General features: G+C 55.7%; 8 protein-coding genes, 2 long non-coding RNA genes and 1 pseudogene across 26 annotated transcripts; 6 read left to right on the forward strand and 5 right to left on the reverse strand.

The window, feature by feature from the left end:
* Window positions 1-2,627: 2,627 nt before the first annotated feature.
* Window positions 2,628-149,872, forward strand: CELSR1 (cadherin EGF LAG seven-pass G-type receptor 1). Of its 2 annotated transcripts, XM_060306423.1 has the most exons (35): window positions 2,628-5,455; window positions 55,984-56,622; window positions 76,158-76,380; window positions 82,133-82,248; window positions 82,769-82,839; window positions 103,893-104,050; window positions 105,144-105,307; window positions 105,741-105,866; window positions 108,292-108,458; window positions 112,279-112,464; window positions 113,823-113,936; window positions 114,756-114,930; window positions 115,514-115,655; window positions 118,218-118,338; window positions 120,036-120,219; window positions 120,793-120,894; window positions 121,561-121,655; window positions 122,095-122,304; window positions 123,563-123,746; window positions 125,272-125,415; window positions 128,895-129,099; window positions 129,921-130,088; window positions 131,776-131,902; window positions 133,616-133,816; window positions 138,612-138,786; window positions 141,715-141,827; window positions 142,194-142,273; window positions 143,624-143,750; window positions 144,466-144,591; window positions 144,958-145,052; window positions 145,323-145,426; window positions 145,689-145,838; window positions 146,231-146,461; window positions 146,725-146,986; window positions 147,778-149,872. In XM_060306423.1, the coding sequence occupies exons 1-35, from the start codon at window positions 2,761-2,763 to the stop codon at window positions 147,800-147,802; spliced, it is 8,205 nt and encodes a 2,734-aa protein (XP_060162406.1). In that variant the 5' UTR covers window positions 2,628-2,760; the 3' UTR covers window positions 147,803-149,872. The 2 variants fall into 2 exon arrangements, with proteins under 2 accessions (XP_060162406.1, XP_069902579.1); XM_070046478.1 differs by lacking the exons at window positions 146,725-146,986; window positions 147,778-149,872 and having other exon boundaries at window positions 82,769-82,857; window positions 145,689-146,324.
* On the reverse strand, window positions 140,017-178,922 carry TRMU (tRNA mitochondrial 2-thiouridylase). Of its 3 annotated transcripts, XM_030855615.2 has the most exons (11): window positions 178,774-178,922; window positions 174,998-175,163; window positions 174,190-174,296; window positions 164,086-164,208; window positions 160,803-160,975; window positions 159,299-159,352; window positions 159,148-159,214; window positions 157,729-157,829; window positions 156,233-156,377; window positions 155,732-155,814; window positions 140,017-155,304 (listed from the first exon to the last, which is right to left on the reverse strand). In XM_030855615.2, exons 1-11 carry the CDS (start codon window positions 178,853-178,855, stop codon window positions 155,140-155,142), a joined length of 1,266 nt encoding a protein of 421 aa, XP_030711475.1. In that variant the 5' UTR covers window positions 178,856-178,922; the 3' UTR covers window positions 140,017-155,139. The 3 variants fall into 3 exon arrangements, with proteins under 3 accessions (XP_030711475.1, XP_069902580.1, XP_030711479.1); XM_070046479.1 differs by lacking the exon at window positions 155,732-155,814; XM_030855619.2 differs by lacking the exon at window positions 178,774-178,922 and having other exon boundaries at window positions 160,803-160,916; window positions 174,998-175,134.
* On the reverse strand, window positions 164,744-174,183 carry LOC115852658 (ornithine decarboxylase pseudogene; annotated as a pseudogene).
* A 4,616-nt stretch (window positions 178,923-183,538) lies between the features above and the next one.
* GTSE1 (G2 and S-phase expressed 1) lies at window positions 183,539-208,469 on the reverse strand. The gene is made up of 12 exons (XM_030855622.2): window positions 208,441-208,469; window positions 207,875-207,977; window positions 201,440-201,497; window positions 200,741-201,338; window positions 197,663-197,833; window positions 196,727-196,850; window positions 194,750-195,124; window positions 189,426-189,498; window positions 186,770-187,000; window positions 185,149-185,353; window positions 184,488-184,700; window positions 183,539-184,019 (listed from the first exon to the last, which is right to left on the reverse strand). Exons 2-12 carry the CDS (start codon window positions 207,894-207,896, stop codon window positions 183,936-183,938), a joined length of 2,154 nt encoding a protein of 717 aa, XP_030711482.1. The 5' UTR covers window positions 207,897-207,977; window positions 208,441-208,469; the 3' UTR covers window positions 183,539-183,935.
* An 854-nt stretch (window positions 208,470-209,323) lies between these two features.
* TTC38 (tetratricopeptide repeat domain 38) lies at window positions 209,324-234,126 on the reverse strand. Of its 2 annotated transcripts, XM_060306739.1 has the most exons (15): window positions 233,736-234,126; window positions 232,645-232,722; window positions 230,389-230,470; window positions 229,543-229,623; window positions 228,891-229,062; window positions 227,866-228,039; window positions 226,188-226,263; window positions 222,640-222,759; window positions 219,815-219,874; window positions 218,932-218,970; window positions 217,439-217,520; window positions 215,495-215,660; window positions 214,184-214,343; window positions 213,889-213,962; window positions 209,324-211,627 (listed from the first exon to the last, which is right to left on the reverse strand). In XM_060306739.1, exons 1-15 carry the CDS (start codon window positions 233,766-233,768, stop codon window positions 211,534-211,536), a joined length of 1,491 nt encoding a protein of 496 aa, XP_060162722.1. In that variant the 5' UTR covers window positions 233,769-234,126; the 3' UTR covers window positions 209,324-211,533. The 2 variants fall into 2 exon arrangements, with proteins under 2 accessions (XP_060162722.1, XP_030711486.1); XM_030855626.2 differs by lacking the exon at window positions 229,543-229,623.
* A 3,527-nt stretch (window positions 234,127-237,653) lies between these two features.
* Window positions 237,654-245,032, forward strand: PKDREJ (polycystin family receptor for egg jelly). The gene is made up of 2 exons (XM_030855629.2): window positions 237,654-241,307; window positions 242,178-245,032. Exons 1-2 carry the CDS (start codon window positions 237,654-237,656, stop codon window positions 244,587-244,589), a joined length of 6,066 nt encoding a protein of 2,021 aa, XP_030711489.1. The 3' UTR covers window positions 244,590-245,032.
* A 6,693-nt stretch (window positions 245,033-251,725) lies between these two features.
* CDPF1 (cysteine rich DPF motif domain containing 1) lies at window positions 251,726-256,288 on the forward strand. Of its 8 annotated transcripts, none has more exons than XM_060306734.1 (4): window positions 251,726-251,807; window positions 254,088-254,200; window positions 255,201-255,417; window positions 255,701-256,288. In XM_060306734.1, the coding sequence occupies exons 2-4, from the start codon at window positions 254,088-254,090 to the stop codon at window positions 255,845-255,847; spliced, it is 477 nt and encodes a 158-aa protein (XP_060162717.1). In that variant the 5' UTR covers window positions 251,726-251,807; the 3' UTR covers window positions 255,848-256,288. The 8 variants fall into 8 exon arrangements, with proteins under 8 accessions (XP_060162717.1, XP_030711497.1, XP_060162718.1 ...); XM_030855637.2 differs by lacking the exon at window positions 251,726-251,807 and adding an exon at window positions 251,817-252,182; XM_060306735.2 differs by lacking the exon at window positions 251,726-251,807 and adding an exon at window positions 251,818-252,182 and having other exon boundaries at window positions 255,246-255,417.
* A 2,056-nt stretch (window positions 256,289-258,344) lies between these two features.
* On the forward strand, window positions 258,345-275,919 carry LOC115852667 (uncharacterized). Of its 2 annotated transcripts, XR_009565323.1 has the most exons (5): window positions 258,345-258,390; window positions 263,770-263,909; window positions 264,733-264,931; window positions 269,782-272,820; window positions 273,871-275,919. It is a non-coding gene; the product is annotated as an uncharacterized lncRNA (long non-coding RNA). The 2 variants fall into 2 exon arrangements; XR_009565322.1 differs by lacking the exon at window positions 273,871-275,919 and having other exon boundaries at window positions 269,782-273,855.
* PPARA (peroxisome proliferator activated receptor alpha) lies at window positions 262,712-333,366 on the reverse strand. 3 transcript variants are annotated; one of them, XM_030855630.2, is made up of 8 exons: window positions 333,264-333,366; window positions 332,050-332,131; window positions 283,312-283,561; window positions 275,329-275,489; window positions 273,618-273,756; window positions 272,487-272,692; window positions 267,055-267,502; window positions 262,712-263,987 (listed from the first exon to the last, which is right to left on the reverse strand). In XM_030855630.2, exons 3-8 carry the CDS (start codon window positions 283,517-283,519, stop codon window positions 263,740-263,742), a joined length of 1,410 nt encoding a protein of 469 aa, XP_030711490.1. In that variant the 5' UTR covers window positions 283,520-283,561; window positions 332,050-332,131; window positions 333,264-333,366; the 3' UTR covers window positions 262,712-263,739. The 3 variants fall into 3 exon arrangements, with proteins under 3 accessions (XP_030711490.1, XP_030711491.1, XP_030711493.1); XM_030855631.2 differs by having other exon boundaries at window positions 332,050-332,206; window positions 333,264-333,339; XM_030855633.2 differs by lacking the exon at window positions 333,264-333,366 and adding an exon at window positions 332,838-333,025.
* A 9,934-nt stretch (window positions 333,367-343,300) lies between these two features.
* On the forward strand, window positions 343,301-347,248 carry LOC132597930 (uncharacterized). The gene is made up of 3 exons (XR_009565446.1): window positions 343,301-343,423; window positions 343,786-343,859; window positions 344,079-347,248. It is a non-coding gene; the product is annotated as an uncharacterized lncRNA (long non-coding RNA).
* Window positions 347,249-490,504: 143,256 nt separating this feature from the next.
* WNT7B (Wnt family member 7B) lies at window positions 490,505-542,666 on the forward strand. 3 transcript variants are annotated; one of them, XM_030855643.3, is made up of 4 exons: window positions 490,505-490,708; window positions 517,311-517,533; window positions 534,418-534,689; window positions 540,023-542,666. In XM_030855643.3, the coding sequence occupies exons 1-4, from the start codon at window positions 490,613-490,615 to the stop codon at window positions 540,500-540,502; spliced, it is 1,071 nt and encodes a 356-aa protein (XP_030711503.2). In that variant the 5' UTR covers window positions 490,505-490,612; the 3' UTR covers window positions 540,503-542,666. The 3 variants fall into 3 exon arrangements, with proteins under 3 accessions (XP_030711503.2, XP_030711504.1, XP_030711505.1); XM_030855644.3 differs by having other exon boundaries at window positions 517,311-517,537; window positions 540,023-542,664; XM_030855645.3 differs by lacking the exon at window positions 490,505-490,708 and adding an exon at window positions 495,178-495,260 and having other exon boundaries at window positions 517,311-517,537; window positions 540,023-542,665.
* Window positions 542,667-561,719: the final 19,053 nt, after the last annotated feature.

Below are 561,719 nucleotides of genomic sequence, written 5' to 3' on the forward strand. Positions count from 1 at the left end.
ATCTTTGCTAATGGGAAGAGAATGTTTATATTTGGCTTCAACCCCAAAACATTGTATTCAGCAACTTTCAAAAATACTGGTCGAGTTTACTTACTGATTTATTTTTTTGTGCCCCAGCTCCACACCTATCTGCACCTCAGCTCGGAAATGCGGCGGCCGCCCCCAGGTCAGAAAAACCTGCTCTGGAAACGAGTGCGCGACATCTCCCACCCCGAACGCTGCTGGGGCCGGGAGGGGCCTTGTCGAAGCAGAGACTCCGCCCCGCTCCCCACCGCCCCAGACCGCTGGGAGGCCGACGGTCTAGAGTGGGTTCTGGCATCCAGAGCTCTACGGACGACAAGTGCATCTCCCCACCCGGCGGTGGCACAGTCCTAAAGCCCCGCCGGAGGAGGAGGGGTGTCTCACAGTACTAATCCCCCGCCCCCAGGCTGCACCCCGCAAGAGGTGGGGCAGGTACCGTTTAGTTCTAAAGCGCCACCACCCCCAATCTGCGCCCCGCAGGAGGCGTTGGTGTGCCTCTCAGTTCTAAAACTCCCTTCCCGGGCTGTTCCCCACAGGAGACGGCGTGCTGTCTTGGAGTTCTAAGTTCCCCCTCCCCTCGGTTCTCCGCTCCACGCCGCCTCCCGGCCCCGCGCTCGCGGCCGCCGCGCTGCGGCAGTAGCCGAGGGGCCCCGGGGCTGGACCGCGCGACCCCGAACGGAGCGCTCAGGCTGGTCGCACGCGCGGGAGACGAGCTCGCCTCCGCCGTCCCCAGCTCCGCCATCCCCAGCTCCAATCCCAAGTGTCAACCCGGACTGTTTTTCTTTTCGATTAAAAGTTTCGTTTTAAACCCAGTGGGACCCGAATCCGGTTAGCTGCCTATAGAATTTCAAAGTCCAGGGAAGTTTTGTCGGGTAAAGCACTTTAGCCTCCGGCATTTTGCTGTAACTCTGTAAGCGCCCCCCAGCAGCCGCCGCGGGGAGACCCGACCTTCTCCACGGAACCTCCGCACCCTTCCCTCTCCCCTCCCGGGTCCAACCCGCGCGTAGGCCGGGGCGGCGGACTCCGCGGATCAGTGTTGCCGGGTTGGGGTGGGGGGCTTTCGCCGCGCCCAGCACCCGACGAGTGGAGCCACCGCCTCACTTGCAGTAGCCGCACCAGGCCCCCCAGCCCGCCTTTCCCGGCCCTGCTCCCTCGGCCCCGCCCACCAGGGAGGCAGGGAGGGGAGGCCGCCCGGGAGTGAACCCGGCCCCCGCCCCCGTCACCGCTGCGCCCCCGCGTCTCCATAGCGATTCCCCCGGCGCGCACCTCCGGGCCGGCCCCCCGGCCCCCCGGCCCCCCGGTTTGAACAATACGCGGCGGGGCCGGGGGCGGGGCCGGGCCTGGCCAGGGGCGGGGAGAGCGCGGGCGCTGGGGGCGCGGGCCGAGCGCACCGCCCAGGCAGCAGCCGGCCGCCGGGGTCTGAGCAGCGCGGTGCGGCCCAGCCCGCTCCGGGAGCGCAGCCCTCGCCCCGCTCCGGGCCCGCCCTGCTTCCCACGCCGCCCTGCCGAGCCAGCGCGGGAGCCACCTGGAGCCACCTAGAGCCGCCGGCACCGCAGGTTGATGCGCGGCGCCCTCCCGGGACGCGCGGAGGAGCCATCTTGAAACCAACTTCGCAAACTTTCGCAAAGTGCTCTCGAAGTGGAAGCTGCGGGGGAGACCGGGAGCCCGGCCCCCGGTGTCCCCGCCAGGGCCCCCGGGGAGGCGGGGCGCGAGCCGCCCCGAGGGCCCGGCACAGGCCGCGCGGGAGCCGCCCCCCGGCCGCGCCGGGTGGATGCGGAGCCGCGCCGGGTGCATGGATTGTGCTCGGGCGCCCGGCTCGGGCTCGGGCTCCGGGCCATGGCGCCGCCGCCGCCGCCGCCGCCCGTGTTGCCTGCGCTGCTGCTCCTGGCTGCGGTCGCCGCCCTACCGGTGCTGGGGCTTCGAGCGGCCGCCTGGGAGTTGCGAGTGCCCGGCGGGGCCCGCGCCTTCGCCCTCGGGCCCGGCTGGACGTATGCGCTGGACGCGGCGCTCACGCCCCGAGCGCTGCGGGAGCTGCTGGACGTGAGCCGCGACGGGCGGCTGGCGGGGCGGCGGCGTGGGCCGGGCGCGGGGCTCCGGGGCTGCGCGCGCCTGGGGGGACGCCCGCTGCCGCTGCATGTCCGCCTGGCTGCCCGTAGCGCCCAGACGGCGCTGAGCCTCCGCTTGCGGGCACGCGCGCACGGTCCCGGTTGCAGCGCCCGGCCCCGGCGCGGGCGAGCTCCCGGCGCGGAGCTGCGCGCGCGGGCTGTGCTCACGGTGCCTGGCCCCGGCGCGGTGTTCTGCTTCCCGGGACCCGGCGGCGGCGGCGGGGCCACGCTGCACTCGGCGCTCGAGGCCCTGACCACTTTCCCCGCCTGCGGCTGCCCGCCGCGCGCCGGGTCCCGTTGCCCACGCCGCCCTGTCTGCCTGCCGCCTGGTGGCTCGGCCCGCCTGCGCCTGCTCTGTGCCCTGCGGCGCGCGGCCGGCACCATCCGGGTGGAGCTGGCGCTGGAGGCAGCCTCGGGGACACCCTCCCCATCGCTGTCGCCGCCAAGCCTGCCTCAGGTCGGGGCGGGGGCGGCGCGGCGGGCCCGGCGGGGCGCTGGCGGCAGCACTACCCCGCAGTTCCAGCTGCCCAGCTACCAGGTGTCGGTGCCTGAGAACGAGCCGGCGGGCACCGCGGTCATCGAGCTGCGCGCGCACGACCCGGACGAGGGCGAGGCGGGGCGCCTGAGCTACCAGATGGAGGCGCTGTTCGATGAGCGCTCCAATGGCTACTTCCTCATCGACTCCGACACGGGCTTGGTGAGCACCGTCCGCGCGCTGGACCGCGAGACCAAGGACACGCACGTACTCAAAGTGAGCGCTGTGGACCACGGCTCGCCTCGGCGCTCGGCCGCCACCTACCTCACCGTCACAGTCAGCGACACCAACGACCACAGTCCGGTCTTCGAGCAGTCTGAGTACCGCGAGCGAGTGCGCGAGAACCTGGAGGTGGGCTACGAGGTTCTGACCATCCGCGCTACCGACGGCGACGCGCCCTCCAACGCCAATATGCGCTACCGGCTGCTGGAGGGCGCGGGTGGTGTCTTCGAGATCGACGAGCGCTCGGGCGTAGTGCGCACCCGGGCCGTGGTGGACCGGGAGGAAGAGGCCTCCTACCAGCTGCTGGTGGAGGCCAACGACCAGGGCCGCAACCCGGGCCCGCTCAGTGCCACTGCCACCGTGCACATCGTGGTGGAGGACGAGAACGACAACTACCCCCAGTTCAGCGAGAAGCGCTATGTGGTCCAGGTGCCCGAGGACATGGCGGTCAACACGCCCGTGCTGCGAGTGCAGGCCACAGATCGGGACCAGGGCCAGAACGCGGCCATACACTACAGCATCATCAGCGGGAACCTCAAGGGGCAGTTCTACCTGCATTCGCTGAGCGGCAGCCTGGATGTGATCAACCCCCTGGACTTCGAGGCCATCCGGGAGTACACGCTGCGCATCAAGGCCCAGGACGGGGGCCGGCCTCCACTCATCAACTCCTCGGGGCTGGTCTCGGTGCAGGTGCTGGACGTGAACGACAACGCCCCCATATTTGTGAGCAGCCCCTTTCAGGCAGCCGTGCTGGAGAACGTGCCTCTGGGCCACTCGGTTCTGCACATTCAGGCGGTGGACGCAGACGCGGGTGAGAACGCGCGTTTGCGCTACCGCCTGGTGGACACCGCCTCGGCCTCCGTGGGCAGTGGCGGTGCTGGGCCCCAAGACCCCGCTTCGGCCGCGGACTTCCCTTTCCACATCCACAACAGCTCGGGCTGGATCACCGTGTGTGCGGAGCTGGACCGTGAGGAATTGGAGCATTACAGCTTCGGGGTGGAGGCGGTGGACCACGGCTCGCCGCCCATGAGCTCCTCCGCCAGCGTGGCCATCACGGTGCTAGACGTAAATGACAACGACCCCATGTTCACGCAGCCCGTGTACGAGCTGCGTTTGAACGAGGACGCAGCCGTGGGGAGCAGCGTGCTGACCCTGCGGGCCCTCGACCGGGATGCTAACAGTGTGATCACCTACCAGCTCACCGGTGGCAACACGCGGAACCGCTTTGCGCTCAGCAGCCAGAGCGGCGGCGGCCTCATCACGCTGGCGCTGCCGCTGGACTACAAGCAGGAACGGCAGTACGTGCTGGCGGTAACCGCATCAGACGGCATGCGCGCTCACACTGCGCAGGTCTTCATCAACGTCACCGACGCCAACACCCACCGGCCGGTCTTCCAGAGCTCGCACTACACCGTGAGCGTCAGCGAGGACCGGCCCGTGGGCACCTCCATCGCCACCATCAGCGCCACCGACGAGGACACCGGCGAGAACGCCCGCATCACCTACGTGCTGGAGGATCCCGTGCCGCAGTTCCGAATCGACCCCGACACCGGCACCATCTACACCGTGACAGAGCTGGACTACGAGAGCCAGGCCGCCTACACGCTGGGCATCACAGCTCGGGACAACGGTGTCCCTCAGAAGTCCGACACCACCTCCCTGGAGATCCTCGTCCTGGACGCCAATGACAACGTACCGCGGTTCCTGCGGGAATTTTACCAGGGCTCCGTCTTCGAGGATGCTCCCCCGTCAACCAGCGTCCTCCAGGTCTCGGCCACGGATCGGGACTCGGGCCCCAATGGCCGCCTGCTGTACACCTTCCAGGGCGGCGACGACGGCGATGGGGACTTCTACATTGAGCCCACATCTGGCGTGATCCGCACCCAGCGCCGGCTGGACCGGGAGAACGTGGCCGTGTATAATCTTCGTGCCCTGGCCGTGGACCGGGGTAGCCCGGTGCCCCTTAGCGCTTCCGTGGAAATCCAGGTGACCGTCTTGGACATTAACGACAACCCTCCGGTGTTTGAGAGGGACGAGCTGGAGCTGTTTGTGGAGGAGAACAGCCCGGTGGGGTCCGTGGTGGCGAGGATTCGAGCTAGTGACCCCGACGAAGGCCCCAACGCCCAGATCATGTACCAGATCGTGGAAGGCAACGTGCCTGAGGTCTTCCAGCTCGACCTGCTGAGTGGGGACCTGCGTGCCCTGGTCGAGCTGGACTTTGAAGCCCGGCGGGAGTATGTGCTCGTGGTGCAGGCCACGTCGGCCCCCCTGGTGAGCCGGGCCACGGTGCGCATCCGCCTCGTGGACCAGAACGACAACCCGCCGGTGCTGCCGGACTTCCAGATCCTCTTCAACAACTATGTCACCAATAAGTCCAACAGCTTCCCCACTGGTGTGATTGGCCGTATCCCGGCCCATGACCCTGACCTCTTGGACAGCCTCAACTACACCTTCCTGCAGGGCAACGAGCTCCAGCTGCTGCTGCTGGACCCCGCCTCGGGCGAGCTGCAGCTCAGCCCCGACCTGAACAACAACCGGCCTCTGGAGGCGCTCATGGAGGTGTCTGTTTCTGGTGAGTGGCCCTGGGGGCTCCGCGGGGCCACCTGGAGAGCTGCGGGGACCTGCCCCGAGCCCGCCCGGCTTGCCGGGGCGCAGTCAGGCAGGGCCCGGGTAGCTCTGGGGATTTGTGGCCTCCGGTTGGATGGTTGGATACCGCTAGCCCAGGACGTGCTCCTCAACCAGGCCGGGAGAGTGAGAGGGGCACCGCACTGCTGCCCTCAGCGTTTTTGCTGGGAGCAGGCCTGGGCTTTTTCAAGTTCAAGACCGGGGCTTCCTGGGCTTTTCTCAGAGGGTCTGGCTCCCGAGTTGTGCTGTGAAAACCTGGTCTCGGGGGTTATCTGAGCGTCTGGTTGGCTTGGTGATGCTATGGAGTCAGCCACATGCCTGTCTGGAAAGGTCAGAGGTCACCGTGCGCCCATGTGCCAATTCGTTCTTGGGTGGGACCGTTGGAAATTGCCGGATGGGTCCTTGAGTCACCCTGCAAGACAGCTGGAGTTAGTTCCTTTCGTGTGTCTTTTCTGTCTCCTCCAGGTTTTAACAGTCGGGCTTAAGTGTGCTCACCTGTGTGGGAGCTCTTTGAAAGCGCAGCCTCGTTTGATCTTGGCTTCAGCTCCTGGACGTGGACTTGTAATTTGGTTGTTACTCAGAGGCCTGCCTGGGTTGGTGGTGGAGCCAGTGTGGGAACCCTGCTTGCCCGCTCTGGGCTGGAGGGAGGATGTCTCAGCTCAGCCAGCCAGACCCAGGCAGTCAGGGGTGGGTCCTCCACGCTGCTGACCTCCCTGTGTCAGGTGGAGCTGCGGGGCCAGAGAGGGGGACAAACAGGAGGGCACGGAAGAGAGAGAGAAGGATTTGGCCGGGCCAGGGGGTGGATTGGGGAACAGTAAAGAGACCCTCAGTGACTCCTGCAGGCAGGTGACCTTAATTAGGAGACCAAACTATCACCAAGAAAGGTTAGGATCTGTGGGTTGAGTCAATGTTTCAGATGAATTGTTTAAACAATAAATTATTACAATACAGCATACCCATGGGAGCCCTGGAAAAATTAAAAAGTTAATTTTCTGATTTATTTTGTTTCCGCATTTGGCTGTAATTCTTTATTTACTAAGGATTGGGTAGCAAAGAGTTTCCAGTTTGCTTATAAAATCTGGAACGTACAGGTCCAGTTTTGAGGCCATGGGATACTGCAACATTGATGTTGTCAGCCTAGTCTGTCTGTAGGTGAATATTGTGGCTTTTGTGAAGTTGTGAATGTGTGTAGAGAATACGGATAGGCCTTTAAGGAGAATTGTCAACCAGGGTTATGGATTTTCCGAGCAGCAACAATTTTGAAAAAAGGTCTCTTTCACAAATTTCAATTTGCATTTTCTCTTTCTTTATCCCCCTGTACTGCTTTACCTGCTAGATAAAGCAGAGTGGATGGAAAATTTAGCCTATATAAAAATGACTTGGGGGGTACTTCCCTGGTGGTGCAGTGGTTAAGAATCCACCTGCCAGTGCAGGGGACACGGGTTTGATCCCTGGTCCGGGAAGATCCCACATGCCACGGAGCAACTAAACCTGTGTACCTCAACTACTGAGCCTGCGCTCTAGAGCCCGTGAGCCACTACTGCTGAGCCCCTAGAGTCACAACTACTGAGCCCGAGTGCCTAGAGCCCATGCTTTGCAACAAGAGAAGCCCCTGCTTGCCTCAACTAGAGAAAGCCTGCGCGCAGCAACGAAGACCTAACGCAGCCAAAAAAAAAAGACTTGGCAACATCATAGGGTTTTGAATTTACAAGGGCTATGGTGCTCTAGCGGGAATGGGTGCATGCCGGGAGCAGGGATGTTTTGTGTGTCTGAAACATCAGGAATGTGGCCTCCCCTATGATAGCTGGATAAAGGGTTTAAGATGGATTTTGTTCAAAAGAGGTTAGTGACTGAGGGCCATCTTGCCTACCGGGTGGAACCACAGCCAGGACCACAGTTGAAGGTGGGTTGGGTGCTCCATGCTATGATGTAATTGTCCCAGTGATCCAGTTTGGGCTTCCAGCCCTTGTGACGTACCCTCGTGTCAGTCAGGCACTGGGGCCTCATGTCCACCCTCCCAGATGGTGATGATCACCTTGTACTGGGTTCTGCCTGGATATCAAGCAGTTTTGTAAACTCTTTTACCTACACCATCACTTATTCTTCTGGTACCTGGGAAGTGAGTGGCATTCGGTGGCTGCCCATTGTACAGATGAAGAGACTGAGGCTCAGAGGTGTTACGTCACTTCCTCAGGGTCACATAGCCGGCAAGCAGAGGCGCCAGGCGTCCCCCCAGATCTAAGCAAAACAAGCTGGAGCTTCACACTCCCCTCTCACCTGAGAGAAGAGTTTTGTTTTTGTTTTTGTTTTTTTTCTGTACGCGGGCCTCTCACTGTTGTGGTCTCTCCCGCTGCAGAGCACAGGCTCCGGACGCGCAGGCCCAGCGGCCATGGCTCACGGGCCCGGCCGCTCCGCGGCATGTGGGATCTTCCCGGACCAGGGCACAAACCCGTGTCCCCTGCATCGGCAGGTGGACTCAACCACTGCGCCACCAGGGAAGCCCTGTTTTGTTTTTTTTTTAAATTGTATTTCATTTTAGTTACTTCTTTAAAATATAAATTTATTTATTTTTGGCTGTGTTGGGTCTTTGTTACTGCACGCGGGCTTTCTCTAGCTTTGGTGAGCAGGGGCTACTCTTCGTTGCGGTGCACGGGCTTCTCATTGCAGTGGCTTCTCTTGTTGCAGAGCGCGGGCTCTAGGTGCGTGGGCTTCACTAGTTCTGGCATGTGGGCTCAGTAGTTGTGGTGCACGGGCTTAGTTGCTCTGCGGCATGTGGGATCTTCCTGGGCCAGGGATTGAACCCGTGTCCCCTGCATTGGCAGGCAGATTCTTAACGACTGCGCCACCAGAAGAGAAAAGTTTTGAGGAATTAGTTGCTAAGCTGAATTGTTTCAGGGCCGAATCCTTGCCCTGGATTAAGTAGGCGCCTTGGGGTCCTATACAACCCTCTGACCATTTGACGACTATTTAATGCTTCAAAGAAAAAAATATTATAAACTATAGAACTATAAAATATGTAATTCCCAACAGCAAAGCAAAAAGGTCAGCCTTTGAATTAACCAGACTTGGATTCCTAGGTTTTTTAAAAGAAACAATGGGGAAAGCTGTGGTTTCAAACTCACAAGCTATTTTCAGTGAAGTGTGATTGGCTTCCCCGGGTTTACAGCCATACCCTGTGGCCTCTAGCGCATTATTACTGCCCTCGAGGTGCTGGAAAGCAGAGCCCATGGGTCTTCCCTAGTGGCGCAGTGGTTAAGAATCCTCCTGCCAATGTAGGGGACGTGGACTCGAGCCCTAGTCCAGGGAGATCCCACATGCTGCAGAGCAACTAAGCCTGCGCACCACAACTACTGAGCCTGCGCTCTACAGCCCGCGAGCCACAACTACAGAGCCGGTGTGTCACAACTACTGAAGCCCGTGCGTCTAGAGCCTGTGCTGTGCATCAAGAGAAGCCACTGCAATGAGAAGCCCGCACACCGCAATGAAGAGTAGCCCCCGCTCGCCAGAACTAGAGAAAGCCCGCGCGCAGCAACAAAGACACGACGCAACCAAAAATAAATAAATAAATAAATAAATAAAAAGAAGAGCCCAGCTGTCCACTAGGTTTTGTGGAAGCCATGCCAGGAAGGGCTGGGTGCCTCCAGAAATGGAGCCGCTGGGAAGGTGCACAGGATTGCGGGGACCGGGGCGGGGGTGGTGGGGTCGGGGAGGGGGATGGGGTATGTGGTACCCAAGATGGACATGCTTGGGAGGAGGGCAGCTCCTTTTGCCTGGATGGGGGCGTTAGTACAGTCATTGGACTGGGAGCAGGTAGTGTTGATGGTTTTATGTAGCCCACCAAGGACAAAACACTGAACATTTTCTGAATTCTGCGTATAGTCACGTTCAAATTGCTCCCGTTTTTAGATAACAGCCAGTGATACGTGGTGTTTGTTTTATATGTGACAGTTTTTTTTTTTTTAATTTTAAAATTTATTTCTGGTTGTATTGGGTCTTCGTTGCTGCGCACGGGCTTTTCTCTAGTTGTGTCGAGCGGGGACGACTCTTCGTTGTGGTGTGTGGGCTTCTCCTTGCGGTGGCTTCTCTTGTTGCCGAGCACAGACTCTAGGTGCACGGGCTTCAGTAGTTGTGACACGTAGGCTCAGTAGTTGTGGCTCACGGGCTCTAGAGTGCAGGCACAGTAGTTGTGGCTCACGGGTTTAGTTGCTCCGGGGCATGTGGGATCTTCCCGGACTAGGGCTCGAACCTGTGTCCCCTGCATTGGCGGGCGGATTCTTAACCACTGCAGCACCAGGGAAGTCCCTACATGGGACAGTTTTTGAATGAGATTTAAAATTCTACGGTAGGGGCTTTTGTACTCTGAATGTTTATAAGAGCCGTGTTTGCATTTTAGAAAGCAGCGTGGCTGATAACCCAACGGGACTGTCACATGTGGAGTCCCTTAGGTAGTTTTTCTAGATGTTGGTCATTTAGTAACACGGGCCTTTTAAATTCAACTTGAACGTGTGTGTCCCTGTGGGTGTCCAGCCGTGAGCTGCACATCATGGAACGCGGCATTTGGTGGAAAACGACCTCGTGCTTGTGGGCATGTGGGCCAGTGGGAGTGGGAAAAGTAGCATTTTGCGGGGTAAAAATGGGGCCATGAGTCATTCAGACGTGTCAGAAAATACTGGAAGTCGTGAAATAACAAGATTGAATAACTTTTATCCGTTTACTCTGGTGGGGACTCAATGGGATAAAGCGTCCAGGCTTGATAAAGTTTTAAAAAATGTTTGCTGAGTTAAATACAGGATATCGTAGGGACTGTGATGGCCAACGAGGAAGCAGGGACGTGGGCATCGTACCAGGCAGCGTCTGGAGGCAAACATTCTGCTACTCTGCTGAATCTTACCCTGTGGAAAAGGGTCAGACCAGCTTAAACCACGTCAGTCGTCGAGCTGGATTCTCCAGTAACGTAACTTACCCCGGAAGAGTTAGGTACTTTGGGAAGCTAGTTAACTGTCTCAGCGCTTTAGTATCTGGAGGTAGTCACTTGGTAATATACTTTCAGAAACACTGGCTCAGAAACAAGGGAGTGTTTATTTGTTTATCGAGCGCCTACTCTGTGCCAGGCCTACTGTGTGCCAGGCCCTGGAGAGGGAGGTTGGGTGGGAACAGTCGATAAACAGGGAAGTGAATTCAAGGGGAGCGTGGGCTGGGGACTCCCCTGTGCCAAGGTGAGTGTGATATGCCTTCCCGCCAGCTGAATCCCCTCCCCCGCAGCTGAGCTGCTGAGGGGGGTGGGTGGATGGAGGGGATTTGGGGGGTTAGATGGTGAGATGTGGAGGTGAGGGTCGGGTTGATCAGCCCACGTGCTCCTCGTGCTAGGACCCTCCCCCACTACCCCCGCACCCCGACCCTGTGCTACCTGTCTGCTCCCGCAGCAGCCTCATCGGTGGAAGGTATCGTCTCATCGAGGAGCAGACCAGGGCCCCCAGAGGCTCGACCCCGCGTCCAGGGCGCCCGGCTTGTGTAGGCAGCTTTGGGATTTGAACCTGGGATGGCGGCTCCCAAGCTGTGTTCTCTCAGGCTGTGCTTTTGGGAACATGCAGATGAACATGGGGTGAGGATGTGCGTGCACCAGGGGAGGACCCTGAGGCCACTGTGGACCCCGTGCAGCTGGGCACCTTTGACCTTGTCGTGAAGACGGTTGGACGTACGGGTCTGGGCAGGCGAGACCAGCTGGGGCCACAGCCAGAGGTGGTGAGCGTGGCCTCCTGGGTGACAGAGAGGACCATCATGGCCGCAGGGGTGGAGGGCACTTGGGCAGTGGACCCCTGTGATGGGGACATGGGTCAGGTGCAGCCTGGGGGCGCCCAGGCAGGCTGGACCTGCATGAGAGCTGGAGCTGGAATAGCCACCCGCAGGAGGACAAAACCAAGGGTCCGAGGCCCTGGAGGCTGAGGGAGTGTGAGGGCCTGAAGGGGGTCACCAGTGTTCAGGGAGCCTCAGGACAGAGGTGTGATTGGGTTGGCCAAAGGGAGGTCCTTGATGGTCTCCGTGAGAGCCGGGGTGTTGTGGGGCTTGAGGAGCAGAGGACTGAGTGGCCGGGTGTGGGGGAAGCTCAGAGGGAAGGTGGGATGGCCATGGGGACCCAGGCAGAGTTGACAGTCAAGAGGGGTTGACCAGTTAACGTGCACAGCCGTCCTGGCCTGTCCTGCAACGCTGCTGCTTGCGCAGGTGTTCATCTGTCCCAGGCGCTGGCACCTTTGGGGGGCGCTGGACTGGGGGGATAGGCCTCAGTGGCAGTCAAAGGCCTGCTGTGACCAAGCTGAGTGTCGATGGGGCTGCAGGAGTCGGGGCGGGGACGGCAGCGTCCGCTTCTCTTTGAGTCACGGGACCCCTGATGCGGGAACAGGAGTGCAGGGGCGGATGGGCAGGGGCTGAAGGCCACAGGTGACCTGACTCACAAGGACCCAGCTGTCCCCATCTCAGCACTGCCTACCTGGTGACATGAGGTCTCCATCTGTCCCCACGTACCAATGAGGGCGACAGAGAGACTGTTTTTCTTAAATCCGGGAAACGTTGCAGCCACATGAGCCCTTTGGAAGGAGGGGTGGCACTGATATCATACCTGGAAAAGCGACTGGTGTTGGTGATGCCACAAGTCTGTCCAGAACCTGGTGTCACTGTTGAAAGTCCACTTTGGTGTGGGCTGCTGCATGCACCTGTCCATTTGGACACCTGGGAGCAGAAACCCGTTAAGGAACCAGGTGGGTGGGAGGATGGGTGCCGGGGCCCTGGTAGCAGAGTCTGTGCCCCCCGGGGCGTGTAGTCTGGCTGGGCCGCCGGCACTTGCATGCAGACAGAAATAGATTTTATCAAGGAGGGCAGAGAGTGCGGAAAATATTCTGAAGATTGGCTTGATTCTTTTCAACTCACAGCCTTGGGGGAAAATAGTTTTCGGTTTTTTCTTCTTCTCTAACCTGAGCACGTAGGTTCTTATCAAAGCCCTTCTTGGATATTGGGTGGAGGAGGGATAGCAAATAACCCTCTTCCTTTCTGCATGTTTGTTTTGTAGGGGTAACCGGGGTAACTCGGGTTAGGGACCCAGGTTGTGGTGGACAGAGGGAAGTAGCCTTTTGTTCTTGGGGACAACGGGCCCCCCTCTGCTTTGCCCTGTAGGCCTGAGACTCGGCACACAGTAGGTGCTCAGCAAATCTGTGGATAATTTATGGAATGATCCAGAGGGGTCCGGGGGGAGGGGCCACGTGCCAAGGCCAAGGGCTCCTCTTCTGCCTTCACTTAGAGGACAGATGCGGGGGGGAGGGGGCCTGTGCGGAGGACAGGCCACTCTCAGTTCCTTCCACGCTTGGCTGGGGGCTTAGCACCGGGTGGAAGGAATGGGCTGTTTTCAGGAGAACTCCAATGGCTGAGTTCTGCTTTTGCTTCAGGTAAGAACTTGCGGCTACCTGGCTCATCACCTTTTTGGGCGTGAACATTCCGAAGCTGGGAAAAGCCCAACAGGAGGCTTTATCATTTTCATCACTCTGTTGAGTGTCTCTTGATGTCCTGGATAAAGGCCATGGTTTTTTCTTAAACACACAGACACGCACGTGTACACATATACACAGGTACACATGTACGCATGTCTACACGCGAACAGACCCACACATGGTTTAAACAACTACTTTAAAGGCAAACTATGTTACAATAACCTTGCCTTCCACCCACTGCACTACTGGGTTTTTTGTTGTTGTTGTTGTTTTTTGCGGTAGGCGGGCCCCTCACTGCTGTGGCCTCTCCCGTTGTGGAGCACAGGCTCCGGACTCGCAGGCTCAGCAGCCATGGCTCACGGGCCCAGCCGCTCCACGGCATGTGGGATCTTCCCGGACCGGGGTTCAACCGGGACATGAACCCGTATCCCCTGCATCGGCAGGCGGACTCCCAACCACTGCGCCACCAGGGAAGCCCCTGCGCTACTGGGTTTTAACCTTTGCCATCGTGGTGGAGGGCATGTGGGCCAACACAGGGGGTCCCTCGGAGCTGGGGGCCTTGTGCAGGGTTTGGGAACGCACGGAGGATGGGGGGCCCCGTGGAAGGGGCATCGTGCTAGCCCTTGGCCGGCGGACGCCGCTATGTCAGATCCTCAGCGCCTGGCAGGGCGGCAGCTGAGGCTGCAGGGAGTGGCCTTGTGGGCACCTTTCCACGTGCTTTTCCGTTGGAGCTGCCGGTGCAGGTGAACTTCAGGTGAGCAGGTGAGCTGGTGTCCTTTCTCCATGAATCTTGTGGGCGAGGTGACAGTGCCTCCATTTTCTAGGCAGGAACCTGAGATGGGCTGCCCCGCCCCTCATCTGTCGTCACGTTTCCTGAAAGGGTGGACACTTCCGGGTCCCCGAATGCCTTGTGCTGTCTCTGGGGAGCTGGGGGGTTATGGCCCCCCTCCCTAACCGCTCCCCTCCCTGGCCGGGCCCCCTTCCTCCTCTTTGCTGTGGCTTCACGGTCCGGGGTCAGTGCCTGGCCCTCGAGGACCAGGCGGCCCACGGTGCAGGAGGCTGGCCTCAGAGCCGGACGGGGCACCTGCGCTGGTCACGTGAGAGCACGGCCACCACGCTGTTCCGGCTTGTGTGCTTGGACTCTGCCTGCGTCATCTCTCTGGGGTCTCAGAGAACCCTCATTTCGCAGCGGAGAGACTGAGGCCGGTGAGCTGGTGGTGGGGAGGGCCGGGCCCAGACCCTGGTGTCTGAGCGCTCTAACTACTGTGGTGACCACCCCCTTCAATCCCCACCTTCGGCCAATGGCTGAGCCCTGGAAGGGGGAGCCCAGGTTTGGGGGTTCTGAGGATGGAAGCTTGGTGCGAGTGACCACATTGCCCAGAACAGGAGGGCTGAGGGCCGTGTGTGCGTCAGGCCTGATTCCACGGGAGCATTCGGCCCTTCCCCCCTCCCTCGGATGAGCAGGGTGGGGAAGCAGGGGGTCCTGGGGAGCTGTGCCCAAGTCTCTATGGGGTCTTCTGTGGTGGAGCTGTGTCACAGGAAAGTGTGGAGTGCAGGACCGGTGTGCACCAGCTGCAGGGAGGAGCCAGAGCCAGTGCAGGGGTCAGAGCCACAGGCAGGGGAGGTGGGCACGGATGAGCCCACACAGAGCAGCTGTCTGATGTGCCCTCGGGGCGCCTTCCGGCTCCAGGAGCCGGCTCCTCTTTCCCTCCCACTTTCCCTCCGTCTGTCAATCAAGAGTTTTCTCTCATTTCTTATAACCTGTCTTTACTGCTGGGTCTGTAGCTTTCTTAGCTTTTTAGGATTTTCAGAATACCCGCTCTAAATTATACTTCATTAAGGCAAGCTAACAGCAAGTAGTCATATGCTCTGTAAGCATTTGGAGATAAGAGCTTTCTTGCCAGGCAATATACTTTTATCAGTGAGTTGGTTTTTTTTTTTTTTGGCTGCTCCTTGTGGCTGGCAGGATCTTAGTTCCCTGACCAGGTATCAGACCCTTGCTCCTCGTGGTGGAAGCGCAGAGTCCTAACCACTGGACCACCAGGGAGGTCCCTGTGAGTTGATTGTTGCAGGACCGTTTCCACAGCGTGAAGTAGTTCAGCTTCTGTGCAGCCCTGCGTTGGAAAAGGCCAAGTGCGGCCACCCTCCCAGCAGCCGTCCTTCTGTGTTGTGACCCATCTCCAGTATTGGGGGGAGCATGAGGGAGGTTCCACTGGCGAGGAAGCCCGGGTGGCATGCCCTCGTGCTGATTGCTGACACTGGTCCGGATGGCCCTCTCTGGGCCTTGGTGCCCCATGGGGGTGGGGGTGGGGTCATTGCCCAGGACCCTCCTCTCGACTCCTACCCTGTATCATTCTGTAAGTGAAGGGTCCAGCCTGGGCTGTGAGTTGGGAAACCTCTTTCTTGCCATGTACCGTGCAGGTGCTGAGAAATGATCACGTTTAAAAGCTGTTACGAAATCCTTTCATATCCAGTATCTGATAAGGGAATATTATCCAGAACATGTAAAGAACTCCTGCAACTCAACAGCAGAGAAACAACCAACCAGATTACACAACGGGCAAAGGACATGATAGACATTTCTCCCAAGAAGAGAGCCGGATGGTCCAAAGGCAAAAGATGCTCACCACCGCTGATCACCAGGAAAACGCACATCAGAGACACGGTGGGACACCACCTCAGACCTTTAGGATGGCCGTTACGACGACAAAGCAAAGCAGAAAGCAGCAGGCGTTGACAAGGGTGTGGAGGAATCGGAGCCCTTGTGCCCTATTGGGAATGTGAAATGGTGCAGCTGCTGTGCAAAACAGTGGGGTGGTTCCTCAGAAAGTTAAGCATAGAATTGCCACAGGATCCAGGAATTCCGCTTCTGGACATACACCCAAAAGAAGTAAAAGCAGGGACTTAAACAGATATTTGCACACCCGCGTTCATAGCAGCACGATTCACGGTAGCCAAAGGTGGAAGCAACCCAAGTGTCCACTGAGGGATGAACGGATGAGCAGAAGTGGTCTCCACATACCACGGAATATTATTCAGCCTTAAGAAGGAAGGAATTTCTGACACAGGCTACCACGTGGATGGACCTTGAGAACATTGTGCTCATTGAAATAAGCCAGACACAGGAGGACGAATATCGTAGGATTAGTTGAGGTTGCTGGGGTAGTCACATTCGTAGAGATAGAAAGTAGAATGGACGTTACCAGGGCTGGGGAAGAGGGAATTGGGGGGGTGTTTGTTTGATGGGTATAAAGTTTGTTGGATGGGTATAAAGTTTCAGTTTTGCTGGATGAAAAGAGCCGTGGAGATGGCTGGGGGTGATGGTGGCACAGTAACGTATTTAATGCCGCTGAGCTGTACACTTAAAAATGACTACGGTGTTAAACTTGACGTGCATTTTACCGCAGTTAAGAAAATGCCAACAAAGCAAAACTGTTCCGGCCACTCAGGTGCTGGACAAGTGGAAGCAGGTGCCTTTGCCTTGTGGTTCCCCCCACCCCCACCCCGAGACCTGCGCCCTGATCCCTTTGGTCTTGTCCTGGGTTGTGATGGCCCCTTCTGCAGAGCCCGGGTGTCTCACTCTTTGTGTTTCTGAGTTCAGCCTGTGGCTTGACATCGTTCACAGCAAAAGGGGCAGGTACGTTAATATAAATTTGGGGTCTGGTACGTGAGTAAAATCTGTTTGGTGTTTAACTGTATGTTAGAAGCCGCAAAGATGAATATGTACCTTACCTTTAAGGCCCAGGATGAGAAGAAGGGTCCCTGGGTGCCCAGTGTCCCCAGCTGCATGGGAGGAGGCCAGCGGAGGGGCGGGGACACTGCTGCCCCTCCCGCGTGCGGGTCAGGTTCTGCTGTCCCCAGCCTCACCCTGTCATTTGGCACCTCCCCCCATCAGGACCGAGTCCCGGGTACAGTACAGCTTGGCACGTGTGCCGGTCCAGGCGTATTTTTGTTGGCATTTTGACACGTGTAAGCAATTAGGTATGATCTTTCCTTTTGTATTTTTATTGAGGTGACATTCACATAACATAAGCCATTTCAAAGTGGACAATTCAGTGGCATTGGGTACATTCACAGTGATGTGCAGCCACCACCTGTCTCTTTCTAAACGGTTTCTGTCACCTCCAGAGGACACCCCATACCCATTAGGGTCGCTCCCCCTCCCCTCCCCTCCCAGCCCCTGGGAAGCCCTTGCCCCTCCAAGGTCTGGGCCGGGGCAGAGATGCTGGCGGCGTCTTGGGGTTGCTCTGGGCCATTCTGTGTGAGGTTCCCCACTGGGCACTTCTGCTGCCTCTTGGTTCCCTCGAGCTTTGCCTGGGCTGCGCACAGAGGATTTGAGTTGTGGATCAGCAGCCATGGCTCACGGGCCCAGCCGCTCCGCGGCATGTGGGATCTTCCCAGACCGGGGCATGAACCCGTGTCCCCTGTGTCGGCAGGCGGACTCTCCACCACTGCGCCACCAGGGAAGCCCTCGGCCGATTCTGTTAGGACCAATCCTTCAAGGTTACAGACTTGCTGCGTCAGCTTCGGGGGCTGCTGTATCTGGTGCCTTCAAACAGCGGACATTCATTCTCTCACGGTCCGGAGGCCACAGGTCCGAGAAATCAAGGTATCGGCAGGGGCTCCCTCTGAAGCTGGAGGGCTTCCTGCCTCTTCTGGGGGTTGCCAGGATCCTCGGGCTGCAGCCGCATCACCCTGGCCTGCTTGCCTCGGTTATCACCTGGCCCCTCCCTGCGTGTCTCGACATCTTCTCCTGGCTCATAAGAACTCCAGTCCTACTGAGTTTTGTTTTTTGGCCGTGCTGTGTGGCATGCAGGATCTTAGTTCCCCGACCAGGGCTCAAACCCGAGCGCCCCCCATAGTGGAAGCGCAGAGTCCTAACCACTGGACTGCCAGGGAAGTCCCTCCAGTCCTACTGAGTTGAGGGCCCATTCCACTCCTCTACGACTTCATCTTAATTTATATCTTTATCACATCCGCAGAGACCCTACTTCCAAATCAGGTCACGTTCACAGGTACCGGCGTTTGGGACTTGGATGTATCTTTTTGGGGGACACGATTCAACCCACTATAGCACCTGCCTGCGTGCTCGGGCACATAACTGATTTCTTTCTGTTAAATCGGGTGATGGAGTTCTGCTTTCCCAGTGGAACCCACGGTTTGCCCACCTGAACACCTGGAACACAGCAGGGTCTCCCTTATTGCAGTGACCCATCAGGATCCTCCCCGTTTCCTTCTTCCCCTCAGGCTCCTCTAATTAGACTGAATATCACACCAGATGAGGTTTCCTGTCGGTTGTGATCACACAGGCTCCTAACTCTCTACTCACTTAGGAAATCATAGTGGCCTTTGGGCTTAGTGGACGTGCGCATGCCTCCAGATGTGTCGTGAACAAAAGGTCGGTGTGAGGGCAGGTAAGCATGTTTTTAAGATGACAGCTCACCCTGCTTTGCCTTTTGTGATTTGTTGCCCTGGGACCCGACCGTAGGAGTCGCCTTTTCGATTCATCCTCTCTTCTAAGCATGGAAAATTCTCTAATGTGTAATTGAAAGTTCCCCCGAATCTTCAAAGAAGAGAGAATGGAAAATATTAAGGTTTATTGTTCTGAGAGATTTCCTGTGCATCCGGCACGTGGCCATCGGAGGTCAGGGGTGTGTGCATGTGCGCCTGTGTGTGTGTGTGTGTGTGTGTGTGTACGTGGGTGCGGAGAGTTACGGCGCGTGTGCAAGGGCATCTCACTGTAGAACAGATATGTCCAAGGAAGCGGGATTGCGGGGGGGGCAGCGGTTCTGGACCCAGACGGCGCCACTTGCTGCTAAGTAGAAAATGACAAGCGCTACACGAACTCAGTTTTTGGGGAAAACCAGGCGGAGGTGACCCCGAAGGCAGGAAGCTGAGGGCTTCAGGGTTGGGACAGCTGTCCAAGCCCCCGGTCTGGCCTGGGAAAGCCATTGTGTTTGCTGCAGGATCCCTGCTTTCCCTCCCTTTGTTTCTGTCACTCATCAATCTGGCATTTTTAGAACCAAAAGTGAATTTGGGACAGTGTGGAGCTGACCAAGCTCCTTCAGGGGCCAAACTGGTGTGTGGCAGCTCCTTTCTCTGTAGCTGGGGAACCCGGCGGGGGGGGGTCTTTTTCCCTCTCTGTAGTGACCCCTCCGTCAGGACGCCCTCCATCCTGCTTCCCCGGAACCAGTGAGTCTCTGCGTCTGCGTTCTCTGGAGCTGATGACCCCAGCCTCGGGGTCTTTCCCTTCTAACTCCCGCTTAAAAACCAAAAAGGGCGTCTCCTGGCTCACCCAGCCGGGACACGGGTTTGAGTAGGATTCGGTGGGTCGGCGGCAGGTGCTCTGGGGCAGTAGGGAGGCACTGTGACGTGTAGCTGGGCCACAGCTTCCTGTCGCAGCCCTGGGGTGTGGCCCCTGTCCTGAGAGTTGTTTTTTTTTTTTGCGGTACGCGGGCCTCTCACTGCTGTGGCCTCTCCCGTTGCGGAGCACAGGCTCCGGACGCACAGGCTCAGTGGCCACAGCTCACGGGCCCAGCCGCTCCGCGGCATGTGGGATCCTCCCGGACCGGGGCACGAACCCGCGTCCCCTGCGTCGGCAGGCGGACTCTCAACCACTGCGCCACCAGGGGAGCCCCTGAGAGTTGTTTTTAAACACTGTGCAAACTGGCGAGGGGTGGAGAGAACAGAGCTGAAGAGCACGGGGAGTGACGTGGCCATGGAAAGTGCTGGGGGGAACCGCGGCGGCGAGAGGAGCTTCTCGGTGTGGCCTTTCCGTTGTTTTGTTTCACAAGGTCACGTGTGCGCGATCCCTGTCGGTGGGTGCTGTCCGATAATGTTCCCGGGGTTGGCGTAACAGGTCCTTTTAGGGAGGAAGCCTCTAGTGCTGCCAGCTAATAACCCAGTTAAACCCGAGCTTGTGATTTCTGAGCACGGTCTTGTGTACCGTGTATGCGTGCCCGCAGGACCAGTTACTGGACATAAAATCCAGCAACCTAGCCGTCACGAAGTGGACAGTCCAGTGGCATTTGGGGCGCTCTCAGTGCCGCGCAGCCATCACTCCTGTCCGGCTTGGGAATGTTTTCAGCTTGTACACTTTTTGGTTTACTTTACTGATGTTTGAAAAGATGCTGTTAGATCACTAGCCTGTCAGTGCCCGTGATGGGGGTTGGTTGCTTTTAGCCGGGTGGTGGTTGACCGTCTGGTGGGAAGGGAGGGAGGTGGGGCCTGTCTGCAGGGGCTGAGCCTGGAGCTTCTGCCCTGAGCCAGAGACACAGCTTTGGGTCTCGGCCGTGATCTTTTGCCCCCATGGCCCGGCCGACACTGGAGTCACTGTGGGACCCGGGGAGGTTCACCATATAGGACTTCAGGGCTAAAACTGAGCAGGTCCTGGGCAGAGCAGGCCAGACTGTCACGTTGCTGTCCCCTAGCCTGACAGTCCCTCTTGCGTGACGCCCTGGACTCCATCTGAGTCCTCGGGCCGCATCAGACACATTCAGGCCTGTGGTCCATCCAGGGTGGCCCCAGCTGGTGCCGACCAGGCCCCATCCCGAACCCCAGACCTAGTCCACTGTGCCCACAGCCTGCCCTCTGTCAGATGTGTCTTCTAGAGTTTGGTGGTCTCCGCCCCTCCCACGTGTTGGCCTGAGGCCTTCCCACCCGATAACCTACCTGCCTCGGTCTTAGCCAACGCATGGCTCCGCCCCCTTCCCCACCTCCTGCCCCTTCATCTGGACTGAGCAGGTGTGTCTGGGCCTGAGGCTTTCTCACCCCTCATACCTTGTCCCTAAGTGGAATTCTGCCTCCCGTACCCCACCCCAGCGTCCCACCTGCCAGGGCCTCAGCCTGCGCTCCTGGACACCTGGCCTGGCCCCGTGACAGCTACCCAGCGAGTCCTCAGACCGGGGGTCCCCCGGGATCCCTCCCTTGGGGCACTTGCTCATGGGACGATGCCAGGTGGCAGAACTGAGCTCATTGTGTGGCCCCGGCTGCCCCCACGGTCTCCCGAGCATCTCGTGTCACCCCTTGGGGTCAAGGCCTTGTCCTTCCCAGCAGCCTGGCTCTCGGGGAGGTGTCCTTCCTGTGAGCCTGTGCCCCCGCCCCGCCGCCGTCGGCCCGTCAGCATCCTGGGCTTGGCAGGTGTGCCCGCCGGCCTGCTCATAGAAGCCGTGTGCTCTGGGTGCTGGTGAGGCTAGGCTGGGTAACGTGCTTCTGGAGACATGACGGTTAGTACTTTACACAGAAGATCTGACTCCCCCAGGTATTCTCTACACTTTCCTGCTTTTTAAACAGCTAATTTTATTCACTGCATGAGCAGGTCAGCGTCCATTCGGCGAAACAGAAGCCACCCTAGGTATTTCAAGCGGAAAGGAATTTGACGCAGGGAATTGGGGCTGGGGTTGTCTGTTCCCCCACCCCTCCCTCTCTGCCTTTGCTCCGTGGAGGCCGGTGGTCACCTTCTCTGGGCTGTCCATGCCACCCAGGGGTTGGACCAGGTCAGTGACTTATGACATTCCTTCAGCAGCAGAGCTCTTCACAGGAAATCATGGGCTACAGATGAGCCCATTCCAACTGGGTGCCCCCCCGGGCATCACGGGAGCGAGTTGGCCACTGAGGAGATGCCCGGGTGAAACCACAGTGTGGAGGGTCCCCACCCGTTCGGTGGGTGTGTGACAGTGTCCCTGAGTTCTTCTTTTTTTTTTTTTTAATTTAATTAATTAATTTATTTTTGGCTGTGTTGGGTCTTCGTTGCTGCGCGTGGGCTTTCTCTAGTTGTGGCGAGCGGGGGCTACTCTTCGTAGCGGTGCGCGGGCTTCTCATTGCGGTGGCTTCTCTTGTTGCACAGCACAGGCTCTAGGCGGTGGGCTTCAGTAGTTGTGGCACGCGGGCTCTAGAGCGCAGGCTCAGTAGTTGTGGTGCACGGGCTTAGTTGCTCCGCGGCATGGGGGATCTTCCTGGACCAGGGCTCGAACCCATGTCCCCTGCATTGGCAGGCGGATTCTTAACCACTGCGCCACCAGGGAAGCCCTGGCCCTGAGTTCTGAAGGCAACACAGGCTTGGGGTGCGGAGTTTGGAGTGGACATCGGCGGCCCAGAGCGGCTTGGGGCACTCACCCGCCGGGCTGAAGGGCTGGAGGGCCGGCGGGTGCAGGCAGGCATCCCCGGGTATGCAGTGGGGCTCCAGGGCTTTTCCCGCAGTGACTTGCTCTTGTGGAGGGGGCGAGGATGACACAGAGAGCGGGTGCCCGGGCCCAAGGCTCATGTTGCCGCACTGCTGAGCTGAGAGCTGAAACTCCTCACCACAGCCCTGGCTTCCTTGGCGGACGGACTTTCCCTTTTGGGTTTGCAGCTCTTGACACCAAGAGGGGGACCATGAAGTGAGAGGTTGCGGCAGGGAGAGTGACCGTGGTCCCTGCCTCCCAGCTGGGATCTAGCTGGGTGGGGTCCTCAGGGCACGTCCCCCCAGGTCTGGTCTGACACACTGGCAGCCGGGGCCTCTGCGGGTCAGAACATGCACCGTCCTTGGTGGATGGATATCTGGGGTCTGTTTAGATGTCGGGGCTTCTGCATCACACAGGTCAGCCGTGCAGGAGTGACTCAGATGGTACAGTTTGGGAACCCTGACCCCATCGTCAGCGGCCTCACCTTGGCTTTGACGGTGGGGAAGACTCACAGTCAAGGTTAGAGGCAGTTCCATTCTCAAGGGCCTGTTCCCACTGGGAGCTGGGAGGTGAGAGAAAGGTGGACGTGCCCAATACAGAGCTGGCACAGACTGTGGACAGGACATGGCCACGGGCTTTGTTGCTCTGAGGATGCGTGAACCTTGCCTCTGTCGTTTAGCTTCTGGGCTCACATCCCAACGAGCGTGTGCAGCTGAGAGCTGGGCCTGGGGATGGACCCCACGGGCAGCACCTCCTGTGGGGACTGTAATCCCCCAGCTTCATCTCTGCTTCTCAGCTTTCACGGTAGAGGACGTGGCTGGAGTGTGTTGGATCACCTCCATTTTTGTGTGGATGTCTTGGGTAATGCATCGGACTTCCTGGTGTGGACAGGGGCGCAGGCTGACCCCGGCATCCTGAAAACCTTACTCAGGACCCTCCACGGGGACTGTTTTTTTTCATTTATTAATTTTTTAAAGTTTTTTGGCTGTGCCACACGGCATATGGGATCTTAGTTCCCCGACCAGGGATCGAACCTGTGCCCGCTTCAGTGGAAGCGTGGAGCCCTAACCACTGGACCGCCAGGGAAGTCCCCGTGGGGACTGTTTTTGAACGTGGATTTTTATCTCCTTGCAGACTTATAGATTGTTTCACCCGAAGTCACCATGGGCGCCGCCTTCCCTGTGCTGTCTGAGGTACAGAGAATAAAGTCAGCAGTGAGACACGGCCGTTCGTTCGCCGAGGGCCTCCCTCCTGGCAGCCTGGGGGCCGTCGGGCTCCGGGCTGGGATGGGGCCAGTCTTGTGCCTCAGGACGGAAATGACTGTGCTTCCCTGGAGGCAGCGGGAGCCCAAGTGTGTCCTGGCGGAATTGAAATCGCTGACGCCGGGGAAAACTAGAGGAGCCCGTCACTCCACAGTTATGTGGCCGGGCAAGGGGACGCCCTACTCAACGCCTGGGCTGAGCAGTGAGAAGAGAGGAGGGGGATTGTGTCTTATTATCAGGAGGCGCTCTCAGGCTGGCAGTGCCTGGGGGCTGCAGGGTGTCACCGAGGGTGCCTGCAGCTCAGCAGGAAGGGCAGCTCGTCCTGGTACCGCCCCATGCCTGGGAGATGCCCTCGCCGGCCCTCGACCCTTGGTGTGCCCCGCTGCTCCCCCTGCGGCCTCTGCTTCTGCCCTCAGTGTCACCCTGGGGTGCCCCATTATGCCTTGGGGGCCCCCAGGGGAACGTGACACTGCGGAATGTCAACCTCACTGCCCTGAGATCTCATGGCTCTCTGTGCCCTGGGTGCCCAGCTCAAGGTGAAGGCATGGTCAATGTTTGTTGAGTGAATAAGTGGTCACGTGCCGGAGAAACTTAGCATGGTTAATACTGTGTTGTAAAATAGTACAGAAGGGAAGCTTTACTCGATGTCACGCTGTGCCTGGGAGAGCTGTGCCCTTGTGACAAACGGTGCCCCAGTTGGGATTTAAGAGCCTTGACCAGGGGCATTGCAGGATCCTGGGTGGGAGCTGGTTGGTGCTGACCGGCCGTGTGGCACTGCCAAGCTGGTCCCATGGTCTGCAGGGAGCACAGGCTGTGCTTGTTGCCTGTGCTTTCTCCCATGTTAATCATGCTTTAAATCCCATCCTCGGGCCTAGGTAAAAATAAAAGCAGAAAAACTGCTGAGCAGACAGACCGCGGGGAAGGCAACACTGTGTTCTCAATTTTTAATTTTTTAAACCTTTATTGTGGGCTATTAATAGAAATTGCTTTTCAGAATCAAAAATGGTTTTGGTCTGTTCGAAAAGCACTCAGAAAATTCTCCCAATATCAAAAAGCAATAAAGGAGGAAGCAGGAAATCGCCCCAGACCCCAAGCCCAGGCACAGCCCCTGTTGCCCTTGTGGGTTAAGTCAGTTTTTCTTTGGCTTCTCTTTCCGACTTGTCTCTGGGCTGTGTGTCTGCCGCGGGGAAGCTTCCCCGTGTGGCTCATCCTGGTGTCGGCAGCCCCCCTTCCCCCCCCCCCCCCCCGCCCTGGTGGGGCAGGGTTGTCATGGCGATGGAGCCCGGGAGCCTTCGGGAGGCACCTCTGGGGCCCTTGCACTGAAGAGCTGTCCCTTTGTCCAGGGACAATGGGACCCTGAAGGGCTGTTTGTGTGTCCGGCTCACTTTAATTACCTTCAAGGGGAGCCCCTGGGAAGAGGGAGTCCCCATCTACTTGGAATGAGCTGCTCCTTTCCTGAAATGCTTACGCTTGGACCCCTCGCTTAAAAAAATAATGTAGGTATTTCACACCAGAGGCCTTAGCTTTTATGACTTCACCGTAAAGGGCCAGAGGTGGACTCCAAGGGTAGCCACCTGGAGGCCTGTCCTTGTCTGCTGCGTGCAGAACTAGTGTGCCACATTCAGAGCCGGTGTTCTGTGCGTCTGACACCAACTGCCCTGGGAAGTGCACAGTCCCTCTCGGCCCGCAGCCCATGTGCTGCACATGAGGGGTGGCCTCACCGGAGTAGCTGTAAAGCTCCAGCATTGCCACCTGAGCCCCACGAGGCACGTCAGGCTGAATAGAGGAGGGGGGGGCCCGCCGGGTCCTCATTGGACGGGTATCGTACTCAGCAAACAGCCTGCTGGCTGCCGGGTCACAGGGGCATGTCCCTGCCTCCAGGGGGTCACTGGGCCCCCTTGCTGGGCCTCCGCCAGCTGGCCCCTTGTTAGTTCCTCCCCAGGTGTTCCTTCCTCAGAGGGCTTTCGCCGAGGCCAGTCCCTCCTGAGGACCCCCAAAGGCTCTCACCTTTGTCGCACTCCTACACTTGCCATCTGTCGGCCCCCAGAGCAGGCTTCTCCCCCTCGGCACTGTTGACATTTGAGGCCTGGTCATTCTCTGTGCACTGTGGGATGTTGGACAGCATCCCTGGCCCCCACCCACTATGTGCCAGGAGTTCCCCCTCCCCCTTAAGTCGTGACAAGCAAAGATGTCTCCGGACATCAGCATGTGTGCCCTGGGCCCCCCATTGACGTGACCGCCCTAGCGCTGGGCATCCTCTCCGGGGGGACCAGCCTCTGATCTGTCGGGTTTGCCTTTGACTCCCCAGTGCCCGGCACAGCCCCAGCACCCAAGAAGCCCTTGGGAAAGCTCCAGGGGTCACGGCACGTTGGTCTGGTAGGGTCGGCTCGGGGCTGGTTACATGAAGACAGTGCGGAGTGATGTATTCAACCAGAGAGGTGTGCAGCTGGGTCCCGGGTGGAGACGAGGCTGGCCCAGGCCAACCCCGCCCAGCCGTGTGATTTGGGGTGCCCTTCATCCTCTCTGAGCCCCAGTCTCACGTAAGGGTGATGAGGCAGATGTCATGGAGATTGGAACCCCCAGTGTGGGTCCCCCCAGACCCCTGGCCCTCCGATCCTGTCCCAGGACTCTGCCCGAGGGCTGTGCTGCCCAGCAAGCTGCCTGCATCCTCCGACCTCCAGCCCCTCACCCACAGCAGGCCCTGGGGACGCTGGTGGCTGACCTGGCCTGGGGGGGCCACCAGGCACAGGGACAGGACACATAGAGCCCCTTGGCTTTATGCCAGTGCCATTAAGATGGAGCAGAGAACACAGCTAGTCACCGTGTGGTCCTTCCTGGTCGCGAGCCCTGGTGGCAGGAGTGACGGGAGAGGACCCCGGGCAGGTGCAGTGTGTTCCGGAGCGTTCCCAGCACGCAGGTGGTGCCTCTCGTCCTAGCGGCCGGCGCGGGGGCTGAGGCCCGGCCGGGTCCCTGTGGCCATCTCTGTTTCCCAGGCTCCCCAACACAGACGCCCCCCCTGCCTTCCCGGCACTTTTCACGAACTGCAGTGTGTTCCCATGGGAATGTGCTATTTATAACTGTTTAAAATATTCATTCCTAGAGATCTGGCATTTCTAAATTTCAGCCAAACCTGGAATCGCACGATCCTTGGAGGGGAGACGAGCTCTCAGAACTGGGCGGGGTGGGAGGCTGCGGGCGGCAGCTGGTGGGGTCCCAGCATCACTGCCTGGAGTGGGGGGAGGGGCACCGCCAGGGGCATCAGGGACCCTCGGAATTTGGCAAGGAAGCGAGGTCCTTTGGGGAGGGGAGGGGCTGAGAGTGCGCGAAATGCCACACAACAAAGGGCTCTTGTGGGAGGACGTGGAGGGGCCGCGGGGCCCAGCGGGGGTGGTGACCGAGCAGATGTCCGGATGGCAGAGAGCAAGCAGAGCCACTGGCTGGTCTGACCCCCGCATTCCCGTCAGGTGCCCCCCTCCTGGTGCAGGTACCGTGGGCACCTGCTCGGTGCCCAGGACGTCGGGGCAGTGCAGGCGGGATCTGACCCGTGTGGCCTATCCCGGGAGAGGTGGAGAGTGGCACGCGAGCAGGGCTTCCCGATGGAGGGGCGGCCACGGGCGGGACCTCGAGGTGCTGCAGCTCGGCCCAGGATCCCCGGCCCTCGTGCTGGTGCACCCTCCTGCCCCCGGGCAGGGGCCTGGTTATATGCACCGCGCGTCCCCAGCGCCCTGCTGGCATCTCGCAGGGCCGTCGAGGTGGCTAGGACAGTGCTGGCTGTCGGGGGCACTGGCCAGTCGGCAGGCAGGATCGGGCGTGATTTGGGCGACGTGCAGAAGGCTCCAGGGCCCCACGGGCGGCATCCACCCCCAACGGGCTGGGTCTCAGAGGGTCCCCAGGCCAGTGGGCGCTTGTGGAGGGCCAGGCTGGCCAGGCACTGGCTGGGCACTGAGCCGCCCCCAGCATGGTCATCCCATCAAGGAGCCCAGTACCCGGGACAGCAGACAGATGGATAGGGAACTGGACAGTGGTCGGGGGCGGGGGAGGGTGCCCCATCGAGTCAGCCAGCGTGTCCCCGTTGGGCTTCTGCTGAATGCTGGGCTGTGATCGGTTCTGGGTACATGGCAGAGAAGGAAGCAGGGGGCACACGCCCTCACAGCGCTCACCCGGTAGCGGGGACCCCCGCCCAGCTGGACCGGGGCTTCCTGCACTCCAGGCCAGGGTGGGGTGCCAGGCGGCACAGCCAGCCAGTCTGGGGGCAGGGAGGGCCCCCGAGAGCAGCCTCGGAGGCCTGGGTGGAGGGAGAGGGTCAGGGACAGGTCAGCTGGGCTGAGAGGCTGAGAGTGCGGGCTGGCGAGGGGGGCCGGGGGTGGAGCGACCGGGTGGGGTCTGCGTGCGCACTGCAGCTGTTGGCGGGGCAGTGCGGGAGGCTGGTCAACGTGGGGTGCCAGTGGCTGCCACAGCCAGTGTTGGGTGGGGATCTCAGCATAGGGACCCCCCGGCCACCCCAGAGAATTGTGCATTTGCCCACTGAAGGGGAGCCAGTGACTGTGGCCTGTGAACCTGGTGGGCCAGTGGTTTCCCAGACTCCCCTCAGAGTGTGGCAGGCGTTGGGGGGCTGGACGGAGATGCCCAATTGTGGGCGCCTGGCTGCTGCCGTGACGGACTCCGTCCGTGTCTGTTTTGGCGTCTTTGGGATGCCCTCAGGCCTCTGTCCCCCGGTACCGCGCGTCTCTCCAGGGAGAGCTTGGCATATGTTCGCATGTGGATGATGGGCTAGACGTCTGACAATCAGAACACAACTCCTGACCTGAGCTCACTTGTCTGTACACTGTCAGCTTGTCTCAGCTGCTTTGTCTCACTGGGGACCAGAACTTAGATGTTGGATGTTCTGGAAGCATCCCCTGAAGGAAGTGGCCTTGGAGATGGGTGAGAATTCCGAGAGGTGAGACGCCTTTCTGGACTTCTGGGACTTAGGTGGGAGCCAGCGGGCCTAGCTGGACCCTTTGTGGTTTCTGATCTGCAAAAAGGGCCTGGTCTGAGGACAGAGTGAAGACAGTCTGAGGAGGAAGGAGGGGCCTCCTCCCCCCGCCCCCCCACCGCCGGCCAGCAGTGCGGCTTACAGCTGTCAGGCAGGTGCGCCTCGCTCAGAGCGCTGCCCTGGGTGCTGTCCACCGTGCTCTGCAAACCCTTCCAGAGCCAGCCTTTTCAAGGAAAGGGGAAGGATGGGTGGAATAGATTTATTTTTTTAAAAATTCTGAAGTATCTTGTGAATCAAAAGAGTAAAACAACCTTGAATCAAAAGAGTAAAACAACCTTGTAGAAATTCAGAAGTGCACAGAGTAGAAAATCAGCCCTTTCTGCGAGTCCGTCCACGCATTTTTCTGTGGCTATAGACACGCATGGGATTTCTTTCTTCATTTCCCCACATGCCCCCAAGTGCTCCTTCAAGTGGATCACCGTGGACCTTCCCTTCCAGCACATGAAGGTCAACCTTGCCCTTCTAACCCTTGTTCATTCGCCACTGTCTGGGTGTAATGTGACGTATTCAGCCAGTTCCCTCTTATTGTATGTTCGTTTCCAGATGTTTTTTCATACTGTTGCCATGAACATTAATGCGGGGTGTGTGTGTGTTTAACTTTCAAGTTATTCTGAGTAGAAAGTTATTCTGAGTAATAAATTCCTAGAAGTGAAATTATTGGTGCCAAAGTTCTGCTCACTTTATATTCTGATAAGCTTGGTCAAATTGCCTTTGGAAGATTTGGACTAATTTATCCTAGAGTGAGCAGTGTACGAAAATCCTCCGTATTTATATCATCATTGGAAAGATCAGTCTTTTTCATCCTTTCTGATCCTTATAGATAAAAATAAACGTCTTCCTTTTCTGACGTGCACATCTATCTTTAGGGAAGGGGAACAGTTTTCATCTGTTTATCAACCATTCCTATTTCTTCTGTGAATTGCCAGTCTAGTTTTTCCGTGAGATCGCTCATCTTTTATTGATTTACATTAGCTCTTTGTATATTTATGATATCCTTATAGATAACAATCTTTTTATGTCTTGCAAACGTTTTTTGTCATTTTGAATTGTCTCGTAACTTGACGGTATCTTTGTAACTCGATGGTGTAAGTCATAAATGTTTCTGAAATGGAAGCGCGGCTGTTTTCATTCCTGGCTTCTCTGTGCCCTGGGACAACGTGCTCAGTCTCTGAGTTCCAGTTTCTGCCCTTTATTTGATTTGATTTTTATTTTTTTCAGTTTCTACTCTTGAAAATGGGGACAGTACTGCCAGCCTCATAGGGTTGTTTGACAGTTAAATGAAGGAGTGAGAGGTAGCAATCAGCACTCCGCCCAGCCTCTGGCCCCATGGCTACCCCTTGCTGGGAACTGACCACGCAGGTTGAGGTCAGTGTCACTCATTTCTCTCCGGCAGTGCCCACTGGCAGCCCCACCACCGTGGGGTGATGGAGGGAAAGGGAGCCCCAGGCCGGGCCCCGGCCGAGGCCGACAGCCGATAGGAAGCAGACACCAGCACATCCACAGCCCGTGGCCTGTAGGCGCGGTGTCCACTCAGGGCCCCCGGGCACAGATGCTAGATCTTCTAGCACAGGCTCCAGCTGACCTCCTGCCTGGAATTAGGCAGCAGAAGGCGTCTGGTGGTTGACTGAACACCACCGGATCACCAGCAGGTTGGATTCCTGAGTGTAGGACACCATTCCCAGGGGTGCAGGCTCTGAGCCTGCTGGGTTCTTAGGTCCTGTCCCTAAGAGCGCCAGGGACCCTGTGGTAGAGCTAGCTGAACCTTGTACATTCCAAAACACTTACATCGCCAGGAAAGAACCTCACCAGGAAGAGCCTCTCTGGCAGCAAAGCCTCTGGAGGGGATGAGGACGGAGAAGGGGGACTGGGAGTTGCCTTTGGAGTGGGCGTGTCCAGCTAGATCCTGCAGATGCTAACCAAAGGGGGAGGCCCAGCTGCTCCCAGGGGTACCTTTGCAGCTCACTTTCCACGGGAAGTATTGCAGTCGGTCATCCCTGTACTGCCTCACGTGGACTCTTGGGCATCCTTTAAAATCATCTTGTTCCTTTCTCTTCAGGTCAGGGAGTCCATGACCATGCCAGAGAGGATTACACAATATTCAGAAATTCTTTTCTCAGGGAGTTACTCCAAGTTAATGGAAAGATGCATTCAGTCCCCTCTGATGGGAGATGTTCCAATGTCGAAGGGTGACACTTGATTTACAAAAATAACGTTCTGCCTTTGTGGGCGGGTCTTACAACCGTGATGTCAAGGGTGTGTCATTTGAACGGACTGGTTTTCAGCTCTGACAGCCCACCGCCAGCCCCGGCGTGCGCACAGCCGGCTCTGCCACGTAACAGGAGGTCGTGAGCCGTCCATGCCTCTCGGTGACTCTCCAGTCGCGTTCCAACACCAGGCAGGGGGCACGACGGTGAGTTCCATTCTGAGAATGCAGTTGAAGCCCACTAGTTGCTGAGAACTTAGGCTGGATAGTGGTGATAAAGTCCCCTTCAGAAATAATGACCTCTGACCAAGGACCCGCAGAGTCATTGCTGTGAATTCCCCCAAAGATCAAAAAGCGCAGGTGTGGCCCGGCCTCTGTTCTTTTGTGGCAGTTATGGGGCCATTCACGCCCCCTGTGGAAGCCTGTCTCGCGTCATTTTGCTAGTGGCCTTTGTGCTGGGCTCCCATTCAGCCCGCCCCGTCATCTGAATAAGCACAGAGCCGCCGCTGTCATTGTCCCGAGGTTACACATCAACCGCCCGCCCGCCCGCCTGTGCGGGGCTGCCCGTTTCCATGGTTACCGCCGCCGCCGTGAATGTGATCCCAGAGCCCTGGGGGAGGGGCTGGAGCAGCTCCATAGAAAGAGCGTCTCCAGCAGGCAGTTGAAACCCTGCACCAGCCTTTGCTGCCATGTTACTGCGAGCTTTCCTTCTGTCCCTCGGGGGTTGTGAGCTCAGCTCTCCTGTAAGACCAGTGCTGTAGGCGAGGGGCTGGGATGGAGTTACAGCAGGAGAGACCGGACCAACAGAAGCCATCCTTGGGGTGACCGTCACTCCTGGGGGCCTGGTGTGTTCAGAGGAGAGGAGGGGGCAGGGTTTTGGCTTTGGGGAAGACATGTGCAGACAGTGGAGGGGTTTCAAGCCTACAGGTCGGAAAGATCCAGAAGGGAGCTGGAGGAGCCGTGGGCATCTGGCGGCTTGGGGTTCTGAGAGGCGAAAGCAGAGGATGCTGGGAGATGAGGGTCAAGAATGGAGGGGCCAGGGTCACAGGGCAAGATGACGGGGCACAGCCTCAAAAGTCCCTGCAGAATCCCCCGTGGTCGTGGTCGGAAGATTGATGGAGGTTGGGTCATGCCCCGTTTCTTGCTGTTACAACAAAACAGTGACTGTCCTTGGGACAAAAGTCTTTGGGTGTGTATTCCAAGGCTCCTTGAAAATAGATGTATAGAAGTGGATTTGCTGCCTCATAGATATAGGGTGTTTACTTTTTTTTTTTTTTTTTTGGCGGTACGCGGGCCTCTCACCGTTGTGGCCTCTCCCGTCGCGGAGCACAGGCTCCGGACGCGCAGGCTCAGCGGCCATGGCTCACGGGCCCAGCCGCTCCGCGGCATGTGGGATCTTCCCGGACCGGGGCACGAACCCGTGTCCCCTGCATCGGCAGGTGGACTCTCAACCACTGCGCCTCCAGGGAAGCCCCTAGGGTGTTTACATTTTGATCGAATTACCACATTGTCTTCTAAAAACCTAGTTGATGTGCTTGCTCCTGGCCCAGAAGCTGGTTAATCTGTGTCTCCCCAAGCTGGATGTTATCATCGTCTAAAACGTTTGCCAATCTGATGGGTAAAAAATAGCCTTCTGTTGAATTTTCGCCTTTCTCTGGTTCCTTTGAGGTGGAGGCTTCCTCTCAAATGTTTATCAGCCATTTGCATCTCTTCTGGGGCCTGCCAGTCCCCCGGCTGTCTTTCCCCAGTGGTTTCTGGTTTGGGGGTTATTAGCATTCCCGGCCCCAGGATTATGAAAATATCCCATGTTTTATTTTAATTTTTAAAAAAGTCTCCCTATCATGTCTGGCTCTTTAATTTGTTGAGTTAATTTTGGGGTAACGGGATGAAGTCAAGGTTTAGTTTTACCAGTTGTCTCAGTGCCTTTTATATGCAGAGTCCATCCCCTGCTCCTTGAAATGCCGCTTTTATCACAGACTGCGCGCCCACAGCCAAGTAAGGGGGACTGTTCCTCACTTTCCCCTGTGCCTGTTTGTCCTCACCCCGCCCACTACACTGTTTTTTGTTTGTTTGTTTGTTTGTTTTGCGGTACGCAGGCGTCTCACTGCTGTGGCCTCTCCCGCTGCGGAGCACAGGCTCCAGACGCGCAGGCTCAGCGGCCATGGCTCACGGGCCCAGCCGCTCCGCGGCATGTGGGATCTTCCCGGACCAGGGCACGAACCCGCGTCCCCTGCATCGGCAGGCGGACCCCCAACCACTGCGCCACCAGGGAAGCCCTGCACTGTTTTAATAACTGGTGCACTGTAGCGGCTTCTGAGAGCCAGTGGTGCGGTGCATAGTTCCTCCCATTGTTCTTTATCATAATTTTCTTGGGCTGTTCTTATGGATTTTCTCTTCTGTGTGAGTGTAAAAATACCTTGTAAGGATCTATTGAATTAAAACAAACAAACCCATAGGAATGTTGATGAGAATTACATCGTGTGTATGGATTACCTTGTGTCATGGCTTAAAAAGTGGGCCCCCCAAAGATACATCTGCTCGGAACCCATAAGGGTGACCTTTTCTGGAAAAAGGGTCCTTGCAGATATAGTTAAGGATCTCAAGATGAGATGATCTTGAACTAGGATGGACCCTAAATCCAACGACAAGTGCTAAGGAGAGCAGAGCAGAGCAGAAGACACAGAGAGAAGGCCATGGGGAGGCACAGAGACTGGGGCCCAGGGTCGCCGGCGTCACCAAAAGCTGGGAAGAGGCAGGGTAGATTCTATTTCAGAGCCTCTGATGGACTCAGTTCCTCCCGCCAACACCTTGATTCCAGACCTTGGCCTCCGCAAGCGTGAGGGCACCTTGATTCCAGACCTCTGGCCCCCACAAGCGTGAGGGCACCTTGATTCCAGACCTCTGGCCCCCACAAGCGTGAGGGCACCTTGATTCCAGACCTCTGGCCCCCGCAAGCGTGAGGGCACCTTGATTCCAGACCTCTGACCCCCGCAAGTGTGAGGGAATAATTTTCCGTTGTGTTGACGCCGCCCACCTTGTGGCAATTTGTTACGGCAGTTCCAAGAAACCAGTACACTTTGGGACAAAGTGATATCTTGACAATGTTGTTTTTCTGTTTAGAAACATGGCATGTTTTTTCATTTCTTTCTTTTTTTTTTTTTTTTGCTGTACACCGGCCTCTCACTTTTGTGGCCTCTCCCATTGCGGAGCACAGGCTCCGGACGCGCAGGCTCACTGGCCATGGCTCACGGGCCCAGCTGCTCCGCGGCATGTGGGATCTTCCCAGACCGGGGCACGAACCCGTGTCCCCCACATCGGCAGGTGGACTCTCAACCGCTGCGCCACCCGGGAAGCCCGTTTCTTCATTTCTCAATGTCATCTTTTAAGTGTTGTAGTAAAATCAGCTATGTTCTCCACATATAGGTCATTTCTAGGGATTTTATGGGTTTTGTTGCTGTCGTGATAAGGACTCTGTTGTTTTCTATTACATTTTCTAACTGGCTCCTGCTGGGTGTGGTAAAGTAATGAATTTTTGTCTGGTGATTTTGCACCCAGCCACCTTCTCAAGCTCTCTTACTAATTAAAATAATTCCTCAACCGATTCTCTAGGAGAGCTGTCGTATTGACTCAGAACAACAAAGGTTTTGTTCCTTTCTTTCAGTTATTTCCTCTCTCCCTTACTGTCTTACTTTGTGGTCAGGTGGTTTCCACCCTCTCAGACCCTGTGCGGCCCCTGCTCATTTGCTAACAAACTGGGTTAGGATCTCCTGGCATGGAGTTCAGGAGCCACATCTTGACTTGAGGCTTGTGGTGACACTAGTTGTTGCTAATGAGTTAGCTCATGTCACCCAATCAATATTCATTTGGTTTCTACTATAGGCCAGGCCTTTGTTTTAGATGCTGGGTATGCAGCATTGTACTGGAAGTCAACCAGTGCAATAAGATAAGAAAAAAAAACCCTGTAAACATAACACTGTTACTATTATGAATAATAAAATCTATAAATAATAAGGTTGCTGTTATTCACAGATGATGTGATCATATACAAAGAAAAGCCAAAAGAATCTGCAAGTAAATGATGAATAGTAAGGGACTTCAGCAGGATTGCTGGATACTTGGGTAGTATGCGAAATAAAATGTGTTCCTGTGTACCGGCAGTAAATGGTAAATGAAATGAGATGTTTTATTTCCCATAGCATGAAAGATCAGATAACCAGAAATAAATCTAATAAAAGATGGGCAAAAAACTATAAAACGTTATTGTGAGAAATTCAGGGAGGATTAACCATGTTCATGGATTAGAAGACTCAACATTGTAAAGATGTAATTTCTCCCCCGACTGTTGTATAGATTCAGAGCAGTACTAACCGAAACCCACAGGATTTTTAGGGGAAATTGAAAAAACGGACAAGTTGACATATAAAACCTACATGTAAATACATGCAAATTTACATGTATACATTACACATTAATTTACATATAAACTTATATGTAAATTTCATATGTAAATAAAATTGGCCAAGAAGAGCCAAGGCAATCTTGAAGGACAAGGAGGGAGGACTTGGTCTGTTACGTGTCAGGCTTATTAAAAAGCCATTGGTTCGGGCTTCCCTGGTGGCGCAGTGGTTGAGAGTCTGCCTGCCGATGCAGGGGACACGGGTTCGTGCCCTGGTCCGGGAAGATCCCACATGCCGCAGAGCGGCTGGGCCCGTGAGCCATGGCCGCTTAGCCTGCGCGTCCGGAGCCTGTGCTCCACAATGGGAGAGGCCACAACAGTGAGAGGCCCGCGTACCTCAAAAAAAAAAAGACAAAACAAACAAACAAACAAAAAAGCCATTGGTTCATTAATTATAACAAATGTACCACACTAATGTGATATGTTAGTAACAGGGGAAATGGGTACGGGGCATATGAGAACTGTCTGTACTACCCTCTCAATTTTTCTGTAAATTTTAAAATGTTCTAAAAAATCAAGTTGACAAAAAAAAAAGCCATTGTAATTAAGAGGTCCGCCAGTAGCCAGGTAGACTAGTGGAATTGACTAGAGAGCCCAGAAAGCAGACTCTGCACGTTTAAAAGTATAATTGATCAAGTGACAAAGAGTGAATCGAGAAATCAGAAGAGCCGAGGTTTTCTCCATGAGGGTGGATACTGTGCCTTTTGTTGTTGTTTTTTCCTGAATGTGCTTCATCCTGAATATCCTCTTTTGATCTGTCTTAAGATTTACTAACTTTCTTATCAGCTGGGTCTAATCTATTCCATCTAAATTGGCAGGTCCCTTGCTCACAGGCAGGGGTCCTGCACAGTGGTCATGCATGGTTCCCCCAGACCCCTGGGCACTCAGATGTCACATCACCTCCTCACCCAGTTTATTGCTTTGTCCCCGGAGGCACTGGGGCCCAATAAACTTTCTAGATAGAGGAGCCGCTCCTTCAGCGAGTGAAAGTACACAGACCAGGGTCATCATATGGTGGTTGCTGGCATCTGGTGCTCAGCGTGCCCCAGTTCAGGGGACAGTCCCACGTGGCAAAGGAGGAGCCAACCCAAAGGTCCACGGTGCTGGGGTGGAGGAGCTCGTCTTTAGATCTACGGGCTGTGGACTTCAGCAGAGCTGCTTCCTGTGCTGGGGGGTGGGGTGTCCTGACTCTCTCCTATGTTCAAGAGGCAGCGGGGCGTGGGGGGCAGCCTGGAGCCCCCGGCCAGACATGGGCTTGAATTTTGGCACATCATTAACCAGCCGGGTGACCCTGGGCAAGTCACTTAACCTCCTGCCCCTCTGAGGCCTGGTCAGTAAAACAAGGAGAATGAAAGCTGCCTGGCGGGATTGTGGGGAGAATTTGGATGGAGTCCCCAGAGCCAGGCCAGGCGGGGCACCGGGCGATGGGTCAATTGATGATGAGACCTCGTTTGTGCCCGAGGACTGGCAAATGCATCGGCTGCAGGGGTTGGATTATTTTCTCTTGTTCTGAAAGTGAACCCCGGCCCCCCACATCTGCAGGCTGCAGCACGTGCTGTGTGAAGTGGTGGTGGAGGGCTGCCTGGGGTTACCTGTGCTCCGTGCATTTTACCCCAGGTCGTATTTCAAAGGTATTTTTTCAGTAAAATGATTGTGGCCCTAGAGTGCACAGGTGAGTGTCTTTTTTGTCTCTTATTGTGACATAAAATGTTTAGACCGAGAACAGGAACATTTAAATGGAGGCCATAGGCCTCTGCGTGTCTCAGGAGCCCAGCTCGGCTGGAACCTCTCCAGGTGACCCTGCATAGGATCCCTTCTCCGCCTTTGCCTCATCAGATGCACATCAGGGGGCAGGACCCCCTGCATCTTGGGGTCTCTTCTGGCTGGAGGAGACCAGGACCCTACTCCGGGTGCTCCAAGTGGACGTGCTCAGGTGACTCTGGAACTCTTTGCACTTCTGAAAGCCGGTCCTCGGAAGGTGTCGCATTTGGCCATGTCACCACTGCAGGGGTGAGGAAGCTGAGACCGGCCAGGGGAAGGGCCAGCTCTCACGCCCACCAGGTGGGGAGCCAGCCGAGGTCTGGGTCTGCACTCCGGACCTGAGAACTCATCCTGGGAACCCCCAGGCCACAGAGTGTAGGAAACACGGGCATTTTCCTGGACAGACTGAATGCTGCTCTTGGGGACCTGGGCCCGGGCCCATCTCTGAGTCAGGGGAGGCTGGGCTGCCAGGGTCCCTTGGAATCTAAGCAGCGGCTGTCCCTCTGATTAAGGAGGGGGATGGCCACTCGGCACCTGCAGAGGCCTGGGCACCCAAGCTCGGTCCTCCTTCTTCCCATGGTCATTAAAGCCCTCACAGTGGTCATAAATTACGGTCTTACTGCCCCTGGAGCCAGAGCAGTGGGAAAGCCTGGCCGCGGTTAATAGATAAAAGCGCCCTTGACAGAAAGGCATCCAGCCGGCCCCTGCTGCTGGGCCAGGCAGTGTTGCCTCAGGATCATCACTGGCTGGCCCTTTGGGTTGTGACAACCAGAGGAATTGGAGGCAGTAGCAATTTGTTGGTTAACAGTTTCAAAGGAGGAAAAACCGCGTAGGCATCCCTGACTGGCTACAAACTGAAAGTAATGGTTCACTTCGGGAGAACTAAATTTCTGGCCGTTGTTCTTTAGGCCAGTGTATAACCGGCAGGAAAGGGGCCGGCCCTGGCTGCGGGGTGTGGGCCCTTCTGGGCGTCTGAGCTGATTTATCCCTTCCTCCCTTCCTGCCACTGCGACCCCAAATGCCACATGCTAAAAAGAGTACCATCGGTGCAAAGGAGCAGTTCCCATTGTCACCAGGTGCGGTGACATAACATGGACGGATACCAGCTGTGAGCATGTGCTGACCACAGACCTTCACCCAGCTGCACCTGCCAGCAGTGCCCTTCCTCCTGCGGGGTCCTCCCCCACACCCCCGTTCGCACCCTGGGTGCCCCTCCCCCCACCCCCGTTCTCATCCTGGGTGCCCCTCCCCCACACCCCCATTTGCACCCTGGGTGCCCCTCCCCCACACCCCCGTTCTCACCCTGGGTGCCCCTCCCCCACACCCCGTTCGCATCCTGGGTGCCCCTCCCCCCACCCCCGTTCTCACCCTGGGTGCTCCTCCCCCACACCCCACACACCCCCATCTGCACCCTGGACACCCCCCATGGCACTTTCCAGGCTGCAGTTGTCTGTGGCCCCATCTGTCACCCCCACCAGGCTGAGGATGCCTTGAGGGCAACCCTGTGGGTTTTCCTCTTGGCAGCCTGAGATCTGGGCCTGGAACATGGAGGGCTGCGAATATTGGTTGAATGAATGAGTGATGACAATTTTAATTAGTTTCTTTGAATTTAGGTTGTAGATTAGGGTAGTTAAAAATGTTTATTATACCAAATAATTTTAAATGATAAATGAATTGTAACTGTATTCCTGAGCGAACTTTATATGGACTCTCCAGGACCCTTGGGGCACATAAGAGGGAAATCCAGTCTATTACTTTCAAGCCATTTCAATCAATTACAGGATATCTGGTAGTAGATTAATCACTTCCATCTGTTTAGACCCACGGGGAAGGAGCCACTGGAAGAACTCGCGGCTGGCATTCTCCTTCAGAACCTCGGAATTGTGTGTGTGTGTGTGTGTGTGTGTGTGTGTGTGTGTGTGTGTGAGTGTGTGTGTGGCCTTATGTGGAGGAGGGGCAGGGGCAGGAGGCCCTGGCCAGGCGCACAGTAGGTGCTCCCTCGAGAACTGCTCCTGGGAGGGAGGTGGCCTGCAGGGCCGGGGAACAGCGGCGAGACCCCTGCCTTCAGGGAACAGGGGCTGACAGGTGGGGGAGGGGGACGTGGGTTCAGGACACCTCTTGGGGAACATTCCTGATGTATGACTTTAGAAAGTACCTGCAACATGAGAGCATCCTACGAGCAAAACACAGCATCATCACTACGGTCAAACCCACCAGGGCTCCCAAGAGCAGAACACCCTCCACATCCCCCATCTGTCCGTGAGTGGCCCCCAAACCCTCGGGCTCCAGCCCATTCCGTGGACTGTGGGCCAGAGTGTCCCTGACCAGATGCCACACAGACAGCGCACACCTGGGTGGAAGGGGCCAGGAGCTCCAGCTTCCCTCCCCGGCAGCTGGGAGACACTCAGGACACTGGGTGTGTGGTGAACGGGGAGGTGTCAGCAGCCAGATGTCACTTTCAGCCTCACTGGACACATCCCTCCTCCCAGGCTCCCTGATAAGCGCCCAGACAGAAGCTGCATCCCTGTGTCTGTGCGGAGCCCGCACACGGGCCGTCCCATCCAAGTGGAGTTTTGAGTCTCGAACCTTCTTGCCTCTGATTTCAGAATAGGCCCTCAGCTCATTAATTTCCGGGAAAGGCAGTAAGGCGGCCGCAAACAAAGCCTGCAGAAGGAGACCCACACAGCAAGTATGAGGAAGCAGGCAGAGAGATTTGGTTCAACCCTTTGAATACTGGAAACTGATGTCACCCTCTGGATGGAGAGGAAAGAGGCCTGTAAGTAAAGTAAATTACAAGACTCAGCACCAGAAAGACATTTAAGATGTAATAAAGACAAGAGAAGAAAAGATGAAGTATACATTTTTTCTGTTTGCTAAAAGATATGTTTTCACCGGGAGGACTGAGTTTTCTCTCCTTCCGCAAGAGTTTCTGGTTAATAATCTAAAACGACTATGTCTTACCCTTCTAATGTCATGCTAAATCAGTCTCTTGAAATTTAGGATTGGAATTTTCTTAGCAAATATTTAACCAGGAAAAAAAAAAATCCCTGCTTTTGTGTTCTCAGCAGTTGCTTGCCACGTAAGTTGTAAATTAATGGACGTCTGGGCCAATATTTGATCTCTTCCCCAAAAGAAGATGATTCGTGAGGTCTTCACTCAGTTGGAGGGAAGGGTCCCAGGAAGTAGCAAAGATGATCTGTCGCTGTCGGTGGGTGGTTGTCCCCACTGATGGGGGGCCAGGCCGGGTGTTTGCCGCCCCCGGTAGCATGTGGGTGAGGTCACAGTGAGTGTCACTCCAGTATCTCCGTCGGCCACAGAGTGTGAGGGCAGCTGCGTCCTGCCCTGGCGAGTCCGGGCTGCCCGGGGCCCTCTGGCGTGAGGGGCCAGAGCCTTAATATATAACCTCCCGGTGGTGTTTGTGTTTCAAAAGCGGTTTCACTGAAATTGTTCTGCGAGGGACTTCAGGCTTCCTGAGTGGGGTGACAGTAGGGGCCAGGAGGGTGACCCCTCTTGTCCCCAGCCATGCTCTGCCCTCCATGCCTTGAGGAAGGCTAAGCCAGCGGCAGCTGCTACCGTGGGCTGGGCTGGAGGGACGGCCCCGCCCCCTGCAGGGGCCCAGCAGCGGGGGCCGTGTGGACGCCCCACACCCTGCCCAGGTCCCCATCACTGCCGCTCCCTCTCTCTTGCCTTATTCCCCTGGGTTTCTGGGGTGAGGGCCCTCTCTACAGGGGTGTCAGAGCCGGGCTGCGTCTGGGGGCCACAGGTATGTCCGCTCGGCCAGGCAGGGTCTGGGGCCCACAGGTGTGTCGGGAAGCCAGGCCGGGTCTGGGGGCCACAGGTGTGGGAAAACTCCTGCTTTTTGTCTGTTCACGCACGCTGTGCTCAGCTGTGCTTTCTTACCTGGCGGCAAAGGACACAGTCCGATGCTGTTGCTTGCAGCCGCCTTTGTTGTAGCACATTTGCTCTTAAATAGGTACAAATTATTGGTATTAGAGATCCTCGCACACCCTCTCCTCGTTAAGCCTCTGCAGTTAATGATTATTTGCTCTCTGGAAAGCACTCGTGCAGAGCAGCAGAGACGACCAGAGGCTCCCTGGCTTCTTCGCCGAAGGCTGGGTGTCCTGGGCCTCCCCGGGTCCCACGTCCCTCATCACTGGCGTAGCAGAATCTGAGCCGTGGGAGGAGCAAAGGACATCATCGGTCATGAGAACAAAGGCTCGTGTGGCTCCACGGTCCTCGTGGGCCTCTTGGGGCAGGAGAGCCCGCCATCTTGGCTTCACTGGTGAGGAAACCAAGGAGCTTTCGCAGGGTCACAGCGGCGGTGGGTGGCAGAGGGGGGTCTCGGCAGCGTGGAACGTGGGGCTTTTTGTGACCCAGGGTCGCTCAGTGGCATTCCTCACTCTTCTATTGGTTGAAGCCGTCCCAGGCCCCCCCAGATTCCAGAGGAAAGGGACACTGGTCTCACCTGTGGGTGGGAGGGTGTCAGTGCATTTGTCGCCATTTTTTTCCTAATTATTTATTTATTTTTGGCTGCGTTGGGTCTTTGTTGCTGCTTGTGGGCTTTCTCTAGTTGTGATGAGCGGGGGCTACTCTTCCTTGCGGTGTGCAGGCTTCAGTAGTTGTGGCTCACGGGCTCTAGAGCGCGGGCTCAGTAGTTGTGGCGTGTGGGCTCAGTAGTTGTGGCTCACGGGCTGTAGCGCGCAGGCTCAGTAGTTGTGGCGCATGGGCTTAGTTGCTCCGCGGCGTGTGGGATCTTCCCGGACCAGGACTTGAATCCGTGTCCCCTGCATTGGCAGGCGGATTCCTAACCACTGCACCACCAGGGAGGCCCTCGCCATTTTTTAAACCACACGTTCTTCAATCCCATCACGCCCCAGACAGAGAGAAAACCTCACCTTCCTCCCGAGTTTCCTGTCTGGGAACATGATCCCCATTCAAGCCAGAAACCTCCGGCCTGCCTCTTTCCCCCTTTCAATCACCCCCTCTCCCACTCCCATTTCACTTACAGAATTTTTATTATTGTTTTGAAACAGTTCAAACGTATGAAATAATAAAGGACAGTAACAAACACACGTGTGTGGTAGACCCTTCCGTGTCCCCGAAGCCCTCTGTGTGTCACCTCGCTTTTCGTTTTGACTCCATGGCATGTGGTCCTAGATGTCAGTACGTCGGTCTGTAGCCCTCAGCTGCTTTTCCAAAATCCAAAAGCTCTGAAAACCAAAGTCAATTTTGTAAAACTTCACTTGGCAGCAAAACGTAACCCACACCAGCGTGAGATTGTTGACATTTTCTGTTTTTGGCTGCGCTGCACAGCGTGTGGGATCATAGTTCCCCGACCAGGGATCAAACCCGCACCCCTTGCAGTGGAAGCACAGAGTTTTAACCATTGGACCACCAGGGAAGTCCCGGATTGTTTTTGTTTTTTGTAGTACGCGGGCCTCTCACTGTTGTGGCCTCTCCCGTTGCAGAGCACAGGCTCCGGACGCGCAGGCTCAGCGGCCATGGCTCACGGGCCCAGCCGCTCCGCAGCATGTGGGATCTTCCCAGACCGGGGCACGAACCCGTGTCCCCTGCATCGGCAGGCGGACTCTCAACCACTGCGCCACCAGGGAAGCCCGTCCGGATTATTGACAGTTTTTATCCTGGTTCGTGTGAATATCCACACGCGGTACTGCAGGAGCGTTATACATCTGATGGTGGAGTCTGCTGTTACATAAGATGGAATAGGCGCTGTTGATAACTTTCCGCATTCAAAACATTCTGAATTCCAGAACTGCCTGGTCCTAAGGGTTTCGGATAAAGGATCTGGACCTGCCTCGTTAGGCTGTGTCTGTGTCTGTATACAGGCACCAGGCTGTGTGTCTTCCTTGACGGCCTGCCCCTTCCACTCAGCGCCCACATTGGCGTGCCACGCTGTAGTTGGTTCATTCTCACTGTTGCGTGGTATTTCATCCAGTGAACGTTCCACTCTTGATCTGTTCTGCTGCTTGCATATCCTGTGTGCACCTCGTGGCCCACAAGGGCATGGCTTCCCCTGGGGTGATTCCCCTGGGAGTTGCTGCCCGTCAGGCACGGGAGGGTTAGGGGACTCCAGGGTTCTGCCGAGCGACTGGACCAATTCACCTTTTCCACCAGCAACGAACAGCCATTCCTCCCTCGTGCTTGCCGTCACTTGCTGCTGTCCGGTTTCTTAACTTTGGCCCATCTGGTGGGTGTAAATTGGTATCTCACTGTGGTTTCGATTTGCGTTTCTCAGGTTGCTAATGATGTTGAGCATCTTTGTATTTGTTTCAGGACCAAATATGTTCCAGTTTGTGTCTTGTCCTTAATTTGTAAAATCAGGTTCTTTGTAAAGTTCTTCTAGTTAATGTCAAAATTATACCTTTTTCCCCTTTAAGATCATGCCTCATGTCTTAAGGAATCCTTACCTGCCTCAGATCATAAACAGTAGTTCTGTACAGTCTCTTCTAAAATAGGTCTTGCCTTTCACATTTAAGTCCTTAATTCCCTGGAATTGCTTTTTGTGTTTAGTGTGAGGTAGGGATCCAGTGTCATTTTGTCCTCCCTACAGATGGTCTCGGGCCCATTTATGGAATATTCCTCTCTCCCAGCAGCCAGCTCTGTGACATGTCACATTTTCATGTACACGTGGGTCTGTTTCTGGGCTCTGTCCTGCCCATGGGTCTGTAGGTTGCTCCGTGTCAATCCCCTCTTGTTTCTGTAGACTCGGACGAGCAGTCGCATCTCCTACAAGCTGTCCCGCTCCCCTGTTTCTCGGGCGTGCCTGCCTTTTCCTGGCCTGTCTTCCGTGCGGATTAGAGATGCTCTCTAAGCATCTGTAGGGATGCTTAGAGACCTGTAGGGATCTTGATAAGAACAGCAGTGAATCTTCAAGTCAGTTTGAGGAGAACTGCTACCCTTTCCACACTGGCTTTTCCTACCAATGAATATGGATGGGTTGTCTTCATTTCTGCCAATAATAGTTTTTTTAATTTAATCTTTTTATTGATAAAGGGCTTCTCTGTCTTCTATTAGATTTGTGCTTAAGCCCAGCATATTTTTGCTCTACCGTGAATGAGATTATTAAAATTACGTTTTATGAGACTGGTATAGGAAGTGTTTGATTTTTCTGTCTTGATTTTTAGCCACCTTGTTCAACACTGTGGTGCATGCTGACAGGTTGCCTGTAGAGCCTGTGGAGTTCTCTATGTTGCTGGTCGTATGATCTATGAATAACGATATGATATCTTTTCCCATTCATTCGTTCCCATTGCACAGATTCGGCCTTCAGTACAACTTGGAAAAGGACGTAGTGGGCACCGCCGTTCAGTGTGATGTTTGCTGTTGGACTTTGAGAGATGCCTTCACCATTTTAAGGAAGGACCTTCTCTACACTGTTTGCCAAGCTTCTTTATTATGAGTGATTGAGGAATTGTACTGAATCTCTTCCTGTATTTATTGAGGTTCAAATATGCGTTCTTTTTTCTAAGGGTGGTGTCATGTTAATACATTTTCAAATATTAAATTCGTGAGATAAATCCAATTTGGGCTTGATACATTGTTTTTTTTATACATCATTAGATGTAGTTTTCGTTTTCCTTTTTTAAGAATTGTCGCCTTTATGTTCACGAGTGATGAGGCCTGTACTTTTTCTTCCTTGCGCTCTCCTGGTGTGATTTTGGTATCAAGGTTATGGTAAGCTCACAGAATGAGGTCTTCCGTTGCTGCTGTAACAGATCGCCACAAGCGCGGTGGCTTGAGATAACCCAGATTTACTCTCTCACCATTCGCTAGGTTGGAAGCTCAGCACGGTCTCACTGGGATGCAAGCACGCTGTGGCAGGGCTGCGCTCCTTTCTGGAGGCTCGGGGGGACCCTGCTTCCGGGCTTCTCCGGCAGCTAGAGGCACCTCCACCCCCGGCTCAGGGCCCCTTCCGCCGCCTTCACAGCTGGCAGCGTGGCACCTCTGTGACCTGGTGTCCGTCATCACTCCTCTTTCTCTCAGCCTCTTCTCTGCCATCAGAGGAAGCGTCTCCCCAAAGGCGGGGCCTCCTCTGGTTGAGGAGCCTCGATGGCGTCTGCCCCGCCGGGTGACGGGCGACACTTCCAGGCCCAGATTGCGGGTTTTCTCCAGCAGCCATTGTTCTAGAGGAGCTGTGCGGGGGGCCGGGGGGGGGCATCTGTCACCAGTGGTTCCTGGAGATAGTCAGGATGGCAGAGGCGCTGTCAGCGAGCACGAGGTCAAGGCCAAACAAGAGTCCATGTGCAGCGTTGGAGAATTGGAAACTTCCAGAACTAAATGAAGCCCAGGGAGCGTTCTTGAACCGGTGGCTGCAGGTGCGCATGTGCAGGGCCCCCTCCAGCCGAGGAGAGAAGGAGGAGAAATGGCACATGGTGTACTTACCACCTTACCCAAGGTCACGTGCTAGGGCTGCCCGGGTCACCTGCCGCTCCGACCGTCCAGGCGGCTGCAGGAGCTTGGTGGCCTCTGCCCAGCTGGGTGGCAGATGGCACTTTTGGAGCCGGAGCCTGGAATGTTCCAGACTGGTGCTTGGCCCTCCTGTGTCCCTGGGCTGGCTGTGGGCTGCTTGCAGTGACTGAAGAGGCCTGGGGGACCCAGCAGGGCCCCTGGGCTCAGCAGCCCGCAGGCTGGGTTAAGTTGGTGCATTTGTGAAAAATCGCTCTTTGGGCTTCCCTGGTGGCGCAGTGGTTGAGAGTCCGCCTGCCGATGCAGGGGACGCGGGTTCGTGCCCCGGTCCGGAAAGATCGCACATGCCGTGGAACGGCTGGGCCCGTGAGCCATGGCCGCTGAGTCTGCGCGTCCGGAGCCTGTGCTCCGCAACGGGAGAGGCCACAGCAGTGAGAGGCCCGCCTACCGCAAAAAAAAAAAAAAAAGTCGCTCTTTACCGCCCACAGCTCTCTTGGACTGACAGCCGCTCCTGGACCTGCCCGGGGCCGAAGGACATGAGAGTGTCCCTCGGCAGGTGCCTGGGGCCATGTGATCGTGCCAGCAGGGCAGGCCGATCGCTAGTTCTTTTAAATCCACTTTGGGCTTAAGTCTTTGCCTTGGGGAACTTTGCCCGTTTTCCTAGGACAGAGCAGAAGGGTGGCCTTTCTGGCTCTGGGAGGGAAAAGTGAGGCTGGACGGGCTCCTTGTTGGCCCCGACGGCGGAGGGAAGCCCCAGCCACACTGCAGGAGGCGTGGAGCCCCTGGGCCGGCCTGGCAGCCACGGGGTGCGGAACCCCGAGCCCAGCTGCTGCCCGCGCTCCTGGTTCTTCCCAAGAGTCTCAAGCCAGAGGATGAGTCCAGAAACCTTTGTGTTGTCACCTGGATGCGATTGTGTCCCCAGCGGATGTCTGACAGTGTCTGGAGACGTTTGTGGTTGTGACAGCTGGAGATGGGGAGGGGTGACTAAATGGCATTGGGGCGCTGCTTGGCATCCTCTAGCGCCTGGGCCGGCCCCAGGCCTCAAGTTAGCCCCCGCCAGCCCCTGAGCGTCCACACTGCCGCCCGCGGCGGAGGGGGCCCGCCCTGACGCCAGAGCCCCTGCATCACTGCTTTTGTCCTCCGAATCCTAACACAGCCCCCGGGTCAGGCCTGGTGATCACCGTGAGTTCCCAACGAGGAGTGTGGTGAGATCAGACTTCTGGGTTCCTGTTCGGCCAATGATGCCTACGTATTGTTCAGCCAGTACTTGAAATCAAACAAAAACCAGGAACGACAAAGGTACCTGACGAAACTCTTGGTGTGATCCCGTCGGAGCCGGCGGTGGCCGGTGTGTTTTCACTGCGGGCATGCGCTGGTTTCTTTCGCAGTGTTTAGTTGACGGTGTGAACAGCTGGTGGTAGCTCTGGCTCCCCCTGAGCAGTAACTCAGCGTCTTCACCATCATTGCGGGTCAGAAGGCGGCGCCCGGCTCTGAAGGCAAAGGCCATTCTGCTCCCAGCACTCGGCTGGGAGTGAGGCCTGGTACAACTTCAGCCTTCCAGAAGGTTCCATCCAGCCTGGACACGACGAGCTGCTTCTCATGGAACAACTCAATGGTGTGGAATGCTGCGTTAGATACTAACTTCGGCCTTGGGGTACGAGCTTTATTTCATACGTGACGTTAGGAGAGCGCATTGCCGAATCAATGTTATCCTCTATCAGGCAATTTTAGAGTAAATAACAAAAGTGGGAGTGACGAGAGAAGGAAGCTTGTTTTCTCATTTCTTCATTCTCCCTTTATGTTTATTCATGTACTCATGTTTTTATTTATCATTGTAGTAAAATTTACATAACATCAGAGTTGCTATTTAACCGTTTTTAGGTGCACAGGTCCTTGGCGTTAAGTCCGTTCACACCGTTGTGTGACCATCACCACCGTCCGTCTCCTGGACTTGTTCATCTTGCAGAACTGAGACTCTGTCCCCATTAAACACTAACCCCCGATATCCCTCCCCCAGCCCCTGGCACCCACTGTCTGCTCTCTGTCTCTGACGCTGACTGCTCTGGACACCCCATCTCCGTGGGATCACACGGTATCCGTCTTTCTGTGACTGGCTTCTCTTGCTCAGCACACTGTCCTGGGGTTCATCCGCGTCGTAGCCGGTGCCGGGATCCCCCTCCTTTGTAAGGTCTCCCCAGGCCTCATGCTTCCCGAGGCCAGGCGTTTCCTAATGTGTCTCGTGCGTATTTGACTCACTTGATCCTGGGGGTCTGGGATGTAGCTTCTTCTCCTCTCTCCATATCTTGGGAGAGAATAGTTTCTTGTCATTGCTAGAATTTTATAATTTTGGAGGGGAGGAAGGATGCTGGGTCCATAAGCGTGCTCGGAAACAGAATAGTGTGGCGAGATCAAATCACATATATAATTTCAATGACTGTGGATTTGAAGCTCTAGATATTTTAAAGCCGAACATGAAATTGCTCATCCTTTACCCACGCGTGGGCTTCCTGGTGCCCGTGTGTGCATTGACATTTTTTTTTTTTTTTGCGGTACGCGGGCCTCTCACTGTTGTGGCCTCTCCCGTTGCGGAGCACAGGCTCCGGATGCGCAGGCTCAGCGGCCATGGCTCACGGGCCCAGCCGCTCCGTGGCACGTGGGATCTTCCCAGACCGGGGCACGAACCCGTGTCCCCTGCATCGGCAGGCAGACTCTCAACCACTGCGCCACCAGGGAAGCCCGCATTGCCATTTGATTGGAGCAGTGATGTCCCAGCTTTGGGATGACTTGAGGGGACCCTGCAGCCTGGCCTGGGCCCACGTTCAGATGGGGTTTGTTCTTTCCCTCCTGGCTCCTTACGGCCACGGCAAGTTTCTTGCACCTGGTTATATCTTATTTGGGCTGGTAACTAAGAATGGTAGCCACGTGGAGAGTTGATCGAGTGCTTTCCGAGTGCTTGAGGGCGCTTGCCGGCTGTTCCTGCCCAGTGTCTCGGGGGTTTTCCTGGCATCCTCGTCGGGCGTGCCCTTGCTGCTGCCCCCCTTACAGATGGGCCGAGCAGGGCTTGCTCCTAGGAGTCCCTGACCAAGTTAAGGGGGAGACCGGGCACGAGGTCAGGACTGGGGAGGGGTCGTGACATGGCCCCGTCACAAAAATATACCTAACGTGTCATTTTCCTCCTTCCTGAAGATGTTTCTGGCACGGGGATCCCCTGACGTGGTGTGTGGGATCGTCTGTCGAGCGCAGCTGGGGGGCTGGGTGTTCTGCACACAGCTCACCTGAAGCTGCTGTGCGTGGGTGCGTCTGTGGCTGTGGGGACGTGGGCCCAGCCTCCCGTTTCATCCTCTTGATGTCACAGCGGAAGTAGGAGGACCCGCGCGCGTGGACACTGGGGACGCAGGGAGGAAGGGCGCTGTTGCCGCCGCTGGGATTCTCAGGAGGGGCAGCGGAGGCGAGGGTCCTGGACGGGACACCCCTGGCGAGGGGCATCGCCCTTCCGGCAGGGAGCCGGCGTTTGGTGTTTAGAAGAGCCCCGTGTGTGCCTCAGAGCTCCTGGGATGGGCTGGGGCGTTCGTTTCCACATGTAAACTAGATGCATCGTGTGCAGTGAGTGACTGGTGGCGAGGCCGGGACCCCGGACAGGTGGGTTGTACGTGCTGCCTGGTCCTGAGCCCCCTGAGCTGTCTTTCTCTTTTTTTTTTTTTTTCTGGCCCCGCTGCATGGCACGCGGGATCTTAGTTCCCTGACCAGGGATCCAACCCACGCCCCCTGCTTTGGAAGTGTGGAGTCTTAACCACGGGACCGCCAGGGAAGTGCTCCCCGCGAGCTGTCGTGGTTGACCAGTGGGTGCCAGGTTGCGGGGACTGGCCTGGGTGCCCCCCGCAAGGCAGGTTGGGGTCCCCACTGACGCCTGGACCCCAGGCCTGGCTCCTCCTCTGAGTGGGGTGTGGATGCAAAGATAGGTCACAGCTGGAGGAGGGGGCCGGGGGAGGAGTCCGGGTGGGGGGGCTCGAGGTCACTTCAGGTGAAGGAAGAGTGGCTGAGGGACTCAGATACTAAGGTGGAGGGCATGGTGCAGCGGGCCCAGGCTCGGGGCCCTGTGGGAGGGAACGTCCCCTGAAACAGGAGTTAGGGGATGAGCTCTGTGTCGGGGAGCGTCCCCCAGGCCCAGGCTCCTGGGTGGGGGTGGGCTTTGGGGGGCTGCCTGGGGCCTGCAGGGGAGGGGCTGTGAGGACCCCGCCTCCAGCAACTTGAGGGGAGACGGTGGTAGAAATGACAGGGCAAGGACATGGGTTCCAAAGGAGGAGAAGCCCAAGGCGCGGGCTGCCACTGTTGGCGAGGTCCCGGCATGCGCGGGGACAGGGAGGAGGGACCTAGGTGCGTCGAGAGCAAGTGCATCGTCTGATTTGCCTGAGGTGCTGGTGCTTGAGTGGGGCCCTCCCCTTCAGACCTGAGGCCCCTCCTCCCTGGAGCGGGCAGGATAAGCAGCGTCTTCTGAGGCCAGCGTGCCCGCCAGGCCTGACACCAGCATTTGCCCTACTGCGGCCCGAACCCCTATCACCCTGTTCCCAGGAAGGAAACCACTTCAGAGTCCCCCCGCCCCCAAGCCGGAAGGCACTCCCTGCCCCTGGTGAGGCCCGGGAGGGGGCAGGAGGGCAGCCTTTGTGTCAAACCGGCTGGACGGCAAACAGTGCCCAGTGGATGTGGCCGCAGCCGGCCTACTGCGCCGTCACGGGCTGTGCCAGCCAGGCCTGGCAGGGCGTTGGCGGTAGGAGACGGAGATGCCCCCTACCTTAGACCACGGTGCGTGTGGAGTGGGGTGACCAAGACGCTGGTGAGGGGTGCTGGTCCCCCCTGGCACCGCTTCGTCTCCAACTGCTGGTGGCCCTGCCTCACCGTGTTGTCCCCAAGGCTGCAGGTGTATAACGGGTCAGAAGCCGGCCTCTTTCCATGTGGGCCCTCCGAGCCAGGACCGTAGTCCTCTGGACCCTCTGCCCAACGTTGGAGGGGCTCAGGCTCAGTCGGTCTGGGCCTGCCCCTTGCTGCCCGAGGGACCTCGGCCGGGCCTGCTGGTCAGCTCCCTTGTGCCTTGGTGTCCTCATCTGTGCAGGACCAGCAGAGGTGTCCCTCGCGGGCTGTGACAAGGACTGGAGGGGCGGCACCGTGGAAGGTGTCGGTGCGGAGCCGCTGCGGGCAGTGGTGGGGCACCGTCCGGGTCAGCAAGGTCTACACCATGGACGTTTCCCCCGTGTCCACCCCCCACTGCCCTACGCCAAGGGTCCAGGAGGCGGCAGCGTCACAGGACCTTCCCCTGCCCCCGTGGCCTTGTCTCCACCAACCCACATTCCCATCCGGGGTGGAGTAGCGTCCCCCCAAGTTCACGGCCCCCTGGAACCTCAGCATAGGTGTTATTTGGAGGTTGGATCTGAGCAGATGTGATCGAGCTAAGCATTGACGCCTCCTGGATTCAGGCGGATCCTGATCCAACGACTGGTGACCTTTTTAGAAGGGAATCTGGGCACAGACTCACGTGGGGAGAGGCCACGTGACGATGAGGCAGGGACGGGAGTGAGGCATCTTCCAGCTGGGGATACCAAGGACCGCCAGCAGCCACTGGACGCTGGGACAGAGCCGCGGGACGGATTCTCCCTCCGAACCCCACGTGGAGCCGACCCTGCTGACACTTGATCTTGGACTTCTGGCCTCCAGGCTGTGAGAGGATCAGTTATGTGAGCCTCGGGCTGTGGTGCAGCCCCAGGACTGACACAGCCTCCCACCACCGACTGGCCAGGCCTTGCTGCTTTTTTGCATTTTGTGCTGGGAAGATGGTTGCACTCCACTGTGTGCCAATGTCCATTCCTCCGTGGACCCTGCCCTCCTCGCTGCCTCCTGGGATCCTCCTGTCTTGCCTCTTGCAAACTCGGCTGTGTCCCCTGCCTCCTTGTGGGCCACCGGCTCCTTGGGCACTGAGACCCCCAGGGCTGAGCGGACCACAGGAATGAGATTGTAGACGACGGCTGTCCTCTGACCAGAGCTGGACGCGTGGACTGGCCCCACCCTCCGTGAAGACCTGCGAAGCGCCCCTCACCTGCACCGTCGGGGGTTTTGCGGGAAGCACCTGCCGGTGGGCACCCCACAGCCCCGCTCTGCCATCTGTTCTGCCTCTTTCCCGCGGTGACTTAGGGACAATGAAGTGACTCACCATTCCTAGGGAAAGCCGTGGAAACTGCTGGCCCGGTTTGGAGGCGTTGGTTCCGGCGCTGTTGTTTCCAGCCACGGACGAAGTGCGTACAGCAGAGGCTGCGGGGAGCCCTGGGTGAGCTCCGTGTTTTCCAAAATGAAAACAGCCTTTTCTAAGTGATAAACCTAATGGGTGCTCGGGCAGGAGAATAAAACGATACAAGAAAGTTTAGGGGAAGAAGCGAAAATGACCCAAATGTCAGCAACATTCCCGACCAGTACTTCTCCAAGCCGTCAGGGTCCATCAGAAACAAGGAAAGTCTGAGAAAGTCCGTCACAGCCGGAGGAGCAAGGAGACAGGACGACTCATGTCATGTGGGGTCCTGGGACAGAGAAAGGACAGTAGGTAAAACCAAGCAAGTATGAGTGGCCTATGGACTTCAGTTAATAATGTGTCCGTATCGCTTCATTCATTCTAACAAATACCCCACGCTGACGTCACAATAGTATTAATGGCAGGGGAACCTGGGTGCTGGGTAGACGGGACCGCTCTGCACTGTCTTCGCAATTTTTCTGTTAATCTAGAACTGCTCCAAAATAAAAAGTTTATTGCAAAGCAAAGTCAGCGACCCAGATAGAATCGCTGTCAGCCCTGAAGTTTCTGCTGTCCCTGCCGACGGCCCTCTGGATTTGTGTGCAAACATATTTTTTTGTTCCGTGTGAAAAGTGACTGACTTTTCCCTTTTAACATCACGTTGTCTGGATCTGCCCTGACACCAGCGGAGGCGAGTGTCACCTAGCGGGTTTCTCTGAGCCGAGCTACAGGGGGAGAACAGCCGTCCTTTATTTCAGCGGCTCCCTGTTGATGGGCAGTCGCGTTTGTGCTCGTGGCGACTTAGAAATCCAACCCAGATGAGTTAAGCACAGAGCGTGTTCATTGTCTCCAGGACCTGGTAGTCCAGGACGGTCCGTGGTCTTGAAAGAAATTAACAGTAAAATTAGCAGTAAGGTGCGTATTTTATTTTGCAGCACGTTGGACGTGAGTTAATATTTAATGCTATTTTCTGGTCATTACGTGGTTCCTTGTTCCTGGGCATTCCTCCATGCCGTGCCTTCCTGGGCTCCCTGCCCATCCCCGGGGAGGGAGTGGGCAGAAGAGCCTGGAGCATGCCCAGATGGCCTGAACTTGGAGCTTAAAATCAGCATGACCCTCGAATCTTGGACCAGAACAAATTTGTGTGTGGTTTAAGATTAAAAGGTTGTTTCTTAACAGCTGCCACCAGGAAACAAACAATATCCTATATTATTGTAATGGGCCTTCGCAAAAAAGAAAAGAAAAGAAACACCCACAGAAAAATAGCTTAGATGGAAAAATGGAGGCTCTGATGCTGTTTGTGTCAGTGTCAGTCTTGGGGTTAAAGAGATGCCACTGGAAGAGGGACTCTCCCCTCCCTCCCTCCCTTCCCTGAATGTTTATCCAGGAGCTTCTGAGTGCCAGGGACTGTTCTAGAAGTGACGGGCACAGCAGGAAAAAGACCTACAAGTTCTTGGTCCTCATGGGTTCACTGCGGGGAGAGAGACAGATATGAACAAATAAGCAGCTTGCGGCCGCTCCTGTGAGGGAGTTAAAGTGAGGATGTGGCAGAGCATGGGGTATGTGGAGGGCCCCTCTGATGAGGGACATGCAGCTGAGACCCGGGTGGCCCTGGGAGCAGCCACTGGCGACAAGGAGGGCGGTGTTCCAGGAGGAAGATGAAGTGTGCAAAGGCCCTGAGGCAGCGAGGTGTCTCTAAGACAAGGGAGGGTGACGGGGACGGACCACATAGGACCATAAGATAGGGTAGGCAGTATGGGTTTTATCCTGGGTGCCTTTGGGGGCCCCAAGGGAGTGGTGTGATGTTTTAGGGGGAGTGCTGTGGCCACAGTGTTTTAGGGCGTTTCAGGACATTCCAATGTTTTAGGACGGCTGCTGTGGCCGCGGTGTGATAAATGCGCCCTGTTGCCTGGGTGCAGCTGGCGTGTGGGGGAGGGAAGGGGGGTGGCGCTACCTCTGAGGCTTCGTGCCGCATGGGCTGTGCCACCTTTTCCCGTGATTTCTCTTCCTCGTTACTTATTCCAGCCACTGGCCCTTTGTTTGGTTTGGTTTTGAATTTTATTTTATTTATTTTTTTATACAGCAGGTTCTTATTAGTTATTATTATATACATATTAGTGTATATATGTCAATCCCAATCTCCCACTTCATCCCACCCCCCCACCCCTGCTTTCCCCCCTTGGTGTCCATACGTTTGTTCTCTGCGTCTGTGTCTCTATTTCTGCCCTGCAAACCGGCTCATCTGTACCATTTTTCTAGATTCCACATAGATGCGTTAATATATGATACTTGTTTTTCTCTTTCTGACTTCACTCTGTATGACAGTCTCTAGGTCCATCCACGTCTCTCCAGTTCCCAATTTCATTCCCTTTTACGGCTGAGTAACGGTCCTTTGTATGCGAGCAGCAGATACGGTCTCAGCATCCACCTTCTGCTCTGCGGGAGCTGCACACAGAGCTGAGCCCACACCTCGCCGGCCTCTGGGTTTTACACCAGCCTTTGGGGCGCCCTCCCCACAACGAGGTCATACAAATATTATTTCCTCTTTCAGATTTGGTCCTTCCAGGGAATTCCCTGGTGGTCCAGTGGTTAGGACTCCATACTTGCACTGCCGGGGGCCTGGGTTAAATCCCTGGTCGGGGAACTAAGATCCTGCGAGCCATGCAGCCAAAAAAAAGAAAAAAAAAAAGAAAAAAAAAATATGGCTTTGCCAGGTTATCGTGAGGACCAGATGGAACAGTAATGCTCGGTGCCTGACCTGCTAGGCGATGGTCGTAATTACTGGGGTGAAGCCAGGGCCCCCCTCCACCAAGCGTGCGTTCGTGGGTGTGAAACTTGACTTCCCAGGGTCTCAGTTTTTTTTTTTTTTTTTTTTTGCGGATTGTGGGCCTCTCACTGCTGTGGCCTCTCCCGTTGCGGAGCACAGGCTCCGGACGCACAGGCTCAGCGGCCATGGCTCACAGGCCCAGCCGCTCCGCGGCACGTGGGATCTTCCCGGATCGGGGCACGAACCCGTGTCCCCTGCATCGGCAGGCGGACTCTCAACCACTGCGCCACCAGGGAAGCCCCCCAGGGTCTCAGTTTTTGTCACCTCTCAAATGGGTTGATGCTGGTTCTCAGAATCCCTCGGAATCTCAGGTTTGCCCCTGAATGTGCTGTGACTTGAGGAGCAGTTATGTTTCTCCATTGTCTGGACAAGTTTTGTGGCGCGCGGCGTCCCCCGCCAAAAGTGGCTTATGGCTCCTGCGTCTGAGGCAAACAGTCCCAGGCGCAGAAGCTTCTGTGCTCCGCTCCCCGTTGTTCTGAGGGCTCCCTGCAAGCTTGTGCCTTGGTGGGGACTGTGCTGGGTCCAGAGTGACAAGATGGCCTCCAAGTGGTGTCACCTGAATGCATCCTCTCAGTGGTCCTAAGACTTTCCTCCAGCTTCCCGGAAGTAAGCTGGAAATAAGCCTGCCTTTCGGGCTACAGCTTCGAGAGGGGTGGGACCCGCCGGGGGCTCACGGGCTTGCCCAGACGCCTCATGGAAACTGGGGTGGGTGTGCTCGGGGGGGGGGGTCCATCAGGGCTGCAGGGACACGGATCTGAGCTGAGCCAGAAGGATGTGAACTTTGCCAGGTTTTTCTCGGGTCCCAGAGCACATTTGGGGGGCCGGGCACTGGGAGGCAGGTGAAGGCCCTCTGGGCAGCATGGCTGCATCTATCAGGGCTGCCCTGGAGGTGATGCTGCTGCCCTGTGGCCATCGTGAGCAGAGCTCCTGTGGCGGCCCCTGGACAGCTCCTCTGGTTCTGGGCTCGGAACCTATGGTGTGCTCAACCTGGTAACCCAATACTCCACCCTTTCCAGTCCCCACGTCCTACGAGGCTCGTTCCGTGAGCGGTTCACCTGTGCTGGCTGAGGTGCAGCATCCTCTCGTGTGTCTCTCTGAGGCAGCACGTGCTGTCCTGTCCTGTGTGCTGGGCGCCTGGAGATAAGTCGGTCACAGCTAAGAGCGGAGAAGCCGCCAGCATTGCACAAGACAAGGCCGTACCTGGGCTGGACCGTGCTGGACACTGTGGGGTCTGAACTGGGCTGGGGGATGGGCAGGGTCACCTAGTGGCTGGAACAGGTGCAGAGGAGGTAAAGCAGGGGCTCTGCGTCCCCACGTGTCTGGAGCAAAGCGTGTGAGGCTGGGGGGCTGGATCGTGGTGGTTGTTGAGATGCCCTGATGAGCAGTTGGGGGGTTTCCATTGGGGGCTTCTGAGCTTGACGGGCGTGATGGGAGCCGAGTGTGGAAGGAGGGGAAGGGGGTCTGGGACGTGGGGTGAAGGTGGTGGTCATGGGTGGGGCGGGGCAGGGCGCGGGGCTCGGGGGTGTTGTTCCCGGTCGGGCCGGGTTGGGGACCGGGCAGGCAGGCCCCCCGAGTGACGCCCCCTTGTGTCTCGCAGACGGCATCCACAGTGTGGCGGCGCTCTGCACCCTGCGGGTCACCGTCATCACGGACGACATGCTGACCAACAGCATCACCGTGCGCCTGGAGAACATGTCGCAGGAGAAGTTCCTGTCCCCACTGCTGGCCCGCTTCGTGGAAGGGGTGGCCACGGTGCTGTCCACCACCAAGGACGCCGTCTTCGTCTTCAACATTCAGAACGACACGGACGTCAGCTCCAACATCCTGAACGTGACCTTCTCGGCCTTGCTCCCCGGAGGCGTCCGGGACAAGTTTTTCCCATCGGAGGACCTACAGGAGCAGATCTACCTGAACCGGACGCTGCTGACGGCCGTGTCCACCCAGCGCGTCCTGCCCTTCGACGACAACATCTGTCTGCGAGAACCGTGCGAGAACTACATGAAGTGCGTGTCGGTGCTCAAGTTCGACAGCTCGGCCCCCTTCATCAGCTCCCCGACCGTGCTCTTCCGGCCCATCCATCCCGTCAACGGGCTGCGCTGCCGCTGCCCGCCCGGCTTCACCGGCGACTATTGCGAGACCGAGATTGACCTGTGCTACTCCAGCCCCTGCGGTGCCCACGGCCGGTGTCGCAGCCGGGAGGGCGGCTACACCTGCGAGTGTCAGGAGGACTTCACAGGTACGTGTCACCCTTCGCGGGTCCCGGGGTGGCACAGGCGGTGGGGCGGCCCCGGGTCACCTCTGCTTCACATGAGGCCCCCAGTCCACAGGTCGGAGGGTGTCAGGTGGTTTCCTCTGTCCACTTCCCTCGGGGGCAGGGTCAAAGGATGGACCATGGGCCTGGGCGTTGGCGCCACTTGCTGAGCACAGCCTCGAGGTCTCTACTGATCCCGTGCCACTTAAGCCACTCTCTTTATAAGGACAGTAGGAGGAGGATGATAGTGCCAGAGCCACCTAAAACATCTGCATGTATGTAATGACGTGCTTGTTATAAGTGGCTTCAAATTTAAAGCAGTTCATTACGGACTTCGAGTTTAATTGGTTACTGGAAAACAGTGTGATAACTGGGATAGAAATTGTGAGCCGCTGATCACTTGGGTCTGGAAAGACTTGGTTTTTTCATGCCTCATTGTCACTGTAGAAATTTCTCATCTTCTCTGCCTTGAAGATACACTTACCTCGAAACGTCCTGATTTGTCACAAAGATGAATTGCTCTAAAGGCAGCCAACGGTTGTTTTTAAAAATAAAAAACCCGCCGAGAGCAGTGCAGAAACATATGCTCTTGCTTTGATCTTCGATGGCCTGTTACATAGCAGGACGGCCCACTTGACAAACAAGTATACTGTGGCAGAGGGTGGCCGTCTGTCTTTTTGGAAAGTTCTCTGAGGTTGGGTGGGACCTGATTCGTCCCGGAGGTGGTTTTGAGAGTCTTCCGCGGACTGTGTCCTCGGTTGACGTGTTTGGTGTAAACACTGGAGAAATGGTTTCCGTGCGTGTGGGACGCAGCGCAACTGATGGAGCCTAGGACGGGGCTTACAGGATTAACAGGTATTCATCGGGCAGGAAGGGAGCAAGCCTGGGGTGGGAGCACAGATAGAGGAAGGCGGCCATGTGGTGCTTTGCATCTGAAGGGAGGAGCCCCAGCCAGAAGGGGGGGTGTCGGGCAGCCTGGGGAGATGGGTGTGCGCCCCGGCTTGCCGCGTCTGAGCACCAGCCTGGTTATAATCCGCTGGCACCGCTGCGGCGAGAAAGGCTCGATCGCCTGCCTGTGTCTCTCCTCCCCTCGCCCGTCTGTGTCTGTCTGCCTGTCCATCCGTCCCGTCCAGCTCTGGAGATCTCTTCCCCGCGGTCTCTCAAGTGTTAACCCTAAACTACTGGCTACGCTGGAGCTTGGTGCTGAGCCGGGAAGGAAGGCAAAGGCGACTCCAGCCCCCAAGCCCACGCCTGAGTCATCAGGGGGCTCTGGGTGTGCCGAGGAGCCGTGCCACGCAGGTGGGGGTCCTCTCCCTCCTCCCCTTCGCTCTCCACGGCGTTGAGGTGGCACCTCGGCCTCTTCTGGAGTGCCTGACCAGGTGTGCCAGCCGCAGCACAGTCGGCCTCCCTCACAGCGGAGCAGCGTCCCCCGCGGGGCTGGTGTCCCTGTCCCCCTCCCTGCCACGGGGCCTGGATGGGGGAGAGCTTCTGCGGATGACTCCTGCTTCAAGTGGGGAAGCTGTAGCCCCGGGCCCCGGGACAGAGCCTGGTGCCCTCCGGGGAGTCAGCCAGTGAGCAGTTGTCCACTCGCTCCAGGAGTATTAGTTGAGTGCCTGCTATATGCCCGGCCAGCGCACGCAGCGGACCTACCCCTGCCCAATCGGGTGGGCCCCCCAAGGTGACCGGCCCTCTCCCTGGTGGAGACATGTAGTGGTGGGGACCTGGTGGGGGGCACCCCTAAGCACCCCCAGAATCTGGTGATTTCATCTTGAAGATGGATCTGAAGGGTGGGGTCTACCTCGGTCGAGGACACCAGCTTGTCTCGTGGCTGCAGCAGCAGTCCTGGCTTCCAGGAGTCCCGGATGTGAGCTTGGGGCCGTGTCTGGGCAGGATAAGTAGAGTCCGCTAGGGACCCGTGGACCCTGGATCCCCTCCAAAGAGGCCTCAACCCATTGGGTGGAAAGGACTTCCAGAGTTCTCAAATTTTGTTTTCATCGCCAGAGTCATTTCTAGAGAAATTATGCCTGGGAATGACCCACTGTGTCATCACCACTGAAATGTCTTGATTGGCAGGGGGCTAATTTGAATGTCTTTGGTACTAAATTATCATATGTATTTCCCTCCGAGATAAGACTGATTCAGACTGATTATTTTTCCTCGGTCCCGCTTCCTCTCTTTCCTCCTTTCTTCCTTTGAAGCCCTGCTCTCTTGGTTCAGGTAATTGAACCCATTTATTCGCGGTGAAAGCCGTGCTGTCGTCGCCAGGCTTTTATTCCTTGCTCCCTGGTAAGCCGAGCTCGGGCCTGGCGGGCGGGAAGCTGGAAGGGGCCCAAGGCCTCCGGAGGACCCTGGCTTCCTGTGTTGCCAGACGGGAGACGAGCTGGGTGAAGGAAGGTATCAGTTAATTTCAGGAAAAGCTCATGAATTTGATGCTGGAAAAATACCCCGACAGCTCCCCTGTGTTTCTTCAGTCCACTCTGGCCTCAGGGAAGCTCTGAGGCTCCAGGGAACATGACCCCCCTGTCCTTGCAGGGAGAAGGCATCTCCCCTTCTCACGGCTCTGCGTGGGGGCCTGGCGGGGGTCTGCAGGGGACCCCACTCGGAAGGGAACGGGGACAGAAGGACTGGAGGCATCGCGGCGCAGCTCAGCGACTGTCCTGTGTGACAAGCACCTGCGCCGGCTTCCTTGGTCCCGGCTCCTCTGTCTTCCGGCCTGTGAACAGCATAGCTTTGGTTTTGGCTTTGCTTTTGGTTAAGCTCCCCAAGGACGTAGCCCGTTCCTCCCATCTCCCCACCCCCGCACCTGCCGTCCCTCTGTCCTTACCTACCTCAGGACCCAGCTCAGCGCTGTCCCTGCTGTCGGAAGGTTCTGGAAGTTTTCCCAACTTCCTTGGACAGTGACTGTCGATCTTGGAAACTTTCTCAGTGCCTTGTTCACGCGTTGGTTGCTCTGCTCTCATTTTGGGTGTGATCCGCTTATTTCCAGGACCCTCAGGACAGCAGCGACCTGCAAATAGTACTTATTGGGCACTTAACGTGCTGTACTGTTCCAGGTGATGCTACACTGTTACCCCAGTCCTCCTGGCACTGTACGTCCCCATTTTATAAATGGAGAGACTGTGGTACGGGACCTTAAAGTTTCTAGCCCAGAGGTTCTCAGCGGGGGTGATTCTGCCCCCGGGGGACACATGACAGTATCCAAAGGGTTTTTGGTTGTCTCAGCTGGGGGTGGGGTGCTTGTGCCCCCCACGGAGAATGGTCCTCGTGTCTGTGGTGGAGGGAGGAGCCCTGCTCTAGACCCGGGCGGGGGTGAGTCAGGATTCGAACCCGGCGCTCTGGCCTCTGAGCTCAGGCTTGTCCGCCCCGTGGATTCCTCGAGAGCGGAATGGCCTGGTTTGCCTGTTTACTGGGTCCTTTCTCTTGCTTCCTTGACTCCACAGCGTCTATTAAAAAGCACCTTCTGCGTGCAGGGTTCCGAATGAAGTGTGATGGGTGAGAAGGAGAGCCGTCGCTGAGCAGTGGCCCCAGGGAGAGGGTTTCACTCGCCGTCACCCTGTTACCCGAGGGGGTGGCAGGAAACTCTTCCCGCCCAGGAGGACCCTGGACTGAACCCATCCGGGGCAAGCCTCAGGATGTGATTCTGCGTCCGGGTCCTGTGGCCTCTTGAGGCGTCGTCTCCCTAATTAAAGGGTCTAATCACTCCTCGCTGACGTGGCGGAGAGCACGTGTCCACCCAGGCTCTGCTCCAGGCCCTTTCCCCGTGCCTGTCACAACCCCATGAGGCAGGGACAGTGGTCACCCATTTCAGGGATACCAAGATGCAGAGCCGGGTGGGGGGCCCCGGGGATTTCCTTCCAGAGCCTCAGGGGCCGGCCCCGCCCCACCCCACTGCCCCTTGCTCGCCTTCCAGAAACATGCCCGGCTCCTCTCCCCGGGGCCCTGCCCCTCGAGTGCGCTTTCCCTTGTCTTCCTGAACGTCACCTCCGTGTCCCCGTTCCCCTGCCCGCCCCTCGCCCACGGCAGAGGTCGGCGGCTCGAGTCCACATCTGCTTGGTGCTGTCTGCTCCCTCCCCGCTGCGTCCAGCATCTTTGTCCGTCAGGTAGGCACGTGATAAATACCGACGCGGGACGACGGGGTCAGGGGTTAACTGGGCCATTCCTCCTCGCAGGCCTCAGAAGACGTCCTGGAGTTCTGGGATTCTGTGCTGTGCTCAGAGCAGAGCCTCTGCCGCTCCCGTGGCTGAGCTGGAGGGGATGGGGCTCCCCCTTCCGTCTGCTGTGTCCCTTCCTGTCCTGCTGGTGGGTGTGCCCACCAAGCTCCACTCGGGTCACTGCCCAGCCGTGTGCCCACGTGGCCCCGGCCCACGGCTGCCTTGGAATCCCTTCCCCTTCCTCACACACATCCTCCCAGGATGAGAGCAGCGGGCAGTGATTTATGTCACAGCCGCGTGGGCCCAGGGGTGCATTCCTGAGAAGGCGGCAGCTTTGATGTCACCGGGGAAGGAGGGCTTTCAGGGACCTCTCGGTCATCTGCGTGTCGGGGGGGGACAGAGGGGAGGGTCCCGTTTATTCCTGAGCCTCTGTGTTTAGACCCCAGGCCGCTTGTCTGGGTTCAGAGGGTGTTTCGGCAAATACCAGCCAACAGTCCTGCCTCTGTGCATGAAACACACGGCTGTCCCTGGGCTTCGGACGTCCAGGCTGCTGGACCCTGTGTTGTCAAGTTTGTGCCCCAGCTGGATTTAGCCTGGTTTTGGGATCAGAGGGTCAGGGGCCACTTAGGAGAGTCTCAGTGACGCTGGGTTTGAGCTTGGTGCTAACAACCCCAGGATGGGGTGTCCCAGTTGTCCTGTGAGGGGGGCTTCTGGGACCCTGACTGTTCCCTGGGGTGACCTCAGCAGGACTGGGGGCCCTGACTGTCCCCAGGGCCAGGATATTTTGTGTAGGTTCAAGGCCAAGAGAAACTTTTTATTTTATTTTATTTTGCTGTATGCGGGCCTCTCACTGTTGTGGCCTCTCCCGTTGCGGAGCACAGGCTCTGGACGCGCAGGCTCAGCGGCCATGGCTCACGGGCCCAGGCGCTCCGCGGCATGTGGGATCCTCCCAGACCAGGGCACGAACTCGCGTCCCCTGCACTGCGCCACCAGGGAAGCCCCAAGAGAAACTTGTTATGTAAAAATCGAATCATCTTTTCTGCTCATGGGGAAAAATTTAAATCAATTCTTCTCTGATTCTTACTCCAGCTCTGAGTTTTATCTTGAATTCTCTCATCAGAGTAATAGTGTCTCCATCGTCCTGGGGTACACTGACCCTGCACCCCCGTATCAGACTAAAAATGCTTCGTGCGTCTGAGCCGTGCTGTCCTCCTGTGGGGTGACATTCCCATAACACAAGAGAAATGAGTTTGCTGCACTTACTGCAATTTACTGGATTAAAGCTCCACTTGGAAGAGTTCGTCGTCAAGTTGAATTTGGTCCTTAAACCGGAGAGTTAATTATCATTCAAAAGGAAAATCGTTACCTGGCCTATAATTAAAATCTCAAATAAAGCAGAAACAGAATCCTTTCTTAGGAAAATGTACTTTTCAAATACTCAGGATTACTCCAGGTTTCTCTCTCTTTAGCACCTCTGCCGTCTTTGACGCTGGGCTCTTTCTACCGGTTCCAGGTTGGGGATATCCAGCGTTTCTCTAGTACATTATTGTAAAGCTAGGGCATTATTGCACTTCAGGAAGACTTTGTTTTCCATTAAAATCATATACAGGGAGATTGCGGTGGGGATAAATTTAGCCAGGGATCTCCTTTCCTCTTCCATGGAATTCTTTCCCCCAAAGCTGGGGTTTTGACAAACAGAATAATTCCCCTCCTTGCGTCTGGCCTGGGTGTCCGTGCACAGCCAAACGGCCACGGGGGACAGGGAGGGGGCTAACGGCTTCTGTTAGCTTCCTGGGGCTACTGTCACAAAGGACCACACACTGGGTGGATTAAAATAACAGAAATTGGACTCCCCTGGTGGCGCAGTGGTTAAGAATCCACCTGCCAATGCAGGGGACACGGGTTCGAGCCCTGGTCTGGGAAGATCCCACATGCCGCGGAGCAACTAAGCCCGTGTGCCACAACTACTGAGCCTGCGCTCTAGAGCCCACAAGCCACAACTACTGAGCCTGTGTGCCACAACTATTGAAGCCCGCGCACCTAGAGCCCGTGCTCCGCAACAAGAGAAGCCACCGCAATGAGAAGCCCGTGCGCTGCGATGAAGAATAGACCCCGCTCACCGCAACTAGAGAAAGCCCGCGCGCAGCAACGAAGGCCCAACGCAGCCAAAAATAAAATAAATTTATTAAGATAAAAAATAACATAAATTTATTCTCTCACAGCTCTGGAGGCCTGAAGTCCAAAATCAAGGTGTCGGCGGGGACGTGCTCCCTGCAGAGGCCCAGGGGAGGGTCCTTCCTGCCTCTTCTTAGCTTCCGGTGGTCCTGGGTGGTCCTCGGCTTGTAGCTGCACGTCTTCAGTCTCTGCCTCTGTCCTCATACGGCACCCCCCGCCCCCGGTGTGTTCTGTCTCTGTGTCCAAATTTCTCTCATTTTAAAAGGACACCAGTCATTGGACTAGGGCCCCCGCTAGTCCAGTATAATCTCATGTTAACCTGATCACATCTGCGAGAACCTATTTCCAAGTGAGATGAATTCACAAGCACCAGGGGTTAGGGATTGAACATGATTTGGCTGCTGGGAACACAGTTCCACGGGCCGCAGGGCTTCTGGGGGTTGGTGGTGATGGCCACTGCTTGCCGACCTGCTTGTCGAGCGTCTGCTGGGACGGAGGACACTCTGACAGGCTCCTGTGGTTCGTTTTCTTTCCAGAGAGCTGAAAACAAGCGTTCCTCGTGTCCACCCAGCCAGCTTCTAGGTGGGTCAGATGAGCTGGGCGCAGGGCGTGGGTCGGTGAGGAACACAGGTATACGCTGAAATGTCTGACCACGGTGAGCAGAGTGGCCTGAGGACAGGCCACGTGCTGTTAGAACCTTCCTGGGTCGTCGTACCCGCTGTCCGAGGGGAGGCGAGGCTCCTTGGCCAGTTCCTGCCAGGAGTCTCCCCCATGCAGGCTGTGAGTATCCGGTGTGTGCGCATGTGGAGAGCAGCTGCTTCTGCAGAAAGAGCCGGAAGGCAGCTCCATGAGAGCAAGGACTGGCCTTGCCTTCTCCCCCCTCAGCTCGTGTCCTGCAGCTGCTGTGACCGAGTCCCACAGACGAGTAGCTTAAGCAGCACAGAGTTATTCTCGCCGAGTTCCTTCTGGAGGCGCCGGGGGAGAATCTCTCCTTTTCCAGCTTCTAGAGGCTGCCTGCATCCCTTGGCTGGCGGCCCTTCCTCACCTCAGGCCAGCCTCTGCCTCTGTCATCACAGCTTCACTGCTGACCCTCGTCCCCCACGAGGACCCTGGCCATTACCCCGGGCCCCCAGGAGTCCAGGGTAACTTCCCTGTCTCAAGTCTCAAGATCCCTACCTGACCCACGCCTGCCAAGTCCCTTCTGTGGTGTGAGGGCACATGGCCTCAGGCCCCAGGGAGTAGGATGTGGATGTCTTCGGGGCTCCGTGTTCTCCCACCGGCGCCCAGCACCCCCTTGACGCTCAGTATTTGTGGAGGGAGGAGTAAGCGAGGCCTTTGCCATCGGCACTGGGGTCCGTCCCCGCTGTTCCTTGGAGGCACCACGTGGACCAAGGGCCACCAGGAGTTACTGGGAGTCCAGTTTGAGCCCTTGACCTGTGAGGGGCCACCCCCGACTTCCCCAGGGAGAGTGGTCTCCGCTCACGCTGTTGCCCGTCGCCCCCTCCTGAGCCCTTTCCCTGATGTGGACAGACAGATGTCTCTTGTCGTGCTCCCAGTGCCTGCAGGGCTGGGGTAACGGGGTGAGACTTCTCTGCTGGGGTCGCCGGGCGCAGCTGGAGGAGGGAGTGGGTGTCAGCCAGGGCAACGCGGCTGTCCTGAGTCCAAGCGGCGAATAAAGAACGCGCGCTCTTCTCTGGGTGTTCATCTGTCCCGGGAGCGTCCTTCCTCCCAGCACCACGCGGGAAGGGGAATTTGAACCATCGGGGGCCGAGCCGCTGTTGTGCAGGGATGATTAAGGTTTTAGTTAGCATTCCGGCTGAGTTTGGACACGTCGCCATTTCAGAGTTGGCACGGTTTCCCTACTAGCTGATAAAGCGCTGGGGACGCCCCTTTCCAGCCTCGCTGCCCACAGCTGCGAGTTTACTTTCCACCGACAGGTTCTTCCCATGGTCAGCAGGGACCCTCAGCCCGGCCTCCAGGCTTCCATCTTCCCTGGGGTGCAGGGCGTCTCCCACCCCACCCACGCAAGCCCACCCTCTCCAGGAGACCTCCCCAGGCCCTCCCGTGCCCCGACCCTCAGAGGGCTGCATGTCATTAGAACTAAATCATAGTCCTGTGTCTGAGATGCTATCCTGGAGCTGGTTCTTGGGACGTTGCAGGACAGATGCCCTGGCCCCGGGGTTTCTGGGTGACCTCTTCCAAAGCCGGGGCCTCCCTGGATGAGGCAGTTTCCAGGCTGTGCACCGCCCCCCATCCCATGGTCTCTGGAGAGAGGCCTGCAGAGGCCCACAAGGGCACAAGGAGGGCCCTGGACAGCCTCCCCGTCGGGCCCCAGGACAGAGTGAGCCTCCCTCCCACCAGGCCCCTGGGGGATGTTGGCTGGGGCCCAGGCTGCCCCGGGGTGGGACCCTCCACCATTCTGGGACCCCAGATGTCTCCTGAGCTGCCACCAGCTGTATCCTTCTGAGCCCACATCCTTGGCTGGGAAGAACCCTGCCTTTGCTTTCAGGGGGTTCAGGAGCCAAGATGGGGTTCTGGACGCTCAGGCCCTGGGGGTCAGCTCGGTGAACTCTCCCCTGGTCACCAGGTGCACCTTTGCCCCAGGCACCCCACGTGCCAGTGTCCGGCCCCCTGGGGGGCCTCCCCCACTGGCTTTGGCAGCCAAGATTTTGGGGTCCACCTGTGTGTTCATTTGATGCCTCCTGGGTCCTTAGCTGCGGCCCACTGGGCACTACAAAGACCTGGGGGACAGAGGGGGCTTTCTCTTCCACGGCTCCAGCTCTGCTGAGGCTTACGGAGTCGCTGAAAGGTGTTAGGGGCGCTGCTTCCTTAGGGGACTGTCCCCAGGAAGAGATTTCTGCTGAGTCTGTCTGGTTTCCGTGGTGTGTTTGGGATTTGTAGTGGTTTCCTGTGGCTGCCGGAATAGAAGACTGTAGGCTGGGTGGCTTAACACAAGCAGAAATTCATCCTCTCACGGTTCCAGAGGTCAGAATTCTGAAATCAAGGTGTGGGCGGGGCCCCGCTCCCCCCGAAGGCTCTGGGGACACCAGGGGCGGGTCCCTTTGTCTCTTCCAGCCGTGGTGCCCTCGGGCTCCCTGGGCTTGTGTCTCCGTCCTCACATGGTCTGTAAACTGCAGCTGCCCCTCTTTCGTAAGGATTCGCGTGATTGCAGAGGGCCCACCCGGCTAATAAGGAGGGTCTCAGTCCAAGATCCTTAATTTAATCACATCTTTTGCCACGTGACATGATTGTCACTCTTTTGCCACATGGGGTGATAGTCACAGGTTCCGGGAATTAGGATGTGGACGTATCTTTTTTTTTTTTTTTGTGGTACCCGGGCCTCTCACTGTTGTGGCCTCTCCCGTTGCAGAGCACAGGCTCCGGACGCGCAGGCTCAGCGGCCATGTCTCACGGGCCCAGCCGCTCCGCGGCATGTGGGATCTTCCCGGACCGGGGCACGAACCCGTGTCCCCTGCATCAGCAGGCGGACTCTCAACCACTGCGCCACCAGGGAAGCCCTGGACATATCTTTTAGGAGCCACCGTTTAGCTGACTTCAGGGTTGGTTATTTTCTGTTCCCCCCACCCCTCAATGGACGTGAGGAGAGGGGTTAGGGAGAGCACCCCCTTTCTGAAAGGAGGGGGTCCCCAAGTATGGCTGCGGGCTGGGCTGGGCTGGGTCGGGCCAGGCCGGGCCGGGCCGTGTACCTGCACCAGGAGTTTGGAAAGCACTGTGATTTTTCAGGTTCGCCGGGTTTCAACCTCTCAGGTGTGTAGGTAACTCTTGACTTACAGCCAGGAGCCGTGGAGAAGCTGGAATCATTATTTTTGGCATTGGAATGCATTTTTAATTTATATTTTAAAAAGATGGGTGTGTCGGGGTTCTGGGAATTTGCTTCAAAGACAGTAGTGAAGTCACCCCGAAGCCCCAGCCTGGGGCAGGCCTGCCATGGTCTGGGCTTCCGGCCTCCCCTCCCCGTGGTGTGGGCAGGTGTCTGGCCTCTGAGGGGCCCATCCTGGCAGCCTCGCCCCGTAGGGGAGGGGGCTCCAGGGCCGGGCCAGGAGGTGAGGCAGTTCAACAACCTTGAAACTCAGAGGCGGAGGGCGAGAGGCTTGAAGGGAGCTGGGGGCGGGGAGAGGGCCAGTGCGGGGCTTGGGGTGGACAGATGGAGCCTCCAGGCTCAAGAAGCCAGTTCAGAGCAGGGGGTCGTGTGACAGCCCCACGTGACAGGTGCTCAGCTCAAGGGCTTCACAGAATTAGCCGATCTCACCTTGACTCCGGCCTCCTAGGGGCTAGGCTAGCCCCGGGGCCAGAGACAGAAATCCTGCCTTCAGGGAGGGTTTCCAGCCTGGGAAACGGAGTCAGTGGTTGGAAGCCTGCTCTGGACACCTCTGCGGGGTGGGGGGGTTAGGTGGGAGGGTGTGCCTAGGCCGTGGGTGGGTGGATGGAAGGGTGGATGGACCGATTGTTTTCAGTGTTTAAACTTTCCAGAGACCTTGTCCTTGTCTCCGTGCTCCTGAAGCTTCCAGCACAAGCTGTGCGGGTGCATCACTGCCTTCGGAGAGTCTAGTTTTTCTAGTTCAAAGCCCTGAGCTATCGCTTAGGACCAGAAGGCAACTGTCTCTTTATTTATCGAAAAACTGAAGCCATAAAAACCTCTACGCTCCCTTCCCTTCCTGGGGCCCAGCCCTGGCCCCCCTCCAGGGCCGAGGGCTTCGGCCTGGCTGCGCTCCCCTCCGCGGGCCCCCACCCCGGCATCTTCTGAAGCGCCTCTTGGCGGGAACCATGTTCACACCGTCATCTCCTGCTTCCCGCCCTGCCCCTCCTCCCCCAGACCTGCTGTGACTGTCCCACACACGTGCGCACACACCCCACGCCACATATACACGCCACACACAGACGCATCACACACCACACACACACATGCCACATGTACACGCCACACAGACATACATCACATAACACACACATGCACACACACACGCACACACTCCTGTGCCTTTTACCTTCCCCCTGCCAGCCCTGCTCCCCACAGGTCTCTCTACAGTGAGGGGTGTTTGGCTGTCCCCCGCTCCTTCGCAGACCTGACCAGGTGCGCACCCGTCGCTCAGCATCTGGCCCAGCCCCCGATATCCCTGTGCTTCTGCTGGGGCCCTTTCTGGGGCCGAGCCGTCTCCACCGCCATGGACGCTCCTGCACAGCCCAGCTCAGAGGCTCCCCCACTCAGGCACTATGGTTTTCCTCCGTTTCCCTTACATTTAAGGAATATCTTTTTCGGTTACAAACAAAAAATGGTATTCTTATACCCTGTGCCGGGTGTCAGTTTCCGGTCTGTAAGATGGAGGCGTGTGAGAGTTCCCACACCAGGGGCTGCAAGGCCTCCTCCGCCCCCGTAACCCTGCAGACGAGCCCTCGTTTAAGCTCTGTGAAGCTGGTGCTTCTCTAGGGCACTTAACGCTCCCCACCCGAGGGTCTGTGGCTTTGGCGCTACGGGCTGGGGTTCCCGGGTGGCCAGTGTTGCCCTCCCACCCCCAGCCCCAAGCCTGGGTGGGACAGGCATCCAGTGACCGGGACGTGGCGGCTAGAGGGGCCTCAGCTCCTGGGAGCTCCTGTTCTGCAGCTACGAATGCCTTCTTATGCGGCAGGGGTCCTTTCCCAGCTTTCCGTGCGGGGTTCTGCATTTGCAGCCGTGACCAGGAGGCCAGGCCTCAGGTCCTCCTCGGCAGGGGGTTGCGGTGCTACATGAATTATTGAGCAAGGCTCTTAGCTTGCTCGGGTGAACCTCATCCTCGGTGGGCGGGCGAGGCTGGCAGTCATAATGGGTTGGGGGTGCACAAGAGGAGGATGGGGGAACTCTCCCCAGGTTTTGAATGGCTCAGAGCGAGCATCTGACTCTAAGCAGGATACTGGGATGCTTGGAAGAAATTTTGGAAGCCCAAATTTACTTTGAGGATTCTTAGAAGAGGAAAGGTGAAGTTAAATCTTGTTAAGTAAGCATATCTGAGAACATTTATTGCATTAAAATAGTGTTTCATGTAAGAGCTGTATATTAAAAAAAAGATATAGGGCTCACTAAATTTGGTCCTAATTATTTGCCTAAAGTAAGATGATTTTAAGAATTAAAAACCATCCTATCACATCTCCTCACAACTCTGAGTTCTGATGCCAGGTTGGCTGTGATGTCCCATGGAAACGGGACAGTTCTGCAAATCAGGGCTTTCCCCCGAGGGCTGGCCGTCGGGGTCTGCCAGCACAGCCCCGAGGAGAAGATACAGTTAAAGAAACACGTAAGTGGATTACTGTGCAGTTTAGCTGGAGTGGCTGCCATGGAAAGCACCCTGCTAAGGCGCGCACGGGGGCCTGGGATTGGCCTGAACGAAGGTCCTGGAACCCAGAGACGAGACCCTTTCCGGGGGACCCAGTTCATCTGAAACCTGCATACTCAAGAGTCCTCACTGCCTTTTATTAAAAAAAAGCGTGTTTATCTGTAGAATTAATTCTTCATTCATTAGATCATCCAATTCCCAACGCTGTTTGAATCAAACCTGTGAACCATGCAGGTTTTATAATTCTGTACAGGATTCATCACTGGCTTGGAAGGGGGGAAATCCTGGCACTTTAAGACTCCATCTCACAAGCATTCGTCGAGTACCTGCTACGTGCCGGGCGTTTGTCAGGCACCCTCTGTGTGCTGGATATTCTTAGACTTGACCCCCAGACAGACCCTGCCCCTGCCCCTACCCCAGAGCCTGGGGAGACAGAGGCTGGGGAACAGTTGCACAGCAGGTGTCACCCTGGAGCTGGGGTGGGCGCTCTCTGGAGAGGGGAGATTCTGGGCCATCAGGGTCTGTCCTGGGCGCCCTGGCCCTGGTCAGGTGGGCGGGCGAAGCCTCCCTAGGGGATGCAGGGTGCCTGAGATGAAGCTGCATCCGGGCACAGGGCAGCCACCTGCAGAGCCCAGCAGAGAGGATGCCAGGCACAGAGAAGGGGGTCACCAGGGGGTGATCCTTGCCAGTGGTGAATATGCATGAGTGTTCACCTAGGGGGCCGTCTCCATTAGCCTATTGAATCCCCCAACCTCCCTTCAAAGAGGGAGACCGTGTGGCCGGCGTGAGAGGTGGTGCGCGTGGCGCAGACGGGGCTGGCGCGTGGCCGAGGGCCGGGCTGCAGGGTGGGAGGGTCTTTACGGAGCAGCGGGATTGTTGCAAGCCTCTGTGGAGAACAGGCAGATGTGTGAGGTGATGAGCAGCTGGCGTGGGTCCAGGGGCCCGAGAGATGGTCACTGTCCGTGGTTGTGCAGATCGGGGTTGGTGTCGACTGGGGTGCAGGTGGCAGTGGAGGCGAGTGACACGGACCCTGGGGGATGGCACTGGTGGGGACAAGGGAGGAGGGGAGGGGATGGCTCCGGGGCTCCTGGGCCCCTCTCTGGGCAGCTGCAGGACCCTCTCCAGGTGGAGGACCCGGAGAACAAGCTTGGCGAGGGAAGACAGGTTTGAAGCCTGGGTTTGCGGAGGAGAGAACAAGGGCAGAAAGGGTTGGATGGCTGCGTGTGGGCCCCAGAGGAGGGGCCTGAGGCACGGCTGCGGAGGTGGGGAGCTGGCCCTGGCCCACCTCCCCTTACTGGCCTGGTGGGAGAGGCCGGGAGGAGCGTTCCCAGAGGGCAGAGAAACCAGAGCCCGGTGAGTGTCTTGGAAGCTGGGGAATGCAGCCCCACAGGGTTAGCTGCTGCTTCCCCTCGGGACTCCGTGTTTGCAGAGGCCAGCGTTTGCTATGATTGTAGCTCTAGGACAGGCGTGGAGGGCCGCTGGAGTGCTTGAGTAGTATGACCCCCAGATTCGTGTCCAGAACCTCAGAATGTGACCTCCTTGGGACATAGGGTCTTTCCAGATGTAATTAGTAAGGCTCTCGATGGATAGTAAAATCATCCTGGATTTAGGGTCCACCCTGAATCCAGTGACGGGCGTCCTTATAAGAGAAAGGAGGGGGGGAGATTCGAGACCCAGGGAAGACGGCCATGTGATGACAGAGGCAGAGATGGACGATGAAGCCACAGCCCAGGGAACACGGGGAGCCCCCATCAGCTGGGGAGGCAGGAAGGGTCCTGCCCTGGAGCCTGCGGAGGGAGTACGGCCCTGCCCACGCCTTCGTTCTGGACTTTCGGTCCCCAGAGCTATGAGAGAACACAGTTCTGTTCTTGGAAAGGCACCAGATTTGTTGTACTTGTTACAGCAGCCCCAGGAAATGAATACTACAACGACCTGTTGGAAATGAAACGATATCTTTTGTGCTTAAAGCAAACAACTTCACGGAGACGTAGCTTTATTTGCAGCTGATTTGAAATTGCACGATTGGTTAAGTAGAGGAACAGAATAATCCCACACGTCATCACGCCCTTTCCACGGGACAGCGGATGCTTTAAGGCAGCCGCCTGAGTTGCAGCGTGGCTGTGGGTAGCACGGGTCCTGCTCTGTCGTCCTCCTGTTCACAGGGGTGGCCTGAGGAGCGAGGCTTCCCTGCAGCCGCTGAAAACCACACATGAGCAGAAATACTGTCAGCAAAGTCAAATTCAGGTCTTCGGGAATTGAATGAAGGGTGCTGTGTGTGTGTGTGTGTGTGTGTGTGTGTGTGTGCGCGCGCGCGCGCGCGCGCACATGCTCAGGGCCTGCCTTATCTGGGCCTCGGTAGCAGGTGGCCCTCGAGAGGGCATCGTAGGAGTCCTCAGATGCTTCGGTAGAGGTGGAGGAGTTGAGACTTCCAGTCAACACGAGGGCAGAGCTTGGGAGCTGCTGTGGCCGCACTGGGGGCGTGGGCTGTGCTTTCATCCTGGTGGTGACATTGACCACCTGGGCCGAGCCCGGATGGGCAGGATCCTGGAACACCACAGGCAGAGCACCGTGGGAAGGGGCCGTGCCAGGCCCCCATTTGTTTGCCGTCACGGTTTGCGGAGCACGGCCCGCCCCATCCTCTCTCGGCGGCTTTATTATTTCAGAATGCCCTTGACCTGCCAAGTTGGGACTTGGAAGGCAAACACTCCCAGACGTCACATGTATTTTAAAAGTAGAGATTAAAGAATTTGCAGTGTATGAAGAACAAATACACTTTCAGCTAAGCATTTAAAATTAATGACTAGAATTTAAGGAGGCTGCAGGCTGCCCACCTGGAGAAGATGCCAGGAGCGGGGATTAGCGTGAGAGTGTGTGTGAGAGGGTGTGAAGGTGGGTGTGTGTGTCTGTGCAGGTATGTACGTGTGTGGCTGAGGGTGTGTGTGAGGGTGTGAATGCATTTATGGGTGTGAATGCGTGTGAAGACGAGAGTGTGTGTGAGGGTGTATGTGCGAAGATGTGTCAGCAGCGTGTGACTGGGTGTGAGGGCACAGGGGTGTGTACACGAGTGTGTGTGAGGTTATGCGTGCACATGCGTGGGCACATGCACTGGGCCGAGCCCAGTGTTGTGGGGCCGGCAGGGCACCCTGCTAACCCGGGAGCGGGCAGGGGGGCAGTGGGGGGGAGATCAGACGGTTTCCATTGCTGGTGGAGCTGAGAGGAGGGTGTGCAGCCGGGTGGGCCGCCGTCCTTTTCCTTCTGAGCAGCATGTGAATCTTCTGCTCACAAGGTTCCTTGGGGGCAGCCCCTGCTAGGGGAGAACAGGTGGCTGGGCTTTCTGGCCTCTCCCTCCCTGCCCTGCCTGGTGGGGAGGAGGGGGATGAAAAAGAACCCACCTGACACTGTCTGGCCCTGGGGTGGGCTTTGCCCTGGGTCCCCGGCCTGGTGGCCCCTGCACGGTTCTGTAGTTCAGTATAGGTCAGTGGTTGTGACACTCCTCCCTGTTTCTGAGGGACTCAGACCGGGTTACCTTTGCTTAGCAAGTTGTGCATTCTTGGGTGTTGCAACCTGGAAAGGAAGACACTTGGGAGAAGTAGAGGAAGTTCAGATTTGCTTCTGATGCTTGTTATGCTAATTACAGATCAGTTTCACCTGTTCCTCAAAAGGAAGCTCATTCTGAAGCCTCCCTTGGAAGGTTGAAGGGATTTTCTTACACCAATTATCGAGCTCTCTAAAATCTGCACACTGGGAAACGGACCCTGCGGCTGGAGATCTGCCTTCTCGGGAGCCACAACGTGGGCAGGGGCAGGGGCAGGGGTGGGGGGCGCCCAGGGCTGCGCGGAGGAGAGGTTGTTGGGCTGCAATGCAGTGGCAGCAAAAGCCTCTGTGGACCCCACGTCTCAGCTCTGGAGGTGCAGCGCCGAGGTGGCTGCACTCGCCCGGGGGCTGTGGGCCCCTCCATCTCCGCGCTCGCCCGTCGCTGGCTGTGAGCTGTCCCGGCAAGGGCTGTGCAACTTTGGGTGAGGGATTTCAGGAGGAGGATCTGAGGGCAGAGTCTCAGCTGTGAGCCCCCGTCACCCAGCACTCCAGAACCTTGGTCCTGGAGGGACATGTGGGGTACACCACAGTACCCACTCTTCCACAGCATCTAAGTCTTCTTTAAAATGATGATAAATTTTAGTATCACTATCCAGTTTGTTCACATTCCCAATTGTCTCATACATGCCTGCTCTGGTCTGAATTGTGTCCCCCCCAAATTCCTAGGTTGCAGCCCTAACTCCACAATGGGACTGTATCTGGAGGTGGGCCCTACAGGAAGTAATTCAGGTAAATGATCAGGGTGGGCCCTGATCCGATGGGATTAGTGTCCACATAAGCAGAGGCAACAGAAATCTCTGCCTCTTTCTGTACACACACACACAGAGGAAGGGCCGTGTGAGGACAGAGGGAGTGGGCAGCTGGGAAGAGAGGCCTCACCAGACCCCAGCCGTGCTGGTACCCTGATCTCGCTGGTACTTCTAGCCTCCAGAACTGCGAGAAATACACTTGTTGTTTAAGCCCCCAGCCCATGGTATCTTGTTACGGCAGCCCGAGCAGACTGAGACAGTAGGTAATGTATTCACATGGTTCAATATTGAAAAGGCACAGAGGGCATCCAGGGAAGCCCATGTCTGGGGATCCCAGTGACTTTGGGTTCCAGGATGATACTGCCGTTCGCATGCACGCTTCTCCGTGCACCGAGGATCCTGGTGCCGGATGTCTCTGGAGCTCCGAGTTTCGTATCTCTTCATACCAGCCTTTTAATAACCCGAGAGCACTGGCGTCACAAAGGAAACATGGATAAATATGACCGTATGCAGATATAACATTTTTATGTGACTACAAATACATAAGTACGTTGAAAGTTAAACTTAAGCCTAGAGGGAGTTACCACAGAAACGGCAGAGAATAGTTCATTTCTGAAATTCATGAGGACCTCACGTAACACCATAAAAACAAAACCAACCATCGTTGAAATATGAACACAGGAATAATCAGGCAGTTCAGAGAAAGGAAATGGACGTTGCCAGTAAAATTCGGGCAGATGTTGAACCTCATCAAAAATTATTGCAAATAAAACACCTGGAAGATTCATTTGTCAGAAATGCAAAATAGTTCACAGGTTGAACATACCTTGCGTTGGCGAGGATATGTGAATTCGTGCATCCTTTTGGGGAGGACGGTTTGGAAATATTGGGTGAGTCAGAAAGAAGTGCGGCTGTCAACTGTGTACCTTTGATTCATCACGTTTAGGAATTTTCTCGAGAGAGAGATTCTTAAAACACGCCAAGGATGTATATCAAAAAGTTACCTGCGATAAAAGCGAGCTGTAAACAGCCCCGTGTCCATCAGTAGTAGAACAAGAAACATTAGTGGTTTAAATTCTGATGGGGTCCTCTATCGTAGGGATCCCCAACCCCCAGGAACCGGGCCGCACAGCGGGAGGTGAGCGGCGGGGGAGCGAGCGGAGCTTCATCTGCCGCCCCCCGTCGCCCCCCATCGCTCGCATTACCGCCTGAGCCATCCCCCACTCCCCCCCCCACCCCTGCCCCTCCACCGCTCACCGTCCGTGGAAAAATTACCTTCCATGAAACCAGTCCCTGGTGCCAAAAAGGTTGGGGACCGCTGCTCTAACTGAATACTGTGCAGCCATTAGGAAGAAACAGGAGGAACTCCCAAGTGCCAACAGGGAGGGTCTCCAAGGTACCGCACTGAGCAAACATGCCGGATGGCCGGGGCATCCAGCTCTCCTGATGTTTTCCTGTGGGGACCCGCTAGAAACTGCTGAAGGCTTCCCATGCCGCGCTATTTGCACAGTGATTTCTTTTCTTTTTTTTAGTATGCAGTGTAGTACTTTTATTTTAAAATGCGTTCATTTAGAAGTCAAAGCTGGTGACACACATTGGTGGGAGCTGGGGAATTTCCGGTTGTCGGGCTGCGGGTCTGTGGGTGGCTGGCAATGTCTACCCTGTGACAGAGGCAGGTCCGGGCTGTGTCCCAGGGAGCGAGGATCACCCAGTCAGACCCCTGCTGGCTGCCGCGGTGGGCACTGTGGGTCTGACGGGCCTTGGGGGGTCAGCTTGGGCTGCCTGATCAGTTTCTATGTGGAAGCTTCCAGAACCTTCCTGTCGTGAGGGATTAGGCCACAGAGAAGACGTTGGAGCACAGTTGGAGGCCGGTGGGAGGAACAGACATGATTAAAGACGAACTGGAATCCAGCGTTGCCCGGCCGGGCAGTGGGGGAGGGAGGAGGCCACACAGGAGGCCCTGGGCCACAGTGACCCTGGCCTGCTCCTGAGTCTCCCACGAGGCCCGGAGGTGGCCAGCCGTCGTGTGGGCAAGCGTGCGGGGAGGGCACGAGGCCTTCTCGTCATCCTCACTCTTTCTAGGTGATTCTCTCATAAGGGAGCCAGGCTCAGCCAGCGGGGCGTTCAGAAAGGGGTTGGATGCCCAGAAGTGTTCACAGCTGCACGTTCCCCTGGTCCCCCCACTCCCCCGAGTGCGGGGACCCCAGCAGTCCCGGGACAGGGACAGGGTTGGAGTGGCTTGGCCACCTGGTGCATTCGGCCGAAGAGCCCCCTGGGGTGCTTATTGGGAACCCGCTGCCCCACCACCCTTAGACGGCCCACCGGGTGCTGGGTGCTCTCAGGCCAGTGGGAACAGCATACGTCTGATTGCAGCCCGACTCCAGGGTGGTTCCCAGAGGCCTCAGGTGCCCCCAGGTTTGGGTTTAGCAGCTGGTTCTGCAGCGGCGTTTGCAGCCTGGGTGGGAGCAGTGCCCCCCTCCCCTCAGCAGGCCACCGTGTGACCTCCTCCCGCCCTCGTCCCCCAGGTGAGCACTGCGAGGTGAACGCACGCTCCGGCCGCTGCACCAACGGCGTGTGCAAGAACGGCGGCACCTGCGTGAACCTGCTCATCGGCGGCTTCCACTGCGTGTGCCCCCCCGGCGCGTTCGAGAGGCCCTACTGCGAAGTGGCCACCAGGAGCTTCCCGCCGCAGTCCTTCGTCACCTTCCGCGGCCTGAGGCAGCGCTTCCACTTCACCGTGGCCCTCGCGTGAGTCCCCGCGCGTGCCCGCGACGCCTCCTGTGGTTGGAGGTCGCGAGGTGGCCTTGTGTCTCCGCACATCCCTCCGTCCTGTAACAACAACCCCCGTCCACCGGGGCCTCTGAGAGTCGAGTCACCTTGGCCAGTGCTGGCTGTAGGACTGGCCACTTAATTTGTAGGACCCCATGCAATTTGAGGATGGGGTTCAAAAATTAAGAATTTCCAGCTGGTGACAGCAGGTGTGGCGCCCTGTTTGCCCGCCCAGCTCACATGCCCATGAAGCCGACCCCCGGCTGCCCCGGTCCTACTCACCTGCCACCACGTGGGCACCCCTGCCACCCAGGTGGCCAGAAGGTGGAGGGAAAGGGCCCAGCAGGCTTGGGAATGAGACTCAGCATAGGCTCCTGCTGTGCCGCCGGCTTGCTGGGAGACCGCGGGCGGGCGGGCGGCCTCACCCCTCTCCGCGCTGGTTCTTTAACTGTAACAGGAGGAAGCAGGCTGACTGTGTGCTGTGGCCATTCTTTAACTTTTGCATCTTTTTCTCCAAGAGAATTTAGATTTAATTTAACTTTTAAAAATCTATCGCTTCCATTGTAAAGACTTCTATCAAGTTCACCTTAGTAGTACAGGGTGTATTTTGTATTTGGTCAGCGTTTAGGGGACCCGTTAGGGGAATGCGGCATTCTGTGTCCCCCAGAACAAGATGCTCCCTCTGAGCTGCCCTTTGGAGAACAGGGCATCTCAGGGAGAGATGGGGCAGACTCCTCTCCCGGGGCTGCCCACCCTGAGCAGGTGAGGGGTGCGGTGTAGCCAACGGGCGCCGCGTGGTGCTGATGTGAAACCCCCCCGGGCAGTCCTCCTCCGTCTCGCCTCCCCTCCCATCTCGGTCAGGTCCTGTGAGTCCCTTGACCTCGTGTCTCCCCCGCCCGCCACTGTCCTCCCAGTTCCCAGCACTCTGGCCTGGGCCACCGCCCTCTCCCCCGTGCAACAGCAGTGGTAGCATCTGCTCTCAGCCTGGGTCAGGTGGATCTCTGTCCGCCAGGCCTGCCGGGCCTGCCTGCCACCTGGGGCAAAACCCAAACTTCTGAATAGGGCACAGGGTGGCCCCCTGTGTGCTGACCCCTGGTGACCCCCGATTCTGGCACCTCGCATCCTGTGACGTGGCCACCCTCACCTCGTGATTCTCTGGACCTGCCCAGCCTTGCAGAGGCATTTCCTCGGCCCCCCCTGCCGGCCCGTCCGACGGCTGCCGCTTCCTTCAGGAAGCCCCCCTGACCCAGGCGGGGCCATACCTGCATTCCAGCTCCGGCTGGACGTCTGGTCACTGCCTGCTTGTCTGCTACCTTCAGCCTTTGATGTTCCTGCTTGCAGGATCAGCCCGCTGTCCACCCTGACTGCCCCTAGAGAAAGGTCCAGATGAGGGCATTTGGGTACCGTGGGGGCTTGAGTCGTGGGCGGGTTTTCTACGTTGCAGCTCAGATCTTTTTGCTCTAAACCCATCCTTCATGCTAGATCATTGGTTGGGGGTGTGAACTCATGCCAGATTTCCTGATCCTGATTTTTTTCCTGGTTGTCAGGTGATTTGATTGGGCTAAAGTCTCCAAAGCAGATGCACGTCCTTTTGAAACCTTTAAACGGCCACACGAGCTCCCTGTGGTGCTTCCGGGCTTCTGCTCCAGGACTGCCGTGTCCGTGCTCATCACTGTGCTGAGGTCCAGCTCACTCTCTGTGCCTGTCCACCCACTGGGCTTTTTTTTTTTTTTTTTTTTTTTTTTTTTGCAGTACGCGGGCCTCTCCCGTTGCGGAGCACAGGCTCCGGATGCGCAGGCTCAGCGGCCATGGCTCACGGGCCCAGCCGCTCCGCGGCATGTGGGATCTTCCCGGACCGGGGCACGAACCCGCGTCCCCTGCACCGGCAGGCGGACTCTCAACCACTGCGCCACCAGGGAAGCCCTCCTTGGGCTTTTTGTCCTGTGTCGTGACACGCAGGCGCCCAGGCGAGCAGCTGGCTGGTATTTCCATTCTCACAAAGCATGAGCGCCCACTGCTCCCCTCTGTGGCCCCAAGACGTTGGCCGGGGGGCTCCCACTCTCCCAGAGGAGGGGCTCTTTGGCCCGGTGGGGGGTGGGAGGGGGTTGAGTTGCAGAGGGAGAACATTCCAGGCATTCTGAGTGGCCTGGAGTGTCTGCTGGGAGCTCTGCAGAGGCAGGCAGACCCCTGCACCCACTTTGCCCTGCTTCAGCCCCTTGGTACATTCTTGGGCCCGGACATCTGTGTGGGGTGCAGATGGCGTCCTCTTGGAGGACGTCTGTGTCGGGAGACGGGTCCCTGCTGAGATACCCTCTGAGCTCGGCCCGACTCACCACAGACGTCAGCGTGGGTCGCTCAGCGGCCACACTCGGGCTTCGTGCTGGCACTGCTCCCACACCTCACCTGTCAGGCCCACTTCCTCCTCACGAGAACCCTGAGAGCTGCTATCACTGTTCTCCCCATCTCGCAGGTGAGGAAACTGAGGCGGAAAGGTTGAAAACCTTGCCCAAGGTCATAGGCTGTCCGGTGGGACCCCCAGGCCCTGCCTGTAACCTGTGCTCTTAACCTCCCTCCCTCTGGCCCCCGCCCGCGTGAAGGATCCGGGCCCAGGGCCTGCTTGTCCTGATTTGCAGGTGTTTCCCACGTTCTGCCCTCTTCCCGAATTTCCCTTGGAGACCAGCTTTAATAAAATAGCAAGAGCAGCTGTCATCCGTGGAGCCCGTGTGCACGCCGGGGCGCCCTGCTTGTGGCTCTGTTTCTGATCCTTAGAGCACCACCCCCTTTCCCGGGAGCTTGGAAGAGGGAGGGGTGGGAGATACAGCTCTGGTTGGCCCCCTGGGCCCGGCTGCAAGGCTGCAGTGCTGTTTGATTCTAAGGGCAGTTTTAAGGTTTGGGCCGCTGTTTTAGGGTGACTGCCCACGTTTTGGTGCGCGGTGCAGGGCTCCACCCCGCCCTGTTGTGAGGACTCACGTGAGTGGGCATTTGCTGTTGCCCTCCCGTTTCTCTAGCTGGGCCTCTGCGCCAGGCCCTGGTCCGGGCCCTGCCTGCTCGCAACACCACGTCCCCGCCCTCTGCCCCTAAACCCTGTGCTCAGGAGGCCATCACGTGGGCACAGCCTCCAAAAGGAGGGCCCCTCGTTGGGACCCCTGGCCACTCTGTGCCCCACATGTCTGGATGCTGAGAACAGCAGGCTTCTGTGGGTGCCCGCCCCCCCACATCAGAGGTGCCCTGTGTCTTCCGGCAAACAGGCCGATGGTATGTCGTTTTGGTGTCTACGGGGCCGTGGCCACCCACCACTGGACGTGGCCGGCAGCCCTCTGTCATAGGCAGTGCAGCGAGTAAGCTGCAGGAGGCTGACCTGAAAGGTGACCAGGGTCCTGGGGGTGGGGCCCATGGACACGGCGGCCGGCAGACGTGCTGGAAACCAGAAAAGGAGGTCTGGCAGCTTCAGACTCAGAGAAACTAAAGAACAGTCGTGTTTAATTAAGTGCCCACGTGATGTAGCGCATGTTCCCTTGCTCGTCTAATCCAGTATTGTAGATGCCCACACGTGACAACAGTTATGGACGGGTTCCGACACGCCTGATGACGGCTAAAAGGGCGGGGCCAAGGCCACATCAGGGAGTTTAGCTTCAAACGCAAAATCATAGAAAGCCCCCCCAGAACCTGGGCAGGGGAACGGTTCCGTGTCGGGACTGCGGTTGCTCTGGGCAGGGCCTGGAAGGAGTTGGGCCTCCTGCCTCCTGCCGGGCGTACTGTGAGAGAGGTGGGCTGGGGCACCGGCCCAGGGCTTTTTTTTTTGTTTTTTTTGCGGTAGGCGGGCCTCCCACCGCCGCGGCCCCTCCCGCTGCGGAGGACAGGCTCCGGACGCGCAGGCGCAGCGGCCATGGCTCACGGGCCCAGCCGCTCCGCGGCACGTGGGATCCTCCCGGACCGGGGCCATGAACCTGCGCCTCCCGCATCGGCAGGCGGACTCCCAACCACTGCGCCACCAGGGACGTCCATGGCCCAGGGCTTTTGTTTCAGGTGGTTTCTTTCGAAGCTGCTTTTCCTCTTTCTGGTTTCTGTTTGCCAAGGGCCTGGGCTCCCGGGGGCTTCAGCTCCCTGGTCCCAGCTTCCTTGTTGCCACCCTTTGTTCTCTCTCTTCCCCTGGCCCCTCACCAGGCCTCGGCTTCTGCTTCTGGCCTTTCCCCTTTTTACTTGTGCTGTTCAGACCCTCCCTGTGGCCCTGGGTCCCATCGTTAGATCGTCCATTGCCAGCAGTGCGTGGTGCCTGCCCAGAGGACCGTTTCAGCACTGACCACCCCCCTCGGTCCAAAGAGAAACCCACAACAGTGAGACCCCCCCAACGGGAAGCGAGCCTGGGGTCGAGTGGATCCCAGTCTTAATTCAGCTCTTCTTCTACCTGCTCACTCCACACCCGGAGCCTCCACTCTGCTGTGCAGGTGTTTTTTCTTTAGAGTTTGTCATCAGTGCTTGCTGACTTCTAAACCGAGGGGATGCAAGGTCTGGGCGGGAAATGTCAATTTTATGTGACTCAAGGGAGAGGCTAGGGTCACATGCCTGAGGCTGGTTCTGACAGACTCCTGCCGCATGAAAATGGATAAACCAACCTGGAATCAAAGGAAAGAATTTCCCCCCACTTAATCTCCGATGAGAGAGACATCCGGCTAGCTCAGGAAACAGTCCCGAGTTCACTCCGGAGGTTTGTGGGTTCTCTGTAACCGGGGCGTCGAGGAAGCCTTGTGGTGACTTGGTGTGTCGGGGACCCTCGGGTCTGATGGAAGAGGCTTCCTCAGGGGGTGGGAGAAGGATTTCTGAGGCTGTTTGTCTCTTGTCAGAGTAAGTGGTTTTTTACTCCGAGTGCTTCAAGTCTCACACGTCTTGCGTTTCCACGCGTCTGTCGGTTCACGTGGGCTGCCAGCTGTCCGTGGATTCAGGACATCGGTATCAAGCGCTTTGTGGACCAAGTCCTGTTTTGGTGTCGGGGATGCAGCAGTGAACGGGAGTCATCATCTGTCCCTTTAAAGGATCACGTGTTCTCATAAACAAACAAATAATTAGGATAATTTCAGAAGTAAGATGAGTGGTGTGATAGCCTTTAGGGTGAGGGGCGCAACTTAGATAAAGTGAGTTGGGGAAAGCACAGTCGGAGTGACATCTGGGAGATGTGCAGAGCCAGGGAAGATCATTCCCCACACGGGGGAACAGCAGGTGCAAAGGCCCGGGGGCAGGGAAGAATGTAGGGTTTGGGAGCAAAAGGACGCAGCGTGGCTGGAGTGTGGTGGTGGAGACGAGGGGCATAGGCCCTGAGGCGGTGATCGACACCCACATCTCTGTGCCCTGTGGCGTGTAGCGGGATGTATGCACTGCATGTGTTTTACTGTCCAGATATTTCCAGTTGGTATAGTGGCTGTGTCATCCTTCTAGAGCACTGTGCGAGTGGAATCTTTTCACCTGTACAGGTTGTGGTAACCAAAGTGCCCCCTGGAATCTGCTTTGCTCCTTCCAGAAGAGAACATTGCTAATCAGGTTTTATGGGCTGTCCACTCCTGCTGTGAAAAAAAGAGTACTGGGGACCAGAGTCTTTGCCAAGCATACTCATCCTCTTGCCCACTCTGGCCAGGCTTGTTGCCCTGGGCAGCCTCTTGTTCCCCCACCTCCAGGCCACCTGCAGACCTTCCACCCCGGGCTCATTCATTGTGTGACGTGCTTCCCCTTGGCCCCCCAGGTTTGCCACCCAGGAGAGGAACGCCCTGCTGCTGTATAATGGCCGCTTCAACGAGAAGCACGACTTCATCGCCCTGGAGATCGTGGACGAGCAGGTGCAGCTCACCTTCTCGGCAGGTAAAGCCTTCTGCACAGGAGGGAGCTACCCTCGGAGCATGTCCTGGGCACTTGGTTGTTTAAAACCACCCCATCGGGACTTCCCTGGTGGTCCAGTGGTTAGGACTCCACGCTTCCATTGCAGGGGGCGTGGGTTTGATCCGTGGTTGGGGGAACTAAGGTCACACATGCCTCACGGCACGGTCAGAAAAGCAAAGAAACACCCCATCCTGTGCAGCGCCGTCAAGCGTGCTGACCCACCGATTCCCTGGTTCTCCATCTGGGAATCCGTCCTGTGGGAGAAATCCAGAACGCACAAAGATGTTCATTGCAGCGTTGTTTATAAGACACAGCTCAAATTTCCACAAACTAGGGGATCATTGAAGTGTGCTTCTGCCTCTGTAGGTTGAAAATATTGACAAAGCTGTTAAAAATGTTTTCCTGGTGGTTGGAAAGAACGTTCATCCAGACTGTTGGAAGGACTTTTAGCCTTAGTGGTCTGTTCACCTCTGTTCTCTCTGGACCTCCCCCCGCCCCGCAGGTGAGACCACGACGATGGTGGCGCCACAGGTTCCTGGGGGCGTGAGTGACGGCCGTTGGCACTCGGTGCAGGTGCAGTATTACAACAAGGTAGGACCGGCCCCGCCCCACCCGACCCTCAGCCCGGGCGGCCGGTGGCGGGGGGGCGGGGGGGGGGGCCCTGGCAGCTTTTTGGTCTTTAGACATTTATACTCTGAAATTTCAATAAATATGCTGGTTGAAAAAGTTATTTAGGAAATGAGCATTTGTTGAGGGTCTGTGTAAAGATACCCAAGCCCTGCGCTGGGGCGGATACTCCCCCAGGGAGCGCTGGGCGGGGAGACTCAGGGACCCCAGAGTCCTACACGGGGGAAAGGACGCAGAAAGGGCTTATTCATTGCAGCTGCCTCGGCCGAGTCATTACTGGTGGCTAAAATTCCAGGCCATTCAAACACTGTTCCAAAGCCCAAGTAGTCCCCTCTTACCTGGATGAAACCTGAGAGTCAGAAGGCTCCCCTAGGAAATGCTGTGAAGGTCTGGGCGTTTTGGGGGGGTTTCCTTTCATTTTGCTGTTTATTGGCTTGTGAGGAAACTCCTTGGCAGTTTTTGCATCAGAAAGCCCCGCTTTCCATCGCTGTGGTGCTTTCCGACGCTGTGGTTTTTGCAAATCGCTGTTCTTCCTGGGAAACTCCAGGGTCCCTCCTGCTCTGAGCCCCGACCCAGGCCTCCACAGGCTTGCGGCCTGGGCTTGGCTGGCAGACAAGGGGTCCTCCCTCTGTAAGAGATACACCCACGGAGGAAGGGTGCTTTCTGTCTTTCATGTCTACTGCATTTCAGCTTTTGGACACAGTAGTGATGGGCGACCTCTCCCACTACTTGGGCCTGAGGTCTGTGTCATACAGACCCCTCCCTGTCGCTGTCCTTCCCCTAGTCTGTACTCGGCCATCGGAGCCCTCTGCCTCCTTTTTACATATGGCTCACCGAACACGTCTCATTTCTCCATCACCCGGAATACTTAGGCCCCCAGCCGTGATCACCCGCACGGTGACCGTGGTTTTCGTGCCCGGTCTGTGGGCGGGAGATGCCCCTGTCGCCCAGCCCAGGACAGAGGCCGGGTAGCTTTTGACTCGGGTGTGGAACTCTGCATGGTATTTGTGATGAGGGCAGGGAGAGGTTCTGGTGGGGTCAGGGTGCAGATCTGAAGCAACGTGGGGGCTGGTGCCGCTCTCAGGATTCTGAGGACCAAGCAGAGCGCGTTCGCAGGTGCCTGGGACGGGGTCTGGGCTACCGCAGCCTCCAGGACAGCCTGCCGCCCTCGTTCCTGTGAGCCCCCCGGGGCCGTGGTCTCGGCTCTGCCCGGGTTGCTTGATGCAGGGCCGCGTGAGCCAGTTAAGGAGGTGGGGTTGGGGGCGGGGGACGGACCAGAGGAAGACAACGCGCCTCCAAAGACACACTTGCCATTTCCTGGCTGCTCCGTCTCAAGCGCTGGAGTCTTCTGCTGCAGCTGTGCCCTTATGGCTGTCTGGGACAATTAAGGGCCAGTGTGAGGTGCACCCACCTGCTGCCCGCCTGGAGCAGCCTTGCGTGGCTGCTGTGCGAGACAGTGGGCGCCGTGGGACCCTCAGAGCCTCCCCTCCTGCTGACCTCCGGGGGGCTCGAGGATGGGATGGACGCACAGCTTGGGTTTTTCTTTCACGATGTCTTAACCCACACGACGTCCTTTCCCCAGTTGCTACCCGTGGGCCTCTCTCACCCGGGAGGACAGAGGGGCCCCCCGGACTCCCCCAAGTGAATTCTTCTGCCCCTACAACCTGCTCGAGGTCAGATGGTTTCGGCCCCTTCTCTCTGCCCTGGAGACCGTCTTCCCCACAGCCATTCTCTCACGATGAGGCAGCTCTCAACTGCGCAAAGGTACGAAGACTGTGCCCCGGCATCCTGGAGGGTCACGAGCCCCGAGGCCAGGACCACGCCCTGTGAGCCTCTGTGTCCCCATAGCACGGGGCACAGTCCCGCTGAGCGCAGGAACGGTTGTATCTGATGTCGGGGCCTGGATCTGCTCCAGCCAGCAGGACAGCGGTCGGACCCCCGATTCCTCTGTTCACATGGTCGGGATGGCTGTCCCGTGTCCGGGCAGGACCAACAAGCAGATGTGTCGACAGCAGAGCTCCTGCGAGGCTGGCCCCTCCTGGGCCAAGGCTGGGGACAAGGGGTCAGTGGTTTTCTGGCTCACACACACTTGGGCTTTTGTCGGGACGTTGCACACCCCCTCGAGTAGAAAGAAGGAAAAGTAAGAGTTGCAGTGGGTGCTCTGGCCTGCCCGCTGCTCCGGGGCAGGTGGCTGCCACGTGGCAAGGATGTCATGCCCCACAGTCTGGGCTTCGCACACCTCTGAGCTCTCAGCCTCTGGCCTCCTCCCCTTGCCAGCAGGGCCAGGACATCAGGGATGGGCAGTTGGCTGTGTACTCGGCAGGGTGCAGGCCAGTCGGGATGGGCCGAGGGGACCCTCTGGGGCCCATGCTCCACGTTAGGGAAGCAAAGGACGCAGTCGTGGTGCATTTTCCTTTCTGCTTGTATGGGAAACGCATCTCCCAGGGCCAGCTGAAGACTTTGGGCTTCGGGGCTGTGTCAGCCTCGGTTGCCCACCAGAGCACCTGCACGTGGCGTGTTCCAGAGTCACCTGCCGATGGCTGAAGCAGCAGCCTGTCACAGCTGAGCAGAGACGGAACCTCTGGCTCGGCCAGCCCTGCCCAGGTCCGGAGGCATCCGTCATTCTTTACCATCGTCAGGCATGCAGGAAGCATCATGAGCTCGCAGAGACCCTCCAGGGAGCACCGAGGAGGCACCTCACTCCTAAAGGGCCCCCGGGATGCCCCTGGGAGAAGGAAGGAGGAGCCCACGTGAGAGAACACGCCCTGGCGGTGGATCACTGCCCCCCGCCGCTTCCGTTCCCAGGGCCAGCCTTTCAGCAGCACCTGAAGCAGACCCTGAGCGCGGAGGAAAGCGAGCAGTTTGCAGGTAGACCTTGAGGCCCCCCTGCTGTGGTTTCCGTCATCACACAACGGGAAGTACTCAAAGTGCTCTGCATCAGGGACATCTGTCTCCTGGGAGCTTTGTGTCTCAGGGCCCGAGGCACTCCCGTGTCCAGGGGCCCCGGGCCTCGGCAGGGAGCAGGTTTGGAGGGGGGCGTGGGGGCAGTGCGAAGGGCCCACGTCAGGCGGGGGCGTGGCCAGACGGATGGCAAGGAGGGCAGCAGTGGAAGTGGTCTGGGAGGGGCGAGTCGCTCTGCTCTGCGGGCATCTGTTGTGTCATCCACGTCGTGTCTGGTCCTTAGAGTGGGTCCTGTGTGGGAAGCCTCTGGGGCCCCTTGCACCCTCCCCAAGTCTGCTGGGGCCCAGGAGCCTGTCTGGGCTATTTTACCAGTCACCCCCAACACACACCCAGGAAATAGGTGGAAACCTCACCAGGATGGTCCCAGGAGGGCGTATCACCAAAGGGCCGCAGGGTGTGGGGCACCCACGTTGGGCAGTGCAGGACCCAGGGCTGTGACAGCCCTGAGGCCGAGAGGAACCAGGGGAGAGGGCAGAATGGAACCCAGCTAGGAGGGGTCATGGAGAGAAGCGACCTCCTGACGGCGCTCCCTCCCATTTCCTTAGGCTCCCCGTGGGCCAAGGCAGCCAGAAATCAGAGAACAGGGCCGCTTGACGTGGTTCCTATGCGTTGGTGCCCCCAGGCAGGGAGCCAGGCAGAGCCAGTTTACGTTTTTTTTCCTGCTTGGTGGCATTTGAAGCGGGAAGGTCTGGTGGCATAATTCACCTTCGGTGGAGCCCGGGTGCCCGCTGGGGCTGGGCGTTTTCCTGGGAAGGTATTTTAAAGGCGGACAACGCTTTGCAGAAACATGTCGAACTCCGTCAAGCGCAGATGGGACCCAGAGCCCCGCCGCCCACACCCGCCCCTGGAGGTTTGGGGAGGATTTGTAGTCATCACTTCGTCGCAGATGTGCTTTTTTACCCGAGACTATTGTGCACGATAGGTAAACACTTCCCCTGCCAACTCGCAAAAGAGTGAATGCGCCCGATGGAAGAGTTTGTGCAGGTTGTTCTGAGACGATAGTTTTGTGTAGATAGTTCTAAAATGATTTCTTTGCAATTGGAACTCGGGTTTGGTGGTAGTCAGGGCTCTTCGGGGTGTCTGCCCTTTCCCCTTGCCCTTCGGTGTCAAAATGTTTGTGTAGAGACCCTGGGGGCCGTGGGGAGGGGGAAGCACCCTTCTGTGGAAGCATCTGTAATGTGGCATCTCCGCTCTTCCTGGGGAGGACGCCTGAGAGGACAGTCACTCACTCACTGAGTGCCTATTGTGTGCCCGGCGAGGCCCTTGCACTGGGCGTCTGGAGGGATTACCTGGAGGCCCTCACCTTGTCTGGCAGCCCAGCTGGGCCTCGGGGATGTTGACACATCATCCAGGAGGAGTTTGATAGGATCCTGGGCGGGGCCTCGGCAGTCGGCCCGTTCTGGTTCGAGTGATTCTGAGATGACAAGCGTTGTCTTTGGTCCAGCGCTGAAAGCATTTTCGTGAAGTGAGAGCCCCAGCTGAGCTGCTTCTCTCAAGTGTCAGCATCCTCTGAGATCACTGAGAAGAGCATCCTAGTGCTTGAGATTCCCATGACCTTGGGGAAGGGGCCATTGGCACAGGGTTCATTAGGGACTACTCTGCCCCGGCTGCACTTCAGACCTGGCTTGTTCAAGTCATTCATTCTTGGGTCTATGTCACCCATTATATTCCAGGGGTTCCAGGGGAATGGGCTATGCATGGGGTGGTGCAGAGGGGTGTGATCCACCACACCCTGGGGTCAGGGGCGTCTCCCTCTGCTTCCACAAATGTTCCAGAAAACTCAAGGGCTTCCCCTCAGAATCTTGTTTCAGGCTGGTCTTGATGAAAGTTCTCCTGGGGTCCTGCAGAACTGCTGTGGTTTATGTGGTCCTCTGGGTGTGGCTGCCTGGCCTCCCTCGTCACTCCCTGCAGCCCTTCCTTCATGCCTTTGTTCATTCATTAATACATGGAGCAGTTATTGACTGCCTACCGTGTGCCAGGAACTGTTTAGGGTACGGGGATGTACAGAAGACAAAAGAGATAAAACTCAATTGCTGTCCAGGAACTGATGCTCCAGAGGATATGGAAGGGGTGGCGTAGGGAAGAGGAGAAGGGGAGAGGGAGAGAGAGAGAGAGAAGGAGAGGGAGATAAAGAGAGGGAGGGAGAGGGAGAGAGAGGGATGGAGGGAGAAGGGTCATTTTACCCACAGAACTCTGAATTCTTTTAATAAAGAAAGGTATTTAGTTGCACAATTTGTATGGAAACACAAAATACCCCGAATAGCCAAAGCAATCTTGAGAAAGAAAAACGGAGCTGGAGGAATCAGGCTCCCGGACTTCAGACTATACTACAAAGCTACAGTAATCAAGACAGTATGGTACTGGCACAAAAACAGAAATATAGATCAATGGAACAGGATAGAAAGCCCAGAGATAAACCCACGCACCTATGGTCACCTTATCTTTGATAAAGGAGGCAAGAGTATACAATGGAGAAAAGACAGCCTCTTCAATAAGTGGTGCTGGGAAAACTAGACAGCTACATGTAAAAGAGTGAAATTAGAACACTTCCTAACACCATACACAAAAATAAACTCAACATGGCTTAAAGACCTAAATGTAAGGCCAGACACTATAAAAGTCTTAGAGGAAAACATAGGCAGAATGCTCTATGATGTAAATCACAGCAAGATCCTTTTTGACCCACCTCCTAGAGAAATGGAAATAAAAATAAGCAAATGGGACCTAATGAAACTTAAAAGCTTTTGCACAGCAAAGGAAACCATAAAAAAGATGAAAAGACAGCCCTCAGAATGAGAGAAAATATTTGCAAACAAAGCAACTGACAGAGGATTCATCTCCAAAATATACAAGCAGCTCATGCAGCTCAATATCAAAAAAACAAACAACCCAATCCAAAAATGGGCAGAAGACCTAAATAGACATTTCTCCAAAGAAGATATACAGATTGCCAACAAACACATGAAAAGATGCTCAACATCACTAATCATTAGAGAAAAGCAAATCAAAACTACAATGAAGTATCACCTCACACTGGTCAGAATGGCCATCATCAAAAAATCTACAAGTAACAAATGCTGGAGAGGGTGTGGAGAAAAGGAAACCCTCTTGCACTGTTGGTGGGAATGTAAATTGATACAGCCACTATGGAGAACAGTATGGAGATTCCTTAAAAAACTAAAAATAGAACTACCACATGACCCAGCAAGCCCACTACTGGGCATATACCCTGAGAAAACCATAATTCAAAATGAGTCATGTACCACAATGTTCATTGCAGCACTATTTACAGTAGCCAGGACATGGAAGCAACCTAAGTGTCCATCGACAGATGAATGGATAAAGAAGATGTAGCACATATGTACAATGGAATATTACTCAGCCATAAAAAGAAACGAAACTGAGTTATTTGTAGTGAGGTGGATGGACCTAGAGTCTGTCATACAGAGTGAAGTAAGTCAGAAAGAGAAAAACAAATACCGTATGCTAACACATATATATGGAATCTAAGAAAAAAAGAAAATGGTTCTGATGAACCTAGGGGCAGGACAGGAATAAAGACACAGACGTAGAGAATGCACCTGGGGACATGGGGAGGGGGAAGGGTAAGCTGGGACAAAGTGAGAGAGTAGCATTGACATATATACACTACCAAAGGTAAAATAGGTAGCTAGTGGGAAGCAGCTGCGTCGCACAGGGAGATCAGCTCAGTGCTTTGCGACCACCTAGCGGGGTGGGATAGGGAGGGTGGGAGGGAGGGAGACACAAGAGGGAAGAGATATGGGAACATATGTATATGTATAACTGATTCACTTTGTTATAAAGCAGAAACTAACACACCATTGTAAAGCAATTATACTCCAATAAAGATGTTAAAAAGAAAAAAAGAAAGGTATTGAGAAACCAAGATTCAGGTGCTAGGTATGTTCATTGCTCCTAGGGTGTCTCACTCCCAATCTCTCTCACTGGGCAGAGCTAGGACATGGATGTGTGTATACATGTATGTGTAGGTACGTGTGCATGCTCATATAGACACATACTGAACTTCTTATTTATTTCTGTCTCTACTTATTGAAAACCTTGAATTGCATTCCAGCACTGCAGAGTCATTCTAGTTTTTTCCCTTTCCGTGTTTGTAAATCTTTTCTTGCTCAGTGAGAAACCTTGTTCCCATTATCCTCAATATAGTTATTTATTATCTCAGTCCACCATTATTTAAACAGTCTGCCAACCCCACCATTCCACCACCTCACTTAGCTGCTATCCTCAATCACCCTCAGCCCTCACCAGGCTGCCTCCCTGCTGCCCTTCTCATTCAGCCTCAGCCTTGTGAGCTGCTACCTCTCTCAGTCCTGAATCTATTGACTGACTCCAGCAGGTGCTGGGAACAAGGGGCCTTCGTAGAGACTTGACTGAAGTATTCAATTATTCAGAAAAGGGAGGAAGGAAGTTTGTTTAAAATTTTTTTAATTTAAAAGGAATGAAATACAAAATACCAAAATATGTGGGATGAAGGTAGAGCAGTGCTGAGAGGGAAATTCATAGCATTACATACTTATATTAGAAAAGAGAATAAGTCTCAAGTCAGTAATATGAGTTCCCACCTCAAGAACCTCCAAAAATAAGAACAAAATAAACCCAAAGCAAGTAGATGGAAAGAAAGAATAAAGATAAGAGCAGAAACCAGTGGTTTTTAAAACAGGAAAAAAACAGAAAGGATCAATGAAACAGAGCTTTGGGAAAATTAATAATGTCAAACTTCTAGCAAGACTGACTCCCCCCCCCCCACAAAAAAAAAAAAAGAGAGAAGACAGATGACTAGTATCAGGAATAAATTCTCAGTTCCTCAAAAAACACAAGCTACCACAACTCAACCCATGTGAAATAAATAATTCAAATAACTACATTACTATTAAGGAAATTGGATTTGTATATTTTAAAAACTCCCCCAAATGAAATCTCCAGGCTCAGGTGGTTTCACTGGAGAACACTACCAAATGTTTAAAGAATTACACCAATTCTGTAAAGTCTCTTTAAGAAAATAGAAGAGGAGGGAACACTTCCCAGTTCATTTTGTGAAGTTAGTATTACCCTAATACCAAAATGAGATGAAGACAGTACCAAAGAAACTACAGGCCAGTATCCCTCATGACTATAGATACAACTCATGTGTACAAATGTTCACAACAGCTCTTTCCCTAAACTGGGAAACCTCCCAGAAGGCCCCTGTGGGTGAATGGCTAAGCAGACTGTGTACATCCACACCATGGAACTCCGAATACTATTCAGTAATAAGAAGGAACGAGCTACGGATACACGTAAGAGAAAAATATGGAGAGCAGGGAAAGCCAGTCTCACGAGCTTGTGTACTGTATGATTCCATCTGTATAACATTCTTTTTTTTCCTAATAAATTTTATTTATTTATTTATTTATTTATGGCTGCATTGAGTCTTCATTGCTGCGCACGGGCTTTCTCTGGTTTGTGGCGAGCGGGGGCTACTCTTTGTTGCGGTGCGCGGGCTTCTCATTGCGGTGGCTTCTGTTGCTGCAGAGCACGGGCTCTAGGCGCGCGGGCTTCAGTAGTTGTGGCACACAGGCTCAGTAGTTGTGGACCGCGGGCTCTAGAGCACAGGTTCAGTAGTTGTGGTGCATGGGCTTCGCTGCTCTGCGGCACGTGGGATCTTCCCGGCCCAAGGCTCGAACCCATGTCCCCTACGTTGGCAGGCGGATTCTTAACCATTGTGCCACCAGGGAAGTCCCTGTATAACATTCTTGAATGACAGAATGATAGAACTGGAGAACAGATGAGTGGTTGCCTGGGGTGGGGGTGGGAGGGAAGTGGGTGTGGCTGTGAAAGGGCAACAGGTGGGGTCCTGTTGGTGATGGAATGTTCTGCTTCCTGACGGTATCAGCGTCCACATCTGGGCTGTGATGTTATAGTCTCAGTTGCAGGATGTTTACCATTGGTGGAAACTGGGTAAAGGGCACATCGGATCTCTGTTATTTTTTAGAATTGCATGTGCATCTAAAATTAACTCAAGAACTTAATTAAAAGAACTTTGAAAGATACACAGATGTGTGCTGCCATATGCAAATTTTTTTCTGACGGGTATCGTCCTACCCGCAAAACAAATCCATCGACAGCACGTATCAGATAGCTGTGCTGGGTCATAAACCATCGCAAGCGTGGTATCTTAAAACATCAGATATTTGTTATTCCTGTGACTTGGTGCCAGGAGGCATTGTTGCAGCTCTTTTTGCAAACAGTCTGCTGCACGTGGATACCTTTGGGATTAAGGTTGATGAGAAAGGAGGCGGCTTTCGTGTTCATTTTGTACCTTTCTGCGACACTTTACGTGTTTCATGTTTTCTTTTATTAAGAATACAGCAAGAGTCATCTGGGTGATGGGGTCATGAACAATTTTTGTTTTCTTCATTTAAATTCTTTGCTTAGAAAATCATTTGATTTAAAGAATGTAGGGCGGTACACCTGTCAAACGGTAACGCAGGTGTCCTGAGGCGAGCTCAGGGAGGACAGAAACCTCCCGTGGAGCAGAAGGGCAAAAGCTCGCTTGATCTTGATTTTCAGTGTGAATACAGACCGTGAAAGCGGGGCCTCACGATCGTTTTAAGCAGAAGGTGTCAGAAAAGTTACCACGGGGATAACTGGCTTGTGGCGGCCGAGCGTCCATAGCGACGTCGCTTTTTGATCCTTCGACGTCGGCTCTTCCTATCATTGTGAAGCAGAATTCACCAAGCGTTGGATAACTAAATAAATAAAAATAAAGAATGCACAAGATAAGGAGGCTAAACTGTTTTAAAGCGTAGGTGAGCGTTTGCCAAGTCTGTCAAGCCTTTGTGATGGAGGAGGTACCCAGGCAGGCTGATTACCGTCCCCGCGTCTGCAGCAGGGTCTGCTTAGCCTTGCTCCTCCGCCGACGGGGGTGCCAGCATGGACGTGTTGCAGATGAGTCTGTGGGATGCCCCGCACGTGCTCATTTCCTACTGGGCAGGTTCACCCATTCAAGTTCAAGTCCCCAGTCTGGGGTGTGAATCGTTTTGTTTCTCCCTGGCTGCGTTTCCTGCTTCCTTGGCCAGTTTCTCGGGATGGGAAATGGCTTCTGTTGTGTCTGGGCCCATGGGTCGTCCAACATCAATGCTCCCATAACCGTAGTGGGAGCCCAGCCCATGGTCCCCAAGGGGATGGGGTGCCCGCCTACTGGCGGCCCAGGGAGCTGGGACGGTCGCCTGCTTCCTTTCCAAACACGGCCCCGTCAGATGGCAGAGTCACCTGCTATGGAAACAGAATTACTCCCCGGGACGCACACAGCCCCACCCTGGGCCCCTGCTCCACGCCTGTTACGGAAAGTCTCCTGCAGCCTGGGGCACCACCGACTTCACGGCGGCTCCCTGTCTGGTGGCCATGCTCCCCCACCTGCCATCCGTGTCACACCCAGGGTGCCCAGCTCACCCCCTCTCACTGGCCTCCAACACTCTGCCATGAGGTGCTGCCCCCCGCGCCTACCGCCTTCCCCGGGACCAGCACGTTACCGCGAGGTCCTCACGTCCGCCCTGGGAGGGGGACACGGAGGGACAGGGCCAGGGCTGGATGGAGCTGTGGGCGGGCAGCTGTCCCCCGCTGGTGCCCTCCTGCTGTGACCGTCCCTCTCCCCTACCTTCCCAGCCTTTCCAGCCTCGTCCGTGCTTCCTCCCCACCAACTCGGCAAACCCCCTCCACTTCCACCTTCATCACAGATGGATTCTCAGCGGGGCAGCCTCGAGGCCTGCAGACGGGGCTGGGGCTGGGGAGGCTGGTCAGAAAGGGGATGGAGGCGAGTGGGAGGTCCTGCGGGTCTGTAGGGAGAAGCTGAGGGTCTGGGGGTCTTTGCCGCTGTCCAGAGTCTGGGGACAGAGAGGAGCCTCTTAGGGGCCCAGCAGGAGCAGGCGGGGTGTGCACGCACACAAAGGAGTGAGTACTGGTGAGTGTGCACGTTTCTTTTTTCTTCTTCTTTTTTTATATTTATTTATTTATTTGGTTGTGCCGGGTCTTAGTTGTGGCAGGTGGGCTCCTTAGTTGTGGCACACTGGCTCCTTAGTTGCGGCACATGGGCTCCTTAGTTGTGGCATGTGAACTCTTAGTTGTGACACATGGGCTCCTTAGTTGTGGCATGTGAACTCTTAGTTGCCACATACATATGGGATCTAGTTCCCTGCCTGGGGCTCGAACCCGGGCCCCCTGCATTGAGAGTGTGGAGTCTTAACCACTTCACCACCAGGGAAGTCCCTGTGCACGTTTCTTGAAAGCCTTTCTCCCTTTGTCCGAGGAGGTTTTCTGAAAAGATGGCCTGTGACCCGTGAACCCTCGTAGCCCAGAGTGACTTTGTCATTGCTGAAGTCCCTGTCCTTCCTCTCCCAGGACTGTGTGGGCTGAGCCCAGAGGGTCCAGCTCTGCGACCCCAGGAGCCATTTGCAGGCGCCAGTCCCCGAGGCAAGCGGAGTACCCCAGGGGCAGCTGCTCGTGTGCCCCTCCCCCATCTCTGGTCCAGCTGGGAGTAGCCGACGGTCAGATTCATAGGCCCTACGAGTGCAGGGACGTGAGCTTCTCACGGGCTGCCTAAGGGTCTCCCACTTTGTGCCAAGGAGCTTCTTGTCCACAGAGCCCCCCAAAGAAGGCACGTGTTACCCCAGCTTTCCAAGAAGGTGCTGTTAAAACTGAAAGAACCCCATCTTGAGCCCTTCATCTGGCATTGGAGAAGACTCCCTCCACGCAAATCTGCATAAACTCCTGGGTTCCAGAAAACCTGGGGAGCCTGCCTGGCCAGGTGGCCAGAGACAGGGGACCTGACACCGACGGCCAGCCCAGCAGGGGCAGCAGCTGAGGGGCTCCTGGCTCCCTTTCACCGACTCCAGAGCTTTGTCTGGTGAGGGGCCGGGCCCAGTGAGGGGCTTGCACCTTGCCTCATGGGTCTTTTCCAGAGCAAAAGTCATCCCCCCAGAGATCACTGGGGCCGTTAGGAGATGCTTATTTATACACTGTGCGGAGCACAGTGGATCTCCGCCTCCCAGCCCTCAGTTCCTCCATGTCTGAGCCTGTCATGCGACCATCAGAAAAGCACCTCCTTTGACCTGTGGCCACAGTTGTCAGGACTTGGGTAACCTCCCTGCCTGAGGACCAGCAGGCTCTGCTGTGATTTGTTTTAAAGTGACCAGTTGGTTCTGACCCTTGCTAAAACTATTTTCTTTTTAACGCTCCCCAAATAAAAAGAGTCTGTCCCCACAGGCCAGTATTTTCTTGGATAACTGAACACATGGAGGACTCAGAGCTGCGGGTGGCTCTGTGTTTGAGCCCTGGAGAAGGAGCTGAGGCTGCCACGAAGAGGCAGTGACGCGCTGGCTGCTAATTGCTCCTTTGTTCTTTACAGATGTAAAAGAAACTGTATATTTTTAATGTAGGAAAATAGGACAGCAAAAACACAGGGAGAATAGCCATTTGCGTGTATTTTGGCTTTCTTCCTGTCTTTCTTAGCAGCAACATGGCAGCAGCAAACTTCATGGAATGTTCCCGTCACACACGTCTGTATGCATTTAACCCCACAAGGGAGGTGCCGTTTTTCCTCCACATTACAGCTGAATCTGGCGCGGAGGGGCGGGGGGGAGTCGTGTGACTTTCCTAAGTGGGTTCGGGATGTGACCTTTTGGCCTTTGGGAGGTGATGCTCCTTGGAGGCTGTGGACACTGCTGTCCCCCGTCCCCTGCCAGCCTTAGGCCCTCACCCGCATTGGTGTGACAGCCAGCGCAGCAGCAGGGACTCTGCAAAGGGGCTCAGGTCCACTCTCAGATGACCCTGGAGGTGGGAGCTGTGAACTGAGCCGCTCTCTAGGAGAGGCTGCCCGGCTCAGCAGTGCGTCCCCTGCCCCAGGGCACCGGCAGGGGGGGAGTGAGGAGCACCTGCCCCCTCAGCCAGGAATGTCTGCCCTCCCCGGGGGCCCGTAAGTGGCCCACCTGGTGGCCCGGTCAGGCTTGCATGCAGCAGTTTGCTGCCTACACCCTAAGGGGTTGCTGTGTCCCTCCTAGGATGTAGGTGTCCCATGTCTTAAAGGAAAAAGGTCAAGAAGGCCTGGGCTGAAGTCTTAATGTTAAACTCAAGAAATAAATCTGTTTACAGCTTAATCTGGGGGAACTCTGGGTTTCTCCTGTCAATTTCATTGACTGAACATGGTGGAATGACTTCTTTTTTAAAAGACTTTATTGAAGTATAGTTGATTTACAATGTTGTGTTTAATTTCTGCCATACAGCAAAGTGATTCAGTTATACACATATATTCTTTTTCATATTTTTTCCATTATGGTTTATCCCAGGACATTGAATATCGTTTTCCCTGTGCTAAACAGGAGGCCCTTGTTGTCCATCCGTTCTATATATAATAGTTTGCACCTGCTAACCCCAAACTCCCAGTGCATCCCTCCCCCAACCCCCTCCCCCTTGGCAACCACAAGTCTATTCTTATGTCTGTGAGTCTGTTTCTGTTTCACAGATAGGTTCATTTGTGTCATATTTTAGATTCCACATATAAGTGATATCATATGGTGTTTGTTTTTGCCTGACTCACTTCTCTTAGTATGGTAATCTTTAGGTCCATCCATGTTGCTGCAAATGGCATTATTTCATTCTTTTTCATGACTGAGTAGTATTCCATTGTATATACGTATCACATCTTCTTTATCCATTTTTCTGTTGATGGACATTTAGGTTGTTTCCATGTCTTGGCTATTGTGAATAGTGCTGCTATGAACATAGGGGCGCATGTATCTTTTTGAATTATAGTTTTGTCCGGATATATGCCCAGGAGTGGGATTGCTGGGATCATATGGTAATTCTATTTTTAGTTTTCTGAGGACCCTCCATACTGTTCTCCATAGTGGCTGCACCAACTTACATTCCCACCAACAGTGTAGGAGGGTTCCCTTTTCTCCACACCCTCTCTAGCATTTGCTATTTGTAGACTCTTTAATGATGGCCATTCTGACCAGTGTGAGGTGGTACCTCACTGTAGTTTTGATTTGCATTTCTCTAATGATCAGTGATGTTGAGCATCTTTTCATGTGCCTCTTGGCCATCTGTATGTCTTCTTTGGAGAAATGTCTGTTTAGGTCTTCTGCCCATTTTCCGATTGGGTTGCTTGTTTTTTGCTATTGAGTTGTATGAGCTGTCTGTATATTTTGGAAATTAAGCTCTTGTCAGTCTCATCGTTTGCAAGTATTTTTTCCCGTGGAATGACTTTTTTTTTCCCATTTATTTTATTTATTTATTTATTTTTGGCTGTGTTGGGTCTTCGTTGCTGTGTGTGGGCTTTCTCTAGTTGTGGCGAGCAGGGGCTACTCTTTGTTGCGGTGCGCGGGCTTCTCACTGCAGTGCCTTCTCTTGCTGCAGAGCACGGGCTCTGGGCGCGTGGGCTTCAATAGTTGTGGTACGCGGGCTCAGTAGTTGTGGCTCACGGGCTCTAGAGCGCAGGCTCAGTAGTTGTGGCGCACGGGCTTCGTTGCTCCGCAGCGTGTGGGATCTTCCTGGACCAGGGCTCGAACCCATGTCCCCTGCATTGGCAGGCGGCTTCTTAACCACTGCGCCACCAGGGAAGCCGTGGAATGACTTCTTGATGCTGCTGAAGAGGCCCCAACCCCCCATGGAAGTTGCAGGCAAGGGGATGAACCACTTCCCGGCCCTGGGCGGCTTGCCGCAGCTCCACACCGAGGGGCAGTCCGGTTCCCGTTGGACAAGCCATTTTGTCCATATGGAGACTTCAAGTCCTGTGCCGACTTCCAAAGCTGTCTGGCAGTTCCACTGCCCTGGAGGAGCCGGACTGGTCAGTGTAGCCTTTGCAGCGTGGCAGATCGGGGTGCAGGTAAACCCGATGTGGGTGGGCGGCGCCCATTCCTCGTGCCGTGCCGTGCTGTCCCGGGGCCTGGGATTCCGCGTGAGTGGGATCCTCGCTGCAGACGCTTCATTCGGGGGGAGCGGGGCAAGTTGAGACGTAGGTGCCCCCGGAACAGTCAGAAGGGGCGAGGGGTTGGCAGTTGGTTGGAGTGTCAGGAAAAATCTGCCACGTCCCTTAATCTGTCTTTCCTACATTCCTTCTCTGCTCCTTGCCTGGGTGGCATTGGGGGTGAATCCCTTCCCATAAGAGATGTGGACTTGGGCTTCCCTGGTGGCGCAGTGGTTGAGAGTCCGCCTGCCGATGCAGGGGACACGGGTTCGTGCCCCGGTCCGGGAAGATCCCACATGCCGCGGAGCGGCTGGGCCCGTGAGCCATGGCCGCTAAGCCTGCGCGTCCGGAGCCTGTGCTCCGCAACGGGAGAGGCCACGACAGTGAGAGGCTCGCGTACCGCCAAAAAAAAAAAAAAAAAAGAAAAAATAGAGATGTGGACTTAAATCTGTTGCCTCGAGGCGTCCGAAGCACCTGGCGGAGGCTGGTCAGCGGCGGGGGTTCTGGAAGCCGGGGTCTGAGAGAGGCTGCAACCTGCCTGGGGAGCCGGAGGGGATTCACCCCTGAATGTTACAGGCGGGGAAGCTGAGGGTCAGAGTGTCCACTAGACCATCCTGTCACCTGCCCACAAGTGGGAGCGCCATGGGCCCCCGGGGACGCAGTACCTTGATCTGCTGTTTGAGTTCCAGCAAAGTCCTTGTGGGAGGCTCCTTGGGAATTTGGTTTGGACCCTGGAAGCCTGTGTGTCTGGATGTCTTTTCCTCTTATCTCTTAGCTTCAGAGAGACACCACGCCTGCTTCGGAGGAGGGTCTCATCACCTCTGTGCCAGGACCAGCGGGGTGTCTCACCCGCATTTCTTGGTGCGGCTGCCGGCCCATGGGCTGCCTTCAGCTAGCCCACCCGGCGGGTCCGAACCTCACGGTACGCGTTCAGGGCTGCCTTTGGACTCTGTGACATTCCTCAAGCCCAGCCATCTGTGAATTCTTTGATACGAATGTTGGTTAATCATTTCTGACACAGAGTGTGAATCCGTTTTGTTCCCAAGACTTGCCCCTCCTGGTGTCTGGTTTCGAGGCCCCCCTACGCCTCCTTCCCCTGCATCCAGCATTTGAAACTGAACCCCCATCCGCCTCCCCCATGAGGAATTGTCTGCAGCAGGTTAAAAAGCTGTAGAAATGTGAGCGCTTCGTAAGGACCAAGCGCTTTTGTGCTCACAGACAATCCCCACGGGCTGCCCTGGAGCCTCTAACTGGAAACACCGGGAGAGGGGCTGCGCCGGGAGAAGAAGTAAGCTGGAGGGAAATAAAAAGGGCTGGCCCGCAAGTGCTGACTTCGGGCGGATTCGCCGAGAGCCCGGAGCCCAGATCTGCACAGATTTGCAAAGAAAGCTTGTTGTTTTGGTTCCCCCGAAGCACACACGGGGCCCTTCAGGGTTTTTCTCAGGTGGCGGCAGGGATGGGCATGGCGGGTGTGTCCTCGGTGGCCCCGATTCCGCCCGCCCCGTGGCAGGTTCTGTTCAGGGCAGCCTGTGCACGTGGAGCGGTGTCAGCGGCACCACCTGCGGGCCCTGCCGGCTGGCCTGTGCCTCCATTTCTTGGATCCTGTGCCGGCTTTGCTCGGCCCCTGGGTGTCCACGCCCGGCTGCTACAGGGCGGGGCTGGGGGTGAGCGGGGGCAGGGGTCCCCCGGCCGGGATGGGGAGGCACAGGGACTCGGGCTTTCGCCCGTCCTGTGCCCAGTGCCCCTCTAACTCGAGAATTGAGACGATCCTCATATAACTGCCATGTGGCCCCCTTATTCCCGGGCTATCTTCTTCTTTTGTGCAAACTTAAAAATTCATCTTAGAAATATGAAGGGGCAGTTCATTTTGTCTTGCTTTTTATTCTTCGTTCCTCCCCACCCATGCCCACAGAGCCTCACGGGCCTTCGTACGCGGGCCTCTCACTGCTGTGGCCTCTCCCGTTGCGGAGCACAGGCTCCGGACGCGCAGGCTCAGCGGCCGTGGCTCACGGGCCCAGCCGCTCCGCGGCATGTGGGATCTTCCCGGACCGGGGCACGAACCCGCGTCCCCTGCATCGGCAGGCGGACTCTCAACCACTGCGCCACCAGGGAAGCCCTCCCTTCCCTCTTGCAGACACGCAGGGTGGGCGTGCGGACCTGAGCCGCGCATCGTCCACATCTCCCGATTCTCCTGATTCCTTTCCCGCCCGGCCTTCGTCCCACCTGCCGGCCATGCAGCTATGCTTTGTCTTCCCTCATCCGAAACGGATGAGCTGAACCCAGATCAAACACGCCTGCTGGGGTCTTCGTCCCCGCCCCCATCGAGTCAGGCTGGCCGTGTCATCACACGCACACCTCCCGACCCTGACGGAGAACATTCACTGCTCTTTTTGCCTGTTCGTACTTGTGAGCCTTGACAGGAAGGCAATGGGACGTAGTTTATCCCCATTTTACAGATAAAAACGGGGAAGGAGTTTCTCAAATGTCCAGGTAGAAAGTGGCCGGGGGAATTGTGAACGGTGGATGCCCATCCAATTTTTATTATTATTATTATTACTGAGGTGAAATTCACATAAAATTAACCACGTAAAATGAAGAATTTAGTGCTTTCACAGCATCGTGCAACCAACCACCTCTGTCTGTTGGTCGATCTGAGATTCACCCTCAATGGATCTCTGTACCCGTTAGCAGCCCCTCCCAATTCCCCCGCCACCCGAGCCCCTGGAAATCACTCATCTGCTTTCTGTCTGTGTATTTGCCTGTTCTGGGCACGTTATATAAATTGGACGATACAACGTGTGCCCTTTTGTGACGGGCTTCTTTCACGTGGCACGATGTTTTGGAGGTTCCTCCACATTGTAGAAATAACCAGTATCTCATTCTTTTTTGTGGCTGAATAATAATCTATTCCATTGAATGGATTTACCACATTCTGTTCACCCCTTCATTTGTTGATGGACTTTTGGGTGGTTTTCCCTTTTAGCTACGGTGACTAGTGCTACTATGAACATTTTTTGAACAAGTTTTTGAGCCCCTGTGTTCAGTTCTCGGGGTCTATTCCTGGGAGTGGGGTCCTGGGTCATGTGGTGAGGACCCCCATCCGTGTATCCTGGGTCACCTGCAGCACTGTTTCCTGTTACCTACGGCCTTTGCCCGTGCTCCCTTCTTGTTCTCTTGGTGATCCTGACCACACGTGGACAGGTGGCATGTGGTTAAGCTCGTTCTGGGGCAGCGTGAGCAGGGGTGGGGCGGCAGGGTGCTCTGCGGAGCCAGAAACCGGCGCTCGGACGTCGTTCCTTCTCCCCAGTACCTCCCTGTGTGTCTCTCCTGCTGGGACTTTTGGTTCTCACTCTAAGAATGCTTGGTTCTGTGGTCCAAAGGGCCGTCTCTTTGGGCCCAACGGCTGGTGGGTCTGGGAGCAGGAATCAGGAAGCAGGCGTTGGGCGATGTTTGTTTTCCCGAAAGTCACACTTGCTGCTTTGATGCGGTAACACCAGACTCTGAAATCCGTCTTACCAGGGGGCTGTCTCAAGTCAGTAAGTGCTGCTCTAAGTACAAATGCTGATTTTTTTTTCTCTTTCGCCTCCAATTTTCCTCGCTCCTTCTGCTTGGATCCCGTGGCTCTGAGTGGCTCTGAGCTGTTGATTAGGAGGAACCGTTGACAACGACTGCAGTTGTGTAAACAGCAGCTTCGTGTCAGTAAAGCCTCCCAAGTATAAATGCTGTTTACGTCCTTCCTCTGGGAGGCTCACACCCATCCCCAAAAACGTAAATGATAAGTTGTAAAGATCATACGGGGCTCGCGCAGCTCAGGGACGGTTCTTTCGCCCGGATCTCACCTAATACTTAAGTATCCCATAATGAGCACTTGGACGTGCTCTCTAATGCGGCTGCTATTACAGAGGGAGCAAACAGATTATTTCTTACACGTACCTAACTGTTGCTTAACCAGAGGTGAAATCTTTAAGGATATAGCTTGGCCGACCTTGTGATCTCATCAACTGACGGAAAAGAAAATGGAAAGGATTGTCCATGAGCTGGAATGTCAGGAGGCAGGGTAGGATTTACCTGAGAAGGGTTTGAGGGAGACTCCTGTGTCTGATGTTGATGTCACCCTCCAAGTCCCTGTAACACAGAGAGGATGGGTATTCTAACATTAAATCCTTATCCTGTACACAGAGAGACTGAGGTATAGTGATAGCCTTGTCCAGGTCAGATGGTTGGCCAAGGGGAGCAGAAGGCCCAGCTGGGGTTGCCAGGTACAGTGGTGCGGGCTGTGCGCTGCACAACTCCAGGGAACGCCGCCAGGGTGAGTGAGGCCTCCTGAAGTCACACAACTTGGCTTCCTGGCTGAGCTCCCGTTACCAAAAGCTCCACGTCCTGCTTTTCAGCCCAGGGTCCTCAATCAAGTGGATACTTCCTTGTTCCTATTGAAAAACTGATGGTTTGGAATGAATTGTGCAGTTGTTATTTCCCTGTTTAAAGACCTTGAGGATGATTTAATTAAATTGCCTATGTTTTTACAACTCCCCGTTTCCAATATTGTTATAAAGAAGTATCAAATTGCATCAAGCTATAAACTCGACCTGACCCCAGAGCCGTCACGTGGCGGCACTAGGCCCTTGTTTGTATGGGTGGTGGGACGGCCCTGCTGGGACTGGGAGAAGGTGTTCTCTCCGTGGGGAGGAAGGGGGCCACTGCGTGTTGGGTGCGGGTGGCCCTTCACGTGCACCATCCGGGTTCACCAACAGGCCACCTCACAGAATGCAGGTCTTGTTATCCAGGTCGTACAGATGGGGCAGGAAGTTCAGGGGCCTGAGCCCGAGCCTGCCCTCTGCACGTCTGGAACGTTGAGCCTACCCCACGTGACGTGGCCGGCGGGAACAGGCTCCACCTCCACTGCTAGAAGGGGTCTGAGGGCCGTCTGGGCGGATGTGCTCGGTCTTCTCAAAGGGCAGCCAGGAGACTAGAGAGGGATGCCCGCGACAAGCGGGCTGCCTGGGGAGAGGGGCTCGACCCCTGGATGCGAACCACAGCCTCCTTAAGAGGGGAGCCTGCTTCTTCCGGCAGTGGGCACGCTGCACCCGGTGTCCCTGATCCCAGAGGGATTCTCATAACCAGCCCTGGGCAGGGAGACTGAGTGCGTGAGAACCGCAGGGACATCTGGCGGGCGTAGGGGGGAAGCTGGGGGGCGAAGGGGGGCTTGGTCTGGGGGCAGAAAGGGTGGTCGACCTCGGGCCAGCAAAAGGGACTGGAGGGTCATCCCAGGGTGAGGAAGGGCGTGAGCCCAGGAGTGAGTGACTGTGAGTACCGGGGGTCGCCAGCTTCCTGGCCCAGTTGGGGGGCACCATGCCGGGTGGGGGAGGCAGGGGGCTGTCTGCAGGCCGGGCAGTCTGCACCCCAGGAGCACAGAGCGGGCAGGAACCTGGTGAGGAGGTGCGTGGACATGGTCCGGCCAGTGCCTGGACTCACAGGCAGGATCAGGTATTCAGAAGGAGGGGTCCTGGGGCTTTGGTGTCGGCTGCTGTAACAATACACAAACTGGGGGGCTTGAAACAGCAGAAATGTATTCTCTCCCAGTTCTGAAATGAAGGTGTCTGCAGGGCTGCGCTCCCCGAGGGCTCTAGGGAAGGATCCTTCGCGTCTCGTGCAGATGCTGGGGGTGCTGGCATCCTTGGCTGTGACAGCATCACTCCAGCCTCTGCCTCAGTTGTCCCACGATGTCTCCCTGTGTCTCTGTCTCTGTGTCTTTCTTATAAGGACACCAGTCACGTTGGATTAGGGTCCATCCTACTGCGATATGCCTTCATCCTAAACAATTACATCTGCAAGACGCCTATTTCCAAATAAGGTCACATTCTGAGGTTCTGGGAAGGACATAAATTTGGGGGGGCTCACTGTTAATCCAGTACAGCTGGTTTGGGGACTCATTCAACGCGAGGCCAGGGGGCCTCTCACCCTCCACGGGTCGGGGGGCGTGTGCAGGGGCTGGGGAATCAGTCGGGGACGCTGGTGGGAGAACACGCTGACGGCTCCGTGCTTTCTCTTCCCACAGCCCAACATCGGCCGCCTGGGCCTGCCCCACGGGCCGTCTGGGGAGAAGGTGGCCGTGGTGACCGTGGACGACTGTGACACGGCCGTGGCCGTGCGCTTCGGCAACTTCGTTGGGAACTACAGCTGTGCCGCTCAGGGCACTCAGAGTGGCTCTAAAAAGTGAGTGTCCCGGGAGACGGGCCCTGGTGCCCACCCCCCATGGCCACTGCTCCAAAAGGGGTCGCCCAGGTCAGGACCCCGACACAGGGCACTCTGGACCCAGTGCTCTGGCAGCCCCAATCTGGGCTGGAGTCACATTCCCTCCCCTTCCCTCCAACACATTAGAACCTTCTAGAATAAGTCCCCTTAGAATCATCTGTCAAAGTAGTGGCCAGGCCATCCCCAGGGTTGTGACGGCCGGCTTGCTGACCCCAGAAGCCATCCCCAGCCCTGTCTCCACAGGATCCCTGACTTTGTTCCAGTGCGGGCTGGTCCCTGTGATTCAGTGTTCAGTCAGTAATTCCCTCCGTTAGATCAGAGTGGCCATGTCACCATGTGGATCTGGAGGTCCCCAGGACCCGTCCTAACTCAGGTCAGAGAAATGCTGACGTGGAAGTTTATAATGCCCGCTTCAAATCTCAGATCAAATGTTCATGCTGGACTCATGCCTAATTGTGTTTTGGTGGGATGTTTAATAAGCTTAGGAGAACCTGGTCTTCAGTTCAAAGAACCTGGCCTACCAGTTAGAAGAACCTGGTCTATCCTGAGCATCTGGTGTGAAATACACCTTTGCCATCGGATTCCCCGCAGCTGTGATGCAGGTGGGATGCGTCCATCTTACTGATGGGACAGCTGTGCCCTGGAGCGGTTCAGCTCCTTGCCCAAGGCCATGCCAATGCTCCTGCAGAACCAGGGTTCTAGTTTGCTGTGACCGCCCCTCAAGGCCAGTAGAGGCCAGAGGAAGGTGGCGTCCTGTTGGGGTGTGGACTGGCCCGGCCAGCAATCAGGACTCGGGCGGTCACCCCAACCCCCCAGTTGGTCAGGATCTGACACAAGGGACAGAGAGGCTGCGAGCCGGTGGTGGCACCGGAAATAGGATCTGACACGTGTGTTTGGGCCTGTTGGCCGCCTGCTTCCCTGGCCCCTGCACCCGTTGGATTATTGACGGTCAGGATGACGAGCGTGCCCTGCGGCAGAGGCCCCTGGGACGTTACAGCAGCATCGGGGCTGCTCTTGCCGTCCGGCCATCCAGAGGTTGGTGTCGCCTCCACAGGTCCCTGGATCTGACAGGCCCCCTGCTCCTGGGGGGCGTCCCCAACCTGCCCGAAGACTTCCCGGTGCAGAACCGGCAGTTTGTGGGCTGCATGCGGAACCTGTCCATTGACGGCAGGAACGTGGACATGGCCAGCTTCATCGCCAACAATGGCACCAGGGCGGGTACGGCAGGACGGTCGGGGAATCGTGGGGCTGCGGCGGCCACGCGGGAGGGGCCCCCTCCACATCCTGCTGCTCTTGGGTCTGGGGTCCTGCAGTGTTGGAGCGGTGGTGAAGCTGTGGGCGGGCCTGCCGCTGACCCGGACACGCAACCCCAGGGTCTTGAACCGGTCACCAGACGATCCCACGAGCCAGAGGGTGGGATGGCCTAGGGACCCATGGTCTCCGGACATGGGCACTGCATTCCATGCCGTGTCAGGTCTTAGGTTCTGACAGCCCCAGAGAGTCCCAGGCCTGCCCGCCTTGCCTCCGGCTGTGTCCCCAGGGGGTGTTTCCCCAGCATGTGGGTCAGTGCTAGGAAACAGGGGCAGTCCCCCTGCGTCACGCTCCGCTCCTGTTTCCCACTCTGAGACGACGCCATGCCCTCTGTTTCCAGGCTGCGCTGCTCAGAGGAACTTCTGCGATGGGACCTGGTGTCAGAACGGGGGCACCTGTGTCAGCGGCTGGAACACGTACCTGTGTGAGTGCCCGCTCCGCTTCGGCGGGAAGAACTGCGAGCAAGGTGAGGGCCTGGGGCAGTGGGTGCTGGGTGCCCGGGGCCGCCAGCCTCTGGTGGCACGTGTGTCCCCAGGCCTGGGTCCTGGTGGGGAGCGGGCTGGTGGGGGCACCATGGTGGGTGATGTTAGAGCAGAGGCTGGGGGTCCTGGACGGGTCTGCAGGGCACAGCCCCTCGTCTGAGCAGGGCCAGTGTGAGGTTGGGAGTCCATGAGGGTCAGAGAAGCGAGGTGGGGCCTGGCGGGGCCTCCTGGTGGCTGTGTGCCTCCTCACGGGCACCCTGAGGCCCGAAGGGCCAGTTCCCCGGGGCCAGCACCCCCATGCCCCTTCTCGGCATCCCAGGGGCTCCTCCAGCTGCCTGCTTCCCCGCTGGACCGCGTTGTGGGCATCAAAGCCTGGGCCTCTCCCCCGACCCCACCCCTGTAGTTGTAGATACCGGCAGGTTTTAAACCATTCATTCATTCATTTTGAAGCAGGATAGTGTTAAATAACTGTCATCATTTAAAAATCACTGATGCGCTTTAAGGTAAACCAAAAGGGGGAGACTGAGGCCAGATAAGCTGGGGTGAGCTCCCCGGATCCACCGTGGAGATGCCCGGAGCTCATTAGCGAGTCAACGGGCAGGAGAAGTCCTGCCTGGAGCCGCTCACTGGCCTGCAACCCACGGCCTCTCCTTGGAAGTCAGACGCTCCTCCCCTCGGCCCGTGTGCCCCACAGGATGGGCTGGGGGGTCCGAGTGTGACTTTTTCGGGGGGTGGGGGCCACAGCTTTCCCGAGATTCTCTAAGGAGTCATTGAAGCAGAAATAGGCGGAACCTGTGACAGAGTGTTCCGGAGGAGAGCAGAGTTCCTTCCATCAGTGCAGGTGAAAGGGGTGGAGCCAGCGGGCAGCTTACCTGTGCTGGGCGGTCCACCTGCCCAGGGCTGTTAGTGATGGAGCTGAGACACGTGACGTGGAATTGGATTACATCCCAGTCCTTGCTCGGGACGCAGTTACCGGCCAGGGCCCGCTTTTTCGATTTTGTATTTTTAAATATGTATTTATTTATTTGTCTGCGTCAGCTCTTGTTGAGAGCACACAGGATCTTCGTTGCCCTGTGCTGGGTCTTTCATTTGTGGCATGCGGAATCTTTAGTTGCAGCATGTGGGATCTAGTTTCCTGACCAGGGATCGAACCTGGGCCCCCTGCATTGGGAGTGCAGAGTCTTAGCCACTGGACCACCAGGGAAGTCCCAGGGCCCGACTCTTTGTGACACAAAGCACTGGGCACCTTTCAAGGCCCCGAAGGTCTATTTTCCGGGCAGCAGGTGGGCTGGGCTTGTGGACAGGTTAGGCCCAGCCCCGGCTGATCACCGTGTGCGGGAAGCTCAGGTCACAGGGAGGGGCAGAGGCCCGGGTGGACACAGCGCCGGCGGGGCCGTCCACGCCCATGGAGTTCCTGTTATGGAGGCCGAGAGTCCGGCTACGGCTGTGCCAGAGAAAACAGCTGCCGGGGTTTGGGTTCGTAAGAGCAGGAAACAGATGCCGGTGCTCACGGGGCTGAGTCGCCCCCAAAGGTGGTCCCCACCTGGCAGGCCCTGTGCTGTTCAGCACCCGTGGTGATAACTGTGCCGTCCCTCGTGGAGGAATTGGGGTGAGATTCTGGGCTGGGCCAGGTGTCTGTCCCTCCCCGATGCCTGTGATACGCGGGGCTCTGGAGGCAAAGTGATGAAGCTGGTTTGACTCAGCGTCATCCTGCCTACGGGTCTGTCTGGCGTCCACAGTTTTTCCAAGTGTGACAGATTGGATGAGGCTGCTGGTACCCCCAGTGCCACCTCCCTGGTCCCCCCCAAACCATCTGGGAGCCCTCGGCTGGCCCGCAGCCTTCCCCTCTCTGTGCCCGTCACCAGGAGCGGAGGCACAGTGGCCTGTGTGCCTCAGGCTTGGAAATCCACCCCAGACACCGGCTGAGGGCGGTGAGCCTGCAGGGTTGAGGTCTGTGCGCAGGGTTCACCGCAGGCTCACGCGGTCCCACCAGGAGGCCACCCTCCGTACGACCCCTGGGCTCCCAACCTGGCAGGTGTGGGGCGGGACAGATAGGCGAGGCGCACAGGGCCCCTCCACTGGGCCCGGGGGTCCTGGGCTGTCCCGCTCTGCCTGAGAGCCCCTTACTGTACACTGGCCGAGGTTGAGAACCCCCAGGCCTCAGCCTGACTGCTCAGGAAGGTGGCCAGCGTCCCTGGTGGGGGTGGGCTTTTGCAGAGCCCACGGCTCCTGGGCTCAGAGGGCTAGTGCTGTACAAACGGAAGTCTGAGACCGGCCTTTGAGTCAGAATGAGAAAGGCCCAGGGTTTCTTCCCTCCCCCTCCTTGGGGGCCTGTCCCGTCCCCTACAGCTAAAAAGGATTCTCAGAGGCCCATCTGATTTGGGGAGGTCCCCGTGTCTGTGTCCACAGTCATGCCCCACCCCCAGCGCTTCAGCGGGGAGAGCGTCGTGTCCTGGAGCGACCTGGACATCACCATCTCCGTGCCCTGGTACCTGGGGCTCATGTTCCGGACCAGGAAGGAGGATGGTGTGCTGATGGAGGCCACGGCGGGCGTGTCTTCCAGGCTCCATCTCCAGGTGAGTGAGGTCCATGTCCGGCACCTGCAGGGCGGGTGTGCACCTGAGTGACGCAGCCAGAGGCTCACGTAGCTCCGCCCCGAAGCCTAGCCTTCCCGATGCGTGCGCGGGGAGCCTGGTGTCTTCTGTCTCCCCACACCCGCTGCTGGTCCCCCGTGTGAAGGACGGGGAGGTGACCACCTCAATGCCTGGCAACAGAGATGTGAGGATGGGGCCCCAGGGAGGCCTGACTAACCCTGCCTGGTGGGGGCTGGGGGCTCAGAGCCCAGGCGGGACCCCCATCTCTTCTCGAACCTGTCCCTCACCCCTCACCTGCCCCCTCACCCCTCACCTGTCCCCTCACCCCTCACCTGCCCCCTCACCCCTCACCTGTCCCCTCACCCCTCACCTGCCCCTCACCTGCCCCCTCACCCCACACCTGTCCCCTCACCACTCACCTGCCCCCTCACCCCTCACCTGTCCCCTCACCCGCCCCCTCACCCCTCACCCGTCCCCTCACCCCTCACCTGCCCCCTCACCCCTCACCTGTCCCCTCACCCGCCCCCTCACCCCTCACCTGTCCCTCACCCCTCACCTGTCCCCTCACCGCTCACCTGCCCCTCACCTGTCCCTCACCTGTCCCTCACCTCTCACCTGCCCCCTCCCCCTCACCTGTTCCCTCCCCCGCATCACTGCTCAGGAGTGTCTCCAGCGTAGGCCCGTTTGGGTTGCACTGAAGGCGCAGTTTGTGCCTCTGGGATAATTACAACCGTCATCGTTTATCCCTTATTAACCAGTAATTTTATCAGTTTATCAGGCGGTCCCAGAAGCCAGCTCTGGGCCAGAACTTGGCAGGCACCGTTCTGCCCGGGGATGGTACTTTCCTCTGTGCTGGTTTCCCTGTTGGAACAGATTAAATTGGCTGGTTCAGGTGATGAATGGGAGCTTGCAGGTGGTCATTGGCAGTGGGCTCCGTGTCGGAAAAAGTACGCTTTCTGCGGAACAACACCCAAAGCCACAAACTCCCATATTGTTTGAGGAATTACGTTACGGGTAGCTAATCCAAAAATGAAGGGCTTTTGCCAGGAGCTGTGGCCAGCTCCTCCCTGTGGAAGGCTGGGTGGCAAGAGTGGTGACCTCGGGGGGATCCACCAGACCCCAGTGGCCACCCAGCAGGCCGCCTCAGGGCAGTTTCCAAAGGCTGGTCAGCTGGGGATTACAGGCGTATTCCGGGTTATTTTCACATGGCGTTTTTGGGATGCAGGCCTCCTGCAGGCCCCATGAGCTCTGGGTGCAGGAGTCTAGGTGTTCCGGCCTCCACAGCAGGCCAGACAAGGTACATAGTCATCCTACCGCCCAGTTTGGGTAATTGCTCTTAGGCGCCCTAAATCCACCTTCATTGTCAAGCGGGCTAACGTGGCTGCTGTTAAACACCTCTCCTAAATCCGGGGGCAGATCTAAGGTGGTAAGTAGTTAACGGCCACTGTCCTGGGATCGTTCTGCAGACGTTGCTTTTGTTTGTAGACGTCCGTCATTTCATTGTTGATCTGCTGGCTTTGGGGTTTCTTGTTAGCAAGGACAGCGAAAGAGAATGGCCAGGGAAATGAATGAGTTGACTCAGACTTCTGTGGAATGAAAGGAAACAAAATGTGAAAAGGTGAAAAATTATCCTCTTCAGTTGACTCTCAGTTGAGGCGAAAAATCAAAGTACATTATTAGTTGCGTTGTCTTTATCATCAGCTAAATACATTTTCTATTTTCATCGTGATTTCTTCTTTGACCCATCGGGTATTCACAAGTATACCTCTCAGCAAACAGGGGGCATTTTCTAGTAAATCATTTGACGTTTCTAGCATAATTGCAGGTCAGAGAACATACGTGGTATGATTTCAGACCTTTGAGATGTGTTGAGACTTGCTTTAGAGCCCAGCATTTAGTCATTTTTGTGACTATTCTAGCTATACTTGGAAAGAATGTGTGTGCTGCAGCTGTATTGTGGCGTTCTCTATATGTCAAGCAGGTGGCGTTTGTTCACGTAGCATTCCAATTTTCTATATCTTTATTGATTTTTGGGGTCTGTCTGCTCAGTTACTGAGAGAGGTGAGTTAAAAATCGCCAACCATGGGCTTCCCTGGCGGCACAGTGGTTGAGAGTCCGCCTACCGATGCGGGGGACACGGGTTCGTGCCCCGGTCCGGGAAGATCCCACATGCCGCGGAGCGGCTGGGCCCGTGAGCCATGGCCGCTGAGCCTGCGCGTCGGAGCCTGTGCTCCGCAGTGGGAGAGGCCACAACAGTGAGAGGAAAAAAAAAACGAAACCAAAACCAAAAAATCTCCAACGTTGATTGTGGCTCATCTCTTATCCTTTCAGATCTGTCAGTTTTTGCTTTGGAGGTTCGGAGGCTGCGTTATTGGTACATGCAAATTTAGAATTGTTTTCTCTTTCTGGAATAGTGGCTGTTATCATGATGAAAATCCTCCTTATCTCTCATAATTATTTTTGCCTTAAAGTCTACTTTGTCTCATATTAACGTAGCTAAACCAGCTTTCTCTTTGTTGGTGTTTCCGTGATGTACCTTTTTCTGTCTTTCTCCTTTCAGCATTTCTGTTTCCTTATATTTCAGGCGTGTCTCTTTTAACCAGTGCGCTGATAGTTTGTTTTTTAATCTGCTCTTTAAGTTGAAGTTATCTTTAAACATGAGTATCTTAGATTAGTTACAACGCTGTTTTTTTATATGTCTCACATGTATGTTTTAATTGAAATATAGTTGATTTACAATCTTACATGTATTTAAACTTGGTAGTTTGAGTCTAATTTCATGAAATGGAAAAATTAGAGCCAGAAATAAGAGTCTGCTGGTACCTGAATCTGTTTCCTTGAAAGCTCTGTGGTTCCCGTCACTGTTTTCAAGTCTGTGTCTGATGATTCTCTCGTCTGGATTCCCATGGGTCTGTTTCAAGCACACTGTCCTGTCTCCTCATGTACTTGGTTATTTTTGATTGCGTGCTGGGCATCATGCTGAAAAACTAGAGAGAATTTGAAACTAAGATGGTGGTGTCCCATCCCCCATGTTTGCTTCTGGTCGTCAGCCCTCACCCTGGGCAGGCTCTGAATTCCAGTTTCTCTCCTCCCAGCCTCATGAACCGAGAAAGCTTTGCACAGCTGTCAGCCTCAGCTGTGCCTCCCAGAACCCGCTGACAGCCACGTGGCAACGCGCTAAGCTTATTTCTGAAGATTCCCATTTTCTCCCTGGTCGTGCTTCTGTAACTTGCAGGGACTTGGGTCGCTCTGATGCCTGAGACAGGTGTGCTTTAACATTTTGTCTCATTTTCCTAGGTGTTCTCAGGAGGAGGGTGGGTCCAAACTACCCAGTCCTTCACTGGGGAAAGGGAAGCATGATCTCAGCATTGCCCCAGCTACATTTTCTTAAAACGTGAACATCTTAGGCCAGTTATAATGCTGATTTCTGTTTTTTCATTCATATATTTGAACATGGTGGCCTGAATCTTGTCTCATAAGATGAAACATTTACATCCAAAAATAAGAGCCCAGTAGTCACCTGAATCTGTGGTTGTTCCCCTTACTTAAGTCCGACGGGCTTTATCTTACTTGACCTCTGTCAACGTTCGACACTTCTTACCATAGAAGAAGGCATGTAATTCTGAAGAGTGTCACTTACAGGCAACGGCAAATTAAACTTTGCCTAATTTTTAAGTCCATCTTTGATCCAGTGGCCTGTGGTAAGTCTGTTTGCGTGTTTTTGTTACTTAAGTGATTGCAATGTATTTTGTATTTTGTCATCATCTCCTCAGTGACTAGTGTAGCTCTCCCCGTCCTACAGATCCTGAACAACTACGTCCAGTTTGAGGTGTCCCACGGCCCCTCGGATGTGGTGTCCATGAGACTGTCCAGGTCGCGCGTGGCTGACGGGGAGTGGCACCACCTGTTGATAGAACTGAAGAGTGCCAAGGAGGGCAAAGACATCAAGTACCTGGCAGTCATGACCTTGGACTATGGTGTGGACCAGGTGAGTGCGCACCTGTACCCCCTTTGGCACAGACCCCTTCACTGGGAAACCACTAGCACATCCCAGTGTAGCTGTACCACAGTACGTAATGTATCACATTATGTACATCACAGTGCTATATTTTTTGTTGTTGTTTTTAATTTTTATTTATTTATTTATTTTTGGCTGTGTTGGGTCTTCATTGCTGCGTGCGGGCTTTCTCTAGTTGTGGCTCGCGGGCTCTAGGCAGGCGGGCTTCAGTAGTTGTGGCTCGCAGGCCTAGTTGCTCTGCAGCATGTGGGATCTTCCTGGACCAGGGATCGAACCCGTGTCCCCTGCATTGGCAGGCGGATTCTTATACGCTGCGCCACCAGGGAAGCCCAGACCCCTTCGCTGGGCCTGTGGGTAAACAGAGCGACCCCTCCAGGTGTCAGGCCCTGCCAGAGCCCTTGCGGATTTGAGGAAGCGCTTTCTGGGCTTCCCTGAATTCAGGTCTCGTGTTCCTCCTATGCTGAGGACACTGGAATCTGCACCTCATCCCCTTTCCAGATGGTCCCCTCCTGGCGTCAGGCACTGGACTTGGTCCGTCTGTGTGTCCCATCGCGATGCCATTGGTGCCGTCAGCAGAGGTTTCTCGTAGCAAAGCCGGCTTGCGCCGCAGCTGCACGCTCAGTGCCGTGCCTCGGGGTACAGAGATGGATATGGGTGGGGGAGCAATGAGATCCAGGTTCCAGAGGGGGCTGTGGGACACCAGAGAGGTTTGCGCATCCCAGATGGGCAGGTGGCATTCCAGGCAGGGCGACTCAGAGGACACGTGCTGAGCCCCGCTGGATTTCCAAGGTTTGCAGCCAGGTAACAGGAGGCATCTGTACGGGACCCCCACGCGCTTCAGGGGCTACTCGTGGTCCCTCAGTGCTTTTGGAGTCCAGGCTCACCTTACACCTGGTTCTGGGAGTAAACTGCCGTGTTCTACGTGTGCACCTGCCTGAGCCTAAGGGTCCAGCTGAGACTCTTCTAGATCCCTGCCCCTGTGGACGTGTTTTCCACTCGCTGCCACTTTCTAGTTTGTCAAGCTTTTTCACGCAGTGGCTTGTTGGCGATGCCCACGACAGAGATGGAAGGGTTGCCCTCATCCCCCCAGATGCCCATCTTGGCTGGGCTGGGACATGGACACATGTCCTCTGACGGCTTCCTGCACCCTGCCCGTCACACACAAACAGCCGTGTTCACGGAGAAGGCTGAGCCGGGCCCTCTGTTTGGAGGCACAGACGTCCTCAGGCTGTGAGGGGCTTGCCAGTGCGACTGCCTTTTAGCCTTTGAGCAAATTCTTTCCAGCCAGACGTTTCCAGATGGTGCATGCAGCCCCTCTCTTTGCACAGGACACGGTGCAGATCGGGAACCAGCTTCCTGGGTTGAAGATGAGAAGCCTCATCGTGGGTGGCGTGTCTGAAGACAAGGTCTCCGTGCGCCGCGGTTTCCGGGGCTGCATGCAGGTACCCTCCCCGAGCCCGGCCCTGGCCCGCCGCGTCCTGCTCAGGGGTGGCCAGCACCGCAGTTGGTGTCCTTGGTCATGCTGTTAGTTTTCAATAAACGAATGAATTCTCTAATCGCCAACCCAGCTTCAGCAAACCCAGTTTCCCGCTTAGAGCCCCCTCCTCTCCCAGGCTTCCCCTCGAATTCCCTTCACAGCCATGCCACGGTCGGCCCCCTGCAGCTCTGTCTTCATGTCACTTCCAGAACCTGCCCCTCGCTGCCTGCACCAGCCCCACCCCCCATGCTCACCTGGACGGGTCCCTCGCTCGTCCCCTAGACCAGGTGTTCCCTGCTTCTGCCTGCGCCCCCAAACCCCAGCCCCGCTGCAGGGAAATCAATCCTTAGTTCCTTCCCCTGCGCCCCCGCCCCGCCCCCGGGCGATCTGGCCCCGAGGTGCCTCGCACGGGTGGCCCCCCACCTCGGCACGTGCCCCCTCCTCCCGGGAGCTCCCTGCTCACTTTCATCAGCGGCCGTGCTCGCCCATCATCCTCATTATTTTTCCTCCATGACCCTCACCATGGAATTATCGGAATATGGAATCATTCCGTCTTCACTCCGGGTGGCCTGTCCCCCTGCCTGGGATCCACGCCTTGGGGGAGCAGAAGTGCCCCTCATCCCTGCCACCCCCCACCAGTCCCAGCCCTTTCGATAAATGAGGCGTAGCTTTTAAAACAAGGGACCCAAGAGAATTTGGGGTTCTCTTAACCCCTGGTTACCTTCTGGGGTTCCTCCAGCCCCAAGGCCCCAGCACCAACTCTGGCTGCCCTTCTTTAACGCAGGGTGTGAGAATGGGGGAGACGGCCACCAATATCGCCACGCTGAACATGAAGGACGCCCTCAAGGTCAGGGTGAAGGACGGCTGTGACGTGGAGGACCCCTGCTCCTCTAGCCCCTGCCCGCAGCATAGCCACTGCCACGACACCTGGGACGGCTACTCCTGCATCTGCGACAGAGGTGGGCGCCCACAGCCCCCCTTTCCTGGTGCCCGTCGGTGGAGGGCGACGCCTTTGGTGTTTAAAGCACGTTGTGGAAAGCCGAGTTGGGCGGCGGCTCCCCCATCACCTCTCTGGGGGTCTGGGGCGCCCTGAGCTTTGTTTCGTAACTAGGGAGTGTCCCTGTGTCCTGTGTCTTCTTCACGTGGGGGACAGGGGACACTTCCGGTTGGATCCTCAGGGCATATACTGAGATGAGGGAGAGTCTGTGAAAGGCGCACATTTGAAAAATAATATGTTCAGGGGTTGTCTCTGAATTTTGAGGTGATGTGGCTGTCCTCAGCTGGTACCCACCCGCTGTGAGCCCTCCGGGGGGCCTGGGAGGCAGGCCCTCATCTCTGCGTTTCCAGGTCTGACCCCCCCGAGTGTTCGTGCTTCCTGTGACTCTGATAGGCTTTGCCGCTTTCCTCTGCAGAGTGGATGGCAAGTCGAGGCTTGGGGAAGCCGCAGATTGCTAGCACATCCTAACACAGAGGGTGTCGCTCTGGAAAGCGGACTCGCAAAGCCAGATCCTGGGGTGGGCTAACGCTGGCCTGTCCCCGCAGGGTACTTTGGAAGGAAGTGTGTGGACGCGTGTCATGTGAACCCCTGCAAGCACGTGGCAGCCTGCGTGCACAGCCCCGACTCCCCGCGGGGCTACGTGTGCGAGTGTGGGTCCGGCCACTACGGGCAGTACTGCGAGAACAGGTGAGAGTGCGCCCTCGCTTTCAGGGTCCACGTGGCTACTTCTCCTCCTGACCTGTTCTCTCCTCTTTGCTATTTAACCCCCAAATACGTATGGTTCAGGATAACAAGGACATATCTTTTTCAATTTGGCATGAAGTAAACGAGAATCCAGTTGGGCATCTCACACTAACCCCACTGAGCATGCTTCCACCCCAGAAACGCACAGCACAGCTCATTTATCAAGAGCCCAGCTGTGCACAGAGCAGGCAGTCGCTGAGATACGGGAAGATGAGTGTAATTACGGAAAACACTATCTTTCAAGTCGGGAGTGGCAGTCATCTCTGCTGTGCGCGTAGAGTCCTGGTGTAATTCACTGGGGGCATCTTGGTCTCCAGGCCCCCGCAGTCCAGGTGTGTAGTCATCACAGGATGAGCACTTTCTCCCAGATGGGGCCACGAGGTCCTTCACACACCAAGACTCCAGCCCCTTTGGGACGTGATGCGGTGAAGGTTGCTGGTCCTTGGCCAGTGCCGGGCCGTCCTGGCACAGAAGCCGCACGGTGCCAGCCTGCTCCGCCTGGCCGGGACACCTCGCCCTGCTTTTTGTCCATTGGGGGCCGGAGTGTGTGCTGTAACCCCACCCGTGACCCGGATGCAGCACCGCCCTCGGCACCGCACAGCCCGTTGGATGCTGGCGGGTTGGGAGTCAGCGGGGCTGAAGGAGGGGGCGTTCCAGCAGGGACACCAAGGGGGCAGGGCCGGAGAGCAGTGATGGGATGAGACCCGTCTAAGGAGCTCAGCGGGTGGGTCCCGGGCAGAGCCGGCGCGTGCTGTCCCAGCATGTTCTGCGCCGGGGAGACGCACAGGCCTGGGTAGAGGGCCTGCCTGCAAACCGGGAACAGAGCTGGGCTTTGTAGAGGCTGCAGGGGCTCCGCAGAAAAGGGGCAGGATCAGGTCTGGGTGTCAGAGCGCCCCCAGCTCACAGGTGGAGTGTGGTGGAAGCAGACGGAAGGCAGAGGCAAAGGGACCAGCTGGGAGGCCGTGCGGCGTCCCCAAGGGCTGGCGATGCCCGCAAGGCAGGGCTGAGTAGACAGTGAGAAGGGGTGCGACACCAAGCCTCTGGGATCCCCACAGTGTTGATGTAGACCCATCAGCACCAGCCTGGAGCCCCAGCCCATCCTGTCGTCGTTATGCCCCTAGTGTGTACACAGTCGGTACTTAATAATTGCTGGTTCCCAGCCCATCCTGGTCGTCGTTATGCCCCTAGCGTGTACACAGCCGGTACTTAATAATTGCTGGTTCCCAGCCCATCCTGGTCGTCGTTATGCCCCTAGCGTGTACACAGTCGGTACTTAATAATTGCTGGTTCCCAGCCCATCCTGGTCGTCGTTATGCCCCTAGCGTGTACACAGTCGGTACTTAATAATTACTGGTTCCCAGCCCATCCTGGTCGTCATTATGCCCCTAGCGTGTACACAGTCGGTACTTAATAATTGCTGGTTCCCAGCCCATCCTGGTCGTTATGCCCCTAGTGTGTACACAGTCAGTACTTAATAACTGCTGGTTCCCAGCCCATCCTGGTCGTTGTTATGCCCCTAGTGTGTACACAGTCAGTACTTAATAATTGCTGGTTAGGTGAACAAGTGAGTAGGAGAGGTTGATGGCTGGCGGATGGGCGGCTGGAATGCCGTTAGCCAGGATAGTAAACACAGGCCAGCGTTTCATTTGCGGAGCCTGAAGGACACTTGGGGGGCATCCCCAGGCAGACAGGTCAGCAGCGGACACTCAAGTGAGCGCTCAGGTGGGGAGTGGGCGTAGGGTGACAGCAACAGGCAGCAGCCACCACCGGGCGGGGCAGGGAGGAGCCTGGCCTCCTCGGCACCGTGGAGGTCGCCTGTTTCAGGGTCTGCCCGGGCACCTCAAGGGGGCGGGACTGGGCAGGTCTGACGGTTCTGAGTCCACCGTGTCCAGCCCAGGGCTGCTCTGAGCTGACTGAAGCAGGCTCCACATCCCAGGAAAGGCTGCTCCCAGCATCCGTGGGGACGTGGTCAGCATTTGACCCCGGGGACCCGGGAAGCATCGATGCTGCCAATCCCACCGGTCTTGTGCTCCCGGGACCCGGGAGCAGGTTGCCCAGGGCAGCTGGGCTCGCTCTGCGCTGGGTGGGGCTGGGTGAAGAACCAGCCTGACAGTGGGTTAGTTGTCCCTGAGCGCCCTCCCTCGCGGGCCAGGCGTCATGGTGTAGGGGTGCTGAGCGAAGAGGACTTACTGACACGGTGCTCCTAGGAAGCTGGGTTGGGGCACTCGCCTGCCTCTTGCAGGTGGAAGAAAAAAGTGAGCAAACAAATTATTTTAAAATAACAGTATTGTAGGTAGAACCCTTCCAGATGCGGGGCCCCGGAAGGCTGGGCATAGGTCATAAAATGCTAAGTCCTGCAGGTGGGGGCCAGCAAGGGGGCAACGGACCACTCAGGGGGGCGGGAGGTGCCCAGAACTAGTCCAGCCAGGCCCAGGCCTCTCATCCCTCTCGTTCCAAAAAGGGCAGTTCTGTACACCTTCCGTCTGCCATCTGATTTCCCAACAGGATCGACCTTCCGTGCCCCAGAGGCTGGTGGGGGAACCCTGTGTGCGGGCCTTGCCACTGTGCTGTCAGTAAAGGCTTCGACCCCGACTGCAACAAGACCAACGGGCAGTGCCAGTGCAAGGTGAGGCCCGGCCGCGGGCGGACAGCAGGGACCCAGGGAGACGGCGGGGCGTGCACACCCACACACCCGCCCACACGTCTACCTGGACACGAACACACACACGCTTGGGTACTCACAGGGTTCACTGTGGGTGAGCACAGTTTGCAGGTTCTCGCCTGTGAGCTGGCTCAGCCCCGCACACGGTCACGGGAAACCAAGCAATTTCTGTAAGTTTGACTCATCTTCGTCACCAGACATGGTTCTTCTGATCGGTCATTTTCCTGGTCTTTTATCAAACCACTCAATGATCCCCAACATTTTAAAAACTATTTAATTAATGAATTTGCCTGCTCCGGGTCTTAGTTGCGGCACGCAGGATCGTTGCCGCGTGCGGGATCTTTAGTTGTGGCGTACGAACTCTTACTTGCAGCATGTGGGATCTAGTTCCCTGCAGGGATCAAACCCGGGCCCCCTGCATTGGGAGTGCGGAGTCTTAGGCCCTGGACCACCAGGGAAGTCCCCAATGACGACCAGCATCTAAAATATGAAAAGCTTTGCCGACTCTCTCGCCTCGGGTGCCTGTCATCCTCGTACACAGCCGCAGGGTTCTCAGCCCAAAGCACGGGGAACCCCGGCCCTCTGGGCCTCCCAGAAAACTCCACGTACCTTCAGAATGTTGTGTCGACAGTGGCCGTGAGCTGCCGGTAACTTGAATCCCAAAGGAGAATTCTGTGCGTAACAGTAGCCGCTCGGAGGGACGCGCTGTCCCGTGGCCAGGCTTGCTGACCCAAGAGGGGAACCTGCCGTCACGGCGCCCTCTGATGCTCCCCGGCGCCCTGTCTGACATGCGTCGTGTCCCACGTGCTCCGCCGTGCCTCCGATGTCGCCTGAAAAATCATAAGGGCCCTAGCAGATCAGGACCACGCAAACCACATGGTGTGAGATGGCGGTCATGGCACTGGTGGGGGGCAGGGCAGGAGGAGAGTGAGGAGGGTACCTGGGGGAAACATGCCTAGGGTTTTTTTTTTCATCAAAAATTGTAGAAAATGCAGAAAGGACTGTATAAACAGTGACAGTGATACCGTGTGCCCTCCCAGAGTGGCTGCTCACATGCAGTGCCTCCTCAGGCACTGGAAGACACACAGTTGGAGCCGCCTGTGGGACAGTTCCGTGTCCCTGCCTGACACAGAAGCCTCTGTCACTGGCCACAAGTCTGCCCAGTTTTCAGCCGGGGACCCTTGGACCTTGGGAAGCCAAGTGTCCTGGCAAGGGCAGTGTGGCCAGTGAATGACCAAGCTGGGCGCAAATCCACGACTTCCCAGAACTGAAGCCCACGCTCTTGACCATCAGCTTGACCTGCCCGGTGACAGATGTTCGGGTGGCTTCTAATTCCTCACAATTAAAAGAAACAAAAGCACCTCCATCAGCCATCCTGGTACCCGGGTGCGCAGATCTCCATTTGAATCGCTGATCCTTTTTAGGACAGATGGTGGCTCACGGTGTTTGCTGAGATGTGAGAGAGGGCGTCTTTTCCTGGAGGACACACCTGCCCCGTCCGTCCTGGGGGCCCCAGACGCCGCTGGCCTGGAGGCCGTGGGTGGAGGACAGCCGGGAGGCCAGGGAGCCGGGCGGGAACCCTGACGTTGCTCAGGAAACGCCCTCCAGGTGTAGGTTGTCTGCGGTGTCTGACGTCCAGCCTCTGCTTCTGGCTCTTGCAGGAGAATTACTACAGGCCCCCGGCGCAGGACACCTGCCTACCGTGTGACTGCTTCCCGCACGGCTCCCACAGCCGCACGTGCGACATGGACACTGGCCAGTGCAGCTGCAAGCCCGGCGTCATTGGCCGCCAGTGCAACCGCTGCGACAACCCGTTCGCCGAGGTCACGGTCCTCGGGTGCGAAGGTCCGCGTTGCCCTTGACCCTCTCAGGCTGTACGGCAGGGACAGGCCACTGTGTGTGTGCGTGTGTGCGTGCATGTGTGTGCGTGTGTGTGCGCACGTGTGTCTACATGTGTGCGCGTGTGTCTGTGTGCGCGTACATGTCTCTGTGCATGCGCCTGCATGTGCATGCATGTGTGCGTGTGCACACGTGTGTGCCTGTGTGTCTGCGTGTGTGTGCCTGCATGTGTCTGCGTGTGTGTGTGTGTGCCTGTGTGTGTGCCTGCATGTGTCTGCGTGTGTGTGTCTGCGTGCGTGTGTGCATGTGTGTGCACCCCACACTCCTGGGGCGTGGTGGGGGCGCCTGACAGCCTCCTGGTCCAGCTGTGTCTGCTTGGCCTTCTGTCCACTGGCCCGTCAGGAGGCGTGGGTCAGAGCCTGCGTCCCCCCTCCCCCTGTTCTAACACCGATGGGGGGTGCGAGGGGTCCGGTTCTTGGCGGGGGCGGGGCCTCCGTCCAGGAGGAGCCTGTGGAGCACGCTGCACGTCTGTGTGCACGGATGTGCCAGGCTGAGCGCCTTCTCCCCTCTGTACCCCAGTGATCTACAACGGCTGTCCCAGAGCATTTGAGGCTGGCATCTGGTGGCCGCAGACCAAGTTCGGGCAGCCAGCCGCAGTGCCGTGCCCTAAAGGGTCTGTGGGTAAGTACCGCGGGGTGTGGCTTGTGGCATCCGTTCCAGGCGGAACATTAGACGGAGGCGTGCGGCTTGCGGGAGAGCCGGCCGAGGCATTGGAACTCACTGGACGTTCCATGTTGAAATAGTTCCTTTAGCCAAAGTGATCGGGGGGATAAGATAACTTTTTCCTCAGTCGTAAATGATAAAACCTGGAAAGAGCACAATGAAAATACGAAGAGTCTAGTGGCTGGGATGGGGACGGCGGCGGGGAGGCTCGGACAAGCTGCCGCACCGTTCACAGCATTGGCATCTCATCGTAAAACGGGGGTGGTAGCTGCGTCTGGCTACAGGGGGCCGGGGGAGGTCTGGTGAGTCAGTGCAGAGGAAGCAGCAGCCCAGAGTGGGATCCGGGTGGGCTTGCAGCGCATGTGGACACGGTGGGTGCTCAATGGACCACTCAGCCGATTTCTCTTTTCACGGACTCGCTCAGGTGTCCACCCATAGTTGCTGGGCAGCTCAGGCCAACGGTAAGGCCTGGTTGTGAATGTCAGGCAGCTGTCAGCGTGTTCCCAGGTCTGAGGAAAGAGCAGCGTTGGCTTCGTGGCTATGGTACCTGCCGGCCCTGGGCCAGCCGAGGGGTTCATTCACAGTTCAGCTTTCAGGCTTGGCGGGTCCTTCTCTGTTCCCTAGGAAACGCGGTCCGGCACTGCAGCGGGGAGAAGGGCTGGCTGCCCCCAGAGCTCTTTAACTGCACCACCGTCTCCTTCGTGGACCTCAAAGCCATGGTAGGCTGCACCCTGGGGACATGCAGGAAGAGGGTGGGTTTCCAGGCTGCCGGGTCATGCTGGTCCCAGGCTGGGCGGGGCCCGGAGACAGCACATCTGTTTGGGGCGCCGCGGCAGCCGTCTCCTCTTCCCTTTCCAGATCCCACCCTGCGTCTGGTTCTGCAGACCCAGAGTCCCCACGTCCGAGCCCCCCGCCTTGCCATCCGCCCATGACTCACGGTGTCATACTCTCTCCCTTCTTCCACCTGGTGTCTTTTTCCAAGTGCTTTTTAGCCTGACAGACCCTCCTTTTTTGTGCCACGGCCATCAGCCCAAGTTCATTTTGGGGCTTGGGGAATTTTAAAGTTCTTTTCTGACAAGGGTATTTCCACTGGAAAGTAGTGGATTCTGAGTCAGGGGAAGGGCCCAGGGCCGACCTGGCGCTTGCTCCCCGACCCAGAACGAGAAGCTGAGCCGGAACGAGACGCGGATGGACGGTGACCGGTCCCTGTGGCTGGCCCGGGCGCTACGCAACGCCACGCGGCACACGGACGCGCTCTTTGGCAACGATGTGCGGACGGGCTACCAGCTGCTGGGCCGCGTCCTGCTGCATGAAAGCAGCCAGCAGGGCTTCGAGCTGGCGGCCACGCGGGACGCCGACTTCCACGAGGTAGGAAGGCGGTGGGCAGAGAGCCCCACACGTCCAGGGGTGAGCTGGACCGGGGGCCCTGGCTCGGTCGTGGAAGGTCATCTGGCCCGGTGTCCTCAGGGCAAGACTGCCCTTTTCAGACGTGAGCCCAGGCCAGTTCAGTGACCAGCAAAAGGGTTTCCAAGTGTTAGGAGTGTCTTGGCAAAGGGACAGGCCTGATGGTGACGACAGTGGTGCCGCTATCAGCTGACCACTGCGTGCGCGCCAGTGTCCTGGGGGCTGCAGGCATCGGCCCACTTGTTCCCACACACATCCTGTATGCAGCTCGGCTGTTGCTCTGCTTTACAATTAAGGAAACTGAGGCACAGGGAACCAAGGGCACACAACCCATGGGGGGGGGTGCCAGGACCGCCCCCTCCAAACTCCGAGTCCTGCTCTCACACGGCTTGACGCCTCCTGCTGCAGAGACAGTCCTGTTTTGTCTTTAAGTGATCAGCCCCTGAGGCGTGTCTTTAGCATAACTGGCCAGAGGCGCATTCATCCAGTTTATAAGCTGCTCTGGCCGGGGGTGCGGGTGAGGCGTGGCATTGCCTCGTGCTTCCCCTTCACTCCTCTCTAAGGCCTCCCTGTCCACACAGAGCCCCCGGGGGCCTCCCCTGTCCGTGCGGAGCCCTCAGGGCCTTGGCAGTGTTCCCGCACCTGTATTTCAGTCCAGGTCTGAGAGTCTAGGCCCAGGGATTTGTTTCCACTTCCGGTTCTTTGCAAACAGAAGTTTTCCGACCTGGTTTCCACCTGGGTTGTGGCCCCTGAATCCCCGTGACAGCCCGAGTGTCCTCCCCACGCTGCCCCCTGTTCATCTGAGGTGTTCAGGGCGGGAGCGTCACCGAACTGGAACCCGCAGCGCGTCCTCGGCTGCCTTGCTGTGTGCTCAGCGACGGGGCGACCGTTCCCAGGCCAGGCTCTCCTGGTGGATTCCGATGTAACATCTGGGGGTTCCGATGTAACATCTGGGGGTTCCGATGTATCAGGGGGCGTCTCCGCATGCCTGCTCCCCTTTGTGTCTCGGGGTGCACACGGTGAAACCCCCTGCAAAGTTTCCCCCGACACGTGTCTCCTGCCTTGGAGCTGAGACAACAGCCTCTCGCGGTTTCTGATCCTGGCCCGGCCTGGTCCTGTGACCTAAAGGCTCTCTGGAGCCTGGGCCTCAGCGTGTCAACCAGGCCTCCGCTGGCCAGCCGCTCACATGAGCTGAGCACCGTCTGTCTGTCTGTCTGACCAGAACGTCGTCCAGGCGGGCAGCGCCCTCCTGGCCCCGGGCACCAGGGCCGCGTGGGAGCAGATCCAGCGGAGCGAGGGGGGCACCGCGCAGCTGCTGAGGCGCTTCGAGGCCTATTTCAGCAACGTGGCCCGAAACCTGCGGAGGACCTACCTGCGGCCCTTCGTCATCGTCACCCCCAACATGAGTGAGGCTGTGGGCCCGGCGGGGGGGACGGTGGAACCCCGGGGCCCATCTCAGGTGCAGCCCCCCTCGGCCATCTCTGGGAGAAGGGTCGACGCTGGCAGGATCTTGGTGGTCCTCTTACCTTCAGAACTAGGTGTGGGGCTGCTCGGGGAAGTGAGCTGGAGGGTCTGGCGGCAGGTCCAGCCTCCAGGCTCACCCAGAGGCACAGACCCTGGGAGAGGGCCGGGGACAGGCAGCTGGCACCTGGCGGAGGGGGAACCCCCTCTCTGGGCTGGGAGCCGAGCCACCAGCAGAGCCAACGCTTGTGGACCGAGTCACCCCGAGGGCCCAGGACGTGCTGCTTGGGGGTCAGGGGTTGAACGTCGGCTTCCTTCCTGGGGAGGAAGCCCTGGTGGGGCAGGCCTACCCACCAAGGCATAGCAGCAGAGTCCCTGGAGCGGGGGCCCCTCCTACCGGCAGGGGCTGCTGGTTTTCTCCTCCCGTGACTGTTTACTTAGCACCCCCATGGGGGCTCGGGCAGGACCCAGGGATTGCCCCTTCCCAGGGAATCGCCCCTTGAGTTAGCCGATTATCTGTCGCCAGGAGGACCCTGAGCCTTTAACCCAGGGGCGGCGGCATCCCTGGCGTGAACTCTCAGGCTCCCAGGGAGGGGCCCTTCCTGACCAGAAGATGTTCGGGCTGGTCTGCACCTCCCAGGCCCACCTGAGCCCAGGATGCCACCTGCCTTGCATTGGGGTGGAGGTGGGCTTGGGAGCCCGTCATCACTGGGGCGGGACAGAAGGGTGAGCGCCCAGCGTTCCGGCCTCTGTCCTGAGAGAGGGTCTGGCAGAGCCGGCCTGCAGACTCTCGGGGACAGACAGGACACGGGCGCCTGACGGGCACCTGGTGTAGCTGTTGCCCCCCAGCCCCTTCCAGAGACTTCAGGCAGGTCCCGGCCAAACCTCTGGCCCGCCTCTGCCCGCACACCCCTCCAGTGTCCTTCTCTGATGCCCTGTGGTTGGGACCATCGCCCCTGCACTGGGCCGAGAGCTTCCTTCTTGGTTCTCCCTGGGCTCGGGCCACAGGCCAGCCCTGTCCATCCTCCCAGTCCTTGGGGCCAGTAGCCCCTGCCTCCCATGTTCCAGGGCTCCCACCCACCCTGGTCCTGAGCGCCTCAGGTGGGAGCACAGCCCTTGCCTGTGCAGTGAATTGAGGGTGCCCTTTGTATCGGGGGTGTTGGAAAAACGGCTCAGCGGGAAGACCTGGGGGGTCGCCCTGGAGCCTGCAGGGCTGACTGCCAGCAGGGACACAGCTGCAGGGAAAAGACACGCCCGTGGCGGGGGGGGGGCCGGGTGGGCGCCTCCTGAGCTCCCCGAGACCCCCAGTAAGGCACCGGGCTGTGTGACTCAGCAGGAAGTGGAGGTAGGTTCTGTTTAAAGGTGATCAGGGACAGCCGTCCTGGTCGGGTTGAAAACGGCACGGGTCCCGGCAGGCTCTCCGCGGGAGGGCTTGGGAGCCGCGTGTGATGGAAGTGCCTGTCCCCGCAGTTCTCGCCGTCGACGTCTTCGACAAACTGAACTTCACGGGAGCCTGGGTGCCGCAGTTCAAGCACCTGCGGGGCGAGGTCCCCAAAGACCTGGAGTCCTCGGTCTTCTTCTCGGAGGACTTCTTCAAACCACCCGAGAGGAAAGGTAAACCTGCTAAGACGCGACGGCCGCCCTTGGGGGCGGCAGGTGGAGGAGGGCGGGCCTCCGTGGTGCCGCAGGGGGCGTGGGTCCGCTGTCGTCGCAGCGCCACCTGCGCGCGCACATCTGCCCTGCATCCAGCAGCCTGTTTGCTGGCGTCAGACGGAAAGGCAATGGTGGGGTGTTTCTTACAAAACTTTGGCTAATTTATAAGGTGATGAATGAGTGAACACCTAAATCGTGCGTGAGGTTGTCCTCCTTGTGCAGTGAAAAGCTGCCTCTCCGTGGATGTAAACTTTTTAGACTCCTCCCTGCCCCCCCCGCCGCCCCCCCCCCCCCCCCCCCACCAACCAAACCAGAGCCGTCTGTGTGCGGTTCTCCAGTCCTGGGTTAGGACTCTAATACCACACGGCTTAAACATGTTGAATTTTCTTAAAGAAGTTTTCACAGATCCACTCAAGCTACTGAAAACGTCTGCCCCAAGGTAGGAGCTTGAAGACATAAAATTCTGTAACGGACGGTTAAACATTTGAAGGGTTTTAGTAAATTCGTTTCGTAGTTACATGGGTCTTATTCAGGCATCTTAAAAACTTCTAAAGAGGGTTTTACACGGAGGTAGGATTAAGCTCGACGACTGACCCCATCTTACAAGTTGTATTTATTTGGGATCGATTTGGGTTTTCAACAGTCAGCGGTGTGTTTTGTTCGTAGTTATCCTCAGAAGAGCGATATACAGACATCACCCCTTTATCTGTGGTTTCTGAGTTTTCAGTTACCCAAGGTCAACCATGGTCTGGAAAATTCCAGAAATAAACAATTCATGTTTTAAATTGCATGCAGTTCTGAGCAGCTCCTTGCAGACTTACTCCATCCACCCTTCGTTCAGTGTATTGGTCACTTAAGTGATCAGATCGACTGTCCAAGTATCACAGGGCTCGTGTTCAAGTGACCCTTATCTACCTAATATGACGACCTCAGAGCAAAAATACTGATACTGGCAAGTCAGTTGTGCCAAAGGGAAGCCACGAAGTGCTTCCTTCAAGTGAAAGGGCGAAAATTCTCGACTTAGTAAGGAAAGAAAAATCATACGCTGGGGTTGCTCAGATCCACAGTAAGAACGAATCTTCTATCTGTGAAATTGTGAGGAAGGAAAAAGAAATATATGCCGGTTTGCCGTTGTACCTAAAACTACAAGTTACAGCCACAGTGCGTGAGAAGTGCTTAGTTAAGATGGGAAAGGCATTAAGTTTGTACAATAAGGTATTTTGAAAGAAAGAGAAAGAGACCACATTCACATATCTTTTAATACAGTGTGTAGTTGTAATTGTTCTGTTTTATTATTGGTTATTGTTGTTTTCTTCATGTGCCTAATTTACAAATTTAGCCTTATCATAGTTGTGATGTATAGGAAAAAATATACTATATAATAGTGTTGTAATAGCTGCAGTTTCAGGCATCTAGTGGGGGTCAGCCCTGGGGCTTGGCTCTGAGCCTCTGCCCACCTCTCACCTGCCCCCTCGGGCTTCACCAGGCTTACGTCCTCCTTCCTCAGACACTGACCTTCTCCCCTTGTCCCAGATCCCTTCTTTGCTCTGACTCCCTCCTAGGCAGGTTCTCCAGCCCTTGGCCCAGGAAGCATGTGTGCGTGTTGCCTGTTCTACTGGGATGAGGTACCCCCAGATGCTTTGCCCAAGGGGGGCCTCCGGTACCCACTTGCTGGCTGACTGGTTAGCTGGGGACACGATGGGCCAGTCGAGTCTTGGAGAAAACTGGGCTTTAAACCCATCGATGTGTCTGGGGCCAGGAGCAGACGCGGGGAAGGGGTGTGTGTGCTCTGGGGTCACGGTCATGACACGCTCCCGAGAGGCCACCCCGCTGCGGGGTGCTGTCTGGTGTCCCCGCCGCAGCCTCTCACTTGATGCCCCCGGCAGGTGACAGCCCTGCTGGAGGAGGGGGCCTGGAGCCCGGCCCAGGGCGACTGAACAGAGGCAGTGGAGCCAGGCGGTGGGAGGCTTAGGGAGCACCGAGTCAGCGTCCTTATGGGGCCCCGCTTTGTGGGACTTCACAGGAGCGGGGAGACGCACTTGCTGCTGAAGATGATAACATCGGCTCGTCAAGTCCGAGCCCTCGACAGGGAGGCGTCTGTCTCAAGTCAGGGTGGGGGCCTGGGAGGGTCACCCAGCCTGGGGGAGCATCGGGCCCTCCACTCAGGAAGCCCACAGCCTGCACTGCCCTCGCCCAGAGGAAGAGCCGGAACAGCCCAGTTAGGTGACTGGCCAGACAGAGCAGGAGAGGCTGAGTGTGGCTAGCTGGTGCTGTTAACCAGACTGAGTGTGGCTAACCAGCATTGTTAACCAGGCTGAGTGTGGCTAACCAGTATTTTTAACCAGCCTGAATGTAGCTAGCCGGTGCTATTAACCAGGCTGAGTGTGGCTAACCAGTATTGTTAACCATCCTGAGTGTGACTAGCTGGTGCTGTTAACCAGGCTGAGTGTGGCTAACCAAGGTTGCTAACCAACCAGTATTGTTAACCAGCCTGAATGTAGCTAGCCGGTGCTGTTAACCAGGCTGAGTGTGGCTAACTGGTGCTGTTAACCAGGCTGAGTGTGGCTAGCTGGTATTGTTAACCAGCCTGAGTGTGGCTAACCAGCATTGTTAATCAGCCTGAGTGTGGCTAGTTGGTGCTGTTAACCAGCCACTGACCAGCACGGCCCTGAGCAGGGTCAGAAGGGCCTGAAAGGTATGTGGCGTCCCCATCACGGGGGCAGAGGGGAGACCCTCCCCCACTGTACCTCTAGCCCCCACCCCCTGCTCTGCTCCTGTCCTCCCCTCCCCCAGACGTGTCGCCCCTCCCAGAACCCGACCCTCAGGGCTCCACCGCCCGCCCCTGTGGAGCCTGTGCTCTGCGCAGTGCATACTGGGCGGTGGATGTTTCCGGAGACAACTCCCGGACCAGGCACAGCCGGGGCACTTTGTGGACTGTGGAAAATGTGGGTGACTGTGGCTGCTTTCTACAAAGTCAGTCTCCAGGTTCCCCACATAAGTGGAATCTACATTATTTGACCAGCTTCTCTCACTGAGCGTCGTGTCCTCAAAGTTCATCCACGTTGTAGCCTGTGCCGGAGCCTCCTTCCTTCCTAAGCCTAAACGACATCTCCTTATACGGGTGGGACCGCGTGTTGCTCATCCAACGTCCGTTGATGGACACTTGCGCTGCTTACACCTTCTGGCTGCTGTGAATCGCGCTCGCTGTGAGCGTGGGTGTGCGAGCATCTGGCGAGTCCCTGCTTTCAGCTTTTTGGGGAGCACACCCGGAAGTGGGGTTGCAGGGTCCTGTGGTGGTTCTGTGTTTGATCTTTTGAGAAACCTCCTGCTGTTTCCCGTGGAACATCTACTGATTTCAGGAAGCAGCGGCTCAAGCAGAAGGCGATTTGGTGGGAACACAGGCGTCCAGCCCCCTTCCTCACGCTGTGCTTACGTTGCAGAGGGCCCCACGGTGAGGCCGGCTGGTCGCAGGGCCGCCCCCCAGACGGCACGCCCGCAGCCCAGCGCCGAGATGGAGGCCCCATTCAAGAGGCGGAAGAGACACCCCGAGGAGCCTGGCCAGTTCGCCATCGCCCTGGTCATCATCTACCGGACCCTGGGGCAGCTCCTGCCCGAGCGCTACGACCCAGACCGCCGCAGCCTCAGGTGAGCCTGGCTCCAGGAGCTCGGGGAGGGAGGGGCAGTTTCCAGAGGGTTCCGAGGCTTCCATAAGTCAGAATCTCAACCACCGGAACATCTGTACAAGCACACTACGCAGTGACCCCGGCCCACGGCCAGAGACCACTGCCCTGTGATCCCCCTGGGACAGAGGTTCGGGGTCTGCCTAGTGTTTCTGCCGGGAACGCCCCTCCCCAGCACACACCCCAGGCTCAGCAGTGTAATTCCTGCTCTGGGCACCCGTCCCCGCACACCTGCCTGCCACCGGCTGTTGGCGGCCCCAGTACCTAGGGCAGCTCAGTAAATACCGGCGGAAGCAGCCAATGCCACCGAAGGGCTTCGAGGCCTGAGTAGAGGCGGAGCACAGAGGCTTCACTTTTCAACCTCAGAATCACTTCCAGCTCCTGCCTGGCTCTGTGGCCTCCATGTGCATCCTTCCCAGTGGCTGGATGAGAGGCCTCTCTGAGCCGTCACCACAGCACCAGCTTCCTTCCACTGGGCATTCCCAGCGTTCCAGGGATTTGCTGTTCTCCACAGTGGGGCCTTGACGTCTTCACGTACATACCTTATCTTCATTTTAAATTTCCGAAGTCTGCCTTTGTCCCAGAGGTGACCCTGTGCTTGCCCGTTGGTGATTAAACCTTTACCAAGGCCTCACCACCCCTCCCTTAGCCACGCCTTCCCAAGGGCTGAGGCCGCGGCTCCAAGCTCGTGCGCCTGATTCTGTCCCTCCTGGAGAGACCTCCGCGCTGTGTCCCCATCAGGGCTGCACACAGGTTTGTGCCTGTGCCCTGGCTTCTCCCCTGCAGGCTGCCTAACCGGCCCGTCATCAACACACCCGTGGTGAGCGTGGTGGTGTACAGCGAGGGGGCCCCGCTGCCCAGCCCCCTGGAGAGGCCCGTCCTGGTGGAGTACACCCTCCTGGAGACCGAGGAGCGCACCAAGCCGGTCTGCGTGTTCTGGAATCACTCCATCACGTACGGGTGATGCCCCTCCCTGCCCTGGAACGCTGCATTTCCTTGGGGGGCTTTGCTGAGGCCAGGTGTGCCTGCGCACAGGTCCCCAACGCTCCGTTGGCAGAGCGCCTTGGGAGTTTTTCTGTGGCCCATTGCTTCCCTTCCAGCCCCTCCTGGGGGTGTCCGAGTCCCCCATAAGCCCACAGTTACACACATGTGCACAGGCATGTATATACATGCACACCTGGAAACACAAACATACACGTGTGCACACGCACCCAGCTATGACCATGCACACGTGTGTACACGAATGCACACAGACACATCTGGAAGCACAGGCGTGCACGATGTTCACACATAGGGTCACACACACGTGCACACACATGCACAGGCACACATGGAGATCCCTCGAGAAGGCCAGCATGGAGACGGGGCCCCTCGCCTGCGGGACTCCGGCCAACGAGCACCCCATCCACCACCAGAAAAGGCCGGGGTTCTGGACACACACGGGGGCGGGACTCAGGCTGGGCCCAGGGTCCTCCCACCGACAGCGGAAAATCCCTGATGTGTGTAGGGGAGTCCCTGTACCAGGGGAAGGTCCCTGGCCTCAGCCATCCCGTCCTGGAGACCCACGTGGCAGCTGCTGGGGCTGGTTTGACCCCTCAGAGGCCCCGCTCACATCAGCAGCATCTGTCTGCCTCCCATCCCCGCCCCTGACGCTTGCAGCCAGGACGGAGTTTTGTGCTCACTCCATGCAGCCCAAACGTTCCCCCAGACTGCAGTCCCACTAGGTGGGTCGGGTCTCTGCCGCGGGGGCTCTGCTGGGCGCCCGCACTGGGAAGCAGGTTTGGATCAGCAGGCACCACGCGCCACTCTCTCCCTCCTTCTGTAGTTTCCAAATTCCAGTTAATGAGCGACCCGCCTAGCGCCTGGAGGGCAATAGACACTTGGCTTACGAAAGAGAATGCAGGGTCCACTTTCACGGCGAGGCCGGGTTGAGGTCTGTCTGGCACGCGTTGGGCTCGGCTGTCTCGCATGGTCGGTTGATTGAACCCCAGCAATTAGGCAGCCGGGGCTCTAATTATCCTCTGCTTTGCGCTGCATCTGCCATCCCAGACCTTAAAGTTCTGGGCAAACGTGTGTTAGCCTCCACGTCCCATTTTACAGATGAGTACACTGGGGGCCAGAGAAGCTACTTGGCTCTCCCAGGGTCAGGGAGGGCAGGGCTGTGTCTGAGGCCGAGACACACCTGTAGCAGCCTGTCCCTTGGGGCTTCCCATCAGTAACACGGGGTCGTGATGGGGCCCTGCTTCCAGGCAGTTGCCGTAAAACGTTGTGCAAATATGAAGATGAAAGTATAAAACGGGTGTGAGATGTTTCTTAAATCATCGAGCCTCAAAAGGAGACCAGAGCACACAGTGGCTATTTTAACAGCTGACTAATGTCTCCGGCAAAGGGGCCTGCGACATCCCGCTGCAGTTTTACTGCTGAACGACGCGTGAACGTGAACGGCAGAGGGTGCTCATCAGAGGCCCCCACCGGCCTGGAAAGGGAAGGGAGAGGGTTCACACGGTCCCAGGGGCCGCCGGGGCTGTGGTCCTCACGGCGATGACAGTGGCACTTGGCTGGGGCACAGCGAAGATGTTGCTTGGGCTCCAGTGGGGGCAGGAGGGCCCCAGAGACCCATTCACCCTGCTTTTCTCTGCAGCATCGGTGGGACCGGAGGGTGGTCGGCCAAGGGCTGTGAGCTGCTGTCCCGAAACCGGACCCACGTCACCTGCCAGTGCAGCCACGCGACTAGCTCGGCCGTGCTCATGGACGTCTCCCGGCGTGAGGTGGGCACCGCCCCCAGGGCAACCCCTGCCCAGCTGGCAAGTGTGTCCTGGCCCCCAAGCCCGCTCTTCTGTGAGCTGCGTCTTTCCTGCTAAGGGCTTTGAACAAACTGAAGCCACAATTAAAAACTGTGCTTCAGGAGGACTGGGCAGAATCTGTTAGGATTTCCGCAACAGAACCCCCTTAGAAGAGTTTTCAAAGAGCCCAGGTTGTACATTAGAAACGGTTCTGGCAGTCCAGAACCTCAGAGAGGAAACCCCTGGAATGCACACCTCACTTCAAAACAGGGTTCTCAGCAGTCTGTTAGGTGATGCTGTTTCTGCTGCGCTTTGAATTTTAAGGAAGAAAAGAGACGGCTGGCGGGAACAAAGGGAGTGTCTCTCTTAAGTGCTGCACACACTGGCCCCAAAGGACAAAGGAGGCTCGGTCAGGAGCCCCGAGCGGCAGCGGGACAGCTCGTGTTTAGCCTCCAGTGTTTTCGGTGGCCTCTGTGGGCCTCCAGGGAGGCAGGGGGGCCCAAGCAGGGCAGGGTCAGCCTGGCAGCGTTGTGTCCTGATGTCAGGAGCCACACCGAGGCCTGGGAGACCTCACCCTGTTTTCAGGCTGGGATGTGTCCCGGGCGGCCACACCATTGTCCCTCCCAGGACTTCCCGGTATGCAGTGGCCCAAGTTTCTGTCACATTCTTGGGAGGGTGAGTCAGCCACTAGTTGCTGCTGCTGGGTTAGGGTGACAAGAGCAGAGAGTGTGCTGGGAGCCCAAGACAGAAAGCTCCCATGGGCAGGGGCTCCAGGTCCCAGCCTGAAGGGGGTTAATTATTAGTGCTCTTTGTCAGTGGAGGGGCGGATTTGGGGGTCCTCTCATGGCCAGGAAGCTGGGCAGCACCAGGAGGGGACTCGCGGGCAAAGGAAGCAGAAGTTCAGGTAGAAGAAATTAAACCAGAGCAGGAATCAGGGCTCCCACGCCCCAGGGGCCTCAAAACCAGAGGCTCTAAATAGCGCCCCAGCTCGGGGAGTAAGTGCGGCTGCAGCTCCCAGCCTCTCTGAGATCCCTGAGCACTCAGTCCCCCCACCCATCCCGCTCAGGCCTGGCTCCCCGAGTTCCCCGGGCAGCCCCGGCTCACAGCTCTGTGCAAGTTCAGAACGGTGCTTTCTGGAAGTTACCAGAGAACCGGAGCTGCCTGCTCCCCAAATGCTGAACCTCCGTCGGGTGCCAGGTCCTGGGCGAGTGTCCTATTTTGCAAAAAAAAGCACAGGAGACAACTGTGGTTTCCTGCAGCTGTGGCATCTCTGCCTTTTGTGTGAGCTGAGGCTCTGTTTGAAGGTCTCTCAGCTCAGAATTTGGGCGGACAGGCCCCACACCTGCCGGACAGCAGGAGTTAGGCGTGAGGTTTTTTGTTTTTCAGTTTTTTTTTCTTGTGGCAAAATACACGTAACAGAAAAGTCACCGTCTCAGCCGTGTTTCACTGTGCAGGTCAGGGGCATCGTGTGCGTCCACGGTGTTCGCAGCCGTCACCGCCGGCCTCCGCAGAACTTTGTCGCCCGAAGCCGTTCATTTGGTTTTTGCTCGCGGTCTTTGCACCCCCCTGAGAGCCACATTGTGGTCACGCTGGTTCCTGCCCGCAGTGATAATATGTGAATGTGTCTTGATTGTGCAAAAGCTCCATCCGAGCCGTGGCCCTTACGTGTTCTCCCGCCTCTAACCACCCCGCCCGCAGCACGGAGAGGTCCTGCCCCTGAAGATCGTCACCTACGCCGCCGTGTCCTTGTCGCTGGCCGCCCTGCTGGCGGCCTTCGTGCTCCTGGCGCTGGTGCAGACGCTCCGCTCCAACCTGCACGGCATCCACAAGAACCTCATCGGGGCGCTCTTCTTCTCCCAGCTGGTCTTCGTCATCGGGATCGCCCAGACAGAAAACCCGGTGAGGCCCCGGCCCCTCCCCTCCCTCCACGGCCGCCCGTGGGGCCCCGTGGGAGCGCACGCTGTCCGACCTTCCACCGAGGCCGGAGGAGTCGTCCGGGCGGAGTGTCTGTTGCTGGTTCCGTCCAGCGGGTGGGAAGTTGGGAACCCAGGCCGAGCCTGTGGGCTCACTGCTTTGTGCCTGGTGGGACTCTCCCTCCAAGGGCATCCTCGGGAGCCGGGGGCTCCGTACGCCTCAACTCTTACTTTCCTGGCCCAGGCGCTAGTGATTTCATCAGAAATTACATTTGTGAAACCCAAGAGTCCTGGGAGCTGTCACTTGAGCCTGGAGCTGCCCCTGTCGCGCAGCGTCTCCCAGGCCTGCACTTGCTGGGGAGTCATGGCCACGTTTTCTGTGAAAGCCCGGGTGTTTCCCCAGAGGGGGAGAGAGAAGTCCAGGACAGGCCCAGAACTCAGGGACGTGTTGGTGGCGGCGGGTCGGCAGGGTTGACGCGAGAAGGGAGCTCGAGACTCGTGGAGGAGAGGACGGGGTTACATACGGAGTGTCTTGCTCAAGCCATCCCAGGGCACGTGGGCTCCTGGGGTATCACGTGGGCTCGTGGGGTGTTATATAGGCTTCTGGAAGTTATCGTTAGGTGATTAGATTATATAGCTGATACGATGACCTCACAGAAAAAATCCTAACCAATCTACAGACGCATTACAAGAAATAATGAAAGAGTTTAGCGAGGTGCGTGGCTATCAGAGGAGATCGATGTATATCATCAGTTGTTCCTGCCCACCAGCCACCGTGTGTTTAAAATGTAACTTACGAAGGAGTGGCTGGAAACGACTGCAGGAGAGACCCCGGCAGAGGCTGGTAGTTTGGCTTTGAAGGAGGAGAGGATGAGGCCCTGGTTGAAGCCAGAGCGGGGCTGGGGCGGGGTTAGGGTTAAGCGGGAGGCGTCTGTAGGATGGGAGAGACCTGAGCCCGAGTGATTCCAGGGGGAGGAGGGAGAAGGGGTGGCTGGTGGCTGGGGCGAGGTCCCCGGGGGGGTGGGACAGGGATCGGCCCTGGAGGGGGAGACGGCGGCATGGCCAAGATCACTGGGGAGAGAAAAGCAAGAGGAAGGAGGGAGGTTTGTGGCTTGGTCCCCGGCTGGTTGCAAGTGGTTTTTCATTTTTACAAAAGGGGTTTTCAGACTACAAGGGTCACAGCACGTTGATGGGGGTGAGGGCAGCATAGGCTCTGTGCCCAAGGCTTTACATGCACCCTCTGGCTTGTTGAAACATCCCTGGGGCCCCGGGAGGTGGCAGCATCCCTGCTCACAGGTGAGGAACCCAGGGCCAGCAAGATTGAGTGACCTGGCCCAGGGCAGACACTTCACTGTGTGCGTGTGAGTTCATTGTTCATCGCTAGATGGTGATCCTGATGGCCCTGGGCAGACGTGAGGCCAGCTGACCACATCACATGTGCATATGTAGTGACTCCAGGAAGTTCCCAGGTTACTACTCCCACCTAATGCCGATCTCTCCACGGTGAGGGTTGTGCCCTTCCTTTCTCGGTGGACTGTTCCAGCTGCCGCATGCTGTTAACAGAGCTGACATTTCTTCATTCCTCACGCAGTGAGGACCATTGATCGTCACTGTATTAAGTCTACCACAGACCCAGGCCCTAGAAGCGCTCTCATCTCTGCCCACGGAGACACTCCAGACACAGACTCGGATGGTGGTACAGGGGTGTCAGGTGCCAGAATGGCCCCCCGGTGGCTGGTGGGGGAGCTGTGCCTGGCCAGAGAAGGGCTGAGCAGGACCGTCCATTCACCGTCCAGCGGGAGGGGCCAGGATCGGAAGGGGACAGGTCGGGGGTCTGGTCATCCAGAGCTTGACGGGCTGGCCGAGCAGCGCCATCTGTGTTTTGCAGGCAGCGTTGTTCCATGGGGAGCCGTGACCGGGTCTGCGTTTTAGGAAGAGGACCCTGGTGACAGGGAAGATGTGTCGGAAGGGCAGAGATCGGAGGTCAGAGAGGCAGCCAGGATGGCGTCTTCCTAGGTCTGGTGGGTGGAGCGAGGCCAGGACAGCGGCAGGAGGAGAAGGACAGGAGTCGGGACCAGGTGGGCGCGGAGGGAGGGGAAGGAGGGGGGCGTGAAGCTACGAGTCTCCAGGAGGGGGGCCGCCAGGAGAGGTGGAAGCAGACAAGAGTGGCAGGTCTGGGTGAGGCTGGACACACCCATCCCCTGCGGGCTGAGGCGAGTGCAGAGCTGAGCTGGGGAGGCCGCCCGCACGTGAAGAGGACGCGTGTCTGTGGGAATGGACAGCCGGAGAGGGACACGTGGAGTAGAGACCCGGATGGCATTTCTGGCTCGCCGGCCAGGGCCCCTTGCAGCCTGGAGCTCTCCCTCCTCAGTTAGTGCAGGCAGGGGGCCCCTCCGGAGGCTGGCGCTGGGGAGAGAGGCGGGGCATCCAGGCAGACAACCTTGAGAGGTTTGCGTGATGACCTTGGCGGCTCAGCAGCGTGGACACGGGGAGCCCCGGGCCTGGCCAGGGGGACGGACCGTGAGCGAGTGTCGGGCTCCCAGGGCAGGCGGGGCGCTGGAGAGGCTGGGCCGCCCCTCTGCACCCGCCGGGCTCAGCGCCCCTCCCCTGCCTGCATGTCCTGGGGGGTAGGGGCTGTGTGACTCAGTGCAGAACCCTTCAAGGTGCCTCTGAGTGGTCTGAACAGAGGGACGGAGAGCCGGTGACAGGCCACTCCTTGCAACTAAACGCCGCGTGACAAATGTGCAGAGGCAGTCCCTCACTGGTTTCAAGCACTGACTCATCGCCGCCTGCAAGGAGAGCTCTGCAGCCTCCATGCGCTGGTGAGCAGGAAGAGAGGGAGGAGGAATGCCGTGCACATAATTCTGGGGCTTTGGCACCGCGCCTGGGTTTGATGGGTGTTCTGTAAACTCACAGTCCCATCTCTGGGTGAGGTTTTTCATCTCCCAGATCACTGGCAGGTTGAAATGATTTATTGTGCATTAGTGTTTGTTCTGTTTCTGGAAAAGGTGGTACCTTCGGTGCCGAAGTCCCTGCATGTACGGCCCCATTACATTTTAGAATGTCAATTTCTGACACTTTTTTTTTTTTTTCCAAAGGTGGTTTTGTGGGTTTACTTTTCACATTATTTAAGGCAACACGCCAGCCTCCTCACCCTTCTTCCTTCTGCTGAGACAACGGTGCTTTGCACAGGGGCGGCTGGGGCTTGGCGTGGGGTACCCCAGCCCCAGGCTCCCCCTCCGCGGCCAGGCTGACCGCTTTGCCCGTTGCTAAGTGCGGACCCCCGTTTCCTGTCCAGCATCTGAGGCAGAGGGCATGTCTGCTTGAGTTCCTGCTTTGTGCTGTATTGGGCAAATATTAATGCTAACATGGTTCCCTCCTGCATCTCCGGGGCTTTGTTTCTGGAGAGAACTCGGCCCGTCAAGGTGGTCTTAGCCGCAGGTGGCACTTGTGTTCCCAGCAAGCCTGGGCTCTGGGGCGCTCCCGCGGGTGCGCTGCCCTGGGACTGAGCGGAGGCCTCTGCACGAGTCAGGCGCTGGCCCTCTGTCTCCTACGCTCCTGTCTGTCGGGGTGTGGGTGTCGGCTCAGGCACTGAGAGCCCGGGAGGTCGGGCTGCCACGATAGCAGCCAGGATTGGACAGGATGTTTCAGGGTGCGGCCCCGCCGTGGGCGTGGCCAGGGGCTTTCTCCTCCCCCTCTCCATGTCCTCTCTCTCCTCCCCTGCCAGTCCAGCTTCCTGGGACCTGGAGGGGAGCCTGCCCGCATCTCCCAGCAGGTGGACCTTGGGAATCCTGGATGGGCAGCCAGCCCCTCTCAGGAGGACCCGGTGAGGCTGCTCTGGGCCAAGGTGGAGGTCTTGAAGTTCCATCCCGGAGCACTTGGGACTGGATTTGCACTGACGGCCTCAGGCTGGAAGCCCAGGGTCCCACAGTGTCCCCAGCCCTCCACCACTGCCTTCCTCATGTTCTCGCACCACCTTCGGTGTCCAGGGACTCAGGGCTGGGTCACCAAGGCCCCCAGAGGCCGGGAAGCTGACCCTCAACTGCTCTGTGGAGGTTGACTTTCACTCCCTGGCACTCAGCCACTGGCCAGACACACAGACCCACGGGGACAGAAACAGAACAAACGCTCTCATCCCTGTTTTCTTCCGCGGAAGGTAGAGCCTCCGTTAAATCAGCGCAGGTGCGATGACCTTGTTTTCATATGAGGGCGAGGTCACGAGGCCCGAGGCTCCTCCCTCCCGCTGGCTGCATCCGCTGGACCTCGGAGACCCGCACGAGGGCTGGGGTGGTGGGTGAAGGCCACGGTCACGGTCAGGGGCCACAGCCTGAGCAGCCTGCCTCCATGATATTCTTTTTCTAACTTTAAATGAAATGCCAACATTTAAAAATTTGGAGCTGTGACCTGAAAATACAAATTTCTAGCTTCTAATGAAAACACCAGAGGCTCGGCCAACCTGTCGGCCCTGGGTTATGCTCACCCCTGGCACCGATCCAGGTTGGGGGGTCCCCAGGGCCCCCAGGTGCCTCACTCCGTGTCCTCCGTTCCGCATCAGGAGCCTGAGACGCTTGGGACTGTTGACACTCAGCCGCTCCTGGGTGAATCAAATGGGGAAAAACAACTGACTCGATTTCCTTTTTCAGACCTGCGTGCCCTCACGTTTGCAAAGTGGCCCAACTGGGTGCATCCCCCGCCCCTATCTCCGTGCCATCCGGCCCTCGGTCCGTGGTGCAGGGCCCGCGGGCCGGCGGGCTTCGCTGAGCGGCTGCCTCTCCCCGCAGTTCCTGTGCACGGTGATCGCCATTCTCCTGCACTACGTGTACATGAGCACCTTCGCCTGGACCTTCGTGGAGAGCCTGCACATCCACCGCATGCTGACCGAGGTGCGCAACATCGACGCCGGGCCCATGAGGTTCTACTACGTCGTGGGCTGGGGCATCCCAGCCATCGTCACAGGTGAGGATGCGCAGAGCAGCCCCGCCAGGGGGCCCGGGCTGGGGACCGACCACCACTCGGGGGACCCGCGGGGCACTGCTGATGCAGGAAGCCACGTCAGGTAAACCAGCGCCCCTGGGTGCAGGTGGCGGAGCTCTCTGGCCTCCTCCTGGGCACTCGGCAGAGGAGGGGCACCTGCACCCACATCTGCTCCCACGAGTGTCATCATCAGTGAGGGATGCGTCTCCCGTCAGGTGTGAGCTCCTTGAGACCTGGGCCCAGGCCTGTTCAGGGATTGCCTGTGGCATCTAACAGACAAACGCTCCCTTGTATGCCCGCTTTGTAGATAGATGGATGGGTGGATGGATAGGTGAGTGGATGGATGGATGGAGAGATGGGTGGATGGGTGGGTGGACAGGTGGGTGGGTAGGTAGATGGTTGGATGGAGGATAAATGGATGGATGGTAGATGGATGAACGGACGGATGGTGGATGGGTGGGTAGCTGGGTGGGTGGATGGATCGATGGATGAAAGAATGAGTTAATGAATGAACAGACAGCAGCACTTCTCAGCACACTTTTCACTAAATATGAGGTCAGATTTGCTTCCTATGGGGAAAGATCCCCTCTTGCGTTCACAGAGGGAGAGCGACACCCTCTCTCCTCAGCAGTCCCTGGGTTCCAGGGATCCAGACACGAAGTCCGAGGCCAGAGGCAGTGGGAGAAGGGGCAGATGCCGCCCCAGTGCTCTGCCCAGCAGCCACCCTGGTTTCCATGGTAGCGTCACCAGCTGGTCTCCTGAGGCCACTCTGCTCCCACCCAGTCTGGGCACCGGGCTGTCTCGTTGTGACTCCTCTCCCTGGGCTCCAAGGGACCCTGAATGACCGTTGTCACCTCCATCCAGGGCTGCTGAGGGCGGGCAGTGGGAGCCGCCCTCACCGGCAGCCACCTCCTCTTGACCCAAAGACTGAACACAGCAGACACACTACGTCGCGTGTTTCCATGCTGTTTCTGGTCAGCTTGTGAGAAAGGTGCTAATTCAGGTGGTTCCTGAGCCCCAAAGACCAGGAAGAATGAGGGCTGGGAGCAGCTGGTTTCGGGGGTCCCCCCAGTGCCCATCTACTAAATCCCTGAAGCAAGGACCTGGTCGTGCTTGGACACTCAGGGCACTCATCTTTAATTTCATCTTCAGTCTGCCCAGAGCCTCTATTGTTATTTGGGTTTTTTTTTTAATTAGCAAGTTAATCTCAGAAACCAGAACATCGGATTTTATTTACATCAAATTCTATGAAGAGAAACGAGGAAGTCAGGTCAGGATCATTTGCCAATTTGCTTATTTTACAAAAGGAAAAGTTAAGTTTGCTGTGTGCTTTTCTGTGCCCCAGTAAACTCAGAGTGTGTTTCCTGGTCTGTACCGTACCCTGTTCCATCTCCACCTGTGTGGTCACCTCAGGCAGCCCCTCCCGACGCGGCTGGATGGAGCAGAGCGTCTCCATGGGACCCTGCATGGGGACAGCCCTTGTCTCAGATGTGGGGCCTGACCCAGCCGGGCCTTTGGGATCCGGGGGGCACGGGGGATGGGGGCCTGAGGCCAGCTCCCCATGTGCTTTCCTTAACCCCCACCAAGTCTCAGTTGCCCAAGAATGCGGGAGCATTCGCACACTCCTTCATTCGTTCATTCAGGGCGGGCCTCTTCTGTGCGGGGCTCCGTTCTAGGCCCGGGATCAGAGCAGTGAGTGAGAACGGCAAAGCCTGTGTCTTCCGGGAGTCGTCCGTCCAGGGAAGATGGGCATTAAGTGATGGTGAACGTGACTCTAGGCTCATCCACAAACCCTGCACTGAGGGGTGGGCTCAGAGCCAGGGGACGGGGGAGGATGAGACCTGCTCTCATCTGGGGGTGGGGTGGGGGGCAGGCCAGGAAGGCTTCCTGGAGGAAGCACTCTTTACACTGGAGGGCTCGCAGGAACCAGGCTGCTGTGCTGGGGGGTGTGCCTTCAGGGCTCCGCATGTGCAAGACCTGAGCGGAGGAAGGCTGGTTGGGGACTGACCTGAGGCTGGGCTGGGGCCGAGTGGGGGGTGCCACGCGGTCTGGAGTGTGGCCGTGGCCACGCCACAAAGGGCCTAGAAGGCTGCGGAAATACCTGTGTCCGTCTCCTGAGGGCAGTGGGAAGCCATTGTAGGGTTTTGAGCAGTCGGTGGGGAGACTTGACCCTTTAGGGCTTAAGCAAGGGAGTGTGGCCTGTGGAACAGTCCAGGCCAGGTCCGGGGAGGCCACGGCGCGGAGTGGGCTGCTTCTTTGTCCTAAGCAAGGTCTGTGTTGGAGAAGCCACTCCAGACTTCACCTTGACGGTTCTGTAAGGGCAAGTCCTGCTCTAGCTTGTGACATGGTTAGAAACCATGGCTGTGGCTTAGATAACATAGGAAACTCCTCATTTGCCTAGCACCTTGGAGTGGTGACCCTTCCTGGGGTGTGTGCATGTGCGTATATGTGTGTGTGTGGCGTGTGTGCTCTGTGCACGCACATGAGTGTGGCGTGTGTGGCACGTGCCTGCCCTCAGGTCCTTGCACCTGTGGTCCATGGCCATGTCCTGGCTTCCACGTGGCCCAGCAATCAGGGCATCCCCATCGTGCTTCGTGGCTGGTCCTGGCGGGTCCCATCACCTCCGTCTTCTGTCTCTTTCCCACCTCCGTCAGCAGCCCTGGCCCAGGTGGGCTCCCCACCTCTGGGGTGAATCTGCGAGCAGGTCGTGGCCATGGTGGGCCTGTGACTGGCCTTTGCTGGGAGGGGACCTGGGCCTTTGTCATTTCCCGGCTGTTTATCTCGGGTTCCCCGCCCTTCCCTCTGAGCGCCATGCCGGGGGCCCCGGGTCCTGCCTGGGGTCTGGGAACACCCTGTTGTGGCCACCCCCCCATCAGGGTGGCCCTCACTCTTCTCCTCCCTGTTGTCCAGGACTTGCGGTGGGCCTGGACCCCCAGGGCTACGGAAACCCGGACTTCTGCTGGCTGTCCCTTCGTGACACCCTGATCTGGAGCTTTGCGGGGCCCGTCGGAACCGTGATCGTCGTGAGTGCCGGGGGCTTCTCAGAACCCCTGATTATCAGGGTCGTGGGAGGCCGGGTGCCCCTTGGGTACGCTGGCTTGAAGGGTGTTTGGGGCCGATGGGTTACCAGCTCCGCTGAGCATCTGGGCGGACAGGAAGGGCTGACCTCACGGTGATAAAGCCTTGTCCTCAGACCCGTGGGTGCTGGGATCTGGTCCAGGTCCGCGTCCACCTCCAGCAGGCTCCTGGGCTCTGAGGCCTCGTCCCAGAGGCACCTCCCGAGATGTGGGCTGAAGACCCTCAGAAGCCTTTGGCTTTTGAAGGTCTCTAGTGACAGTACAATGGAGCGGCCACTGGACTTCGGGTTTCTCTGTTTGGTTTGTTTTCAGGTCAACACAGTCATTTTTGTCCTGTCTGCAAAGGTCTCCTGCCAAAGGAAGCGCCATTATTATGAGAGAAAACGGGTCGTGTAAGTTGTTGCCTAACCCGGTCAGTGGGTGGGACCTGACGTGGGGCCAGCCCCACCCGAGACCCCTGCCTGTCCCCATGAAAGTGCCCGTCACCGGACCCGTCCAGGGCGTCATGGCAGCCACGTCAGTGGGGAATCAACAGGCCGCAGTGGGGAGAGGCCAGCCGTGTCTGGACGTGTCTGGGCTGTGCCGAGCGGAGTCTGGATCTCTCGGGGGAGAGCTGGACATCGTGGAGGAAAGCGAGGGAGGCTGACCACAGGGGGACTGGGGCAGGTGGCCGGCTGGGGTGGCAGCCTGAACCAGGGAGGGAGAGATGTTTAGGATGTGGGACCCACGGGGTTTGTGGTGGAGTCACTGAGGGGAGAGGGGGTAGCAGTGACGCCTGGGTGTCCTCGCCTGGACCAGCAGGAGGCGGGGGATGGTGACAGCCGGGTGCGGGGAGGTGCCAGGGCGCCTGGACACTCCCTGGAGTCAGACAGGGTGGGGGTGGGGGATGGAACTTTCTGGGTTGGTGGTGACAGTGATGCCGACACCACAGGAGTGGAGGAGCTCGCCCAGCGAGAGGGTGCAGCGCAGGAGGATGGGGCCCAACAGAGAGGGGGCCTCCCATGTTTTCAGGTTGGGAGAGAGCAGGGGACCCACAGAAAAGCCTTGCGGGAGGCAGGCAGGGCAGCTTCGGGAGAGCTCAAGCCACGAGAGGGTCAGGGGAGGGGAGGACAAGGGTGTCCATCGGGCCCGAGCTGGGGGTCCAGGGAAGGGAGGATGTGTGAGGAGGGGCTGAGGGGCCGCAGAAGGTGCCGGTCCACCCGGCCCACAGGAGAGCAGAGTCTGAAAAGGCCACGGAGGAGCAGAGACCGTGGGCAGGGGACGCGGAGTCGGGGTCCAGCCTGCTCCACCGTCGTCCGCTTCCTCCCCGCCCCAGACCTACCTTTCCCAGCCCTTGCCTCACGTTAGCACACGCAGTTCCCTCCAGCACCCCACGACCCCACCAGGGATGCACGTCACCGTCCGTTCCCCTTCGGCTGGGGAGACCGAGGCAGAGAGCAGGAAGCCCTTGCTAGGAGCCTGCACGGCGGGCCTGACACCTTCTCGCCACGCACCTCCTCCAGGTCCACGTACCTTCCGGGCCGTGCACCAGGCTTCCCGGAGTCGCTGTGGGTGCAGCCCATGTACCAGCCTTGGCTCCTAGTTTCCTATTTACCTGTTTGCTTTTTAACTGCTCCCCACTAAGCTGTCTTTTCCCCTGTGTGAGCCAGGGGCTGCCTCATGGTAGATGCTTCGAAAGGGTGTGGGAAGGAAAGAGGGTGGGGGATGGACGCTGCAGCCATGCCCCTGTCCCGCCCCCGCAGTTCCCTCGTGAGGACGGCCTTCTTCCTGCTGCTGCTCATCAGCGCCACCTGGCTTCTGGGGCTGCTGGCCGTGAACAGCGACGCGCTCACCTTCCGCTACCTCTTTGCCGTCTTCAGCTGCTTACAGGTGGGTGGCTGTCAGAACGATCTGGCGGGGCCCAGGGGTCACCTGTCTGAAATGCCCCAACCCCGAGTGGCCCCGAGAGGGTCCCCGGGGAGATCCTTGACCTGGCGTCCGGGCTGTGTTCTCGCTCTCTGGACACACGGGGCTGCACCGTGGCTGTCCTTCCGGTGTCGGCGCAGTTTGTTAGGGGTTATGGTGAAGCCTCGTGGTCCTGCCACCGAAAAAAAGGCGCCTGTTGCTCCAAAGGCAGCTCTGCCCCGAGCCCTCCCAGGGACCCCCATTCCATGGCCTCCTGTGTGTCTGTCGGGACGCAGTCCTCTGCTCACCCCCTCCCCGGCCAGGATAAATCCCACTGTGTCCCCAGGAGGATGCTGGCCACTTACTGTCCACACCGTGGACCCTGATTAATGATGCAACATTGGGGATCCAGAGGGCCCGGGGGCTGGGGCCTGGGAAGGGGTCCTCCAGGCACCGGGCGTGCGGGCTGCCCTGACCAGGCCCCCGACCTGGAGAAATTGGAAGCCCCCGGGGCAGGGAGGCCGGGCGTGGGCCATGGTGGGCGTCTGCAGCCGCGGCGGCCCTGGGCACCGTCAGCTCCACGTGGCTGAGCTATGCTCCGTGCATCCTCCGGGCAGGCAGGTGGGCGGTGAGGCAGCGGCAGGGCCCTGGCTTCTCTATGGGGGCCAAGCCCGGCGCTGACCTGCCCCCTCCTCTGCAGGGCCTCGCCGTCCTCTTGCTCCACTGCGTGTTCAACAGAGAGGTCCGGAAACACCTGAAGGGTGTGCTCGCTGGGAAGAAGCCGTACCCCGACGACTCAGCCACCACGAGGGCCACCCTGCTGACGGTAGGAGGCTCCCGGGGATGCCAGGGCCTGGACCAGCATCAGACACAGCCCCTTGGTCTCGCGTCCCCCACAAAAGGGGGCATCACAGATCTGTCCCCGGAGTGTGGCATCCAGCCTTCCCTGCAGCCCCGGGAGCGAGCCGAGTCAACGGGGTGTGGTCTGTCCAGCTCACAGCCTCTTCCCCCGCCATGGCCGGCGGGGATCCTGTCTAGAAGCAGGGCCGGTGGGAGCTGCCACCGGGCCGCTGTGCCCTGTTCCCGGCAGGGGCACGGTCAGGGTGCTGCACGGGGGCTTGTGGTGGGGACCGAGCCACCCTCTGCGCCCTGGTGGCCTCTGCTCAGACGATAACCAGCCCCCTTCCCCCAGCGCTCCCTCAACTGCAACAACACGTACGGCGAGGAGCCCGACGTGTTCCGCACGGCCCTGGGCGAGTCCACCGCCTCGCTGGACAGCACCATCAGGTCAGGCCGGGCCGGCGCCCCTGCTGTGGCCGTGGGGGGGAAGCTCTCCGAGCAAACGTGGGCTTTGCCGCCTCCGCCCCGAGCCATGCGCCCTGCTGTTTGAGTCCACGTGTGTTTATCCGTGTGCTCCGGGAGTCTCGTGGCAGAGAACCTTCCAGAGCCCAGTGTGGCTGCCCTGGCACACGCAGAAGGCGCTGGTTGATGGCGGGGGGCCGGTCATGCATCCCCCAGAGCAACAATGCTGAGCCCACCCACCTCTACTCTCTCCAGGGACAAAGGGGGCCAGAAGCTCAGCGTGTCCTCTGGGCCGGCGCGGGGCGGCCACGGGGAGCCAGACGCGTCCTTTGTACCCAGGAGCACCAAGAAGCCCCATGGTACGTGTCCCCTGGGGCGCGGTCTCCCGTCAGCCTGCGCGTCTCCCTCCCGGGGGTCATGGCGAGAGCTTCCTGCTGGCTCTCGGCTGCCCCGTGGGCCCCTCGGTCACCTGAGAACGTACAGCCTTGAAGAGGTGGCCACCGCACACTGGGAGGGTCAGCGGGCACCCAGTGCCCTCCCGTGCCCGGGCCCAGGTGGCTCCAGTCTGCAGGAAGCACCCCGCCCCCCGCCTGAGCCCTGTCCCTCCCGCCTGCCCTGCAGGCCACGACTCGGACTCGGACAGCGAGCTGTCCCTGGATGAGCAGAGTAGCTCTTACGCTTCCTCACGCTCCTCCGACAGCGAGGACGACAGGGTCGCGGCTGAGGACAGATGGGACCCGGCCCAGGGCCCCGTGCACAGCACCCCCAAAGGTGAGTGAGCCCGCTGGCTGCAGAGCGGCCCTCAGCCGTGGCCGCCTGCCCCTGGGACGGGGCTGCGGCGGCAGGAAGGACAGCCCCCAGCTCACCGTCCGCAGAGCACAGGTGACGTCTCAGGGGTCTCTGTGGGACCCTCACAGCCAGGACTCCTAACCCCACTGCTGCAGGGAGCACGACGCTCCCGGGTGTGGGGATGCGGGGGGGGGGGCTTGAGGCTGGGATCCCACCCCAGGACCTTCCCTCTCAGCCTCGGTGTCCCCACCTGGATGGCGCGGCCCTGCCAGGCCTGCGGGTCGGGGACCGTGGGTCAGCGCCGCTCGGGACACGCCCCCGCTGAGCCGAGCAGGCAGCCGCCCTGCATGTTGAGGGTCTGTCTTGTGCCTCAGTGGACTCTGTGGCCAACCACGTCCCAGCCGGCTGGCCTGATGAGAGCCTGGCCGGGAGCGACAGTGAGGGACCGGGCGAGCAGCCCCGCCTGAAGGTGGAGACCAAGGTCAGCGTGGAGCTGCACCTGGACGAGCAGGGCAACCACTGCAGCGAGCGCATCCCGGCCCGGGAGAGTGGGGGCCCCAGGCCCGCGGCCGCACCGCCCAGCCAGCTCCCCGAGCAGAGAAAAGGTGCCGAGGGCCCACTGTCCCTGGAGCTGGGGGCTGGAAAGTCCCTGGTCCTGGGGGAGGCAGGCCCAGGCACGGGGTTCGGGGGTGGGGTCCGTGGGGCACGGGGGTGGTGCCCGGCGGGGCAGGGGTGAGACCCGAGGGGGAGAGGAGTGGCCGAGAGCTCAGCTCTGCATGACAGTCCCTCCCCGAGCCCACTGCATCCAGCAGAGGCAGCCTGATCGTGACCTTCTCGATCCCCCCGACCCCCCCAACCCCACCCCCAGGCATCTTGAAAAACAAAGTCACCTACCCGCCGCCACTGACGGAGAAAATGCTGAAGTCGCGGCTGCGAGAGAAGCTGGCTGAGCGGGAGCAGAGCCCCGCGTCCTCGCGGCCGTCCTCCCTGGCCTCCAGCGACGGTGTCCGCGCCCCCGACGGCGCCATCCCCGCCAAGACGCTGCACCGGGAGCCAGGGCGCGAGCACCTCAACGGGGTGGCCATGAACGTGCGGGCCGGGAGCGCCCAGGCCCATGGCTCCGGCTCTGAGTGAGTAGCCTGGGCCGTGGCGGGAGGGACGGCGGGGATGGCCCCCAGCCAACCTCCCCGTGGTCCCCCGTCTGGAGGACAGGCCCCGAGCACAGAGGCATGCCCAGGCAGAGGCCCGGGGGCTGCGGTGGGCTTCCACCCGGGAGAGGGCCCCTGCTTGGGATCAGGAGGCCGGAGGTGCAGCAGACGCCTGTCAAGGCCCTGTGTCCCGTCCAGCCCTGAAGCTCTAGGACTTGAGACCATGTGGGACCAAACGTTTTATGAGCAGTTTCCTTGGCCCAGGGTCATTACTGCCCCATTTTGTGGTTAAGGAGACTGAGGCTGGGGCGGGGTGGGGGTGGGGGCGCCTGGCCGCAGAGTCGCGGAGCTGGGATCCTGCTCCAGACGTCCCCGGGAGGTGGGGAGAATGGGAGCCAGGTCTTCTAGAACAACCTTCCTAAAACTTAAGAGACTGACTCGGCTTGCTAGCCTTGGTGCTCTGGGCGCCGTCCGAGGCCAGCCCTGGGGAGGACGCTCAGATGGGCCTGGGTCTCCGGGTGGCCCTGGCCGTCGGGGGTACAGGTTGATTGTCCCCTCCCCTGCCTGCCAGTGTCGCTGTGTCCACGCATGAGCTTGCCCTCCGTGGAGCCTCCGGGCACCCCGTCCCCTGAGTGGGGGGTTCTGCCCCATGCCCCCCGAGTGGGGGTCTGCCCCTGCACAACCTCGGACCCAGCCCAGCTGCTGGCTTCACGGGGGGCAGGGGCCGTCCTCGCTGACCCTCCGCCTGCCTGACGGCTTCTTCCCACGCGCAGAGGCAGTAACGAAACTTCACTTTGAACCATCAGGAAACCGTGAAGACAAGCCCATCACCTCCGCCCAGGCCTCTGTGCTGTGTCGTTGTGCTCCTGGACCTTGGAGCCCAGGGGGGTTCCCTGCCCTGTCAGTGAAGCAGGCCCTGGTGGCGGGGGCCCCATGGGGCTGCAGTGGTAGCCCCGTGACTGGCATGACTGAAGGTCCAGACACAAAGCGCTGAGCTGCCCCGGAGGCTTAGGGCCCCTTAGACCCGTGACAAGTGCCAAAGGCCACAGGCACGGGAGGCGTGGACTCCCGGGCCGGCACAGCTCAACCCTCGGACTGCGGGACAGAGCCAAAACCGTGCGCTGGCCTGGCCGGGACAGGGCCCAGCAGGAGAGCTGGCCTTGAGAGGAGCCGCCGGGCCGGCTGGCCAGGACTCAGGGCCGCAGGCAGCTCCCTGCAGTGCAGGCCCGGGGCCAGCAGCTCCGCAGCCCTCTGCAAAGGCAGCCCTTGTCTTGAAGCAGCTCGCTTTCCTTCGTTGCAAAGGTGCAGATACTGCGGTATATTTGTATGGAACTTTGAAAGGGCAAAACCTCTGTATATTTCGCATCTGTACTGACTCTGTCCACACTGGGAGATCCGTGGGACGATCTCTCCCTCCTTCTGGCGTCAGGCAGATTGCACAGCCAGCCTGGAGTCTGGCACGCATCCAGCACTGGTGTCCCAGCAAAGCAGAGGCGGGTAGCGTGTAGGGAGCGCTGCTGGACAGAGGTTCCGGTTCTGCTTCCAGCCCAGAGGCAGGAGTCCGTGGGCATCACACGGGGCCGCCTGGATGTGCAGCACACTTGCATTTGCGATGCCTGCCCCCAGCTCCCGTCTGCCTGGACGGGTGTGGCTCCGAGACAGGGCCTTCTGGGGCTGGACCAGGAGCTCTGCTGAGTGAGTGTGGGATGCAGGTGCACGCGGCCGCGACCGACACACTGGTCATCCCTTGCCCCCTTCGCTGGGGTGGGCCCCACTCTGAGCCCCGCGGGGCCTCCCTGGCCCCCTTCCCGGTCAGCGGTACTGCAGGTGGGGAATTCCTTTGTTCCTCTGCTCCTGTTCTCGGCGGGACTGTAAAATGTTCACACGTTCCTGATTCAGACGGAGGTATGAGGTCTTCCAGGATGTCACATTCCTTCCTGCCAATTTTCTAGCTCTTTTAGAGTCCGAGGAGCTCCAGGCGGGCGGGGGTCTCACCCCCAGAGTCTGACCAATTACTTCATTTTGCTTCAAATGGCCAATTGTGAGAAGGGACAAAGCCTCAGCACACTGTTCAATAGTTACCAAGCTGTTTTTTGGAAACTCACACCAAGGACCGGCTGTGACTCCCTCTGTGGGCAGTCGGCACAGCGTGGCCTGAGGGGCTGTGGAACGGGGCCCAGAATTACTCAGACACGTCTTATTTCAGTGTTTCTTTTGTTCCTCAGTCGGATGCCCAAATAAACGGTCAGCACAGCTGCCTCCAAACACGAGAAACCATAAAATATGATGAAAATCAAGTAAAGTGCAAAGATGTCCATACTGTATTATTTTGATGAAAATGCGAGTATTGTTAGTGGCTGAGAGGAAAACATACCTGATACTCAGGTCTAAGACCACAGGCTTCATACAGAAATGAAATGAGAACCCAAAGCCCTCACACTTGAATGAATTATAAATGTGCCTTAGCAGGGGAGTGGCCTTTTTTCAAGACACAAAAGAATAGTACCTTCAAATGTTTACCATTGAGGAGACATTTTCTAAGTAAAAAAAAAAAAGTGGAAATATTTTTTAGTCTGAACACTTCACTTTCGTATTGTCCCATAGTCTTCTGCAACTGGACTTTGTCCCTTGAGATGTATTTAGTTTTTTCATTTGATCAGAACTGTTAACCAAAAAAACAACTGTCAGTTTTATTAAGACAGGAAAAATGTAAACCTATTTTTGTGACTTAAGACTTTATGAGAGATAGACACTGGAGGTTTTTTTAAACAAATGTGTATTTATTAATGTTCAGAACACTGGAATTGCAACACAAATGAGGAAAGAGTCTACAATAAATTAAGATTTTTTTGAATTTGTACTTTTGCTGTCTGGTTTTCCCCCCACTCCTGCATCCCTGTTGCCGCCCCTTCCTAAGGCAGCCCTGGAAAAGGGACCATGTACAGGATGCCGACAAGCCCGGGGGAGCAGGAGCCATTCCGGAACCTTCTATCCATTTCCTGCTCATCCAGACTCTTGCACCTTGCACTTCAAAATTTTTTCCTGCACCAATCATCTCTCCTGTCCTTCTGGGACGCCAGTGAACACAACTGGTTCCTGAAGCTTTGTTCATCTGTTTTCACTCTTTTTTTCTCTCTGTTCTTCAGGTTAGATCATTTCTAGTGATCAACTTTCAGGTTGACTGATTCTTTCCTCTATCATCTCCATTCTGCTGTTGAGCCTGTCCAGTGATTTTTTTTTTTAAAATACTGTAATTTTAAGTTCTAAAATTTCCATTTGGTTCCTTTTTATTAATTTTATTTCTCTACTGAAGACTTCGAGTTTTCCGTGAATTTCGTGTTTACCTCACAGAGCATGATGATAACAGGAGCTTTAAATTCTCTAGTAATTTGGCATCTGGGTCATCTTGGGGCCGCAAATCTGTTTTCTTTTCTCTCTGTGTTTCCTGGTTCCTTGTGTGTTAGCTAATTTCAAACTGAATCCTTGATTGACATTTTTGAATGTTACGTCATGAGCCTCAGGGTCCTGTTAAAATGTGCTGGCAGATGTCAGTTGTCTGTTTTAGAAGGCGGTCAACCCCATTAGGTTCAGACCACAAGTTCTGTCTCCTTCTGTGGCTGTGACTTTGCTGTGCTGCCTTGGGTCCACTCTGTACACCTGCCACTCAGTTAGTCTAGGACTTGGGCTGGTTTATGTCCGTTCTGCCCTCAGAGCCTTTCATATGCTGCTTTGGGTCTGTTCCAACTCAGGGTGAGCCAGTGCCTGTCAGTATATATGGAAAGCGAGGGGTCCACTCCGCCAGCGCTGTCTCCTCTCTGGGATTTGCCTCACACGCTGTTACTCCTGGCACCCCTTTTCTTGGTTCCTCTATGCAAAAAGATGGGTTTCTTCCAGGGTTCTAGCTGCCTGCACTGCCTCACTTCCACCCACCTGGGGCTACCTTTGGGGAGAATCAGCAGGAGCAAAGAGAAGACAGTGGGAGCGGCTCCCACACACTCCTCAGCCCGCAGGGCTCCCCCTTCCCAGGCCTCTCTTGGAGTCCTTGCCCCAGTGCTGGCCACACAGCTCCAGAGGTTGGGGCCACGCTTAGGTCAAGCCTGGGAGAAAAAAAGAGGAAAACCACCCATGAACGCCCCACCCCCAAAGGCCACTCTCAGGTTCTGCTCCCTCCCCTGTCCCCCTGCTAACATTCACCTGTCAAGAGCGCCTGGTCATGAACGTGATAGAATACCACCATCTCAAGCCAGAAGTGCTGCTTAAGGGGGGGACACATGTGAGGAGAGTAGCCCCCCGCTGAAGGGAGCAGGTGCGTCCGCTGGGCCTGGGTGGCCTCCCGTGGACATAAATAATTGCACTCCACACCAACCTAGCCAAGGCCACTCCAGGACCCGCGGGATCGAGACAGAAACACGGACGTGAACACAGAACATCTGAATGCCGTCCAGGCCACAGAAACATCCAAGCCTCCCCCATCCCAGCTGTAAGAGTAAGCGCTCCCTCACATCGCGGCTGTAGCCTCACTCCAGGCTCCCTCCCTGTAGACACTGGGGGTGCAGGGAGGTCCGGGGCTTGCGAAGGCTTCTGGGGAAATGGGCAACCAAGGCAGCTGGAGCCCAGGAATGTGGGCAGAAGACAGGCCCCGGGGCTTGACCCCGACCCCAGCCCCTCTGCACTCCCCACCTGGAAGTGCAGCCCTGGAGTCTGGGACAGGCCCAGTGGTGTGCCCTGGCCAACAGCTAGGCATTGCCCAGAGGCCTCCCAGAGTCGGTCAGCTGTGCCCCCAGAGAGAAGGTGGTACTGCGGCCCGGAGGCTGCCACGGGCGCAGCCCAGGTGAGGCCTGGTGACCCAGGGGCAGCGGCAGGCTTGTGCTCCCTCCTCCCGCCTCCAGTGGCTGGAGGCCTGGCGTCGGGCTGGCAGGACGCGAAGAGCCGTCCAGAGGCCAGAAGGGCGGCCTCCGCTCTGCTGGCCTGTGTCCATGCCGACTGCCTCCACCCGCCCCTCCTCCCACTGTGGCGGCTCCCCAGACGGGGCCACAGCTCAGCCCTCGGTTCCGCGCAAGAGCCCCAGACCCAGGGCAGGGGGTCCCGGGAAACCTGAGTCCAGGGAGGCTCCACACTGCCCTGGGAGCTGGCAGAACAGAGGCGGTGTCTCAGCCCCGGCTTCCATGCTGGGCTCGGTGTCCCCAGGGGCACTGCTGTCCCGTCCGGTCCCCTCTGCCCAGCACGACGTGGAAAGCACCTGCCGGGCTGTGGTCAGCCTCCCGGCTGGGTCAGGGCAACACCTCCCTGGGCCAGCCCCGCTGGAGCAGCCGCCCAGCCCTCCACCTCCAGCCTACAGGGCCTACCTCTTCATCTGGATCACGGAGATGGTCTTGGAAGCCCCTTGGCGGGGGTGGGAAGTGCCTGCATGTCTGCTCCAGCCCACGCCCCACCCTGGGGACGCGCCCTGCTGGGTGGGGCCTTGGCTAGGAGGGAGCCAGGGGGGTGCCCAGAAACAGGAGGAGGGGGAATGGGAGGGGCTCCAGCTCTGCCTGGAGGGAGGACGCTGAGTGCCCCAGGGCAGGGCGGGGCCGGGACCCTCAGTCCCTACGGAGCTGTGTCCTCCTCCCCACATGGCTTGCCCACTTCCCGGGTCACAGCCCAGATCCAGCCCCCCGCCCCTCACCGGCCCCCACCGCAGAGTGGGCATCTGTGCCGCCGAAGGACTGGGCACCGCTGAGCCGGGGTTGGGGGGAGCGGTGGGCGCAGCTCTCGGTCACCCTGACGCAGGGTCACACTCAGCCGGCTGTAGGGCCCAGCCCACCGCGTGCCCCTGCCCCAGGCTGGCAGGGCCACAGTGCCAGGCTTGAGGCTGGTCCCCCCGGCAGGCGGCAGCCCCTGCGCAGACCCGGGGCAAGTCCCAAGCGTGGTGTCCGTTCCCGGACTCCCATCCTCCTCCCTCGGCCCCAGGTGGCAGAGCCTGGCTGTGCAGGAGGGCGACCACTCAGTGCTCGAGAATGGTCCATCTCGACCCGCTAGAGAACCAAGGGCATCTGGACCCCCTTCTCGTCCAAACCTCCACAGCCCACCTGGTCCTCTCCTGTCCCCTCCCATCTGTACCTCACACCAGCCAGAGAGATCCTTTGCTCAAAACCCTCTCCAGGCCTCCCCTCCTGTCCAGAAGGAAGCCCTGTCCTCACTGTGGCCGCAGGCCCTGCACATTCTGGAGCCCAGGTGCCCGTCACCCACTTCAAGCCCCTCCCTTGTGTGACCTTCCTGGGGGCAGGAGCTCCGTCCTGGGTGACTTGACCCAGGGCTGGCCCTGCAGCTCTGCCCCTCAGCACAAGGGGCTTCTGAGCCTTGGGGGGCCACGTGACCCCCCCCGAGTTACTCCCCATCAGCATAGCACCTGGAAGAATATGCCGCACTGCCTCTGCTCTAGAACCTTCTAACCCACAGGAGACGGGAGCCACACTTCTAGCCTCCACAGGAGCCTGGCTTGGAGCACAAGCAAGGGCTGAGTCTGAGGTCAGTGAGAGGGAGAGCCTGAGGCTCGTCCATCCTGGCACCGGAGCAGGTGGCTGGGCCCCTGAGCAGAGCACCAGGGACCCTGGGGCCCACCGGGAGCCGGGACAGGGCACTAACCCGCGCCAAGGCAGGGAAGCTGGAGGCACTGGGGCACGCAGAAGTGTGCCCTTCCAGGAAGAGCCAACCTCCACCTGACCCAGCTGACCGCGCCCCCGGGAAGGCCTGGTGGAGCGTCTCCAAACCTCCCGCCTCCAAGTCCTGCGGTGGCTCCCCAGCGGGCCTTTCAACTGCTCACGGCAGGACGACGGCCACCCACGATGCCCCCGGCCAAAGCCAGCTCCAAAGGTGCTCTCATCTGCCACTCAGCGCTGCACAAAACACGCACGTGCTCTATGGTGTGTGTTTGTGTCCCGAAGGGCACAGGTTGAAACCCTAGCCCTGATGTGGTGGCAGCCATTGGGTCTTTTTTTTTTTTGCGGTACGCGGGCCTCTCACTGTTGTGGCCTCTCCCGTTGCAGAGCACAGGCTCCGGACGCGCAGGCTCAGCGGCCATGGCTCACGGGCCCAGCCGCTCCGCGGCATGTGGGATCTTCCCGGACCGGGGCACAAACCCGTGTCGCCTACATCGGCAGGCGGACTCCCAACCGCTGCGCCACCAGGGAAGCCCGCCATTGGGTCTTGAGGGTGGGGCCCTCATGAAGCGGACAGGTGTTCTTCAGAGGCCGCAGGGAGCTCCCTGGCAGTCCAGTGGTTAGGATTCAGCACTTTCACGGCCGAAGGCCGGGGTTCGGTCCCTGGTGGGGGAATGGAGATCCCACAAGCTGCGTGGCGCGGCTGGAGGTGGGGCGGTCCCAGAAAAACCCCTGCCCCTTGCACCACGCGAAGATACAGTGAGAAGACGGTCACCGGCCCCCCGTAAGAGGACCCTCCCCCGTCAGAGCCGGCACCTTGACCTCAGACTTCCAGGCTCCACAACCATGAGAAATAAACTTCCCTTGTTTATAAGCTACCCTTCAGCTCTCGACGTGACTGGCCAGGGTGCCTGGCCAGGGTGCCGGGCACTCTGCAGGGGGAGGGGAGGCTCCCGTGCAGCTGCCTGGACTGGGGGCAGGGCCGCCGCCCCTCAGAGTGGCCTCAAGGTCACACTGTCCCCCTCAGATACCCTTGCAGGCTGGGAGTCAGCTCAAGGGCCGTCACACATCCTCTGCCACAGGTGAGGGTGGACACAGCCGTGAATGGAGGCGGAGGAAGGGGGGATCCCATTGCTCTCCCGTGCAGCACACACCCCCGCCTCCCCACACGTGGCTAGTGCCGTGGAGCCCCCGAGACGGCCCACCCAGGCCCCACCCCACTGGAAGCCATCAGAATCCAAACCCCAGACAGAGTTTTTATTGGGTACTGCCCCTGCAGCCCATCCATCCCTCCCCACAGGTCCCCTCGGCATGCCCCCGGACGGGAAGCCCTCTAGGGGGTGCGCAAGAGGAACTCCACCCATGGGGCACTTGGGACAGACCCGCCGGCCAGCAAGCAGGGAGGATGGGCTCTCCCTGGCTCTGAAGCGGCCCTGCCCCCGGCTCCGCTCGTCCACGTCTCCTCCCATGAGCCCCACAGCAGCCGCTCGGCCTCTGTCAGAGCGTGGGTCCCTGGCCCGGGCTGTCACCCCGGCCGATGCTGGAGCCCTCCACGGTCACATCGGGTCTGCTCCTGCCCTTCTGGAGTGTGTAGGCGGATGGCCCCAGGCGCAGGATCTTCCCACTGCCCAGGCACTCGCCCCCTTTGTAGAACACAGCGAACTGCAGAGGAGAGAGGCCGTGTCACCTGCAGTGCGACCCAGCATCCGGGTGCCCACAGTGCAGCCAGGAGCCCGGACCTGGGGCTGGGGAGGGGCAATGCTCTGCCTCCCCATCTTCTGTCCTTGTCCCCGGGGCCCAGACCAGCGGCGGGCCAGGGCAGGGCAGCCGGCGCTCCCACTAGCCGCGCAAGAGCCATGCCTCACGGTTGCAGGGCTGCCTGTGCACCCACCCTCGCGGGCTGTGTGAGCCGAGCACCGCAGCCCCTCTGCCCCTCAGCTCCCCCTGGAGACCAGCTGCTCCGGTCCGGAGGAAATGCCATCCTTCCAGAGCACGAAGCCTGCTCCTCCAAGCGGCCGAGCAGCTGCTGAGGAGGGCCGGGTTCCGGGGCAAAGGCAGGCGCAGACTTGGGGCTGAGACCCCCACTCACCTGTCCCAGGGCGAGAGCCCGCACAGCCTTCACGGCCGTCACCCACACAGTGCCGTCTTGATTGAGGGTCAGCACGCAGGGCACTGGGGGAAGAGAAGGACCCTTGGAGGGGGTGCTGGCCTTGCCACATGTGCTCAGACCCAGGCCTTGGGCCCCCGGGGAGGAAGGAGCAGGCAGCGAGGACAAAGGAAGCTCGGGGCGACGGCCAGAGGGGCTCCGCGCCGCCCGCCCGGGCCCCGGAGCGGCACACACACTACCTGCCGGCGGCCTGCCAGCGGGACCCTCAGTCCCACCCGCCCCGGCAACCTGCCCTCTTCCAGAGACCGACCGACCCTGTGTCACGGACAAAGCTAAGCTGGCCTCAGCGCCCCCCAGGCTGTCTCTGCGGAGGCAGAGGGCAAGGAGGCCTACACGTTGTACAATCTGAACAGTGGGGGCCCGGGCCCAGGTCGAATCGCCGGTCCTAACGCTGGCCTCACCCGGGGATCCCCGCTCAGTCACCTAGCGCCATCTGGTGGCGGAACCGGAAGTGGCACTCCATCATCTTGTCGCGGACCAGGGCTGCGGGCGGCTCCTCAGCCACCCAGTGCACGCGGCCGGTCCGCAGCAGGTCCCTGTACAGGGCCGGGTGGTCTGTCCGGGGGGCCTGCGGAGCGGAGCGCGAGGACGTGACGCCCTGGAGCCCTCAGTGGAGGGTCCTGCCCCAAAGCCCCCTCTGCACTTCATTACTAATGATAACAGTAAACACTCACTGAAATCCACGCTGACACGTGGAAATTCATGCGCTTATCCCTCGAGCCTGTCTACCCCACTTTGAAGATGAGGAAACTGAGGCACGAGAGGGAAAGTCACTCGTCATGGCCACACTCAGCAAATAGCAGAGGAGCATGTGATCCAACCCCATGACCTCTCCTCCTGGAAGTTCACCCTGCCCCCACCACAACCCGGCGTCCCAGGGCCAGACGCACACGAGACAGCCACGTCGCCACAGGGATCCCACCAAGCCCCACGTGGCTGGGGACAGGCCTCCTAGGCCTCCATGCACCTGGCCTCCTAGGACTTAGTAGGCCTCCCCTGAGGGAGGACCAAGGGCATCAAGCCCAGGGCCCTTGGGCTCTAAGTAGATAAGGAGACCCACACAGGGCACAAGTGTCGGTGGATGTGCTTTCTCAAAGCAAAAGAGACAGCTAAACTTTACACTAAAGTCCCTTTAACTCATGCTGGACCAGAATCACCGTCCAGGCCCTTGCGCCCAGGGCTCTTCTGGGCGGTGGTGTCCCAGAGGCCTGCTGGCCCCTCTGCCCGCATCTAACGGAGGGTCCCCCAGCTCTGGGACAGAGCGTGCTCAGAGCCGGGACGCTCAGCCTCGGCACTGCTGAGATGTGGGGCCGGATCACTGTGGAGGGGACGGGGCTCCCTGGCTTCACCCCCTGGACGCCAGCAGCACCTGCTCCCCTCCTCCCTCCCCCATGCCGTGATGCTGAAAATGTCCCCAGGCCCTGCCAAATGTCCCAGGGAGGGGAGCAGGGCAAACATGCCCCCTTTGTGAAGTCCTGCTCTAGAGCTTGGGGACACAGTCCCGGGTCCAGTGGCCCAGAGCCCCGCTGCGGCAGAAGGCCTAGGTCGGTCCCAGCTCTGCACCCTATCTGTTCAACAGTGAATCGCTGGAGGCCTCTGTGTGCAGGCCCTGTCCCAGGCACTGAGCCACCCCCGCTCCAAGGGACCTTCCCACGTTACTTAATCTTTGAGTCTTGTAAAATCGGAGGAATACATCTATCTACAAGGATTGATGTGATTAATAATGCGACCAGCATACAGTAAAAGCCTAGTACCTTAAACAAAACCCTTCTGGTACCTAGGGCCAATCCCGGGAGGAGGCAGAGGAAAGGCAAGGATGCGCCCGACCGCAGCTGCCCTGCAGACGCCCCACCCTGCCTGGCTCAGCACCGTGGGCTCTGCCACAACCAGGCCTCCGTCACCTCACCCGCCCGACTCACCACGAGCACGTCGCCCCTGACGCCATCCTTCTCCACCACGTACCAGGGCTCCCGCAAGCCACCTATGTTGGCTCTCTGGCCCAAAGTATACAGGAACCAACCTGTGGAAACAGTTTCTCAGCGAGGTGGGAGGGGCCCCGTCTCAAACGTCCCACCCTCGCGACGGGGAGGAGGCTGGAAGGCAGCAGGCAGGAGGCTCCCTCTGCGGACCACCCGGGCGGCCTGGCTTAGGCTGTACCTCCCACCCCGCGAGGAGCCGTTCCAGCTGCGCGGCCCCCTGACCCACCAGGAGCAGGGACCGCTCCTTTAGAACATGGGCCAAGTGCCCCGCCTGAAGCCACGAGCCCCTCTTGCCGAGGGGTCGAGCCGCCGTGTACTAACCGCCTCGGGGCCAGGACACCAGGCTGCCCCGGTTTCTCTGTGCACCCTCACCCCCACCACAAATACCACAAGGCCAGCCGGCTAGGCCACGCCTCCTCCAGCCCCCAGCCCCCAGCCCCACGGGGGAACCGGCGCCAAGCTCAGCGCTCCACTTCTGCAAGCCAGGCAACGGATCTGGGCTCCCCTGTGTGCCCTGGCAGCCTCCTGCCGGGACAGGCTGCGAGCGCCCTGCAAGTTGTCCCCAGCAGGGCCGGCACGTCCTCCCTCAGAAACGCTCAGCTCTCTGGGAGCCCGTGACGTCTAAGGCCCGCTCCCTCCAACAGCACCAGGAAGGGGAAGCTGTCCGGCCCAAACCGAGGTGAGGGTCTCCAAGGAACAAGCCCCTTGGGAGTGTCCATGTCTGAGCCCCAGCCCTCATCCTTCCGGCAGGTCAGACCCACGCTGGACCAAGTCTCGTCTGTCACCAGGCCCCCAAGGGCACAGCCCCACCGTTGACCAAGCCCGCCTCTGTCCTCCCACCTGGGCTGTGAACTCTCGCGCCTGACCCGTCCTCCCCACGCCGGCTCAGGGCAGGCTCAGGGTGCCCCGACCCCCAGCGGCGTCTGCGAATGAGGGAGCAGCACCTGGGGTGCAGCACTCCGGCCAGGAGGGCCACCTTCTGGTCCCAACTCTTCACGGCGTCCTAAGTCATGAAACTCATGCTCTGAAGTCAACCTAACTCCTTCCCTCCAGTGGAGTTTTTCTGTAGTCTGGTATTCTCTGTATGTAATGAAAAAATAAGTCTATTCATGGAGACTTAATACATAGCTCAGAGAGTGAGGCTTCTGAACCAGACGGCATCCTCTGTTATCGGCTGCGATGCTTGAAAGGAGCCCACGTCTCAAATCGCAAACACCGGGTCAGAGCCACTCCCACCTTCCCTGGCGCCACCCACCGCCGTGCCTGCGGGACTGGAATCATCTCGAAATCCCCAGAGCTCAAACTTGCCCCACGCCTCAAGGAGCTCAGGAAGAAAAGCAGCCCAGGGTTGCATCTCACCTTTATGCGTTCCCAGAACCTTATTGTCTTCTATTGAAATAAATTTACCAGGTCGAGGCTGTAAATACTGGAAAACAAACGTTTCATTGCTAACAGATCCAGGTCCAGAGCAGAAACGCGGCTCCGTCCTTTTGCATCAAAAGCCACTCACCTGAAGCATGAAATTTTCAAAATTTCTTTTACCAACGAAACAGATGCCCATGCTCTGAAACGAAAGGAAGGCCGACCGTGAGACGAACGGCCGGGTGGGGTCCTGCACTCCACCTGGAGAGCCTGGGCAGGGGCGGGAGGGACACACGGGGCCTCTCGGGGCCTCACCTGCCACAAGCCGCCCCTCCCCCGGGCCAGGGGCCTGGCTTCCCTTCTCCAGCACCACACACACCAGTCCCAGCCACAAACAGATCTCAGGGGCTTACTTCAGGCCCCAGACACGGACCTCGGCAGCTAAGTAGGCAGTGCCACCCGCACACCCAGCAGGGCCCGGCCCGCGCTGCAGACCCTCAGACCAGCCGCCCAGGAAAACACTAAAGCTGCTTAAGCCCTCAGGCCAGTCGGTGAGTCTCAGGGGAGAGACAGGGACCAGAGCAGAAGCAGGAAGTACAAGCCAGGCCACGAGGTGAAGCATCGCGGGAGGGTCCGAGGAAGGAGAGTCTTTTCTCCAGGTGACGTTTCTAGCACGCGGGAAGGCCTAGCGGGAACAGGCTCGCCGTCCCGCGCCCATGGTTCGGCTTCCTCGCTCACGCGCTGGCCTGTGTCCCTAGAACACGGGTCCTATGAGGGCGGCTCGCTCAGCTCTTACCGGTCACACCCAGAAACCGAACAGGTAGAGACATGAGTCGAGATGCTACAGGTGGAGGGATGGGCACCGGGCTGGCTTCCCTGGGGACAGCAACTTGCTGGCAAGAGCACAGCTGTGCCCGTCCCCAGGACAGACGTGAAGCAGTGGCTGCAGCTAAGGCCGCCTCAACCCGAAGCCGCCTGGTTAGACCGACTGCCCCAGGGTCTGCCCCAGGGTCACCTCAACTCCACCACTGCGCCAGGCTCGGGGCCTTTGCACAGGCTCTTCCCCGGCCGTCTACGTGACACTAAATCCTATTCACCCTGAGGCCTGAGGACAGACAGACTTTCCTTGGAGGCCTTTCCTGGTGTCTGTCCCTGCCCCCGAATTTTCTCTCACCGGACCCTACACCTTCTCTCAGGGACACCTTCCGAGTTTACAACGGTAGGTTTGTCTGTCTGCCCCCTTGACGTAAGCTCCCTGAAGGCAGGGGTGGAACTGCGCTCCTCACCGCGTCCTCAGAGGCCAGTGGTGCAGAGCCTGGCACAAAGAAGACACCTGACGAGGCCGTGCTGACGCGTGGATGGAAGCAGAGACGTGTGTGCTGATGGGGGTCTCAGAGCCCGGTCCTCACCGTCCTGCTCTCACCTGGCAGCTGAGCCAAGAGCACCCCAGCCAGCCACCTAGCGGCCAGGACAGCTGCCACTCCGGGGGGCCAAGGCACGGCCGGGAGGGAGAGGTCCCTCCTCTGCTGCTTTCTGAAGGACCCAGCCCCTCCCACTGTGTGCACGACGGGCTCCTCGCTCGACGCCAGATCCCAGGCAGGGGAGGTGGTGCAGGACCCCAGGCTGGGAGCACGCACACCCCTCAATCCTACCTCTTTTTTCTGAAGCACATGATGAAGTCTATTCTCAGCAGCTATTTTCTTTACAAAATCTTTTGTTAATCCCCCCAGGGGGAAGAGGGTTCTCCTCAGGGCATCCTGGGAAACCTGGCTGAGAAAGAAGGTCTGGTCTTTAAAGCTGTCAGCTGCTTGCAGAAGTTTTACCACTGCCAAGAGTAAAGAACAAAAGATGTTGCAGGAATAAAAATCATCATACTTTGCTTTTAATAATGTCCTTCTGTTTACTTCGATAGATTACCCCTGGTCTGGCAGAAACAAAGATCAATACTCAGTAGAAGACTTCCAGAAAAGAGAACTGCCGTGGTTAAGGTAAGAAAAATCCTCATCCCTAACTGATCTACTATTGAAAAAAATACGCAGAGGGTAGAGTTTATGTGATAAGGACATTTATTCCAGTTCATATGTTAGACTATATCTGCAAAGATTAAACATCACAAGACAAAAATGTTATGAAGTATTAAGAAAAAAACAAACTCAGCCACATCTGGGAAAACTGGACGAGACAACGTACAGAAAATCCTGCTGAAATGGTGTCAGCTGTGCTGTTTCCTAATAACCACAGGATGTGTTTGCACCGTGGCTGCTCTCAGGGACCCTGCTCACCTCCCAGGTCCCACAGTGGACGCCAACCACGTCCCCCCGCAGCACCCGGCTTCTAAACGTACTCCCCACTTGGTCACAGTGGGCTTTTCTTATGGTTCGAGCTGACATCCGTCAGCTGCTCCTCTGCAGTTTCTCTAACGTTCTATTCATTGTAAACACCCGTTCCCGGCTGGACAGCGACAGTGCAGAGCTGTGACTGACCCTGGCCACGGGATGCGGTTCAGGAAACAAGGCCCGCCTCCATCTCCGGGTCCCTCGGTCCTGCCTGGTGTGTTACAGACCTTCCATGACTGCAAACGCTGGGTCCCCCACTCTGCAGCTCAATGACCAACGGAGGAAACCGAACATGACACCAGTGTTCCAGATTCTTTCCACGTGACTCACAACCAGGGCTAAGCAAAGCCTCGGCAAGTCACACCCACAGCTCACACCCGTGCCAAGGGTACAAATAGCCCAAGTGCAGCGTGCAGCTCGGCCCAGTCACATGTGTAACATGCTCTCTGTGTCGCTAATGTTTTCCACCCGTGACCTCAAATTTGATTCTCACTTTAGCCCTATGATAGAATTATCCCCATTTTCAGATGAGGAAACTGAGGCTCAGATAATTAAAGTGACTGCCCACAATGGTGCAGGGAGAGAAGCGCAGAGCTGGAAACTGAGCTCAATCACCTGGTTTCTATTCCATCACTTTTTACGTACAAAACAACAAAATCAAGTGAAAAGTGAAAAACCGAGTTCAGTCAACCAGCCATCAGGTAGGCAGACTCATTTGCCAAAGGTTCTTTTTTGTTTCAAAACTAAACTTAAACAGTCTAAGTGCATATAAAAGCCTCAGAATACTGGGAGCAATTTGCAATTTCTCAAAGTTCTGGGTTATTTTAAAACAAACTCAAAATCCATGATTTTTAAGAAAGCAAGCAGGAACCCTAAACCATGGACAGGGATGCCTGCTAGGCAATGGTCTGCCTGTGCCTGGAGCCTCATTCACACCTTCGCTCCTCCGGGTCGGCCGTGGTGCTACCTGCCACGGGGACGGGTGAGGACATCTACCCTGGCCCAGGGCCCAGGGTCAGGAGCGCAGGCTGGACTCTGCTGCCCCTATGCGCTCTCCCCAGGGACCCAGGCCAGGAGGCCCCAGACCAGGTCTCCAGGGCAACTGAGTCAGAGCAAAATAAAAATCTCTAGGTGCCTAAAACGCACACAGAGAACAAAGACACTGTGGTATTATTAAAACAGCTACACAGAACAAAGCACACGCCAATGCAGTCAGAGGTCTGAGTGCCTCCGGCCTGTCAAAAAGGCCCAGAAAGCTCTGTGAGGCGCCACATGTTCTAGGAGGTAAGCGGGGGTGGCTATGTGACGTGGAAACAAATCCTTCATCTACTCAGGCCCCTCAGACCGACGTTCACTGGGCAAATTCCACCATGGAGTCCCCAGGCGGCAGGGCTGGGCAGTCAAAGCCGTGTCCTCCTGACGTGGAGGGTTTCCTGGTGAGGGTTGCCCAGGAGTGCGAAGGCAGCACCGGGGAGGGAAGCGGTCACCTCTCCCCACACATCAGCCCCCAACCACAAACACAGACACACACACAGACACACACACACGCCCCCACAGGGAACACAAACGGCCCAGCGCCCTGCAGGCAGCAGCGAGAGGCCTTCCCAACATCACGTAGGCGGTGTCCTTGTCTGGGCCCTGCCAGTAAGGTTATCTCTGGCCTCGGCTGCTGTGAGAGGGGGGAAGGAGGGAGAGAGAAGGAAAACAGGGTGGATCAGGCCGGATGACACGGAGGACGGCACAACGACCAGGGACGGCGGAGCTGAACAGACGCAGCTGGGATCCAGCCCCCCAACCCGAGGCACCCCGGTTGGTGAGTGCAGCCAAGCTTCAGTTTCCTCATCTGAGAACCAGAACCAGAGAACCCGCATGCTGGCACTGCCAAGAGGGGCGCGGGGAGGGAGGCGGTGGGCGTGAGGCGGCCAGGGCAGGCCAGACGCGGGGAAATGCCAACTCCCCCGTGGGGCTGCAGCAGTGGAAACTGCCCACAGAAACACGGCTCCGAGCCCCATCTTGCCTTTCACTTAATAATGACGCCAACTCCTCTGTTCTACATGCAGATGTACCAGGACAAGCCAGCAGCTTCCCAGGTGACTGCCTGGCATTTTCTAGGCAGGTGGAACTTCGCTCCCTTTGACACTGATGAGCTAATTTATATATGTAATCTTCGTAAGCATAGTTACAAGCCTGGCTGCCAGGCCTGTGCCATGTCAGGTCCCAGCACTCATGTCACACTAAAGTACACCTCAATCTCAAGTCCTCACAAACTCGAGGGTAAGAATCAGGGCCTGTTACACTTCAATTATTATTGTTGTGCGTCTCCTCCCAGAACTGGGTTATGAATTGCGGCTTCAGTTTCCCAGCAGCCCTGGCCCGGGCGCCCCACCTGAGCCTCTTCCTGGTACCAATCACAGGCCCTTGGGGAAAACGACCCTCTCGGTAACTGTCCTTTTTCGAAGAGGAAACCAAAACCAATGAGCTAGTTTGGAACACACGGAGAGAAGTCGTGCAGGTGTGCTCAAACAACTCACTGTCATTCTTCAAAATAGTTTACTTCATTCACAAATAATTAAGCTCTGGCCCAGGCACTTTTACTCACCATTTCTAATTTCAAATCGATTTCTAAAAAGCCCTTCTGGCCTCTTAACGTGCTTCTGCTGAAAGACCTCTTCATCTTCCAGGGACGTTCTTGCATAGTGACCCGTAGCAACTGCATCTGCTCCTGAGAGGTTTTTAAAAATACGAAGATCAGATTTTTATTTAAAAATTTTTTTTAATTTTAATTTTATAGTACAGATGTCTATCCTGTCAAATACTTTAATACAACTGACATTCTGTTTTTTAAATTTTTTGGCTGCGTTGGGTCTTCGTTGCTGTGCACGGGCTTTCTCTAGTAGTGGCGATCAGGGGCTACTCTTCGCTGAGGAGTATGGGCTTCTCATTGTCGTGGCTTCTCTTGTTGCGGAGCACAGGCTCTAGGCATGCGGGCTTCAGTAGCTGTGGCACGCAGGCTCAGCAGTTGTGGCTCACAGGCTCTAGAGTGCAGGCTCAACGGGCTTAGTTGCTCCGCGGCATATGGATCTTCCCGGACCAGGGATCGAACCTGTATCCCCTGCACTGGCAGGCGGATTCTTAACCACTGCACCACCAGGGAAATCTCCGGAGATTTTTTAATTTATTTTTTAATTTTTTTTTATATAGCAGGTTCTTATTAGTTATCTGTTTTATACATATTAGTGTATATATGTCAAGCCCAATCTCCCAATTCATCCCACCCCCACTACCCTCTGCCCCTTTCTCCCCTTGGTGTCCATACGTTTGTTCTCTACATCTGCGTCTGTATTTCTGTCTTGCAAACCAGTTCCTCTGTACCATTTTTCTAGATTCCACATATACGTGTTAACATACGATATTTGTTTTTCTCTTTCTGACTTACTTCACTCTGTATGACAGCCTCTAGGTCCATCCATGTCTCTACAAATGACCCAATTTCATTCCTTTTTATAGCTGAGTAATATTCCATTGTATATATGTACCATATCTTCTTTATTCATTCGTCTGTTGATGGGTATTTAGGTTGCTTCCATGACCTGGCTATTGTAAATAGTGCTGCAATGAACACTGGGGTGCATGTGTCTTTTTGAATTATGGTTTTCTCTGGTTATATGCCCAGTAGTGGGATTGCTGGATCATATGGTAATTATATTTTTAGTTTTTTAAGGAACCTCCATACTGTTCTCCATAGTGGCTGTATCAATTTACATTCCCACCGAGATGCAAGAGGGTTCCCTTATCTGCATACCCTCTCTAGTATTTGTTGTTTCTAGATTTTCTGATGAAGCCCATTCTAACTGGTGTGAGATGATAACCTCACTGTAGTTTTGATTTGCATTTCTCTAATTAGTGATGTTGAGCAGCTTTTCATGTGCTTCTTGGCCATCTGTATGTCTTCTTTGGACAAATTTAGGTCTTCTGCCCATTTTTTGTCTGGGTTGTTTGTATTTTTAATATTGAGCTGCATGAAATGTTTATATATTTTGGAGATTAATCCTTTGTCCGTCGATTCCTTTGCAAATATTTTCTCCCATTCTGAGGGATCTCTTTTTGTCTTGTTTATAGTTTCCTTTGCAGTGCAAGAAGCTTTTAAGTTTCATTACGTCCCACTTGTTTACTTTTGATTTTATTTCCGTTACTCTAGGAGGTGGATCAAAAAAGATCTTGCTGTAATTTATGTCATATTGTGTTCTTCCTATGTTTTCCTCTAAGAGTTTTATACTGTCCAGTCTTACATTTAGATCTTTAATCCATTTTTATTTTTGTGTATGGTGTTAGGGAGTGTTCTAATTTCATTCTTTTACATGTAGCTGTCCCGTTTTCCCAGCACACTTATTGAAGCGACTGTCTTTTCTCCATTGTATATCCTTGCCTTCTTTGTCATAGATTAGTTGACCACAGGTGTGTGGCTTTATCTCTGGGATTTCTATCCTGTTCCATTGATCTATATTTCTGTTTTTGTGCCAGTACCATATTGCCTTGATTACTGTAGCTTTGTAGTATAGTCTGAAGTCAGGGAGCCTGATTCCTCCAGCTCCTTTTTTTCCCCTCGAGATTGCTTTGGCTATTTGAGGTCTTTTGTGTCTCCACACAAATTTTAAGATTTTTTTGTTCTAGTTCTGTAAAAAAAATGCCATTGGTAATCTGATAGGCGTTGCACTGAATCTGTAGATTGCTTTGGCTAGTATAGTCATTTTCACAATATTGATTCTTCCAATCCAAGAGCATGGTATATCTCTCCATCTGTTTGTGTCATCTTTGATTTCTTTCATCAGTGTTTTTTTTTTTTTTTTTTGCTGTACGCAGGCCTCTCACTGCTGTGGCCTCTCCTGTTGCGGAGCACAGGCTCCGGACGCGCAGGCTCAGCGGCCATGGCTCACGGGCCCAGCCGCTCTGTGGCATGTGGGATCTTCCCGGACCGGGACACGAACCTGTGTCCCCTGCATCAGCAGGCAGACTCTCAACCACTGCACCACCAGGGAAGCCCTCATCAGTGTTTTATAGTTTTCTGAGTACAGGTCTTTCACCTCCTTAGGTAGGTTTATTCCTAGGTATTTTATTCTTTTCGTTGCAACGGTGAATGGGACTGTTTTCTTAATTTCTCTTAAAGATTTTTCATCATTAGTGTATAGGAATGCAAGAGATTTTTGTGTATTAATTTTGTTTCCTTCAACCTTGCCAAATTCATTGATTAGCTCTAGTAGTTTTCTGGTGACATCTTTAGGATTATCTATGTATAGTATCATGTCAGCTGCAAACAGTGATAGTTTTATTTCTTCTTTTCTAATTTGAATTCTTTTTCTTTTTCTTCTCTGATTGCCATTGCTAGGAGTTCCAAAACTATGTTGAATAATAGTGGCGAGAGTGGACATCCTTGTCTTGTTCCTGATCTTAGAGGAAATGCTTTCAGTTTTTCACCATTGAGAATGATGTTTGCTGTGGGTTTGTCATATATGGCCTTTATTATGTTGAGGTAAGTTCGCTCTATGCCCACTTTCTGGTGAGTTTTTATCATAAATGGGTGTTGAATTTTGTCAAAAGCTTTTTCTGCATCTATTGAGATGATCATATGGTCTTTATTCTTCAATTTGTTAATATGATGTATCACACTGATTTGTGTATACTGAAGAATCCTTGCATCCCTGGGATAAATCTCACTTGATCATGGTATATGATCCTTTTAATGTGTTGTTGGATTCTGTCTGCTGGTATTTTGTTGAGGACTTTTGCATCTATATTCACCAGTGATAATGGTCTGTAATTTTCTTTTTTTGTAGTATCTTTGTCTTGTTTTGGTATCAGGCTGATGGTGGCCTCGTAGAATGAGTTTGGGAGTGTTCCTTCCTCTGCCATTTTTTGGAAGAGCTTGAGAAGGATGGGTGTTAGTTCATCTCTAAATGTTTGATAGAATTCACCTGTGAAGCCATCTGGTCCTGGACTTTTGTTTGAAAGATTTTTAATCACAGTTTCAATTTCATTGCTTGTGATTGGTCTGTTCATATTTTCTGTTTCTTCCTGGTTCAGTCTTGGAAGGTTATACCTTTCTAAGAATTTGTCCATTTCTTCTAGGTTGTCCATTTTATTGGCATAGAGTTGCTTGTAGTAGTCTCTTAGGATGCTTTGTATTTCTGTGGTGTCTGTTGTAACTTCTCCTTTTTCATTTCTAATTTAATTGATCTGAGTTCTCTCCCTCTTTTTCTTGATGAGTCTGGCTTAAAGTTTATCAATTTTGTTTATCTTCTCAAAGAACCAGTTTTTCGTTTTATTGATCTTTGCTATTGTTTTCTTTGTTTCTATTTCATTTATTTCTGCTCTGATCTTTATGATTTCCTTCCTTCTACTGACTTGAGGTTTTTGTCTGTTCTTCTTTCTCTAGTTGCTTTAGGTGTAAGGTTAGATTGTTTATTTGAGCTTTTCCTTGTTTCTTGAGGTAGGGCTGTATTGCTATAAACTTCCCTATTAGAACTGCTTTTGCTGCATCCCATAGGTTTTGGATCATTGTGTTTTCCATGTCATTTGTTTCTAGGTATTTTTTGATTTCCTCTGATTTCTTCAGTGATCTCTTGGTTATTTAGTAACGTACTGTTTAGCCTCCATGTGTTTGTGTTTACTTTTCTTCCCCTGTAATTTATTTCTAATCTCATAGCATTGTGGTTGGAAAAGATGCTTGATATGATTTCAATTATTTTTAATTTACTGAGGCTTGATTTGTGACCCAAGATGTGATCTATCCTGCAGAATGTTTCATGTACACTTGAGAAGAAAGTGTAATCTGCTGTTTTCGGATGGAATGTCCTATAAATATCAATTAAATCTATCTTGTCTATTGTGTCATTTAAAGCTTGTGTTTCCTTAGTAATTTCCTGTCTGGATGATCTGTCCATTGGTGTAAGTGAGGTGTTAAAGTCCCCCACTATTATTGTGTTCCTGTCAATTTCCTCTTTTATAGCTGTTAGCATCTGCCTTATGTATTGAGGTGCTCCTATGTTGGGTGCATATATATTTGTAATTGCTACATCTTCTTCTTGGATTTATCCCTTGATCATTATGTAGTGTCCTTCCTTGTCTCTTGCAACATTCTTTATTTTAAAGTCTATTATATCTGATATGAGTACTGGTACTCCAGCTTTCTTTTGATTCCCATTTGCATGGAATCTCTTTTTCCATCCCCTCACTTTCAGTCTATATGTGTCCCTAGGTCTGAAGTTGGTCTCTTGTAGACAGCATATATATGGGTCTTGTTTCTGTATCCATTGCGTGAGCCTGTGTCTTTTGGTTGGAGCATTTAATCCATTCACATTTAAGGTAATTATTGATATATATGTTCCTATGACCATTTTTCAAATTGTTATGGGTTTGTGTTTTTGTAGGTCCTTTTCTTCTCTGGTGTTTCCCACTTAAAGAAGTTCCTTTAGCATTTGTTATAAAGCCGGTTTGGTGGTGCTGAATTCTCTTAGCTTTTACTTGTCTGTAAAGCTTTTGATTTCTCTGTCGAATCTGAATGAGATCCTTGGTGGGTAGAGTACTTGGTCATAGGTTCTTCTCTTTCACCACTTTAAATATATCATGCCATTCCCTTCTGGCTTGTAGAGTTTCTGCTGAGAATTCAGCTGTTGACCTTATGGGAGTTCCCTTGTATGTTATTTGTCATTTTTCCCTTGTTGCTTTTAATAATTTTTCTTTGTCTTCAATTTTTGTCAGTTTGATTACTATGTATCTTGGTGTGTTTCTCCTTGGGTTTATCCTGCCTGGGACTCTCTGTAATTCCTGGACTTGGGTGGCTATTTCCTTTCCCATGTTAGGGAAGTTTTCGACTATAATCTCTTCAAATATTTTCTCAGGTCCTTTCTCTCTCTCTTCTCCTTCTGGGACCCCTATAAGGTGAATGTTGGTACGTTTAATGTTGTCCCAGAGGTCTCTTAGGCTTCATTTCTTTTCATTCTTTTTTTCTTTACTCTGTTCCATGGCAGTGAATTCCACCATTCTGTCTTCCAGGTCACTTATCCATTCTTCTGCCTCAGTTATTCTGCTATTGATTCCTTCTAGTGTATTTTTCATTTCAGTTATTGTATTGTTCATCTGTTTGTTTGTTCTTTAATTCTTCTAGGTCTTTGTTAAACACCTCTTGCACCTTCTTGATCTTTGCCTCCATTTTTTTCCTGAGGTCCTGGATCACCTTCACTATCATTGTTCTGAATTCTTTTTCTGGAAGGTTGCCTATCTCCACTTCATTTAGTTGTTTTTCTGGGGTTTTATCTTGTTCCTTCATCTGGTACATAGTCCTCTGCCTTTTCATTTTGTCTATCTTTCTGTGAATGTGGTTTTTGTTCCACAGGCTGAGGGACTGTAGTTCTTCTTGTTTCTGCTGTCTGCCCTCTGGTGCATGAGGCTATCCGAGAGACCTGTGCAAGCTTCCTGATGGGAGGGACTGGTGGTGGGTGGAGCTGGGTGCTGCTCTGGTGGGCAGAGCTCAGTCCGCTAGTATTGGAGGGTCTCCTTCAGAGGCAGGGGGCAGCTGTGGCTCACCACAAGGACAAAGACTTTGGCAGCAGAAGTTCTGGGAAGTACTCCTTGGCGTAAGCCCTCCCGGAGTCCGCCATTAGCCCCACCCTTATTTTTTAAATTTTTATTTAAAAAATATTTTTGGTCGTGCCACACAGAATGTGGGATCCTAGTTCCCTGACCCGGGATTGAACCCGCACCCCCTGCAGTGGAAGCACAAGTCTTAACCACTGGACCACCACGGAAGTCCCGAGGATCAAATTTTAGACTTGCACTTGCTGGCCTTGGCCAGTCGGAGCCCAGGGTGCACCAAGCAGCAGACAGACGCCAGGTCTCACACCAGGCAGTCTGTGCAGATTACCTGCCCCACTCCCAAACACCCAGATCCCAGGGAATAGAGGCACACCTGAAATTCCATTGAATAAGCAGCCTTTAGGTCTCTAAATTGATATAATCTTGCTACAAGATTTCACTGTATCTCTAAGAGTCTTTCTAAAGTTAATATCTATCCATTCATTCTAGCTTAAGGAAAAATTCAGATATGCACACAAGTACAAAAAGCTAATTTCAGTGTTTCTTATACTAAGGAAAAACTGAAAACAACTGAAACGTTCAACACCAGGAGAATATGAAGTAAATCAAAGTGCCATTGCCATAATAACAGTGCCACTTACACAGAATTTTTAATGGGAAAACGCTTATGATATTGTTCAGTAGGGAAAGAAAGTTTATGACTCTACTTTTTTTAATGTACAGAAAAAAATGAAGACAAATATCAGAAAGTCTCCTCCTTTGATTCTGGGAGGTGAAATTATAGGTGACACTTTCCCTTATCTTTTTTACTCTTCTGAGTTTTAAATTTTCTTTAATAAATACATATTATTTTTATAACAGTGAAGGACCATGCAGCATAGTCAATTTCTTCTTTCCACATAATGCAAAAAAGTGAAAGAACCTACAAAGGCACATATTAATCCATAACCTTTGCACTGAGTGAAAATTTCAGACATTTCGTATTGCAAGAGACTTTTTCCAGGAAGGTGCAGCAAAACTGATTCAGTACTTAACCAACCAAAGTAGCTCAGTGTAAAACAAAAGACACAGTAAGAATTAACTGCTGCATATTAACTACTTGAAAAAGCACACGTAGGAACACATTATTAAATCTTGATTGATTTTCTAATAGAGAAAAAAAACACTTTATTTCCTTAAAGAACCACCAGTTACACTGCAAAAATGTAGGATTCTTTGTGAGAAGCCCTAAGATTTCAGAGGTCTAGGTTTCGAGTATTTTTATTCTGTGTTGTACTGTTCACACAGTAAATTCAGACTCAGAAACGTTTACCGCAGAAATTCTTCCGAAGCATCCCCAACAGATGGCCACCTAGGGGCTCCCTGAAAAGCTAAGGTGACAAGGAGCTTCAAGCTCTACAAAGGCAAGCATCATGCCCCGTGAAGAGCTGTTTGTGCCTCCCCTGAGTGAAATCTTTCTCCTGCGCACCCCAGCTCTGGCCTCTGGGGTCCCAAGCTAGAATGTGATCCTGAGTCACATGCTTGCGTGCTGCTATGATGGCCCCAAAGTATCGTCAGATGGAGTATTTCCCACACTCTCAAAATAAAAACCAACTCATGCTCCATGAGCCTGTCACTCTTTTTCCCGAGTAAACTGGAACTAAATGCAGCCACTAGACGTAGGCTGCCCAGTGTGGACCCCCGCGGACCCCTCCCCCTTCCTCGGATGTCCTGACCACAAGGCAAACTTGGGCTGCACTGGCTCTGATGCCAGACTGCAGGCTCACAGTCAGCTCGAGGCCCCTTGAGGCCCTAGATCGACTCCCAATCCTGTACCAGAAGATTTAATTACTGAACCTAGGTAGCAAACTTTGCATTTATCTCTACTCAACTTCATGTTATTGGTGTTAGCCCAGCATTCGAATTTGTTAGGACTTCAATTCGTAGTTCTCATAGGCGTTTTTGGTAAAAAATAACCTAACTCCATGAACCGACTTTTCATCATTGTCGTCTCAGTGGCAGGTCACTTGCGTATCAGGTTGGCAAGCCGACTCTGTCCCCTTTTAAGTCATTGCAAAGTGCTGACAGGACAGAGTGGCCAGTGGTCCTGTGACCCCACTGGGCCACTGGCACACAGCACGTCTTGGCACATGGCCAGATGTGGCAGGGTGGGCTGCAACGGGCCAGAACAATGTGCAAGACCAGCATCCAGCGCTCCAGAAGCTCATTATGGTGGCCCTGACAGCAGGGGACAAGAAGAGAACCTGAATTCACAAAAGCACAGCAACAGATACCACGAGGAGCCTAAGTAAGCAGGTCAGCAGCAGGGGGTTCAACAAACAGGAATGGGGATGTCCCACCAGGCCGACGGGAATGAGAAGGCAGGAAGCTGGGAACGGACAAACTCTGCAGGCAAGCTGTCGGTGGCGGCAGGACCTTGAGCAGAAACAGGCTTTCCGAACAGGCCACTAAGACATGGCTCCAAACCAGAGAAACGAAACAGACCCAGGACCCAGAATCAGCTACAGACCCAGACCCGTTTCCGAGACAAAGCAGACGCCTGCTTTTAAAGCAAGAGAAAAGGTCTCAGTAGGACCAGCAAAAAGGATGACTAATAAGAAACGAAATGCCGAGTTTCTTAAGTTCTGAATTAGGGCTCCTGAAACTTCCGCTAAATATAACCACATCTGGAACTAGAGCTGCTTTGAGCAAAGTCGAACCTGCAGGCAGGGTCTGGGGGCCTCACCTTTCAACTCTCGCCAGTGATCCAACACTTCGTTCCTCAGGGTTTTCTGAGGTTGGTTCTCCTGAAATCCACTGTGCTAGTTCTTATGGCTGTGCGGCCCGTGACAAAGATGCACTCTCTCCCCCCTGGGATCCTATCATTTGTGCATCGCCAGAGAGTTCTTTCTTAGCCAGTGAAATATAAAATACTATCGTTTTCACTGCTTCCTTTCCTTCTGCAAGATGAAACTGCTTACAAGGCTTTGACTTCTGGCTTTCTCTGAAAATCTTATGATATTCTCCTTTTTTAATTTCAAGATACTTTATTATTTTTTTCAACAGGTCACAACACTAAGCTTCTGGTCCATTCTGCCTGCCATTGCACAGGCTACAAACATTTGCTCAGCAGTCTAGGGGCACTCTTTAGTAGCATGTTTGAGAAGTGAATAAAAAGCCACATAGAACAAATATTGCAATAGTTTCCATAGGAACACAGGTAAGTGTGACCCCACCTCCCGGGCTTCCACATTGCCACATCTGTGCCAAGCCTACTCACACAGAAATCTCAAACCTTGCAGAAACTAAGTTAAATGGTCCCCCCAAACCCTAATTCAAGCTAAACTCACAGTTAACAGCTACGAGAATGGTGTCTACATGTCAACACAAGTTGCAGCACAGGCTGGGTGACCTTCATTCTACTCTCCCAAGCACAGGACACAGGCACAGTGCCACCATCCTGCTCCTCTGATCTGGGTAGGAAGTTGTGGTTCTGGACTTGCTGCATCAGTTGCCTCGTGGGCCCTGACATCACATAGTAGATGGTCAGCCTCTGGAATCCACTGAAGTGGATTCAGCAGCGACAGTGTGAGCACCCATGTTTTCAAAGAGCATCCAATCTCCCATATGCATCTCGGGCAAGTTACAGTGCTCAACAATGCGATCGAGGTCATCATAGGTCAGTCTCCAGATGCTGGATGGATAATACTTCCCATCTGGTTTGGGGCTCTTCTGCAGAAGGGGCTTCATACGTGCATGGTCATAAAGGATGCCGCTGAAAGCTCCACAGACTCCATCATTCACGTGATACGTAAAGGTCTGTTCACTCGACTCATCTTTATCATCAGAGCCTGTCTGCTCCTCTAATGGGAGGTTTTTTTGCAATGATATTAACTGTGAGCTTGAAAGCTGATGCAACGTAGTTATCTGCCTGGCTCAGCTATGATTCTCACTCTGGAGTCTAATGGAAGATACTTGTCCAAGACTGGGTTGATCTCTTCAAATTTAAGCTTTACATCCTCAGATCCAGAAAAGCCACCACCAATATCAAACAGATACATGTTGAAACCGACCTCAGCTCCCAGAAATCTCATAATTCTTAAAAAGACAAACGCAGACAATCCCAATTACTTACCAAGATTATCCACAGCATAATTAAAAAAACAACTGAATTTGATATGTTTGTTGCAGACTATGTCAGGATTGGGAGTTCTTCCTTTTTCATATTCATTTAAAAAATCACTGGAATAAAAGAAAAAGACTTTTCACTTCTAAGTGTGAGACACTCTATGGAAAAATAAATCAGCTAAATTACTTGCTTAATTTAGAGTTTCTCCCTGTCTTACCAAAACTATAATTTTCTACAAAACAGAAGAGCTTCAGTATAGAGCCATTTTCAATATTTTCATCAAATATCGGTTTAAAGACAGCTGCAGTTTCCATCTGAACCTACACTCACCAGGCCCCAGGCCCCACTGTACCATTTCCCAAAATAAGACCCAAAGGACCCCCTCCATCAGAATCACCTGAAGCGCCTGCTCAAGTGCAGGTTCCAGGGCCCCATCCCAGACCCAGGTCGAGGTATCTGTTTAACCAGCACCCCAGCCGACTCTTCAGCCTGACATCTCCTGCCCAGTGGATTTGTCCTCAGGGACCAGTCACAGCCAGCCTTCCGTGGGAGACCTCGGCCTTAGCTCCCTCATACTAATTTAGCAGAGACATTAGACTTCTGGCAGGTGGCACAGTAACAGGAAGAAGGGCTAGGGGTGCTCTGGGATGCAGGCCTGACCTCTAACACAGACTCCCTGAGGGCGGCTGAGGCCTCCCACACACAGTCTTCAGCACCACTGCCAAAACAAAAAGTGCCGGCTGCACGCCATTGGCCCGGCTGACTACGGCAGTCCTGCCCTTAGGAAGCCTTCTGCATCGGGAACTGCACCCACCTGAACACATCATTCCAATACTCCTTCACGTAGGACACTTGATGGAAGGGGATGTCTAGGATTTGGCAAACTCTGTAAGCGTCTTCGCAGTCTTTGTCAGCCGTGCAAACTCCATGCTCATCCAGCGAGTCCCAGTTCTTCATAAACACCCCTGTCACCTGGTAACCTGGGGGAGGGGCGAAGGGCAAATTAAAGAGAGTTTATGAAACCAACCTTGGGTGGAAAAAGCAGTGACTCCTGAGCTCTCCGGTGCCTCTGTGCACGGGTGCCTGGCAGTCCCCCCTTTGCCACGTGGCCTTCTGTGCTCCGACTACATCTTAGTGCAAACTGTTCCTGACTCTCCGGCTGATGCTCGCACCCTGACCCTCCCCCTGCACTTTGTAAAGGCCTCCTTCCTCACAACACGCTGTGGGGCTGTACTGATTGCCCGCGTCCCCAAGATTGCTCATCTTGTATGAACAAGACGGCATTTTTTCACCTTCGTGCTCCCACGCACAATGCCAAGCACATAGAGGCGTAGCCAACGTGTGACTGAACGAAAGAAGAGCAGAAATTCAACAAATAAAATAAAAAATAAAAACCACCATTCAGTTATCAGAAAAGTAAACTCATTTCAAAAGTTATTTCCAATTACCATCTAAGAATTAGATTCTAAGTCATCAGACATAAAGACATTTAAAATTTTGGCTACCTTATTGTAAGGGCTGTACCATCTGTATATTTTGACCGTTTTCTCCCTTTTCTGCCGCTTACAAAGCACCCAACCAAATACTGGAAAGACCAGCTTTAGGACTACATAGGTGTCTACCACATATGAAATCTGTTTTTTGGGTAGGCTCAATGTAATGAAAGACGGGGCATTTGACCGTAAAAGGTTTAATACAGTACTCCAAAGAACAGAGATTCAGTGACACAGCTTCGCCAAATACTAAAAGGTCACATTAGCAAGACCACCCCCCCATCCCAGCAGGTAACAGGCCCTCCCTCCTCTGCTTCGCAAACCACGTGACTGCTTCTCTTGTAGTGCACACCACACTAGGTGCCAGTAGTTCCCGTCCATGCTCCCTGTAGCTCAGTAAAACATGGAGCTGTGTCTCATACACCCACGTGTCCCCAGTGCCCAGCAGAGAACAAGAGCTTGACCAGAACAAACACACAACTCCACATCCAGAGCTTTAAAAATCCCCTCTTCTGGGCTTCCCTGGTGGCGCAGTGGTTGAGAGTCCGCCTGCCGATGCAGGGGACGCAGGTTCGTGCCCCGGTCCGGGAGGATCCCACATGCTGCGGAGCGGCTGGGCCCGTGAGCCATGGCCGCTGGGCCTGCACATCCGGAGCCTGTGCTCCGCAACGGGAGAGGCCACAGCAGTGAGAGGTCCGTATACCGCAAAAAAAACACAAAATCTCCTCTTCTATAGCCTGATCTGCCTGCTCATCTTTCTTCTGGAGATGTGACCCATTTACATGGGCACAGGCTCTGGCACTCCAGTATGGGACCAGAGCACCTTGCCAGTCCTTAACTTTCCAGGAGGCACGTGACAGAACACACACGTCCAACAAGACTGGGAAAAACCCCGATGCCGAGTGGAGAGGACCAGGCTTTTTCTTTGCTACGTCCATCAGCTTCTCCCACGGAGGAGCAAAACCCAAGGAAGCTGGAATACGAAGCTGTGCAGTCTGGATTCCGGGAAGGAGAGCTTACCTTCCGGAAGTAGTAAAATAACATATCTAGACTCTCCAGGGCCACCTGCCACATCTCCCCAAACATGTCACAGCCTCATCAGAACCCTTCAAGGGCTCTGCACTGCTACCCAACACAGTCGAAAGCCCCTCATAGAACATATTGCATAACCAGGGCTCAACCTACCTCTCCACCCCCCTCTCCTTCTGATAGGGACAGAGTAAAGGGACAAAGTGGGTAATTAAATAGTTAGTCCCACTAGGGGATTGTAAGTAAAGAAGAAAGTATGGGAGGCCCCTGTAAGTTAATGATCACTCAAGAAAGCAGGTTTGCTTAACCATAAAACCAAGCAGGCTTGCTTAGTAACAAAACCATGCAGCAGAAGCATGAGACATCCCCCAAAACAATAAAACAATGCTGGCATGAGACCCACATCCTGCCCGGTGAGCTCAGTAAGTTAATGATTCCTAGGACATGCTCCTGTGTGTGTACTAAAAACAAAAATATAAGGAAAGGGTGACATTATACTGAAACCTGAGATGATTTACCATTTTTAGCATACGTTACCGCCTTTTTGCTAATTCTCATTGTGCCATGACAGTCCTGGCTTGACCATGTAGGGACAAGAAAACTCCCCCAGCCAATGTGGAGGAGCTGATGATGGAAGACTGACGTCTACTCAAGAATGAGGAAGAGGGTGGTCTTTTCCCCCTCCCCACCTTTCCTCTGATTTTAAAACTGTAACCCACTAAGTTCTCAGGGCACAGCACCCTCTCGCCCGCCTGCCTGTAAGCCTCACAAACGTCCTATTCTAACACATCCCTTCTTATCTATCACTTTGCCTCTCGCTGAATTCTTTCCGCGCTGAGACATGAAGAACCGGAGCTCCTCGGAACCGCCCCCACCCCCAAACGCCACCTCACGGTCTCACTTCCGCCTCCCTCTGGCCAGAGCCAGCTCCTGCTGCTGACGCCGCCAGAAAGCCCTTTTCTCCTCCCCGATCTTTGCTTAGTGAAATCCTACTCCTCCTGCAAGTCTTGCAACCATGGATTTGAGGAGTCTAGGTGTCCCATCTTCCAGGTTGGCACCTCCTCAACTAATAAACCTTCCTCTGCTCCAAACTCGACCTTTCGGTTTGTTTAGCCTCACTCTGCGTTGGGCACATGAACCTGGGTTCGACAAGTCTCCTCTCAAACACTACCGCCTCTGTGATTCGTTGCTTCCCCCTTTCTCGCAATTGTATGTGCCTACAGTTTGCCTATACTGCTATTTAACTTTTTTTATTGCACCTTTCATAACAGCTACAGTTACTAATAATATGAACTAATAACCACTACTGTTTTCTGCGTGCCTGATATGTGCTGGGCACTGGGGTTAAATCTCTGTATGAATTATGTTATCTAATACTTCCAGTAACCCTGTGACGTAGGTGTTCCCTCCACTTCACAGACAGGGAGCGCTTACATCACTCGTCCCAGGTCAGGAACCTTGCACTCACTCTGCATTGCAAGTACCTAAGCACGAAAGGCGGCTCACAGCAGAGGGTCCACAAGTGTCACTAGGGGTACGAGGCCTCACAATGAGAGAGGGCCACACAGACGGAGAAGTCAGACGGGCAGTTCACCTCAGCTCCCGACCCGGGGCACCCGTTAGTCGCCTGAAGAAACAAGCGCTTTTGCGCAAAAGTTTGTCATCCACCGAACCAAGACCACAGACACGATTTAATAAGCAGACCACCCGTCGGTACTTGTCGCACACGTTGCCTGACGGCCATGTCTTTTGTCGTAAGAGCAAGGACCTCCACGGAGGCTGCTGTGTCCGCAGAGGTCAGCGCTCCCCAGGCTACGTGCGGACGCCGCCGCCATCGCCCCGGATGCAGGGCCTCGGAGCCAGGGAGAAACGCGGCCCCCCGAAGTCGGAGACCCCCCCCTTCACTGCGTCGGTAACGGATAGCCCGATTGCTCCCCAGCAGTCGGGTCTGCGGTCGCGCGCTCTCCGACCCCCAGGCACAGGGTGAGGGGCCGGGGCGCCGCACGACCGGGCGGGACTCTACGAGAAGGGGCCGCTCAGGGGCGGTCTGGGCCCTCGGTCGCCTCACCTCTCCGCCTCAGCAGCAGCGCGGCCACGGCGCTGTCCACCCCACCCGACACGGCGCACACGACGTGCCGCGCCCCCTGCATCGCCCGCGGCCACCTTTCCTTGTAGTCGCCGCCGCCGCCGCCAAGAACACGTCGCGCCGGAAGTCCCGCCCCCTCGGCGGCGCTCTCGCAGAAGAGGTCCGGCCGGAAGCATGTTCTCGGCGTCCTGAGTTCCGCTTGGCCCGCCGCTTCCCGGCTTCAGTTCGCGAGTCCGGCTCTCTGCCCACGCCCCCTGCCAGCCAGGCCGTCAGCTTCCCTCTTGGCGAGCGCAGTTCCCCGAGAGCTCGGAGTTTGTTGCGTTAGTGTGTATGTGTGTCGTGTGTGGCTTAGGCGGGCGCCCTGTGAACAGGCTGGTAAACGAAAGAAGGATGTGAGGTCGCCCCGAGGGCGTGATGTCCAGCGGGGTTCTTTTGGCAGCGGGCGCAGGCCTTACCTTAACTAAGCAGGAAGGGAAGACTAGCAGGCGGAGGGGGACCTGTACGAAGGCCCTGGGCCTGGGGACGGGGTGTGGGGCCGGACCAGGCGGGAGCAGGGGCGACACGATCACAGTTACGTTCCTGGGAAGATGTTCGTGGCTGCCCTGCGGATCTGAGCAGAGAGCCTGGTTGGGAGGCCGTGACAGCAGCTGTCTTGTTATGGAATAGGGGGACCTGCTGCTCTCCGCTTACAAAATCGGTACTCACAAATGGTAGACAGGAAAGCTGCTTTTAATCAGAATGCCGGCAGTCTGGGGAGATGGGGGACTCAGCGTCCCCAAGAAACCACCTCCAAAGATTCTGCTCGGCCATGAGAGTTTTCAAAAGGAAACAGAGAAGTAATCTCAATCATTGAGAAGGGGGGTGTGGGGGGAGGTGGGGAGCAGTCAGAGTCGTCACCATACTGTGATCTTCCTCTGGATGTTATCTTGTTCACACAGTTTGGTCACACGGTTTATTCAGGAGATTACTGAAAGGGAAGCTGGGGAAGAGATCTGGTCATGTTAATTACTTATTCTTCATTTCTACTTCTTTGATTTACGGAAAGAACTGATAAGCTAGGCAAGGTATTGTGTGATTAAAAAGAGATTTGAGGGCCTTTCCTGATAGCGCAGTGGTTAAAAGTCCAAATTGCCTGCCAGTGCAGGGGACACGGGTTCAAGCCCCGGTCCGGGAAGATCCCACATGCCGCGGAGCAACTAACCTCGTGCGCCATAACTACTGAGCCTGCACTCTAGAACCCACGAGCCACAACTACTGAGCTCGCATGCCTAGAGCCCGTGCTCCGCAGCAAAAGAAGCCACCGCAGTGAGAAGCACGTGCACTGCAACAAAAGAGTGGCCCCCGCTCACCGCAACTAGAGAAAGCCCGCGCACAGCAACGAAGATCAACACGGCCAAAAATTAAAAAAAAAAAAAATTTGAAAGGCGTGCTTGGGCCAGAGATGAGTAGAGCGTGGGGGTGCCCGGTTTAAAGGTTACTTACAATATAGCTTTGCTAAAGGGACAGGAAAAGGGGCTTCCTGCTGAGGGCGGTTTCCTGTAAAGAGCCACTTACAGTCTGGGAAGGAAATGGTGGCGGCAGAGAGATGCGTATTTGGAGGTAAATCTACAGCCCTTGCTGGTGGAATGGACGTGGGGGATGAGAAAGAGTGTGGAGGACTTGATGATGGTGTCTCGTGGCATGTTTCCTGAGGATGAAGTGCCTGCCAGGTCAGCCTCAGTGTGTGAGGTGCACTGGGGCCATCGGACTGGAGATGCAGCTGTTCCTGAAGGAACGAGCGAGCCTGAGGGTGAGGGTGGCAGGGTGGCTGATTTGGGGTGATAGAACCCGGAAATATTTTCTTGGCCTAATAGAAGAGAGTGGGAAGGGAAGAGCGTGTAAATGAAAGCAAAGGAAGAGGCCCAGATGGGACACCTAGACAGAGCAGAGCTGGCTGGAGGTCCAGTGACTGACGGGGCGAGCAGCCGGGAGAGCAGGGAGCTGGAGGTCAGTGCGCAGTGCCGAGGCCAGGAGTGCCACAGGGCTCAGGGGACTGTGAGATTTGGTTTGATGCCAGCGGCTACGGCCCACATGTGCCAAACACAGGCACTCTGTAAGTCAGTGACTCTTAGCTTTTTCTACTTCCACCCACAGTTCCATTTTACAGGGTGGCCCAGTGTACACACCAACCTCTACACATGAGTGTAAGAAAGAACGGTTCTCAAAACAGCTCTTACCTTGAAACGTGCCATGTACCTATTATTTTTGTTTTAAAACTGCTGCTGCTGTTCACTAAATTGATTTCAGGTAGGATTTGAACCACGGTTTGAAAAAAGCAGGAGAGGAAAGGCACTACAAATGCAGATGGTTTTTCAGTCTGGCCAGTAACACACGCACCAAAGCTTGGCGTTAAAATCACATTAATTTCTTAACAGTTTCTTGAAAAGTTAACAGTGGACATAAATGTCTAAACGTGGATAATTATTAGGCAAGTCATTTTCTTGAGGACAGGAATAGTTTTAAGAGTCTCGAGTGAAATGAGGAAGGCCCCAAGTCCCCATTTATGAGACAAGAAGCAGGAACTGCCAACTGGAGCAGGCAGGATGAGCTCCCTGGTTGGAGGGAAGGACACAGGGCCCCTGTGGGGACACAGAAGAAGGTACCAGGGAAACACCCAACAAGGGGCGCATTTCCCGGAAGAGATGAGTAAACCCAGTATCTGGATGCCTGGCCTTCAGCGGATTTAAGGGTGAGCACTTAGTCGAGGTTGTGGAGTGGCCCAGCTGATGTCACTGGACTTTGGGCTCAGTCTGGGGGACCCCACCTTGCCCGGGGAGTTTGGTGCAGGGTTGGGGCCGAGTCCAGTTTCCTGACCAGCAAAGGGCTCTGGGGTTAGGAGTGCTGCTACCCACCTCCAAAGTGGCTGAAACCTGACACATCGGCAACTTCTCTTCTGCTCCTTCTCAGTTAAATGTGCGGTGTTTTAGCTACCTGGTAGCTCCAGGTCTTTAATCACTGTGCATAATCCAGGTCCATGATGGACCAGCCATGTAAATGACTATGACATCCCACGTGCTGTCTGCCAATAGCAAGTGAGATGTGTGGACGGCAGAGCTGTGAAACGTGAAAGCATCTGCACCGGGAAATTAATGAAATGTGGTGAAAATCTCCTGAAGTTGGACCTCTAAACCCAGGAGGGTGGCCCTCTGGTGGCCATTGACACTGCTGTACAGAAGAAGTGGCCGGCCCCTCCCTGGGCTCTGGAAGCACCTTGGTCTCCCTTCCAGTGGTGGACTTAGGGGCCAGGAGCCAGAGAGGAAAAGAGCTTTGTCAGACCCGAGCAGCCAGACAGAAACCCAGACAGGAAGGGAAGGGGGTGACACACGGGGTGGCAGGAACCGCTTTATCCAGCGCGTGCTCTGGGGGGCCTCCTCCCATCTGTTTGAAGAGACTTCAGGTCAGGTTACGTCTGTCCTGCCTGGGGACACTTGTAGATTGGACAAGGCACCACGGCCCCCAGGAGAGCTTGGCTGTTCCCGAGGAGCCTGGGGGAGGGGGGGCACGGGATGAGAAGAGCCAGGGCGCAGGCGGGGCCAAAGGCCCAGCTCGACCCCAGCTGTGGGTGGGATGGCCGGAGCCCATTTGGTCCCTCTCTCCCACCCACCGTCACGCCCCCAGAAGACTGATGCGTGAGCTTCGCACCCACTGTGACCCCCGGCAGAAATGCAGCCTGTGCACTGGAGATTCTCCATTAATGTGTGTTGAATGAATTCCAGATTTGGGGTTTTCCCCTGTGAAATGGGGGGCCGGGTCAGACAGCTGAGGACCCCTGTGGTGGATTCTAGAATTCCACACTGCCCACCGGAGTGGAGACAAGAGGGAAGGAGTGGACGGCCGTGACTCCTCTGGGCTCTCCAGCTGGCCAGGGAGTGTTCCCAGGGCGAGGGCCCTGTTCCAAGAGTCTAACCGCTAGTTTACCAGGGACGACTCCAGTTATGAACTCTGACTTCCAAGCATTCCCGCCTTTACCTGTGACGCCCTCTCTACAGGTGTGGCGGTGCCACCCACGGTGCGCTCTTTTCTACTCTTGATACCACGGGAGTCGCCGTTCCAAATGATGATTTGCCTTCACGACATTCACCAGAGAAAGTGCAAGCACAGCCCTCTGGAGACAGAGTTCCCTGGTTTCGTGCTGGGAACACTGGATGGGAGCCCCCAAAGCAGGTCCAATCAGCAGCTTTTCTACTGTGTGCTGTGAAGCCACTGAATTAAGACTGTGAGAAATGATCTATACGGATTAGTGGCTTTCAGGCCAGCTAGTTTTTAACAAATGTAAGTTAGAACAGCTCCAGGCAGGGAGTAAGCCTTCCAGTGACCCTGCCGCCCTCCTGCTGCGCGCACCCGAGGGGACCGTCCCTTGTACATCTCCTGTCACCTTGGTATCAGATAAGCCCCTCCTCTCCCACGCTTCCCTCTCCATCCCGCACCCCACCTCCCTAGAGCAGCCTCCCCTTAAGGTGTGGTCTCTGGCCCATCTCATTGGAATCACCTGGGTGCCCAGTGAAAGTGCAGATTACCAGGCCTGCCCCGGACCTGAGGGTTGGGGCCTGGGGTCTGCATTTAACCAATTTTTCTTCACACTAAATTTTGAAAATCACTTTTGTAGAAAGCAAGTCTGGATAATATAAATTGTGCCTGCTGATTAGTAATAACAATCGCTATGCATGTTTGAAAATCAGGATAATCTTAAACATCAGGACAGGCTTTAATACATTTCATTTATTTTACAATTTAACTTAATCTAGACTGTTTAACTTTTCATACAAACTTAATTTTAAAAATAGTCACTTGCTATTTTACATACAAAAGGTTCAAAACAAATTCTTCACCTGGAGCGACTGTGGCTCTGCTCCCAGCGTGTGAGCGGGGCCGTGAGGACGGGGGCCGTGAGGACGGAGGCCGTTGGCCGGTAGTGACCTCAGGTGGCCAAACACCCCCCAACCCCACGGCCCCGCTCCAGGCACGGCAGCTTTACTCAGGGTTCTGTTTTGTGTTTCAAGTTTTCCAATACAATTCCTCGTAAAATTTATTTCTGAGGGTGGAAAACCACTTTAGGACTGACTGTTCTTGTAACTTTGAGTGAAACGCAAAGGATTTCATTCCGCTCAGAACTTGAGAAGTGGTGACTCCACGTTTTCCTTGTCAGCCTCGGGGCTCAGCAGGATCAGAGGGGAAGCCAAGTCTATGAGCTGCAGGAGAGAAGCCACAGAGGTGAACGCAGCGTCCGTGCCACCCCTTCCTGGCCCGCAGACCCCGAAGGACTGGTCCCCTGAAGACCAGGCTGCCTGCGGCCAGCTCCCCGCGGCTCGGCACCCAGCTGCTCAGTGAACCTGGCTCAGGCCCAGTGGAAAGGCACCTTGGCCATCGTGTGTAAGCAGCTGGAGGGAGAAGACACCAAGTTCCTCAGCCGTTTCTGCTCGCGCGGCACACGTGAAGCACCCGGGGGCCCTGGCCCTGGGAGGGCTCCCGGGTGGCTTCCTGCTCGCGACTTGGCGAACTGTGCGCTCACACCGCTAACGGTGAGGCGAGCCGAGCCACGTCGCCCTCAGGAGCCCCAGTGGCCACTCTCCAGGGTCACCGGGACGTGCCTGGGGGAAGAGGAGACCCAACTGAGACCACCCAAGGCCGAAGCCAGCGAGGCCCCTGCCACACCTCACCTGTCCCACCTCGTGGCAGGGCTTGGCCACAGCCCTCCTGTCGGCGTCTGGGGTGTTTGTCAGGAGGTCAACCAGGGGCCCGCTTCCAGACCCCAAAGCCACGCTTGCCTCCGGCGTCTTGCAGAAGTCGATGAGCGGGAGGTCGCCCAGGGGTGTGGCTGCAGCCCGCAGGGTGACGCTAAGCTGATCCAGTTTGACATCCACGAGGAGAGCCTAGGCAAGAAACAAGGCTGAAAGGCGATCCTAGCATCTTCTGTCAACCATCTTGGGAAGACAAGTGGGCTCTGCTTAGGTCCCACGTGACTGACAGTTTGGAAACCCAAGGAAGGAGGGCTGGGCTGGGCCCTGGTGGGGGGAGGGGCTGCGGTGGGCACCGACGGCCCTCCAGCCCGTCCGCTCCCTCCTGCCAGGGGCCAACGCTGGAGCTCCCGCTCACCCACTCCCTGCTGCCCCGCTTCCCGTCTCCCACCCTTTGAAACCTGGCCATCTCCATGGTCGGAAACAGGGGAGACGCAGCTTTGGTCTCCTCCAGAGGTGGGAGGTCCTGACCCGTTCCCTTCGGTGCAGCTGGCAGCAGAGGAGCCGGGGTCACAGGTGACATTTCGCGGTCACCCGGCGGGAGCCCAGGACAGCACAAGTCAACGCTATCTGCTTCTCTCACCTCACTGGGTGTTGTAGCTTCAGGTGGCTGTGCTTCGTGCAGTGCTACATCTGTGGTGACACTTTTTGAAAACATGAAATCACTCTTTTCTGGAGAAAAGTTAAGTGCCTGTGGCACAGCAGACGCAGGAGGAAAGCTCCCATCCGGGGACCAGCCTGAGGGCCCGGCGGCAGCCCTGCTGTCACCCTCTCTCACTGGCGCAGTTCTGCGGGAGGGAAAGAGGGCATCTCATCAGGACACTTCCGGGCGACGCTCGTTTGTTTGGCTGTGGCTCGGGGAGACTGTTTTTGGAGAAGCGTCGTCCCGTGAGAAGCAGCCAGCTCTGGTTCCTGCTCCTGCAGGACGACTGCACGGTCTCCGAGGTCCCTCTCAGCGCCAGCTACCAGTCTGGATCCCACGTGCCTATGTGATGCCTTTTTCCATAAGGTATTAAAGAGGAGGAACAAGCGAGGACCACGTGCGGGCATCCCGCCTCTGTCCACGCGCTGCGGCCACGTCCACCCTCCCGCCCGGGATGCCACCTCCTTGGAAGGCCTGGGCCCGCGGACAGGTCTGAATGCCCTGGTTACACACTCTGCGGCGGGGCCGTCCCCATCCACCTGTCACCCTGCAGATATGCTGCCCTGGTGTCTGTGTTTCCTGTTAGACGGTGCAGGGAGACCCGGCCGGGCCGCCACTTCCCGCCGCGTCTCCAGGCCCAGGACAGAGTCTGCCGCCTGGTGGGCCTCAGACACCCGATGACTTGGAACCGAATTACAGGAGGAAAGCAGCAGTTTCCGTAAATTAATACAGCGTCTTTTCTTTTTAATATTTTAAAGGCTTCATAATAATTTGAAAGAATTTTTCCCTCTGCTGACGCCTGCAAACCTACAACGCATATGAACAGAGCACTGTGACTGGCCACACGATGGGCCTGTGTCTTACTGTCTGGCGTCCCTTCTCCCCCACGTGACACACAGCCCAGCACTTTCTTTTTCTAGTCTTCCGTGTCCTCACAGAACTAAACAGACATGTACATGCCCGACACCCACTGCTGGCAGATCTGTGCACTAGCGCCCCCAGCCTTTCCCAACGCTCTGCCACAGGAGAGAATCGAGGCCTGATGCCGCCCTGTGCCCGTTCAGTCTCCTGCACAGACGAAGCAGGACCAGGGCCAGCGAGTGGGAGACAGGGCAGAGGCGGGTGGGCAGCACCTTTTCCCAGGAAGCCTGAGTGTGGCCACCCTGACTGAAACCCTCAAGGGCAAGGCTGGGGGCTCTCCCTGGAACCCGGCCACAAGGACGGCTCCTGAGTACGCAGCTCTGCCCCAGGGCTCCTCCCTGTGGGAGACTCTGGTCTCCCCCAAGGGTGTAACGAGGTCCAGGCATCCTCCCCGCCTGCTCAGGCCCCCGGCCTGGACCCGGGATGTGACGTCAGGAGAGAAACACAACCAAGGAGCAGGTGGCCTGCCTTCCCCGCAGAGACCCACCAATGGGAGGGCGTGCAGTGCGGCCAGGCTCCCCCACGCTGCCGAGAAGCGGTGATGAACCAGTCCGGCTGCTTCCCGACCGTGATTTCCCAGCACATGAGCGCTTGAGGTCTTATGAATCTGACACAGACTTTTGCAGCCTTTAACTCTTACCTCACTGCAGACTTTTTCTGGGGCTCAGAAGAAAGTCGCCGAGCAGACACACGCAGGGGAGAAGCCAGAGCCCTGGGCACAGTTTTAGGGGTCGCCAGGGGCAGGCTGGAGAGTCGACGGCTGGCAGGCGTGGGCAGGGCTGACCTGCGCCCCCTGCTCACAGGGGTCCTCACGCTGTTTTCAAGGCTCTGCGATGCTGAGGACCATCTAGCAGGAGTGCTGTGAGCAACCCTAGAAACACGAAAGTCTTAAGCAGAACAAAAAATCTAACAATTCAGCCATGCACTAACGCAGTAGAAAGTCCGTGGTTTCAATGTGGAAGATTCAGGCCAGCGAAGCCCATTAGAGCCCTGTCCTCTGAGCAGGGGGTGCGGCCACCGACCCCCCGGGAGCCCTGGCATGGGCTTCGGGTCCTCAGTGGGCCCATCTGAGGTTCTGATCCAGTGTGGCTGCACATCATGGGTGGTACCATGAAATGCTCTCCATGGGAGCTCATAGGGATCTCAAAGTCACCTCTTGCTGGCGCTAAGTATTTCCACAAGGAAGTCCAGACCCAGGGCGGGCCCGGCCGGGCACGCGAGCTGACAAGCACTCTCCCTGTGTGCACCTGCTCCTGGGTCTAAGGCCCCTGAATCAGGTGTGAACACAGGTGAGTGACTCGGGGCACCGGATGCCTGTTTCCCACGCATCTCTCCTTCCCACCCTGGCGATACCTGCGGCTTCACCTGCTAGCGCATCCTGCCTCACTGTCAGTTTGTTTGGTTGTTGATAAAGGAGAGAGGCCGAGTAAAGTAAACTGTTATCTTATTAAATAAAATAAAGTCAAGGGCCTCCCGCCCACGCGGAGCCCATGGGAGGCCAGATGGCACACGTATCACCCACCAAGGACAGTCCGCATGCTCAAGGAGAGTCTAAACGCAGACTAACATCCCCTGAGAGACAGTCACTGCAGGAGCGGGGGCAGGAGGTGCTGTAAGCAAGCTGCCGCGCCCTGCAGACTTCCGGGACCTGCCCCACGCCCGTCACTGCTGAGCACTGGCAGCTCCACCACGAACTCCAGTGAAAATAAAGACAGATTTAAACAAATGTAAGCTTCACAGTAGCCCTGGCAGGTAGGAACTGTGTCCCTGTTGTACAGGCGAGAAGACCGAGGCACAGAGAGGTGAATCAAGGCCGCCAGTGGCCATCAGGTCTGGGTCTTGCTCTGAGCCGCTGTGCGTGGCGGGAAGGCGGCTCAGTGTGGCTGATACTGTAAGGGAAGCGTCTGGCCCAAGCCCAGGAAGTGCCCCCCAAGTTCACATACAAGGAAATGAAGGCCCGGAGCCGCGCAGAGTGGCGGACGGCCCAGGCTGGGCTGGGGCGGACCCGGGGTTAGGGCCCTGCTCCGGCGCTTGTCCTGCCCGCCGCACCCCAGCAAGGTCTGAAGCAGCGCTCCCACCCTGGCCACGTGCTGGTGCCGGGACCCCAGCCTTGGGAACAGTGCTCCTGTGGGCCAGTGACCTCACTTTTTTTTTTTTTTTTTTTTTCTTTTTGCGGTACGCGGGCCTCTCACTGTTGTGGCCTCTCCCGTTGCGGAGCACAGGCTCCGGCCGCTCCACGGCATGTGGGATCTTCCCAGACCGCGGCACGAACCCGTGTCCCCTGCATTGGCAGGCGGACTCTCAACCACTGCGACACCAGGGAAGCCCCAGTGACCTCACTTTTGCCCCACCCCCAGCTGACGGGCCCAGGACTGAGCTGCACTGGGCCAGGGTCCCTCCACTGTGACAGCACTCAGAGCTGGGCCGGGGCCCGGTCACCAGAGGGCCAGACGTGTGGGGGAGCAGCCCACCCACCTCAGCAGGTGGCAGTAAAGGTGGCAGCAGGAAAGCAGTCAGGGGAGGGGCTGCCCTTCGTGTGAATGACTCCCAGGCAGGCACACGTGCGCACGCGTGTTTTCTTACTGTTTACGGCACTGCTGTGCTGTGCTTGGTTCCATCCCCGCTGGACAGATGGGGAAACGCAGTCAGAACGGTAACCTGCACTAGATCTAGACCACACAGTGGCAGCACTGGGACTCAAACCGGAGTCTGAGTGGCTGAGCCAGGCCAGTGGTCTTCAAATGGGGTGCACACGAGTCACCTGGGAGACCCTGCAGGCCCAGGGCTCCACCCCAGACCACTGATTGGAACCTCCATGGGGGGCTGGGCGGTCTGGCTGGAGAACTGCAGGTTCAGCCTGAGGACTGGCACTCCCAGCTCCGGAGGCGAGTCTGGGGCCGCCGTCACCACGAGGGACACGAGGGCGGCTCCAAGAGACCAGGCTCAGGCCAGGCACGTGAAGCCAGGCTGTGGGTTCAGAAGTTAGCAGGGGCCTCAGTTTGTTCTCGTAAGAAAAGAGTGGCACGGACACATATACACTACCAGATGTAAAATAGACAGCCAGTGGGAAGCAGCTGCATAGCACAGGGAGATCAGCTTGGTCCTTTGCAAGGGGTGGGATAGGGAGGGAGGGAGGGAGGGAGGGAGACGCAAGAGGGAGGGGATATGGGGCCATATGTATACGTGTAGCTGATTCACTTTGTTATACAGCAGAAACTAACACACCATTGTAAAGCAATTACACTCCAATAAAGAAGTTAAAAAAAAAAAAAAGAGGAAGCAGACCGACTCAGTACCTCCCCACCGACGTGCACGACTGCGGCCTCTGCGCCCGACAGGACTTTGGTGTCGCACCGTCCAGGGGTTCACCTGAGACGAGAAGGGAAGTGACGGTCAGTCAGATGCGGGGCAGGTGACGCATCTGCCTTCACCAAACAGGCAGTCCTCCTCTAAGTGTCCCGTGTTCCCAAGATGCAGCGAAGACGGCACGTAAAGTAGATGAAGGCCAGACAAGCCGGAGGGAAAACCTTCCGGCCCTGGCGTGTGGGAAGGGACATATCCTCCCTCCCCGGGGACCCACCAGGCAGGGCTGTGGTGCCCAACCAGCGGGTGCAGAGGAGGAAGAGTCCTGGTCCCTCCACTGCCCTCAGCCTGGCTAATCCCCAGACGGGGACAGAGTGGCCCGAGGGACGAGGCGGCACTCAGCACACGACCCTGTCGGGTCTCCCCGTGAGCCCCGCCTGCAGAAGCGGCGCCAACACGGGGGGGTCCAGGCGGGCCCCACAGAGCCCGCCACCGCCTCGGCTCTCGGGAACCGGGAGGGCACGAGGTCATCTTAAGACGTGACGTTATTTATGTGCCGTCTGGCGGTTGATGAGCATTTCTGCGTGTGTGATCTCATCTGGTCACAAGGCAACGACCAGCGGGCTCAGAGGACTGAGCCCCGGGCCGCCATCCACGGGGACCAAGTCCCAGACTCACCCGGGGGCCCCCAAAGCCGCAGGTGCCAGGTCCCCTGGCAGCACCCTGCTGTGTTTTGGAAGCCAAGGGCAGAGGCCGACCCCAGCCCCAAAGGGGAAGGTGGCCCGGGTTTCCAAGGAGGCAGGAGAGGCCCAGGCCCTGCTCCTACGGGTACCTCCCCCCCGGCCCCCCATCTCAAACCAACCTGCACCTGCCCCCTCGCCCCGTCCTCCCTCTCTGCCCCCGATCCACGTCTCTGTGCCTCTTCACGGCAAATCTTCTCAAAAGAGCTGCCTGTATGTGCTTATCCTCATCTTCCACCTCCTGTTCTTTTCAAACGTTGATCAGATCAAAGTGACCCACACACCAAAAAAAAAAAAAAATGAAGAGATTCAAAATGGCAGCCTCCAGCCACACCTACCCTATTTCCACCTTGCCTGTTTCCTGAGGTGTTTACCTTCCATCTCTAAATTACATATCCTGCTACTTCCTCGTTTTTCAAAACCTTGAGATGTCATGATATGATCCCAGCTCCCTCACAGTCTCACGGCCCCGATCCATGCGGCCGCCTGCCCTCCAGGGTTTCCGTTTTGACAACTGAGTCTAACGGAGTACACAGCCCATCTTCTCGCAGTGCCCATCCATCCCATACCTCGAGTTCGTAAGAACTGCCTCCAGGGACTTCCCCGGTGGCCCAGAGGGTAAGACTCCTCACTCCCAATGCAGGGGACCCGGGTTCGATCCCTGGTTGGGGGACTAGATCCTGCACGCATGGCACAACTAAGAAGTCCACACGGCACACCGAAGATCCCGCGTGCCACAACTAAGACCTGGCGCAGCCAAAACAAATAAATATTTTTTAGAAAAGGAAAAAACAAACAAACAGAACTGCCCTGTGACGGAATGTCCTGCAACCTCTGTCTTTGGGAGCGTTTCCACGCGGCTGCCTCTTGGGCTCCAAGCCCACACGTTTCCTGGAGGTCTCTCTCCCAGACCGGGCTGCGCCCCTCACTCTCACCGCCTCCTGTCTTGGGTTCCCCCTTTTCAGGCCCCAAAACTTCTTCTTTCCTGTTTCCTCCCTCATCTTAGTGGAAGACTCTTCAGGAGCTTCCAGAGAGTGCACAGGAGGGCAACTATTTTTGTGGAATTTTAGATTATTAAAGTGCCCTTATTATACCCCAGTCAACCAAGGCTTAGTCCAGGGCCCGAGTCTGAAGGGCCTGGAAATTACTTCCTCCCGGAGCTGCAGGTGCTCTTCCCTCCAAGTAGCTTCTGATCCACAGAGACGCCTGCCGGTCCCCCCGGGTCTCCGTCCCTCGTGTGGTTCCTGGAAGCAGTCACGGTAAATGACACTCAGAACCAAGAGTGTTTTCAGAGAGTTGTACCCTAAAGGCTCTGCTGCAGGCTCTGTTCACACCGTCCCCATGGCTCCTCTGTGATGACAGCCAGGGTCACGCGGCAGCCAGAGTGAGCGGCCACCGCACGGGCAGAGCTGCATGTGCTCGACAGCAGGGTCGCACCCGCAGCCTTGCGGGCAGACTTCGTGGAACCACTCGGCCCAGGACGAATAACGAAAGGTGTGCCCGCTATGGACCTGATGTTGCGAAGCAACAGAAACAGCCTTGCGCAGCGAGCGTGCAGATGTCAGAAGGGCCGAGGGCTGAGGGCCCCGCCTGGGCAGCAGAGGGCAGGAGTCCTGTGGCTCCACACGGCTGACAGCCGGGCGGTGGGGGACCAGTCAGCAGCCAGGTAGCGGCAGCACCTCGGCCAGAGGCGTGTCGGGCTGCGGGCGTTTGGGAAGAGGAAGCAAATGCTGCTGAACGCAGTCCACGGGCCCTGCGCCAGGGGCTGCCCGAAGGCCCCATCTGTCAGGGCGTCCGTGTCTGCAAACACACCAGGCTCTCCGCGGCGGAAAGCTAAACTTCACCTGCAGCTGAGGCGGCTCCTCTGAGGTCCAAGCTCACACCCGGCCCACGGAGCCCGCGGGCACTGCAGACTCCACAGGTCCACACTGGACAGCTAGTCTCCACCCCGAGCTGCTCTCCCTCCGGCCCTCCATCACCACGGCGCTCCTGCCAAAGCCTCGGGGTCACTCTGAGTCCCCAAGGCCACATTGCCTCCTGGTCTCCCAGAGCGTCCCCAGGTCGGAGCCCTTCTCACCTTTGCTGCCACCACCTCCGCGATCTCTCATCTGGACCCCAGCCAGGCATGGGCATGGTCCTCCCTGCTCCCACTCTGGCCACAGGGCCTATCTCTCCCTCTGCTGAGGGATCTGTCGAAGGTCATGCTCCTCCCTGCTCAGACCCTCGCAGGCACCCGCTCTCGCACGGGTATGCCGACGGCCACCTCCACGCACGGCCCAGGCAAGCTGGCCTCTGACTGCCTCTCCGTCTCCGTCTCTTCTTACCCTTCTCCTCGCTCACTAACGGGGCTGACGTTGCTGGTTTTGATCAGTATCTGCTCCCCTCTTCTTAGAAAGACATTTTAGCTGAGTGTAGGAAAGACCCCATACCTTAGCATCGCCTGCAGGTAAGTGTGGTCACGTGACTAAGTCCTGAGCAATGACTTCCACAGAAGGAAGTGGCATGTGCAACTTCCAGTAAGTATCCTTGGAAGGTAGGGCTTTGCTCTTCTTCACCTATTTCACCTTTCCTGCTGGTAGGTGTGAGGGCTGGAGCTGGTGCAGCCATACTAGATGATGAGGAAGAGAAGCTAACCATGGCAAAACAAGATGGAAGAGGCCCAGACCCCAACACAACGAGAGCCATAGCAGCTCTGGAAAATTTACGTAGACTTTCAAGTGAGAGGGAACTAAACATCTATCTTGATGAAAACCAATGCTATTCTGGGCTTGTAGCAGAACCTAACCCTAACTTAACCACACATCCCTACCACTCCAGCCTTCGTTCTGTTTTCAGAACTCGTCCAGCATCTTTCTGCCTCAGGACCTTTGCACTTGCCGTTTCCCGCCTGGACCGTTCTCCCTCTGGCTCTTCTAATGGCTGCCTTCTCCTCATGGTTCAGATCTCAGCTCAGTGTCACCTCTTGAGGGAGCCTGCACTGGCCATCTAAGCTTAAAGAACCCCTCTATCTAAATTCTTCCCCATCCTCTTTTATTCACTTATGATCTGAAAGTATACTTATTTGACATTTCTTATCTTTTACTCTTAATATGTACGTTCCACGAGTAGGATATCTGTCTTACCATTACATCCCTTATACCTAAAAGAGTGTCCAGCACTGGACAACACTCCAAAGAACGGCTCATTCTTACATAAGCAGTAACTCAAGTGAGGTTGTCACGTGTTAAAGGCCACCTGTACTGGCCAGTGAAGCTGACAACTTCAAAACATTCAAGCCACTAGAAGGCATGTGTTTGAGAGAGGAGGCCAGAGCTGTGCTCCCCCTTCATCAGCTCCATGCAACTCCTTGCATTATACACATTTATCAGATTAATTCATCTTGACCAAACGCCCCGCCTACTACTTGCCAGACACCATGCAGGGCTTTCCGCCTGGTAGCGCTGCCAGGATGCCGGGGCAGGTGGGGAGAGCCCAAGGAGGCTGGAACTGGGGGGCAGAGTACTAGAGAGGAGGGAGCTACAGAGAGAGAAGGAGCTCTAGAAACCTGAGAGGGACCCCGAGTCCTCACTGCATAGAGAGCAGCAGCACGCACATGGGGCAGGACTCCCAAAGAGACAAGAACCACCACTAGGAACACTGCCAGCACCACGCAGGGCTGCGAAACACACCAACTGGCCAGAGTGGACACCTCGTGGACACAGCACACTCAGGAGAGGCTCAGAAAGGCCACACGTTAGTTGCAGGGCTAAACTATCCCAAGAGTAAAGGCCAAGACCTGCCCCATCAAAGCTCTAAAAGAAGCCCCGAAACAGACCCAAAATGATGGGGAAGATGGAATTAGAAGAAACAGACTTTAGAACAACCATTATATGTTCAAGAATTCAAAGGAAAACATAAAGACCATGAGGACAAAAATGAGGAAACTATAATGTCAGAAATGAAAATTTAACTGGACGGGCTCAAGGGCAGATTAGACACACTGCAGAAAAAGCTGTGTACACATGGGGACGAGACGGTAGAAACTATCAGAACTGAACCACAAGACAAGAGGCGGGGTGGTGCGGGGAAACAAAGCTTCGGTGACCTAAACGACAACATACAGAGGCCTACCACGCAGGTAACTAGAGTGCCAGGAAATGAGGGGAAGCAAGAAAAAATACTTGAAGGAATAACGGACACATTTTTTTCAGATGTGATTAAAAATATCAACCCACAGATCGAAGTAGCTCAAGAACCCCCAAGCAGGATAAACACAAAGAAAACCATTGAAAATACCTAATAATCGACACGCTGGAAATAACAGGAGAAAATCTTAAGAGCAGCCATGCGACAATGACATGTTACATACAGGGCAGCAATATAATACAAGGTAAGAAGTTCACTGAATTATCCAACACAAAGAAAATTAGAAGACATATATAAAGTGCTTCAAGTAAAACGAAAGCAAAGAAACCACCATCACCAAAACCAACAATTTTTTAAATTTTAAATATAATTCGTTCAATATTTTTAAAACACATTAAAAAATAAATAAAAATAAAAAAATAAAAACACATTAAAGTTCATCTATCACTTACCAGTAGAACACTCGGGAATTTTAAACTGATTTGTAGCGGTGGGCATAACCTTCGCCTTGGAATTCAGACAGGAATCGCGCCTTCTTGTACTCCCAGTCTTATTCATCTGAGAAGACTGTGACAAACTGAGATGAGAGTTCAGCCCGGGGCCTCCCTGTCCTGGACTCTGGGGTTGGGTGAGAGCTGCTCTGGTGGGCGCCCTGGGCTGCTCCGCTGTCGACTCAGCAACTCCGGGCCTCTGGCTCTGCCTGTAGGACACGCCTGCAGGGCCCGGCTGCAGACACAGCCGTGGCAGGACAAGTCCCGTTCTGCCCGACTGGCTGGTGTTGGACTGGGAACTGTCCGCAGGAATGCTTGGACGGTCCCTTGGCTTCGCTGGAAGAGGAGACACAAAATCTGGTTATCGCTCAAGCCGATGTTACTTTTAAAGTATGAAGTTATTTCTCTCTCTCTGACACACACACACACAAGATATGCTAATCTACCTTAGAATATTTTCAAATGAGGAAAATTACTTATTTCTATCATGGTGATTTCCATATTAAAAAAATATGACATATGAACAATATTCTGTACGTCCATCAGGCAACATCCTCAAACACGGGACAACTCAGATGGCTCGTGGCTTAGCTGAATGTAGTCTCAGGCGCCGATTCTGGACACGATTACCAAGATGCATATAAGGATACGTAAGTTCAAGCTCTCCTATCTTCATTGATTACGTCGACAGCAGAAAACTACCCTAGCTGAACAGGTGAAAATGGATGGTCTAGACACATGCCCCACCTGGCCAGCCAGGGAGGTGTGGAGGAAACATGAAGAGAAGACAGTCCTTACTGGTCGGTTCCTTTAAACTACAAGGAAGTTAGGTCATATCAATTATGAGCGTTACTTAAATCAGCATAGTAGATAAACTAGGGTGAAAATACTCAGCTGCCAGTATACGCAACACAGAGCTCAATCTGGTAAAAGGTTCTTAAGAGAAATTTAAGAGAATGACTGAAGCCACAGCTCATGTTACACCATGTTAACAGTTTCACAGTGCTCTCCCCATCACACTATGGAATCTGAGCCTGGTGATTCTGCTACGCACAACAGAGAAATATACACTCACCAGAAGCCTCCCCTCAATCCGTCTCAACCTTTCCCAGAGGCAGGACCAGAAATCGTAAACAAAAATGGTGCTGATGCCCAGAACCATTACAGCAAAACAGACCTCACAGCACCTAATGTAATGGAACTTTTTTTCACTGAACACATGCCACATGCGAGACACAGGAATGAGACTTTACGTGGTTCTTCTAAGGCCCACAAGGACACCGCCAGGGAGGTGTCATCCCCTCAGTTTGTAAAGATACAGGAACAACTTAAGTTCTCTTAACCACCAACTAACAGGATTCCAAATCAGATCAGTCTCATCCAGGAGTTTAGACTTTTCACATTTTGTATACAAAATGCACACCATGCTGCCTAGCCTATGGTCAGAGTCTACACAGCCAATATAATTTGAAGAGAGCTTCGTCCTAAAGAGCAGGAAGTCCAATGCCTCTCCCCGTAGCCTCCTAGGGTTTCTCCCCTACCGCTAGATGGCACCCTTGGCTTGCAAAGATTAAAAAGGAGCTTGAATTTAAACAGGTTTGGGAGTACAGACTTAAATACACACACCGGAGTTACAGGGGTCCTGTGCCCTAGACTACCTGGAACAGCCCTACTTTAAAAACATCTGTGTCTAATCACATGACTGAGGCCGGCCTCAGCGTCCTTCCAGGTCCGCTGGCACCAGGAGAGTGTGCCCACTTTGTGACTGCTTACCCTACCCTGAACCAGGACTGCCCATCAGAGGAATGCCCCTCGGAGGAGGACAGGGACCCCAACAGTCTCCCCTGCCCCAGACCACAGCAAGCCTTCCAGAACCTTCTGCTAAGTGGTTCTGTGACAAGTCTGGCAGGAATGGACAGCGCTCAGGGCCGGCCTTACCTTTGCCAGCCGCTGGAGAAGCACACACGCTGGCACTCACTCCCGAGACGGACCCTGAGGAGGACTTTCTTGCAAGACTGCCAGCACATCCAGGTGGCTTTAACATGGTTTTCTTCAGCCCAAACTAAAACAAAGACTTCATTACTACCCATGGCTTATTACTGCAAAAGTGGGGTTTTTAAATGGCTTTTAATAGTTTACAAATTGTCATGAATTTAAGGAAGAAAAAGGTCGAGCAGTACTTCCCACGGAGTGGCCAACAAAGCCCTGCATGAGGAACACCTGGCAGCCTGCTTACGGCAGATCTGGGGCCTGGACCCTGGCCTATGGAGTCAACAGCTGCAAGGCCCAGCACTGGGCAGCCTTAACGAGTACCACCAGTGACGTGGCACTTTTCACAAGCACACACACCTCAACGCTGGAAAATAAACAGCGAAGATGTGGACGGTAGTCCCCATGCCTGTGAGGGGCTGCAGTTTTCAGAGCACCGACGTTCCATCCCCGCGGTGCACGGACGCAGTGAGGGAGACCCTGTGCTCAGAGAGGCTGGCGTCCCTCAGTCCCTTCGGCTCCCCGGGGGCAGAGGCCGGCCCCTCACGCATGCCAGGCCTGTGTGCCCTGCATCTCGCCAAGCTGCCTCTCCTGTCTTCAACCGGGTCTTATTTTCAACCTCCCTAACCTATTTTCAACCTCCCTAACCTTGATTTTAATCAAGACGCATCCCACGTGGGGGACTTCCCTGGCGGTCCAGAGGATAAGACTCTGCGCTCCCACTGCAGGGGGCCTGGGTTCAATCCCTGGTCGGGGAACTAAGATCCCACATGCCGCATGGCGCGGCCTGAAAAAAAAAAAAAAAGACACGTCCCCTGTATACAAAGCGTCCCCTTATTCCCTTCGACCACAGGCCAAAGCCCCCCTCGGCACTGGCCAACCCACCTTGTTTGGAACAGGGAGCGACCGCTTGCCTTGGACCACGTGGTTTCCACCAGCTGGCAAGCTAGCGATGTCCCGGGCGGCACATGGCTTGTCAGGGGGCACGCTGCTGTGGGAATCCTTTTCATTTAGGATTTTCATCCTGGAAGGACCAGCTGGTTTCTCTTTCATGGGCTGAAAAATTGTAAATTGAAATGTGAGAACTACTTAGTCTTTCACAATGTACAGATACACGAAGGCTTCAGTTAGAGCAACTGCAGCCACCATCCATCTCCCAACACATGGTCCTCAATTCATCACCTGGATGGGGCTTCCCTGGTGGCGCGGTGGCTAAGAATCCGCCTGCTAATGCCGGGGACACGGGTTCAAGCCCTGGTCCGGGAAGATCCCACATGCCGTGGAGCAACTAAGCCTGTGCGCCACAACTACTGAGCCTGCGCTCTAGAGCCCGCGAGCCACAACTACTGAGCCCTCGTGCCACAACTACTGAAGCCCACGTGCCTAGAGCCCGTGCTCCGCAACAAGAGAAGCCACTGCAGTGAGAAGCCCACGCACTGCAACCAAGAGTAGCCCCTGCTCGCCGCAACTAAAGAAAGCCTGCGCGCAGCAACTAAGACCCAACGCAGCCAAAAGAATAATAATAAAATAATAAATAAAATTCATCACCTGGATGGAAAGGAATATGGCGGTTCACTTCCTCCGCCAAATTACCAGACAGGATGGTGATGGAGCTGGCTTCCTCACTGAACACAGGGCGAAATAATACCAAGACAGACCATTAACAGGAAGAGCTCTTCTAGAGCGCCTCCTCAGTCAGGATTCATATTTAAGGGTGATAATGAGGAAACTGGTTCCAGTTACATAAAGTTTAAAATGCTGTACAGAACGGAATCATTCATTAAATGGTCATGCCCTCCACCAGAGGGGCTGCTTAACTGCAATAAATCTTCATCTAGGACTGAGCAGAGTCCAACAGAGAATAAATTCCTGACATTCAGGTACAAGGGCATTCATGGAACAAATCCACGCTTACATAAGTAACCCCTCACACGAAGACTTCATAAGAAGCAAAAGCAGCTCATAAAGCAGGAACTTTCTCTTTCCTTTACACCATTTTTAAAATTGAGACACACTTCCCGTAACATAAAATTCACCATTTTAAAGTGTGCATTTCTGTAGTTTTTATACTCTGTGCTGTGCAACCACTTACAATGTAACTTTAGGTCATTCTTGTTGCTCCTAAAAGAAACTCGTGACCATTAGCGGTCACTGCGCATTCCTCCAACCTCCCAGCCCAGACAACCACAGATATACTGTCTCTAGAACATGACCTGCCTATTACGGTCACTTCCTGTACCTGAGACCATACGACATGGGACCTTCTGCGTCTGGCTTCTTTCACTGACCTAGTTCCCCAGGGTCATCTGTATGTAGCATGTGTAAGTCCTCCCTCTCTTCATGGCTAAAAATATTCCACGTACGGAGAGACCACATTTCCCTTATCCGTTCATCAGCTGATGGGCATCTGGGTTGGTACTGATTTTGGGTTATTATGAATGCTGCTGCTATGAACATTGCTACACAGGTTTTTGCGTGGACATACGTTTTCAATTTTCTAGAGAATATGCCAAAGTGTGGAAATTGCTGGGTCATGTGATAACTCTATGTTTAACTTTTCCAGGAACTGCCAAGCCAAACTGTTTCCACAGTGGCTGCACCACTGCACAGTCCCATGAGCGACGTACATCCTCACCAACACTTGTTGTTTTTTCTCCTAACTACGGCCATCCTAGCAGCTGCCTTGCAAAGACACTTCTAAATAGTACAATCAAGTGGTCCAGCTGTGTCTAGAGGCGATCCTCACAGGGGTGACCCGTGTCAGTGAGTCACTCTGGATGTGAATGACTCTCCCCACAGAAACAATGTGGGGAGTGATGAGGGTGCCCAAGTGAGCTCAAACGCTGCCTAGGGGTCCAACTAACACCTCACTGACCAAAAACTCAGCTCTCTGGCAATAGAGCACTACTTAGGACCAGGAAAATAAAAGGACCCAGAAGAAGCAAAATTATACCCCAACTCCCTGTCCTGAGTCCACGTGTTACACACAGAACCACGTTGCTTTCATTCTAGAAACATCATTTCAGAAGTTTACATCCAAATGATTTCCAGGAAGAGGAGTTTGCATGATTAAAGGAGCAGTCTCAGCCCTGGGGAAGCAATGGTCGCACGCCCCCGTTGGTGCAGGGCTCTGCATGCCAGACCCACTTTCAGCTTGGTTCAATGCTGGGTTCTGATAGTAGGGAGTCGTGTGGTTCCGGAGATGTGCTCGTAGAGGGAAGCGATTTTCTAGGCCCTTGCTGGGTGTTCTGCATCGACCTAAACCTGCTAACAACCCCACAAAGCATCATTCCTCTCTCACTGGCTCGGAGAGCTGAAGCCTGTTGCCGAGGGCAGCGGAACAGGGAAAGGGCGCAGGGCAGGCTCCAAGCTGCTCCTCCCTGAGGCAAACCCAGGAGGCGGCTGTAATCTGACACCCACCCTCTGCTGCCCCAGAGCCCTCCCACAAGAGCCGCTGGGACCCCCGCTTCCCAGAGATGGCTGGCCGCACCCCACTGCCCCCTCCCAAAGCAGTGCATCCACTCGTGCCTGGGAGGGAACAATCTAAACTCAGTCATGGTTAAGGAGGGAGACCAATGGCCATTCCCAGAGGGGCGATTTTTGGAAGAAGTTGCTTGTTAACGCACATAAAATCCCTAACGGGTGGAATGCCCAGTGCTGTAACAAAACAGAAGGCAAGATCTCAAACAGAATTGAGCAGGAGGTGTTTTTAAGTCACCACAGCAGCGAGACAGCCCCGCCCACGGGCCCCAAGCCCCGCCCACGCGCTCCAAGCCCCGCTCCCCGCGCCACTGGCACTGCTGCTCCTGGACTTCCCACGCCTGCGCTTCGGGGCCTCAGAGCAGCTGCGTTCCCAGGTTCCTCCCCACAACAGTTTCTGTTCTAGGGCACAAACCAAGCGGGCTCAGAAGCACGGCAGCGGCTGGCTCCCCAGATAAATGTGCTGCTGGGGGTCGTGGCTACCTTCTCCAGGGCCGAGGGAATGCTTTTTCCTCTAAGAGACGAGGCTCGCGGCAGCAGCAGTTTGCTGGTGACCTTTTTCTGAGCGCCAGCCTGGTCCGGAGGGTGAGCAGCGCCTGGCTCCACTGGCAAAGAGGAGCACGAGGCGTGCGGTGGCCCCGGCGTCTGGGGGCGGCTCGCCTGCGCAGGAGCAGCCGGCAGGGCCGCACCCGAGGGGGGCTGGGAGCCCCAGAGCGGCGGTCCCCTGGAGGGGCTGTCCGGCAGGTGGTACGTCTCCCTCTTCAGTGACTTGGGGCTTTTCTTCGCTTCATTTTCCCTCTCAAAGAGGTGTATTTTTAGTTTTGATTCCTGTATGAATCCTTCCACTGCCTGGCTCCCGGGGCCTTTGGGCGTGGCAGCTGGGGCCGCCTTGGCTTTGCTGTTGCTTTGTATCTGTAAGGCCAGTAAGTGAGCTTCTTTATAAACTTCCACAAACTTTTCCCCAGTCAGAGGACTCCAAGACGCTGGCAGAGGAGGCTCTTCCGGAATCCGATGGTTTAATGCAATACATCTTTCTTTATGGCCAGCAGGTCCAAGAAAGACTTCATCATCTTCACTGGCACTATTTTATCAGAAAAGGATTATTAATAACACGGGCATTTAAATGAAAGATTAACTGAACGTGGTTATACAGAGGCCAGGGAAGAAAACTCATTTGTTTACCTTGAAGAAGACAATGAGAGATCAAAGTCAAACTTTTCATCAGCCAAAAGAAGAGTATCTGGGGAGGAGAAAGTCAGTCGTTACTTTAGGGATGGGCTGCTAACGAGAAAACATCACCATAGTCTCTACAGCTGTCAAAACTAGTTTGAAATCTCACTTCCAAAAGTGTGACATCATTATTTTAATAGCCACATTTTCTTAAGGGGCGTTAGATTATCTTATTTTTTCCATTTCCTTTTAAAAGCAGCATCAGCCATTCTGTGTTTGCTGAGCTGCCTCCAAAGCCTAAGTCCTTATTTTTCAGCCCTTATTTTAAAGATATAATCGAAAATGCATTCGCCGAGTCACTGGAATAGCTTTGCAAGACTAGGTAAGTCGTTTTCTGGTATAGAACAGTTTCAGAAGACCAGCTGCCTCAGCTCCCCTAGAATTAAATTCCCCATTTACGGAGTGCACCTAGTCCTCTTTCAGAAGCAAATTCAGCGTTACTCAAGCGCACGGCAGGGCTCCATGCATACCTGTCGACTGTCGCCTCTCCTTGGAGCTCATCCTGAGCGCCCAGATAAAACTGCTCCCCGTGCCCTGTCCACCACAGCGCCTTCCCCAGCCCTGCGTGTCCACGAGTCTCCACTGACAGACCACGGGCTCTGGGGCAGCGGGTCCCTCGGCTGGGACGGCCGCTCGCTCCTCCAGCTTCACACCCCACTCCACTCCTGTCCTCCCCTAGGGCTCCTGCAGCCCCCGGCCAGACCTCTGCCTTAGCACCCCTATCCTGTAAATGTCTCTCACCAACCAGGCTGTAAGCTCCTCCAGGACAGCAAATGCCTGCTAACTCTCCCAAACTCCCCAATGTCCAGCTAAGGGCCCGGACTCAGCAAACATTTATCAAAATGCAATAAACTGCTATTTCAATACTATAAACTTCAGATACCACTTTCACAAATCTTACTTTATTTGATCCTAATAAATAATGCACCATGCTTATCAAAACCATAAAATTTTTAAATATACTGATAGCCTAATTAGGTCCTACTTAGTCAATTCAATTAATCCTAACTACCTAATCAAGGAAAAGCTAGAAAGCACAATTGCACAGAAGAAATAAAGAGAAATAAAGAGATTAAAAGATTCATAAGCTAGTTTGCTCAACTCTGTGCACATAAACCTAAGAACTTGGCTGACAGAGATAATGTTCTAGGAAATAGAATATTTTTTGTATTTAAATGATTAAAATCGATTTATTTACAAACCTGACTCCAAAAGAAAGAAAAAAAAATCTTAATAGTTCAATTATCACAAAATAACTGGAGAAACTTATTGAAGAGCCATTCTCCCCAAAAAAGCACAAGTCCTAGACAGTTTCGCAGGATGATTCTATCAAACCTTTCAAGAATACGTCATTCCAAAACCATTTATGCTGCTCCAAAGGACAGGAAAAGAGAAGCCTTCCAGACTGCATCTGTGAAGCAAGCACAACCGTACCAAAAACCTACCAAGTTTGCTCTAGAAAGAAAACTAAGCACTTGGCTTGTGTCAACATAAAAGTCCTAAATAGGCGTATTTGCAAACAGAACCCAGCAGCACGTTAAGAGTCGATGATGATGCCTCTATCATGACCAAGCGAGGTTCTGCCAGGACCTCAGGACTGCAGGACAGTTTAGTTTCACACAGTCTAGTAGCATGGTCACATTACTAGACCTAAGTGGGAAGCCAGGGTCACCTCCACATACACTGACAAGGCACATGACAAAACGCAACGTACATTGTTGACTTTAAAAGAACTACAAAGAAAGTAACAGACATATTTTATCATATAAGGAAGTACCCATTTCAACCCAAAAGCCAAAATTAGATTTAATGGGATACCATCAGAAGCATTCCTCCTAAAGCCAGGAGCAAATACATATTATCAGTTAGGATAGATTAACTTATGCTGAAGTGACAAACAATCGCCAAATCTCAAGTGGCTTATAGCAGCAAAGCTGTATTTCTCACTCAAACTGTCTGCCAGGGCCCCATGCCATGTCCCCCTCACTCCAGAACCCAGGCTGACGGAGCCTCCACCATCGGAAGCGCTGCTGGTCTTCATGGCAGAAGAAAGGGAAATGGCAAATTCCACATTGGGTCTAAAAGACCTACAAGTGACACATAACATTCCCCTTTCACTGGACATCTGAGGCAAATCCAACTTTAAGTGGGCAGGGAAGTACAATTCTACCATGTATCCAAGAGGAAAAAAAAGCAGAAATACTGATGAACAGCACTACTGACTACCATCTACACATAAATTAACCAGCAAGCCCACATCGGGCTTAATGGAAAACTAAAGAAGAAGTTTCTTTAACGCTGGCAGCGTGGCAAGGCCATCTACGGCCACAATTCTTCATTATTGTGGATGCATTAACCAACACGATTAGACAAAGGAAAGAATTTGGAGGTTAAAATTACCACAATGCCCAGATGCTATGATTACAGACACAAGAAAAATCAAGAAAATCAACTAAAAACTATTATAAATTGTAAACGGATAAAAGCACATGGCTGACTAAATTATTACACAACAATCAACAGCTTTCAGGACATCCCTGGTGGTCCAGTGTTTAAGACTCCGCACTCCCAATGCAGGCGGCACGGGTTTGATCCCTGGTCGGGGAGCTAAGATCCCACATGCTGCACGGCACAGCCACAAAAAACAAACAAACAAACAACACCTTTTACATCTAAAAAGAACGGAAGATACAGTGGAAGAAAAGACCTCATTTACTGTAGCACCAAGGAAATGCAAAACACCTAAGAACAAACCTAACACGAAATATGCAACATGGATATAAAAAAAAGCTTAGTATATCATAAAGGTAACATATCAAATAAAAGGGGAAAGCGGATTATTCAATTAATGGTATTGAGATAAACTTGATAACCTTTTTGGGGGGGAAATATATGTATCTGAAGTTTGATCCATACCTCATACCATACCAGAACAAATTCCAAATAAGTCAAAGACTTAACTGAAAAAATGAAACCCTAAGCGAACAAGAAAGCATGGGGAAATCACTTTATAACCTGGTGTGCAGAGGTCTAACTATGATACCAAACTGGAAGCCATAAAACAAGAAGTTGACAGTCCAATATATTAATAATTTAACATCTCTGCATGGCAGAAATCACCATGAGCAAAGTTAAAAGAAACAAGCAGGGAAAAGAACACGTGCAGCTCACGTCACAAAGGGCCAACTGGTGAACAGTGCTGTAAGGAAACAACTAAGGCAGAACGGAAGAACAGACAAAGGATGTGAACAGAGGAAATTTACGGGAGATAAAATGACATGTTCTTAAATATATGACCAGAAGTCCGGCCGCACTCAAAAATAAGAGTAATGAAAAATCCGGAGATTCCGGAGATTCCACTTTTCATTTGTAAGACTGTTAAAAATCAAAAAGGTTGATCTGTAAGTTACTACAGCTCTACAGAGGGTAACCTGGCAGTATCTACTAAGTAAGAAATGCACATACACTTTGACCCAGAAGTCTACCGCTGCCAAGTATCCCCTATTATTATTATTATTTTTGGCTGCGCTGCACGGCTTGTGAGATCTTAGTTCCCCGACCAGGGATTGAACCCGGGCCCTCAGCAGTGAGAGCGCCAGAGTCCTAACTACTGGACCGCCAGGGAATTCCCCCCATGTTATTTATTGCAGCAGCATTTGTTACAGCAAGACACCAGACACAAACTAAATGTTCCCGGATAGCAGACAGGAGTACAGCACAGCCCCACAGCGGAATGGAACACTACTTAGGCTCAAAAAAAAAAAAAAAGTAACACTTCATATATTGATATACAAAGATCATCAAGATAAATTAGGTGCAAAAACCAAGATGCAGAACAGAGCTCTATCTGCTATAGAACAGGGGGACTCGAATGACACATACCGCCTTGGCCTTGCACAAGTTAGGTCTGGACCACCCAGGAGACCAATGACATCAGTGGCCTTTGGAGGTGGTAACTGGGCAGCTGAGGGATAAAAAGGGGATGGAGACGTACATTTCACGTTTTACGTGTCTGAACCTAGGAAGTCATTTTTACAGGTCACTGCTACAGACTTCCATCTGTCTGCTGTGGAGAAAGGAATCCCGGACCGGGAGTCAGGGGAAAAGCCTTCTACACCAGGCTCCGCGACTGGCTCCGAGTGACCTGGGCTGGCTGCCTTGTCCATTCTGCAAACTCGGGCCATGTGCTCCCCTGGGAGTGCACTGTCCAGTGGGCACACTAAGTGAAAGGCAGTGTGATGAGGGGCCAACGTGGAGGTGGGGACACCTCTGAGGAAGTGGTCAGTGGCAGGAGGAGGTGGAAACATAGGTAGGATCAGATCCCGGACAGCGTCCAAGCCATGACAGGCTTTTACTTTATCCAAAGTGGGACAGGAGCTATTGAAGGGTTTTAAGCAGAAGAGAGATATGCTCTAACTTTTATGTTTAAAAGGTTACCCTGGGGGCTGTGTACAGTGTATCAGAAAAGAAGCAGGTAGTATCTACTGAAATTACAGTGCACACTCTGGAAATTACAGTGCACACTCTGCAAAATATACAAGTAGGTAGGGACTTCCCTGGTGGCACAGCAGTTAAGACTCCACGCTCCCAGTGCAGGGGGCCCTGGTTTGATCCCTGGTCAGGGAACTAGATCCCACATGCCGCAACTAAGAGTTCACATGCTGCAACTAAGGAGCCCATGTGCCACAACCAAGAAGCTGGTGAGCTGCAGCTAAGGAGCCTGTCTGCCGCAACTAAGACCCAACACAACCAAATAAATAAATAAATATTAAAGAATAAAATAAAATAAAATACTTATGAATAAATATTAAAAAAACAAAAAAGTAGGTGGAGGTGAGTTAACATGGCTGAGACCAAGGTGGTGGCATTTGGGTGGAACTGGAAAGAGGTGGATGGATCCAAGCTCTGTGGTGGAAATGACAATAACTGATGATTGAACGAATGTGGCAGCTTCACAACTTTCACAGCTGGGTGAATGGAGAGGCAATTTACTTCCATTAGAAAGACAAAGAGCCTGCTAAGAACGGGGTGGGAGCCAGGTACCTGCTGAGTTAAGAGGTGGGAGACATTTACGTGAAGATGCCAAGTACAAGGGCAGGTGAACACACAAGGCCAGAGCTCAGAGGAGAGGCTGCGCTCAAGACAAAATGTGGGCACCACCAGAAAGGAGAATGGATTTAAAGCCGTGGGACTGTCTGAGGACCTGTGCGGGGAAGTACAAAGAGACCCCAGACCAGGTCCCGGAGAGAGGAAGAGAAGTCTGCAAAGAGATGGAAGTACACCAGCCAGGGAGGCAGGAGGAAAACCAAGATGCCTCAGAAGCCAAGCAAGGAAAGTCTCCGGAAGGAGAAAAGGTCCAAGGTTACTGAGAGGACAGAAAAATGAGAGCAGGTTTGGCAACACGGATGTCCTCAGCGACGGATAAAGGCAGCTTGAGTGGAGTGTCGGGGCACAGGGGGTTGGCAGAGGTTGAAGGATGTGAAAAAATAGTGAAGATTCTTGAAGTCTGGCTCTGAATGAGGCACACGGCAGTGGAGAGGGAGCGGAGGATATGGGACAAGTCAGATAATGGGACCTATCTGCACGTCGATGATGAACGTGAGTTAATGGACAGGCAAAAAAGTAAGGATGCGAAGGGAGGGGGACAGAGGGCTGAAGCCCTCAGGAAGCAGCAACGGGGGATTCAGCGGGCACGTGGAAGGGCCTCGGAAGGGGGGATAGAAGAGGAAGGGGGAGAAGACTGCAGCGGCAAATACTGTTCTAGATCCGATGAAGCAGCTCCGATGACTGGCATCCTCTAGGATGGTTTCTGCAGAATGGAGCAGTTAAGGATACAGGGAGACCCAGTCTACTCGCATGGGTGTTGTGAAGAACAAAGGATAAAGGACGTCAGCACGCTTTAGCAGAAAAAGAGGGCGTGGCCCTTAACTCATTCTGTGAGTCTGCTGTCACCTCCACACTCAAACCTGCCAGGAACAGAACAAGACAGCAAAGTTACAGACCAGGCTCACTCACTAACGTGGTGGCCAAGATCCTGAACAAGTCTTAGCCAACACAAACCAGCAACAAGCAAAAAAAAAAAGGCAACCTCAAATCCAATTCCATAGATATCCGAGTGCCTATCAAGTGTCAGGCACTGAGGACACTGCAGTAAATAAAACCGACAAGAATCTCTGCTGTGACAGAAGTTAAACCTGGGGGGTAAAGGGAATGTAGAAAAGCGGAAAATAAAGAAGTTAGAGGGATGCAAACTCCTTGAAGACAGGGACCAGGAGTTCAACGGATGCAGAGCACGGGATGAGCAGTGAATAAATAAAGGAGTTCTCGCAGGACCTGCATCTTCCCTGAGCTCCCCGAACCAACAGCGCTGTAGTCACAGGGACGTACCATCCTTCTTGGGAACCTCCATCCCCGCTTCTCGGGCCAGGCTGGCTGAAGGCACGTCGCTGCCGTCCCCTCCTTGCGCGGCGAGGGCTGTCAGAAGTCACTGCTGGGACCAGAGGCAAGAAGGTGAGCGGGTGTCAGAGCCCAGGCCCCGGGTTCCTCCAGCCCCAGGGAAGCCCCGCAGCGTGGGCCGCTGCAGCTCGGACTAGGCAGAGGGGGCTGGCGGCCGCGGCGGGTCAGGGAGGGACGGGGAGGCCGGTAGAGGCCACCTGAGCCGCAGCCCGAGGCCCTCCGCGACGCACACCCCGGGCTCGCACGCCTCCGGGCCGGGAGCTCTGGGGCGCCGCCGTCCGAGAGAGGCCTGAACGCCCCGGACCCAGACCCGGACAACCGAACTCCTGGGCTGGACTGCTGAGGGCTTTGGTTTGCCCCCAGGGCGACCCCGTCCTCGCCGCACCGCGCAAGGGGACCCCGCGGCCCCCCGGCCGAGCCCCTGCCGCGCCCGAGTCCCCCGGGATCCCCGGCCCGAGCCGCCCGCCACGCCTGAGCACCCCGATGGTGCCCCTCACCCAGAGCTGCCGCGACGCTCCGGCCGACGCGCCTCCGTCCCGGGTTTAAACGCGCCGCGGCGGACGCGCTGCGGGCTGCTCATTGGCCGGTTTGAAAGGCCGCGGCTCCCGGTGCATCCTGGGGTTTGTAGTCGGAGTCAGGAAGAGGAGCGCGGCGCGCGTGCGCACTGCTTCCAAGCTCTTTGCTTGCCCGAGGTCCGCCCCGGACCTGCGGTGATCCCGCAGCGTGGGGCAGGGTTCCCTAGAGCTCGCGTGGTGTCACCGCAGTCTCGGCATCAGGACAGCTACACGTTGCAAGGGACATGGTTCTGATCCCAGCTCTTCATCCCTAAGTAAAAATCAAATTCCTATCGTAGGGTGTTGACGTGGCGACCAAACAGAATAGGTGCATCTACCTGCTTTGTAAAGCGTTACGGGTCAGTTCTTAATAGCTTAAGAAGACCCGTCCCTGCCCCGAGGAGCGCCCGGGGGGCTCTGGGTGACCAGACATCCTAGTTTATAACCCCTGGACCAGGAGAACCCGTCTAGGGCCTGAGCACAGCCTGCCCTCTGCAACCCCTTTAGGCTTAGTCCTGGCATCCCTGACACCTCGTTTCTATCTGGGGGCTCCCTCTGCAGCCTTCAGCCTCGCTCTTTGCCTCCGCCTCCACTGCATTCTGATGGGCTAGTCTCCCCGCTCTCCTCCCTGAGCCTCTGTCCATGGCTCCTTTCTGAGCTCCATCATCTGCTCAGGATCCTGCTTAAGTGGAGAAGAAAGATGGGGCCAGACAGACCCAGGTGCAAATCCCAGCTGCAGGTATTGGTCAAGAGCCTTTGCGTTGCAAGTTACAGAAAACCAGCTTCAAGTTGGCTTCAGAAAAATAATTTATTAGCTTGAGGAACAGGGAAGTCCAGGAATGGCCCTGGCTGCTGGCCTGGAAGGAGAGAGGGGCTTGAAGGAGGGTCCTGGGTCAGATTGTCCCCCCAGCGGCCTCTCTGGGTCCCGCTCAGCTTCCAGCAGGCTGCCTTTGTTGGGCCCACTGGCCCGGGAGCTCCACACTTCCCTCGGCCTGCCAGGGCCTCCTGAAGACAGCGGCCAGGTTGGTGTGGCCTTTGCTCAGTCCATGGTCCCAAGGCCTGGGTTTGCCTGACTCATGACTACAGGGCCACCGTGGCAGGAGCCCAGAGGGTCCTAGACGCGAGGGCTGTTGGCCCAGTTGTCAGGTCCCCACAGCCCTGTGGGTGCCTGCTGGGGGCGAGGGTCCCCAAACACCCACTCCCGATGCTCTTCCCCCTGTATCACGGCAGCACGTATGACGTGCTTAGTAAACACACCAATTGTTAACAAGTTGTTGCTGCTATATCTTCATCCATCTCTTCTCTTGGTCTCCTCCTCTCTTCTATCAATGGCCTACCCACTGTAGATTCGTTTCTTCCTTTCCCCAGTAGATTCTGCTTCATTTTTTAATGCACTCATTCAAGGGGTCATTCACCAGTCATGGGTTCACTGACAGGTAGTCAGTGCAGGCTCTGTGCTGGGTGATGCGGGGACCCAGATGCTGTCCCTGATCTGAGGAGGTCACAGCTGGGGAGAAAGGTGCAATAGCAAGGGCTGTGGGGCACCAGCCTGCAGTGGGAGAGCAGAGGCCTTCCTGGAGGAGGGACGAGAGTTCCTGCTTCCCTGGCCAAGTTGTGTCTTGCTTGGAACCAGGAGCGGGGAGGGCAGACGGGGCGTGGGCAGGCTCTGTCAGGGGAACTGGCAGGAGGGGACAGCTCTGGATGGGAACGCAGGCTTTCCCTTGGGTTGTGTCCCTAGCTCCTGGGGATTAACAGCCCCTCTCTTGAAATCCCATTGTAATTACTCTGTTCTTGACTCACTGCCCAGCCCCACACCCAAGTTCAAGGAGAAGCCTGTCTCCCCAGGACCCAGCCCAGGCCTGACAAATAGAAGATGCCCACCCAGCAACAGTTAGTCAAAGGAACCGATTAACTAATTTATTTTAATCCCAGGAATTTGTCTAGTCGATTTGCAGGTGTCTGCTGTCTCCCAGGAGACCTGCCCCCCGTGAGTCTCTAGCTAATTTCAGTTTGCACTGAAGGAACCTGAGAAACATCTATGGGCTGGTATCGCCCCTCACAGCATGGCCGAGTCGGCACGTTCTCCCGAGACCTGCAGCATGCGGGGGTGGGGGGGGGGCGTCAGGGCCAGGTTACCGATGGGGCAGGAGACCGAGGCAGCATTTATAAAACTGTCTCAGATCTTGTTCAAGCCACATCACAATGCTTTGGTTTTTGCCACAGCAAGGCAACCTCTGAGCTCGATCCTCACACCCCAGATAGCACACCACCAGCTCAGCGAGTGTGCATTCCTACGATTAAAGGCATGGCTGACAAAGGAAACCAGGTACCCAAGGCCCCTTTATGAAGTCCAGCTTAGAATAAAGAGAAAACAAGCCCAAACCAGCACCACCAAAGCCCAGGGAGAAGCTTGAGGACATCTCTGCAGAGACAGCAGAAGGGCCGAGGCCCCAGGCAGCAAGATGGGGGTCCCTCTCCCAGGAAGCACAGGGGCCTGGGGTGAATGTCCCCAGGGCCTCCGCTAGCTGTGACCCTGGGCAAGTACCCTCACCCAAAAGGTCGGACAACAGAACCTGCCTGGAATACAGGGAGGAAGACAGAATGAAGGGGTTTATCCCAGAGGCAGCCTAGGCTGCAGGGGAGGGGTGCCCCCAGGGGCTGCATAGGAGACTCCCCTCCCCCAGCTGAGCCCAGCACCAACCCTTCCGACCCCTGACCGACCAGAAGGTATAAGGGTCCCCTGGGAAAATACAATTTGCAAGGCAAGTGGAACAGCGGTCCCCACCTCAGCTCTGACTGCTTAGAACTGCACCCTGGCCCTTAACGAGGATTAGAAGATTCAGAATCATGTTGAGAATTGATTTCTGTCCCCTCTTCCTGTAACGCTGCTGGTTACAGGGCTTCACCTTTACAGGCCTAATCGACAGGCTCCAGCTACTTGTAGCCCTGCGAGGCCAGTGTGGCAGCTGGTCTGATGGCCCGGGAGGCTCCGCGGGGCAGGCGGGGAGGCTCCGCGGGGCAGGCGGCCAGGCCGCCTCACTGCAGGAGGTGGACGGCGGCCGCCCGGCGGATGAGCCTCGCAGTCAGCGGGGAGTTGGGCTTCAAGGCGTCTCGCTCCATCAGAAGGCTCCTGGGGAAACAGAGACAGGCTCTGCGTTGGAACCTCCTAGAATGTGGGGGGCGGATGGTCCTGCCACCCCAAGGCAGGACACAGGCGGCACGGGCTGGGGCCCGAGTGGCAGAGAGCAAGATGCTCCCCTTCCCCAGTGGTGGAGGGAGGGGACGGCATCACAGCAGAGGGGACTAGAGGGACAAAGGCCCAGAGGCAGGACACCAGGGGTGGGGACCAGAGGGAAGGTGGGCGGAGACGTGAGGATGAGAAGGCGTGGACTCCAGAGCCCCACGCGCTCGCACTGGCCCAGGACCTCCGGGGTTCCAAGAGCCTCCCGACACTGCTCCCAGCAACGCCCGCGTGCAGAAAATGTCAGGGTGAGCACAGCCCCGCGGGCTCGTCTGCCCCAGGAACTCGGGGCCCATCCTCCCGCCATACAGAATGCTGGGACCAGTGGGGAGAGCACGACTGTGGGGATCGGGGGGAGAGCCACGCCTGAGGATGTTCCAGGAAAGCGAGTGGCAGAAGAGGTGGTGTGGGAAAAACCTCTTTCAACAAAGAGAGAATCATTTAAGGCAAAGACCCCAAACAATTGACAACAGCGATTCTGTGCGCTGAGGGTGCGGTTAAGGGGCCGGGGCCTGGCACTTGGGGCAGGGACACCATGGCAGGGGGCGGAGCGTTTCCACCTTGGATGGGAGGGGAGCTGAGCTGTGTGTGGATGGCAGGAGGGCACCAGGAGGGGGCGTGCCTGTCACCCCGACAGCAGCAGGCTCCCCTCGCACTCCCAGGGGCAGACCCCCTACTGCGCCCCCCGCCCCCCAGCATGGACTTTGTCACCCCGCCCGTGTGCTGGCCCCAGCTCCCCTGCTCAAGCCCACACCCTCCTCTCTGTCCAAAGGGCCCCACCCTCCCTGCCCAGCTGCCAGAGGTGCCACACCAGGCCTGGAGCTCCCCAAGCGGCTCCACCACTAGAGAAATGCGTGAGGTTTTGCACGTGGCCACGGAGGGGGACAGCGAGGGGCGTGTGTCCAGGGCGCTCCAGGGTTTGACCATTTCCAGCGTGTCCATCCAGACTCAGGTGTGACACAGCGTCCACACCTGTTTCACCAGCACCTGCACTGCTCGCTTTGGAACGGTCGTCGGGGCAGCCGGGCCCTGCCCACCGTGGGCCACCCGTGCCTGTGCTTGGACACTGGCGCTTTCCACCTGACCTCTAACCTCGAGCGCCCAGCAAGGGCCTCCTGGGCCCCACGGTGCAGCCTGGACTTGCAGCGGCAGCTTCGCTGGGCCTCACGACACCCCTCCTGCCCACCCGGCACCCCTTGGCTCCCCTCTTTCCCCTCGGCGTTCCAGGAGGGCCTAAGGGATGGGGGGGGTCACATCTCCCCCCAGGAGCATAGGGGCTGGTGCAGGTCGAGGTGAATGGGGTGTGGGACAGCGAAGGCTGCCGGCGATGGCTGGCTTCACGGGTAGAACTTTCTTCTTGGGGTGCCCCTACCCTGACACCCCCAATCCTCCAGCCACACTCCTCCTCCTAACCAGATCACCCCTGGCCTGGTTAAACTCGCTTGGTTTCAGGTCTCCCCGAGAGTGTCACCTCCACCAGGCACCCTCCCCCTCCTGACCCCCACCCACTCATCACAGTGTCTTGGGCAGTACGCCCGCCCTCGTGGCAGTTTTACACATATTTGTGGCATTGGCTGCCTCGTGTCAGTTCCCACAGGAGAGGTAAGCTCCGTGCAGCCTGGGCCTGGGTCTCCTGCCCGCCCACCCCTGCCCCTGGCACCCAGCACAGGTAGGAGAATGTGACATGCAGCCTGGGCCTGGGTCTCCTGTCCGCCACCCCCCCCCCGCCCCTGGCACCCAGCACAGGTAGGAGAATGTGAGCTGAGACCCAAAGGGTCGGTAGGCGTCAGCAGGTGCAAGAGAAGAAAGGATGTCCCAGGCAGAGGGTGTGGCACGTGCAAAGGCCCAGGGGCCTGAAAGAGTAACTGCAGCTCACTGTGGCCAGAAATGAGGAGTGGGCTGGGAGGGCAGGAGGGGGGGCCTGGGGGTGGGGGTGGTCAGATCCTTTGGTCAAGTTGAAGACGCTCACAGGGGGAGAACCAGGCACCCCCGTAGCCTTGCATCTCTGCCTCAGAGGTGGGCACCACCTTGGGCCAAGGGAGGCGGGAGCCTCTGGGCACCTGGAAGCCTGTGGGGAGACCCCCGAGTGAGACGGGGCTGTGCTCGGGGTCGTTCCCAGCTGGGCTTCGGGACCAGAACGAGGAACTCACCGGGCCACGTTCTTGTGGATGCCGGACGAGCAGTTTAAGGCCGCGTGAATCAGTAACTGGTTGAAGACGTCTCTCTGAAAGGTCAAGTGGGCACGTGAGGCTCTGTGACGTGGGACGAGGTATAGGGACGCCTGCCCCCTCCCCACTGCAGGCTAGCCTGTTCTCAGGGACAAGCTTACTGGGGGATGTGAATGACAAGGACTCTCCCACACTGTGGGCGCCAACACCGCGGAGACAGAGGCCGTGGGGCACAGGGGCTCCCGGACTGGCCCTTGCACCGCAGCTGCTGGCTCACCTGGGCGTTGCTGCCTCCGATCTGGACAATCCGGTGGCGGATGGGCAGGAGCAGTTCCACCACGCCGTCGGGGTTCCCGCTCTGGGCCTCCACCAGGGCCTGGCACAAGGGCAGCCCCACGTCGCGGGCCAGGAGGTGCTGGTGGTTCTCCCCCGGGGACCTGCCAGCCAAGAGGGTGCCCCCAGCGTCCTGCAGGGCCTCGTGCTGCCCCCCCCCACTCAGGCGCCTGAGGAGGAGGCTGTCTCCTCCTCAGCCCAGCATCCCTGGCTCCGTGCCTGACACAGTAGGTGCTTTGATCAGGTGACCTGACAGAGGACAAGCCGCCAGGGAGGGGAGAGAACTGGGCTCTAAACTCAGTTCAACTGCGACGTGGCCTTGGGTGGATGCCCCACGCCTGGCCTCGGTTTGCTCATCTGTAAGGTGGGAGTAGCAGTGCCGCCCTCGCAGGGCAATGCAGGTGAAGGCTGGCACTGGAGTCGGCGCCGCCCCCTGGAGTGAACAGCTGTGGCAGGCTTTGTCTTCCCGTTGCCCTCAGGTGGCGGTCGATCTGGGTCGTGAGGGCCGGGGGCCTGAAGCTACATCCCCAGCCAAAGCCCCCAGTTCATGCAGTTCAGCCCTGGGAGGAGGGGCAGGGCAAGCGGCCGTGGGTGGCCACCCTCCCCCAGGCACCCGGGACAAACCACCAGGGTTCATGGGTCCCACAGCTCTAGCCCTACAGGCAGGAGATGAGGGCTGGCTGCCTCCTTGGTGGCCTGTGCTGTGCAGAGCCCGCTTCCCTGGACTCTCTCTGGCCCCCGCTGTGATTGGAACCGGCTCCAATCACAGGAACTGTGCTGGGTGTGTGTCACCGCGTCACTGCCCCTCACTCTCCTACCAGCCTGTCCCAGCAGATGAGGAAACAGGCTCACATCAGAGAGCTGAGGCCCTGTAAGCGGCGGGTGTCTCTGGTTCCAGGGCCTCACGGCATCCCCTGTGCATGACGCTGCCATTGAGGCCTAGGGGATGGAGAGGCTGCTCTGTGTCCTGGGGGAGCCAACTATATCCTTGCAGGGCACACCCTGCGGGGACGCATGCCCGGGCAGGGGGTGGGGAGTGGACACCTGGGGGCACACACTTGCGGGGGATGCACACCTATGGGGACAAACACCCAGGAGGCGCACACCTGCGAGAAGCCCTCCACGGGCGTCTGTGTGGCTGTACCCACTAGTGGGGCCTCCAGCCCCCCAGTCGGGCAGGGGTGGCATGAGCAGCCCCCCAGGGCCCTCTCAGCAGGGCGGGGGTCCCCCCGGTGGCCCCGGGCCCTCCACGTACTCGCTGGCATCCCGCAGGGTGGTCAGCAGCTCCTGCGTGGTCCGGGAGTCCCCAGCGCCCAGGGACGCCATCAGCAAGTGCGCATCGTTGAAGAGGAGGATGTGGTCGCGGCTGTGCTTCTGGGTCACGGACAGGACATCTTGCCACCGCTCACCCACAGACACCCCTGGGGACACGGGAGGACACCCGCAGGCCTGGCATGAGCGCTGTGCGCATGGGCCTCTGGCACCCACAGGCGGCTCCAGGTGAGGAGGCCGGGTGACGCTGGCAGGCGGTGTCTGGCCTCGGGCTTAGGCTTTGGGGGCCGGTTTATATTAACTTTGTTTAATCATAAAGATGGCAGACGGGTAAGGTAGAAAGCAAAAAAAAAAAAAAAAAAAAAAAAAAGCTATGGAAGGGTATTAAATGAGGTCTCTGGACCCTTTGACAAACCCCAAACCACTTTAAAAATTCTTCCCGTGGTTCTCACTGGGCAGGCACCTGACACAGCACAGCACAGCGGAATTCATAAGAAGCATCCTTCGGCCTTTGGGTCCGGATCTCCAGCTCTGGACAGTCCCTCCTCTGCTCCGCTCTCCACCACCGCCTCCCGCCTCCTGTCCCTCCCGCTCCTGCAACTTTTACCCGAGTTTTCCTACTGCTCCTAGCGGGCTCTTCCCGTGACCTTGTTGTTGCCCTTGACTTCTGTTTCTCCGCCTGTCAGTTGGACGCGGCTCTGAAGTCTCCACTCTGCATGCTGAGGGAGCAAGTGACCTTCCTCTTCCCTCCACCGGCCCAGAGGCACCCACACCGTGCCTCCCAGCCTCCAGGCTGGGCCCCTCCTCCAGCGAATTCAGGGGGACCCAGGCTGCGCCTCCACAGGCAAAGGGTCAACAGGACTCAACTGCCCCCAGGCCCGCCCCCCCCGCCACCGAGTTCCGATGGTTTTGGCCGGACAGAGACACAGGCCTCCACCAGCCTGGGTTCCGGTGTCCAGGCCTTATCACCTGGACAGCCGTGAGAGCCCCTCACTGTTCTCCCAGCTCCTCACGGATGCCCCGGCCTCCAGCCCGGCCTCCCCTGGCTCAGCCCCCCTGCTGGACAGAGCCTGGCCAGCCCTGCCCCGCGGGCTCCCCGCAGACCCGGATGAAAGCCACACTCTTCACCCTCCCTCCCCAGCTCTCAGCCTCCTCTGCTCCTCTGAGCGCACGGACCCCACACTCCGTCACTCATCCCCATAACAGGCCACTGGCTTCTGTGTCCTGGGGGCTTCAGATAGGCTGCTTCCCACCTGTAACATCCTGTCCCGCCGCCACCCGGCAAAACCCTACGTTCCCTTCCATGGCTCACGTTTCACCTCCTCTAGGAAGCCTTCCCAGAGTCCCCGGAAACAGCCAGTCCTGCCCGGGCCTTATCCCCACTGACCCAGGCCCTACAGTGGGTACAGGTTTGGCTCTGCTGAGCCTGGGGGAGAGGGGAGAGCTATCTGGTACCACAGTGGTTGGCCATAAGCCTTCCGTAGCCCTCAGGGCTATGGGCAACCCCATCCAGGCTCCCTGAGGAGCACTGCATGACACTGTTGGGAAAACTCTCCCTCTGAAATCCCAGGGAGTTGAGAAACTGAGGTGGCACCCAAGGACAGGTGGCCAGGCGCCACCCGCGCCATGCAGGCCTGGCAGGTAGGCTGTGGGAATGGCAGGTACCAGCAGGACTCGGAGCCTGAGGCCCACACACCGAGGAGCGGAGGGAACTGGGAGAAAGGGCAGCAGTGGCCTGGCCCACCGGCCTCAGGCCAGCTGGAAGGCAGCCTCAGGGCTGGTACCCGAAGCCGCGCCGTCCCGGGACCGGGAGCAGGCCCTGGAGAAACTCGCTAATGAGCTCCTGCCGGCCTGAGCCCAGGCCGTGGCACCGTCCCCTTGTCGGGTGGGAGGAGAAGAGCCAGAGGAGAAGGCCCAGACCCGGTACCTTCCATCTGCAGCCGGTAGAGCATGGAGCAGCTGTCCACCACGTCCAGCATTGCGCCGCTGCCCCGCAGGCTGGGGAGGATCTGGAAGACAAGAGCAGGCAGGGGATGAGGGGCTGCAGGGACGGCCAGAGCCCAGCCCTCTGCGCTGTGCGTAGGGCCTGGGCAGAGCCAGCCTTCAGCCAACAGGAGCCACTGCCAGTGTCCCCTCCAGCCCAGCTCTCAGGGCCACTCCCCTCTCCGAGGGCCTGGGCCGCTCCAGCTGCCCAAGGGACACTGAACAGACTTGAGAAAGAGCCCGCCGCACTGGCACCTGGGGGAGCACCTGTCGGGCCCTGGCACCTGTCACCTCCTGCCCCCAGCCCTGGTCTACGACGGCAGAGAATCATCTCGCCCGACCACGATTCCACATTCGGCTGGTCTACGTCTCACGGCACACAGCTCGTCACCCTTCACTCTTTACTACGAAATCCCGACAACTCGAGAGGATGACTTATAGGAAACTTTACTGAGTGTTTTTCTCTGGGGTTTAGATCCTCAAATTACAAGCATTTTTGTGACCCCAGGCTCTGCTATTAAGCCCATGGTGGGGTCCCCAGCAGTTGCAAGTTAGGCTTTTTTTTTCCCTCTTAAACCTACCTAGGGGGTGGAGGGAGGGGGAATAGGGAGTTAGTGTTTAGTAGGCCAGGAGTTTCTGTTTGGAAAGATGAAAAAGTTCCAGAAATGGATGGTGGTGGTGGCTGCACCACCATGTGAATATACTTAATGCTACAGAACCATACACTCAAAACTGGTTAAAACGGTAAAATACGGTATGTATATTTTACTACAGAAAAAAAAAATTCCTGGGGGGCTTCCCTGGTGGCTCAGTGGTTAAGAATCCACCTGCCAATGCAGGGGACATGGGTTCGATCCCTGGTCCAGGAAGATCCCGCATGCCGCGGAGCAACTAAGCCCGTGCGCCACGACTACTGAGCCTGCGCTCTAGAGCCTGCGAACCACAACTACTGAGCCCACGTGGTGCAACTACTGAAGCCCACGTGCCTAGAGCCCGTGCTCCGCAACAAGAGAAGCCACCGCAATGAGAAGCCCGCGCACCGCAATGAAGAGTAGCCCCCGCTCGCCGCAACTAGAGAAAGCCTGCGCACAACAACAAAGACCTTTCTTTTAAAAAGAAAGGTCTTCTTTTAAAAAAGAACATACAAATACATTTTAAAATAAAATAAAATAAAGTGACTGGAGGGAAGCCTGAGATTTCAGAGATGACCAAATGAGATGTGCAATCTACCAACGCCCACGGGCAAAGAGTCAAATCCCATTCTGGGTTTTGACACCGCTCTGCGAGAGAATCGATGCCGGGAGGTCTTACACAATAGCTGTGCTCTCGCTCCAGCTGTGGGTCTGGCTGGGGTAACACTGACTGGCTCAAAGATCTGTTAGAGACTGAAGGGTAAATCGCTGCAGTAAACCGAATCGGGTGCAAGCGTGGACTTACGTGGTCATCATAAATCGTCAATGCGGCCTCGTATTCGCCCTGGAAAAATGAAGTTCCGGGATTAACACGTGGAGGAGGTGAAATGTGATGCTGAGACATGAATTGCAAATGACCTCGACAGAGCCCCCGCCCCACAGCCGTGGTGGGTCTCAGGATGGGAGGAGAGGAACCCACCTCTGCCCCAGCCCTTCGCTCCCCTGTGTAGAAGACACAGCAGCAGCTCCTGCCGCTAAGGGAGCCCTTTCTGCAAAAGCGTTATTCTTCCTATGAAGCGCTTGTCAAGCGGCTGCCAGCGTTTTCATGTGTTTCTTCTAGGACTGTTTTTCCCTTTATTTTCCTTACTGCCCAGTTGGGTTCACTGCTTTCTTGGAGACACTGTATCACTGCATTCTGCCTGTCATTACAGGGTCCTCACCTTCCAAGCATTTCTCTTTGGACATTTAGGGAGCTTCTAGATTTTCTCTACGATAAACTGTAAGACAAACCCTTATAAATGGGACCCAGTGGTGGAATCACTGGGGTCAAGGGTGTCCCCACACCCTCACTGCCACTGGGGCAAAGCATTCGGAGGGTCCCATGGTTCGTTCAGCTACGTCCGTGAGGTGGGAGCCTAGCAGTCCACTACAGCGGCAGGCGCTCGGGCTACCCTGTCTCCACAAATGGCACACGATACACATGATTTCCAAGTCCAGACAGTGCAGAATACCTAAAGTAGTTTAAGCCTGAAAAGCTATTTGAAAACATGAGGGCTCTGCTGCATCAGGACACCTTTGAAATGTGCAATCACACCGTACTGCTCCACAGGATACAAAGTACAGCAAAAGGGAGAAAAATATTTCTTTCCTTGGACATCTTTATAGGATAAGACAGCCGGTCATCTTACCTTTTCAATCAGATATAAAGCCCAGTGCCAATAATTGTGACAAGCGAGCATATCAGAGTCCTGGGGAAAGAACGAGAGAATGAGGGAAAAATCTGACAGCCTGTTGGGGGGAGGCGGGAAGCAGCTGCTGTTCTGTGCCAATGCAGAGCGCCACAGCTCTGAACGCAGGAAACGCTTCCCGGGCACCCGCCCTGGCCGGCCTGTGCCGGCGAGTCCACGCCCCATCTTCTCCTTTGGCTCTGAGCCTCGGCGAGTGGCGTGCCGGAATTTTCCGAGGATGCTGAGGCTGCGGCAGGCTGGCATCTTAGCCCCAGAGCGAGAAGGCAGGAGAACCAGAGCCTCACCTTCCTTGGGTGTGGAGTGGAGAAAATGAATGTCTATCCAAACGGCTGCACAGGTCCACTGCCTCCAAACAGTGCAACGCATCCAGTAAAACCCTACGGATCAGTGAGCCCAGGGCCAAACTCCCTGCAGGTCCTGTCAGAGCCCACAGAATAAGGGGAATGGGGTGACATCTAGACGGCTGCAGCTGGTACGCTTTTGGCCCTACCATGAACACTAGCCTACGGGGCTGCGGCTGACACTTCCTTCTCTGCCTGGATACCACCTCCCATCTCCTGGAAAGGAACTGACGATGCCTCCTCCACGGCCCACGTCTACCTGGCACCTGTATTTGAGGGTGACAACCCACCCAACTCCCCTCTCCCTTACAGGCCACTGTAGGCCTTGGCGCCTTTGCTTAAGCTGATCCTACATCTCCCTGTCCTCTGCCTAGCAAACACCTACTCATCCTGCAATACTCAGCTCATACGTTGCCTCCTCCAGGAAGCCTTCCCTGACTGTTTCTCCCTCAAGCCGAGTTGGGTGGGATGCCTCCTCTGGGTTTCCACATCCCCAAGAATGCCCCTGGCATGGTGCGGTCATGCGCTGCTAGGGAACTGCTCGCTCCACTTGACGGGCCTTTTGAGGACAGAGAAGTCTGGGTGGGCCTCTCAGTGGGATCCCCAGGGAGGGGCACAGCCAAATGCCTGGGGCAGGTGCTGGAGGAGGAGGAAAGGGAGCTCCAGGCCACATCGTCCACCCCAGGGCTGTGCAGCCAGGCCAGAGGCTGGCAGGAGCCACTGCAGGGACATGTGCAGGCATCAGGGGACGAGCGCCTGCTGGAGATGGCCCCAGCCACCTCGGGCTGCCTGTTACAGTCGGACTAACACCGATGGGGACTCCTTCGGGGCAGGGGCTTCACAGTTGTTGCAGCGGCAGGTTTTCAGGTAAGGAAACCGAGGCTCAGAGGGACCACGGCCTCGTCCTGGGGTGGAGCCAGGCCTCAAGCACCCAGGCCCAGGAAAATCGCAGTCTGGGGGCAGGAAGTAAGTGGAATACAAATGACCTGGCCCTGGCCACGCCTCCGCGGCCTCGCCCTCAGAGGACACGGCAACTCTGCGCTCCCTCCACCCAGACTCAGCACCTGCAGGGGGAGCCTGAGGACAAGGGCCCGACCCACACTGTACCCCCACCCCCACCCAGGGCCTAGCTCGTGCCCAGCGTTCGGGGATCCTTAAAAAGATCTGGGGGCTTCCCTGGTGGCGCAGTGGTTGAGAATCCGCCTGCCGACGCAAGGGACACGGTTTCCATCCCTGGTCCAGGAAGATCCCACATGCCGCGGAGCAACTAAGCTCGTGCGCCACAACTACTGAGCCTGAGCTCTGGAGCCCGCGAGCCACAACTACTGAAGCCCGCACACCTGGAGCCTGTGCTCTGCAACAAGCCACCGCAATGAGAAGCCCGGGCACCGCAACGAAGAGTGGCCCCTGCTTGCTGCAACTAAGGAAAGCCCACACGCGGCAACAAAGACCCAACGCAGCCGAAGGAAAAAAAAAGATCTGAGTGTGAATCTAATGAGATTATAGTTCTCAAAGCTTCTCTTACACCAGTTCGCCGGCTCTACTTAATACCCCTCTCGGAGAAGCCAGGAATCTGCCTTCTTGTAAATTACTTCTCGCTGGCCTGTCCTAGGCCAGGGAGCTGCTGGGAGGAACTGAGGTGACCATGCCAGTCCCCTGTTCCCTGCCTGGTTCCTGGTCTCTCCGTGGTTTGCTCAATCACTGAGCACCTGCTGCCCGGTGCCAGGCCCTGGCAGAGACTCACTGTCTTGGCCGGCGGTGCCCTGGGAAGCCCACCATAGCACAGAGAAGGGCAGAGCAGCAGACCGCACCTGGACAGGTAGCCAGGCTGTAGGCCAGAGACACACTCAAGGACCACAGGCGCATGCAGAGGGAGGGCCACAGCAGCTGGGCGCAGGCGGGCGCCGGGGGTGGGAGCAGGGAGGCCCCTGGGTGTTAAGGCCCCAGGAGAGGGTCTGGAAGGGCTTGAGGGGTCTGGATGGCGTCCACGCTGCTGCCTCCCCAGGGCCCTGAGCCCCGCACACCAGCCCCATCGGCAGTGGCTGGGCCGTCGTCCCTCCCATCAAGCCGTGGCTGCACCGTGTGCTCCCTGAGGACGCTCTGTGGTTCTGGGGTCTGTGTCCAGTCCGCTGGCCAGTGAGCTCACAGTTTTCACCCCTGCTGGGCTCTCGTTTCCCCTTTCTCATCCATTCCCTCTACAACCTCAGGCCACAACCAGTTCTAGAAACACCTTCAAAACATCAGCGGATGTCGGGAAGCCATGCGGTTCCCAGGGGATTCGGTGGCTTGACAGAAACGCCTCCAAGTGGAAGATGAGTTCTCCCCAGAACTAAGCCACGCCTTGTACCTCCATCCGTTAATCCCTGGCTTAACTTGGGGGAACATATAGAATTTTCCAGGCAGGTGGGCAGACACGAATCGTACCTTCCAGTGGGTTTCTGAGCACTGCATGAACTCCAATCCATCCTGGACCTCTGCTTTCATCTCATGAATATGGGCGATGGTGTGCACCGACCACGCGTCCGTCGGGTTAATAGACAAAGCCTATGTGGCGGGGGTGTGGGGGTTGGGTGGGGGACAAGTCGAGATAACATGGGTGAGTCAGGCTGCCCGGTGACGAGGCGTCCCCAAGCCGTGCCGGGGCACGAGGGGCCTGGGCAAGCAAGGGGCCTGGGCTCTGCCTCAAAATAACGACCCCAAGGACCAGCCCGTTGACCAAACACCAGATGCTGCCGGAGAGGGTATCACTGCCCATTTCACAGATGAGGAGACTAAGGTTCAGAGAGGCTAAGTGACTTGCCCGGGCCCACACAGTTGGGTGGCACTGGGGTCTCTCCAAAGCAGGGGCTCATCCAACCCCCTGGCCCCCAGCCGCCTGCATACAGCTGAGTCGCTGCCCAGTTTCCCCTGCGGTGGGAAGTAAGGCCGCCTTCCTCTCGCAACTGCCGTGGAGGCCAGTGGACACCAAGTGTGTGCGCTCCAGGGGCTCTCGGCTGCCCCTCCGACTAGCACACATGCAAGGACCACACACATGCAAGGACCACATGTGTGGCTTTCCGGGCTCGTTCTGGTATCACTGCTAGGAACAACAAGAGCCGCTCCGATGACCCTCGGACTTGACGGTGACGACACGGCAGGCGGGACACGAGGCCCGACTCCCATCTCACGGCGGGTAGTTTAGCTCATGGCTACGGAGCGCCTACTGATCCTGGCACAGAGCAGTAAGCCGGGGCTCACCACGGGCCTGTGGACCATCCACACGAGCCCAGGTTCTCCACACCTGATCACGGGGTCCCCCCAGCCCTGCCACCTCAGGCGCCCACGCCTTTCACAGAAGCAGAATTGGGAAAGCCCAGCACCTTCACCCCTGGCCTGGCACCTGCTGCGGGGTCTATGCTGGCAGGTGGTCCCCAGCAAGCCCCACCTCCCTGCTGCAGCCCTGACTTGCATGGGCCCAACCAGTCCACGTGGGGACACAGAGAAAGGCCACATCTGTAGGGAACGACGGGCAGCCCGCGGCAGAACCCTGCAGGAGCAGGACCCTTCAGGAGACCCCAGGGGCGCAGCTGAGCAGGCTGAAGGGACCTGCTAAGCGTGCTGCGGAAGGCAGAGGCTCAGGGCAGCAGGGCCGCTCTCATCCCCCTGCTGGGATTAAGCTCCCCCCTCGCTGAGGGGTTCCTGACCGGCTCCCTCCCAAGGTTCCCTGGGACAGAGTCTACAAGGCCCGAGCGATCCGGCCCTGCCTGCCCCCAGACTTTGCTCCCAGCACCCGGCCCGCCCACCTCCGCCCTAAGTCTCAGTCTATCAAGTGCTCTGTGACCCTGAACTCGCTGCGGCTCTCCTTCCCCGACAGCTGCCCTTCGCTCTTCCTACCCTGGGCGTTCAGCCTGCAGACAAGGCCCACGCGTCACCACCGTGAGGCGTCTCCAGACTCCAGTGGAGCCTGTGCAGCCCACCCTCGCTCTCCTAGAGGCCTGGCCTTGCCCAGTAACTGTCTGTGGTGGGCTGGTGCTGGGGTCAGAGTGCGGGCACCTGAAGGAGAAGGGGCGTGAAGGGAGCAGAGCGGGGCACCCCACGCCACCGCTTCCTGCTCCTGGCAGGTGTGAACCTGCACCTTTTGGTCACCCTCTGACTTCTTGAACCATCCTGCCAGCCCTCAGGTGCCCACATAGACGGCACCCAGAGGGAGGGCCCAGCTGCCAAGGTCTCCAGGGGACCCTTCCTACAGCTGGCCCCCTGGATGGTGGTGCCTGGTCACCCAGATTGCCGTGAAGCTCCCTGTGCCCCTCGACGGCCTGACTCAGGGCTAAAGCACAGACCCCATCATCCTACTGTCAAATCTGGGCTCTATTCTATAAGTAGAGTGGTTGTCAGAGACCCCACAGGCCCTGTGGGCCCCCGGAGGGTGCCGGCTGTCTCCCAGGGAGGGGTGCTGGGAGCCAACTAGGGCAAAGACTCGGGGGGAGAGCCCTGGCTGGGTGCTGGGGAGCAGGTCTGTGCAGGCAGCAAGAAGGACTGTGCTCAGGTGGCCCGGGTGACCGTGGCTCTGCCTTCTGTGAGCTGTGTGGCCACGGCCTTGGCCTCTCGGGCCTGGTCGCCCTCCTCTGGGCAATGAAGAGTTCAATGCCCCGCTGCAGAGGATCGAGCCGACAGGAGTGGCGTGTACACTGAGTGCCGGCCCTGAGCCAGGCACAGGAGTGGTTGTCACCCCCTTGTGCGTGGCGGCCCCTCCCTGGGACTCAGTTTCCACTCCCGCGACAGGAGGAGCTGGAGAGGGACTCTGAGAGCCAGAGATGCTGAGGCTTCCGGGCCTGCGAGTGAGGGACGTCCACGGGGCCAGCCAGCCCATCTCCACCAGCACGGAAGGAGCGGCCCGGGCCGGCAGGAAGCGCTTAGCATCCCACCCTGTTCTGCACCCTTGGCCGCTGCCCCCTCCGGATGGGGGCGGTGCTCAAGAGAAGGGCTGGCCAGCAGGACCCCAACGCCAGGTCAGGGCCCACTGGAAGCAGTCTGATGAAATAAAATTTATATCTTAAGGCAGGACAAGAAAAGTTAAACATAAAGTTCTCTCTCTGGGCTTGTTTGGGCCTCCTCCCTCCCTCCCTGATGTGCATGTACGTGTGTTACACATCCATCAGTGCTCCTCAGAGATGGGAGCACCTGCCGGACTGTAAACATCAATTCTTCCCTTTTTTCTGATGCTAGCAATGTAAGTTCTTAAAAGAACGCGTTCTTCCCCAGCTCTGTAGGGGGTCATGGTGACTCGCCGCTGGCTCTGTCCGAGCTTACCCGGACTATGTATCCTTGGTGACCTCTACATAAAACATCAGGATGTCATTTTGATGTACGATCCTTTGTCTCCAAAAGGTAGATGACTATGACTGTACCTTTGAGTTCTAACAGGCTGAACAGTTCTCAGAACTTTCTGAGAATCTGCTTCCCGGGTTACAATCCTCAGTTTGGCTTGCATAAAATTCCCCATTTTTTTTTCTTAACTTGATAGTTCATTGAATTTTCGGCGACAAGCCTCACTCATCACTCATCTGTCAGCTCCTGGAGGCTTGGTGAAGTCAGTGACACTTAGACACGTGAGGTCTCAGGTGGGAGAAGTGACGCTGATACTCGCTTCCCCACTTACAAAGTCTGGGTCCAGCAGCGCAAACTGTGGGCCCTGGAGATACGGAGCTGGGGGCGTGCAGAGCTGCCACTCCGTGTGACCCTAAGCAAGAGGGGTGGACGGAACCTCCCTGGGCCTCATTTGCCTTCATGGCCTGGGTGGGGAGTTTCCTGAGCAAGGCGGCTTTGCAAACCCAGGGTGGGGAAAAGGGGAGGGAGCTGCCCTCTCTGTTAACATGAGCCCTCCTGGTAGGAAACGAGGTCCTGAGTGGGTGGGGTGCAGCGCGCCTGGCGTGCTCTCCTCCACCTGACCCCACTCCACAAGGGCTCAGGCATCTCAGGAAGGGCCCACTTACCTCTTTGGCGAGCTTTTCCGCCCGATCGTAGAAGTTGGTTTCCATCAGGCCGAAAGAATAGATGCCTTTCACGTAGCTGAAGACAGAAGAAAATTATTTTTAAAAAAAGTGCACTTGGGCTTCCCTGGTGGCGCAGTGGTTGACAGTCTGCCTGCTAATGCAGGGGACGCGGGTTCGGGCCCTGGTCTGGAAGGATCCCCCATGCCGCGGAGCGGCTGGGCCCGTGAGCCATGGCTGCTGAGCCTGCGCGTCCGGAGCCTGTGCTCCGCAACGGGAGAGGCCACATCAGTGAGAGGCCCGCGCACCGCGATGAGGAGTGGTCCCCGCTGGCCACGGCTGGAGAGGGCCCTCGCGCGGAGACGGGGACCCATCGCAGCCATAAATAAATAAATAAATAAATAAAAAGCCAAGCATTTGAAGCCCTTTAAAAAAAAAAAAAAAAAGTGCACTAGAACCGTTCAACCCTCAACATGACCCATGTCGGTCAAACTGTGTCTCCCCCAAAATGGTACGTTTAAACACATGCCCTCACTTGGAATTAGAGTCTCTGCAGACCATCATCAAGCTCACGTTAAGATGAGGTCATCCTGGATTAGGGTGGGCCCTACATCCAATGACTGATGTCCTCATAAGAGAAAGGAGAAGGAGGAAGGTTTGGACACAGACACACATGGACACACACACAAAGGACAGACAGTCACGTGGAGACGAAGGCAGAGACTGCAGTGATTTCAGACTTGCGCTAGTCCCCAGTCACAGGAGCCAATTCCTTAAAACAAATACCTTCCCCCGCCACCCCACTCCACCCCCCTCCATATATATATGTAAATAGTATAGATATAGATACAGATATACACACCCTATTGGTTCTGTTCTCTGGAGAACCCTGACTAATACAGCTCTCCAATCTATTAGTCCACTTGACCTTCACAACGATCCTATGACTAAAATGCAACGGAGGTGATCATGTGTGGTGGTCCCTAGGGCTGTTCATGGTTATTCCAGGCCTCCCTCTCCTCCCAGCCCAAAGTAGAGTTGCACTTCCTGGCCCCCTGTGAGTGGGTGACTGGATTTGACCAGTGGCTCGGGAGCTGCAGGGCACACCCTTCACTCTGAGCACTAATGCCATTGTGAGTCCCCCAGGAGAGCTCTTTCCCTCTTAGCAGCTGGTGTATCCCGAGAGCAGTTACTTCATCAGCTGGGATCCTGGAGGGCGACAGTGGCAGGGGTGTGGAGCCTCAGCTCTCCTATGATGGACAGTGAGAAACTAACCTTTGTTGTAATAAGCTTCGGAGAAAAAGATCTAGAGGATGTTTGTTACTGTGGCAAAAATTATCTTGTGCTGACTGATACATAATAGTACTACCTCATTCCCAGGACGGGATAAAGATCAAATGAAGACGTGAAGCCTTTTCACTTTTTTTTTTTTGGCCGATCTTCGCGGCTTGCAGGATCTTAGTTCCCCGACCAGGGGTTGAACCCGCACCCCCTGCGATGGAAGTGTGACGTTCCAACCACTGGGTCATCAGGGAAGTCCCAACTTTTCACTGTAAAGAACTAGGAAATAACAACAGTAGTCTCACTAGTTTTAGGGCAGGGCCAGGAGAGTTGCCACGTTTTCAGGGCAGAGGAGAGAGACTAAGAAACAGAAACGATGTGATTTCCTGCTAGCACCTACCTGCTAAGGGGGATGTCGGGTGTCCAGAAGGGATAAATTCGAGCCACAGAATCTCTCATCTGTTCCTGGTAGCCCAGGTAAAAATAGGTATCGTGGGAAAATTTCAGGGCCAACATGTCTGTCGGGTAGTCCTGGAGAATCTGTTCCCACAGCTCACAGGCTTTTGGAAGGTTCCTGGAAGCCAAGAGAAGTTTCTCAGCAACACTGAACACAGTTCACACACGAGGAGTGGAAAAGGCTTAATTTCTTGCAGTGCCACAGCCTGCACTGAACTGATTAAAAGATACGTGTAAGTCTCTACGTTAGGTTGTGGCTCAGAAAATTGAAAAGCTTCAGTGGGAAGTTTTACTCTCTAATTCAAGAAAAGAAAAAAAAAAAAAACTAGTTTAAGAAGTTACCAAAGACAATTTCACCTGAGACTGTGAACCAGATTCAGGAAGGCTGAGAGGTGGAATTCCACCCCTCTGCTGACATCCGCACCCACTTGCCAGGAACACCAGGACAGAACTCTCTCTGTCACTGCTTCAGAACGCCTGTAGCATCAGCTCAGGTCACCCAGCTCTGCGGGCATCTCTCCTGCCCAAGCAGACACAGGGGCTGTCCTGGGGGCAGGCACCAGGGTCAGGACTCCCACACACAGGGGGACGGACAGCCGCGGGAACGACAGATGCTCAGAGGTGTGTGAGTGCCAGGGGCATAAGGGCGACGGTTTTCTTCTTTCTCCTATCTCTTATCTATTTCTGTACTGTGGTCCTACTATTTTTGTAATGAAAATAATAACCAATTTATTTAACGAAACACAATAAGTTGCTTTGCATTCTAACCTGGGAGTCCTAACCAACCACGTCCTCATTCAGCAGTCAGCTGAGGACAGAGCAGTAGGCAGGATGCGATTCTCAATAAGGCGGGCACGGGAGTCAGGGTGAGAATCCCCCGAGGCCCCCTCCGCACGGCGCAGGGGCAGCCCGTGGCATCGCCCAGTGTGGCCTCGGAGAGCCAGCCCCTGGGCCAGGGAGGCCCCTCACCCCTTGGCAAAGGTCTCTACTGCAGACACGTGCAGCCGTTCCCGCCGCGTCAGGGTCTGAGTTTTGGAAATCTCCACCATCGTCTTCACAGCCAGGTCCAGCTCCTCGTCCAGCCTCACGGAGCTTCCGGTGCCAATCAGAATGAGGCCATTAGCGATGGCGTGGCCCAGGGCTGGCGAAAGGTGGGGAAGTGGCTGGTGATTCCGACGGCCCCCCCAGCCCAGCCCCGCCCCGCATGTGAAATGAACACCCAACGCCCCAAGAGGGGCGAGCCAGGCGGCCGGTCGGGTGTGTCCCCACCGACAGCCCGGAACTCAGCTCCTCACCAGGCACGTGGAGGGCATTCTGGGGAGTGCCAACGTGTGGCGCCCCTGCGCCCCCCTCACCAGGTGAACGGGTTAGGGGCTGCCTACGGGCTCCTCCGGAGCCCCACCTGCTTCCCTCGCAGCTGCTACTGTCACTACCAGCAGCACAGGGCCTCCCAAGGGCCACCCGGTAGATGCTGTCGGGGGCTGGTCCCCAGAGGAGAGAAACCATGATCCTGTCTTGGCTGTTCTCATTCGCTGAGAGCTCGGGGGCCGAGGAAGATGGGGGTGTGCCTTGTGGCCCTTGTAGCAGCCTTGCTGCAGGTGTGCTGGTCCCCAGGTCTTACCTGGGCTTCCCAGCCCCAACCTTGACAGAGGAAGGGTATCTGCTGGCGTTTGGAACTCCGTCTTTGGCCCAGGCTTGGGATCTAGGACCCAACCACAGTGCCAGGACCACCCATGTGGCCCCTGCTTCTGACCTGGGGCCAGGGTCTGCTCGGAGAACCTGAGCCCACGCCTGCACACTGGCTCCCGTGACAGCTCCCTTCATCCCCTATTCTGCGCCCCTTGCCCTCACTGGGACCTGGCCACAGTGGGGGTCCCTGCTGCCCTCCCGTCCTCAGCCCTTCTGCCCAGCCCAGAACCTCACCCACACTGGGCCACCCTCCTGGGGTTCCAGAAGGCACTGGGCTGACCCCGCCCGCGTGCCTGCCACGCACACGGCTTGCCTGTGATGGCAGCCTGTCACCAGGTCGGCCCTCCCCGTCACAGCTGCTGTGGGGTTGGCCTCGCTAGTGCCCAGAGAGGCTGCAGTGGCCAGTTCTTGTGTTCCGAGGGGTCCAGGCTTTGGACTGAGACAGGCTTGTCTGATCCCAGCGCCCCAACGACCAGCTGGGTGGCTTTGGGTATATTTCTTACTCTCTACTCTCTCTGAATCTCAGTTTCCTCATATGAGAACTGGGATCAGTGTCTTAAGGAGAACGTTTGAAAGACACCTTCTATAGAACCTGGCATCTTTATGGGAGCAGCTGTTATTCCAAGCACAGTGGTGGCTATCACCTTCCCTCCCTCCCAACCTGGTCACTGCAACCAGCCCTGCCCTCCCCAACCCAGCTGAGTCCTGCAGTCAGGGAAACAGTGAAGGGCTGGACTTGTGAAACGGGGCTCCTCAACCCAGGGAAAGCATCACTCACCGAAGGTCGGATCTGCTGCTTTGAGCTTTGACAGGCAGCCCTCAATGCCACCAAGACTCTGGTCATTGGTCCATTTTACGTACTGAAATTTAAAAGATTCAACAAAGCTGTCCCCAAGGAGTTTTTAGTTCATGTAAATGAAGGCTTGTTTCTAAACCTTGATTTTTTTTTTTTCTTTCTAGAACACTGGTATTTTCTGGACCTTGGCTCAAAGAAAACATAACTGGGTTGATTTCATATGAAGAGGCTGAATACACGGAACTCAAGGCACATTTTCTAAGGCTGGTGAGGCCACCATTTCCAAAAAACAAACATCTAAAGGAAGGCTCTTCCTGACAGGTGACCTGCCCACAGTGTCGGCCTCGTCAGCCCCAAGAGGGGCCTTGACACTGGGTATCAAAATAGGAAACTTGCTACTTCCTATTCATTCCTTTAAAAAAGAATCACAGTAAACATTCATTACAGAAAGGAAGAGGCATGAAAGCCAAAAGATCAAAAAATACTTAATCTCATCTCATTATCATTTTTGACAATTTGGTGTATTTGTTTCTAGTCTTTTTTTAATGCCTAATTTTTTAAGATAAATTTATTTATTTTTGGCTGCGTTGGGTCTTCATTGCTGCGTGTGGGATTCTCAACCACTACGCCACCAGGGAAGCCCCTAATTTTTTAAAAACTATTTATTTATTTATTGTCTGTGTCGGGTCTTAGTTGTGGCATGCGGGATATTTCGTTGTGGCAGGCGGGCTTCTCTCTTGTGGCGCGTGGGCTTTGTTGCCCCGTGGCGTGTGGGATCTTAGTTCCCTGACCAGGGATTGAACCAGCGTCTCTTGCATTGCAAGACAGATTCTTAATCACTGGACCACCAGGGAAGTCCCAGCAAACACATTTTAAATGAAAAATACCTGACCCAGGTCTTAATTTTTAAAAATCCTAAAACCATAATAAAGCATTAGATTTTAGAATGTGCCCTGTCAGTTGTCCAACTTACATCTACACAGAATTAGCACATGTATTTTAACAAGACACAAGGGAGCTGGCACAGAGACGCAGACGCACAGCAGGGGCGGGGGGAGCGGTGGGGTGGCTGCCGCTGCACTGGGGAACTTTCCCTGCAACAAACTGTGCTCTGCAGAGGCCAGAAGTTGCGGGAAGGGGAAAACAGACAAAGAGCTCAAATGCACACAGTGGAGGCCCTTGGCAAGCTGACGGCATTTCCCCAGTAGTTTCTTATATGGCCCTTATGTTTCTAGAGGCTTCCTTGGCCCTTATGCTGCATGGACAGAATCAGTAGGTAGCGATTTCACCGCCCTTGAAAAAGCCCAGCTCTAGTTTTCCATCAGTGTGTCTAGACCCAGGTGCATCCTGCCGCTCTAACTCACAGCAAAGGTCAGCTCAGCTCTCTGGACCTCAGTTTCCCCACCTGTCAAGCAAAGTATTTGGACCTTACCTCTGAGACTCCCCTAGTTCTAAGGCTATAGGCTCCTTCACTGGTGTTAGAAATGACTGCTAATACGGTGGAAGGTCTTAGAACAGCCATAGGTGGGAGCAGTATATTCACAGATTAGCCCCAGGAGTGGGGCCCCATGCCATAAACGGAGGAGCCCCATACCAAACCCTCAGCACCCTCACAGGCCAACGCCTGCCACTGGGGGGACCTCTCAGCCATGCCCTGAGCAGGCAGAACTGTTCCCGCGCCCTGGGGGTACAGGTCCATGGATTCTGTTGCAGTCGATTTCTCAAGTCTGCGTGCGGTTTAAAAAGCATCCACCACTTTCTGAGACATTGACTGTGGGGCTTTGGAGTGGCCTGAGCCATCGGTCCTGTGCAAGGATGCTTCAAAGCATTATGAAGAACGTTCAGGTCCCCGGGAAGCCCTAATATACTCAAGTTTACCAGGAGATTCGGGCAGGAATGGGGTTAACGGGCTGCATTGCTTATAAAATCAGGATAAAGATGTGAAGTTTTGAAAGCTTCGAGTCCCGTGCCTGCTCACGTCATCCCTGACCAGCTTTACTTGGAGAGCACATCAGCTGACAGGCAGTTTGGCTGTAAACTCAAGCAAGCTGTGTTAGCTGGGAGCTACGGCATCACTGTGCACGCGTGGAAGTACCATTTCCTTGTGGCACGAATAAATGCAGCTGTAAGATGCACCCCAAAAAATGTTTTTAATGAAAATAAAAACCATTCACCAATTTAAGAAACCTCCCCCTGGACCGTTACAGAAGGGGCCACCACTCCTCTCCACGGGCATACCTGGGTCAGGGTGGCATCAAACAGCCTGCAGGCCTCGTTGCTTGGGGTTGAGAGAGGGAGCCCGGCATCCTTCCAAGCCTACACACAGCAAGAAGGGGTCTTATTCCATGTAGCCCTCCAAGCAAACACACGCAATCCCCAACCCCCAAGCACCGAAGATGCTAATGTCTGTCATCCTGCAGGTATGGGCTTCCCATAAGACCCGTCCTTGTGGGGCAGGCACAGACTCCCAGACTTCTCAGACGGTGCAGTGTGGAGAGAGCTGAGGCCTGGGTGGGAGAGATCCTGACACAAATCCCAGGGCCCTCTAAGTAGCTGAGTGCCCTCAGGCAACGTCCTCCCTCTGACCCCTGTCTGGCCCCTCTGTGAAATGGGGCACTGGAGGATACATGGGGTGACTGTAAAGTGTCTGCCAGGGAGCAGACGCTCAGTAAGGGGGAGTCCCTGATCAGGCGGCAGGGAGGTCTGCCAGGACAGAAGAAGGGCTAGCGCTGGAGGGCAAAACCAGGAGGGTGGTCCTGCCACCTGGCTGGCAAGGTGCCAACCACCAAGACAATTCCTCTCATCTCCCCACTTTACCAGATAGTTCAGACCTTCAGGAAACATCCCCAACTAACTGAACTGTTCAGTGTAATCGCTGTGTCGGTGTCTTGCCAGGGGCGCAGACAGGCGACTCCCCGGTATGGAGAAATGACCTTTACTCCGGCCAGCCCAGCGGGCGGCTCCTCGGAGTGGCTGTGCGTAGGTCCCCTCGCTCCTCTGAACGCCCCTTCCTCAAGTGCAAAATGGGTCCAGGCTCCCTGCCCCCGCGGGTCCCGTGGGAGACCCTCACTAATGCCCAGCGTCCCCGCTGTGTCGCGCCCGGGTTAAGCTTTTTACGAGGACCTGGGGGCTCCGCGGGGCGGGGCCCCGCGCCGCAGATTTTCCGGAGGCGGGGGTCACAGTAGGGTCCTCTGGTCCCTTCCGTGCGCCCAGAAGGCGTGCCCGTCTCTCGGGGTCCGTGTCCCCGCCGGACCCCTGGCAGGGCTGATCCCGCCACTCCCGGGGTCGTGGGGCCGCGGGGAACCCGGGCGGGGACGGCCTCCGCGTACCTGGCAGTCGCGCAGGGGCGCGGTCGCGGCCATGGTGCTGGGTCGGTGTCAGGGTCGCGGGCTGCGCGCGCCGCCGCGGGCTTCCGGGTTGGGGGCGGGGAGTCGAGTCCCGGGGGCGAGGCGGGGCGGCCCCCGCTCTCCGCTCGCTCACTGGTCCGCTTCGGACACACCCACCTCTCCGGGCCGGGTCCCCCGGCTGACCCCTCCGGCTCTCTTCTCCGGGGCTGCGGGAACCCGAGTCGGCTTGAGGCGAGCAGCTTTGGTGTGCGCCCCCGCCTCCCCAATCAGACTGGGAGCCTGGGGCGGAAGGGCCAGAGGGCGGGCCGGGAGATTCCTCCCTTTGGGGACCCTCTGGGAGGCGACTGCAGAGTCCCCTGGGAGGCAGAGGAGCCCTGGGACAGCGGTCGCTTTCAAGCTCTAAGTGTCCCACTCGGAAGCCACGCACGCGCGTGCATTCACAGAGGTCATTTTGACCTGTGGTCGGGCCTTGCCCTGCACCCTCTCCAGGGCAGAGGTTGGAGTGGCGGGTAGGGAGAGTGTCTTTTTTTTTTTTTAACATCTTTATTGGGGTATAATTGCTTTACAATGCTGTGTTAGTTTCTGCTTTATAACAAAGTGAATCAGTTATACATATACATATGTTCCCATATCTCTTCCCTCTTGCGTCTCCCTCCCTCCCACCCTCCCTATCCCACCCCTCCAGGCGGTCACAAAGCACCGAGCTGATATCCCTGTGCTATGCGGCTGCTTCCCACTAGGTATCTACCTTACGTTTGGTAGTGTATGTATGTCCATGCCTCTCTCTCGCTTTGTCACAGCTCACCCTTCCCCCTCCCCATATCCTCAAGTCCGTTCTCCAGTAGGTCTGTGTCTTTATTCCTGCGTGCCCATCATCGGATGAATGGATAAAGAAGATGTGGCACATATATACAACGGACTATTACTCAGCTATAAAAAGAAACGAAATTGAGCTATATATAATGAGGTGGATAGACCTAGAGTCTGTCATACAGAGTGAAGTAAGTCAGAAAGAGAAAGACAAATACCGTATGCTAACACATATATATGGAATCTAAGAAAAAAAAAATGTCATGCAGAACCTAGTGGTAAGACAGGGAGAGTGTCTTTGAGACCAAAAAAATGTGAGGTGACCTTTTCCCTCCCCTTCCCCTCACGCCTGCAAGGGCCTTCTGGAGGCCCCTAGACCTGTGCCCCTGCAGGGCCTGGGCCTGGAAGCTGGTGTTGGCTGGTGGCAGCAGCTTTGAGCCACCAGTGGGATCAGGGGCTGTGGTAGGCAAGCCCTGGGTGTGGCCATGGGTGTGCAACCTGGACAGTCATACAGGGCCTCACACTTAGAAGGGCCCCGTGCTTGGTGGAAAGCTCAGCTGTTGCCATCTTGAAATCGTTAACAGTTTTTGAACAACGTCCCCACATGTTCATTTTTCACAGGGCGCTGAAAATCATGTAGTCAGTCCTCTGACAGGCAGTCCATTAACAAGTGCATCTTTTCTGAATTCCCCACTGCTCACCACCTCCACCACCACTAACCCTAAACTGAGTCAGGACCAGCTCACTTGCATACCGAGTGTTCTTCCAGAAGTCAGGCCTGTCCCTTTGATTTCCCTGGACCCCGCTTAATTGGCCTGTCTCCTTGCATTCCTGCCCACCTACAGTCTATCTCCCTCACAACAGAAGGATGCTTCCCAACTGGAAATCAGATCAGGGCCCTTCCCTGCTCAAAACCCTCCAAAGACTTCCCAACCCACTTGAGATAAAATTCAAATGTATGATCGTGGGCTCTGAGGCTAAGCTTGCTCTGGTCATCAGCCATCTCTCCAACGGCATCTTCTACCACTTTCTCTCCTCTCTGCTCACTCCAGCCCCACTACTAACCTTCTCTCTCGTTCCTGCCCCCACGCATTTGAACGTACAGTTCTCTGTGCTAGCTATCCCGCTCCCTAGCTCTTTGTGAGCCTTGCTCCCTCATTTCTTGCTGATCTGCTGGCTCAGATGGTGCCTCTTCCAAGAGGCCTTCCTTGACTCCCCTATCTCATCCTCATTTCTTATCTCTTAACCTGACTTATTTTTCTTCATATCACTTATCACACTCAAAATTATACATGTTATATCATGCCTGGGTTATTTTTGATTGTCTCTCACCCCCATTATAATGGAAGCTCCTTGAGAACTGGGCCTGGGGCTGATGCCTAGAAAAATGTCTGGTATGTAGTAGGTGCTTGAGAAACATGTGTGAAATGACTAATGCTAAATGAATTAACGGGGAATGAAAGGAAAAAAAATCAGAGATAATAAGGGATAATCAGGGATAATAAGAAAACAAATAATTAGGTGATAGACCTAAATCCAACTATATCAATAATTACATGAAATGGTGACAGTAATTACATTAAATGTTGATGGTCTAAGTACTCAATTAAAAGGCAGAGACTGACTGAGTGGATAAAAGAGTAAAACTCTATTAAATGTTGCCTATAAAAGACCACTTTAAACATAAAGACATAAATAAGTTGAAAGTAAACGAATGAAAAAACATATGTCCATAGACAGTAAGCATAAGAAGGCTAGTGTGGCTATTTTATTTTACTTCATTCCCCCTCCCAGTTTTATTGAGATATAATTGACATATAGTGTGGCTATTTTAACACCAGGTAAAGGAAACTTCAAAACAAAGATTATCACCAGAGATAAAGACATCTCATAATGATATTAGGGGCAATTCATCAGGAAGATATAACCACAAAAGTGTGTCTACCTAATAAACAGAGTCCCAAAATACCAGAGGCAAAAACTGGCAGAATTAAAGAGTGAAATAGACAATTCCACAGTTATAGTAGGAGAGCTTAACGTCTTCTCTCAGCAATTGATAGAACAACTAGACAAAAATGCAGAAAAGACATAGATCTAAGCAACACTACCACCCCTCTTGACCTACCTGCCATCTACAGAACACTCCACCCAACAACAGAATACACATTCTTTTTTTTTTTCTTTTTCTTTTCTTTTTCACATTCTTTTAAAGTTTCATGTAACATACATTCAGACCACACGATGGGCTTTCAAACAAGTCTCAATACATTCAAAGGGATAAAAGTCATACAGATTGTATTCTCTGACCATAACAAAATTAAATTAGAAATCAGTGACTGTGAATATTTTCACAGAAACTCCAAATATCTGGAAATTCACAGGTCAAACCAAAACAGGGGAAATTAAAAATATTTATAATTGAATGATAATAAAATATGGTAAGTATGTTGGATGCAGTGTTTGGTGGGAAACTGACAGCACTAAATGCTTCTATTAGAAAAGAAGATCTAAAATCAATGGCACAGGGTTTCACCCTAAGAAAGTAGAAAGACATATACACACTGCTATATATAAAATAGATAACTAATAAGGACCTACTGTACAGCACAGGGAACTCTACTCAGTACTCTGTAATGACCTACATGGGAAAAGAATCTAAAAAAGAGTGGATATATGTATAACTGCTTCACTTTGCTGTACAGCAGAAAATAACAAAACATTGTAAAGCAACTATACTCCAATAATAATTTTTTTTAAAAAAAGGAAAACTAAGTAAGAAACCCAGTGAGCAGTCCCCCTCTCCTTCTACTCAGGGAGCCCACTGACGAAAGCTCTCACTTTCCACCGCTTTGTAATGAGTTTTCCCGGGTGTGGGGGCGGGGCGGGCTCCTGCTAGGGGTCTCCTTGGAGGGTCAGCAGACTGCGCCACAGGAACCCCACTAACAACCCTGACCCGAGGCCTACTCAGGTGTGGGCACGGGCCAGCCGCCCGCAGCCCTTACCCCCACGCCCGCGCCCCGTGACCCCGCGGCCCGCGCCCCCGTGGCCGTTGGTCCGCGGCCTCCGCAGCGCCTCCCACTTTCCGCTCCCATGCGGCCGGGACCCGTGCTCCTCCTACTGGGCCTGGGCCTGAGCCTGAGCGGTGGCCCTGGCCGCCGCCCGCCGACCCCGGCTCCTCGCGGGGCCAGCGCCACCGTCCCTAGGGTGCCCGGCTCGCCGTCCGGCGACCTACTCGGCCGGGAGCCCGCCTCGGCCCGCCGCGCCCCGCCCGAGGCCCGGGTCCGCGTCCCGGCGCGGACCCAGGCGGCCGTGCTGCGCTCGGTCAGGGGCGCCCGGGGCCTCGGGGTGCGCGGCGTCGGCGGTGGTGGCGTCCGCGTTGGCGGCGGCCGCGGCCGCTTCAGCCTACGGCCCCGCGCGGCCCCGGGCAGCGGCGTCATCCTGAGCGGCGGCCGCGACCTCTGTCTGCGAACCGGGCGGCTCACAGGCCCGGCGCCGCGCTGCCTCCGCACGCACGTCCTGCTGCGCGCCCGCCGCGCTGCCGCCGCTGCCGCCGCGCCCGCCCACGTGGACCTGCAGCTGTCGGCGCCCGGCGGCCGGCTCTCCCTGCGCTGGCTCGCCCGCCTGCCGCGCTCCCTCGGGCGTCTGGAGTGGACCTTCCGCCTCGGGCTGCTCGGGCCCATGGTCCCCACGGCCGCCGCTGCCGCCGCCCGCGTGTCGCCCCGCTCGGCGGTGTCGCCCCTTTCGGCTCTGCCCCGCGGCCCACGCTCCTACGCGGGCTTAGTGGCCAGAACCAAGTGTCCCACGGACGGGCCCACGCCTGTCGTCTTAGAGGCTGTCAACCCGAACACTTCCCAAGCCTTGGAGTCCTCGGTGTCCCGTCAGGGGGTCTGTGTGTTGGATCTGGTGAGGATCGAAAGGAATGACGATTCTCCCCTGCAGCTGACCCGGAAGATGGAAGTCACCATCAATGCCACGGTTAAGGCCCACTGCCCAAACCAAAGGTTCTTTGGTCAGTATTGGAAACTCTATTCCGTGGCCTCTGTATCTGACAAGCCGGACTGGACTAAACCTTTGCAAAACCCACCTTTAAAGTCAGGGAACACTCCATCAAGTATACGTATCTCCGCGCATTCTTTATCTTGGGGGGTGTATCTGCTTAATTTCTCCGTGTACATCGTCACATATGATCCAACGATACCTCTGAAGAAAGACTCAGATTCCATCTATATCATCATTGTTAAAAGTCCCCTGCAGGCGGTTATTCCTGGGGATACCAACATCACAGTTAATTTCTCAGATGGACTGACTCTGAATGGAAATATGTCCTCTGATCCAGAGGCAGGAAACCCTTTAGAGGGACTTCATTTTTTTTGGTACTGTACCACAGACCCAAGAAACTACGATGGACATGAAATTACAGTGAGGAGCAAGGAGGTCTGTCTCCCAGAGCAGGTTGATCTCAGGTGGACGTGGGCCTCCGGTCCTATACTCACACTTTTGCCAGAAACACTTCACGGCGGCCGTGTGTATTTTTTCAGACTGGTGGTCCAGAAGAACGACAGAACAGCATTTGCTGATAGGACAGTGCATGTGCTCCAAGGACCAGCACCTGTAGCAAACATTTCATGTATTGAAAATTGTGATACAGTTTTGATTATAGCAGAGAGATTTTCTTTGTCTCTAGAATGCCCACGTTGTAAAGCAGGCCGCGATGTCTATCAATGGTCCATTCTGTCGTCGTCAGGTGGGAAGATGCCATTTGATTGGACGGGGCAAACAACAACAGGGCGGAACGGTGCATATTTGTCTGTAAAAGCTTTTGCTTTTCGGCGTTTCGTTGAAGATAACTTTTGGATTTCTCTCAATCTAGCAACCTGGGGTGGATCGAGCTTGGTCTTAAGGCATCCCTTCGTTATTCACCACGTCCCTGAAACCACAGAATGCAAAATTGATCCAGCTGAAGGAATTGCCTTCATTACTAAATTTGTTGTCCATTGTAGTAGGTTCAAGGATAAGAACATCGTTCCTACATATAAAATAATAGTTCCTGATGTGCGTGGTTTTGGTGAAATCAGTTCTTTAAAAGAGAATAACTTTGGGTCCATCCTCTATTGGGGGAAGAATTGCACAGCGCCCCCTTCCTTTCTCCCTGTTGGTGTGTTGGCCAATCATTACGCCTTGAAGATATATGCTCAGGCATATAATACCTCTCTGGGAGCTTTTTCTCAGGTGACTTTGTACGCCACTGTACAGGCTCCCACTGACATAAACTCATCAAGGACTGTGCTGCAGGAGTTATTCAGTTCCACTGTGGGACCAGATTCATCACTGTCTACTTTGCTTCAACAGCGGGATTTTTTACCTGCAGGTTATTTAATGTATATTGTAGCTTCTGTCTTGAATAGCATGAAAACTGACTCACATCTGCAAGCTGACCAAATTAGACTCCGAGAACACCTTTTCAATCAGTCTTTCATTCTTCCTGTAAACACTTTGGCGGAAATTAGCCAGGTGGTCATGACTGTTACTAAATTAACGCAGAAAACCTCGGAGTTCTCCTCGCTTGCTCAGAAACTGGCCACGGTGAGGATTTGGCAAGCAAGCCGAGCCCTCCAAGAGTGTCACCAGAGGGATAAGCACATTTCTTCTGAGCAGATAGAAAGTGTAAGCACTGGAATATTAACAAGTTTGTCTAATATCCTGAAACTGATGGTTCGTCATGAAGTGGTCGAAGAGCCTTTCCATGTCGTTGAATCTCTAGCAGAGACAGTATTGGCTGTAAAAGTGCCAGAGAATAAGACCACTGCGATGAGGACGTCCAACTTTAACATGTATGTCAAGAAAACGGAGAAGTGGAATGTTACCAAGTTTTTCAGCACTGAGAAACACTGTCGAAATTGTTTTTATCCAACCCTGAACGTGAGCAGCGTTCCTAGTCTGCCTGCCAACGCTCCAATCTCTACAATGTTTTGTGAGTTTGCAGATGACCCTTTCCCTTGGCTAAATTATGGGGAAAACATTTTGACCGAGGTGGTTGGATTCCGAATGACAGGAACCGAGGCCACCGGTGACGTGATTGAGATCACACCTGATGTAGTGGAAGTGTACCTCGTCAGAAAAAACTTGAGCTTTGGGACTTTTAATCTCACGGTGGGCCCCAGCAAGGAGTCTCCTAAAGCAAATGAGTCATTGAGAAAGACGACGGGGGCATTTAGCTTTGAAGTGGACAGCAGAGCAGGGAAGGAGGTGCTGATCCACATTGTGACGGAAGTGGCCGTGTTGTTCACGGTGTTGGTGTATGCTGGCCGTCAGATCACACCCACCGCTTTGATCGCCACCTACCTCGTGCCCCATCGCATCCCCCCAGTTGCCCAAGACAGTGACCTGTTTGACCCTGACTGTACAGTGACGGAGGCCCGCGTGGTTTGCCTTCCCCCATCCCTGTTGCGGGTCATAGCTCAGCGAACCAGCTCCTCTGAGCCTACCGTCGCTGTGGTTCTGCAGGCCCCTCATTTTGTCCTAAAGCCCAATGACAAGTTAGTGAGAATTTCTGTTTTCAGCACTCAATGCTTGGACATGTATGGGATCCAGAGCGATTGGAGAGAAGACACCTGCGTTGTCGGAGAGAAGACCACCTGGCAGAAAGTGCACTGTATCTGCAAGAACCCAGGGCGGGCCAGGCGGCAGCTGGACGCAATGAAACTAGCCAACCTCCACCTGCGTACCCGCTATTTGACGGCCAAGGTGATCGTGGTCCCTAACCCCGTGGATCTGCGATTAGAGGTCCTCAAGAGCGTTACCCAAAACCCCGTGACCCTCTTCACTGTACTTTTCATTATGCTCTTGTACATAGTCCTAGGGTTCTGGGCCTTGCACAGAGATGAAATGGACAAGTGTCTTAGGGAGCAAGTGGTAGTTCTACCCGATAACGATCCTTATGATAATGTATGTTACCTAGTCACTGTTTTTACAGGAAGCCGTTGTGGGTCTGGGACCAGGGCCAATGTCTTTGTCCAACTGCAGGGAACAGAGAGTAGCAGCGATGTGCATTGTTTAAGCCATCCACAGTTTACAACCCTCTACCGAGGAAGCGTCAGCACTTTCCTCCTAACGACGAAAAATGACTTGGGGGACATCCGTTCCATCCGCGTGTGGCACAACAACGAGGGCAGGTCCCCTAGTTGGTACTTAAGTAGAATCAAAGTGGAGAATCTGTTCAGCAGACACATCTGGCTGTTCATGTGCCGGGAATGGCTTTCTATTGACACCTCTTTGGACAGAACCTTTCAAGTAACCCCCCCAGATAAGTCTCTCAACAGAATGGATTTTTTCCTTACAGATTTAAGTTATAGGCTGGGGAGAAGCCACATGTGGTTCTCTGTTTTTTCTGGTGTCATTGCTACACGGTTCAGTAGGCTCCAGAGACTGTCCTGTTGCTTAGCCATGTTGCTGTCCTCCCTTCTGTGTAATATTATGTTCTTTAATCTAAATAAAGAAAAAGAAGCGGAGTCACAAGAGGGGAAGTACCTCAGGTCGATGGTGATCGGGATGGAAAGTGTCTTAATTACCATCCCTGTGCAACTAATGATCACGTCTTTGTTCATCTATTCCCAGAGGAGACCTCAGGTGACCCTAGGGGAGGTCGCTCCTCGGAAGCATCCGTGGACACCAGCAGCAAGTGAACACTGGCAAGAACGATTAGCAAAGTGGCACACTCGTGAAACTGGCAACGCACACTCCCGGGAGCCTGAAAAGCTTCCACCTACTAGGAGAAGTCCTGGACTTCCCGAGGCTTCTGTCAAGACCACTTCTAAAAGACGGCCCCAGCCCAAGCGAGCAGAAAGCAAGGTCTCCCGCACCCAAAGAAAAAATAAAAACGCCAATAACCCAAACGTTGAAGACAATCAAAGTGTTCCTCCTGGAGAGCACCCTCGCCAGCCCGGTGCTACACCCCTCAAAGAGAAGACCAGGATTGTTCTGCCGTGGTGTTGCGTTTATGTCGCATGGCTCTTGGTTTTTGTCACTTGTAGCATATCCTCATTCTTTATTGTATTTTATGGACTGACTTACGGCTACGAAAAGTCAATAGAATGGCTGTTTGCATCATTTTGTTGCTTCTTGCAGTCAGTTTTTCTGGTGCAACCATCTAAAATTATGGTCGTGTCAGGCTACAGAACAAGTAAGCCCAAGTATTGTGAGAACCTTCTGTGGGTTGGCAACTTTCGCTACAGTGAGATCAAGCTGCAGAGCATCACGCAGAACCCAGAGGAAATGCACAGGCGCCAGCAGCACGTCGTCCAGCTCCGAAGCTCGAGGATGTACCAGCCCCTCACTGAAGACGACATCACAATCTTCAAAAGAAAGAAGAGGATTAAGAGAAGAGCTTTCCTGTTCCTGAGCTACATCCTCACTCACTTCATGTTTCTGGCCCTCCTGCTGAGCCTGGTCACCCTCCTACGCCACACCGATGGCTTTTACTATAATCGGTTTATTCGTGACCAGTTCTCTGTGGATCTGGCGTCGGTGACCAAGCTGGAAGACATCTTTCGGTGGCTGAACAGCGTGCTGTTGCCTCTGCTCCACAACGACCTGCGTCCCACCTTTCTCCCTGAAAGCTCCTCTAAAATCCTCGGCCTGCCACGGATGAGGCAGGTGAGGGCGCAACCTGGAGAGAAAACCTGTCTGCCTGCCAAACACTTCACGCAGGACAGCCTCAAAAGAGAGATTCACTGTCACCCCGAATACGGCACTGACCCAGAAGACACAAAAAGCTACTCCGGGTTGTGGAATAGAGTTAGTAAGCGGGCTGTAGACAAGACTACGAAAGGATTTACTTACAAGCCTGGAGAAAAGAGATGGGCGTACTATTCCTATGGGCTGTTGCATACCTACGGGTCAGGAGGGTACGCGTTCTATTTTTTTCCGGAAGAGCAGCAGTTTAATTCCACACGGAGGCTCAGCGAACTCCAGGGAAGCCATTGGCTGGATGAAAAGACGTGGGCTGTGATCTTGGAACTAACAACTTTTAATCCAGACACCACTCTCTTCTGCAGCATCTCAGTCATCTTTGAGGTCTCTCGGGTAGGAGCTGTGAACACGAGCCTGTCTGCGCACTCCTTCTCGCTTGCCGATTTCAACAGAAACACTTCCGCAGAAATCTACTTGTACGTGGCCATCCTCATTTTCTTTTTTGCCTACGTTGTCGACGAGGTCTACATCATCACACAAGAAAGGTCCGCCTACGTGAAAAGTGTATATAATTTGCTCAACTTTGCTTTAAAATGCATCTTTACCGTGCTGATCGTGCTCTTTTTCAGGAAACACTTCTTGGCTGTCAGTATAATTCGGTTTTACCTGTCGAACTCTGAGGATTTCATTCCCTTTCATGCAGTGTCTCAAGTAGATCACGCCATGAGGGTGATGTTGGGTTTCCTGTTGTTTCTGACAATCCTGAAGTCCCTCAGGTATTCCAGGTTCTTTTACAACGTGCGTCTCGCACAGAGGACCATCCAGACTGCCCTTCCCGGCATCTGCCACATGGCGCTAGTGGTGTCCGTGTATTTCTTTGTCTACATGACTTTTGGTTACCTGGTATTCGGGCAGCACGAATGGAACTACAGTGATATGACTCACGCCACACAGACAGTACTCTCCTACTGCGTTTCAGCTTTTCAGAACACGGAATTTTCCAGTAACCGGGTTCTCGGGGTCCTGTTTCTCTCATCTTTTCTGCTGGTGACGATCTGCATATTGATCAACTTATTTCAGGCGGTGATTTTGTCTGCCTACGGGGAAATGAAGCAGCCCGTGTATGAGGAGCCCTCAGAAGAAGCGGAAGCAATGACCTACCTGTGTCACAGACTAAGAACTGCATTTGGCTTTCTGTCCTTCAAATCCAAGGCGGAAGACCAACCCAAGTTCTTTGCCAACATGATGTACGGGCGGCCAGAGAAGAGCGACAGCCGGTACCTGGGGCTGAAGACCAGAAACATTAATGGGAAGAAAACGGTGTATCTCGTTGTGTGATCCATGACCGTTTCAAGGTCCACAGGCCGGCTTCTCTCAAATGCTCACTTTCTGGGATTAAGGAACGTTTAGTGGCTCAGTTGTGCTTTCTCCCCGTGTCCTTCACAATGCACACCCCCTACGTCTGGAAGTATCCGCCGTCTTGGCCTCCCCTTCGGAACTTGAGGGTGTCAGAGTGCAGTGCAGCCTCTACAGAGAGAGGAGGAGGACAGCCTGCGAGTCCTGGGTTGATCTCCCTGTGGCTGGGAAGCTGGTGTCTTTGGTACCTGCTGCAGTTTAGAAGGTTAGAGACCCAGATCTGGGGTAGGGAACTCAAAGGCCCCCTCAGCCTCACCCCACCTTGCCGGAAGCAGCAGGAAAATCCTGCTGCTTCTGTGCCCCCCTCCCCGGGGCTGGGAGGCCAGCACTCGCGCTTCAGTGCCTCAGCCCCGCTGGCTGTTCCCTTTGCACACACGGCTGCAGGGCCTCCCCCACCCTCCCAGCTCCGCCGCCCACACTGCCAGCTGGGCCAGGGCCTTGTGACGAGTCTCAGGAGTTGCCCTCGTGCCTGGGAATGCAGGGATGTGGACCTGGGGGTCAGAGGTCTGAAGCTTCCCATCTACTTAAGGCCACTGCAAGTGAAAGATGTAAAGTGTCATGACGTTTTCTGGCCATGAGACGTGACTTCTATTAAACAGCAAGAAGGTGTGTGGGGGTGTGGGTTCACACTGAAAGATAGTAAATATTCTATATAATGTATATAGCAATATATACATCCAGAATTTGAGCTTTGGGTTATTGATGGCCTGGTGGATTGTTTAGAAAACATTGTTTAAGAAAAATAGGCTAGCAGCTGTTGGATTTTCACTCCGAAACATGCTCATTTATGTAGACGCCACTTTAAGCTTGGTCAGAATTAAATGTGAGATTTCTTCTGTGAGACCTGCAGTGATTCCTGTGAGGGGGTGTGTACACCGATGGCTCCTGCCCTCAAAGTCGAGGGCCAGCAAAGGGGGACAACAGGCAGGTGGGCAGCTGCTGTGCCCCAGGTGTTTGTTACTCACTTGGCACCCCGTAGTCCTGTGCTGCACGGGCATGGTCATGGTACCCTGCACCTTGGCAGGTACGGGCACGCACACACGCACGTGTGCATGCGTTCCATCGTTTCCTCCCCAGGGGAGGCCTGAGAACCTGGGGTGGGGGGTGGCCTTCTCTGCCAGCTGAGATAATGAAGAGGTTTTGTGACTCACCCAAGACCACCCACACGGTTAGGGTCAGAAGGCCAGTTCCGGGTTCTCTAACTGCCCTGGTGGGACGTCTCAGGTTTGGCTGGGCTCTGGCCACCGGTTCCAAGTGAAGTGCACGTTCACGTTCATGGTTAGCACCTCTCATTACCACCTGACTTTTGAACAGGTTGGGAAGGCGTAAGCATGGGGGCCAGATGTTTACTTTTTCCTGGGGTCTGGTCAGGTGCAGTCACCCATGGAACGCAGAACGGGGGAGTGTAAGCCCCAGGTGATGTGCAGGCGACATGGGGCAGGCATCGCCCTAGAGGCTTCAAAGACCTAGGCAGACAAGGCAGACTCGGGTGCTCTGTGGCTGGATACACCCAGACATTCTTCCCAAATTTAGGATCAGCTGAAGTCTCTACCCCTGTGGTGCTGTGGGAGGCCGAGGGTTACACTAATTGGCCTCGCTTCCCTGGAAGAAAGCCCCCAGGCCCACATAGCATCTCATGATTGGGAGCTGTGAGTGACAGGGTCATAAAGGCAGGGCCCAAGTGGGCCATCCAGGAACAAGGCGGGGGTGGGGGGGTGGGGTGGGCTGATTGATGACCAGGGACAGCAGCTGCAGGCCCCTCAAAGGAGACAAGACTGTCACCTTGTGGCTACAGTGAGAAGTCTAGCAGAGTCACAGGGCTGTTTCCACGCATACTGGGAGAGAGGGGAGTGCCAGGGGCCTTCTAATGATAGAGCAATGACAGGTATTTACATGGTTTAGAAATATTAGAGATGCCAATTATAACATTGTCAGTGTGAAAATTAATAAAGGGACACCTCACTAAAATGGAGTCGGGAGGCCAGAAGTGGGGGCTCTCATGCACGTACCACTCAGGCCAACGCAGATCCCAACGGGAAGAGAGGTACCATTCCTCTCCGGCAGGAAGCGATGCTACCTTACTAGGCAGCAGGAGGAAGGAAGGTTTTCTCCTCGCCTGGCGACAGCCCAGCCAATAAGAGAGTGTCACAACTCACACCAGATTTCCTACTCCCAGTTTCCTCCAATGGACAGTTTGTTTATAAAAGCCCCGCCCAACTTCCCTTTCTCTATAAAAACAGTTCCCTCTCCTTTGCTTTACCAGACTTAGGCGTCCCAAATTGCAGTTCTTTGCTGCTCCCGAATAAACCCATCTTGCTGGTAAAAATAACTGCTGGTGAAAACAAAACTGGCTGTTTTATTGTTTTAGGTTAACATCAGGAAAACAAAGTAAGGAGACAATCAAAATTTAGAAGGTCATTTTCACAGGACATGGCAACAATTTCTAAAGGAGTCTTTTAAGACGCCTTTGTTCCCATCAGTTTCCAGGGATAGGGTAGGCATGTTCCAGAACAAGTTGGAAACAGTTATGAATACCCTCCCAAGTCTGTATTGCACAGGAAAACAAGATAAATGTTCTTGGATTTGTTCTCCATGTACCCCTTATTAACTCAGAGTAGTAGAACAAGTTTTAGATGCAGAGAGACGGCTCCATCTGAAGCTCCACGTCCTTCATCTACCTCAAACCCTTGTACCAATTATGAAGACTTGCATTTGTAAGGCCTGCTTCTGTATGTATATTATACTCTTACATATTTACTTCAAAGCTATACACCGTTAAAGGCATTTTGTCCATTGCAATAAATTCAGGTCTCTCCATGCATCCTCCCTCCACCACTCCACAGAGGGCCAGCCTTTCCCTTGAGCCAGAAGAAACCTCCAGTGTCTCTTGTCGTGGAAGACTTCATCTGGGTGCTGGTTACACTGCTGTACTTACTTTGTGAGAATTCATCTTGCCGCACACTTAGGAAGTATCTACTTTTCTGTATGTATGTTACGCTTTTAAGAGTTTACTTAGAAAACTAAGGCCTGCTTCTGGAATTTCATTAGCACTAAAATAAAAGTGCCAGACTTTGGACGTTAATTTTACTGGCAGAAATGGAGAAACGGATGAATAAGATTGGACTTAACAGTGAAATGAGGTATGTAAGGAATTAATCCTCCAGAGTTACCCCCTCCTTTCATTGCTGTTAGCAATGCTTTGCTTTAGATTCTAATCTGCATTCAATTCCTTATTTTTCAATTTTCAAATTTCCTTCTTCAGGCTTCACTTGAATATGCAATGTATAATACTTGTTTAGTGTCATGATTTTTAAAAAGCTTAATCGCTTAAGACAACATTTATACAAGGTCTTATAAGTCCTGCCACAACATCTAGGTAGCTATATTCCCTGGCAAGGCCACCCCTAACGTCGTGGGGTCCAGGCAGGATGACGAATATCTGCATGTCTAAATATTTAAAGGTTATAAACAAGTTTACAAACCATTACATAAAATATGTTATAGCCACCTATCTTGACACCCACACTTTCATAAGGGCAAAATTAAAAATTATATTTGTAATGCTATGGTTTTTATATAGATGAAAAATGGGCAGAATATCAAAGATAACTGAATTACTATTGTGTACCTCTGGGTGTTCTGTTGGTGGGCCACTGATCTTTGGATGAGTAAAAAAACATACATAATCCATAAATTATTGTGTGTGTGTTCCATAAAGTTTATTTTTCTTGAATTCATTTCAGAAAAATCATCGTGTTGATAATTACAAAGATTTTCACATAACTGTGTTGTATTGACAATAGTGCCAAGTTAGACAAACTTTCCTGAGTCTTAATAGTTTGCAGATAGTTTTTAATGATTTCAGCTGGGAGAAACTTCACTCTGCTGAGGGAGTAGCAACTGGAACTGTCAATAAATTTCTGAAAGTTTTAGATTTAGAATTGAACCATGAGTATTGATATCATGTTTAAACACTGTAAGGAGGGTGCATATAAAAAGATCATATTATATTATCATTATATTAAACATCATTATATTCTCCTTTCGTTTCATCATATAAATGTCATCATTAATTCATTGTTATCATCATTTGTTATAACACATCTAGATCCATCCAGGTTTTGTTTTTGGTTTTGGTTCTGTTTTTTTTTGCGGTACGCGGGCCTCTCCTGTTGTGGAGCACAGGCTCAGCGGCCATGGCTCACGGGCCTAGCCACTCCATGGCATGTGGGATCTTCCCGGACCGGGGCACGAACCCGTGTCCCCTGCATCGGCAGGCGGACTCTCAACCACTGCACCACCAGGGAAGCCCCATCCAGTATTTTTTAAGTTTTTCACCTTTCACTTTTTTCAGCACTGGGATTTTATAAAGAAAACGGAAAACTGCAGTGAGTTGCTCACTTTGTTTAAATCTCTGTCGGATAGAGACTATGAGGATCCACAATGGTCAGAAAACAGTCTCTATGGAAATTAGTTTTGGGATTATTTGTGCACGACTCTTTTTCAGACTCCAGTAGATGTTACTGTTTCCTAGTTCTAACTTCCCAACGTTGTATTTGAATGTCATTTTAGTGGGTTTTTTTAAAAAAACGCACTTTATTTTTTACAGCAGTTTATGTTTACATCAAAATTGACAGGAAGTTGCAGAGATTTCCCATATACCTCTGCCCACACACAAGCATAGCCTCCCCATTGTCACCATCCCCTGCCAGAGTGGAAGATCTGTTATAACTGATGAACCCACACTGGCACACCATAATCAAAGTCCATAGTTTACATTAGGGTTCACTCAGCATTACACATTCTATGGGTTTGAATAAATGTATAATGACATATCCACCATTATACCACCATATAGAGTATTTTCACTGCCCTAAAAATCCTGTGTCCTCAACCTTTTCATCCCTCCCTCCCCCCAACCCCTGATCATTTTAGTATCTCCAATATTCTGCCTTTTCCAGACTGTCATAGAGTTGGAATCATACACTATGTAGCCTTTTCACATTGGATTCTTTCACTTAAGTCACATGCACCTACGTTCCCTCCATGTCTTTTCATGGCTTGATAGCTCATTTCTTTTTAGTGCTGAGTAATATTCCATTGTCTGGATGGACCACAGTTTATTTATCCATTGACCTACTGAAAGACATGTTGATTGCTTCCAAGTTTTGGCAATTATGAGTATGAATAAAGGTGTAATAACCATGTGTGCAGGTTTTTATATGGACATAATCTTTCGACTCCTTTGGGTAAATATCAAGGGGCATGATTGCCGGATCACATGGTAAGAGTATGTTTGTTTTGGTAAGAAACTTCCAAACTGTCTTTCAAAGTGGCTGCACCATTTTGCATCCCCACCAGCCATGAATGAGAGTTCCTGCTGCTCTACGTCCTCGCCAGCATTTGCTGGTGTCAGTGTTCTGGATTTCGGCCATTCTAATAGGTGTGCAGTGGTATCTCATTGCTGTTTTAACTTGCATTTCCCTGATGACATAGGATGTGGAACATCTTTTCATATGCTTATTTGTCATCTGTGTATCTTCTTTGGTGAGGTGTCTGTTAAGGTCTTTGGCCCATTCTTTAATTGGGTTGTTTGTCTTATTACTGTTGCGTTTTAATAGTTCTTTGTACATTTTGGATAACAGTCCTTTGTCATATATACCTTTGGCAAATACTTTCTCTCATGCTGTGGCTTGTCTTTTCATTCTCTTGATTTAGTTCTTATTTCACATGCAGTTTCTTTTGGGAAACCATTTTTTTCTAAAGCTTTATTAGATATTTTTAATCCTTTTGGATTTTTTGGTAAGTTTTTTCTTATATTAATAACTGTGGACAGCTCAAATCAAAATTAACTTTATTTTCTGACAAAGTCCATGATTTGCTCTTTGAATATCATTTCACTTTAACTCTTCCAGTGCAGCTTGTAACTTGTCTAAACTGTCTCATGGCTTTGACAGCATTCGTGGGTTAACCAGTCATGTATCTCAGAGTGGATTTAGGTCAAATTTTAAATGCTTTATCAAGTGGCCCATCTTTGGGCAGATCCAAAAATAAAAACCAACAGTATGTAATCTTTGAATTGATCCAAAGAGTGCCATTGCTGTAAGCACAGTTGAGGTCACATACTCTAGTAGCAAAATGTAAGGGCTCGCTAATTCTTGAGGCTCACGGCAGGAGCCGCTCTGGCTCAAGTCCAGAAATAATTCTTGTTGCCAGCATTACTAAGACACCTTATATAATCCTTATTTCTCGATTCCCCAAAGGAAGAAGTCCCAGACCTCAGGGCTGCTGGCTTCAGAATCATCCCCTAGCCCGGTAGAATGGTGCCTCGAATACACACGAGTAGAGGGGCCAGGGGTGGGGTGGGACGGCCACTGCAGGTCTAGGGAAGCCCTTGTCTGAGCTTCGGGACGGGGAGCTTGGGGTCCAGTGCAACTTTTGGTAGCTGACGTGGTTGGTGCCCCAAGGTGAAGACCTGGAAGTTGAAGGATGGTGGTCCCAGATGACGACGGGCATTGCAGGCCACTTTAAGGCTTTGGAGGGGTACAGTGACAAGTCCCGGCAGCACACAGCTTTTAAAGGTCGCAGGAAGCCACAGGGCTCATTTTGAACCCATTCTGTCTGTTGCCTTAGGGCACATAGTAATCACTGCCTGCGGCCCTGGCCCCAGGCCCCGGAGGCTTCCGTCCTAGTTGGGGGACGGGTAGAATAAGAACTAAGACCAGGGCATTTCGGTCCGAAGCGCGCGGTGAGAGAAACCACGTGGGGATGGAAATGCGGCTGAGGCCGGGTTATCTGTGGGTCGCGCACCGGCGGCACCGACTCTGTGGAGCCCGGTGGGAAACCCAGAAAGAAGCTGAGAGTCTTGGAGCAGCCAGGACATCAGGCCACGTCGGCGTGAGATAGCCAGGTGCTGCCCAGCCGCTGCCAATCCCGAGAGATCGGGTACGGGAAGCCGCAGCTAGACGGAAGGCGAGGCGGAAGTCCGCCACGAGGCCCCGCCCCGCGACTCAACGCGCACGCGCCGTGGGCTCGGCGGCGCGGCGGCGGCGGCGGCGGCGGCGGCGGCGGCGGCGGCGGTGAGTGGCGCGGCCTGGCGGCTTGACGGGGACGTGTGCGGCCGCGCCCGGGTCCCTCCCGGTGCGTCTCGTGCGTCCGGCTCGGCCTGGGCGCCTCCGCGGAGCCCTGCGGGGTTCCGAACGGCCTCCCGCGGCGCTGGGGGCGGGCCGCGGAGCCTGCGCCCCGGTTCATCCCCGGTCCCGCCCGGACTGCGCGGCGCCGCGGAGCCTTCTGAGTGCACGTCGGCTGATTCGACATAACCAAGGGAAAATCAATGAACTTGATGACAGGGCAGTAGAAATGACCCAAACTGAAACACAGAGAGAAAAGAGTAGAAAAAAACAAACCCAGAGCAAAGGGTCCAAGAACCGCGGGACAACATCAAAGTTTAACGTATTTGCGGTTGGAACCTCAGCGGGAGACAAGAAAGAATGGGGCAGAAGAAATATTTGAAGGGTAATGGTTAAGGATTTTCCAGAAGTAATGGAAGATACTAAACCACAGATCAAAATGCTTAAAGCAGCACAAGCAGGATAAATAGGTTTAAAAGGAAAAAAAAAAAAGTAGTTGTATAGTCAAACTGTCGAAAGCCAAAGGTGAACAGAAAATCTTCAGGGCAGCCAGAGGGCAATTCCATAGGTAGAGACGTTGGGGGAAACCCTCCAGGTGGCAGGAACAGCAGGAGCGAAGGCCGGGGCACAGGGGTGGGGTGTGTGTGTGTGTGTGTGTGTGTGTGAAAGTGCAGGACAGTGATGGAGCCACTTGAACTGCAGCCTGCTGTATGGAGGGGTGGGGGCTGGACGGCAGAGTCATTGGGAGATAAGTCCCAAGTTAAAGAGGCCTTAAATGCCAAGGAAGGGAATTTATTCTGTAGTCAGGTGGGGAGCCCCTTGGCTCTGAAGCACCGCCCAGAGCCTTGAATTTTGTCATGCTTTTTTATGCATCTATCGAAATGATGGTGTGGTTTTTCTTCCTTTATTCAGTTACTCTCATGAGTTGGCATTCACTGGTTTTCGAATGTTGAGCCAACATTGCCTTCCTGGGTTGAATCCGCTCTGTCGTGATGCCCTAGGCTTCTTATGTATTATTGAATTCAGTTTGCTAATATTTTGCTGAAGATATTTGCTTGTGAAGGGTATTACTCTGTAGTTTTCCTGTAGTAGCCTTGTCTGATGAATGGTATCAGGGTAATACTGGCAGTTTTGGTGTCCATGTAATATAGGCCTCAAAATCACTTGGGAAGTGTTCCTTTCTCTGTATTCTGAAACAGTTTCTGTAGGTTGCTATTACTTCTTCCTTAAATGCTTGACAATTTGCTGGTAAAGACATCTGGGCATGAAGTTTTGCTGGTGTTCTGTTTCTTTTTGTTGTTGTTCTTTTTGTTTGTTTTTGTACTATTTCATTTTAAAGGAAAATTTTAAATTATGAATTCAGTTTTCTTAATAGATAAAGGGCTATTCAGGTTTTCTGTTTTGAGTCAGTTCTGATAAATGGTGTTTTTTCAAGAGATATGTCCATTTCATCTAAACTGTCAGATTTTTTTGGTAAAAAAGGTCACTGCATTCCTTTATTATCCTTTTAATGTCTGTAGTCTTAGTGATGTCCCCTGTTTCATTCCTCATTGTGGTAATTTGTATCTTCTTCCTGTTTTTCTTGATCAGTCTCATTAGAGGTTGTCCACTTTATTGACATTTTGAAATGACCAGCTTTGGTTTTATCGATTTTTTTTCCCTATTGTTTGCCCATTTTCTGTTTCTTTGATTTGTGTTATTTATTATTTTCTTCTTTCTGTTTATGTTGAGTTTAATTTGCATTTTTCTAGCTTCTTAAGGTGGAAAGTTAGATGACTTACTTTAAACCCTCTTTTCCAATTTAAGCATTTAAAACAGCGAATGTCCCTGTAAACACTGCTTAAGCTGCATTCTATGTATTTTGATATTTTGTATTTTAGTTTTCATTTAGTTCAAAATATTTTCTAATTTCTCTTGTGATTTCTTCTTTGAATTATGGTTTATTTGGAAGTATATCATTTAATTTCCAAATATTTGGAGATTTTCCATGTATCTCTTTGTTACTGATTTTAATTATTATGGGGTTGGAGCATGTGCTCTATGATTTCAGGCTTTTAAAGTTTGAGGCTCATTTTATGGCCCAGAATATAGTCTATCTTGGTGAATAGCTCAAGTGCGCTTGAAAAGAACGTGTGACCTTGAGCAGGTCTCGTCACTTACTCTGAACTTGAGGTGCCTTGTCTGTACGCTGCCCTTCTCACCTGTGGGTAAGAAGCAGGCATTGGGGAGCTTTGAGATGTGGGTAGCTCTTGGTCCTGTAGGCGACATGCCCTGTCTTTTGACCTTGCAGATGGAGTGTGAGGCGGAGCGCCGCCCCTTGGGTGTGTTTGAGTGCCAGCTCTGTGCCTTAACTGCTCCGTATAGCTACGTGGGGCAGCAGCCCCCCGGCGCCCAGTCTGTCGCGTGAGTACCAGGGTCCCAGCACCCCAGGGAGCCCGCCCAGAGCTGGCTGGCCTAAGTCTGACACAGGGCTTGGGTGTTGTGTCTGGGGCCACCCGGCCCAGGCTCTGGGCACTTCAGGTGTGACCCAAGAAGGCATAGGGCAAGGTTCGACGCCATCCGGCTCTCCTAGAACCTCCAAGTCCCTACGTCCCTGCTCAGCCCAGAGTCCAGCACCTGCTCCGGCTGCGGGGTGGAAGCACCATGGCTCAGGCTGAAACAGCTCAGCAGCTGGGAACGCAGGGAGCCGCAGAGGCCATCGCGTCTGGGGCTGGGCCTTGTCACTGGTCCCGCTGGTTCCTACGATGACACCTTCTCAGCGGGAAGCTGCCCGCCTTGCGGCTCTTGTACTGGTGGGAGTGAGCCCTGAGGACCAGCTTCCTGTGCACCTGCCCACGGATGGCCCAGAGTAGCGCCAGTGGGTCCCGGGGCTTGATTCTTGACCTTCAACTTGTCCTCCATCAGAGGCCACCTTGTGGGGATCTGGCCACTACATTACGTGGGACCGGGGGGGCCAGGCTGGAGGAACCTGGGGTGTCGCCTCGGATCCTATCCTGTCTGTCTCCTTTCTGATGTGCGCTGTGAGGCCAGAACCTTAGCCAGCGTAAAGCGCCCTGTTCTCCCTGTGTGGAAGCAGGCAGTTTGGGAGCGGGTGTCATCCCGGAGGTGAGGGGAGGGCTTGGAGAGCTCGCATGGAGGCCTTGTGCCCGCCCGCCGCCCTGCTGAGTCAGGCTGGGGTCTGGGGGCTGAGTTGCAGCAGCCCTTCTTGGGGCCGAGGAGGAGTGGTTCTTTCCCTGCGGTCGACACGGAGCCCGGAGCAGGTCTCATTTCATCCCAGCCGGGCGCCACTGCTCGCCTCTCTGCTACTACTTGGTGGCACTGGGGGCCACCCCTCCCCGTGATGAGCTCACACGGGGAGCAGGCCCCGGGGAGGTCCGTGCAGCCGGCTACCTTTCGTCAGCAGAGGTTTGGGCCATTCTGCCCACCGGCACCACTTCCTGTCCCGCAGCCTCCTGGAGGAGAGCTACGTCATGAGGGACCCCTTCACCCCCAACAAGGACAGATTCCTGATCCTCGGCTCGAGATGCAGCGTATGCGGCAGGCTGGTGTGCGTGGGCCCGGTGGGTAAGCCACGTGCAGCCGGGGCCGCTTACCCTCTCTCCCTGTGGCTGGGACCTCACGTGAGTGACTGTGAGAGAGGTGACACGTGAGCCTTTCCCAGGGACCGTGTGAGCAGCAGCCTTTCCTGGCCTTGGTGGTCCTGGGAGCCCTCACAGTCACGCAGCTGGTCTGCTGCATTATGGGTGGGTCCCTGCAGCCAGCAGAGGGGTAGGGGACAGGCAAGCTGGGGTCAGTTAGAGGGTCTCATTGGGGTCTGAGGAAGAGGGATTCTCGGAGGCTCTGGGGGACGCTGCAGTGTGCATCCCATGGCACTCAGGCTCCTCCGTCCCCCTCTTCTTTCAGGACTGCAGTTTATTCTACTCCAAGAGATTTTGCCTCCCCTGTGTCCGGGAGAACATTGATGCTTTCCCTCAGGAAATTCAGCAAGACTTGGAGAAAAGGAAAGTCCCATCCAAGAGGCCTGCCAGCCAGCCTGGTTCTCGAACATGAGTCCAGTCGGGTACCAGGTCCGCAGCAGTGTGCTGCACGGGGCTCCTGGCCAGCGGGCTTCTGTGGCCTGGCTCGGAGATGGGGCCAAGCTGGGAGCCGCTGTCACCGACCTTGGTTTCTGGGCCATCGGGAGCCGTGTCTGCAGCCAGAGGGAGCTGGGGTCCGCCTGCAGCAGCAACAGGGCCAGGAGCCACGCAGAGAGGGCGCCCAAAAGGCAGACCCCAGACCCCGGTGCTCCGAAGACCGCAGCACCCCCGCCCTCACGGCGCCCACCTTAGCAATTGGTGAGACACTGATTGTGGGCTTACCATGTGCCTGCCAGTTCTTAGAGGGCAGGAACTGCTCTGTCCGATTCTGTAGTTTCCGCAGGACCAGCGCACACTGCCTGGAGGGTGTTAGAAACGTGTTTGATGAGAGTATGAATAAAGGGCTTTTACTGACCGACGTTTGTGCTGGGTTTTGTCTTCTGGGGCCGCGTTGTCCCAGGTCCGCTCTGTCACTGGACTCTACAGGTAGAGACCACGTCAGCTCTGGGGCTGGGGGACTGTTCTGGGTTAAGGGCAGACCCTACAGCTGGGGATCGGTTTTCTTCAGACCAAACAACACAGTTCATCTCATAGCATCACTGAAAACTCGCCAGGTAATTTTTAAAAATAGTTTATTTTTTAAAACCATTAAGGCAAAACTGTACCCTGAAATTAACTCTTTACATTCATCAGTCTTACAGTAGGACATTCCAAACATATAAGTTCCCGTAAATTCAGGATAGAAATCAATATATACGATCAGTTCAATCTCCTAAAGGGAAAATGAGTAAGACCCAAAATTAAACAAAAATTAAAGTTATTTTATAGCCATTTTCTAATTGCCTGGAACCACTGCCAGTAAAGTGACTAAGATTCCATTTGCTCTCCTCTGCACACCCTGGCTTCCTGCGGCCCCGGATTCCCCACCAATCACACCCAGAGGGTCTGAGCTGGAGAGAGGGCGTCAGAGCCTGCTCAGAAAAGATCTGCTTTGGAATTGCTCCTGTTTAGTATAAAACACAAAGGGTCTGTCCGCCCCTAAATACTTTGAGAGTATAAGGCACCCAAGAACAGTAACGATAAACACACGCCAAGGACTCCAGCTCAGCCCTGGCTTTGGGAACCTGCACCACTCTGCCGTGCGTCTGGCAAAGGCTCCCCCTGGGTTTGGATGTGACGGCCCTGTGGGTCCCGGGGGCGGTACAGATCCCCATCAGGAAGAAATCTGCCAAGGTATGGAAAACATCGTGTGGGAGGCTCACGGGCTCTGTGGCTTCCGCTTTATACCCCGGGTTGGGCTCTGGAGGCTGGCAGAGACCCAGCCGTTGCCAGTCACTGCCATCAGCATCTTTCAAATTGCAAAGTTCTTTGGTAACAACCCACAGGTAGTAATTCCCTGAAGAACAGACAGCTACTTACTACACAGGAATAGTTCATGGTCTCCAGCGGGATCCTCCTGTGTGAAATCGGTGACTTCTGACCTGGGTCAGAGGCAGCCTTGCTGGTAGAAATGATAGAACAGACTCATTCGTGTGTGAGGAAGCATGAGGAAGGGAACAGGTTTACAGGGAAATGAATTCCACATGGCTCAGGACAGAAGGAGAGCTCTGATGTGTGTGTGTGCGTGCGTGCGCTTGTATTTCAGTTGTGATATTTCAGCTTCCTGTGTGTTTCCAACACGTCCGAGAGCCAGGCTAGTGAGAGTATACGTCAATTAACACTGATTGCAGAAGAATCCCAATGTTTGCTATTAGATGCGTGATTGTGAGTAAAATATTTACATTAGGATTTTTTTAAAAACCCTCAAATCACAGTATTTAAGATATAGCTATTAACATAGTTCTTTTTTTACCATACAGTGTAGAAAAAATAGTGATACTCGAACCCGAATACTGTAATTTTACCGAAAACTGCACTGAGTGGTATCCATCTCGTGTGAGGTACGTTTTTTTTTAGGCCTGAAAAAAGGACCAGACCGCCTGTGCCTTTAAAAAGAGAAGACATTTGCCCAAAGTGAATGATTTGACCTTGAAAAGATGAGCCACTCACTTGTGTTCAGGGCCTGGAGACTCAGCGGCCCCCACCCCTTGTCGGGGGAGCCAGGGCTCACCTGGGGAGCTTGCCTGCGCTCCGGCTGGCATGACGCTGTAATGTTCATCACTTACTGAATTTTAGATGCTGAGGGTGACAGCGGGGGGAGAAGGGCAAGAGAGGAGGAGGCTGGTGTATTACCTTCAGCGGGAAAACCATGGAAGCTTTTCACATTCCACCCAGACTAGCGAACACATTTGAAATGAAAAATACCTGACCCAGGTCTTAATTTGCTATTTGTGATGTAAAAAATTGCTATTTCTTCGATTTTTTTCATGTAATGCATTTAACAGCCGCGGGGCCTGAGGTCCTTGATGTTTACCAGTTGCTGTAGTCAAGAGGTGACGTTGACGTGGATGCAGTGTGGTCTTCTGTGTGGCAAAGGATTCCAGAAGGATGTGACCGCATGTGTTCCCCCGGACCACGGTACATGGCCCCCCTTTCTCAGGGGGGTGGAAGTAAACGGTTACACTTCTCTTATCTCAGACTGAAATTCTGAGAAGCAGATGGTCTGTCGAGAGCCCCCCTCTAGATCTGAGGAGTCCGGGTGCCTCGAGCCGGGAAAGGGCGTCTGGAAACGAGCCCTGGGCGGCGGCTTCTCACTCTCTGCCCTCACAAGCAGCCACACCCGCGGCAGCCCGCTCTGCTGAGATAAGGTTAAGGACCTGCCGCGTTCCACAGACACAGCATCGTGCAGAGCGTTACATAGTTCTTTAAGTGAAAGTGTGGAGACGCGTTGTCTTAGTCTTTTCCTTGCAGAACTTCCACTATTACATTTCAGTTTGTCCCGTAGTTTCCACAGAAGTAGGACGGGCCTCCTGTGTTCTGAGTCCTTTGCTGTCTCTCCCGTGTGTTTCACGGGCTGAGGGTCCACGACCATTTTCCTGAATGGTATTAAAATGGCACCTAAAAATAGATACAAATCTCAGCAAAAACTTTTAGACCTCAACCTTTGGAGCCTAACCTTAGATCTTTCTGGGCAGAAGGTCCCTAGAGGAGAACACGCCACCGGAAAAGTCCTTGCACAGAGAAGGAGGAAAGCGCCCAGTTAGCGGGGGTGGGGACGCTGTCAGCAGTCACTGTCATGGCCCTTCGGCCCTTCGTTCGCTCCTCCCAGCCGAGCTGTCTGCGGAGCCTTCCTGCTGTGCCGCCTGGAAGTCACTGCTGTCAGGAAGGCAAGAGTCCCCTTAGCTGACAGCTCCATGCAGCTCCATACCAGCTCTTGGTTGGTAAGAACCCACAATCCCGGGGGAGCCCCGTAAATCAGCTTGGACCAACACTTAAGAGAAGCTGGGCCGCTTACAAGATGAGAAGAATAAATACAGACAGTCTGTCTCTGGAACCGTCCAGCGCCCGCACCACAAACACCGTGGGAACCGTGAGTGTGGCGAAAATCCTCCCTGGACACTTTTTAATAATCGCTGAGCCCCCCGCTGGTGGCATCGGTCTTAGTTTGCAACTTCTATGGACAGTACAATTTCCTCGCATCTCCTGAGTCGACACCACTGTTGTGAACCTAAGAACAAGTGACCCCTCCAGGAACACGTGCAGCCCAGGCACTGGGCTAACCCACAGGGAGCGCCTCGCCGCAACCTTGCCCGTCTTAAATGCAGGGGCGGGAAGTGCGGGAAGCAGGCCACCCCTGGGCCTAACCCTGCACCGCCAGGCGGCCCTTCGTCCAAGCTGGTGTTTTCCACTTGAAGACGGGGCTGAGGATTGGAGGCGACGGCAGGAACTTGCATCGACAGCGCAGGTGGGGAGCCGTGAGCACCTGGCACAGTCTTCCTCCTGGGATCTGCGCTTTGAAAGGCCACACGGGTGGAAGAGGCACTTGAAGGTGGCTGGTTTTCCCCCGGTCCCTGGAAGCCCCCATAAAAGGCCATGCCGGTGATCAAGTTGGTCTTAGCTGGGAGCGCCGGACTCCCTGGTTGAAACAATGGACTTATATTTAAACAGGACTTTTTAAGACATTCCAGAGACAGGTGTGGTTATTGGGTCAAGACAAAAACAAAAAACCAAAAACCCTCCATCGTGCATCTGGCCACCAGGTGTCAAACGTGCCCAGTGTCACAGTGGCTTGAAAAGGAGTCGGGCACAGAGGGGCACAGGGGGGGCTGGGGCGTGGCGAGGCCTCGTGAAGCCACGGTGTGACTAAGGCTTGCACGGAGGCATCTCTCCACCCTCATCTGCCAGGATCTCCCCCATGAACAGGCTCACGCGTGGCCAGCAGGCATAGCTCAAGAGGAGGCGGCCCTGGGTGAGCAGGTCACCCGGGCCCTCGGCAGTGAAAGGGTGGAGTCCTAACCACTGGACCACCAGGGAATTCCCAAGGCTCCCTTTAAACAATAAAATTCCCTTAAAACTCCACAAAACCTTCCATTTCTCAGTGTGCACACAGCAAAGGTGAGCATCCAGCCTCTGAGCCCTAACAATAGATGGTCTGCCTAGAGCCGCACCAAAAGGCCCAGTGTTACGTGGACCTTAATTTTAACAGTATCTTTTGATAGCTCTATTGAGGTAGCTGTCATGCTGTAGGTTTGGGAAAACAGTAGTTGCTCAATTAATAGTACTTATCACCATGTATCAAACAAAGGATCTTACGTGGGCCTTGAGCTTCTGCTCAGATCTTAGGCTGCTGCCCTTTGCTGGAACGTCCACTGTCCTCAAGGTCGTCTGTTTCCTTAGAGTTTCATGTGGCCCAGTGTAGGAAACGCATCAGTACCGTGGAAAGGTGCGTTCTGTGCTCTTAAAGTAGAAGGAAGGACTCCCTTTAACAGGGACAGCTCTCACGGACATTCTGGAATTCTGAAGTTCTTTCCCCTCAATTCACATTTACTGTTTACCCCTGTGCATATATCCTCTTTGGGAAGATGCTTGAAACGCCTCTCAGCGGAGAGCTGTAGAAAGGTCACCGGGAAACCGGAGGCCGGGCGGGCAGCAGGAAGGGCTCTGGTGCTCTTGCAGTAGTCAAAATGCCCCTCTGACGGCTGGGGCACCCTGTTTCTGACAATGCTGGATGTCGGGGTGGTGGCGTCCTGCATGTGCAGCCCTCAGGCTTCTCACAGGGTGGCAGGGGCAGAAGGCGGGGCGTGGGACCCCCAACTGGAAATGCCCAGGAGGCAGAGAGGAGGCGTGTTGGCAGGACGGCAGCAGGGTGTCCTGGAGGAGCCCCATGGTCCCCGCTTCCCAGACAAAGGCTGCCTGGTAATCTGTGGTCTCTGAGGAGTCTGGCACTTCCTGTGATGACAAGTCGAGGAAAGGAAGAACCAGGTTTAAACAGTGGCTTGAAGAGTGGGTCAAGGTGGTGAAAGGGGGTCCTGCCAGGTCCCGCATCCAGCATGCCGGGCTGCCAGCTCCACGCTTGTCGTCTGAAGCTTCCGGAACCTGCTTCCACCGGACCTCATGCTGACGTCTACTGAAACCTAGCAAGCCAGAGTGTGCTCTTTAAATAGCTACTGTTCGAAAAACGACCATATATTGAACTGGTGAATAATTCGTCTATATTTGACTATCAGTGCTTGGAGAAATCTTTGATTAGGGGACCGCAAATACTCTGAGTAGCAATTAGTGACTCTGTTATTTCAGATGAATTTCTTCCTATTAACAAGTGAACAGTGTCAAGTGGCTTTCAAGCTGAGGTCCTCTGTGGCTTCGCCAGGGGCATTGCTGGTGGTCTAGCTGGGCCCCAAGGGGACCAGACGCTCACTAACGCCGCTGATGCGGAACCTGCGCCCGCCATCAGCTTGCTCCCGTGGCGCGCGTGAGCTGGGAGCTCTTTCAGACAGGCTGTATGAGAAGCTAAACAGAACAGACAACCCTTCCAAAAGCCTGAGTCTCAAGGCTCACTTTCCGACGCTGTGTCCCTTTGAATAGATCTGTCCCAAGACACCAGAGCAAGAGGCCACATATGCCTGGCACCGGGATCCTGCCCCGAGACCTTGGACAAGCCACAGGCCTCCAGGCTCATCAGCCCAGGGAGGTCGCATTTGAGGAAAGAATGGGGACACGGATGCACCCTGTGACTCAGAGCTTAACTCCTTTCTGACTTAGGGCAACCCCTGATTGGTGTCATTCTGAAGTGGAAATGCTTTGATTTGCTTCCAGCAGATCCTCTGATTGGATCTTTAAAAGAAATAAAGATAAAACACACCACTAAACGTGTAATGTGTAAAAGGATGTCCTAATTGTAAGTTTTGCTTTTCTCTAGTTGAAGTCTCACAGTTTTATTTACAATAATGCTGATCTTGGGAACTTTATCAAATTCAATCCTAGCCATTCTTTAACGGCAAATAATAATGACCTTATAGAACCAAATTTCCTAAAGATAGAGGGGGAGGGGCACCCAGGGTACAACCAGGTCATAAATGCTGTCGCCCAAGAGGCATCCGGGGGCTGAACTGGCAGGATCAGCCCAGTCTGGCTCGGGGGAGGCACTGCTGAAAGTTCCCTGATGGGGCCATTCATCTACCATGGTGGACAGAAAAAGAGGATTTCCAGGTCCGTGTGCTCTAGACGAAAACCATATTCCATACCGCCTTCCTAACTGGACCAAGGTTGAAAAGTTGATCTTTAAGGCTGAAACAGATATTGCAGATAATGGCAAAACTACCTCACATATGTAGTTGGAAAAGGGAACAACTCTCAAAATCTTTGTAAAAACCACCAGCCTGTTGTGCATCCTGAGATGAGTACAACCACCATTTCGTATCCACCCCACACCCGCCCCCCCGCCCCGGCCTGGCCCGTTCATTCTCCAGATGAGACCCCTGCCCCCAGGCCACAGGATAAAGTCACCTGTGCCTCGTCTTCTCCACTCCAGGGAGCAGCTACCACAGCAAGAGTTATAAAAATTAAGCCGCATGTTTAAAAAAGCAACACAGAAAAAGACCAAGGAGCTGCCTTGACAGAGGGGGCCCAGCGCAAGATTTACAAATAACTTGTCACTTTGCCCCTGGAGACGTGACCATGGCCCCCAAACAGCCTGAGTCAGTTGATTCGGATTTGATCGGAAATGGAGGTGAGAGGAATGGGAAGCTGACATGCTTCAGAGTCTGTCTTGTTCCTGCTGACCACAGACACTAGCTTTAAACAGGCGGAGGATCGAGTCCAGAGGGCCCGTGAGACGTGGCTTTCCGGGATCTTCTACACAAACCTGGGAACAGGCTTTTTCACGTATTAGTTACACCATGAAAACAGCGAGCTGAAACAAAACAATTGCTGCATTTTGATAGCTTATCGAATCGTTCCTTGACATTCTAAACCCTACGAGTCAAACCCGGCATGTTCTCTTTCTTCGAATTCAGGAAACTTTTTCAATACCTAACCTTTGGAGACATCTAGGTTTACAGGATTATAAAAATTAAAAAGTGCTGATTAGTTTTCAAAATTATAAAGGAGCACAGCAGTCAAAACGTGGTGCAAAGGGAAGACAGACCACGTATTTTGAGGTTAATTCACCAGTAAATTCCTAAGGTGACAAAGAAATCTGCGTTGATTCACATCGGGTGCATTAAATCAGACCACTGAACACCATTCTGCATAATTTTCCAAGTCCTGACTAATAGCTGTTTATCACCAGCATTTCTTGAAGCAGTGGTTAAAAAAAGAAAGAAACATGGAACAGGATTCCGGTTACCTAGAGCTTATACTTTCCTTTGTCCCAGGTTCAAATGGTGACATTTGTGCAAAGTTGCGTTGCTCCCATCTCTCACTTGTAGTGCTGTCGCCTTTAAAAATGCTTGAAAAGTTTCTTTTTTTGTGTGCATTTCCAAGAAATCAGTACATATCCCTGTAAATTTCCTGCAGCAGCGGGTGCAGGGCGGCGTCGGACTCCGTCTTCTTGATCACCTGCACCAGTTGCGCATGCTCCGTGACCAGCTGCCGCAGATCTGCCATCTTTTGCAGGAGTTTCGGGAAGAGAAAGACGTCGTCGGGATGGTTGCTCTGTAAGTGAAGTTTGAGCACGTGCACGATACCCTCCTGCATTTTTTCAATATGTCCCACGTTTAGAAGGCCGGGCCGATCTATCCTCAAAAGAAAGCAGAGATGTTTGAGTGCAATTACCAGCATGCTAATACCTAATAACTGTTTTTCAGTTTGAGAAACCTTTTTTTTTTTTTTTTTTGCGGTACGCGGGCCTCTTACTGCTGTGGCCTCTCCCGTTACGGAGCACAGGCTCCGGACGCGCAGGCTCAGCGGCCATGGCTCACGGGCCCAGCCGCTCCGCGGCACGTGGCATCTTCCCGGACCGGGGCACGAACCCGCGTCCCCTGCATCGGCAGGCGGACTCCCAACCACTGCGCCCCAGGGAAGCCCTTTTTTTTTTTTCTTTTGTTGGCGACGCCACTCAGCATGCGGGATCTTAGTTCCCCGACCAGGGATCAAACCTACGTCCCCTGCAGTGGAAGTGCAGAGTCCTAATCACTAGACTGCCAAGGAATTCCCGAGAAACCAAACATTCTGATTGGACATGGCCTTTTCTTTTTACCGAAAGCTCAGCTGCCTTTAGATGCTGTCAACTTACCTAGAAGATGGAACTAGACTTTTCCCAAGTCGCTGGGCCTGATAGGGGCAGACAGGACAAATACTCATTCCTAAATATTTCTACGACCTTAAAATGACTAGCTACCTTACGGGGTGGCCGCTTCATTTAGGATTTATCGGATTACCACCTGTCGGGGGAAAACCTGTATGTAGAGGGGTAACTATACACACAAACTGCTTTTGCATAATATGGAAAATGAAATTCTTCTTCCTGTGTCTTCTTAGGTGCTCGGTTTCAACAATATTTAAGGAGTGTGATTGTGTTTGACTTCGGTTTTGTGGTATAAAGCACCGTTACAGGTACCTTCCAACGTAAGTCAGCTGAAAAGAAGGTGGAGCCAGAAATGAATGGGAGGACGGATACGGGAGGATGCTGAGGATGGATACGGGAGGATGCTGAGGATGGATACGGGAGGATGCTGAGGTAACCCAGAGAGGGGAGGCCTGAGGCTTGGGGCAGGGAATCGGAGGATGGATACGGGAGGATGCTGAGCTAACCCAGAGAGGGGAGGCCTGAGGCTTGGGGCAGGGAATGGGAGGATGGATACGGGAGGATGCTGAGCTAACCCAGAGAGGGGAGGCCTGAGGCTTGGGGCAGGAAGGGTGATGTGGACACAGGTGTCCTCCCGGGGTGGCTCAGACACAGACACCAGACTTCCTGGGACAGCTCAGATCCATGCATCCTGCCCTTGTTCAGAAGATCAGCCCCCACCCTCCGTATTCAATAGGCAGGGCTCTCTCTAGAGTCCCATATGCATCACTAGGATTTTCAAAAGTGTTGCTCAGCATGTGGATTTTTCTCTTTTTTTTTTTGGTTATAAAATAATGACTAAGTTTTTAAAGAGAGAGATTTTAAAAAATAGTAAGTGAACCCCCCCTCATAATTTTAACCCCGTCATACAGATTTCATGTATACCTCACCAGACATTTTTCTGATCTGTGATTAAAATTTCTTTTATAAAACTGTCATACTACTTATAAATAGCTGTGCGTCGCTCTCCCCACAACACGGCATCTTGAGCGCGCAAAGGACGGTGGTGGATCACATTCTGTGCTTTTTGCCAGAGCACAGGACTTCCTCCACCTGTGCCCAGCTGGACGGTCAGAAGGACGGACCTCGTGGAGCTGGGCCACCCTCCCCCAGCTCCACATCCAGAGTCTGGGCGACTGCGGCCACAGCCTCAGTTCCGCGAGTGAGGGACTCGCGGCGGACAGTACAGCTTCAGGCAGCTTGAGGAGGCGGTGGCCCCTTCGGTCTCCCCTAAGGCTGGGTAGGGTCAGCCGAGTTTACAGTAGAGGGTTGACCTTAGACCCAGGACAGGGCTATTTAAAGGAACGTGACACCGAGCCAAAAGCCTGGGGACCGCAGGGCCAGCTGCCCCGTACAGAGGCCTAGATTCTCCTGCACTGGGATCCACTTCCTTTGGCAAAGCACACTTATCAGTCACTGACCGTGAGCTACAGATAGTTTTCATTATGAAACAGCCTAAATGTACCAGTAGAGACAGCAACTGTACTAACATCTGTATGACTTTATAGAATACTGTCTGTAATATGGATATAATATGATGATAACATAATTATAACACTGTCGTCCCTTGGGATCTGTGGGGGATTGGTTGCAGGACCCCCCCAAGACGCCAAAATCCACGGCTGCTCAAGTCCCGTATATAAAATGGCATATAACCTACGCACATTCTCCCGCGCACTTTAGTGATCTCTAGATGACTTGTAATACCTAACACAACGTAAATGCCACGTAAATGGTTGCCGGTGTGTGGTAAATTCAAGTTTCGTTTTTGGAATTTTCTGGAAGTGTTTTTTTCTGAATGTTTTCAATCCGCAGTTGGTTGAATCTGCAAATGCAGAACCCACAGATGTGGAGGGCCAACTGTATATGATGATATTATACACCATACATTATAATATTATTACAATTATATCTGATATATAATAGATATTAGATATACTAGATATAATTACATTATAATTATTAATGATACCTAATCTTCCATTATATTCTAAATAAATATATATTCATGTAATTACAGATAGAACATTTATACTTTACAAATGTGTTTATATATAATAACATGAAGTTTGGGATTCACATATACACACTGCTATATATAAAATAGATAATCAACACGGACCTGCTGTATAGCACAAGGAACTCTACTCAGTATTCTGTAAAAACCTAAATGGGAAAAGAATCTGAAAAAGAATAGATATATGTATATGTATAGCTGAATCACTTTACTATGCACCTGAAACTAACACAATGTTGTAAATCAACTATACTCCAATATAAAATAAAAAATTTAAAAAATAAAAGCTCTGAAACAGAAAACAATAACATATGCTACAGTATGATATGATATTGATATCATTCTCACTGAATTCTGGTTAGTGGCAATGTGGCGCTCGGACACCCTCCTCCCCTGCAGTGCTGGCTCCACCCTACTCACGTCGGATTTACCCCCGCCAGATTCCCTAGGTGGGAGGCTGTGATTGCCACAGCACCAGCAGGTGAAGTCAATAACTTACCTCCACAACAAATTATAGCAGCCACAAAAAGGGAAATATCACTGTCGTCCAGCTCCAGTGCATTAAACTTCATTGCAAAATCGAACTTGGGCTCCATGATATCACAAAATGGTTTTCTTAGGCTTTTTAGAAATTCACGAGTTATAAAACCATTTCCATATGCTACCAGCATCCCGTCTTTATTCATCACAGAAGACAGCATTGCAAATATGGCCTCGTAAACTCCGTATTTCAGCAAAGTGACTTGGTCGTTCAAGTCCAAGTTTGCGAACCCCGGGATGGACTTGGCGAATTCCGTGAGCTCCGTGACCGTCTCCACAGACGTGCACTGGCAGCAGTGGAAGATGCGGACCTCTGCCTCCTTGTTCTGAATGCCGTTGGCCACCAACTTGGCCACGAGAGTCTTCTCGGCCATACATAACGTCTCCATGTCGTGTATGACAAAAGGCTGAAAAGAAAAACACCGGAATAAGTCGGGTGATTGGCGACAAGCTGTCTGCTTAATTATCAAGAAAATGATGAGTAGCTGCAGTATTCCAGCCACCTGTCGAGAATCAAATTATGTACAAAACACAGTCCTCATCCTTAAACAACCTCAAAATTAGTTGGGGACAAGAAGACATTTAATAGAGGACAATATAAATCAGTAAGAGAATAATCATCGGCGCCTAAAACCGGGTGGGGATTTCATTGCTAAGAAAGTGAAGTTCTGGGAATTCCCTGGCTGTCCAGTGGTTAGGACTCCATGCTTCCACTGTAGGGGGCACAGGTTTGATCCCTGGTCGGGGAACTAAGATCCCGTATGCCGTGTAGCATGGCCAAAAAAAAAAAAAAAGTGAAGTACTGATTTTGGCAATAAAGCTAGCAAGAAAGAGAATATTAGCAAAGCACTTTAAATATTTTATAATGTCCTCTAAATTCCCAAATACTACTGCAATAGCCAGTAATTACAATAATTCTTAATTTTGCCATTTTATGAACTTCGCAGATAATCATCATTATCCGACGCTGACTGTTGAATGAATAAATTTGGCATGTAAGTAAATACAAGTCAGAACGTTGGCATTTGTGTGGAAGTAAGCAAATGAGCATCGTTAAACCCTTGCTCTTGGGGGGTAAACTGGAAAGCCTTGAAGGACCCTCGTTTCCCGGTACAGGAGACTGAAATCTTCCCACCACTGCTCCATGTTCTGAGACAAATACCGAATCCCCATGGCAGCTCCCTAAATGTGGCCTTCCCATTTGCATCTAAACCCACCGTTCCTGCCATTTTATAAAGATCTAGCAGAGGAAGGAAGAGATGGTTGGCCATGTTATTTGAAGCCAACGTGCTCAGAAGCGATGATGTATCTGGTGGGGCTTAGAAGAATGGGCACAGATACCGCTGCTGGCCAAACTTTGTGCCAGCTCTGTGTGCGGGGCGGAATAAATGGCAGGCTCTGAGGGATCTCTCTCAGCCTTAATGTGTTCTACAGACCAATGATGAAGGGGGCTGAGGCATTATTTTCGATCCCCACTGGATAAACACTGAGTGTATAAGAAGCCCAGTGATTTTAAGAATCACTCTGCCAGTGGGCAAAACACATCACTGACAGTGCCTCTGTGCCCACGGCACGGACGTGTGCCCTATTTCTGGGCTCACAAGAGCATCAGGAGGAATCAGCACAAAGCCATCTTCTGGGAACCTGCTGGGTGTACCTGGTACAGAGGTGGGTGTGTTGGGATAATGTGATGCATTGCCTACGAAATGTTTAAACAGAATTAGAATTTGCAAGATAGTGTTGGACAAAAAAAAAAAAGATCTGATTTCACATCTGAGGAAAGGGAATATTTTTAAAATTATCTGTGAATGACTGAAAACATTCTGAATACAGAACTCAAAGCCCAATTTCTAACGATCTCAAGTTTGATGAAGGAAGAGTAAAACTGTCTCTCTCCAAAGACTTTAAAAGCAGGCCAGAACTTCCCGGTGGCCCAGTGGTTAAGAATCCACCTGCCAATGCAGGGGACATGGGTTCAAGCCCTGGTCTAAGAAGATCCCACATGCTGCAGAACAACTAAGCCCGTGTGCCACAACTGCTGAGCCTGCGCTCTAGAGCCCACAAGCCACAACTACTGAGCCTACATGCCACAACTACTGAAGCCCACGCGCCTAGAGCCCGTGCTCTGCAACAAGAGAAGCCACCACAATGAGAAGCCCGTGCACCGCAACGAAGAGTAGCCCCCGCTCGCCGCAACTAGAGAAAGCCTGCGCGCAGCAACGAAGACCCAACACAGCCAAAAATAAATAAATAAATTAAAAGCAGGCCAGATTTACCACTGTTTTGAGAAAGTCTGGGGGCAGTTCTGCTTCACAGGAAGTTGGAGCTCGGATTTAAAGTATTAACGTTTACAGGATGGACCAGAAAAATGTTTTTAAAGGACAGGTGGCAGCACTCCCTCAATTTCAGAAAATATTATAAGGCCACCTTGACTTTATTCAAATCACTGGCTTTTCAAAAGTACATTCAGCAGAAATAAAGGTGTTAAAAAAAAAAAAAAAAGAATCCTGTTGTCAAAAAAAACCCTTGAGAAACACTGAGTTAGATAAAGTTAGAGTCTACCAGAGTCTTTCACGTGAGTGTACACCGTGGACCTTTAAGAATGGGATTGGCATAAATAGTGGTTCCCAGTGTTTGACTGCAGAACGCTTATTATTATTATTATACTGTTGTTGTTATTTGGTAGGACATCTCTTGGACTAGCACAGACTGGCTACACAATTTGCAGGGCCCAGTGCAAAATGACAATGTGGGGTCCCTTATTCGAAAGTGCTTACGAATTTCAAGACAGCGACAGAGCACTACACGTCAGCACAAGGCCCTCTAAGCAGGGGCGTTGTGAAGCTGGACACACGCCCAGGACGCTGGCCCTGGACTATTTTTATGTGGAACATTCTCTCATAAACGGAGACTTCAATGGTAAGAAATATTTCATTTCATGTGTATAAAATTATCGCCTGGATTTTAAAAGGCAGGCCTCATGAACAGGCAAAATTAGAAACGCTCTGAATTCAAAACAAGTGCTAACATTTGAAAAATCATGTTTATTACAGCCAAAGAGATATTATAGGGTGACGCCCTTGAAAGTCTGCCAGCCTTCATTGAGAAGCATTCTTGATTAGACTATTTTAAAAATCCAGAAGCTTATGTTTAACTTGGGAATATTTTCTTTATCCTCAAGCTTGACTATGAATATATCTGATGTTACGGGTGGTCATGTCCAATCGGTGAAGCACGCTGTAAAGCTTTTAAACGGCACAAGGCAGAAAGATGCCACTTGCCCCCAAAACCACTCCGCGCCAGGACCAGAAGTCTCCCCTGACTGATAGGCATTTCCCTCGCTCACGCCTGACACTGCTCTACGTGCGTTAATGATGTTATAAGAATTCATCTCCAAAACACATCAGAACAGCATTTCCTATGAAAAGTTCGGCAGCAGCATCTTTTCGGAGAAATTTAATTGTGACTTATTGGTAGAACTGCTTTGGATGAAGTGATCTAATAAGCTCTTGGGTAGGTTTTACTACACACTTCTAGATATAGTACAAAATAGTATGTTTTTCAAGCTACTGACAAGTTATAGGTATAATATTTCAATATAACACAGCAGGCCAAACCCCACGGTGTGGTGTGAGGGGGCTGCCATTCCAGGATGCCGCCCCTCCCGGCAGCTCTGTCTCTGACCCAGCACAGATGGAGCAGAGACTGTGGCCCCAAGCTGCGCGCTCCAAGCTCTGGGGTGCATTAGGCTGGGCGGGGAGGTAGGAGGAGGGCCATGCTTCAACATACAGAGGAAATGGGGTGGGAAGTGAACCCAGCTTGGAGCAAACAGTGCCGTCAAAGGCAGTGGCTGGCCCTGGACGCTCCCTTTCAAACTGGTACCCGCGATGCTCTGCTTCGGAGGTGGGCAGAAGCAAGCAATTGACTCTCAGCAACACCCCGAATTCTGTTTTTCCTCTCCAGTGACGCCCAGTGCTGGACTATGGGTCTATCATTTATTTCCTTAAGACCAAAAGCCAGATTCCTCTCCCAGAGTAACTGTGTGATGGCCCTCAACGGTCCAGATTTCAACTCTGGCCGCGGGTGATGGGCTCCTGCTTAGAGTGCGTGGATCTCAGTGGGGTGTGAGACGGATACTCCAGGGAAATCGACTTAATATTAAACGAGTGTTTGGTTCCGAGTCAAGATGACTTTTAAGTTTGCTTTGCTTTGCATTCTGAAAACCCAAGGGAGATGGAGAAGAACTCAGCAAGATCTAAAAGGATTCCAAGAGAGCAAAAATCGGGGTTGCTTTAATTTGGGGCTATACGAATCATTTCCAGGATAGAAATTCAAAGGTAAGAGATTACTTTGCTTTTACCCTTGTGATCTGGAAAGGGTTAGGGTGGAGTTTCTTGGAGCCTCTGGGGCCGCCCAGCATGGGTGTGGCTTTATGATTTAACAAGAGTTTGCTTGAACCCTCCTAAATTACCTCAGCCTATTGAATTGGAAAATTCACGGCAGAATGAAAAGACTCAGTAAAAAAGAGGTTTGGTTTGTTCATGAAGGTAAGTAGCTTGTGAGATGCTTTATTTTCCTGTGACTGAAAATTCCAGCTTGTAATTCCCAATAAAGATGGCTTCAAGCTACTCATTAGGACAAATGAAACCTGTTTCACCACTCTCCCAGGAGAAAGGCAAAACGTCTTCATTCGCCAGCCTTGGGCCATCCCCCTCTTTGAAGGTAGCTCTGAGATTAGGCCTGTAATGGAGACAGAGGCTTAGCTAACTGTGGGGTGGGTACAGGGTGGAATCAGGCAGGAGAGGCGAAGTGTAGGCGTCCACAAGGGGCGATCTTAGTTGCTACCGAGAAGGTCCAGGACTGTCCCAAAAGACAATAAAGTTTCTGTAAACAAAGGACCCTTTCTAAGCCCCGAGATGTCATTTCCTTCTCATTGGAGAAAAAGAAGGTGGGCAGGGGGTAGGAAGGGGGAGGTCGGAGAGGAGAAGGTAGTTTTAGGGGGAAAGGATGTGAGAGCACACTTTGAGAGGGAAGTGAATAGTTTCATTTTCTGGCATTAAAATAGGGATTAAAACAAACTCACTTAAGAAGCAACCCTAGAATCTGGTAAACTATTAACCAGACTTTGAGTGCATTAATTACAGAGTCATTATAAGAACTTGGTTGCTAGGAGCTCTGAGGTGGATCAAATGGGATGGGAGTTGCTGCTGGGCTACGTTTTATAGTCTCTGAAGGAAATGTTTCCATTGCATTGTCTCCCATTTGCGCTGGGGATAAATATGATTTTCTCAGCATTTAGGACATACTTCCTCAATCCTCCTCCTCGACTCTAGCTGACGTGTTGCCCAAGAAGCACTTCAGATGATAATAACCAGCGACAAAGCCACCTACCGGATTGTTGCTGGCCTTTCCCGCGAGGATGACCCGGGCCTTAACCTTGTTCATGTTGAAGTTCTTCAAGTAGGCCTCGTAAATCCTCTTAGCGAGAGATTTGAGATCTGCGGTTTCAGAATTTTTTTCTAGGTCATGTTCACATGTAAGGATTTCTGCTTTCAATTTTGCTTTTTCCGATCTTGGCATTCGTCCAAAACGAATCGCTGGGGGTCGGAGAGGAGAAACGGAAGAACGGAAAACACAGAGAAATGAACAACAAAACACGGCACGAGGACTAATGGCTGGATGAAAGGTTCACACCACGGGTTAGACTGTGAGCAAACATGCATGGGTAAGTTACCATCCACTTCTCAGCACTGTTCAGCTTTCTCCCTTGGAGAGATGAAAATAAACCTCAAACCCCATATATCCTGGACTTTTTAAAAAGCTTGAAATTAAAGGTGGCACCATGACTCACTTTATCAGTAGGATGGGCTTAAGGTCACTTCATGTCGTTAGGTACATAATTGAGCCTTTCGGTTAAGGAGATGGAAGTGAGCATTAGAAGGAGTTAACATAGTACCTTTTCCTTTTACCAGAAGGTAGACATGCAACTCTTACGAACACATTATTTGAAATTCACTTTCCTATAGTAATTGGCAGATTCTAAAATAAGAGTATGGGGACTGCCCTGGTGGTCCAGTGGTTAGGACTCCGAGCTTCCGCTGCGGGGGACCCAGGTTCAATCCCTGGTCGGGGAACTAAGATCCCGAGAGCCGAGCAGCACGGCCAAAACAAAAAAAAATAATAAGAGTAGGATTGAATATAATTAAATTCATAACATGGTCACATGTTTGCAATGGCACATGCTTCATACATATGATATGAACATCAAGACATCCCAGTGGTTTCCAATGGGTTTCAAAATCTTGTATCAAAGTTGTACCATCTGAAGTTTCTAACAGTATTTCCAAGGGTTCTACTGGATCTCTGTTATTCGAGGCTTATTTTTCTTAGGCTATCATGTTACAAAATGACCCGAGCATTAAATGCTGCAGCACATTCATTCAAAATACAGTCTGTTCCGACCCGATAAGGGGGGTAAACTGAGGCATGGGTGGGGAAGATGCGATAGACAACCTTACCTACCATTATGGGACATCCCAACTGAAAGGCACTTGTGAAAACGACAATACTGGCACTTATTCCGGTTCTTCTTCTGAATCTTGCAGCTACGGTCACATGTGTCATATGCCAGCTTTAGCCGAATAGTTCTCCGAAAGAAACCCTGTGGATTGAGATACAGTTTATTAAAGAATATGGGCCACTGAGGAATCAGTGTCATTCCTTTATTCACGTTTCCTGTTGCTCATTTATTGTTTTTTTTTTTTTTTTTTTGCAGTACGCGGGCCTCTCACTGCTGCGGCCTCTCCCGTTGCGGAGCACAGGTTCCAGACACGCAGGCTCAGCGGCCATGGCTCACGGGCCCAGCCGCTCCGCGGCATGTGGGATCTTCCCAGACCAGGGCACGAACCCGTGTCCCCTGCATCGGCAGGCGGACTCTCAACCACTGCGCCACCAGGGAAGCCCCTATTGTCTTTTTTTAAATGAACGAAATGTAGAGAAACAGTTTATCTAGAAAGTCTGATGTAATTGGGGCAAATTGGAAATTGGAAATTTCATTACATGTAAAATGAAAAACAATAAAATGAGGCAAAAGTCAAAGTAATTTCAACACGTCCTCACCTGGCCTGGGAAGACACAATCACAGTCTCCTGAAGAGTGACTCTGCCTTGCTAAGATTTATACAAATGTGACTTTCTCTTCTGAGGACAGATCCATATTTGTGACTAAAAAGTTCTAAGAATTTTTGTAAGAGAATATTAACTCTCTAAAGGACAAAGATTATATAATAAAAGGAAGCCAGCTGGTTGTAAATAATTTTCTCTTTATAAAAGTGTCTTAGGGACTTCTCTGGCAGCCCACTGGTTAGGCCTTAGCGCTTCCCCTGCAGGGGGCATGGGTTCCGTCCCTGGTGGGGGAACTAAGATCACGTGTGCCGCGTGCTAAGGCACAACCAAAACAAAACAAAAACAAAAACAAACAAATAAAAAGATCTTAAACTTTACTTTAGTAAAGAACCAACTTTACTATTTAGTTCATAAAAAAACAAAAGTAAACCAAGGTGACTAACCATGGCCCTGCAGAAAAGGCCACTTTGCAAGTAGTTTTTTCAAGGTATGTGGCTGGCCAATTGTGAGGGTTTATATTTACACTGGCTCTTTCCTCTTTGCTTTCCGGTCATCCTTCCGTAGTTCTGCTGGAGGACACGGCCTGACCCCCTGCACCGCGGGCTCTGGGTCACCTCTGGTTAGAGGTCCAGCTGAGCTGGCACAAGAATAAGGATATACACGAGGGTGCTCGGGTGGACAGGCCCCCGGCGTGCAGGAAGGGGCTGCCGGGGAGGACACAGCCGCGGGGCTGGTCGTCGCCCAGCACGTGCTGCAGGATCCTGACATCTCTGACGGTCGTGAGAACCCTTGCCCTCCGTGACCTTCTGATGAGGGTGGAGAGAGAAAGTGGACAAAACTCTCTGACCTCGCATCCAGATGAAGGGAGCATCTTTAATGTGGTTTATTTTCTGTTAAAGAACACACCCTCTACGTCACTTACAAAGAACAGCCCAGCAACATGCCATAGACTTTCCAAAGAGAGAAAGGAATGTGTTACGTGGGTCAGTTTCCGATCTACAACTTGAGCAGAACTTTCTTAGTAGTGACAAACATTTGTGTATAAAATAAAAGGAACCACACGTAGTCCCCGAAAGGCCCCCTTTCTCCCCATCCAGGGTCCACCGTACCTTGCAGCCTTCACATGCGTGAACTCCGTAATGGTAGCCCGAGGCTTTGTCCCCACAGATTCTACACTCGATGTTCAGTGCTACACTGGATGATTCCTCGGCGCTGCCAGGAACCACAGGGTAAGAGATGGACGAGGGACTCGAGGCTGGTGAGAGGGTGTCTAGGAACACAAGGGGAAGATTTACGAATATTCACAGCCTCGCCATCCGATGTCGAAACCAGCTTTCTGAGGACCTGAGTTCACGTGTGAGGCATTTAGTGGGGAGGCATCAGCTGGTGGGCAGGGCTCCCATGCTGCATCCACCCTGGCCTGGCCCTTGCACACCCTCTGTGCTCCCACAGTGACCACATCGCCGGCATCCCCGCAGCACCCACCCAAGGGGCTCCCCAACTGAGAAACAACTTTACTTTTTAATCCATAAAAAACAAAACAAAATGGACTAAACCATGGCCCTGCAGAAAAGGCCACTTTGCAAGTAGCCTTGTTCACACAAACGGTTACAGCAGCTTTATTCCTTTCTTTTTTGGGCGGAGGCGGGGGATACTATTTTATTAACATTTAAACGTCACCAACAATGAGCTCAAGTATATGCTAGGCCACATGCTCAGATTTTTTTTTTTTAAATAAATTTATTTATTTATTTTTGGCCGCGTTGGGTCTTGTTGCTGCGCGCGGGCTTTCTCTAGTTGCGGCGAGCGGGGGCTACTCTTCGTTGCGGTGTGCGGGCTTCTCATGGCGGTGGCTTCTCTTGTTGCGGAGCACGGGCTCTAGGCACGTGGGCTTTGGTAGTTGCAGTACGTGGGCTCAGTAGTTGTGGCTCACGGGCTTAGTTGCTCCTGCGACATGCTCAGATTTTTGACACAAAGATAAAATGGACAGACAGCTTTAAGGGTGCAATGTATTTAACACTGCACAATATAGTCGACAATTAGACAATCTAGGGGGTGGTATAACTATACGCTACAAGTATAGTGACAAGCCCCGGAACTGGAGGAAAAACCCGCCATTCAGGACTTAGCAGAGGTCCTTGCGGCGGCTTTATTATCCTTAGTTGCCCAAAATCGACGTGTCCTACACAGAATTCATTGCTTTCTTTGCGTCCTCGCTTCCAGCCCTTTTGTAGTTGTTAACTCAGTAAATGGCATCAGAATATAGAATAAAAATCCGTGTGGGCAACACAAAAGCACAATCCATGAAAGAAAAAAAAAGAAGCTGGACTTTCTTTTTTTTTTGCGGTACGCGGGCCCCTCACTGTTGTGGCCTCTCCCGTTGCCGAGCACAGGCTCCGGACGCGCAGGCTCAGCGGCCATGGCTCACGGGCCCAGCCGCTCCGCGGCATGTGTGATCTTCCCCGACCGGGGCACGAACCCGTGTCCCCTGCATCGGCAGGCGGACTCTCAACCACTGCGCCACCAGGGAAGCCCTGTGTCGTATTTTAGATTCTACATATAATGATATCATACGATACTTGTCTTTCTCTGACTTATATCACTTAGTGTGATAATCTCTAGGTCCATCTATGTTGCTGCAAATGGCATTATTTCATTCTTTTTAATGACCAAGTAATATTCCATTGTATATATATATATATATATATATATATATACCACGTCTTCTTTATCCATTCCTCGTCAATGGAAATTTAGGTTGCTTCCATGTCTTGGCTATTGTAAATAGTGCTTTAGCAGCCTTACTCTTTTTTTTGGCTGTGGCATGTGGCCTGTGAGATCTTAGTTCCCCGACCAGGGATTGAACCCAGGTCCTCGGCAGTGAAAGCACAGAGTCCTAACCACTGGACCGCTGGGGGAATTCCCCAGCAGCATTATTCTTAATTGCCAAAAATCAGAAGCAACCAAGATGCTTCAACAGGTGAGGCCAATCCCCAAAGGCTACAAACTATACGATTCTTAATATCCGACATTTGTGGAAAGGCAGAAATAGAGCCGTGGTAAAAAAAAAAATCAGCGGTTGGAGTCGGGGTCGGGGAGGCAGGGTTGAGTAGGTGAAGCCCAGTGGCTTCTTGGACGTGGTGAAAGTATTCACATGAAAATGTCATGGTGAATACAGGACACAATGCACTTGTCAAGATCCACAGAAGGTTACAGTACAGAGTGAACTTTAAACGTGTGCAAATGAACCAAAACAACACAACTGCGGAGGCCCAGAGATCCCAGGATGGCATACAGAGTGTGGTGGTACAATCTACATCACAAATGTAAGGAACATTCGTAGGGAACCTCGCTGAAGGTATTTGTGTAAGTGACCTTGAAACGAATGGAGTCTGTGAGACCAAAGGCAAAAGAACTGCCCCTGGACGCTGTCCCCAGCCGATAAAGTTGTTTCCCACAGGGCTCTGCGTGAGCAGTTCTGATGCCACCGCACTGGAAATGAACAACTAATTGTTCATTTAATGATGGTGACTGAATGGACGGCTGGGCCAGGTCTCTCACTGTTGGAGTGTGAGCTCATTGATACAGCGACAGGAGGAGGCTAAAGTGGTCCACGTGGTGGTGGATTAGAGGTGCAGACGTCTGTCTGAACTCACGTTTACCCTGACCTTGAGACAGACAGCTATACACAGAAATACAGATGTGTACATACATGCGTCAGTATGTACACATGTATGTCTCTGCTCTATCAGCCGAGAGAGCCTAAAAGAAAAGATACTCCAGGGAATTCCCCTGCGGTCCAGCGGTTAGGACTCCGCACTTTCACCGCCGAGGGCACGGGTTCAATCCCTGGTCGGGGAATAAGATCCCGCACGCCGCTTGGTGCGACCAAAAAGAAAAAAAGAAAAAAGATATTCCAATAGCAACCTGAAATGCTTAGAGGGAACAGTGTACTGAGGACTAAGAGGCAGTCCCGTGACCACCACTCACGGCGGAAAAATCTCAGAATCCTTGGGGCACTGGCTAAAATACTCAAAAGGGTTTTGCCTCTGAATCGGGGCAAAATTACTTCTAGCATCAACACTGCTCTGGTTCCGTCTAACAAAGCTTAACCACAGGACCTGAAAGGCTCAACATTTTCCACGTAACTTAACTGCATTTCAGAATAAAACTCAAGAATATTCGTGTAAATACGAAATTCTCCATCATCAACAAAGCTCACGACGGATGGTATCTGATAACAAACTGTAAAACATGCAAAGAGGCAGAAAAGCGTGACCCGTTCCACTCCTGTCCACCCGCGAGACGTGAAAGCACTGTCCACACAGAGGTGCGTACACGAGCTTTCCCGGCAGCTTTATCTGTCGCAGCCAGACCCGGAAACAATCGGAGGTTCGTCAATAGCGTGGATAACCTGTGGCAAATCCATACAGTGGATTTTAGAAAATGAACTGTCGGTAGATGCTACCAACGCAGATGAATCTCAAGATAATTGTGCTGAGTGAAAGGAGTCAGACTAAGAAGAGTTCATACTATATGATTCCATTTATATACAATTCTAGGAAGTACAAACGGATGGATCATGATAGAGAGCAGCAGGTCAGTGGTACCTGGGGAGGGAGAGAGGCATGAGGGTGGGGAAGAGGGATTACAAAAGGGCACACGTAAACTTTGGGGTGAGGGGTGTGGAATTTGATTGTGCTGTTGGTTTCACAAGTCTGTGCGTGTGCGTGCGTGTGTGTGTGTACCTCCAATTGCACACTTTAAATATGTGAAGTTTTTATGTCAGCAAAGCTGCTAAGAAAAATTGAGGGGTGGGGTGAGAAAGATAGATGGGCTGAGTAGGCAGCCTCACCCATCTGGTCTCCCAAGGAGTCAAGTTTAAACTGAATGCGTTTTATAGTCGGTCCTCCCATATTTGCAATTTACATAACTTAAAAATATCACCCAAGGGAGCCGTTACATACAAAGATGAAAAATCTAGTTTACAAATAAGCAATCATTTTATCTCTCAAATCAACTGGAAACAATAACAATGAAAAGCCTGGAAAGGAGACAAAGCAAGATTTTAAGAATTTTGAGATGACTCCAAACGGCCACAAGGATTAATAAACACAGTAAGGAGAACCGAAGCGAAATAAAACTGGATGACCACACACCCCCCACCTTAACGGCCAGGGGCCAAAAGTCAAGGATGTGTGTCTAGTACACTTCAGTGCGGTCACTTTTTGTAAGTTCCCTTTTTTTTTCTTTTTGCCATAGTGCAGACCCCATCACAAACAACGGCACAGTGCAGACCCACGTACATGTCCCCTTTTAAACAGCGCCCGTCCCCAGTGGGCTTGCTGGATTTAGAGCTCGTGCACTTTCAGCCACTCTCTCCACGCACACGGGTTTATCAGTGAACTTGGCTGCCAGCGGAGTACAAATGCTCCCTTTCCCACCGTCACCAAGGTCAGTGCACAGTCGTGAAAATCATCTTCCTGGAGTGGGAAGACGGGAACAGACGGTCGGGGAAACATGCTCCAGACCGAGATCGTGACACAAGGGGGCCCACGGCGGGGGAAGAACACAGAGAGCTTATATCAGATGCTGCAGGGAGAACCTTCTCGATTCCCCAAGAAAGCCTGCACAGTCCGAGCTCGGAGCTCAAAACCACACACACACACACCTCCTGGCCAGTCCAAACCCAACTCCTCCAGTCCCAGCCAAGACCCACTTCTTCTTTTTTAACATCTTTATTGGGGTATAATTGCTTTACAATGGTGTGTTAGTTTCTGCTTTATAACAAAGTGAATCAGTTATACATATACACATGTTCCCATATGTCTTCCCTCTTGCGTCTCCCTCCCTCCCACCCTCCCTATCCCACCCCTCCAGGCGGTCACAAAGCACCGAGCCAATATCCCTGTGCCATGCGGCTGCTTCCCACTAGCTATCTACCTTACTACGTTTGTTAGTGTGTATATGTCCATGACTCTGTCTCGCCCTGTCACAGCTCACCCTTCCCCCTCCCCATAACCTCAAGTCCGTTCTCCAGTAGGTCTGTGTCTTTATTCCTGTCTTACCCCTAGGTTCTTCATGACATTTTTTTTTTCTTAAATTCCATATATATGTGTTAGCATACGGTATTTGTCTTTTTCTTTCTGACTTACTTCACTCTGTATGACAGACTCTAGGTCTGTCCACCTCATTACAAATAGCTCAATTTCGTTTCTTTTTATGGCTGAGTAATATTCCATTGTATATATGTGTCACATCTTCTTTATCCATTCATCCGATGATGGGCACTTAGGTTGTTTCCATCTCCGGGCTATTGTAAATAGAGCTGCAATGAACATTTTGGTACATGACTCTTTTTGAATTTTGGTTTTCTCAGGGTACATGCCCAGTAGTAATATTGCTGGGTTGTATGGTAGTTTTATTTTTAGTTTTTTAAGGAAACTCCATACTGTTCTCCATAGTGGCTATATCAATTTACATTCCCACTAACAGTGCAAGAGGGTTCCCTTTTCTCCACACCCTCTCCAGCATTTATTGTTTCTAGATTTTTTGATGATGGCCATTCTGGTGTGAGATGATATCTCACTGTAGTTTTGACTTGCATTTCTCTAATGATTAGTGATGTTGAGCATTCTTTCATGTGTTTGTTGGCAGTCTGTATATCTTCTTTGGAGAAATGTCTATTTAGGTCTTCTGCCCGTTTTTGGATTGGGTTGTTTGTTTTTTTGTTATTGAGCTGCATGAGCTGCTTGTAAATTCTGGAGATTAATCCTTTGTCAGTTGCTTCATTTGCAAATATTTTCTCCCATTCTGAGGGTTGTCTTTTGGTCTTGTTTATGGTTTCCTTTGCTGTGCAAAAGCTTTGACGTTTCATTAGGTCCCATTTGTTTATTTTTGTTTTTACTTCCATTACTCTAGGAGGTGGGTCAGAAAGGATCTTGCTGTGATTTATGTCATAGAGTGTTCTGCCTATGTTTTCCTCTAAGAGTTTGATAGTTTCTGGCCTTACATTTAAGACCCACTTCTTTTAAGGCCTGTGTTTCCTTATTAATTTTCTGTCTGGAAGGTCTGTCCATTGGTGTAAGTGGGGTGTTAAAGTCCTCCACTATTACTGTGTTACTGTCGATTTCCCCTTTTATGGCTGTTCGCATCTACCTCATATAGCAGCGTAGGTGCTCCTACGCTGGGTGCATATATATTTATAATTGTTAAATCTTCTTCTTCTTGGATTGTTCCCTTGATCATTATGTAGCGTCCTTCCTTGTCTCCTGTAAAAGTCTTTATTTTAAAGTCTATTTTGGGGCTTCTCTGGTGGCACAGTGGTTGGGAGTCTGCCTGCCATTGCAGGGGACACGGGTTCGAGCCCTGGTCCGGGAAGATCCCACATGCCGCAGAGCAACTAAGCCCGTGCACCACAACTAGTAAGCCTGCACTCTAGAGCCCGCGAGCCACAACTACTGAGGCCGCACGCCACAGCTACTGAAGCCCGTGCACCTAGAGCCCATGCTCCACAACAAGAGAAGCCACCGAAATGAGAAGCCCGCGCACCGCAAGGAAGAGTAGCCCCCGCTTGCCGCAACTAGAGAAAGCCGGCACACAGCAACGAAGACCCAACACAGCCAAAAATAAATAAATTTTTAAAAAATTTAAAAATAAAGTCTACTTTGTCTGATCCAAAACCCACTTCTGCCAAGAAGTACAGTGGAGTCAAGTCCACCCCAGACAGGGCTTCCTTTCAATCAAGGTACAATTTACACCACATTATACCGGGGTGGCTTAAACGTTGCTCAGAAAGATGAACTGTGCAACGATTTCCTCTTTCACAGCAAGGTGGCCTGAGCAGACCCCGTGTTTTATTTCTTTGTACCTGCACTGGCTGATGCCTGATGTAGTTTTTTTTTCCTACTGTCACCATCTTGAAATTTATTTTTTCGGTTTTACTATTTTTTTATTGAAGTATAGTTGATTTACGATGTTGTGTTAGTTTCTGCTGTACAGCAAAGTGATTCAGTTATACATACACATACATTCCTTTTTTAAATATTCTTTTCCATTATGATTTATCATAGGATATTGAATATAGTTCTCTGTGCTATACAGTAGGACCTTGCTGTGCATCCATTCTATATATAACAGCTTACCAGGGAGTAGAGAGATGGTTCAGATACATTTCCAGATAAAAGAGAGTGATTTTTATTACAGTAGGAGTCTCTGCTTTAAAGAAATATAAACTCACAGCATTTAAAAAATGCCGCTGACTGCTGAATTTCAAGCATTATGTGGTTTATGTACAGCTTTTAAAAAGAAGGCATACTTGTTGGTTATTTATTTTATTATTTTTTTGCAGTACGCGGGCCTCTCACTGTTGTGGCCTCTCCCGTTGCGGAGCACAGGCTCCGGACGCGCAGGCTCAGCGGCCATGGCTCACGGGCCCAGCCGCTCCGCGGCATGTGGGATCTTCCCGGACCGGGGCACGAACCCGTGTCCCCTGCATCGGCAGGCGGACCCTCAACCGCTGCGCCACCAGGGAAGCCGGTTATTTATTTTTCATATAGAAGTGTGTACATGTCAATCCCAAACTCCCTAACTATCTGTCCCCGCCAGGTAACCGTATTTAACATAAATAACCAACAGGGACAAAAGATTAAAATTCAAAAAAAAAATCAGTCACCCAGGATGCACTCAAAGAGTTGCCCACAGGGAGGTGTGTCACAGAGCTGCTCATCACGGTGAAAAATTACACACAGGCTGCTCAGGTAAGTTACATGCAAGAGATTACTCCGTAGTGTAAAAATGATATTTTCAGGTGAAAAATCAAATGAGCTACACACTTATGGTGTGTGCACTCTTATGTGTATATTATACTTCAATAAAAAGTTTATCCAAAAAAAAAAACAAAAAAAGAAGGCATACTATGATATGCGAGACACGCCTGGAAAGTTTCAAGGCCCAGTGGCACTGCGTGTCGTGCCTTTACGCATCTGAAGATTTTAATGCAGAGAGATGTGTCTTCTCCAGGTAAAGAGAACAACTTTCTCTGTGGAAAAAAACGTTTCCAGATAAAGCTTTCTAGGAAGTAGCACACTTACCTGTAATAACGGAGCCATCTGATCCTGGACCACTTCCTAAATACTGGTATTCTGTAAAACTAAAGCTTCCAGAACTGTCCTCACCAATGGACTGAGAAATATCTTGAATGGTTCCCATTTCTTGTAGGAATTCTTCAGAGAGTGGGCTTTCCAGATCATCAGCCTCGAGCGGGGAGAGGGGACCGATCGGGCTCTCTGTGTCCACCATCTCGACCGGATGGAGCTGGTCCCACTGCCGGGCTCCACGTTCCTGGGAGGAGAGAGAAGTCATGGGTGAAGTGGACATAGCAGAACACTGGTTTTCCTTGAACAAAAACCTCATTTATCAGCAGAGACACTCCTGAACTCACAATCTAAAAAGTAACGTTGTTGGCCACCTTACCTCCGCTTGCCTCTTGACAAGCTCATTAAGAAAATGGAAATCTTTATTATTTTTCTTTTATTTTGGCCGAGCAGCTTGCGGGATCTCAGTTTCCCGAGCAGGGATTAAACCCAGACCCCTGCAGTGAAAGGCACTAGACCACCAGGGAACTCCCAAGAAAATGAAGATCTCTAAACAAGAACACGTCTCAGGAGCCAGAGGTGAGCAGGCCAGGAATCATTCATGCGTCGTCGAGCACACACTGCATATCCGAGGTGGACGAAAACAGCAGAGGACACACATAAAGTCCCCGCTGTCCCAGAATGCACCTTCTGGTGGGGACAGGTCTGGACAGTCTGCAGGGGGAGGATGGGGAAGGACACTGCCCTACATGACCGGCCAGGGAGGACCTCTCAGAAAAGGGGCGCAGACACCTGCAGGAATGAGGCAGTGAGCTGTACGGACATTTTGGGTAGAATGTTCCAGCAAAAGAAGCGGCAAGTGAAAAGCCCCCAGGATGGAAGCATGCGGGTACTTCCAGGCATGCGCAGGCCAGTCTGGCTCAGGTGGGAGCCCGGGGGGAGTGGGACGGGCAGGCAGTCGGCACACACGCTGGAGGCAATATTATATGTTCTCCTTGCACCCGTGGGGGGAGTCACGTAGGTATGCCTAAAGAACGAGTGCGCCATAACAAATACATCGTGGAGTTAAAAAAATCTGAACATGTCAGTCCCCGACAGCGCTAGGCTGCTTCAACTCACACACAGAAGAACGCTCTCCACGTGGGCACTGTTACGGGCCGCACCGTGTCCCCCCAGATTCCGCTGCGGGCGTCCTAACCCTTAGGACCTCAGAATGTGGTTGCCTTTGGAGATAATAAAGAGGTGACTCCACTAAAATGAGGTGTTTAGAGGGGGCCCTAATCCAATCTGGCTGGTGTCCTTATAAGAAGAGGAGATTTGGACACACAAAGAGAGACAGCGGGGAGCACACACAGAGGGGCGACCACGTGAAGACCCGGCGGGAAGGCCGCCGCCTGCAAGCCAAGCAGAGGGGCCTCGGGGAACCCAAAGCCGCCGACACTTTGATCTTGGACTTCAAGCCTCCAGGACTGTGAGAAGTAAATGCCTGCTATTTAGGGGCCCCAGTCAGTGGCCCATTGTTAGGGCAGCCGAGCACATGCGCACAGGTACAAAGTCAAAACAGCGGTCCTTCCCGTGACGGCTGGCTTCAGGCTCTTGCTCAAGCCTCTGAAACCACTTCCTGTGACCCTCAGCCTTGTGCCTGTTCTCCTAGCTCGACATGGGCCCTGGTGACGCTGTCTCCCTGGATCTCGCCCTGGTCGCCATCCCCCACCCCCAGGGTGACCAGTGGCACTGGGCCATCGCCTCATCCAGACCTCCCTGTGCTGTCCGCCTCTGTGCCAGGCCCCAGCCCCCCTGCCTGAACCCCCCTCCCATCCCTGCCTTCCCCAGGCCCCGCTCCAGGTCCACCCTTGAGCCTCGTAGGGTCCCTTCTCGCCAACGGGGCCGACAAGGTGACATTTAGCTTCTGAAACGGTCACAGGGAAGCCCAAGGCTCACATCGCGGACAGGACCAGAGGAGGTGCGTGCCCCCAACCACCGGCAGGGCTCAGCGCGAGGCGGCTGCCCCCTCACCGCGATCACTGAAGGCTGGGCTCTTTGGACCGAGTGAGAACACGCTGCCAAAGCAAACGCGTGGGACGGGCTTGCGTAAAAACACTGCACGTTTCAGCCCAGCTGAAGGTAAACAGCAGCTTTAAGGGCAAAGATGAAGGGGTGGTTCGGCTTGCTTTAGACATGAGAAATGGGTCCGGTTCACACATTTTTGGGAAATTCGCCTCTCATGCCTGGAATTCTGGTAATACATGGACAATAGCACACAATGAAAAAGAAAAGAGAATCATTAAACTCCCATAAGATTTCGAAGGCTTTGTCATCTCTTAGTGTAAATCAGGCTGTGAATCTGTGCACTTTTTCTATCATATTTTATTCTGCGTCACAACTGAATTTCTTCAAATGCAAGTAAGAGAAAGGTGTAAGCGTCGCTTAAGGTATTTCCCACCATGAACAAAAGGTTCCAAAGTGCGGTCATTAACTTACCGCCGTCACCATAGAGTTCAGCCTAACAGATACCTGATAGCCGGGCAGAGGCTGTGTCATCAACGGGGCCGTGACCACCTCCTCTGCCTGTCTTAGTCTCAGCGCCGCAAGGAAAACACACACGGACAGCAGCCTCTTAGTCCTGCAAACATTCTACCTTCCAACCAGGAGTGTCCAGAACGGGAGGAACTGATCTTTGACTAAATGGTAGTCTCCCTGTCATTACATCCAGGGAGTTAGAATGTTTTGAGATCTTATCATTTTACTTGTCAGCTGCTTTTAAAGGATACCTGAGATTTATGTAGAGAAACACCCAGTGTTCCTGTTAAGAAGAGCTAAACGAGATCCCTGGGGAGTGAGGCAACACCGTGACCTCCGGCCGGAGGACTGGCCTTTGCACAGATCACTGGACATCCTGGCCCTGCCTGCTTCCAGCCAGAGCAGATAAGGGAGAGTGCCCTTTGGACGTGTCCCCGGGTAGAGCTGAGGCTGCATGGCACGCAGCCCGCTCCGCCGGCCTGCGGCTTCCTGGCAGCCTCCGCACCTGCTCTCCCCACGCCGGGGTCACCTCTGCTCGGGGGGCAGGAAGGTCACGGCAAGTACCTGCCTTTCAAATCCACAGAACACGGCCACCGCCTGGTCCATCGAGACGGGCAACCAGTTACTGTGCCCTGTGCCCGATGTCCTAGGTCCTCCGGGGCTTTGGAGGGAGAAAGAGGCACAGCAAACGACCTCTTAGTAGCTCCCAGTGTGGCCGAGGAGGTAAGAAACCAGGAGTGGATGCAAGCGGAACTCAAACAGCCCTTGGATCCCTTGCAGGGAGAAATGAGGGAGAGAGCAGGGGGTGCTGAGAAGAGGTAATAATAATGCATAATCCCATCACCCCTTCCTGGATAATCAATCCCGAGACGTGTTGGTTTCCAAAGGCATTTTCTTTTCTTTCCCATCCAATTTAAATGGTAGAGCTGCATCCTATAGAACAGAAACTCAGATGTAAACTGCTGAAATTCTACTTTTAGTAGAACACTTTTCAGTCAAAATGTTGCTTTGAGAATTACGAAGCAGGGTATAGGAAAACTATAGAACACTGGGGGAAAAAAGACACAGGAAAGAAAGAAAGGAAGAAGGAAGGAAGGGAGGGAGGGAGGGAGGAAGAGAGAGAGGGAGAGAAGGAGGGAGGGGGCACAGAATCCTGCCGTTGCTTTATGTCACCCAAACACAGGGCAGGTGAAAACACCAGAAGGATTTTAACACTAATTGCTAACCTTGACATCAGGGGATTTTCCTTATCACCAACTCTCAGATGACTCACTGTTGGGAAGATCGGCTAAAATGGTGGCTGGTGGCGTCATGAGCTCTGAGTCTAAGACAAGGAGGGCCCAGCACACTGTGCTCAGGGTCCCCCCAGCACCTTGGGCCCAATTCTGATGTAGCCCTAATTATAGGGACAGTGTTGGGAATGTTTTCATGTCTCCCACTAGACGGGACGTCGCTTGCGGGTAGGGATGGACTTTGCTAATCTCTGCGTCCGTACTTCCAGCACCATCCCTACGATGCAGCAGGCGTTCCGTTTCCACCCCCAGTGCTGAGCGAGGTTGGCACAGAACTCGGACTTAGTCCACACTCAGCAGGTGAAAGTCTGTGAGGCCCCACCCCGGCTTTGCAGCTGCCTCCACAGCCTGTGTCAACCAGACGGCAAAACGGCACGTGCAGTCAGTATTCGAAAGACAACAAAACGTACGGATGTCTGAAACAGAAGTCAGAGTGGCCCTACCTCCAGAAAGTGATCAGAAATTTACAGAGTGAATCATAACCATTGTCGGGACTTAAAAACTAAGCGTGAGAGAGGAAACAAACAAACAAACAAAAATATCTAAGCATCAGAGTGAACAACAAAGTCCAAGTCGGCAGGAAAGGGCAAGCTTCAAACAGAGATGTAGGGGGCAGAGGGGTTGCTTATCGACCCCTTTATCCTGAGGACGGGTACCGTGCCCACAGCCTGGGCAACCGACTGGCACACATTACAGACTGCTCAGGAAAGGCACGAACAGATCACCAGCCTGACTCCACCTTAGAAGCAACAGGCAGAGAACCGGGGAAATGTTCGGTGATAAAATAAGTTCAGTGCTTTGAAGAAAGAGTAGAGAAGCGTCATCGCCTGACTGGAATAAAAGACTAAGCGGAAGTCACTTGGTTGTTGGCTCCCAACCGTGTTAATGTATGTCGCCCATTTTTGCCTCGTACAGTATTAACCGACCTTCTTGCACCTAGAACGCCTTTTGTAAACGTTCTCTGAAATTAAGTGTTAGATAAAAGTTAGCTATTGAAACATGCTTACATGCTATGAAAACAGACACTCAAAGAAAAAGAACAAGTGGAACTGGGCTGGAATTCTCACACTCAGAACTTGTATCTGACTCCAAAGAGTCCGAGTAGAAACAGTTACAAACACCCGTCTTTCACTTTGCTGCTTTTAGCTTTCTGTACTCGACTGGAACTTCCTGTGTTGTCAAGCCCTCCCAAATGATCACTTACTATGCCTCGTTAATGCCAGCTCAGAGGAATCTACTGACACTTGCCTTTGCTAAATCAAATCCAATTAGACTTCATTGAATGGTTTAAAGGTAAAAGATGGAACTTCTGTCAAAGGAGTACCATTTATGTAGCAGACAAGCAGCTCTCAGGCAACAGATTTTTCTGTTTTTCACCGTTTCTATTTCACTCCCTTGTCAGGTTCTTTATACTTTCCTATATACTTTTTAGATATTAGAGGTACTATTTAGATGCCTTTTGGCTTAATTTGCTGGGCTAGGATTGAAAACAACATTTCAGAATAAACACAAGAATGCTAAAAACCCTCTGTACCTTTACCTCGCGCCAGAAGTTCACTGAAATAGTTTAATCATTAGCCCACGCATAATGATTAACGACTCAGTAAGTATAGAAAATGCCTAGGAAACACATGTAAAACAGAAGAAAAGAGGACCAGAGTATAATAATGGTCAGGAAACGAAGGACTATGTATTTTAATGAATTAAATCAAATGTATTATGAACAGTCCGCACATCAGAGAGATTTAAGTAGAGCTTTCTAGATCTTTCCCAACAATGCCTAAGGCATGACATTTTATAATCAAAAGAATTTGGCAAAAGCAAAAATGGGGGATGAAGGGTAGCTGGGGACCCCTACACCTTTATCTTTAAAGGTGCAAAAAGAATGTTCCCGACTGTTTCCGAGAAAACGCCCTCCAGTTTTACACAAAGATCACACTCTATGATAGTACGGAAGCGGCTCCAGCCACTTCAAACCCAACTCTTTCCCATTGTCCTGAAAAGGGTGTTATCATTCTTAAATATAATTACTTTTGTGGATGGTGATATCTTCAAACCCAACTCTTTCCCATTGTCCTGAAAAGGGTGTTATCATTCTTAAATATAATCTTACTTTTGTGGATGGTGATATCAAAATAATTACAGGAAAGCTACAATTTGGACACACTTTAATGTCAGCTGCAATGGAATTTGAGTGAGCAGAGAAGCTTACTACAAGAATTAAAAGTCAATGCATGGGGACTTCCCTGGTGGCGCAGTGGTTAGGAATCCGCCTGCCAATGCAGGGGACACAGGTTCGAGCCCTGGTCCGGGAGGATCCCACGTGCCGCCGAGCAACTAGGCCTGTGCGCCACAACGACTGAGCCCACATGCCACAGCTGCTGAAGCCCATGTGCCACGACTACTGAAGCCTACAGCCTGTGCTCCATAACAAGAGAGGCCACCTCAGTGAGAACACCGCGCACCGCAACCAAGAGTGGCCCCTGCTCGCCACAACTAGAGAAAGCCTGCACGCAGCCGCGAAGACCCAATGCAGCCAAAAATAAAATAAATTAATTAATTAATTAAAAAAAAAAAAAGATTTAGAAAAAAAAAAAAGTCAATGGATGCAGCCACTATGGAAAACAGTATGGAGGTTCCTCAAAAAAACTAAAAATAGAGTTGCCATATGGTCCAGCAATCCCACTCCTGGGCATATAACCAGAAAAAACTGTAATTCAAAAAGATACATGTACCCCTATGTTCATAGTAGCAGTATTCACAACAGCCAAGACATGGAAGCAACCAAAATGTCCATCGACAGAGGAATGGATAAAGATGTGGCACATACACACAATGGAATACTACTCAGCCATAAAAAAGAATAATGCCACTTGCAGCAACGTGGATGGACCTAGACATTATCATACTAAGTGAAGTAAGTCAGACCGAGAAAGACAAATACCATATGATATCACTTATGTTTGGAATCTAAAATATGACACAAATGAACTTATCTACAAAACAGAAACAGACTCAGACACAGAGAACAGACTTGTGGTTGCCAAGGGGGAGGGGGCTGAGGAAGGGATGGAGCGGGAGGTTGGGATTAGCAGATGCAAACTACTATATATAGAATGGATCAACAACAAGGTCCTAGTGTATAGCACAAGGGACTATATACAGTATCCTGTAATAAACCATAATGGAGAAGAATATGAAAAAGAATATAGATGTATATAACTGAATCACTTTGCTGTCCAGCAGCAATTAACACAACATTGTAGATCAACTATACTTCAATTAAAAATTTTTTTTTAATTGTCAGCAAAAGTCCATGGAAATGAAATTCGCATTTACCACCCAAAAGTTTTGACCCAGTGTAGACAGAACCAGTAGCCACGGGGATGATGCTGGGCTTTTAGCAGCCAGACAACAGAGAAGCAACGGAGGCCCGAGGCCCTCGACAGGTCCAGACAAGGAGGTCCTGACGGGTCTTGGCAGAAATACATCACAGAGACGGCAGGCAGACGTAAGGCTGAGCCTTCACTTTCAGAGTCACGCTGGTGGTCACCGTTGGGATGGGAGGCCGTGTTTTATGACTTTGTGGACCATGTAAGTCCCCCTGAGCTGGTGACTGTGCTTCTCCCTGGAGACACCTTGGGGGGACACCTAGCCCAGGGCAGCGGGTGTGGGGGCCGGGAACAGGGCAGGGAGGAAGACAAGGAAGGTGCGCAGAGCACCCCAGAGCCAGGCCCTCGGTAACAGTCACTGCATTGCTTTTTTTAATGGGTCCAGCACCAGGGCAGGGTAGGTAGTACTGGTCCCATTGACAGAGGAGAAAACACAGAGACTCGGGGAGGAAAGTCACTTGTGCTGCCAGTAGGCGAAGAAAGAGAAAGAAATAAACAAGTGATCGTCGCAGAGGCAGCGTGACGAGTGCCGTCACGGGACACCCTGAGGGTTGGGAAGGCTCCACAAAGGAGGGGACACCCGAGCTGCATCCTAAGAGGTGATCAGAAAGGAATGCAGCAGCAAAAAATAAAAAACGGTAAGGGGCATTTCTAAGAAAAGCCCACATGCAGAGATGACCTAAAACATCAGAGTAAGCAGCCGAGGTCTGGACAACCCACTTTGAGGGGGCTGGGTCAGCTACGCGTCGCTGCACAGCAAACAGCCCCAAAGCTCAGTGGCTTGAACTCTGCCACTTTATTTGCTCACAATTCAGTGGCTCAGCAACTTGGGCTGGGCCGGGCTGGCCAGGTCTTCTGTGGTCAGGTGGCAGCCGTGGCTGGAGGGTCGGTGGAGGTGGGTGACTGTGGCCGGGCCCTTCTCACCACGTCCTACGGAGGCCAGCACAGGCTTCTGCAGGTGCCTTCGTGTTCCAACAGTGAATGCGGAAACTTCGAGACCTCACTCGTAAATGCTGCATCACTTCTGCCACATTCTGCGGGTCAAAGCGAGTTGCGAGGCGAGCCCAGATCCAAGGGGTGGGGAGATGAACCCCACCTCTGAGGTGGGGGAGCCTCAGAGAAACTGGGACCATTTTTGATGCAGCACAGGGTGGGGGCAGGGAGAGGAGCCTGCAGAGGCGGGAGAGGCCGGCAGGGCAATCAGGGCGCATCGGCGCTCTCGGGCGCAGGAGTGTGGACTCTGCCCCTCAAGCAGTAAAGGGGTCGCGGAGGGATGGTAAGAGCTGCCTCAGCATTGTTCTGGCAGCAGGGTGGAGTCCAGGTTATAGCAGATAAGGCGAGAAGCAGCAAGACTCCTTAGGAGGCTGGTAACCGTCCCCTAAGGGGTGACGGTGCCCCCGGAAGCTGATGTGGGGAGGCGGGGAGGACGGAAGAGGACGAAGTGCTAACACGGACAGCTGGCAGGGCATGGAGCAGGGAACTGGGGCAGAGCCTCGGATAAACCTCCTCTCTGGCTCAGGTAACTGGGCAGATGGGGTGACATCCACGAAATCCGGAACGTAAAGAGAAGAGTGTGTTCCCAGGGTGGAGAGAGCCATGGAAGGGAGAAAAGTGACGAATTCAGTTGCGAACTGCAGGTTACGGTGTCTGTGGGACGCACAGGCTCGGCCTCTGCAAACGTCATCTCCTCTTCCGGGAAGTTCTGATAATGTTAGCAATGTTCTCCTCATAGGGTTCTTATCAACGGCAGCATCTAGGCGGGCCTGGTGGATGAAACCCCAACCTCGGGGCGAGGGCAGTGCTCCTGGCGACCTTGGACACTTCAACCATGAATCAGGTTAATAACATCCACGTGATCGTTGCATGTGTTCCTTGTGTCTGTGGAGCTCCGGGCTCGTGGCGGCTCTCCTTCCTCCTTCCTTACTGGGGAACTCTGTTCCCCCGGCCTCACCCATGCCTTTATCCTTTAATCACGCCCTTCCTCCTGCCTGGCTGGTCTTCCCCAAACTATAATATCCCCAAAGGCAAGAGCAAGCCTTATGCAAGTGTCCTGCACAAAATACCCCTTGGATGTGCTGAGCTGAACCACAAAGGAAACGTTTGTTTTCTAGGGCACCACTCTTCCATATATTGCATTGCTTAGCCTTCAAATTTCAGAGAGTATTACACTGAAGACTCTTTGACTCTGTTTCTCATCATTCTTCCCGAGCCAGGGTCAACAGCTTCGGGAGAGGTAAGTCAAAGAGTACAGTTAACCACGGGGGTAGAGTTGCAAACTGGAGAAGACAAGATACAACCAAGTGCACTGGTGTTTTGCAGCTCTGATCAATTTTTCGCTCTGTTAAGCAGGTCATCAAATCCAGATTTTTTTTAAACTGGACTTTATTTTTAAGAACAGCTTTAAGGGACTTCTCTGGCGGTCCCGTGGTTAAGGCTCCGTGCTCCCAATGCAGAAACCCGGGTTCAACCCCTAGTTGGGGCAGTAGATCCCGCATGCCTGCTGCCACTGAGAAGCTCGTGTGCCGCAACTAAGACCCTGTGCAGCCATAAATAAATAAATAAATACATGTTGGGGAAAAAAAAGAACAGTTTTAGGTTCCCAGCAAATCCGAGTGGAAGGTACAAGAGAGTTCCCATGTACCCCCTTCTCCCCACATAAGCAGAGCCTCCCCGACTGTCAACATCCCACACCAGAGTGGGACATTTGTTACAATCAATGAACCTGTACTGACACATCATTATCACCCAAAATCCACAGTTGACATTAGGGTTCACTCCTGGTATTGTGAATTCTATGGGTTTTGACAAATGTATAATGACACGTATCCACCATTACAGTATCATACAGAGTAGTTTCTGCTCTAAAAATCTGCCTATTTATGTCTCCTTCCCACTTAATCCCTGGCAAGCCCTGGTCTTTTTACTGTCTCCATAGTTTGGTCTTTTCTAGAATGTCATATATTTGCAATCATACAGTATGTACCCTTTTCAGGTTGGCTTCTTTCACTTAGTCATATGCACTTAGATGGTTTTTTTTGAATTTTTTATTTTTTTATACAGCAGGTTCTTATTAGTTATCTATTTTATACATATTAGTGTATATACATCAATCCCAATCCCCCAATTCATCACAGCACCACCACCACCCCTGCTGCTTTCCCCCTTGGTGTCCATACGTTTGTTCTCTACATATGTGTCTCTATTTCTGCCCTGCAAACCAGTTCATCTGTACCATTTTTCTAGGTTCCACGTACACGCGTTAACATATGATATTTGTTTTTCTCTTTCTGACTTACTTCACTCTGTATGACAGTCTCTAGATCCAGCCACGTCTCTACAAATGACCCTATTTCGTTCCTTTTATGGCTGAGTAATATTCCATTGTATATATGTGCCACATCTTCTTTATCCCTTCATCTGTCGATGGACACAGGTTGCGTCCATGTCCTGGCTATCGTAAATAGTGCTGCAATGAACATTGGGGTGCATGTGTCGTTCTGAATTATGGTTTTCTCTGGGTATATGCCCAGTAGTGGGATTGCTGGATCATATGGTAATTCTAGTTTTAGTTTTTTAAGGAACCTCCATACTGTTCTCCATAGTGGCTGTACCAATTTACATTCCCACCAACAGTGCAAGAGGGTTCCCTTTTCTCTACACCCTCTCCAGCATTTGTTGTTTGTAGATTTTCTGATGATGCCCATTCTAACTGGTGTGAGGTGATACCTCATTGTAGTTCTGATTTGCATTTCTCTAATAATTAGTGATGTTGAGCAGGTTTTCATGTGCCTCTTGGCCATCTGTATGTCTTCTTTGGACAAATGTCTATTTAGGTCTTCTGCCCATTTTTTGATTGGGTTGTTCGTTTTTTAAATTTTGAGCTGCATGAGCTGTTTATATATATAATTTTGGAGATTAGTCCTTTGTCTGCTGATTCGTTTGCAAATATTTTCTCCCATTCTTAGAGTTGTCTTTTCATCTTGTTTATAGTTTCCTTTGCTGTGCAAAAGCTTTTAAGTTTCATTAGGTCCCATTTGTTTATTTTTGTTTTCATTTCCATTTCTCTAGGAGGTGGGTCAAAAAAAGATCTTGCTGCGATTTATGTCAAAGAGTGTTCTTCCTATGTTTTCCTCTAAGAGTTTTATAGTGTCCGTTCTTACATTTAGGGCTTTAATCCATTTTGAGTTTATTTTTGTGTATGGTGTTAGGGAGTGTTCTAATTTCATTCTTTTGCATGTAGCTGTCCAGTTTTCCCAGCACCACTTATTCAAGAGACTGTCTTTTCTCCATTGTATATCCTTGCCTCCTCTTTCATAGATTAGTTGACCACAGGTGCATGGGTTTATCTCTGGGCTTTCTATCCTGTTCTATTGATCTGTATTTCTGTTTTTGTGCCAGTACTGTACTGTCTTGATTACTGTAGCTTTGTAGTATAGTCTGAAGTCAGGAAGTCTGATTCCTCCAGCTCTGGTTTTTTGCCTCAAGATTGCTTTGGCTATTAGGGGTCTTTTGTGTCTCCATACAAATTTTAAGATTTTTTGTTCTAGTTCTGTAAAAAATGCCACTGGTAATTTGATAGGGATTGCACTGAATCTGTAGATTGCTTTGGGTAGTAGAGTCATTTTCACAATATTGATTCTTCCAATCCAAGAACATGGTATATCTCTCCATCTGTTTGCGTCACCTTTGATTTCTTTCATCAGTGTCTTATAGTTTTCTGAGTACAGGTCTTTCACCTCCTTAGGTACGTTTATTCCCAGGTATTTTATTCTTTTTGTTGCAATGGTGAATGGGACTGTTTCCTTAATTTCTCTTTCTGATTTTTCATCATTAGTGTATAAGAATGCAAGAGATTTCTGTGTATTAATTTTGTTTCCTGCAACCTTACCAAATTCACTGATTAGCTCTAGTACTTTTCTGGTAGCATCTTTAGGATTCTCTATGTATAGTATCATGTCATCTGCAAACAGTGACAGTTTTACTTCTTCTTTTCCAATTTGTATTCCTTTTATTTCTTTTTCTTCTCTGATTGCCATTGCTAGGACTTCCAAAACCATGTTGAATAATAGTGGTGAGAGTGGACATCCTTGTCTTGTTCCTGATCTTAGAGGAAATGCTTTCAGTTTTTCACCATTGAGAATGACGTTTGCTGTGGGTTTGTTGTATATGGCCTTTATTATGTTGAGGTAGGCTCCCTCTATGCACACTTCCTGGAGAGTTTTTATCATAAATGGGTGTTGAATTTTGTCAAAAGCTTTTTCTGCAATTATTGAGATGATCATATGGTTTTTTTTTTTTCGTGGTACGCGGGCCTCTCACTGTTGTGGCCTCTCCCGCTGCGGAGCACAGGCTCCGGACGCGCAGGCCCAGCGGCCATGGCTCACGGGCCCAGCTGCTCCGCGGCACGTGGGATCTTCGCGGACCGGGGCACGAACCCGCGTCCCCTGCATCGGCAGGTGGACTCCCAACCACTGCGCCACCAGGGAAGCCCTATGATCCTTTTATGTGTTGTTGGATTCTGTCTGCTGGTATTTTGTTGAGGATTTTTGCATCTATACTCATCAGTGATATTGGTCTGTAATTTTCTTTTTTTGTAGTATCTTTGTCTGGATTTGGTATCAGGGTGATGGTGGCCTTGTAGAATGAGTTTGGGAGTGTTCCTTCTTCTGCAGTTATTTGGAAGAGTTTGAGAAGGATGGGTGTTAGCTCTTCCCTAAGTGTTTGCTAAAATTCACTTGTGAAGCCATCTGGTCCTGGACTTTTGTTGGAAGATTTTTTTTTTTAATTTATTTATTTTGGCTGCGTTGGATCTTCACTGCTGCGTGCAGGCTTTCTCTATTTGTGGTGAGCGGGGGCTACTCTTCGTTGCTGTGTGCGGGCTTCTCATTGCGGTGGCTTCTCTTGTTGCGGAGCACAGGCTCTAGGCGCGTGGGCTTCAGTAGTTGTTCCTTTAGCATTTGTTGTAGAGCTGGTTTGGTGGTGCTGAATTCTCTTAGCTTTTACTTGTCTGTAAAGCTTTTGATTTCTCTGTCAAATCTGAATGAGATCCTTGCTGGGTAGAGTAATCTTGGCTGTAGGTTCTTCTCTTTCATCACTTTAAATATATCGTGCCACTCCCTTCTGGCTGGTAGAGTGTCTGTTGAGAAATCAGCCGTTAACGTCATGGGAGTTCCCTTGTATGTTATTTGTCATTTTTCGCTTGTTGCTTTTAATAATTTTTCTTTGTCCTTAATTTTTGTCAGTTTGATTACTATGTATCTCGGCATGTTTCTCCTTGGGTTTATCCTGCCCGGGACTCTCTGTGCTTCCTGGACTTGGGTGGTTGTTTCCTTTCCCATGTTAGGGAAGTTTTCGGCTATAATCTCTTCAAATATTTTCTCAGGTCCTTTCTCTCTCTCTTCTCCTTCTGGGACCCCTATAATGTGAATGTTGGTGTGTTTAATGTTTCCCCAGAGGTCTCTTAGGCTGTCTTCATTTCTTTTCATTCTTTTTTCTTTATTCTGTTCCGCAGCAGTGAATTCCACCATTCTGTCTTCCAGGTCACTTATCCCTTCTTCTGCCTCAGTTATTCTGCTATTGATTCCTTCTAGTATATTTTTCATTTCAGTTATTGTGTAGTTTATCTCTGTTTGTTTGTTCTTTAATTCTTCTAGGTGTTTGTTCTTTAATTCTTCTAGGTCTTTGTTGAACATTTCTTGCATCTTCTTGATCTTTGCCTCCATTCTTTTTCCAAGGTCCTGGATCATCTTCACTATCATTATTCTGAATTCTTTTTCTGGAAGGATGCCTATCTCCACTTCATTTAGGGTTTTTTTCTGGGGTTTTATCTTGTTCCTTCATCTGGTACATAGTCCTCTGCCTTTTCATTTTGTCTGCCTTGTCATTTTGTGAATGTGCTTTTCATTCCACAGGCTGCAGGATTATAGTTCTTCTTGCTTCTGCTGTCTGCCCTCTGGCGGGTGAGAGGCTTGTGCAAACTTCCTGATGGGAGGGACTGGTGGTGGGTAGAGCTGGGTGTTGATTTGGTGGGCAGCTCAGTAAAACTTTAATCCACTTGTCTCCTGATGGGTGGGGCTGAGTTCCCTCCATGTTGGTTGTTTGGCCTGAGGTGACCCAGCACTGGAGGCTACTGGCTCTTTGGTGGGGCTAATGGTGGACTCTGGGAGGGCTCATGCCACGGAGTACTTCCCAGAACTTCTGCTGCCAGTGTCCTTGTCCCTGTGGTGAGCCACAGCCACCCCCCACCGCTTCAGGAGACCCTCCAACACTAGCGGGTAGGTCTGGTTCAGTCTCCCCCAGGGTCACTGCTCCTTCCCCTGGGTCCCAGTGTGCACACTACTTTGTGTGTGTCCTCCAAGAGTGGAGTCTCTGTTTCCCCCAGTCCTGTCGAAGTCCTGCAGTCAAATCCCGCTAGCCTTCAAAGTCTGATTCTCTGGGAATTCCTCCTCCCATTGCCAGACAACCCAGGTTGGGAAGCCTGACGTGGGGCTCAGAACCTTCACTCCAGTGGGTGGACTTCTGTGGTATAAGTGTTCTCCAGTTTGTGAGTCACCCACCCAGCAGTTACAGGATTTGATTTTATTGTGATTGCACCCCTCCTACCGTCTCACTGTGGCTTCTCCTTTGCCTTTGGATGGGGTGTATCTTTTTTGGTGAGTTCCAGTGTCTTCCTGTCGATGATTGTTCAGCAGTTAGTTGTCCCATGAATGTATTTCTACTGCCAGTCCTGTAGTGCCCAGAGGCCCAAAGGTGCAGTACTAGTTTTAAGGGAAAGACAGAAGTCCCTTTCCCTTTATCTTTAACTTCTCGGGGCCAACTTGATGGAAATCTAAATTTGCTCTAAACCAAGAGTAACCAAGTAGAAAGATAATTATTTTGGTGTAGTTCTAATATATGCTGGAGGTTAGTTTTGGTTTTATGATTTCAGGAAGTTGATAAAAGAGATGTGTCCATTTTTCTTTCTTTTTTTTTTAACCATTCTTTTTTTTTTTTTTTTTGCGGTATGTGGGCCTCTCACTGTTGTGGCCTCTCCCCTTATGGAGCACAGGCTCCGGACGCGCAGGCCTAGCGGCCATGGCTCACAGGCCCAGCCGCTCCGTGGCATGTGGGATCCTCCCGGACCGGGGCATGAACCCATGCCCCCCGCATCGGCAGGCAGACTCTCAACCACTGCGCCACCAGGGAAGCCCTTAACCATTCTTTAAACACTGAAGTATAGTTAACTTACAGTGCTGTATTGTTGTTAGTACAACACACACACATACATATATACTCTTTTTCATATTCTTTTCCAGTATAGGTTTTTACAAGATACTGAATACAGGTCCCTGTGCTACACAGTAGGTCCTTGTTTATCTATTTTATATACAGTAGTATGTATCTGTTTAATCTCAAACTCCTAATTTATCCCTCCCCCCGGCCATCTCCTTGGTAACCATGTTTGTTTTTTATGTCTGTGAGTCTGTTTCTGTTTTGTATCATAGTTTTAGATCCTGCATATAAGCGATATCATATGGTATCTGTCTTTCTCTGTCTGACTTACTTCACTTAATATGATAATCTCCAGGTCCATCCACGTTGCTGCAAATGGCAGTGATGTGTCCATTTTTAGATCTTTCACCTTTAACTTTCCCCTTCCGTTTTGGATATGGTCAATGGTATTGTATTTTGCAGAGCAGATAAGTTCTGAATGTCCTTCCACTTCTTCAAGTCTTACGAGAAGCAGCGGTGGAAGAGCAGAACAGGGTCGACCACAGAATTCTAAAACAAGGGAACTCAAAGTAAAACCTTTCTCACTCTACGCATAATGTAATGAGAAATGGTAAATACCAGAAGTTTCTAAGAGAGAAAAGTGCCTCCAGCAACACTCTGAAAATCCAGTGCTCACTCGGCCCACAGCACCATTGGGAATTTAGCACCAGCCTTTTCATAAACGCACTCAGGATATCATAAACTTTACCAACATGGTTCAACTTTCTGCAAGGTGAAAACCATTTTTTGGACATTTTCATGAATAACACTAAAGTTCAAAATGAATCGGTGTGTCAGTCCTTCAGAGTTTTCTGTCTTCTGCTTCTCCTACTTGACTGAACAACGGATGCTGGCTCATTCTCAGTCTGTGTTTTGCTCTCCAGCAAATGAGACAAAAGGAAGAAAAAAGCCCAAATCTGGAATATTAATAGAATGTTTTCACTGGTTTCATCCTCTTCCATAAGGATAAGGAGATTGGGAAAAAGAAACACACTTCTCTTCAGCAGTTCTACTCAGGCAATGGACACATATTATAATTTTATTTCTATGGTCACTGAGCAGTGGTTTATCTTCAGCGTTATTGGTCTGTGAATGGCCTGTGATAGGCATTTTGAGGAGACACCTGACTAGGACATAGCTCTTACCCTTAAGGATTTCCAAAGTAATCAGGAGATGGCGGAAGATAAAACACGTTCACCGATAATCACCCCAGAAGACAGAATACGAGGTGGCACCGGGTATTGTAGAGGGAGAGATTTCAGAGAGAAGCCCAATCACCGCACTTAAAAACTAAACAGGAGCTCAGCTTCGCAGAACTTCTTTTTTTAATTTTTATTTTGTGCGTGTGTGTTTGTTTGTTTGTTTTGGACGTGCTACGTGGCACGCGGGATCTTAGTTCCCCAACTGGGGATTGAACCCGGGCCCCCAGCAGTGGAAGTGTGGAGTCCTAACCACTGGACCTCCAGGGAATTCCCAGAACTTCTTTTTTTAATTAAAACTTTAATCTTAGCCCAATGATTAAGAAGCATGGTTTCTGGAGGCATCAAAACTGCCACCGCTGAATGTAAGTTGTGTAACATTTGAGCTAATCTACAAAGTCCCTAAGCCTCCATTTCCCATCTATCAAGAGAGATGCTGAACTTGAGATGAAGTGTTGAGTCATATGCACGTCATTTCATTCTTTTCTGCATCCCCTCTGAAACCACAGGGAAAAGACTGAAAACAAAACCAAAAGGGATCAATCCAGGAAGAAGAGAAGAGCAGGAGGAGACAGCAGCAGGAGCAGCTGGAGGCTGGAAAGGAGCTGGATGTGGAGGATGGAGGAGAGACCGCGAAAACAGCACCTGGAAAAGCAGGAACCCCAGGTTCCCCCTGCAGAACCCCGGGCACTCAATAACTGGAGGTACCAGGCATGGGTACAACTGGGGCGAAAGTAGGAGGATGGGCAGAAGCTCTGAGCAGTGGCCCTAGATCCTCTCCCCCATCTGTCTCCATGGCAACTTGCCATGCCTGCAGGGATGTGAACCAGGGCGTTAGCAAGCACAGGGGATTGCTGACACCCCAGCCTGCTTCTCCTCTTCCTTCTGGAACCCCAGGGACTCTAGGTCTACTTCCCTCCCTCCCCCTCAACCCCAAATAGGGGATTGAAATATCTTCTATGGGAATATCTTCCATTTAAGAAGGGAGACTTAAAGACACCAGCAGTCAGCCCAAGAGCCCTTTCCTCCCCATCCCAGCCTGATCTCCACAAGGATGTCTAAAGTGAACATCCCCACCTTCTGCCCACAGCCTCAATCAGCTTTTTAGTTCCTCCCTTTTAAAGAAAATCAGACAACCCTCCCCCACAAATACCAGACCTCTGAGGAAGGTCCCTCCCGTGAAATAAAGAGAGCCAACCAACCAACCAACACAGGAAAAAACAGCTCAGAGGAAACAATATACAGGAGGAAGAAACCTACATAACCAGGGGAAACATGAATATCCTCAGAAAGATGAGATACTGCACTCATGAAAAGCAGAGCATCGCATAAAAAAGAGCATTCAGAGAACAAAAACCCTCTTGGGAATTAAAAAACATGATCCCAAACTTAATAGAAGGGTTGGAGGATAAAGGCCATAATCTCCCAAAAAGGAAAGAGAAAAGACAGAGATGGAAATGGGGGAAGACAGACGAGAAAGTGAGAGCACCAGTCCAGGAGGTGACTCATCCAAATGACAATGTCCCGGAGGGACGGAGGTGAGGAGATCCGGCAGAGGCAATTATCCACAAATGAATTCAAGGACAGTTCTCAGAAATGAAGGCTGTGAACTTCCAGGTTCCCAACAGAATGCGTGAATGCAGACCCACATCAAGGCAGGCCACTGGGAAATTCCAGAACACACTGGGATAAAGAGGACAGCCCACCAGACCCTACCAGCTCTCACAGGGGGGACACGTGCCCCATGCAAAACATCAAATATCAGAACGTTTTTGGATTTCTCACCTTTACAAAGCTTCAACGCCTTTACAGCGGGGAAGGAACGTGACTCCCGCTCGTAACTCAATGTCCTGGTAGACCACCCATCAGAGGGGAAGGTAGAAAGGCTCCTGTTCATTCTTTCAGTGTGGTAACTGTGTCTCACTCTGAGACTCTGGATCCTCTCCCTCCCGTAATACTTGGTACTTGTCTTGGGGGTAATGATGGACGAACTTTTTTTTTTTAAATAAATTTATTTATTTATTTTTGGCTGCATTGGGTCTTTGTTGCTGCACGCGGGCTTTCTCTAGCTGCGGTGAGCGGGGGCTACTCTTTGTTGTGGTGCGCGGGCTTCTCATTGCGGTGGCTTCTCTTGTTGAGGAGCATGGACTCTAGGCCCGTGGGCTTCAGTAGCTGTGGCACACAGGCTCTAGAGCGCAGGCTCAGTAGTTGTGGCTCATGGGCTTAGGTGCCTCGCGGCATGTGGGATCTTCCCAGACTAGGGACTGAACCTGTGTCCCCTGCGTTGGCAGGCAGATTCTTTTTTTTTTTTTTAATTTAAGAGAAGCTTTTTATTGACTAAAAGGTACTGATTTGGATTTAATATAACAATACACTTCTGGAAATGTCTTACATGAGGGTTATACACACATTCACTGGTAAAGTTAGATGTACCCCCTTTTTTTTTTTTTTTTTTTTTTTGCAGTACGCGGGCCTCTCACTGTTGTGGCCTCTCCCGTTGCGGAACACAGGCTCCGGACGCGCAGGCTCAGCGGCCATGGCTCACGGGCCCAGCCGCTCCGCGGCATGTGGGATCTTCCCGGACCGGGGCACGAACCCGTGTCCCCTGCATCGGCAGGCGGACTCTCAACCACTGCGCCACCAGGGAAGCTCCCCCATTTTTTTTTAACATCTTTATTGTAGCATAATTGCTTTACAATGTTGTGTTAGTTTCTGCTGTATAACAAAATGAATCAGCCATATGCATACATATATCCCCATATCCCCTCCCTCTTACATGTCCCTCCTACCCTCGTTATCCCACCCCTCTGGGTGGTCACAGAGCACTGCGCTGATCTCCCCGTGCTATGCGGCTGCTTCCCACTAGCTATCTACTTTACATTTGGTAGTGTATATATGTCCATGCTCCTCTCTCACTTCGTCCCAGCCTGCCCTTCCCCCTCTGTGTCCTCAAGTCCATTCTCTAGGTCTGCGTCTTTATTCCTGTCCTGCCCCTATGTTCATCAGAACCATTTTTTTTTAGATTCCATATATATGTGTTAGCATACGGTATTTGTTTCTCATGGGTCTGTAGTAGTACCCTATCACCTCTGTGAAAGCTGCAGAACACTGGTATGCGGATTGTAGGTTTAATTTGCATTGCCCTGATGACTAATGATGTCGAACATTTTCCTCATGCTTATTGGCTACCCACATATCTTCTTTGCTGAAGTGTCAGTTCAAATCTCTTGCCCATTTAAAAACTAGGCTATTTTCTTATTGGTGAATTTCCAAAGTTTTTTTTTTCTGTATTCTGGTTACAAGCCCTTTAACAGGTTTATGCTTTACAAAGATTTCTTTGCAGTTTGTAATTTGTGTTTTCATTTTCCCAAAACTGCCTTTTGAAGAGCCAAAGTGTTCATTTTGATGAAGTCCAATTCATCAATTTATTTCTTTTGTGGATTGTCTTATTGGTGTCGTATCTACGAAGTCTTTGCCTAACCCAAGGTCGTAAAGATTTTTTCCCCTGTGTTTTCTTCTAGAAGTTTTACAGTTTTAGACTTTACATTTAGATCTATGATCTAGTTTGAGGTTTTTTTGTTTTTTTTTTTTTTTTTTTTGCGGTACGCGGGCCTCTCACTGCTGTGGCCTCTCCCGTTGTGGAGCACAGGCTCCGGACGCGCAGGCTCAGCGGCCATGGCTCACGGGCCCAGCCGCTCCATAGCATGTGGGATCTTCCCGGACAAGGGCACGAACCTGCGTCCCCTGCATCGGCAGGCGGACTCCAAACCACTGCGCCACCAGGGAAGCCCTTTGAGTTAATTTTTGTCTATGGTATGAGGAATGGATCAAAGTTCATTTGGGGCATGTGGATAAGCAATTGTGCCGGCACCATTTGTTGAAAAGATCGTTCTTGCTCTACTGAACTGCCTCTGTACCTCTGTAAAAAACAGTGATTTCTGTTAGTAGCAAGTATGAAATTTTATCAAATGCTTCTTCTATATCTATTGAAATGATTATATAGTATTTCTTTTTCATTCTGTTAATTTGTTGAATTATGCTAATTTTTGACTTTTAAACTATCCTTATATTCTTGGGCTGAACCCATTAGGCTATGATATGACATTCTTTTTATACATCATTGACTCAATGTCCTAAACTGTAAATTAGAATTTTTGCATCTATGTCCGAAAGGGATATCGGCCTTTAGTTTTCTTTACTTGTAATATCTTTGCCTAGTATTGGTATCAGATTAATGCTAGCCTCCTGGAATGAACTGCAAAATACTCCCACCCCTTCCATTTTTTGGAAGATTTTGCCTACAATGGAATTGTTTATTCTTTAGATATTTGGTAGAACCTACCAGTGAAGCCATCTAAGCCTGAGGTTTCTTTGTGGAAAGGATTTTAAAATTCTATTTATTTAATAGACGTAGGGCTAGATAGATGATCTATTTCTTCTTGAGTTCAGTTTTGGAAATATGTGTATTTCAAGTAATTTGTCTTTTTTATCTGAGTTGTCAAACTTATTGACATACAGTTCATAATATTTTCCTGTTATCCTTATAATAGCTGTAGAATCTGTAGTGATGTCACCTCTCTCAATGCAGATATTAGTAATTTGTATCTTTTCTTCTTTTTCTAAATAAGCCAGGCTAGAGGTTTATCAACATTATTTATCTTCTCAAAGAACCAGCTTTGTGTTTCATTGATCTTCTCTGTTGTGCTTGGTTTTCTATTCATCGATTTCACCCTGATCTTCATTATTTCCTTTTTTCTGCTTACAGTGGCTTTAATTTGCTCTTCTTTTCCTTAAGGTCATTGATTTGAGTCCTTTTTTCTTTTCTAATATAGGTGTTTAGTGTTATAAATTTTCATCTAAGTACTGATATAGCAGATTCCACAAATTTCAATACGTTGTTTTTATTTTCATTCAGTTCAAAATACTTTCTAATTTCTTCTTTGATTTAGTTTTTGACACATGGCTTATTTAGAAGCATGTAATTTAGTTTCCAAATATTTGGTGATTTTTCACTCCTGTTTATATTAGCGATTTCTAATTTAATTCCATTATGTCAGAGAATCTACTTTATGTGACTTGAATCTTTTAAAGTTTATTGAGATTTGTTTTACGGCCCAGAATACAATGTACCTTGGTAAACATCTGTATGCACTTGAAAATAATGTATATTCTGCTGTTGTTGGGTAGATTGTTCTATATATTGTTCTACATGTCAATTAGATCAAATTGGTTGATAATGTTCAAATCTTCCATATCGTTGTTGATATTCTCTATATTTGTTTAATAAATTACCTCTGACAACAATTTTGTATTTGTCTGTTTCTCCTTGCAGTTCTATCAGTTTTTGCTTCATGTATTTTATTATTTTTAAAAATTTATTATTTATTTATTTATTTGGCTGCATTGGGTCTAAGTTGCTGCTTGCAGGCTTTCTCTAGTTGTAGACAGCGGGGGCTACTCTTCATTGCGGTGCGCGGGCTTCTCATTGCGGTGGCTTCTCTTGTTGCGGAGCACAGGCTCTAGGCACATGGGCTTCAGTAGTTGTGGTGCCTGGGCTCAGCAGTTGTAGCACGCGGGCCCTAGAGTGCAGGCTCAGTAGTTGTGGCGCATGGACTTAGATGCTCCGCGGCATGTGGGATCTTCCTGGACCAGGGCTAGAACCCGTGTCCCCTGCATTGGCAGGCGGATTCTTAGCCACTGCGGCACCAGGGAGGTCCCACTCCATGTATTTTAAAGCTCTGTTATTAGATGCATAAACTTTTAGAATTGCTAAATCTTCCCAACGAATTGACCCCATTATTTCTTCAAATATTTTTTCTGTCCCCCACTTTTTTCCCCAGGGTCTCCAATTATACATATATTAGGCTGCTGTTGTTCAACAGTTCACTGATGCTCTTTTTATCTTTAAAAAATTGTTTATTCTGTGTGTGTCATTATATATATAATCAGTTCTGGGTAGGTCTCAATTCATTGATATTTTCCCCCTCATTATGGATCCTCTTTTCCTGCTTCTTTGCATGTCTAGTAATCCTTGATTAGATGTCAGACATTGTAATTTTTTACCTTGTTCAGTGCTGAGTAGTTTTGTATTCCTATAAATATTCTTGAGCTTTCTTCTGGGATGTAGTTAAATTACTTGGACAATTACTTGGAAAAGATCCTTTTGTATCTTATTTTTGAGATCTGTCAGGCAGGACCATAGCAGTACGTAATCTAGTGCAATTATTCCCCCCTACTGAGGCAAGATCTTTCTGAATAATCTACCCAATCCCTCTTGAAGTATGAGGTTTTCCAGACTGGCAGATGGGAAACAGGCACTGTTCCTGGTCCCATGTGAGTGCCAGGCACTACTCCTGGCCCAGTTTGAGTGCTGGCCACTGTTCCTTCTAATCCTCTCAGATGGTTCTTTTCCTGGCCTCAGGTAGTTTTACTCACATGCCTGCACCAAGCAGTACTTAGCAGATCTCCAGAGTTCTCTCCTCCAGTACTCTGCCCTGGGAACACTAGACTCTTTGGTCTCTCCAGAGTCTCAGCTCCATCTCCTCAACTTAGAAAACCTTCCAGGCTCTGCCCAGGTTCTCCCTCCCTGCACCACGGCCTGGAAACTCACTTCAGTCACACCTCTCACCTTGTTTCTTTTCACCTCACAACCATCAGTGTCATTCATGGCCTGATGCCCAATGTCTTGAAAAACATTGTTTCATACATTTGCCTGGATTTCTCCTTGTCTCTGGGAGGAGAGTAAATCAGTTCCATTCCATCTTGGGCTACGGAACCAATCATTTTTACACACATAGGGTAAGTTTGTTACAAGGTCACAACCACTATCTCTCAATCTCTTTAGGTCTATGTCCCATCCTGATAAATAGAAGTATCTCAGATTCTCCTTTAATATTGTTTAAAATTTTAAAGTAAATGATTTTTAAAGACTGCACTTTAAAAATTCACCCCCTCCTCTGAGAGTCTGCTAAGCCTCCTTGGGTATATGAGATGCTGATACATCTTTTTGGTTATAAACCTGAGATCCTGCTACAAATTCCTGGGAATATATCCCCAAATCTAATTACCTCTTGGGGTCTATACCTGAGACTCTGCAATACCTACCTTTAAAGGTATAACACTTTCCTATTCATACAGAGATAAAAAGTTGCAGAACAGTAAATAACAATTGTCTTGTTGGAGGCTTATAGGAACATTGCGACTAGATCTACAGACAGCTGCAAGAACAATGGATTCTGGCACCAAAAAGTCTGCAACAACCTGCCACACCCCCTCCCCTTTTAGTATAAAAGAAGCCTGAATTCTAACTCAGGGAAGATGGCTCTTTGGGTCAGTAGTCCACCTTCTTCTCAGTCTGCTGGCTTTCCAAATAAAGTCACTATTCCTTGCCCCAATAACTCGTCTCTCAATTATTGGCCTGCCACTCGGTGAGTAGTATGAGCTTGGACTTGGTAACAGTACTAAGATCTACTCAGTAATCATGACAGTATGGTATTGGCAAAGGAACCAACACATAGACCAATGATTAGACCACAAAACCCTGAAATAGGCCCATAGAAATATGCCCAACCGATTTTTGACAATTAAAAAGCAATTCAGGGGCTTCCCTGGTGACGCAGTGGTTGAGAGTCCACCTGCCGATGCAGGAGACACGGGTTCGTGCCCCGGTCCGGGAGGATCCCACATGCCGCGGAGCGGCTGGGCCCGTGAGCCATGGCCGCTGAGCCTGCGCGTCCGGAGCCTGTGCTCCGCAACGGGAGAGGCCACAATGGTGAGAGGCCCGCGTACCGCAAAAAAAAAAAAAAAAAAAGCAATTCAAGGGAGGAAAGACAGCCTTTTCAACAAATGGTGCTGGTACGATTGGATATCCATAATTAAAAAAACATGTTCCTCCATCTGAGTCTCACATCTTACACAAGAATTACCTCCTAATGGATCATGGACTTACATGTAGAATATAAAACCAAAAAACTTATAGAAAAACTAGGAGAAAAGCGTCAGGATCTACAGCTAAGAAAAAAGTTCTTAGGCTTGACACCAGAAGCACAATCCCTAAAAGGAAAAATTGATAAACTGGACCTCATCAAAATTAAAAATGTTTGGTTTATAAAGAACCTTATGATGAGGCTGAAAAGACAAGTATACTTTGGGTGAAAATAACTGTAAATCACATCTCTGACAAAGGGCAAGTATCTTGAATACATAAAGAAATTTCAAAACGGAACAATAAAAAGCCAAAATTTCAATTAGAAAATGAGCAAAAGACATGAAGAGACATTTAACTGAAGAGAATATGCAGACAGTAAAATAGGCACATGAAAAGATCTTCCACAGCCTTATCCACTAGGGATTTGCAGATGAAAACCATAATGAGATATCACTGCACACCTATCAGAATGGCTAAAATAAAAAAGAGCAACAACACCAAGTGCTGGTGAGGATGTGGACAGATAGCATCACTCAGACATTGCTGGTGGGAATGTAACACAGTACAGCTACTCTGGAAAACAGTTGGTCAGTTTCTTATAAAACTAAACATACAACTACCATATGACCCAGCAATGGCGCTCTTGGGCATTTATGCCAGTGAAATGAAAACTTATGTTCACACAAAAACCTGAACACACAGGGGCTTCCCTGGTGGCGCAGTGGTTGAGAGTCCGCCTGCCGATGCAGGGGACACGGGTTCGTGCCCCGGTCCGGGAAGATCCCACATGCCGCGGAGCGGCTGGGCCCGTGAGCCATGGCCGCTGGGCCTGCGCGTCCGTAGCCTGTGCTCCGCAACGGGAGAGGCCACAACAGTGAGAGGCCTATGTACCGCAAAAAAAAACCCCACAAAAAACCTGAACACATACCAAGAGCACAAGTGACAAAGGAAAAAAACAAATTGGACATTGAAATTAAAAAATTTGTGCTACAAACACTATCATCAAGAAAGTGAAAAGACAACTCACAGAATGGGAGAAAATATTTGAAAATCATATATCTGATACAAGACTTGTATCCAGAAGATATAAAGCGCTCTTACAACTCAACAATAGAATGACAAATACCCAAGTAAAAAATGCGCGAAGGATTTAAACAGACAGTTCTCCAAAGAAGATATACAAATGGCCAACAGGTGTATGAAAAGATGTTCAGTGTCATTAGTCAGGGAAATTCAAGTCAAAATCACAATGAGATACCACTTCACATCCACTAGAATGGCTACAATCAAAAAGACAGACAATAACAAGTGTTGGTGAAGATGTGGAGAAACTGGAACCCTCACGTATTGCTATTGAGATTGTAAAATGATGTAGCCATTTGGAAAACAGTTTGTCAGTTTCTCAAAAAAGTTAAACACAGAGTTATTATATGACACAGTAATTCTACTTCCAGAGAAATGAAAACATACATCTACACAAAAACATGTTCATAGCAGCATTATTCATCACAGCCAAAAAGTGGAAATTACATGTCCACCAATTGATTAATGGATAACGAAAATGTACTATATCTATACAATATTCTTGGTGACAAAAAGAAATGAAGTATTGATTTGTGATACAACATGGAGAACCCTTGAAAACATTATGCTAAGTGAAAGAAGCCAGTCACAAAAGACCATGTATTGTATAAATCCATTTATACGCAATGTCCAGGACAGGCAAACTGTAGAGACAGAAAGTAGATTACTGGCTGCTTAGGGCTGGGGTGGGGTGTGCAGGGAATGAGGAATGATTGTTAGTGGGTATGTGGTTTCTTCTAGGGGTGATGAAAATGTTCTAAAATTAGATCGTGGCAATGATTGCACAACACTGTAAGTATAATGGAAACCATGGAATTGTATACTTTAAACCACTGTTTAAATATACTAGTTACACATCAGTGTATTGTATGTAAACTACGTCTCAATGGAGCTATTTAAAACCTGTACAGCAGCTTTACTCATAACGCATAACTGGAAAGAACCTATATGTCCTCTGATGGTGAATGGTTTCACAAATTTGGTACATTCATTCCACAGAATACTGCTCAGCAAAAAAAAGGAATGAACTATTAATATACCCAACAGGGCTTCCCTGGTGGCGCAGTGGTTGAGAGTCTGCCTGCCGATGCAGGGGACACGGGTTCGTGCCCTGGTCTGGGAAGATCCCACATGCCGCGGAGCGGCTGGGCCCGTGAGCCATGGCCGCTGAGCCTGCGCGTCCGGAGCCTGTGCTCCGCAACGGGAGAGGCCACAACAGTGAGGCCCACGTACCACAAAAAAAAAATATATATATATATATATATATATATATATATCCAACAACCTGTATGAATCTGATGGGAATTATGCTAAACGAAAAAGTCAATCCCAAAAAGTTACATGCCACAGGGTTCACGATATACCACTCTTGAAATGACAAAATGATAGAAATGGAGAACAGACTGCAGGGTAAGGAAGGGGTCAGGGTTTGAGGGATCAGCGTGGCTCTCAAGGGCAAGCAGAGGTGATGAAAATGCTCACCTTGACAGTATCACGTTGATATCTTGGCTGTGACATTGCACTATTGTTTTGCAAGATGTTACCACTGGGGAAGCGGTGTAAAGAGCACTGGGGATCGCTCTGTATTATTTCTTACAACTGCCTGTGAATCTACAATTACATCAAATTTAAAGATTTTTTAATTTTAAAGAAGTACTGAAAGGGAGCTGAATTAGGAGTGATGTCTTCGGAACAGGTGAGCTGTAGCTCAACGTCTTCTGACCTGCAGCTTTCCGAAGCCAAACGTGGTAATGCATGCAGCTAAGATACAGAAATTACAAACTGTCTTTCTGGTTTGTTCGTTCGCTTTTTTTCTCCACTTGGAAGTAATTTCACTTACAGAATAATTGCACGTGTGCGCAAAACAGTACAAAGAACACTGTGAACCCTGTACCCTTTATCATATTCACTGATGATTAACATTCTATCCACTTGCTCTGTCTTTATACTTAGGTAGCCATACAGCGCGCGCGTGTGTGTGTGTGTGTGTGTGTGTGTGTGTGTTTGAAGCATGACCCTATCTCCCTCAATACTGAAGTATGTGTTTTCTACGAATAAGGATATTCTCTTACACACTACAGTACACTTATCAATTTCAGTATATTTAACAGAGATATAATACTTTATGATTCAAAGTCAAATTTTGTCGGTTGACCCAATAATGTCCTTGATATTATTCCCTCCAGGACAGGATCTAGCGTAGGGTCAGATACGGCATTTTGCTGTCATTTCTCTTTTGATCTGAAACACTTCCATAGCTTTTCTTTGTCTTTTCATGACAGCAACTTTTTAAAGGCATACCATTTTCACTCCTCCTGTTTTTAAATGGAATGTAGACACTGCTTTAATTCCTACTCGTAGTGGCTTATCTCTAGGTAGGTATCTGCAGAGAAGAGTCAGCACTTCCTAAGAGCCTCTAACTTGAGGTATCCCAGGTCCTCCTCTGGAGTTGGGTGCTTCAGTAGGCTCCTAGCCTCTCTAGCAACTTTCACGCCCTCAGTTTTGTCCGTTTGCCAGCTGGAAATGTTTGCAAGACTTTCCTATTTGGAACTAGAGGTTCCCAGAGCTACACAGCTTCAATTCCTATTCGCCATGACGATAAAAGAAAACTAAAAACATAATTATTCTGTAAATTTCCAAATAAGAAGAGAGCGAAAAGAACAGCAACGAAATAATCGACTTAACGCTGATTTTCAGCAGCTCAATGATTCCAAAGCCAATGTTGGTAACAATAGCCGATGGTAGAACAATGGCTTTTCTAAAGAAACAAGGATGAATGCAACTTAAAGTGACAAGGACACTAAGGGAACAGAAGCAATCTGTTTAAGGAAAAAAGATGAATATACTGCTATAAAGTCAAGCTGTGCATAAAAATAAGAGAACCAGGAAACCTACTAAGGGTTTATTCATAAGACCCAGCGCCGGGGATTTTAACGAGGAGACGGTCATGGTTCTGCGGTAACTGATTATGTATATCCACTGGGGCAAATTCGGGAGGGGTTGAGGTGCCTGTCAAAGCCCCAGTGCTTGACACGCAGAAGGCTCTGTGCGGCCACCCTGCCAGCACGAGGGCATGTCTGATAGCACAAGGAGGTCAACTCAATGCTTTGTGACGACCTAGAGGGGTGGGATAGGGAGGGTGGGAGGGAGGCTCGAGAGGGAGAGGATATGGGGTATATGTATACATAGAGCTGATTCACTTTGTTGTACAACAGAAACTAACACAACATTGTAAAGCATTTATACTTCAATAAAGACGTGGGAAAAAAAAAAAAAGGGGGCACGTCTGAGGCCGGGACCAGCTGTCGACATGCCTTTACCCAACATGCCCTGCTGTGACCTTGGTCTTTTACGGCTGCAGCAAGTTACAGCTTAGGGCCTTTTGGACAGGCTGGTTTGTTTGTTTCTTGTTTGTTTTGAAAGACTGTTTTCTTCCTAATTACTTGCATCCATCCGGTCTCTGGCCAGCCCACAGCGTCACTCCCCCACCCCGGCCCCACCTGGACTTCTGCAACACCCTACTAACTGGCCCCCTAGCCAGCCAACTCCTCTCTCCAAGGGTCTCACGCGTTGCTGCCAGTCGCATCCTGAAGTCCAGCCCTGATCACCCCACCCCTGCCTTAGGCGTCCCTCTGAGGAGCATCAGTTCCACACCTGGATTTGCAGGGAAGGAAACAGACCAAGGATCACCGTCCAGGGTCCCATGGCTACTCAACTGTCAGTTCTCCTGCCCCGTGCGCGGTGCAGTGTCCTCCCGCCATACCACCCTGCTGCCCAAGCTGCACACTGCCAGCCCTCGGAGAGGCCCACCAGCCTCACAACCGGCCTGCGGCTTCTGTCCCTGGCCTCTGACGACAGCCGGAGGGAGCCCGGAGCCGCTGAATTGCAGTGCACGGTGCCCCCACTCAGAAGCCTCCTCCCCAGGGGCTGCTTTCACAGAGTGCACAGCCAGGGCCCTTACAATGTCCCCAAGGCCCTCCACGGTGACCTGCTGCCACCTTCCCGCTGGGACTGCACGTCCGCCTCGTCCCGGGACATTCCTGCAGTCATACTTGCTTGTGCTCCCCCCGCGAGCCCGGCCCCGGCTGCCTGCTGCACCAGGACGCGCCCCTCCTGGAGTCTGCTGACACTCTCACCTCCCAGCCCTTTCTCAGACGTCACTTTCTCAGTGAGGCCTCTTGGCCATCCTTGCAGCGCCCTGGCCCTCCCTGGACGCATGCCCCCCACCCCCCACCCCCCGCCTCTGCCTGTAGCATCTTCGAACACACCAAGCCGAGCACGGACTCTGCCACTGGGCTGATCGTCTGTCTCTCCCCGCCAGAGAGCCAGCTCTACAAGAAAAGGGATTTTGTGGGGTTTTTGCTCGCTTATGTATATCCCCCAATGCTTAGAATGAAGCCTGGCACAGAGAAGGAGCTTAATAAACATTTGATGACGTTTTATCCTGAATGGATCAAACTTCTCTTCATTCCCCTTTGCAAACCCTGTGTTCTGGCCAAAATAAACTACTCGGCATCTGCTTTCCAGCCTCTGTGCTTTATCTGATTCCTTCGTCTGGAATGTTTCCCGTTCCCACACATGTTAAGGGAAGCTCAAGTACAGTTCCTCCCAAAAGCTTTCCCGGATTCACCCAGGTGGAAGGACCCCATCCCTCACATCACAGGTATTGATTGATGTCTAACTATCCACCTGATCTGTTAACTCCTTAAGGCAGAATTCACACCTGCTACCGTCCTTGCCATACAAGGCAGGTGTTCAATAAATATAGAGTGATTCAATCTAACATCGGTGCTACACTCTGGACATTGGTCCTGTTCCTACAAAAAACCTTCATATCGTTTTAAGCAACGAACCAAAGAAAGGAGTCTACGCAGAAGACACCACCGGGGTTCAAAGGCAAAGGCTGGGCGTGGCACAGATGCTCTTCTTTAGAATTAGGGATTCATGCAACTTCAAGTGACAAGAATGCTGAGGGAACAGAAATGATCTGTTTAAGGGGAAAAAAAAATGGCAAAGTTCCTGAAGCTTATCCTAAGGCATTCTGGGAGGCGGGCATGTAGGGGCTTCAGGGCTGTATAACCTGTCTGTCGCCAGTTCCGAGAGTCCACACCGTTCAGCTGAGCACAGTCGAGATGCCCACGTGAACTTGGTGGCAGAGGTCAGTGTCCCTTGTTTGGCACTTTAGGCCTTTCCAGAGAGAACTGACCCCTTCCCAAGACTGAGTTGTCCCTTCCGGGAACACGGTACAGCCATCTGTTTATTTGGGCTACATTTAATGTCAATAGTGTGATCAGTTTTCTCAGTAGAGGTCTTACATACCTTTTTTAGGTTTAGTCTTAGGTATAAGACACATACATTTTAATTTAATTTAATTCTTAATGAATAGATTTTATTATTTAGAGTAGTTTTATTTTTTCCAATTTTTAAATTGAAGTATAGTTGATTTATAATGTGTTAGTTTCTGCTGCACAGCAAAGTGATTCAGTTATACATTTATATAGTCTTTTTTAAAATATTCTTTTCCATTATGGTTTATCATAAGATATTGAATATAGTTCTCTGTGCTGTACAGGAGGACCTTGCTGTTTATCCATCGTATATATAAAAGCTTACATCTGCTGACCCCAACCTCCCACTCCATCCTTCCCTCCACCCCCTCCCCCTTGGCAACCACCAGTCTGTACTATTTAGAGTAGTTACAGGTTTACACAAAAAACTGAGCAGAAAGTGCAAAGAGTTCCCATGTACCTTCACAGTTTTCCTATTAGTAACATCCTGGTACAATCGTTACCACTGATGAGTCAATATCAATATATTATTAACTAAAATCCATAGTTTACATCAGGGTTCACTCTTGGTGCTGTACTTTCTACAGATTTGGACAAATGTTTAAGGATATGTACCTCTATTACAGTATCATACAGAATGACTTCACTGCCCTAAAAGTCCTCTGTGCTCTGTTTAATCATCCTTTCCTCCCCCGCAACCCCCGGCAACCACTGATCTTTTTACTGTCTCCGTAGTTTTGTCTTTTCCAGAATGTCACAGAGTTGAAATCATACAGTCTGTAGCCTTTTCGGTTTGCGTCCTTCAGGTATATGATACTTTTGGCAATAACATCAGTGATGTCACTTGCCAAAATGTTTTTCAAAGAGGCGGTACCACTTTACATTCCCATTATCAGTGTTGGTGAGTTCCTGCTACACCACATCCTTGGCCTTGACACTTGGTCAGTCTCCTTAATTTAGCCATTCTGGCCGGTGTTTAATATCTCTCTACTACTAATAGCAATGTCTGCTACTAATAATTTGCATTTTCCTAATGACTAATGATGCTAAACAGCTTTTCATGTGCTTACTTGCCATCCAACACCTTTTGTTGAAGTACTTGTTCAAATCATTTGCCCACTTTTGCTTTCATTCTTAATTGGGTTGTTGTCTTCTTATTGAATTGTGAGAGCTGTTTATATATTCCTGACAATAGTCCTTTGTCAGATATACGCTTTACAAATGTTTTCTCCAAGTCTGTGGCTTGCCTTTTGTTTTCTTAAATGCTTTTTGATGAGCAAAGGTTTATAATTTCGATGAAGTCTAATTTATTAAATTTTTCTTTTGTAGTTTTTTTTTTTTTTTTTTTTTTTTGGCGGTACGCAGGCCTCTCACTGTTGTAGCCTCTCCCGTTGTGGACCACAGGCTCCGGACATGCAGGCCCAGCGGCTATGGCTCACGGGCCCAGCCACTCCGCGGCATGTGGGATCCTCCCGGACCGGGGCACGAACCCGTGTCCCCTGCATTGGCAGGCGGACTCTCAACCACTGCGCCACCAGGGAAGCCCCTGTAGTTCATGTGTTTTGACTCATATAGGACATCTTTGCCAAATCACTAAGATTTATTCTATGTTTCTTCTAGAAGTTTTATAGTTTTAACTCTTACAATTAGGTCTAGGACCCATTTCAAGTTCTTCTTCTTATTTTTTAACACGATGTGAGATGAGGGCTGAGGTTTGTTCTTTTGCATGTGGCTATCCAATTGTTCCAGCACTATTTGTTGAAAAATATCTTCTCCCACTGAAACGACTTCTCACTCTGTTCAAAATCAGCTGACCTGAGAGTTGGGTCTATTTCTCAACTTGCCACTCTGTGCCATTTATCTATTTATCTGTTTTCATATCAATATTACATCGTCAATTACTGTGGCTCTAGAATAATTCTTGAAATCCGGTCGTTCAAGTCCTCCGTCTGTGCTCTCCTTTTTCAAAGTTGTTTTAGCCGCTCTAGGTCCATTGCATTTCCACATAATTTTAGAATCAGTTCGTCAAATTCTACAAATAGGCATACGCTAAGATACAATTTTGATCACTCGAATCTGTAGATCACTTTGGGAAGAACCACCGTCTTAACAATACTGAGCATGCTGTAACTTGTCGTTTCTTTAGGTCTTTCAAAATTTCTCTCAGCCGCGTTTGGCAGATTTCACTGGCCAGGTCTCGTGCGTTTTACCCAGAAGCATTTCCTATTTGCGGATGCTTGATTACCTTTTAAATGTTAAACTAACCTTTTATTCCTGGAATAAACTCGACTTTCAGCACATTGAAAATGTCTTTCCACTGTCTTCTGGCTTCCATCGTTTTGGTTGAGAATTTCTCTCTAACTTGCTGCTCCTTCGAAAGTAATGTTTGGTTTTCCTTTTTGTTTTTAACCTCTAGCTTCTTTTAAGATTATCGCTTTGCCTTTGTTTTTTCTGCAGTTTTACTATAGGGTGTGTAGGTATGGATTTTTTTGTTTTTCAACTCTGCTTGTAGTTCTATAGGAGTCTTAAAACTGTAACTTAATGTCTTTCATCAGTGTTGGAAAAACTTCAGCCACTATCTCTTCAAATATTGTTTCTGTCCCATTTCTCTTTCTTGTCCTCCTAGGATTTCAATTATATGTATGGTAGAATTCATCACTATATTCTCTTTGTAGTCCATCCTTTTGTCTCTTTGTGCTTCACTTTAGATATTATTTCTGATGTGTTTTATTACTCACCAATTCTCACATCAGTTGTGATGTTGTATCTACTCTGCTATTATATCTTTTTACAGAGTACATAATTTCAGGGGTTTCTTTTTTTTTCAGTTTTATGATTCCTACTTTTTTTCAAATCAATGTCCTTTCTAAAAATACAATTTCTAGCGTTCTACCAAAATTCCCAATCTTACCTTTCATCTTCCTGAATATAATAAGCAAGTTTATTTTAAAGTTTACGCCTTTTAAGTCTAATATTTAGAGTCATGTAGGTCTATTTCTATCATTTATTATTTTTGCTGGTTCATGAGTTGTCTCATACGCTTGGTTTTGTTTGTGCCATTACTGTAAAAAACAGGCTTGGTTTGCATGGTAATGCAAGGCCATGAAAAGCATCACGCAAGCAGAAATTATGCAAAGTGATTTTACTAATCAACGGTAAAAATAAAAAGTGCAGGGCTTCCCTGGTGGCACAGTGGTTGGGAGTCCGCCTGCCGATGCAGGGGACATGGGTTCGTGCCCTGGTCTGGGAAGATCCCACGTGCCGCGGAGCGGCTGGGCCGTTGAGCCATGGCCGCTGAGCCTGTGCAACCGGAGCCTGTGCTCCGCAGCGGGAGAGGCCACAGCAGTGAGAGGCCCGCGTACCGCAAAAAAAAAAAACAAAAAAAAAAAACATTAAAATATCTCTTATTATCAGTTGTAAATGCAGAGGGAAATATAAGATACAGTAAAACTAATATTTATTTAGTAGATTGTAATGTAAGACGTTAGCATTACTAAGAATTAAAATCACTGAGAATTAAGATGTTTTATTTTGTTGTAAAAAACTTACCAAGAGTAGTTTGGACCGTGCCTGCTGCCTTCTTACTGTATAACTTGCAATTCGGAGCAAACTTCTCTTCTATGCCTTACCAAATTGTCAAACTCCTTTCTAAGTTTGGGTGGGCCTCCAACATTTTATGCTTTGCACTTTCAATGTCATGAAATGTCTGACAGAGTTCTTTAATGTGATTTTTGTTGGGGCTGGGCTCACTTCCTGTGTGACCTCTTCAACCATATTCCTCAAGTATTTTTCTTTAGTATCTTTTATTTTATTCTATTCTCTTTATTTATTTATTTGTTTGCACCAGGTCTTAGTTGCAGCCGGCGGCTCCTTAGTTGAGGCACGTGGGCTCTTTAGTTGCGGCACATGGGCTCCTTAGTTGCAGCTCGCTGCCTCCTTAGTCGCGGCATGCAAACTCTTAGTTGCGGCATGCTTGTGGGATCCAGTTCCCCGACCAGGTATGGAACCCAGGCCCCCTGCATTGGGAGTGTGGAGTCTTACCCACTGGGCCACCAGGGCAATCCCTCAAGTATGTCGATAAGTCACTTTTACTACATTCCTCTGGCTGCCCTTCTGGAGCCTCTTGAACTGGCAGCAGTGCCCACGTTCCCATGGTCACTATTTCTTCTAGAACTCCATTGATGTTCGACTCTAGTTTTACTTCCAGCATTATCATTTTCCACTTATTTGCTACACTTTCATCTTTGTTGGCCAATTCCTCTCACTTATCCTTTTTTTATAAAGTGTCATGTGGGTTTTTCACTGGGAGACAAGGAGGCAACACCAGGACACACTTTGCTGTCTGTGGGTGAACTGACTGACAGATGCACAGGGACCAATCTCAGAAGGACTCTGAAAGGAGTGACGGGATTGGTCACTGATCCTATGCACATCTGTTATCTGTGTAGTGATTTGTGGACTGGGGAGCTGGCAGCTGAGACTGTTTTCACAGCTACTCAGTGCTTAATCCCTGATAACTGAAATAGGAGCCCTGGTGTAGGGAGACTGGTGTTATTTAATTAACTGTGGTAATGGGATTTGTGCATAATGGAAATGTGCAAAGTGAGGACTGCCTGTATTTGAAAAACCGTTGATAGAAATAGCAGCTGCGGATGATGCTTTGTGCTCCAGAGAGGACAGTCGTTTGCTTCTGCCAGGCATCAGAGGTCCTAGTAGTCTGGAAGCACCTTAATCCAACGTCAAGGACTGAGATTACTTAGAACAGGCCTTTAGTCCTGGAGCAACGGACTGACTTCCAGGTCACCTGTGTTCCTAGGAGGCAGCTTTTTGGGGCCCCAACCCAGAGTTTGGGATGTTTGCCAGGGTCTTCCCTTCTTGGAGCCTTCATGGCTCAACTTCTGACTCCTAGCCCCATGGAAGTATGCAGGTCCTTAAGTGCTTCTTCCATAAATAAGCCAACAACCCAGGGACAAAATGACCCCAAATATCAAGTTTCCACCTTCTCCAGATCTCAGCCTGGCAACCGCTCACCACCTCATGAGCTTGGCATAAACAATGCCTTGGCATATGTTTAAAGATTCTGTCCACCTTTTCTGAGCTGACTTCCAAACCGCTAAGCCATCATTAGCAATGGGGCCTCCAGCTTAACATTTTAAAGCCATTGAATACTTATCAGCTCCACAGTTTGAAATGGCTATTTTCCTCTTTATGTTTCACTTCCAGAGTTACAAAGAAGTATTCTGCACTCTTCAATAAAATCCATAGACTGGAATATAGAAAAATGATTATAGTTCCTTAAGGTTTTCCTCATATTCAGGCAGTATTACTCAAATAATAATAACTTTCTAATAATATGCTAATACAATCGTAGAACAGAAAAACTGTGATCCTTTCAACAAGCAGGAGGGCATAGATCACTAAGCAGAGGGAAAGCTTTGTTCATTCAACAGATATTCTTAGGTGCCTCCTGTGATAGCCAGTTTGGGTACAGCAGTAAAGAACACAGACAAGAACAGACAAATACCCCCGCCCTCGTGGGGCTGCTATTCTAGGCGAAACAGATGAGAAACAGACCGGTAAAGCTTATACTACGTGAGATGGAGAGAGGGTCGGGGAGAGGCTGCCATTATAACTAAGGCACAGTTATGGTACCCTTCCCTCCTGTAGCAGGGACACGGAGCTGGGGGAGTCCCATGGGGCCCCACTACCCCCTGGCTCTCTAGCCCCTCCAGTCACTTGTGTTTTCCCCTTGGCACCAGCCTGATGGAGGGAAAGAAAGGGGCTACCAGGCTCTGCACTCACGGTGCTGTGATTCATACATGTCTGTCCCCTAAGCCTTCCACCGCCCTGTGTGAGGTCCCCAGGACCAGCCCTACCTAAGCTGCCTAACGCACCAGGCACCTCTGATCATGACTCCTTATCTTTGATGCTATAGATTCGTCCCTAATTGACAGAGCTAGGCTCTGAACAGGTCACCCGCCTTCGAATATGAACAGAACATGTTTAGTGGGGTCTCAAGTCTCCGAAACTCCTTGAGCGGGTGTTAGCTGCCTGTAGACTGTGAGTTCCATGAGGGCACGACCATAGAATGGTGGCAGTTCATGGCCCCAAAGATGTCCATGCTCCGATCCTGGAGCCTATGGCTATGTCACCATGCATGGCAGAAGGGGCTCTGCAGATGTGACCGAGGGTACCATCACGGGTTCACTTGTGTCCCCCAAAAAGGTATGTCCACATCCTAACCTCCAGTACTTCAGAATGTGACCTTACTGGAAATAGGGCTCTTTGCGGATATAGTTATGATGAGGTTATACCGGAGTGGAGTGGGTCCTTAATCCAATATGACTGGTGTCCTTATAAAAAGTGGAAATTTGGACACACGCACACACACACAGCGAGAATGCCATGTGATGACAGGTGGAGATTGGAGTGATGCTTCCACAAGCCAAAGAATGCCAAGGGTTGATGGGCACCACGAGAACTAAAGAAGAGGCGAGGAAGGAGTCTACGCAGAGTCTTAGAGAGGGCGGCCCTGCCGACACCTTGAGTTCAGACTTCCGGCCCCGAGGACCGCACAACAATACACTTCTGTCCTTTAGAGCCACCCAGATCGTGCTCTGTGACGGCAGCCACAGGGGGCTGACACAGGCGCAGGCCTGAGAGGGGAGAGTGGCCTGGATTATCCAGGTGGGCCCAATCCAATCGCCTGGCCCCTTAAAAGCAGAGCATTTTCTCCGGCTGAAAGGAGGCAGAAGGGGAGGTCCTAGAGACTCAGAGCACGAGAAGGACTTGAGCCACGTTGCAGGCTTTGACGACCGAGGGGCCACACGCCAAGAAACGTGGGCGCCTCTTGCTGACGACCAGCAAGAAAGTGGGCCATAGACGTTTTTCAAAACGCACAGAATTGTCCATCCAGAAAGGATGGATTTTACTGCATTACATTATACCTCAGTAAACTTGACTTTTAGAAGACCCCAAACCCATCTCCACTGCCTGGTTTTTAGGGAGCCTGATACAAAGAGGCGAGTCTGCTGTTAAAAAGGCGACCCAGCGCATCGTCACATCCGTGGAGCAGGGCAGCCAGAGGGATTTCTCTGGCACCTCCCAAAGCCAGCCCCGCTCCCGCCTGACGTTCCTGGGCTCCTAACCTCCCGGGCAGGATAGGGCTGCCTCTCTCCCCACCTTCCCAGCCACAAAGCAAGAAGCCAGAAGCCCTGGAGGCACAGGCTTCACCCATCTATTATCCTAGGAAAGGGGCTTGCGTGTGTCTGAGGGCTAATTCGCCTCATTCATGACTACGAAACCAAACGATGTCAAGCTAACGGCGTGCACGATCCCTCGATCCCTCGTGTCCCTGCTCCTTTCAGGAAGCGATTATCACGCTTCTGTGATGAAGACAGAATCGCTGCTCACAGGGCTTATCTGCTTTTCATGCCGGAAACATCAGCGACAAAGAGAAGGCAGACGCCGCAACTGAATGTGTGGTGTTTTCTGAAAATAGGTCATTAGCTGAGAGTTCATATGCATCTAAGGTTTAAATCCTGCTGACCTACGTGGTGCAAAAGGGTTTCACTCGAGCACGTCATGATACGTGAAATGAGAAGATAATCGACGGGGGAACTGAGATGGGCTCTACAGCTGCTTGGAGCACTTCTATTCGCTCTTCTCCTTTCTCCCAACTTAGTTCCTTTAGTTGAAAGGAAATTTTAAGGACAAATATTTCTTGAGCCGCACGTGCAGATCACGGTTAGAACACCACTGCTCCCCTGGCCGCCGAGAGGCTCAGGGAAGGGCAGCCTCACCCATCAGGCCTTCTAGTGGTTCTCACCACGCGGCACCGTGTTGCTTGGGTACCTGCCTCTCCTCTGAACCTAGGAGTCCTGCTTGTCATGTAATGCAGTGCTTCCTGATGGCAGGGGATGGTGCCTGCCGTTTTCCACTGCTGACCCCAGCTCTTGGGGACATAGTAGGAGCTCAGGAAAGGTGTGCTGAAGAAATGAATGAGCTCTGGAATGAATGACTGAAGTGCTCAATAAACAGTTGCTGAGGTGAAGGTAGAATATGTCCAGTCAGAGAGATTCAAAATGCTACAGGGTGGACTTCCCTGGTGGCGCAGTGGTTAAGAATCTGCCTGCCAGTGCAGGGGACACGGGTTCGAGCCCTGGTCTGGGAAGATCCCACATGCCGCGGAGCTGCTAAGCCCGTGCGCCACAACTACTGAGCCTGCGCTCTAGAGCCCGCGAGCCACAACTACTGAGCCCGCGTGCCACAACTACTGAAGCCCGCGCGCCTAGAGCCCATGCTCCGCAACAAGAGAAGCCACCGCAGTGAGAAGCCTGTGCACTGCAATGAAGAGTAGCCCCCGTTCACCGCAACTAGAGAAAGCCCGCGTGCAACAAAGACACAACGCAGCCAAAAATAAATAAACTTATTAAAAAAAATGCTATAGGGTGTCTGAGTGACAAAATTCCTGCCTCTCATTCGGGGGGAATCAAGGAAGGCTTCATGAAGGAGGTGGCATTTGGTTAAGCCTGGAAGGAATCTCAAACGTAGGGTAGCCTGACCGGAGCTGCATGTTCACCCAGCCGGTCCTGCAGCACCTGCTGGCAGTACATCCTGGGCGGTGGAGAGCGGGGCAGCTGTGGCTTCCTGCCCCCTGGGGTCTGTGACTCACTGGGGAGAACGACGTTCACCAAGAGGCCATGCAGATGAACATGTAATGGGCAAGCTTACAGGAAAAGCGCTAGGCGTTACATCTGAGAGGCCTGACCGGGCAGGCGGTTCTGGAAGGTTTCCCTAAGAAAGTTTTCAGCTGAGATCTCCAGGGTAGGGGGTAGAGATAAGGGGGTGAGGTGGGGATGAGGGGTAGGGTGAGGGAACGTCCCAGGCACAAACGAGGATCTGGCCATGGAGGAAGAACACTGGCCCCGAGAGTCAGGGCCCTGCCCTCCCAGTCACCATGGGAGCTGATAAATGAGGAAGGATGAGTCCATGTATGGCTGGACAGTAAACAACAAGCAAGGAAACAATGACACCGTTAACAGCAAGGTCCTACTGCATAGCACAGGGAGCTACGTTCAGTATCCCGGGATAAACCATAATGGGGAAGAATAGGAAAAAGAATATATATACAAAACAATCACTTTGCCGTACAGCAGAAATTGACACAACATTGTAAATCAACTGTACTTGAATAAACTAAAACAAATTTTTTTAAAGCGGCCTTGGGAATTCCCTGGCGGTCCAGTGGTTAGGACTCCGCACTTTCACTGCCAAGGGCCCGGGGTGGATCCCTGGGTGGGGAGCTAAGATCCCACAAGCTGTGCGGCATGGCCAAAAGAAATAAAAAATGAAAAAGTAAAAAGCCTTCTCACTCTGCACCAGGCAACTGTCTCCCACACAAAGCATCAGTACTTGCCCCATTTGTAGACAAGGAAACTGAGGTGCGCGCGGATGCATGGTCCGTCTGTGGCCGAGAGCTGCTAAGTGGGTCAGGACCCTGCACCTGTCCTGTCCTCCTGGAGGCCACTTATCGGATGGGGAGGAAAACTCAGTGGGGCTCAGAACCGGACAGTCTGAGTTTGAGTCTCCGGGAGGGTTGGGTGATGTCAGGAAGGCTGGTGGACGTGGGGCCCGGGGTCATGACAGCAATGACAAAGTACAACTTCGGTGAACTTCCATTGCCCTGGTTCATTGTAACTTCACATCTACAAATACGAAGACGGCAGCTGGATGGAGGTGTTGATACCTTCGGTTGGAATTTCATCTTTTCATCTCTTGAAAGTCATTCCTTTTCTAAATTTTATTTACTACCTCTTGTCTTTCAGAGGTCTCATTCTCAAAGAGACCGTACCAGACCTGATATCAGAATTGGGCATGAATCTTTCTGAAACACCTTCCAGAAAATGATTTATCTGACGAAGAAAGGCCTGCGTTTGAATTCATTCGTTCCAGAGTTACTGAGCCCGTCCAAGGTTTTGTGTCCTTCCATCAGTCTGTGAATCAGCCATGGATTTATTTGCTTTCTTGGCGATGGGTTTTCCTTCTAGAATCTTCTTTCTCTTGAGGCTTGTGCCCCTATTAGTGTTAAAGATTATTGGCCGTCCTTGAATGTGGTTAGATACTCACTTTCACTTAGGCTTCTGACCTAGACACGAAAAGCTAACTCTGTTAGACTCATCTAAGTGAAGAGAAAACAGCAGGAAAACAGTCGATAAGTTTTGGTTTCCAGAGTGAAAGACCCTATTTTCTCTCCTTATATTGATAACCCGCTAGATACTCTTCTTTTAAAATTTATTTTATTGAAGTATTGATTGACAACGTTGTGTCCTGCTAGGTACCGATATTCACACACAAAGCCGGGACTTGGAAAGAATTGCTCCTCTCTTCACTGAACGCTTCCCACTTAACCCTTCCTCCCGTCGCCAGCCGCTGACACCCTCGGCCAGGATGGGAACCCTCCGCTTTCGGTTCAACACACCAGCGCTGGATCGGGGCTTCCTGCCCCGGTGCTGGCGGGCGGTTACAATCTCTGGTTTCCAGGCTGCTCGGGTGGAGGGTGGGTCGCGCTCCCACCGCCACTAGGATCCCTCAATCTACGTCCATCCTCCCTCTCCCCCGCCCGAGTGCGGGCAAGCACCCTGACCTTTCCTCCCTCCCCAGGTCCAGGACCTCCTGTCTCTGGCTCAGACACCAACATTTCCACCCTCACAATCTTCCGTCATCTTGTTCCACACATCCTTTTCGCCCTGTTTGTGCTGGTCTTTTCTCTCAAGCATCAGCCCTCACTGCGTGTCAATACTCAAGCCTTTCTCTTCACGACTCTTCTCTTTCTCGAAGTCTTCTTTTTAGGAGATCGCTCCCCGTCAAGCTCCCGCCGTGAGTATTTTTGCACAATTGAATTTTGTGGGGTTTTTTTTTCTTAACTACTCATCTCTCTCAGGACCCCGCACTGAACGTAATGGTGAGGTTTATTTTTATGATTTGAGAACTACAGCAATAGAATGACTTCCTTTCTGGAAAGGGCTCTCGACAAGTGAGCTTTTCTAAGAAAGGCAAGAAGGAAGGTCATTTTCTGAACCTCCATGTGCTTGGGACTGCTTGCTGTGAACCAACAGGAGGGCTCTGCAGAGATGGGGCAGGAGTCCCCCTTGCCTAGAGCTGGTGACAGATTCTGCAACGGGTTTCAAAGCGGGCAAAAAAGGTGACCGTAATACTCAAGCAAAATACTCCCTCCACGAACCCTAAAATCCAAGGATGCCGTAAACACATCAAACACTACCCTTTTGTTTGTGTTATACATAACTTCCACACACCAAGAGATGCTTCTATTGAAAGGAAATTTCAAATTTCTCGGAACAATTTTCCTTTTACACATCAGTCCTGTTAATCCCATCCCCAACACACAGTTAGAAAACCAGAAATAAAGTGAGTGGACAGTGAATAAATAAGACACTAACCCACTTATCAAGCTGTCCCACAAAATGGGACTACTGCCTAGAATGGATCAAATTCATTCATAAGCCTAGACAGAGGGGAAAAGACTCTTCATGCTGGCAGCCTAATAGATGTCAACTTGTGCAAGAAGGAACACTGCCTGAAAATGTTTCTAAAAATTCTTTTGGTAAAAAAAAATCCCGGGCTTCCCTGGTGGCGCAGTGGTTGAGAGTCCGCCTGCCGATGCAGGGGACACGGGTTCGTGCCCCGGTCCGGGAAGATCCCACATGCCGCGGAGCGGCTGGGCCCGTGAGCCATGGCCACTGAGCCTGCGCGTCCGGAGCCTGTGCTCCGCAACGGGAGAGGCCACATCAGTGAGAGGCCCGTGTACCGCAAAAAAAAAAAAAAAAAAAAAAAAAAAAAAAAAAATCCCATCTAACAGCTAGGTAATAGAAGAAAACTTGATTTCAGATCAAGATTTGATTGTCGCTTGATTCTGCAGTCCTGTATTTTACAAGCCTTATTGCTTCATTGTAAGTATGTACTTAATACACGTCAGGCTAACCATTTCCTAGACTGTTTCTGAAAGGGAGGGAGGCAGCCGCATGCCAACTTCTAAATAACTGAATCTCTTTTACTAGAACGTGGCAATTTGTCACCTCAGTGTGGTTATCACATAACCACAGACTTGTTCAGTTACACATGGCTGCAGGGAGCTTGGTGCCTCACTCACTCTTAAAAGTGGTCGGGGCGGGTGGGGGAAAGAACTACAGTACACTGTTTACTTAACCGTATTACCATTTCCAGTCTTTCATGTAAGCTTCAGAAGCTTTGAGACAATGCATTCTGCCTTTGCTTTCCTAACTCCTACTATTCAGGTGATCCTTTTGCAAAGGTGTACTTGTGACCTCTGAGTTAAAAGTGGAAAAGCAAGCGGATCGGAACAGAAACAGCCACTCCTCTTTCTTTGCAAACCTCTTTAAATAGAGCAAAATAAAAGCAGTCGGATGGGAGCTATATGCAATATCCTGTGATAAACCATGATGGAAAAGAACATGAAAAAGAATATATACGCGTATAACTGAGTCACTTTTCTGTACAGCAGAAATTAGCACGACATTGTAAATCAACTATACTTCAATAACATTTTTTAAAAATTAAAAAAAATTAAAAGCAGTCGGATGAGTGCTGAGTCTGGAACACAGAAGACCTAAACCTCTCCAATGCTTTCACTAACTTCTCCTGTGCCTATCTTATCTCCACAACTGGAGGGCCAGCAGGACCCTTGCCCCGTTAAATAGAAACACTTCCCAACTCCCAAATGTTTAAACACACCTCTTTCCTTCTGAGTCAGTTGTTTGGAATTAGAATCCATGATCTTGCAGAAAGAAAGAGCATTTGATTTAATTAGATGCTCAGGCCATCTCATAAAAAGTCTATTTAATGTTTAACATACCCCAAATCTACTGATAATTATAAACAGAATAATTTGAACTGCAGCTGCCACCTTTATAACACCTATGCCATGGGAGCGACGTGTGGGAGTCCAGCATGGCGCGCAGGAACACACCGGTCTAGTGCTGATGGAAGGATGGGCTCTCGCCATCCGAGGTTCGAGGGAAACTGCAAAATGCCAAGGGGAAACCCTCTTGCGGTGGGCAGGCCCCCTGCTATACTTCTAAGTCCCCCCCAGCCAGCTCCCACCCATACCTGAGTACTGTAAAAAGAAAAAAAATCGATAAATTCTTGTTGAATTAAATTCTGTTCATCTGTTCATCTCTTATTCGCTCAATGAACATTCAGAGTCCTCCCTCAGCATCCTCAGGGGACTGGTTCCAGGGCCCCCTGGGGATACCAAAATCTGTAGAGGCTCAAGTCCTTTATATAAAAAGGTGAGTGTTTGCACATAACCTACGCACAACCTTTGTATACTTTAAATCATCTCTAGATTACTTACGATAACTAATACAACATACATGCAATGTAAATAGTTGCGAATACAATGTAAATGCTAGGTAAATACTTATGGCACGTGGCAAATTCAAGTTTCGTTTTCTGGAACTTTCTGGAATTTTTTTTCTCGCATATTTTCAATCCATGGTTGGTTGAACTGGTGGATACAGAACCTGCAGATGTGGAGGGCCTACTCAGTATACAGGACCAGCTGGGCAGAACTGACTAACACATACTCCGTTCTCATCAAGGTGGACTCAGCGGGGAAAGTGAGGTAGGGCAGCACCCAGAAGCAGCCCTGGTGGGGGAAGATTTCACCCAGCCTGCATCTCCGCAGACCCTCCAAGGATGAGGAACAGTTGTTTTCATGGTCTAGGGATACGGGAGTCAGGACAAATGCAAAATATATCACCATCAAAACCTGAGGGCAGGGACTTCCCAGGTGGCGCAGTGGTTAAGAACCTGCCTGCCAATGCAGGGGACATGGGTTCGAGCCCTTGTCCGGGAAGATCCCACATGCCGCAGAGCAACTAAGCCCGTGCGCCACAACTACTGAGCCTGCGCTCTAGAGCCCGCGTGCCACAACTACTAAGCCCGAGTGCCTAGAGCCCGTGCTCTACAACAAGAGAAGCCACCGCAATGAGAAGCCCGCACACCGCAATGAAGAATAGCCCCCGCTCGCCACAACTAGAGAAAGCCCGTGCGCAGCAACGAAGACCCAGCTCAGCCATAAATAAATAAATAAATAAGTAAATAAATAAATAAATAAACCTGAGGGCATATCCATGTGCAGAGAAAACAAAACCCACTCAGGACAGTTTTGTTCTTACTGGTGTAGGACTCTCGATTACCTACTCAAAAATGAAAAGAAGTGTATATTTGGGGTGAGGGATGTGCTTCGTTCCAAAAGCCTTTGAAAAATCACCAAACGGTCAGAGCAAAAGTGACAGTTACCAGATCCGGCCCAGGGAGAGGCAGGCAGTACAAGGTGTGCTTCTTTAAGACGCTGCCTGGGCTAAGTATGCCTTTTTACTTGCTACAAAGAGTCTTCACATAAGCCAACACTTTGGTTTTTTTAAATTTATTTATTTTTGGCTATGTTGGGTCTTCGTTTCTGTGCGAGGGCTTTCTCTAGTTGTGGCAAGCGGGGGCCACTCTTCATCACGGTGCGCGGGCCTCTCAGTATCACGGCCTCTCTTGTTGCGGAGCACAGGCTCCAGACGCGCAGGCTCAGTAGTTGTGGCTCACGGGCCTAGTTGCTCTGCGGCATGTGGGATCTTCCCGGACCGGGGCACGAACCCGTGTCCCCTGCATTGGCAGGCAGACTCTCAACCACTGTGCCACCAGGGAAGCCCAAGCCACCACTTTGGAGACTCCCAACCCTTCAAAGAGGTGGAAAGGAGAGGAACTCCGTTTTGTGATGAGAAAACAGCATTTAGAGAGGTGAACAGAGATCCCCAGGCCCGGCAGCCTGCCTCGAAGGGATGAGAACCAAACCTGGGGATGACCTAACACCTCTTCCATTATGTCAAGCTGCATCCCTGATGCAAACCAAAATCCTCAAGTACTTTTTCTGGTACTATATGCCGACCTCAAAACAAATGCAGCTCAACTACCAAAATAACTAATAATAGGTCTGACTTAGTAAGGAGTAATCGCTTCACCTTTTGAAGTGCATAAACCCTTCCACAATATTGCTACAACGAGATACTAATTAAATACTCTAGAAGCAAAGAATGAACACACCTCCAAACAACAAGCAAACCAGACTAGGTGATGTCTGTTACCCACAGTACATACACATCACTGCACGCAAGTGACAGAAATACTTGGAAGAAGAAACAAGTTCTTTTAAATCAGGTCCACTGGGACATCTAGGGCTTTTCCTGTTTGGTTCTTACCTTAAACCTGTCTTCACACCAAGTTGGAAATTAAAATCCTTTGCCTAATTTTCCCTAACCACATGGGCTTAGACGTGAGCTAGCTGGTTCTATGTAATTACGAAGGCAGAAGTAACAGACACAGCAAATGTCTATCCTACAAACAGAAGCTATGGCTTTATTTGAAGTGTCTATGAAGCCTATACCAAGCCACCAAAACCAGAAATAAAAACAGAGGCCCTTAAATTCCCAAAAAGCCACATCCTCTAACTGCGATGCAACAAAATTAGTACAAACGTTCACCCCAAACACCGGCCACTTGGAAGTTAAGACACTCATCCTATTTGCCATTAAGAATACATCCGGGGGGGCTTCCCTGGTGGCACAGTAGTTGAGAGTCCGCCTGCCGATGCAGGGGACACGGGTTCCAGCCCTGGTCTGGGAAGATCCCACATGCCGCGAAGCTACTAAGCCCGTGCATCACAACTACTGAGCCTGCACTCTAGAGCCCGCGAGCCACAACTACTGAGCCTGCGTGCCACAACTACTGAAGCCCGCGCGCCTAGAGCCCGTGCTCCCAACAAGAGAAGCCACTGCAATGAGAAGCCAGTGCACAGCAACGAAGAGTAGCCCCCGCTCACCGCAACTAGAGAAAAGCCCGCGTGCGCGGCAATAAAGACGCAACTCAGCCATAAATAATTAATAAATGAAATAAATTTAAAAAATAAATAAAAACTATTAAAAAAAGAATATATCCATTCACACACAGACTGAGAGAGGAAAGAGAGAAACGTGGCATGTTTAAAATCTGTTTACAGTAAGCAAAGAAACATTTTAATAAAAGTTTTTTTTTTTTTTTTTTTTTTTTTTTGCGGTACATGGGCCTCTCACTGCTGTGGCCTCTCCCGTTGAGGAGCACAGGCTCAGCGGCCATGGCTCACGGGCCCAGCCGCTCCGCGGCATGTGGGATCTTCCCAGACCGGGACATGAACCCGTGTTCCCTGCATCGGCAGGCAGACTCTCAACCACTGCGCCACCAGGGAAGCCCTAATAAAAGTTTTTTAAAGAAGATTACTTAAAGAATCCTTATTATAAAAACACAGGTGCCCACAGAACAACACACAAGGAAAAGACCCCTGGTTACCAATCCCTAAACCACGAGGTGCTGCGGCAAAAACAGTCTCCCTTTCTGCGCCCCAGTTTCATCCACTTTCAGCTCCCTTCTTATATTCTGGTGTAAGAGTCAGCTTCATGAGCAGATCCCCAGTTGCCTTTCTCAATACTGAGCAGCTGAAAATTCAGTAAACATTCACAGACTAAAAGAATTTTAAAATATACATATGTTAAAGGATTGGCCTAATAATTATTGTATCTAAACACAATGAAATATGATATAGACATTTAAAATGATAAAACTGCAATAAAGTGCAAACACATTTATTCACATGAGAAGACTTTTCATAACCTAATGGTTAATAAAACAGATTACAAACTAGTTTATATAGAAGAAACACCTTTTTCCTCTCCTCTCTCTCTCATTCTCTCTCCTGCATACACATACTACGCTTAAAAATCTGTGTACAGGGGCTTCCCTGGTGGCGCAGTGGTTAAGAGTCCGCCTGCCAATGCAGCGGACACGGGTTTGAGACCTGGTCCCGGAAGATCCCACATGCCGCGGAGCGACTAAGCCCGTGCGCCACAACTACTGAAGCCTGCGCACCTAGAGCCCGCGAGCCACAACTACTGAAGCCCGCGCGCCTAGGGCCCGTGCTCCGCAACAAGAGAAGCCACCGCAATGAGAAGCCCGCACACCGCAACGAAGAGTAGCCCCCGCTCGCCGCAACGAAGACCCAATGCAGCCCCTCCCCCAAAAATCTGTGGACAAACCTGAGCTCGTAACAAGAATTATTTTATGATTTTATGGAATAACTTTTAAACGTTCAAGACGTGAGAAGAGGGAAAACATTTTTTCTATGGTCAATTGATTTTCTATTGCTTCAGAGTTGTATAGAAGTTTGTCAAGCTCACTGTCTGGCCCCTCACACACAGTGACCGCTCAATCTGTACCATAGGCCCACTGCTCCAGGGTATCACTGTCCTGGCTGGTGGCAGTTCTAGACCTGGCCAACTAGCTCAGCAAGCCATCTGCTTGATTTTCAGACTGGAATTAAAACAGCTAAGAGAAGGCATGGTGCTCTTTACTTGTCAGCATCTGTAACTTAAGTGTCTGTTAAGTGAAAACATTTCTCACAGTTTTATTACCTAGTTTTAAATGACGTGGAACCTGCCTGCCATAAAGAAAGGAAGTTCCCAGTAAAACTGACAGAATAAAGTTTTCAGAACTTAAAAGGGAATCTATCCACATTCATCTTACTTTCAAAGAAATGAAAATAGATCTAACCCGTTGCATCACAAGGTAATAATTAACCCCCAAATTGCTAGTCTGTAGGGCAATGGAAGTAAAGACTTAACTATTTCAGTCTGGAAAAATAAGTAAATCAAACCTTCTATTTACCTGTGATGACAACGTCTTGGTTCTGGACTTGTCTGGCCACAAACTGTTACTTCACAGCAGAGGCAGGGCCTTTCACAGCAGCCTTGGCAGTAAGAAGGTAAAGGACGAAAATGATTACAACGATATGTCCTCTGGATTCTCCCCAACTCTCCACCACCTTGAAAGAGGAAAGTCACCGTGACCCTGCGTCTTCAATGGCTGCGGTGTGGCAGGGTCGTCCCCAGGAAAACCCTGCCCCCCCTCCCGGCCCCACGCACCCCTTCCCAAGCAGCCCTGGGGGAGGAGGGGCTCCCTGGTTTGGGGAGGGGTGGCTGGGATGGGGGTAGGCATGCAGCCCCGAACGTCCCAGAGCGCCCCGCGAAATCCAAGGCATTATACAACCGTGGACTTTTCTTAGAAAGAACCTTGACATCCGGGGCACGGCTCCAGCCTTTAAACTTAAAAAGGCGAGGAAAGCACGGGCGCGCAGTTGTTCCCTGTTAGTCTGGGGAGGCCGTGAGGGCAGAACCGACCCTCCGGACTTCCGCCAACACAGCCATGCGTGGCCGGGGACTAGGGGAGACCCGGGCTCGGAAGCCCCGCGCCAGACCCGCGGGCCCCGGGATCGGGAGAACGTCCCGCGGCGGAGACTGCCCTGGGCTCGCCCGGCCCGGCCCGTCTGCATCGCCCGACTGCGCCAGGCGCAAAGTGGGGCAGTTCCTCAAAGGTGGACTAAGCCGCGTGTGTCTCTCCCGTTGGACCTCGGCCGCCAGCCGCACGAGGGTCAGTCTGCCGGGACCGCCGGCTACCTGGCCTAGGGGATCCCCGGCGTTCTCGGGAAACGCCCCCAGTCGGTGACGCCCAAGCTCGACCACGCAGAAAGAAGGGCGCGCCTGATGCCCCCGCCTGGTGGGCCTTCTCTCCGGGGGGACAACCTGAGGACCCAGTGTCTCTGAGGTCCCGGGCCTCGACCTCTGCCCAGGTCCCAGCCCCACCGACAGCTGTGAACGCCGAGGCTCCCGGCAGGCCACGGGCGCGTGGAGGGAGGCCGAGCAAGGGGCGGCCCCCAGGGCCCCGGGATCCCCCGCACGAGCCCGAGGCAAGCGCCCTCGCCCCGCGCCCCGGGCCCCGCGCATGCGCCGCCCAGCCCCTCCCAGTCCGCCGCCGCTCTGGGTCTTGAGGTGGGGGGAGCCCGGCCCCCGAGCCCCCGCGCGCTCCCGCCCGCCGCCTGGCACCTGGGGCCGCGGTCCTCCGCCTGCCGGTCCGCCGCCTGCCGGTCCGCGGGGCGAGCGCTCCGAGGGAGGCGGCGCCGGGCAGGGCGCTAGCGGCCGCCTCCGCCCCCGCCGCTCGCTGCCCCTGCCGTGGGGCCGTCGCGTCCCCGGCCCATGCCCGGCGCCGCCTCCCCGCAACCGTGCCAGCCGCGCCCCCGCGGCACGCGCCGCCCCTCAGTCCCCCGCCCCAGCCGGGCCGCTGGGGCGGCTCGCGCGGGTGGCCCGCCGGGAAGCCCCGCCCCGCGCTGGACACAGCCCCCGGACGGCGGCGCCCGATTGGATGCCCGCGGGGACGGGGGTGGGGCCGCTCTCGGGGGCTGCCACCGCCGGCCCCACTGCTGCAGCACCTGGGGGAAACTGAGGCCGGGGAGGCGGAGGGACCGCCAAGGTCACCGGGCGGGTGGACCCAGCGCCGCGATGGCACACCGCGTGCGGCTGGGGATAGGCGAGCGTCCGACCCCGTGCATTGGGAAGGGCTGAAATCTAGGAGGGGCGGGCGCGAGGCTGCGGGAAGGGTGGAGGTTCCCGTCCGGGGCCCAGGCCACGCTGGCGAGGCCCCTCCTCCCTCGGGGAGCCCGGCTCTGCCAGTCTGTGCGATGAGCTGGTCTAGACCGGGCACGTAAGCGCGGATGCCCTCGAGTCTGGGGAGAGCGCGGGGCTGGGGGCGGGCGGGGAAGGACCTTGTCCGGGGGAGCCCAGAATGCAAGAGAAGAAAGGGGACGCAAGCTGGGAGGACGCGTCAACAGGTGGCGGAGTTGCCGCGGCGAGTGCGGCGGGCGGGGGACCCAGAAGAGTGAAGGGCAAAGGGGCCGGGCGCCGGGAGGAGCTGTCTACTCCGACCAACCGCCCTCCCCACCAGCCCACCCCACCCCGGGCTGTCAGAGAGCCTGCCCCTCCCCCCATGCGGCAAGGGTGAGGGGCTGACTTTGTGCCCAGCCGAGGCGCTGGGCTTCTGCCAGCGCAGGGGGGAGGTCGCGGCCCGGCAGCCAATGGCGGAGAGCAAGAGCGAGAGCTGCAAAGCGGCTTTGTTTGCGCGGCGACGCCCGAGCTCCTCGCGCGGAATGCACAAAGCCCCCGGTGCCTGCGCATCAGGACGCCGCTCCTGCGGCAACGAAATGTGTACTCTGCGGCCCTGCTCCCTGCCCTCCCGCTGCTCCGGCCACTGTTCTCTTTGTAGCGGCGAGCGCCCTGGAGGACCTACTCCGGGCCCGAAACAGCTCCAAACAAATCCCCGCAGTTCACCGAGACGCTGGAGACCCGGCCGTACCGGACCCTTTCACATAGGTCTTAAGCTCACCCTTGCTGATTGGCCCCATACCTGTGATGAACTTTGCCCCACCCAGCAGACACTCACATAACCTTCCCACTAACACACTGACAAGCCCAACTCTTACTGCACACGCTATATAGTAATGGACAATTTTTGTATTCTGTTTCAGAGTTTACGAAGTGATCCGTGTCCATTATATCCTGGATATCTCATAGGCTGGGCAGGCAACAGTATTATTTATTTATGCAGCTAGGGGCCCCTACCGAGCTCATGTCCTCATGAGGGCGTCCGGTCTCAGAGATGTCACCTGACATACCCCAGATCCCATGCTGTCAAGAACCAAGAGTGCAAACAAGGGGTGTCGACTTCTTTTCCCAGATGCACCACGATGGTCTGCCATAAACCCAGGTAAATCCGGCACTTGGAAAGACCTGGTAAAAATTGTTTTGAACAAGGGCAAAGGAAGCTGCATAGGGGTCAACAGAGTACTGTGTACACCCAGCAGACATAAAGAAATAATGTTCTTGGGTTCTTGGGGCTCCCAAGGTTTTAGGGAGAGAAAACTTGTTTTTCACGCGTGTGACGAAATCTATCACCTTTGAACAAATGTTCTCAGCCAGTCCCTTGCCTCCCCTTCCCCAGGAAGGAAGAAGAAGGATGCTCAGAACATCTCTTGGGAATATTCATGCAAGGGCTCCATACGTGCTGCCCCTTTTTACCTTGAGCAGACTTCTGTTAGCTGTGAAAAACATGTCACACCCAGGAGGAACTGTCACAAAGGACATCCCCCTCCCTGCCCCCAGCTCCTGGAAGTCCCCCCCACCTACCACTGCTTTCAGCACTGATGAAGTGTAGGCAGTACAACAACCTAGACAGCCTCCTGTGCAGGGACTGAGCAGAAACTTGTAACTTCAGGGGCAAATCAGTGCTCTTGAATATGCATCCGAGCATCACCTGAGGTCCTCAGGTTCCTTGGTAAGTACTAGGGGCACTTGGGGGCCCGTGCGTCTTAGTTCATAGCTTCCATTTATTTGGTGCTGATGCTGTTTCAGGTCCTGTTTCACATTTTCTAATCTTGAAGATGTTTGGAGAAATAGTTATTCTTGTGCCCACATTACAATAGGGAGACTGAGGCACAGAGGCCCCCCGCCCCCTGCACCAGGTCACACTGGCCAGTTGCAGAGCCCAGGAATGGAAGCAGGTCTGTGCCGCCCACACCTGCCCTGCTGAGCCACTCCCAGATGTACCCAATTCCACTAGAGCAGCCGAGGTTCTCCCTTGGCCTCCAGGGGGAAATCAGGAAGTGGGACATTCAGAAGAGGAGAAGGGCATAGCAGGAGGAGGCTCCTGCCACTAGATACCAGGCAGCAGGTTAGACCCTGAATGTGCAAGCAGGTGACGTCAGCCATCTGTGTTCAGAAGCTGGCCTTGACCCCTGCAGGGGCGAAGTGTCTCCTACAGGTCTTGGGTCCACGCACCAGACAGAAGTCTGCCTGTTTGCCCTGCAGTTTAGGTAAGCCCTTTTCCAGGAACTGTCCAAAAACTCTGTGGGTCACTTGTTTGCCCTTTGCTGATGCGCAAAGCCTCCCGATGAGACGGAGTTTGTGCTTCCGGGGTGTCATTGGCTGGGGCAGTGGCCTCTGATCTCCTGGAAGCGTGCCCTCTGGTCAGGTGGTGGAAGTCAGCGGGGACAGGGGACACAGACTAAGAAAGGGAGAGTTCGCTGTTGGCAAGTCCAGAGCCGCTCTGTGGCCCACGGCTGGACCTCAGCAGGGACCAACCATGGGCGTGTGCGTGGCTGCCACTCTAGTATTGATGGCAAAACCTCAGGGGTCCAGGCAACAGAGTCGTGCTACGCAAGTGAAGGCACAGGATCCATGATTGTCCCCGGAGCAGCTGGGCTCATCCTCATTTTGCAGAGGTAGAAACCAAGGGAACTACATCCTTTGGCCAAGGTCTCTGAGAGGGAGCAAAACCCGACTCTCAGACTCCAAACCCACCTCCACCGCCTGCACCAGCCTCGGGCAACCCCAGGGCATGGCCGTCTCGCCCTGGCGTCTGCGCTCTCCTGGCCTGATAACCCGGGAGCACACCGTGAAGGATCAGTCTGGGCCCCAGATCTCGGGGGGCGGGGGGCGGGCAGGAGAAATAGGCCACATGCAAGGGAAGAGTGGAAATGGTACAAGCCAGGAGGAGGTGGGCGGCGACCTGTAGCCTGGTGGGTCGTTTGTCGTGACTCCATCAGATCAGTAACAAATAACAAATAACAAATGATACATGTTAACCAAGTGTTGTCACTGAAGCAGAGCAGGTGGTGGTGGGTAAAGCTATGCACTCACCTGAGGTCCACAGGGTCTGGAACCTTCTGCAGGCCCAGCAACGAGTGCTGTCATAGACACTGGGCCCCTTTGATAACTAACCTGTCCCCAGCCAAAGTTTACGGACTGGCTTTGCTACAGCTCTCACCTGGGCGTGGGTCTCTGTCTCTGATATCTGTCTCTGTCGTTCTTGAGATGCCCAAGGCAGCTCACCGGCAGCAATGCTCCCCCACCTGCCGCCATCCCTCCCAAGAGTCAGGTTCCCTCCTCGTCAGCACTGGCTATTCCAGCCCAGGTGGCTTAAGCTCCTTGGGACAGGCTGGGTCATTGATATCTTGGTTCAGAGCTTGGGTTTGGAGCTTCAGAAGCTGGGTGACCTGGAAGGTGAGAGTCTCACCGTGAAGCTGATATATAGATGAATTTGGTCAGTAAAGTGCGCCCTGCTCTGCTGGAGACGGAGTTTGCAATGATCTGACCCGGATGAGGGTCCCCGACTGTGAATTGCACTGTGGTGGGTGGGTGAGGTCGGGGGGCGGTTGTGTGCAGAGATAAGACAGGTGTGTATCCCACAAATGCATAATAAATGCAGGTATCTGTGGGCATCACTGCCTCTGCCTGGGGCACCCCCCAATTCCTTCAGGAAATTAGTAGACAGAACCTGGGATTTGAAGTCAAACAGACCTGGATTCAAATCCTTGCTCTGCCTTTTACTTGCACTGTAACCTTAGGCAAACGACTTGACCTCCTGTCTGAACTTCCTCCTCAATAAAATGGGGCAGCGATGCTGAGCTCCCCAGGCCCTGGGGTGAGAATTAGGAAGGAGCGTGTAGGAAGCTCAGGGACAGGACCTGATAGGTCCTGAGACTCGGTGATCACCTGCTTGAGGGCTTTGCCAAGGCTCTGTCACTTCCTCCAGGAAGCCTGCTTGGCATCCATCCCAGCCGCAAAGCTGCCCTCTTCCCTGTGTTGCCACCACCTCCCACATGGCTTTTGTCTGGTTCAGCACTGTCTTCACAGTGCCTATCTCCCTGCCTGCCTTGCCACTCAGAATAGCCGACACGATTGAGTCCTTGAACCTCTCCGGCATCAGGTGAGGTGCCTGTTTCTTCCTGGCTGCCAGCCCTGGGTGCAGCACAGGGCCTGGAACCCAGGCCGCCAGGCCCCGTAATGTGTGAGGGAGCGGCCAGCATGTCTGTCAGCATATCCAGGCCTCAGTTTTCACTAAAATGAGGAAGTGGGCCGTGGTCCTCAGTCCCCCGAAGGGACAGGCCACATTTGACGAAATGTTCCCTGTCTGTGGCAAAAGGGGCAGAAGAGCCAGGGACTTTGTGGAGAGCTCTCTGTAAAGCTAGTCGCCTTAAAGAAATAGGCTCTTTCTCCCTGGGTGTGTCCTTGACACTTTTAGCTGTTGTTGAAAATGCCTTTTCATACTAAAAGTGTCTCTGGACTTGACAGCCCCATGTCTGTCCCCAAAGCTGTGTAAAATGTTGGTTTGTGAGCCCAAAGTCCGGGCTGAACCCGCCCAGGTGAGCTCTGTTTACCGATAAACACAAAGCAAGTTGCAAAGGCCTCCTGACGTTTTCCCAGTCTTCTTGCCCAGCTCTCTCTTCCAGATTTACTTACAATATTTATTTTCACATCAACACCTTGGCTTGTGTTGAGACTTGCAGCTGGGAATATAAAATCCTACGGGAGGGCCTGATTTTGATCTTTGACAAGTGAGGGAGCAGGGTGTGGGCAGCTGCCTCGGGAGACTCCAGGAGTCAAATCCACCCGGAGCCCCAGCTCACATGCCATCGGGTACCCTCGGGGCGGGGGCCAGGCCTGGGGATGAGCGTTTCCTCTGCCTGGGAGCCTGAGGTGTGCAGGGGAGGGCTTTCATTGGAGGCCGGAGGGAAGCTGAAATCTACATGCGGGAACACTCTAGAAGGTGCCAGTGGCATGGGGCAGAGGACACAGGACCAGCACCCTGGTAGGCAGGGTCCTTAATGGCTGGTGGAAAAGAGAGACTGGGGACTGTAGACCCATCAGTTCATTTCTCTAAGTTGAAATATTAGATGAAATCAACTTCCTGGGCAAACATTACTGCTGAGTTTAATTTGAAAACAACCCCTCCCCTCAAAGGGATCTAGTGATTGCTAAGTAGATACCAAGGACTGAGCTGGTGCTTTCCAAGCGTGACACCCGTTTCACCATCCAGCGCCCCCAGCCCTGATTTCTGCCAGGAGAGCAAGGTGGGCTGTACCCACTTTGTCCCCGACTCCCTGGCCTCCAGCTTAATATGAGGGAGAGTCCCTGATTAGTTGCCTCCTACCTTGACTTCTGTCCTTACATGTCCGTTTCCTGTCAAGGTCAAGGGCCAGCCTTTCCAGACTGGCAAAAGCCCTCAGGGCAAAATCGTCGCACCATTCCTGCACCCCGCCAGACTTGGCCTGGAGGTTCTCCACTATCTTGGCCACTCTTAGAGGCTTTTAGCATAATTTTTAATTTTGATTTTTTTATCAAGATAAATACAATTAGGAAATGTCCTATTGATCATTTTTTATCTTGTATAAGATCGTTACACTATTGATTGGTTAGACTTGTTTACATATTAGATTATAAACATTTAATTTACCATATATATTGCAAATCATGATTTCCAGTTTAATTTTATCTTTTTTTTTAAATCGTATGCAAGGTTTTTTCTTTTTGTATGGTGAATAGCATGTATTTAAAAATTTTTTTTATTGGAGTATAGTCTCTTTACAATGTTGTGTTTCTTTCTGCTGTACAGCAAAGTGAATCAGTTATACATATACATATATCCACTCTTTTTTAGATTCTTTTCCCATATAGGTCATTTCAGAGTACTGAGTAGAGTTCCCTGTGTTGTACAGCAGGTCCTTATTAGTTATCGTCTTATATGTAGTACTGTGTATATGTCAATCTCAACCTCCCAGTTTATGCCTCTCCCCGTGTTCCCCCTGGTAACCATAAGATTGTTTTCTACATCTGTGACTCTGTTTCTGTTTCATAAATAAGTTCGTTTGTACCAATTTTTAGATTCCACATATAAAAGATACCATACGATATTTGTCCTTCTCTGTCTGACTTATTCACACAGTATGACATAACATAATTTTTTAAATGACTTTTTTATTCAAAATTTTTACTTGTTTCTAGAGACAGAGAGTCGGTCCAAATAATCTGGCCTGCGATTACTGGACCTAGAAGCTTAAACCATTGTTTCAATCGTTGGTGATATTTATTTATCTTCCCATTCAGGTGTTAAACGGCTCGAAGACTGGGTCTGCGTGTCCCCACCTCATGCTCTGCGTGTACCCAGCTCTCCTGGCACAGAAGAGATGGTAACTAGTCAGGGATTTTTGAGCACGTCCCTTAAGGGTGCTGTTGATCCGGAGGAAAGCAGGTGGGTAACTGCCCCTCTTCCTGGGCACAGGATCAGGTGCCCGGAGCCCCCTCCTGGCTCGGCTGCCTGGAGAGCGTGTTGGTGATGTGCCCACTGGATACAGGGCACTCTGTGCTCAGCACTGCTCAGCCCCAAGCAGCCCTGAAGGCAGCTGCCCTCCTCCCTGCTCCCAACTGTGAAAACTGAGGCTGAGAGGCTGACCCATTGCCCTGAGCCTCATACCTGGGAGCTGCAGGCCTGGGCCTGGTGCCTGTTGGCCTGGCTCACGTGTCCTCACTTTTTCCACTGTGCCTACTACTCCCCTCCCGGGCGCTGTGACCTTGGATAGCCATGACCGTCCTGCATCTGTTCCCGACCGACCGTAAACTGAGAGGCAGGGCTGGATGATCTCAAAGTCCCCTGCTAGCTCAGGACTCTGCGCTGTGCTCAGGGGTGTGACCGTGCCAGGCCCCAGAGGCCAGCTGCCAGGCCCCAGAGGGAGGCATTTTTTCCTGCCTTGCTGGGGAAAAGCAGACACATGACTCTTCCGGCTGAGCTCTTGTGTGAGTTACCATCAGCGACTCGTCTTATGCTCTGTGCTTTGGAAATGCTTTTGGGACCAGCCTCCAGGCTTGGGGTCTGCCTCCAAGTTTGTGGCCTGGGGGGAAATCAGCTTCGTTTTTAGGCTGGAACCTCACAGGCCAAGGCTGGTCAGCTGAAAGTCACCCACCTCTGCTTCTACAAACACACAGCAGACAGACTGTGCCATGTCTCACCCCAACCCCGTACCAGGGAGGACACACTCGCCGGGCCTTCCTACCCTTCACTTCCTCTTCTGGGGACTCCTCCAGGTCTGCCTGCAGCTTTGGTCTAAAAATATGCTCTGGCTTCTTGCTGGAAACAGTAGAGGTGAGAGATCCTGTGGGTAAGAGGAAGAAGTTACCCGATGGGGCGTGCTTTGGCCAATTAACAGAACAACGGGAACCCCAGCTGGCTGCCCCATGCATTCCCCTCTCATGCACCAGGATATTAGGGAAGCAGAAGGCTGCCTCCCAGTCGGACCCGGGCCCCCTCACCCAGTAGCTCCTGCCCCGTTTGGAAGGCAGCCAGAGAAGTCGGTTGGGGAAGGGCTTCTTGGCAGGACCTGAGGTCCAACTGGAACTTTCTGGACTGGGGGGTTCCTTCAGGGCAGGACCCCATGGAATCCTTGCTGTGCCCCTGGGTCCAGGCCCAGGCCCTGAAAGGAAGGCTCAGGCAGCCACGGGGGTGACACTGGGCCCATCCCTGAGAGAGGCTCCCTGCCGCCCTCAGCCATTTTGGTCAGAGAGCAAGGCCGAGCTAAGAGTCTGAGCTCTAATCCCGCCTCTGCTGGGTGAACTTGGCCAGTTGCCTCACCTCTCAGCTCCTCAGTTTCTTTGTGGGGAGAATTAAGGCTGCCCTTGGAGGGTCACTGTCAGGGTCAGAGGCAATGAAGGTCAGCATGGCTGCAGGCCCCTGACTCCACCCCCATCTCTGCTGGTCCTGCCCTTTCTGCTGGGCCCTCCTTTCTCACTTCCCTTATCCTCCAGCCCCAGGCTCTGTTCCGCCTGCACAGCGCCCCACCCCCACCCCCCCATATCCCTGCATTGCTGGCAGCCTGACAGGCCGGGGCAGAGCCCCTGGGCCTGACACCTGGGGTCAGCCAAGGTCACATCCCCACCTCTCTCTCCAGCCTCTCTGCTTGCAATCTACCATGTCCAATGTGCTTTTACTTCTGCAGGGCATCTCCTCCTCCCACTTCTGTTTTTCCTTTCATGCACCACCTCTTCCAGGAAGACCTCCCGGATCTCCCCTCTCTGGGCCGTGTTCCTTTTCTGCGCTCTCTCAGCCCCAGTGCTGATCTCTGTGTGTTATACTAGTCTGTTTACTAATCCATCTCCCTCACTAAATTGGAAGTTTCTTGGGGATTAGGATCTTATCTGAGATTATTAACAACAATAACAGCAACAGAAACGATGAACTTTTAAAAAATCATTTTTTAAAAAAATTTTACATCTGCATGTTCAGATCTAACAATGCCCAGCTACTCTGTGCAGAAGACTTTCGCTAGTGATTGCTTTTATACACACTGCAGTGTCATTTTATGGTGAAATATATCACAAATGCATTCTATAATTTTGCTTGTTTTTAATACGATGCATATTGTATTCACTATAGTTAAATAAACTATTTTTCACATAGTAATTTTTAGTTGTGATAAAAGATACATAACATAAAATTTACCATTTTAAGGTATATGGTTCAATGGCATTAAGTACATTCATATTGTTTGCTACCTTCACCACCATCTAGAACTTTTTTCGTCTTTCCAGACTAAAACTCTGGACCCATTCAACTGTAGCTCCCCATTTCTCATTCAGGATTTTTAGCTGCTCTAAAAGAGATTTTTGGAACATTTGGTGAAATCAGAATGAGGTTTGTCCTCTAGACAGTGTCACATCGGTGTCAACCTCCTAATTTTAGTCATTGTATGGTGGTTGTATAAGATAGTGATTCTTAAACATTTTGGTTTTATGACTACTTTATCCTCTTAAAAGCTATTGAGAACCCCAAGACGTTTTGTTTCTGTGGGCTATACTTGTCTATATTTCTGGTATTAGACAATAAAACTGAAAAAAACTTTAAGTATTTATTAATTCGTATAAAAATAACACTAATAAGCCCTTCATAGCTTAACATATGTAACATTTTATGAAAATGATTATAATTTTCAAAGCCCCCCCAGATTTTAAAAAACATTTTTTCAAATCCCCTTAATGTCTGGTTTAATAGAAGGTAGCTGGATTTTCCGTCTGCTTCTTCCTCTTTTTTTTTTTTTTTTTGGATGACTCCTATTTTTTTTAAATTTAGGTTATCGAAGTATAGTTGATTTACAATGTTCAACAAAGTGATTCAGTTATATATACACATATTCTTTTTCATATTGTTTTCCATTATGGTTTCTCACAGAATATTGAATATAGTTCCCTGTGCTCTACAGTAGGACCTTGTTATTTATCCTCACGTCTGCTTCTGCAATCAATCTCTTGCAATCGTCATTTTTGTTGACCTCTGTGAAGAAAATCTAGCAGGTGGAAGAAGGGGTGTAATTTAATAGTGAGTTCAGGTAATTGTGGGTATTCTTTGACACTGCCCCTAAATTCAGCAAGTGGGCGTTTCTTTTCTTTTTTGATATAACACTTTATTGCAGTATAATTCACATGCCATAAAATTCATGCTCTTAAAGGGCACGATTCCCATGGTTTTTAGGACCTCACAGAGGCCCAGCCCTCACCACTGTCTACTCTTCCTGTGGCCTGGAGGGTGTTCGAAGGAGTGTGCTCAGCCCCGGGGGAAAATCAGGACTCCTGTCCCCAAACCTGATAGGAAGACAGCACGGAAGGGGAGTTGCCAGGAAGACAGGAGTCCAGTTAGGAGAATCCTCAAGCCCCCAGACAGGCTGACACCGAGTCCTTCTCCCCTCCTAAGGCCACACGGGAGGACGAGCTTCAGCAGGGTTGACCATAACCACGGAAGAGAGAGCATCCCCCACGCCCGACACGGTAGGGCTGATTTTGCATCCGCTGGGAGGGGGATATATCAATACGAAGCCTCTGAGAAACGCGGGAAGAATTCGTGAACTGTCGTTAAGTATTAGAAAATAAAATGAGAGAAGCATGTGGAGGTCAAGAGCACAGCCGTTGTGTGAGTGGCCTGCGGCTGCTGTAACAAACGACCACAAACATAATGGCTGAAAACAACCCAGGTTTATTCTCTTGCAGGTCCCGAGGTCAGAGTCTGATGTGGGTCTCACGGGGCCAATGTCAAGGTGTGGGCAGGGCTGAGTTCCCTCTGGAAGCTCCAGGAGAGAATCCGTTTCCTGCCCTTTTTCAGCTTCTAGAGGTGCCCACGTTCCTTGGCTCGTGACCCCTTCCTTCTATTTCCAAGCCAGCAGGGTAGCATCTTCCAACCTCTCGCTGACTCTGACCTCCTACTTTCTCTCGTGACCCTTGTGATGACCTTGGACATACAGAGAAAATCCAGGAACATCTCCCCATCTCAAGATTCTTAACTAATCCCATCTGCAAAGTCCCTTTTGTCATAGAAGGCAGCGTATTCACAGATTATGGGAATCAGGATGTGGACATCTTGGGGGGTGTTATCGTGACACCACAGTGGTCGAGAGCGTGGCCACTGGAGCAGACTGGCTCTGCCATTTGCTGCCTGTGGGGCCTTGGACAAGTCATTTCACCTCTCCACGCCTCAGTTTCCCCATCTGTAGAGAGAAGACAATGACAGTCCTACCCCATCAGGCTGCTGGAAGGGTCAGTGAGGTCATAGCCATACGTTCCTCAGGGCAGGCCGGGCACTCGACAAGGGCTGGGTGGAGGTTTGCACTTGTGGGACCATCAGAGCTACGGGGGGGGTGGACTTTACTGGCCGTGGACCTGGGGCAGGGGCCAGATGCCCTCTGCAGCCCAGGAACCTGGTGCTGACAGGGCCCAGGTGGCCCTCCAGCGCCCTGTCTGGGCTGCTCTGGTCAGCTCTGAGTGATAAACGTGCAGCCCCGGAGGGGAGGCTCGTCTGCGCCCCAGAGCCCCCAGGGCCAGCCACCTTCTCCCACCTCCACCCGGGGGAGCTTCCCGAGGAGCTGGGGAGGAGCCTGGGGGCGGCACCCAGGCAGCAGGCCACAGGGAGTTGTCCCGGTCCAACCCCCTATTGTGCAGGTGGGGAGACGAGAGAAGGATGAGCCAGCTAAGGTGGCCCAGGTGCTACTGGTCTCCTGACTCCCGGCCCCCTGCTGTTTCCACAGCCCCTTGTGGCAAATGTCGAGGGATGTGGGTAGTGGCCATGTTTCTGGAATCTCCCCTGGCCACGGCCCAGGTAGCTGGGGAGGGACTGCCCCCTGAGATCACCCATCCATCTGTCCGTCGTCCCCTCCTAAGGGCAGTGCTGGTCACACCACACTCGAAGACCCTCAGGCGTGCCCTGGGAGGGTGCAGGAGGGCAGGGAGTGGCTGGGGGCGCCAGGGCCACACACAGCTTTTTCTTGGATTTAACACGTTTACATGAAAGGACTTGCGTTCCCTTCAGTGTCACGTCTTCCCGTATCACTGGGAAGTCACGGGCGCTGAGTGTGCACTTGGAGCATGGGTCATCCATTGGCCGAGTGGTGGAGAAGAGACAGAATCCGAATTTCTCTGTCCCACCCCACCCCGCTCAAAGCCTCCATTTTTCTCTGTTAATATATAATGTATCTGCATTTCTCTAATGCGTTGTGATGTTGAGCATCCTTTCATGTGTCTGTTCCGATCTGTAGGTCTTCTTTGGAGAAATGTCTGTTTAGGTCTTCTGCCCGTTTTTGCATTGGGCTGTTTTCTTGATATTGAGCTGCATGAGCTGCTTCTAAATTTTGGAGATTAATCCTTTGTCAGTTGCTTCATTTGCAAATGTTTTCTCCCATTCTGAGGGTTGTCTTTTCGTCTTGTTTATGGTTTCCTTTGCTGTGCAAAAGCTTTTAAGTTTCTTTAGGTCCCGTTTTTTAATTTTTGTTTTTATTTCCATTTCTCTACGAGGTGGGTCAAAAAGGATCTTTCTGTGATTTATGTCATAGAGCGTTCTGCCTTTGTTTTCCTCTAAGAGTTTTATAGTGTCTGGCCTTACATTTAGGTCTTTAATCCATTTTGAGTTTATTTTTGCGTATGGTGTTAGGAAGTGTTCCTTTTTTAAAAAACTAATTAATTAATTAATTAATTTATTTTTGGCTGTGTTGGGTCTTCTTTGCTGCGTGTGGGCTTTCTCTAGTTGCGGCGAGTGGGGGCTATTCATTGCGGTACGTGGGCTTCTCATTGCGGTGGCTTCTCTTTTTGCGGAGCACGGGCTCTAGGCACACAGGCTTCAGTAGTTGTGGCTCGCAGGCTCAGTAGCTGTGGCTCGTGGGCTCTAGAGCGCAGGATCAGTAGTTGTGGCTCACGGTCTTAGTTGCTCCATGGCATGTGGGATCTTCCCGGACCAGGGCCCAAACCTGTGTCCCCTGCACTGGCAGGTGGATTCCTAAGCACTGTACCACCAGGGAAGTCCCAGGAAGTGTTCTAATTTCATTGTTTTACATGTAGCTGTCCAGTTTTCCCAGCAGCACTTATTGAAGAGGCTGTCTTTTCTCCATTGTATATTCTTGCCTCCTTTATCAAAGAGAAGGTGACCATATGTGCGTGGGTTTATCTCTGGGCTTTCTATCCTGTTCCATTGATCTATATTTCTGTTTTTGTGCCAGCCACACCCATCAGAATGGCCATCATCAAAAAATCTACAAACAATAAATGCTAGAGAAGGTGTGGAGAAAAGGGAACCCTCTTGCACTGCTGGTGGGAATGTAAATTGATATAGCCACTATGGAGAACACTATGGAGGTTCTTTAAAAAACTAAAAATAGAACTACCATACGACCCAGCAAGCCCACTACAGGGCATATATCCTGAGAAAACAATAATTCAAAAGAAACACGTACCACAGTGTTCACTGCAGCACTATTTACAACAGCCAGGACATGGAAGCAACCTGTGTCCATCGACAGATGAATGGATAAAGAAGATGTGGCACATATATACAATGGAATATTACTCAGCTCTAAAAAGAAATGAAATTGAGTTATTTGTAGTGAGGTGGATGGACCTAGAGTCTGTCATACAGAGTGAAGTAAGTCAGAAAGAGAGAAACAAATACCATATGCTAACACATATATATGGAATCTAAAAAAAAAAAGGTTCTGATGAACCTAGGGACAGGACAGGAATAAAGACGCAGATGAAGAGAATGGACTTGAGGACACAGGGAGGGGGAAGAGTAAGCTGGGACAAAGTGAGAGAGTGGCATGGACATATATACACTACCAAATGTAAAATAGATAGCTAGCGGGAAGCAGCCGCATAGCACAGGGAGATCAGCTCGGTGCTTTGCGACCACCTAAAGGGGTGGGATAGGGAGGGTGGGAGGGAGATGCAAGACGGAGGGGATATGGGGATATATATGCATATGGCTGATTCACTTTGTTATACAGCAGCAACTAACACAACACTGTAAAGCAATTATACTCCAATAAAGATGTTAAAAAATATATATATAATGTAAGGGGTACTTATTTCAGAACAAGAGAAGGATCCTGCCCTTAGCAGCCTGTTTGACCTTGAGTGACTCCCTCCCCTCTACCCAGGATGTGCACAACCAGCCCGCCAAGCCGGGGAGGGGGCAGCCACGACCACAGCTGCACATCCCTGTGCCCCTCCCAGGAGCTGCCCTTGGAAGTTGGGAGCTGCACCAAGGGAGTGAATCTGACCTTCAGCAGAGTGTGTGCTGCCTGCAGGGGAGAGTGGGGAGCTCTCCAAGACCAGGGCTCTACTTCCTCATCCAGTAGAGGAGAAAGACGAGGGTCAGAGAGCCCCTGGACTCTGCACAGCTGAGTCACTGGGGGAACGGAAGCCCCGCCTGCCATCTTGAGCACGCACGCATGAGCAGGACCGTGCACGTGTGTATATGTTTGTGTATGGGTGTGTGTGAGCAGGTATGCATTTCTGTCTGTGTGTGTGTGCATGTGCATACGTGTGACTGTGTGCATTTGCGTGCCACCTGAGTATGTGCGTGAATGCACGTGTATGTGCACACCCGTGGACTAACAGACATGCACGTGAGTATATGCTCGTGCATGTATACGTGTGCATCTGTGTGCACGGGTCTCCGTGTGCATGTGTGCCTGTGCACGTGTGTACATGCATGTGCACACCTCTGTGTGTGCTCACTTCTGTGTGTGAGTGTGCATTCACTTCCGCATGTGTGAGCCTGTCTGTGTGTGTTCGTGTCTCTGTGCGTGCACATGTGAGCTTTTCATTTTCTCTCGCGCGCAATCCACAGGGTCGTGGAGATCCGACGTAGCGGCGGAGGTGGATGCAAAGACAGGCCCAGGGAGAGCTGCTGGCCTGGGCCTGGCCCCGCCTGACACCCACGCACTGTGGGCTCAGCAAAGCCAAGGTCGCGGGCGGGATGCTCCCAGGACCAAGCTGCCGGCAACTTTGGCCGGCTCCGTTGCTTATTTTTCAACTTCTCCCACTCGAGGGCATCTTGCTGTGTGTTCTGGGTCCAAGCCCGATCCGAGGTCCACCTGCTGCCCCTCCTGGGGGAGTTCCGTGTTCCCTCTGCTCACGCCCACCCGCTCCAGGCCAGCCTCTGGGGGCCCCCTTCCCCAGGCTCTGGGGGACTTCTTTTTAAGGCCCCGCCGTCGTGCGAACAGTGTTGGTTTCTCTATCGGTTGCTTCAGCGGGAACAAAGGCAGAATTGTGACGACTTGTGGGAAAGGGCAGCCGTTTTGCGGCATAAAGGATATATTTTTTCCTTCCCTGATCCGAGCCCTGGGCTCGGATGGGCTGCCTGGGAGTTCGGAAGCGGCTTCTGGGAGAAGGCTGGGCAGGCGGTGTGGGTGGCCAGCGGGTCAGGGTGCCTGCTGTCCCCACAGTGCCTCGAGGGGCGCCTGTTCCACTCCTGGAGTCCCACCCACGGCCCACCTGCGAGTCGCGAGGCGCAGCCGACCTCTCCTTGCCCTCGGCCGACGCCCGGCCGCTCCAGCGCCCTTCGTCCGCCCGCCTCGCTGCCCTCCTCGGCCCCTTAGGCTGCGCCCTCTCCCTCCCGGCTCTGCTCCGCGGAGCCCTTCTCCTCCTCTCCACTGGGCTGCCCCCGACCCTGCTCTGGCTCCGTGGACCCCACAGGAGTCAGTGCTGCCCGGTCTGCCCCCAGCCCGGCCCTCCCTCCTGAGCTGCCCCCCGGGGTGCCTCTCAGGAACCCCCAGGTTGCCCCGAAGCATGACACCCCTCCAGGGTCCCCATCTTGGCCAACAGCGCCACCCGCCGGCCATTCCGTCCAAGCCAGGCGTCGGGACGGGGCTGCACACCCCGCGCCCGCGCTCCGCCAAACCCATCACCAGCTCCAGCCACAGCTCCCCACCCCCGTCCCCTCCTTGCCCTCCTCCCACTCCCCACACAGGCCCAACTGCAGCCCCCTGCCCCTCGCACCCCCTCCTCTAAAAGCACCTCTGATCCTTTCACTCCGCTGCCTGAAACGTGCCCCAGCTTCCATGTCTGTGCAGGAGAAAGTCTCGGACCCCATGTGCCTCTGACCCTGCAGGGGGGTCTCAGGGGCTCGAGTCTGGGGGTGGTGGTGGAGGGAGCAGAAGGGAGGTGACGCTGACCCCAGGAGCGCCAGGTCTGGGGCTGAGTGCACTCAAGATCAGCTGGGCAGTCCAAAGCCAGGGGTCCCGAAACGGGGGGAAGGGGTGGGGGAGGGGAAGGCATGGTGGGGCTGCAGGAGCAGAGGCCTGGGGGCCTGGGGAAGGCGGGCAGCCATGAGGGAGCGGGGCCTGGCCCGGCAGGGGCAGGTGTGGGCCTGTGGAGCTGAGGTGAGGACTGCAGGGGCTGGCGGGTGGGGGGCACCTTCTAGGCAGAGTGCGGCCAGCAAAGGCCCGGGTAGGCTCCATGGAGGGCATTTAACCCCCGCCTGGTCCTACAGGAGGGTACCGGTGATCCCCCTTCTGCAGGTGAGGAAACTGAGGCAGAGAGAAGCCACAGAGCTGTGACTGGTGGTACTGGGACTTCAAGCAGCTCCAGAGTCTGGGCTCCCAAGCCCTGTGCAGTCCTGCCCCTGAAGGAGAGGGGGCAGCTGGGGGCAGGGGTGCCAGGGACCAGCCTCCCGGGCTGAGGCATGGGTGGCTCTGAGAGAGGGGGTAGGGGGCGTGGGGACACAGGACAGGAGGAGGGGATGGGGGGAGAAGCCCAGGATGGGCCGGGCTCTGGCGAGAGCCCTGGGGTAGACGGCGGGCCCTTGGCCCTGGAAGGAGGATGGAGGGGCAGGTCCGGGCTGAAGACACCAGCAGTGTTTGGGCCCCTGAGTGGGAGGCGGGGGGCAGGGGCTGAGCCGGTCCTCGGGGCCTCCCTCTGGGAGCTCGCCTGTAGCCCTCCTTGGAGCAGTGCGGCCCCAGGGATGGGCTGGCACCCACCAGCCCTCAGAGCCCAGAGAGACCTACGATGCACATGCCAGGCTGAGGAGGGGCTGCCGTCTGTGGGGCAGGAGGCCTTCTCCCTGGGGGCCGTGTGCTCAGACACCCCAGCCTGCCCGGCAGCTGCCCCGCGGGAGCCGCAGCCCCTGGTTCCCCTCTGCTGGATGCGGGTGGAGGGGCCTGGAACATTCTGACCGCACCTGGGTGCCCAGTCCAGCGGCTGACAGCCTGGGCCTGCGCTGGCTTCCCCAGAACAGTAGAAAACCACGGCCTCCCGCTGGCCCTGTCCGGGCACCGTGGCCTACTGCTGGGAGAGGGCAGCGCAGGAGTGGAGACCCAGCTTCTGGCCCCGGCTGGTCCTGACCATGGTGGGACTTTGGCCTGGACTTCAGACTCAGGGACGTGTCACACAGACACCGAGTGAGGCCCTCTGGCCTGGTGGCTCCAGGGGACGGCGGTACCCACCACAGTCTGCCCACATCATCCCCACCCCAATGCCCCCCTGACCCTGAGTGTCCCCAGGACCCTCTGCCAGCTGCTCTCCGATAGACGGCCACTGCCCACAGCCCCACCCAGCACAGACCAGACGCAGGAAACGTCAACTGCAAGATGAAATTCCAGGTGGGGTCTGTTGGGAGATCCACAGACCAAGGGGCTGAGCCCCCTCTGAGGCGGGGGGAGCCCGGGGGCTTTACATGCAGCTTCACAGATGACCTGGGGCTGGGACGCCAGCCCTGAGGACGTGCAAATGCCCCTGTCCAGTGGTTGTGGACCTCCTGGCTGCCGGGGCGTCTGGATCTTACGGCTGCATCTGAGGCCTCGGGTGCCGGACACACACGGCCCAGGTGCTGACGGGGGCCTTCCGACTCGGCACCCCGACTCATCTGGGGCTGGGCGCCGGCATGAACCCAGCCTGTTGTGAGCCCAGAAGCCAGATGTGGCTGCCCCTGACACGGGCCCCCATCCTGGGCCACCCTGGCCACCAAGGGCCACTTCACACCTTCAACATCTGCCAAGGGCCATGCCTCCTCGAGCTGGGACCTTGCCCCCAAAGCCACACTCCTCCTTCTAGAAGCCTCCGGGTCTTCAAGCCACGTCCCCCCACTTCCCCTCACGTGCTCTGCCATGAGCTGGGGGACTTCCTGTGGTGCTCCACACCGAAGTCCCTAAAATAGGCCTGGGGACCCAGGGTGGGCTCGGGGGAAGCCCCCCAACCCATGACAGGCGTGGCTCCGGGTTACTCTTCCCCACGTGCCCCTGTGACCTCCATGGCCTGCAGGGGTCTCCATCCTGTCCCTCACAAGCGCTCATGAGGCCTCGAGCCTCACCCGGGCCTCCCTCCTCCCCGCTCCCTGCCTGGGGCTCCTCCCCTCCCCCCGGGTCCACACTGAGCACAAAGCTCCGTCTGGGAACCCCCAGTGGCTCCCCTGCTTGGGCCCACCTGCCTCCCTCCGCCTGGCGGCCCTGCCCCGGGGCCTTTGCTTGGCCCCGCAGCCCCCTGCCCTGCCCCCCCCCAGGGAGACACGGGGTGCGGCTGGCTGCTCCTGCGCGGGGCGGTCGGGGGTGTGGGCAGGGAGGGTGGCCTCCTCCAGGGCCAAGCCCACCTCCTCTCCCCCCCCGAGCACTGGTGACCCGGAGGGTGGGCCCAGCAGAGGAGCAGGAGTGGGGACTCTAATGCAGAATCCACACGGCAGCCAGGTGAACCTTCACAGCACTCACCTGGCCTTGCTACTCACCGGCTAAAACCACCCATGGCTCCCTGTGGCCTCCGAGGACCCAAGGGTGCCCCGGGCCCATTGCGGCCCCCCCACCCCCCCACCCAGCCACCTCTTGCCTCAGGCGCTGCTCCCGGCAGGTGCTCCCTCACCCGTGGACACCACACGCTGCCCTCCCCACCCCCACCCTTTGCCTCGTCTCGGCTCCTTGACCCTGAGGACTTGGGTGAGTGGTCACGTCACCTCCTCCAGGAAGCCTTTCCGACCCCCCAGCTGGTGAGGACACACCTCCCACAACCCTCGCTCTTGATTCACCCCAGATAGAGGAACCCTCTCCCTGCAGGGGTTGGGGGGGAACTGGAGACTCACCCCTGCAGCCGGGGTGGGACCGGGTGCAGGTGGGGAGCGCCGGCTTTGAGGCCACAGACAGCGTGACCTTCCCTATCAGGGTGTGAACTCAGGGGCTGATCCTCCCTGGGCCTCAGTTTCCTCATTTGTGAAACAGGCCACCGTCCCCCTAGCACGGGGCAGGGGGTGTGGTGGGAGTGGGTGTAGGCTGAGGCCAGCAGACGCGTCCAGCCCCAGCTCTGTCAGTCACCGCTGTGTGACCTTGGGTTGACCTTGTCCAGCCTCTGTCTCCTGCCTGTGAACTGGGGACCACAGAAGAGCCTGAGATTAGAGCCAGGCCTTCAGGGGGCCTGGGGTCCTGTCACCCAGGGAGCTCCAGCCGGGTGGTCGGTCAGGAGATTGGCCCAAGGAGGGCTTCCAGGAAGGGAGGGGACGAGGGGTCAGGAGACATGGTCCTTGCCTGGCTGTCCACCCTTGGGAAGGTCGCCAGCCTCCTGAGAGGACGGCCCCTCGGAGGCCCCACGGCTCTGCCGGGTCCTGCCTGCGTTCCCAGGCCCTGGGTCACGGCTGGGCCGCCCTGCTGCCCTGGGAGCTGGCCCGGGCTGAACTCGGCGCTCGGCCAAGCCGTGTTTCTGCATTTAGCACTGGGATTGAGTCGTGTAAAGCGGAGGGGGCACCTCCTTCTCCTCTGCCTGCAGTGATGGAGGGGCCGAGGGTGCGCCTCTTCAGCTGTGGGTCACCTCAGGCCGCTGGGCACCAGCCCCTGCTCTGGCCAAGAGCCTTCCAGCTGTGACAGGCTCTGGTCAGGAATCTCGGGGCTGACGCCAGCTTGGGGTAAAAAAGTAGCCATCAGGGGTCACTGTGCCTGGGGGCAGCGACGGCCTGGACTGGGTACTCGCTCCCTGTGCCTCGGTTTCCCATCCCCTTCCCCTCACCACTGAGGGAGTTAACTGGCCCTCAAAGCCCACCTGGGCCCCAGCACCATGCCAAGCCCTGGCCTTGGCCCTAAGTTGCTCCCTCTGGTCCAGCTGATTCCAGGACAGGCCAATCCCTGCCGGGGAGGAGGGGGGTGGAGTGACATGGTGCTGGGGGCACGAGGAGAAGAGGAGGGAACCATATATGTGGTCTGGGGCCAGGGAACCCAAGTGACTTCCCAGGGGAGGGGGCACTTGGGGCTTGTCCCCACGTGCTGGGGCATCGCTGCTTTCTTGAGCCCCAGCATTGCTCTGGGCCGTGCGACTAGTCACTACAGCTGAGGCCCAGAGAGGGTGGGCAACTTGCCTGAGGACACACAGCCTGGCTGGTGTGGGCCCTTGACCTCACAGCCTCGGGGGAGGGTCATTCGAGGTGAGGGGGCAGGTGGAACGGTCTGGACTCCACAGGGCTGGGCCTGGTGGTCCCAGCACAGCGGGAAGCTGTTGGGGGTGAACAGTGAACAGGACAGGAAGATGCAGTCTCAGCACCTCTTGTGTCCTGTGGCTCCAGCCTGGACCAAGGCGTCCCGCACGCTCCGGCCACTCCCTGTCAGGCCTCCCCGAGTGCACATGGTGGGTGGGGCCTGGCCAGGAGCCCCTGTCTCTCCCTCACCCTCGAGATGGAAGGGCAGCTCCCACCCACCCTGGTGCTGCGGCCAGGGAAACCGTAGGGGGCTGGGAGGCGAGCTGCCCTCGGCTCACAGCCTTCCAGGCCCGTGGTCAGGGGGGCAGGGATGTCACAGGCGGCCACGGTGGCCGTAGGTGGGCCTCCTGCAGCTTGGGGTGCCCAGCCTCCCGACACCTGTTTTGGGCCTGACCCAGGCCTGCTCTCAGGGAGCTGCCCGGAAATGGCGGTGCCGCAGATCTAAGTGCCCGGGAGGTTTCGCAGCACAGGGGCTGCCCGCCCAGCCTTGGGCACCGGTGGAAGAAGCCCCCAGGGGAGCTTGGGCTCCCATCCAGGGGGACAGCAGGAGGCGCAGCAAGAGGTGAGGTGGCTGGTGAAACAGGCAGGGGCCCTGTCGTGGGGAGGCGGTGACCGGACTTGGTGGCACTGAGGTGTCGAAGTTGAAGATGAGGGTGAGGGATCCAGAGGGCGGGGCGGGGGCATGTTCTGCGCCGGGCTCTGGGCACCCCATGGCCTTCCTCTCTGAACCTGGGAGACACGGGCTTCCTCTTGTCCGCGGGGCTGGGTGAGGGTCCCACATTTGACTCGGGTCCCCGCTAGGTGCGGGCTCAGAGCAGAGAGTGTGGGCGACGTCACAGCCTGAGCACGCCCGCAGGGAGTGTGGCCCCATAGGAGGAGGGAGGCCGGGGCAGCGGTGGGCGCCTCGGTGGTGAGGTGTGCGGGCTGATGCCCCGGGCCTCTGCCCGGGCCTGGTTTCAGCATCAAGGTTGAATTCTGTTGCCCGCCCAAGCCCCCCTCCCCAGACAGCGCACTCAACCATGCTGCCCCTGGGTCCCTGGGATGGGCACTGGGGAAGGTGCCCATCAGCAGTGAACGGCTCACCCCGTCCTGGAGGGGGCTGGGCAGTGGGGTCGGGTTAGGAATGAGAGCAGGGCCAGGGCCCAGGTCATACAGGGCAGCTCAAGTTGTAGCCAGGACAGGCCTCCAGGCCCCTTTGGGCCACAGAACTCGGCTCCCGGCCTGAAGAATGGAGCAGATGCGAGCAATGCCTGCCTTCCTGGTGGCTGCCAGAGACGTTGCTGGAGGTCCCACGGAGCCCCAGTGGCTGGAGTGAAGCAGGACACAGCCAGCACCCATGCCCTCTCGCTGCCCTCCCAGAGGTCGCTGCCAGTGCCACACTGGCCTGGCCTCCAAGGACGCTGCTCCCTGGCCCCTGGTCGCTGTGCAGAGCTGAGGGCTCAGACAGGCTCAGGGGGACAGATGGGAAGTTCCAGCTGACTCAGCCCTGGGGGCCGCCTCCATCCTCCGCAGGTCAAGGTCACTGCAAGAGCCCACATGAAGCCCATTTCTACCCGGCACTGATCTCCACGGAGCAGCAGCTGGCTTCACCCCGGGCACCACCTGGCCGGGAGCAGCACAGCCAGTGGCTCAGGACTGAGCATTCGTGACTCACTGCTGGAGAGGGGAGAGAGCTTTCCATGGGGTGGGGAGGCAGGTGTGGGGAAGGGGATCAAGGCCTGGCCTTCTCTAGGCCAGCGGGAGCCTGCTGGGGCTGGGAAACACGGAAAAGCAGTCGGCAGAAATGGAGCGGGGGCAGAGCCCTTTGAACCAGCCATGCCTGACACTGGTCCGATTCCTGGATTTTTTCTTACATAAGGCGATAAGTCCCCTCTGGGCCTAAGCTAGTTTGGCTTGGGTTTCTGTTACCTGCAACTAAAGCTTCCTGATTAATTCTGGAACTGACTCTAGAAATGACCTACCCTTTTGGGCATGTGGGTCCCCGGCTCCCACAGAGTCCCTGGCCCTCCCATCCCATCAGTATACCGTGTGACACAACTCGCACAGGACTCAACAACACACACATACAGTCAGAGTGTGAATGTGGGGGCTTCTCATTCCTTTTCGTGTTCTGTAGCTGGCAAACTCCTATTCATGCTTCAAGACCCAACCCAGGACTTACCTGTCCCAGGAAGCTCTCCGTGAACTCTCCCACACACCACCTCTGCTGTGCGGTCCTCCCTCTTGGTCTGTGCCTCCAAGGCCTTGGGCATCACTCACCTAATCCTCCCATTCCCAGTCTGTCTCCCAGCTGGCATGTATTGAACGAAGGATCGTTTTGAGGGCTGCACCACCAAGTGGATCCCTCAGGGTGACGAGCATTCCATTCTGGCCGGTCTGCAGTTGAGGCTGCCCTGGACCCTGAACCACACCCTCTCCACCGCCAGCTAGCCACAAGCGCCCGAGGTGCCAGTACTTGGGGATGCCTGGGTACAAGTGTGGGAGCGGAGAGGAAAGACAGCTGCCAGGAAGGTTCCCCAGAGGTGAGAGAGGCTGCACTCCTGCCTCCAGAGGGGGCTGGTGGAGGCAAGGCTCAGCGTGCTGGGGTCTGTGCAAGTCTGCCTGGGGCCCCGGGCGCTCCTGAATGGGCGCCTCCCAGGCTCTGGGGGCTTGGGCAGTTTCTCATCGTTGAGATGGAGGGGAAAAAATAACACCCACAGGAGGATCAGATGACAAGACAGTGCCAGGCACGTAGTTGGCGGTTAACAGAAGCTGGGGTGGTGGCCGTAACGGAAGGCCCAGTAGAGGTGACTGGGATGAAGGGACAGCAGGAAGGGCGTCCCAGGCAGAGGCCTAGTGTGAGAAGAGGCTGGGCGCCACGTGCTCCAGGTGGCAGTGGCCTCCAGTGGCCGGAAGGAAGCTGGTGGGAGAGGGCTGCTGCTGGGAGTGAGCCCCCCAGAGCAGGGGGAGATCAAGTCAAGACTGTGACCCAGGTGGTGGAGGCTCACGGGGGGCCAGGACTGGGGGATGTCTGGCCCCAGGAGTTTGCTCTCTCTGGGCGGCAGGCCCTGTCTAGGGCCCAGCCCTGTGCCAGGTGGGACAGCGGCCCAGGCTTGGCCTGCTCAGGACCACCTCGCTCAGGCCCAGCAAGGCTGCATGGCCCACGGCCTCCCAGACAAGCCTGCCTAGCTGAGCGCTGCCCTGGCCTCAACCCGGGCCCGGCCCGGCTCCCACCAGCCTCCACTGAGGCCAGGCCAGCAGCTGTCCCCACCCTCTACCAACGGGGCAATCTCACCCACTGGGCCGCCTGCCCCCTCACTGGGTCATGGGTCAGCCAAGCTAAAGAGCCCGTGGCTCCCGTGCTCCGTGCGCCTGGCTCCCATCCGCTGCCAGGGACGGCGCCTGCTCGGCTGCCCAGGGGCAGTACCTGCCCACTTGTCCGTGCCCTTCCTATGCTCCCTGCCTACCCAGCCACTAGTCTGTCCTTGTGAGCCCAGAGCCTTGGGGGGCCTCCTTACGGTTGAGTGATACCCCCAGGACTCCCTTGGGGGTGGGGCTCCCTGAGGGTCTAGGCCCTGACTGCCCAGGGCCACTCAGCAGTGACCGTGCTGGTAACACTCGTCAGTGTTTACTGCCCACTACTCCCGTGGCTGGGCTCACATGACACAGAGGCGAGTGAGGGAGGCCCCTGTCCCCAAAGGACACCACTGTGTGACCCTGGACATGGTGCTGGCCTCTTGGGGTCCAGGGCTCAGGGATGGGAAATCGGACTCAGCTCCCGTGTGGGATCAGATGAAACCACCGCTCCCCACGCCTGCCCCCGGGCCTCCTGCCGCCCGGCAAGTGGTGGACATCCGGGGCTTTCATCCTGGGCCTCCTCCTGCAGTCCAGCCCCTGAGGGGCGTGGCCTTGGCCACACAGCTTTCTGCAGCCTGGGACAGGAGGCACCCTCCACTTCACAGGGCGGTCCTGCTGGGGATACCCCCATCTGCAGGGGCTGGCACATGGGGCGGGGGGGAGGGCGAGAAGTGGTTCTTCTCTGTTTTACAGATGGGGAAACTGAGGCTCAGAGAGGAAGAAGTATGTGGTCCAGTGCCACAGCGTGGGTGAGTGCAGACAGATGTGGTGTCGGACCCCAGCCCAATAATCGGACCCCTGTCCAGTGCCTGGACGGGGCAAGGGGCAGCAGTCCTGGTGGCCGAAAGGGGGGGACTGTCCTCCACACCTCCATAGCCACTAGAGGGCTGTATCCCCCCGGGAGATGTTGCGAGGGGAGAAGAGGCCGGGCCTCCTGCCGTGTTGGCGGACTGATGCTGAGCCCATCCGCCGCCCGCCCCCCTTGTTCTTGACCTCAGAGGCTACTGGGCCTCGGGACTGCGGGGGCCCCATCCAGGCCTCATGGACTCCCGCCGCTGGTGACAGCGAGGCGGGTGATGGGGGGTCTGTGGTTCCACAGGCCGCCCTTCTCCAGCCACAGCTGCGCTTTTCGTCGGGTGCAGGGCACCACCTGGTGGTCACCCTGGGCCTCACCTCAGAGGCTGGACCAGAGCCGACCCATCCTGAGCACACAGCTGAAAGCGGTCCAGACCTTCGAGTTCAGGCCCATGGGGAAACTGAGGCTCACGGGGGGCCAGGAGCTCTGGGCCCCTCGGGGAGGCAGGGCTCCTGACACCGGTCCAGTGCCCAATTTCTCTCTGGTTGTGCTGAGGGCCCCTGGCAGGGTGGCCAGGCTAAAGTGGCTTAGGGCACATGGGGACCCAGGCCCAGCCCGCAGGGACTCAAGTCACAGCTGGGCTTTGCAGCCCCTGCCAGTGGGTCCGGTCTGTCTGCCCCGGCCAAGCCAGGACCCCACCCTGCTGTCCCCAACACCCTTCTCAGAGCCCACTGTTGGCTGAGATGGAGGCGGTAACACCCGTTAGCTTGCGACCACAGGTGAATGGGACTGGTATTGCCAGTCCTGAGGCCCGGCTGGCTTGGCCACCTGCCGGCCTTGCCCTCCCTGAGAACAGAAGCACCAGGGGCATCAGTTCCTGTCCTGCCTCGAGGCTTCTCAGAACATCGCGGCTCACTGCCCAGCTCTAAACACTGTCCTGGGGCCCAGTTGGCCTGGGTTCCTGGGCGCTCCCCGCCGCCGCACCTCTCAGGGCTCTCTCCCCTCATGGCGGCCAGAGGGACCTCTGGCAAATGCAGAGCTGCCAGGCTATGTCCCGTTCTGTGGGGCGGCCACTGGTGTGACTTGACCAGCTGGGATGCTGTAGTCGGGCCTGTCTGGGAAAGTGTGAGTTAAACCAAATCCAAGAGGTCTGTCTCCTGTCTGCAGGCCTTGTCAGAGCCTTTAATGGGCTCACCACAGTGTGACTCCAAAAGAGGACACTGTGGGCAGCAGCTCTGGACGTATTCATCCAGAGTCTAAGAGCATCTCGAGACCTTTTCAGGGGACAGCCAGTCCCCTCCTCAGCCTGAGTCCTTAGGGTGCCCAGGTACTACCTCTCCTGCCAGTTTCCCTCGTGGCGCTGGCTCCACCCCCCCAGACTCTGTGTTCTCTAATTCATTTGTTATTTCAGTGGGCATTTATTAAACACCCGCTGCACCAGGCACTGGGCTAGGTGCTGGGGATACTGCAGGAACAAGATACGCAGGTCCCTGGAGCTCAGAGCCTCCTGGGGCGGGGGATGGACCACGCCCGGATAGATAAGGAACATGGGAGTGGGGGTGGGTAGAGCTTAGAAGGAAAGGGGCCCTGGTATCTGGGAGCAGCCTGGGACATCAGCTGGGCCTGGCCGTCCTCCTGTGGACATGAACAGCTTTGCAAAACACCAACACCCCCCACCCCGGGGAATCAGCGAACACAGACGGCAGTGTGGACCTCTTCCAGGCCACAAAAATGTTCAGACCTCCCCCTTCCCGGCTGCAGGAGTGACCACTGCTTCCCTGGTGAATCACAGCCCCCGCCAGCTCCAGGCTCCCCTCTGCCCGCAAAGTTTATTACGACGTCCCTTTCTGAGAGCATCCGATCTGGAGCAAGGTGGTGTCAGGCGCGCCCAGCGCCCAGCGCACCTATGGTTGAGACACCCCCTGGCTCTCCCTGGTTGCAAAGACCAGTGGCTGGAGGGTTATGACAGCTCAGTGGAGAAAAGCAAAGTGGGTTGGAGGAGAGAGAACAGAGAGACACAGGGAACAAGTGTGGGCACTGTTGGCCTGAGGGTTTGGGGAGCCCCTCCGACGTCTGGGGGAGGCCAGGCGTGGGGGGTTCCATCCCATCGAGCATCTTCTCGTCCCACGGAACCTGCCTGCTCTGCCCGCCTTGCCGGGGCCCAGCAGTTCCTGCCAGGGCCAGTCCTCTAGTTCTCAGCCTGGGTGAGGAGACGGGCTCAGAGAGGGCCAGGGCTTGCCCCTGCTCACACAGCTGGGGTGTGGCTGAGACGGGACCCTTCTGCCGGGTGGTCTCCTGATCCTGTGTTCCTTCTGCCACACACTGGGCCCCCTCCATGGTGGCAGGGGCCTCCCCAGTGCCACCCTCAGCTTCCCCCCTGGGGGGTGCTTCCATCTGGGGGTGACCACAGACCACCTGCCGGGTACCTCCCCCCATCCCCAGCCCCACGGGGGCCCCTGCTGGCTGCACCCCCTCTGCGCGGTGGGCCATCTGGCTGGGTCCTCGGGTGCTGGGGTCCCTGGAGACCCCAGCAGACAGGGGCTTCCTCGCTCCTGGAACTGTCACGCCCCACTTGCCCTACCCCCACCCTCTCTGAGCACATCCCAGCCACTGAGAAGGGGGGATCTGCTCGCTCCTACCCAGTCCCCCTTCTGCTGTGCTGCTGGGCACCCTCCTGCGGGCGCTTCCTCCTCCCGCGAGGGCCCCTGCCCACCCAGGCTGGCCCCAGGGCCCTTCCTCCCCCGTGCCTTCCCCCAAGGTGGTTCCTGCCCTCCCTCCTCAGCCTGGCCATCAGGGGCTCCCAGGACACCCCCCACCCTGCCCCCAAAACCCTCCCTGCCGAGGTGCCTGTCCTCTCTCCCCCTTTCCTCCCCCCTCCAGGCCTTCACCTCCTTTCCACCAGCTGCCGCCTGGACCATGATGCCCTCAGAGCACAGGCCACCTGCTTGGGCCTCCCCGCGTGGAGCCACAGGGACCTCTCGGCTGACCCGGGAGAGATGTAGAGGAGGGGGCCTCATGATGTGGAGGGCGCGACGAGGGGAGGAGGGGAAGGAGGGGAGGCAGGGAGGGGCTGAGGGCTTCTTCAGGACAGGCTGCCCTTTCCTGTCGCCTCCCTGGAGGGCACGGTGGGAAGCACGCGTTGCTCACCACGCTGGGCTGCGCTGCCCGCCTGGGGCTTGGCCAGAGGCAGGACCAGACACCCAGGATCTGGGAAGGAGGTGGAGGGTTGGGGTCCAGGCCTGCCAGGAACTGGCCCCACCATCTTCGAGTCCAGGTCACGTGGGCGGGGACAGAGAGTCGCTTCCTTCTGAGGGACCAGATGTCTGGTGCACAGGCAGCCACTTTGCTCTTGTTAGGGTGGACGCTCACATGCGAGGCCAGCGGCCGAGGCACCTGGGACAGACCTGGGCCTGGCCTGCTTCCTTGGCTACAGGGAAGGGATTCCAGAACTCGTCTCTTCTCTGCACCTCCATTCCCCCTCCCCCACCACAGGCAGGAAGACACCATGGGGGTGGCAGGACAGCTATAGGCCCCGGAGTAGACAAACTGGTCGCCATCCCAGCTCTGCTCTGGCCTGCTCTGTCGCCTTGGGAGAGTCACTGTGTCTCTCCAAGCCTCAATGTCCACCTTTATGGAATGGGCTCAGGACAGCAGCCCCTCCTTGAGGACCAGAGACGTCGCCCTGGCACGTGGCGCCCCAGCGGGGGCTGACTCAAGACTATTTACACCAATGGCTAGAGCCCTCTGCTCCCCTCCTTGCAAAAGTCACCCCTTCCACAGAGTCCTGGTGGCCATGTAGACACAGCAGCTGGGGCCACCTCTGCAACAGGCAGCCCAGGAGGCTACGGGAGCCTTGGGGTCGGGCGCACTTGCTGTCAGCGTGGACGGTGAAGTTGGGCCCCCAAGCAGGAAGCCTGAGGGAAGGAGACAGCCTCAGGCTCTGGAACAGCTGGCGCTATGGTGGGATTGGAGCCCCTTGAGCAGGCCAGGCCTGAAGGCCCTCCCCTCCTGGCCCATCTCAGTCCTCCAGCTGTCCAGGTCTGACACGTGTAACCTGGTGCCACCCCCTCCCCTTCTAGAGAGAAATAGGCTGAGCTCAGCACCTCTACCCTGCTGACACGGGGACTCCCCCGGGTCCCCAGGCCCCCCAGCCCACCCTGGCCCCTCAGGCCCTGCCTGATCCAGGAGGGACAGCATCAGGGAGACCCATCTCTGCGAAATGACACTGATGGGCATGAAGTCTGCCGGGCGGCCGCGGGCCGCAGCAAGAGCAAGACCTGGCCTTCTTCGCCTGGTGTCTGAGGCCTTCACTGCGGCCCCAGCTTCCCCTTCAGGCTCCTCTGCCTGGGCCACCCCCATCTCGGGGTTTCCAGACCACCCAGTGCCCCATCCTCCCAGCTTGGGGACCATCTCCCTTCCTGCAGAAAGCCTGGCCTCGGGCCAGCAGGCAGTGCCTGGGGAGACAGATGTGGGTCTGAATCCCTGGCAGGGGGCCCTGGTCCTCATAGGTTTGCTGTGCGTGTGGCCACGAGGAGGGGGCCCTGATGGGGGGCAGCGATGCTGACAGTGAGCAGGAGGTTGCCCGCTGTGCCACCTGGGGCCATGGCAGGGGTACAGCCGGAGCGTGGAGGAGCCGGCAGGGGGTGCGGGGTAAGTGCCGCTCGGTTATTAGTCTGCAGTTCAGTCCCCGCACACCAGAGGCGCAGGGAGCGCTCCTGGGGCCCTCTCCCCTGGGCTGACCTTGAACCCGAGGCTTCCGGGCCCGGGAGGGGTCATCCCCTTCCACCGCCCTGGCTGCCGGCAGGGGTGGCGGCTCCGAGCTCACGGCCGCCTCTTCCCGCTGCCGCCACACGGTGTCGCTGTCGGGAAACGCAGAGTCCGATGGCAGGGGCCGCCCAGCTGGCCGTGGCCCAGGCCTCCCGCTGGCTGGCCAGGAAAGGGGGGACTAAGGGGGATGAGAGCAGGGCTGGGCCCAGGGCCAGTGAGGCTCCCAGGACACGAAACTGAAGGAGGCGCTCAGCCTCTCAGGGCGGCAGGACAGTGGCCACGTTCGTAGGCGGAGCCCAGGCTGACTCGTGGGGTGGGAGTTGGGGGCACTCTGCCTTCCCGGGTGCTTCTTCCATAAAAGAGATTACAAAACACGTTTTATGACCAGGTGGTGCAAAAACGAATATAATCCAAGCTGGTTTCATTATTATGGATGCTATATGCTATATAGGACAAATTATTATATACATTCGCTACATATGTTGTATATTACATATAATATACAGTCAGTATTGTTGCTTTCATTTTTCCTTCAAACTTTGAAAGGAACTGAAGCGAAACTGCTTCATGGGCCCCTAATAGTATGTGGGTCTTGGCTCGGTGCCCACCGTGCTGATGGGCAGGCTGCGGGTGCCGTGTCACCCTGAGACTGAGGGCCCCTGAGATGCTGGGCCTTTGCAACCTCACCCTAGTCCTGGCCCTGGGTGGCGGCCTGGTCACTCCGTGCCCACAAGGCCAGACCCTGTCTCAGCCCCGGTCTGTAGGGTCTAGATGCTGGAGTGGCTCTGCCATCCCTCCCCGGGGGTCCAAGAGCAGAGGTGGCCCTTGTGGACCTTAAGGGCCCACGGCCTATCAAAGGCCCCGCCTTGAACACCCCAGAAGTCCCTCGAGACTCTCTGATGAGTCACCTCCCAGGAGGAGCAGGGACATGCAGACCTCTCTCCTGCAGAACACCCGCGGCACCTTGGTGGCCTGTCTCAGCTGGGAGGGGGCCGAGGGGGCCCGGCTTCTGCATGCCTGGGGACAGGGACCACCTCCAGGGTCTTGGTCCCTCGCTCGCCCCATGGCCTTGAGCTGAGCCGCTCTCAAGTTGACTCATCCACATCTCTGACCATGGTCCTGGCCTGCCTGGGGAGCACACAGTCTGGGGGTGCCGAGCCCTCAGGGCCCCCCAGCCTGCTCTCCACCCTGCTCACCTGCTGACCAGACCCAGGGCCCAAGCCGGGCCAGGAGCCACTCCCTGGCTAGGCAGCAGGTGGCACCAGGCGCCCAGCCTCGGGCCAGGGCTCCCCTGCCATTCTCGCCTTCCCTCTCAGTGCCTCCCACACACCCCTCCGCCCCCCAACTGAGTTCTCGCAACCGCTATCTCCTGACATCCAACAGCCCCCTATGATGTAGGATGGGGAAATAGAGGCTTGGTGAGTAGAGCGACTGCCCCAGGCCTCTGCCCCCAAAGCTGGGCCTTTTCTGCCGCCTCGCAGGGCCCCGCAAACAAATTAGCTGCTTTGACCATACTGACTTCATCCAGTTTGTTCTGGGATGAAACTGCTTCCGCATGTCACTGGTGACCAGATGATGGGTAGCACCCTGCCCCCATGCCCCTCGGGCCCACATCTGCGGTCCTGTTGGTCTCTAGGGTCGGCCAGTTGGTGGCAGAGGAGAGGCTGGAAGTTGGTTGGCTGGAAGGTGGAGAGGGTCACAGGGTGAACCAGGTGTCACCTCCTCCAGGAAGCCACTCCCTGACTGCAGAGCTGGGTCCAGGACTCCTCGGGGCTCTTCTAGACCCTGGGTGGCCCCCGTCATGGCACTGACCATGGCAGTGGCTGCTGTGTGTCCGGACTGCTCCCCACCAGGACACGAGCCCTGATTACAGGGCCGAGCACTGTTGGAGCGCCAGAGGAAAGGCTGAACTTGGGGTATAAACGGTCACGGTCAGCTCAGATAGACATGGGCTACCGTGGCCCAAGGCAGTGCTGAGCTGTGGGCATTCAGAGGAGAGGAGCTGTGCGTGCAGAGCCATGATCAGCAGGAGGGGCAGGGAGGGGTCCAGGTGAGGGTGTACACAGGTGTGAGGGCAGGTCCGCTCACAAGGGGGCCCAGTGCCCCCTTGTGCCCAGAAGAATGGCAGAGGGGCTGCTCCAAGAGGCTCTGAGGTTTGGCAGTGCGAGTGGGGATGGAGAGACCTGAGGCACAGAAATGATGTCCAGGGGACACAAGTGGCCAGATTCTGCCACTGACTGACCACATGGCAAAGAAGAGGAGGTGGACAGTGCCCGAGTTTGTCACCTGCCTTGGTCCCAGAGGACAATGAGGGAGGAGAAGATGGGGCACTCCACTGTGAAGGCCTCTTCTTTATGACTTACACAGCCAGCAAACTGCAAGCTGCAAACTCCTACACAGCCATCAAGACCCAGCTCAGATGGCCCCTGCTCTAGAAAGTTCTCTCTGCCCCTTGGGACCCCTGCTCTGGGTTCCCGTGGCCCCTGACCCATAGTGCAGCAGCAGCTCCTCAAGGCCAGGTGGGCCACGGATGGGTGTCAGGTTGGAGAGCGGGTGCTGGACTGCACAGGCGTGGCCATGCCGGGCTGGGTGGGCCAGACAGGAGGCTTGGGATGGGTGGGGGCTTGGGCAGAGATAGCGGCTTGGGGACAGTCATCATGGTGGGAGGGGAGGACGGTCCCTCCAATGCTTCAGGCTGCTGTACTCAAGGCTGAGAGGTGCCCAGCTCAGCCCACCTCTCCTCCCTCCGGGACCCTGGCTGCAGCAGGAGCCTCCTCTGGCCTCTTTCACAGGGTCCCCGTCCCAGACCACTGCCTGGGACCTGGACCTGTCCGAGCCCTGTCTGTCCCCTCAGGCGCTGGGCCCTTGGAGGCTGCAGTGGTGTCCCGTTCTGTGTACCCCGGGACGTTGGCAAGAGCCAGCCTGGAGTTCTCTTCTGCAGGGGCTTGTGGGGTGATGGGGGGCTGCTCCAGCTGGGGCAGATGGCAGCTCATTGCGCTCTGTGGGCACAGGGACGGGGATCGGACGCAGCCGTGGCAGCACCTCCCCCCAAGGGTGCTCTGGGCGCTGGGTCAGACACAGACGGGTCTCTTCTGACACCCAGGCTGTGACTGTGGGGACAGGCTTCAGCAGCCACCAGCACGAGAGCCTAAGACCCCCGACAGAAACGTGAGTGAACACTTGGGATAGCAGTCAGCCCAGGATGGACACCCGAAATAAGGGCTACCCCGGACACTGGCCTAGGGGGGCTGGGCGTGGCAGACGGGAACTTCCGGGCCCCAGTCAAGCACTGGGTCTGGGGTGGCCTCAGGGACCGGGCCCTGGACTGTGCTCTGAGCTGCTGACTGGGGTCCGCACCACCTGCAAGGAGGCCTCTGCGGGCTGAGTGACGCCTCTGGGGCCTGGGTCCCAGAGCTGTGCTCAAAGCGGGTGTGAGTGGGGTGCAGGCTGCGCGGGGGTCCGGGGTCCAGGACTGAATCCATCAGGAAGACCCGAAGGCTGTGGGGGCGGCGGACTAGGGTCCGGTGACCCCCGGTGGCCCAGAGGCAGCTCCCCCATCAGGCCACGCCCACACCGCCCACGGCAGCCGGCAGACGCCCCGCCCCTGGGCTCCCAGAACAAACGGGCAGACTCCAGATTCCCATGACAGCAGCTTTTATTGAGATCTGAGTGTGCACAGGGCGGCCTCCCACCCGCCTGGCCTGGGCTCAGGCCCCCAAGTCATCTGCCGAGTCCCCTGCGGAGCGCAGGGGCGGCCCTCCCGTGGGACGACGCTGGGCCCCTCAGGGAAGGCAGTAGGTTGTATAGTTATCTTCCGAGGGGGCAACATCACTGCCCTGAAACCACACAACCTACTACCTCACCCCGCCGGTGCCCGGGTTTGGGAGGGTCCGCCGTCCTGCCGCTGCCCCCGGCCCAGCCCCGGCCCCTCCTGGTGGTCTGCAGCCACCAGAGCCGAGCTGGAGGGCTGGGCAGGCGCAGGGGAGGAGAGACGTGCAGACGGCGCCTTGGTCCCCACGCTGGCCAGTCCACCCGCGCTTGCTGGGGGTGGAACGGGCTCGTGCCCACGAGGGCTGCCGTGGGCTCGAGGACATTCCTCTCACTCCCTGCCTGGGAGAGGGGAGCCCTGGCCTCCGTCCCTCCGCTGACCAGAGGCCTGACACTGAGCTGGGCAGGCTGTGGACTCGGGGGACGTGCTGATCGAGGCCGACCCCGTGGGCTGCCCTGGGGTGCTGTGCTGCGACGCCAGCCAAGCCTCAGCTGGCCCGGTCCTCCTCGGGCCCGAGGCTACTCCTCCCGGTGCCCAGTGCCGGCCACAGGGATGCATCTGAGGGCAAAGTCCAGGCTGGGGGCCGCCCAGGAGCCTGATGTGGGGCACGGGGATGTGGACGGGGGAGGGGTGGGCTGCCCAAACTGCCCGTCGGGTCCATCAGCTCTCAGCGCAGCGTGGGGAGAGGGAAAGGTCGACTCTGAGCCCTGCCCTCCTTGGACACTTCACACGGTACTGCCCTCAACCCTCATCTGCCCCCTTTCACAGATAAGGAAACTGAAGCCCAGAGAGGTCAAGGGACCCGCCCCAGGTCACACAGCAAGTGGAACCTAGGCCTGTCAGACTTACCACCCGGCAGCCACTGCGCCCACCCTGCTGAGGCTGCGTCCCCACCCCCCACCCTGCCCACCGCACCCCCCTCCAGCAGCCAGGGTCCTGGATGCTGTCCACTGTCGATATTACAGCCACTTCAGGAAAGACAGTAGATTGTATAGTTATCCCATAGCAGGGCAGAGCCCCAAACTATACAACCTACTACCTCACCCCAAAGGGCCGTCAGTCTCGGCGCCTGGAGGGACATCATGGCTCCCAGAGGCATCTCCTGGAGGGGGAAGGAGGAGAGCAGCAGGGGGACGGGGGTCAGGGTTGTGCTGGGGCGCTGAGGGCACGGGGACTGGCAGGCGGGTAAAGAGAGGGCCCGCATACCCTGGGAGCAGCCCCACAGGAGACAACCACCAACCAGGGAGGGAGAAGGAAAGAGGGAAGAGAGGGAGGGAGGGAAACGTGCGATGTGGCTTTCGGAAAAGCGCTACAGGTGATGGGATCACTCCCATCTGGACAGGAGTGGATGCGTGACCATGGTGTCCCCAAGGGACTTCTGCACCGGTGACACTGGGAGGAAGGCTGTCATCTGCTAGAGGCCAACCCATGTCCAAAAGGGGCTACGCATGCCCACCTGGCCCCCACCTCTGACGGCACCGCCCACCCCTGGCTCCCTGCTGCCCCAGGACACACTCCACCCACTGGACAGGTGTGGACTCCCTCCCCGTGGGCTCTGCTTGGTCTGGTCCCACCATCCAGGGTGACCTGGGCTTTTCCCATCTCAGGAGAGGCTATAGAATATTCTTACTTTCCAAAAGGGAACCTGGCTCCCAGGAAAGGCTGGTCTGTGCCATTTGGTCTTCACTGGCCTGGTGAAGCTAGGATCACCGATGCCATTTCGTAGCGAGGAAGCTGAGGCTCGGATGGGTCCCAGGCAGGGGGCAGGGCTTGCCCTCGGGCTCTCCCCGGCGTGGCCTCGCCCACTACTGCAGAGGGGGCCTCGTGCCCAGTCCCAATAAACAGGGCACTGCTGCTCCCTGAACCCCGAGAGGCACGAAATGGTCCCAGAACCCTCCGCTAGTGATGAGGACACCAGGGCCCACACCTAGCACGGGACACTGAGGTGCAGTCACCTGGGAGTTGGGCGAGCAACACCCCAACGCAGCCTGCCCCCCAAGACCTGGCTGGCCTGTGCTCACTGGCAACCCTGTCTTTCCTTGAGGCCCCAGAAGGAAATCTTCACGAGAGGGCCTCGAGGTCCCGTCTCCTGGCCTCCACTTGGACTTCTTGGCTGGTGGACAGGACCAGGGTGTCCCTAAGGACTCTCCAGGCAGAGCCAGCCAGCCTCTAGGACGGGGGGCGAGGAGAGGGTGACCAAGGGCCTTCCTTCGACGCACCCCCATCCTGGCAACGATGCGTGGTCCAGGCAGGCAGCTTCTGGCTGTGTTTGTGGACGGGCAGCCTGGTGCAGCCGCCCCGTGGGGTGAGCGGCTGCCATAAGCCTCATCGCTGGGGAGGCCGAGGACACGGCGCCCAGCCCAGGGTGCTGCCGAATGTCTCGGAGTGACCCTGAGGAGGCCCCTGAGCGCGGGCTCTGGCTCCCAACTTAGCCCCCGAGACCCCCAACGGCCTCAGGCTGCAGGGGCCCCCTGGCTCCGACCGCTGGCCCTAGCAGGCTGAGGGCGGCACGGGGCAGGACAGCCCAGCAAGTGGAGCTGGCTGCGAAGCCGTGCCGGCCTCCCCGCCGTGCTTCTCCGACGCCTCTTCTGCCCTCGTGGGCCTGGGCCTCCTCACTGAGAGGCGGGGTCCCTGCAGCAGCTGCTCCCAGGGGGTCCGAGTGGCTGCCAGGCCGCCCGTAGTTAACACTGGGCTGGAACCCACGCGTGTGCCACTACTCAGACCCACCTGCCCTCCCCTGGGCCGGGGCTTCAGCTCCAGAGCCTGCAGTGCTGACCCCATGAGGGCCCCAGCCCAGCCCTGGGCTGGGCTCCACGGGGTAGGGAGAGGCAGGGAAAGAGAGGGGGGAGACTGACACACACACACACACACACACACGGTCCTCCCTGGCTGTCACCACAAGCACCCCGACCCCCAGCCCAGCTGGGAGAAGCAGATGTGACTGGTTCCCCTCATTCAGCCTTTCTGTTCCAGGCCAGACTCACCCGTGTGCGTCTCAGGTCGATATCAGCGGCCTGTGAATTAGGATCGCAGCGGAGGACTGGAGAAAAGGGGGCGACGGGCCCTCGCGGCGCACAGGGAGGCGGGGCCTGCGTTCCTCTTCCATGCAGACACCCTGCGGCAGACCACGGCTCCGTCAGGCCACGGCCAGCCTGAGGTCACAAGTGCATCGTGGGACACAGCTCTGACCACATCCCTCCCCACTACAAACTCCCCCATGACACCCTACTTCCCAGAGAAAGGATGGTGGGAAGGGCGTGCAGCGCAGATGTCACCTGTGCTGTCCTGTGTCCTGTGACAGTTCTCTGGGCATTCAGCAGGAGTGGCCGTGCACCCACACCGAGGCCAGGGGTGGGCCTGTCTCCTGCACGAGGGCCCAGGGCGAGGCCTCCTGTGGGTTCTGGCTGGGCTGGGAAGAGTGGGACAGCCGTGAGGTGTCCCCGCGGGCGGGGACGGCCCCGCCCTAACGCTCGGCTCACCGTTGAGTAAGGCTGGCCTCGGATAGACGCTCCCATCTCAGTGCCACTTCTTGACCTGTTTGGGGTTTAGAAGAAAGTCACAGGCGTCAGGTTTGGAAGAGCCGCAGCTATGCCCCTCCAGCGGCCGCTCCGTGCCTCCTTCCTGGACTCGCCCGGCCGCCTGCTCCAGGTCCCGCATTTCAGCCCAGCCCGTCTCACCACGGCCTCTCGCCTGGGGACACACCCTGTGCAGAGGCCCGGAGAGAACGGCCTCTGTGGCTGCCTGTGCTGGACGATGCTGGGTCAGAGGTGAACAAGACCCAGGCCTCGTCCTTGAATGGCCAGGGCCACCGGCGTTCCCGTGCTGGGTGGCCAGCGCCCCAGCAGGCTCACACCGACGCTCTGGGACCTGGAGGGTGGGGTGCACAGGGGAGAAGGGACGTGTGCCCACCTCCTGTGCGCCTGGCACTTAGTAGGACCCGGGAGGAGGAGCCAGACCCCCCACTTCACAGCGGAGGCTCCCGACAGGCTGACGCTCCTGCCCCGGGGCAGGCGAGGCCTGGGATCGTCCCAAGAGCAGAAGCCCCGGGGAAGGGGCGCCCGGGACCCAGTCTCTGAGGCCTCAGCCAGGGCTCACTCAGTGAATTGCAACCCCACCTGGCTCCGGCCCATTCCGGCCAGGTGCCCTCCCGGGACCAGCACGAGGGAAGGGACACAGGTGTAACACGAGCACACAGCCGGCCTGCTGGCCAGCTGCAGAGCCTCTGAGGCTGAGCCCGAGACGCTGGACTTGGAGCCAGACCTACTTGGGTCTGTCCATCCCTGCCACGGGCCAACCAGTGGGCCTCAGTGTTCCCGGCCACTAACAGGGATGGGAAGATTAGCCCATCTGGCTGCGGTGGTCCTGTCCTGGCCCCTCTCCCTCAGTGCTCCAGAGGCCAGACTGCCCATCACCAGGGCTCACGTCTCTGTGCTGCCGCGCCTCTGCGCCCCGCCCAGCCTGGCTCCCCTCACGTCCCCCTCCAGCCTCCCAGAGCAGGAAAATGCCCTGGGCAGCCCTCCCCCACCCTCCCCACCCGTCTGCCAGCCCCCCGCTCCCCGCACCTCTCGGCCCTTGCCCTGGCCTGTCCTGTGCCAGGAGGGACCGTCCCATTGTTCCTCTCCTTGCCATGAAGACCCCGTGCTCCCCACACACGTGCCCGTCTCTTACTGCCCATCGGGAGGGCAGTGGTGCCCAGACGAATCCTAGCTCTGCCCTGGTTCTGGGACCAGGTTCTTGCGCTCCTAGGCTCCAGGCCTCACGCCTGGACACCCAGACCCACGGCAGCCATGTAGCTGACGTGAGCGGTGCCCGTGAAGGTGCCCACGGACGGTGGGGACTTTCTCCCTCCATGAGGGCCAGGCGGGCTCCTACACATTCACAGCCTATCCAGGTGACCAGGCGGCAGATGCCGTACCCCCGGCAGGGTCCCCTGAACCCTGGCTTTATCCACCAAGGCACAGCTCCCACACAAGCTGGCTCTTCCTTTAGCCAGCAACCCAGGTTTGGGGGGACAAAGGAGCCCTGACATTTCTGGGTCTGTGACCTGATCGTGGAGACATTTCTGAGCTGGGAAGTGGCCCCAATCCCACGTGCCAGGGGACGTGATTTGCCGGCCCTCCTGCCCCACGGTCCTAGAAGCAACCACGGGTCTTGGCCCAGGGAGGGACGGCAGAGACCTCCCTTCTTCCGGCGGGATGACAGGGGTCTGAGAGCTCCAAAGGGACCCTTCCCAGTCAGCCTGGACGGGGCGGTGGCAGGAGCAGGCAATGCGGCGTGAAGAGGCTCCCTGAGCAGGGCTGCGGGGAGCGGGGCAGTCGGCAGCCGCCCTGCCATCTGCCACCGCCGGCTCAGCCCCAGTCCCCAGTGTCTGCCTGTGGGCAGGGCGCCGGGCAGGCCCGGGCTGGGAGGAGCCAGGCCAGCCGGGGACAGGTGTGTGGGAGGCCTCAGTGGGCAGGTGGCCTTTTCAGGGCCAGGCGGATGTCTGGAGCGAGCGAGGCAGACAGACGGTGTCACCCTGCAGTCACCTCGGGCTTGGCTTGGGGCCACCGGGAGCCGGGACCCCCCCATGGCCGCCCCCCCACTGCTGCCCCGATTAGGTTTCTCCCCATAAAGCGGCCAGTGTGTCTGCTCGGCAAGCCATGCCAACAATGGAGTCTGGGAAAAAAGGCGCGGGGGTGGCGTCCGGGGGCCGGGTCTGCGTGCGAACACGGCCCATAAAGTTAGCGAGACGTGCGCACCGGGCAGAGGCCAGCTCGGGCCGGGCGGGGGCTGTGCGCCCGTCATGCGCCGGGCAGGGCCGGGCACACACTGAGTGGGGCACCAAAACTCAGGAATCAAGACAAATGTTTCAATACAAAATTTTTTAAAAATGCAAAGAGGCCCATGATATAAGGATATCAAACTTAAATAAGGGCTCAACGGATGGTTACCAACTCCTCCTTCTGCCTCAGGCTCCAACAGCTCAGCTGAGCACGGGGCCCAGTGGCTTCATTGCCCCCAAGAGCGCCCCTCAGGGACAGAGGAGCAAAACTAGAACTGGAGGCCGGATTTCTGACCCCAGGCTCTTCCCACGGCCCTGCACACCTCTAGGCGGCGCAGGCCACGCAGGTGGGGAAGTGGCTCCTCCAGACAGCAGCCCCTGCGCCAGCCCCCTGGGGTCCACCCCAGGCCTGCCTTCCTTCCCAGGAGCCCAAGGTGCTCTCTTGTTGGTTCCCTTCCTGCCCAGCCTCCCCGAGACAGACGCCCGTGTGCTCTGGGTCGGGGTCTCCCATCCCGGGAGTCTGTGCCCCGCCCCTGGCTCCCTGCTCTCCTGTCCCCAGAGAGCTCCAAGCTCATAGGTGGAAGGTGGCCAGGCATGGGAAATGTCCACTCCCCAGGGAAGGGGCCAGACACGTACCGGGGGCCGAGTGTCACTGCCCACAGATGTGCGAGTCTGAAAGCCCACAAGAGTCCTAGCATCCAGGAAGCTGGGGGCCTGATGCTGGCCGGGGAGGCCCGGATGGCCCAGGCAACGGGATCCAGCCCTGCTCTACAGACATACCTGCACCCATGGGGGCCATGGGCATGGGGTGGGGGTGGGGATAGGTGGTTCTGGGGGCTGCCAGGCCGTAGTTCTGACCCCTGCTTTGGCCCCAGCCGGCAATGGGCCTCGGGCAAAGTTAATCAGCACCTCTGGCCTCCGCCGTTTCCTCTGTAAAGTAGGGCAAGGATGCCAGGGCTGTCGGGAGGAAGGTCCAGGTGCCTCTGCGCCAGGTGGGGGAGGGGGGGATCACCAGGGGAAGCTGCTCTTCACCGCGGCAGGGTTTGCTCAGAGTCCAGAGGGAAGAGCCGGCAGGCAGAGCCCTTTCTGAGCCTGTGGGCGTCTCCATCTGGTGCCTAACCATTAGGCAACAGTTTTAACCTCAAAGGCGTGTATTTATCTGAAAATATTCTCAGCTCAAGCCGCATTCTGGGTCACAAGGTGAGGAGAGGGAGGGAGAGAGGGGGAACCAAATGCAACCACGTCATTAAAAACGCCCAGTGTGAAACCGTGTTCTGGGGCAGCCCCACCTGGCAGCAGCCCCTCAGGAGGGCCCTTCTGCTGCGGGGCTCCCGGGCCCCCCGGGGGGCTCTGGGCCTGGCCTGGCATGTGGACCCATGGCTCTGGTCTGGGCATTACACCATCCCGTCCTTGGCTGGGTTTCCCCGGGCCGGGCCGGGCCGGGGGAGCTGAGCAAACCCCACTTCATGGTGACGGAATGTTCTCTCCGGGAACTGCGAGAGGCGAGGCTGTCCGGGAAAAACCTGGGCCTCGTCCCGTGACTGTCCCAGCCTGGAAGGCTTGGCTGGGCCATAGGTGTCTGGGGAAGCTGCCCCGCCGCTCCTGAGGCCCTACTGTGCGCTCTTCTACACGTGTGCTGTCCAGCGAGGACCGGACCTTGGTCACCCAGAGAACACAGGGCAGAACTTGCCCTCAGTCCACCTGGCAAGCCCCATGCTGCCAGAGAAACCGGCACAGTCCCTGTGGAACCACGCACTTTCCTCCAAACCCCTGCTTCTCTACGCGGACGTTTCCGTGAACCTCCTCCAGAGAGCACGCGGGCGGCCCTCGGAGGACCTCGTCGCGGGGCCCTGCCGGCGAGCGCTGGCGCCGGCGGCTCCCCGTCCACCTGCCATGGCCGCCGGGGCCCTGCCCTGGGCTGGCTCCTGGGTCAGTGGCGTCTCCTCTCGACCGCCCTCCAGGCCCTGCAGCCAGGACTCCTTGGACGCCCAGGGGCTGCTCCGCGGCCGCTTCCCCTGCGATCGCCGGGTGCTCGAGAGCAGCGGGCACGGCAGGAGGCAGAGAGCTCCGCGCTGACGGAGGCGCCGCTGCTCCCGGCCTGGCCAGCGCTCTGGGGGCCTGAGGTCGCAGGGTCTGGTCTGCGGGGGCGTTGAGGCTCACCCCGCTCTGCGGCCCAGGCCCCGGGGGAAGCGCAGCTGCAGAGCGCCGCTGCCTCGCCTCGCTCCGCAGGGAGCTCGCCTCCCCCAGGAAGCCCCCGCCCCTGCTTCCTAAAGACAGGGGGCACTGGAAGCCCGACTGAACACCGGGAGCCCCGGAGCCCCAAGGCCCTCAGGCAGGAAAGGGGGTGAGAAGGCCGGCAGAGGCCCGGGGCTGCCTCCGTGCGCGGCGTGTCCGGGGGTCCACTCCCCCCACCCCGTCATTTCTAGAACTGTCCACACCGGCTGCCAGGGACTCCCTCCGGGGGTGCGGCTTTCACAACGGCTCTCCTGGGGGTGGTCTGCAGCGGGGAGGTCTGGGGCGGCAGGGTGGGGGCTCCCAGACGCCTCACCGAGACGTCGGCTGGTGCCAAGCCCGGGGTGGCCACGGCCAAGGCCGCGTGGGGCCAGAGGGCAGCGGTCCCCTCCCTGAGCCGGGCCTCAGCCTCGCACACAAGAGGGCGGACGGCGCCAGGAAGACAAAGGCGGCGAGGCGGGCAGGGCAGCCTGGAAGGATGAGGAAGTCTACCTGGGAAGCAGCCCCGCCTGGAGGGCCGGGCCAGGGAGAGGCGCAGGCAGCACCCTCTTCAGAACCGTCCTCGCGCCCGAGCTGCCAATCATCCCGCTGCCGGAAGCCCTGTCAGCCCTTCGGGGGGCTCCGGGCGGTCCCCGGGAAGGCTTATGTCCGAGACACCGGCCCTGATGCCCTCCTGACTGACGGGGTGTGTGTCCTCACTGGCCTGAGGGCGGGGCAGCCTCGACCAGGTGGCTCGAGGCGCCGTCCTGTGTTCTGGGGCCGTCCCAGCACAGCCCACCCCATGGTCCAGGCCGGCACCCCCTTCCTGTCCAGTGCAGGGGGCACAGGGGTGGCTGCCGAGGGACACGGGGAAGACCCACCCCAGGGATGCAGGGCCAGGGCCCTCCCGACCCCCTGCAGCACCGGCCACTTCCCAAGCCTCAAGACTCCTGTCCTGCTTGCACGCCTCACACCCCCTCTGGGGAGCCCCCTCTGCACGGCCCCAGCAGACAGCATCTCACTCAGAACCCCAGATGTAAGGCGGAGACCAGAGGCAACGCTCTGGGTCCAGCCACGGCCATCCCTCCCAGACTGTGCAGGGCGAAAACCCAGGATCGAGACCAATCCCACGTGAAAGACGGGTCGACAGGCCCAGGGGGTCGCCGTGCACTGGCCCAGGCCGCGGGCAGCAGTGGGGCCCTCGAAAAGCAACCGTCAGCGGAGGTGCTACTCACGCACCGGGGGGCACGGCTGGCCTTGCGCTCTGACGGGGACGGGCAGGTCAGGAGCCGGTGAGGGGCCTGGGTCAAGGAACAAGACAGTGGATTTAGGGGGAGCCAGCGCCTTTTCTAAAGGGTGACTCAGCATGGCACGGAGCGCTGGAGCCACTGTCCCCCTCGCTTGTGTGACCACAGCTGTGCTGACAACTCCCCAGGCACGAACCAAACAACCGTCCTCCCCGAAGGCCTCTCCCAGGAGTGGCTGCTCCTTGCGGGCTGCCCCACGGGGGTGGGGAGCTCAGTGGGGAAGAGCGAGCATCCCGGCCACAGGGCTCGGGGTTCGAATCCCTGTTGGCCCGATATTGCTGCAAATACACGTAGTAGCACTTCCTGGGGCACGCACTCCCCGTCGGAAACTGGGGAAGGGCAAACACCCTGTCCCCTGGAACGCTCCACGCACTGACCCAAGCCCATCGCACTGGGGAGCTCCGTCAGTCCTCATCACAACCCGATCTGGGGGTGAGGGAATGAACACAGAGAGGCTAAGTTATTTCCCCACAGTCACGCCGCCAGCACAGGCGTCATCGGCCTCCCTGGCGTTACAGGAATGAGGGAACGAAGACCCAGAGACGTCTCCACCTACCTGCCTGAGGTCTCGCGGCTACTAGGAGAGAGCAGAGCCCCCTGTCCTGGGTAACCCCAGGGAGCCCCCACCTGAGACACTCAGTTTCCCTTCCTCAGGGTGAGCGGCCACGGGCCTTCTGGCTCCCCAGTTCTCCCAGGCCAGCCAGGCTGAGCGGGCACCGTGTTCTTGGAGAAGGGCAGCTCGGAGCCGGGCCCGGGGGGCAGAGCGGGAGCCTCTCTTTCCCCAGGCAGGGCGGGACACAGCTGAGCTTCTGGGGAACAAGGCCTCCGACAGGGGAAACGTCTGAAGGCAAGTACCCAGCTGAGCTCAGGCCGGGGCAGGAAACCCGGGCTGCACGGGCAGCAGCCCCGGCGTCACTGGGTCTGAGGGCCTCTTGGCTTCACTCCAGCAGGGGGACCCCTTATAAACCCTCTAGTCCACGCCGGGGGCCACCCCAGCCCTCCCCCAGCCCCCGCTCAGCCTGCCCCCCAGGGAGACGGCCTCTCGGGATGTGTGGCAGCCCCGACGCATTCCCAGAGCCCGGAGGTGTTGCCACCTCCCCTGCTGGGCGGCTCGCTCCTGGCTCAGGGGCCCGGGGCTGGCCCTTGACCTCCCTGAGCCTCACCCCCCATAGGAAAGTGGCACCGAAAGATGCCTGTTGGCAGGGCTGCCGTGAAGACTGACCCGCGCGGGAAGAGCGTGGGCTCGGGGCCCGGCCCACAGGACAGAAAGTGCTTCGCGAGAGCCAACCAATCCAAGTCACCTGGTCCAGGCGTGGCTTTCAGGGTGGGCATCCCTGCCCCCGTCCTCCTCCCGTCCGGGGTCCACTGCACCCAGCCAGAGAGCACTGCTCAGCGCCAACGGCTAAGCCCTGAGCGGAAGCCGGCCTTTTGCGTCTTGTCAGTGTCTTCGCACGGACCGAAGAAGACCAAGTGCCAGGTATTAAGGGCCTTAATTTTCCTGTCTGGTTAAATAAAGGACACTTGGATGTTTGATGTTAGAACAAACTCCTGCCCCTTAGGCTTGGAGGCCCCCTTTGTCCACGGGTGAAAAGATTAGGTACCACATGTGCATCTGCAGAGCAGATGGGGGTCACGTCTTGGCATCGCCGTGGGGCCCCTTCTCCAGGCTCTGGCCCTACACACGGGCCCGTATTAGGCCCCGCAGATACAGCTTCCGAACGTGGCTCTGCCATGGGGCGATGGGGGCCCACCGCCCAAGCCTTGATTTCCCGTGAACGCACACTCACGCCAACTCCTAAAGAACGAACGGGGTAGCCTCTATCCCAGGAACCCAGGGTGCCAGGGAGGACAGGGACAATTCCCTTCAGAAAACTGGCCAGCACGGGGTGCTGACTGGGCCCACGTGGCTCCTGTCTGCTGCCCAACGTGGGTGAGGCACCAGGGCACGGGGGCAGGGAAAGAGGCCGGGGCGCCGCCCAGGCCCAGACCTCTCCCGTCCTGGGCCGAGTCCGGGCAGACTCACAGGAGAACAATTACGAGTCGGTGCAAAAACCAACCTCACCAAGTGAGTCACTGTCCCCCTAACCCTTCACTGCTCTCCCAGCCCAAGCCAGCAGCCCAAAGGGCTCGCCTGGCCCCCAAAGAACCTCCAGAACCCCAGACGAGGCCGGAGCTGGGCTGCTCCCAGCCCCCAAGCTCCCATTTCTGGGTGCACAGGATGGTCCCGGGTGGAACGAGGAGGGTGTGCACACACGGAGGGGGCAGCCCTCCCCGCCAGCCCCGGGCACGCACTCGTCCTCGCGGTGACCGGGCTGTGTGGTCGTCCTGGTGGTCCCTCAGGCTCTGGACGAGCACTGAGTGAGCCCCAACTGTGCGCACTGGCCCCATCTCCCATCCGTCGCACAGTGTGTCCTGGGCCTCGGCCGCTTCACACAGCCACCAGCGCCCTGGCCCGGGAGCCCCTCCCCACTCCTGGGCACGTGCCCTTGTGGCCTCCTGCAACTGTCCGTCAGGGCCTGGGGCTCGGTCCCCGGTTCACACTCAGCTGCCCGAGCCTGTGTGAGGGATGCACCTCTCAGTGCCTACGTTTCATCTGGACCCAGGAGGCTGCCACTGCTGCCCGTGGGACGTTGAGGGGATCTCCCGGCGGGCGCCGAGAAAAGCACCTGCGCTGGACGGCCTTGAGCAAAGCCCGGAAGGCACCGTCTTCCCAGACACAGCCGCGCGGTCAGTCTCTGCTGGGTCTCCTTTCTCCCTGTGCCCAGCCCTGCTCTCTGCCTCTGCTCTGTTCTTCCTTTCCCATGCTATACCCCCTCATGTCCCCCTTTCCCCTCTGTCCCTGATGTCCCCAGGGGGGACCTCCCCCCTCCCTACCCGCGTCCCACCCCACCCTCGGGCACCGGCTGGCGCATGCCCTGCGTGCAGACACAAAAGCCCCGGGGCGGTGTCTGCGGAGTCTGGCGGGCAAGCTGGACCTGTAAACACATGAGACCCAGATGGCAGAGGGGTCCCGGGTCCTCTCCACACAGCCCTGGGAGGCAGGCCTACCCCTGGCCATGGCAACAGAGGGGAGGGAGACGCCGCCAGTCTGGCCCCGACCCTCACGGCCCCACAGGCTCCCCAGGAGGCTGCAAGCAGCCAAGTGGGCCTGACAGTCTGCACGGCGGGCTGGCGCTTGGGGGCGGGGCGGGGGCGGGGGGCCCAGTAGACTCTGAGCACCGCAGCCCCATCAGGGCACGAGGCGGAGGGGCAGGCTGGGACCTCCTCACCTGCCGAGCCCCTGAGCTCTGCCTGGCGGTCACTGGTCCCCAGCGCTCGGCCCCAGCCCCCCCACCACGGAGCCCTGCGGTGGCTGCCTCCTTGCAAAGGCGGCTTCATTCAGCTCATGTGCAGGGGGGCCGGGAAAACGTCACGGGTCCAGCTTCCTGGGGTGAGACCTGGGCGAGCCCCTGCCTCCTTACTGACCCTGGTCCCTCGGCCGCAGAAAGAGGCTGGTGGGAGGGCAGAGCCGCGGGGGGAGTGCCCGCAGCTGAGCCCGAGCAAATGTGCGAGAAGTACCCGCCCAGCGATCCTCCAGAGGCCGTGTGGGCATGTGTGCACATGCGTGTGCGACACATGTGCGTGTGTCCTTTCAGGCATGCCCAGCCCAGGGTGGCGTCTGGAGGGAGGGGATGGGGAGCTCGAAACGCTGTGCTGACCTGAGGGTGGCACGGTCGTCCACGTTCCAGATGTCAGCCAGGGACCAGGGTGCCGGGACGAAGGGGTGATACCTGGGAGCAGAGAGAGGTGCTGGGTAAGTCTTGGGAAGGAGCCCCGGGTGTGTGCGGGGTGCACGCCCTGCATCTGTACCCTGCTGGCTCTGGCCCACCCTGCCCTAAGACTCCGCGAGGCCCAGCACAGCTCAGGGGTCACTCAGAGCTTCGCAGGGGGACGTTACCGGCCAGGAGACCATTGCATCAATGTGACTTCGTGCCCAAAACACTGGGGCTGAAACACCCTGGTTTTCTGGGGTCACCTTCTCCAAGGGGCAGCAGGTGTGGCTGCAAGAATGTAGATCTGGGGGACGGAGAGACACAAGGTCAAAGTCAGGCTCAGAGAGGGCTGGGGGTCCTCACTGCTGCTCTCTCAACCTACGTTTCTAGGGTTTGGGAGAACTAAATGAAACAAGGTGTGAGATGCTCAGGATGATGGAGGGGTGCAGCTGTGCTGAGCATGAGGGAGTTCCCTCCCTCTCTTTCTGCCCGGCCTCACTGGGGCCTCTGGGGTAACCCTGAGTGTCTGCACCAGGCAGCTCTCTCTCAGCATCACTGTGCTGAGACAGGACTCCCTAAAACTTCCTGCAAGGCATAGTCTTTCCCTCTTTGCTTTGGCTGCTAGGAAGCTCAGAGCTGAACTGACAGAACTGGGAAATGCCTACATGACATGGATTCTCTAGGTCTACCTGCGATTTTCCCTTTGCCCCAATTTCCTCGGTTGTTTATTTTTGCCCTTCTGCATTGTCAATATTGCTCTAAGCCGCTTCACATAAATATTTCTAACGTGGCACGACATAAACAAAAAAGAAAACAAATAACACCTTCGTTCCCTTCCTGCCTATACGACTGGTGAGGGCCGTGTGCGTAGCAGGCTTCATCTCTGCAAGTGGTGGGCTGTGATTGGTCCCGAGGCAGACCCCCGCTTCTCAGCCAGGTTTGGCATCCCCTTCTGCTCTTTGGTGTCTGGTAAGAAGGCAGGGAGAAGTAGGGACGCCCTTTTTGCAAATGAGAAAACAGAACCCCAGGCAGGGGCCATGGCTTCCCTATGATCACACGGCAGGGAAGGTGGGGTGAGGCTGGGGCCCGGCAGTCTGACCCTAGGCTGTGGCTCAGTCTTCTGCTACAGTGTGGTCATTCCCATGAGCCCTCAGATGCTGTCCCAGGAGACGCTTTGTAACACTGACAGAGAACCTCGGGGGTCTGGAATACCCCCCGGCAGGTGGGCACACTGTCCCGGTGATGTGCAAACAGACCCACGACCACCCATAGAGCTGCTAAGATCCCGAGGCCTCAGAGCGGTCGCCTCTCCCTACTCAGCCGCTTCTGGTAGCGTCCTTGCTAATAGGGCCACCTTCATGCCCTCCCCAAGCTTGTGAAATTGACCCGAAGCCACGTGGCCACAGCAGGCCTGGGTTCCTGGGCCACTGAAACCCTCCTGGCTGCCTCAGAGATGCTAACAAAGTCCCCTGGCCACTCGGAGCAGAGGCTGCCACAAGTCCCCATGCTGCACGGGGCAGGAGCTGGCTTCGCCTCGACCCACCCCTTCCTCTCACTCAGCCCCCAGCACGATAAACCCAAAGTAACGAATAGATGAGGCCGGGCCCTGCTGAGCTCCGGCGAAGGGAGAGGAGGCCAGGAGAGCGCCACGTTGGGGAGTTTTCTGTCTTTCGGTGGGTTATAAACCCCTGCTGCTTCTCGGGGGCAAAGGCTGTGTCCCACCCCCAGGCCCTCACCGAAGCCACGGGTGTTCTAGGCTGTGCACCCCCAAACTCTGCTAGGAGGTCTTCCTGCCTAAGTCTTACAGACGGGTAAACCGAGGCTCAGGGCACCAACGAAGCCCACCCAGCTGGACAGCTCGTCAGAGGTGGGCTGGGGGCCATGGGCGCTGACAGCACAGAGCTGGTTCAGGGGAGTCTCTGTGCCAACGAACTGGGTGGGGCCTCCCTGATTCTATCTGCTTCCAGGAGGCCAGCCGGCCAGCGCCGTGATCGGGCCACAGGGCAGGTGCGGGGCTTGGCGGGACCAGAGTGGACAGGGAATCCTTTGCTCTACTCCCTCGCTCCTGGTGGCGGAGCGGGATCTCCTCCACCTGCCGGGGGCCAGGCCGAGCCCGGCCCTCGGGAACTCTGGGCAGGGTGGGCCCGGCTGGCTGCAGGTCGGGGCCTGCGAGGAAGGGGCTGGTGCTGGGGTCTCCCAAGACCGGGTCCATGTTCCCCTCCCGGCCAGGCTGCTCACCTCCTGGGCTGCCTCACCACCCAGACGCAGGGCAAACACCGTCCACCTGGCCGTGTGGTCCTGGAGCGTCTTTTGAAGGCCACGACAGGTGTGCACTTTCTCGGGGGTGCTCTGGGACCAGCCATGTTCTGCAAGAAATGAAGTGGCGGACGAGTCAGCTCAGCAGGTCTGGTGGCTCACGGCCCAAGCACGGAGCGGGGGCTCAGTGCGGTCTCCCCCCACACCGCTCATTCACCCCCTCATGCCGCACCTGCAGATGGGCCTAGCCTGCTGCGTGCTGCCGACGAGCTGCCTCGGCGCCCAGAGGTTAAGGGCCTTAGAGGCGAAGGACCGCAAAGAAAACCTCTTCTGACCGTCTGGCTGCCCCACTGCCACCCCTGGTGCTGGACTTACACTCAAACCCCGACCGCTGGCTCCCCTGCAGCCCAGCCACGCACATCCTCCAGCGTCTGCAGAGGAAGGGGGCTGGCGAGACTCGAGGCGCCTGCTCCTGGCAGAGCGAGGTCGCTGCTTCACGGCACCCCTGCTCCCTTCACTCCGGCCCTGCTTTGGCACCCACCGTTCCCTGGGGCCAGAATGTTGGCCTGCCATCAAAGGCCTAATTCCTACCCATCCTTTAGGTCACCTCCCCCAGGGGGGCCTCCTGGACCGGGAGCCATAGGTCAGCTCTAGCGGTAGGTTGGGGGGTCCCTTGAAATCAGCTCACGGACGCTCGCACTCCCTGTCTCCCCACAGGCAGGTAGCTCTGCGGCAGGGACCACCTCTTAGGCAGCGGTGTGACCCTCAGGGCTAGCATGGTGCCCAGCACCCAGGAGGCATGGAAACGTCCCCATTCGCTCGTCAAACAATGCCCAATACTTAGGAACAGAAAGTGCAGACGTGACTCTGGGTCTTTCCCGAATGAGCCAGTGAGGGCATACCCTAGGACCGAGCAACCGTGCACACCAAGGCCCCGAAGGCTAAGCACAGGCCCAGAGGCCCTGCCCCGGGCTCCGGCCGCCGAAGGCGCACAGTCCCAAAGCAGGGATGGCTCGTCCTCGGTGACAACAAAACAGCAAATCCAGACGGAGGCCTGAGCCGCCATGACTGGGAATTCCGCTGGGCCTCGGCTGGACTCACAGGTCGGGGCAGCTACCCAGGCCCCGCTCCTTTCTCAGGCCTCTGCCCCAGGCCCCGTGTGACGGGGTGGCCGGGAGGAAGGTGGGTCCGGGCGCCAAGGCCCCGGGAGCGTGCTGGTGACCCCGCGCTCTCCTGCCTGCACCCAGGCGCAGGTGTGTGCCTCCCACAGACGCCGGTCCTCTCAGGAGCGCGTCCCTGTCACCGGCGGACCGGGGCCGAGCTCCCTGCGGACGGGTGAGAGCTGTGCGGGCGCCGGGCAGGGAGCCGTCGGGCTGAGCCTCTCCAGGTACCACCAGGCAGCTCAGCGCCCTCCTCGGCAGCAGGGCCTCTGCTCAGGGCCTCTCGTAAGGTGCTCAGAGGCTAGAGGGGACCTGCTGGCGGCTTCCCAAGGATGTGCTCGAGCCCCCCGCCCCGGACGCTGGGTCGAGCTTGCAGCAAGACCCCACCTTCTGGAAACGGAGACGGGAACCTGGAAGCTCTCTGCATCCTGTCTACACGCGGCGTGGCCTCAGGACCCCGAGTCACGCAGCTCTGGGTGCCTCCCCCACACACGCTGCCCAGCGCCTCTCGCAGCCTCAGGTCCCCCGACTGTAGCACGGGGACCACCAGGTCTGCGGCCCAGAGCGTTGTACAGGTTTCGAGAGAAGCTGGGGGCCAGGAGGTCAGCCCAGGCCTGGCTGCCACCACCGCACAGAGCCTGCACGGGCTTCTGGTGAGCACGTCACCATCCTGTTATGTCGAGGGGAGCACCTACCCCCCCCACCGCCACCCCATTAAGAAAGGATGGTCTTGACGCCGCACAGCCCTGCCTGGACGGCTGGACTCCCTCCCTGTCTCTCCTGACAACGCGATGGGCTGAACAAATCCCCACTGCCCGGTGAGGATCCCTCTGACGGCCCCTCCCGGGCGGCACCTGGGCTGGGGTAGCTCCAGTGACCTCACCTGGGCGATGGGGCAACAGCTCTGGGGCCCACCCAGGAGAGACCACAGACCAGGGGCCCTCCAACAGCACGGGGGAGCCGACGGCACTCCCACCCACTCTCTTCCCTCTGGACAGCGAGCACAGCCCGGCTGGCGCTCAAGAGGGGCACTACCGTGGGCGGCACGCTGAACCCCACAGGCCCAGCCGCTGAGGCCCCCCTTTTGCAGATAGCCTAGGTCGGTATTCCTCTAGCTGACGCTGGCGTCAGAAATCAGGCTTCCAGGGCACAGGAGCTGCGGGAGGGGAAACAGCAGAAGGCCACGCTCAGCAGAGGAGAGCAAGGGGAGGTGGATGCCGGCCGCTCCGCAGGCTACCCCACGCCCGCTGCGCGCACCCGGCGGGGACAGGGTTTCTGTCCTGACGGGTGAGTGGAGCTCCGGCGGCAGGGGCAGGGGCAGCTCTGGGGCCCTGGCTGGATACCTGAAAGTCACAGGAGCCACACGTGGCCATGGCTAGAAAACTCACTGGGACAGCCGGCCACGGGACCGTGCTGGGGCCAGGGAGCAGCCCCCACGTCTGACCCCACGGCAGCGTTTACAGGATGCCCTCTCTCCCGGACACTCAGTGCCCCCGGATCCTTTCACCCACGTGCCCAACAGCAACCACGGAACCACCAGGCTGAGTGACCTCTGGGCTCCCTGGTCCGGCACCTGGCACAAAGAGGCGCCTGGCAACACCAGCGCCCTCGGCCTGCTCCCCATGCCTGCGTGCTCCGGTCGGACACGGCGCGTCCCCTGCCCTCGGAGCCTCTGAAGCTCTCCTGGGAGTGCATCGCGCCCCCGAGGGGCGGGTTGAGCCTCCACGCCTGCCCTCTCTCGATGGGCCGGCCCACATCGTGTGCTGGAAGGGTGGCCAGGGGCCTCAGCCTGTCTCAGGGTCACTAGTGAACCCCGAACGGCAGCCCCCCATATTCCAGGATCTATGAGGCAGGTTGTGGGGGAGTGGGAGTGAGGGGGAGTCAGCCACACCTGCTGCCCCTGTTTGCTGTGTGGCTCCAGGCACAAGACTGCCCTCTCTGGTCCAGTTTCCTACCCTGTGATGTGGGACAGCCTGTCCACCTCGTAGGGCTGTGACATTACAGGTGACGAGAGTAAAAGTCCCAAACCCAAGGCTGGCTCGTAACAATGCTCCCTTCTCCCTGCCCCAGAACCACCCGGGCGCCGGCACTGCTCACAGCCCGTGCCCCACGACGTGGCCACCTGGATGGCAGCGCTGGCCGAGGCCATCTGGCGGCTCTTTGACCAGAGGCGGTTCTGTCCTCTGGAAGCTTCTGGCCCAGGGAGGCTGGCAGAGTCTGCTGGCACCGGCACCAGGCCCAGCAGGATGCCCCGGAGGCTGACCCCCACCTCACCCCGGCCCCTCCTCGCCCCTGCCCTGCGGAACATTCCTGCGTCCATCTACAGCGTGGCTGGAGGCCGCTGGGTTCCCATCTCAGCTCTGTCCTGTGACCTTGGACGAGCCCCTTCACGTCTCTGAGCCTCAGTCTCCTCATCTGTAATAAAGGAACAGCGATGCCACCTTCTCAGATTCACACGCGTGATTAGACAACGCACGTGCTGTGCCCACGCACAGTGGGGCTCAGCAGATGGTCGCGTCCACTGCCGACCACCCCCGGGGCACTTTGAGGACGTGAGACAAGTCATTGCACTCTGCTGCCTGGAGACATTTCTCCCAGCCTCTTGTCTGACAGCTGGCCAACTTGCCAGGGCTGGGGCCTGCGTGGACACAGCTGAGCGCGGGCCTCGGGCAGGAGGCTCTGAGCCGCCAGCAGGAGCTCTGATATCAGCCGAGCTTCAGGGCCCAGGCCCACGGCCCAGCCGCACCCCCAGAGGGCTCAGCCCTACCTTGTCAACACTGGTCTTCAGCATTCAACTTGGCCTCTCTCAGAGGTCACACGTAGGAGAAACACCCTCCCTGCAAACGCCAGCTGCTAACAAATCGTGCAGACACCACCCCTCAACGTATGTGCAGAGATGCCGTGGGAAGCGCTGGGGCCTGGCCCTGGGCGATGCTGTGCCGGGCCCCAAGCCCTCGGAGGGGCCCGAGATGGGTCAGGAGGAGCCAGAGGTCGGCCAGCGAGCCTCCGGTCCACGTCCTCCAGCCTCCCTGAGTTGCCAGACGCACACACCAGGGGTAGGTCCCCAGCTCTGCCACTTCACTTGGGCCACAATAGCTCCAGTAGGGACTTGGGGAGCCGATGGCTACCAGGGCAGGCAGTGCGGCCAGGGTGCAGGTGAGCTCAAGTCGACACAGCCTCTAGTGGCAGACCTGCTAGCCCTGGGGAGGAGCCCACGAACAGGCCACAGAGAACCTTCCGGGCTGTGTGGTCTTCAGGAAACTGGCCTCTCTGAGCCTCAGTTTTGTATCTTAAAAAGGGGCCGTTTACACCTACCGCCTGAAGCTGACATCAGAGCAAATGAACGAACACGGAATTCCCAAGAGCTTGGCCGGCACACACAGTAGGTCCTCACAAAAGGCAACCGTCACCACCGGGGTGATCGCCAAGGCGGTTCCGGAAAAGCCAGCCACTGCCAGACGCACATCCGCTACGTGGGGTCTGTCACGGACGAGGGCGGTGTCTGGAACGGCGAAATAACGGCCTGGCTCTAGCGTGACGACAAAACAGAGGCCCGCTTTCCCTACAGATTCGTTTCCAGGCATCAGACTCGGAACATCCCTAACGTGCGTCCAGATGTCCAGACGTAAGGACAGGCTCTGCCTCCCGCCTCTTGGTGGGGGCAGGGGGGCACCCCGCATCAGAGCACCACCTCCCCCTAAGTGGCCTCTACTCCTTTTAAATGGCCAAAATGCACCAGGACGACGGTGCTGCCCTCACTGTGACCGCCTGTGCCTCGTGTTAACATCTCTCCTTTGGGGAAAACATGCAGTGAGAAACTGGGCGGGTCAGTTTCACTCTGGCCAGGTGGTTAGTTTTGTAATTTAAATTTTGTTTTTCTGTTGCAAAAGGAATAGACGCTCATTAACATGATTCTGGAAAACTGGAAAAAGGAGAAAGGCAGCAAACCTTTGTTTGCATTCTCTGGGAACCCAACACATAGTAAAGCTCCCTCCTGGAGGGGACTCTGCCCTTCTGGAAGCACTTCCACCCTGGGGTGTCCTGAACGGCCACAGAACCTGCCACCACGTGACCTCCTCACAAGGCAGAGGATCCCAGCTCAAAGCCCAGGAACCCTCTCACACGCCCAAAGCAGCTACCCCATGCCTGGCCCCTCCGAACCTTCCAGAGACCCACCCGACGGTACAGGTGGAGGTCAAAGAGATGGCGCGGCAGGTGGGGAAACCGGCTCACACGGGGGAGAGACTGGCCCGAGATCTTGCAGCAGACCGACGACAGAGCTGCGGGTGCTACGGAGGCCCCTGCACGCTGGTCAGCAGTGACCTCCCCAAGGTACACTTCTACAAGGGCTGACCGGAAGTTGCTCCCGACCCTCCATAGCGGGACAAAGGCCCCTGGGAGGGTGCTGGGCACCAACACGCTTGTTTACCACCAACCCGTGGAGGTGACCGACGGGAAGACGAGGGCTGCGGTGGGTCCCACCCAGGGGCTGCAGGCCCAGGGCTGACCTGGAAGAAACCGGCCACTGCCGGGGGCGGGGAGGTGAGAGGGCCCCACACTTTGTCATCACCCCCTGGAGGAAGGGGACCCCTGTGAGCTGTGACAACGTAGGGGCAGGACCAGGCAGGATATCTGTGAGTTGAAAATATCTACTCTAACTGAACAGAATGTGCCGAGACGCACCGATGACATCTGATGGGCCGACGGACCCCTGCCTTTCACACCCAGTGATCTTCGGGGAAGAGGCCCACAAGCCCCATGGGCACCGCTACCAGCTGGTCTTCCCAGCTGGAACCCCCAGGAAGAAGCGTGGGTCCCCTTGGCCCCGCGTTACCCCCGCAGTCCACCCTCCCGGCCACAAGGGTGCAGAGCTTGGGCCTGTCCGTCCGGCGCCATCACACCCATTTGTGACAAGGTTTCACAAGCCCCGGACTTGACCTGAAAGGGAATGTATCTGGTGAAGGCGGAAAAGTAAACTCTGTCTGCTTGTTTCTCCAAGCGCCTTGACCCCCTGGCCGCAGTGGCGCACTTGATGGCTTACGTGCAGCCCGGAACTCAGGGAGTTGGTGCACAGCCTTCTCTTCTTCTGTTTCAATCTCTGGATTCTGTTTTGTTCATTCATGAAATGTTCCCCAAGAGCCTGCCCTGTGCCGGGCTGGTGCTTTTGGCCTGTCCTTCTCAAGGCGCCCAGTCTCCCAGGGCAACGGGTCTGTAGGGCAGTGGGCATGTGGAGAGCAGGGAGGGCTTCCAGGAGGAGGTGATGCTGCGTCACAGTCTGGAGAGGTGGAGGATGGTGCCGTGGAAGGGGGAGGGCAGGTTGCTGGGGGCCTCTCGAGTCCCATGAAGGGGAGGCTGGACTGCAGCCAGGAGCTGGAGTCCAGCAGGGGAGCCTGCAGGATGGGAGCCTGGGCACATTCCTGGGTGGGCAAGACAACGGGCACCGTCCGGCGGGTGGAGGAGGGCGTTGGCGAGATACTGAAAGACAGCAGAACTGGAAGGACTCGGGACGGTCTGGGTGTGGCAGGGAGGGGAGTCGAGGATGACTGGGCAGGTCAGAAGCTGTTGGGGACATCCCCCGGGAATTTTAGGAGGGAGGGGGGATGGGTGTGGTCACAGCAGAGGAAAGTCCCCAGCGGAAGCCACCCAAGGTCAGGCCCCAAATGGTGCACTGTCCAGGCAGCCTGCCTGGAGTCTCTCGTCTAGTTACAGGGCAGCCCCAGATCCAAGCCAGAAAACGCACCTTCTTACTTCTGCCCAGCTCTGCGGTCTTGGCTGTCCCCCTCCTGTGGCACCAGCAGTGATAGCTGCCACCCTGCTTTGACCTGTCACCTTTCTAATGGGCCGCCTCCCAGGCCCTGCCCGCCCGAGGCCCCAAATGCAGTTGTGGGCAGAAGGAAGGTTCTGGGCTTTCGGACACTGGCTAGCCTGGCTTGGGCGCCACCATTTAGAGCTGCGTGAGGGGCTCAGCCTCCCAGACCTCAGCTTTCCAGGCGGGGGGCACGTCAGAGTTCCACGACGTCGCCCCGATAACCGACGTCGGGGCCCAGCACACCGAGGGGCTCCATCCCTGTGACACACGGCCTAACTCGGGTGCTGGGCGGCGCCCGCCGGTCTCCGGGCACAAGGGGCTGAGACGGGAGGGGGCAGTGCTGCCGGCCAGGGGAGCCCGCCTGCCCGCCATAAATCACCACGCCAGGCTGTATAATTATCTGGGCACTTAAGCTTCTCTTCCTTCTTTCCCTGGGGAAATTTCCATCATTTCCTACATTATCCCAGTCTCCCTGTGTCTAAATCAACGTCAGCCAGCGCAGCAGGCCGCTGCTCTGAGCTCACACCCTCGGCCTACTTCACTGGGGAGGCCGGGCTGGGGTGCACTGAGGCAGGGGCTCCTGGGGCGCCGTCATTCAGACCAAAGTTCCACTCCTGCCCAGGACAGAAAACGGAAGATGCTACCAGCCTACCCTTTGAGCTGCAATGACGACGTCCCCAGGGCCTGTCGGCCGCTTCTCCTGCCACCACGACCTGCCAGCAAACCCAGGCGGCCTCCGGCAGGGAGGTTTGTGCTCCCTGGGCTCAGGTGAGGAAGAGGAAGCACCATCCATCGTGCTGGCTACCCAGGGCCTTCCAGCAGTGGGTTCCAGGTGACCTTGAGAAATGCAGTCTGTCCCCAACTTCCCTGGAGACGGGCCGGGTGAGGGTCAGCCCCGCCGTGGGTCTGCGGCACCCTGGGATGCGCTGCCTGCTTCACTCACGATGGGGATGTGGGGTGGGCGCAGTCTGACGCCATCACCTACCACGTCTCCAGCCTCGACCCCAAGGCTCACCTAATTTCCACACTAACCCGGCAGGTCAGTGTCACAACCCCCGTTTTACAGCTGAGGAAACGGAGGCCCAGGGAGGAAAGCAATCTGCCCAAACCACCCAGCAAACCACTCCCTGCTGCTATGAAGGCCTGTCGCCCCTGAGCTTCTGCTCCTTGTCACAAGCTGCAAAGTGTCCCCAGTACAGCAGTTGCAGGGACCGAGCAGAAGCCAGCCCCCACGATATCTGTGACATTTCACGATAAGCAAGTGGGAGCTGAGGGTTCTCATGCGAGGAGCCGAAGCACCCACTGGGCAGGTTGGGCAAAAATGTCCCCTAGCGTCACCCGGCATCTCCCGTGAAAGGAGGAGTGCGGGAAGACGGCACCTCCACCAGGGCGCCCGTCAGGCTGGGTCTGCAGCAGCTGCCACGGATCAGCCCTGGGCGAGCTCTTCAAAGATAACCGAGCATCGGCGCTCCCCCAGGTCTCTCACAGGCCCCCGATCTCCCTGGAGGATGAGCCAGCTGGGGTTTTTTTTTGTTTTTTTTTTAAAGCTGGATCTCATTTTCTGCCCACATTTCTGACCTCCGGAAACCTCTCGGGTAGTTTTCCAGAGCCCTCTGGATTCCGTCGGGGGCACGGCGCATGCCTCTGCTCGCTGCGTTCACAGCCAGGTCACTGGGCACCCGACACGTCAAGCGGAGCCTGGCGGGCACGGCCGCCCACAGCCGAGCCCGGCCTTCCCCACCGTGGGTCCGCGGGATCTGGCTGGCTGTCGGCCTCTCAAATTTGATCTCCGGTCAAATTCCATGGCTCCTTCCTTTAAGAAAAAAAAAAAAATCCCTCTTTGAAAACAAAAATCCCAGAACTGAGACTCTAGGAGAGCTGGCGTTGCTGCAGCTTCACTTTCTTTCTCCTTTTGTGGCGTTGCAAGGAACTAGAGAAACACTTCAACCCTCTCATTTTACAGAGGGGTAAACTGAGGCCCGGAGAGGGGAGGGGCCATTCAAGGTCCCCTAGCGACTCTATGGCACAGCTGGGACGGGAGACCGGGGCCCCTGACTCAGGTCCAGCGTCCGCGCCTCAGCAGCTAGTGGTCCTGGGTGAGAAGAGACGAGGTCTGAGCCTGCAGCCCGTTAAGATGAAGAGCAGCCTCGGCCCTGGGTGGGACTCTGGGCACTCACCCCACAGAGGGATGCCAGCCAGGACGGGCAGGCCTAGACCACTGGGTGCCCTGGCACAGGAGAGGCCGGCGCTCAGTAAACGCAGGAAGAAACCCCTGGGAGGAGCCCTGAACTTCAGGGGCAAGTCTCAAGGAAAGCAGGCTGCCTCTAATGGAAACCAGTCAGCGGGCCAAATGCAGCAGGACCCCCAGTCCCCGTGGTTTCCATGGGGATGGAGGCGGAGCCCTGGCAGGGCTGCGGCAGCAGATGTGGCCTGTGCAGGGCTGGCGTGGGGCGGTGGGAGGGGCGGCGCCTGGCAGCACGGCCCTGGGACGTGGCAGGCCCGCGGCTGGATTCGCTAACAAGCCTGGGGCCGTGGGTCTGCCACCTCCAGGGGGCCTCCCGGATTCCTCGGGCACTCGCACTGGCTGCTCCAGACTAACTTTCTGTTCCCCACCCGCACCATCTCAGCCTGGGCCTGGGCCTCCTGGAGGGCGCCCATGTTTGCTGAGTGACGGCCTCCCTGCCTGGGAGCTGGGGACAGACTCTAGCCCTCACGGCTCTAGCCCTCCAGCTGGGGACCCGGCGCCCCACGACGTCTGTCCCCTCTGGTCCCTGGACAGTGCCGCCAGTCCCCTCCCGCACCCCAAGCCGGGGCCGCCCAGAGCTGGCTCCCTAACCTCTCTGAGAGGTGCCCTGGAGAATCACGTGGGCGCTGGGCCACCCACCCGGTGATGCAAGGAAGCTGCAGGATCAGGGACAGAGTACCACACAAGGGGCCGGGCAGACGGGGACCGATGGCGGGGTCTCTAACACATGACAGGGCTCCTGTTCGCCGGCAGAAAACTGCTTTCACAAGAGCTTAACCTGCCCTGCACACGGCACCTCGACACCCCTGTTCTACCCTTACCTGTGGGAGCCCCCTCACCCTGGGACGCGGCCATGGAGCAGACCTCAGCAGGTGCCGATGACACCCAACTCCCGGCCAGTCCACGGACCCCAAGATAAGTTGAGTGCGTCTCCACGGAAGAGAGGTCAGGGTCCTTCAGACGCTGAATCATGCCTGCAACAAGCCCCCAGGAGAAAACCCTGAGAAAACCCCTGGGCTCCTGGTCTACACAGCAGGCTCCCCGTACAACGGAAGGGTCTGGATTTGGCACAGAGCAGAAAGGACCGTTTTGAGAACGCTCAAGCCTGCAAAATGGTCTTGCCTGTTTCGGGTTTCTACAGCACCTCCCGAAGGTTTGACTCCTGGTGTCTGAGTGTAGAGCTGCTGACGTCACCTGGGCCTACAGCCTCGTACGCTTCCCCACCCTGGGCCGCAGGAACACTGGGAGGAAGGACGACCCGCGGCTCCCTCCTTCCCATCGCCTGCTGCCACGCTGCGTGCTGTCCACGCCCGGCCAGCACGCTGAGCACAGAGGCCTGGAGGGCGCCAGGGGCTTCGTCAGCCCAACCGGCAGGCCCGAGATCCTAGAGAAACAGCAACCCAGGCAGAGACGGGTCCTGGGGGCCCCCAGAACCACCACAGTCTATGGCTCCTCAGGAGGGGAGGGACGGAGGCAAATCCTGGCTCTCCCTTGGGGCAGAACTCCACGCCGAAGGGCAGGTCCGCCTGGCGACGGCTTTGTGGGGAGAACGCGCCGAGGTCAGCATTTGCGAGACGGATCCCGGTGCGCGCTGCTCCCCGGCCGGGGCGGGGGGGGGCGGGGAAGGGTGTGGGTCTTGCAGTCACGGACCTGGGTTTGGGTGCAGGCTCTGTCGCCTGCTAGCTGTGTGACTCTGGCGACATTCCTTGGCCTCTCTGAGCCTTGGTTTTCTCAGAGAGAGAACCGTTCACACCCGCCTTCCACACGGGTGCCTTGTCTGTGCCCTATTCCGCCACCAGAACAGCGCTGGCACGTGCTGGCTCTGATTGGATGTTGAAACAAAACGGAATTGGGCAGATTAAATTTAAAAATGGATGTTTAAAAAGAGGTGATTACAGTACTCGGCCCTGAGGACTTCCCTGGCGGTCCAGTGGTTGGGACTCCACGCTTCCACTGCAGGGGGCGCAGATTCGATCCCTGGTCGGGGAACTAAGATATTGCATGCCACGTGGTGTGGCCAAAAACTAAAGAAAAAATTAAAACAAAAAGAAGTACTCAGCCCTGGGCCTAGCACTTAGTAGGTCAACGAAGGTCAGCTCCCCCCAACCCCAGGGAGCCGAGTTCTGTTTGCAATATCGGACATCGGCTGGCCTCCCATGGGGGAGACGAGTGCGGCCCCCGCCTCTCTCCAGCGGGCCAAGGCAGGGGATTTCTGCCACTCGGGTCCCCCCGCTGGTCCTGCCCCAGCCGGTCTCTCTCACCCCTCCCCTGGCAACTGGACACTGACTGGAGGACACGCCTGTCCCTCGTGGCACCGCCGAGGCTGGGGGCCGTGGTGGCCGGCCACGCTGCCGGGCCCAGGAGTCACCACCTGGAAGTTGTTTCCCTGGGCCTCCCGCTGGCATTGGTCACGGGCCGCTGGCATTGGTCACAGGCCGGGCAGGGCCACCCGGCCTGAAGCTGAGACCCTCGAGGCACACCCACCCACCCACCCGGTGCCGAGAGCCTCGGAAGTGCTGGCGACTTACTACTGCGCGTTCGCAGTGACAAAGGCGCCGGCCGGAGGGCACCCTCTCCACACCCCGAGCCCCCCACGCAGCCGCTGGAGGCCTCGGCCGCCACGGTGGGGGGCCGCTGGCCTGGACCCGGCGCGGCGGGCTCAGGTGGGACCCCTCGTCCCATCGAGTTGAAGGAAGCAGCACAACAGGGAGGCTCTGGCGGGCGGGACGGCGGGAACTGGCCGCCTGCCCCCAGGATCCCTCCGCCCACGGCGGCCGGAAGCGCGGGCACACCCACCGCAGGAATCCCGGGGCGGGGCCGGCGCCCAGGAAACTGGGCCAGAGGTTCTGGCGCACACGCTGGAGCAGCCAGGACCCCCGGAGCCACCCCCGGCTCCCTTCTGGGGTTGGGGGCCTGGCTCCTGCGTCCCATCGAGTCCCCCGAGAGTCACAGGGACCCAAGGCAGGACCCTCTTCCCGGGCCCCCCAAACCTGCTCCCGTCAATGGCAGGTGACGTCGTTTTCCTCCATGAGAAACCTGTGGGTAGGACTTACCCTCTGCCTCACGGGCGGGGAAACCGAGGCCGAGAGGGGCAGGCAGCTCACCTGGACGCCCAGGCCTCCAGGCTCTTCCCTCGAGGCCACAGCGAAGGACGAAACAGGCCAGCCGCCCGGCCTCCAGACAGGCTCCCACTTGCCGCGTCTGACCGCGCCCCGAGGCCGACGCTGTCGCCCCGCTCTAAAGATGACATCAAGGCCTGGCAGTAAGAACCATCCTTATCGAGGCCTTGTTTGCCCAAAGGTGGGCTGGGGGTTCACGCCGTCTCATCAAACCCCCCGCCCAGTCCCCGCCGTGTTCCTGGGGTGGGGGGAACGGCCTGCTCAGGCTCCTGGGTGTGCGGCTCAGGGGCCCGAGCCTGGCACGCAGGCGCGCGCACGCACACACGCGTGCACACACGTGCACACACATGCAGACCTGCACGGAAGGCTGGCTCTAACGCCGGAAGAGGGTGCCGGCACGATGACGCGCCCACCCCAGGCCTTCCGGCCGCTCCCGCCCTCGGCCGCCTTCCCCGATCCCGTCCTGGGCCTGCCCCGCCGCCATTTCCTCTCCTGGGCTGGAGGCCCGATGCCAGTCCTCCGGGTCTGCAAATGGCCGGCGTCCGGAATGGCCTGCCTCTCTGAGGAGAACGAGGGTGACTGGCCGAGGCCCACAGTGCAGCCGGCCCAGCTTCACGCACCTGGGTGCCCGTCCACCCAGCGCTGGGAGACCCGCCCATCCAGTGGGCAGTGGAACGCCCGGCCAGGCATCTTCGGGGTGGCCCAGGGACCAGGGAGCACAGGACAGCCGTGCGTAGCACACGTGTTACAGTACCGTCAGGGTGCACACACACTGGCAAAGGCACGCCATCCACATCGGGCTGCTGCGTAGACACGCGTGTCCACACTATCACTTAATGCACAAGGCACACAGGCTTTGGAGGGCGGCAGGCCCGGGCTCGAATCCATCCCAACCATCACCAGACGGTTGACCCTCTAAGGCTCAGGGCCTCCCCTGGAGGAACGGCGATGATGACCCCCACGTTGCGGGCATTTCTGAAACTCAGAAATAAATCGAGGATGAACAGGATCATGGGCTGCTCTCTATGAATCAAGTGTCGCGTCCAGGGCTTTATGTGTGTGACTGTGAGGTGGGGGCACCTGCTGTCCCCGTTTTACAGATGGGGAAACTGAGGCACAGAGGGGTGAAATGGCTCACCCTTGCTCAGCACAGCCAGCAACTATAAATGACTCAGCTTGAACCCCAGCCATGAGTTCTGGAGCTCATGCTCTCCTCCACCCACCCTTCTCTTCCAAACACGAAAAAGCCTGGCATGGTGCGAAGCACACGGTGGAGTATTGTCATGACTACCACTGCCACCGCCACTGTCGTTACTATGACGCCATCGCTCTGAAGCTCTGACCCGGGAAGGCTGGGATGCTTCCCTGGGCCTCATCTTTGAGAGCCCCAGACCAGTGCCACATTCACGGGGCTGATAATAAACACATTTCTGATGCAGAGACAAGAGTCAAAGACCAACATCAGAAAGGATGAAGTGGTTAAAAAAATCCGAGAGCACAGCCGCTACAGAGAGCAGCTCCCAAACGGCTCTGGCAAATTTCATCAACATTTCACTTTTCCTATTACTCCCCAACATCTCCGCCAACAGGTACATTCCTTAAAATAAACAAGCCGCAACAAAGCACTTCTACTTTGGAAGTTCCACAATTGGAAGGGTGTTGGGCGCATTCAGGACACGGCAGAGGGAAGCACCCTTCTCTCATTCAGCACGGCAGACACTTGGGGAAGCTGCTCCTGGCCAGGAAGGGCCTCGGAGGCTGAGAGCTGCGGAGCCCGAATCCAGAATTAAGACACGCAGAAGTGACCATTTCAAGACAGGGCGGGGGCGGAAAAAGAACCCTCAGAACCGATTACCTCCCAACGTGAGCAAATTCACAGAATAAAGTTATCATCATTTGCAAATTATAGTGGCTGTAAAACTGCTCTGCCCTCACGTGTGTTGATATGGACCAATAAATTCTGCATTGTTATCTTGCGAGATAATTTTTTTAAGTTTATAGCTAGTGTTTGTAGTTTACCTGTTGAATTTTTTTTTTCAGTTTGGACTTAAATGGACCTTGAGACCATGCAAGATACTTATCATCTGATTTTTCAGAAGCTTCTCAAAATAATTGCATGAAAGTACATAGAACAACAAAAGGTTTAATGTCTTTCCTACAGAGATTATGAAGATATTAAAATCAGAAGTCCCAAACCCCGTAATTTTTAATATAAATCTAGTGTTAGGCTGTTCAGGATGCAAAAAAAGATAAAAATTGGTAATTAATTTGAACATTTAAGGTCCTTTGCCATAGGGCATTTGGAGTCTTAAAAAGATGCAGATGAAGACCAAATTTTCAATTAAACTTTAATAAAGGTGATGGTTGTTCTGCTACCAAATTTTTCAGGGGATCAGAAGATCATTTAATAAGACTGCTTTTAAACACAAATGCAACTTGTTTATTTTGACCTCAGTTCTTCGAAATTGTCGACTCCACAATTGAAATATGCTGTGTGTTCCAACAAGGACCCGGCAGTCATAATGACAGACCAGCCCATCTGTGCTGTGAGAATGTATAATTTCAGTCTATAGTGGAATTTATATAGAAGCGATGATGTGAAAACTGCTATGTGTGGTACTTTCTTAAAAAAAAAAAAAAATACTGCTGAGAAGTACTGGGTGCCATGGAGAATGCTGATACTTTTGCCTGATTTAAAAAAAAAAAAAAAAAAAAAGATTCTGTGGAATTTTACTGATTTGGGGGAGGTAAAGTATTATTACCAGAGTTAAAAAACGAAGGTGATAATCGATCCCATATAACTATCTCAACTATATAAGGTGTATGCTGGAGAATGTGTTATCCATATATATTAAAACCATTAGATTGAACATAATCTCGGTGGGAAATACTGATTTAGGATGAAAATGCTCATTTATGGAAATTAATTGACTTTACGCCGCTTGCCTCTACCTTGTCCAAAAATAAGACGAGTTAATGCTCAGGAAATCTGCCTGTCATTTCAGGATTTAGGATTAAAGGCCTATTCACCTACATTCATTATAATAAAACTATAATTTTATTATAATACAAATTTTAAAAACGAGGAGTGGGCAGCTATTAAAAGTATAAATTCTTTAAAAATGATGAACCTTCCCTCCCCCCCCACCAACCTCTATCCTGTTGCCTCTTTTGCCTTTAGAATTTATCACAGTTTTTTTTCTATTACTTTTATTTTGTCACCAGTGTTTTATTTGGTGCTTGCTAAATATCTGGGTGGAGTGATCTTCCAGCTCGCAGCAGCAGAATGTGGCTGTCATAATCATGAAAATGTTTTAATTATCTCTGCTCTATACGCCTGTATCTGCAGCCCCAAATCCTCCAGGATCGACTGCTGTCGAATCTAAGAACAAAAGCAGGCGCAGATACTCCTCGTGCGCGCCGAGCTCAGTCTCAATATTTGGTGGTGTCTGCTCCAGCCAGCTGCTCAGGCCTGCACAAACAGGACCCCAATGCCTCCGAATCAGGAAAACAAAAACGTATTCACGTGGGAATTTTCCTCTTCGTTGCAATTCAGAACTTTCGGGGCCTGATTTTCCATTTTCCATAAATCAAGACCCTGGCTGCTACCCTCAAACGTGGGGAAACCGGGCCGTGTCTGCGGTGCTTTTGTCAGCCTGCCAGAGGGTGGAGGTGAACTCGAGCCGAACCCTGCAAAGCCCACCTTTTAAATGCAAAGGTTCTGGGACCAACAGAGAAACTCAGGCAGTCACGGAACCCAGCTCCCAGACGGCAGTGGTGGCGTGGCCCAGGGACCCAAAGGTCTTCAAGGGACTCTACTCCCTGCCCCGCTGGCCACGGTTCAGGCCCTGGATGGTCAGGATGCCTTGGGCCACAGCTCTGCAAATGCGAAACCAGGATGAGATCAGGGCACAGGCAGGCCCTGGGACCACTCAGGGCCCCCAAGGGTTGGTCTGGTGGACGTGCCCACATGCACCCCAGAAGCCGTCTGTGGGCAGGGTGGTTAGGAACCGGCACAGCAATGTTAGCTGGAACCCCCGGGCTTAAATAAGTGCTTAAAATACAAAGCCCAAAACAACCTAAAAGATTTTCCCCACACTAAGCTGAGAGCCGAAAAGAGCTTCCTTTTATCCCCCCTCCCTCCCAAAAAATAAAATAAAATAAAAGGGAGAAAGAAACTGGATCGCTCAACTGTGGACATGGCAGCATTAAAGATGCCGGACAAAATGAAAGGGCCTCTGTTTCTCAAAGCAGAATCCACCCTCCCGTGTGCCAGCCTGGCCCTGCCTGCCGAGGAGTTTGCTGGGAGGAGCATGGATGTTTCTGGTGTTTTTCCCTCTGCCACTCCTGGCGTCGCCAAAAATTAAAATCATAATAATGAGGATGATGATAAGACCTCCCCCCAAAAACCGACATAACTGAGCACGAGAGAGTAGGCCGTGCCTATTAATGCCTCCTGAAACATTTGTTCAAGTTATAATTGAACATGCAGCTACTGTGAAATAACAAACATTCATTTTTATTGTGATTTCTGAAGCCTACAGCTTTGGGTCTTAAAAATAAATGGGTCCGGCTGCTGCATCTTCCCTGCAGTTTTTGGAAGGGCTCACTTCACTGAAGATGTGGGGGGCTGGGGGCGGTCTGAAATAGAATTTTGAATTTCGGATAACCAATTAGAGGGAAGGAAACGTAACAGGCACCGAGCACAAGATGGCAGAGCCCTCGGCTTATCTCCAGCGCGAGAGCAGGGAAGAAGGAGACTTACCCGAGGTGCAGGATGCGGAGGTTCTCAAAAGCAGGGAAGTGAAAACGGTGTCCCTCACCCGGCCGGCTGGTCCCCGTGGCAAGCAGAGGAGGGCAGGGGCCGCTGGCCAGCAGGCCGTGCCCAGGTGCCAGCCCCCGTCCAACAGGCCCTCAGGCGCCTGGTCTCTGGCCACCATCGTCCATCGGTTCCTCCGTCCTGGCCGGCGCGGCCTGGGCCTCGGCCACCCCGGCACCCAGAGGCAGGGCTGCCAGAGCCAAGTGGCGCTGGGGAGGCCCCGCTGCCAGCCCAGGAGGACGAGGAAAATGCTACTTTTGTCTCCTGCTCTCATCTGGCACTGGCTGCCCGGGGAGGGGGGGCCAGAGGCGGCCGCTACGGCTCAGCCCCGCCCACCGGGAATTTTTGAAAGATGCTCATGGGTGCCGGGAGGATGGCAGACGTGGCAGAGGCGGGTGGGCCGGACCCCGAAACCCACCACCGGGGGGGGGGGCCGGCTGGCCAAGCGGGAGAGGGAGGGGGCAGCAGGAGCGTCTGGCCACTCAGCGGCCGGCCTGAGGAGGACGCCGGGAGCCGGGCCGTGCCCGGGCGCCAGCCCTCCCCGTGGACAGGCGGCGCGGCCCTGGGCGCCATGTTGCGAGCCGCCTGCCTGGCTGGGCTGCTCCGGGGATAGAGGCCACATTGTTCCCACGCTGGGCCCGGCCGAGGGGCAGGCGGCAGCCAGCACCCCGGCTGTGCTCCCCGGGATCCCCTGGAGCGAGCCCACTCTAGCCGATGCCCTGGGAGGTTATGCCATCAGGCTCGAGAGCCGGACCACTGGCTTGAACCCAGCCTTGGGTCCAAGTGGCCACCTAACCCCGGGCAAGCCACGCCACCTCTCCCGGCCTCAGTACACGGGACAGGGGTCTCAGCTCCAGCCACTCAGGGCTGCTGTGACGACACAATGAAAAATGCACACAGCCAGGCCGCGGCGAGGGGCCCAGGGTCGGGCTCCAGGCCCATCACCACACCCCATTCAGACCGTCACAAATCCACCAGTTTCACCGAGGCAAATCTTCCACCACAGCGAGGAAAGGTGACCCGTGCCTGGCCTGGGTCACTGGGCTTGAGGTTCTAACCCAGGCACTCTCACTTGGAGATTTACCGGACCCGGCGGCCCTCTCCTGCAGGCACGGGCCGTGGCCGCTTGGCCAGCCTGCCCATGTCTCTCCATCGGCCCTTTCTGTGGCCAGGAGCTGAGGCGATGACCGCCTGGCTGTCCCTGTGCAGGGTGAGCCACAAGGCTGCCAGTGTGGGCAGGGTCCCCGGGCAGGCAGGGCCAGCTCTGGGGGTGGAAGGGACCGCGTGGAGTGACCGAGGCTGGGCCGCCGAGGCCAGAGTTCGCTCGTGGGCCCTGGGTTGCTCCCCGGCTTACGGGCCTTTCTGTGGCTGGGAGCTCCCCCCGCGCCCCGGCTGCCTGGAGGACGTTTTATTTTAATACTGCTTTATGCCTGTGCAGAGATGGCCATACCCGAAGCACAAGGCCGGGGGGTGGGGGGGGAGCGAGAAGGAAGAGGCCAGGAGGCGCCCTCTGATCTTCGGGCTCTGGTCTCACGCACGCGGCCACGTGACTAGCTCACCAGCTGATGCCAGAGACAAAGCAGGTAGGATTCCGATGCCACGCGCCCGACCAGGAACGCTGGGAATTCCATTCCAGGAACGGCTTGGCACGGCTGCCAACAGCCTGGCCCCGGGAGGAGAGCGTCCCCCATGATCCATGGGGAAAGCCACTGAAAACTGCGGGGCCGTTTGGGGGCCGCCCTGAAAGGAGGAGGTGGGCACCCTCCCTCACCCGGCCTCCCCGACACACACACACACTCACACACCACACACACTATCACCACGACCAGAAGTGGCCGCTGCTGTGCCCAGCTGGCTGCCCAGGAGATAAAGGCCTCCGCCCCAAGGCCTGCGGGCCAGCGTGGGGTCCGGGACACAAGACATCAGCCAGGGCGGAGGGGCAGCCAGGCCCAGACCAGGCCCTTCTCGGATGCACTGCATGCTGTGAGGTTTGGCAGCCACGCCACAGTGCCGGGGCCAGAATCCCCATCCACAAGCCCTTCTCCTCCTGGCAGGGCGGGGAGGGCTCCACAGGTGACACGCATGGACCCTGACATCCTCAGGACACACATGTGGCCCTGCAGGCCGGCACCTGCGTGTCTGGTGCCTGTTCACGCCTGCTCGGAGCCCAGGGCTGGTGATGTGATATGCAACCCACCAGTGCGTCTCTTACTGTTAAAACATATGGAAGACTGAAGCCCCGGCTCCATCATTTCATTATAATTTAAAATGTAATTATAAAAGGCTGATTTGAATGTAAATATAGCTCTTAAACACATGAAAGACGAATCTAGATTTAAGAGCCCCAAATCAGCAGGTAAATATTTCAGCTAAATGCTCTTCCTAACCATCTGACATCCTAGAATTAAAGGAAGGGCGATTCGCAGAAAAACCCAGCCCTGCCTTTAGAAACCGGGGCAACAGGGACAACATTCTTGTTTTCCATCTTAAGGGGAAATTCTATTACTCCAAAAACAGAAAAAGAAAATTTGGCCTTTACTTTGTACGTCCCATGCCCACATTTTCTCACCACAACTACCAGGCTCATTCAGCAGTAATAACCATCACCTCTGGGGTCATATATCTACTCAGAAAACCTCTTAGCCGCTGATTCAACAGTGGGCCTGGCCGGCCGTTTGCAGAGGTGCCCGATTTATCCATCCACAGGGATTCTGAGCCATCCCTAAAGGCAAGACTCCTGCATACGGACCGAAACAAGTTTCCCGTCCAAAATTTCACAGTGAGACTTTGCAGCATTTTACTTTCAAACCCCTCTCCGTTAAAACAAACAAACAAACAAAAAAACCCAGTAAATAAAAGCTTGTGTTTTACGGTTGTTCTGCCTCATGTCAGGAGATTTCAGTCTTTTCCATTTCAATCTTACCAACTCTACTCGTGGCCTCAGAGACTGTTACGGTTACCCCCCAAAGAGAACTCTCTTCATAGCATTTTTGGGGGGGGAGGTTAATGCAGAAGGTGAAACAGACCACAGCTAAGAGGTTCCAGGATTTTTGTTTTTTTAAAGATGCGACAGCGATTTAAAAAACAAAACCTCATTTTTGAAGCCAGATATTATAATTTGCCAACCAAGTCTTTGGGGTAAAGGGGAAGCCTGACAGGGAGGGGCCCGTCTTCGTCCACCCTGATCAGGGCCACTCCCTCTTCTGTCCTCCGCCTACCAGTCTGAGGACCCCCTAAGCTGCTGGGGGGGTCTCGGCCGATTGTCCGCCACGGCCTTCCCAACGCCAGGAAGACTGATTCTCCGATGTTTCCATCACGAGCCCCAGCCTGATCAGTTCCTCCCGGAGTCCCTAACGTGAGCCTGGGATCCAGGCCTTGCTTCCCAGGGCGCCTTCCTGGCTGCACTGAAGCTGGACCTTGGGTCGGCAGAAGCCAGGGTCGGCAGCTCTAGCGCCACCGGCAGCCACACAGTGGGGAAGATGGAGGTGGCTCCTAAGAAGGCCTCAGAGTAAAATCCCGTTCCTTCTGTTTCTTCAGAAAATGTCCATCCGGCTCAACTCTGGGCCGCCAGGCTTGTCCAGCTGGAAGGGTGTTCGAGAGACCATGTGTGGCTTCGCCAAGTCAGGCCAGATCCCAAGTTCATCGGAGAACAGGATTAGGGGAGGAGTGAAGGACACCAGAGAATCACAAATATTGTCCCCAATTGCTCTTGGTGGCTTTCCCCCCACCCCCTGGGGACAGACCCTTCCTCTTCTTAAACTCCGACAAAGTGAGTTTGTCTCATTTCCATTCTGCCATCTCCCAGCAGACAAAGGCCGACCTGGCTACCTTTCCAATGCTTGCCAACATGCCCCTGTGGCCTTGCAGAGAAATCACAGAGGAAGAAAAAATAAACTTGTGAAAGTTTAAACTCCACTCGATTAAAAAAAAAAAAAAAAAAAAAAAAGGCCAGACATTCCCACTGAAATTTCCCAAGAACCACAGGTCAGGGGACTTTCTTTTTTTCCTTTTCTATAAATCTCATCCCTGACTCAGTTCTCAGGACCTGTGATGCTCAGACACTGGCGCTCCACTGGCCCAGCCAACGGGACACTGGTCAGCCCTGAAAATAAATATTTCATATAAAAGGTCCATTGTCTTTGCCCAGAGACAATTGTTGCTTTTTCTCCCTCCTCGGCTCCGTAACATCAGAAAGCATGGCTGGTACCATCTGGGGTTCTTTCTTGGTCCAACAAGATGTTTTGAGAAAGGGCAATCTTGCTGGGTCTTCCTGGATGATCAGCTGAGAGAGAAAATTCTCCCAAAGCAGGCGTTTTGGTAAACGTTCGCTTGTGTGGGGCCAAAGAACAATTAGCTCGTCAGAGTGGTGAAACCCTCCCATCCAACTGCTACCTGCATTGCCCGCAAGGAGGCTGGCGGCTGGGGTGGGCCACTCTGGACCCCTGAGTCACGGTGTCTTGCCCTTGTCTCGCCCTGGTCGGCCCCCTGGGGCCAGCGCCCAGGTGGGCTCCTCAGGTGCCATCACTGGGGAGGTCTCGACTTCCTAGGTGCCGAGGAAGGGGCACCTCCTCCGTAAGCACGTCCCTAAGCCAAGTCCCTGGGGTAAAGGAAGCCCTGGCTTTGCAAGTTCCTGACACTCTATGTTGAAAAGATCAAGGTTCACTTTCGCTACCACCTGGGGGGTGGGGGGGTGGGGATGGTAAACTCTCAGGTGTCCTTTCTAATGAAACCAAAACTAGGTTCCCTGCTTCTTAGAAACTCAAAAATATAATAATAACCAGCAATAAAAGTGGCGATCACTATTTACAATGAAAACAATTACAACAGCCATTTTCGCCGCGTGCCAGGAACCGTGGTCTGTGGAAATAATGTTGTCTGAACCTTCCGAATCACCCTCTGAGGTTGGGATTCTTATTTTTGCTCTAGAGCTTGGGGTGCAGTCCCGGGAGGTGATGCCACTTGTCCAGGGTCTCATGGTGAGCCCGGGGTGGGGGCCGGATGGGAGCTGCCTGGACGTGAGCTAGGACAGCCCCCCTTCACGGGATTTCCGCAAGGGCATTCTCTGTTCTCCCCAGACATGCAGATACACCCTCCCAGCCCGACAACAGCCAGGTGTGATGCTTTTAAGATGTTTTCCTGCCCGGCCTCTGGGGCCTCCTTCCCTTCCCGAGCACCATCCCTCGCTTGAGGCACATGTCGGTTTCCCCGGACACCAAGGAGCACCCACCCGGGCAGGGTGACCGTCAGGGTGGGCAAAGCCCTCTGGCCCCTCCCTGGGCCCCACCTTCTGCCTTCCGGTCAGGCCTCGTCCGCGCCGGGGTGAGAATGGCAGCAAGTGAGACCCGTGCACGGCGTCATCCACGGTGGCCACAGGGACCCGAAAGCAGCCCCGCCGCAAAGCTCCCTGCTGTTTCCGTGGAGCCAAGCAAGATGTTGTCTGCACCTGTTCAGGCGGCGTGTGAGACCTGGGCAGCCAGCTTCACCCACACCCTGGAGACGCCCAGGCCAGAATCGGGGGCCTCAAGTGGCCAGAGGCGGGGCACGGCAAGGCCCCAGTGCAGGCCAGGGGCCACGCCGGGCCCGGCCCTGGTTGAAAACAAAAGCAAGAACACGAAGGCCGTCCTCCCGCCAGCCCGCCCCGGTCCACAAGACCCTGTCCCCTGCTTAGCACATTCTTTCCCTTAAATCCAGAGTGACAAAAACCAGACAGGCGCCAGTTTCATTTTCCGAAGCTCGTCTTGTGTCCTCGTCCTCAAAAATACACTTTTATCCGGGTGAGACATCCCTACATAGTAAGAAGCCCTTGGCGGGACCCGGGTCTCCACTGGGAGTCTCCAGTGGAACTGGGCTGGCTCTAAGGACAGGACGACGGCAGGACAGGATGGCTTGGTGCCGAGGCAGGGCCTCCATCTGCGGGGCAGACCCCGATGTTGGCAGTGGACTCTCAGCCCCATCACATTCCCTTTGCCCGGGGCACACACGGGGCGGGCGATGGACCTCTGGAGCTGTGACGAACAGCAACCCCCCACTGAGTGGCCCTCGGATGCTCAGGCCTTGCCCAGCTCCCAGCGTATGGCCCGTAGGCCCGCGGAGAGGCAGCAACGCATGCCCCTTGTTTCGGGGTCTGTTTTAATTCTGGGGGATTCCCGACAGTCTGAGCAGAACGCCACACCATCCCTGCCCATCGTGTGCTACGTTACGGGTCATCTGTGGACCTGGGAAAACGTCTCCCGCATTTTACAGGCAAGGCCCCGACAGAAGCTGGGCTTTCCGTAATTACTAACCCGTCACCGCCAATGCCACGGCAAGCAGCAGCTCGCGGCCGAACTGGCATGCCTTCCGCAGCTGCGCCCCGGTTTCTGAGATCACTCCCCAATGTCCCACCCCCGGGTTTCATGTCTGCTAACTGCCTCTGATAAAGTCATAAATACAAATGTAAAACAGGGGACCGAGGGAGCAGAGGATGGCCTAGCAAAAAAAGATGGCGAGGATAGCTCTACAGTACGAAGCAAACTTTCAGCCTCGGCGCCAGGTGGGCAAGACCTTACTGAAGCGGTCTCCTTGTCCCTCTGGGTTCTCCCCTCAGATCTGGAAACCAGGCAGCCCGGGGAGAGGGAGGCATGAGGCAGGCCTGGGCTACTCAGGCCTCTGTCCACGTTCCCGGAAACACAGCCTCCGAGTGCCAGCTCACACTCCGGGGTGTTATGGAAACCGGCCCCCCTCCCCATTATTTTGTGGTCAAGGCACCCAGCAAGGTTGTCCAAACCACATCAATAAGATGGGGGAGAGCAGAGGGTAAATCACACCTGCGATATGATCATAGCAAAAACCGGGTTAATCCCCCCCAGTTACAGGTTTCATTTTAACAGGATAGGTACACGCAAGTACAAACAAGCATTTGAAAATCCCAAATAGCTAGAACCGACAAACTAAAATAAAATGAACATAGTGCTGACCTGCAGAGACTGCCTTGGCCTCTGAAGCCCAACTCTGAAGAAATTAATTTCAGTGTTACCTTAAAACCCTGTAATTACGGCCAATGTGCATTCCTCCACCCCCTTTCTTGCTCCCCACAAATTCCCCAGGGCTGCCGGCTGGGCCCGTATGTGACCCACCTATAAAGGGGGATTTATTATGAAAAGTTATGAGTTGTTTTTCGTTTTATGCCACCATAAACAGCAGCTTCCACGCACAGGGCTTTCACTCCACCGGCCCAATCGGCCAGCGCTTGACCGAGGGCCGCCCTAAACCAGCTCTTCATAAATGCCTGACCAGCAGAAAAAAATAAGAAGCACTGCTGGACTGTAGCTTCCAATTAACCTTTCCGAACACATCTAATCTAAAAACAGATGTGTTCTCGTTTCCTTCTATTCTACGTAAGATGCCTGCTAACGGTATTTTATGTGTTCAACAAAATTCTCTCTGGCAAATGGCCGGCACACACCTGAGATCGGAAGCTGTATTTCACAAATTCCAAGTTCCAGAATTTTAATGACGGCCATGGAGTTCTTGCAAGCTGGTGCGGCTTCAGGTTCAAGAACGACCTCCTTCCCAGGTCCCCTGGTCTGTGGAAGGCCTGCCCTACAGAAGGGCTCTTCTTAGAAATCCCTTCATTAATATTTAAATATTCACTAAGTAGCGAAAGTGAGAAATGCACTTACCGGCCTCAAGAATCGAGAGTGAACCCAATCGAGACAGGGGCGCTCTGCCCTTGCCGGAGGGACGCGCCCGGACGCAGCCGGCGCTGCGCTATCGTGCCCACGGCTGCACAGGCCCTCGGCCATCGGTCTGAGTCGTGGGTTCCAAGTGATTCTCTCCTTCACGCAGCGAAAGGGCAGAGAGCAAAGCGGTGCCATGTCCCACAACTCGTGGCAGGGGCGCGACAGCTCCGGGACGGCGCGGGCGAAGCGCACGGCCAGGCCCCACTCCCCTGGTCCCGCGCCGCGCCTCGGACCGCGCTGCTCCACTTCTCCTGGCTCCGGCTTCCCTGTGTTGAACGACCGGACCTCCCCGCAGAATGGCCCGCAGGACACGATCTCCACGTCCGCGACCTGCGCCGCGAGGGACCTTTGTCCCGGACGAAAACGAAAGCGCGCGGGGCCGGGGACGCCCACGCCCTGCAGCGGAGGTCCGCGCCGGCGCGCCCCGCGACTTTCTCCAAGTTCACGTGCATCCCGGGGCTGGCGGCCGGGCTCCGCGGGCCCGAACTTCCAGCGCCGGGCCGTCGGGCGCGCTGCGGGGTGCGGACGGTCACCGGACGGCCGGGCGGCGCGGGCCCGGGGCACAATGAAAGCCGCCGGGCCGGCGGACCGGCGGGCGAGCGCGGGGACAACGCGGGCCCGGCCTCCGCGCGGCCGCTCGTCTAGTGCGGCCGGGGCGCCGAATGCGGCGGCGGCGGCTGGGCACAGACGCGCCGCGCGCCCGGTGCATGCTAATGGCCGGCGGCCGCGCCATGAATTATTCAGCAGCGGCGCGGAGAGGGCGAGCGCGGGGCGGAGGGCGGCCCGGCCCGTGTGTCCCCCGCCGCTGCGAAGCCGCCGCGGCGACTTCCCAAACTTTCCCGGGTCGGCACCGAGGATGCGGCCCCCGCGGCGCCTCCGTCCCCGCCCGAGCGCGCCGGCCGCGCTTCCCCCGTTGCCGCCTATTTTATGTCTTTTGTCTCGGAGTTGGCACCTGTCCCAGAGAGCGCGTTTCCCTGCCCACCCCTTCGCCGCCGGATCAGGGCGGGGGAGGGGGTACGGGGGACCTGGAGAGGAGGGGACGGGGAAGCAAGGCGCCTACGGCCCCGCAGCCCGAGGAGACCGCCCGGGGGCAGCGGCCGTGACGCGCTCCCGGGCGCCCCTGTTCCGCGGGGAGGTCAGGGCTTCGGCTGTGCCCGGAATACCAACAAGGCCGCCCGGGGCCCCCGGCCGTGCCCGCTGCGGGTGAGGACCGGGCGCGGCCCCTCCCCGCCGCCCCCCCCCAACCCACCCTCCGCCGCGCACCCTCCTCCCGGGGCCGGCGCGCGCGGGCGGGGCGGGCGGCGCGAGCAGCGGATTCGCCGCCCGGGCCCCGCGCCTGGGCCCGCAGCCCCGCGTGCGCGCCCCCGTGGGCACGCCGCCCCGGGGGCTCCCCGCCCGCGCGGTCCGGGCCGCCTGCCGCCGCGGGGTAGGGGGCACCGTGCCGCGGGGACTCATCAGCCTTCTGCTTCGCGCCCGGCGGCCCGCACGCCCCGGCCGCGGCCCGCCCCCGCCGCCCTGGCACCGAGGCGGCTGCCGGAGCGCGCTCGGCGGCTGCGCTCCGAGGCGCCGGCTGCCATGATTGCGGGCAGCGGGGCGCGCGCGCGCACGCTCGGGCCCGGCTTGGGGACCCGGGGCGAACCCACGGTCCCTGGCCTGAACGCAGCCCCGTGCGAGCCGCGGAGTGCGGCCAGGTCTCCGGGCTCATCCCAGCGAGGCTAGTGTTCGCCGTGGAGTTCTAGACGAGGCTCCGGGTCAGGGGTTGGGGTCGACGGTGGCAGCGGGCTTCCCCCGGGGCAGGGCGCGCACCAGGAGGACCCCGCGGCGGCTCGTCCCAACACCGCCCGCCCGGCTGCGGGAGGGCCGCGGTGCCCAGTGGTGTGGGAGGCGGGGTTCAGAGGATCCTGTGAAGTGGAGGGGGGCAGCGCACTGTGCCCAGAGATGGGGGGGCGCAAGGTGTCTGGTGGAGGGGGGGCCCTCACGGTGCCCGGGGAGGCATGGGATGGGCGGGGGCACCGTGCCCGGAGCCGCTGCCCGGCTCCAACCTCGCTCTCTTCCTTCCCCGCAGAAACAACTTCCTGCTCCCCCGGCCCAGGGCGCAGGAGCTGCGGGGAGAAGTTCTAGGCCGCAGCTTTGCTATCTTGGAGCCGGACGACGACACTGCTGCACACGGGCCGCGCGGTTCCTTCCCGCGCCCTCTCCCGCGGTCGCGACCAGCCGGGCTCCAGGGCCCGGACGCTGGTTAGAGTGACAAGAAGGCCGCAGCTGCTTTTTCTGCCTGCTCCGCAGGAGCGCCTGAGTGGTTTCTGGCGCTTGGGGACGCCGACACAGGGTCGCTGTGCTCGGACCCCATCCCCCTGCCTGGGCATGCCCTCTCTCGGAGCCAGATGGACCTGGTTGTCCCCGGATGCCCGCGACAGGGGCCCGAGAGAAAGAAGGCCTCCTGGGCCCCATCCCAGTGTCTCTCTGTGCCTGTCTCCCCGCCCCCCCCCCAGCCGGCCTTGGCATTCTAACCAGTGTCCCTTGACGTCACATCTCGCCATTTCTGTCAACCAATTGAAACTTGCCCGTTGTCATAAAAATATATATACTTTTTATGCCATTGGTAAATTCAAAAGTTCCTCGTGTGCCCTGCTTCCCAGGAAACTTCATTCCACCTTGGATTGGATGGCCCAGGCAGGGGCACTGGCCATGGGGCGAGGCTGGGCTGGGGCAGCTGGAGCAGCTCGGCCAGGGCCTCTGTTGCCCACTGACCCACCCTGGAGGCTCCCTAGACCCCCATGACCTTGGCCTTGAATTGTGCTAGACACACACACACACATCACTGCCACCACCGTATGACATACGATTTGGGGAGGGGGGGTAAAAACAGGATCCATTAAGAAACCTTCCAAAATTACTTCCCTACGTGTTAGAATCTTACTGTGGCCTCTTCTTGCTAGGGATAGCTCCCCCCCACCCGCCCCCATGAGAAAATTCAGTTTTAGAAAGTGGAGTAGAAATGTTTTCTGGTTAATCTTTTCACCGAAATCCTGACCAACTTTCACTTTCCACGGCTGCTGACACCAAGCCGAGAGAGCCCAAGCAGGGGTGATTTCTCAAGGGGGTGGGTTTCACTCTTTCCCTGAGGAAGGTCCAGGGTGGCCCTCCCAGCTTCCAGGACTATGGGGTCCAGCTTGGGAAGTCCAGGAATTCTGTACTCCTCCTTCCTCCGAAAAGGACTCCGAAAAGGACAGCCTGAGACTCAGGAATGCCGGACCCACGTTCTAGCAATACGGCAGAGAAAAACAATCTCTCTTGTCCTTTATAATTTCCTTCACTATTACAGTTCCCAGCCCTGACTAGGACGTGTGGAGTAAGAGGACACATTCCCACGAGATGATTATGTGCAGGGCAGTCCCCCAAAGCCACACAGATCCTGCTATCACACCCCCCCCCCTCCGCTCCGGCCACGCCAAGGAAGAACCCAACCACTAACTGCCATTATAAATTCCCCCTTTCCCCATCTTTACTGTATGGTTCAACTACTTTATAAAAAACATATTAAAGACATTTTGTGGTTTAGCAACGCTGGGGACTCTAAAACAACAGAAATGCTTCGCAGACTGGGTTGAAGGCAGAGATCTAAACGCTGTAAGTATCAGGCCCCTTTGATACCAAATCTTGTTTTTCCAAAATAATGAGCAAGCCTGGTAACAACCAAACGGGGATTTTGAAAATAAATATCTGGTTACTATTCTCATGTAAAACCACTCCCAAGTGCAAACTCTAGAACTGCTTCATACCTCTGAGATATGTTCACACACACACACACAAATACTACAACCAATACACCCAACCACCACACTGTAATCTATTTGTAATAACTTTCCTAAACACTATAAATATTATAACTAATGTGATATATGTTGTGTGATTAAATGGGTGGATTAAAACACTGAATTAAAAAAGCCACAAAGAAAAAGAGATTATCTTCCATTATGCCACTTACAACTTTTGTTCCATTGGCACAAATACAAACTTGGCAACTGTATCATTACTGAAGGCAGTGACTAAATACCAGGATATTAGCTTTGTAATTTTCACCTGAAATCATTGTATAATCATAGCGGCTTGCTAACCTTTTTATTCGCTGATTTTTTTTTTTCTGGCTTTCACACACAGTAATAAGTTAATTTAATGCCTCTTTCCTCCTCCCAGTTTTTATTTGGTAAAACAAGAAATTGGGTGAGTCAGAATAATATTCGAGAACGCACACTCTTTTTTATCCTCTCTCTACTTGGCAAGGATTTACATATAATTTGGTTGCAGACTCAAAAATCAAACCCTGCTTTATGCAAAGAAAATAATAGCACTCAGGTAATTCTATTGGGTATTTTTCAGGTTTCAGGTTTTGAAAGTCTCTTTCCAACTCGCTATCACATTATATTATTCAAAGTAAATAATATTAAAAAGCGTGCTCACATTAGCAAAACGGAAGCCTGGGAATTGACTTTGTTGAGGAAGACGCTGATGGACAGTTTTCCTAGAGGAAGAACTTGGTCTCTGCCTGTGGGCCGCACCATGCCCGTGGTCAGATATTTGAAAAATAAGTCCTAGGGAGGCTCTCGCTATACCAGGATGTTTATAGTATCAGCCTTATACAGTTATTTTTTCCTGATTTCTCCCAAGATTTGCCTAATGGGAATGCGGCCGGCCACTTCCTGCTATGCCCCGGCTCAGCCTTCGGCCGAAGCCCAGCCTCACAAGGATGGGGCACTTGAGAGTGTAGTTTCCCTTTTCTTAACCTAGCGACGTTTTAATAGTTTAAAATTTTCTTCGGTATCCAAGATATTACAAGGACTTAGTAAACAGATGCATTTAATCGAATTAAAGCAAGCAGGATGAGTGCGAGTGAAAACTTACACTTTCACTGGGGTTTTGGACATTCGACTTGCCCACCCAAGACTCTCATGCTTTTGAAACTAGCCCGGTAAACCGGAGCTGGCCAGTTTGTGGCGGCTCGTGGGTAGGATACCACTTCTTCAGTCGTCCCAGACAATGTGTCCTTTGGGGCAGCCTCTAAGGAGCTCTGGGTACCGTGTGGAAAGGCAGAACAGGCTTATGATTTTTTTGTTTCTTTTTGCCTTTGTCTCCAAGTAGTTTGTAGGTTTGGGATTCCATTTTGGTACCTCTGTTTCGTAATAACTTGTGCTCCTACTTTATGAAGGCTTCATTTTTACTCTCAATTGTTTACCCAAAAACCTATCAATTAGTATCAGTTTACCTTGGGTAAGCATTTTCTTTTTCTTATGGAGAGAGTTGAGGAGAGCGGACAGAAGCCTTCAGAGCCGCTAAACAGTTTATAGGGTCTCAGGCTGGTTAAGGAAAAGCGAGCAAGCACCCGCAGAAAGGATTCTTTCCTTCCACACATAATGAAGCGCTTTTCAAAATCTTTTGCTTTAGTTTACTCAGTTTTTGAGTTAACTAGCAACAGAAATGAAACTCTGGCCATGGGACAAGCATATGTGAGGAACAGAGCACAGGGCAGGATACTGCATTACTAGCCAAGCCTCCCCCTGCAAAAAAAAAAAAAAAGCATGCTGGGAGAGCATTTCTATATCTTCTTTCTTTTAAAAAAATATGTAAATATATATATTGTGTATATATATATAATATATATGTACACACAAAGAACAGACTTGTGCCCGCAGCTGACAGCGATCCGTTGCATGCCGGGTGGAGCTCCACACCCATGCAATCACCTGTCTGGTTAGAAACCTTCTGTGAGCAGCTGTTTTATCATATTTAACACATTTTGGAAGTCCACACGTTCACTTTCCATGATGTTACCTGTGCGTATGTATCAAAAAAAAAGTCTATCAGACCTGAGAGCATTCTTTAAGGAGTTAATTAATATTTTTCAATTAATAGGGGAGCTTTAAACAACCAGAAGTCTAAATTAATGTGTTTGATCGTGTGTATAAATATGTGACTATACTGTATATCATACATACATGTTAGTATGAAAAATTTTCCCTTACAGATGAGGAATGACAATGAATATTTTTCATTCCAAACTAGTAACAACACAAATCAGAAAATACGAATTAAAGATGAACGGCCAATATCCCTGGTTATATATGCGTATATCAAATGCCAAAGCTACATTCTTGGCTTCATATAAGGAATGAGAAAAAGCACAGGACAAACTAAATTTTTAAAAAATCAATACTACCTTTCAAAAAGATGTGGGTGCTGAATTTATTTATTCAGGTTGCTCAGTTCTGCAATTTCTAAAATGGAATCGTCATAAATTGGGAAATTAACACTTCTCTGAAGAATCTATTGTATGGCTCATAGCAATTTTTTTTTAGCAGTTAAAGATATATTAGAATTTGGACTTTAACAGCTTCTGGTAGAAGGAGGTACCGGTTTCCACAAGAATTAAAAGACATCAGAAAATCTGAAGAGTTTCACTCCCTCAATTTTCAAGGAATGCCTTCCTTTCATAGTTGAAAAGCCTCTGATTTTTTTGTGAAGAATTTTTTTGTATCTTATCAATCCTTTATAGGGGCCTGAAATAGTCATTATTCTTTTTGAATTATATCTAAGCAGAATTTAGCTATTAAGAATTTAAAGCAATTTTAAACTTTAAAAACTGTTACATGTTTATTTTTTAGAAATTTAAATAACGCCGAAATGCTAATGTAAGTCAGTTGAAATTTTTTCTTCTCCACAGATGAAATGGGAATTTTAGTATCATTTCTCAGCCCTTCAGTCAGCTAGGTAAATTATAAGCCCTCTAGAATAAAGAAAAAACAGAAAGGAAATAAACCCTGATTTAGAACTCATATGGTTCAGTGCTAAATTGTAAGGGACAGCAGGAACTTTTTTAAAAAACCAAGATTTCACAGATGACTTCTTTAAAATGATTGCAGCAAAACCTAAACTGCCTGCCAAATGAACCCATATAGAATGAGGGACTTTTGGGGGGGGGTGGGAGTGTCAATTACAAATTGTTTGAAATTTGACCACAGTGGTCTTATTTATTGAGATACTCCCATTTTATTTTTTTAAAATCTAACATGATTTCACACAACACAAGTAAGTACTTTGCTTTATGCATAATGACACTTTCATTTTCCCGACTGCGTGTAAATAGCATAGCTTTTAGAGCCAGTTAACAGAAAGACAAGGTTAAAGTTGGATTTTTCATATATGCCCTTTCTACAGAAAGTGAAAAAATGTCTCACCTAAATTTATCACTGCAAGACAAGATAATTTTTAATGGCTGCAAAAAAAAAATGCTAATAAAGAAAGCCAGTGCTTTTGTTCTGTTTTGTTTCTTGCTATTTATAGAGCAACTTTTGGTGTAATTCCTAATTTTAAAGGAACTTGAAGTTCATTTTTTTTTTAATCAAAAGAAAGTGGTCATGTAAACAATCAGACAATAGGCGACATTAATCTTGAAAGTAAGAGTCTATATAATTTTTACATGATGAACGCACATTTTTTAGATGTATTCGAAAATAATGAGAGACGTGGACAGGCATTTTCACTCCTGTGCTTGGCTTTCAACGATGCTCAGAAACAAGAATTTTTAACTCTCCTCAAGGATTTGTGCTTTTGCTAATATCTTAGCCATTGACCAGTTTTTCAGCTCTATATTCTAAACAGGCTACAAGCTCCTGCTTCCAAAGTCCTTCCCAGTCTCAGTGTCTGAGAGAAGACAGGGGATGCGGGCGCCACCAGCTCCTTCTTCCCTCACTCACAGCTTCTCTGATATTGGCAGGCTCTCACACACAGAACGCCGGAAACTTCGAGGAGGACCCCGAGGCTCACTGGGAAACTTCTTGTGCTTGGGAAAAAACTTCTCAACTCACACCTGGATCTACAGATTCGGAAAAATTAACCAGCTGTAGCCAAAAACCAAAACACTCAACCACCCGAACACAGCCTACAAGAAACACAGAGTTCTTTGACGTGACAAGAAGACTTATAAATAAAATAGCTCCAAGGCAGACAGGCTGAATGAGCCTTTCAAGACAGCCTGTTGGTGCCTCAAACTTGAATATCAGAACATTAAAATGCTGGCAACATGAGGATAATATCCTAGGATTTGTGTGTATGTGTGTGTGCCTGCGTGTGTGTGCGTGCACTCCCATGTATGTTTGTGTGTCTGCATGTATGTGTGTGTATAGAAACGCAAGTTTTACTGCCCTTATGGTTTGGGGCCAACTTGAGGTCCTGGGGGTGAGCCCCGAGCCCAGAAGAAGGGCAGGCCCGACCTGTATTCTTTTGGGGTCACTCCCTTTTTCATGACACATGTGCAAACACCAAAAGTCAGTGAAAACATAACCTGCTGTAGATAACAAGGACCTACCTCAGACATAGAAAAGCTTTCCCTGCAATAAAAAAATTTTTAAAAAAATTGTGTTTTGTGAATGGCAAACCAAGCTGACCTCATTCGGCGTCGTTAGGACCAAAGTGGCAAGGCCAGCTTTGGGGAGTGAGGCTAGGGCCCAGGGGCTGGGGAGGGGGTTGCTTTCGACCCTGCAGCTCTGGAAGCTGGGTGAGCCTGATCCCTCAGGAGAGGAGGTCAAATTTTGTGGACCGGGCTGGGGTTTGGGCCCCGCAGATCCCCTACCCAAGCCAGGCTGGGCAAGGTGGCAGACAGAGCCTTGGACCCTGGGATACACATTCCAGGCTCTGGGCGTACATGCCAGGAGGAGGAGGGTCTCCAAAGCATCAAATCCAGGTCCCTCAAATTGGTAGCCATCTTGTTATCACGATCAAGGGCTTGAGGGCACGAGAATGCTGTCTCTTGTCCAAATTCTCACCATGCTCAGCCCGCACCCTGCTTGTACCTTTGCAGGAGGTTTCGATACCAAGAATTTAGTCAGTGCCAGGTGCCACTGAACATTTTCAGAAGGCAACGACTCCGTGAAGGTTTTCCCTAAGGGAACAAGGATGGCATCTCATGTGGGTGGAGAACAAGCGTTTTGTCATCTATGCGGCGTGTTCTGAGCCCCATCTCATGTGATCCTCGCAACCCGAGTGGAAGACAGAACCAGAACTGTCAGACCTCCTTCAAGACCAGAGAAACTGAGGCCCAGGTGGCTGCAACAGTGACTTGGGCACAATATTGCAGAGGCCTGGGATCCCCGAACCCCTGCACACACACACACCACTTTATTATTTTTGCTTTTTTTTTTTTTTTTACGGAAAACATCACCACCCACCCCTTTGCACTCATGCACACATAGGCTTATTTAAAGGTAAGAACAGTTCCCAAGAAAAACAGCCCTCCATTGAAATCTGGGTCCCAGAACCGCCTTGAGCCGGCCAGCTTTGGCGATCCCCTACTCCCGCAGCCAGCTCTGGCCATCTGAGGCGTCCACCCTTCCCTGCCAGGTGCATCCTGGTCACCCCCTCAAAGCTGTGCTGGACGAATCAACCTCCGGTGTGAAATCACAGACTTGAGCTCCCCGCGCTGGGCCTGCCAGAGTCTCGCAACAAAGCCGCCTCGCCAGAGCTGAGGGGTCACGATGCCCTCTGTCCACCGCCCTTTCTGTTGGGGTCCCAACACCCTGCAACAAGGGGCTCGCCAGCCAAGCAGCCACGGAAGCGCCGAGGTCCCACCTGAGTCTTCCCCGACTTTCAGCCCTCTGCGAACCTGCCAGGCCCCTGCCCATGGTCTCAATATAAGAGGCCAAACAGGTGACAAGGAAGACCTGGGATAACCTCAGAGTCTCGAGTCAGCAAGGATCCCTAATGACCCGGCTCCCTGGGGAGAGGCTCACGGTAGCAGTTCTCTCCTGGAGGGGCGGCCAAGGTCCTGGACCTGGAAATCAGCATTCTGCAGGGGCAAATGCAGTCTGATCAGATAGCTATTGATCCTCAGAAACGAGAAAGGGCAGGTGATGCTGCAGCAGTGGGGGGAGGGGACGTGACAATGAGAAAGGGATAAGGAAAGAGGGAAACCGGTTATCTAGGAAATGGTCTTAGCGAAGGTGATGCTAGCAGGGCCCGTCTCCCCAGGGTTTCCCTTTCCAGCAGAGATCTGCACCACCCCGAGAAATTCCCAAAGCACCTGCCTCCCCCCGGCTCACGGTACACACCCCGGCTCATCCTCAGGGCAGCAAGGCACGACCCTAAACTCCAGAACACCGCCTTCTGTCAGAGCCAAATTCCACATCAGAATATTCCACCGCCCCACAAACAACAAGCTCCGAAACAAACCTAACGTTTTAAAAAGTCTCCCTGGCAAAGCCAGGTGAACAAAAACCATGAAATAAATGAGGCACGGGCCAGAGGGCCTGCCTGGCTTGGCCAAGAACTTGAAGCCACCCTGTTCATTTTCAAAGGCAAAGTCTTTCAAGACTCCTTTCTCTTGCTTCCTTTTTGCACCTAATTATAAGAACACGGTGCTTTAAAAAAACAAACAAACAAACAAAAAACCAGACAAAAAACTTAAAAAAAAAAAAAAAAAGAAGTTACGAGGAGCTAAGTCTCAAAAGCTGCTTGGGATAAAAATTATAACCTTGTCCAACATTTGAGGAAAAAACAAAGAACGCAGAGGACGATGATCAAGGCTGAGTTTAGTGTCAACGGCCTTCATCACGTCGGGCCTGACGGGTCTCACCCGGAACTGCCCCCAGACTCTGGAAAGGTAGTGATTTGGGGGAAAAAGAAGGGCTGGGAGGGGTCGGAGGCAAAATCCCAGTGCAGAAGGGTTTGAAGGTTCCTGCTTCCCTCTCAGGGGACTCTGCTTTCCTGCAGCACCTTTGCTTTCCGATCTGCAGGATTCCCACAGAGCACAGAAAGGAAATCAAGGCACAGCGGACCTCTCCTCTGCACCTCCGCCGGCGGCTCGCGGTCCCTAAGGGCCCTGCAGAGAGGCGCCTCCAGCCGGGCTCCCGGCCTGGGACGCGGGCAGCAGTGTCGTCGCGGTCCCCCCTTCCCCCGGGTGACAGGCGCCCACGCAGCCGCGGTGGCCGCCTGGGGTCCGTCCTCGGACCAGCGCATCCGCGACCGGGCCGGGCGGCGGGGCCGAGGCTAGTCTGGTCCAGGCGGGTCCGGGGACTCGACTTGGGTCCGCACCGGCTCTGGAGGCCGGGAGGCCTCGCGCGCCTCCTCCAGGCAGCCCCTCCGGCTCCCAGCGGGGGTGAGGCCGAGGCAGGGCCAGGGCCCGGCCGGGCCGGGTGGCATCAGGTCTGGAGCCTGGGGTCCACAACGGGTGGGGAGCGGAGCCTGTGGCTGGGTCCACGTGGCCGGGGGTCCTGGAGTCTGAGCCTGATTCGGGGGCCGGGGCCGAGTCTGCAGCCAGGCAAGGATCGGGGTCCAAGCAGGGGTCCCGGTCCGGGGTCCGAGTCCGAGCCGGGGTCCGGATCCGCGCTGGGGTCGTAGGGTCCGCGGTGGGAGTCCCTGTCAGACTCCGGGTCCGAGGCTGGGCCGGGGTCCGCGGCGGCGGCGGCACGCGCCCCAATTAGCCGCGGGCGGGCGGCGGGGCGGCCCCATTGAGGGCGAACAAAGGGCGCGACCCCGGGGTCAGGGAGTCGCGGGCCGGCGGCCGCCGCTTGGTGGGCCCGCCCTGTTTACTCTGCCCAAGCAAAGCGCACAATATAGTGACTAAAGCGGATTAGAGGGTCGCGCCCCGGAGGCCGCGGGACCTCCCAGCCGGGCGCCTCCCCGCCGGCCCGGCCTGCCGCGTGCGGACCCTTCCCCCGGGTCCCCGCCGGCCCGGCCGCCCCCGCCCGCGGAGACAGCGGGGGAAACTGAGGCTGTGGGTCAGCCGCGCGCGCGCGCGGGCGGCGGGCGGAGGGGGTCCCCGCGTCCCGGCTCACCTGCGCCACGTGGCGTCCCGAGCGGGGGTCACTCTGGGAGACCCCCCACGGGGCCTTTTAAACCAACCCCGGAGAGTGAGTCATTTCCCCAATCCCCGCATTTTAAAGATTCTACCCTTTCCAGCACTGCCGGTCCTGGGGATTCATTTTACAGGAACGCAAATGACACTTGCTTGAAGGCTGATATTTGAGATGGAAACATGGACAGGATTTTCCAGGTCACAAAATCCTGTAGCATTACGGTTAAAAAAGAAAATTCCCGCCTCTTGTCTTGTCCCAAGAGATGCACCTCCCGGCTGTGAGTCAGCAGGTGACTTAAGAATGCAGAATAATATATATTTCTAAAATAATCTTTGAGATATAGAAATCCTGGGAAGTATAAGCTGGAAAAAAAATTATGTTTTCTTTCTTTCTTTTAAAAGAAGGCACATGAGAGTATAAATAAGCCACTAAGATTTCCACCCAAAGACCACAGCGTATCATCTGGCAGGCTGAACGCAAGATCTATGTTCTCCAGATACGAACTTGCAGGATCTTTTAAATTGCCCTTAAAAACCAAGCAGTAGAAGCAGAAAGCACAAACTCAAACTCAAGCAGAGTCTAACCATGGTGGGGGGAGTTGTGGGGGGTCGTTGGACCAAATAGCCAAGAAGAACAAGAATGCCTGTTTCTCCCCTTCTCGATGCTATTGTTTAGGGAACAAAAATACTTCTCCTTAAGTTCAAACAAAATCCTAGCTGACATTTTTATGCCCTAGTTGTGCAAGTATATATATGTTTGGCTAGGGTACCCATGTAGTGTTTGATTAATAAGCTATCAATGTACGAATCTTTTATACGAGAACGAATAGTATTTACTGACTATACATATGTGTTGGTCTAACGAATATTTCTGCTACACGCCATCTATCCACAACTATTAAAGGGAAATATGCCATTTGTCTATAGTTCTACTCACAAGACTTTAAAAATGATTTTTTCCTGCTTATAAAATACCATATGTTTAGAGAAGCACCATAATCTAAAGCACAAGTAATTTAAAATTAAAATAAGAAGATAGATATTTAAAAGCGAGATAATTTAAGTAGTAAGTATCAAGTATAAATAATTCAAGTCTAAAACACACAGAAAAAGGAAAATTCACCTATATGCCGTCACCCAGAAAAAAATATTCGATTGCATCTCCTTCCCCACAGTGACCATATGCATACAATTATGTAATTTACATACATATTTACTGTTTGTGAAATATCGTATCCCATACGTCCCCATGCTGTTACAAACTCTGTCAACAGCATTTTAACAGTGACATAATATTCCATTCTATTGTCGCGTGATAATTCACCCCAGCATTCCCTGTTATTATTACAAATTTCAGCTCTTGCTAATATTTCTGTACTGTAACTAACACTACGACCAATGACCTTGCCTGTGAAGTCTGTCTGCAATGTGGGTTGTTAATAAATCTCTAATGATCGATCGTTAATCTGGTGTTGAAGCCACTGCGTTATCTAAGGGGGTTAAGGCAGAGCCTGTAGACTCCATTTATGGTGGCAGGAACGAACTTAGAAAGTCTAGAATTCACTTCAGATCACGGTTACTCCAGAAACTAATAAGGAAATCAGTTTGCTTCCCCCTCCAGAGGCCTGGTAAATGTGGAACTTTTGCCTGATGGATTTGTGGGACCAGCCGAGGCACATGCCTGATTGCAACACACAGCATTTGGGAATTGTGCCCTTGCACAAAAGTGCTGGCCTCTTTCTGCCTACCAAGTCACTTGGCACTAACCCTCAAGGGCTTGGTGGGTTTAAGTCAAGACCAGAGAGCTGAACACCTTGGAAACATCTCGACAGGTCTGATGAAACTTTGCTCGTCTAAGGAGTGCTTTGGCCCAAGGGGCTTTCTGTGCCGAGAATTCAAACCTTAGGCCTGCTTTTCACCACCTCTCTCCTGCCGCAGGGTCCCTGCTGTCCTCCCCCCTCCCGGCCCCGTCCTGCACGGAGAAGGCTTAGCCGTGCTCTTCGCCATCTCCATGGCTTGGGCACCGTGAGAGGCCGTGTTTCCTGCCACTTGTCCCTCGTCCCAGATGCCCTGAGTCAGCCTGGGCTCTGCCCTGGGGCCGCGCTGACGGTTTGTCTGGCCTTCCCCTGACATGGCTCCCAGAAGGGCAGGGGAAGGAGGCCAGGGACCATGGAGCCCAAGACGTTCTCCCCAAACGCCAGGGCCTGTGCTGGGCCTGCTCGAAGGAGGCAGCCTGGGGGCCAGAGGGGAGGCGCTGCCACTGCAGAAAAGAAGCACAAAGAGGACAGGTGGCCCCAGCGAAAAAGTGCCAAAAAGTGCCGCGGAGTCATCCGAAAGTAGATGCTACGAGGCAGAGAAGAAAGCCTCGAAGGAAATTTGTGGACGTGTGACCGGCAAACATTCCCTTGAGTGGGAATGAGGCCGAGCAATTTTTCCCTTACATGCATTTTTCTGCATCGTCCAAATTTTCTACAATGAGCATATATTGCTTGCGTAATCAGAAAGGGACCATATTCATGATACAACCATATTTATTATAAGTCAAAGAGAATTCATTTTAAGCATAAGATAAACGATTACTACTACTTATGAGTTAAACCTAAACAATAATAACCGTATATTATGGCCAGGAAAGTTCGGTAGCTCACGTGTCTCTAGCACTTTACCCTTTGGAGAAACACTTTCAAATAGAAAATGAAACCGGGCAGCTTTGCTATGCAAATATTGGCGACTGTGGTGATATTCCTGCAATAACCCTTGACAGTGAGCTGGGAAGGACAGTTTTTTTCTCCTCTTAAATCTGGGAAACTCAGGAGTGGAGGAGCCACGTTAAGAGTCACACGATCTGAACGGAGGCTTTGAGTCTGCCCTGTCCCTGTGGCAGCTTCCAGACCTCTGTCCGTCCCAGAACCTTTCTGCAGGGGAGACATTTTCCCCAGGGATCTAGTGTGTTTCCCGTTTTTCCAATTTTTTTCCCCATTACTGGAGGTAGTGCCGATGGCCAGGGCGGAACTGCAATTAGTGAAGATGGCGCTGGGCGTGCTCGAGAACAGTGGTATTTGCACAGGGTCCGTTTACCTGTTAAGAGATGCGCTACAGCAAAGTGGCCTGGCTGAGGCGCGACGGTGCCCCAGACAGGCAGGGGCTGCCTTTTTTTCACACGATGACACTACAGCTGAATGCCACCCTCCTCCTGGGAAGGGAAAACATGTCTGTGGCCCCTCTGGGGCTAGAGTCTAACCCAGAAGGACTCTTTATGCTTGTTTGGGAACGAACACGCCTTTTCCTACCTTACTTTGTAAAAGTGAGCCATTTCCAGCCCCTGGATAACAACGGATGGGAACAAATCTACAAATCAAATACATTTGATCTTCAGTGTCTTTCTTTTAAAGTGAGTTAAAAGGCGAACCAGCATGCTGTTTTCTACTCTAAAAGGCAATTTCTAAATTTGGATTTTGAAAAAAAAAAAATTGTACTCCAGCTTGAAAACCCAGTGGCTCTCAGAATGTAAGTAAGATACACTACTCTTTGTGCTAAAATCATCTTAACTGGTTTAAAATAAATCAGAACGAAATGATACGAGCTGACCGTAAGTCTTTCATCACTTATTTTCTGAAGGCAGAAGCGGGATGCACACAGACTGTGCTCCGTCCCGAGAGCCGACTGGGCCCAGATGCAGCGTTCAGTGATTTTCAACTGAGAGGAACAAACATCTCAGGGACCAAACAGACCCAGGCTTTTTATATTCCAAAGACATCCGCGATTTTAGATAAGGATTAAATTATAAAATAAACAATTATAAAATGTAATCAACAGGTAAGGTGAATAAGTTAGAGACGTTTATCTCCTCCAAGAAAAAAATGTCTGGCTCTTGGCTTTTGAAGCTGTAAGGAGATGGACAGATTTTCACAAGACCCTTTCTTTTACTTCCCCTCCTCACCCAGGGCACAGCAAACCATCTCTGCCTTCTAAAATAAAAACACATGCCACTTTAATTTAGCAAAGAAAAGCCAAAATGCAGAATCTCTGCACAGATAATTTTTAAATTAAAGAGAGAGGGGGAGACTGTTCACTGTGTTTTATACCTTTTGGGGGGCAGTTACCTTCTCCACGTGTTAATAATTTAACTGTCAAATCACAACAAACAGCTAATTCCATCTCTGAGATGCTAGGATTGCAACCTACAAGGGGAGATTTTAATTGTAGCTGCTAAATAGCAAATGCTGACAGAAGTCTGCTTTCAATCCCCAGACAGGGCTGGGACATGACTAATTTATTTTATCTTATCCATCTATCTATGCGCAGGATTAAAATATTTATATCAGTCTGTTCACTTTAAAACATGCAGAGCCGGCACCAGCTTCAGGGCCACTCCTTAATTTTTCACAGTTTTGGCTTTTCATTGTTTCCAGAAATGCATAGCCCTTGAATGGCGAATACTCTCAAATGCTGATGGGATCTTTAAGCCACACGGAACTAGTCCTAGAGCTGCACAAATGCTGCCTGGCCACGGGGACGGCGTCGGAGCTGTTCCGACGTCCCTGTCCCCAGAGATGCCAGTGAAATCAGGCAGGCCTGAGCCCGGCTTCTGAAGGAAGCTTGCCTCTGGCCAGGTGGCTGATGGAAACCAGAGCCTGGTAAGGATGCCCCAGCCAGGTGGCCAGGTAGGCGGCGGGCAGCAGGGGGTTAAGCAGGGAGTGGGGAGGGGTGCAAACAAAAGGCCAGGGGCAGGGGAAATGGGGCTGCAGGGCCCAGCCCGAACAGACGCAGACACAGGGAGCTCTGTCTGCCTGCCCGCTGCCCGGCACTGTGACTAACCGCCCCACTATTGTACCCTGAAGCCAGCCCTTTGTACCGTCCCCTGGCGTCTGGGAGCGCGGCCGAGGAACCCTCCTCGTCCTGGAAACTTGCAGTCTCAACACCCATTCTTTCACCACTCAGGGCTGCTGGGGGCTTGACTAGCCGGTGGAAGCATCCTTTCCCCTGGCCAAGAAGGGCCATCAGCAAAAAAGAAGCAGAAAAACCAGGTTCCCTAACCCTGGGGGAGGGGAGCCCTAGGGACCACTAAACCTGCCCTGCCCAATGCAGTGGTCCTTCCCTACATGCGGCCACTGAGCCTCTGAAGTTCAGAGAGTCCCTCCGGACTGAGATGTACGTGTAAAATACACTCTGGATCTCAAAGACTTTGTACAAGAGGCAAAACATAGGTAAACTATCTCAATAATTTCATATTAATGACACATGGACATATACTATTTTGGATGCATAAAAGAAAGAAAAAGATAAAAGAAATGGGATTATTAAAGTGAATTTCACCTAGTTTTACTTTTCAAAAAATGTGGCTGCTGGAACATGTTAAATTACAGATGTGGCCGCGTTTGCGGCTGACGCGATGTTTCTACCGGACACAGCTGTGCTAGGCTGTGGGTACCGGGGCCTGGGAACAGGCCTTGCACGCAGCCTGCTTTCTCCCAGGCAGACAATGGAAGATGCCACCGTATCTCCCCACCCAGTGACAACCCCTCACCCAACGGCCAGGAATACCAGGCCCTCACTGCCATGCCTGACCAGCCCTGTGTTCATTTGCCTCGAGGACTGGGTCTTGCACACTCAGGTGTCTGGGAATCGTTTGTAAAACACGTTAAGTGTGCACAGGAACATGCACACGCGTGCTCCAGGGCCCTGACTCTTCACTGAAAGCCATGCCAACCCGTCCTGGCTGGCGTTTGGAGAAGCCAGATTCACAGGGCGCCCAGACGGCCCCCAAAGGGCCCCGTGGAGCCGGACATTTGACCCTTTGCCCTGGGACAGACCGGACCCGCCCAGGGCCCCGTCGTGACTTTCCTGGACCCAAGCACTTTTGTATTCATGGCTCCTTCCTCCATAAATATTAAAAATCATATTTTATGACTGCATTGGTATAAAGATGAATATAGTCCATGCTGAATTCTTCATTATACATTCATTATGATTATAGCCATGTTTTTTTCTTCTGATTTTAAAAGACGTTAAAATTAAAACATATTCCTGGGCCCTGGGCACTGTACTTCCCTGGACCATCCCTCCGAGCTCCCACGACCACTGCCTGAATAGCATCCCCACCCAGACAGGTGCACGGGCCTCCCCTTCTGCATCTGGGACTCGCCTGCCGTTCCTCCAGTGACCAGATCACCCTCCTCACTCTAGAATTCATTCCTGAAGTCCTGCCCTGGGTGAATGGCTTGTGACATCCCCACCAGACACCAGAAGACTTTCCACATTATTGTTTTTTAAAAAAATCGATCATGAGAAAGGCCCAGGATCGCAGCATGACGGAAGGCCCCAAGTCTGTGAGAACCATTCCTGCCCCCCACCTCCCACCCAGCTCAGTGCTGGGGTCCCCAACCGGGTGCCCCAGCTGCCATGTTCATCACCAAGAGATGAGCCCACCACGCATGTTTGATGGTGACACAAGAGGAAACTGTTAGGGTGCCCAGCGCCCACCACGTGCCAGCTCTGTGCTGGCCCTGGGCACCCATGCCCTCCAGTCCTCACACCCCTGTGTCGGGCCCAGCTTCTGGACCGGGGGCGAGGAGGCCTGGCTGGATTTCCAGCACCTCCCAGAAAGAGGCATCTGAAGCTCTCGCCATTCCCCCTCCCGTGGCGCCACCGTGCAGGGCCTGGGCCACCCTGCTGGGGAAGGACGGTGCAGGAGATGGTTAAAATTCTGCATCCTTTTTGCATCCGCCTCCAGAGGAAGCGCTGCTTTTTTTTTTTTTTTCTCTCAAGCAGGAGGAGAAAAAAAAAAAAAAAAAAAAAGCTGAGAGCAGCAATTTGCAGGCCTTGGGATGTTTTTCTCCTTGACAGCCCTGGGCCCCGCCTCGCTGGGCCTTCCTCCGGCCAGAGCGGCCACAGCTCGGTCTGCAGCAACCGGCCGGCCCCGTGCACGCGCGGCCTCCCCGCGGAGCTGGGCCGGGAGGGCGGGAGGAAGGCCGGCCGGGCAGGCGGCAGCGATGCCTGGCACTGCGCTGCTTTGTGGCCGCGTCCTCCGCCCGCCGCCCTTCCGCCCGCCCCAGGCCTGCTCCGGGCAGGCCGCACCGCCCGCTGCCCGCCGATCGGCCACCCTGCGCCCCACCCGGGGTACCCTCACCTTCTGGGCCCCGGCCTCCGGGCCTCGGGTCCTGCTGGCGCCCGGGGTGCCCGGCCACGTCCTCGGCGCCGCCGCCGCTCGCCCCACCCGGCTGCCCGCGCTCGGCGGCGAGCCTGGCACGGTGCCAAGCTGCCTGGGAGCCCGGCCCGGGCTGGGGAACTTTCCTGCGAGGGTGTGTGTGGGGAGGGGTGCGGGGTGCGGTGATGCCAGGGGAGGGTGAGGCCCAGATGCCCGGCGGCCGCCCCCCAGCCCCCGGCCGGCCTGCGGGGCCTCCCCCGCCTCCTGTCTCCTGAGTCCCATAAAGGCAGACAACACGGGCGGTTTAGTCAAAACAGTCATGTGCAGGAGCCGGCAAACAAACAAAAGCCCTTATTTATTTATTTAGTTCACACACTCGGATACGGAGACGCCTTTTGTGCACATAATTTCACACACACCAGAAAGGGGGCGATGCCACCGTGCTCCCCGAAGCCGAGGGCCTGCACGGCCCGCCGGGCCTCAGGAATAATTGCATTGCCTGGTCTGGGCATTTCCATATTTAAATTGGGCAGCAGCCTATGATTAATTAAGAAGGAAAAAGGCAAAAAAGGAAGAAAAATGGTGGGGGTGGGGAGCCGGACGTTCTGGGCAGCACAAGGTGCCAGGGTGCCCGTGGCGGCTTAACTCCTGCCCTGCCAGGCCCAGGCCCGGGAGCAGAGGCGGCTGGGAGGGGACGCGGCCTGCGCCTTCTGTAGAGTCCCCGGCCCTGGGGGGCACACCCTCGGCCCCTTCGTGCCTGGGGTGCCACCCCAGCTTCAAAGGCTGCCCCAGGAACGTCCTCTACCTCACTTTCTCATTCAGAGTGGCTGGGCTTTGTGCCAGGTGCTGGGGAAGGACACCCCAAAGCCCCTGGTGGGGTGCTGGCCCGGGAAGAGCTGCTGCCATTCTGGCTGGGATGACTCGTCCTTGGCCACTGACACCTTTACGCCACGACATGCAAGCTGCACTGAGGCCCTGCCCCAGGCGAGGCTCCCAGATCCCTCCGCACTCACACAAGCCCCCTGCCAAGGGCTGCGCCACGGCCCTTCCGTTCCCTAGAGCAGCGGCCTGTTCTGGGAACGGGGCAGGAAGGCTCGCCACCCTTCTGGAAAGAATCAAGAGCTGTGGCTAAGTGAGAGCTGTGAAAGACCACATTCCTGGAAGCAGGTGGTGAGCCCCACGGAGCCCTGGACCAAGCTTCAGCCCTGCCCCTTGCCAGCTGTATGGCCCTGGGAGAGTTATCTGGCGTCTCTGGGCCTCAGTTTGCCCACCTGTAAAATGGGGATGATAGCAGTGCCCACTGCACCTGCCCCACGGAGTTGAGCGGAGGAAGAGCAGCTCCCGGTTGAGCATAGCACCTGCCTGAGTTTCCAGAACCTCTGCCCTTGAGGTGGGCAAAGGCTGGAGCCAGTGGGGCCTCTGGCAGGAAGTTCCTCAGCCCAGGAACAAATCCACAACAGTTTGAATCCACTGCGCAAGTGGATGACGTTTAAGGCTTGGAGCTGGGAGAGCAGCTGGATTATCCAGGTGGGGCCAATCTAGTCACATGACTCCTTCCCAGCTATGATCAGAGAAAGAGACACGCCACTCTCTCTGAAGATGAAGGAAGGGACCATGGGCCAAGGAATGTGGGCGCCTCTAGAAGCTGGAAAAGACCAGGAACGGATTCTCCCCGGGAGCCTCCAGAAGAAAGCAGCCCTGCCCACACCTAGATTTTAGCCCTGTGAGACATTTCAGATTTCCAGCCTCCATAATCCTGACTGTTTGAGCCATCAGATCAGTGAACTTTGTTATGGCAGCAATAGGAAACTGACAACCCACCCCACCCCACCCCCAGCTCGCCCAGATGCCTCTGAAGGAGACCCTGGGAATGCGGCCCGCCACCGACATATTCACTCCACACCTGGTGCTCCTCTGTGGTGGGCAGTGCTGGGCTGGGGTCAGCAGACCTCATCCCTGCCCTCAGGAGCCTTTGGTCAGGCAGCCAGATGCCCTACAGAGCCCTCCTCGCCCAAGGGGCTCTAACCTCACCTCTTGACCCACCCACCCCATCCCACCTCCTCCCCCTACCCCTCGCCACCACTTACAGAGCATCGCCCATGAGCAGGCATCATGATAAACCTTATCTCATTCCACCCCCAGCCTGACAGGCTCAGTGGTCGAGGCAGCCTGGACCCCTAGATCCTATCAGCAGTTTAGTCGGACGAGGGCCCACTTCCTGTTTCGTAACCATTAATGTGCCCTTCTCACAGTAGGACAGGCGGAAGGTCTTTGGGCCACTGTCTCTGCTCTTTGGGCCCAGGGTCCTCATCTGTAAAGGGGGCTGATTACAGCCCCTCACAGGGTGGCTGTGGACGTGGCAGCCGGTGCTGTGCGTGCTCAAAACTGCCCAGTCAAGTCAGCTCTGGGGAGGGTTGGGTTTTTCTCTAAAAGTCAAAAGATGCCAGGCAGGTTATCGCCTCAGTACCATCACTGTGCAGGGGGCCGGGGGCTGTGCCCCTGGCCGAGGTGGAATTTCAGACAACCTCCAAAGGCTTCTGGAACCTAAAGGTCTCTCCTAACAGCCTTCAATCCCTTAGGAAATAAGCAGAAATGTGCACACAGACATTCCCCAAAATGTTGTTCACAACAGGGAAAACCGGAAATAATTGGGAATAACCTAAGCGTCCAATAATAAGGGGTTAGTTAAAGAGCTTCATCAATGGAATATTAAACAGTCATTAAAAACCAACTTGCAGAACAGTATCTTCTGATTTAGGGAACGAGTTGTGATAAAATATTTCGTGAAACAAGAAGAAGATAAAATGATACATATAATCAGATGCTAAGATGCTAATTTTGCTTGAAATTATGTTTTTACAGAAGCCAGGTAAAGTGTTCCCACTAGTTATTTCTGAGGGTGGTTTCACAGGTGATTGAAAACTTTCTTTCTTCTTTTATGAGGATTCAAAATGTTCTAAAATTAGCATGTAACATCAGTGATGGAAAAAAAAAAAAAAATCAATGCAGGAGAGGAGTCATGCTCCTTCCACGGAGCTGCCCGCGGGTCCTCCCCAGCCCTCGGCATGCGGCAGGAACACGTGCAGCGAGCCGGGCCAGCTGGGGCGGGGCTGGAGTGGGGGGCGGTCTGTGGCCTCTCTGCCACACAGGGCTCCACACTCAGCAAAGTCCTGCATTCAAGCCCTGCATTCACACTTGCTTTAATGCTCTGCTGTCGCCATCCTGAAACTCTTAATACTTTTTGAAGAAGCCCCCGCCCCCCATTTTAATTTTGCACTGGGCTCTGCACTGACGTAGCCATTCCCAGCAAGGAGCCCTGGGCCTCTGGATCCTGGACCTTACTTTCCAGTTTCCTGAGTGCAGCAGCCCGCTTTTTGCAGTCAGTTTGTCTTATTTCCCACTCCGTGACCCCTTCTCTCCTGCTTCTCCTTGCTACACCGACTGTCGACTGTCGGCAGAAATGGGAACTGGGGCTCTGTCTTGTAAACACATGCATCCATCACTTGCAGTGCTTTCCCTGGAGACTGAAATCAGCACCTCACCAAGTTTTTAGGACCTTCTTACCAGCTGTGTATTTTCCCCGGGAAAACCAGATGCCTCAGACCCAGAACCACTGTTGCAGTCCCGTCCCACATCTGGTCCTACCAGTGAAGGCTCAGGGATACCTAGGAGGCTTCCTCCTACAGCTTCTGCAGAAACACCGCTAGAGACGTGGTAAGCTGCTCGTCCCCGGGGGCATTCAACAGAGACTATGCGGCCGGCAGCAGGAGCACTGCAGGAAACACCTTCTCTGGATGGAAAGTTAGCTCAGAGAGCCTCATCCTGGTGTTATAATTGCACAGGGCATCCGGCAGCTTCTCAAGGCAGGGCCAACGTCAGACTCACGTCTCGACCCCCTGTGCTCAGCACAGGCCTATAAATGCAGGGGAGGGGCTTAGTGATGGTTTCTTCTGGGATAAGGAAAGAAACACAAAAAGTGGGGAGAGGCAAGCAGTTGAGAGTTGACATGAGATTTGAGAAACTCAAGAGCTGCCCCAGAAGCAGGTGCCGTGTTAGAGAAGCCACGGTCCCCCTCGACTACAGTCAAATAGCAGCGACTAGATTTCCTGAGCGCCTCTGAGTGCGAGTGCCACGCTGAGCGTCCACACAGGTATCACAATTCTCCCCCAAGACTCCACTGAATCAGAACTCTTATTAAGCCCGTTTTATGAGTGAGGAAGTTGAGGCTCAGAGAGTTGAGGTTACTGGCCCAGGGCCACCCAGCTAGCACAAGGCAAGGGTTTTGAGTGCAGACCTGGCTCACAGAAGAGCCAGTCCTTCAGTGCAACCATAAGCCCAAGCTTTCCAAACTAGCGGCGGCCCTACTGCCTGGGATGTGAAGAAAGTTCAAGTTCACTTTCTGTATCCTGCTCCTCCTTCATTAGTCACAGAGCATCTCAGGCACAGCCTGAGTGGACGGAGAGGTTCCCCAGAGGATATGGGGCCAGGGTAAGTCGGGTACCTTGTTTTAGGGAGATTTTAACTTCAAATCAGCTCGGTTAAGCAGATCAGGGCTTACAGAGGCAAGCCAGCTTCAGCTGCCGGAAGGACTCGGTATGTGGAGGCCAACACCTCCCCGTGATTCCGTCATGATGAGGGGTAAACGAGGTGCAAACTCCCCTCCCTTTCTGCGCCCCAGGTCTATAGGGCTTCCTTGTCAGAGCTTGGGCTGGGGCGGGGGTCACTAGGAAACCTGCCTCTCTTTTAACATTACACAGCTCATGTTGGACTTCCCTCGTGGTCCAATGGTTAAGACTCCACGCTTCCACTGCGGGGGTGCAGGTTTGATCCCTGGTCGGGGAACCAAGATCCTGCATGCCACGCAAAATTAAAAAAAAAATAAATAAATAAGAAACGGCTCACACGGACCCAGGGGTTGTAACCCGGGGGGCAACAGGCTGGGTTCACCCAAGGATGTGTTTCCTCTGTCCTGCATTCGGGGTTTTCAAATTCTGGGCATTCTACGCACAAATCTGGATTTCCTTCTTCTGGAGAGCCAGAAGCTCTGGAACCCTAGGCCTTTCCCCTCGTGGCAGCAACGAGGGAGCCGGCATGAGGCCTCCCTCCCCTTAGCGCAGGCCTGGGCTCTCTGTTCCCCCAGTCCCCAAAACTCTCCCCTGCACCCCGCCTGACCCCTGTAGGCTGTCTGTTCAAGGCCCCTGCTGGAGCATCCAGGATACAGAGGGCAGTGACCTGTCCAGCCCCCGGCTGGCCTAGGCCTTCTCCATCCATGGCCCCCCTGTAGCCTTTCGCCGAAGGGGACTTTGGGGTCCAGGTGCCCTGGGGATGGAGGTGAGGTTAACAACGACCTCTGGAAGATTGGGCACCTGTCCGTGACTGAGAGCAGGCCCAGCCAGGCATTCCCTGCTGTGGTTGGGGGACCGGGGCTGGGACGGGGTAGGGGGGCAGTCAAACTCAAGGGGGCCGCCGAGGCCCTGCCACCGCCCACCCCGTAGGCACCCCCCAGGGATCAGGCCACTCACAGGCGGCCTTGTCTCAGGCAAAGGGAGGAGGAGGGTGCAGAGAAACCGGCCGGAGGGGGTCCTGGGCCTGTGGGCAGAGGCAAGTGGAGGCGCCAGTGTCCCCAGCTCTGCTCCCCAGGGACAAGGCCCCACAGGGCCCAGGCGCCCCCTCCTCCCCAGGCCCTGACCACAGCTGCCATGCTGTGTCCCTGAAGCTGCCATAGCAGCGTGGCACCAAGGCTGCCTTGGCACAGTTGCCCTGGGCAGAGCAGAGAGGAGGTGGTGGCTAGGGGTGCCCCTGGGGAAGGTCCCCCTGGGGAAGGTCCCCCAGGATGGCCACAGGGAAGCCGTTCAGGCAGGGGGGCAGGACCAGGCGCAGTAGCCGCCTGGAGCCCCCCGGGACCCGCTCGCACTGCAGCGGCCGGGGGGCAACTGCGCAGGTGGGCCAGGGCTGCCTCCCCTGAGCTATGGGGGTCGCTCACCCCACAGGCCCTGATCCGCATGCAGCCCTGGCAGGCCTGGGCCTGGGGCTTTAACACCTGAAAGCCGGAGTGGCACCGGTGCCCCCTCCTTCTTCCCTCCAGCCAAAGCGGGTGGGGGCCGCGCAAGGCCGAAGGGGAGAGAAAACCAGAGCGAGCTTCTTTCCCCTTTAAGAGCCCTGATGGCCGCCGCCCAGACCCAGCGGCCCGGGGACGAAAATGTCGCGAAAGATTCCCTTCCGAACTTCCCGAGTCTTTGTTCGGGAGGAGGCCGGGGCGGGCGGCTTCGCTGGGCGGAGGGCCGCGGGCTGAGCCGTGCGCTCCATGGCGGCCACGGTCACGGCGGCGGCGGCGGCGGCGGCGGCGGCGCCCCCCGCGCTCGCCCCCCGGGGCGCCCCCTCCCGGCCCGAACCCGGGCCCGGCCCCCGGCCCCGGACCCCGCCGGCCGCGGGGGGCGCCGAGGGCTAGGGCGGGAGAGCGGGCGCCGCTTACCAGGTCATCCCGGAGTGCCCCGCGGTCCCGCCGGAGTCAAGTTCACGTCCGGCCGGCGGACTGTCCGAGGTCCCGGCGCGGCCGCGCAGAGCGAGGCCGCGAGAGGCCGCCGGCCCGGGTCACGCCGCACGCGGCCCCGCGGCGCCGCTGTCACCCCGGTCCCGCGACCCCAACTTTCCACACAGTCGCGGAGCTGGAAGTTTCCGGGCTTCGTGGGCGCTGGGCTGGGTTTCTGCAGTGTCGTCTGAGCTTGGCAACAAAGAGGGAAAGCAGGCCGGGAGAGGGGAGGAAAGAAAGAAATACGATGGGGAGAGGCCCGGCTACTGAGAAATCTCCAGGACTTGAAATTCCACCCGAAGCTTTTTTTGGATGTTTTTTCTTAGGTGGTAAACACCCCCCGCAGCTCAGGATGGAGCCCCTCCTCTGGTCCCGTGGCTGAGGCACCTTCCTCGGCACCTGCCTGTTTTATAACCCACTCCAAAGCGTCTTGGGCAAATTTTGGGGGTGGGGGGGAGTGAGGTGGGCACAAGATGCTTCCTGAAAGGTGGTTGATCTCAGTGCAGCTGCAGCAGGCCTGGGCTCGGAGGGGCTCCCTCTTGTCCTCCCAGTAAACCAGCTTGGGTCAGCTGCTCCAAGCAGCTCCCCTGTGTTTCTGTCCTGGGAGAAGAGGGACAGCTGGGACCACCACCACCCCCCCTCCACCGTGTCCAGAAGAGGACCTGGGCTCCGTAAAGGGTCGAGGGCCCCGGGCCCACCTGCCCCCAGCCCACAGGTGCCGTAAACAGAGGACCCAGTCCTTGCCCTCTACGCAGCTGTTCTATGTGTGAGGTGGGAGGACTCCCAGTAACCTGGAAGCTCAGGCCTCCTCTTCTCGGGAGTTCCCTGGCTGCTGGTACCAGGGTCCCGGGAACATGTCTGGGCTGGAGGGGGAAGCTGAGTGTCCCCAGGCCTCGGAACCTTCGCAGTGGCCTAGCCCAGTCCCTTCAAGGGTCGTCTGAGCACTGGAACAGGAGCTGAGGGGCACAAAGCATCAGCTGTCACTCGGCCTTGGGATACTCCTGCCCTGCCCTGTTCATCAGTTTGTCTGTCCATCCTTCCCTGCAAAGACATATTTATGGAGAAAACAGTCCCAGGCCTGCTATGCCAGAGCTCTGTGAAAGGCTGGGAGAATGAGGTGGTTTGGTGTTTTGTTTAAAGAAAAATGAGCAAGGGGACCGTGGAGACAGGTTGGGGGTTGGAGTAGGGGGCGGGATATGTTGTCTCTCGTCCCTCCAGGTGCCGGAGAGCTTCTCCGCTCAGTGCACATTTGCCCTTCCAATGATTTCTCAGATGTGATTCTTTCTAGAGTTGGTCCTGGATGCCCACGTGTAGTTCACAGAAGAGGCTGCGCCTGGGGGCACCTGATGGGTGCAGCCCATCCACCTGGAAACTTCAGAACTTACCATGGGGCTGAGACCATAGAAGGGGCAGAGGTGGGCAGGTCATCCTGGGGCTGGCTGGGGCAGCGTGTGGAGCGGGTGTTCAGAGCCACAGATCTTCGTCAGCTTATGTACCTAGGCTGCCAGTTCATCCCCAGGGCCCACAGTTTGCCTCATCTGGGGAAAAATCCACCTGCCAATGAAGTCCAAGATCGTTTCCCAGAAGGGGTATTTTCACAGGAACAAGCATTTATCTCCAAAACCTCGGCTGGTCAGCCGTGCATGCTCCAGCAGAGCACCGAAGACCCATCGGGGCTCAGCGCCAGGGCGCCTCCTGGAGTAGGTACCCCTCGTTGACACGAAAGCCCCTCGCTCAGAGGCCGGGCCCTTTCCGCGGGAGGGAAGCTGCCTGTTCTCTCCCACGGCATCCTCACTGGGGGACTCCATTCGTGAGCTGCAATCACTTTGTATTTCCAGGACTGAAAAATGCATCCAGAACCGCATGTCTTCCTGAAGCTTGAACCCACCCATTTGCTTTCTGATGTGTGGTCACTGTTGCTCAGTTTGTCCCCAAAGGGGATGTCACCCTAGCTCCATGAAAAACCGCCAAGACCTTGTTCGGCCTGGCTTCATGGGCACGTAGCCTGTGCAGTCATCCCATGCTCTATGCTCTGCTGTCTCTGTCTTAAAGTTCTTTTTTTAAAATCAATATTTTTATTTATCAATATATTTTTTATTTTCAACAATTTACAGTGTTATGTTAATTTCTGCTGTACAGTGAAGTGATTCAGTTATACATACATACATTCTTTTTTAAAATATTCTTTTCCAAAATAAAAAAATATTCTTTTCCATTATGGTTTATCATAGAATATTGAATATAGTTCTCTGTGCTATACAGTAGGATCTTGTTTTTTTTTTTTTAATTATTAATCCTTTTTGAACAAGGGGCCCTGCCTTTTTATTTTGCCCTGGGTCCTGGGCCATTGCCCACTTTGGCTGTTGTTAACAGGGTCATAAATGTAAAAACGAAACAAAACAAAACACGATTTTTATATTTCTTTTACTAAAGTCTGTTTACAGAAATAATTTCAGAGTCTATCTAAACAAGATAAAATATTTGAATAAAAGATCAATGTATTTAGGAAACATGTTCACCTCGAAGGGGCAGGAAGTTGTTATAGTAATAGTACAGCTCTGAGAGTTGGAATTATCCACGTTCAGCCCCCAGCTCTGCCACGTGGGCCCTGTGTACCAACTCAGGGTCTCAGCTCGAGTGTGCACGGGGTGACACTCCCACCTGTGGGGTGGTCTAAGGAGCCAGGATTGTGGGAGAATTTGGCAGAATATCAGATACTTAATAAAAATACTGTGGATTGTCGTGTTATATTATTTGACATGAAGGCTTAGGTGAATTTTGACTACTTTTAATAAGAGTGTATTTTGTCCCTTCTCGTTATAAAAGCAATACAGACTACACAATGTTATAGAAAGTTTGGAGATATATATATATATATATATATAGAGAGAGAGAGAGAGAGAGAGAGAGAGAGAGAGAGAGACTTAGAGAGAAAGAGAAAGTAAGCATGTCCCTCTTAATCCAAAGCCACCTTTGGCCACTCACATTACCGTTTCTTTCTTTATATAAAGAGACATACAAATACATTTCATTTAAAAAACTTTTTCTTTTACCCCATGGACATTTTTAAATGGGGACCCTGGTGAGGCCCCGCAGGAGAACCCGAGCAGAACTAATGGCCCTACATTGTGAACTAAATCCAGGCTGACCACAGCTCAGGGCAGCTTCACACGCAGGTATAAACCCAGTCTCCGCCGCCATCTGCTCCCAAGGACCATAAATTGTGACATTTACAGTTACAAAAGCGCCGGCTGATAACAACTCTACATCACAAAATGTCCTTAACCTGCTGCTGCCTCATCCTTCCCATTTGTGACTTACTTAAAAAAATATTTTTTTAACAGTTTCGGGTTCTTATTTTTAATTTCCAGTCTGTTGTAGAATCTGCGCAGTCAGGGAGGGGAAAGAAACCCAATCAATCAGGTCTCCTCCTCGGCACCTTTGTGAGGCCAGCTGGTTGGAGGGAAGGGGCCTGATGGGAGGGGGGGTCCCAGCAGCTCTAAACACAGGCAGAGCCCTGTTCTCAGAGAAACTCATGTTTAACCGCTAAGCCCAGCTGACGGGTCCACCGAGTGAGCGGTAGATTATAAATTGTACAATAACCCGGAGCAGACGACAGGCACAGGAAAAACACAGCCCCTGACCCCCAAACCCATGCTGCATTAATGAGCTATTTGGGGCCCAGAAGCTCCTGGGAACTGAAGTTTGAAGGCAGTGAGAATCCAGATGTGGGGTCAAGTCTGAGCTGCCCGGGGCTGCCGGCCAGGTGACTCTGGGCAAGTCATTTCTCCACTCAGCTTCCCCCAGTTTGGAGGGAGAGGTAGTGATAAACAACAGCCCCCAACTTTCCAGGGCCGCAGGGACAGGAGACGTGCTACAGCTCAGTCACTGGCACCGGGCGTGCCACCCTCTTGCCCCCATCAGTCCCTGCAGGTCTCACCGAGGAGGGCCTTGTGCAGCAGGGGAAGTGGCACGGGGGCAGAGACCAGAACGCCCGCCCACCCTCGCCAGCGGGGGAGACTGGCATGTCCAGGAGGGGACCTTGGAGCTACAGGATCCTGTCACTCCAAACAGGAGGCTCTGGCTTCCCAGCCACCCAAGTAAGCCCAGGGACCACACTTCTCCCTGCATCCGTAGTGCCCAGTGGGCATGGCAGCCCTCAACAATAACCCAGCACAGAAACTGGGCCAAAGGACCGGGGCAGGGAGCTCCACCCTCACACGCCCATCATCCACTACCGCCTTCTAGGCAGTTCCCTTTCGCTGGACCCGGGCATCGTCGTTCTGTCCCAGAGCCCAGTCCCGCGTCCCTGGCCTGCTTCAGCTGGAAGAGAGGAAAGGAAATTTGTTTGTTTTGATTCAATTTGTTTATAAAAAGGAAAGTGTTTGTTATAGAGAATTTGGAAATATAGAAAAAGCACAAAAAAGAAAACAAAAATTACCCATGAGATAATTACCAGGTACATTTTGTTGAAAGTCATTCTGGTATTATTTCCAAACCATATATGTACTCTGTGTGTGTGATCACACTATAGGTTATTTCTGAATCTTTTTGTTTAATATGTTTTGAGCATTTTATGTCATTAAATTTCATTCTTTCCAGGATTTGAAAAATAAAATCTAAATACCATTAATTTAAAAAATCAACTTTATTGAGGTATAATTTCCATGCAATAAGATCCCTTTCACTTTACTGTTCAATGAGTTTTGACAAATGTATTCAGCCCTGGGACCACCAGTACAATCAAGAAAGAAAATACCATCACCACAAAACGTCCCCTGGCAGGCAATCTTCTGAATCCTACCACTATAGATGTTCTACCTTTATTTAACAGAAACGCGATCACAGAGTGTGGACTCGCCCAGCATAGGTGACATTCATCTATGTCTATCAGTATGTCCATCAACAGCTCACTCCTGTTTATTGTTTTATATTATCCCGTTGTACGCCTATCACAGCTTGTTTACCTGTTTGGCTGTGGGTGGACAATGGAGTTGTTTCTGATGTTTTGGCCATTGTGAATAGACCTTGTGAATGCTAATTTTTTTTTTTTTAACAATGTCACTGGCACAGGTTATGTACCCATCATGTGGGCGTGGCCTGTGTATTTTTTGCCTGGAGCACTCCCGAGAGCTGTGCAGTAGTCCATCCTATAATTTTTGCCACTATTATTGGACATGTAGTTTCTTTAAAGCTTTTGCTACTATAAATAATGCTGCTGGGGGAATTCCCTGGTGGTCCAGTGATTAGGACTCCGAGCTTTCACTGCAGGGGGCATGGGTTAGCTCCCTGGTCGGGGAACTAAGATCCCTCAAGCCCAGCGATGCAGAAAAAAAAAAAAAGTGCCGCTGGAACATCTCTATAGTGACTGTTACATGTGTGGCTATGCTGCTTTCCTGAAGATAAATTCCCAGAAGCAGGAGTGTTAGGTCAAATGGTGTCCATGTTTTTAAGGTCCTTGCCACACAAGGTCAGGACTTTTAGGCACATTCATATCCATTTTCCCCCCATTTACTTCTCATATTAAGGATAGGCATCACTATCCCCATTGTTCAGATCGGAAAACTGCGGACTGGAGAGATGAAATGATCAGCCAGAGGCCATGGAGCTGCTTAAGTACAGAGCTGGGAGGAAACCCCAATCTCTGAGCCCTGTACTCTTCCAGGACCACTTCCTGCCTCACTCTCACGCATTTGCCTGTGTCAGAAACGCTTGGAATTTTCCCACAAAGATTTCCATGAAAATCAAATTGTGAGCTGAGAGATGAAAGGCAGCCTCGTGTTAATTAGTCTGGCTTTGGTTTGGTTTGTCCACCGAGCCTGGCTGTGTGTGACTATCTCCATTTTCATACACCCGCACGTTGGCACTCTCACACCCACCAACACCAGCGGCAGCCAGTCCAGACGATGGGTCCAGATTCTCCTTCCAAACTGCCTTCGGAGCTGGGAGCCACAGGTCTCCTGACGTTGCAGTCGTGGCACATTCTGGCACTGGACGGGGGCCCTGGCTTGGCTTCCGTACATCTTCTCAGCCAACTTGGCCCAAAGGACATCTGGTTATTTCCCCAAATCAAATCTCCCCTGAGGACAAAGATCAGGCTGCTGGGGTGGCTCGAAAGAATGATCCGCTCCTGAGATGACGGCTTCCAAAGAGGGGTCGCAGCTAGTCTGGGGGTAGCTGAGCCCCGGCGCTCATCCAGTGCCCGGAGGATGTGGAGGTGCTCTGTGAAGTACGGGAATCCTGGGTATTTGCAGAGGGTTCTCAGGCCACTCTGGGGGTTGTGGAAACAGCTCACCACCAAAACTGAGACATAGTTTGACTTCTTTCACTTATTAATTGGTTTTGTGTCTGACAGGGCTATACTCATTATCTTATTGAATCCTCAACAACCAAATATTATCCCTATTTTACAGATGAGAAAACTAAGGCTCAGAGAGGTTAAGAAACTTCTTTGAGGTCACAGAGCAGTCCGTACTCAGTCTCAGTGTGCCTACTCTTTGCAGACATCAGGCCCCAGCCTCTCTTCTGAGTTAGAGAGGTCTCTGCCCCTGTGTGTGGCTAGTAGGCCCCAAGAAACGCATGTTCATCTGAAGAACCCGAGCAGAACTCAAGATGATTCTCAAGTGCTTGGAAGATACAAACGGTCCAGTCTCCTCCTCCTCCCACCCAAATCCTGTTCAGGTTCCTGAGGGGCTTCCTTCCTGGGACCACACCCTAGGCCGACCCCATTGCTGAGTGGATCCATTAACACCCCTTTTAAGAATGTGGGTGTTGTGCCCTGAGTTGGGGCAAAAAATAATCACCTCCTGTCGGCCCTGGGTCTGAGGCCTCCCTGCTCTTGAAGCAAGGAGGCCTAAGAAGGCCTTTGTCCACGGGAGAAGAAACCAGGAAAGGAAGAGACCATTCTCTCAGAAAACATGTGTTTTCTGTTTACAGAGGGGCCTGTCCAGTTCCCATGCTTTGTTCTTTAATATGGAGCCAAAAAAAAAAAAAAAATCAAATGTGCAGCTTCCTCTCTGAGGTACATTTGGAGGCTGGAAAATCTGGATTGCTGCAGGCGCGCTGTGCTGGGCTTTGAGCTGGCCCGGGCTGGGGCCTCATGTCCTATCTGCTGCCAATGTCCAGCATCACGTGGCCTTCGTATACCAACCCAGGAGGCCACGTGGAAAACAAAATGCCCCTCGGTGTCTCCCAGGAACCCGGTGGGTGGAGATGGGAGAAGCAGGCAGCCTTGGTGTAGCTGGGGGTTTGGTTTCTTCAACACCGAGTCTGTGTGTGTGTGTGAATATCCTGGGGTGCCCTCACTCACACTTCCTGAACTTGCGCCACTGGCATGGCTGACCCGGTCCAACAAACCGACCATCCTGGAACCACCTGATTTTTCACACCCTCTTCTCAGCTGCTGGACAGAGCGTGTCCTTCCCAATACCTGAGGCAAAGAGACCCCGTGTAACAGGTGGGTGTTAACTTGGACGCAATCTCCGGGCTCCTGGGGCAAAGCTCATGGGTGCCAGGCACCTTCAGCGTGGGTAGAGAGGCTTAGCTCTGGGTGGAGGGTCTTCCTGTTGGGGATGAGGCAGCAGTGAGCTAACGAGCTGGCAGCCAGCTGTGCCCACTGTGAGGAAACTATCACCGGAGTCAGGTTAGCACAAAGCTTGCAAGTCTGAGTTCCACAAATGGGGATCTGGGCCCCAATGCAGGCTGTGCCCCTTCTGCTGTGAGGCCTTAGACAAGCCTCCTCTCTGATCTCAGCCCCTCATCTGTGAAAGGTGACTGCTTACTAGCACTTAATGGAACTGCTATGAGGAGTAATGAGATGCTACAAAGGCACAGGGCCCAGGCCTGCCTGGCACTGGTTTTCAGTAACTGGCAGCTGCTATGATGTCCGCTGGGCCTTCCATCTTTGCAGTGGCGCTGCAAACTCAGCCTCGGCTGACACGGCTTAGGCCCGAGTCACGGCCAGCATGAGGCAGGGCGCTACGACCCCTGACGCGGAGCAGAGCCCTGAGGGGGCAGGAGTGAGTAGCCTTGCTGGGCCTGGCCTGCTCACTGCAGACACCGTAGTCTGTGTCCTGCCTAATCGCGCTGCGTCCCGGGCAGCCGCTCGGAAGAGCCAGTCGGGGCCGGTGCGCTTTGATCCACCCGCTGCGCGCGCCCCGTCGGCCCCCCACCCCCGGCTTTGATCTCTGCCCCCGGCTGTGCGGAATCCACTGCGGCCTCCGCGACCCGCGCACCTGGGGGCAGGCGGGGGCAGGAAAGAGGTGGACAGAAGGAAGTGCGCGCGGGGTCTCCTCGCGGAACCGCGCCCTTCCACGGCGGGGCCTGGCGGCCTTGGCCTTGCAGTCCACCCGCCCTTCCGTCCCGCTCCGGAAGCCAGAACATGCGCAACGGGCGGCGCGGACGCAGCGTGGCGGGAGGGGCGTGGCCTTACGTCCCCGGGGGCGGGGTCTCTGCGCGGACTCCGGAAGCCCGGGCTAGGGCGCAGCCCGCTGGCGTTATGAACCAACACAGCGGCGCGGCCGAGGGGGCGGGGCGGGATCTGGGGGCGTGGTCTTCACGCTGCTGGGGGCGTGGCTTCTGCGCGGGGGTCGCCGAACACCGGGGGCAGCCGGCGGTGCGGACTTAACGTCGCAGTCAGGCGGCCGAGGCGTGGGCGGGGCGTCGTGCGGCCGGGGGCGGGGCCCGGGCGGGGCCTCCTTTCTGCTGCGGCGCTTGTGGCTCAGTTTACGCGTCCCGCTTACTGTCTTTGGCTCGGCTTTTGGTCGCGTATCCGAGATATTTGAGCTAAGTTTCATCTAATTCAGATTTTCATTTACTTTAGAATTTCATTTTTAAAAGATTAACAATTTTCCCTTTTTTCCCCCTTCCCTAAGCAGCTAACAGAACAACCAGACAGTAGGGAATTTGGAAAAGCTAGGAGAATACAAATAAAAATACAAATAAAAATGAGAAATCTCAGAATCTCACAGCGCCTACCAGGGCGGCTGAGGGTTCCGCGTGGGACTCTGGTCTCGAGCCCTTTTTTTTTCTTGTAAATATATAGATTTTCACATAATCGGGGTAACACTGTACATACACTTGTGGATGCCTTAAAAATAACTGACTTTTTTTTTAACTGTAAAGCCACACGTTTATTGCAGAAATTTGGAAAATTGAAAAAATACAAAGAAGAAAATAAAAATAACTTGAGATTCCACCGCACGAGATCACCAGTATTAACATACTGGCATTTTTCCTGCCTCTTTACAGAATTACACATATGCTTGAAACAAAATTGGGATCTCACTGTAAATATTGTTTTGCAACTTTCTCCTTTCATGCATAGCTAATTATAAATGTCCCCACATCATGGAGTGTTCATCTCCAATGTTACTTGTAATCTCAGAGCACTGTGTAGGCTGACCCATGTTTTATTTAACCTATATACCATGATTAGACATTAATCCTTGCTTCCTCCTTCTTTTATGATGAACATCCTTGTAGCTAAATCTTTGTGCATGTTCACAAAAATTCCTGATGACAAATCCCTAGATGTGGAATTGCTGAGTCAAAGAATATAAGCACTACTGCTTCTTGTATCCCTCTTTTTTCTTTATGTGTTTTCCAAATTTAAAAAATAATAAACTAATGTTTTAACAAGTGAAATGACCCAAGAATACTGTATATGCAAAAAATGATCACCCATATCTAAAATATATAAAGAGCTCCTACAACTCAACAATAACAAACCTGATTAAAAAGCAGGCAAAGGAGTTAAGTAGACATTTCTGCAAAGGTGATACACAAATGGCCAATAAACACATGAAAAGATGCTCAACATCACTAATCATTAGGGAAATGCAAATCAAAACCACAATGAAATACCACCTCACACATATTAAGATAGCTATTATTATAATAATAACAGGCATTGGCGAGGATGTAAAGAAAATGGGACCCTTGTGCATTGCTAGTGGGAATGTGAAATGGTGCAGCTGCTGTGGAAAACCGTATGGCAGTTCCTCAAAAAATTAAACATAGAATTGCCATATGACCCAACAATTCCACTCCTAGGTATATACCCCAAAGAAGTGAAAGCAGGGACTCTAGCAGATAGTACACGTCCATGTTCATAGTAGCATTATTCACAATAGACGAAAGGTGGAAACAACCCAAATGTCCACCAATGAATGAATGGGTAAACAAAATGTTGTCTGTACATACAATGGAATATTATTCAGCCTTAAAAAGGAATGAACTTCTGACACATGCTACAACATGGATGAAGCTTGAGAACATAGCCTAAATAAGCCAGACACAAAAGTATAAATACTGTATGATCCCACTATACGAGGCGCCTAGAGCAGTCAAATTCCTAGAGACAGAAAGTAGAACTGTGGTTACCAGGGGCTGCGGGGGAGGGAAGAATGGGGAGTTATTATTTAATAGGTAGAGAGTTCCTGTTTGTGATGACGAGAAGTTCTGGAGATGAACAGTAGTGATGGTTGCACAACAGATGTGAATACTGAAAGACACTGAAATGGTAAATTTTATGTATATTTTACTACACACACACACCAAAGACATTTCTTGGGGGGAAGAAGATCTCTCCCAGATTCTGGTTCTAAGATGTCTGGGTGGGACAAGGCCTGCACATGACACAAGCTCCTGGTGGGTGACCCTGCCCAGGTGGTCAGGGCAGCCCTTCTGGGGAGCTCTGTCCTAGGGAAGCAGGGGCCAAGCCCAGCCTTACACATCCAGCATTTTCTGTAATAATTTCCAAGCTGGGAGAGAGAAACCTGCTTTGGGAAAGTAGTGAGTCACTGTGGATCTTTATCTGAACTTGGTGTTTTCTTTCTGGGCCATTGAAACACACACACACACACACACACACATACACACACATACACACAAGTCTCTTTGTCTTGATTGTAAATATAATAAACATTTATTGTCATCAACAAACACAGAAAAGCACCCATGAGGAAATAACAAATACATGGAATCCCACCTCCGAGAAACCACAGGTGCCATTCGAGAGTATATTTAACCAGTCTTTCTTCTCTATTCATAATACGTACCTAAAATCACGGTGGCGGAAGATCATGTTTTATAATCTGCTCTTCCGCTAATACACAATGAACAATTCACTTTGTCTTTAAATATGTTTCTATAGCCCACTTCTTAATGTTTGCAGAATAGTCCGTTGTGCAGACGTCCCCTGCATATAACTTCTGTACCCAGTTCACTGTCTGGCTGTCTAGGTAATTTACAAATGTGCTGTGATGAACGTCTTCCCTGCACACCTTTAATAATTCCCACGTTCTAAATTCCTTTTTTTTTTTTTTGAGCCTAAGCTGTGTTTTCTTTTTTTTACTTTATTTTTTTAAAAATTGAAGTATAGTTGATTTAATGTTGTGTTAATTACTGCCGTAGAGCAAGGTGATTCAGCTATCTATCTACATTCCTTTTTTATATTCTTTTCCATTATGAGTTATCATAGGATATTTAACATAGTTTTCTGTGTTATACAGTAGGACCTTGTTGTTTATCCACGAAGTTCTAAATTCTAATAATTTAGGTACTCCTAGGAGAAGAATTGTCACTTCCCAGAGGATTTGCTTTTTAAAGCCTCTTGAATATATTGCCAGTTGACGCTCCAGGAAGGATGAACAGGTTATTCTAGCACCAGGAGCACATGAGTGTTTGTGGGCGTGTTTTTTACGTAGAGATATCTTAGTTCTACCTGGCCGGGGGTCTGTCACAGCAGGAATATCACAGCTCCAGGAGTGGGGAATCACTGTGAACCCCTGTCTCTTGCTTTTGCTGAACAATCCCCAGGAGTCAGGCTCTGGGGAACTGGGCTCTGAGCTCTGCTGGGGCAGCGGCCCTGAACCCATGGCACCTGCAAGGTTAGACTCCTACTGGCCCCTGGAGGCCACTAAGTACTTTTCACTGCTGGTTTGCTGACACTGTCGGGACCACCTGGACCCAGGTGTGAGGTGTGGAAGGGGCTCCAACTCCCCACCAGGCTCACCTGGCTCTTCACTGTGGCTTGGAAGGTGGCATCCTCCACTGCAGGGCCGGCAGTCCTGGACACACATCCCTGGTATGAAGCAGGACTCCTGTACTAAGTGCTCACCACCAGGAAACCGGATCCCCAGCCCTGCAGCCTCCCTCCATCAGGCCCCCCATCACGGCAGCACAGGGTATCTCGTACAGCCCTTAGGTGGTCACTGCTGTCAGCCCAGTCGTGCCGGGGCTCAGCCCAAGACCCAGGGCTGGCCTGGGGCATGCCCTCCACATCTGTCCCTCCCAGTTACGAGCAAGGCCACCAGGGACACCAGAGATACAGGTCCTGGCCATCCTTCCTCCGAGGCCCTGTCATCGGCCCATCCTCCCCTCCCCAGGGCCACCTGCCAGGGCCACAACCTTCCCTCATCTGGACAGTCACCGCTTCACTGCCACTGCCTGGCAGTGCAGCTGCCAGAGTGGCTCCTCAAACACACAGCTCCTGTCCCCCCTTCCTAAGCAGGTGGTCCCTTGCTTCTCTCTCCCACCTCACCTCCCACCCTTTCCCCAACACCGCCTCCCCCCTTCTCCCGCCAGAGAGAACTGCCTGCCTCTTCTCTCAAGCTGCTCCCTCTGAAAGGGATGTTCTTCCCACCCACGCTGCCTTCCCAGCCCCTCCTCCCCTCCTCCTACCGTGAATAACAGTAGCAGCTAACGTTATTGGTTATCGAGTACGCACTGCAGACGAGGCTCAGCCCAGTTACCACCCCCTCCAGGAAGCCTTCTGGGGTGGATCCCGGGCTAGGACACGCCACTCCAGCAGTGCGTGGGTCTTCTGGCCTTTGGTAACAAGCTCCGCATCCCTGCCTTGGAGACCCACGAGGCTGTGAGTATTCAGAGAACAAGGACGTGAGTCTTCCCTGCCCTCAGCGCCCAGCCCAGGGCCTGTCCCAGCTATCAAGTCACATCCTGTTTCGGGCAGCGAGTCCAGGACACCACAGCAGGTAAAAGCAAGCAGCCGAGCGCTCATACGCTGAGCACCGCTGGTCAGAAATGAATTCAGACCATCTAGTTTCAAACACACACCATCTGGAAAAACGAAAGCTTGATATTTGTTCTCGACAGAGGGGTAAAAGGGAAAAGGAAAACTGGAAAGAAGATTACAAGTTCACATCACCTAAGAGAGCAATGGTTTTTCCAGTGTAACCCTGCTGTGCGACCTTGGGGCAAGTGTTGTCCCTCTCTGGGCCTCAGCCCTCAGTGACCACCCCAGGCCTCCCAGCTCTGAGACTGGGTGCAGGATTTCTTTCTTACTTTCTTTATTTTTTAAAATAAACTTATTTATTTATTTTTGGCTGTGTTGGGTCCTCATTGCTGCACGCGGGCTCTCTCTAGTTGCGGTGAGCGGGGGCTACTCTTCTTTGCTGTGCGCGGGCTTCTCATTGCGGTGGCTTCTCTTGTTGCGGAGCATGGGCTCTAGGCGCACAGGCTTCAGTAGTTGTGGCACACGGGCTCTAGAGGGCAGGCTCAGTAGTTGTGGCACATGGGCTTAGTTGCTCCACGGCATGTGGGATCTTCCTGGACCCGGGCTCGAACCTGTGTCCCCTGCATTGGCAGGTGTATTCTTAACCACTGTGCCACCAGGGAAGCCCGGGGGCAGGATTTCAATGGTAATTACTGTTGGTGACCACCCTACAATCAGCAAAAGATCCACGGTGCAGCCTGCCCCTGGAAGTGAGGATGACTCCCCTTCTAGAACGTTCCACAAGATTCAGTGCCTCTACTTCGCTTGAAGTGGCCCTGCCCTCCCCTCCCCCTCAAGTGGAGCTCCCCTGGCCTGTAGCAGGCCTTCTGCAGGCCACCCCTGGGGACCCTCTTCATGGTTCAGCTCTCCGCCCTGACTGACCCAGTACACTGGGTGGATTTCTGAGGGCTGCCAGGTTAGAGGAACCCAGCAGAGTCAGGGGACCATCAGGAGACCCACCCGGTCCAACGGGGCCAGGAAAGCAGTGGTCCGGAGAGGAGAAAATGCCACAAGGAGGACCCACCTCGGTGAGGGCCCAGCCATGACCAGGGCTGCAGGTAGTGTTCGGGTGAAACGTCAAGTATGAGGATGACGTGACAAGTTATTCATAATAACACGTTTGATCAGCATGAAGAGATGGACTTTATATCTTGAGATTGACTTCCTATTTTTTTTTTTTTTTTGGTGGTACGCAGGCCTCTCACTGCTGTGGCCTCTCCCGTTGCGGAGCACAGGCTCTGGACGCGCAGGCTCAGCGGCCATGGCTCACGGGCCCAGCCGCCCCGCGGCACGTGGGATCTTCCCGGACCGGGGCACGAACCCGCGTCCCCTGCATCGGCAGGCGGACTCTCAACCACTGCGCCACCAGGGAAGCCCTGACTTCCTATTTTTTTTTGTTGTTGTTCAAACATATCCTTTCAGAAAAGGGAATTATAATTAGTTATTTTTCTAAAGGTCTCAACATGGAAAAATAGAAATTTGGCAATCTGCAGTAGAGCTGCAATATTTCCTTCGAAATCTGACTGGTCTGTGAGTTCCAGATGTCTGAGAACCCCTTTCTGCATGCTCCCTGTTGAGGCCACCGGGGAGGGTTGCCGCTCTGTGTTTAAAGCCCTCAGTGGCTCCCTATTCCTTCAGGTTGGGAGCCAGATTCCTTAATGTGGCATGGAAAGTCTAGGATGGCGGGAGACGGGAAGAGGGAAGGAGGAAAGCAAAGGTCAGGGGCAGCTTTCTGGAGGAAGTGGTAACTGAACCAAACCTTACTGGCTGAGCCAGTTGGCAAGGGGTAGATGGAGAAGCGGGGGGGGGGGGGGGGCAGGAGGCTAGAGAGGAACTTCCATGCCTCTGGGAAGTATCACATCCTGGTTGAAAATAGCCACAAGTGGGATCGGCTGAGCAGAGACGGGGTTAGGGAAGCTGGAGAGTCCAACAACAGGGTCCCGAGGAATGCTCAGAGCAGTGAGGAAAATATAACCACGCCCATTTCATAGGCATAGAGAGAAGGAGGGGCCCACCCGGGGCACGCAGTGAGTGAATGCTGGGGAAGGGACTTGAACCTAGATCTATCCGACTCGCAAGGCCAGACTCTCCACCACCTGAGGGCCTGACTGGGGCCGGGAGTCCCCTCTCTGGTGCCCCATGCCAGCACCCCACCCAGTCCCTCCTTCCTGGGCCTGGGCCTGGGCCTGGCTGGGGCGGACTGGCTACGAGGCTCAGCTCCCCCCGGGCTGCTGATGCCATGGAAATGCATACAGAACATGATGTCTCCCGACCTGCAGGCCTCCGCTAGTGCCATGAGGACAGACGCTGCAGAAAGCTGAGGGCCCCTTGCTCTGCAGCAGCGGCCTCTAGACCTCCTGACAGGCACCCCGGTGGGGCAGTGTGTGCCAGCTCGCAGCCTCCTGCAGAGAGACAACTCCCAAGCCTCCCCGGAGGCTCAGAGGTGGGGACACTCCTGGGGGATGGTGGGGCTCCCCTAAGGGAGGCCTGCTCCCACCTCGCAAGAAAGTCTCTGTGCCCCTTTCCAAGTACTAAAAACGCTACACGCCATGGCTCGCCCCCTCGACCACTGCACAGTGTAACCCATGCTGGCTGGCATTCATCCATCCGGTTATGAAGTCAATTAATACAGCCTGGGCGCTGGGGATGGAGCAGTTTCTGCCCACAAGAAACTAGGGGCGACAGTTAGAACACCGGGTGACCAGGGCCTTGATGGGGAGTGATGGTCGTGATGCCAAGCTGTGACAATGACGCTCACGAGGGCATCTCCCACACAGCCACACTGTCAGTCCTCAAAACGTCTCAGGCTTTGAGGAGGAGCGACTGTCGCAGGCCACCAGGCTGCCAGGCTGGAGGGCTGCAGAAGAGGCCAGACCCTGCGGGAGCGTTGTCTCACCACCCCATCCCCAGCAGCCTGCTGGAAGACATGGCCAGGTCCAGATGGGCCCCTGGAGACCATCCAGGGCAACCTGCCCAACTGTTCCGGTGAAACTGAGGCCCAGAGAAGATGCTCCGGGCAGCACCAGAGTCCTGACAGAACAGGGGCAGCGTCCTAGGCCTCGCTCTGCTCCCTGGCCAGCCACTCCCCCAGATGTGGCCCTGCCTTTCCCATAGGGGCGGGGGTCCTCCTGGCGGCTGGAGGGGAGGGTCTCCTGGTAGGAGGGGTGGAGGTGGGGTGGGATGAAGGGCCCCCGGAAGAGGAGTGAGGAGCGGGGGACCCCTGGCGTGGGACTTGAGGGCCTCCGGGCAGTAGGGGGAGACTGGGGGCTCCCGGCAGGGAACGTGGGGGGCTCCCACCGGGCCGCCCGCCCGGTCGCGCTGCCAGGCTGATTAGCATGGGCGAGGGGCGCTGGCGCGGGGGCTCCGCCGGCCGAGCTGGCACGTCCCTCGCGGGCCCAGCTGGCCGGGCCGAGACACAAAGCGCCTCAGACGGCGGCGGCCCTCGGCCATTCACGCGTAGGGGCGGCCCGGGTGCGGGCGGCGCGGAATTCCCGCCGCCTGGGCGAAGAATAGCGCCTGGGCCGGGCGGGGCTCGGCCGCCCTGCGCTCCTGACCTTGAACCTTTGTGACTGGAGCGCATGCAAATCGCGGCGGGGCCGCGCCAAGCCCCGAGGGCGCTGCGCCGCCCGGGGTGTCCCGGCGAACAATGCGCCACTGTCCCCGCGCGGAGCCGCGGGCTGGGAACGGCGCGGGCACGCACCCGGCGGCTCGGCGCGGAATGCCAATGCGGATCCACCGGCGCGGCGGGGAGGCGCGGGCCCGAGGGCTGGCGGGCGGGCGGGGGCGGGGCGGGGGCGGCGACCCCGGCCCGGAAGGAGGCCCGGCCCCGCGCCCTCCGCGCCCCCTGACCTCGGTGGCTACATCCCAGAGATCTTAGGTTCTTTTAGGTGGCTGTCTCTCCCTCCCTCCCTCCCGCCCTTCCTGTCTTTCTCTGACTGGTTTTATTTTTTAAATCCTCTAAATGATCGGTAACAAAGTAAAGGTGGCCCCAATAATCGCCTCGCCCAGAAGGACCTGGTCCTCCCCGGGGTGGGTTCCTGGCCCATTCCCTCTCCTCGGGGCATATTCCTTCTTCCCGTGGAGGGTGAACTCTTACAATTCAGCCTCTTGCCTTTGTCACTGGGCATTTCCCTTTGTCGTCCACACCCTTCACCGATGTCCCTTTTAAAGGGTGAACAGTATTGTTCTCCGTGGCTGAGCTGCAGTCCCTGTCCCCTGGATGGGTGTCAACAGGGTCGTACCACTGCGTAAGGAGCCCTTCAGAGAGGACAGACTCGGGGGAACTCTCCATGAGTCACTAAATTACAAGTTGCTAAATTGAACCCAGAAGGGTTGTACCGGGCCAGAGTGTGGGTCCTACAGCATCTCTCCTCACTGGCCTGGATATTGTCCTTATTATGTGACTAAGTGGGTACCTGAGAAAGCACACATACCACGTGGGAAGCTTAAGCTGGCTTTTAGGCACAGGTGCATGACCAGGTGATTCTAGCACTTTGAATTGGACACATTCTCAGTAGGAGACAGAGGCCCGGCCCAGAGTCAGATGTTGCAGCCCTGGAGCTGACTGTTGACTGGTACCTTGCTCTCCTGGGACTCGGGCTGCTTGCCCATCTCACAGAGGCAGTGGGTGTGAGGGCCGAGCCTGTGGGTTGCAGGAGGGAGGTGTGAGGGAGGCCCCTGTGTGTGCAGGCAGCGTGCACGGGTCCGTTTCCACCCACCGAGGCGCCAGGGAGCCCAGTTCTGCGGCGGAGAGGGTCCACGGCAGGAGTGAGAGGCTCAGACGAGGTGACCTTGTCAAGACATTTTCTCTCTTGGCCTTAGCTTCCCCAAGTGATAAATAAGGGGGTTGTAGAGAGAATCTCTAAGGATCGTTCCTGCTTTGTGAGATACGGGAATAGGATCGCTCTTTAAAGGATGGGAATAGAGCACAGGGCCGCATGCTTCACAGACAAGGCTCCGGAACATGTGGGCATTATTGGTTCCTAGCAGCTGACCTGTACACTGAGGCCTCTTTGGGCTGGACGCTAAGCAGACCCCCAAAAGGCCTGAAACCCTGCCCCTGTCCTTGAGGGGCTCAAAGCCTGGCTAGGGGCAGGAGGGGTGGGAAGGGGTGGATAAGGAAGCAGACGGTGAGGGTGGTGAAGGAGGAAGCTTGGTGGGTGGTGGGCGTGCTGTAGTGGGAGAACGCAGGAGTCAATGGCTGGGGGGGTGTCTAGGAAGGCTCTTGGGAGGGGGCTGTCTGAGCTAAGTCTTAAGGAGGATGAGTCGCTTCTCATCAGTAGAAGAGCGTGGGGAGCGCTTTGGGAGGCGGAGCTCATAGGGCACAGAGGGAGCACTTCTGGCACAAGGAACATTCCAGGAGGAGGTAGCGTTCTAAAAGGCAAAGGACATGATGAACGCACTCTAGGAAAATCCCTTCCTCGGGCAAAATTTTCTACTTCTTTGCATTTATACACTCTGCCTCATGGGTGGCCAGCAGGACTAGAAACACCAAAATTAAAATAAAATCTAGGACTTCCCTGGCGGTGCAGTGGTTAAGAATCCACCTGCCAACGCAGGGGACACGGGTTCGAGCCCTGGTCCGGGAAGATCCCACGTGCCGCAGAGCAACTAAGCTCGCGTGCCACAACTACTGAGCCTGCGTGCCACGACTACTGAAGCCCGCACGCCTAGAGCCCGTGCACTGCAACGAAGAGTAGCCCCCACTCGCCACAGCTAGATAAAGCCCACGTGCAGCAACGAAGACCCAACGCAGCCAAAAATAAATAAATAAACAAATGACATTCAAAAATAAATAAATAAATAAAATCTAGGAGTGGGTCTGGCGAATGGAGGTGTCAGGGCAGGAGAATGGGATGGGGGAGGGGTGAGGCGGGTGAAAACCTCACGCTCCCAAGGAGTCACAGGTGGTGCCACTCTTGCCCTCAGAGCAAAAGATTTGGGGTGCTAGGGGGCAGCTGCGTGCACAGGAGCCCGGCAGTTGGACTCTGGCCCTGAAAGCACGCACCAAGTCCTCACCTTATTCCTCTGACAAGCATGGCAGCAACATCACAGGGCATGGTGCCAGGGGCCAGGGCTGCTGCTCTTAGCACGAGCACAGCTGGGAGGGGAGAGCAAGTCTCAACATGGTGGGACACACACTGGGTGGCACGGTCCACTTGGCTGGGGGGTGCCCGGCAGGGTGCCTGGGCAGGGCTTGGAAGTCAGGGAAGGCTTCCTGGAGGAAGTGATGGCAAACGGTTGGTCTGATTCTGGCAGGGAGGTTAGCATGGCTGCAAAATGGAGATAATAATGGTACAAACCTCCCAGGTGGGCAAGGATGAAAATGAGCCTGGCGTTCGGTAAGCCCCGGGGGCACTAGGCACATCCTCTGTGTCCTCAGTTGGCTGAAAATCTGGCTGCTCCAGGGATAAAACTGAGACGTCCAGAGGGCAGTGGCGGTGGGGCGGCGGGGCCGGTGGGGGGGCGGTGGGGGAGCCACGTAAGACTGGTAAGTCACGGTTGACTGTTCTTCACTCCCAAAGACACATTTGAAAACAAACAAAACCCAGAAAGGCTGCTGCCCTTGAAATTCTTGGGCCTCACCGACACCAGGGCATCTTGACGAGTCCAAACGGGGCAGGGCCCTGAGTATCACGGCCCCTGGTTCCTGACCCACCGAAGGGGAGACTGAGGCCCTGGGCGGTGCTTGTCTGAAGCCCAGACAGGGCCGGGGAGAGAACCAGTCTCCCGCCTTCTAGGTCTTTCCACTACTTCACCGGATTCCTCGGAAATTAGCAGTGGAAAAGCGATCCCACGCTGGGGGAAGAAGAGAGTCATATTTTCCGTCCTGGCTCCTAGCGAGCACCTGGGACGTGGTGGGTCCCCCCCCAGATCCCTTGCAGAGAGAGGAGCTGGCTTATGTACCCCGGGGCAGTTAACAAGGAAGCCTTAGCAGTACTGACATCACGGGCGGTGGTCCTGTGTGAAATCAGCCCCCCAGGCCTCCGGCTGGGGCAGTACCCGCTCCGCCAGGGCTGCCACCACCCTGGGGCTGGGTCACTGGCAGAGGGGCTCAGGGCTGGTGGCTGGCTGACCCGAGGGTGATGGCAAGGTCTCACAGCTTCTTGGAACCTGGAGAAGAGGAAGGAAACATGGACACTCGGCTCGGGTCCCCCGGCGCCGGCCTGCTCTTGTCCTGGGTGGGCCTAGAGGCACGGAAGATAGCACTGGGGCCGGCCTGCCTAGACTTGAGCCTGGCTTGCTACTCACTGGTCCTGTGCCCCCAGCCAGGCTGCTTCGCCTCCCCGGGCCTCAGTTTCCTCCTCTGTGAAATTGGATAGCAAACCTAGCTTGGTGCCTGGCACATGGTGAGAACTCAGTAAATGCCGGCATTTATCTGATGCTCGGCCTCACCCCCTCATCGCCCCCCCCAACCCTACACCCAGACGTGGTACCCTGTCAGTTTTGTCCTTTCTCCCCCACCTTCTGGTCCCCAGGTATGAGGTCCCAATCTGCTCCATGTGGAATAAACTGGGAGCTGGAAGGAAGGGGTCTGAGTGTCCCACACCCATCGCTGGTGTCCAGGCAGAGCCTTCTGGGCAGGGTTCTTCTGCTCCAGCCTGTCGGGAGAAGGGGTTCGGGCCTTAGGGGACACTGAAGCTGGCAGCTTCATTGAGTGGCATGAGGGCCACGAGGGAGGTGGCAAAGGAAGGCTTTGGTCCCAAACGGCTGGCGGGGAATCACCCTTTGTGTCCACTGCTAAGCCGGCCATCCACCCCCCTCCCTCCCTCCCTCCCTCTCGCAGCTGTATTTCTATTTCCGTGCCCGTCCCTGTGCTAGTTGCTGGATATAGAGGGCAAAACTGAGCAGATATTGACTCTGTCATTTCCGCACCTACAGTCTGGAGCAAAGCAGCAGGTATCGCGCAAATAATCCAGAGAAACAGTGCCCAATAGAACTTTCTGTGATGGTCGGAATGTTCTATATCTGAACTGCCCAATACACTAGTCTCTCGCCACATGTGACTGTTGAGTTCTTGTACTGTGGCTAGTGCTACCGAGGAGTTGAATTTTCAATTTGATTTCATTTAAATTAATGCAAATGTAAATAGTCACCCGTGGCTAGAGGCTACTGTATCAGACAGCATGGATCTAGTCTCAGCTCCATCTCACCAGGCTGTCATTTCTTCATACTACATATATTTATTCAAATGTGTGAGTTTACTTGTTCGTAATCTGTCTCTCTGCGATGGCATGTGCCTTAACCTGGTTTCCTTGAAAGCAGAGCCTGAGGTAAAGGCTTGCCTGCCGACAGCTCAGTTGAGAATGAGATCCTAGGGGTAACCAAGAAAGGACGCTTATCAGCCTCATCGCTGCTACCGGGGGCTGGTACTTGATCCTACAGGAACTTCTGGGGTACTCATGAGATACCCCTCAGATCCGTCTACCCAGGGGATAAAAGGCAGAAGCATTTATCCACCAGCTCCTGGTCACTGTTGGTCCAGGATGGCTCCGTGAACGTTGACTTCCCAGCTCTCGTGGGTTGTGTGAGTGTGAGTGCAGAGTGGGTTCTCCCAGGTGTCCTAAGTCACATTCTCAGACAAGGACCAGAGCAGGAAGCAAGACGTCCAGCATGGGCCCAAGGTAAGAAGGTACTGTCTGGTTGGACCTGGCCAAAGTTGGCCAAAGCCACCGTGAAATGGACCGCAGGGGTCATGGCCAGAGTAAGAGGTGAGGTTGAGAGGACCCTGACGTGGAACACCACAGATCAATACGGTCCACCCCTTGCATTACTCATATCTGCTCGGGCCTTTGATAAAGTCTATCCTGTCACAGAGTTCCCTTCATTTGATCTTAGCCAGAAGGCCTAGAAGTGATACACAGAGTTCCCTTCAAGTCGATGACCAGCCACTGCTCTATAACTTTTAAAACCAAGATTATTCGTGGGGCAAGATGCAGCCTCCGCCACTGCAGCTGGTCTGAGGCCATGATTGTTCCCCATCATCTCCATCTTGCATCACAAATTCCAGATGAGCAGCTCAACGGGTCTAGTTGCCTGGCTGCTGAAGGGGCCCTAGACCTTCATCACTGAGGGACTCAAGCCCTTCGTGACATCACCCTTGCTGGCCTGTGGTGGCTGCCGTTGACAACTCATTGTTATCACCATCTTGGAAGCAACAACAGGCATAGCTTCCAGTGAATTCTCTGGTTCTGAGAAATACTCCTGCCCACCCCCCAAGCCTACCTCCTCCTGCTAGGTGAATAATATTTTGCCTGTTAGGATATATGCTGACATGAGAAGCCAAAATGACCAATAGATAGTTGAGGCCTCAAGATCTGTGGAATCTTTAGTTTGTCCCCTGGTGGAAGAATCCCCCTGTGGGAACCAGAACCTCACACCTGACAAAGCCTAAGGCTGTGGGGGTGGCAAAGGAGCCAGTTCTGCTTCTTGGGCCAGTGTATTCCCCTTGGTTCCTGGACCAAAGTGTTCTCAATACTGGGGACACAGCACCATATGTCTAAGTTTATCTCCCAGCTTCTGGCATTGAAAGTACCTGCCACTTACTGTTCACCAGATTTTGAAGGGATGAGCAAAGGGTGTCTGAACAGAATGAAAGTTCCATGAAAACAGAATTCTTCCCTGTGTTGGTCGTTGCTGTATTTCCACTACCTAGAACAATGTTGGACTCAAAATAGGAATTCAACAAATATTAGCAGAATAAATAAAGCACACACAAAAAAAACCTCAAGTGGAATTTTTTTTTTTTTTTTTTTTTGCGGTACGCCGGCCTCTCACTGCTGTGGCCTCTCCTGTTGTGGAGCAACAGGCTCCAGACGCTCAGGCTCAGTGGCCATGGCTCATGGGCCCAGCCGCTCTGTGGCATATGGGATCTTCCCGGACCGGGGCACGAACCCGTGTCCCCTGCATCGGCAGGTGGACTCAACCACTGCGCCACCAGGGAAGCCCTCAAGTGGAATTTTATATCTGTAAAATGTATTATAAAGCAAACATTTTCAAAAACGTATAGGACTATCACTGGGCTGGGTGGATCAATAAAAAGAACAGAAAATCTAGAAGGAGATGAAGGTAGGGGATACAAGTTTCTCTAAGTATACTCCCCCCCCCCAAAAAGGAATGGAGCAATTGGCAGCATTCTGAAAAAAAATGACCTGACAGTAGACCCATGTCTCTCTTTTTGCACCAAAATAAACTTAAGCTGGAGTAAGAATCTTCAGGTAAAAGAGTGAAACCATAAATATACTTATTATACTTACTTATTATACTTATATAATTTTGAGGTGGATAAAAATCTTCCTAAACAATGCCACCCACACCAGGTGCCAAAAAGGAAATAACGGAGATTTTTGCTATATAAAAATAAAAATTCCCAGGACTTCCCTGGTGGCAGTCCAGTGGTTAAGACTCTGTGCTTCCACTGCAGGAGGCATGGGTTCAATCCCTGGTCAGGGAACTAAGATCTCGCATGCTACACAGCCTAAATAAATAAATAAATAAAAATAAAAATTCCCATGTGAGGAAAAAAGTATAAACAGAGTTGAAAGACAAAAACCAACAGAAAAAATATGTACCAGGCAAAATAGTTCTAACTCAATATAAAAAAATCCCCTTGCAAATCAACAAGACAAATTATCTGCAAAGATATGGAAAGAAAACTTACAGAAGAGAAAGTTCAAATTTCCAATACATCTGTGAAAAAGATTTAATTTCAAAGGCTGCAAATTAATCTAAGATAAAATTTTCAGCTATTAGATTGAAAAAGCTTATAAAAAGATGAACGTGCTTATAAAAGATTGTAAGTACCAGTGAGAGTTCAGGGAATGAACAATCTTACGTGCTGCTGGTGAGACAGCAAATTGGGAAAATATCCTGGAGGCAAAGTGGGCAACGTTCATTCATTAAACAAATATTTATGGAGCTTCTCTGTGTGCCAGGCATGTGGCAACAACATACTGCTCATCCTTGCTCTCATTTCCCTTCCAGTGTAGTGAGGGAGATAGACATGAAAGAAGAAAGTATACAAACAAGTTTGTAATTACTGCAGTTGTAGAATGTACTTATAGATGTGTTTAACAAGTGGTCCTAACCTGGTCAGGATGACTGGGGAGACTTCCCTAGGGGGGTGACTCTGTAGCCAAGTCTAGCACGATGAGAAGGATTTAGTGAGGAGAATAGAGAGGAAAACTGTCCTGGGCAGAGGGAATGTAAAGGACAATGTAAAAGTTCTGATGAACTCTGGGACTGTCCCCTAACCCCCCACTTGTGATTCCTGGCATGTTCCAATCCCAGATGATCTTTCCTGACTCAACTCCTGATTCCAGAGCTGCTGCAATGTATTATATCCAATAGCCCATTTTCAACCCCAAATTACTAGACTATCCAAGAAACAGGAAAGTGTGCCTCACAAAGGAAGTCAATAGATATGAACTCTGAGTGGGCTCAGATTTCAAATACTTAGCAGTCACATACATCAGAGCAGCTGCTGTAAATATGGTCAAAGAATTAAGGGAAAATATGTATAGAGAAAAATATGTTCAAGGAATTAAATGAAAATATCATATCAATGAGCGAACAGATAGGGAATTTCCACAGACAAATGAGAACTTAATAGAAATTACAGAGTTGAAAAGGACAGTAACTGAAATTTTAAGAATTCACTAGAAGGGCTCCAATTCTGGAGATGGCAGAAGAAAGGATCAGTAAACCCGAAGATAAATCATCGGAAGGTATTTGACTCAAAGAAAGGAGAGAAATAAGATTGGAGAAAAAAGAATAGAACTTCAGAGATCTGAGAGACAACATCGAGTGGCCCAAATGCATGTCTCTTCTCCAGAAAAAGAGGAGAGAGATATAGGGCAGAAAAGAAACTGATGAAATAATGATAGAAAACTTCTCAATATTAGTGGAAAACATTGATTGAAATATCCAAAAGGCTCAAAAGCCCCAAGCAGGGTAAACACAAGTGAAAACACTTCTAGGTAAATCATAGTCAAACTGTGATAGCCAGAAAAAAGGGAAAATCTTGAAAAGTTTGGAGGAAAAAAAAAAAAACAAAACAGCGTGTTCCATGAAGGGGAGCTATGATATGTTTAATACCTGGCTTCTCATCAAGAAACAAAGGGACAAATCCAGAAGTTGCCTCATCTATCTATTAAGAGCCCCAAGAGTAGACATATTAGTGAGAAGGAAAAATAATTAATATTTAGTCACATACTAAATGGGAATTCCCTGAAACTGAAGGAAGATGTGAAGGCTCAGACTGAAAATGCTCAGTGAACACCAAGCCAAATAAATAAACGAACACAAAGAAAAATCTCAACGTTCCACACTAAGGTACGTCATGATGGAATTTCAGGACATCCAGGAGAGAGAAAAAAAATCTAAAATTATTTTTTAAAAAAACCTATAAATCACTATACTACTAGTTTTTTTATAATTATACAAAGATTACAAAAGTATTATATATTACAAAAAGTACTTATAAAAATTTATAAGTGCCAACTCTGTCAGAGTAGAAGTTAAGCTGTAGAAAACTGATTATAGGGTAAATGGTTCTTATCCATAACAATGCAAATGAATTTTTTTACAGTAGAGCTATAATTATACCCTGCCTTATAGTAAAGATAATCCCAAACAGTACACTTTGTTGCTCTACAGGCTATTAACCAGTTTTGCACCTATTAGCAAATTCATTTCAGCCTTTCTGATAGCCTACACATATGTCTGTCCTTCCAATTCTGCTTTGAACTGTTTTTCGCATCTTACTGATTCCCATATTAATTAGTGAGTCAAGCAAAATCTTAGATGTGTTCATCTTCTATTTCCATGAGGATCGTGCTTTAACCTCTTTAAAAATTATTCTGTGCCCACAAGAATCTGAATTCATCATATATGGTATATAAGTAGAAAAAGAGCTCCTATACATAAAAAAAGACACAAATCCAATTACAAATGAGCAAAGTTGTTAAACAGAGAAGTAACCTCATTAGTAATCAGAGAAAGTAAACTTACAAGAGCAATTTATCCTTTTTCACTCACAGCAGTTTTCCACTGGTCTGAAATCATGGTCACTTCTGGGGAGAGGGGCCTGGGAGTGGTGAGGGGCTGGCCAGGGACAGACTTACCTGTGGGGTCTGAATATCTTAGAAAGAGCCTTTGGCTGCTGGGCGTGGCGGGTGGGGACTGTGGGGGACGTTGGCAGTAGCCCAGGTGAGGTATGACCTGGCTCAGATCCAGGTGGTGGCAGAGGTAACGCACTGAGAAGTCCAGGGGATGCGGGGCATCTGCCTGAGATCTGAGAGCGACACCCCTAGGGGCTGACATCCGTCTCCACCCTGGGCCCTGAAGGGGCAGAGTGAGTCAGAGGTCAGAAGTCATGGGGGTGGCTCCTGGTCCAGAAGTGGCCGGTACCCTGGCCCAGCCGCAGCAAGCCCAGATGCGGCGGGTTAGGACAGCCGGGGAGGTACTGGGGATCCCAGGAGGGCCACCAGGTTTCCTCTGCCAGGGAGATGAATGGAACCGCAGGAGACCACAGGTGGGAGGGCCTGCCCATGACTGGATGAGTACCAGACAGAGCCACGGCGGCCGCGGGAGCATCTCATAGCGTTAGGGATTCGTGGTCCAGGCCTCACTGCAGCTCACCCGATCCCCTCCATCATTAGCCCCCACCCCCTGCCTCCTCTCTCTGCAGCTGGCACTGCAGAAACCTCAGAGGGGACTGGGGACTGGCGCAGGGCTGGAGACGTGGATGTGGGAAGCCTCAGTGTGTTTTGGTCGTTGAAGCCCGGCAGTGGTTAAGGTCAACCAGGAGGCTGACCGGCCACGGCGCAGAGAAGGAGCATCCCGCAAGGCTGGAGAGGGCGCAGGCCCGAGGACAAGAGCTTCGGGGGAGGAGTGTCGGCTGCATCTCATGCCGTGAGATGGAATCGGATGGGACCTTGGCTTTGGCAAGGTGGAGCTCATTTTCCACACCGTAAGAGCCATTTCAGTGGGGGGGCGGGGGGGGTGACGGCACCTGACGGCAGGGGGCTGAGAAACATGTGTTGGGGGATGCGATGGGGGTGACGGTGGCAGAAACGTGGGTGTGGCGTCAACGGTGTCTTTTCCCCCTGGAAGAGGGAGAGGCTTCAGAGTGCTGGGTGCTAGAGGGAAGGGAGCAGTGGGAGATGCAGCAGAGATAGAAAGCACTTGCCAAGGAGGCAGAGGGGACGGGCCGGGGCCTGGATGAGCAGGTGGGGACATGGAGGGAGGGGTGTGGACTCTGCACAGCGGGTTTGGTGGCAGGAGGCGGGGGTGGGGGAGGCCCCCGAGAAGCAGGTGGGCGAGGCAGTGACTTGCCCCGGGTCAAGGGACTGCCTTTTACCACCGCCTACCCGCCCCAGCACCTGGGACGATGACTTATCCGTGTGACAATCTGATGAGCTGTGGCAGCACCGTGGGAAGGCAGCTGGAAGGACGTCAGTTCAGAAACGTACAAGTTCCAGCACAGAGCTGTGCTGAGCTGCGGCTCGGGCGGCCGGGCGCCCAGGGCGGCAGGTCTTGGCCGGCACCAGGATGCAGGGAAGCAGATCCAAGCAGATCCCCCCCGCGGGAGCAGGTGGGCCCAGGAGGCTGACTCAGGCCCTGACTCAGCAGGGCTGCCACTAGGTGAGGAAGGGGGTCCCGACGGATCTGCCCTGTTCCGGAGCACCCTTTCCTGGGAATGTTCCAGAGTGCCTTTATTTTTCTTTCTTGTTTGGCCGCGCTGCATGGCTTGTGGCATCTTAGTTCCCCGACCAGAGATCGAACCCGTGCCCTCGGCAGTGAAAGTGCGGAGTCCTAACCACTGAGCCGCCCGGGAAGTCCCCCAGAGCGCTTTTTGGTCCCGAGTGAAGGGTGGCCTCTTACCTCCTCCCAGAGATCAAAGACATTTTCTGAGCTGGTCCCGCGGCCTCTGAGCTCAAGGCTTGCCCCTCATGGGGCTCTAAAGGAAATCCTTCACCATCTTCAGTGTGATAAAGCTGGTTCGCGGTCACCCCGATGTCATTCACTCATTCGTGTGTTCATTCAGTAGTTCCTTGCTTCCTTCCTTCTTTCCACGTGTTCGCTGCAGGCGTGCTGGACCCTGGGACACCGCGTGACAGAGACAGACATGTCCCTGCCCCAGAGCCCATGGAAGTTTTGTCCCTGCAGCAGCAAAGCCGGTAAGAGGCTGAGAATCCGGAGCTGGGAACGTGGGCCAGGGAAGGCCTCCTAAGACCTCAGCTGAGAGCGAAGGGGTGACTCAGGGAAAGGGCAGGGGAGGGTTTTAGGTAGCGAAGGCGGAGGCGGGTGGGACGCACGGTCAAGCACTATAGGCCGTGTGGGCCACAGGAGCAGGGGTGTGAGTGGAGGAGACAGGGGGCGGGGACTATGCTTGGAAAAGCCTGGGCAGTGGAGCCTGGGGCCTGTGAGGTCAGGTCCATGGGTAAGGGTGAGGGTGGAGCGGTGGGAAGGGGCAGTGAGGGCCAGGATGGCGGGACAGCCAGGGGCAGCCGCACAGGACAGAGGCCCCACGGCCGCACCTGCCTGTGGTGCTCTGAGCTCCCCCTGCCCATGCCTCGAAATTCTCCCCTCAGTGCACACAGCCCTGGGCCCTAGCCCCTTCGGGGCTGGCCTCAAGATGTAGAGCCCCGCCTAGCCCAATGTCATGGCCTCCCTGGGCCGGCCACATCCAGTGATGCTTGCAGGCAAGAGTATGAGGACTGCCCGCTTCCACCCAACTCAGTCCAGCTCTGGTGGCCCCTTTAGTTCCAGAGCTCCCGCAGGGTCAGGCCTCCGCTCAGGTCCGCATCCTTCCCCTCCCAGCCACAGTGCTGACGCCAGGCCATCACTGGCTAACATCCTGCGCCCTGAAGCCTGCCCCGAGGGGCCTCCTGGGAGCCCACACTGCCACACTCCGTCCTACTCAGCTGTGGAGCTAAGACCCCGGCAGGCAGGTGGCCCAGCCTTAAGTGGGGAGAGGGCAGGCGAGGGTGCAGGCACAGAGGAGGGGTCAGCAAGGGGCTTTGCTGGCCTGAGAGCTGCGATTTGGGCAGACGGCTTGCTCTGAGCCCCTTCCCCATCTCCGCAAACCCCAAGGCCCCTTCCGTGTAGTTGCAGCGCAGCATCCTCGGTTCACGCCTTCTGGGTCCTCCTGGCCTCAGTGTCCCTCCTCGGTGAGGCTGCCCACTGTCCCCAGGGTCACGGTTATTGGGATGACATGGCACCCGCCCGCTCAGTCTCTGAGCTCCAGGACGGCAAAGCCCCTGTGACCGAAATTCTGGCAGAGACCCCGCTGCGAGCCGCTGGCTCTCTCCGGGTCTTCCCAGAAACCGGCCCGGAAGCGCCCATCCCGTGAGGCTGGCTTACTTGGGAAGGGACCCCAGGAGACGTGAGGAGGGTGTGAAGAGTGTTCAGGGAGGGGACAGAGCCACCGCAGACTGTGTCCTCAAGCAAGTCACCTCTGAGGCTGCTGGGGCTTGGCCCCCGTCCCCTGGGGAGTGCTGGGGGCCGGGGGGGAGCACAGCTCTGAGTGGCCCCGGCCGAGGGGCAGTCGGCCACCTGCTCCATCCATGCCTGAGTGGGGGCCGCTTCTCGCACCCACGCTCTAGCACTTCGGGGTTGTCTGGCTCGGGCCAGAGACAGCATCTGTCCACAGAGACAGCAGAGACACATTCTTGGGGGTGCCCCACAGAGGGGCGGGAGGCCCACTCGTATGTTACCGCTGACGCCCTGGTCTCTCGGCTCCCCCGACACACACACACCCGGCGATGGAGAGGAAATTCTCTTCCTTTATCCAAGGAGCTTCTGCTGTCCTCAATCTCCCGAGAGCCTTGGCCAGGGAACTGTGCGCCCGCAGGGCAGAGTTGGGGAGGGTGTGTGCTCTGTGCCCTCCTTGCTGCCCCCAGCCCCAGCTCGTTCCCCAGGGGCCCAAGGCGCAGGTTGCGGGGCTGGCAGCTCGGCCCCAACTGGCCTGGTCTAAACCGATGTTCTGCCAGCCAGGCCCGGTTGGCTGCCACGGGCGCCTCACAGCCAGCCTTTGTCCCGTTGGCCGCGTGCTCTGTGCCCAGCTTGTTTTCCCCAGGCCAGGCTGGGCAGGCAGAAGCACTGAAGCCATGGAAACAGCACAGACCACCTGTCCCGTTCCAGCTCTTCCCTCCGCCCGGTTCCTTTCTTAGGCTCCGCAGACCTCCTGGTGTGCTGGCCCTGCCCCAGCCGGGCTCTGAGCAGGACAGCACTCACTGCCCTCAGCCCCACCCACCCTGGCACCTCAGCTGGGCCAGGGCAGAGAGAGCCAAGGGTGTTCTGGAGCTCTGGGGTTCCCTCACCTGGCCCCGGCACTCATCAGATGCAGGCTCTGAGGACCATGGGTACCGAGGGCTCCTTCCTTGACCATACACCCCTTCCTTCTTCCCCTGGGGCCCAGGAAGGAGACCAGCTGAGGGCAATGCTCTCTGATCCGAGCTGCCCCAATGTGAAACAGGCTATCTTGAAAGGTGGTGAGTTCCCCGTCATGGGAAACATGCAAGAGTAGACTCCTGGAGCTGCTATAAGGGAATCCTGGTTGCGTGTGTGGGAAATTAATTGACTGAATGAATAAGCATGGGAAGAGTTCTTTCATTCATTAATTCATTGTCTCATTCTTTCATTCAGTAAACACCAGTGTGTCCACCTTTGGGCTAGGTCCAGGGCCAGGGGCTAAGCATGTACTGGTGAGATTACAGTCATGATTCCTGCCTTCATGAAAGGTGGAATCATGTGGGTAGAAGGACTTGGGGGGAGACACACATGCTCTGCCCCCACTCAGGCAGACCTGGGAGCCCAGAGGGACCCCAGAGGTTATGAGTTCAGTGCCCTATTCTGTGGGTGGGGAAACTGAGGCACGGGGTGCAAACATTCCACACAGAATCTGGATAACTCCCCAGAGCTTTGGGTCCATAGTTACCCAAGCTGCAAAGGCTCTCGGGAGTTCTGAGGAGGGGAGACCCTTTTCCAGATTTGGGGAGTGATTCAAGAACAGCTCTACGAAGGAGGCTGGACATTATTCATTTATTCAGTGAGCTTGCCCTGACAGCACCGGTTACATGTCAGGCTGGACTGAGGAACGCCGAGAGCATTTGGGGAGGATGTGTTCCTGGGACTGAATTCCAGGTTAGGACAATTTGCTTCATGGGGCCACGTGGCTGGCTGAGCTCACCTGTTCTAGTTAGCTAGGGCTGCATAACAAAGCACCCCAAAACCGTGGCATAAAACTACAGCCACTTTATTCTACTCATGAGCTCTGTGGGTCAGTTATTCTGAAAGGGCACAGTGGGGACAACTGTGCTCTGCTCTGTGATGTCTGGTGCCTGGGCTAGGACAACCTGAAGGATGGAACCGTCACCCAACACACCTCTGCATGGCCTCTCCATGTAGCTTGGGCTTCCTCACAGCATGGAGGTCTCAGGGGAGTTGAATTTCCTTCTTACATGGTGACTCAGGACTCCAGGGTAGCAGCTGTGTAGCCTTTTATGACTCAGCCTTGGAAGTTCCCCAGCACCACTGTTGCCACACCCTGTTGACAGCAGTAGTCACAAACCTGCCCAGATTCAAGAGGAGAGGACATAGACCCCACCTCTCAATGAGAGGAGAACCAAGGGATCGGCAGCCATATTGAAAACTGCTGCACTACTGCCTCTTCCTAGCTTCCAATTTCTTCCTCTCGTCTTTGAAAATCTACCATCTGCCAAGGCTGGGCTTACATCCCAAACCAGAAAACCTTCCTGCTAACTCCCATCCCCAGTTGCACTTCCGGCTCACACATGTTTCTTTGGTTCTGACCTCTTTCTGATGAATAACAAGGACAGCCGTGAGCGTGATACCCCTTACGTTGCCCATGTGGTCACACATATATGTTCTTTTTTGGCTCTCAGAGCAACCCTGTGAGACATTTCAGAGGAGGGGGCATCTCACCTGGAGTTTTGCAGGATGAGTAGGAGTTCTCCAGACAGAATTTGAAAGAAGGTGTGGTGAGCTTGGGCACATGTACAGTCAGGTGTGGCTGGAGGACAGTTTCACTTACCCTGGGGCAAGGAGCTTTTAGTGGGGACGTGCACCAAACAGACCTGTGTCTTAGGAGGACCCTTCTGGCCCCAGCAGTGTGAAGACTGGCAAGTGGCCCAGGAGGAGCTGGTGCTGGTGATTGCCCACACGTCCCCCCACAAGAGCCTGTCTGCCTGTGCCTCTACTCCCTGTTTTATGTGGTTTCAAGAGTCCTTCCAAGCATTCTCTGGGGTGGGTGGGAGGGCACTGTTAGCCCCATTTTGCAGATGAGAACAGTGAGGGTCTGAGAGGTTTCTCTGGACTCCAAGTTGGGTGGAAGGGCTGGGACCAGAGTTCAGAGCTCCTCTTGTCTGCCCCACACCCTCAGCCCTCGGCACCCACCTCAGGCAGGGCGGGAAGTTCCTCCTCTTTCCCCAGCACCCCAGCTGCCCCTGCGGCTCCCACCCCTCTCAGCCCTGACCACATGGCCCAGAAAGACTGATTCAGAGCCAGCTGCAGGCAGCCGGGCCTCTGGTTTAGATCAGGAGGCAGCAGGGAGCACGGTCATGTGCTCACTTATGTCCAGGGCTCCTCGGGGCCACAGGAGGGGGAGGGTAAGATCTCAGGGGGAGGGGTGCAGGACTGAGGGGAAACCAAGGCCCGGAATGGGGGCGGGCTCAGCTTCTGCCATTAGCTTGGGCCCGGCTTCCCCTCCCGTCCAGGCATCCAGTTCCAGCTCTGCCCACTGGGTAGCCAGCCGGCCGGGGCCAGTGCTTTGCTGCCTGCCTGCTTCAGACTGGCCCGGTCACCCCGAAAAGCTGACAAAAGCCAGCTGCCCTCCCAGTGGTTGCCTGGCAGGCAGACACCCAGAGGCGTGATGCCTGCCCTGGTCTGGCACGAGAGGCTGCCAGGAGGGCCCTTGGAAAGCTCCTCTCCACTCCCACTCCCAGGGGCTCTGCAGCTCCTTTCCGGAATGGCTTCCCGATGAGGTCATGCCGCTCAGAGCGAGGGAGGAGGCCGCAGGGAAACGCTGCTGGCCGGGCCCCAGTTCGCCTGGAAGATGGCTGCTCGCGGCCTCCAGGCCTGCCCGCCCAATGCTGCCAGACGGGGGCCACGGGGCCAAGCGGGGAGAGGACGCCGGGCTGGGACGCTTGGCGGCCTCGCTCTGGGGCGGCCCAGGGGCCCCCGGATGTTGACTCGTCTCCTGGCCTCGATGGCGCGGCCCCCCGGCCCCCAACCTCGGCCGCGGCCCCGCATTGAGCCCGGAGCCCGGACTGTGATCACAGCAGCGCCCGCAGGGGACCGAGGCCCGGGCCGAGTGGGAGTGGACGCACTCTGGGCCGCAAGGGCGGCCTCGCAGCACCGTCGCCTCGGGAGCTGCCCGACATGCCGGCTCCAACCTGCCAAGCTGCAGGTTCCTGGAACACGAGTCCTTTCCGGCCACAGAGCAGAGAGCTCGAGGCCGCCCGCCTTCCTGTGCCGGGGCCCGGAGGAAATGCCGAGCTGGCGCATGCGGAGGGCGGCCAGGGCCTTCGCCCGCGCCCCCGTCAGACCTCCCCTGCCCCATGCGAAGCCAGGCCCCGTTTCCCTGTCAAGCCTGGCAACCGCTCCCTTCCTGGGGCTCTGGGCCAGGCTCCTCTGCAGGTGGGACCTGCCCAGGAGACTTGGGAACTGAGCAGGGAAGTGTCCCAAGGGGTGACTCACCTCCCTCCCCCACGGAGGCCACAGGAGCCAGCGTGACCCAACAGCCCCCGGGCCTCCCAGGGGGGAGGAAGGGACACTGAGATTTGAAACTGCCCCATGAGGGCTGGTGGAGCAGGGTCCACGGAGGCCTCATCGGGTCCTGCCTGGGGCCTGGCAGCCAGAGGAGGGTCACCCCCACCCCGAGGGTGGGCCCAGCTGGAGGTGCAGCAGGATCCCTGCTCTTGGTGGCCTTTGGGACTGGCGGTGGGCAGAGCGAGCAGGGCAGGCCTCGGCCTCTGCAGGCCTGGCCAGTCCCGTCTCTGCCTCGAATTCGTTGTGTGACGTTGGCCAAGCCCCTGCTCTCCATCTGCAGCCCGGAGGCGTGGGGTCAGGGGCCCCCCAGGCCTGAAAGCTCAGGCCCAGGACCGCAGCTGTGTGGGGTGGGAAGCCTCTCTCTGGGCCTCGCCTTGCACTTCCGCGTTGGAAGAGATCCAGCCACCGCCGGGTAGCACCCCGCGCACAGAGAAGGGCCCGGGTGCGGGAGTAAACGGCCGGGCCGGGATCCGAGCCCAGACTCCTCTGCTGGCCCCGAGTGACCCCGCTGGGCCTCCTCGGCTCCCTCCCGCTCTCCCTGCCCGAAGCACAGGCTCCAGGAGGGCCCGACTCCGGCTCCCGGAGCAGAACTGCTCCCCTCTGCTGCCCCCTGGTGGCTGAAGTGACACATGGCGGCCCAATCCCCAAACCCCGGGCACCGCAGGGCCGGGCACCCTCACACCCAGAGACACCCACAGATGTGTGCACCCACGGGGACACAGATGCCCTCACTAGCAGCTCTGGCTAAGAGCACCACCTGTGTTATTTCACTGAATCTCCCTGTCTTCCCATAGACGGTGTTACCCCTTTACAGATAGGGAATCCAAGGTTCAGGGGCTCGGTGGGCAGCCGGGCAGACCCGGGCAGGGAGGTGATTTGTCAGGTGGCTGGTGAAGTTCGTCATCAGACGCCTCAGGGTGGAAAACTGCCCCAGTCAGCAGCCACCGGGGCTTGAGGCTGTGGGAGGGGAGGAGGAGTGAGGGAACCCCGGGGCTCCCTCTTCTGTAGGGGCGGGACGGCCACCCAACTGAGGAAGAGAAGGGCCCAGTTCATGGGAACAGGAAGGCGCGTGTCTGGGACGGCGTCCCAGGGCCCTGGGTGTAGGGGCAGGAGTGGGGCGGTGCCACCGTCCTGGGACAGAGGGGAGTCGGGACCCAGGCCCACACCTGGAGTCCCCAGAGCCATCACTACCCTCTCCGGCTTCTGGCCTCCAGGACCAGGCTCTGCACTGGCTGAGTCCCCACCACGTGTTAGCTCTGCGCCAAGGCTGCACGCCCCTCCCCTCGTCCTTACCGGTCACCGAGGGCTTTCACAGGGGAGGGAGATGCGCTCAGAGGTCCAGCAACCTGCCTAGGGCCACGTGGTGGCCACAGCGGCGGGCTGCCTGAGGACCCACGTTCCCGACAGCATCCTCGGGATGGGGGTGGGAAGGCTGGCGGGTCAGTAGCTAAGGACATGCTGGCCACTCCTCTCTGCAGGTGCTTGCTCACCTGGGCGCCCTCTCTGCTCCCTAAGGTCTGACTGCCTTCGCCTCCCTGCCCGCAGAAAGCACCGTCAGGCTCTTCGGCTAGCCTCCACCCCAACCCCCGTTCCCTGGCGCCTGCCTGGACAGCCATCACAGTGGGCACAGTGCTGGTGCCAGGCCAGGCATGAGACAGGAACCCAGCAGGGCCACATGGCTTTAGGATCCGCTGAACCCGAGTGTCAACTTTTGCTGGTGGGGAAACTGAGGCCCAGAGAGAGGAAGGGCTTGACTAGGCCCAGGATGGGCCAGACACAGAGCTGGAGTGGGATCAGAGCCAGAATCCAGGGGTTCCCATCACTGGTCCCACATCTGTGGCACTGAGTTCCGGGGGAACAGCAGGGACAGAGGACAGGTGGGGTCTCCCAAGTCCCTCCACCCCTGTCTCCCCGAGTTTCCCACAGGAAAGGAGACAGGGAGGGGCACCACTGTGCCTGTGTGACTGGTGACGGGCGGGCGTGAGGCTTGGCTGGGCCCCAGGGGGGCAGCGAGGGGAAGCCGTGGGCATACCCTGTCTCCTGCTCGTCCCCAGGCAGTCCCCAGGGACCCTTATGGAATGACTGACGGGAGGTGGGGAGAATGCTTACATAATCCAGGGGACACCATCTTGCTGTCCCATGGCCTACGCCTTCAGGCCAAGCAGAGGTAACAAGGCCCGAGGTAGTCGTGCCAAAAACACGGCCAGGGCCTGCCCGTGTGCCCAGCCACTGGTCCTGGGGCAGTTCACCCGGCGGTCCTCAGGTAGGATGCAAGGTGTTCGGGTCAGTCTGCCCAGCTCCTTCCAGGTCCCTGCCTATCTGGCTGTGTGTCACTGGGCAGCTCACTCAACCTCTCTGTGCCGCTTCACAAAGCACAGTGAACAAACACACAGAAGATGCTATAGCACCTGGTGCAAGAGAAACGCTGAATGGATCCTAGGTAGCGCTGTTGATGTGATGGGTCAAAGCCAGGGATTTGGGGGGAAGCAGAGGCGGCCCTGCTCTCGGGGTCTCCAAGTCTAGAGGCAGAAACTTGGCTGATGTCACCATCCGGGCAGCCTGGGGCAGGAGGGAGTGACTCATTCCCTGGGACATGGGGTTTGGTAAGGAGGGCGGGGAGGGACCCGCCTGGCCCTGAAGAGGTGTGCAGCATCACATCACAGGCAGAGGGGCTGGGGTCGGGGGTGCAGGAGGCGGGGGGGTGCAGGGCGAGGTCAGTGCTAGGCAGGCAGGTTCTAGGAGGTCTGAGTTTGTGTCGTGAGTGGCCCTAGCTGGAAAAGCCATCCATTCGTCCCCGTGGCAATGGCCACGACGCCCCTGTGGGGAAGGCCGAGGTGAGCGCTGCCTCCACAGGGCCTGGGCAGACCGGAGGTACCTGGCCCCCATCACCCCTGTGTCCTGGAGTCTCCGTCTCGGGGCCAGGCCGGGGCTGTTGAAGGGGGGCAGGGGCTGCGTGAGGCCTGCGTGAGGCCCTGCACAGCTGGATGCAATTAGGAAAGCTGAGACGTTATTGTTTGGGGGTTAAATCGAAACTAATCTCCCCAAGGTGATGGCCAGACACCTCAAGGGTGTGTTCTCGCGATGTAGCCCCTTGGGCTCCGGAAGCGGGGCCCCTGGGTTCCAGGGATGTGTGGAAAGAGGATAGTAAGGGCCCTACTGCCCCGCGGGCCTGGTCCAGCCGGAACAGGGTGGCGTGGGTTCCTCCCACCCCATCCTGCAAATCCCAGCTCCGTCCGCCTCCCACTGAGCCCGCCCCCTCCCACCCCGGCTCAGCTGCACTATTGGCCCAGCCCTGCCCCGCCTCCGCTGGCTCTGCCCCCGCACCTTTCCCCTCCACCTCCATTCGTCCACCACCTGGGAGGTTTTCTTAAACTTCCAGGTGGCCCAGTCCTGGCTCCCCACCCTTGGGGAGACCTCACTGCACCCCTCAAGGCTTCCCCACCCTGCACGCCAGTTCCCGTGGCTTTTGACACCCACTACCTTGTTTGTCCCACGACACTGGGGGGCATTTCAGTCAGATGGAGACATCGAGGCCAGGGAGCAGAAGGAACGTCCGGAAGGTCCCGGGGTGAAAGCAAAGCCAGGTCTGGGAGGCAGGGTCTGAACCCCCTCCCACTGAGCACCAGACAGAGGGTGTGGGACCCAGGAGCTGGGAAACGGGGGCAGGGGGCTGCCGCCATGTCCACCGAGGGACGCAGCCCCACTCTTGGCCTCCAGTGGCCTCCGGCGCGGGGCAGCCAGGCTGCAAGGGCCTTGGAAACACGACCGGGGCTGTTTGTTCAGCTGTCTGCGTTGGCGTCTGCTCCCCCTCTGGGGCCTGGTCTTTCTGGAGTTAAAATACCCAGCCCTGCCCCCGCCACCGGGCAGTGACCTGCTCAAAGCAGGAGGTCTCTGCAGGAGGCTGGTGGGCAAAGCCGAGGAGTGGAGGCCCGGGCCTCGGCCCGCGCCGCGTGGAGGCGGTGGGACCCAGGGACCACCCTCTCCGAACAGAAGTGCACATCTTCTCTCCCCAAGGTTGCTGCGGGGCAAGGGCTCTGCTAAAGGAAGTGGAGAGCACCCTCGGTTTGGGGCATTTGAGGAGCATTTCATGAAGGAACATGGCCGTGTGCAGAGCTGGGGAAGAGCTGCTGGGGATGAGCAGTTCTCTGGGGCTGGTGGCGGAGGGTCGGGGGTGGGCTTGGGCCCCCAGCCTGGAGCCGGCCTTTGGTAGAGGCCCCCGTCCTCCTGCCAGTGCCGCCTACGGGCTGAGCCCAAGTGGACGTCAGCGCTCAGGAAGCCTGTACGTGCGTCCCTCCATCCAGGTCAGCCTCCGGGCGGCTGGAGCTGGCGGAGTGTGGGTCTGCAGATGCAAAGGGAAAGGGGGCGGCAAAGCCCCCGAAGAAGGGAGACTGTGGCTATAGAAAGTTCCTCGTCAGGTGTAGGGGTGGAAGCAGCCACCGTACTTTCTTGCTCCAGAAACGCAGAGAAGCCCCGCCTGGAGCCAAACAAAAAGATGGAACTCTGTGGCCTTTCTTTAGAACCTTACTGATGCCGCCGTCCAGGGGCGGCATCTAATTTCCCTCGCCCTGGGTTTGGATGGGTCCGTGACGGCCTGGGTGAGTAGAAGGCGTGGAAGGGCGCTGGGTGGGCTCGGGGGCTGGGCTGTGGCAGCCGGTACCGCCACCCGGCCTTCTCGGGCACTGGCTCTAGGAACCCAGCCGGGTGAGGTGCAGCCACGTTGAGGGGTCACAGCTGACAGCCGGTACTGCCCGACGTGTGAGCGAGGCTCCTGCTGTGATTCTAGCCCCCGGACCCTGAGCCACCTCCAGCGAGGCCCCCGACCTGGTGCAGCAGAGGTGAGGCGCTCCCGCTGCACTCGGTTCAAATTCTGGACCCAGGGAGTCCGTGAGGGTAATAAAACGGCCAAGACAAGCCTCTGTCTTTCGGGCTGATCTGTTAGCAGCTAACCCAGCAACAGGGACAAACATCACGACACAGGTGGGCCCCGGCTTCTCTGTGCAGTCTCTCTGGACAGAGTTGAACCACCACCTTCTCTCTCTTTACTCCGAATGACACCTCCTGACCTTCATGGGCTGGCCCCCCGCTGGTCTGCAGAGAGGCAGGGAGAGGGCCGTGGCCTGGGCAGTGGCTGGGGAAGGGGGAGAACAGACGTGGCAGTGCCCAGGAGTCAGGCAGAGGCAAGTCCTCCAGCACAGACCCAGCATCCAGTGGCACCTGGCTGGGAGGTCGGGGTGAACACGACATGCCCAGGGTTCAGTGTTCCTATCACAGGGTCACGGGGTCAGTCAAGGAGGAGAGAGCACACCAGGCTGTGGAGTGAAATCACCGCACAAAGCTGAGGGATTTCACCCCGAGGACACACAGACCCACCGGATCACGGAGACCGCTTGCACCTTTCCTTCGTCTCCTTACTTGTACAGTGGGAGGAGTGACAGGCACTGGGCTGGGCTGTTGTCAGGTCGAAGCGAGTGGCAGTGATGGGCGTGTGCTGCGGGCCTGGCAGGTGGGGCCCCTGTGCCCGGCAGCCCGACTTGGGTCGAGACCTGACACCTTCCGACCCTAACCACAGAGGAATCACTTGTGGAAACTGCCACTTTCCCTTTTCGCCTTGGCTGCTGGGAAGATTCGAACAAAAGCTGGGAGCTCACCTCTGGCTCCACTTAGACCTACCTTCTTGCCCGTGCTTTCCTTTCATCTTTTACCTCTACTTTTCACCCCACGTCCTGTGGCATCTTGGTTGTACCCCCAAATCCCTTCTGGGCGAGGTGACCCTGACTCCTTCCTTCAGGCTCCTCAGCCCCCACCCCCGAATGACATGGAATTCTGCCCTCGGGAAAGATGCGAGCCGGGCACGGGGCGCTCACGCCCTCCGCTTGGGCTCAAATCCTTGCTCCCGGTCTCATGGCGGTGTCAAGGCCGCCCCTCCACCCAGCCTGGCCCCCAGGCTCCTGAGTACAGGAGGCGGGAAGGACACCCCTGAGCTGTCCCCTCTCTTCGGAGAGAATGTCCTGCAGATGGCATCCCAGGCCTCTGTCCCAAGGAACTCAGTCTAGCCAAGAGGCGGGGGTGATGGAAAAAGTCCCAGGGCCGTGAGAGCCTGGCGGTGGGGGGCGGGGAGGGGCGAGGCGGAGGGCTATCCAGAGAGGCTGCCTGGAGGAGGGGGCCTCACAGGTGAGAGCTGAAGCTGAATAGGGTCAATCAAGAGAAGGTGGTGCAGGGGAGAACAGGTGGGAAGGAGGCCACGAGCAGCGGGCGGGACAGGTGGGTCCATGGCCCTTCTGGAGCCAAGGAGCTGAGGAGGTCGTTTGAAGCTGGCCCTGTGAATTTGTGTTGTTGGGGTTCTGGGGCCTACGTCAGCAGAGCAGGGATCCCGGGTGCCTGGGGAGGAAGGAGCAGGTGGGAGGCTTGGAGGGCAACGGGGAGCCACGGAAGGTTATGGGAGGAGCGTGTGCCAGGCTCTCAGATGCTCACTCAGAGCACGGTTCTGACCTGATCATTCACTCGGACCTGAAGACTTCTCTGACAAATGAGCCTGGCCCTACTTGCCTGGTGGGGGGGTGTTTCTCCCCAGCTTTGGCACTCCAACCCCCCATACCGTTCCAGGCAGCGGCAGAGAGAAGGGAGATCTCTCAGGGAAGGACAATGGATTCTGTCCAGCTTTTGACACTAAAATAGACTTTGAAAAGCATGGCTGAGACCACATTTTTGAAAGAAAAACAAGAAAAGGAGCTTCTAGAAGCCGGAGCCCCGGCCAACGTGAGTTCACGTCCCAAACAATGGCTCTGGGGAGATGATGAGCCAGTGACCCTGACCTGGCGCGGCGGCGGGCCTCCAGGGGGGTTGGACCTAAGGGGGTTGCAGACCCTCAGGACAGGGCCGGGCTGGGCTCTGAGGGTTTGGCGAGCCTGGCCTGTGCCCGCTGCCCTGAGATCGCAGGGGGCGGAGCCACGTGCTGCTCCCGGCTTTGGTGAAGGTGAGGTGGGGCGGTCCTGCAGTGGCCACGAGAGCACGTCCACTCTTCCAGATGCCCCAAGAGGGATGTGCAGCGATCGAGGCATGGGTGGCCCAGGGGGACCTGGCTGGAAGGAGGACCCCGGAGGCTGCCTGCCTGGACAGAGGCTGTCCGAGGCTGGGCGCTGCCGACGGTGACATTGAAGGAGAGAGATGCCACTGGAGAAAGAGCGCTCTGAGCGGACTCAGGTTACCCTGTTGACCAAGATCACGGGTCTGCTAGAGCCAGAGCATTAGATACGAATTCGACTATGCACAAGTGGATTCCGTCTTGCCCGCAGGACGCAGCCATCTTTCCTCAAGGATGCCCGGCCAGGCGGGGTGTCTCGGCCCCTGAAACCCCAGCCCAGGGTGGGCGCCATGGGGTCCAGGCGCCATGGGGTCCAGCCAATCCTGTGGCTTCCCAGGATTGACTTCTGCACCGGCCCAGCCACCGATCCCTGTGCCTGGAGTCGAAGGTCCAGTTCCCTTGGGGCCAGAAACTGAAGCCTCTGCGGCTGTAGGGCCTTGGTGGGAACCGAGCAGCAGGATTCTTTTCCTTTGGGGGAGGAGGCCGAGGCCATCCCTGGAGTCGTTTCACTTGTAAATTAGGTCTTGGCTTTTCTCCCCTCTGGCTTTCTCCCCTTTGCCTTGGCCGAGAGGTGACCATCTGCAGTCCGGGCCAATAATGGGGTGGTCACCCCCCAGCTGGGTGACTAGATGGTCGCGGGGAGAGTTGGGGGGATGCAGGGACAGGGAAGGGGCCCCAGCCTGGGGGGCCGTGCTGGAGGCAGGGCCCCCCGCCCGCCAGCCACGTCCAGCCCCCTCACTTTAGTTGGAGGCGGCCCTGGGTGGGAGCCGGGGTGGGTTGCCCTCCCCCAGCCCCGCCATCCAGGCCAGTGAGCAGAGGGTGATGGGGGCCAGGGCGGCCTCTGCGCAGACGCGGAGCCAGGTTCGCAGTCCCCAAGCCCCCGCCTGCCCTGGGCAGGAGCCGCTTCCGGCCACAGGGAGGACAATGCGCTGGCCTGGGGAGGGGTGGCCCTGGGCCAGACCCCCCCCCCACCCCGTCCCTGCCACACAGGAAGCCGGAACTCAGAAGACAGCGTGTCCTGGAGTGAACCCTCCGCCAGGCGCTGTGACTCAAGGCGCCTCATTCCCAGAGGAGGCACCTCCAGTTGAATCCTTTCAGCCTGAAAATGACGAGGGGCCCTGGGACCCTGCCTCGGGGGTGAGCTCGGGGGACTTTAGAAAACCTCAGCCTCACGTTGCGCCTCTCTGGCAGCCGCGCCCTCGGGCTGTGCTGAGCTGCTTCCTACAGGCCGCAGGGCCTTTATGCTGGCTGTGAGCTCGCCTACAGGCCCCTTCAAGGCCGCCTCCCCTGGTCTCAGCCGCCGCGGCCTCCCGTGGGCTACACCCCTCTCCCTCCTGTCGGGGTGTTCCCGTGCCAGCAGCCCCTCTGCGGCCACCCCACCCACACAGGCTCAGACCTGTGCTGGGACCTGCCTGTCTTGGTCCCCGCTGTGGGACTGTGTGGGTCCTCCCCGCCCACCCCTCCAGGCATCCCCTCCCTGCAGGCGCAGCTCTGGTCGTCCCCCAGCCCCTGTGCACTTCCTCTAGTGCACACACCACACCCAGTGTGCTCATCTGCTGCTCTCCATCCGGCCCAAAGGCTGGGGTGAGGGTCCTGGCAGCTGGCGGCTGGGTACTCCAGCTGACGACCCCCTCCCTCTGCGACCCCAGGGCTTGCTCTAGGAGACAGGACACGGCCCCGCCTCCAGGCCTGTGGACCAGCCCCCTGAACCGGATGCAAGGAGCTGAGAGCAAGAAGTCTCAAGAGCGGAACTGCCCTTCCCTGAGCCCTGCTCACTGGGGAGACCTTCCCACCCGCCCGCCCCCTGGCCGAGGACCAGCTCCCTCCCAGGCCTCGGGCCCTGCCCGCTGGCTGCTGTGCCCACCGCCCTCAGCCCTCACGCAGGCCCCCAGCCACACAGCCTCCTTTAGGCTGAGAGTCACCCCAGGGCCTCGCATGCCCCATACCCTGCGCCAGCAGCGCTGCTGGCCGACGCCTCAGCCTCACGCTGCCTCAGGAAGTCCTCCAGGATCTGCCTGCCGAGCTCTCTGGTGTCCGAGCCCCTCCCAGCACTGAGAAGGGAGGTTTGTGCAGCTCCAACTGGGTCTTATATCTCCTGCCACACTTGGCTCCATTTTTTTTTCAAGGGGAAGGAGTTAAATTTCTGCTTATTTCTGTACCCCCCAAAACTTTTAGCACAAAACCTGGTACATAGTAGGCCTCAAAAAGATCCTTGTTGGTTGACATATGGCTGAGTGAGTGAGCTGTGATGACAGCACAGTCCTCAGAGCGTGAGGGTGTGTGTCTGTGTGTGTCTGTGTGTGTGTCTCTGTGAGTGTGTGTGTGTGTGTGTGTGTGTCTGGTGTGTGTCTGTATGTCTGTCTGTGTGTGTCTGTGTCTCTGTGAGTGCGTGTCTGTGTGTGTGTCTCTGTGTGTGTGTGTCTCTGTGGGTGCGAGTGTGTGTGTCTGCACGTGTGGGTGTGTCCGCGTGTCAGTCTGTGTGTGTCTCCGTGAGGGCGTGTCTGTGTGCGTGCGTGTGCACGTCTGCGTGTGTGTGGCCCACCACCGCCTGGAGCACACTAGACACTTGCCCTGCTGGTCAGCTCGCCTTGTCCTCTGGACGCTTCCTAGAAGTACGGATTTCTCCCCAACCCGCTGCCTCTGTGGCCTTCCTTGACGCCGGGGGGGTGTCAGTTGGCTTTAGGGTGTCTCCCTCCTGACCCTGAGCTCCTGAGGGAAGAGCACAGGCTATTATCACAGCCATAAAAATGCATGAGGCACAATGAACGAGATACCCCTTCACATCACTGGGGGCTGAAAATAATGACAACGATAAAACAGAAGGGAAATGACAAGGAGGAGAGAGTGGAACGCGCGGGGGGTGGGGGTAGCCGGGGCCATCGCTGTGGACAACAGTTTGGTGGTTCCTCAAAAATGAAACATCGTGTATGACCCGATAATCCCAGTCCTGGGTGCGTCCCAGGGACCTGAGAGCTGGGTCTCCCTCCGATGCCCGCACGCGGCACTGGTCACGGCAGCCGGACTGTGGGAACACGCCGGTGTCCACCAGCAATGAATGGCCGCACAGAATGCAATCCACCTTCCCACGCTTACCCAGGCCCTCGGCCGCGCTGGCCTCTGCTGTGTCCCTTTCAGGGTCCTCGGCCCCCCAAGAGGGCAATTCCGGGGCCTTATGGAGCCCCTTAGCCCCACGGGGGCCCTACATTCAAATGCTTTTCCCACCACTGCTCGCGGCCATCTCGGCCTCAGTCTCCCCGCCTGGGGGGTTGTTGTGCCTGAGCCCTTTCCAGACCCTCAGATGTCCTCCTCGAAGCCCCCCAGGCAGCACCACCAGGGAGGGGCCTGCAGGGGTCACAGCTCTGCGGTGCCTGTCCCCCCAAAGCCCTTCCTTAAGCACTGCCAGTTCCACGGGCCCATCATTTCCCGGCTGCAAAGCGCCCTCTGGTGGGAACACGGGGGATTGTCGGGGACTCTGGAGGAAGCCAGAACTGGGCGGACCCCCAAGGTCAAGGGCGGAAGGCCAGGGGCTGTCTGGGGACAAAGACCTGTCCACGTGAGTCCTGGGGGACGAGAGCGGGAAGCACATTGGACGGGATGGGGGAGGGGACAGCGACCTCGTGTTGTTAACTGTCTCCACGGTGCAGATGAGGCCGGGAAGGGAGGTGTCACCAGCGCTCTCATCCCAGGGACCCACTTCCTTACACCCGCCTCTGCCCCCAGGCCGGGGCCACCCTTCCAGGCCGGGGACGCTGGGGTTGCAGGCTCGGGCAGCCCTCCGTGCATAGGGGGTGCCAGGCCTCCGAACCCCCTGCCTGGCCCAGCGGCGGTCCCCCAGCCCTGATCCTGACTACCCGTGGAGGACAGCAAAGACGCCCCGGCAGCCCAGAGCTGAGGGGCGGATCTGGGAAGGGTGACATTGAGATTTACTGTAAGCAATACAAGTTTGGTCTTCGTCGCGTCCCCACTTCTGGCACGGAGCTCTTAAAACTTCTGGAATTTCCTGAGTGCAGAGGGTGAGAAAGGTGTCTTTTGTTATGTTGATGAGGTGACTCCTGTTAAGCACCAAAGAATGGGGGCTGGTCACGCAACCAAATGATGAAAGGCTTGGAACTTTTAGTCCTGCCTCCCCACCCCCGACCTCCGGGGAGGGGAGAGAGGCTGGAGGCTGACTCGGTCGCCGATGGCCAATAACTTAATCAATCGTGCCGAGGTAATAAAGCCTCCATAAAAATGCAGAAAGGACGGGGTTCTGAGAGCTTCTGGGCTGACGAAGCCACAGAGGTGCTGGGTGGGCGCGGCTGAGGAGGGCGTGGGAGCTCTGTGCCTCTCCTCACACCTCGCGCTGTGTAGCTCTTCCACCTGGATGTTCTTGAGTTTTATCCTTTTATAATAAACCAGTCATCTAGTAAATGCAACGTTTCTCTGAGTCCTGGGAGCCGCACTAGCAAATTCATGAGGAGGGGGTCGTCAGAGCTTCCAATTTATAACCAGCAGGTCAGAAGCACAGGTGACAACCTGGACTTACAACTGGCCTCTGAAGGGTGGGAAGCAGTCTTGTAGGACTGAGCCCTTAACCTGGGGGCTCTGACACCACCTCTGGGTAGATAGTGTCAGAACTGAGTTGAACTGTGGGACCCCCAGCCTGTATCTGAGTAACTGAGACTCCTAATACCCCACTATGGAAAACTGAGGCTGAAGGGGGCAGGTCTTGTCCAGGGACTGTAACACATAGGGCAAATCCAGGTTCAAAACTGGACCCAGTGGGTGGAGAAGACACTTCCCCTCTTTTTTTTTTTTTTTCCCGATACGCGGGCCTCTCACTGTTGTGGCCTCTCCCGTTGAGGAGCACAGGCTCCGGACGCGCAGGCTCAGCGGCCATGGCTCACGGGCCCAGCCGCTCCGCGGCATGTGGATCATCCCAGACCGGGGCACGAACCCGTGTCCCCTGCATCGGCAGGCGGACTCTCAACCACTGCGCCACCAGGGAAGCCCAGACACTTTCCCTCTTTTTAGTCTCTAAAATACCACATCACCTCCACCATCGTCACCATCACCATCACCACCTCCACCTCCACTTGCCAAAGAAAGCTTCGCAGCCACAGTAGTCACGGCCCAGGCACCACTCTGGACTTGACAAGTGCAGAGTATAGACAAATCAGCATCCCAGATCTGCCCAGAGGCTTCTCCTGGAGAAACAGAGACAGACAGCACAGCCGGATCCAGGTTGAGATGGGAGAGCAAAGGGGCTGTGGGGGGCCAAGGGGAGGGAGCATCTAAAGGCTACCTGGGACAACCAGGAAGGCTCCCTGGAGGAGGTGCCAGACTCTTCACGGGCTGAAGAGGAGTTTCAGGAGTCTTCTGGTGAAGGTCTGGGGGCAGGAGATCTAGGCAGTGTGTTTAAAATAGAGCACGAGGGGTCCCTGACCCCTCTGTGTGGCTGGAGGGGGTGGTGGGAGCTGGGGCTGGGGGCTCAGTGCAAGTGGGTTTGCCGAGGGTGAGTTGCAGGACCGTGCTCCTGGGAACCTCAGGGAGGTGCCTGCAGGGTCTGTTGGGGGCAGGCAGGCATTGTCACCCCATTTTACAGATCAGAACCCTGAAGCTTCTGAAAGGAAGCCACTCGCCCAGCACTGCAGTGGAGTCAAGGCCTTTGGTCCCCACGCTCCACCGAGAGGCTCGTTCTTGCTCCTCTCTGTGTCTTCACTCAGGCTGGTCCCTCGCCCCAGAAGATTGTTTTTTGGACTGTCTGTCCGCTCATCTTTCAAGGCTCGGCCAGGACTCGGCGCTTCCACTGCAGGGGGCACGGGCTCGATCCCTGGTTGGGAACTAAGATGGACGGCAGAGCCACCTGATTTCTTCCTGGACCCCCGGGCTCTGGACAGCATGGCCTGCCCGTCCCACACAGTTGGTGGTCCCCCTTCTCCTGCTGCTGTCACCAGTGCCTGTGAATGAACCTCTGGCCCAAATGAGTGAGGACGCTGTGCCCAGAGAGGCTGGGAGCTCACCACGGTCTCCCTGCTAGGTTGGCACAGCAGGCCCCTCAGCGCGTGCCCCCATCTCTGGCCTCCTCCACGCGTGCCTGGGGCACAGGCAACGGTGTGGGGGGCGGGGGGGATGATGGGAGCTTCAGGGCCTCATAAAGTCTGGGCTCTCAAAAGCTCGACCCGAAAAGCCCCTCTCCCTGGCCAGAGAAAGATGTGTCCGCCAGGTGGACCCCATCAACCACAGCGTTGCAGGAATTCATTTGCTTTAATAACCCAGTGGCCCACAGGGCCCCAGCCGTCCTCACGGGCAGGACCGAAGATCCAGTATAATTCAACTACAAGCCCACCCAGCATCCGCTGTGAGCTTTCAGTACTTTCCTCTCCTGGGCCAGGCTCTAGTTCCTCCTGGCCCGGCTGTGAGAGAAGGCCACGTTCAGACTCTTGACCTGGCCAGGAAATCAGTTAGATATGCGTGTTCGAGGCACGTTCATTTGCATCACGCTGATTCCCACTCCCTAAAATCTTTCCCATGTTTTCTCCAGTGTCTGGGGAGAATGTCCTAAAAGTCCCAGCCCCCAGGAAGAAATCAGGTAGCTCTGCCCTCCAGGGGAGATGCTACACAAACAGACAGGAGCCTAGGGAGCCATGGGAGCCCCCAGGAAGCCAGCCCCAAATGGGGATGTTCAGGGAAGGCTTCCCGGAGGAGGAGGGCAACCATTGCTGAGCCCTGAAGGATGAGCCAGGCAGGCAGTCCAAGAAACAGTCTTCCAAGCGGAAGGACCAGCACCAGAGAAGGTGAGGAGAGGACTTCCCTGGTGGTCTAGTGGTTAAGACTCTGCGCTCCCACTGCGGGGGGCACGGGTTTGATAACTGGTCAGGGAACTAAGATCCCGCATGCCCTGTGGCATGGACAAAAAAATTTAGAAAAATAACCAAGAAGCGCACACAGAGAAGATGTGCAGGTGTACAGAGGGGAGGAGGAGGGAGACTGAGAGTGGCCCCCAAGCCCAGGTGCTTGCACCCGTTTAACGTCCACCACCCACCAGGCAGGGGGGGCAGAGGCACCCGGAGCGCTAAGGTGGCTCAAGGGGCTTGAAAATCGTGGGAAGGGAAATGCAGTTGGATGCAGGAGCTGCCGTCCCCCATGTTCTGGCTGGTGGTATGGCAGCAGGACCCACTTTCCCAGGGGCTGGGCTCTGTCCTGGGCCCTGGCCTGGATCTGCCCTGTCCCTCCACAGGGGTCCCAGCTGCCTACCTGGAGGAGGAGGGTGTGGGCAGGTCTGCCATCCCCATGTGCCCACCTGCTCCCTCTCTTGGGCACAGTTCCTCAAAAGACGAGGGGTCACAGAGCAGAGCAGTTTCCATATTATGAGCACCCTGGAGATGTCCTAGTGTTTGCAGTCAGTGCCGTTCACAGGCAAGAAGCCTCTTGTCTACGGGGGCAATTAGCGTGTGCCGGGCGCCACGCAGGATGACAACCAAGGAGGCAGCGAGCGTTTCATGGATGGGGAAACTAAGGCTCAGGGTCACAGAGCCTGGTGCCCGCAGCCTCCATCTGTCCCCTACACCCCCACTTTCTGCTTACTCACCATGAACCTAGGAGCCAGCTGTGAGGGGCCCCTCCAAGGACCTACCCACCCCCACTGCGCCGGGGTGGGGGTGGAGGCGACCGGGTTGGGGGGTGACCCAGCTGGGGGGGGCAACGTGACAGGTGCTGAGGGGAGAAGCAGGGCTTGGCAGGCCAAGGTGGGCCCATCACCTCTTTCATTTGTTCATTCACCCAGTCATTCATTCGTTCACCGTTATGGGGACACCACCAGTGATAAGGGGTCGCAAGGCATCAGTGCTGGCCAAGGCCTCAGCATTGGTGACAACCTCTCATTTCACAGCTGAACAAAATGAGGGCCGGAGCTTTTCAGATCCCAAGGCGTTTTCTGGGGCAGGACTGGAGTCTGCCCTGACGCCCTGGGTGCGGCTCTGGTGGCCTGTGTGCGTCTCAGGCCGAGGTGGGGGGCCTCCATGAGTCTGGATCTGTGTGCCCACCTCCCCAGGGCCCTGCATAGCGGGATGGCTGCAGGCAAGGAAGTCCATGTGGCCAGGCCAGGGACCCCAGCCCCAGGGCTGGATGCTGGCTCTGCCGGCTGCAGCTACGGGAGCGGGGGCAGTGCCAGAAGCCCTGGGCACCCCTTACCATAAGAGCTCAGAGTAGTGGGCGCTGGGGCAGCGCACTCGGGCTTCAATGCTTGCTTGGCCACTGGGTGGCCCTGGCGGTCCTTTCCCTCCCTGAGTCTCAGGCTTCCCACCCTGAAACAAGGGGCTCCATCCAAATACTTTGGCCGCGAGTCAAAGTCTTTGTCCATGAGTCACGTGGGGCGCGGGGTAAGAATGCAGGTTCCCAGGCATCGCTGCGGTCAGTGGTCGGCCCTGGTGCCCTGGCTCTTGGTGCCCGAGACAAAGAACAGACACCTCATTGCTTTTGGGAGACCAACCTGGCAAATAGGATTACGGCTACAGATGCAATTACATTTCAGACAGTTAATCCAGCTTCTTAAGGATGAGCCTCTGCTGCAGCAGTGAGCTTCCCCCTCCGCCAAACGATCGGCCAGTCGTTCTCTGAGAGGCTGGGAAAGCGAGTGACTCAGCCCTGTTTTCTAAAGAATACACTGGGCTTAAGAGGCATGAAAAATGCATGATGTTCACTGCAGTGGCAGAGTGACGACCCGGAGACATGAAAGTGTTTAAGACAATGAGGCCTCGCTGCCCCTCCCGGCCCTGTGTCAGCCGCTTTGTCCAGATCAGCCCGGGGTGGGTCTGACTCACCCCTCTTCTCATGAGCAGGGGTGACTGGGGGTGGGGAGGTGGGGGTGTCCACTTGCTCCTTTATTCCTTCAGCACAGACCTTCTGGATCCGGCTGCAGGCTGGGGTCCAGCTGAGCCCCGAGAGAGGAACGTCTGGACAATCGGTTGCCCACAGGCTGGGTGGATCCAGGAAGGGGGCATCTGAGTAGATCATGGGGTGGGGAGAAGTTGGTGATGGTGTGCCCCAGTACGTCTCCCCACCTGCCTTAGTCACAGAGCTCCAATTTCACCTGGGCCTAGTGCGGCTCAACTGAAAGATTACACTTCCCACCTCCCTTGCAGCTAGGTATGACCATGTGACCAAGTTCTGGCCCATGAGAAGTAAGCGGGAGTGTCCAGGCATGGCAAGAGGCATGCCCTTCTTTGGCTCTTTTTCCATCCAGCAACCTGGAAAGCAGATGTGATGGCAGAGCTCGAGCAGCCATCCTGGAGTCTGAGGTGAAGGAACACATGCTCAGGAAGGCAGAGCAATGAGGTGTCAGGACCCTGAGTCCCTGATGACATGTATGGCCTTTATGCCAGCCCTGGTTTGCCTACATCTGGACTTCTTTTATGGGAAAGATAAAACACACATTTATCTTGTTTAAGCCCTGCAGTTTTGAGTTTTGCTGTAATAGGTGGTCAAACCTAATCAGAACTGGTACAGTGGGGAGGAGCTCTTGAAAAAGAGAGAACAACACGAAAACCAGAGGATTGATCAGGCTGTAGGACTCCTGTGTCTTGAGTGGCTCATGTAGGATCAGTGGATGACTGGTCAGGTCAGGTCTCCTGCACTAAGCTAAGGGGCTCGGGTTGCACCCTCTAGACCAAAGGCCTAGAAGGGTCCGTAGTAATCTGATGGGTAGCATGGGAGCATGTCAGGCAATGGGTACGGAGAGGACCGCGGTGGGGACCAGAGTGTAAGGGGGTGTGAGGGACCGCCATCTGTCCTCCAAAACCCTTTGTTCCATTCTCCCCTGGTCTGGGTCTGTGTACCCACCTGTCCCATAAACTGGGAGCTGGCCCCGGACAGCAGCCCAGCCCACGACCAGGGTTCCCTGCCCCTTGTAGCTGAGTGTGGCCAGAGACAGGCCAGCATCAGTGGAATGTGGGCAGAGGGAATGCAGATGCTGTATCACTGGCTTAAAAGGAAATTGCTTATTTGGACTTTTCTACCAAGCGGGAGCTCAAATGTGCCCATGCCCGTTTGAGCCTGGCTGACTCAGCCACGTCCTGGGGATGGACAGAGCTGTCCGTCCGAGCAACAGGATGGACAGAACCTGCACTGTCCATACCAAAACGTCCATACTTTGTAGCTTAGACCCCTGGTTCTCGTTAGAATGTCTGGAAACACTTTGGGTTGTCACAACGGGGTAGGAGTGCTCTAAGCCTCTAGTGGGTGGAGGCCAGGGATGCAGCTAAACCTTCTACAGTGCCCAGCACAGCAACCTCCCGCCAGCCTCGAATGTCCATGGTGGCACCGTGGAGAAACCCCAGCTTACTCAGGCACCTGAGTGCATAGTGTTTGGTCCTCGTCTGGGACAAGGTCCAAGGTCTCGGTCTGGCTTTCGGTGCCCTTTATGGCCTGACCCAGCCTAAGGGCTCAGGAGGTCAATGGTCGGAGTCAGGCTGTAAATAGTCGTGGAAAGGAGAGGGAAAGGAATTCCAGGTGGGGAACAGCATGGAAAAGGCACAGAGGTAGGATCAAACTGTGGACCACAGACTCTTTCCTGGACTCCAGGCTGAATGGTTTTAGGGGCACAAGTCAGGAGGCCAGAACATGAAGGGCTTAAAAAGCTGTTCTTGGGGAGAGAGCAACGGAGAGATGGTGAAGCCTGTCATGCTAAGGAAGCAGGCTCTGGTCCAAGTTTTCTAAGAGTTCTGTTTGCTATATGCTTGTTTCTTCAAACCAGGAAGGAGTCTTCAGTTTTTCTCAATGCCTCTTTGGCATCCTTGGAGATGAGCCTGTGGCCTTTCTTCTTTGACTTACAGATGGAACATGCTAGAGTAATTTTCCAATATTGGATCACCCTCAAGTCCCTGAGCAGGGCCTCTCTATGCCTCAGTTTCCTCACCTGTAAATGCGGGTGATAATAAAACCTCCCTCACAGGGCTGCAATGAAAAGTAAATGAGGGCTTCCCTGGTGGCGCAGTGGTTAAGAATCAGCCTGCCAATGCAGGGGATAGGGGTTCGAGCCCTGGTCCGGGAAGATCCCACATGCCGCGGAGCAACAAAGCCTGTGGGCTACAACTACTGAGCCTGAGCTCTAGAGCCTGCAAGCCACAACTACTGAGCCCACATGCCACAACTACTGAAGCCTGCGTGCCTAGAGCCTGTGCTCCGCAACAAGAGAAGCCACCGCAATGAGAAGCCCGCGCACTGCAACGAAGAGTAGCCCCCGCTCGCCACAACTAGAGAAAGCCTGTGCGCAGCAACGAAGACCCAATGCAGCAAAACAAACAAACAAATAAATAAATTTACAAAAAAAAAAAAAAGTAAATGAGTTAATGACAGAGGCTGTGCTATATAAGTGTTTGTTAAACACAGAGCTTTAAGCATGCAGTGGACACTGGCTATTTTTCCCGCCCAGCATTTACTCCCTTCTTCCATTTTTCTCATGAAGACATTGCTGCTCTTTTCTCTCTATGTAATCAGGATGGCAATGACCCCAACCGGGGCTCCAAAATCCTAGGCCGGTTCTTCCCTCCCCAGACACAGTGGCCAGCTAAAGGATAGTCATGTGACCCAAGCCAGGCCAGTCAAAGGCAATGACAGTCAATCTTGGAATTTTGTTGGAATCTGGGAGAGAGAAGCTCTCTTTTTCTGTGGTTGTCAACCTGCAAGGCAGAACCCTGGAGCAGTGAGGGGCCACTGCATGGAGACGGCCTGCCTGGGAATGAGGCTTATTTCTAAGTAAGCAAAATTGACAGAAAGAGAGACAAAAACCCCTGGTAATTTTGTTTGAGCCCTGGCTCCAGCTATGCCTGAAGTCACACTGCCTGCCCTTAGGCTCTTCAGTTATGTGAATCAATGGTTTCCCTTTTTTACTGCTTACAGCTTGGCTTCTGTCATTTGCCATGGAAAAAGTCCTGACTAATACAGGGGTCAGCAAGCTATGGCCGGGGGCCAAATCTCCAAGCTAAGAATGGTTGTTACATTTTTAAAGAGTTGTAAAAAATTAATAAATCAAAGAAGACTATGTGATAGAGACTGCATGTGGCCTGGCAAAGCCTAAAATGTTTACTATCTGGCCCTTTTCAGAAAAAGTTTGCTGAATCCTGAACTAATACATGACTTATAAAAATTCTTAACCTCAAAACTTGGTTCACTTATTTTCATTTTTCCTTTTAGTGATGAAAGCAATGCATTTGCCTCTGAGTATGGCTTTGACTGCCTTCTGCAAGTTGTGACATGTAATACAATGGAGGTTATTTTCCCAGCTGTCTGCTCCCACCCAAGTACTGATATGGGGACTTTTCTTTCCATACTCATTGTCCATCACTGCCCCCACCCTCTGACCTGTGGGGCTTCTGAGTGTTCTGAGGAGAAGGTGGATAGGGAAGGGAAAGTTGGATAGGGAGTGAAAAGTCCCTAGGCAGACATCCTTCCACTAGAAGATTCATGGATTATGTCCTGGCATCTGCTGATGGAAGGTTCTTACTACACAGCAATGAGAAAAAGAGCCGCTCAAGCTAGGGTCACCAACTTGGCCCAGTTTGCCTGGGACTACTATCTGGTTTTAGAACTGAAAATCTCTCCTCCTAGGGATCCCCTCTGTCCTGGGCAAGCCAGGACAGTTGGTCAACCTAACAGTTGCTCTGCCGCCTGGGTAAGCTGGTGGCCTTCTCCTGAATGGTGGCTATCCTCGGGCATTGGATGAACTTCCATGTGATGGATCATGTCCATGTAACTCTCCAAGGACTGGCCCAAATGTCCTCCCAATGCCAACCTCTAGTCCTTCCCCCTTCCCTCTTCCATTCTGAGCCCAATCTTGAAGGTCACAGCCCCTTTTCTCTGCACCTCATCCAGCCCAAGGGGCCTTCCTGCAGTAGATGGGGCATCCGTCTCTATTCTTTCTCCAATTCTAAGAACTCTCAGCCCTTAGAGGCAACCTGAATTCCTCGTCACGAGGAAAGCTAGCAATGGCACGTCAAATGCTTCTTGTGCTTCGAATCTCTCTGACTGCCCCTTTTGCTACAAGCCAGAGAAAATTCTCTGTTTTTAAAGGGCTCATGTGATTAACTCAGCCCACTGAGATAATCTTCTTTTCGATGAACTTAAAGTCAACTGATTAGTAAACGTATCACATCTTTTGCCATGTAACGCAACATCATCATGGGCACTATATCTCATCATAATCCCAGACTCTGGGATTAAGGCAGGACCTGCAGGGGGGCCATTAGGGATTCTGTCCACCACACCTCCCTTCCTTCTGAGGCCCTCCTCACCTACCTTGCCTCCCCTGGGTTTTTTCCCATCAGCACCTTCCTTCCTCACAGCCTCCTGTCCTCTTGCCGCACTCAGTGTCCCCCCATTAGACTGGGGCTCCCAGCAGCAGGAAGTGAATGGTTAACCCTGTACACTTCACTCCATGAAGTCCAGGCTCTGCCTCCCTAGATGCTGAGAAATGCTGAGCTCTGAGCCCGATGGGCCTGGGTTCGCATCCCAGCTTGACCAGCTGTGTGACTTTGGCCAAGCACTTCCTTCTCTACCTCAGTGTCCTCATCTGTGCAACGAGTCTAGTAGCACCATTTCACTAGGCTGTGCGAAGCCCAGGAGATGAGCACTTGCGGCTTATCTAGACAGGGCCCAACACACGTTCAGGGTCTCCTCAGTAGGACTTGCTGGGGTTCAGGAAACACTTAACAGTGAAGCCAACAAAAGATGCAAGAATGAGGCAGGAGAAAGTGTGAGAGAATGGGGTGTGGTTGATGTGGGAGATGGTGTTTGAGTCCAAACTCAAGGTTCAAAGGAGTCGATGTCAGGTCCATGCTCTCCACAGCTTACAGCACTGCAGTCACGATTGTAGCTGCCTCATGGAAAATCTTTCATGCCATAATTGCTTATTGAGCCCTTACGATATGCCAGGTTCTCTCTCTCTTATCTTGGGAATAGAGCAGGAACCAAAGCAGATGTAGAGATGGTCCCCATGGAGCTTATAGGCTGGTGGTACCCAAGAAACAAATAATGACATTTTGTCCCCAGCGTCACAAAGGGAACAGCAATGTTATGATAGAGAACACTAGTGAGGATGCTTGGAGGGGAGGCATGTGAGCACCCCTCTGATGTAGGACATTTCTGCTGAGGCCACACAGAACCAGAGGAAGACCACTGTGCCAGAAGGGGCGGCATGTGCAAAGTCCCTGGGGCAGAACTAGCTTGATGTGTTAAGTAACAGAAGGAAAGACAAGGGAGAGGAGGATAAGGGTGCTCACATGTGTGATGAGGTTGAGGGGCAGGTAGGGGCTGAGCCTGCACTGACTGAGTGCCTGCCATGTGCCGGGCACCGTCCAAGCACCTCCACATGGGTTAACTCATTCAAGCGTCAGAACCCTACGGGGTGTACGTGCTACTGCTGTCTCCATGTAGCGATGAGGAAACCCAGGCTGCAGAGCTTGAGAGCTTTGCCTGAGGTCACCCAGGGAAGAGTGGCTGAGGCCACTGAACCCCACTGAGCCTAACGGTGGCCTAAGACTCATCTGGGGTCCCCAGGGCATCCTGACTCTGGAGACTTCTGCCCCTGGGCATTGGCAGGTCACCATATTCACTGAGTACCAGAACCCCATTCCCAGCAGAGCTACGCCCTCTACTTCCACCCAGTGGTTCCCCCACCCAAACAGATGTGGGACCCTTGGAGCCAGCCACGGGCCACCACCCTGTTCAGGATGATGGGGAGCTGCAATTCCATTTGGGAGGAGGGACGGGGCTGGGTGTAGGGGTGACTGCGTCAGTGGACCTCAGAGCCCTGGAATCAGCCCCGGGGACCCAGGCTGGGTAGGAACCTCAGGCCTGCTGCCTGCCTCTGTGTGTGTGTGTGTGTGTGTGTGTGTGTGTGTGTGTGTGTCCCTGCACATGCGCGTGCGCACACACACGGGGAGGGGATTCATAGAGCTCTTCCACCCCAGATTTCCCCTAACCTTGGAGCCATTCAGGGACCCCCTTGGAGACAGACTCCGGCGGGGAGCAACTCGCTGGAGGTCACGCGGGCGGCGTCCTCAAACCTGGCCCAGCGGTACCTGCTCCGCCGACATTTCTCCCGCGGCCGGCAGGGGGCAGCACGACGCTGTTCCCAGTGTCCGGAGAGGTGCGGCTCTACATGCAGTTCTCCCGGGGAAACTGAGGCACGGAGCAGCACGCTGAGTGAGTGGACTAACCTATGCGTCCCACACCCTAGCCGTAACCCTCTCCTCTCCTGGACCCACTACGCCGGGCCGGCTGGTTCGGGAGCCTGCCCGACCTCGAACCCGGGAGCGGGTTGGGGGTGGTGGTCCGCGAGGCATGAGGTCTGGGGCGGTCGCCGAGGCCCCGGGACGGGAGGAAGCAGCCGCTGCGGGGTCATTACTTAAGTCCCGCCAAACTCCTCAGCTCCCGAGGATTCGCCCCATTATCGGAGGCGGAGACTGAGGCTGGTGGCGCTGGGTGGGGGGGAAGTGGCCCCCGGAACCTGTGCCAGGTGGGGCACCCCGTCCGCCTCGCAGTCCCGGGACCCGGCGTGGCCCCAGCGGCCCGAGACACCCCCCTCCCGCCCGGGTCTTGGCGGGCCCGCAGCCTCGCGTCCGCGCGTCCTCCACGTCGCCGCCGGGTGGCAGCATCGGCTCGTGCTCCCCAGCCCGCCCGGCTCCGGCCAGCAGCCTCCCGTTTCCCGGGCTCAGCTTCCCGTTCCATGAAATGGGGTGACATCTGGGGCGCTGGGACGCAGGGAACACTTGGGGGTGAGGCTGCTCTTGTCGTCTCACTCCTTTCTGTGCCTCCATTCCCCTGCCTGTGCTTATCTCCAACGTGCCTTTCATCTGTGAACGCTCCCTATCTGCCCCGCTCTGCACAGCTGCCCCCGCCACACCTCGGATCCAGGGGCCGAGGAATGGCCCGCGTCCGGGTCGTGGCAAAGGTTCGGGGGAATTGGAAGGAATTAAGAGGGGATCCGGAGCAGGGGGTCGAGAGGGACGGTGGGGCGCGGGAGGTAGGCAGACTCTGAGGTAAAGCCCCCGCTGGGGCTTGGCTAGGTGGGACCAAGGGTGGCTGGAAGCAACACCCCTCCCCCACCTCTGGCACTCTTTCCCCAGCAAGTCTCGGGTCTCGGCTGGTCCTCAGGGACTAAATGCTTCCCAGTTCCAGCCACTCGCCCAAGAGGCGTCCAGGTCCGTAGACACTCGGAGCGGGACAGGAGCCTGGCCAGGACAGCGCTTAGGCAGAGAGTCACCGTCCTGCCCTCTCGGAACAGACAGGGCTTTGGCCAGCAGCAGGGTCTGCCCGCACGGGTGCCCACTGCCCAGGACCGAGCCAAGTCAGACCACTCCCGTATGCGAGGCACCGCGGCGGTTCTGACCTCACGCTCTGGGCACCGAATGTGAATACTGAGCCTGGCACTGCAGAGGGGGTGGTGCAGACTGAGGGGACCGGGGGCGGTGGGGAGAGCCGTCAGGGTGTCCTTGGGGTGGGAGCCTGCCACACAGCCAGGGAAGCCCCCGTAACCTCCTCCTATCCCTCGCCATCACGGTGCTGAGCCAAACAGCTTCTGTAGGAGGTCGTCCGAGCCACCGCCCTGCATCTGTCTGTCCCTTCCCTGTCCCTGCTTTGAGTAAGCGCCACTGGCAGCGGTAGTGACAGGTGTCGGGGGACCCTGGGCGCTGGAGGAGGGTCTGATCGAGCCCTGCGGCCTTGGCAGAGGTGCCTGGGCTAAGGGTGTGGCCCTGGTGGACCCTGTGTGGATAATTGCTGGGGGTAGGGTAAGCGTGCCCAGAACGGCGACGGGGGCGGGTGGGTGGTCTCTCCCTCCCCCACTAGAAACTGGAAGCCGAGTGGCTACCACAGCTTGAATCGGCCGTTCCCCCCGGCCCCCCACCCTGGCGGGCGCAGAGGAGCGACCGGCCCCTCCGCAGGTGTCCCTTCGGTGCCGCACCCTCCCCCGCGCGGCCCCCCTCCCCGCGCACCCAACCCCTTTCCTCCCTCCCAGTCCCGGCCGGGCGATCGGAAGAGAGCCGGCCTGGGGAGGGGGTTCCGGGGGAATAGATGCGTTTGTGTGTCACGGGGGAGGGAGGAGAAAAGGGAGGGGAGAGCCCGCGAGCGAGGGCGAGAGAGCGCGCGGCGAGCGAGGAGGGCGGGCGGGAGGCGGATCCTCCTACCTGGGGCGCGCTCGCACGCTCGCAGCTCGCTCGCCGGGGCCGCGAGTCACCTGCGGAGGCCGACAAGTGCGGACACATTGGCCGCCGCAGCCCTCGGCGAGGCGCGCACGGCCCCAGGCGCCTGCGCCCAGTGGAGGCAGCGCCCGCCCGCCGCGCTCGGGCCTCGGCCCCGCCGGCCCTCGTGGGGCCCCGCGGTCACACAGTCCGGCTCCGAAGTTGCGGCCCCCGGCCCAGGTCACTCCCCCAGGCGCACGCGGCGGCGGCGGCCCGGGCTCACCATGGTGGCAGCGCGCTCCGAGTGCCCGCGCGTCGCCGGCCGCCGGAGCCGCAGCGCCGGCTGAGAGCTGTCCACCGAAGCCCCCAACTCCTGCCCGTTCCTCGCCCGGCCCGCGCGTCCCCTCCGCCCGCCGCTGTCTATGGCGCAGCCCCCCTCCCTGGATCATGCACAGAAACTTTCGCAAGTGGATTTTCTACGTGTTTCTCTGCTTTGGCGTTCTCTACGTGAAGCTCGGGTGAGTAGCCCCGTGGTCGGGGCCGGTGCCCGGGATCGGAGCAGCCAAGAGGAGCCGCTTCCAGGGTGTCCCCCAGGGGACGTGGGGACCGGAAGGGGGCACGGGCAGCTCTCGGGGATCCGGGGCTGGCCTGCGCGTTGGACGCTCACCCCGGCCCTGCAGAGACGCAGCCGAGCCCTTTGAGCTGCGGGTATGCCCGAGGGGCGCCCAGCCCAGGGTTGGAGGAGGGACAGGAGGACGCGCGGGCGGCCAGGCTTGCTGGTAGCGGCGAGCGTGCCCGGCGCGTACTTTCACCTGTTTGGGCTCCAGGCCCCGGGGGTGGGACGCGCCTTCCCTCCCCCGGGCTGCGCTGGGCGCCGAGCCCGGGACGAGCGCTCGCCGCCTGGAGGGCGCGCCGGGGCGGGGGGCGGGGGTCTTCGGGCGGCCGAGGGCCCCGGGTGGGCGGGGGGCGCGCACCCCGGCAACGGGCGCGCCGGCCTGGGCACCCGCCACGGCCCTTCGTCTCTATCCATCACCCGGACGTGTTGAAATTACCTTGACAACTCGTCCGGCTGGCTCGGGAGGGGCCGCGCGGGCGGCCCGGCCGCTTCGGGCTCGGTCCGGGCCCCGCGCCCCCGCCCGCCCGGGGCCCTCGGCCGGGCCCCCTCTCGCCGCGCTCCCCCTCGCGCGGCCCGGCGGGCGGGCGGGCTCCCGGCGGGCCGCGCTCGCTGCTTGAGGCAGTAGCTGCCCCGAGTCGTATTTCCACATTCCTGAACCCAGCCGAGTCCTTACCTGTTGAGCTGCGATCTCCTTTAGACAGAATCTGTCTCGGCCTCGCTCGAAGCGGGGGTGGGCGGGCAGTGTGACCGTGAAGAGGGGGGGCGCGGTCCGCCAAGCCCGGGGGGCCCACGGCTCCGCGCCCCGACGCGCTCTGCGCGCCTACTGTGCGCCGCCAAGGGTGGGCGGCGGGGGCGGGGGGGGGGGGGGAAGGCAGGCCCGGTCCCGGCCGCGGGCAAAGCCGGTGAACAGCCCCGAGGGAGGACCGGCGCCGGTGCCGCTGGCCGAGCCGCGGCCTCCCAGGCAAAGAGGTAGAAGCAGACCTGAGAGTAATTTCATCCGTTGCCTCTCCATCCAGCGCCTCCTCCGCCATTTTACAGATGGAGAAACTGAGGCCCAGGGCCGGCAGGGACTGAGGCCAGGGGCCACACAGGCAGGGCTGGAAGCTCCCTGTCCTAGCCTCAGCTCTGCAGGCCTGGGCGGGCGTGTCTGCGGCTGCTGGTGGCACTGTTTATTGTGGGTCTGTTGTAGGCTGTGTCCCTGGGTGTGTGTTTATGGGAGGTAAGGGTGCAGTGTGTTGAGTCTGCTGGGGGGTGGGGGTGGGGAGGGAGGCACTGTTTTCTGGACCCTCCAGGAGCCCCTGCAGTTACTCCCCCTGTGCCCCCTAATGTAATAGGCACCCCCTAATGAGGCTTGCCTTGTGCTGCCTGGTTCTCAGCACTGAGGCCTTGCCGCCTTCTGGCAGCTGTGGAGGTGAGTGCCTTTACTCTTCCCGTTTTGAGGACTAGGAAGCGATGCAACAAGGGAGGCCCAGTCACTGTGCACGAGGGTAAGCGGCGGAGCTGGGACGTCCGCCTCTGGCTGCCCTGCCTAACACCAGCTCCTCAACAGGAGTCCTCTGCAAGCACCCCTTCCCCCGGCTGCAGGAAGAACTCCATGGATCCACCCCCACCTCCCCAGCCCGGGACTGTGGAAGGAGCTGAAGGCGGTGCCCGGCCTGGGCTCCCAGGACTGGGGCCAGGGCTCGAGGTGGAAGTCAGCTCGGGCAGGTTCCCCCTCGCCTATCCTTCCTGAACCTCCTCGTTCCGCTCTGTAAATGGGACCGCAGCTCTGGCCGTTCTCAACAGGATGGTGGCCAGTGTCTGAGTAGAGAGAACCCAGTGAGTGAGACCCAGCCCGTGTGCCCAGGCACCTGTGCCAGCCTCTCTGGGAGCGCGTGAGACAGCGAACCAGAGCTCGCTGAGCCTTTCTGTCCTCTGCCCCACCAAGGAGCCCTGGAGGGGGGACTCCTCCCCCGGCGTGCCCCCTAAAACATATATTCTCCCAGTCCCAGGGGGAGAGAAGATGTGGCTTCCAAACACCCCTGTGGAATTCCATCCAGGAAAGCCAGAGAGTCAGCCTGGGACCTGCCAAAGAGAGGGAAGGGGAGGGGAGGGGAGGGGAGGGGAGGGGACTCAGGGGACTCAGCCCCTGTCACCGCCACATCGGTGGTGCCTGTACTGGAGTGAAGGGGCCTGCTTCCTTTGCAAGCCATCTTGGCTACACAAGGTGGGGAGAAGGGGCAGCTGGGCCAGATGTGACCTAAGGGTTAAATGACTTGGAAGCCCAGTGCCTAAGGACAAGGCTTGGGGATCCAACCTCCCCCTCGCTCCTCACTGGGTGGCTTTGGGCGAGCTCTTCAACTTCCCAGCCCACCTTCCCTCGTCTGAAACATGGGGTAGCGGTAGCACCTTCTTCACTGGCTGCTGGGAAGGTTAATCCTGAGGGCCTTTGATCTGGGGGCGTCCCAGTAAAGTCGACCTTTTCTTATTGGTGATGATATCACAGCCGCCGCAGGCACCTGGGGACTCCTCCAGATAGTGTATTCCAGGGCCCTGACGAATCCCAGGACGTGGGATTTTAGGATCATAAAAGTTCCAAGGAAATATCTTGAGATTGTATGTGCTGCGGGACTCTTCCGTGATCACAGCCCCTCCCCCCGCCCATACCCCCATGATTATGAATGTCCAGGAGCAGCTTCCCTCACCCCCACGTCTACACGTGCAGCTCCCATACACACATGCCCCTCAGCCCGGGTGCCAGTGCAGATGTGCCGCCTCTGGGGGAGCCCCTGGGCCGGCAGGAACGGAGAACTCAGCCCTTGAAACCTTCTTGCGGATCGGGGCTTCAAGAGCAGATGCACCTTGGATTGGGGCGGTTTCAAAACGCATGGCTTTGAGGAGGCACAGTTCCTCACTTTGGAACTGAGCAGCCTCCAAGCTGCAGCCCTGGGGGAGGCCGAGCCGGGGCCGCGAGGAACCATCTGGAGTCTGGGTACCCTCTGCGCACTGGAGCTGGGGTCATGAAGCCTCAGGATGAGCCTTGCTCCATGACCGCCTCCTGCTCTTGGGGTTCAGGAGAGGCAGAAGGGCCCAGAGGGGTGAAGGTAGGGGAGGCGGCCCCCCCTCCTCCTGGATGCTGGGGACCAGTCTCCATGCCAGGTTTAGGAGCCAGGAAGTCCACTCCCTCGGGGGCCCCTGGCCATATTGCACAGACCTCTCCTGTCTTGTCACCTTCCCTCTTTGTGCCTTCACTCCTGCTTAAGGGATCTACACTGCATCTAGAGAGACATTCATATGTAGCCTGGCTTGGCGGACAATAGGAGGTGGGACTCAAAGCCTTGTGCTTTGGGCTTTAAAAAGATCACTGGAAGGAGGATTGTTCAGAGAAGTGTGTTCTTGTGGGTGTGCTCCGCCCCACACCTATCCCAGCCAACCCCTCAGAGGAGAGTAGAGGAAGTGAGGTGGGGGAAGCCAGAGTTGGGGGCCTCTATGCACTTGTCGGGGGGTCTCCAACAAGTGCGCAGCCTGTCCAGAGAGACTCAGAGGCAGGACCCTGCAGAGACGCCGGCGCGCGGGTGCACTGCTGAGCCCTACCACGCTGGGCCTGGTTGGCCACGGCAGTGAGTGCATGCGACCCACAGGCAGTGTCACCAAACCCAGGGGCGCACGCAGGCAGAGGCGCAGCGAACACAGTGCATTTGGGCGCACACACCTGCGGGCTCACAGACGCGCCCACGCTCCCGCAGTCGCGCGCAGACACATGCAGGCACGTGCACGCACACAGGAGCCCACATTGCGGAGCGCAACACCCAGGAGGAGCGCACGCCCCCGCGTGGTTCTCCCGCGGTGCCTCCCCCCGGTGCACCCTGCAGAGCGGGCCAGAGCGGTGTGGCTGGTTGAAGTTGGTGGTTGGGGGGATTGTCCGAGCCAAGGCGGTTTGGGCAAGGCCTGGAGGCGGCTCCCGCCGCACGCTTCGGTCAGCCTCCCCTTTAAAAAACCCGCCCGCGGAGGAGGCGGATGTAGGGGTGGCCCGTCCAATGGCAGCCGCGCGCCTCAGGAGACTTGAAGACGTGAGCCAGAGCGAGCGACAGAGCTGGTTCCGACCGATCGACGGACGGAGGGCCAGACGGCGGCCGAGGCGCACTCGCTGCCCACTGCCCGCTCGCCTCCCGGCACTCCAGCCCCAGCGCCCGCCGCAGCCCCAGCCCCAGCGAGATGCGCGGCCCTGGAGGCGGGGCACGGGCGACCACTGCGCCGGGGCCCGCGCGCTCGGGTCCCTAGCGCCGCGTTCCGCCGCCCTACCTTGGGAGGGCCGCGGAGACCCCGGCCTCAGCTGGCCCACGCGCTCTGCCCGCGGGGCCTGCGCAGCCCCGCCAGGAGCGCCGGCCCATCATGCTCCTGCTGTCGCCGCGCAGCGCGCTCCTCTCCGTCTATTGCCCGCAGATCTTTCTCATCCTGTCCAGCGGCAGCTACCTGTGAGTGCCGCGGGTCACACGCGGGGTGGGCGGGTGAGGGGCCCCCCTCCCTGGGCTCCAGCACTGGAACTAGGCGAGCAGGGAACGCGGCAGTGAGGTCCCTGGGCGGGGCGCCGGGTGCCCGGCGCGCGCGGGACCGGGGGTACTGTGGGTCTTCCAGCCGGCCCAGGCCGCCGAAGTTGAGCAGTTGGGGGGCGGCCGAGGCAGTGAGAAGCTCTGGCCTTGAGGTCAGGGAAAGGGTGGCCCGTTGGAGGCCTGACGGCGCCGGTAGACCTGGCTGCGCGCACGGAGCGCGAGGGCCGGAGGGCGCGCGGGTAGCGCGGAGATACCCTGCGCCTCCCAGCCGAATCCTGGACCAACGGGAACCCCCTCCCTATATAAATACACGCGGCCGCACGGCCGTGCCACACTCGAGAGAGCCGAACGCACACATCCGCTCCCCCGCGTACACACTGGCACACACGTGCACGCCGCGTCCCACCAGACAGCACCCAAGCTGTCCTCTGAGGTTGCCGTGGTTTCGCGCGGCTTCTCGCCGCGCCGAGCGGCCCGACCCTCGCCGCGGCCGACTCCTCGTCCGGGGCGAGGGGGGCGCGCAGTGAGCGCGTGCGGCCGGCTAAGGCAGTGCGAGGAGCGTGGGGCGCGGGTGCGTCGGGCCGGGCAGCGCCCGCCGGGCTCCGGGAAGCTCCCGGCAGGGCCCGTCCGGGCCCAGGGAGCCGAGGGGCGCGTCGGCGCAGCGGTGGCTTCGCCGGATTCCTAATGGGACGCATATGCTCTGGCCTCCGATTTAAAAAGACGTTTGATTTATGGAACCGCCGTTTGGGGGAATTTAAGCTGGATGCTACTGATTAAACCTCAGAGCCAGTTCTCCCCCTCTTCTCTCCTCCCCTCCCCCTCCCCCTCCTTTACACGCGGGCCACGTCCGGGGTCGCCTAACGCGGCCAGAGGGGGCAGCCGCTGCCTTCCCGCTCCCCGCGCCACCCCCTCCCCCCGCGCGGCCGCAGTCCTAATAAATCGCCGCGCCCCCGCCCCCTTTTAATAGAGACGCAGCCAATTTCTCCTCCAGCTCCTAGGAAATTACTATCCTACCAGTTTTCCTTCTATAAATAGTCGCGCATCTTGAAACAAAAGTTCGCAACCGCAGCCAGATGCTGCAGGGCCCGCGGTTTCCCGGGCTGTGGGACATAATTACAAGGTCCGGGCGCAGAGAGCGCTCCAGGCCCGGCGGGCAGCCCCGGCTGCGGAGGCATCGCCTGGATTGCGGGGGGGTGCAGGCCGCCCAGGGCAGGGCTCCGAGCCGGGTGGGGAACGCCTGATCACTGGGGACTCAGGCTAGCGAAGTACCAGGCCAGAAAGTCCTGCTGTGACGTTCCTCCTGGGATCTGGATCGACTCAGCAGGTCTTGAGATCTCCAGCCTCTGGTTCTCAGAGGTCGGAGGTGGAGATCCAGAAGTCTCCCCCTCCCCAGAATCCCCAGCATGTCGATCTTAAGCCTTGCTAGGGAATCGGTAGCTACTCTGCTTAAGAAATCACTTTCGGAGCCAGCTGGCTGGGGTCTGGCGTTAACGGGGAGGTGTCCAGGGGTGGGAAACCAGGAGTCCTCCCCGGGTGGTTTGGAGTAAGAATCTGGGACGAGGAGGTGGGCTCGGGGCTCAGGAGCTGGTGAGAGTGGGATGCCGGGGCAGCAGCTGAGGGGCTCTGGGGCAGGTGATGGCCAGTACACCTCCACAGACCCTAAGTTTTCCTTTGGGGGTTGGCACCCCAAATCCAGGCCTGCCGTGACTACCATCTGTGCCCACAGAGGCTCACTCCTCGAGTGTGCACTGCCAGCTTTGTTGGCAGAAATTCTCCTAAGGCAACAGCTTCCCCGAACGTTCCTGGACCGGTGCTGGGGTCTGGAGTGGGTGTGGGGGGGGGAGGGCAGGACGGCAGACTCTGCCCCCTGCCCCGCCATCAGCAACCCCTGCCGCAGCGTCAGTCCAGCCTGACCTTCAGCCCCAGCGGGAAGAAAGTGCTGAGGCCAGCCTTTCCTGAGCAGAAACTAACGCCAGCGTTCCCGAGAGGGAGCAAGGGAGGCTCCGGCATCGCTGGGCTTCCCCCCACTGTTGGTGGGCATAGGGCTGACTAGGGTTAGGGTTAGGTGTGTAAGATGCCATGGGGGGAAGCAGGTCCTCAGTGATGCAAATGAATGTGAGTGTGGAGAGAAGACCCTGTGGGCCGCCTATGAGCTGAGGCCTGAATGCAGATGAGGCAGCCGTGCAAAGTGCTTCAGTCACAGTTGGGGGTCAGTGGTAAAGCCCATCTCAGCAGCCTTCTCAGAATGCTCCCAAAGCTTGGCCCTGGGGATCTGAGGATGCCAGGGGCAGGAGGGGGCCCTGGGCAGAGGCTTCTTTCTGCCCCAGAGAACTTTCCAGAAGGCATCCATTGCTGGGATCACAAACACTGGCGGACAATTGATCCTGCCCCTTTCATCTGGGCTGCTCTCCTGGCTCCGCATCCCGGGCTGTGGTCCGTGCACAGCGAATCCCAGATGCATGCCTGGGCCGCTGCCACTGATCTGGTCGGACGGGTGTGCTGGCCTGGAAGAGCCCTGAGCCCCTGCCGGACTCTGAGCTTGGCCTGGTTGGCCATCCGAGGCAGCTCCGGCCAGCGCGGCTCTCCACTGTTGTCAGAGCCGGCGCTCTCAGGGCCAGTGAGGATCAGCAAGGGCCTGAGGGAGGGCAGGTGGGGGGCTGCAGGCCGAGGGGAGGGCCTGCGGTGCCGGCTCGGTGGGTCTGGGGGCCAGGCTCAGGCCTCATGCCAGGACCAGGCTGACCTACTGTCCTGGGCAGGTCCCTTCCGGTTTCGGCCTCCCTCTCCCAGACGTGGGGCTGGCTGCAGTGATCCCCCCAGATCTTCCGGTACGAGTTTCTCATGGTGACCGCCGCTCTGGGGACCAGAGTGAGTCATGGTGACCGGGCAGTTACTCACCGACCACCTGGCCGTGGGGGTGAGGGCGCTCACCACTGCCCTGCCAAGGCGGGGCCTCTTCCCGGCTCTGCCGCTGTGGCTTTACTGGTGGTGCCAACCGCAGTTCCAGAAGCCCTGTGGACGTGACCCTGGAAGGGGGCTGCTGAATCAGGCCCACTCCCATGGTATCGCAGCCTACGTGGGGGCAGAATGGGGCCACCGGCTCAGGCGGGGACAGGTTGCCCTGGGGAGGAGCAGCTCCTAGCCTAGGAGACTGTGCGTGTCCCGGTACGGGAGGAACTCTGCTGTGTGGCCTCGAGCAGGTCCACGGGCCTCTCTGGGCCTCAGTATGCTTGCCGTCGGTCACTTGGAAATGAAGATCCTTCCAGCACAGGCTCAGGTCAGGCCCATACGCCACTGGGATTCAAAAGCACGTGTGGCTCTGTGGAGGGGTGTGCACACGGGTGAGCCGAGCTGGGGAACCTGACAAAATCTCAACCCCCAAGGGACCCCCAGCTCAAGATATACGAATAAAACTGCTCTGATCACAGAGAACTTCGAGACATCGTTGACGTATGAGTGTCTCGTCAGCCACTAGTTAAAGGGGGAAAGGGTGCATTTGGGACATGACTCCTTCGACTTTCTGTGTGGGGGGCGGGAGGGTCAGGAGGGGAAGGTGGGTCCCCCCATGCTTCCTCCCAGGGCTGCGTTAGGTCCTGCAGCTATGTATTGCGGCCCGCAGGAGAAGGGCCCATTTTCTAACCACGTTTCCCTTTGGTCCTTGTGAAGCCAAGGGGCCTGATGGTGACGCAGACACCAGGTTCACATCACCGTTCCTCCTCTTACTGTCTGGGTACATCCCATAACCTCAGCTGTGTCCTCCGTACGGTGGGGGCCATGGGAACAGTAACCTAGAGGGGGTGTGAGACTTCAACAGGCAAATGCTGAGATGAGCTCTGCTGGTTGCCTGGTATACAGTAAGTGCTCAGAAGATGGGGTCGTTCTCAGCTATTAGGAGCAGGGAGGCTGGCCACCCGTGACAGAGGGAGGCCCTGTGTCTGTGCTTGTTCAGTAGAGAGTGATGAACTCTCTAGGGGATCTCAGAGGGCTTCCTGGAGGAGGTGACACTTAGACAGGGTTTTGAAGGATGGATAGGAGTTGTCCAGACTAAACAGGAGCACAACAGAGACTCTTAGAGGAAGGAACGATACTCACTGGCAAACACATCCACCCAGGGTTTCTCTCCAGGGAGCCTCTCGGCATCTTATTGAGGTGGGCAGACAAGAATGTCAGGGTCCAGGAGAGAGGCCCTTTCCTGAGGTCACCTCTGGGTAACAGCCCTCCCGGCTCTGGTCCAATAGCGAGAGGAGTCCCGGGATCTCTGGGGCCTCCGGGGTGGTACAGACAGCTGTTGGAGGTGCCCTGGAGAGGGGGGGTCACCACGAACGAGGGTGATTTTTGATTTTTGATGCCCTGACTGCACACTGTTTCATTGGGCTTCTCTGGGGACACCACGGACACAGGTCTGGCAAGTTGCACTCCTTGCCTCTGCCCTCCCCACACACTTGTGTCCCCCCGAGCCTCATGCCAGCCTTGGGGAGCAGGGGGCCAGGGCTGCTCAGCCTGCGGGGAGCCCGAAACTGGGCTGGGGACCTGGACCAATGCCATGGTCCGACTGCCCTGGAAGGACCCTGCGGGCGGTGGCAGACGAGGGGTGAGGTGGGGTGGAGGCCTTGGGTGTGGGGATGCAGACCCTCTGTCAGCTCAGGACTTGGGGTACCCAGAACAGGCCCCTCCATGTGGCCTGTGGCCAGCCCCCTAACCGCCTGGGGCCTCACTCCTCCTGGGGCAGATGGAGGGGCTTCAGCTGGCTTCTTGAGGCCTCCATGTTGCATGGTCCTGGGTCCAGCTCAGACACAGCTCACCTCCCCCCCGCCCCAACTCCCCCAGCAAGGGGACAGGAGGCCGGCGCCCTCCCTTGTCAGATGAAACCCCGGCCCAGGGCTCCCTCAGCCTGATGAAAGGGTCATTGTGTGGTGCGGGCCGCTGGCTGGCCAAGGACAAAACCACCATTTGTCCTCCTTCCCTGGCTCAGGGCAGGGGCCTCCCCTCGGGCCAGCCGGTGGGGTGGGGGTGGGCACAGGTGCGCTCCTCTTCCCTTTCTCCATCTTCCCGGTCTCCATCACAGAGCTGCTCCGCCTGCCCAGGCCCCCTCCCGGTCCTGCTTCCCACCCAGGGCATCCTCATCCTCTGGGCCAGCCCCCCTATTGGCAGGGAGGCAGTGAGCTCTCCAGCCCTGGAGGCATACAAGCAGATGCAGGAGTGAGGGCTCGGGATGATGGGGAAAGGCCTTGCCTGGAAGGAAGCCAGAACTCCTGGTTCCCTGTGTAAGGCAGCCATGTGGTGTGGATGGCCTGCTCCGTGGGTGGAGATGCTGAGGCCCTGGGCCGGTCATCCTACAGCCTCAGCAGCGGAACACAGAGCAGGGCTTGGACCCCTGCCCACTGATGCCTCTCCCAGTTTCGGGCCGGAGCAGGTGGCCTCTGAGGCACTGGGGATGCCAGAAGGGCTCCATCTGCGGCTGTGAGTAGAAGACACTAAAATTCTGCAGCCCCCAGGTAGACACTGTTGCCGCAGACCCTAAAGCCTGCCGGCTGCCTGGAGCGGGACCGAGGGGGTACCCCACCCTGCCCAGCAAGCAGCTCCCTGGCATCAGCTGTGGTCTGGAAGAGCCCAAGTCAGCAGCCCCTGGCAGTCCCACCCCAGTGACACCTGTGGGCCTCCATCCCTTTCTGGAACCACCCCCCATGGCCATCCCTGCTCCCGACCTTTCTCCACGTGCCTCCCAGGCCAGAGGTATTCCTTGTGCTAGAAAGCCCTGCTGCCATGTCCAGCTGGAGCTATGAAGGAGCAGGCCCCTGGCAGGAGCCTTTGGAAGGGTTGGTGGTGGCGGGGTTCACCCTCCCCGTAGCATGTGGCAGTGCTGCCAGGGTGCCAAGGGCCAGGGTGTCGAGGGATCCGGAGCTGAGACTTAGGCCTTCACTGTCCCAAACTGCAAAACCCTTTCGAATAGGAATTCCTCCAGAACATACCACCTGCCCCCTGGGCCCCCGACTGGGGACACAGGGCTTTGCATTCCACTTCTGCAGGACCAGGCCCCCCTGGAAAGGCTTTCTCTCGTGGAGTGGATGTGTGCAGACGTCTGGGGTCTGCTTTGAATCTGCTCCCTCCCAGGCTGCCAGAAAAGGGGAGCTAAGCAAGGGCCTCCCACTTGGGAGGAGCGTGAAGGTCAGAGCACCGAATAACCCTCTAGGTCACGCGCAACAGGGCTGAGCCCAGACTCGAACCTGGATCTGCCTGACCCTTAGGCCTGTGCTGCCTCTCATGGCGTTCTGCTGATGCAGGTTTCCTGCCTTGAGCAAACTCCACTGCTTCTAGTTCGCTGCCTGTAACCTCACGTGGGTGGAGAAACCAGCTAACCCAGCTGGTTAGAATTGTCCGTCGACCAGGAGTCATGAGGCTCCGACTCTCAGGCTCAGGGCTGCCTCCACATTTGGATTTGGGGCCAGAGGGACAGCTTTCCTGGTAGGTGCGGGGGAGCCGAGGAGCCCTGATTCCTGCCCTGGGTCCCTCTCTGCCATGGGCCCTGACCTTCTTCCTCTGAGACCGGCTTGAGCAGAGAGGAGGTGGCCCAGCTGGCCAGCTGGTGACCTCTGCCGGGGCAGCATGTGTATGGTGCCTTGTGCCATAGACTTGAGGAAACCTTGTGGGCAACCCTCCCCTTTTCTGGACCTCAGTTTCTCCTTCCAGGTGATAGGCCTCGGTGCTCAGGGGCCCTGCTCTCCCCTGCTGACCTCCCGCCCGTCCTCCCCAGCAGTCCCAGCTTGCTCTCCACACCAGCCGCACCCCCTGCAGCCCCTGTGCCAGGGGAACGCGACTGGCCATGTGTGCAGGTGGAGTTGGGAAGCCCCCTTCCTTCCCCACGATTATGCAAAGCCCTGTGGTACCCACAGCAGGAACGGTAGTCCGTGTGCAGTGAGGGTAGACCAGGGAAAACCTCTCACAGAAGGTGACCTCTGAACTGGGTCCTAAAGGATGTGCCGGAGAGAAGGAGGGTGGCGTTGCTGGCGGCAGCGGGATGACGGGGATGTTGGGGTTGGGGCTGGGGGGACGGGGAGTGGGTGGCGGCTGGTTAGAGTGGGGTGCGCAGTGGGAGGTGAGGTCGGAGTGTTGGCAGGGCAGCTGCCCCAGGCCTGGGGAGCTGCAGGGCTGGGACGGGCAGCTTCATCCAGAGCTAAGGAAAGCCCCCGGGCTCAGGGTGGACGACAGGGGAGAGGGGAGGAGGCTGGTCCCGCTGGCCTCAGACGCAGGGGTGCTGAGGGGAGGGGGCGGATTTCCCCGGCGGGATCTGCAGGGCTGATGGGAGGCCGAGTGTGGGAGGGGAGCCCTGTCAGCACCCAGGCTCGGAGAGGCCAGGCCTGCGGTTGTGGGATTGACCGCTGCCCCCTCCCCCAGCGCCCAGCACAGCACTCGGCTCTCAGTTGGTTCCCAGTAAACACATGTTGGATGGTCAGATGGCTGCTTGTGTGTCTGGGGCTCAGCGAGGCCCGCTGACCTGGTCAGGGCCCACTGCCCGGTGGTGGCAGAGGCCTCCAGGTCCCAGGTGTGTTGGCGCAGGTGGACACGGGGTGGTCTGGGTGCCAGGATGACTGCCAGGATCCCCAGACTCCCACCTTGCCCGGGTGAGTGGCTGCGAGTGCTGGGAATTTCCAGGTGCAGCTGACATGCCCCCTCCGGCAGCAGCCGGAACCATCACCTTGCTGTCCCCATCTTCCCGGGCCTGTCCTGTGTCCTGTGCCCCGGCTGCCTGGGTTGGGCCCTGCAGCAGGCTAAAGTGCCGGCCTGGTGGCCCCAATGGACCAAGCCCCTGGCAGTGCCCTGGCGGCGTCACCCCTCATGGTGGCACTGCCCTGGCGGTGGAGCATGGTGTCCAGCATGCCCAGGTTCCCAGGGCGGCCCTCCTGAGCCTCAGGTCCATGAGATAGGCTGGGATGCCAGGCGCCGGGCCGTCGGGGTGCTCAAGGAGTGTGCACGGGGTGACGGGGCAGGAGCCCAGGCGCACCGGACAGGGAATCAGCAGCCTTGGGCTCTGGTCACTCACCCTGTCCCCAGTAGCTCGGAGCACACAGGGACTCTGGGTTCATCACCCAGGGCGCGGGGGACCCCAGAGACACTGGCCTGGAAATGCCACATCGGGGCTGTGTGGTCAGGCAGGGCTTCACTCCAGGCCGCAGCTCCTGGAGCTGTGTAAGGAGTGGAACCTTCCCCCTGCACCCCCCCCTCCCGGGCCCTTCTTTATTTCCTTTTGTGCAGCTCCAGGAGTGAGGCAGGGTCCGAGCGCTGATGACTCCACGGCCTAGGGAAGTCCTCGATGTCTAGCTTCTGCCTGAGGAGTGGGCGTCGGAGGGGAGCCTCTGGCTGACCCCCTGGGCCACATGCTTGTCTCCCATCCTGTCCCAGAGAGGAGCGGAGAGCAAGGGTTTGCAGTCAAGTCTGAGCGTAACCCAGAGCCCACTCCTGACCTTCCTTCTGCGGTTGGGACTCCTGTGGGGGTTGGGGGAGGGGGGAAAAGGGGAGGAAGCAGGGGAGGCAGGAGGCTGGCAGGGCCGTGGGCGGGTGGACGCTGAAGAGACAGACAGGGCCTGGGGCAGAGCCGGAGGCGGGAAGAACGGCTGCAGAGCCCGGTCCTGCTCTGGGCTCTGATACCAAATACCTGCCAGGTGGCTGGGGACAAGGTACTGCCCTTCTCCTTTAACCGGGGGCTGGCATTGGAAGGCAAGGGTGGTGCTCAGGACCCCGGGCCACGTGGGTCAAGCCCTGGGGCCCCCTGAGCTCGGGGAGGTGTTCTAGCCCCAGGAAGCGCTCACCGATCGTTCAGGTCATCACAGCCAGGCTGAAGGGGGTGGGGGGTGGGCGTGAGGAGGAGGCTCCTCCTGGAGAGGGTGGGCACCCATCCCAAAAGGCACCCAAGCTGAGGCACTTGGCTGGGCAGGCCCCGGGGGCCCAGGAATTCTTGGAGGGAGCAGCCCAGAGCAGTGGGCTGCTTGAAGAGAGAGGTGGGTGGTGAGGGCACTGTGCAGGGGCTTCTGACCCAGAGAGGGCCCCAGCTTCGGTGAGAGCAGAGGGCAGGGCTGTGGAATGGGGGAGAGCCTGGAGGGGGCTGGGCTCACTCACACTCACACTCCGCTCTGAGGTGCTGAGTGGCCCAGGCAGGGTCCCACCCTCATCTGTTCCTGGGAGAGGGACCCTCCAGGATGCCTGCCTGAGGCTCAGTGCCAGGGCAGGGACTCAGCCCTGCAGTCTGCACAGAGGGGATGGCTCGCTTCCCACTGTCCACAGGGCCTTGGCCCCCAGACCCGCTGCTCATACCAGGTCCGCAGTGGTCGGGAAGGCCAGAGTGCTGGCCAAGCCACTAGGCACTGAGACTCCCAGCCTAGCCATGGGCCAGTGGGGCCTGCCAGCCTCCTCCCACCTGTTCCGCCCGCCTGTCCGTCCATCCGTCTGTCCTGAGGTTTCAGACTGGCATCCTGGTCATCCGGGCCCGCAGGCGCCCCCACATCCGACAGATCTGGGGCATCGGGGCCGAGGCCGAGGCCCAGGCCAGGGGTCTCATCCCTGCTCGGGCCTCAGTTCACTGTGGGACCTCAGGTGCTCTGGCACCTCTGGGTGTTAGTATCCCCTCCTGTACATGGAGCGAGGCAAAAGGTCAGGGGTAAGGCCTAGGGAAGGTCTAGGGCACAGCAGAGGATGCAGGAAGTGTGGCCGTGGCCTGGCCAGGTGGGTATTGCTGAATAGCCCCTAAAGGCCTCCTCAGGAGCCTGGCTAGATGTGACCATGCTGGGCAGGAGGAAGGGAGAACAGAGGAGAGACCTGGGTGGGCTTCTTGGAGGAGGGGGTACCAAGCTGGGCCTTGAATTTTGCCTGGCTGCTGGAGGGGGTCAGGGTGGCCCTGGAGGGGGAATTGCTGGTCCAGTGTGGTCGGAATTCAGGAGTGTCGTGATGGGCCTAAATGCCCAGCAGAGGTCTGGAAGTTCCTGAGGTCAGAGGTCAACATCCTGAAGTTGTAGGGTCACAATGACTAGGTGAGGTTCCGACTTCACAGATTCGGCAGATGTGGGGGTGGATGGTGGTGGCCGCAGCCCTGCCCAAGACCCCCTGCCTGCCACCTGCTTTCCCTCAGACTGCCTGGTTTCTCACCAGGGTGGGGTCCCAGGATGCCAGGCCAGGAATGCCAGCTATGTGGGGAGGGCGGGCTGGCAGCCGCCCGCCGGGGGCACGAGGGAGCAGGCGGACGCTTTGCTCTCTTCCCCGGGAACGCTGCGGGCAGCGAGCTGAGCGGAGCAGTGGCCTGGAAAGATTGCAGGGCCAGACTCGGGTGCAGGGAGCCAGCCCACAGGAGGCCCTGCCCACAAGCTGGACGGATGGGTAAACTGAGGCTCCCAGAGGCCAGTGAGAGTCAGTGGCTGAGCGGCATTCGAACACAGGACCCCAACCCAGAGAACCTTCTTTAGGATACAGCTGCAGGTACCTAGATTGTCGCTTCAGCCCCTCACTCTGCAGATGGGAAACTGAGGCCAGGGCGGGCGGGGGGGCCAGCTGGGCCCCTTCCTGCCTCCAGGCCTCTCTCCAGGCTGCTTGGGACACCCTCCTCCCTGCCCAGCACCACGGAGCTCCCTGCTGGGTGTCCTGTTGAAGGCTTAGTTTCCTCATCTGTAAAGGGGGCTGGCAAGGCCCACCCTGAAGAGACCCCATGGGGATGCAGTAGGACAGGGTGGGGGACACTGCTCAGGAAGGGTGGTCTTTTTGTTTCGTTGGATTTTTTTTTTTCACAAGGGTGTTGTTTTGTCTTGTCGCCCCCGTAAGTGCAGGCTCTGTGACTGGGCAGGTTAGGCGACAGGTCAGAGGGTCAGGCAGGCTGCGATCAGGCCTGCCCTCTGCACAGGCTCCACTCCCCTGCACCGCCTCCGGCCACGTCCCAGGGGGTTCAGGTACTTCCTGACCCAGTAGAGGGAGAAGCCATTTGCCAACAGAGGATTGATTGTGTCCGATTTTCAGATGAGAAAACAGTCTCAGAACAGCCTTGGAGTGGCCTTCCTGAGGTCTGGGGATGTCCCCAAGCCCCATGCTTCCCCCAAGCTGGCCTAGAACCCCGGCTGGGGAAGGAGATGTGCAGATTCAAGGCAGATCAGAGCAGGGGCAGGTGGCCTGCGTGCCACTGGGCCCTTGCACTGGCTGCATCAGCCCCCAGCCTCCTGTTCCGTTCTATCCTGATCCATCTGACAGGGGAAGGCTGTGGGGACCCTGCGGTGCCGGCTCTGGGACTGTGATGGTGGCCCAGGGGGTCTGCAGTGTGACCCCAGACTTGGAAGACATTCTTGTCCCATTTGACAAACAGGAGCACTGAGACCAGCGTGCACCCCTGCCCCCCACTCTGCCCACGGGGCCCTGCTGGGCTCCAGAGCCGGTGGAGAGCCTCTTCCAGGCCATCTGTGGCTGTAATGTCCTGGGCCAACTTCTGCCCACCTGAGGGAGAGGCTGGCAGGGACGCAGGCTTGGGTGGGCGTGGGGGCCAGGTGCCGCCCTCCCAGGTATTTGCGGAGTTACTTCCTGGACAAGTGGACCCCAGCTCGCCTCCCTGGCTGATCGCAGATAATTAGAACATTCTTCAAATATTTTGCCGGAGGATGCCTGAGGAGGAAGAATTACAAAGCGCCGGGCCAGGAGCGTGGGCTGGAGGAGCCCTGGGCAGCTGGGCGGCCAGGGCCGGGCCAGGGATGGGGGCCTGCAGGCAGGCTGGGGATCTGGCCATCTCGGCCCGCCTGTCCCCACCTCCATGGGGGTGGAGGTGCTTACGTCCAAGGGCAGCTCAGAGCCCGGCTGGGTGCTGGGCAATGTTGGGGATCCCCCAGCTGGTGGTGGTGGACAGACCCTGCCCCAAATGGCATCAGGAGAAGCCTGAGGGAGTCAAGCACAGAGTCCTGGCTCCCTGGGGGTCTGGTGGGTGGGAAGGCCTCTCGGAGGAGGGTCTCTGCCGGGGTGAGATCAGCAGGTCTGGGAAGAGGAACTGGAGGGTGAAGGTGCAGAGGCGGAAAGCCAAGTGTTGGAGGGTAAGAGTGAGTGGTAGGGATGTGCCCGGGGCCAGCCTCATGACTGACAGCACCCAGGGCCAATGAGGAGCAGCCCAGGGCCGAGCCGGGAGGCCTGGCTCAGGCCCTGAAGCCATGTCCTGCTGGTACGGGGGCAGGGCGGAGGGGCAGACTGGGGGTGGGGTGGGCCGCCCCGGAGGGCAGAGGGAGCCCTGGGCTGCCGGCGGAAGCCCTCTCTCATCACTGCTCACCTTCCCAAAGGTGGTACAAGCCTCCTCCCCAGGAGGAAAGCAGGATGTCCCCCAGCGACCCCCTCCTGGCTCCCGGGGCTCTGGGAGGGGGCTGGGGTGTTGAGGCCCGGTGGGCTGAGTCATGAGGTCTGGGTTCCGGAAGGTACTTAGACCCTAGTCTCCCCCATGGAGTGCTGCCTCAGTCCAGGCCTCGGGGACATGCCCAGGATTCTGCAGTTGGTTAGGGGCAGGGGCTGCTCCAACCCAGAGCCCTGGGGGTGGGTGGACTGCACTAGAGCTGGTGTTCTGTCCAGCGAGAGGGAGCTGGGGGTCCATGCCGTGGTAGGCCGTTTGCCCTCTGCGGGGGTATCTCTATCCCGGGCTGTGGTCTGTGGGGTCCTTGTTTGGGAATTTGTAGGAGAAACGAGATGCCGAGGTGGAGGTGCCTGGCTCCTGCGGCCGCATCCGTGGCCATAGCTTTAAGGCCCTGAGGACAGATCAGATGGCGCAGGGCTTCCTCTGGGCCTGAGAGGCTGTTCTGTCACGTGGACCCGGGCTGGCTCTCTAAGTAGGAGGACAGGCCGATGCCAGGGGATCCGTGCCCTGTCGAGGGCACTCGGGTGGCTTCACTCCCATAATCCCGGCACCCTGCCCACATCCCGGGATCCACGTGCTCGGCCCTCATCCGGAGAAACATATTGTTTCTCAACAATATGTAAAGTGGGAATAAAATCTGCTCTTTATCGACCTGTAACAGTCGAAGAGAAAACGGGGTGCGCCTGGGTCCCCCGCCCCGCCGAGAGCGTGCCAGCTGCAGGGTCCTGCTGTCCACGCGCGTGGGGCCATTGTCCTGGGAGGCCCCAGCAGCTGAGTGCGAGCTGCCCTCACGAGTCCCACTGGCTGATGCGTCCGTCCGCCACTCATTCGGCAGCTCCACGGTGACCACTGAGGCTCAGCTGGGCCTGGCGCAGGCCAGGCAGAGTGCACAGTGGGGAATGAGATGGGCCACCACCCTGGAGCAGCACGCGGCCTGCGTGGGGAGGGCCTGGCTCAGGTTTGGGGCCCTCCTTCAGCAGCCCTCCTGGGAGGTTCCTCCCAGTGTAGCCTCGTGCCCCCAGGGACCGATGGGGGAGGATGGTTCTCCAGGTGGACAGGTGACCTCTCCAACTGTCTTTGAGGGTCAGGGACAGGATGATGAGACACTGACCGGTCTGGGGCCAGGATGTATGGGTCCTGGTCCCGGCTTCCTCCCTCCCTCCCTCCCTCCCTCCCTCCTTCCTCCCTCCCTCCCTCCCTCCTCCCTCCCTCCCTCCCTCCTTCCTCCCTCCCTCCCTTCTCCCTCCCTCCCTCCCTCCCTCCTTCCTCCCTCCCTCCCTCCCTCCCTCCTCCCTCCCTCCCTCCCTCCTCCCTCCCTCCCTCCCTCCCTCCCTCCTCCCTCCCTCCATGAGCTACTCAGCAGGTGGCTGGACCTTCTGGGCCTTTCAGTCCTTATTCTGAGGAATAACAATAATAATTATAATTATTTTCACAACATTTGCCCCCCATCCCGCTACTGCGGGGACCCCTGAGCCCAGAGTCCAGCACACAGTAGGTGCTCACGCCACCTTGAGCCCAACAGCATGAGGGGTTTAGGGTAGACTCCTAGCTGCTGGGGCAGGTTTGGAGGGCATTAGCTCCTGAACGAAGCAGGGGTGTCCTACACAGAGACAGGGAGGGGCAGGGTGGCTCTAATCCTGAGCATTGGTGAGACACGGGCTCCCCCACTTGACCCCTCTTGGGTCCTCAGGGTCCCCGCTCTTGTTTCCCAAGGAAGAGCCCTAAGGCTGGGCCATGGCAGGACTGGCGCTTGGCCTAGACAGGGGCCTTAGCTGGGTGGCACTGGGAAGAGGCTGCCCGTCAGGGTCTGGCCCCACTGGTGGGCCCAGCTCCTCGGGGCAGAGGACAGCTAGCAGGTGGGCAGCTCTGCCCCCTGGTGCCGAGTGCTGCCCGGGGGCAGGCTGAGAGCAGAAGGGCCCTGCCTGGTGCGGTCCCACTGATGAAGGGCTCCCTCCAATGCCACGGTCCTCAGGGTCTCCTGCGCCCATGCTTCTTATTGCCCTGGGAGCTGCTGAGTCAGCCTGCCTCTCTATTCAGGGTTCCCAGAGGACCAGGGCCCAGTGGGGACAGGCTGGCAGCATCTGGACGGAGTCCAGGCAGAGGCAGAGGGCGGCAGGCAGGCAGGGGGCAGCCCTCAGCAGAGCCAGGCTGAGGATGCCCTTGGATTCCCGGGCCTCTGAGCCTGGGTTTGGGCTGTACTCTGGCCTAACACAGCTCTGCCTGCAGGGGGCGGGGGCCCAGCCCACAGCAGCCCCCAGGAGCATGTGCTGCAGGAGGGGTCAGCACCCCTCAAGGCCGGGCACACAAAGCATCCAGGAATGATTTTTAATGTTCACATTTTATTTCTTTTTTTTTTTTTTTTTTGCGGTAGACGGGCCTCTCACTGTCGTGGCCTCTCCCGTTGCGGAGCACAGGCTCCGGACGCGCAGGCTCAGCGGCCATGGCTCACGGGCCCAGCCGCTCCGCGGCATGTGGGATCTTCCCGGACCGGGGCATGAACCCGTGTCCCCCGCATCGGCAGGCGGACTCTCAACCACTGCGCCACTGGGGAAGCCCCACACATTTTATTTCTTAATTGTGCTTTCTTTATTTTAATTTTTGTAAGAAAACTTGGAGTTTGTATTCTTGCCTTGTTCTGCCAGCCCTGTTAACTTTTGTATTGCAACAGTTTACTTTTTTGTCGAGGTATAACTTACATAAAATGCAGAAATCTCTAATGGGCATTTTGATGCCTTTTCACCTACATGGGCACCTGTGTAACCCCTGCTCAGCTTGAGATAGAGAACATTCGGGCCCCCAGCAGAGCAGGCTCCCCCCGGCCCCTCCCCATCAGTGCCTCCCATCTCAGGGTGACTTCTGAGTTCTGCTTGGCCTAGAGCTTCTTTTTTTTTTTTAAGAAGATGTTGGGGGTAGGAGTTTATTAATTAATTTACTTATTTTTGCCGTGTTGGGTCTTCGTTTCTGTGCGAGGGCTTTCTCTGGTTGCGGCGAGCGGGGGCCACTCTTCATCGCAGTGCGCGGGCCTCTCGTTATCGCGGCCTCTCTTGTTGCGGAGCACAGGCTCCAGATGCACAGGCTCAGTACTTGTGGCTCACGGGCCTAGTTGCTCCGCGGCACATGGGATCCTCCCAGACCAGGGCTCGAACCCGTGTCCCCTGCATTAGCAGGCAGACTCTCAACCACTGCGCCACCAGGGAAGCCCCTGCCTGGAGCTTCTTATACGTGGTAGCATCGGCGTTCTCCCGTCTTTCACTCCACGTGGTGTCTGGGGGAGTCACCCGTGTAAGCGGTTCGCATCTGGCTGGGTGAATGTCCTGCAGTTTATCTCTCATTCTCCTGGTGATGGACACCTGGGTTGCTGTTCCCAGTTTGAGCTGGAGACCCGCGTTCATGTCCTTTGGCAGATGTAAGTGCTTACTTTTCTTGGGCGTATAGACCCTAGTGTGAAATCGCTGGGTCAGAGGGAAGAGCTGGTCCAGGAATGAACCCCTTGGTGGTGGATGCAGTGGCTGATATGAGCACCCACTGGCTTCAGAGTTGCCGGTTTAAGCATCGGTCCCCCTGATAGAAACAGCCCCCCCACAAGGGGGCTGGATCCTGGGGGCTCAATGAATGAGGGTCAGTAATGGGGCTCCAGTCTCAGGCAGTGAGGGTTAGTTAATGATGGCCAACGTCCATGGCCTCTCGCCACAGGCCAGCTACGAAGTGCCATGTGCTTCGACTCAAGCACCCCTCCTGGCAGCTCTGTGATGATCATGGCTATTATTACTCCCACTTTACAGGTGTGGAAACTGAGGCACAGAGAGGTTAAGAAACTTGCCTGAGGTCTCAGAGCTAGGAAAAGGCAGAGCCAGGGTTCAAAACAAGCTGGCCCGCACCAGCGCTCATGTTCCTAACCCCTCCCCGCAGAGCTGCCAGGTGGGCAGCCTGGTACCCAGCTAATGATACAGCAAAGCCCCGCCCCCCCGCCCTTGGCCACTTCTCTGCCCATCTGTCACCTGGCAGTGGTCACCTGCCCCTCAGCCCCGCTGGAACCCCCTCGTCGTCGGGGCAGCCCCATCCACTTGGACCTCTCTGGCAGGAGAAAGACCCTCCGATTGTTCAGTGGCAGCCCCCTCCTTGCACAATGCCGGGCTCCAACCCAGCACCCTCTGGTCTGAGATCGGAGAGCCCTGCCCATAGCCCCTGGGGACGGGGACGAGGTGGGGGCTTCTTGTCTGCAGGGCCTGAAACCCTCCTCCTCCGAGCTCCCTTCATGGGACTGGCCCAGGCCAGGAGTGAGGAAAGTTCCAGACTTTCAGCTTTGCCCACTCCCCCTGGCATCTTGCCTGTGTCCCGAGGCCCCTCCCTGAATAGCGCAGGGAGATGAGCCCAGAGCAGAATTTTCCATGGAAAAAGTCAGCAACTGAAACACGAGCGCCCCGCCCGGCTTCTCTGTGCTCAGGGCCACGCAGAGCCGCCCTGCCAGCCTCTCCTGGGGCACCTGGGCGGGCAGCCTCCCAGAGGGTGAGAGCCGGGCCCACCCGGTGGGACACCTTGCTGCGAGTGCCCATAGCATGTCCTCACCCCAAACTGCAGTTACCCCAGAATGCTGCCGAGTCCCGTTCCTGTCTCCAGCAGGGCGTCAGTTCTGTAGACGCCGTGTACTTTTACCCCTTTCCCCCTCTGACGGTTTCCTAACGCGCCACTCACATCTGCAGCCCCCTCCCCTCCGGGTGGAAGGAACAGTGCGGGCAGGTCTTCAGGTGTAGTGAGGCCAGGTCCTGGGGCGAGTCGGGCCAGGCCTGTTCAGAGAGGCCAGTGGTCAGACTGTAGAAGAGGGGATGGACGGGGCACCGGACCGGTTGCCAGAGCTCAACCACTGGCACCAGCAGCTGTCCAGAAACCTGCACGAATTAACCAGTGACCTGGAGGATTTTAAATGCGGACAGGGTGTAAGCTGTGTTTTGAGAATGAAGAGTGGGTGTAGTTTCCCACTCCAGGCCGTCTTCTATATTATGCTCCTACTGTGTGCTGTGCTTTGAGCCACAGTGCTGTCTCCACCTGAGTTCTGGAAGCAGAGACCTGGCTGTGTGGCCTTGGGCAGGTCCCTTAGCCTCTCTGAGCTCCAGTCCGCACTCCTGTAACACGGGGATGGCAAGGCTTATCTTGCAAAGAGAGGATTGAGACACAGCGGAGGCCTGTGTTGTCCAAGGCGGGTGCTCAGAATGGGAATATTTAATATCTTTAGGGGAAAAAAATCTCCACATTCTAAGGGAGACAATGTTGAAATCATTTCTGAACTATCAACCATATCTGATTATTTTTGCTCCTGGTATACGGTGCGACTGTCTTCTCTGAAGCTTTTGTTTTACCTCTAATCTATACACTGACATCCGGAGGATGGCTGGGGGCTCCCATCCCCCTACTGCATCAGCACCCGTCGCCTGGGAGAAGCATACAGGGTACCAGCCGGGCAAGGCCCCTCTGGTCCCCTTCCACAGATCCCACCTATGGCCGGGGATGTGGGAGTCCTGTGTACAGAGAGCATTTTTAAAAAATTAATTAATTTTATTTTTGGCTGCGTTGGGTCTTTGTTGCTGCGCGCGGGCTTTCTCTAGTTGCGGCGAGCGGGGGCTACTCTTCGTTGCGGTGCGCGGGCTTCTCATTGCGGTGGCTTCTCTTGTTGCGGAGCACGGGCTCTAGGCGCGTGGGCTTCAGTAGTTGTGGCGCACGGGCTTCGTTGCTGCGCGGCATGTGGGACCTTCCCAGACCAGGGATCAAACCCGTGTCCCCTGCATTGGCAGGAGGATTCTTAACCACTGAGCCACCAGGGAAGCCCAGAGAGCATTTTTAAAAATCGTGTTCAAAGTTCATTTAACATAAAATTTGCCACTTCACTTTCACCGTGTTAAAGTATACAATTCCGTGGCATTTCATACATCTTCAATGTTGTGTAACCATCACCCCTATCTAGTTCCGTAACTTATCCATCACCCCAGGTGGAAATTCCGCACCTAGGAAGCAGTGACTTCTCGTTGCCCCTCCCCCAGCCCCTGGCCTACTCTGCTTCTGTCTCTGTGGATTTACCTTTGCTGGACATTTCACAGAAAAGGAATCGTACAATATGTGGCCTTTTGTGTCTGGCTTCTTTCACTGAGTATAATGTTTTTGTTTTTGTTTTTTGCGGTACGCGGGCCTCTCACTGTCGTGGCCTCTCCCGTTGTGGAGCACAGGCTCCGGACGCGCAGGCTCAGCGACCATGGCTCACGGGCCCAGCCGCTCCGCGGCATGTGGGATCTTCCCGGACCGGGGCACGAACCCGTGTCCCCTGCATCAGCAGGCGGACTCCCAACCACTGCACCACCAGGGAAGCCCGAGTATAATGTTTTTGAGGTTCATCTATGTAGCATGTGTCTGTACTTCATTCCTTTTCGTGGCCAAATAATATTCCACTGTCCGGGTGGACCACATTCTGTTTATCCATTCATCCGTTGACGGACATTTGGGTTAGTTCCTCCTTTTGGCTATTGTGACTAGTGCTGCTATGAACATTTGTGTACAGGTTTTTGTTGGAACGCCTGCCTTCATTCTTTTGAACACACACCTAGGAGTGGAATTGCTGGGTGCTATGGTCATTCCTTTGGGAGGAACTTCCCAGCTGCTGTCTACAGCGGCTGCACCATTTAACATTCTCACCGGCAATGCATAAGGGTCCCAGTTTGCCCACATCCTCGCCAATGTGTGCTCTTTTCTGTTGTTTTGATCATAGCCGGCTTGGTGGGTGTGAGGTATTTCCTCTCCGTGGTTCTGATCTGCATTACCCTAATGATGATTGATGTTTCGAATCTTTTCCCGTGCTCGTTGGCCATTTGTCTCTCCTTGGAGAAAGGTTTAAGTCCTTCACCCATCGTTTAAATGTGGTCTTCTTGTTATTGACTTGCAGGAGCTCTTTTTGACATAATCCCTGAGTAGTCATTCATTCGTTCATTCATTCATCCACTCCACACTCATGGTCGGCTACACGGGGCAGTCCCCGAGGCCCTAGGGCCAACTCAGACCTGGCACTGCCCTCGACGTGTTTGTGGGCTGGTGGGGGAGCCAGGGGTGGAAACAACGACCATGAGACCAGGGGTGAGGTTGGTACTCGAGGGACAAGCGCCCACAATGTGTGTCCTGGGTGCCTGGGGAAGAGCCCAGTGGGGCTTTGCCCTTGGGCCTGGAAGGGCAGGAGAGTTTTCGAGACAGAAGAAAGGGAGGGAGACCAGCATGCCAGCAGAGGGACGAGCGCAAGCAGGGGTGGCAGGTCGTCAGAGACCAGATCCTAGGAGGCGTCAGATTCCGATCAAAGGAACCCAGGGAGCTGTAGGTGGGCTCTCAGGGACACCATCAGGGTGGGGTGGGGGAGGTGGGTGCTAGGGGTGGCCTGCCTGGAGAGGGGAGACCAGGGCTGCAATAATCTGTTTCTGCCCCCAGCTGCATCCAGTTAGACCCCATGTGTCTGAACTTCTGCCCCCAGGAGCAAGGGTTCTTACCCTGGGCAGCAGGACCTTGGCAGCCCAGAGCCTGCTGGAAGGATCTGGGCATGGGGAATGTGCTTTTCGCATCCAGGCTCCGACCGGAGGGCTGGAGGCTGGTGCCCGGCAGGGTTCCCATCCATCTCATTTCCCTGGGTTGGTTTTCTGAGCAGCTACAATTACTTTGGGCTGAATTCCCCAGATTCCAGCCCGCTCCCAGCCCCGCCTGCCCAGATGCTCTTCCTTCACGCCAGCCTCAGGCGTTGCTGCCCGTGGTGCCCGTGGGAGACCCAGGGGGGTCTTGGCCAGATTAGCGGGTGGGGCTGGCGGGCCACGGGGATTGAGTGTCGCCGGGGCGTCCTGGTCGCAGCACGTGCTGTGGGCTCAGGCCACACGGGGACTTTCCCAGCTGGCCGTGGGTGCTCGGCTGCCCTGGAAAAACACTGACTCGTTTCTCTCAAGAAAGGGGCTGGCAGGCTGTGGGCAGAAGGAGGGAACTCACCGTGCTAGGAGGCCAGGGCCTGCGCAGTGGCTTTGGGGAGCCCCTCGTGGCCTCCCCACTCCCACCTTTTGCCCCCAAACTCTGTCTTGCAACCCAGCTGTTGCTGTGGGTCTGCGGAACCCAGCCTGCCTCCTTTCAGCTTGCTGTCCCTTCCCTGGGTGCTTAAAACCAAACAATTGATGCAGCTTCTGTGGGGAAACAGCCTGCCCGTTCCTCAGAAAGCAAAACCAACGACCTCGTGACCCAGCAATTCCACTCCTAGGTACATGCCCCGAAGAATGGAAAATAGGGACTCAAAGAAAACTTGTGTGCACGTGTTCAGAGCAGCGTTATTCACAACAGCCAAAAGGCGGAAGCAACCCAAATGTCCATCAGTGATGAAGGGATAAACAGAATGTGATCTCGTATTACAATGGAATATTATTTGGCCATCATAAAAAGGAAGGAAGTTCACGATACAATGAGGATGAACTTTGAGGAGGTTATACTAAGGGAAAGAAGCCAGGCACAAAAGGTCACATGTTGTATGATTCCATCTGTATGAAATGTCCAGTGGCTGCCAGGGGCTAGGGGGGTGACTGCTAAGGGGTAGGGGTTGCCTTCGGGGGTGGTGAGTGCCTTGGAACTTGATAGAGGTGGTGGTTGACCGACATTGGCAATGTACTCAATGCCGCAGAACTGTAAAATGGTTAACTTTCTGCAACGTGAATTTCACCTCCTTAAACGAATAAACAATCACACCGATGACACCCAGGGGAAGAGAGAAACAGCCCCCCAGTCCCTGCAGGGTGCTGGGAGATTAATTACTAGGCACCCTCAGGGGACCGCTCTGAGGATACAATGTTGCAATAAAGCACCCGAGCCTAGCACACAGTAGGTGCTCAATTCACATCAGCTCCTGTTTCCTCCTCTGAGTGCACCCAGTCTTCCAGAAACAATAACACCAGTCATCCCCACGTGTGTGTGCAGGCTTTCTCCCCTCGGAGAGGGGGAGAAAGGTGTTTTATACCCCATGTCATGGGTGTGAAAACTGAGTCTCAGAGAGGCAGAATGTCTCCCCAAGGTCACACACGGGCTGTGGCTGCAGTCAGGACCCGGTGGGCTTGGCTGCCGGCCTGCCCAGCCTACTTCGCAGCCTGCCTGGTCCAGGCACCCTGGGGTGGAGGGAGCCGGGGGTCTACAAGTGATGGAAAAGCCTCAGTTGTCTGGGAGTTGGGGTCTGCTGCTTGGGGGCAGCTGTGGACAGTCACAAGCTGGTAGCTGTCAAATCCACGAAGGGTCTGTGCGTCTGATTCGGAGGCACAGAGAGGCGCGGTTCTTGTATTCCACGGGACTGTTGATTCATGGAACTTGTGATGCCGTGGTTCTTGCGATCCCGTTCCTGCAGATTCGAGGCTGGGGGGCGCGGGTGTGTGTGCCTTTTCGAGCTGGAATCCTGTGTGCAGGTCAGTGGAACATGGTGCCTGAGGGCAGGGCTCTGGGCTCTGTTCCCTGGCGGGCAGAGCTTGGCACGAGGTGGGCTCCTGGAACACGTCTGCTGGCCGAGGGACTGAGTGGGGAGAGTGGCAGGGGCGGGGTGGCGGGAGCCTGCCAAGGTGTCTCACCTCCTCGGCATCCTCTCCCCCCTACAGAGCGCTGTCATCCGTCGTGGCCCTGGGAGCCAACATCATCTGCAACAAGATTCCTGGCTTGGCCCCGCGGCAGCGTGCCATCTGCCAGAGCCGGCCCGATGCCATCATCGTGATTGGGGAGGGGGCGCAGATGGGCATCAACGAGTGCCAGTACCAGTTCCGCTTCGGACGCTGGAACTGCTCCGCCCTCGGCGAGAAGACTGTCTTCGGGCAAGAGCTCCGAGTAGGTAAGGGCGCCTCCGGGCTTGCGGGGACCCCGCCTTCGGGGCTTTGGGTGCCTGGGGGCCAGGCCACCCACTGAAGGCCAGGCCAGGTGGCCCACGCTCGCTTTTCTACACCTGCTGGCTGATTTCTTTGCTGCAACAGCACTTCTCTGGGTGTGGCCTGCTGGAGGCCTAGGACCCCAGGGAGACCCGGACCCGGACCTGGCCTGGCCCTCTGGGACACTGCCGCGTCTGGAACGAGGGAGGTGTCGACAGGGGCCAGCCCGTGTGAATGGACGAGGGCCCTTGCTCTGGGCTGTCAGGCTGGGGGACACTGTCCTGTGTGGACGTGAGCGGGCAGGTTGGTGGCGCAGTGGTGAGAGGCACGCCGTGCTGATGCACAGCAGCTGGGTGGCCCTAGGCACGAGGCTTTGTCTCTCCATGTCTCTGTGTCTGTGTCTGGAAATGGGGTAAGTCGTGGTTCCTGCAGGGGGTGGTTGGGGGGCTTGATGCGAAAGGTGGCGGCCCACAGGAAGCGCTGTATGATTGTAGCTGGGATTCTGAGAGTGGAAGGGACTCTGGCCAGAGGGAACAGCAGGGCGCAGCAGTGTGACAGGTGGGGGCAGGGAGGAGTCCGGCTGGAGGGAGGGCAGGGTTGTGCGGGGGGGGGGGGGGGTGGGACGGGGGAGAGGGGTGGCCTCCGATTCCGTGGGCAGTGGCACATCCAGATTTCTGTGGGCTGAGCCCCGCTGCGCTTTGCACAGTCCCTGGGCCACACGGCCCCGGGGGAGGCTCCCGTGTGCCCATTTTACAGGGAAGGAGACTGAGGAGTGAAAGGGAGAAGTGGGACTTGCGGAGCCTGACCTGATTTGGAGCTGCTGTGTGACCTTGGGTCTTGCCCTTGGGGCTTCGGGGCCTCAGTTTCCTCGTTTGTAACCTGAGCTCTGAGCGAGCAGGCCCTTGTCTGGGTCCCCAGCACCTCTCCCAGTGCCTGTGTGCAGTAGGTACTTAATAAACAGCTGTTGAACGAGTGAGGGTGGGGATGGTGAGACACCTGCCACCCCTCACCCCCAGGCCATTGTGAGGGTCAGAGGGCAGAGGGTGATAAGGGGACACAGTGCCGGGCATGCAGGGCTGCCCTGTTATTCCAGACCCCAACCCGCGGGCACAGGTGAGCCTCCAAACGTGTGATCACAACAGGTCCTTCCGTTCCCAGAGGGCCAAGGAGCCTGGGCCTTTGGAGCGGAGTCACAGCTGGCGGGACGGAGGCCAGAGCTGAGCTCTGCAGGGCTTGGAACGCCTGCGTGGGGCTGAGGGAGGCACAGGGGAAAGCCCCCAGGGGCTCCTTTGGGTGAGCAGCCTGTGGGTGGCACCTGGCACGGGGGGTAGCACCGCCCCCTCCCGAGGGCCGCGCCACCCAAGTGCAGCTTCCGCCCTCCAGGTGCCAGCGGAGAGGGTGGGACTGCCTGCCCCGTCCCCCGCAGCTGGGAGGGCATGGGCACCAGTGCCCGCTTCATGCCAGGTGCCCACTTGCCTGCCTGGCACTGCCCGTCCCCTTCCCACCCACCCCGCCCCCCAGGACCCTGGGCTCCGATGCAGCTGTGACCATCCCCACGGCACAGCTGAGGATACTGAGGCCAGGGGACTTGTGCGGTGGCCAGTGGCCACACGGGGGAGCTGGGTTCAGATCCCCTTTCTGGTAGCCCTCCCTGCCTCCCTGTGCAAAGGGGGACGGGCAGTGGACATGGTCCTGTGGCCTGAGGACAGGTGGGAACTTGCCCTTCATTTAGGACCTCAAGACATAGGCGGTGAGGGAGACCTGGCCACTCTGATCCTCTCGTCAGGGTCAGGCCCCAGGCGGGGAGTTCACCAATAGCACCAGTAGTAAATGCCGGGCTCCTATGCACCCTCCAAAGCCCAGAGGATTGGCGTAGGCCCCCCTGCCAGCGACCGGCCCCCGCGTAGGGACCCACATCACTTTCCCTGAGAGCAGCCCCTGGTGCTGTAAGGATCTTGGCTTGCAGCTCACAGCTGTTCCTTCTTGGAGTCTAGCCCTCTGCCCACAGAGAGGGGTGCCTACAGCCAAGGACGGGCTGATGCAGAGGGTATAAAGTCCCCTTGTGCAGGTGGGGCTGCTCTGTGACATTCTTCATGCCCTGAGCTCCCCTTGGGATCAGGCATCTCAGGCTCTGCTTCTAGGGAGCCCACCTAGGACACCCCCTCTCACTTTCATGAGCATTTCAGAGGCAGAGTTTTTGGCAGAGATGTCCACACCCACTGTCCCCGTCCCTCATTTTCTCACTCCAGTCACCCCTGTGCCGGCCATTAGTGACCTTGGTGTGGCCGACTGACCCTCTTCCTTGGCTGGGCCCCAGCTCACCTGGGCTTCCTCTAGCCTCTGGTTGCTCCTTCCCAGCCCCGCCCCAATCAGCTCTCCCACCCCCCCCCACCGGCGTCAAGACCGGCACGGCTGCCCCCTGTGGACCACTCGGCGCGGCTGACCCATGGGAGCCTCTGGTCAACACGTTCAGCATCTTGCTGCTGAAATCTCCATCCTCAGCCTCCCCTGCTGGCCTGACCACCCAGTCGTCCAGCAGAAACCTGGGGTTGTCCCCTCTGTCAATCCCCCCACTCTGCCCCATGGCCACTGCGGGCCTGCCTCCCTGGCCCTCCTCTGGCAGCTGTCAGTTCCTCCCTATGCCTCCTTCCCCACCCCGTCCATGCCATGTCACTCCCTTCCTCCAAAACCTTCAGTAGCTCCCTATTGCCCAGGATAAAGTTAGCTTCCTAGCTTGGAGTCTGAGTAGCCCCTGCCTCCCTCCATCCCTTCTGGAAACTAGAGCTTTGGCCATCGCTGAGCCTGCCGGGCCGCTTCCCTCCTGCAGCTTCTCACCCTGGGAGGCCCTTCCCCTCCGCCTGCTTATTCACATCTGATTTCCCCGCTGGCCGCCAAGCCTTTTTTCACCCCTCCTGGCTCTCCGTCATCCACAGGGGGGCTGAAGCCACGCCCTGGCGCTTCCTCCTCAGGGGTCTGTCAGCCCCGGGCCAGCTCAGCACCTGCCTGAGGTTCCCTCTGCTCTCTGCCCCCCGGGGGGGGGGTGGGCTTCCTAACACCCAGGCTGTCTCCCGACAAGCCGGAAGCCCCACCCCCTCCCCCGGCTCCTCGCTGCCCTCCGGGGAAGGCCCAGCTCTCAGCCAGGAGGGCCCTGGCTGCAGGCTGAGCTGGGCTGAGCCCTGCAGGCAGCAGGAGTCCCTCTGCGTGCTGTCATGGTGGTCTGAGCAGGCCCCTCGCTCCGCCCAGGGCTCAGCTCCTGGGACTCACAAGCAGGAAGTCGGGCTGAGCAGCGAGGCCAGCCCATGTAAGAGGCATGCAGGTGCCCCGGGCATGGGATGGGAGCCGGGCCACGGGCTGGCAGGCAGCCACTCGAGCGGTGCCAATTAATGATTGGCCCTGAGAGGGGGGATGGCCTGGGTGGGTGGGACAGGCCCCCATCAGGCCCTGCCTGTGACCTTGGGCCACGCCTAAATCTTGAGAGCTGAAGGCAAACCCTTTAAAGGCGCAAATCGACACCTGTGCGAAGTTCCAACTCCTTTTCCAGCACCTGGTGCTGTTGCTTGGATGCTTCCAGAGATGGGGAGCTTACTACTCCACATAAGAGAGATCTTTCTTATGATGACCCTGTGCCGGCTTTGCCCTGGGGCCCTCGGGGGGCCAGTTGCTGTGCTTCGTCTGGGGAATTGAGGCCCACCCTAATCCTCCCTCCACCAACGAGGTCTCCCCTCACGCTGGGCGGCCTCCACCCTCTGGCCACCGGAGCCCACCCAAGCCTATTTTCTCCCCTACAGAGCGAGGCTGGGCCACCCTGGCCCCTCCTACCCGTCTCTCCCGTTACCTGGAAATGAGCTTGTTGGGGTGGGGTATGTGAATGCGTCCCCAACTCAACTGTCTTTTTCCATGGGGTGCGGGAGGGGGACGGGGGAAAGCATGAGAGTCAGGGGTGAACCTCGTATTCCAGGGACACCCGTTAGAAACTCAGGGTCCCCAGGCAGGGCATTTCTAACAGGCGCCACAACGGAATGAGGACTGCTGTCGAGGGCTTCCTTGATGGGGTGATGTGTCCGTTAAGACCCGAGGGAGGATCAGAGTGACCCAGACCAACCTGAAGGTGAGAGCAGGGAAGGGGGCTCCAGGTGGAGGGAACAGCATGTACCAAAGTCCAGAGGCCGGAAGAAAGTGGATGGTATTTTCCAGGAACTGTGGGAGCGCCTGGAGCAAACGGGACGGTGGGGAGACCGGAGGCGGCAGGAGGGGTCACGGCTGGAGGGCTGTGGGCTGAGGCATGAGCGCTGTGAAGGCCAGGAAGGCACAGGTGGGTCTGAGCACAGAGGGCCTTCTGCCGCCCACCGCCCCATCTCTGCCTGAGCCCAGCCCCTTGGGACCCACTGGCACGGGCATAGGGGCTGCAGCTGCGCGCACTCGGGCCCCCGCCCACCCCGAGCTGCCATGGAACACTGAGTCCCGCCCATCACGAGCCGCTCAGACATGACCAGGCATAGGGGCCACCCCTAATCCTGCCTCACGTGGTGCCCGTTTGTTTTGTGGGTGAGATTTGCGTTGGGAGCAAGCCCTGAGCCTCCTGGCTGCCTGCAGTAGGGGCTCAGCAAAGGCCATCCGTTCCTGGACACTCTGAGGGAGCAGGGTGGCCTACCTCTGAGTGTCTGAAAGGCGAGGGTCTGGGGGCTTCAAGTCGGCCACTGGCTGGGGCCTTGAAGGAGAAAGGGCAGCTCCCGGGCCCTGTGCACCTACCGCATGCCCGGCCCCCTGCCCGGGGCTTGCACACCAGGCTCAGGGAGGTCCGACACGAGTCCCCAGGAGGGACGAAGCCTGCACTGTCCACTCTGGGGGCACAGGCCACCGCAGGCAGGAGAGCGCTTGAAATATGGTGCGTGCGAGCTGCGGTGTGCCGTTGAGTGTGAGATACATGACAGGTTTCAAAGACTTGGAGAGAAAAGAAGCAAGAAAAATAGCTCTTTCGTGATCTTTTCACATTAAGATGTGGAAATGGTAATATTTGGATATATTGGCTAAATAAAATGTGTTACCAAGTTTAAGCTCACCTAATTATCTTCGCTTCCCTCACGTGGCAACTAGAAAAGTTAAAATGACCTGTGTGGCTGTGTGAGACCTCTGCTGGCGGCACTGCTCTCAGAGGGGTCAGGAGTTGCCCGGAGTCACCCTGGTCAGGGGCAGAGTGGACATTCGAACCCAGGTCTGACTGCCTTCTCCCAGGACGCCGTCCTCCAGCTCGGCTGAGGGCAGACCATCTGCTTCCGGGGGCGGCGCAGGGGCGTGAGGGTGGTTCCCTTTGGCAGCACCTGTAACTGCTCAGCCTGCAAGCGCTGAGTGCCTGCTGCCTGTCAGGCCAGGGGCAGGGCGCTGGCAGTGGAGCGAAGGCCACCCAGCCCTGCGCTCGGAGCCTTGCACCCGGGATGCCCTGGGTGAGCCGATGGGGCTGGACTGGGAGGCCTGCCGGGCCCCGGCCTTGCACCGGGCACGCCCTCTCGGCCCACAGGCCCCAGCTCTGAGGGACACACAGCTTTGTCCTGTCTGTCCTGGTCACTCCCTACCCCCACCCCCATCCCGGGGGCCCAGCATGAGGCAGCAGAACAGACATTGTCCAGGCTCGAGGCCCGGGGTCCAGGCGGGCAGGACGCTAGGGAGAATTGGGGCCTCGAATGTCAGAATCAGAAAGACTTTCCTGGAGGCAGGGCTCCCCGAGCCCACTCCTGGTTCAGGGTGTGATGAGCCTTGGTCGCTTGGGTGGCCCCGGCTCTGGGCCCCTGCACCGGAAGGCCAACTTGCTCCCGGGAGCAGCGGTTCCTGAGACGCCCAGGCTCTGGACCCGCCGGTGGTGAGCAGCTGGGGGCTCAGGCTGGGCCGTGGTCGATCCCTCCACGTGACTCCTCTCGGTCCGCCTGGAGCTCATCCAGGATGGGAATTTTCCACCTTCACTGGCAGGGCCCGGACAGACAGGACAGGCTGTGGGGGGGCGGATGGGGTCTGGGAGGGGAGAGGGCGCTGCCGCGGTCCCACTGTGTGACCCTGGGCACGGCCTCCCATTCTCCGGGCCCCCGTCTACCCACCCACACCAGGGCTGAGGCTGGGGCCCCGACGCCACCAGGACTTGGGGGGGCGTCTCTCCTCAGAATAGGGGCAGGAAGACCCTCTGCTTCCTTGGCACGCACATCTGCCCAGGGCTCCACAGATGAGGGGTCCAGGATGCCGGGGTCTGGTCCACCGAGCAGGACACAGATCCCAGGTGGGCGGGCCTCCACCCCCGGCCTCCAGGGGCAAGGCCTGGCCCAGACCTCGGTCCGTCTCCACCTGGGACCCCTCCTGCCGCCACTGTGGGAGCACCATTCCCCCGAGGCCGCCGCGGCCGGCCCTTGCACAAACATCACTCGCTCCTGGTTCCCCTGTCCGCACAGCATAGATGGGGAGACTGAGGCCCACGGAAGCCTGTCTTGGCCAAGGTCACACGCCAGTGAGAACTAGAGATCTGAACCCACGGTTCAGCCCTGTGCCCCGGCGGGGTCCGGGTGCCAGCTGGTGGAGACAGGGGGCAGCTGCGGGGGGGCGGTAAGGGGCTCTGGTTCCATCGCGTCCCCCCTCACAGGCAGCGGCTGATTTTGCCGCAGGCCCGACGAAGGAGGGTGTGGTCTGAGGAAGGCTGCCCGGGGCTGACCTCCCTAAGGAGACAGGCCGCAGAAGAGGCCTTGCCAGCCTCCCCAGAGCCACGGGGCAGGGGTGGAAGCTTCTGGAAGGCCAGCCCAGCTGGGGACGCAGACCCCCCGGCCCTGGCTGCCCCTCGCCGCGTGGCCCTGGGCCAGGCCCCCCGGGCCCAGCCGGAGCACGACCCCCCTGGAGGGCCGCTGCGGCTGTGAGGGCCCCGCCGGGTCAGAACAAAGGCCGCGGGCGCGGGTGTGCCGGCGTGTTCGGACCTGGCACGACTGTTTCCAGTGCTCTGTTTATGACAACGGCAGGGAAGAGCTTAGCGTGGAGACACTGACTCAGCCGGGGACGAGCCGGGGCGGCGGCTGGGACGGGGCTGGAGAGAGCCAGGGGGACAGAGGGCCGTAGAGAGAGAGGCAGAAACTGAGAGGGAAGGACAGACAGAGACCTACAGCAAGAGGGACACAGAGAGGGCAACACACACGCACATGCACGGGCACACGCACGTGCACACACACAGCGCCAGCGCAGGCCTTCGCCTGTCCCAGGCCTAGGGTCCAGGCTGCTCTGCGATGGGTGATAAAAGCAGCTTCCGCGCCCTGAGCACTTCCTCACCCACGCGGTGCTGGACCCCGCGAGGTGGGTGATGTTATCACCTCCCTTTAGCAGGTACAGAAACAGGCACCGGGGTGCAAGGCATCCTCTCCAGCCTCACTCAGCAGAGCGTGGATCGCACCCGGTGGTGGTCCAGGCCGGGCCCCCCACACCGCCAGAATCCTAGGTCAGGATGGCAGGGGCCTGGTGGGGCGGGGCCTCTGGGCTTCTGACCCTTCAAGTGCACAAATGGGGATTGGGGGCCCGGTGGGCCTCGAGGCATCTCTAGGCTCCCCTGCCTCCCCCCACCCACAGCCTCTCCACCTCGCCCGTGTGTGCTGGGATGCAGCTCGGGCAGGGGGTGCGTGCCCAGGCCCCATGACTGAGCCAAGGCTGGGACACGGGCACTGTGCTGCCCCGCTGGGGGACCCCGGGAGCTGCTGGTGTGGCCTAGGGTGTCTCCTGGCCTCCCTGGCCTCCATCTCTCCACCTGTAAACTGTGGGCAGGGGGAGGTATTCTCCCACCCCTTCTAAGCTCCTGGGAGCCTGAGGGCTGAATGGGGTGGTGGTGGAGGGTCTCAGAGGAGTGGGGGAGCTTACCAGCTGGCACTGTCCCACTGGCCGGGCCAAGGACTCAGGAAGCCCACCCTGTCCCATGTCCAATGTCGGTCACAGCAGCACCCTCCAGGGGCTTTCCATGTTCATAGAATAAAATCTAATATCGTCCCCACGGGCTCCCAAAGTCACCATGGAGTGGCTATCTCTTCTGCATCAAACCATACACACGTGGCTCCCTCCCTCCCTGTGACCTTAGCATTGCTGTTCCCTCTGCCTGAACACTGTTCCCTGCGCCTTTGCATGGGTCATTCCTCTTGTCATATAGGACTCACCTTCGGCATCCTTCTTGAGAGGGGCCCGCACTGGGCATCCTCCACCCAAGTCCCTCCCTACAGCCACCCGCCCTGCTGTCCCGTCCGTGGTTCTGACCGAGGCCCTCTGCCTGCACTCCCTGTGAACCCTCCCAAGCCCGCTGGTCCCCTGGGCTGTGATGTGTTAGTCTTGTCCCGCTGTATGCTTGGCCGTGGGCTTGGGGATGGCTAGGGGCTGAGGGCCTCCTCCCTAGGGCCCTGGGGTTGGCCAGGAGGGCAGGCCATGCTTGGTGCTGGGATGGTAGCAGAGGAGTGAGGGAGGGAAGGGTGAGAGATGGAGTAGGGTGCCCGGGCGTGACACATGCAAGCCTGGGTCTCAGGCCTGGTCAGTGAGGGGGCAGACAGACTGTATGGTTTCCCTGTTCTGGTGGGTGTGGGGGGAGTGGTCCGAGCATGGACTCTGGGGTCCTGGGTCAGATCCCAGCTCTGTGGTCAGCCTGCCGTGAGGCCTTGGGCCAGTCACCCGCCTCCTTTGAGCCAAGCATGCTCACTGTGAGGTGGGGCCCCTGTGAGAGTTTAAATCGAGTAGGACAGGTTGTATGCAATCCCCTAAAACCATCAGATGCTGTATGTTTTTAGAACAGCTTCATTGAGATATAACTCATATACAGTACAATTCAAGCATTTAAAGTGTACTATTCACTGGTTTTTAGTCACAGGTTGTGCAACCATCACCATAGTCAATTTTAGAACATTTTCATCGCTCCAAAAAGAAACCCTTAGCCATCATCCTCCAATCCCCCTCGCCCTTGGCAACACTCATCTGCTTCCTATCTCTGTGGATTTACCCATTCTGGACGTTTCATATCAATGGAGTCATACACCATGTGGCTCTTGTGTCCGGCATCTTTCACTGAGCATCACGTTTTCAAGGTTCCTCCATGTCGTAGCCTGTGTCAGTACTCCGTTCCTTTATATGGCTGAAGAGTGTTTCATGGTGTGGAGAGACCACAGTTTCTTTATCCATTCGTCCGCTGATGGACATTTGGGTTGTTTCCTCCTTTGGCTATCGCGAATCAGGCTGCTATGAGTATTCACATACAAGTTGTCGTGTGGACACGTGTTCATTTCTCTTGGGTACATAGCTAGGAGAGGAATTGCTGGGTTAAATATTAATAGTAACTCTGTATTTAACATTTTGAGGAACCTCCAAATGGTTTCCATAGCGGCTGCACCATTTTCCATTCCCACCAGCGGTGCACGAAGGTTCTGATTTCTCCACGTCCTCGTCAGCACTTGTTAGTGTCTCTCTTTGTATTTTAGCCATCCTAGTGGGTGTGACGTGCTGTCTCATCGTGGCTTTGATCTGCATTTCCTTGATGGCTAATGACGTTGAGCATCTTTTTTTGTGCTTAATGGACATTTTTTTTTTTTTCTTTTTTTTGCGGTACGCGGGCCTCTCACCGCTGTGGCCTCTCCCGTTGCGGAGCACAGGCTCCGGACGCGCAGGCTCAGCGGCCATGGCTTACGGGCCCAGCTGCTCCGCGGCATGTGGGATCTTCCCGGACTGGAGCACAAACCCGTGTCCCCTGCATCGGCAGGCGGACTCTCAACCACTGCGCCACCAGGGAAGCCCTAATGGACATTTTTATACCTTCTTTGGAGAAATGTCTATTCGGGTCCTTTGCCCATTTTAAACTGGGTTGTTTGCCTTTTTATTACTGAATTGTAGAAAATGCTGCGTTTTTTCAAAGAGGGGCACGTACAGGTTGGCAGAGAGGCAGGGTTTGACAGATCTGAGCTGCGTTGGCCACGAGCACAGGAACACACACGGGAGCACACACTTGCTCACGCTTGTAGGAACTGCATTTGTGCAAACGTAAGTCCAGGCATATGCCCAGGGACACGGGCATGGGGACACATGCAGAGGTACACATGCATGGATGCCTAAACCTGTGTACACCCACGGAGAGCCCATGTGTGGTGTGTCCCACACGTGTGGGCGTGAAGCTCACGTCAGCGACCCTCTGTGTGCTGGGGCCAGGCCTGCCCACCCGGGACCACACGTGGGTCCCCTGACGTGGTGACTTGGCCATATAGAGCAGTCATCCTTATTTTGCAAAGTGGGGACATCGAGACATAGAAAGGCCCCTTGATTGGTCCAAGGTCACCCAACTGGCCAATTTTAGGGTCTGGACTTAAACTCGAGGTCTCAGACTCTGAGCCCCTTCTCTGGGGCTTTGACCTCACCTCAGTCATTCTGGAATGTCAGGTCTGGGCTCCCCGACTTCCTGAGCCACTGTGTGACCTTGGGCAGCATGCTGCCCCTCTCTGGGCCTCAGACTCCTTGTCTGAGGAGTTGCACTGAGTGGCTCGCACTGGATGGTCCCTGAGGCCCTCCCAGCCTCTAGGTGCCGGGTCCCCAGCTCCCCTTCTCAGAAGGATGCAAGTGCTTTTCTCACCCTGCCTCCCCAGGCCCGCAGTTAATCGGGTCATTATGAGCTCAATTAGGGCTTTTTGTGGCTTTCTAAAGATAGTGTGCCAGGCCCCTACGGATGCTAGGAAGTGGCAGGTGGCTTTGAGGAGACACTGAGGAGGGTGTGTGTGCCTGGGGCCTGGGGAGGGCCGGCACAGCCCCCAGCTCTGCCCTGGGGGGGTAAGGGGACCTCTGTTCTGCCCAGGCCCCCGCATGACCCAGGAGCCACATTTGTCCCCTCCAGTAACTGCTCACAGAGATCTGCCTGGTCCCCAGCGTCCTCATCGGGGTCAGGGTGAGGGGACAGCCGGGTGGGCTAGGCCCTACTGACCCAGGAAGACCCTCTTTCCCTGGGAGTCAGGTCTGGCCGGCATGGAGCGGGGCAGTGGGGGTGCGGTTAAGTTTGAATAACCAAGAGCAAAGGGAGAGCAGAGCTGGCTGGCCCCTGAGCGGCCGACGCCTCAGTTTATCCATGGGGCAGTGGTCTCTGAGGGCGTGGCTGTTGTGGGTTCATCCGGAATAGGCATGGAGGCGGCAGCTGGGCAGGCGGACTGGGAGGAGGCTGTGGACAGCACAGAGAGGGGCCTGGGCCTGTCCTGGGGTCCCTGCACTGTACCTGGGCTTCCCTGGCCCGCTCAGTATTTGGTGATGCTGAGGGCGATGCCCATTTGTGCTGTTTGCTCTTAGAGCTGCTCCTGGGGCCGTAGGGCGAATGGGGACGCAGGCTCAGAGAGGGTTTGTGACTTGCCTGGGGCCGCACAGCAGCTGTGAGAATGCAAGTCCAAGGCTTTCTTGCCTGCTCCTCCCCGAGTCTCCCCGTACCTCCCTCTCTGCTTTCCCGAAACCTCGGGCCGGGGCCCCGCGTGGCTAATGGAGCCCACCTTGACCTGTCAGGTGCCAGACGCAGACTGCAGAGCCCTGTTGCTGGCTCTGGTGTCTGGGGGTACAGATCCACGCTGGGGTGGCTCTGGATCCCAAGAGGGGCCCCCGGGCCTCCCAAGTCTGAAGCGTACCCCCAGGACAGCTGCTGGCCCCAAACAGACCATCCTCGCTGCCTTCCCCCAACTCCCCACCCTCATCACCAGACAGAGCTGGAGCAGCCGCTGTGCTCAGACGGCCATTACTGCTACTGCCTGGAGCAAATCACTTCCCGCCTTTGAGGCTCGGTGTTCCCACCTGCGAGATGGGTCTCATCAAGAGGCTCTGTTCCGTGGGTGGTCGTGGAGATAAAAGGAGGTGATGGGGCTTCCCTGGTGGCGCAGTGGTTGAGAGTCCGCCTGCCGACGCAGGGGACGCGGGTTCGTGCCCCGGTCCGGGAGGATCCCACATGCCGCGGAGCGGCTGGGCCCGTGAGCCGTGGCCACTGAGCCTGCGCGTCCGGAGCCTGTGCTCCGCAACGGGAGAGGCCACAACAGTGAGAGGCCCGCGTACCGCAAAAAAAATAAAAAAAAGAAGGTGATGAATGTAGTGCGTCCAGCCCCAGCCCTGCTCACATGAAGACTCGGAATGATGCTGCAGGGTGGGCGTACCTGGAAGAATCAGACATGGATCCGACCCACCACCCCTGCAGCCCGCGGGCACCTGGCAGGAGCCCAGAGGAGGGCCCTCACCCCAATGGGGCTTCCGGGAGCAGGGGGCCTCCCAGCTGCGTCCAGAGCCTGGGTGAGCTGCAGGCACGTGGGCGCGCAGGCAGGGTTCCCAGCAAGGAGGGGGCCAGCGTCCCCCAGCGCAGGCAGCAGGGAGCCAGGCTACTCCTGTTCCAGAGCAGTGGTGTGCGCCGGCTGCTACGCTTGGCCAGGTGGGGCTTGATGGCGTGGTGGGTGGGACGGCTGGGCTCGAGGGCATCTCTGAAGCTTGGGGAGCCATCGATGTTTGCTGGCCCTGGGGCACGGGTTCAAGGGGCTTCTTTTTTTTTTTTTTTTGCGGTACGCGGGCCTCTCACTGTTGTGGCCTCTCCCGTTGCGGAGCACAGGCTCCGGACACACAGGCTCAGTGGCCATGGCTCACGGGCCCAGCCGCCCCGTGGCATGTGGGATCTTCCCGGACCGGGGCACGAACCCGTGTCCCCTGCATCGGCAGGCGGACTCTCAACCACTGCGCCACCAGGAAAGCCCAAGGGACTTCTTTCTAAATCTACACACTGGCTCCTTCTCACCCTGGAGGACGTGCAGGCGACATGCCAGGGATTCCAAGCCAGCCCCTGTGGTGATGGGGGAGGGGCCCGTCTCATCCCTCCACGTCAGGCACACTGTGACCTGGGGCCAGTAACGAAGCCCTCTGAGTCTGCAGCCACGTCTGTGAAATGGGGCCACGGGGCTGTCGTGAGCATTAAATAAGATGTATGTGCAGAGTGCGGGCACGTGGGAACCCCTCCGTCCAGGACCCCACCTCATTCTCCTCGGTTCTCCCTAGATTGCAGCGCTCTCACTGCTTGCCTCCCCTTTGTCTCCATGGTGAGATGAGAGGGTTTGGCTCATTAAAAGCAAATAAAAAAGGAATTAGTGGGAGCGGCAGCCCGGTGAGTAACTGATGAGTAACCGGGTCTGAGCTGAGCAGGGCAGAAACCAGGCGGGAGCAGAAAGCCTGGGAGAGGGTTCTGTGAAATGCCCTCCAAACACATAGGCACGGCATGGGCGCCTGCTGGCCTGCTTGGGGGCGTTAGGTCGGAGGACGTGGGAGTCCCCCATCTGGCTGCCGATGGGGAGGGAGAGCGTTTGGGGAAGAAGAGGGTCACGGGCAGGGCTTCCGAGGGCAGGCCGCACCGTGCTCGCCTAGGCAGGGCTTGGTTGTGGCACTTTTAACGCCGTTGGCCTGGCCTCTTGGTGTGATTACACAACTGGTGGAGATTTCTAACCCCTTGCTGGGCGACTAGCTTGTGACACGCCCACTCTGAGGCTAGCTCTACCTCCCCAGAGCTCCCCGCCGGCGTTCCCTTGCCACTAGCGCCCCGCCACCACCGCACGCCTGGGGTCCACAGATCGTCCAAGTGCAGCATCTCCTCTGCAAGGGGGCTGTGCACACCTCTTCTCCTGCCTCCTCCTGCCCAAGGTCACCGAGCTGCACGGGGGCCAAGCTGGGGGCAGGATGGCCTCCGGTGACCTGCGCCCCAGGCCCCGAGTCCCTCTGTCTGCCTCGCTGGGCTTTGATTCCTCTGCCTGGGCTCGAGTCCGGCTTCAGCCCCTAACAGCTAGTCTCATAACTTCTGTGTGCCTCAGCGTCCCCCCCTGTGCAATGGCAATAAGGATGAAACCTGTCTCGCACGATTGTCGGGACAGTGCGATGAGAACACGTGCTAAGGGTTAGAGGGGTGCTGGTGCCGTGACAGCAGGTGAGCGATGGTGTGAGGAGGAGAGAAGCGCAGCTCTGCTGATCCACTTTCGAAACAGTTCCAGGACCCCACCCCTTGCGTAGCCAGAGTGAGCTCCAAGATGCACATCCTACAGCCTCGTGCCCCAGCACCTGCACGGAAAGTGCCCGCTCCTGCATGGGACATCTCTGGCCACCCACAAGCTGGCTCCCTGGGACCTCGGCCACCTCTTTTCTTATTGCTCTTGATCTCAGACTTGTGCAAGCAACAGAAAGTCGTTTCACACCTCTGCACCAGGAGTATGCACCTACCACCCACGCACCACACAACTATATACTCACACGCTCACGTACTCAGACACCATGTACTCAGTCACGCACATCACGTACACACACTCTCACACACTCATGGGGAGTTAACTCATACTTCTTGGTAAGATTTATTTTAAGATGTCACCTCCTACAGGAAGACTTCCCTGACTCCACCCCCCCCGCCCTCCCTTAGAGAGGCAAGTCACGGCATTCTTGGAGGTTCCATGGTTCCCTGTGCCCCTCCTCGCAGAGCACTGTGGTCCCCTCCTCTCCTGGAACCCCCTCACGAGTTCACCGCTGCTCCCCCGCCCATGCGCAAGCTTGTCGCAGGCCCTGCTGGGCTTGGGTGACACCAAACCAACAGCGAGGAGTTCAGTAATCCGCTTCGCACCATCCTCTCCCTGTCCCTGTGTCTGTCTGGTGCTCCCGGCTGGTGGCCTGGACGGTGCAGGGACCAGGGCTCCTCGGTGATCCTCCAGGAGCCACTCACTGTGCTGAGAGAGGCTTCTTACAGAGCAGTGGCAGCAGAGCGGTCCCCACGCGGGAGGTGGGAAGTGTGGGCAGGAAGGGCCCACCCAGGAGGAGGGGCTGGATGTCCAGCAAGGCCCTGGGAGGGCAGTGCCGCCCTGTGCCCTTTGCAAAGATCCCCTGATCTTTCTGGGGAGGAAGGGATGCCCGACACCACCTTCCATCAGCTCTTCTCAGAGGATGGAAGTTTCCAGGAAGCTATGGCCCCTCCGAGACAGCAGAGGCCAACCAAAGCCTCCTCTGCCCTGGGTCCCGGAGACCAGAAGGTCTCACCCTGGTCCTCATCCTGAGTGGGAGAAACCCCGGGAACAGGGACCCCAGATAAGTGAGCCCCCCAGGGAACAGGGACCCCACCGAGGGTGAGACCCCCAGGGTAGGGGAACTCACTGAGGATGAAGCCCACCCCGGGGACAGGGACCCCACCAAGGGTGGGCCCCCCCACCCTGGGGACAGGGACCTCCCTGAAGGTAAGCCCCCCAGGGGAACAGGGATCCCATCTAGGTGAGCCCCCCTCAGCTGGTTGGTGGGTGAGGAGGTGGACCCCAGAGCACACAGTCGGCACCCAGCACAGGGCTGGGCATGCAGTTGGTGCTCAATGGATGTTTATGGAATGGGCCTAACTTGACCCTCCACCCTCCCTCAGTCTGGGGGGATGACGCCAGCCCCCGACAACAGGGACAGCACACAGAGGGGCACGCTGGTGCTCGCGGGGCACAAACACAGGGCTTGTGCAAGGATGGGGTCGTGGGTTTGCAGTGGCCACACCCCGCTATTGCTGACGGCAGTGCGATTCCCGCTCAGCAGAGCTTGGCTTTGGGCCAGTCGACATCACTGAGCTCTGTACCCGTAGTGGCAGGTGCTGGGGACCACACAGAACCGGCCGTGGCCCACAGGGAGCCTCTGTGCTCGTGGGCAAGGTGAGAGGGGCTCAAGAGACTGGGGCCCGGATGGCAGGATGCACAGGCTGGGGGCTGTGGAAAATAAAGAATGAGAGCTGGACCCGCTCATCTGAGGGGACTTTGACCCGTGTGGAGCTGGCAAGTCCCAGTGGTAGGGCTAACCAGGTGGACAGTGTCGAGAGCAATGAGAGCGTCAGACCTGCCACTGAGGGAGATCAGGCAGCCCGGGCTCCCTTCTGGCTGGTGGTCTGGGAAGGTTGCCTGGAGGAGGAGGCATTGGAACTGGCCTTGGTAAGTTGTTAAAATTTGGGCATGAAGGGGAAGGAAATAACACCGAAAAGACCAGGAACCGTCCAGGAGCATGTGAGCAGTACCGGATTTGGGTCGTTCTGGGTGGCGGACGGGGAGAGGGGGCTGGGGGTCCAGCTGGACATGGACTTCAGGCTTGGATGGCAGGCCTTCCCTCCTCAGCTCAGGCAGAGGAGAGGGAGGGAAAGTGTGTGTGTGGGGGGGTGCGGAGCTGCACTTTGCACCTGCCTGGAGGGTGGCTGGCGGGTGAGGGAGGTCGGGAGGACCGGCACCTGAGTGTGGCAGTTCAGAGACCCCTGAAGCAGGCAGGGGTGTCGGAGGAGAAGGGAGATTCAGGAGGCCAGGGCCTGGTGATGGGGTGACAGTGGGTGCTTAGAGAGGGAGAGAGACAGACGGCAACGAAGGGCTCTGGCGCCACTCTGAGCTGGGGCGATTCTGTCTGGCTCCTGGCTGGTGGGGTGGGTGCCCCCCAAAGGGATCAGCACAAGTGGCTGGTTCATGAAGAGCAGCGCTGGGAGGCTGACAGAGGCCCACACCCCAAACATCCCCTCCCAGGCCCGCCCCGCACTGCTGTCTCCCAGGAGGAAGTTGGGCCTCTCCAGCCCAGGCTTCCGGGACAGGAAGAGAAGTGTCTTACATGCCGGTGGCAGGGCCGTGGCATGCATCGAGTGCCCACTGTATACCGTCCTCACCACAGCCCTGAAAGGTGGGTTCTATCGGCCCCACTTTGCTGAGTGAGAAGCTCAGAGAGGCTAAGGGCTGAGCCCAGAGTCACACAGCCGGCCGGCAGCAGGACCAGGGCCCAGCACTGGGTCCTCTGAGCCCACCGGGCCGGGACCTGCGGGGCTTCACCGTCCGCACCCGCCCCCTCCCCGCAGGGAGCCGGGAGGCCGCCTTCACGTACGCCATCACCGCCGCCGGCGTGGCTCACGCCGTCACCGCCGCCTGCAGCCAGGGCAACCTGAGCAACTGCGGCTGCGACCGCGAGAAGCAGGGCTACTACAACCAGGCCGAGGGCTGGAAGTGGGGCGGCTGCTCCGCCGACGTGCGCTACGGCATCGACTTCTCCCGGCGCTTCGTGGACGCCCGCGAGATCAAGAAAAACGCCAGGCGCCTCATGAACCTGCACAACAATGAGGCGGGCAGGAAGGTAGGGCGGGCACTGGGCGGGGCGGGGCGGGCAGGCCTGGGTCACGTGTGACGGCCGCGTTACACGGGGACGCTGTGGCCCTCTCTGAGCTTTGGGCCCCTCTCCTAGCGGAGGGAGTTGGTGACCTGAACCCTGAAAGTGCGGGGTGGGGAGTGCTGAGCGCAAGCCGTCACTTCTGTCCGTCCCAGCAGCCCGAAGAGCTGGGCCTTACTGTTCCCATGACAGAGGTTTGAAAACTGAGGCCGGGAGTGAAGTGACGCCCGCGGCCCCCAGCTGGTGGGCGGTAGGGGTGAGACAGGGATCCTGTCTGCACACAAGGTGGGAACTGGGCCTGGCCTGGGACCCAAGGGTGAGGGGAGGCCCCTGGGCCACAGTCCATGTCCCTGCCCTGCTCCTAGAGGGGTCTTGCCGATATACGAGGAAAGGCTTCCTGGAGGAGGCGGCCTTTGGCTTAGAGTGCTGTGAGAGACTGGAGGAAGGGGTGTTCCCAGGAAGCAGGAACAGGGCAGAAACTGAGCTGGGGGCTCTTGGGCAGCCAGCTTCATGCGTGGTGCGGGCCGCAGAGTGGTGGGTGATAACCGAGGACATTCAAGCCGGGACGCACTGGGGAAGAACTCAGGGCGAGTCCAGCCCCGCCCCTGGGAGATGAGGGCCCCAGATACTGGGCTGGGAGGGGCGGCCGCCATGGCGGCAAGATGGCCCGAGATAGGGTAGCCAGCCAAGTGGAACGCCTCTGGGTCTGGCTCTCCAGCCCGGGGGGCTGCACCCAGGGCGCCAGGGCCTGTGGGGCTCTGCAGGCTAGGCACGACTTGCCTTTCCAGGCAAAGAGTTGAAGATGCCCTCTGCCGCAGGGCCCAGAGCTGGGCTCGTTCACTCTCGCTGCCCCTTCTGTGTGCCAGGCGTTATGCTGGGTGCAGGGTCAGGGAGGAGTGAGACATAGCCTTGGCCGCGGGAGCTCCCACAGCTCCAACTGGGGCCACATGAGGGGAGCAGGGGCTGCACCCAGAAACAGTGAGAGCCCGGGGACCTGAGGGAGGGGTAGCAGTAGCTTCCGGGAGGCAGTGGTGTCCACATACCGGAGCTGAGAAGAGCAGAGGCAGAAGGAGCTGGCACCTGCGAGGTGTGGGAGGGGTGGAGGGGTGTGGGAGGAGTGGGGGAGGGGTGAGGAGGGTGGGGGAGGAGTGGGGGAGGGGTGTGGGAGGAGTGGGGGAGGGTGGGGGAGGGGTACTGCAGATGGTTCCGGCTGGCGGGAGCACGCGGGGTGGTGACAAAGGGCCTGAGAAGTAAGCAGGGACCAGTCCAGAATGGGCCTTGAACGCCAGGCCCAGGGTTTGACTTCATCCTGTAGATGTGCAGGTTGCCATGCAGCAGGTGGTTATTAAATTATTGTCAGATGAACAGATGAGTGAAGAAATGAGTGACAGCCTTTGTCTCTAAGGAGCTCACAGACAGCACATAGGCCCCATTCTCTAGGCACAGGCAAACAGTGATCTGGGTCTGGGAGGGCAGAGGAAGGAGAGATTCACTTACATGGAGGCACCAGGAGGGCTCGCTGGAGGAGGAGGTGTGTCTGAGCTCTCAACTGAACTAGCCCCCCCCACCCCCCTTTGAGCCTCTGCAGTGGCTTAGGTCTTGAGCAGGGGCTTTCCCACACCCCTGGGAGGACGGTCTCACTGTCCCCATTTTACACATGGGGACTCGGTGGCAGCAGGGGGTGGGCGGGAGGGGGTCCTGCCAATTGACAGGTGATGAAAAGGCATAAGGGAAATGGAGGCTAGCAGGATTGGTTCCCCGGGGAGACAGGAGGCATGACAATAAGGAGGCTGGTGAAGGGGCCTGGGCCTGTTCAGGGGGATGAGGATGGAAGAGGGTCAGCATGTTGGGGGTTTTGGACTGGGGTGAAGCCATGAACCTGGAAGCCATGAACTGAGGAGAAGGAGATTGTCAGGGTCTGGGAGAGCAGATGGGCAGTGCGAGGGCCCGTCAGGGACAGGGCAGCCCCAGGAAAGGCCTCTAAGGTGGTCAGCAGCCGGGATTCTCCTGCCAGCGCTGTCCCCAGCTGTCTGTGAGGCCCTGGCTGGCCCGGTCCTTCTGCTGAGTCAGTCTTCCCATCCGCACAGTGGGTGTAATGCACCTTGTGCCCCTCCCCCACTGCCTCTCCAACAGCCTCGACCCTGTGGGGCTGTGCAGCGTGTTTGTGGTCTGAGCCCTTGGAAGAGGCCAACGGTGGTGGCCACACAGTGTCCCTGGGGGCTGATCATGGCAGTAGAGGTGGGGTGGGTGTGGCTTTTGAGGCTTCCTAGAGAACTGAGTCCAGACCTTCACGGGTCATCCCAGTGCTGGGGCACCCTGGCCCCATAATAGAGCGGCCAGGCCCACCCCTCCACCCCCTCAGGGCCATGGAGTTCAGCAAGTCACGTGGAGAGGAAGCTGATGATGCCACAGCAAAGTCCCCCAAACTGCGTGGCTTAGAGCAAGAGAAATTTATTCTCTCATAGAGGCAGAGGGCCTAAATCAAGCTGTCGGCAGGGCCAAGCTCCCACCACGGCTCCGGGGAAAGACCCTTCCTGCCTCTTCCAGCTCCTGGTGGCCCCAGGTGCTCCTTAACTTGTGGCCACATCATCCAGTCTCTGCCTCTGTCTTCACGTGGCCCCTCCCCTGTGTCTGTGTTCCCTCCTCTTCTGTCTCTTATAAGGACATGTGTCCTTGGACTTAGGGCCCACCCTGAACCAGGATGATCTCATCTCGAGTCTTACTTACATCTGCAAAGTTCCTATCTCCAAATAAGGTCACCTTCTGAGGTTCTGAGTGGACATGAATTTGGGGGGGACACTCTCTTAGCCCACCCCAGACCGGCACATGGCCCACCGCCTCCCTGGTGGGCCAGGGCTGGACAAGCTGAGACCTGCTCAACTCCTGGCTCCCTCAGGACTACGGTCCATCAACCCTGTGACTCCCCCTAACTTGACAGTAACTAACCACTGTCCCCAGAGTGTGGGCCGTCCATTATTCTGTAAAGAATCCTGGTCAGCCCTTTTCTGGAGCTCCCCCATCCACCCCCTCCACTACCTAGGGTGGTGGGGCAGGGGTGAGGCCCAGGGGAGGGGCCCTGCTCAGCCGCCAGCTCCTCTAGGCAAGGGTGGGTCACACTGCACCCTCCCAGGTGGTCTCCTGGGGCAGCGGGACTGGCGCCACCGTCACTGTCGCTCTTATCGTGAGGGCACTGGAGACTGAAACAGCACATTCTTGAATCCTGTGATCATGTCCCGGGAGAGGCTCAGGCCCCGGGGACCCAGCCAAGCAAGGCTTCAGCCCCTTGCTCTGCAAACAGCTGCCCAGTCGGCTTCATCTGCTGACTGTCACACAGGATCTGAACGTGGAGGGAACGGGTGGAGGGAAGGGGCTCGGGGCAGATGGCAGAGCGAGGTGTGGGGCAGCTGTTCTGCAGCCGACGTGGGCATCCCGATGGCTGTTAAGCCTGGACCACCTGACTGGCACAAATGCTAGCCTGGACACTCCTGCCAGGTCTCTGGCCATCACCACCTGTCTGAGGAGGCACCTCCGGGGTTAGCAGCCTGGGGTGGGGGAACTGCTTCCCGGGCTGGGGGCTCTGAGAGGGCTATGATCTGGTCAGCTCCTGGCCCGGGGGCATCACGGCAGGCAGTGTGGCCAGGGCAGGAGAAGCTTCCTGGCCTTGAAGGGTAGATTAATGGAGGGAGGGGCTTTTGGAGGAAGGGGATGGTCCAAGCAAAGATGAACATGGGGTGGGGTTGAAGGAGGGAAAGGAGAGGTCTGACTGCGATGAAGGGGAGACAGGGGAGGGGCAGGGGGCAGAGAAGAGGTCCAGATATGCTTTTCCGGGGTGGAGGTCCCACCCTTCACCCAGATCCCCAGACCCGACTTGTGGCCAGTGCCTTCCACCCAAACACCCCACGGCACAGTCACCAAGCCCTGCAATTCCAGTTCTGAGTGTTCCCCAAACCTGGCCCCTTCCCCTCCTCTCGATATCGGGGCCGCCCCACCTCGGCCCACCCATGACAGAGCATCACCCTTCCTTCTCCTTCCTCCTCCCTTTTCCCCAGCTTCTCCTGTCTCCATCCCCAAGCCACCAGCCTCACGTCATGTTCACTTGGGCCGAGTCTCCCCTTCCTTGCTTGTGCTGTGCTGCCCTGGCTCCCCCTCCTCTTTGTCTAATGACCTCCTACTCCACCATCAACACCTAGTACAGGCACCGCCTACTCCAGGAAGCCCCCCACCCTAGGCAGCCTCCCCCTCTCACAGCCCCTGCACTTTGCTGCTTTGTGTGTCGGTTTCTTCCTGTTTCCCACCTGGAGTGTGAGCCCCGGGGTTCCTGCCTCGGTCCAGGGCCCCGTGTGGTCAGGGCTGGGAAAGCGAGGGGGCGGCAGCCGACACCGTGGGAGTTTCTGTCTTTCTTTCATATGTTCATTCATTCATTCATTCACTGAGGTTCAGGGCAGGGAAAGTGAGGGGGCGGCAGCCGACACCGTGGGTGTTTCTGTCTTTCTTTCATTTGTTCATTCATTCATTCATTCACTGAAGGTCAGGGCTGGGGTTCTGGACCAGGGGGCAGAGGGTGGCCAAGACCCTGTAGGGCTGGGCTGTCACAGTGAGGCCAGCGGGAGCCCAGACAGCTGACAAATGGCCCTTGTGCAGTCGTGGGGCGGCAGCTAATGATTCCCCATCTTTAATCAGGCCTGGTTGGCAGGGCCTTTTCGATCCGGGTAAATGAGTGCCTGGGGTCAGGGCTGGCTCTGGGAATTGGCTTTCCAGGGCCAAGGAGGGAGGCCCAAGGAAAACACGGCTGCACCCATCACGGGCCCTCAGGGAGCGGCAGAGAAAGAACAACACTGTCGGAGGGCGGCTTCCCAGCAGACGGCACGCCCGGGCCTCACGGATCCATGCACTCACCTCCCGCCCGCCCCCACTCTGTCCTTCAGCAAAGGGGTACAGAGCTCCGTGTGCGTGCCAGGCTTTCACTGAACAGCCACTCATTAAGCGCCGACTGCATGCCAGGGCCTACCCCAGGCACGAGGGTGCGTAGTGGAAGAGACGGGAGTGGGGGATCCACACTTATTAAGCACCTGCTGTCGCTGGACCTGGCACCGACGAGAGGTGTCTCCTCCAGCCTGGATGGGTGCGCGCACCAACTTCCCACCTGTGGTCAGTAGCCCCGCTCAATGCATGAGGAGACGGAGGCTGTGGGAGGAGGAAACACTGACCGTGTGTCACACAGCGGGAGGTGGGGAGCCGGGTCCAGGTCTGGGGGAGGCCCAGACCCTCCACCCACACTGAGCCTGCCCTGTGGCCCGCAGGTCCTGGAGGAGCGCATGAAGCTGGAGTGCAAGTGCCACGGCGTGTCGGGCTCGTGCACCACCAAGACGTGCTGGACCACGCTGCCCAAGTTCCGCGAGGTGGGCCACCTGCTCAAGGAGAAGTACAACGTGGCAGTGCAGGTGGAGGTGGTGCGGGCCAGCCGCCTGCGGCAGCCCACCTTCCTGCGCATCAAGCAGCTGCGCAGCTACCAGAAGCCCATGGAGACGGACCTGGTGTACATCGAGAAGTCGCCCAACTACTGCGAGGAGGACGCGGCCACGGGCAGCGTGGGCACCCAGGGCCGCCTTTGCAACCGCACGTCGCCCGGCGCCGACGGCTGCGACACCATGTGCTGCGGCCGAGGCTACAACACCCACCAGTACACCAAGGTCTGGCAGTGCAACTGCAAGTTCCACTGGTGCTGCTTCGTCAAGTGCAACACGTGCAGCGAGCGCACCGAGGTCTTCACCTGCAAGTGAGCGGCTCCTCCCCGCCCCGCGGCCCCGCCCCCCCGCCCCGCGGCCCCGCCCCGCGGCGTTTTGCACTTCTGCTCCCAGCTGGGCCGCCGGCAGAGGTGGGTGGAGAAGGTGGGAGCTCCGCGGGCGGGCACGGCAGAGCTCCCCCGGGGCCGGTCACCCTCTCCTTGCCCCCCAGGGGCTCCCTCCTGCCATTCCTGTCCCCTCCCGTGGCAGAACAGTGCCCGTCACCTGGCCCAGAGGGCGAGGCCAATGGCATGAGTGTCACCGAGGGGCCCAGTGAATTTCTTTTCTTTTCTCCGGGAGAGTGAACCCCAAGGACACCCACATACCCCGGAAAGCAAAGCGACAAGACTCTGAGTGTCCTCCCCCGCCTGGTGGTATGGACACGGAAAGACTGTCCCAGGCCACCTCAGTCACTGGGCTCCAGGGCGGTTTGGGCAAATGTTGACAAAAATTATTTATGTTTTCTTAGTATCAGAAGAGGACTTTAGCACTAAGGCATAGCCGGTCCTAACTCCATACTCTGTGTTAGCTCATCCCCTTGCTGCTCTCTGCTTCCTCTTTTGGCCCCTGGGTACCCTCGGGAGCATCCCTGTGTATGGCCCTGTCCCTGGGGAGGTGGCGGTGCACGCGGTCCCCATGTGAGCTGGGCAGGGGCTTGGTGGCTGACATGACCAAGACGGCCTCTGAGGAGAGCCACGGACAGGGACCTCTGGCCCTTCCTTTCCTTCTTTTGAAAACCAGCTCTAGCAAATCAAAATGTCACCCATGTCAGGTTCCAGGAGTGCTGCATCCCCTCCCTAATGCTGGTGCCCTTCCAGTCCCCCGCCAGCCTGACACCCCCTAGTTTACAGAGCCCCCTCCCACCCTGGAACCAGCCGAAACCCCAGGACAGCACTGAGCTGGGGCAAGCTGGTGGGAAGGGGGATAGTTCAGGGGTGTTCGCCTTATTTGACAGATGGGGAAACTGAGGCCAAGAATGGCTCAAGCACTAGCCAGAGACCCCAAGGCCGTAAGTGGAGGCTCCCCCATACCAGGCCTCCTGACCCTGAAGGACATGTTCTAGGGATGCCCAGGGTGAGGGGCAGCCCCCATGCCTTGAAAAATCTGGCCGTGCTCTTCCCCCCTGCTGCCAGCCTCACTGGGGTCCACGCCCCGCCTCGAGGTGCCTTTGAGAGTTTCTCCTGTGGTCTTCTTGCCCAATCCTGGTCCTTTCGCCCTGGCCCGGTTGCTGAGAAAACTCGGATAGGGCGTTGCTCCGCTGGGTTCCCACCTGCTGTGCCAGCAGACACTCCCCCGTGGTCCCCATACCACGCAGGCCCTCCCTTGAGGTCCGAATCACCCCGAAACCTGGGAAACGGGAATGGAAAGGGGTCCTGCTTGGTTTTAAACTGTGTGCGGGATAGGGAGAGATTGGGGGCCGGGGACTTGGCACTGGACGTGTCCTCTGACACTATTCCCACCCACCTTGGGGAGACTGAGGCACAACTTGTCTGGGCCCAGAAAGGCTGGTGTGCACCTGCTTCTGGAGCACCACTGCCCATGCACTTGTCCCTGCTCTGAATTTAGGGTGTTTTCTCGCAGAAACACGTGGAAATGTGTCTTCAGGCTACTGACCAGCCAAGTGGGCCGGACATTAGCCTGGGGTGAGTGACCCTGGGCCCTGGCCCTGGCGTCCACCCTGCCTGCCTCGATGATGCCAGGACGCTCCACCAACAGCGGCTGTCCTGGGAGCTTCCAGGCCACTGTGAATGCCCCCCAGTCCCCTTCCCCCCCGATCCCGGGTCCCAGGACACCCCCGAGTCCACAGGCCTAGCATCTTCTGCCAAGGAACCTGGTTAACTTATATTGTTATATAGCGTCGAAATGTCTATAGTGTCTTTTAAATTATTGTGACCTACACTGGGTGCTGGGGGGCGGGGGTGGCCGCGCTGTCCCCGAGCCAGCCTCCTCCTCCTGCTTGAAACAGACCCTTGGACCCTTGGGGCCCCTGATGCCACCAAGTCATGCGCACTGTCCCTCGGCTACGAGGTGCCGCCACCGAGACCCCGCCGCCCCCTAACAGTCTGTCAGCAGCAGCCCTTCCCTTGGGTGGGGGTGGGGTGTCAGCGTGGCCCAGGCAGGGACGGGGGTGGCCAAGGCGCTGCGTGTCTCCGCAGTGCCCTCACTTCAGGAGAGCTGCTGGGGTTCTGATGGGCTGTGTCTGGCCTCCCCGAGAGGGGAGCGCTCGGCTCCAATAAAGCTGGAATCAGAGAAGTGAGTGTGCGGAGTCTCTGCAGCTCTGGGGCGGGCGGGGAGACGCCTGAGCGGCCCGCCGAGGCCCGGCCCAGCCCCGCTCCCCCTCGCCCCTCTGTGCGGGCTGGGCTGGTGCCGTGCGAGGGGAGGGGCTTGCCATGCTGAACCTACAGGAACCTTTAGCCTGTCCCCATCTGGCAAGGGCCACTGGTGGAAGCTGGGCACAGACCCTGAGGCCTCCCTGGACAGCCTGGGTCAGGCCGCAGGGACAGGAGGGCCACGGCCCCGTGCTGAGCTGACTAGGGCTGCGGGGCTGGGTGCTACTCTCAGGAGAAGCGGAAGCCTGAGGGTGGGTGACCCGCAGCCAGGAGGCCCTGGGCCCGTCTGACCCCCTCTGTGCCTCCTTCCCCTTCTGACCCCAGGAGGGGTCTGTCCCCAGGGTCCCCGTGGGTCTGTCCAGTTGTCTCCGCTGGGTTTTGACTCCAGCGCCCCCCTGGGGCGCGCCTTGCCCTCTCCAGGTGCGGGAAGGCAGACCAAGGTCCCTGGGAGCTCAGCGGCCCCTGGCTGGCCACCAGGCCTTGTTGCGTCTCCCCAGAGGCCCGGCCTCCGCCCGCGGTAACTAACCGTGTGAGCAGTGAGGATGAATGGCATTCCTGCTGAGGGCCGGAAGGCATGCGGTGGGGCCGGTTTGGCCACTGCCCGCTGTCCCGGCAGCCTGGCATCAGGCAGAACCGCTGATCAAACAGCCCCCGTCTGCCTGGGTACCCACAGAGCCTGGCCCCAGACCCACATCCCTGCGGAGGGGCCACCAGGTGGGCTTTTGGAGGAGGGTGCGCCCCTCCAGGGGGAGACAGGAGAGAGCCCTGGATCTGGAGTCCAAGCCCTGTCCCTCCCGCCTCCCAACCCGGGGCACGGCAGCCCATGGTGCGCCCCCCCCAGAAGGCCTCAGTTTCCCCATGTGGCAGCCGGAGGTGGCCGGGGCCAGGACTCGGGGGTCAACAGGCTCTGTGGGGCCTGAGCCAGGCCTGGGCCGGGGGGTTGGGGGGTGCTTGGCAGGAGGCCCCTGCTCCCACCAGACGGTAAGCAAATCCGCGGTGGCGGCTGCGGTGGAACGCCAGGGTCCGGCTACTCCCACAGGGCCAGGAATGAGGAAAGAGCTCCGAGAATGCCACGGCCCCAGTGCCCAGACTGTACTTATTTCTTGGCTACGGTTCAACCCCAGCCCCGGCCTCCCAGGGCCGCCCAACACATCCTCCAAGGGGCCCTGCCCGAGGCTTCGAGCCCACACTGCCTGGCCCAGCCTGGGGGACCCCCTGACCCTCAGCCCCAGGCTCCACCTCTGAGGCTACTATCTCAGAAGCATTTCGCCAGGCGTCCCTACACCCCCGGCACACGGTGGCTCATTGCCCCCAGAGTGACACCTGTGCCCCGGGGCTCTGGCCCATCTCTCTCTGCTGGCCCCGGGCATGCCGGGTACCATCCTGCCTCTGAATTTGCCCGGGATGCACCTTCTCCAGGCTTGCCTTCCCTCTGTGCCGGAGAGAGCACAGAATCACCGAGGCAGGAGCGGTCCTGTGGGCTTCCCTGAGTAGGATTCGGGGACACTAGCAGGGGGAGCCTGGAGTTTTGAGTGCAACGTCTCCATCACCCATTCATTCATTCATTCACTTGTTCATTCACTCATTCAGGCTTGCTGGAGGCCAGGCCCTGGTCTGGCCCGGGGGGGGTGGGAGGAGGTTCAAGCCTGGCCTTGACCCCCAGGGGCTCCAGGTCTTCGTTCCACCCCTGCCTTAGGCAGGAAGCCCATTCTGGGGGTGCAGCTGCGGACTGACGCAGCCCGGGAGACGGAAAGCGCTTTGGACCGGCTCTTCCACACCTCTGAGCCTCAATTTCCCCCTCTGTGGGATGGACACAGAGGAGCCAGCTCTGTCCAGCCAGGCTGGGTTCCCTCCTCCTCTGTCTGGAGGACACTCCTGCCCACACTTTGCTCTCAGGCCGAGCTCTTGCATTGAGGTCTCTCACGCTGTTCCCCCTACAGGCTGTCCACTCAGCTGCTGCCTAGTGGGCAGAGCCCACAGGGGCCCTGTGGCCATGGTGGGCAGAGGCTCTCTCCTTGCTGTGGCCTTTGAAGTCCTTCCTGACCCTCTGTCTCATCTCCTACAGCCCGAGACCCCCCACACAAGGCCCCTGGCCCTGCCAGCAAGCTTCCCCTCCCCAGAGCTGCCCCCAGCCGCTGCCCAGCCTTTGCTCCAGCTGTGCCTGTGCGAGGGATGCTCTTTCATCCACCATCCCTTGCCCACACCCCTCTTCCCTATAACGCCCCCGCTTCCCCAACAAGCTCGCTGGGGCTTCTGTCCTCCCTCACCTTCCATCTCGGCTCTTGTCCTCATGGGCAGAGGTCTCATTGCTGGGACCACCCCCCTCCCCCAGCAGGCTGAGGGCCCTTGGAAGTGAGCAGGCCTGTGGAATACTGAATAACGCCCTCCACCACGCCAGCCGCTGGGTCTGGTCCACGGTTACCCATAACCTTCACAGCACCCCTTTCCCAGATAGGTCAGTGCTAGCTCTATTTTATAGATAGGAAAACGGAGGCACAGAGAATACAGTATTCTGTCCAAGGTCATCCAGCTGGTGAGAGGCAGAACCGGGATTTGAACTCAGGTGTCTTCTGGCATCTTCCTTCCACCCAATTCATATGCCAACTCCCACAAGGGGAAACTGAGGCCCCGGGGCCTTGTGCAAGGCCTCACAGAGGTGAGTGGGAAGAGAATGGCTGAGGCAGGTCTCAGGGAGGGGATGACGGCCACTCACTCTTCACCGGGCACAGAACAGGGAAGACAGGGCTAAAAAGTAGCAGGAAGGGTCTGGGTCAGATACCTGAGTGAACTTCATAACGCCCAGAGCTGGGAGGTGGGGAGGGGTCAGGAGGGCTGGCTGTGGGCCTGGTGAAGGGAAAAGGGACAGGTGACCTGGGTTGGGTGGGCCTGGGGTGGCACAGCTGTGGTCTAGGGGGCCTGAGGGGCCCAGGAGGGGGACGAGAGGCGAGTGGGGACTGAAGCTCCCGACACTCAGGAAGTTGTGAGGTCCTCTGAGTAGAGCACGTCCCCCAGGAGGCATGGCGCTGGGGCAGGGCCCCCGGGAGCCAGGAGGTTCAGCTGAACATGACCTTGGACCTCCCCTGCTGCTGTCCCTGCCCTTCTCTCCTCTTGGTCGGAGCTTGAGCCCACCTTCCTTCTCTGATGCCCCCGCCTGCTCATCAGGTCCTTGGTCTTGTAGGACCTGGGGACTCAGCTGCGTGACCTGGGCGTCCCAGGACTCTTGGGAATCAGAACCTGTAGGTCTCAGAGCTCCCAGGGAGTCGCAGGCCTGGCACCCACAGCAGTGCCCAGCAGAGTCCTGGGAGGAGTCTGGGAGGTGGCCAGGTGGTCCACCAAATGCACTGGTGAAGGGGGGTCAGGGCCCACCTGCAGCCTCCCCTGGGCGGGCACTGCTCCTAGGGTGCCAGGGGTGAGCAGCGCCCGGACCGGAGCTGCCTGGCCAGCCCCCCTGGCTGGCCTGTCCTCTGGTGGGCTGCATGCCTCTCTGAGCACAGCTGGAATCCTGCAGCCACCTGGGATGCTGTAGAACGGCTGCCCCTGCAGCCTCGCAAGGAAGCAGCCCAGATGCAGGCAGTGCAGGCCCAGGATCAGGAGTCCTCTTACTCCCCCTGCAGGCAGAGGCCAGTGGCCGGCAGGGCAGCCGGGGCTGAGACGCCCTCCAGGAGGTGGACACAGGTGGCCTCGCTCGTCCCCCGTGGGTGGCCGGCCCACACATCCTGAGGCCCAGCGGTGGCCTCTAGGACTCCACTCCTTCCAGACTAGCCTAGTGTGGGGTCTCGCTGGTAACGCTGGGCAGGACTCCTGTGGAGGCCTCTCCAGGGGTCTGCAGCTCGGGAAGCTGCCTGCCTGAGCTGCCGGAGCTGGGCCGCAGCTGGGGCCGCTCGGCTGCTCCAGCAGCTCCTGCATCGCCCCAGCCCCAGAGTGGGCTGGGGGGCTTTGCCCAAGTCCCTCCCCTGGTTTCGGGCTCAAACCCTCACTTCTGGTCCCCGAGCCCCTCTTTTTCCGCCAAGCAGGACGGGATGGTGCAGCCACCCCTCCCCGCATTCCTTTCCCCTCATCCATCATCGCGCATCTCCTCGGGGCCCGGAGCTTGCTGGGCATGGTGGGGTCCCAGAAATGAGCCTGAAATGAGGTCCTCCCTTAAAAGCCCCAGGCCAGGATGGGGGACAGAAGGATGAACGTCAGGTGCTTCAGTGCGCGTCCCCCCACCGCCCATCATCCATCCCCGAGGCTGCAGCGGAGGGAGGAGGGGCTGGGAGTGCAGAGGGGCAGGGTACCGACCTCGGGGCTGGGGTGGGGGTGGGGAGGGGGCGTGGGGTTGTCGGCAAAGCTTCCCGGAGGAGCAGCCTCTAGTCTGAGGCCTCAAAGGAAAGGGAGGGGTCGGAAGGGAGGCAGGAGGAAAAGAGATGTTCCAGGGTCAGCAACGGAGGTGGGTGACGGTCTAGGGTGGGACCCGGAGCATGGAGTGTATGGGGGCTGGGCAGTGGGGAGAGTGGAGCTTGGAGAGCTGCTCCACCACTGATAAGGTTCCAGAAGTTTCTGGAAGGACAGAAGGGAACCTTGCCCTTGAGTCTCATGGCTTCCAGCATTTGTCAAGAACATTCAGTCCCCGCTCCTCCTTGCCCCCGGGGCCAGCGTGGTCCCATGCCTTCTGGGCAAAGCCAGCTGGCTTCCCCGACACCCAGGCTGCAATCTACAACGCCCCCATTCCATAAAGAAGTCTCTCGAACAAGAGCCATCGGGCTGGGAGGGGTGTGGGGGGGCTGGGCACTGGGGGCCTTCCTGAAGCCACTCTGCCCACCTCGCCACCTTGGCTGGGCCTGGAGGCCGGGCTGTCCGTTGCCCTCTGGCTGGCTGCTCATCAGATCCAGGATGGGCCCAGCTGCTCGAGCCTGCCTTGCCTCCCGCTTTGAGCTACCAAGGCTGATGCCAGGACTCTGAGCTTCTCCTTGTCAGCCAGTGCAGGGAGGGGCACCCTGCCTGCTGAGGAAGTGGGGATGGCCTTGTCGATGGGTCCTGACACAGAAGGGGTGACTAACGCCAGCTTCCCCTCCTGGGTTCCCAGGGAAGGAGGATCGATTAAATCTCAACAGCAAACACTCGGAGAGGGAGGGCAGCTGGTGGCGACGGAGCTGAGTCACCAGGGCTGTCTCCAGGAGCTGGGGGCGTGCACACGGCTGGGGCGGCGGCGGAGGGGGCCCTCCCTGATCTCAGCAGCCCGGCTCTAGTGGAAAGGGCCTGCCAGCGCCGCTCACTGAGGAGACTTTGGGGCAACCCTAGGAGGTCTGGTGGGGGGCAGGCCTCAGGCCACATTAGGAGGCGTTTCTCACTGCCTGAGCTACTGGAAGCAAGGAGTTCCCTATCACTGCAGGAATTCAAGCATGGTTTGATCTCCACATGATGGAGAGGGAGCCTCCACGGTATTCTGACTTCATTGATTCTCAGATGCTGGGAGTCTGAACTTTCTGTCTAGGGTTCCAGGAGTCCCGGTGCTGTGGCTGGAAGAAGGCCCCGGTGGGGTGCAGGTGGATGGGGTCGGGCTCTGGGGAGGCTGCCTTGCCCAGGTCCTCTTCTCCTGCGCCTCACAGGAAGTTTCCTCTGGAGGCAAGAAGCCTCGTTTCACCCTCATTCATTTGCTTGACAAATGTTATTGTGCCTCTCTTGCGTGTCAGGCACTGGCGATGCAGCAAAAGTCCTGCCCGTGGGGAGCTGACAGTCTGCAGGGGGCATGAGACGAGCATCTATCAGCCATGTAATAAACATCATAGAACATAAAGGGCTCTTTGCAGAAGAGGGTAATCAGGGCTTAGGAAAAGCCAAGGCAGGTTATGTAAGATGGGTGGGTGGTCAGAGCTGGCCACATGGATGAGCTGCCCCTTGATGGAGACAAGGAGGGGAGACATAGAAGATGCTCCGGGCAGAGGGACCAGCCAGGCCAGAGACCGGGAGGAGAGAGAACGGTCGGTGGACTGGGGGAGCTGAGCACGCAGCTGCCCCTCAGGTGCAGGGAGCAGGGACTCGCTCCAGGGCGTGCAGGGTTGGGGAGGAACCGGCACGCAGGCCTGCCTCCTGCGCAGAGGGCCTGGCCCCTCTTCACCCCGGTGGCCTGTGGATGGAGGGGGTGGCTGGCCGGGCCAGGGAGCACGCTGACAGCAGGGGCTCTGGGTCTGATCCTTTCCTGTCTTTGTGAACTTGGCCGACCGTGCCTCAGTTTCCCCTCTGTAAGACAGGACGAGAGTGCCTGTCCAGGGGCTGTGAGGAGGGTCCAGCCAAGCGCCCAGAGGAAGTCCTCAGCCTTTCGCCCCTCCTCGTCCTCAGCATCCAGTCCCACTGAGGGACAGAGGGCAGACGTGCCCCCGGCCGGCAGCCAAGCAAGCCCCTCTGCCGCCCGCCCTGCTCAGGGCCCCTCCCCCCGGGCAGGCTCGTGGGTGGGGTGGGGGGCTGTGGCGTAGACGGCCCCTCCCACCCTCCCCTGGGGAAAGCAGGGCTGTCTCCCTGGGGACCTCTGCCTGTGCGGAGAGGCCTTGCCAGCCCTGACTGGGGTGGGCACCACGGGCTCTGGGAGGATACCAAGAGCCCTGCCCCGGGGCGCCCTCGCCTCTTTATAGTTTACAAGTTTCTCTCATGACCGTGGTCTACCGCAGCCTCAGGGTCTGGGGGCCCCGGGTCCCAACCTCTCCCTTGTCCTCGGAGTCTTCCTCAGCTGGTGCCCTTCCCCCTCTCTGGTTCCTTCCTGCGGGGTTTCTCTCCCTTTGCTGGTCCCTGACTGAGGCTGGGGGCACTCAGGGGCTCAGGGTCCCCTCCCGTCCCCTCACGGGGTTCTCAGGGCCACAAGGCCGTCTGTGGTTCCGAATCACTGTGTCCCAGGCCAGGGTGGCCATCGACCTCCTTGAGCCCCTGCAGGCTCCTGCAGGTGACACCCAGCATGTCCCCCCACCCTGGGGATCCCTCCCCACAGCCTGCCACCCCCCCGTGCCTGAGGACCTCCAGGTTCACGCCCCAGCTCTACCCTGGAGCGCAGCGCAGCTGGGCACCGCGGCCTGCGGTGTGAACACACCACCTGGCGGCAGCCCCCTTGCACTGTCTCCAGCCCTTCCTTCAGCCCTTCTTTGGGGCCTCTGCTCCCTCTGGCTGGTGGCTCCCCTGGTGGCTCCTGGTCACCCTTCAGCTGGGACGTGGCTTCTGCCAGGACACCCCGTCTGTGCCACCCCTGCCCCAGCTGTGTTAGCGTTGTCTCTTTCCTTGTTAGTCGGGGGGCGTATTATTGTTACCACCGGGTGAAGGCGGGGCCGCGACGGTGTCCAAGCCCCTCCTGGCTGCCCCCTACCCCGATGCGGCCCCTGGCCTGGCTGGCCTGGTGCTGGCATGCCTCCTGCAGGGCTGTAATGGGCACCTTGACCCCATAATCGTTTTCTGATACCGTCGTGCTCCCGTCACCGGCAGTTAAGTCACAACTTGGCAAGAGACTGGGAGCGCCAGGCCAGGACCAACCGGCGGGCGGGGCAGGAATCCCCGCAGGGACACGAGATGCGCCTATTTTTAGCCTGGAGAAGAAAACTAAACCCCAACACACACAACACGCAGCACAAATATTTGTTCTTATTCTTAAAAGGGCTCGGGCGGCGGGTTTGGGGCCTGCAGCACACGCTGGGCTGAGGCGCGCTGGCTCAGGGGAAGGCTGGCCTGTCCCCGCACGCCCCAGCCAGCGTGCCCTCCTGCGGCCCCCGCCCTGTGCCCCGGAGCCTCCCAGGTCCCCACCCACCAGCGCTGTCCCCAGGCACCGGGCCCCTCTCCCCTCAGCGGCCACGGAAACCCTGGCCTCCCGCGAAGTCTCCCCCCGCTCCGGATGCCCAGTTGCCCTCAGACCAGCCTCCGTCAGCCGTGGGGAGTGGCAGACGTGCCCCATTTGGGGTTGCCGCTCCGGCTGCCCCTGTTGGCTACTGCTCTGCATCCCGGGCGTGAGGAAGACACCCCAAGGTGCTCCCACCCCAGGGAATGCTTTCGCTGCAGTGAGTGAGGATGCAGCCCGGGCTCCCCTTCCCTGGGTGCCCAGGAGGAGGCCGGGCACTCTCTCCTACGGCTGCTCTAACCAACCTCCGCAGCTGGGCGGCTCTACTTCTGAGGCCAGAAGTCCTAAGTCGAGGTATGGGCGGGGCCACCTCCCTGGGAGGTGCTCGGGGAGAATTCTTCCAGCTCCTGGTGGCTGCCGGCATCCTTGGCTTGTGGCCGCGTACGCCAGCCTTCAAGGCCAGCATCTTCCCGCCTCTCTCTGCCCCGTCTTCACGTGGCTGCGCCCCTCTATGTGTTGGAGCCCCTCTGCTCCCTCTCAGGACCCCTTTGGCTGCGTTTAGGGCCCACGGATAATCCGGGATAATCTCCCACCTCAAGATTCTGACTTTAATCACATGTACCATGTAAGGAAACACGTACAAGCACGGCATTAGGACCTGGATGTCTCTGAGGCCACTCTTCAGCCCTCTACAGACAGCCTGGGCTGGTGGACTCCCCAGACCCCGCCCACCAGAGGCAGCTCCTTCTAAGAAGAGTGCAGGGTTGGTGGGGGAGTCCACAAGTCAGAGGGCGGGCTGTTACTGCCCGAATTGGGGTTTGCGGGAGAAACGCAGAGCTCCTGGCTGCATCCCAGCCCGCGGGGCCTGGCTGCTGGCTGGGCTGTGAGGGCCACTCTGGGGTGGAGTGTGGGCCCGGGTTGGCTTTGGCTCACACTTGCGGGCTGTGTGCTCGCGAAGAAGCATGTGCCCCAGGCTGGTCAGCGTCACCACGGTCCACGCCTCCGAGGGCTCTCCCTCGTGAGGTCCTTACCAGCAGGAGCGTGCTGGTGAGGACTGAACATCCAGTGAACAGTGGCTACTAATACTCTCCCGACTCTGCGCTGTCCCCACCCAGCCCCTCCTGCCCGGCACCTTCTGGTTCCCCTCAACTTGGCCGGGGTCTACCCGTGACCCCTGGTATCCCTCCTGCCCCCTGATCTGCCGGTGGGGCGGATGAGGTGCCTTCTGCCTGGAACAGTCCCCAGAACACCTCCGTGTGGCTGTCCTCCTGCTTTGGGTCTCAGCTTGGTGGTCACCAGCTCAGACAGACCCTCCCGGGCTCCATACTGCAGAGGCCACGTCGCTGTCTGCCCCGTCCCTGGAGCTGGCTCTCCCTGAGCTTGTCCCCCAGACTTCCGGTTGATTCCACTGGCATGTACAACCATTGCTGGCTTGTCACCAGCGAGTCCCAGTGACAGGGCCCAGGGCATAGCAGGAATACAGCAATGTTTTGTTGACCCAATCAATGGGTGGAGGTTTTCCAGACATTGGTTCAATGAGAAAATGCCGTAAATACCAGAAAACAACAATACATAAAAACAAAACCAAACTGCTTAGCGATGCTAAGCAGACCCGTCTCGCAGCCCGAGCAACAGAGTAGCTCCCACCCCAGGCCCGAGGTCCTGGCTGGGTTCAAGCTTCCTGCAGGATTAGGAGCTCAGGGGGAACTTTTGCCCAGTGAGCGCATCTACTCTACGCCAGGGCTGCCCAGTGAACAGAGGGCTGAGTGCCAGACCCAGGGACACTCCCAGCTGGAGGAACCACGCTGGGGCCCTAAGCCCATTCTCAGAGCCCAAGAGATCTTTCCAGAGAAGAACGAGAGGCTGGACTTCTTTCCATCGTGTCCTGGAGCCACGCACACCGTAGGGCTCCGTGATGACTCCTGAACCGAATCAAACAGAAGGCTGAGAGGAGGCCCTGCCATCCCCGTGCACACAGCCAGGCAGAGCTCCGAGGGGCATTCTCGGTGGTTTAAATCCCAGACCCTCTTCCCCCTCACAGCCAGTGTGTGTGCAGGGAGAAGGCCTTGGGGCCTGAATCACTGGCGTGGCCGACCTTGGGGGCGGGCACAGAACCAGCAGTCCTTTCCTGCTCAAACCTTGTTTCCAGATGGGGGCAGCGAGGGGCAGGGGACACTGGGGCGTGTTCCCTGCGGCCCTGGGCTCAGAGCAGGGGTCCAGGCTCTGCTCGGGGCAAGGCTCTGGGCCCTGCGCCCTGGCCCTGCAGAACAGCTCGGCCGCGACCGCTTTTACAAGCTGGGGTCCCACCGAAGGCTTAGTTTAACAAAAGGTCTCTGCTACTAAAGATGTCTGACAACCACGAAGGAAGTCCTGCCCCGCAGTTTCACGGAAGGTGCGCAAGGCTTGGAGAGGGACGCCATCTGCCCTGGGCCAGAGAGGCCGCGCTGGTCCCCCGGCCCCCGCCTGCCAACCCAGGGGTTCCCCCCAGACAAAGGCTCCCTGAAACTGGGCTCTCAGCTTCTGCAAACTGGGGGTGGCCTGGGACAGAGCAGCTCAGCACCAGTCCCGTCACCCCCGACTCAGCCAGGGACCCAAAGTCCCGGCAGAAAGCCCAAGTCGAGGTTCTGTGCTCGAATGTCCCTGAGTGAAACTGTCACACGAAAGACAAGTTCCAGAAATGCTTTGAGAGCTTTTAGGCATGCTAATTAGCCACGGAGGTCGTGGGTCAGAGCAGGTGGTACAAGGACGCCTTGTTACCGGGTACGGGCTGGCTTACCTAGGGTTACGGCGGGAGACCCGCCTGCCATTTCCCGGGAGGTCCGGCTGCTGTCCACTGCTGGCTGTCGCCCCATGGAGAGGGGAGGTCCAGACAGAGCCGGGTCCCCTGTGCCCCATGGACAGGCGGGGCCTCAGTGCTGATTGACCCCGTGAGGCGACGGTGCAGCCCACCTGCCCATACCACCACGACCCTAGGCCTCCTGGGTGGAAGTGAGAAAAGCTTGGTCCTGCCGGATGGAGCTGCCCAGCAAAGAAACCAGACAAGGACCCAGGGCCCAGAGGGAAGCGCCTGGTGGGAAGCAGGGCTGTGGGACTCAGAGGACCACCCCCAGCTTCCTAAGGCCAAGTTCAACTTTCCAGATCTGGCTGGCGGAGATGGGGCAGGGACTTCCGGAGCCCAGGGTGAGGGCAGGAAAGCCCAGGTGGGCATGTTGGTGCCCACAGCGTGCAAGCAGAGCTCTGGGAGGCCAGCAAGGGCTGGGTCCAGAGTGTGCATGGCTTAACTGCCGAGCCTGGACAGCCCCAAAAGCGCGGTCACCCCCTGGCATGGCCTGGTGACGCCTGGGGTCAGGTCCGATGGACGCTCTCAGGCCCTTGGCCCCGGGTTCTCAGTGCGTCTGCCACCACTGGCTGTCAGCTCTGTCAGGAAGGTCTCTCCTCCGTGGGTGCATAGCCAGCACCTGCCCCAGACCTCCCAAAGGTAGCGAGTGGAAGAATGCACTATGTGGTGGGTGAACAGAAGGACCAGTGAATGAATGAATGAAGGAGAACGTGAGGCGTCCATGGGGGAAGGAATGAATGAACATGTGAACAGAAGCACTGCCCGCAGAGCAGCCCCCCGCGCGGGGCAGGGGAGCCCCACGCCACGCCCAAGTAGTACCGTGCTGGGGGCCAGGGAGGGGTTGGCCCGGGCCCCCGTCCTCAGCGCCTCGGTGGCTGCTAGGTCTTTGAATGCCCCAGTGGTTCCCCGGGGTCCCACAGGACATGAACGTGGCCGGAGTGGCCCGTTCTCCAACCCCCAGTACCTCAGGCCCCCCCTTCCCCGGTGCCACTGCTCCCCCGGCCCCGTCGGCTTGCTTTTCCTTTCCCGAGGTGACCCTCCAATCCTCTCTGCTGGGTGAACTCCTGTGCATCCTGTAAGAGCAGTTCACAAGTCACCTCCTCCAGGAAGCCCCAGGTGCTACACAGACAAGGGCAGGAGCAGGGGCTCCAGGGGCCCAGCCACAGCCAACTCATCCCAGTGGCTGTGAGGGGCTATGCTGTCCTACTGTCGGCACCCAAGGGCTCACGCCGCAATGGGCCCGGAGCAGAGTCGAGGGGAGAGAGACTCCCGCACGCAGTGCTCCGCGGGGCAGGCGGGGTGAGGGGCCTGGCGGAGGACGAGCGAGGCCTGCGACAGTGCCTGCTGGTGGCTGCGGTTGGGATGGCATCGGCAGAACGGGAAGCAGTCTGGTCTCCGCGGCCTGGCGCTCTTCCCCCTGAGCCGTGAACATTCTCTGACCCTTCCGTGTGTCCAGTAGGGCAGGGGAGGGGGTGTGGGGCGACTCACAGGCCGGACCCCACCCCTGTTCCATACCCATCAGGGCTGGTAGGGCCCAGGAAGGGGCCCTGTTGTCCCGGGCCGGGGAAAGTCCCTGGCTCCCCTCTGTGAGGCAGTCACGGCCGCATCACAGCCACAACCCCACTCCTGTGAGCTGCCTGGGCTCCCGCCTTTTACCGGGGATGCCTTGGAGCTTGGAGGAGCCCGAGAGCCAGCGCTGGTGGGCCTCAGCACAGAAGCTCCCCTCTGGGCCCTCAGCATCCTCGCCTGTGATAATCCCACGCCCTGGGAAGACGCCCCAGACCCTCTGCTTGGACCCAGGAGGGGCACCCCTGGGGTTTTCACCGGTTGCCCCACCCTTGGGGTAATTGAGAAAGCGGCTTCCTTTTAATTAAAGCTCTGGGAAGGGCCTGAGCTCCCCAGGAAAGGAAAAGTGGAGATGCAGAATAATTAGCCAGACAAAAGGCAAATCCTCTTAGCATCTCCCTGGGCGAGCGCAGGTTAATTGGTTGACGCTCCTGCGGCCGCCCGGCCAGACACCCGGCTTTCCCCAGCCTCCCGCTGCTCGCTGACCCCGAGGCCACACCTGCCCCGCGGTCCAGCGTGGGAACCCAGCGGGGACTCCAGTTGCCCTCTGATCCTCCCTGCCCCACCAGGCCTCTGCTCAGCCTCCGGCCCCTCCCTCGTCCCCCCCCCCCCAGAGCCTGGCTGAGCCTTCGGAGCAGCCCTGGCTGGTCTCCCTGGAGCTCCTGCCCCCTGGGCAAGCACCCCCACCCTGCCCCAAAGGCACGCTCTCCTGCGGCCACGTTCCAGCCACAGCACCCCTCTGAACCTTTGCCCAGCACCCACCCCTCTGCCTGGGAAGCCTACACCGCCCCCCCCCCCACCCCCGGACCCCCGACCCCGGGATGGCTCCTCCTGCAGGGGCAGGCCTGGCCCAGCCTCTCCTGAGACCAGCCTCTAGGCGGGGAGCCACCGTGTGGCCCTCACAGCAGGTAGCGTCGCTGGCTCTAAAGCCCGGCTCTCCAGCCGGGCCCTGGCTACACTGTCCCCAGGCAGGGCTGGAGTTCTCCCCAGGGACTCAGGGCCAGCGCATGCCCGGCACACAGTAGGCACTTAAGGATGGCCAGGTGCCTGGCAAAGGTTGATGCGGGTCGGAATAAGGAGGGAGCTGGCTTGGAGAAACTGGGAAGTTATCAGTGGACAAGAAGGAAGGAAGGGGAGACGATGGGAGGGAGAGAAGGAGGGAGGGAGGGAAATAGAGAGAAGAGGCGGGAGGCAGGGGGCGTCGGAGCCTGAGGACCTGACCAGGGCACCTTGAGGACTGGCCAAGGCCCACCGGGAGGCCCATTCCATTTCCACCTTCGTTAAAAATCATCCTGAAATGGCCATTTTCCTGTCCTGCTATGGTGAGGCCTTTCGCTGGTTGTGGCCTCTGGTTGGATTGTAGAGCCGCACGCACCTTTGTCATCGTCCACAGCCACGGAGGGAGCCAAAGCGCCGGGCCTGCCTCTGGTTCAGGCGGCGAGGCCACGGGGGGGGGGCGGGGGGGCGGGGGGGGGATGCCGGGGGCGGGGGGATGCCGGGGCCGAGGGTCAGGAGCTGAGCCTTGGAAGAGCAGGGGCTGCAGCGGGAGGGGTGCGTCCCCGTCCTCTGGGCTCGGGGGGTGAGTGTGGGGTGCAGAGAGGGGTGGGCCTGGCCTGAGGTCACGGCAGGGCTCCTCGGGGCCGCCCCGGGGCCCCTGCCTGCTGCCCGCACCCGGTGGACGGTGACTCAGCCCCACGGCTCCGTCTGAGGCCGCGGGCCACGGCGGGGTTTCCAGTTGTGCAGAAAGGCAGACAGCTGTTTATTTTCCTTGCAGTGAAGGGGGGCGGCGGGGGCGGCGGGAGCTGGCCCTGCCTGTTCTCACACTGGCGCAGGCTCCCCAGGAGCCCCTGCGAGGAAGGCGGCCCCGGGGACAGGCCGCCGGGGGTGGTGGGGCTGGGGGCCTCCCTCCGCACTGCCGGGGCAGCCGGCCAAAGCCAATTCCACAGGCCAGTTCCTGGGGAGGGATGCTGGGGTTTCCGAGGTCGGGAAGGAACTGGCAAATCTCGATTCATGATGTCACCCGCCCAGCCCCAGCCCTGGCCCAGGCCCCGGCCCGGCCACCGCCTTTTGAAGACGAGGGGCACCCCGGGGTCTGCGCAGAGCCGCTGCGGTGGGGTGCCCGGGGAGGGCTCAGGTGCCTATCCCAGAGCGTCCCCGGCCCGCCCCTGCCCCTCGACGCCCAGATCCTGACCGCTGGAGCCGCCAACCTGGGGAGCCCCTGGGAGGTGGGGACCGAGTCCCCCGTCCCCGGGCCCGGCCTCAGTGGCATCGAGTGGGTGTTTCCCAAACAAAGAGAACATCCTTCCAAGAGGCAGTGATTCACCCATCCTGGGAGGCCCTCCCAAGGACGGCTGACCCTCCTCCCGGCAGGCCAGGAGCTCGGGCCCCAGGGGACACAGGGGCCCCAGGGGGGACGTAGACCCCTGCCCGGGCCAGGGCCCGAGGTGCAGGGTTAGGGGGCCGTGCGGTCTGCGGCCTGGATGCCCCTGCCCGAGCCTCCCAAGTCGAGGACCCCTCCCGGTGGGCAGAGGATGGACAAGAGCAACCATCTTCCTTCTCCTTTTCTGGGATTTCCAGTTTTCTGCCGCAAGCACTATTTTTTCTGGAACTTTTTAATGAAGTATAACCCACAGGAAAGTGGACACAGAAGTGTACAGCTCGACGAATTTTCACAAACCAAACCCTGCACGTAAGCGGCACCAGATCAGAAACAGAACGTGGCCGGTTCCCAGAGGCCCCGGAGCCCCTCCTGGCTGTGGTCCCACCCGGGCTGCCTTTTGCACTTCCCTCCCGCTTTATCCCTCACAGGGATGGTCACACGGCCTGTCCCCTCAGCTCTCTGGATTCTGTGTCCGACTCTGTGTTTGTGAAGGAAAATGACTGTGGGAGGGGCGGGATAGCTGGATCAGGGTAATCACAACACGAAGTGTACGTTATCAAAACTTCACACTGTGTGTCTTAAATAGTACACTTTTTAGGGTAAGTGGTATCTCAGTGAAGCTGGAAACAAAAGAAGGCATCAACAGACAAAAATGGTGTTTACGAGGTTCTCCCACACTGCTGTGTGTGGTTGTAACTCATGTAATGCACCCCCTTTTTTAAAAAATAGACTTTTTTCTTAGAGCAGTTTTGGTTTACAAAAAAACTGAGGAAAAAGGTATAGAGTTCCCATATACCCCACTCCCCACACCCCCTACAGTTTCCCCTATTGTTCACATCTGCCATTAGTGTGGTGCCTTTATTACCATTGATGAGCCAGTATTGATACATTATCATTCATAAAGTCCATAGTTTACTTTAGGGTTCACTCAGTGTTATACATTCTATAGGTTTGGACAAATGTATAATGACATGTGTCCACCATTACAGTATCATACAGAGTGTTTTCACTGCCCTAAAAATCCTCTGTGCTCCCCCTGTCCACCCCGCCTCTTCCTGCCCCCAATCCTTGGCAACCACTGGTCTTCCTGTCGCCATAGTTTTGCCTCTTCCAGAATGTCGTAGAGTTGGAATCGTACATTACGTAGCCTTTTCAGATTGGCTTCTTTAACTCCGTGATATGCATTTAAGTTTCTTGCATATATTTTCATGGCTTGATAGCTCATTTCTTCTCAGCACTGAATAATATTCCGTTGTCTGGAGGGACCACAGTTTGCTTATCCATTCACACGCTAAAGGACATCTTGGTTGCCTCCACGTTTGGGCAGTTGTGAGTAAAGCTGCTGGAGACATCCAGGTGCCGGTTTTTATGTAGACACGTTTTCTACTTCTTTGGGGAAATACCAAGGAGAGTGGATGCTGGAACATATGGTAAAAGTATGTTTAGTTTTGTAAGAAACTTCCAAACTGTCTTTCAAAGTGGCTGCACCATTTTGCATCCCCACCAGCCACGCATGAGAGTTCCTGCTGCTCTACATCCTCGTCAGCACTTGGTGTTGTCGGTCATCTGGATTTTGGCCCTTCTAATAGGTGTGTATTGGTATCTCATTGTTATTTTAATTTGCATTTCCCTGATTATATGCGACGATGAGTATCTTTTCATATGCTTCTTTATCATCTTTGGTGGGGGTATCTTTTCAGAAGTTTTGTCCATTTTTAAAATTGATCTCTTTGCTTTCTTATCATTGAGTTTTAAGAGTTCTTTGTATATTTAGGATACCAGTCCTTTATCAGATGTGTTTTGCAAATATTTTCTCCCAGGCTGTGGCTCGTCTTCTTCTCTTGACATTGCTTCTCACAGAGCAGAAGTGTTTAATTTGAATGAAGTCCGGCTAATGGATTATCTCCTTCACGGATCACACCTTTGGTGCGACGTCTAAAACGTCATTGCCATTATCAAGATCATCTAGGTTTTCTCCTGTGTTATTTTCTAGGAGTCTTCTAGTTTTACACTTTACATAGAGGCCTATGATTTTGAGTTGCTTTTTGTGAAGGTTGTAAGGTCTGTGTCTAGATTCTCTTTTTGCATGTGGCTGTCCAGTTGCTCCAGCACCATGTGTTGAAAAAGACTTTTCTTTGTTCCATTGCGTTGCCTGTTCTCCTCTATCGAAGGTCAGCTGACTATGTTTATGGGGGTCTATTTCTGGGCTCTCTGTTCTGTTCCGCTGATCTATGTGTCTGTTCTTTCACTGATACCGTGCTGTCTTGATTCTTGTAGCTTTGCAGGCTTGTGTACTGTGCATTACTGTAGCTTTCTGGTCAGCCTTGTGTAATACTCTTTTTAATGAAGAAAATCGGCCAATGTTATTTTTAAGAGATGCCACGGTAAAAATGGCTCTGCCTGCAGCTGGCCCGCTTTTTGGGGTGTCTGCTCTGCTCACCCCATGTTACCTGGCAGTGACTTCCAGGCCCCTGTGGGCCCCTGGGTGGCAGGTCGTGGGGGGAGGGGGACCCCCTCTTCATCTCCCCAATGTTGGTGAGTCTGGTTTTGTTTCTCAGGCTTGTGGTGAGTGTGTGTACAGGGGGGGAGTGGGGAGGGGGGAATTCCTTGATGTGGTTTGAACATTAACCATTTTATCAGCCAGACCAGGCCTTGTGGCAGCCGAGGTGGACATCTCCCACTGCTGGCTTCCTGGGGCCACTCTAGACAGAGTCCCCGTCAATGCCACTGCAGTCTCGGGGGGAGGAGAAGGAGGGTAGCCGCGTCCCTGTGGCACCTCGGGCAGGTCACTCCTTCTCTGAGCCTCTATTTCCTCACCTGAAAATTGGGTCCCAGCCCTGCCCAGAGAGGGAGTGAGGCCAGGTCAGTCAATGGGCAGAAAGCCCTCTGCAAACTGTAAAGTGCCGGGCAGACCTGTGAATGTTGAGGCCAGCAGGAGTGAGCATGGGCCAGGCAGCCCACTGAGGTGGTGGAGATGGGCCGGGAGGAGAGCTTTCCGGGCGCCTCTGTCCTAATTCACAGGTGTCTCCCTGTCTCCTGAGGGACGAGGGATGTAACTTTCCAGGCACACAGGTGCAGGAGGTAACGGGGGTTCCTGACCTGGTTCTTCCTGTCTCCCGGCCCCAGCTTTCTCCCAGGCCGGGCCGTCGACCTGGTGAACGGCTGGCGTTGAGCAGATTGAAACATCCAGAAAGCCTGGTGCTTTGTGAAAGAAATAAGACTGGAGAAAGAGGAAGGGGTGCATCCTGACACCCCTGGAACTCGAGGCCTGGGAGTTGAGACTCTGTTCTTTGGTCAGTGGGGAGCCATGGAAGGTTCCTGGGCTTGGAGGGAACAGCGGTTGGAGGGAGATCACCCTGGTGGGCCCTTCTCGATCTCTGTAATGTACAAGCCCCTCTCAGGACATCCGTTCCCTTGACTAAGAGACAACCCATCTGAGGCTGGAGCGAGGCTTCACCAAGCCAGGGACACGAGGCCCCTGGTGGGTGCCGGCTACGCAGTAGGCCGCTGCTCTCCAGCACTGGCTGTGCTCCTGGGCGGGGGCCACCGGGCTCCCCGTGACTGTGGACAGCTCCTCATCTTGCAGACCTGGAGACGAGCCCAGGCCAGCCCAGGGCGGAGCCCCCTCCCCACTCGGCGGGACAGCGCGCAGCAGGCCTGGCAGAATCATTTGTTACGTCCAGTGAGTCCACCCAGGCTCCCCAGGAGGACATTAGAAACTGCCTGAGCCAGTCACAGGTGTGGGCTTACCGGCCAGCAGCTGTTCCTTCATTTTCTACCAGAAGCTGCACCTGCCGCGCATCTGAAGCCAGGCGGCCAGGCACAGCCCCTTGGTGGTCTGCTCAGACATGGGCCTCCCTCTGCCAGAGACCCGGCCTCACTTCCTGCCTTTCCTCCAGTCTCCCACCCCCACTCTCTAGCAGCCCTCTCTGACCTCAGACTCCACCTGGGTCCTCGGCTCCCTTCTCTGCCAGGCTGACTCCCGCTCACCTTCTAAGACAAAGTGCCTGCTTCTCTCCTCCTCCAGGAAGCCCTCCCTGCTTCCTCTCTGGCAGGGCCCTGATGAGGGACACCCAGGGGCCCAGGGAGCCCTTCCTGAAGGTCAGGAGGACTTCCTGGAGGAGGTGATAATGGAGCAGAGGTTTAAGTCAAGAGGAGACAAAAGGGAGTTACTGACGAAGGACTGTCAGGTGGGCCTAACACTGGCCACTCACATCTCTATGGAAACGGGCAGGGTAGCGTAGTGGTCAAGAAAGTGAGTTCTGGAGCCCCTGCTGTGACCGTGACCCCTCTGTGCTTTGCAAGAGGAG

The sequence above is a fragment of the Globicephala melas genome, chromosome 10, assembly GCF_963455315.2.
Source record: "Globicephala melas chromosome 10, mGloMel1.2, whole genome shotgun sequence".
Lineage (NCBI taxonomy): Eukaryota > Metazoa > Chordata > Mammalia > Artiodactyla > Delphinidae > Globicephala > Globicephala melas.

Coding starts and splice junctions, on each gene's coding strand:
- CELSR1 (XM_060306423.1), top strand. CDS start 2,761: ATGGAGGCGCTGTTCGATGAGCGCTCCAATGGCTACTTCCTCATCGAC. Junction 82,249..82,768: donor GCAGCTCACCTTCTCGGCAG/GTAAAGCCTTCT, acceptor CCCGCCCCGCAG/GTGAGACCACGACGATGGTG. Junction 113,937..114,755: donor GTTTCCGGGGCTGCATGCAG/GTACCCTCCCCG, acceptor TCTTTAACGCAG/GGTGTGAGAATGGGGGAGAC.
- TRMU (XM_030855615.2), bottom strand. CDS start 178,855: ATGCAGGGGGCGCGGCACGTCGTGTGCGCCGTGTCGGGTGGGGTGGAC. Junction 174,297..174,997: donor TATTGGAATGATGTGTTCAG/GTGGGTGCAGTT, acceptor CTTTTATTCCAG/TGATTTTTTAAATGAATATG. Junction 160,976..164,085: donor TCGATTTGAAATTAGAAATG/GTGAGTAAAAGT, acceptor TACTCTTGGCAG/TGGTAAAACTTCTGCAAGCA.
- GTSE1 (XM_030855622.2), bottom strand. CDS start 207,896: ATGGAGGTTCCCAAGAAGGATG. Junction 185,354..186,769: donor CAGAAAAAGTCTGCAGTGAG/GTAAGAGTTAAA, acceptor TCCCTCCCGCAG/AACTGCGCCAGTGAGAGAGG. Junction 184,020..184,487: donor CCTGCCACGAGGTGGGACAG/GTGAGGTGTGGC, acceptor TCTCTCCTGCAG/CTCATAGACTTGGCTTCCCC.
- TTC38 (XM_060306739.1), bottom strand. CDS start 233,768: ATGGCCGCGACCGCGCCCCTGCGCGACTGCCAG. Junction 219,875..222,639: donor GCTCAGAAACCCACTGGAAG/GTACGATTCGTG, acceptor TTCTTTCCCCAG/GACTCTGATATGCTCGCTTG. Junction 213,963..214,183: donor TCGGAGGCAGCAACGCCCAG/GTGAGCCAGCAG, acceptor TTGACCTTTCAG/AGAGACGTCTTCAACCAGTT.
- PKDREJ (XM_030855629.2), top strand. CDS start 237,654: ATGCGGCCGGGACCCGTGCTCCTCCTACTGGGCCTGGGCCTGAGCCTG. Junction 241,308..242,177: donor CCCGCTATTTGACGGCCAAG/GTGATCGTGGTC, acceptor ATCTATTCCCAG/AGGAGACCTCAGGTGACCCT.
- CDPF1 (XM_030855634.2), top strand. CDS start 254,034: ATGTGGGTAGCTCTTGGTCCTGTAGGCGACATGCCCTGTCTTTTGACC. Junction 254,201..255,200: donor CCCGGCGCCCAGTCTGTCGC/GTGAGTACCAGG, acceptor TTTCGTCAGCAG/AGGTTTGGGCCATTCTGCCC. Junction 255,418..255,700: donor CCCTGTGGCTGGGACCTCAC/GTGAGTGACTGT, acceptor CTCTTCTTTCAG/GACTGCAGTTTATTCTACTC.
- PPARA (XM_030855630.2), bottom strand. CDS start 283,519: ATGGTGGACACAGAGAGCCCGATCGGTCCCCTCTCCCCGCTCGAGGCT. Junction 275,490..283,311: donor AGATGGCTCCGTTATTACAG/GTAAGTGTGCTA, acceptor TTGTGTTCCTAG/ACACCCTCTCACCAGCCTCG. Junction 272,693..273,617: donor AGTTGGGATGTCCCATAATG/GTAGGTAAGGTT, acceptor TCCGACCCCCAG/CGATTCGTTTTGGACGAATG.
- WNT7B (XM_030855643.3), top strand. CDS start 490,613: ATGGCGCAGCCCCCCTCCCTGGATCATGCACAGAAACTTTCGCAAGTG. Junction 517,534..534,417: donor TCTTCGGGCAAGAGCTCCGA/GTAGGTAAGGGC, acceptor CCCTCCCCGCAG/GGAGCCGGGAGGCCGCCTTC. Junction 534,690..540,022: donor ACAATGAGGCGGGCAGGAAG/GTAGGGCGGGCA, acceptor TGTGGCCCGCAG/GTCCTGGAGGAGCGCATGAA.